This window comes from Lissotriton helveticus, chromosome 1_1, assembly GCF_964261635.1.
Source record: "Lissotriton helveticus chromosome 1_1, aLisHel1.1, whole genome shotgun sequence".
NCBI lineage: Eukaryota > Metazoa > Chordata > Amphibia > Caudata > Salamandridae > Lissotriton > Lissotriton helveticus.
In genome coordinates, this window is record NC_136057.1 from 4,436,725 (window position 1) to 4,989,242 (window position 552,518).

The following is a 552,518-nucleotide window of genomic DNA, read 5'->3' on the forward strand; positions in this document are numbered from 1 at the left end:
TTCAGTACACAAACCCTGGGCTAGAGGGAACCTGTCTTCAGCACACCGACTCTGGGCTTGAGGGAACCTGTCTTCAGTACACCAACTCTGGGCTTGGGGAAACCTGTCTTCAGTACACAGACCCTGGGTGGGAGGGAACCTGTCTTCAGTACACAGACCCTGGGCTGGAGGGAACCTGTCTTCAGTGCACAGACCCTGGGAGAGAGGGAACCTGTCTTCAGTACACCAACTCTGGGCTTGGGGGAACCTGTCTTCAGTACACAGACCCTGGGTGGGAGGGAACCTGTCTTCAGTACACAGACCCTGGGCTGGAGGGAACCTGTCTTCAGTGCACAGACCCTGGGCGAGAGGGAACCTGTCTTCAGTACACAGACCCTGGGTGGGAGGGAACCTGTCTTCAGTACACAGACCCTGGGCTGGATGGAACCTGTCTTCAGTGCACAGACCCTGGGATAGAGGGAACCTGTCTTCAGTGCACAGACCCTGGGCTGGAGGGAACCTGTCTTCAGTACACAGACCCTGGGTTGGAGGGAACCTGTCTTCAGTACACAGACCCTGGTATAGAGGGAACCTGTCTTCAGTACACAGACCCTGGGCGAGAGGGAACATGTCTTCAGGACACAGACCCTGGACTGGAGGGAACCTGTCTTCAGTACACAGACCCTGGGCTGGAGGGAACCTGTCTTCAGTACACAGACCCTGGGCGAGAGGGAACCTGTCTTCAGTACACAGACCCTGGGATAGAGGGAACCTGTCTTCAGTACACAGACCCTGGGATTGAGGGAACCTGTCTTCAGTACACAGACCCTGGGCTGGAGGGAACCTGTCTTCAGTACACAGACCCTGGGCTGGAGGGAACCTGTCTGCAGTACACAGACCCTGGGCTGGAGGGAACCTGTCTTCAGTGCACAGACTCTGGGCGAGAGGGAACCTGTCTTCAGTACACAGACCCTGGGCGAGAGGGAACCTGTCTTCAGTACACAGACCCTGGGTTGGAAGGAACCTGTCTTCAATACACAGACCCTGGGCTGGAGGGAACCTGTCTTCAGTACACAGACCCTGGGCTGGAGGGAACCTGTCTTCAGGACACAGACCCTGGGCTGGAGGGAACCTGTCTTCAGTGCACAGACCCTGGGATAGAGGGAACCTGTCTTCAGTGCACAGACCCTGGGCTGGAGGGAACCTGTCTTCAGTACACAGGCCCTAGGATTGAGGGAACCTGTCTTCAGTGCACAGACCCTGGGATTGAGGGAACCTGTCTTCAGTACACAGACTCTGAGGTAGAGGGAACCTGTCTTCAGTACACAGACCCTGGGATAGAGAGAGACTGTCTTCAGTACACAGACCCTGGGCGGGAGGGAACCTGTCTTCAGTACACAGACCCTAGGCTGGAGGGAACCTGTCTTCAGTACACAGACCCTGGGCTGGAGGGAACCTGTCTTCAGTACACAGACCCTGGGCTGGAGGGAACCTGTCTTCAGAACACAGACCCTGGGATAGAGGGAACCTGTCTTCCGTACACAGACCCTGGGCTGGAGGGAACCTGTCTGCAGTACACAGACCCTGGGCTGGAGGGAACCTGTCTTCAGTGCACAGACTCTGGGCGAGAGGGAACCTGTCTTCAGTACACAGACCCTGGGCGAGAGGGAACCTGTCTTCAGTACACAGACCCTGGGTTGGAAGGAACCTGTCTTCAATACACAGACCCTGGGCTGGAGGGAACCTGTCTTCAGTACACAGACCCTGGGCTGGAGGGAACCTGTCTTCAGGACACAGACCCTGGGCTGGAGGGAACCTGTCTTCAGTGCACAGACCCTGGGATAGAGGGAACCTGTCTTCAGTGCACAGACCCTGGGCTGGAGGGAACCTGTCTTCAGTACACAGGCCCTAGGATTGAGGGAACCTGTCTTCAGTGCACAGACCCTGGGATTGAGGGAACCTGTCTTCAGTACACAGACTCTGAGGTAGAGGGAACCTGTCTTCAGTACACAGACCCTGGGATAGAGAGAGACTGTCTTCAGTACACAGACCCTGGGCGGGAGGGAACCTGTCTTCAGTACACAGACCCTAGGCTGGAGGGAACCTGTCTTCAGTACACAGACCCTGGGCTGGAGGGAACCCGTCTTCAGTACACAGACCCTGGGCTGGAGGGAACCTGTCTTCAGAACACAGACCCTGGGATAGAGGGAACCTGTCTTCCGTACACAGACCCTGGGCTGGAGGGAACCTGTCTTCAGTACACAGACCCGGGGCTTGGGGGAACCTGTCTTCAGTACCCAGACCCTGGACTGGAGGGAACCTGTCTTCAGTACACAAACCCTGGGTGAGAGGGAACCTGTCTTCAGTACACAGACCCTGGGCTTGGGGGAACCTGTCTTCAGTACACAGACCCTGGGCGGGAGGGAACCTGTCTTCAGTACACAGACCCTCGGCTGGAGGGAACCTGTCTTCAGTACACAGACCCTGGGCTGGAGGGAACCTGTCTTCAGTACACAGACCCTAGGCTGGAGGGTACCTGTCTTCAGTGCACAGACCCTGGGCTGGAGGGAACCTGTCTTCAGTACACAGACCCTGGGCTGGAGGGAACCTGTCTTGAGTACACAGGCCCTAGGATTGAGGGAACCTGTCTTCAGTACACAGACACTGGGCTGGAGGGAACCTGTCTTCAGTACACAGACCCTGGGATTGAGGGAACCTGTCTTCAGTACACAGACCCTGGGGTGGAGGGAACCTGTCTTCAGTGCACAGGCCCTAGGATTGAGGGAACCTGTCTTCAGTACACAGACCCTGGGCTGGAGGGAACCTGTCCTCAGGACACAGACCCTGGGCTGGCGGGAACCTGTCTTCAGTACACAGACCCTGGGATAGAGGGAACCTGTCTTCAGTACACAGACCCTGGGCTGGAGGGAACCTGTCTTCAGTACACAGACCCTGGGTTAGAGGGAACCTGTCTTCAGTACACAGACCCTGGTATAGAGGGAACCTGTCTTCAGTACACAGACCCTGGGCTGTAGGGAACCTGTCTTCAGGACACAGACCCTGGGCTGGAGGGAACCTGTCTTCAGTATACAGACCCTAGGCTGGAGGGAACCTGTCTTCAGTGCACAGACCCTGGGATAGAGGGAACCTGTCTTCAGTACACAGACCCTGGGATAGAGGGAACCTGTCTTCAGTACACAGACCCTGGGCTGGAGGGAACCTGTCTTCAGTACACAGACCCTGGGCTGGAGGGAACCTGTCTTCAGTACACAGACCCTAGGCTGGAGGGAACCTGTCTTCAGTGCACAGACCCTGGGATAGAGGGAACCTGTCTTCAGTACACAGACCCTGGGATAGAGGGAACCTGTCTTCAGTACACAGACCCTGGGCTGGAGGGAACCTGTCTTCAGGACACAGACCCTAGGCTGGAGGGAACCTGTCTTCAGTGTACAGACCCTGGGCTGGAGGGAACCTGTCTTCAGTACACAGACCGTGGGCTGGAGGGAACCTGTCTTCAGTACCCAGACCCTGGGCTGGAGGGAACCTGTCTTCAGTACACAGACCCTGGGCTGGAGGGAACCTGTCTTCAGGACACAGACCCTGGGCTGGAGGGAACCTGTCTTCAGGACACAGACCCTGGGCTGGAGGGAACCTGTCTTCAGTACACAGACCCTGGGCTGGAGGGAACCTATCTTCAGTACACAGGCCCTAGGATTGAGGGAACCTGTCTTCAGAACACAGACCCTGGGATAGAGGGAACCTGTCTTCAGTACACAGACCCAAGGCGGGAGGAAACCTATCTTCAAGACACAGACCCTGGACTAGAGGGTACCTGTCTTCAGTACACAGACCCTGGGCGGGAGGAAACCTGTCTTCAGTACACAGACCCTGGACTGGAGGGAACCTGTCTTCAGTGCACAGACCATGGGCGGGAGGGAACCTGTCTTCAGTGCACAGACCCTGGGATAGAGGGAACCTGTCTTCAGTACACAGACCCTGGGCTGGAGGGAACCTGTCTTCAGTACACAGACCCTGGGCTGGAGGGAACCTGTCTTCAGTACACAGACCCTGGGCTGGAGGGAACCTGTCTTCAGTGCACAGACCCTGGGCTGGAGGGAACGTGTCTTCAGGACATAGACCGTGGGCTGGAGGGAACCTGTCTTCAGTACACAGACCCTGGGATAGAGGGAACCTGTCTTCAGGACACAGACCCTGGGCTGGAGGGAACCTGTCTTCAGTACACAGACCCTGGGATAGAGGGAACCTGTCTTCAGTACACAGACCCTGGGCTGGAGGGAACCTGTCTTCAGTACACAGACCCTGGGCTGGAGGGAACCTGTCTTCAGTACACAGACCCTGGGCTGGAGGGAACCTGTCTTCAGTGCACAGACCCTGGGCGAGAGGGAACCTGTCTTCAGTGCACAGACCCTGGGCTGGAGGGAGCCTGTCTTCAGTACACAGACCCTGGGCAGGAGGGAACCTGTCTTCAGTACACAGACCCTGGGCTGGAGGGAACCTGTCTTCAGTGCACAGACCCTGGGCTGGAGGGAACCTGTCTTCAGTACACAGACCCTGGGCTGGAGGGAACCTGTCTTCAGTGCACAGACCCTCGGCGAGAGGGAACCTGTCTTCAGTGCACAGACCCTGGGCTGGAGGGAACCTGTCTTCAGTACACAGACCCTGGGCTGGAGGGAACCTGTCTTCAGTGCACAGGCCCTAGGATTGAGGGAACCTGTCTTCAGTGCACAGACCCTGGGATTGAGGGAACCTGTCTTCAGTACACAGACCCTGGGGTGGAGGGAACCTGTCTTCAGTACACAGACACTGGACTGGAGGGAACCTGTCTTCAGCACACAGACCCTGGGATAGAGCGAACCTGTCTTCAGTGCACAGACCCTGGGATAGAGGGAACCTGTCTTCAGTGCACAGACCCTGGGATAGAGGGAACCTGTCTTCAGTACACGGACCCTGGGATAGAGGGAACCTGTCTTCAGTACACAGACCCTAGGCTGGAGGGAACCAGTCTTCAGTACACAGGCCCTAGGATTGAGGGAACCTGTCTTCAGTGCACAGACCCTGGGATTGAGGGAACCTGTCTTCAGTACACAGACCCTGGGGTGGAGGGAACCTGTCTTCAGTACACAGACCCTGGGCTGGAGGGAACCTGTCTTCAGTACACAGACCCTGGGGTGGAGGGAACCTGTCTAAAGTGCACAGACCCTGGGCTGGCGGGAACCTGTCTTCAGTACACAGACCCTGGGATAGAGGGAACCTGTCTTCAGCACACAGACCCTGGGCGGGAGGGAACCTGTCTTCAGTACACAGACACTGGGCTGGAGGGAACCTGTCTTCAGTACACAGACCCTGGGCGGGAGGGAACCTGTCTTCAGTACACAGACCCTGGACTGGAGGAAACCTGTCTTCAGTACACAGACTCTGGGCGAGAGGGAACCTGTCTTCAGTACACAGACCCTGGGCGAGAGGGAACCTGTCTACAGTGCACAGACCCTGGGCGAGAGGGAACCTGTCTTCAGTACACAGACCCTGGGCGAGAGGGAACCTGTCTTCAGGACACTGACCCTGTACTGGAGGATACCTGTCTTCAGTACACAGACCCTGGTATAGAGGGAACCTGTCTTCAGTACACAGACCCTGGGCGAGAGGGAACATGTCTTCAGTACACAGACCCTGGACTGGAGGAAAGCTGTCTTCAGTACACAGACCCTGGGCTGGAGGGAACCTGTCTTCAGGACACAGACCCTGGGCTGGAGGGAACCTGTCTTCAGAACACAGACCCTGGGATAGAGGGAACCTGTCTTCAGTACACAGACCCTGGGCTGGAGGGAACCTGTCTTCAGTACACAGACCCTGGGCTTGGGGGAACCTGTCTTCAGTACCCAGACCCTGGACTGGAGGGAACCTGTCTTCAGTACACAAACCCTGGGCGAGAGGGAACCTGTCTTCAGTACACAGACCCTGGGATTGAGGGAACCTGTCTTCAGTACACAGACCCTGGGCTGGAGGGAACCTGTCTTCAGTACACAGACCCTTGGCTCGAGGGAACCTGTCTTCAGTACACAGACCCTGGGCTGGAGGGAACCTGTCTTCCGTACACAGACCCTAGGCTGGAGGGAACCTGTCTTCAGTGCACAGACCCTGGGCGGGAGGGAACCTGTCTTCAGTACACAGACCCTGGGCTGGAGGGAACCTGTCTTCAGTACACAGGCCCTGGGCTGGAGGGAACCTGTCTTCAGTACACAGACCCTGGACTGGAGGGAACCTGTCTTCAGTACACAGGCCCTAGGATTGAGGGAACCTGTCTTCAGTACACAGACACTGGGCTTGAGGGAACCTGTCTTCAGTACACAGGCCCTGGGCTGGAGGGAACCTGTCTTCAGTACACAGACCCTGGACTGGAGGGAACCTGTCTTCAGTACACAGGCCCTAGGATGGAGGGAACCTGTCTTCAGTGCACAGACCCTGGGATTGAGGGAACCTGTCTTCAGTACACAGACCCTGGGGTGGAGGGAACCTGTCTTCAGTACACAGACCCTGGGCTGGAGGGAACCTGTCTTTAGTACACAGACCCTGGGGTGGAGGGAGCCTGTCTTCAGTGCACAGACCCTGGGCTGGCGGGAACCTGTCTTCAGTACACAGACCCTGGGATAGAGGGAACCTGTCTTCAGCACACAGACCCAGGGCGGGAGGGAACCTGTCTTCAGTACACAGACACTGGGCTGGAGGGAACCTGTCTTCAGTACACAGACCCTGGGCGGGAGGGAACCTGTCTTCAGTACACAGACCCTGGACTGGAGGAAACCTGTCTTCAGTACACAGACTCTGGGCGAGAGGGAACCTGTCTTCAGTACACAGACCCTGGGCGAGAGGGAACCTGTCTACAGTGCACAGACCATGGGCGAGAGGGAACCTGTCTTCAGTACACAGACCCTGGGCGAGAGGGAACCTGTCTTCAGGACACAGACCCTGGACTGGAGGAAACCTGTCTTCAGTACACAGACCCTGGTATAGAGGGAACCTGTCTTCAGTACACAGACCCTGGGCGAGAGGGAACATGTCTTCAGGACACAGACCCTGGACTGGAGGAAAGCTGTCTTCAGTACACAGACCCTGGGCTGGAGGGAACCTGTCTTCAGTACACAGACCCTGGGCGAGAGGGAACCTGTCTTCAGTACACAGACCCTGGGATAGAGGGAACCTGTCTTCAGTACACAGACCCTGGGATTGAGGGAACCTGTCTTCAGTACACAGACCCTGGGCTGGAGGGAACCTGTCTTCAGTACACAGACCCTGGGCTGGAGGGAACCTGTCTAGAGTACACAGACCCTGGGCTGGAGGGAACCTGTCTTCAGTGCACAGACCCTGGGCGAGAGGGAACCTGTCTTCAGTACACAGACCCTGGGCGAGAGGGAACCTGTCTTCAGTACACAGACCCTGGGTTGGAAGGAACCTGTCTTCAATACACAGACCCTGGGCTGGAGGGAACCTGTCTTCAGTACACAGACCCTGGGCTGGAGGGAACCTGTCTTCAGGACACAGACCCTGGGCTGGAGGGAACCTGTCTTCAGTGCACAGACCCTGGGATAGAGGGAACCTGTCTTCAGTGCACAGACCCTGGGCTGGAGGGAACCTGTCTTCAGTACACAGGCCCTAGGATTGAGTGAACCTGTCTTCAGTGCACAGACCCTGGGATTGAGGGAACCTGTCTTCAGTACACAGACTCTGAGGTAGAGGGAACCTGTCTTCAGTACACAGACCCTGGGATAGAGAGAGACTGTCTTCAGTACACAGACCCTGGGCGGGAGGGAACCTGTCTTCAGTACACAGACCCTAGGCTGGAGGGAACCTGTCTTCAGTACACAGACCCTGGGCTGGAGGGAACCTGTCTTCAGTACACAGACCCTGGGCTGGAGGGAACCTGTCTTCAGTACACAGACACTGGGCTGGAGGGAACCTGTCTTCAGTACACAGACCCTGGGCGGGAGGGAACCTGTCTTCAGTACACAGACCCTGGACTGGAGGAAACCTGTCTTCAGTACACAGACCCTGGTATAGAGGGAACCTGTCTTCAGTACACAGACCCTGGGATTGAGGGAACCTGTCTTCAGTACACAGACCCTGGGCTGGAGGGAACCTGTCTTCAGTACACAGACCCTGGGCTGGAGGGAACCTGTCTGCAGTACACAGACCCTGGGCTGGAGGGAACCTGTCTTCAGTGCACAGACCCTGGGCGAGAGGGAACCTGTCTTCAGTACACAGACCCTGGGCGAGAGGGAACCTGTCTTCAGTACACAGACCCTGGGTTGGAAGGAACCTGTCTTCAATACACAGACCCTGGGCTGGAGGGAACCTGTCTTCAGTACACAGACCCTGGGCTGGAGGGAACCTGTCTTCAGGACACAGACCCTGGGCTGGAGGGAACCTGTCTTCAGTGCACAGACCCTGGGATAGAGGGAACCTGTCTTCAGTGCACAGACCCTGGGCTGGAGGGAACCTGTCTTCAGTACACAGACTCTGAGGTAGAGGGAACCTGTCTTCAGTACACAGACCCTGGGATAGAGAGAGACTGTCTTCAGTACACAGACCCTGGGCGGGAGGGAACCTGTCTTCAGTACACAGACCCTAGGCTGGAGGGAACCTGTCTTCAGTACACAGACCCTGGGCTGGAGGGAACCTGTCTTCAGTACACAGACCCTGGGCTGGAGGGAACCTGTCTTCAGAACACAGACCCTGGGATAGAGGGAACCTGTCTTCAGTACACAGACCCTGGGCTGGAGGGAACCTGTCTTCAGTACACAGACCCGGGGCTTGGGGGAACCTGTCTTCAGTACCCAGACCCTGGACTGGAGGGAACCTGTCTTCAGTACACAAACCCTGGGCGAGAGGGAACCTGTCTTCAGTACACAGACCCTGGGCTTGGGGGAACCTGTCTTCAGTACACAGACCCTGGGCGGGAGGGAACCTGTCTTCAGTACACAGACCCTCGGCTGGAGGGAACCTGTCTTCAGTACACAGACCCTGGGCTGGAGGGAACCTGTCTTCAGTACACAGACCCTAGGCTGGAGGGTACCTGTCTTCAGTGCACAGACCCTGGGCGGGAGGGAACCTGTCTTCAGTACACAGACCCTGGGCTGGAGGGAACCTGTCTTGAGTACACAGGCCCTAGGATTGAGGGAACCTGTCTTCAGTACATAGACACTGGGCTGGAGGGAACCTGTCTTCAGTACACAGACCCTGGGATTGAGGGAACCTGTCTTCAGTACACAGACCCTGGGGTGGAGGGAACCTGTCTTCAGTGCACAGGCCCTAGGATTGAGGGAACCTGTCTTCAGTACACAGACCCTGGGCTGGAGGGAACCTGTCTTCAGGACACAGACCCTGGGCTGGCGGGAACCTGTCTTCAGTACACAGACCCTGGGATAGAGGGAACCTGTCTTCAGTACACAGACCCTGGGCTGGAGGGAACCTGTCTTCAGTACACAGACCCTGGGTTAGAGGGAACCTGTCTTCAGTACACAGACCCTGGTATAGAGGGAACCTGTCTTCAGTACACAGACCCTGGGCTGTAGGGAACCTGTCTTCAGGACACAGACCCTGGGTTGGAGGGAACCTGTCTTCAGTATACAGACCCTAGGCTGGAGGGAACCTGTCTTCAGTGCACAGACCCTGGGATAGAGGGAACCTGTCTTCAGTACACAGACCCTGGGATAGAGGGAACCTGTCTTCAGTACACAGACCCTGGGCTGGAGGGAACCTGTCTTCAGTACACAGACCCTGGGCTGGAGGGAACCTGTCTTCAGTACACAGACCCTAGGCTGGAGGGAACCTGTCTTCAGTGCACAGACCCTGGGATAGAGGGAACCTGTCTTCAGTACACAGACCCTGGGATAGAGGGAACCTGTCTTCAGTACACAGACCCTGGGCTGGAGGGAACCTGTCTTCAGGACACAGACCCTAGGCTGGAGGGAACCTGTCTTCAGTGTACAGACCCTGGGCTGGAGGGAACCTGTCTTCAGTACACAGACCGTGGGCTGGAGGGAACCTGTCTTCAGTACACAGACCCTGGGCTGGAGGGAACCTATCTTCAGTACACAGGCCCTAGGATTGAGGGAACCTGTCTTCAGAACACAGACCCTGGGATAGAGTGAACCTGTCTTCAGTACACAGACCCAAGGCGGGAGGAAACCTATCTTCAGGACACAGACCCTGGACTAGAGGGTACCTGTCTTCAGTACACAGACTCTGGGCGGGAGGAAACCTGTCTTCAGTACACAGACCCTGGACTGGAGGGAACCTGTCTTCAGTGCACAGACCATGGGCGGGAGCGAACCTGTCTTCAGTGCACAGACCCTGGGATAGAGGGAACCTGTCTTCAGTACACAGACCCTGGGCTGGAGGGAACCTGTCTTCAGTACACAGACCCTGGGCTGGAGGGAACCTGTCTTCAGTACACAGACCCTGGGCTGGAGGGAACCTGTCTTCAGTGCACAGACCCTGGGCTGGAGGGAACGTGTCTTCAGGACATAGACCGTGGGCTGGAGGGAACCTGTCTTCAGTACACAGACCCTGGGATAGAGGGAACCTGTCTTCAGGACACAGACCCTGGGCTGGAGGGAACCTGTCTTCAGTACACAGACCCTGGGATAGAGGGAACCTGTCTTCAGTACACAGACCCTGGGCTGGAGGGAACCTGTCTTCAGTACACAGACCCTGGGCTGGAGGGAACCTGTCTTCAGTACACAGACCCTGGGCTGGAGGGAACCTGTCTTCAGTGCACAGACCCTGGGTGAGAGGGAACCTGTCTTCAGTGCACAGACCCTGGGCTGGAGGGAGCCTGTCTTCAGTACACAGACCCTGGGCGGGAGGGAACCTGTCTTCAGTACACAGACCCTGGGCTGGAGGGAACCTGTCTTCAGTGCACAGACCCTGGGCTGGAGGGAACCTGTCTTCAGTACACAAGACCCTGGGCTGGAGGGAACCTGTCTTCAGTGCACAGACCCTCGGCGAGAGGGAACCTGTCTTCAGTGCACAGACCCTGGGCTGGAGGGAACCTGTCTTCAGTACACAGACCCTGGGCTGGAGGGAACCTGTCTTCAGTGCACAGGCCCTAGGATTGAGGGAACCTGTCTTCAGTGCACAGACCCTGGGATTGAGGGAACCTGTCTTCAGTACACAGACCCTGGGGTGGAGGGAACCTGTCTTCAGTACACAGACCCTGGGCTGGAGGGAACCTGTCTTCAGTACACAGACCCTGGACTGGAGGGAACCTGCCTTCAGCACACAGACCCTGGGATAGAGGGAACCTGTCTTCAGTGCACAGACCCTGGGATAGAGGGAACCTGTCTTCAGTGCACAGACCCTGGGATAGAGGGAACCTGTCTTCAGTACACGGACCCTGGGATAGAGGGAACCTGTCTTCAGTACACGGACCCTAGGCTGGAGGGAACCAGTCTTCAGTACACAGGCCCTAGGATTGAGGGAACCTGTCTTCAGTGCACAGACCCTGGGATTGAGGGAACCTGTCTTCAGTACACAGACCCTGGGGTGGAGGGAACCTGTCTTCAGTACACAGACCCTGGGCTGGAGGGAACCTGTCTTCAGTACACAGACCCTGGGGTGGAGGGAACCTGTCTTAAGTGCACAGACCCTGGGCTGGCGGGAACCTGTCTTCAGTACACAGACCCTGGGATAGAGGGAACCTGTCTACAGCACACAGACCCTGGGCGGGAGGGAACCTGTCTTCAGTACACAGACACTGGGCTGGAGGGAACCTGTCTTCAGTACACAGACCCTGGGCGGGAGGGAACCTGTCTTCAGTACACAGACCCTGGACTGGAGGAAACCTGTCTTCAGTACACAGACTCTGGGCGAGAGGGAACCTGTCTTCAGTACACAGACCCTGGGCGAGAGGGAACCTGTCTACAGTGCACAGACCCTGGGCGAGAGGGAACCTGTCTTCATTACACAGACCCTGGGCGAGAGGGAACCTGTCTTCAGGACACAGACCCTGGACTGGAGGAAACCTGTCTTCAGTACACAGACCCTGGAATAGAGGGAACCTGTCTTCAGTACACAGACCCTGGGCGAGAGGGAACATGTCTTCAGTACACAGACCCTGGACTGGAGGAAAGCTGTCTTCAGTACACAGACCCTGGGCTGGAGGGAACCTGTCTTCAGTACACAGACCCTGGGCGAGAGGGAACCTGTCTTCAGTACACAGACCCTGGGCGAGAGGGAACCTGTCTTCAGTACACAGACCCTGGGATAGAGGGAACCTGTCTTCAGTACACAGACCCTGGGCGGAGGGAACCTGTCTTCAGTACACAGACCCTGGGATAGAGGGAACCTGTCTTCAGTACACAGACCCTGGGATTGGGGGAACCTGTCTTCAGTACACAGACCCTGGGCTGGAGGGAACCTGTCTTCAGTACACAGACCCTGGTCTGGAGGGAACCTGTCTGCAGTACACAGACCCTGGGCTGGAGGGAACCTGTCTTCAGTGCACAGACCCTGGGCGAGAGGGAACCTGTCTTCAGTACACAGACCCTGGGTGAGAGGGAACCTGTCTTCAGTACACAGACCCTGGGTTGGAAGGAACCTGTCTTCAATACACAGACCCTGGGCTGGAGGGAACCTGTCTTCAGTACACAGACCCTGGGCTGGAGGGAACCTGTCTTCAGGACACAGACCCTGGGCTGGGGGGAACCTGTCTTCAGTGCACAGACCCTGGGATAGAGGGAACCTGTCTTCAGTGCACAGACCCTGGGCTGGAGGGAACCTGTCTTCAGTACACAGGCCCTAGGATTGAGGGAACCTGTCTTCAGTGCACAGACCCTGGGATTGAGGGAACCTGTCTTCAGTACACAGACTCTGAGGTAGAGGGAACCTGTCTTCAGTACACAGACCCTGGGATAGAGAGAGACTGTCTTCAGTACACAGACCCTGGGCGGGAGGGAACCTGTCTTCAGTACACAGACCCTAGGCTGGAGGGAACCTGTCTTCAGTACACAGACCCTGGGCTGGAGGGAACCTGTCTTCAGTACACAGACCCAGGGCTGGAGGGAACCTGTCTTCAGAACACAGACCCTGGGATAGAGGGAACCTGTCTTCAGTACACAGACCCTGGGCTGGAGGGAACCTGTCTTCAGCACACAGACCCGGGGCTTGGGGGAACCTGTCTTCAGTACCCAGACCCTGGACTGGAGGGAACCTGTCTTCAGTACACAAACCCTGGGCGAGAGGGAACCTGTCTTCAGTACACAGACCCTGGGCTTGGGGGAACCTGTCTTCAGTACACAGAACCTGGGCAGGAGGGAACCTGTCTTCAGTACACAGACCCTCGGCTGGAGGGAACCTGTCTTCAGTACACAGACCCTGGGCTGGAGGGAACCTGTCTTCAGTACACAGACCCTAGGCTGGAGGGTACCTGTCTTCAGTGCACAGACCCTGGGCGGGAGGGAACCTGTCTTCAGTACACAGACCCTGGGCTGGAGGGAACCTGTCTTCAGTACACAGGCCCTAGGATTGAGGGAACCTGTCTTCAGTACACAGACACTGGGCTGGAGGGAACCTGTCTTCAGTACACAGACCATGGGATTGAGGGAACCTGTCTTCAGTACACAGACCCTGGGGTGGAGGGAACCTGTCTTCAGTGCACAGGCCCTAGGATTGAGGGAACCTGTCTTCAGTACACAGACCCTGGGCTGGAGGGAACCTGTCTTCAGAACACAGACCCTGGGCTGGCGGGAACCTGTCTTCAGTACACAGACCCTGGGATAGAGGGAACCTGTCTTCAGTACACAGACACTGGGCTAGAGGGAACCTGTCTTCAGTACACAGAACCTGGGATAGAGGGAACCTGTCTTCAGTACACAGACCCTGGGATAGAGGGAACCTGTCTTCAGTACACCGACTCTGGGCTTGGGGGAACCTGTCTTCAGCACACAGACCCTGGACTGTAGGGAACCTGTCTTCAGTACACAGAGCCTGGGGTAGAGGGAACCTGTCTTCAGTACACAGACCCTGGGCTGGAGGGAACCTGTCTTCAGTACACAGACTCTGAGGTAGAGGGAACCTGTCTTCAGTACACAGACCCTGGGCGGGAGGAAACCTATCTTCAGGACACAGACCCTGGACTGGAGGGAACCTGTCTTCAGTACACCGACTCTGGGCTGGAGGGAACCTGTCTTCAGTACACAGACTCTGAGGTAGAGGGAACCTGTCTTCAGTGCACAGACCCTGTGCTGAAGGGAACCTGTCTTCAGTACACAGACCCTGGGCTGGAGGGAACCTGTCTTCAGAACACAGACCCTGGGATAGAGGGAACCTGTCTTCAGTACACAGACCCTGGGCTGGAGGGAACCTGTCTTCAGTACACAGACCCTGGGCTTGGGGGAACCTGTCTTCAGTACCCAGACCCTGGACTGGAGGGAACCTGTCTTCAGTACACAAACCCTGGGCGAGAGGGAACCTGTCTTCAGTACACAGACCCTGGGATAGAGGGAACCTGTCTTCAGTACACAGACCCTGGGCTGGAGGGAACCTGTCTTCAGTACACAGACCCTTGGCTCGAGGGAACCTGTCTTCAGTACACAGACCGTGGGCTGGAGGGAACCTGTCTTCCGTACACAGACCCTAGGCTGGAGGGAACCTGTCTTCAGTGCACAGACCCTGGGCGGGAGGGAACCTGTCTTCAGTACACAGACCCTGGGCTGGAGGGAACCTGTCTTCAGTACACAGGCCCTGGGCTGGAGGGAACCTGTCTTCAGTACACAGACCCTGGACTGGAGGGAACCTGTCTTCAGTACACAGGCCCTAGGATTGAGGGAACCTGTCTTCAGTACACAGACACTGGGCTTGAGGGAACCTGTCTTCAGTGCACAGACCCTGGGTGGGAGGGAACCTGTCTTCAGTACACAGACCCTGGGCTGGAGGGATACTGTCTTCAGTACACAGGCCCTAGGATTGAGGGAACCTGTCTTCAGTACACAGACACTGGGCTGGAGGGAACCTGTCTTCAGTACACAGACCCTGGGATAGAGGGAACCTGTCTTCAGTACACAGACACTGGGCTAGAGGGAAACTGTCTTCAGTGCACAGACTCTGAGGTAGAGGGAAACTGTCTTCAGTACACAGACCCTGGGGTGGAGGGAACCTGTCTTCAGTACACCGACTCTGGGCTTGGGGGAACCTGTCTTGAGCACACAGACCCTGGACTGGAGGGAACCTGTCTTCAGTACACAGAGCCTGGGGTAGAGGGAAACTGTCTTCAGTGCACATACCCTGGGCTGGAGGGAACCTGTCTTCAGTACACAGACTCTGAGGTAGAGGGAACCTGTCTTCAGTACACAGACTCTGAGGTAGAGGGAACCTGTCTTCAGTGCACAGATCCTGTGCTGAAGGGAACCTGTCTTCAGTACACCGACTCTGGGCTGGAGGGAACCTGTCTTCAGTACACAGACTCTGGGCGGGAGGGAACCTGTCTTCAGTACACAGACCCTGGACTGGAGGGAACCTGTCTTCAGTGAACAGACCCTGGGCTGGAGGGAACCTGTCTTCAGTGCACAGACCCTGGACTGGAGGGAACCTGTCTTCAGTGCCCAGACTGTGGGCTGGAGGGAACCTGTCTTCAGTGCACAGACCCTGGGCTGGAGGGAACCTGTCTTCAGTACACAGACTCTGAGGTAGAGGGAACCTGTCTTCAGTGCACAGACCCTGTGCTGAAGGGAACCTGTCTTCAGTACACCGACTCTGGGCTGGAGGGAACCTGTCTTCAGTGCACAGACCCTGTGCTGAAGGGAACCTGTCTTCAGTACACCGACTCTGGGCGGAAGGGAACCTGTCTTCAGTACACAGACCCTGGGATAGAGGGAACCTGTCTTCAGTACACAGACTCTGAGGTAGAGGGAACCTGTCTTCAGTGCACAGACCCTGTGCTGAAGGGAACCTGTCTTCAGTACACCGACTCTGGGCTTGAGGGAACCTGTCTTCAGTACACCAACTCTGGGCTTGGGGGAACCTGTCTTCAGTACACAGACCCTGGGCGGGAGGAAACCTGTCTTCAGTACACAGACCCTGGGCGGGAGGGAACCTGTCTTCAGTACACAGACCCTGGGCGGGAGGGAACCTGTCTTCAGTACACAGACCCTGGACTGGAGGAAACCTGTCTTCAGTACACAGACCCTGGGCGAGAGGGAACCTGTCTTCAGTACACAGACCCTGGGCGAGAGGGAACCTGTCTTCAGTGCACAGACCCTGGGCGAGAGGGAACCTGTCTTCAGTACACAGACCCTGGGCGAGAGGGAACCTGTCTTCAGGACACAGACCCTGGACTGGAGGAAACCTGTCTTCAGTACACAGACCTTGGTATAGAGGGAACCTGTCTTCAGTACACAGACCCTGGGCGAGAGGGAACCTGTCTTCAGGACACAGACCCTGGACTGGAGGAAAGCTGTCTTCAGTACACAGACCCTGGGCTGGAGGGAACCTGTCTTCAGTGCACAGACCCTGGGCTGGCGGGTACCTGTCTTCAGTACACAGACCCTGGGCTGGAGGGAACCTGTCTTCAGTACACAGACCCTGGGCGGGAGGGAACCTGTCTTCAGTACACAGACCCTGGGCTGGAGGGAACCTGTCTTCAGTGCACAGACCCTGGGCGAGAGGGAACCTGTCTTCAGTACACAGACCCTGGGCGAGAGGGAACCTGTCTTCAGTACACAGACCCTGGGTTGGAGGGAACCTGTCTTCAATACACAGACCCTGGGCTGGAGGGAACCTGTCTTCAGTACACAGACCCTGGGCTGGAGGGAACCTGTCTTCAGTACACAGACCCTGGGCTGGAGGGAACCTGTCTTCAGTGCACAGACCCTGGGCTGGAGGGAACCTGTCTTCAGTACACAGACCCTGGGCGAGAGAGAACCTGTCTTCAGTACACAGACCCTGGGCTGGAGGGAACCTGTCTTCAGTACACAGACCCTGGGCTGGAGGGAACCTGTCTTCAGTGCACAGACCCTGGGCGAGAGGGAACCTGTCTTCAGTACACAGACCCTGGGCGGGAGGGAACCTGTCTTCAGTACACAGACCCTGGGCAGGAGGGAACCTGTCTTCAGTGCACAGACCCTGGGCTGGAGGGAACCTGTCTTCAGCACACAGACCCTGGGCAGGAGGGAACCTGTCTTCAGGACACAGACCCTGGACTGGCGGGAACCTGTCTTCAGTGCACAGACCCTTGGCTGGAGGGAACCTGTCTTCAATACACAGACCCTGGACTGGAGGGAACCTGTCTTCAGTGCCCAGACCCTGGGCTGGAGGGAACCTGTCTTCAGTGCACAGACCGTGGGCGGGAGGGAACCTGTCTTCAGTGCACAGACCCTGGACTGGAGGGAACCTGTCTTCAGTGCACAGACCGTGGGCGGGAGGGAACCTGTCTTCAGTGCACAGACCCTGGACTGGCGGGAACCTGTCTTCAGTACACAGACCCTGGGCTGGAGGGAACCTGTCTTCAGTACACAGACCCTGGGCTGGAGGGAACCTGTCTTCAGTGCACAGACCCTGGGCTGGAGGGAACCTGTCTTCAGTACACAGACCCTGGGCGAGAGAGAACCTGTCTTCAGTACACAGACCCTGGGCTGGAGGGAACCTGTCTTCAGTACACAGACCCTGGGCTGGAGGGAACCTGTCTTCAGTGCACAGACCCTGGGCGAGAGGGAACCTGTCTTCAGTACACAGACCCTGGGCGGGAGGGAACCTGTCTTCAGTACACAGACCCTGGGCAGGAGGGAACCTGTCTTCAGTGCACAGACCCTGGGCTGGAGGGAACCTGTCTTCAGCACACAGACCCTGGGCAGGAGGGAACCTGTCTTCAGGACACAGACCCTGGACTGGCGGGAACCTGTCTTCAGTGCACAGACCCTTGGCTGGAGGGAACCTGTCTTCAATACACAGACCCTGGACTGGAGGGAACCTGTCTTCAGTGCCCAGACCCTGGGCTGGAGGGAACCTGTCCTCAGTGCACAGACCGTGGGCGGGAGGGAACCTGTCTTCAGTGCACAGACCCTGGACTGGAGGGAACCTGTCTTCAGTGCACAGACCGTGGGCGGGAGGGAACCTGTCTTCAGTGCACAGACCCTGGACTGGCGGGAACCTGTCTTCAGTGCACAGACCCTGGGCTGGAGGGAACCTGTCTTCAATACACAGACCCTGGACTGGAGGGAACCTGTCTTCAGTGCACAGACCCTGGGCTGGAGGGAACCTGTCTTCAGTACACAGACCCTGGGATAGAGGGAACCTGTCTTCAGTACCCAGACCCTGGGCTGGAGGGAACCTGTCTTCAGTGCACAGACCCTGGGCTGGCGGGAACCTGTCTTCAGTGCACAGACCCTGGGCTGGAGGGAACCTGTCTTCAGTGTACAGACCCTGGGCTGGAGGGAACCTGTCTTCAATACACAGACCCTGGGCTGGAGGGAACCTGTCTTCAGTACACAGACCCTGGGCTGGAGGGAACCTGTCTTCAGTGTACAGACCCTGGGCTGGAGGGAACCTGTCTTCAGTACACAGACCCTGGGTTGGAGGGAACCTGTCTTCAGTGTACAGACCCTGGGCTGGAGGGAACCTGTCTTCAGTACACAGACCCTGGGTTGGAGGGAACCTGTCTTCAGTGCACAGACCCTGGGCTGGAGGGAACCTGTCTTCAGTACACAGACCCTAGGCTGGAGGGAACCTGTCTTCAGTGCACAGACCCTGGGATAGAGGGAACCTGTCTTCAGTGCACAGACCCTGGGATAGAGGGAACCTGCCTTCAGTACACAGACCCTGGGATAGAGGGAACCTGTCTTCAGTACACAGACCCTGGGCTGGAGGGAACCTGTCTTCAGTACACAGACCCTGGGCTGGAGGGAACCTGTCTAGAGTACACAGACCCTGGGCGGAAGGGCACCTATCTTGATTACACAGACCCTGGGCGGGAGGGAACCTGTCTTCAGCACACAGACCCTGGGCGGGAGAGAACCTGTCTTCAGCACACAGACCCTGGGCGGGAGGGAACCTGTCTTCAGTCCACAGACCCTGGGATAGAGGGAACCTGTCTTCAGTACACAGACCCTGGGCGAGAGGGAACCTGTCTTCAGTGCACAGACCCTGGACTGGAGGGAACCTGTCTTCAGTACACACACCCTGGGCTGGAGGGAACCTGTCTTCAGTACACAGACCCTGGACTGGCGGGAACCTGTCTTCAGTACACAGACCCTGGGCTGGAGGGAACCTGTCTTCAGTGCACAGACACTGGGCTGGAGGGAACCTGTCTTCAGTATACAGACCCTGGGATTGAGGGAACCTGTCTTCAGGACACAGACCCTGGACTGGTGGGAACCTGTCTTCAGTACACAGACCCTGGGATAGAGGGAACCTGTCTTGAGTACACAGACCCTGGGCTGGAGGGAACCTGTCTTCAGTGCACAGACCCTGGGTGGGAGGGAACCTGTCTTCAGTGCACAGACCCTGGGTGGGAGGGAACCTGTCTTCAGTACACAGACCCTGGGCTGGAGGGAACCTGTCTTCAGTACACAGACCCTGGGCGAGAGGGAACCTGTCTTCAGTACACAGACCCTGGGCGAGAGGGAACCTGTCTTCAGTACACAGACCCTGGGATAGAGGGAACCTGTCTTCAGTACACAGACCCTGGGCTGGAGGGAACCTGTCTTTAGTACACAGACCCTGGGATAGAGGGAACCTGTCTTCAGTACACAGACCCTGGGATTGAGGGAACCTGTCTTCAGTACACAGACCCTGGGCTGGAGGGAACCTGTCTTCAGTACACAGACCCTGGGCTGGAGGGAACCTGTCTTCAGTGCACAGACCCTGGGCTGGAGGGAACCTGTCTTCAGTGCACAGACCGTGGGCTGGAGGGAACCTGTCTTCAGTACACAGACCCTGGACTGGAGGGAACCTGTCTTCAGTACACAGACCCTGGGCGAGAGGGAACCTGTCTTCAGTGCACAGACCCTGGGCGAGAGGGAATCTGTCTTCAGTACACAGACCCTGGGCGAGAGGGAACCTGTCTTCAGTACACAGACCCTGGGCGAGAGGGAACCTGTCTTCAGTACACAGACCCTGGGATTGAGGGAACCTGTCTTCAGTGCACAGACCCTGGGCTGGAGGGAACCTGTCTTCAGTACACAGACCCTGGGCTGGAGGGAACCTGTCTTCAGTACACAGACCCTGGGATAGAGGGAACCTGTCTTCAGTACACAGACCCTGGGATAGAGGGAACCTGTCTTCAGTACACAGACCCTGGGCTGGAGTGAACCTGTCTTCAGTACACAGACCCTGGGATAGAGGACTCCTGTCTTCAGTACACAGACCCTGGGAAAGAGGGAACCTGTCTTCAGTACACAGACCCTGGGATAGAGGGAACCTGTCTTCAGTACGCAGACCCTGGGATAGAGGGAACCTGTCTTCAGTACACAGACCCTGGGATAGAGGGAACCTGTCTTCAGTACACAGACCCTGGGCTGGAGGGAACCTGTCTTCAGTACGCAGACCTTGGGCCGGAGGGAATCTGTCTTCAGTACACAGACCCTGGGCTTGCCTCGCTCATGCCTAGCACATGCCTATGACATGCCTCGCTCATGCCTAGCCCATGCCTACAACATGCCTCGCTCATGCCTAGCACATGCCTATGACATGCCTCGCTCATGCCTAGCCCATGCCTACAACATGCCTCGCTCATGCCTAGCCCATGCCTACGACATGCCTCGCTCATGCCTCGCCCATGCCTACAACATGCCTCGCTCATGCCTAGCACATGTCTATGACATGCCTCGCTCATGCCTCGCCCATGCCTACAACATGCCTCGCTCATGCCTACCACATGCCTATGACATGCCTCGCTCATGCCTAGCCCATGCCTACAACATGCCTCGCTCATGCCTAGCACATGCCTATGACATGCCTCGCTCATGCCTCGCCCATGCCTACAACATGCCTCGCTCATGCCTAGCACATGCCTATGACATGCCTCGCTCATGCCTCGCCCATGCCTACAACATGCCTCGCTCATGCCTAGCACATGCCTATGACATGCCTCGCTCATGCCTCGCCCATGCCTACAACATGCCTCGCTCATGCCTAGCACATGCCTATGACATGCCTCGCTCATGCCTAGCCCATGCCTACAACATGCCTCGCTCATGCCTAGCACATGCCTATGACATGTATTGCTCATGCCTATCCCAAGCCTGTGCCTTGCATCCCCAATGCCCCCCTGATGCCCCCCAGTGCCCCCCATCCCAGCCATGCTCTTTGAGGTTTGAGGGTTCTTCTGTGTGGTAAGAGTGTTTTAACAGCACATGTGTGTGTCATGTCTGCAGCAAGAGACACCTCCTCAGCCGGTATCAACACTGACTGTTGTATCCCTACATCTGTGCTTTACACCGAGGAAGGAGTAAATCAGACCAGGCATCAACTGTAACTCTGCTTTGTGTTAAAATAGGAGTAGATTAAAGGACTGCTTTTACCATGGAGTCAAGAAACAAACAATGTACCCAAATATACAGAGACAAGAGGAAATAGTTATTAAACTATACGAGTTCCCATCAGTCTACCATCGAGACCGCCCTTCATCATCTGGGATCTCTTGTGCATATATCTTATCACATTCAGGGGTAAAAAACCTGTGCTGGCAGATGACTACGCCATGCGCAGGAAAAACCACAGTGTTGTTTACAGATGTGAAAAGAATGGCGTGTCTGGTGGGGAACTGAATAGCAGTGCTTAGAAAAAAGTGTGTTGTGAAAAGAAAGAGAGAAGGCTCTAAAATTAGGTAGTGATCGGGAAAATAATTTTAATAGACACCCTCACACTCCTAAATCAATAAAAACAGTGCAAAAGTGGTTTAACAAATGACCACTAGAGATGTAAGGTCGACATGTTTCTGCAGACACACGGAGTCTAGAGATCTCCTGCTGCTTCTTCAGGACCATTAGTGCTACCGCTAGATCTAAATAACGTAAACCATATCACCTGGAAGTGTATGTATAATCATCTTCTCATCCTATGAATAGGAGAGAAAATAAGGATATAAGGGTACAGAGTCATGAATACAGATAAAAAAATAACATGCACATTGTGCCAACGTTATTATGTGCTAGTCATAAGCCATTATTGCCCAACACTTAGACCGTCAAAATCGGTCACAAATCACCAATTCAGCAAATTTGTAGGTTAGAGTTCACTCACCCACGTGATGGGAAGGAACAGCTCCACCTCACCTGGCACGAGCTCAGGTAGTGGATGCACCGCACTAGGAAAAAAAACAACAAATAAAAAGATGTATCTACATCTAAATATGTTCCTAAACTGACCAGTCTAGACATGCGCCACACCAAGCATCACAATCCTGCCAGTGCCAGGAAACATCACCTAGTCACGTTAGCTGTTTATTGTAAATAGATAGTTAACGGTCGATCGGCTCAAATGCTAAAAAAACTCGCCGACCCCCATCTCACACGCACGCATGCTCATTGACTCACCTCTCCGTCGGTGCACCGGTCGTCCCTCTAAGCTCTATCGTAGGGAGGAACCGACCCGGTGCACCGGCGAGGTATAAAAGCCTCTCTCACTTCCGCACTCGGAACGTGACGTGTTCCGACGCGCCCAGTGCGTAGTGACGTCAGGCGCACTCCTCCTAGTGGATGCGCTGTTGGTAACGGGAAATGTAGTTACCAGGCTCTTCGTCTACCGCGCTACTGCCTCTCTTGCTCCCGCACGCAGTGCGGGCTTAGTGCGTCAATATTTCAGACATACTTCTACTGATGGGCACGCTGTTTGTGCCGGGGAGTATACTCTGAGGCTAATAGATCGAATCCTCAAGAGGGACGTCAGTGAATAAAGAGTGGTGATAGTTAAAATGTCACTGAGTTAATCATTTCATCACCATCGGTATTTTTTAAAAAATAAATCATTTTGTACATAAGGAGAAGATCAATGTCCGCACTCTTATGACACAAGTTGGAGAGGACCGAAATGAGTAAGTATCAACAATATCCCCGCTCTTTCGTTCGATCAATAAGAGACAAATGGACATGGTAATCACCATACTCTACTTGTCATCCCTCCATATGGATATATGAAGACCCACTCATCCTTTGGACAAAACCATGATAGACTCGCTATACATGTCAACCCTTGATATGTGCTGAAAATAGTTATATCATAGCTCAAACGTAGATATGACTTTTACAATGGTGACCAACAGGCCATTTATCAGTCACATATCATGTATTGTCATCGGGATATGGGTTGAATGAGTATGTTAGTAAAACACAACTTGCAATTAGAGGGACATCCACGGGATGTCTTCATTCAGCCCACATTCATCACTTCGAAGACGGTAGACCCATTTTTGTTCACATTTGAACAAAAATTTGGCAGTGTCAGTTACAGACGGCGGAATCCATGGTTGGTCTAATACCGTCCACACGATGTCAGTAGGTTGGTGGCCCACCTGCAAAAAGTGATTCGTCAATTTGGTGGCTTGTTTACAGCAACGAATCGAACTTTTATGTTCAGAAATTCTAAGCTTTATCTTTCTGGTGGTCATCCCCACGTAGTTCAGTTTGCAAGGACATGTTATTAAATAAATCAGGTTTGAACTATTACAATTAGTGAACCGTCTTAGTTGCCAAGGTCTGTCGGTGCCTATATCAATGGTGAGTGTTTTGGTCGTTTGGGGACAGGCCGCACAGCTACCACAGGGATGGTGTCCGGTGACTGCGGGCATGTCCCAAAGAGTACCGACAGCCCGTGGAATCATGGTTTTAGGCCTGGTATGAACCAGCTGGTCTCTCAAATTTTGGCCTCTCCTAAAGGCAAACAGCGGAGGAGGTATAGGGTCAGTACCTGTCCTAAGGATTTTCCAATGTTTCTTGACAATTTTTTGAACTTTGTTAGAGAGTGTGCTGTATGTATTGACACAAGTAATTCTCTCTTGTTGGTTTCTAGGGGGTGTTGGTTCCAACAAACATTCCCTGTTGTTGTTGGCAGCCCGCTTTTTGGAGTGCTTGATGAGATGTTTAGGGTATTTTTTATCTTGTAGATTTCTTACCAGGGCTTGGGAGTGTGTACCGAAAGTCATTTTAGTGGAACAATTCCTCTGAATACGGAGGAATTGCCCAAAGGGCAGATTATCCCTTAATGCTTTGGGATGAAAGCTGTCATAGCTTAACAAGGAATTCCTTGCCATTGGCTTTCGGTATAGCTCAGACTGTAGACCCCCTCCTGATGCAGAAATTGACAGGTCCAGAAATGCTAGTTGGTGTCTATCAAACTCCATGGTAAATTTCAGGAATTGATTTCTTTCATTCAACCAAGTATGAAATTGGCGGAGTTCATCTTCCGTACCTCGCCACACGACAAAAATGTCGTCTATATACCTTCTCCATACTCGCAGGCACTGAAGATGGGATTAGTGTCTGCGAGTACGTGTGTTTGTTCAAAGGTATGCACATACAAGTTAGCGAGACTAGGAGCAAAAACACTTCCCATGCTCGTCCCGCTAACTTGTAAGTAGATCGATTCCTCATATTGGAAGAAGTTCTCAGTCATGGCGATGGTCGCCAAAGTCATGATGAAGCTGACTGGGGTGATCGAATTCAGATCTCTGGTGGTTAAGAGGGCTTCAATGGCTTCTAGTGTCTCAGTTTGTGGGATAGAGGTATATAAGCTCTCCACATCAAAGGACACTAGAAAATCAAGATCTACATTAAACTCAATCCCAGGCAAAATCCTTAGGACATCCTTAGTGTCCTTCAAGAAAGTAGGCATCTCCCGCACTATTGGCTGTAGGAAGAAATCTACAAAAGTAGATAAGGGTTCCAATAGTGAACCAATTCCCGATATAATGGGTCTACCGGGAGGGGGTGGTTGTGGCTTGTGTACCTTTGGAAGGGTGTAAAAATACGGCATTCTAGGATGGACAGTGCGTAGATATTGGGATTCCTTTTCTGTAATCCATCCTTCTGCAAGGCCTTCCTCAACAATGTGGCCTATGACCACGGTCAGCCTATCAGTCGGGTCACTGTCAAGTTTGCGGTATGCCCTGGTGTCATTTAACTGGCGCATACATTCTTCGTGGTACATGTCTGCATCCATTAGTACAGTAGCCCCACCCTTATCGGCTGGTTTGATTACCACCGATGCCAAATTCGCCAGAGTCGTAACTGCATCTTGTTCGCCTTTAGATAGGTTCACAAAACAATTTTGAGGTTGGAGGTACAGTTGTCTTAGATCGTGATCCACAGCCTCTTCGAATGCCTGAACCTTAGCAGGTAACCCCGCTATACTGGGGTTAAAAGTAGAGGGTCTCTTGAGGCCTGTGTTTTCTGTGTCTCCACCTACTGTTACAGTTGTTTTATTGGCAAACAGGTAATGAAGCCTGATTTTGCGGAAGAATTTTCCCATTTCAGTTTGTGTGAGAAACGGGTCGCCCTTGTTGGTTTTAACAAAGCCTAGTCCTTTATTTAGGACCAGTTCTTCGGTGTCAGTCAGAACATGTTTACTTAAGTTGATCACGAGGCTGATGTTCCTGCCTGTTCCCTCGGGATCTTCTTGCCGTCTCTCAGGTTCATGGTTGCTGGAGTCAGGTTCCAACGCACTTGGCCTTGTTGTTGACTTCTCCGCCTGCCTCTCGGGCGTCCAAAACCCTGTCCTAAAAAAGGCTGCTGGTTGTAGTCTGGGTATTGTTGTTGTGGTCCAAAGGGTCCAGGCGGGGGAAAAGATGGTGCACCCCAAGGTGATGGTTGCCACCATGGTGGGATAGGAGGTTGGGCATAATAGGGATTGTAACCTCTTCGGTTTCTCCTATTGTTACCTCGCCCTCTCAGACCCGCTTTAGTATTTCCTTGATTAGAGGAATCAGAGTCAGTAGATGCCTCGTCTGAGTTTGATGTACCATATGTTGATCCTAACCGGCTATTATTATTAAATGCCACCGGCACATAGTTGTCTCCCGTATATGGATATATGGTCTCAGCAGAGAACTTGGCTAAATCCTTTTTACATTTTTCAAGTTTTTGCACTAGGATAGAGTCCCTCAGTTCTTTACTAACTTTGTTCCCTTCATCCTGTCCTTTACTGAAAATTTTGCTCGTCAGGGTTGTCCTGATCTGGCCCTCTAGAGTTTGGATTTCGACCATTATTTCGTCGGCTTTCTTTTTGGCAGTTTTGATGATCAGCACTAGCCAATCCCGCGTGCATTTCCACGCGATGAGGTACCAGTCCCTGCAAAAATCCTTATTGTCCAGGAACAAGCGGGGGGCGTTGTTAACAATTAACCCACTTGGGGCACAATTACCCCTGAGATATTCTGCCATGATGATGCCATGGACGCAGACCCTTGCCTGATTCTTTTTAAGTACAAGGACTTTAGCCCATCCATCATCGCTAGTTATTGGGACCAATTGTATGGTATCCAGTATACTTGGATTTTCCGCCAAGATAGAGTCGATTTCAGCATCATCAAAAGCTAAACCAGGATTAGTGGCCATGGTCACTGCAGGAGAACACCCGATGCAAGTGCACGCCCAACCAATAAGACCTAGGATTGTTGTTCGATTCAATGTAAACAATTTCTACATCTAAACAGTTACGGTGCAAGATTACAAAACAGGACCTGCAGCCAAAGCTGCACAAGAACTACCAAACACAAAGAAGGTCCCAGGGGTGAGTTTATCGACCCTAACTGTTAAGCCCCCTGTACATAATTGACACCAACCTAAAATTAACAGAGAGTCAAGAAACAAACAATGTACCCAAATATACAGAGACAAGAGGAAATAGTTATTAAACTATACGAGTTCCCATCAGTCTACCATCGAGACCGCCCTTCATCATCTGGGATCTCTTGTGCATATATCTTATCACATTCAGGGGTAAAAAACCTGTGCTGGCAGATGACTACGCCATGCGCAGGAAAAACCACAGTGTTGTTTACAGATGTGAAAAGAATGGCGTGTCTGGTGGGGAACGGAATAGCAGTGCTTAGAAAAAAGTGTGTTGTGAAAAGAAAGAGAGAAGGCTCTAAAATTAGGTAGTGATCGGGAAAATAATTTTAATAGACACCCTCACACTCCTAAATCAATAAAAACAGTGCAAAAGTGGTTTAACAAATGACCACTAGAGATGTAAGGTCGACATGTTTCTGCAGACACACGGAGTCTAGAGATCTCCTGCTGCTTCTTCAGGACCATTAGTGCTACCGCTAGATCTAAATAACGTAAACCATATCACCTGGAAGTGTATGTATAATCATCTTCTCATCCTATGAATAGGAGAGAAAATAAGGATATAAGGGTACAGAGTCATGAATACAGATAAAAAAATAACATGCACATTGTGCCAACGTTATTATGTGCTAGTCATAAGCCATTATTGCCCAACACTTAGACCGTCAAAATCGGTCACAAATCACCAATTCAGCAAATTTGTAGGTTAGAGTTCACTCACCCACGTGATGGGAAGGAACAGCTCCACCTCACCTGGCACGAGCTCAGGTAGTGGATGCACCGCACTAGGAAAAAAAACAACAAATAAAAAGATGTATCTACATCTAAATATGTTCCTAAACTGACCAGTCTAGACATGCGCCACACCAAGCATCACAATCCTGCCAGTGCCAGGAAACATCACCTAGTCACGTTAGCTGTTTATTGTAAATAGATAGTTAACGGTCGATCGGCTCAAATGCTAAAAAACTCGCCGACCCCCATCTCACACACACGCATGCTCATTGACTCACCTCTCCGTCGGTGCACCGGTCGTCCCTCTAAGCTCTATCGTAGGGAGGAACCGACCCGGTGCACCGGCGAGGTATAAAAGCCTCTCTCACTTCCGCACTCGGAACGTGACGGGTTCCGACGCGCCCAGTGCGTAGTGACGTCAGGCGCACTCCTCCTAGTGGATGCGCTGTTGGTAACGGGAAATGTAGTTACCAGGCTCTTCGTCTACTGCGCTACTGCCTCTCTTGCTCCCGCACGCAGTGCGGGCTTAGTGCGTCAATATTTCAGACATACTTCTACTGATGGGCACGCTGTTTGTGCCGGGGAGTATACTCTGAGGCTAATAGATCGAATCCTCAAGAGGGACGTCAGTGAATAAAGAGTGGTGATAGTTAAAATGTCACTGAGTTAATCATTTCATCACCATCGGTTGTTTTTTAAAAAATAAATCATTTTGTACATAAGGAGAAGATCAATGTCCGCACTCTTATGACACAAGTTGGAGAGGACCGAAATGAGTAAGTATCAACAATATCCCCGCTCTTTCGTTCGATCAATAAGAGACAAATGGACATGGTAATCACCATACTCTACTTGTCATCCCTCCATATGGATATATGAAGACCCACTCATCCTTTGGACAAAACCATGATAGACTCGCTATACATGTCAACCCTTGATATGTGCTGAAAATAGTTATATCATAGCTCAAACGTGGTTTGTGCCTCAGAGTATACTCCCCGGCACAAACAGCGTGCCCATCAGTAGAAGTATGTCTGAAATATTGACGCACTAAGCCCGCACTGCGTGCGGGAGCAAGAGAGGCAGTAGCGCGGTAGACGAAGAGCCTGGTAACTACATTTCCCGTTACCAACAGCGCATCCACTAGGAGGAGTGCGCCTGACGTCACTACGCACTGGGCGCGTCGGAACACGTCACGTTCCGAGTGTGGAAGTGAGAGAGGCTTTTATACCTCGCCGGTGCACCGGGTCGGTTCCTCCCTACGATAGAGCTTAGAGGGACGACCGGTGCACCGACGGAGAGGTGAGTCAATGAGCATGCGTGTGTGTGAGATAGGGGTCGGCGAGTTTTTTAGCATTTGAGCCGATCGACCGTTAACTATCTATTTACAATAAACAGCTAACGTGACTAGGTGATGTTTCCTGGCACTGGCAGGATTGTGATGCTTGGTGTGGCGCATGTCTAGACTGGTCAGTTTAGGAACATATTTAGATGTAGATACATCTTTTTATTTGTTGTTTTTTTTCCTAGTGCGGTGCATCCACTACCTGAGCTCGTGCCAGGTGAGGTGGAGCTGTTCCTTCCCATCACGTGGGTGAGTGAACTCTAACCTACAAATTTGCTGAATTGGTGATTTGTGACCGATTTTGACGGTCTAAGTGTTGGGCAATAATGGCTTATGACTAGCACATAATAACGTTGGCACAATGTGCATGTTCTTTTTTTATCTGTATTCATGACTCTGTACCCTTATATCCTTATTTTCTCTCCTATTCATAGGATGAGAAGATGATTATACATACACTTCCAGGTGATATGGTTTACGTTATTTAGATCTAGCGGTAGCACTAATGGTCCTGAAGAAGCAGCAGGAGATCTCTAGACTCCGTGTGTCTGCAGAAACATGTCGACCTTACATCTCTAGTGGTCATTTGTTAAACCACTTTTGCACTGTTTTTATTGATTTAGGAGTGTGAGGGTGTCTATTAAAATTATTTTCCCGATCACTACCTAATTTTAGAGCCTTCTCTCTTTCTTTTCACAACACACTTTTTTCTAAGCACTGCTATTCAGTTCCCCACCAGACACGCCATTCTTTTCACATCTGTAAACAACACTGTGGTTTTTCCTGCGCATGGCGTAGTCATCTGCCAGCACAGGTTTTTTACCCCTGAATGTGATAAGATATATGCACAAGAGATCCCAGATGATGAAGGGCGGTCTCGATGGTAGACTGATGGGAACTCGTATAGTTTAATAACTATTTCCTCTTGTCTCTGTATATTTGGGTACATTGTTTGTTTCTTGACTCTCTGTTAATTTTAGGTTGGTGTCAATTATGTACAGGGGGCTCAACAGTTAGGGTCGATAAACTCACCCCTGGGACCTCCTTTGTGTTTGGTAGTTCTTGTGCAGCTTTGGCTGCAGGTCCTGTTTTGTAATCTTGCACCGTAACTGTTTAGATGTAGAAATTGTTTACATTGAATCGAACAACAATCCTAGTTCTTATTGGTTGGGCGTGCACTTGCATCGGGTGTTCTCCTGCAGTGACCATGGTCACTAATCCTGGTTTAGCTTTTGATGATGCTGAAATCGACTCTATCTTGGCGGAAAATCCAAGTATACTGGATACCATACAATTGGTCCCAATAACTAGCGATGATGGATGGGCTAAAGTCCTTGTACTTAAAAAGAATCAGGCAAGGGTCTGCGTCCATGGCATCATCATGGCAGAATATCTCAGGGGTAATTGTGCCCCAAGTGGGTTAATTGTTAACAACGCCCCCCGCTTGTTCCTGGACAATAAGGATTTTTGCAGGGACTGGTACCTCATCGCGTGGAAATGCACGCGGGATTGGCTAGTGCTGATCATCAAAACTGCCAAAAAGAAAGCCGACGAAATAATGGTCGAAATCCAAACTCTAGAGGGCCAGATCAGGACAACCCTGACGAGCAAAATTTTCAGTAAAGGACAGGATGAAGGGAACAAAGTTAGTAAAGAACTGAGGGACTCTATCCTAGTGCAAAAACTTGAAAAATGTAAAAAGGATTTAGCCAAGTTCTCTGCTGAGACCATATATCCATATACGGGAGACAACTATGTGCCGGTGGCATTTAATAATAATAGCCGGTTAGGATCAACATATGGTACATCAAACTCAGACGAGGCATCTACTGACTCTGATTCCTCTAATCAAGGAAATACTAAAGCGGGTCTGAGAGGGCGAGGTAACAATAGGAGAAACCGAAGAGGTTACAATCCCTATTATGCCCAACCTCCTATCCCACCATGGTGGCAACCATCACCTTGGGGTGCACCATCTTTTCCCCCGCCTGGTCCCTTTGGACCACAACAACAATACCCAGACTACAACTAGCAGCCTTTTTTAGGACAGGGTTTTGGACGCCCGAGAGGCAGGCGGAGAAGTCAACAACAAGGCCAAGTGCGTTGGAACCTGACTCCAGCAACCATGGACCTGAGAGACGGCAAGAAGATCCCGAGGGAACAGGCAGGAACATCAGCCTCGTGATCAACTTAAGTAAACATGTTCTGACTGACACCGAAGAACTGGTCCTAAATAAAGGACTAGGCTTTGTTAAAACCAACAAGGGCGACCCGTTTCTCACACAAACTGAAATGGGAAAATTCTTCCGCAAAATCAGGCTTCATTACCTGTTTGCCAATAAAACAACTGTAACAGTAGGTGGAGACACAGAAAACACAGGCCTCAAGAGACCCTCTACTTTTAACCCCAGTATAGCGGGGTTACCTGCTAAGGTTCAGGCATTCGAAGAGGCTGTGGATCACGATCTAAGACAACTGTACCTCCAACCTCAAAATTGTTTTGTGAACCTATCTAAAGGCGAACAAGATGCAGTTACGACTCTGGCGAATTTGGCATCGGTGGTAATCAAACCAGCCGATAAGGGTGGGGCTACTGTACTAATGGATGCAGACATGTACCACGAAGAATGTATGCGCCAGTTAAATGACACCAGGGCATACCGCAAACTTGACAGTGACCCGACTGATAGGCTGACCGTGGTCATAGGCCACATTGTTGAGGAAGGCCTTGCAGAAGGATGGATTACAGAAAAGGAATCCCAATATCTACGCACTGTCCATCCTAGAATGCCGTATTTTTACACCCTTCCAAAGGTACACAAGCCACAACGCCCCCCTCCCGGTAGACCCATTATATCGGGAATTGGTTCACTATTGGAAACCTTATCTACTTTTGTAGATTTCTTCCTACAGCCAATAGTGCGGGAGATGCCTACTTTCTTGAAGGACACTAAGGATGTCCTAAGGATTTTGCCTGGGATTGAGTTTAATGTAGATCTTGATTTTCTAGTGTCCTTTGATGTGGAGAGCTTATATACCTCTATCCCACAAACTGAGACACTAGAAGCCATTGAAGCCCTCTTAACCACCAGAGATCTGAATTCGATCACCCCAGTCAGCTTCATCATGACTTTGGCGACCATCGCCATGACTGAGAACTTCTTCCAATATGAGGAATCGATCTACTTACAAGTTAGCGGGACGAGCATGGGAAGTGTTTTTGCTCCTAGTCTCGCTAACTTGTATGTGCATACCTTTGAACAAACACACGTACTCGCAGACACTAATCCCCATCTTCAGTGCCTGCGAGTATGGAGAAGGTATATAGACGACATTTTTGTCGTGTGGCGAGGTACGGAAGATGAACTCCGCCAATTTCATACTTGGTTGAATGAAAGAAATCAATTCCTGAAATTTACCATGGAGTTTGATAGACACCAACTAGCATTTCTGGACCTGTCAATTTCTGCATCAGGAGGGGGTCTACAGTCTGAGCTATACCGAAAGCCAATGGCAAGGAATTCCTTGTTAAGCTATGACAGCTTTCATCCCAAAGCATTAAGGGATAATCTGCCCTTTGGGCAATTCCTCCGTATTCAGAGGAATTGTTCCACTAAAATGACTTTCGGTACACACTCCCAAGCCCTGGTAAGAAATCTACAAGATAAAAAATACCCTAAACATCTCATCAAGCACTCCAAAAAGCGGGCTGCCAACAACAACAGGAAATGTTTGTTGGAACCAACACCCCCTAGAAACCAACAAGAGAGAATTACTTGTGTCAATACATACAGCACACTCTCTAACAAAGTTCAAAAAATTGTCAAGAAACATTGGAAAATCCTTAGGACAGGTACTGACCCTATACCTCCTCCGCTGTTTGCCTTTAGGAGAGGCCAAAATTTGAGAGACCAGCTGGTTCATACCAGGCCTAAAACCATGATTCCACGGGCTGTCGGTACTCTTTGGGACATGCCCGCAGTCACCGGACACCTTCCCTGTGGTAGCTGTGCGGCCTGTCCCCAAACGACCAAAACACTCACCATTGATATAGGCACCGACAGACCTTGGCAACTAAGACGGTTCACTAATTGTAATAGTTCGAACCTGATTTATTTAATAACATGTCCTTGCAAACTGAACTACGTGGGGATGACCACCAGAAAGATAAAGCTTAGAATTTCTGAACATAAAAGTTCGATTCGTTGCTGTAAACAAGCCACCAAATTGACGAATCACTTTTTGCAGGTGGGCCACCAACCTACTGACATCGTGTGGACGGTATTAGACCAACCATGGATTCCGCCGTCTGTAACTGACACTGCCAAATTTTTGTTCAAATGTGAACAAAAATGGGTCTACCGTCTTCGAAGTGATAAATGTGGGCTGAATGAAGACATCCCGTGGATGTCCCTCTAATTGCAAGTTGTGTTTTACTAACATACTCATTCAACCCATATCCCGATGACAATACATGATATGTGACTGATAAATGGCCTGTTGGTCACCATTGTAAAAGTCATATCTACGTTTGAGCTATGATATAACTATTTTCAGCACATATCAAGGGTTGACATGTATAGCGAGTCTATCATGGTTTTGTCCAAAGGATGAGTGGGTCTTCATATATCCATATGGAGGGATGACAAGTAGAGTATGGTGATTACCATGTCCATTTGTCTCTTATTGATCGAACGAAAGAGCGGGGATATTGTTGATACTTACTCATTTCGGTCCTCTCCAACTTGTGTCATAAGAGTGCGGACATTGATCTTCTCCTTATGTACAAAATGATTTATTTTTTAAAAAATACCGATGGTGATGAAATGATTAACTCAGTGACATTTTAACTATCACCACTCTTTATTCACTGACGTCCCTCTTGAGGATTCGATCTATTAGCCTCAGAGTATACTCCCCGGCACAAACAGCGTGCCCATCAGTAGAAGTATGTCTGAAATATTGACGCACTAAGCCCGCACTGCGTGCGGGAGCAAGAGAGGCAGTAGCGCAGTAGACGAAGAGCCTGGTAACTACATTTCCCGTTACCAACAGCGCATCCACTAGGAGGAGTGCGCCTGACGTCACTACGCACTGGGCGCGTCGGAACACGTCACGTTCCGAGTGCGGAAGTGAGAGAGGCTTTTATACCTCGCCGGTGCACCGGGTCGGTTCCTCCCTACGATAGAGCTTAGAGGGACGACCGGTGCACCGACGGAGAGGTGAGTCAATGAGCATGCGTGCGTGTGAGATGGGGGTCGGCGAGTTTTTTTAGCATTTGAGCCGATCGACCGTTAACTATCTATTTACAATAAACAGCTAACGTGACTAGGTGATGTTTCCTGGCACTGGCAGGATTGTGATGCTTGGTGTGGCGCATGTCTAGACTGGTCAGTTTAGGAACATATTTAGATGTAGATACATCTTTTTATTTGTTGTTTTTTTTCCTAGTGCGGTGCATCCACTACCTGAGCTCGTGCCAGGTGAGGTGGAGCTGTTCCTTCCCATCACGTGGGTGAGTGAACTCTAACCTACAAATTTGCTGAATTGGTGATTTGTGACCGATTTTGACGGTCTAAGTGTTGGGCAATAATGGCTTATGACTAGCACATAATAACGTTGGCACAATGTGCATGTTATTTTTGTATCTGTATTCATGACTCTGTACCCTTATATCCTTATTTTCTCTCCTATTCATAGGATGAGAAGATGATTATACATACACTTCCAGGTGATATGGTTTACGTTATTTAGATCTAGCGGTAGCACTAATGGTCCTGAAGAAGCAGCAGGAGATCTCTAGACTCCGTGTGTCTGCAGAAACATGTCGACCTTACATCTCTAGTGGTCATTTGTTAAACCACTTTTGCACTGTTTTTATTGATTTAGGAGTGTGAGGGTGTCTATTAAAATTATTTTCCCGATCACTACCTAATTTTAGAGCCTTCTCTCTTTCTTTTCACAACACACTTTTTTCTAAGCACTGCTATTCAGTTCCCCACCAGACACGCCATTCTTTTCACATCTGTAAACAACACTGTGGTTTTTCCTGCGCATGGCGTAGTCATCTGCCAGCACAGGTTTTTTACCCCTGAATGTGATAAGATATATGCACAAGAGATCCCAGATGATGAAGGGCGGTCTCGATGGTAGACTGATGGGAACTCGTATAGTTTAATAACTATTTCCTGTTGTCTCTGTATATTTGGGTACATTGTTTGTTTCTTGATTCTCTGTTAATTTTAGGTTGGTGTCAATTATGTACAGGGGGCTTAACAGTTAGGGTCGATAAACTCACCCCTGGGACCTCCTTTGTGTTTGGTAGCTGCTTTTACCATGACCTACGCCTGTGCTTTACAATGATATATGAGTATATGTTTGTGACTTTAAATGAAACAGCATCAGCTATGTCTGCTCTTAACACCAAGAGAAGAATAAATTAGAAGCAACATCACATGTACCTCTGCTTTACTTCATCATATGTGTTCATTAAAACATTACATATCCTTCTGACTTACATTAATAAAGGAGTACATTTGATGCAACATATGTACCTGTGCTTTACATCATAACATGTGTACATTAAAATGAGCATTACATACACTTGTGAGAGGATTACATTAGATGCAACATCACATTTACTTCTGCATTACATCATAATATGTTAATTCAAATCACTTTACATACACTTGTGATTTACATTGATAGAGGAGTAAATTAGATGGACCATTACCTAGATCTGTATTTTAAGATGTGACAGGAGGGGCGAAGATGCAGGTTGCAATTTACGTCAGCTTTACAATTAGATGTAAATAAAAAAGAGGTAAACGGCTGTCTGTGCTCTACGGTTATACGTGATTAAGCGGCGAGAGGAAGAAATTGCGTGTCTAGGAGCTATTCAGATAGTGAAAGACAAGAGAGTTTTACAACAAGATTAAAACACTACGGGCCCGATTCACAGAACTAACTTAAGACAAAATCCTAAACTTACTACCATTTTGGTATTCACAGAAGGCACTCACTCATTTCAGTATTCACCGAAGTTAAGACCCCTAAATGCCTTCTGTGAATACCGAAAGTCTTAAAATTAAGATTTTTCTCAGTTTAGGAGTCCTAAAGTTAGGAGTAAATGAGAAACAACTCCAACAGCTGTGTGCTACGTTGAGAATCAAGCAGTGAGCTCAGACTTACTCCCTCCCTGTTCTGAACAGTTATGCACAAGTGAACTAAAGATCGAAAGTTACAACCCCCGTTCCACCTTTCACTCACTCCACCACCGCCTCTCCCTTCAACACTCTCCTCTCCCTCCAGCACTCTCCTCTCCCTCCAGCACGCTCCTCTCCCTCAGCACTCTCCTCTCCCTCCAGCACTCTCCTCTCCCTCCAGCACGCTCCTCTCCCTCAGCACTCTCCTCTCCCTCCAGCACTCTCCTCTCCATCCAGCACTCTCCTCTCCCTCCAGCACTCTCCTCTCCATCCAACACGCTCCTCTCCCTCAGCACTCTCCTCTCCCTCAGCACTCTCCTCTCCCTCCAGCACTCTCCTCTCCCTCCAGCACTCTCCTCTCCCTCCAGCACTCTCCTCTCCCTCCAGCACGCTCCTCTCCCTCAGCACTCTCCTCTCCCTCAGCACTCTCCTCTCCCTCCAGCACTCTCCTCTCCATCCAGCACTCTCCTCTCCCTCCAGCACTCTCCTCTCCCTCTAACACTCCTCTCTCCCTCCAACACTCTCCTCTCCCTCCAGCACTCTCCTCTCCCTCCAACACTCTCCTCTCCCTCCAGCACTCTCCTCTCCCTCCAGCACTCTCCTCTCCCTCCAGCACTCTCCTCTCCCTCTAACACTCCTCTCTCCCTCCAACACTCTCCTCTCCCTCCAGCACTCTCCTCTCCCTCCAACACTCTCCTCTCCCTCCAGCACTCTCCTCTCCATCCAGCACTCTCCTCTCCCTCCAGCACTCTCCTCTCCCTCTAACACTCCTCTCTCCCTCCAACATTCTCCTCTCCCTCCAGCACTCTCCTCTCCCTCCAGCACTCTCCTCTCCATCCAGCACTCTCCTCTCCCTCCAGCACTCTCCTCTCCCTCAGCACTCTCCTCTCCCTCCAGCACTCTCCTCTCCCTCCAGCACGCTCCTCTCCCTCAGCACTCTCCTCTCCCTCCAGCACTCTCCTCTCCATCCAGCACTCTCCTCTCCCTCCAGCACTCTCCTCTCCATCCAACACGCTCCTCTCCCTCAGCACTCTCCTCTCCCTCAGCACTCTCCTCTCCCTCCAGCACTCTCCTCTCCCTCCAGCACTCTCCTCTCCCTCCAGCACTCTCCTCTCCCTCCAGCACGCTCCTCTCCCTCAGCACTCTCCTCTCCCTCCAGCACTCTCCTCTCCATCCAGCACTCTCCTCTCCCTCCAGCACTCTCCTCTCCCTCTAACACTCCTCTCTCCCTCCAACACTCTCCTCTCCCTCCAGCACTCTCCTCTCCCTCCAACACTCTCCTCTCCCTCCAGCACTCTCCTCTCCCTCCAGCACTCTCCTCTCCCTCCAGCACTCTCCTCTCCCTCTAACACTCCTCTCTCCCTCCAACACTCTCCTCTCCCTCCAGCACTCTCCTCTCCCTCCAACACTCTCCTCTCCCTCCAGCACTCTCCTCTCCATCCAGCACTCTCCTCTCCCTCCAGCACTCTCCTCTCCCTCTAACACTCCTCTCTCCCTCCAACACTCTCCTCTCCCTCCAGCACTCTCCTCTCCCTCCAACACTCTCCTCTCCCTCCAGCACTCTCCTCTCCATCCAGCACTCTCCTCTCCCTCCAGCACTCTCCTCTCCCTCTAACACTCCTCTCTCCCTCCAACACTCTCCTCTCCCTCCAGCACTCTCCTCTCCCTCCAACACTCTCCTCTCCCTCCAGCACTCTCCTCTCCCTCCAGCACTCTTCTCTCCCTCCAGCACTCTCCTCTCCCTCCAGCACTCTCCTCTCCCTCCAGCACTCTCCTCTCCCTCTAACACTCCTCTCTCCCTCCAACACTCTCCTCTCCCTCCAGCACTCTCCTCTCCCTCCAACACTCTCCTCTCCCTCCAGCACTCTCCTCTCCCTCCAGCACTCTCCTCTCCCTCCAGCACTCTCCTCTCCCTCCAGCACTCTCCTCTCCCTCCAGCACTCTCCTCTCCCTCCAGCACTCTCCTCTCCCTCCAGCACTCTCCTCTCCCTCCAACACTCTCCTCTCCCTCCAGCACTCTCCTCTCCCTCCAGCACTCTTCTCTCCCTCCAGCACTCTCCTCTCCCTCTAACACTCTCCTCTCCCTCCAACACTCTCCTCTCCCTCCAGCACTCTCCTCTCCCTTCAACACTCTCCTCTCCCTCCAGCACTCTCCTCTCCCTCAGCACTCTCCTCTCCCTCAGCACTCTCCTCTCCCTCCAGCACTCTCCTCTCCCTCAGCACTCTCCTCTCCCTCCAGCACTCTCCTCTCCCTCCAACACTCTCCTCTCCCTCCAGCACTCTCCTCTCCCTTCAACACTCTCCTCTCCCTCCAGCACTCTCCTCTCCCTCCAGCACCTCCTCTCCCTCAGCACTCTCCTCTCCCTCAGCACTCTCCTCTCCCTCCAGCACTCTCCTCTCCCTCCAGCACGCTCCTCTCCCTCAGCACTCTCCTCTCCCTCCAGCACTCTCCTCTCCATCCAGCACTCTCCTCTCCCTCCAGCACTCTCCTCTCCATCCAACACGCTCCTCTCCCTCAGCACTCTCCTCTCCCTCAGCACTCTCCTCTCCCTCCAGCACTCTCCTCTCCCTCCAGCACTCTCCTCTCCCTCCAGCACTCTCCTCTCCCTCCAGCACGCTCCTCTCCCTCAGCACTCTCCTCTCCCTCCAGCACTCTCCTCTCCATCCAGCACTCTCCTCTCCCTCCAGCACTCTCCTCTCCCTCTAACACTCCTCTCTCCCTCCAACACTCTCCTCTCCCTCCAGCACTCTCCTCTCCCTCCAACACTCTCCTCTCCCTCCAGCACTCTCCTCTCCCTCCAGCACTCCCCTCTCCCTCCAGCACTCTCCTCTCCCTCCAGCACTCTCCTCTCCCTCTAACACTCTCCTCTCCCTCCAACATTCTCCTCTCCCTCCAGCACTCTCCTCTCCCTCCAGCACTCTCCTCTCCCTCTAACACTCCTCTCTCCCTCCAACACTCTCCTCTCCCTCCAGCACTCTCCTCTCCCTCCAACACTCTCCTCTCCCTCCAGCACTCTCCTCTCCATCCAGCACTCTCCTCTCCCTCCAGCACTCTCCTCTCCCTCTAACACTCCTCTCTCCCTCCAACACTCTCCTCTCCCTCCAGCACTCTCCTCTCCCTCCAACACTCTCCTCTCCCTCCAGCACTCTCCTCTCCATCCAGCACTCTCCTCTCCCTCCAGCACTCTCCTCTCCCTCTAACACTCCTCTCTCCCTCCAACACTCTCCTCTCCCTCCAGCACTCTCCTCTCCCTCCAACACTCTCCTCTCCCTCCAGCACTCTCCTCTCCCTCCAGCACTCTCCTCTCCCTCCAGCACTCTCCTCTCCCTCCAGCACTCTCCTCTCCCTCCAGCACTCTCCTCTCCCTCTAACACTCCTCTCTCCCTCCAACACTCTCCTCTCCCTCCAGCACTCTCCTCTCCCTCCAACACTCTCCTCTCCCTCCAGCACTCTCCTCTCCCTCCAGCACTCTCCTCTCCCTCCAGCACTCTCCTCTCCCTCCAGCACTCTCCTCTCCCTCCAGCACTCTCCTCTCCCTCCAGCACTCTCCTCTCCCTCCAGCACTCTCCTCTCCCTCCAACACTCTCCTCTCCCTCCAGCACTCTCCTCTCCCTCCAGCACTCTTCCTCTCCCTCCAGCACTCTCCTCTCCCTCCAACACTCTCCTCTCCCTCCAGCACTCTCCTCTCCCTCCAGCACTCTCCTCTCCATCCAACACGCTCCTCTCCCTCAGCACTCTCCTCTCCCTCCAGCACTCTCCTCTCCCTCCAGCACTCTCCTCTCCCTCCAGCACTCTCCTCTCCCTCCAGCACTCTCCTCTCCCTCCAGCACGCTCCTCTCCCTCAGCACTCTCCTCTCCCTCCAGCACTCTCCTCTCCATCCAGCACTCTCCTCTCCCTCCAGCACTCTCCTCTCCCTCTAACACTCCTCTCTCCCTCCAACACTCTCCTCTCCCTCCAGCACTCTCCTCTCCCTCCAACACTCTCCTCTCCCTCCAGCACTCTCCTCTCCCTCCAGCACTCTCCTCTCCCTCCAGCACTCTCCTCTCCCTCTAACACTCCTCTCTCCCTCCAACACTCTCCTCTCCCTCCAGCACTCTCCTCTCCCTCCAACACTCTCCTCTCCCTCCAGCACTCTCCTCTCCATCCAGCACTCTCCTCTCCCTCCAGCACTCTCCTCTCCCTCTAACACTCCTCTCTCCCTCCAACACTCTCCTCTCCCTCCAGCACTCTCCTCTCCCTCCAACACTCTCCTCTCCCTCCAGCACTCTCCTCTCCATCCAGCACTCTCCTCTCCCTCCAGCACTCTCCTCTCCCTCTAACACTCCTCTCTCCCTCCAACACTCTCCTCTCCCTCCAGCACTCTCCTCTCCCTCCAACACTCTCCTCTCCCTCCAGCACTCTCCTCTCCCTCCAGCACTCTTCTCTCCCTCCAGCACTCTCCTCTCCCTCCAGCACTCTCCTCTCCCTCCAGCACTCTCCTCTCCCTCTAACACTCCTCTCTCCCTCCAACACTCTCCTCTCCCTCCAGCACTCTCCTCTCCCTCCAACACTCTCCTCTCCCTCCAGCACTCTCCTCTCCCTCCAGCACTCTCCTCTCCCTCCAGCACTCTCCTCTCCCTCCAGCACTCTCCTCTCCCTCCAGCACTCTCCTCTCCCTCCAGCACTCTCCTCTCCCTCTAACACTCCTCTCTCCCTCCAACACTCTCCTCTCCCTCCAGCACTCTCCTCTCCCTATAACACTCTCCTCTCCCTCTAACACTCCTCTCTCCCTCCAACACTCTCCTCTCCCTCCAGCACTCTCCTCTCCCTCCAGCACTCTCCTCTCCCTATAACACTCTCCTCTCCCTCTAACACTCTCCTCTCCCTCCAGCACTCTCCTCTCCCTCCAGCACTCTCCTCTCCCTCTAACACTCCCCTCTCCCTCTAACACTCTTCTCTCCCTCCAGCACTCTCCTCTCCCTCCAGCACTCTCCTCTCCCTCCAGCACTCTCCTCTCCCTCCAGCACTCTCCTCTCCCTCCAACACTCTCCTCTCCCTCCAGCACTCTCCTCTCCCTCCAGCACTCTTCTCTCCCTCCAGCACTCTCCTCTCCCTCTAACACTCTCCTCTCCCTCCAGCACTCTCCTCTCCCTCTAACACTCCTCTCTCCCTCTCACACTCTTCTCTCCCTCCAGCACTCTCCTCTCCCTCCAGCACTCTCCTCTCCCTCCAGCACTCTTCTCTCCCTCCAGCACTCTCCTCTCCCTCCAGCACTCTTCTCTCCCTCCAGCACTCTCCTCTCCCTCTAACACTCCTCTCTCCCTCCAACACTCTCCTCTCCCTCCAGCACTCTCCTCTCCCTCCAACACTCTCCTCTCCCTCCAGCACTCTCCTCTCCCTCCAGCACTCTTCTCTCCCTCCAGCACTCTCCTCTCCCTATAACACTCTCCTCTCCCTCTAACACTCCTCTCTCCCTCCAACACTCTCCTCTCCCTCCAGCACTCTCCTCTCCCTCCAGCACTCTCCTCTCCCTATAACACTCTCCTCTCCCTCTAACACTCTCCTCTCCCTCCAGCACTCTCCTCTCCCTCCAGCACTCTCCTCTCCCTCTAACACTCCCCTCTCCCTCTAACACTCTTCTCTCCCTCCAGCACTCTCCTCTCCCTCCAGCACTCTCCTCTCCCTCCAGCACTCTCCTCTCCCTCCAGCACTCTCCTCTCCCTCCAACACTCTCCTCTCCCTCCAGCACTCTCCTCTCCCTCCAGCACTCTTCTCTCCCTCCAGCACTCTCCTCTCCCTCTAACACTCTCCTCTCCCTCCAGCACTCTCCTCTCCCTCTAACACTCCTCTCTCCCTCTCACACTCTTCTCTCCCTCCAGCACTCTCCTCTCCCTCCAGCACTCTCCTCTCCCTCCAGCACTCTTCTCTCCCTCCAGCACTCTCCTCTCCCTCCAGCACTCTTCTCTCCCTCCAGCACTCTCCTCTCCCTCCAGCACTCTTCTCTCCCTCCAGCACTCTCCTCTCCCTCTAACACTCTTCTCTCCCTCCAGCACTCTCCTCTCCCTCTAACACTCCTCTCTCCCTCCAACATTCTCCTCTCCCTCTAACACTCTCCTCTCCCTCCAACACTCCTCTCTCCCTCTCACACTCCTCTCTCCCTCCAGCACTCTCCTCTCCCTCCAGCACTCTCCTCTCCCTCCAGCACTCTCCTCTCCCTCCAGCACTCTCCTCTCCCTCTAACACTCTCCTCTCCCTCCAGCACTCTCCTCTCCCTCCAGCACTCTCCTCTCCCTCCAGCACTCTCCTCTCCCTCCAACACTCCTCTCTCCCTCCAGCACTCTCCTCTCCCTCCAGCACTCTCCTCTCCCTCCAGCACTCTTCTCTCCCTCCAGCACTCTCCTCTCCCTCTAACACTCTCCTCTCCCTCCAGCACTCTCCTCTCCCTCCAGCACTCTCCTCTCCCTCCAGCACTCTTCTCTCCCTCCAGCACTCTCCTCTCCCTCTAACACTCCCCTCTCCCTCTAACACTCTCCTCTCCCTCCAGCACTCTCCTCTCCCTCCAGCACTCTTCTCTCCCTCTAACACTCTCCTCTCCCTCCAGCACTCTCCTCTCCCTCCAGCACTCTCCTCTCCCTCCAGCACTCTCCTCTCCCTCCAGCACTCTCCTCTCCCTCTAACACTCTCCTCTCCCTCCAGCACTCTCCTCTCCCTCCAACATTCTCCTCTCCCTCCAGCACTCACCTCTCCCTCCAGCACTCTCCTCTCCGTCCAGCACTCTTCTCTCCCTCCAGCACTCTCCTCTCCCTCTAACACTCCCCTCTCCCTCTAACACTCTCCTCTCCCTCCAGCACTCTCCTCTCCCTCCAGCACTCTCCTCTCCCTCCAGCACTCTCCTCTCCCTCCAACATTCTCATCTCCCTCCAGCACTCTTCTCTCCCTCCAGCACTCTCCTCTCCCTCCAGCACTCTCCTCTCCCTCCAGCACTCTCCTCTCCCTCCAGCACTCTCCTCTCCCTCCAGCACTCTCCTCTCCCTCTAACACTCTCCTCTCCCTCCAGCACTCTCCTCTCCCTCCAACATTCTCCTCTCCCTCCAGCACTCTCCTCTCCCTCCAGCACTCTCCTCTCCCTCTAACACTCTCCTCTCCCTCCAGCACTCTCCTCTCCCTCCAGCACTCTCCTCTCCCTCTAACACTCTCCTCTCCCTCCAGCACTCTACTCTCCCTCCAGCACTCTCCTCTCCCTCCAGCACTCTCCTCTCCCTCTAACAATCTCCTCTCCCTCCAACATTCTCCTCTCCCTCCAGCACTCTCCTCTCCCTCTAACACTCCCCTCTCCCTCTAACACTCTCCTCTCCCTCCAGCACTCTCCTCTCCCCCCAGCACTCTTCTCTCCCTCCAACATTCTCCTCTCCCTCCAGCACTCTCCTCTCCCTCCAGCACTCTCCTCTCCCTCCAGCACTCTCCTCTCCCTCTAACACTCCTCTCTCCCTCTCACACTCTTCTCTCCCTCCAGCACTCTCCTCTCCCTCCAGCACTCTCCTCTCCCTCCAGCACTCTCCTCTCCCTCCAACACTCTCCTCTCCCTCCAGCACTCTCCTCTCCCTCCAGCACTCTTCTCTCCCTCCAGCACTCTCCTCTCCCTCTAACACTCCTCTCTCCCTCCAGCACTCTCCTCTCCCTCCAGCACTCTTCTCTCTGTCCAGCACTCTCCTCTCCCTCCAGCACTCTCCTCTCCCTCCAGCACTCTTCTCTCTGTCCAGCACTCTCCTCTCCCTCCAGCACTCTCCTCTTCCTCCAGCACTCTCCTCTCCCTCCAACACTCTCCTCTCCCTCCAGCACTCTCCTCTCCCTCCAGCACTCTCCTCTCCCTCCAGCACTCTCCTCTCCCTCCAGCACTCTCCTCTCCCTCCAGCACTCTTCTCTCCCTCCAGCACTCTCCTCTCCCTCTAACACTCCCCTCTCCCTCTAACACTCTCCTCTCCCTCCAGCACTCTTCTCTCCCTCCAGCACTCTCCTCTCCCTCCAGCACTCTCCTCTCCCTCCAGCACCCCTCTCTCCCTCCAGCACTCTCCTCTCCCTCCAGCACACCCCTCTCCCTCCAGCACTCTCCTCTCCCTCCAGCACTCTCCTCTCCCTCCAGCACCCCTCTCTCCCTCCAGCACTCTCCTCTCCCTCCAGCACTCTCCTCTCCCTCCAGTACTCTCCTCTCCCTCCAGCACTCTCCTCTCCGTCCAGCACTCTTCTCTCCCTCCAGCACTCTCCTCTCCCTCTAACACTCCCCTCTCCCTCTAACACTCTCCTCTCCCTCCAGCACTCTTCTCTCCCTCCAGCACTCTCCTCTCCCTCCAGCACACTCCTCTCCCTCCAGCACTCTCCTCTCCCTCCAGCACTCCCCTCTCCCTCCAGCACTCTCCTCTCCCTCTAACACTCTCCTCTCCCTCCAGCACTCTCCTCTCCCTCCAACATTCTCCTCTCCCTCCAGCACTCTCCTCTCCCTCCAGCACTCTCCTCTCCCTCCAGCACTCTCCTCTCCCTCTAGCACTCCCCTCTCCCTCCAGCACTCTCCTCTCCCTCCAGCACTCTCCTCTCCCTCCAGCACTCTCCTCTCCCTCTAACACTCTCCTCTCCTCTCCCTCCAGCACTCTCCTCTCCCTCCAGCACTCTCCTCTCCCTCTAACACTCTCCTCTCCCTCCAGCACTCTTCTCTCCCTCCAGCACTCTCCTCTCCCTCCAGCACTCTCCTCTCCCTCTAACACTCTCCTCTCCCTCCAACATTCTCCTCTCCCTCCAGCACTCTCCTCTCCCTCCAGCACTCTCCTCTCCCTCCAGCACTCTCCTCTCCCTCCAGCACTCTCCTCTCCCTCTAACACTCTCCTCTCCCTCCAGCACTCTCCTCTCCCTCCAGCACTCTTCTCTCCCTCCAACATTCTCCTCTCCCTCCAGCACTCTCCTCTCCCTCTAGCACTCTCCTCTCCCTCCAACACTCCCCTCTCCCTCCAGCACTCTCCTCTCCCTCTAACACTCTCCTCTCCCTCCAGCACTCTCCTCTCCCTCCAACATTCTCCTCTCCCTCCAGCACTCTCCTCTCCCTCCAGCACTCTCCTCTCCCTCCAGCACTCTCCTCTCCCTCCAGCACCCCTCTCTCCCTCCAGCACTCTCCTCTCCCTCCAGCACTCTCCTCTCCCTCCAGCACCCTCCTCTCCCTCCAGCACTCTCCTCTCCCTCCAGCACTCTCCTCTCCGTCCAGCACTCTTCTCTCCCTCCAGCACTCTCCTCTCCCTCTAACACTCCCCTCTCCCTCTAACACTCTCCTCTCCCTCTAACACTCTCCTCTCCCTCCAACATTCTCCTCTCCCTCCAGCACTCTCCTCTCCCTCCAGCACTCTCCCCTCCCTCCAGCACTCTCCTCTCCCTCCAGCACTCCCCTCTCCCTCCAGCACTCTCCTGTCCCTCTACCACTCTCCTCTCCCTCCAGCACTCTCCTCTCCCTCCAACATTCTCCTCTCCCTCCAGCACTCTCCTCTCCCTCCAGCACTCTCCTCTCCCTCCAGCACTCTCCTCTCCCTCCAGCACTCTCCTCTCCCTCTAGCACTCCCCTCTCCCTCCAGCACTCTCCTCTCCCTCCAGCACTCTCCTCTCCCTCTAACACTCTCCTCTCCCTCCAGCACACTCCTCTCCCTCCAGCACTCTCCTCTCCCTCCAGCACCCCTCTCTCCCTCCAGCACTCTCCTCTCCCTCCAGCACACTCCTCTCCCTCCAGCACTCTCCTCTCCCTCCAGCACTCTCCTCTCCCTCCAGCACCCCTCTCTCCCTCCAGCACTCTCCTCTCCCTCCAGCACTCTCCTCTCCCTCCAGCACTCTCCTCTCCCTCCAGCACTCTCCTCTCCGTCCAGCACTCTTCTCTCCCCTCCAGCACTCTCCTCTCCCTCTAACACTCCCCTCTCCCTCTAACACTCTCCTCTCCCTCCAGCACTCTTCTCTCCCTCCAGCACACTCCTCTCCCTCCAGCACTCTCCTCTCCCTCCAGCACTCTCCTCTCCCTCCAGCACTCCCCTCTCCCTCCAGCACTCTCCTCTCCCTCTAACACTCTCCTCTCCCTCCAGCACTCTCCTCTCCCTCCAACATTCTCCTCTCCCTCCAGCACTCTCCTCTCCCTCCAGCACTCTCCTCTCCCTCCAGCACTCTCCTCTCCCTCCAGCACTCTCCTCTCCCTCCAGCACTCTCCTCTCCTCTCCCCTCTCCCTCCAGCACTCTCCTCTCCCTCCAGCACTCTCCTCTCCCTCCAGCACTCTCCTCTCCCTCCAGCACTCTCCTCTCCCTCCAGCACTCTCCTCTCCCTCCAGCACTCCCCTCTCCCTCCAGCACTCTCCTCTCCCTCCAGCACTCTCCTCTCCCTCCAGCACTCTCCTCTCCCTCCAGCACTCTCCTCTCCCTCCAGCACTCCCCTCTCCCTCCAGCACTCTCCTCTCCCTCCAGCACTCTCCTCTCCCTCCAGCACTCTTCTCTCCCTCCAGCACTCTCCTCTCCCTCCAGCACTCCCTCTCCCTCCAGCACTCTCCTCTCCCTCTAACACTCTCCTCTCCCTCCAGCACTCTCCTCTCCCTCCAACACTCCCCTCTCCCTCCAGCACTCTCCTCTCCCTCTAACACTCTCCTCTCCCTCCAGCACTCTCCTCTCCCTCCAACATTCTCCTCTCCCTCCAGCACTCCCCTCTCCCTCCAGCACTCTCCTCTCCCTCTAACACTCTCCTCTCCCTCCAGCACTCTCCTCTCCCTCCAACATTCTCCTCTCCCTCCAGCACTCCCCTCTCCCTCCAGCACTCTCCCCTCCCTCCAGCACTCCCCTCTCCCTCCAGCACTCTCCTCTCCCTCCAGCACTTCCTCTCCCTCCAGCACTCTCCTCTCCCTCCAGCACTCTCCTCTCCCTCCAGCACTCTCCTCTCCCTCCAGCACTCTCCTCTCCCTCCAGCACTCTCCTCTCCCTCCAGCACCCTCCTCTCCCTCCAGCACTCTCCTCTCCCTCCAGCACTCTCCTCTCCGTCCAGCACTCTTCTCTCCCTCCAGCACTCTCCTCTCCCTCTAACACTCCCCTCTCCCTCTAACACTCTCCTCTCCCTCCAGCACTCTTCTCTCCCTCCAGCACTCTCCTCTCCCTCTAACACTCTCCTCTCCCTCCAACATTCTCCTCTCCCTCCAGCACTCTCCTCTCCCTCCAGCACTCTCCTCTCCCTCCAGCACTCTCCCCTCCCTCCAGCACTCTCCTCTCCCTCCAGCACTCCCCTCTCCCTCCAGCACTCTCCTGTCCCTCTACCACTCTCCTCTCCCTCCAGCACTCTCCTCTCCCTCCAACATTCTCCTCTCCCTCCAGCACTCTCCTCTCCCTCCAGCACTCTCCTATCCCTCCAGCACTCCCCTCTCCCTCTAGCACTCCCCTCTCCCTCCAGCACTCTCCTCTCCCTCCAGCACTCTCCTTTCCCTCTAACACTCTCCTTTCCCTCCAGCACTCTCCTCTCCCTCCAGCACTCTCCTCTCCCTCTAACACTCTCCTCTCCCTCCAGCACTCTTCTCTCCCTCCAGCGCTCTCCTCTCCCTCCAGCACTCTCCTCTCCCTCTAACACTCCTCTCTCCCTCCAGCACTCTCCTCTCCCTCTAACACTCTCCTCTCCCTCTAACACTCTCCTCTCCCTCCAGCACTCTCCTCTCCCTCCAACATTCTCCTCTCCCTCCAGCACTCTCCTCTCCCTCCAGCACTCTCCTCTCCCTCCAGCACTCTCCTCTCCCTCCAGCACTCTCCTCTCCCTCTAGCACTCCCCTCTCCCTCCAGCACTCTCCTCTCCCTCCAGCACTCTCCTCTCCCTCTAACACTCTCCTCTCCCTCCAGCACTCTCCTCTCCCTCCAGCACTCTCCTCTCCCTCTAACACTCTCCTCTCCCTCCAGCACTCTTCTCTCCCTCCAGCACTCTCCTCTCCCTCCAGCACTCTCCTCTCCCTCCAGCACTCTCCTCTACCTCCAGCACTCTCCTCTCCCTCCAGCACTCTCCTCTCCCTCTAACACTCTCCTCTCCCTCTAACACTCTCCTCTCCCTCCAGCACTCTCCTCTCCCTCCAGCACTCTCCTCTCCCTCCAGCACTCTCCTCTCCCTCTAACACTCCCCTCTCCCTCTAACACTCTCCTCTCCCTCCAGCACTCTCCTCTCCCTCCAGCACTCTCCTCTCCCTCTAACACTCCTCTCTCCCTCCAGCACTCTCCTCTCCCTCCAGCACTCTCCTCTCCCTCTAACACTCTCCTCTCCCTCCAGCACTCTCCTCTCCCTCCAGCACTCTCCTCTCCCTCTAACACTCCCCTCTCCCTCTAACACTCTCCTCTCCCTCCAGCACTCTCCTCTCCCTCCAGCACTCTCCTCTCCCTCCAGCACTCTTCTCTCCCTCCAACATTCTCCTCTCCCTCCAGCACTCTCCTCTCCCTCCAGCACTCTCCTCTCCCTCTAACACCCCCCTCTCCCTCTAACACTCTCCTCTCCCTCCAGCACTCTTCTCTCCCTCCAGCACTCTCCTCTCCCTCCAGCACTCTTCTCTCCCTCCAGCACTCTCCTCTCCCTCCAGCACTCTCCTCTCCCTCCAGCACTCTCCTCTCCCTCCAACACTCTCCTCTCCCTCTAACACTCTCCTCTCCCTCCAGCACTCTCCTCTCTCCCTCCAGCACCCCTCTCTCCCTCCAGCACTCTCCTCTCCCTCCAGCACTCCCCTCTCCCTCTAACACTCTCCTCTCCCTCCAGCACTCTTCTCTCCCTCCAGCACTCTCCTCTCCCTCCAGCACTCTCCTCTCCCTCTAACACTCTCCTCTCCCTCCAACATTCTCCTCTCCCTCCAGCACTCTCCTCTCCCTCCAGCACCCCTCTCTCCCTCCAGCACTCTCCTCTCCCTCCAGCACTCTCCTCTCCCTCTAACACTCCTCTCTCCCTCTCACACTCTCCTCTCCCTCCAGCACTCTCCGCTCCCCCAGCACTCTCCTCTCCCTCCAGCACTCTCCTCTCCCTCCAGCACTCCCCTCTCCCTCTAACACTCTCCTCTCCCTCCAGCACTCTTCTCTCCCTCCAGCACTCTCCTCTCCCTCCAGCACTCTCCTCTCCCTCTAACACTCTCCTCTCCCTCCAACATTCTCCTCTCCCTCCAGCACTCTCCTCTCCCTCCAGCACGCTCCTCTCCCTCAGCACTCTCCTCTCCCTCCAGCACTCTCCTCTCCCTCCAGCACTCTCCTCTCCCTCCAGCACTCTCCTCTCCCTCCAGCACTCTCCTCTCCCTCCAGCACTCTTCTCTCCCTCCAGCACTCTCCTCTCCCTCCAGCACTCTCCTCTCCCTCTAACACTCTCCTCTCCCTCCAACATTCTCCTCTCCCTCCAGCACTCTCCTCTCCCTCCAGCACGCTCCTCTCCCTCAGCACTCTCCTCTCCCTCCAGCACTCTCCTCTCCCTCCAGCACTCTCCTCTCCCTCCAGCACTCTCCTCTCCCTCCAGCACGCTCCTCTCCCTCCAGCACTCTCCTCTCCCTCCAGCACCCCTCTCTCCCTCCAACATTCTCCTCTCCCTCCAGCACTCTCCTCTCCCTCCAGCACCCCTCTCTCCCTCCAACATTCTCCTCTCCCTCCAGCACTATCCTCTCCCTCCAGCACCCCTCTCTCCCTCCAACATTCTCCTCTCCCTCCAGCACTCTCCTCTCCCTCCAGCACTCTACTCTCCCTCCAGCACTCTCCTCTCCCTCCAGCACCCCTCTCTCCCTCCAGCACTCTCCTCTCCCTCCAGCACTCTCCTCTCCCTCCAGCACTCTTCCCTCCCTCCAGCACTCTTCTCTCCCTCCAGCACACTCCTCTCCCTCCAGCACTCTCCTCTCCCTCCAGCACTCTCCTCTCCCTCCAGCACTCTCCTCTCCGTCCAGCACTCTCCTCTCCCTCCAGCACTCTCCTCTCCCTCCAGCACTCTCCTCTCCCTCCAGCACTCTCCTCTCCCTCCAGCACTCTCCTCTCCCTCCAACACTCTCCACTCCCTCCAGCACTCTCCTCTCCCTCCAGCACTCTCCTCTCCCTCCAGCACTCTCCTCTCCCTCCAGCACTCTCCTCTCCCCCAGCACTCTCCTCTCCCTCCAGCACTCTCCTCTCCCTCCAGCACTCTCCTCTCCCCCAGCACTCTCCTCTCCCTCCAGCACTCTCCTCTCCCTCCAGCACTCTTCTCTCCGTCCAGCACTCTCCTCTCTCCCTCCAGCACCCCTCTCTCCCTCCAGCACTCTCCGCTCCCCCAGCACTCTCCTCTCCCTCCAGCACTCTCCTCTCCCTCTAACACTCACCTCTCCCTCCAGCACTCTCCTCTCCCTCCAGCACTCCCCTCTCCCTCCAGCACTCCCCTCTCCCTCCAGCACTCTCCTCTCCGTCCAACACTCTCCTCTCCCTCCAACACTCTCCTCTCCCTCCAGCACTCTCCTCTCCCTCCAGCACTCTCCTCTCCCTCCAGCACTCTCCTCTCCCTCCAGCACTCTCCTCTCCCTCCAGCACTCTCCTCTCCCCCAGCACTCTCCTCTCCCTCCAGCACTCTCCTCTCCCTCTAACACTCTCCTCTCCATCCAGCACTCTCCTCTCCCTCCAGCACTCTTCTCTCCCTCCAGCACTCTTCTCTCCCTCCAGCACTCTCCTCTCCGTCCAGCACTCTCCTCTCCCTCCAGCACTCTCCTCTCCCTCCAGCACTCTCCTCTCCCTCCAGCACTCTCCTCTCCCCCAGCACTCTCCTCTCCCTCCAGCACTCTCCTCTCCCTCCAGCACCCCTCTCTCCCTCCAGCACTCTCCTCTCCGTCCAACACTCTCCTCTCCCTCAGCACTCTCCTCTCCCTCCAGCACTCTCCTCTCCCTCCAGCACTCTCCTCTCCGTCCAACACTCTCCTCTCCCTCCAGCACTCTCCTCTCCGTCCAACACTCTCCTCTCCCTCTAACACTCTCCTCTCCCTCTAACACTCTCCTCTCCCTCCAGCACTCTCCTCTCCCTCCAGCACTCTCCTCTCCGTCCAACACTCTCCTCTCCGTCCAACACTCTCCTCTCCGTCCAACACTCTCCTCTCCCTCCAGCACTCTCCTCTCCCTCCAGCACTCCCCTCTCCCTCCAGCACTCTCCTCTCCCTCCAGCACTCTCCTCTCCCTCTAACACTCTCCTCTCCCTCCAGCACTCTCCTCTCTCCCTCCAGCACCCCTCTCTCCCTCCAGCACTCTCCTCTCCCTCCAGCACTCTCCTCTCCCTCTAACACTCTCCTCTCCCTCCAGCACTCTTCTCTCCCTCCAGCACTCTTCTCTCCCTCCAGCACTCTCCTCTCCCTCTAACACTCTCCTCTCCCTCCAGCACTCTTCTCTCCCTCCAGCACTCTTCTCTCCCTCCAGCACTCCCCTCTCCCTCCAGCACTCTCCTCTCCCTCCAGCACTCTCCTCTCCCTCTAACACTCTCCTCTCCCTCCAGCACTCTCCTCTCCCTCCAGCACTCTCCTCTCCCTCTAACACTCTCCTCTCCCTCCAGCACTCTCCTCTCCCCCAGCACTCTCCTCTCCCTCTAACACTCTCCTCTCCCTCCAGCACTCTCCTCTCCCTCTCACACTCTTCTCTCCCTCCAGCACTCTTCTCTCCCTCCAGCACTCTCCTCTCCCTCTAACACTCTCCTCTCTCCCTCCAGCACCCCTCTCTCCCTCCAGCACTCTCCTCTCCCTCCAGCACTCTCCTCTCCCTCCAGCACTCTTCTCTGCGGCAGTAATTCAGTCGCTGGCCTTAGGCATGTGCACGCTGTGCACCTGCACCGGGCCACCAAACCCCAGGGGCCATCATGCCAATATATATCCTTAATATAATAATCCACTGAGGATGGAAACATATTTGCGTGGAGGCCCCGGGCAGGGATTTGGCGGCCTCCGGCTCTGATCCACTTCCAAACACCCTGACCCCCCGCCCCCCCTCTTCACTGGCCTCCGCGCTCCGCCGGCCCCGACCCCATCTTCCGGGGCCCCCTCCCTACGCTCCCTGCCCAGGGCCGCCATGAGCCTAGAGCCGCCCCTGCCCCCGCCCCTGTCCTCGGACCGGGCAGTATCCGAGGAGCTCACCTCTGCTTGTGTCTCTTTATACAAATGCTAATTGGTCATTTGGATTAATTGAAGCCCAATACGCCCTAAGCCTACACTGGCCGGCGCCCAGAACCGCTCACATTTCTCGCGAGATTAGCCCATACTTCCCCGGCCTTAACCTCATTCCTGCCGTGTAGTGAGGGTTGTGTCTGGGACACGCAAGGTAGGCAAAACCATCATTCTGGAAAACTGCAACAGAATGAACTAATTATGCTGTATCACTGAACGTTTTTGTGCAAAAAATTGGGAATGGAAACTATTTTCTCTCAGTTTAGATCAGTTTATTGTATGGTTGTAATTATGGGGCATTTATCACCCCTGACTGGGGTCAAAGCGGTTGTTCAGCAACTGGAACGCTACCCGGGAACACATAAGGTTTAGTGTTGACTAAGCATGGGCGTAAAATCCGTTCCGCTCGCAAAATTTGCGAGTTTTTGACAAATTTGCGTTCCGCGAATCGCGCAAATTTGTCAAAAAATTTGCAATTCGCAAGCTTGGGGATTTTTTTGCTTGGTCGCGAGACTTTTTTGTCCGCGAGCACACAAAAACGGACGCGAACACGAAATTGCACAACGCGAGCATGCAACTAGCCCATGTACGACCGCATGGGTAACCTCGCGGTAGCCGTGCTGAACAAATCGCGCGAACACGCTAAAAGCCTCGCGAACACACAAAAAGCCCCGCAAACATGCAAAAAGCCCCGCGAACACGCAATTTTTTTTCCCCGCAAATTCGCAGTTTCGCAGACCGCGAATATGCTTTCGCGGAATTTGCGTACCGCGAATTCGCAAATTTCTCCCATACTTAGTGTTGACTTAGTATAGCAACATATGAAGAAAAAGTGAGTGGTGATAGGAAACATTCACTAGGTAACCCATCATTTGCGGGGACCCAGCCTTGGTGTTGGCTAAAGGCTTTTGGTTTCAGCATTTTTTATGTATGAATATGTGCTCGTACGCTCAGCTCTGCACTCCAGGTACAATTTTGAGATTCTGCTTTGAGTGTGACCACACGTTCTTGGCTTGAGCATTCCTTATCCCCTTGGCCGTGAGGCTGATTCCCCCACTGTGCTGGGGGGCGAGGGGGCGCGCACAGTGCCCCGGTGCTCATGACGAGGTCAGCTCGTCACAGCCACATCCGTTTCCTTACAACGCTCAGCACAGATAGGGAATTAGCCCCGCGTGTGAGCATTCTAACGGCCATGACGAGCTCAGCTCGTCATGAGCACACGAGCACCGTGGCTCATGACGAGCTGACCTCGTCATGAGCATGGGAGGGGTTAAGTAACCTTGAATGCGTTATTTCACTCAATATGGCACTCCATATCCATTACTGTAGTATGGGTGTTTAATACTGTGTTACTCGTAAGGGGTGTCTGAATATTGAAGGCTTCCCAAACTCGTCAGCATGCAGCCATACTGGATACGTACCTTTGGCTATGGGGGGCAGAGCTTACTTTCAACTTCATGATCTTTGCCACCATTTTGTTATCTGTTGCTTCAAAGTAAATCTTGAGCACCTCGAAGAATATAGGTGATAAATGCACCTAACGTATATTAAATATTGGGATAACTTAAAATTAAAGACTGAGGTCTCTTGGTGGAGGGCGCAATTGCGGGGCAAAAGTGGAACAGTCCTGGGTCACAGGGGTACAATACACCCCCTACAGTCAGCATGCAATTGCCTTTCGGCTTCATTTCCTTAGCCCCCACTGGGTTACTCCTAAAGGGTGTCTAAATATTAAGGGTTATGCAGGTATATGGTACACTTACCCTTAGTAGGGTGGGCATGGCTGACTTCAATTTTTATGATCCTAGATACAAAGGGTCTTTTCTATTGCTTAAGGTAAGCACAAAGAATATAGGTGATACATACACCTGCAATAAATTACGTATTGAGATGACTCCAAACTCATCAGCAACAACCCCACATTGCACTGGAGTGGGATGCTTGTTAGTACCAGGGACTCCTTACACCTAAACTATTTCTACTGGCATACGATGTCAAGTGGCTCTGTTGGGGGGTACTTTGAATCATGAGGTCTGCTCTTACGAATAGAACTGTTAGTCTGGTCACAAAAAGGGGGGCCAGTTTCTGAGCTGTCCCGGTGTTGGCAGCGATAGTACGAGGCAGGGCTAAAACCGCTCTCAGGTGCTAGCCAGAAGACAATGCAACTAAGGCCTTAATCAAAAAAAGATTTTTTCACTGCTGGTGTTGCTGTTCTGATTCACGATATTGAAGCTTCCACCACCCGTGCTACCACTAACGTATTGGAATTTCCGACTGAATACTTAACACCTTTGGACCATATCGAGTGCACTAACTTGGTTTGTCCGGTACAATTGGAGTACATTACTAGAGAACTGCTTACCAAGTGTTCGTTGACACAATCAAGAAAGGATCCAGCTATTGACTCATCTAGGACTATTTTGTCGATGGCTGCCTGACCTCCTTTGATGTTCTATTGAAATAAGTACTACTATGCTACAAGACAGTTTTTTAATCTTGAAATCCGGACAGACCGACTGTTACTATTTTGCCCTGAAGAAGGTCTCCGCTAGAGAGCGAAACGCGTTGGCTGATATCGTTCCTTGAATATTTTTTAAAAGACAGAACAATTGTTTTCTAATAAAGAAGTGACTTTACAATACTACTTCGATTCCTTGGACTTTCTAAAACGTGCACCCCCAACATTACTTCTTAATCAAAAGGGAGTTTATGTGTTTCCAGAGCTGTTGCGTACTAACTTTAGTATTTATGGAACTGTCGCTAGGTTGTTCAGCTGTCAACATAGGACAGGGCCACGCCACCGGCTTCTAATCAGCCACACTTAGCCGGCGGATCACACTCCCTACCTTTATTTTAATCACTGTGAAACCCTTGGCTGTATTCCAGGCAATTGTAGACGCAATGATAGGATTATATTCCCCTCTGGGGTGCGCTGCTCTAGAAACGCAGGGAAGATGTGTGGAAGAGAAATAGAGAAAAAGGTTTACCAGTTAATTGCTGATTAATTAGCAGCACTATGCAGTCATCCAACAATGTTCTTAGTGAACAAAACGTCACATGATAAGGTAACTGGCGCTATGTAAGCTCTCAGTAATGCATATGCCCGCTGTGGATATTGTGGCTGTGGCCAAGTGTCTAATGGTTGACTTTGCGGAATGACCACTGAATCTCTTGGAACTACACGTGTGTGTGTCAGGGCCAGTAAGCTAAATGCTGCTGGTGGGCTTGCGCCACTGGTTGTTCCACCCGCAGGGGGAGCCATGTAGTTAGGTCAGACATAGGATCTGCACACACAATTGCTAAATTGCCAAGTTGGCCCAAACCTTCTTTCTTTACATTGGTCACCTGTAAGGCAGACTCCAGGATTCCACTGGGGGACAAATTATTTACTGGGGGAGTTAGGATAGTTATTGCATGGTTTGGAGGTCCGGATTACTAGACACGACCCTCGGCGAGGGTTCTCTCAGGTATACTTTCAACACTTATGGCGTCACAGTACATCTCGGGCCTCCTTGTTCAGGGTATCCCTGCGTGCAGTTGCAGCGGTACATAGGAATTTAGGGCCTGTGTCTAAAGCCCTAGGCACCATGGGCTGGTACACGTAAGCTTTTGGGGGGTGTCATGTCACGCAGATACGCTCATACACGTATGTGTGACGGGCTTCCAAGAATACGAATAGCATCGGTCTGGCAAGAAATGTGCTTGGCTGCAGCATACCTTTTAGTAACCATGAATGCGCTATTTCACTGCACTTCACAATTTGCTATGCTAAACACTCGCAGTTGAAAGTTTGATGGGAATGCATCTGGTGCTAATCTTAGCTAAGGCTTAGCATGCAACAGCAATGTAATACAGGCATATGTACTGCGTCTTTCATCAGGAAACCAGAAACTCTAAAAGTTTGTGTTTGTTTTTTCATTTATGTACGACCGGATCCATGGCGGATACCTGGGAGGTGCTCCACACCGCAACAACTGCAAGAGGTGGACAGCCAAGGGGGACCTGTGCATCCGGAACGGGATTGGCAAGCAACGGCATCAAGTGTGAAGGGCGATCGATCAAGGGCTCAAGAGGTGCCAACACTGGGTTGATTGTTTATCGGTGTGTTAATCCATAGGTTGTGCTAGCCGCAGTAATGTAGCAATATGTTGTTTCACATAATATGGCAGTATGTTTCTTATCGGGAAACAGTATTGCGACCGTAACGGCGCCTGTGCTCGCAGGGGCCACCGTGGTCATGGTAGTATATCAGTGGGTTACCAATTTGTGGTGCCAGCCGTAGTAATGTGGCAGTACACAGGGGTGTGCCTTGCCTGCTTGGCAAAACCCAGGAGTGATAGGTGTATGCAATATCTCAGCACCCCTTGTCGGGAAGCAGTACTCTGCCTTTACGGCGCCCGAGCTCCCAGTTGCCATCGTAGCACACACAACGTGGTGGGGATAATTCATAGTGAGGAGATAGGCATACACGGAACATTTCCCAGAGCGTAGTGGTCAGGTGTAGGTGGTTCACGGACTTCACGATATGCCAGTGGGAGATTTTGGGGGCCTGTGGTTCCCCGGGTAGCCTTTCAATTGCACCAACAGTGGGTGTCAGCGCCGGGAGTGCCGTGTCTTATCGGGCACAGCGTGAGGCCGTTAATTAGGCCCAGCTGGTGGCCCCATGGCGGCAGGTCTAATTTCCCTGGATCAGACAGCCCAAGCATGTCTATCACACACTTGGGAGTGGACGTGAAAGGAACAGGTACACCGGGACGCCTGGGTAAAGTGGGGGTCGAAATGTCTGTGCCCGGGGTACACCCTGGCACATACATTCCAGAGCTTCTGATAGGGGAAGCGAGTCGGTGAGGCCATTGTGCCACTGGATGCAAATACCTAGTAACAAAAAATGGAGAGGCTAGCCAGGGCTTGCTACTTACAGACCATAGCCCAGGGGTGCATCTAGGGGGAGTCGTGCTTCTTAAAAAGACGCTGTCCATTTGTCCACAACGGGAGAGGAAGCCATTGCACAGAAACTTCTTGCCTAGTTAGTGGCGTATAGGGACAAGGCATCACCTTGCAGTGGGTTGGTAGGGCCTGATAGTGGGACTACAAAAAATATAACGGCTAGGTTTATGAATTTTAAGCGTAGGGCATGACCTTTCAGTGTAGGAGGGTAGGGGGGCAGATAGTCGGTCAACTACGCTGGCCTGTGGCTGTAAGGTCATGATTGGTGAGCAGTTAATTTAAGGTCATTAGGGGCGGCGCCATTCTCGAATGGGGTCGCCCAAAGGGAGGGACAAGTGGTCCCTCCGAGAACTCCAGGGGCAGTTACAGCCTGTTGGCTAGATGGGTGCGGGGGAGGGGAGAGTCACGCTTTCTCTAGGCTAGTTGGCCACCCCGCACGTGCACAATGACGCCAGTAAACAGCGCAGAGATGCAAGGGCTCCGTTTAATGGAGTTAATAGAGCGTACGGGGATAACTGGTGGGCAGAAGTACCCTCACGGTAAGCGGGCTCTCTGTGCATGCGCACTTCGACAGATGGGCGTGGTTAATAGGGTGTGGGGGGTAACCGGGGAGGGGTTGTACCCCTACGGTAAATGGGCCCTCTGCGCATGCGCACTCAGACCGGAGGGCGTGGTTCATAGGGCGTAGGGGGTAACCGGGGAGGGGGTGTACCCCCACAGTAAACGGGCCCTCTGCGCATGGCACTCCGACAGCAGGGCGTGGTTTATTGTTGTTTATTGTTTATTGTGGCATACTTATATAGCGCAACCTGTCACCACCAAGGGCATCCTGGCGCTTTGACCCATACTCAGTGAAAACAGTAGCTCAGCCTATCCTGGGAAAAGATGAGTTTTCAGAGCCTTTCTAAAAGAAAGGAGATCTCCAAGGCTTCTCAAGGATATAGGCAGAGAGTTCCAGAGTTTGGCTGCCGCTACTCTAAAAGAGCGGCCCCCCATCCTCACTCTCTGGAATCTTGGGACTACCAATAGTCTGGATGACGAGGAGCGTAACGCTCTAGAAGGACAATACCAGGCAAACATTCGCCGCAGAGGAATGGGGCCCAGGTCATGAATGGCCCTAAACACGATACACGCTGCTTTGTAGCGCACCCGTAGATGAACTGGCAGCCAATGAAGTTCTCGCAGTGCTGCCGTGGAAGAGCTGTGGTAGGGGCGAGAAAGGGCGAGTTTAGCAGCGATATTTTGTACCCTTTGCAGCTTGCCCAAGAGTGTTACCGGGGCCTCCAGAAGTAGTGCGTTACAATAGTCAAGTCGACTTAGGATGGTACAACGCACTACTTCTGGTCTGGCTTGCACAGGGAGGAGAGGAAGGACCTTGCGCAGCATACGAATCAGCATCATACATGTTGAAGAGATCTTATTCACATGTAGATCCAACTGCAGGTTAGGCCCAAAAATGACGCCTAAATTGCGCGCTGATTGTGCCGCAGACACCGTCTCTGAAAAGGACGGAGGCCAGAAGTCTACTGGGAGGTCACGAGGAACTCGATCAGTGGAACAGTGTAAAACCTCCGTCTTGGTTCCGTTGAACTGTAACGAGTTCAACCGGAGCCAGTCTGCTGTCGCCTGCATGCACCGATGGAAGGTCTCCAGTGTGACTGCGTCCTGTCCCTCCAGAGAGAAGACCAGCTGGGTATCATCTGCATAATTGCATGCAGAGATACCAAAGGTTTTAATGAGCTGGACTAGGGGGCGGAGGTAGACATTAAAGAGTATGGGGCTGATGGCCGAGCCCTGAGGTACTCCTTGTCCCACTCTCCGCTCCTCTGAACTGAAGGGGGGTAACGAAACCCGTTGTTGACGGCAGTCCAAGTAGGAGATTAACCACTCCCTGGCCTTATCCCTGACCCCGCATTCCTCCAGCCTAGAAATCAGGGTGGGATGGCTGACCGTGTCGAACGCGGCCGACATGTCGAGCAGCACCAAGAATGCTGCCCGACCACTGTCGACTCGCGCCCGCAGATTGTCTAGCACGGTCACCAACGCAGATTCGGTCCCATGCGCTGGGCGGAAACCGAATTGCGTCTCATCCAACCAGTTGTTCCCTTCTAGGAAGCTGGACAAAGCACGGGTGACCAGTTTTTCCATGATTTTAACCGGAAAAGGGAGCAGGGAAATTGGCCGGTAGTTAGAGAGGCAGGCAGGGTCGAGCGTAGGTTTTTTTAAGAGCGGGGATACCACTGCCTTCTTCCAGCAGCTTGGAACAGTAGCTGTCTCGAATGACTGACAGCAGATGGCGTGCAGGGGCTGGAAGAGGTCCTCTTGAAACACCCTCCATAGTCTTGGAGGGAGAGGATCCAGAGGCGAGCCAGAAGAAATCGTCAGAGCTAAGTCGCCGAACTCCTTCAAAGATGGAAGGGGAAAGCTGCTCAGCTGGGGTCGACTGGCCTCGCTCGCCGGAGCTCCCAAACTGAGGGTCGACTCCGAGGAAGAAAAAGAGTGACCTCTCAGCTGGGGTCGACTGGCTACGATCTCCGGAGCCCCCAAACAGAGAGCCTGATCCAAAGTGGGGACAGAGGGGCCGCTCAGCTGGGGTCGACTGGCCTCACTCGCCGGAGCTCCCAGACTGAGAGCAGGCTCCACCAGAAGGGGGAGAAGGCTACCCTGCTGAGGTCGACTGGCTACAATTGCCGGAGCTCCCAAGCAGGGAGCTGAATTAGGAGCTGCGAGGGGAGAGCAGTTCAGCTGTGGTCGACTGGACGACGTCGCCGGAGCTCCCAAGCTGAGAGCCTGATCCGAAAGAAGAAAAGGAGGGCTACTCAGCTGGGGTCGGCTGGCTTCCGCCGCCGGAGCTCCCAAGCTGGGGGGCTGCTCATCAGGTCGGGGTCGACTAGAGGGCGTGACCGGAGCTTCCTGACAGAGATTAGTAGCCCTCTGCAGGGGTCGACTGGCCATTTCCTCCGGAGCTCCCTCCTCAGTGGTGGGGTTCCGTGGATCCTGCAGACCTGCTAAGATTTTACGGATTTTTTCCTCAAAGGCGTCCGCCAGAGAGTCACAAAGCGCTTGCGACGAGGGAACAGCGCTCGCCACACACGTAGGGTGAGCCAGGTCCTTAACGATTTTAAAAAGGGCCTGAGCCTTGTTTGGGGCCTGACTCAAAGTAAGTTCAAGAAAGGTCGCTTTCGCTATCTTAATTTGAGCTTTATATTTATGCATAGCCGACCTAAATGCAATTTTCTCGGAGTCAAGATACTGCTTCCTCCAGACCCTTTCCGCGCGTTTACAGTCGAGTTTGAGCTGGCGAAGTTCGCTCGTGTACCAAGGACTAGCTCGGTTCACCCTCCCTCGCGACTTCCGAAGGGGCGCCAACTTGTCCAGCGAGCTAGTAATAGACTGACTGAAGAGGGTGTAACTATCTTCGACTGTGTTGCCAAGTTTAAAGTCCTCATCTAAGATGTTCGGCAATGGGACAGTATTTAGGATGCGGGACCAAGGCCTCTCTAGCTTAGCTAGAGGTAGTCCAGCCTTACGCGAAGTAGGGTCCTCCGACCAAAGGGAGAACCTGATCAAAAAGTGGTCCGTCCAGTATTGGCACTTGATGTCCACGAGTGATGCCCATTGAGGATCCGCAAACACTAGGTCCAAAGTGTGGCCTTTCCGATGCGTGGGGGCATTCGCCAGCTGTACTAAGTTGATATCTGTACAGGCTTGGCTAAGAGAAAAAAATGCATTATCCAGCGAGCTGCCTGCCCACAGATTGAAATCTCCAAGAACTAATAACCTGGAGTGGGAGCTGGCAAGTTCATAGACCAGGTCAATGAAAAGAGGGATGGATGGTGCTGGTCCCGGGGGACGATAACAAAGAACCCCCGAGCAGCAGATCGACTCCTGCTGTTTGACAGAAAAACCCATCAGTTCAAATCCCGGTACCTCTCGAATCTTTAACTGGGAGAGGGTAAGCGAGTCTCTATGAATGAATCCAATTCCCCCTCCTCGGTTAAGTGGACGCGGTGAGTGACTAATTTTATATCCTGGAGGGCAGGCTAAGCCCAGCTCGACCTCACAGTCCTCCCGAGTCCACGTTTCTGTAAGAAAGAGGACATCGAGCTGTTCAGACTCAATGAGGAAGGCTATTTCCGTGTGGTGCTTGCAGAGAGATCTGACATTAAGCAAACCACAGGTAATAGGCTTGGAAGTAGACGGTCTGACCGGGTCCTGCCCAGGTCTGAGTTCGAAGAGCTCACTCCGAGTGTAAGCTATGCGGTTTGAACCGAAGGGGCCAGAGGTAGCGGCCCTAAGCGCGTCCGTAGCGCGAACGGGCGCAAACGGGCTTACCTCTGGCGCACCTCCGGCGCCCCTACGGCGCCCCCGCTGCGCACCGTCGCTGCGCACTTGTCTAGCGGCCATCTAAATGGCCAGCGGGGTGTCGCGTGGGTCCTGTCAGGGCGAGTGTCTCTCCCTCACCAAGATGGCGCTGAAAGTGGAAGGACTTCTCCCCACTCCAAGATGGCGCTCACAACCGGCGCGATGATGCTGCAGAGCCCCTGAGTCCCTTCTAGCCCACAAATGTGGGTGTATGGCGAATTATGGTGCGGGTAAGACTCCCTTATTTCCCCCTAAGCGGTAGAAAATTACAAGTTAAAAGCGCGAAGCGCTCGGCGCAATTTACATAAAATAAGTCAGGTGAAGCTTTAAAATTCCTACAAGCAAGGAGCGATATGCGCGCAGCGCTGGAGCAGCGTTGGCACTAAGCACAAGTCAAGATCTGTCTGAGCGAGGTAGGAGGTCCTACTGATAATACCTCCTCCTCCAATGCGTGGGTCCTGTCAGGGCGAGTGTCTCTCCCTCACCAAGATGGCGCTGAAAGTGGAAGGACTTCTCCCCACTCCAAGATGGCGCTCACAACCGGCGCGATGATGCTGCAGAGCCCCCGAGTCCCTTCTAGCCCACAAATGTGGGTGTATGGCGAATTATGGTGCGGGTAAGACTCCCTTATTTCCCCCTAAGCGGTAGAAAATTACAAGTTAAAAGCGCGAAGCGCTCGGCGCAATTTACATAAAATAAGGCAGGTGAAGCTTTAAAATTCCTACAAGCAAGGAGCGATATGCGCGCAGCGCTGGAGCAGCGTTGGCACTAAGCACAAGTCAAGATCTGTCTGAGCGAGGTAGGAGGTCCTACTGATAATACCTCCTCCTCCAATGCGTGGGTCCTGTCAGGGCGAGTGTCTCTCCCTCACCAAGATGGCGCTGAAAGTGGAAGGACTTCTCCCCACTCCAAGATGGCGCTCACAACCGGCGCGATGATGCTGCAGAGCCCCCGAGTCCCTTCTAGCCCACAAATGTGGGTGTATGGCGAATTATGGTGCGGGTAAGACTCCCTTATTTCCCCCTAAGCGGTAGAAAATTACAAGTTAAAAGCGCGAAGCGCTCGGCGCAATTTACATAAAATAAGGCAGGTGATGCTTTAAAATTCCTACAAGCAAGGAGCGATATGCGCGCAGCGCTGGAGCAGCGTTGGCACTAAGCACAAGTCAAGAGTTTAAGTGATAAGGATCTGACACCAGTTAGTGACCTTGCCGTAGGCCCAAATAGGATACGCAGAAAAACAAATATTGTATAATGTGACTGTTACGTTAGATTTGGATAGGAAATACCTTCTACCAGAAGTATAGTAAGGTCAGCCATCTGATATCTGTCTATATCAATTGTAATAGAATGTCATGGAATGTTTTCTACGTAATTGTGTAAATATTGTTTATTTAAATTGTTGGACTTTGGCCCTTAGGGCAGGTTCACCCCTAGACGTTTTGCTTTAAATGGTGACCTGGCAATGGCGATTTTTGGTGTTCTGCGCCGATCACTGTGTCCCAGTGGAAAGTGCGTGCGCACTTTGAGTGCATGTGCTGAGCTAGGCCTGCCCGCCCATAGGAATGCATGGGGAATGTATGTGTCCCTGGTAGTTCCTGATGCGTGGGGTGTACAGGCTCGAGTTTAGTATGTGTGAACTTGTGAGAGTGAATGCTGCGAGATGGTGTATGCGGCATGTATGTGTCTAGAAGGGAAGTGCTACTTCTGGACATTGAGATATGTGTGTAGTGAGGGTGCTGGAGCGTGATTGGCTGGAGCTGGCTGGCATGCCAGGCTCCAGGAAGTCTGGATGGGTCTGCCCAGTGGTGAGTGGGAGATTAGCATGAGTGATGTGTGGGAGGAGTGTACCTGTGTCCTGGATGGGCTGGGTTTTCCCCACACAATGCTGGCTCCGCCCCTCTGTGGTGTGTCTAACGACCCTAGCCTCCCCAGTGAAAGAAATGGGTGGTTGGGCCATCAAGAGTGCTCCCAAGCCAGCTGTAACTGGTTTTCCCCCTACCCTGCACCTTGAGACAAAGGAAATGGTGTATAAAAATGGGGCTGTGTCCCCACAGAGTTGTTCTCTGCCAGGATCCTGAGGGGGCTGCTGCTGCTGTCGCTGGGCCAGAGGACCGCCACTTGGAGTGTCTCCCTGCCTGGAGACCCAGTGTGCTGGCTCTGGGCCCAGCCTTGCCCCCCTGCCTGCCTACAAGGACTTTGACTGGGCTTGTTGGCCCCTAGCACCTGGAAGCGCTTCTATGTGACTTACAGCGCTTGGGAGCGCTGTATCTCTCTGCCGGTGCCCACCCGGCATTGGGCCGCTGAATTGCCGCCCTCAAGGGATTCCCCGGCGTGGGGATCCCCCTGTTTTGCCTATTTTCGGCGCGGGAGCCCACTCCGCTTATTTTGCCGATTTTTGGTATCCCCGGCGAGTGCCCACCTCGCCAGGGACCTGGTGCCGTTTTTGCGCCACCCGATCGAGTGCCCACCTCGATCTACCTGTTTGCGGGGAAAGCCGGTGCCCACCCGGCATTTGGTGCTGTGTCCACCGCCGGGCCGCCGCGCTGCTTGCGACGACCCGGAAGTGGTTGTCAGGCCGGCCAATCAGAGCACGGCCCGACGGAAGTCCCGCCCCCGCAGCCGCGACCCGGAACAGTTGGCCTAGGGACAGTCACAGGTGGTGACTTACGTGAGTTTGGCGCAATTGTTCATTTTACACCTCTGAATGTATTGTTGATGCATCATGTGTTTTCCCTCCTTACACCTCTGAATGAATGTTATGCATTGCATCATGTGTTATGTTCTTACACCCCTACAGGTATTGTGATACATAGGTGGTTGTTTTCTCCTAGTGCAGGTTGTGCTAGTGAGGTCCTGGTTACCAGTGATTACTGGTTGTGTGCTATTTTGTGCTAAAGTAATTTTACATTCTAAGTGCTATTTCTGAAAGTGTTACTTCTGATTCCTGACAGTGGTCCAGGTGGCCCTGTCTTGTACATAGCCCCTGTAAATTCTGCCCGTGCCTCTGGCACATTGTAAAGTGTGTGTTTTATCTAATGTGTTTTGGTGTAATACAAAGGCTATTTTTATATAACCTTGTGTGGAGTTTCCTTTGTGGTGGGTCCTGGGTGTTGTTGCTGGGGTGCGTGCGCAAATACTTAACTTACATCGCCTCCGAGTTTAGCCTTGCTGCTCGCGCCACGTTACCTAGAGGGTGAGCAGGGGTTATCTTGGCGTGTAACTCCCTTGCCCTGACTTGGGAGTGGTGGTCTCTGACTGACTTTGGCGAAAGCCCTGGCCAGCCAGGGATCCCATTTCCAACAGGCACCTTCCTGCAGTCACTGCTGCACGCATGAGGACAGGTGGGTGCTGCAGGAAGGAGTGTGAGGCACATTCCTGCAGTCACTGCTGCGCACATGAGGACAGGTGTTTGCTGCAGGAAGGAGTGTGAGGCACATTCCTGCAGTGCCCTGCTGCACGCATGAGGACAGGTGGATGCTGCAGGAAGGAGTGTGAGGCACCTTCCTGCAGTGCTCTGCTGCACGCATGAGGACAGGTGGGTGCTGCAGGAAGGAGTGTGAGGCACCTTCCTGCAGTCACTGCTGCACGCATGAGGACAGGTGGGTGCTGCAGGAAGGAGTGTGAGGCACATTCCTGCAGTGCCCTGCTGCACGCATGAGGACAGGCGGGTGCTGCAGGAAGGAGTGTGAGGCACATTCCCGCAGTGCACTGCACGCATGAGGACAGGTGGGTGCTGCAGGAAGGAGTGTGCGGGCACATTCCCGCAGTGCACTGCTGCACGCATGAGGACAGGTGGGTGCTGCAGGAAGGAGTGTGAGGCACATTCCTGCAGTGCACTGCTGCACGCATGAGGACAGGTGAGTGCTGCAGGAAGGAGTGTGAGGCACATTCCTGCAGTGCACTGCTGCACGCATGAGGACAGGTGGGTGCTGCAGGAAGGAGTGTGAGGCACATTCCTGTAGTGCCCTGCTGCACGCATGAGGACAGGTGGGTGCTGCAGGAAGGAGTGGGAGGCACATTGCTGCAGTGCTCTGCTGCACGCATGAGGACAGGTGGGTGCTGCAGGAAGGAGTGTGAGGCACATTCCTGCAGTGCCCTGCTGCATGCATGAGGACAGGTGGGTGCTGCAGGAAGGAGTGTGCGGGCACATTCCTGCAGTGCACTGCTGCACGCATAAGGACAGGTGGATGCTGCAGGAAGGAGTGTGAGGCACATTCCTGCAGTGCACTGCTGCAGCATGAGGACAGGTGGGTGCTGCAGGAAGGAGTGTGAGGCACATTCCTGCAGTCACTGCTGCACGCATGAGGACAGGTGGGTGCTGCAGGAAAAGTGTGAGGCACATTCCCGCAGTGCACTGCACGCATGAGGACAGGTGGGTGCTGCAGGATGGAGTGTGCGGACACATTCCCGCAGTGCACTGCTGCACGCATGAGGACAGGTGGGTGCTGCAGGAAGGAGTGTGAGGCACATTCCTGCAGTGCACTGCTGCACGCATGAGGACAGGTGGGTGCTGCAGGAAGGAGTGTGAGGCACCTTCCTGCAGTCACTGCTGCACGCATGAGGACAGGTGGGTGCTGCAGGAAGGAGTGTGAGGCACATTCCTGCAGTGCACTGCTGCACGCATGAGGACAGGTAGATGCTGCAGGAAGGAGTGTGAGGCATATTCCCGCAGTGCACTGCACGCATTAGGACAGGTGGGTGCTGCAGGAAGGAGTGTGCGGCACCTTCCTGCAGTGCACTGCTGCACGCATGAGGACAGGTGGGTGCTGCAGGAAGGAGTGTTTGGCACATTCCTGCAGTGCACTGCTGCACGCATGAGGACAGGTGGGTGCTGCAGGTAGGAGTGTGAGGCACATTCCTGCAGTGCCCTGCTGCACGCATGAGGACAGGTGAGTGCTGCAGGAAGGAGTGTGAGGCACATTCCTGCAGTGCACTGCACGCATGAGGACAGGTGGGTGCTGCAGGAAGGAGTGTGAGGCACCTTCCTGCAGTGCCCTGCTGCAGCATGAGGACAGGTGGGTGCTGCAGGAAGGAGTGTGAGGCACCTTCCTGCAGTCACTGCTGCACGCATGAGGACAGGTGGGTGCTGCAGGAAGGAGTGTGAGGCACATTCCTGCAGTGCACTGCTGCACGCATGAGGACAGGTGGGTGCTGCAGAAAGGAGTGTGCGGGCACCTTCCTGCAGTGCCCTGCTGCACGCATGAGGACAGGTGGGTGCTGCAGGAAGGAGTGTGAGGCACCTTCCTGCAGTCACTGCTGCACGCATGAGGACAGGTGGGTGCTGCAGAAAGGAGTGTGCGGGCACATTACTGCAGTCACTGCTGCACGCATGAGGACAGGTGGGTGCTGCAGGAAGGAGTGTGAGGCACCTTCCTGCAGTGCACTGTTGCATGCATGAGGACAGGCGGGTGCTGCAGAAAGGAGTGTGAGGCACATTCCTGCAGTCACTGCTGCACGCATGAGGACAGGTGGGTGCTGCAGAAAGGAGTGTGAGGAACATTCCTGCAGTCACTGCTGCACGCATGAGGACAGGTGGGTGCTGCAGGAAGGAGTGTGAGGCACATTCCTGCAGTGCTCTGCTGCATGCATGAGGACAGGTGAGTGCTGCAGGAAGGAGTGTGAGGCACATTCCTGCAGTGCCCTGCTGCACGCATGCGGACAGGTGGGTGCTGCAGGAAGGAGTGTGAGGCACATTCCTGCAGTCACTGCTGCACGCATGAGGACAGGTGGGTGCTGCAGGAAGGAGTGTGAGACTCATTCCTGCAGTCACTGCTGCACGCATGAGGACAGGTGGGTGCTGCAGGAAGGAGTGTGAGGCACATTCCTGCAGTGCTCTGCTGCATGCATGAGGACAGGTGAGTGCTGCAGGAAGGAGTGTGAGGCACATTCCTGCAGTGCCCTGCTGCACGCATGAGGACAGGTGAGTGCTGCAGGAAGGAGTGTGAGGCACATTCCTGCAGTGCTCTGCTGCATGCATGAGGACAGGTGAGTGCTGCAGGAAGGAGTGTGAGGCACATTCCTGCAGTGCCCTGCTGCACGCATGAGGACAGGTGAGTGCTGCAGGAAGGAGTGTTTGGCACATTCCTGCAGTGCTCTGCTGCACGCATGAGGACAGGTGGATGCTGCAGGAAGGAGTGTGAGGCACATTCCTGCAGTGCTCTGCTGCAGGCATGAGGACAGGTGAGTGCTGCAGGAAGGAGTGTTTGGCACATTCCTGCAGTGCTCTGCTGCACGCATGAGGACAGGTGGGTGCTGCAGGACGGAGTGTGAGACACATTCCTGCAGTGCACTGCTGCACGCATGAGGACAGGTGGGTGCTGCAGGAAGGAGTGTGAGGCACATTCCTGCAGTGCACTGCTGCACGCATGAGGACAGGTGGGTGCTGCAGGTAGGAGTGTGAGGCACATTCCTGCAGTGCACTGCTGCACGCATGAGGACAGGTGGGTGCTGCAGGAAGGAGTGTGAGGCACATTCCTGCAGTGCTCTGCTGCACACATGAGAAGAGGTGGGTGCTGCAGAAAGGAGTGTGAGGCACATTCCTGCAGTGCCCTGCTGCAGCATGAGGACAGGTGGGTGCTGCAGGAAGGAGTGTGAGGCACCTTCCTGCAGTCACTGCTGCACGCATGAGGACAGGTGGGTGCTGCAGGAAGGAGTGTGAGGCACCTTCCTGCAGTCACTGCTGCACGCATGAGGACAGGTGGGTGCTGCAGGAAGGAGTGTGAGGCACATTCCTGCAGTGCCCTGCTGCAGCATGAGGACAGGTGGGTGCTGCAGGAAGGAGTGTGAGGCACCTTCCTGCAGTCACTGCTGCACGCATGAGGACAGGTGGGTGCTGCAGGAAGGAGTGTGAGGCACATTCCTGCAGTCACTGCTGCACGCATGAGGACAGGTGGGTGCTGCAGGAAGGAGTGTGAGGCACATTCCTGCAGTGCTTTGCTGCATGCATGAGGACAGGTGAGTGCTGCAGGAAGGAGTGTGAGGCACATTCCTGCAGTGCCCTGCTGCACGCATGCGGACAGGTGGGTGCTGCAGGAAGGAGTGTGAGGCACATTCCTGCAGTCACTGCTGCACGCATGAGGACAGGTGGGTGCTGCAGGAAGGAGTGTGAGACTCATTCCTGCAGTCACTGCTGCACGCATGAGGACAGGTGGGTGCTGCAGGAAGGAGTGTGAGGCACATTCCTGCAGTGCTCTGCTGCATGCATGAGGACAGGTGAGTGCTGCAGGAAGGAGTGTGAGGCACATTCCTGCAGTGCCCTGCTGCACGCATGAGGACAGGTGAGTGCTGCAGGAAGGAGTGTGAGGCACATTCCTGCAGTGCTCTGCTGCATGCATGAGGACAGGTGAGTGCTGCAGGAAGGAGTGTGAGGCACATTCCTGCAGTGCCCTGCTGCACGCATGAGGACAGGTGAGTGCTGCAGGAAGGAGTGTTTGGCACATTCCTGCAGTGCTCTGCTGCACGCATGAGGACAGGTGGATGCTGCAGGAAGGAGTGTGAGGCACATTCCTGCAGTGCTCTGCTGCAGGCATGAGGACAGGTGAGTGCTGCAGGAAGGAGTGTTTGGCACATTCCTGCAGTGCTCTGCTGCACGCATGAGGACAGGTGGGTGCTGCAGGACGGAGTGTGAGACACATTCCTGCAGTGCACTGCTGCACGCATGAGGACAGGTGGGTGCTGCAGGAAGGAGTGTGAGGCACATTCCTGCAGTGCACTGCTGCACGCATGAGGACAGGTGGGTGCTGCAGGTAGGAGTGTGAGGCACATTCCTGCAGTGCACTGCTGCACGCATGAGGACAGGTGGGTGCTGCAGGAAGGAGTGTGAGGCACATTCCTGCAGTGCTCTGCTGCACACATGAGAAGAGGTGGGTGCTGCAGAAAGGAGTGTGAGGCACATTCCTGCAGTGCCCTGCTGCAGCATGAGGACAGGTGGGTGCTGCAGGAAGGAGTGTGAGGCACCTTCCTGCAGTCACTGCTGCACGCATGAGGACAGGTGGGTGCTGCAGGAAGGAGTGTGAGGCACCTTCCTGCAGTCACTGCTGCACGCATGAGGACAGGTGGGTGCTGCAGGAAGGAGTGTGAGGCACATTCCTGCAGTGCCCTGCTGCAGCATGAGGACAGGTGGGTGCTGCAGGAAGGAGTGTGAGGCACCTTCCTGCAGTCACTGCTGCACGCATGAGGACAGGTGGGTGCTGCAGGAAGGAGTGTGAGGCACCTTCCTGCAGTCACTGCTGCACGCATGAGGACAGGTGGGTGCTGCAGGAAGGAGTGTGAGGCACCTTCCTGCAGTCACTGCTGCACGCATGAGGACAGGTGGGTGCTGCAGGAAGGAGTGTGAGGCACATTCCTGCAGTCACTGCTGCACGCATGAGGACAGGTGGGTGCTGCAGGAAGGAGTGTGAGGCACCTTCCTGCAGTGCACTGCTGCACGTATGAGGACAGGTGGGTGCTGCAGGAAGGAGTGTGAGGCACATTCCTGCAGTGCTCTGCTGCACGCATGAGGACAGGTGGATGCTGCAGGAAGGAGTGTGAGGCACATTCCTGCAGTGAACTGCTGCAGCATGAGGACAGGTGGGTGCTGCAGGAAGGAGTGTGAGGCACCTTCCTGCAGTCACTGCTGCACGCATGAGGACAGGTGGGTGCTGCAGGAAGGAGTGTGAGGCACATTCCTGCAGTGCACTGCTGCACGCATGAGGACAGGTGGGTGCTGCAGAAAGGAGTGTGCGGGCACCTTCCTGCAGTGCCCTGCTGCACGCATGAGGACAGGTGGGTGCTGCAGGAAGGAGTGTGAGGCACCTTCCTGCAGTCACTGCTGCACGCATGAGGACAGGTGGGTGCTGCAGAAAGGAGTGTGCGGGCACATTACTGCAGTCACTGCTGCACGCATGAGGACAGGTGGGTGCTGCAGGAAGGAGTGTGAGGCACCTTCCTGCAGTGCACTGTTGCATGCATGAGGACAGGCGGGTGCTGCAGAAAGGAGTGTGAGGCACATTCCTGCAGTCACTGCTGCACGCATGAGGACAGGTGGGTGCTGCAGAAAGGAGTGTGAGGAACATTCCTGCAGTCACTGCTGCACGCATGAGGACAGGTGGGTGCTGCAGGAAGGAGTGTGAGGCACATTCCTGCAGTGCTCTGCTGCATGCATGAGGACAGGTGAGTGCTGCAGGAAGGAGTGTGAGGCACATTCCTGCAGTGCCCTGCTGCACGCATGCGGACAGGTGGGTGCTGCAGGAAGGAGTGTGAGGCACATTCCTGCAGTCACTGCTGCACGCATGAGGACAGGTGGGTGCTGCAGGAAGGAGTGTGAGACTCATTCCTGCAGTCACTGCTGCACGCATGAGGACAGGTGGGTGCTGCAGGAAGGAGTGTGAGGCACATTCCTGCAGTGCTCTGCTGCATGCATGAGGACAGGTGAGTGCTGCAGGAAGGAGTGTGAGGCACATTCCTGCAGTGCCCTGCTGCACGCATGAGGACAGGTGAGTGCTGCAGGAAGGAGTGTGAGGCACATTCCTGCAGTGCTCTGCTGCATGCATGAGGACAGGTGAGTGCTGCAGGAAGGAGTGTGAGGCACATTCCTGCAGTGCCCTGCTGCACGCATGAGGACAGGTGAGTGCTGCAGGAAGGAGTGTTTGGCACATTCCTGCCGTGCTCTGCTGCACGCATGAGGACAGGTGGATGCTGCAGGAAGGAGTGTGAGGCACATTCCTGCAGTGCTCTGCTGCAGGCATGAGGACAGGTGAGTGCTGCAGGAAGGAGTGTTTGGCACATTCCTGCAGTGCTCTGCTGCACGCATGAGGACAGGTGGGTGCTGCAGGACGGAGTGTGAGACACATTCCTGCAGTGCACTGCTGCACGCATGAGGACAGGTGGGTGCTGCAGGAAGGAGTGTGAGGCACATTCCTGCAGTGCACTGCTGCACGCATGAGGACAGGTGGGTGCTGCAGGTAGGAGTGTGAGGCACATTCCTGCAGTGCACTGCTGCACGCATGAGGACAGGTGGGTGCTGCAGGAAGGAGTGTGAGGCACATTCCTGCAGTGCTCTGCTGCACACATGAGAAGAGGTGGGTGCTGCAGAAAGGAGTGTGAGGCACATTCCTGCAGTGCCCTGCTGCAGCATGAGGACAGGTGGGTGCTGCAGGAAGGAGTGTGAGGCACCTTCCTGCAGTCACTGCTGCACGCATGAGGACAGGTGGGTGCTGCAGGAAGGAGTGTGAGGCACCTTCCTGCAGTCACTGCTGCACGCATGAGGACAGGTGGGTGCTGCAGGAAGGAGTGTGAGGCACATTCCTGCAGTGCCCTGCTGCAGCATGAGGACAGGTGGGTGCTGCAGGAAGGAGTGTGAGGCACCTTCCTGCAGTCACTGCTGCACGCATGAGGACAGGTGGGTGCTGCAGGAAGGAGTGTGAGGCACATTCCTGCAGTCACTGCTGCACGCATGAGGACAGGTGGGTGCTGCAGGAAGGAGTGTGAGGCACATTCCTGCAGTGCTTTGCTGCATGCATGAGGACAGGTGAGTGCTGCAGGAAGGAGTGTGAGGCACATTCCTGCAGTGCCCTGCTGCACGCATGCGGACAGGTGGGTGCTGCAGGAAGGAGTGTGAGGCACATTCCTGCAGTCACTGCTGCACGCATGAGGACAGGTGGGTGCTGCAGGAAGGAGTGTGAGACTCATTCCTGCAGTCACTGCTGCACGCATGAGGACAGGTGGGTGCTGCAGGAAGGAGTGTGAGGCACATTCCTGCAGTGCTCTGCTGCATGCATGAGGACAGGTGAGTGCTGCAGGAAGGAGTGTGAGGCACATTCCTGCAGTGCCCTGCTGCACGCATGAGGACAGGTGAGTGCTGCAGGAAGGAGTGTGAGGCACATTCCTGCAGTGCTCTGCTGCATGCATGAGGACAGGTGAGTGCTGCAGGAAGGAGTGTGAGGCACATTCCTGCAGTGCCCTGCTGCACGCATGAGGACAGGTGAGTGCTGCAGGAAGGAGTGTTTGGCACATTCCTGCAGTGCTCTGCTGCACGCATGAGGACAGGTGGATGCTGCAGGAAGGAGTGTGAGGCACATTCCTGCAGTGCTCTGCTGCAGGCATGAGGACAGGTGAGTGCTGCAGGAAGGAGTGTTTGGCACATTCCTGCAGTGCTCTGCTGCACGCATGAGGACAGGTGGGTGCTGCAGGACGGAGTGTGAGACACATTCCTGCAGTGCACTGCTGCACGCATGAGGACAGGTGGGTGCTGCAGGAAGGAGTGTGAGGCACATTCCTGCAGTGCACTGCTGCACGCATGAGGACAGGTGGGTGCTGCAGGTAGGAGTGTGAGGCACATTCCTGCAGTGCACTGCTGCACGCATGAGGACAGGTGGGTGCTGCAGGAAGGAGTGTGAGGCACATTCCTGCAGTGCTCTGCTGCACACATGAGAAGAGGTGGGTGCTGCAGAAAGGAGTGTGAGGCACATTCCTGCAGTGCCCTGCTGCAGCATGAGGACAGGTGGGTGCTGCAGGAAGGAGTGTGAGGCACCTTCCTGCAGTCACTGCTGCACGCATGAGGACAGGTGGGTGCTGCAGGAAGGAGTGTGAGGCACCTTCCTGCAGTCACTGCTGCACGCATGAGGACAGGTGGGTGCTGCAGGAAGGAGTGTGAGGCACATTCCTGCAGTGCCCTGCTGCAGCATGAGGACAGGTGGGTGCTGCAGGAAGGAGTGTGAGGCACCTTCCTGCAGTCACTGCTGCACGCATGAGGACAGGTGGGTGCTGCAGGAAGGAGTGTGAGGCACCTTCCTGCAGTCACTGCTGCACGCATGAGGACAGGTGGGTGCTGCAGGAAGGAGTGTGAGGCACCTTCCTGCAGTCACTGCTGCACGCATGAGGACAGGTGGGTGCTGCAGGAAGGAGTGTGAGGCACATTCCTGCAGTCACTGCTGCACGCATGAGGACAGGTGGGTGCTGCAGGAAGGAGTGTGAGGCACCTTCCTGCAGTGCACTGCTGCACGTATGAGGACAGGTGGGTGCTGCAGGAAGGAGTGTGAGGCACATTCCTGCAGTGCTCTGCTGCACGCATGAGGACAGGTGGATGCTGCAGGAAGGAGTGTGAGGCACATTCCTGCAGTGAACTGCTGCACGCATGAGGACAGGTGGGTGCTGCAGGAAGGAGTGTGAGGCACATTCCTGCAGTGCACTGCTGCAGCATGAGGACAGGTGGGTGCTGCAGGAAGGAGTGTGAGGCACATTCCTGCAGTCACTGCTGCACGCATGAGGACAGGTGGGTGCTGCAGGAAGGAGTGTGAGGCACATTCCCGCAGTGCACTGCACGCATGAGGACAGGTGGGTGCTGCAGGAAGGAGTGTGCGGGCACATTCCCGCAGTGCACTGCTGCACGCATGAGGACAGGTGGGTGCTGCAGGAAGGAGTGTGAGGCACCTTCCTGCAGTGCACTGCTGCACGCATGAGGACAGGTGGGTGCTGCAGGAAGGAGTGTTTGGCACATTCCTGCAGTGCACTGCTGCACGCATGAGGACAGGTGGGTGCTGCAGGTAGGAGTGTGAGGCACATTCCTGCAGTGCCCTGCTGCACGCATGAGGACAGGTGAGTGCTGCAGGAAGGAGTGTGAGGCACATTCCTGCAGTGCACTGCACGCATGAGGACAGGTGGGTGCTGCAGGAAGGAGTGTGAGGCACCTTCCTGCAGTGCCCTGCTGCAGCATGAGGACAGGTGGGTGCTGCAGGAAGGAGTGTGAGGCACCTTCCTGCAGTCACTGCTGCACGCATGAGGACAGGTGGGTGCTGCAGGAAGGAGTGTGAGGCACATTCCTGCAGTGCCCTGCTGCATGCATGAGGACAGGTGGGTGCTGCAGGAAGGAGTGTGCAGGCACATTCCTGCAGTCACTGCTGCACGCATGAGGACAGGTGGGTGCTGCAGGAAGGAGTGTGAGGCACCTTCCTGCAGTCACTGCTGCACGCATGAGGACAGGTGGGTGCTGCAGAAAGGAGTGTGCGGGCACCTTCCTGCAGTGCCCTGCTGCACGCATGAGGACAGGTGGGTGCTGCAGGAAGGAGTGTGAGGCACCTTCCTGCAGTCACTGCTGCACGCATGAGGACAGGTGGGTGCTGCAGGAAGGAGTGTGAGGCACATTCCTGCAGTGCCCTGCTGCATGCATGAGGACAGGTGGGTGCTGCAGGAAGGAGTGTGCAGGCACATTCCTGCAGTCACTGCTGCACGCATGAGGACAGGTGGGTGCTGCAGGAAGGAGTGTGAGGCACCTTCCTGCAGTCACTGCTGCACGCATGAGGACAGGTGGGTGCTGCAGAAAGGAGTGTGCGGGCACCTTCCTGCAGTGCCCTGCTGCACGCATGAGGACAGGTGGGTGCTGCAGGAAGGAGTGTGAGGCACCTTCCTGCAGTGAACTGTTGCAGCATGAGGACAGGTGAGTGCTGCAGGAAGGAGTGTGAGGCACCTTCCTGCAGTCACTGCTGCACGCATGAGGACAGGTGGGTGCTGCAAAAAGGAGTGTGCGGGCACATTACTGCAATCACTACTGCACGCATGAGGACAGGTGGGTGCTGCAGGAAGGAGTGTGAGGCACCTTCCTGCAGTGCACTGTTGCATGCATGAGGACAGGCGGGTGCTGCAGAAAGGAGTGTGAGGCACATTCCTGCAGTCACTGCTGCACGCATGAGGACAGGTGGGTGCTGCAGAAAGGAGTGTGAGGCACATTTCTGCAGTGCACTGCTGCACGCATGAGGACAGGTGGGTGCTGCAGGAAGGAGTGTGAGGCACATTCCTGCAGTGCCCTGCTGCACGCATGAGGACAGGTGGGTGCTGCAGGAAGGAGTGTGAGGCACATTCCTGCAGTGCTCTGCTGCACGCACGAGGACAGGTGGGTGCTGCAGAAAGGAGTGTGAGGAACATTCCTGCAGTCACTGCTGCACGCATGAGGACAGGTGGGTGCTGCAGGAAGGAGTGTGAGGCACATTCCTGCAGTGCTCTGCTGCATGCATGAGGACAGGTGAGTGCTGCAGGAAGGAGTGTGAGGCACATTCCTGCAGTGCTCTGCTGCACGCATGAGGACAGGTGGGTGCTGCAGAAAGGAGTGTGAGGAACATTCCTGCAGTGCCCTGCTGCACGCATGCGGACAGGTGGGTGCTGCAGGAAGGAGTGTGAGGCACATTCCAGCAGTGCTCTGCTGCATGCATGAGGACAGGTGAGTGCTGCAGGAAGGAGTGTGAGGCACATTCCTGCAGTGCTCTGCTGCACGCATGAGGACAGGTGGGTGCTGCAGAAAGGAGTGTGAGGAACATTCCTGCAGTGCCCTGCTGCACGCATGCGGACAGGTGGGTGCTGCAGGAAGGAGTGTGAGGCACATTCCTGCAGTGCTCTGCTGCATGCATGAGGACAGGTGAGTGCTGCAGGAAGGAGTGTTTGGCAAATTCCTGCAGTGCACTGCTGCACGCATGAGGACAGGTGGGTGCTGCAGGAAGGAGTGTGAGGCACCTTCCTGCAGTCACTGCTGCACGCATGAGGACAGGTGGGTGCTGCAGGAAGGAGTGTGAGGCACATTCCTGCAGTGCCCTGCTGCAGCATGAGGACAGGTGGGTGCTGCAGAAAGGAGTGTGAGGCACATTCCTGCAGTGCCCTGCTGCAGCATGAGGACAGGTGGGTGCTGCAGGTAGGAGTGTGAGGCACCTTCCTGCAGTCACTGCTGCACGCATGAGGACAGGTGGGTGCTGCAGGAAGGAGTGTGAGGCACATTCCTGCAGTGCCCTGCTGCAGCATGAGGACAGGTGGGTGCTGCAGGAAGGAGTGTGAGGCACATTCCTGCAGTGCTCTGCTGCACGCATGAGGACAGGTGGGTGCTGCAGGAAGGAGTGTGAGGCACATTCCTGCAGTGCACTGCTGCACGCATGAGGACAGGTGGGTGCTGCAAGAAGGAGTGTGAGGCACCTTCCTGCAGTGCACTGCTGCACGCATGAGGACAGGTGGGTGCTGCAGGAAGGAGTGTGAGGCACCTTCCTGCAGTGCCCTGCTGCAGCATGAGGACAGGTGGGTGCTGCAGGAAGGAGTGTGAGGCACATTCCTGCAGTGCACTGCACGCACGCATGAGGACAGTTGGGTGCTGCAGGAAGGAGTGTGAGGCACCTTCCTGCAGTCACTGCTGCATGCATGAGGACAGGTGGGTGCTGCAGGAAGGAGTGTGCAGGCACATTCCTGCAGTGCACTGCTGCACGCATGAGGACAGGTGGGTGCTGCAGGAAGGAGTGTGCAGGCACATTCCTGCAGTGCACTGCTGCAGGCATGAGGACAGGTGGGTGCTGCAGAAAGGAGTGTGCAGGCACATTCCTGCAGTCACTGCTGCACGCATGAGGACAGGTGGGTGCTGCAGGAAGGAGTGTGCAGGCACATTCCTGCAGTCACTGCTGCACGCATGAGGACAGGTGGGTGCTGCAGGAAGGAGTGTGAGGCACATTCCTGCAGTGCACTGCTGCACGCATGAGGACAGGTGGGTGCTGCAGGAAGGAGTGTGAGGCACATTCCTGCAGTGCCCTGCTGCACGCATGATGACAGGTGGGTGCTGCAGGAAGGAGTGTGAGGCACATTCCTGCAGTGCACTGCTGCACGCATGAGGACAGGTGGGTGCTGCAGGAAGGAGTGTGAGGCACATTCCTGCAGTGCCCTGCTGCAGCATGAGGACAGGTGGGTGCTGCAGGAAGGAGTGTGAGGCACATTCCTGCAGTGCCCTGCTGCACGCATGATGACAGGTGGGTGCTGCAGGAAGGAGTGTGAGGCACATTCCTGCAGTGCACTGCTGCACGCATGAGGACAGGTGGGTGCTGCAGGAAGGAGTGTGAGGCACCTTCCTGCAGTCACTGCTGCACGCATGAGGACAGGTGGGTGCTGCAGGAAGGAGTGTGAGGCACATTCCCGCAGTGCACTGCTGCACGCATGAGGACAGGCGGGTGCTGCAGGAAGGAGTGTGCGGGCACATTCCTGCAGTGCACTGTTGCAGCATGAGGACAGGTGGGTGCTGCAGGAAGGAGTGTGAGGCACATTCCTGCAGTGCCCTGCTGCAGCATGAGGACAGGTGGGTGCTGCAGGAAGGAGTGTGAGGCACATTCCGTGAGTGCTCTGCTGCACGCATGAGGACAGGTGGGTGCTGCAGGAAGGAGTGTGAGGCACCTTCCTGCAGTCACTGCTGCACGCATGAGGACAGGTGGGTGCTGCAGAAAGGAGTGTGAGGCACATTCCTGCAGTGCCCTGCTGCATGCATGAGGACAGGTGGGTGCTGCAGGAAGGAGTGTGCAGGCACATTCCTGCAGTCACTGCTGCACGCATGAGGACAGGTGGGTGCTGCAGAAAGGAGTGTGAGGCACATTCCTGCAGTGCACTGCACGCACGCATGAGGACAGGTGGGTGCTGCAGCAAGGAGTGTGTTGGACAGGCCACATGAAGGGCTCGCTCCCTCCCCGCAGGACAGGGCCAAGGCCACCGTCAGCACCATTGCCCGGCCCAGCCGCCATCTTGGACACGGCACCACGCGGCCGCGCGGCCTCAGCCCGACCCCAACCCTGGGCCTGGCCAGGCCCCGACATCCCGGCACCACCCTCCACCCAGGAGGTGAACGGACCACTTGGCAGGTCAATGGGAGTAAGAAGTGTCGATGGCTCTCCCCCGCCAGGTGCCGAGCACCCCCAGCCTCCTCGGGCGCTGGCTCCACCCCCCTGCTGGGTGTCTGGACTCCCTCATCCCAGACCTCCCGACCTCCAAGAGCGAGGGTCCGGACATCAAAGGGCGCCAGACCTATAACTGAGGCCGCACCAGGACAGGAAGGCAGTTGTATCCTGGAGTCGAGAGACACCGCGACGAACTCATCCTTGACGGACTGCTGGCGCTGCCACAGCCCTGCCTTGTGGACTATTAGCCTGCCTGCTGGCGCTGCCGCGGCCCTCTGCAACCTTCATCCTCGTGGGACCTGCTGGCGCTGCCGCGGCCCTCTGCAACCTTCATCCTCGTGGGACCTGCTGGCGCTGCCGCGGCCCTCTGCAACCTTCATCCTCGTGGGACCTGCTGGCGCTGCCGCGGCCCTCTGCAACCTTCATCCTCATGGGACCTGCTGGCGCTGCCGCGGCCCTCTGCAACCTTCATCCTCGTGGGACCTGCTGGCGCTGCCGCGGCCCGTTGTAACCTTCATCCTCGTGGGACCTGCTGGCCCTGCCGCGGCCCGTTGCAACCTGCATTCTCGTGGGACCTGCTGGCGCTGCCGCGGCCCGTTGTAACCTTCATCCTCGTTGGGACCTGCTGGCGCTGCCGCGGCCCGTTGCCACCTACGACCTCTTCGGGACCTGCCGGCGCTGCCGCGGTCTGACCCATCCGAACACCGAGCTCGAGGATTGTGAGCTATCACCGTTACACCTCCGTACCCGTGGGTACCAAGACAGTCCCGCTACCCCCTTCCCTTACTAGAGACTAGAATTGAGAGGATCATCGTGTCCTAATCGCCTTGTATCGTACCACTCTACTACCAGAAGTGCCTATAAAAGGTGTTACCCTGATCTTTGTGTGGTGTCCATCTGTGGGGGGGAAGTTACCTGTCTGTGCGATCACTGTGCTCGGCCGACCCTCCAGGTCCCCGTCTAACAGAGTGTGAGGCACATTCCTGCAGTGCACTGCACGCATGAGGACAGGTGGGTGCTGCAGAAAGGAGTGTGAGGCACATTCCTGCAGTGCCCTGCTGCACGCATGAGGACAGGTGGGTGCTGCAGGAAGGAGTGTGAGGCACATTCCTGCAGTCACTGCTGCACGCATGAGGACAGGTGGGTGCTGCAGAAAGGAGTGTGAGGCACATTCCTGCAGTGCCCTGCTGCACGCATGAGGACAGGTGAGTGCTGCAGGAAGGAGTGTGAGGCACATTCCTGCAGTGCTCTGCTGCATGCATGAGGACAGGTGGATGCTGCAGGAAGGAGTGTGAGGCACATTCCTGCAGTGCTCTGCTGCAGGCATGAGGACAGGTGAGTGCTGCAGGAAGGAGTGTTTGGCACATTCCTGCAGTGCACTGCACGCACGCATGAGGACAGGTGGGTGCTGCAGCAAGGAGTGTTTGGCACATTCCTGCAGTGCACTGCACGCACGCATGAGGACAGGTTGGTGCTGCAGCAAGGAGTGTGAGGCACATTCCTGCAGTGCACTGCTGCACGCATGAGGACAGGTGGGTGCTGCAGGAAGGAGTGTGCAGGCACATTCCTGCAGTGCACTGCACGCACGCATGAGGACAGGTGGGTGCTGCAGGAAGGAGTGTGAGGCACCTTCCTGCAGTGCACTGCTGCACGTATGAGGACAGGTGGGTGCTGCAGGAAGGAGTGTGAGACACCTTCCTGCAGTCACCGCTGCAGCATGAGGACAGGTGGGTGCTGCAGGAAGGAGTGTGAGGCACCTTCCTGCAGTGCACTGCTGCACGCATGAGGACAGGTGGGTGCTGCAGAAAGGAGTGTGCGGGCACATTCCTGCAGTCACTGCTGCACGAATGAGGACAGGTGGGTCTTGCAGAAAGGAGTGTGAGGCACATTCCTGCAGTCACTGCTGCACGCATGAGGACAGGTGGGTGCTGCAGGAAGGAGTGTGAGGCACATTCCTTCAGTGCCCTGCTGCACGCATGAGGACAGGTGGGTGCTGCAGAAAGGAGTGTGAGGCACATTCCTGCAGTCACTGCTGCACGCATGAGGACAGGTGGGTGCTGCAGGAAGGAGTGTGAGGCACATTCCTGCAGTACCCTGCTGCACGCATGAGGACAGGTGGATGCTGCAGGAAGGAGTGTGAGGCACATTCCTGCAGTGAACTGCTGCACGCATGAGGACAGGTGGGTGCTGCAGGAAGGAGTGTGAGGCACCTTCCTGCAGTGCACTGCTGCGCGCATGAGGACAGGTGGGTGCTGCAGGAAGGAGTGTGAGGCACCTTCCTGCAGTCACTGCTGCAGCATGAGGACAGGTGGGTGCGGCAGGAAGGAGTGTGAGGCACATTCCGTGAGTGCTCTGCTGCACGCATGAGGACAGGCGGGTGCTGCAGGAAGGAGTGTGAGGCACATTCCGTGAGTGCTCTGCTGCACGCATGAGGACAGGCGGGTGCTGCAGGAAGGAGTGTGAGGCACATTCCTGTAGTGCCCTGCTGCAGCATGAGGACAGGTGGGTGCTGCAGGAAGGAGTGTGAGGCACATTCCGTGAGTGCTCTGCTGCACGCATGAGGACAGGTGGGTGCTGCAGGAAGGAGTGTGAGGCACATTCCTGCAGTGCTCTGCTGCACGCATGAGGACAGGCGGGTGCTGCAGGAAGGAGTGTGAGGCACATTCCTGCAGTGCACTGCTGCACGCATGAGGACAGGTGGGTGCTGCAGGAAGGAGTGTGAGGCACATTCCTGCAGTGCCCTGCTGCACGCATGAGGACAGGTGAGTGCTGCAGGAAGGAGTGTGAGGCACCTTCCTGCAGTCACTGCTGCACGCATGAGGACAGGTGGGTGCTGCAGGAAGGAGTGTGAGGCACATTCCTGCAGTCACTGCTGCACGCATGAGGACAGGTGGGTGCTGCAGGAAGGAGTGTGAGGCACATTCCTGCAGTGCCCTGCTGCACGCATGAGGACAGGTGGATGCTGCAGGAAGGAGTGTGAGGCACATTCCTGCAGTGCACTGCTGCAGCATGAGGACAGGTGGGTGCTGCAGGAAGGAGTGTGCAGGCACATTCCTGCAGTCACTGCTGCACGCATGAGGACAGGTGGGTGCTGCAGGAAGGAGTGTGAGGCACATTCCTGCAGTCACTGCTGCAGCATGAGGACAGGTGGGTGCTGCAGGAAGGAGTGTGCAGGCACATTCCTGCAGTCACTGCTGCACGCATGAGGACAGGTGGGTGCTGCAGGAAGGAGTGTGAGGCACATTCCTGCAGTCACTGCTGCACGCATGAGGACAGGTGGGTGCTGCAGGAAGGAGTGTGAGGCACATTCCTGCAGTCACTGCTGCACGCATGAGGACAGGTGGGTGCTGCAGGAAGGAGTGTGAGGCACATTCCTGCAGTCACTGCTGCACGCATGAGGACAGGTGGGTGCTGCAGGAAGGAGTGTGAGGCACATTCCTGCAGTGCACTGCTGCAGCATGAGGACAGGTGGGTGCTGCAGGAAGGAGTGTGCAGGCACATTCCTGCAGTCACTGCTGCACGCATGAGGACAGGTGGGTGCTGCAGGAAGGAGTGTGAGGCACATTCCTGCAGTCACTGCTGCACGCATGAGGACAGGTGGGTGCTGCAGAAAGGAGTGTGAGGCACCTTCCTGCAGTGCACTGCTGCACGCATGAGGACAGGTGGGTGCTGCAGGAAGGAGTGTGAGGCACATTCCTGCAGTGCCCTGCTGCACGCATGAGGACAGGTGGGTGCTGCAGGAAGGAGTGTGAGGCACATTCCTGCAGTCACTGCTGCACGCATGAGGACAGGTGGGTGCTGCAGGAAGGAGTGTGAGGCACATTCCTGCAGTGCCCTGCTGCACGCATGAGGACAGGTGGGTGCTGCAGGAAGGAGTGTGAGGCACATTCCTGCAGTCACTGCTGCACGCATGAGGACAGGTGGGTGCTGCAGGAAGGAGTGTGAGGCACATTCCTGCAGTGCACTGCTGCACGCATGCGGACAGGTGGGTGCTGCAGGAAGGAGTGTGAGTCACATTCCTGTAGTGCCCTGCTGCACGCATGAGGACAGGTGGGTGCTGCAGGAAGGAGTGTGAGGCACCTTCCTGCTGTTCCCTGCTGCAGCGTGAGTTAATATATTATTGCTGCGAGTGCTGCAGGTGGCGGCTGCAACACACCAGGCTGAGGGGGAGATTTACAGACATTTCGCGATGGCTTAACGTCACAAAAGTGACGCTAAACAGCGCAAAATGTTTTTTTTTTTGCTGTTTACTTTTTAGGGCAAAACTTGTTTTGTGTCTGCAGCCACACTTTTAACTTGTTTCAAGGTAAATGCCGCCACCTAGTGGTACATGTTCGCCAACAGTGTTGAAAATGAAAGCACATACCCATAGCAAGGGTCACAAATATTAAAATATATTGTGGTAATGCAGCTTCACATGGACGAGGGGGTAGGTTTTACAGAAGCAGCGAGATGTCCTACTTACATTCCTACTTCAAAACACTTTCCTACTATTTATGAAATAGCACAGCAGGAACCAATTTGGAGCATACAAGTGTTATTGTATAATTATGAAAAACTTTACCCTTTGAAATAATGTACATTAAGCAGCTGCAGCCCGGCACTGTGAAGTGGGTGTCGAGATATTTCCCTGTCTTCCTCCTGAAGGTCTGGTCAAGGATCCTTCATGCAGGGAGGGTGTCCCCTCGAAGAGTCAGCACCCGGGGAGGGTGTCCCCTCGAAAAGTCAGCACCCGGTGCAGTGGCAGCGGTCGCATCGCCCTAGAGCTGGTCCTGGCTTCACACAGAGAGGGTGTCCCCTCGAAGAGTCAGCACCCGGTGCAGTGGCACCGGTCGCACCGCCCTAGAGCCGGCCCTGGCTTCACACAGGGAGGGTGTCCCCTCGAAGAGTCAGCACCTGGTGCAGTGGCACCGGTCGCACCGCCCTAGAGCCGGCCCTGGCTTCACACAGGGAGGGTGTCCCCTCGAAGAGTCAGCACCTGGTGCAGTGGCACCGGTCGCACCGCCCTAGAGCCGGCCCTGGCTTCACACAGGGAGGGTGTCCCCTCGAAGAGTCAGCACCCGGTGCAGTGGCACCGGTCGCATCGCCCTAGAGCTGGTCCTGGCTTCACACAGGGAGGGTGTCCCCTCGAAGAGTCAGCACCCGGTGCAGTGGCACCGGTCGCACCGCCCTAGAGCCGGCCCTGGCTTCACACAGGAAGGGTGTCCCAGATGGAGCACAGACATGAAGTTGTGATGGACGGTCCACACCTTGGCCGTGTCGGTGGGAAGTGACTCCTTTGGCTTCCCAATGCCAGGGTTCTTTTTTTTACAGAGTTTTATATAGCTCAAACTTAACCCGAATCGGGTATCGGAGCGCTTTATGTAGCACCAGTTGCATTACATTAGGACACATTATTTTTTGTTAGGCACAGGGAGATGAAGCGATTTGCCCAGAATCACAGGATATTCAGCGTCATTGCTGAGACTCGTACCCCGGGGGCATATTATCAACAACTAGCATAATAAGCTTATGGACAATATTTCTATCGCCATGCATCGCCAGATTTTATCGCAGAGATAACGTGCTATTAGCAACATTATTGCAAAAAAATATCCGGCGATAGTGGCCTAATGCGTGAATATCGCTGGAAATTTACCAATATTCAGGCATTATCGCTAACAGTGTCTTAGCCTGAATATCCAACTCCCATTCGACAAACAGGCTAAGAAGTGGTCTGAGCAGGCGTTAGTTTTCAGCAATATTCACGCTTAGCGCAATTTTTTTCATCGCTACGCCGGCGTTGATATTAGGCGATAGTGATGTTAGCGACTGCTTTCAGTCACTAACAGGTTGGGTACACCCATTTTGCATGTCATTAGCGATAAATGTCACAGACATGCAAAGCGGGCCCCAAACCGCTCGCTATCACCTAAAAGCTGTCGCTAACTCATGTTAGCGACAGCTTGCTAATAGGGCAATGAAATTATCGCCGCTTTGCGTCCGAAAACGGCCACAAAAGCGGCGATAATTTCATATCGCCTGCCTTGGTAATATGCCATCCAGTTCCCCGGATTGGAGATCGACCGCCCTAGCCGTTAGGCCACATCCTCTTCCCAGGGGCACACATCAGAGATAGATAGATGCTGCATTTAAAACTGTGTCTGCCAGCAGGGTCCTATAAAAAGAACAGGAGTATGACCCATAAACCAGTTGGGATAGGGGTGCTAAATATAAAGGTAGAACAATATCCCAGGAGCTGTAAATTTCAAGACAATTTTCACTGTATGCAAAAAGCATTACATAACCTATTGGAAGGAGACACCTATTCGATAGTTTTTTGCAAAAAAATATACTTTTTAGTTATTTTATATTGAAGCAACAATTTTTTGGAGGCAAAAAGTAATCTACAGCACATATACCATATTTCAGGGTGACAACCCTAAGAAAGACTTGGTGCCCAGTATGTACAAGTGAAGGGTGGCGACTCAAGTGCAAGCGTGTGCAGCGGCGGACGGCGCAAAGTGAGCAAAGTGCAATATATACAATAAGTGCCTCAATAGTGACATAAAATCAGTGACAATTTTATAATACAGTCTGAAATTGCAACAAAAACAATTGTGGTCACAATAGTATGCGCCTGAAATTTGCGCTGCGGAGTCGACGATGTTTCGGTCCTTAGTCAATGTGGGCCATCTTCAGGACAGGGTTGTCTCGATTAGGGGTGCTGCGCGCAGAGGATCACGGCCGGGATTGAAATGAGCCGGCACGTTGTATCCGATCGCCCAGGGACTGAATCCTACATCTGTTGGGATCGGCGTCTCAGGAGTTCAATTAATGGTGCAATCACCTGTAGTAATTAATTCCCCTCTTCTTTCGTATTGACGATTCGAAGGCTAGGAGTACTGGATGCCCGGGGACCTTTTAATTAAGAAGTTCACTCCGGGCGAATCATCGGGGAAGCAGCAGTAATGGCGAATCCCTCTCCGTGGCCAGGCTCCTGTGTTTTAGGGTGAAAAAACACACGCTAGACCCAGTTAATGAGGTCTAACATCGCTTGTCCACGATTCAGGCGAGTGCTTCACAGCATATCGTTAGGGGATCCAACACTACTCTTCATCTTTGAAGTGTGGCTAGGCCTCAGGTCAGCGGCATGAGCAAGAATTACATCTTTTGCTCTGAAAACTGGAGGGAGGGCGCCTACGTCTGACTCCCTCGTGAGCAGGAGGTAAAGATCGACCATCTCATCAACAGATCATGTAAAAAGATCATGTATTAGACCACACACATAGAACACGACACACACACACATAGACCACGACACACACACATAGAACACGACACACACACACATAGAACACGACACACACACACATAGAACACGACACACACACACATAGAACACGACACACACACACATAGAACACGACACACACACATAGAACACGACACATACACATAGAACACGACACACACACATATAGAACACGACACACACACATATAACACGACACACACACATAGAACACGACACACACACACATAGAACACGACACACACACATAGAACACGACACACACACATAGAACACGACACACACACATAGAACACGACAGTGCTCTCCACATGACTTGCGCCAACTGACTTCCACATAACTCTACACAGCACGTGCTCCACAGAGCAGGATGTTATATCATCTTTCTTTTTTAGGTCTGGAGTTAGCCAAAGTCTTTTGATGTTTAAAAAAATAGATATACAATATTCTTATTAAAAGGTGTTTTCAGCCATCTCTTTCCATCCATTGGTCTGTGGTTGTGTCATTCACATTTGGCTTCTGCCCACTCCAGCATGGGGCATGGAGTCAGCTCACTTCAGCCACTGTATAACTTAACTTTGAAGGATGCGTTTCGCTCTTTTACAAGGAGCACTTCTACACACAAGCTACTTCCCTCCAGTGCCAATGATTTTTGAATGCATTACTTTGATGTTGCCTTTGTGTTGAGAGTCTGATGTGACAGCAGGAGGCTTTACACCAGAAGTGAGCACACACCACATTCCCCACTCTATTGGTTCCTGCCTCCTGCGAATGCTGTTGTAAATTCCTTTCAGAGTGTCCTTTATTTGCGCGACTGCTGGTATTTCACAACACACGGGGAACAGCGTTTACAATGCAACTTTTACCACGCACTACCTTTACCACGCAACTTTTACAACGCAAGTTGTTACAACGACTTGCGCTGGGGGGCGCAGTAGGATAGGGAATAGTTTAATTTACTATCCAAAACCTTCCCTACTATCCACGGGGACTGGAGTTGGAATAGTAAATTAAACTATTCACTATCCAGCGCCCCCCAACGCAAGTCGTTGCAACAACTTGCGTTGTAAAAGTTGCGTGGTAAAGACATGCGTTGTAAAACATACATCCCAACACAAAGATTGCATCCATTTGAAACTGTTCTGTGTTGCATAATCAATAGCTTCAATGTAAAACTTATAAATTCATCAGAGGACAAATCTTCAGAACACATTTATTCTGGACCTTCACCAATGCCTCCTTAATACACTTTGCCCAGGAAGAAGAAAAACAGCCTTAATTGTGTTTAATTTGCAGTACTTGTAACACTTTGTTACTGCCTTTTTTTCCTTCAGTTGTCCTTCTTTCATTATTTTCCTTCTTTCTTGTTTTTTTTTCATTCCTCTTTCCTCCCCTTTCCTTTTTAGGTCTCATCCTATGCAGCGCGCATACGCTGCTTAGGAGAGAGACCTAATGCCATCGGCCCAGCTTTCCCATGAAAAACTTGCTCGGGTTGCATTGCTTGCAATGCAACGCGTGCACATCTCGGCGATTTCCTGGTGTAAGCGCGTGGCGCCATATGGTCGTATGATCCCGTGAGGGAATCGCGCAGGCCCCCTCCCCCTGCTGCCACTTTCACGGCCGTGCGGCTTTACTGCCGCGCAGCCACTGCTTGTTTATGTACACAGGCATCCTGCTGCCCCACCGTCTACATTGGTGCCATGTAGCTGCCTATGTTTTTTAATTCTGACTATAACAATATTTTGCAGGCCTATTACACACCTCCTTACTCCAGCACATTGGTTAGCACGGCCTCCCAAGATAGGATAAAAGCACCTCTGTAGACGCTCAAGCACGTCACCAAAAACTTTGACATATAGAGAGAGTCACAAAAAATGCAACACTGGCAATCACTCACTCCCTCATAGTGTAACATGGTACACAATCCTACCCTCTTGACTCCACCACGTTTATCGCCATGGCTCCATGCTTCTGAGTGACTATTTGTTCATTTTAGGCTGTCTTGACAGCATGTGGGCTCATGTGTGCTTCTAACACGCTGTTGACCTGTTTTTGCACCGGTTTGTGTTTCTCTATTGACCTTTTTAACCAACCATTGTCGTTTTGTGATTGCGGCTTGTTTTCGGATATTTTTTTAAGGTTCGTAGTACTATAGGTGAATTTTGACAGACACTTGTGCTTGTTCTCTAAAGCAGGTTCTGCGCATGTTCACTGCAGTCTTCGAGGCTTTGCTTTCTCTTTAGTTTACTTTTGTGTCTTCACGTGTGACTTTTAGCAGTAAACTTTAAAGCTTGGGCCGAATACGTCAGCACTGACGGAACTACTCAGTAACGCTCTCCACAACAGCAACGGCGCATATGAACCGGGCTTTCTCCTGGCCTCCTTCGCGGAAGGGCTGTCCACATTGAACCTCGCGTAATACTTAAGGAAAGAAGCCCCCCCTCCATATTCTTCTCAAGGAAACTTGGAGCATATTATCAACAAATAGCGATATTTATCGCTAAGTAGGGTTAGCGACAATTTTTTTATCGCCGCGCATCATGGGATTTTATCGCTGAGATAACGTGCTATTAGCAACGTTTATCTCAAAAGCGATAAAATTCCCGGCGATAGCGGCAAAATCCGGGAATATCGCTGAGAATACAGCAATATTCACGCATTATCGCTAACAGGGTCTTAGCCATTATATCCACCTCCCATTGGATATAATGGCTAAGAACTGGTCTGAGAAGGTGTTAGTTTTTGGAGATATATCGCGCTAAGCGCGAATATTTCCATCGCTATCGCCTATTACCAACACAGGCGTTAACAGGTTGGGTACGCACACTTTGCATGTCATTAGCGATAAATATCGCTGACATGCAAAGCGGGCCCCAAACCGCTCGCTATTGCCTACAAGCTGTCGCTAACTGCTGTTAGCGGCAGCTTGCTAATAGGGCGAACATTGCCTATCGCCCCCCTTGATAATATGCCCCACTGATCCTTCTTGTAAATCAGGAGCGCGGGGATATTGGGAACGTGCGAAGAACTGCCCGAGCGATTGGTTGAGCCGGGATGCCATCTCAAGAGCTTTGGAATCAGTGCTTTGTGATACCTCCGCCACCCTCCCCACACCCCCCTCCCCCCCACAGTCCCACAGATTAGGTGCCTCGGGACATTTTATCTGCATCTCTCTCAACAAGATGCGGACCTTGGAGCTCCAGTGGACACGGGGTGCAGGACATGGAGCCCGCGGATAGTGAAGGCGGTGGATGCGGCTGGTGCTGGCAGGACTGGCAGTCTGCCTGGCCGGTGCCAGTCTGTGCCTCGCTGTGTGTTGACGATGCCAAGGTGAGTGTTAGCCTGGTGAGATCTAGTCGGGTGGAAAAGAGATTTCGAGCTATCCCATGCCAGGGCGAGTAGCTCACCCCGCACGCATTTTTATTGCTTTTTGGGACTTGTAGTTTTGCATGTGAAACTATAATAGTCAACTGGGCTTTCAAAAATGGAAGCAAGGCAAGAAGAGGTGAAGAGTCCTGTCACAATGATGTACGTTTTCTAATTCTTAATCTATCATTTTTGCAAATCTCCGGTGATATGAATGCGTCTCAGTTCTTAGACTCGTCTAAAGACGTTTATCCAATTGAATGTATTCCTTGTCCTGTAATATGAGGCCTCATTTCTGGTGTGTTTTGTTATGTTATGTTGTTATTTTAATAAGTGCACACCGATTTTTATAAGTACCCTCAACTAGTGCCCTGGAGCTATCTTCACCCTTTGCAACCACCAACATAAAAGTCTTGGGGACTCATTCAAACAGTATGGTCTTCAGTGATTTCCCCGGATAGATATAAGCCTGCTTTTCTTATTGATTGCGAAAGTACATGCCTGTGTTTTTCAGCCATATAGCTTTAGGTTCGACCACCACAGCTCCCATGCATAAACCTAGGGGGCGGCTGTATCTGCCTGAAGCTGACAGCAGAGAGCAGAGTGAGATATGTAAAGGTTACTTTGGATGAGAGGCAACATATGGAGAAAAGAAGCAAGTAAAAGAATTTAGCGACACATCTTCAAATGTTGTTTTTCATCTTTTATTTTCTGCTATGCACAGTATGCAGATGACGAAACCAGCCAACGCGTTTCGCCCAAAACTGGGCTTCTTCAGGTCAAAAGAATAATTAGCGATGAAAATATCCGTCATATGTAGATCAAGTGGCGGCGAGAACTGTTATTTCTGATTAGGGAAAGGCTAGGGTCTCGAGTTGATGGGGGATTCTCATAGAGTAGACCCGAATCCCATAAGAATCATGACGTGTTCGTGGAGCCGTGTCCGGAGGCTGTCTTGCAGGCAGTAATTTTGAGATATGTAAAGAAAATTTTTTCTGGATATGAAGAGGTCTTTGTTTATGCCTGAAAGAGGGACTGTTATCACCACTTTAGTTATTCTTAGGTCAGAGTTTCCACTGAAAACACATTTTCTGTTTCCATCATAACTTTTGGCGTTGTTTGACACATCTCTAGGAAACTTTCTAAATAAAAGTGCATCCTTTTTGAGTTTTTCATGGCAAGAGTCATGTCGATCCATCAAGCTGAAGCCTAAAAATAGGGGGAGGGGCACAACAACTGCCATTTTCCATTTTAACACCCATAAGCTTCTTTGCCCCTTGATACAGATAAAACAGCTGTACAGAATTGCATCACACTTGGCATGTAAAAAGAACTTTACTCATTTAAGTGCCTGTGCGTGGTTTGCTGTCGATACATTCAGTAGGTTTTGAGAAATTAGCATTTTAAAAAAATGTTTCATCTGGGCATGGAGAGGTTACATTTTAAAGACATCTGGACTGTTAATCTTTGAATCTGTCGTGATTTTGGGAATCTATTGTAATTGAAAATATAAGGGTACACCATTGGACTAGGACATTTTTTCAGCTGTTGTCCATTGTGGATTTGCAAATCAAGCTGCAGATTCAGGAAGTGCCATGCTTGGATTGGATGATTGCAAAAACAACAATTGATGGACAGAATGCAGAACAATGTCATACACTCACCCCAGTACCGAGATCTGGACCTAAATCCATTGTTTTTTTGCACTCCACACCACCCCAGTTCAGACATGGCCATATGCAAATCAGCCTTGACCCTGTGCCTCATGGGAACAGTCCAGCCTGAACTGCCAAGCCATGTCTTCCCTGGACCGGAATCAAGCATCCAAGGACCGGTTTCTGGCATTACAGCCGTCTTCAGCCAGGATAGCTTGACTCCAGTGGTGTGGAGAGCATGGGACTCACGTCTGAGCATACCGGATGATTGGATGATTGTCACAGAAAGATTTCTGCTGTAGCCACCATTACCCAGCACAAGGCATAGAGCACAGTGTTGGGAAATATGAAAATAACATGCAACAAGCCTTTGCAATGCAAATTGGTCTCGCATTTGTGAGAGTTAGCGGTATTGGCGTTGTAGATGAGAATGTCTTTTACCTGTGTGTTTTGGATTGGAGCGGATGCGTGTGGTGTGGAGTGAATGTATGTGCCTTGGAATTGTTAGTTGTGGATTGGTGTGGGGTGGAATTGTGTGAAGTGAAATATGTGGCTAGTAATTATGTGGTTTTGAGTGTACTGAAATTATGTGGAGTGGGATTCTGTGTCAGAGTGTAATTATGTGGAATGGCATTTTGGGGTGGTGGAGTGGTATTTTGTGGTGTTTAGTTATGTGGTGTGCTGTTGAGTTATATGGCAGGATGCAGAGTTCTGTGGTGTGGGTTGGATGCACGTGGAGGGCTGTGTAATTGTGTTGTTGAGTTGAAAAAGTTGGCGTGGAATGGAAATGTGTAGAATTGAATTGTGTGCGTGGAGCCGAGTGAAATAACGCTGATTGGAATTATGTGGCATTGTGTGGAGTGCATTTGCGTTGAATGTCTAACAATTGTTCATTATTAATATAAGCCAACTGAATTGTGGTTCCATCGACCTTAAAGAGTTGACTTGGACATGGTTTGATTCTAGTCAGGGACCTTAATGGTAAAGATGTCCCAAGAAGGCTTATCAATCCGCTGAGCGGCCTCTGACCAATCTGAGAGCGCGTCTCATTCCTTAGGTGTTACCACATTCAATGACCACACTCCACCTTTTATTTCACCTGGGAGTCACGTGTCTGAATCATTTTCACAATTCCTCTCATCTTTTTGTAGCTACTTGGCGAGCGAGACAAAGCTTTGTGATGATGATGATGAAATGATTACGCACTTGTATAGCGCACGACTACCCGTAGGCATCTCGGTGCTTATACGAATACTGCCGAGGAACCCTTCCTGGCCTTTCCCTGTGAGGAGCCCACTCCTGGGCACCCTCAAGGTGAAGTCAGGCATCCTCAGCATTGTTGGGGCCGTTGTAGAGATTAAGCAAGCTATTGCCTAGAGGTGCAGAGCGGGACTCATGATTAGAATAGGCAGCGAGGCGAGAATTATCAGGTTCGAGGAAATTGAGCCCGAGACCCGCCGAGGCGGGAATTGAACTCCGGTCCCGGCCAGACTTCTGCATCAGGGTCTGCCGCTCTAACCATTGAGCCACACTTCTCTACTTGAGCCACACTTCTCTACTAGCAGAAGACTTCAGTTTCTTGTTTTTATTACATTAGCTATATTACATCTCCGCCTTCTATTTAATTTGTATATTTAGACTGCACTCGATAAGCTTTGATTAATTAACGCACTGCTGATATTCACAGACTGTAACACACGTCACTGTTTTCCAAGATGTGAACCTGTGAGCAGCATGTTGCAAAACTAGCTCAGCGAGTTGAATGTTTGTTCCTTATGGAAAGTGTGGCTCGGCAGGTAATGAGTTTCAACTACGGTTTAGCCAAGACTGCCGTCTGTCCTCATTATGGTCGCACCTTCATAAGCACAATAGTAGTATCTGTCTGGCAGTAAGAAGAAGAAAGCATTTTGGAACCCGATGCAACTCAGATGGGGCTCAGAGTTGATCAATTGAGTTTTTTTTTTCTCTTCTGAGTCCTATGATTATGCTGCCTTCTAACTCTTTGGGCTAAGTCGGTTACTTTAAACAACAAAAGGAGGAGTGCCCCCTTGAGGTATATACAGAGTAGTCCTCTGCAACAACATGTTCAATGATACACAATGTGCCCAACCAACCTGAGGACAAAGGTAGTCCTTTAAGAAGACCCCTCACTCACCAACCTGGTTGGTGGCATGCTTCATCATCGGGGTCCCACCCCGCCCGAAGGCCGAGTGCCAACAGGGTGTGCTTCGACACCTGACTACAGTGGAGCGGGTATTTTTTCTTTTTTATATGTACAGAGATAAAATTACAGTGAGTGATTTAAAAAGGGAGCCAAGGCTACTCACTCATAGACTTTATTCCGGAGTGATTGGACACCCTAAACAAGAGAGCTGTGACACCTTTGTCTAATTAAGTAGGCTTCGGTGTTCAAGAAGTGTGGTGTATTAAAATCACATTGTGTGTTATGTGATTAAAATACAAGTCTACATGTTTCAACCATATTGTAATTGTCGGTTTTTGTCAGGACCAATGTATATGACCTGGGTGGTGCACACACGCTAAGGTGTGCCCTGCCCTCGATCAATATATACGCTGGAGCCACAAACTTGTGGACCAAAAGAAAAATTGTGTTGTAGAGTAGTCTTCTCCCGGGTCTGGAAGAAAAAACCTGTGAATGAAAGATTTGGGAAAAGGGGTTGGGACCACCAAAACACTGGACGAACATTTGTCATACATATAACATAAAAAACGTGCCAAAAAACGTGCTCGTAAAAACTGCATCTGGACCGCGGTGTCAGAGTCACAGATGCCTATCTTACCTTTGTCCTTAGGTTGGTTGGGAACATTGTGTACCATTGAACATTTTCCTCCTTTTGTTGTTTAGAGTATTTAGAAGGGGACCAGGAGTTTCCTCCTTACACATACTCAGAATGCCCTTTCTCTCTCTGTTTGTTTACACTAAGTCGGTTACTCCCAGTTTTTCTCTGGCAGTATTACAACGAGTGTCTTCTAGATCTTGGAGCTTGGCGGAAGAGTTATCTCAGCTGGTTCTTCATTAGCATCCAAGCAAGTCCTGGTACCTGTAGGCGGGTCTCCACTTCCATTTGCCTATACCTCTCAGCTTACTGAGTGTGGGTATGGACATCTTGAGTGTGAACTGAAGTGAGGATGGTGGCGAATGAGGACAAAAAAAAGAATTTAAAAATAAAAATAAAAAAAATAAAAAACAGTAGTATCTGTTACTCATTCAGTGTGGAAGCCCGCCCACGGTGGGTGTCACCGGCCAAAGGCTGGGGAGTTGAGAAGTGCGTTTTCTCCCTCCCAGCATCACGCATGTCATGAAGGAAGTCCGCCTCTTCTCTAAGGAAAGACCTAAAGGCGATTGAAGGCCAGCATTTACAACGTGCATGTGCCACACTTCACACTGCATACACAAGCACAGACACTACTCTTCTCCCTACAGCTTGTGTGGCAGGCTGTGCACATTTGGACAATAACCCAGGCCAACATTTATTAGAATATAAAAACTTTGGAGCCCATTTACACAAAGGTTCTGGAGTACGTAAACGTACTATTGAGTACTCTTTAAAGCATCGGAGTTTTAAACATCTGACTTCCTATGTGAGACCCTTCTTGTGCTCTGCCACCCAGAGGCTCTGAAATGTAAAGTGAAAGTTGCCATTAATGTGCTGAAGACATTTTAGACACCCTTCTTTGTTTGTGCCTGAAAGTAATGTACATAAAACATGATAACTGCTGCAAGGTGCTCACAGCTATTTAGCTTCAAAATAAATTGCGGCATTAATTACAAGATAGGGGGGCAGATGTATCAAGGGTTTTTTTGTCGCAAATGCTGCAATTCGCAAAATAGCAGCGTTTGCGACAAAAAAACGGGATTTGGAATGTATCATGCAAAAAGCCTCGCAATATTAAGGAATCGCACATTTTGCGATTCCTTAATATTGCGTAAGCATATAAGAAATCGCAAATTACGATTTCTTAAATGCAATGTATTAAGCATTTCAGTTTTGCGAATTTTAACTAAGAAATCGCAAATTACCACCAACTTGTAGTTGGTGGTAATTTGCGAATTCTTTCACAAATGAACTTTTTGCATTTTGTAAAGGTGCCATGTGACACTCATACATGCCCTTAGGGCATGTATGAGCGCCATATGCGCACACATGTCGATGTCAGGGGTGCAGCAGGGTGTCCTTGAGACACCCCTGCACCCTTCAAATTATTCTCAATTTGCGATTAGCAAATTGCGAATCGCAAATTGAGAATAATTTCACATTCATTCCAATGGGCCTCCAGGCCCATAGAAATGAATGGGAAATTATTCCTTAATTGCGATTAGCAATTTGCTAATCGCAATTAAGGAATTTTAAGAAATCGCTAAAAAATAGTGAATTCCTACATACATACCATTTTGCAAATCTCAAATAGCGATTCCTTAAAAATCGCTATTTGAGAATCGCTAAATGGTATCTTGATACATCTACCCCTCGGTGACCACAAGATGCAAAGGTATTAAAATACTTTCAATGCAATAGGACTTGGGAAAGTGAATTTGCGCATGGCGCACTGAATGTAAGGAAAGCACATCCTGCCTGCAGTAAGGCAAAACCCATTAAAGAAAACAGTGCTTACAGAGTAAATAAGTACAAAAGGGGGTGGTGATGGACGGAGCATCTGAATCAATCAAACACTCACACCCAGTCAAAAGATCTGGGTTTAATCCATCACCGTTCTTTAGCCCACTCTGCCACCCCAGTTCAGACATGGCCATATGCAAATCAGTCTGACCCTGTGCCTCATGGGAACAGTCCAGCCCGAACTGCCAAGCCATGCCTTCCCTGGACCGGAAACAAGCTTCCGAGGACCGGTTTCTAGCATTCCAGCCGTCTTCAGCCCGGCTTGCTTGAATCCAGTGGCAAAGTGAGCAAGGGACTCACGTCTGAGCATACCCTGCCACACTTATGGCGGCCAAAGCGGTACAAAAGAGGGTGGTGATGGACGGAGCATCTGAATCAATCAAACACTCACACCCAGTCAAAAGGTCTGGGTTTGATCCATCACCGTTCTTTAGCCCACTCTGCCACCACAGTTCAGACATGGCTATATACAAATCAGTCTGACCCTGTGCCTCATGGGAACGGTGATGGATTAAACCCAGATCGTTTGACTGGGTGTGAGTGTTTGATTGATTCAGATGCTCCGTCCATCACCACCCCCTTTTGTACTACAGACTAAATAAGACATACCGTGTAACATCAGAAGTAAAAGGGCCAGTAGCCATGGGAGCTTTCAAATGAAAACAAGGAGGTACTAGGGAGGGACTAACAAGGTGATGAAGGAATCAGAAGCCAGCATCTATAAAGTACAATGACACAAGCCAATAAAAAATATGGGTGGAGAGTGGGCGGAGCTTCACATCCCTAACTCGATACTGCATGGCTCGCAGAGTAGCGCATGAGCGCTGTTCACGCATGACCTAAAAATGGGATAAGAGGGCTGGGTGAACCCACCCTGACCGCAAGGCTCATGTGAGTGTGTGGGGGGGGGGCAACAGGCCCTCCTGCCAAAATTATTATCAAATATAAATATTTTTATCACAGTTCCCAAAAACCTGAAAAAAGTATGCAGATAGCTGCTGTTGACTTGACCAACAGCTACATGTGGAATGTGGCCACATACAGTGGGGTTGGGAGCAGGGGTTGGCCGGTGGGGCACGGCATTTTAAGTTTTATTCCGACTTTTCTATGGCGCGAAACCTGCACCAATTGAATAAATCACCAATTTAGTACTCATGTTACCCTAAACTCGGCTCTCTTTTGTTTAACCTGAAGAACTGAAGCAGTCTAATCCATTCATAAATCTTTATTTCAGCAGTCTGCCATTAAAGCACAACAAAATTCAAATCCAATTAAAACATTAAAACAGGGTCATTGAATGAATACATGATACACTGATACATAAAAGAAGTGGTTAGAATTCATCTCTGATTGTCTAAAGAAGAGAGAACTGCACACGTCTCTTTACTGAACATACTTATTTTAATGCTGAAGTGAGCGGTGGTCCAATTCGGTTGATTCTGCGTTATATATCAAAAAAAAAGTTTCTAAAAAATGGTGGGATTTTTACAAAAGTGCTGATTTCACAATTTTTGGGTTAATCACGAAATGGCGACATCCTGATGGGTGTCTGCATTTAGCCTCTGCATTAGCCCTGATTTACTCTAATTAGCCATTGCCTGAGATCCTCCGCTAAAAACTGATAACGCTCTATCCCTAAATAATTATTAAGGGTCAAAAGGCAGAAAGGGAGAATGCTGAACGTACACACTCAGTCAAAACCATTAGAAAAACCTGCATAGCAAGGCTTGCCTGGTCTCATTATTTGAAGAGGTATTCAAATAACAGCGTCATTACTAACCCTGGGCGTAGTAGCGCTACGGGTAGCTAAGCGAAGTGCACTTCTCACTACGTGAGCTACGCATAGCTACGTGAACTGTGTAGTGCACTATACAAAATGCTGTTCGTACTGATTGCACAGTGCCGGATGCTTGTCCGAACACTGTGCAATCAGGGCAAACCGCATCTTGCACAGTGCAAGCGGTAGTTTTCTGCGGCTCGAGTACATTTCCACTCGAGCCGCAGCTTTCTCAACACAGACTGGAAGTTTCTCATCGCGAGCATATGCGACCTCTCGCATTGAGAAACCTGACCTCCCCGTGTTGAGAATCTCGCCGGGAGGTTTAGTTTCCACGCTTACGATCGGCAACTTGAAGTTGCTGATCGCGAACAAGGAAAAAGTCTCACCGGGATGTCATTTTGCTCTCTTGCGGTCGCCAACTTGATGTTGAGGACCACGATCAAGCAAACAATGACCGCTATGCCATGCGTTTTTGTAATGTGCAGTTTGCGTAGTCTGAAGTAGCGCAAACTTCGCAAACTACGCGAGCGTTGTGTAGTACTTCAACCAGGGTTAGACATTACAGAACCCAAAAACAGCGGCGTAGAAAGGGTGGGCCCCAGGCAGCACGAGTCTTAGGGCAGCAGCCGGTGCTCCCCCACGCTTACTTGTGGCTGTAATGGGGTAGCGGCCGCAGGAATCTTCAGCCCCCCCAATAGACTTGACCATAGCGGCTGCAAGCACAGGGGCTGCTACGGACGGCTTAAGGCCTAGCTACACAACTGCACAAAAATCCCGAGCAGAAAAGACCACGAGCAACAAGCAGAATACAAATGAAACCAGGCTCTGCCCCCAAAGCACGACTTTTGTAGTATCCTGCAGAAAGAAAACACACACATTCATGGCATGATTCTTTGTAAATAGGCAGCACTTGTACATTATTTTCATTGGCTGTTAAATACATATTTTATTACACAGAAGAAATCATATATTTTATTAGTGGAAAAACAGAGTAGAACAATGACAAAGGTGTATCTCTTAGCCTTGCAGCCTTTCAGTAGGAGTACATTCCACAGGAACGAGTGCAGCTCGTGCACAACAAACATGACCTTTTCTGCAATGGGCAAAGTGTTAGCGCCTAGTTATGCTAACTGAACCAAACCTACATTAGGCACTTTTTTCTAATGAAAAGTTTCACTTCTACGCTGACTTTTAACGTCACTTGTGTGAACTTGTAAGATGTTTCTTCACCCTGTCAGGCACCTGTGGTCTGAAGGTGCCAGGGACAGGGAAACAGATTCAGTATTCTGTGTTGACAGCAGTGATGGGATCATACATGGAGGAGGTCTCAGGGGGGTCTCACTGAGGCCACAGGGGACGCTCACAGGGAAGGAGGGAACATTTGACTCATATTTTGTGCTCTCAGAGGAGAGGGCATCTCAGGCAACCTGCATAAAAGCATCGGTTCACCCCTGAGACTTTGTAAACTCTTCTTCTCAAGACTTCAGGTCCCATAATGTATAGTAGCTCAAAAGTGGCCTCTTTTACGGGGGTCTCTATGTAATGTAATGTAATGATGTCTTGTAAAGCACATGAATCACCCCACATGGGGTATCTCTGCGCTGTAGACCGCTGGGGAACCCATCCTGGCTTTCCCTGTGAGATGGTCCCTACTGGGTATCTCCAAGGTGAAACCAGGCATCCCCGGCGAATGTGGGGGGCCGTTGTGGAGACGAGGCAAGCTAATGCCCAGAGTTGCCGAGTGTGATCCCTGGTTAGAGTAGGCACCGAGGCGAGAATTATCGAGTCCCCTGACCCTGGTCCACGACCCTGCCACGTCGGGAATTGAACCTTGGTCCCGGGCCGTCCTCTGCTCCCGGGTCTGCCACCTCTAACCAGTGAGCCACACCACTCCACTATCACATGGAGTGGTGTGGAAGGGAGCTACCATGTCTTCAAAGGGAGAGAATTGGTATCTGTGAGGTTAAGAACTGTCCCCTAAGAACAAATCAGCATCCCTTCAAAAGGTACCCCAACACCCTATGTCTACTCGCGAACACAGAAGCACTTTGGTGAGGAGAGAGAGGAGTTCTAGGTACACGGGATATAACAAATGTTATCACGAGCAAACAATGGTTTTATCATATAAGAATTCCTGAGGAAGGCATACGCCGAAACGCGTTGAATGGAATTGTGGTTCTGTTTTCAATGAATCGTTGTATATAGTTGTTGTATCTTGTTTTTACTATTGGTTTATATAATCATATTTGTAGGAACAGTCACTTATTCTATGTGTGTAAAAAGAAAAAAAGATAAAAATATGAAATAATATTTGAACATAACAGTGTCACAACAATAAAACAGAAGAATATATCAGCAATGTACATGGTGGCAATTAGTTTATGTGTACAACGTCTAAGTCCTTACTTTTGAAATATGCACATAACCCGGTGTCACATGTTCGCTTTTCCTAAAGTACAGTTTCCTTGCTAGGGTTTATCCTTTCAGGCAGGGGCCGCTTCTATTCCATAACATTTATCATATAAGAAACCAGACATTTGCATTGTATTCTTTGCCTAGACCATAGAGTGTGGGAGGACACTCAAAAGGTGAGTCTTGTCCAAGAAGTCTTGTCAAATGAGTTTCCCAGAGCATGAAAGACAAAAAAGTTGTCCAGAATGAAAAAATGAGTACAGCAGCACATAATCTTCTCCTCAAACGTTGACCAACCTTGTTCTGACAACCCCTTGACTGTGGGGCTGTTGACATAAACTCACCACCATTGTAAACAGTGCGCAGGGCCAGAGCTTTCAGCTTGGCGGCAGATGAAAGATTGTGGGCTTCCACTCATCCCTCCCCACATAAATAAAGTTCTATCCAAAGGCAAACAAATCCTTCAAGAATGAAATTTAGTCTCTGTGTCACTAAGCAATTTAAAGAGACAATGGAGCTGAGAATGGTGCTTCACACAATCTGTGTGGACAATAACAAGGAATCAATAAACCACCCAGAGGGTTACTAATATGTTGCATCCCATAGTGCTTGGATAGTTTGCAATCTGTGCTCCTTAGAGTCTTCTGTCCTGAGATCTGTGTGAGTCCTTGGTGTCCATCTCAGCCACAACCACACACCTGCAGAGCACCATCAGCGCTGTTAGAATTTGTGCGAACGAACATCTTCTTTGGGATCCACGGTGGGACATATGGTTTCAGAGCTGGTGAAAATACAAATATGCTCTATAGGTTATACTTAAAGCCAACAAGAAAAGTTGTGATTTCTCAGCATTACAGTCATTACCATTTAACCGTCATTAGGTATTTGATAAGTCACTGTCTAGTAACCTGTTCAAATCAATGGCTAACAAGCCAAGGGGCAGATGTATTAAGGGTTTTTTTTTGTCGCAAACGCTGCAATTCACAAAATAGCAGCGTTTGCGACAAAAAAAACGGGATTTGGAATGTATCATGCAAAAAGCCTCGCACTATTAAGGAATTGCACATTTTGCAATTCCTTAATACTGCGAAAGCATTTAAGAAATCGCAAATTGCGATTTCTTAAATGCAATGAATTAAGCATTTCAGTTTTGCAAATTTTGACTATGAAATCGCAAATCACCTTTAACTTGTAGTTGGTGGTAATTTGCGAATTCTTTTACAAATGCACTTTTTGCATTTTGTAAAGGTGCCATGTGACGCTCATACATGCCCTTGGGGCATGTATGTGCGCCATTTGCACACACATGTCGATTTCAGGGGTGCAGCAGAGTGTCCTTGAGACACCCCTGCACCTTTGAAATTATTCTCAATTTGCGATTAGCAAATTGTGAATCGCAAATTGAGAATAATTTCACATTCATTCCAATGGGCCTCCTGGCCCATGGAAATGAATGGGAAATTATTCGTTAATTGCGATTAGCAATTTGCTAGTCGCAATTAAGGAATTTTAAGAAATCGCAAAAAATAGCGAATTTCAACATACGTACCATTTTGCAATTCTCAAATAGCGATTCCTTAAAAATCGCTATTTGAGAATCGCTAAAGGGTATCTTGATACATCTAACCCCAAGTCATAACTATGAACGGCGGGGGTCCTCACTTTTTGTAGTGATAACACTACTTCTGCAGAGAAGAGTTAAGATCCTACCTGGCCAAACACATGTTCATTTTATCTTTAATCTGAATGTAGGAAACACCCAATTTGCATAATAAGCTGTGTCAGCATTGCATGCAGACAAGGTCAACACACTCATACAGTGAGAACCCAAAACATTTTTGTTTTGGAGGAGCGGGGACCTATATAGGTCCACAGTGAAGTAATGGGGCATATTACACATGTGTTAAAAGCTAGAAGTATGCCCCCTTTACTCTCTCCTTCAACTTGTGTATTCTCTTGCTGTAAACTACAACCTATTTTTAAAATTAGGAGTGTGGCATATGTGAGGCAAGTTCCCTGGGAGCATTATTGGCTGCTGTTCCATTGCACATTACCCCTTTGATATGACATGCCCTCAAACAGACAGGAGTGAAGAGAAAGCAATGTAGTGTATAATAAAGGAAAAGAAAGGAAAGTACCAATGACTAGAAGAAAAATGAATAAATAGAGGAACAATCCTCTGTATTAGCTCATCAGGTTACACAGCAAACAAGAGTCTGATGAAAGAAAGCAGAAAGAAGGGTTGATTATTATAATGATGAGTATGTCTGTGTCCTTTCTGGGGATTCTGTAGAGTTGGACCCACGTCTACTCCCACCTCGAAGCCCTACACTGGCGTCCCATCAGCAAATGATGCCAGTTGAAACTGGTCACCCATGAATACAAAGAACTTCACAACAAGGGTCCAGCCTACTTTATCCATAAGGTGAACCTCTACCAACCAACCCACAAACTTTGCTCCTAATCCCTCTTCGTGGCCCACACCTCCCGCATCCACAGAATCAGGGGGATGGCCGTGCCTTCTCACACCTAGCGGCCAAGTCCAGGAAGAGACTTCACCTCTATACGTCCCCACCCTGCAGGAATTCAAGAAGGACCTGAAGACTTGGCTCTTCGACTATTTCATCACAGCAGCAGCGCCCCCGGCACCTTGATACCCTCAGGGGTGATAAGCAGCGCTTTACAAATCCTATTTGTTATGATTTGATTTATGAAGATGGTTCTCCTACTGATCTCTATCCAGACATGGCTTACCGCGTCTCTTCAATATCCTTTATTGTATCAGGCAGCTCCACGTTGAGAGTCTCAGGTAGTAAAAAAGCAACCAAGCCACAGACAATGGCGACCGAGCAGTAGATCACTTGCGGCAGAACCTTCCAGACTTCATCCAACAACAGGACCAGTGGAGCCAGGGCCACACCGATGCGGGAAAGAAATAAGTTATATCCGATGCCATTTTGCCTGTAAGTACAATATGAAAAAAAGACTTGAAGCCTTAGAGAACCATGTACAGACTGGGACAGTTCACATCATACTTGTGTTCAGTAGGACTGTGAATGCACTTCATACATTATCCTCTTGATCATTTCCACTTGAGTTGTTTGTTTTTTGCTTCAGAAACACTAACCTTGTGTTGAAAAAGGGAAGAAGTAGATGTGTTCTGCTGGTTGTATGTCATACATTGACTTTGTTGTAGTAAATTAGAGTGATAAATACAAATAAACAAAGTCCATCCTACCACTCTTGTCTGTTTACCCCACTGCTCAGTTTACCCACTTTAACATGCACATTATTCTGTTCTATCAATTTTACTTATTTAATTACTCCTTTTTGGTTTAATGCATCTTATTCATTTTTCCCGACTCTTGGCAAATAGCATGTGTATATCATGCCATACATTAGTTTTTAAAAAATAACAATTCAGTTTTTTGCTAACAGACCTTGGCTCTCATTATTGCACATGTAATAAAGTCCAGTTCTTTGGAGGCCCATTTGCCTCCAAATCATGCAAAGTTCTTTTAGGCAAGTTTATCACCAAAAGCTACTTTCACTATGGTTGTGTCTGTCCTATGAGAAGAAAAAAAAAGTTTAAAATAAAATCTTTACTTTGCTAACTCTAGTTTAGGGGAAGCTATTAGATTCATTCAAACATAGGGCCCGATTCACAGATCTAACTTAAGACAAAATCCTAACTTACTACCATTTTGGTATTCACAGAAGGCACTCACTCATTTCGGTATTCACAGAAGTTAGGAGTCGTAACTTTATGACTCCTAAATGCCTTCTGTGAATACGGAAAGTCTTAAAATTAGGATTTTTCTCAGTTTAGGAGTAGTAAAGTTAGGAGTCCCAATTTTACTACTCCTAAACTGAGAGTAATCCTAACTGTACGGCTTTAGGTATTCACAGAAGGCATTTAGCAGTCCTAAAGTTAGAAGGAAGCCCTGAGTTTGAGGTTTGGGATACATGTAGCTCAGGAAGTGCAGCTGGAGAAGGTTCATGACCTTCATTACCTTAAACGGGACTAGGGTGAAGCCTGCCCATTCACTGGGGGTGAGTGTTTGTATTGTCAACGCTCCGTCCATCATTTCCCCTAAGTTGGCAGGGTATGCTCAGACGTGAGTCCCTTGCTCACTTTGCCACCGGATTCAAGCAAGCCGGGCTGAAGAAGGGGCTGAAGACGGCTGAAATCCCAGACACCGGCCCCCGGTAGCTTGTTTCCAGTCCAGGGAAGGTATGGCTTGGCAGTTCGGGCTGGACTGTTCCCATGAGGCACAGGGTCAGACTGATTTGCATATGGCCATGTTTGAACTGGGGTGGCAGAGTGGGCTAAAGAACGGTGATGGATTATACCAAGATCAGTTGACTGGGGATGAGTGCTTGTATTGTCAACGCTCCGTCCATCATTTCCTTTGGTTTTTCTTTGTTCGCCCTAAGTTGGCAGGGTATGCTCAGACGTGAGTCCCTTGCTCACTTTGCCACTGGATTCAAGCAAGCCAGGCTGAAGAAGGCTGAAATGCCAGAAACCGGTCCTTGGTAGCTTGTGTCCGGTCCAGGGAAGGCATGGCTTGGCAGTTCGGGCTGGACTGTTCCCATGAGGCACAGGGTTAGACTGATTTGCATATGGCCATGTTTGAACTGGGGTGGCAGAGTGGGCTAAAGAACGGTGATGGATTATACCCAGATCAGTTGACTGGGGGTGAGTGCTTGTATTGTCAACGCTCCGTCCATCATTTCCTTGGTTTTTCTTTGTTCGCCTTAAGTTGGCAGGGTATGCTCAGACGTGAGTCCCTTGCTCACTTTGCCACTGGATTCAAGCAAGCCGGGCTGAAGAAGGCTGAAATGCCAGAAACCAGTCCTCGGTAGCTTTTTTCCGGTCCAGGGAAGGCATGGCTTGGCAGTTCGGGCTGGACTGTTCCCATGAGGCACAGGGTTAGACTGATTTGTATATGGCCATGTCTGAACTGGGGTGGCAGAGTGGGCTAAAGAACAGTGATGGATTAAACCCTGATCAGTTGACTGGGGATGAGTGCTCATATTGTCAATGCTCCGTCCATCATTTCCTTTGTTTTTTCTTTGTTCGCCCTAAGTTGGCAGAGTATGCCCAGACGTGAGTCCCTTGCTCACTTTGCCACTGGATTCAAGCAAGCCGGGCTGAAGAAGGCTGAAATGCCAGAAACCGGTCCTCGGTAGTTTGTTTCCAGTCCAGGGAAGGCATGGCTTGGCAGTTCGGGCTGGACTGTTCCCATGAGGCACAGGGTCAGACTGATTTGCATATGGCCATGTCTGAACTGGGGTGGCAGAGTGGGCTAAAGAACGGTGATGGATTAAACCCTGATCAGTTGACTGGGGGTGAGTGCTTGTATTGTCAACGCTCCGTCCATCATTTCCTTTGGTTTTTCTTTGTTTGCCCTAAGTTGGCAGGGTATGCTCAGACGTGAGTCCCTTGCTCACTTTGCCACTGGATTCAAGCAAGCCGGGCTGAAGAAGGCTGAAATGCCAGAAACCGGTCCTCGGTAGCTTGTTTCCGGTCCAGGGAAGGTATGGCTTGGCAGTTCGGGCTGGACTGTTCCCATGAGGCACTGGGTCAGACTGATTTGCATATGGCCATTTCTGAACTGGGGTGGCAGAGTGGGCTAAAGAACGGTGATGGATTATACCCAGATCAGTTGACTGGGGGTGAGTGCTCGTATTGTCAACGCTCCGTCCATCATTTCCTTTGGTTTTTCCAAGTATCAAACATGCCTGGGATTATTCTTCAAGGTTTACTGACACGCGGTGCAGCCCGGGACTGCAGGACTGCCGCTGTGGGGCTGGGGACACTCCGAGGGCAGCCCCCCTTTCCCCACCCCCCTATATGCTGGAGGATTGCTTGGGGCCATTCTCCCAGTGAAAAAGAAACTGAAGCAGCTCAATTTGCATTATGCTATGCTCTTCCCAGCATGGCCTAAAATCATGCATTTGGGGAAAGAGATATTTTTTAACACCCCACAACAAGCGCAGGACTTCCTTAAAAGTCTGCCAAAGCAGCCAGCGGTCCGCGCCTCTCCTCCCCACCCCCGGATGAACACGGTGGCGCCTACGACATACAATGAATGTAACGCCGCACTGGATCTGCGCAACTCGCTGTTTTGTAGACAGGAACTTGCCGTCGCGACATGCCTCTTCCTGGACGCATCTTTTCTGCCATAACTGCCGTGAGTGGAAGGATAAAGCTGAGGTAAATACATTGAGAGGAGTGGCCCCTGCTGACTCTGTATCCGGGCTCTCCCCTTTGCCTAGCGATGCTGGGACTACAACATCCTGGATGCGACTGACTTGGTAAGTTCTCTTTCCTGTTATTGTGACCTGCAAGCTGATAATGACAGTATCCTGGAGGACTCCCACATCCTGAAATGGTCACCTATTAAGCCAAAAGACCTAAAACGTGCACGGGCATGAGCAGACCCTATACTGTTGCCCGAACGCCCTCGCTACTGCGAGGTGCTGGCCGCCCTCTGGAACCCACCCACCAGGTGAACCCTTACTACTGTTTGTATTTAGGCTAAGGTGAAAGGTATTTAAGGGTTTTGATCTTTTTCTCACAATATATATTGATTTGTTTGAAGTTATGTTATCTCTTGAGACGCAACACAACGGGGAGGGCGGAGGGCAGGGGGCCATAGCAGGATTGGGCTGCTGGTGTGGGAGGGGGAAGGAGGAGGTCAATTTCTTGCCACAGAACTGTACAGTTTATTGAATTGCCACACAACACATTGGTCATCTGTATTTACAAGTTATCTGGATACGTGACTGCCACCTAACACACATCAATGATGAAGATATGCTCTCATGTCGGCTGCCGTACATGACCCCCCTACCCATCCAACATACCTGCATCTCACGTGGGATGTGTGGGGTCTGGGTGACCCACGCAAGCGCCGCCACATCCTGGCTTATCTAGACCGTCCCAATATACATTGTGCGATGCTGCAGGAAACACATTTTAATCCTAGCATCACCCCTACATTCGTCTCTCGATGGGCAAGCTATACCAGCTTCTCTTCCTACTCCTTATATGCCTGAGGCACATGCATTCTAGTGAGAAAATCTCTCCCCTACACTCCTATAGGGTCTATGGCAGACAAACAGGGCCGATACTCTATCATTTGGAGAAGATTGGCTACACAGACTTTTACATTTGTCTCCTGCTTTGGCCCCAACACCAACGATCTAGAATTTTTCCGGATACTCTTGGGGAAAATCCTGGAAATAGGCTCCACACACTTGCTATAGGGAGGGGACCTTAATGTGACCATTGATCCTGCACTGGACCACTCACACCCGCAACCACACCACTACTCCAACTCCCAATCCGCTTTAAAGCTAATTGCCACTGATCATGGGCAAGTAAACGCATGGCGACATATGCAACCGATACAGAGAGAGGGTACCTGCTTCACTACGGCCCGTGCTTCCTGGTCCAGGATAGATGCATGGCTGCTCACTAAGGGACTCATACCGTGGTTGACACATGCAGGTAATCTCCCTCGCACTTACTATGACCACTCCCCGGTGCTCGATGCTCTTACCCCTCTCATGAACGATCTCCATTCTTGAACTGGCATCTGAATCCCCTGTCCCTGCTTGACTCTGTCTTTAAGCAAGAGCTTGAACAGGAGATCACAGACTTCTTCCCTCGCAATGAAAACTCGATGACGCACTTCGCCACGATTTGGGAGGCATTTAAAGTCACCATTTGTGGCCTGTGCATTGCCAAAAGTGGGGGAATCTTGAGGGACATCGGGGCCAGGATATGTTGGCTTGAGGAGGATCTCAAACATATAGAGGCCCAAATGCAGACAGCCACGACGCCTGAGCTACAGGCACAATTTAGAATCACGCTAGATGAATATCAAGACACAGCCGAAAGTGAGTGTAAGTTCAGAGGAAAATACTACAGGGCGCAACAATATGGGGATGGTGACAGACCCAATCCGTCCCCAGCATTTTTCTAATACGGTTCTTGAAATTGAGGATGAGGATGACCAGACACACAGGGATACAGAGAATATAGTAGAAACCTTCCGGGGATTTTACAAGAGTCTTTATAAGACTCAGAGGGACCAATCCACTGAGTTTGACTCCTTTTTTGAGGACACAGCGATTGCGTGGTTGGGGGATGGCCAGCGGAAATTTCTTTTACAATATCAAGAAGATGAATAGATGGTGACGGCTATAATGCAGGCCTTTGGGAAAGCGCCGGGGCCGGATGGCCTCCCAGTGGAATTCTATATAATCTTTCATCACCGGCTCATCCCGGCCCTGCGACATATCTTCGAAGAGGCTAGGAAGTCTGGGATTCTTCCCCCCTCTATGCGAGAAGCACATATCATCTCCATACCCAAGCCAGATAAATCTGCTACATATTGTGACTCATACAGACCCCTCTCCTTAATAAACGTAGATGCGAAAATCCTAGCTAAACGAATTGCCAACCGCATCAGCCCCCTGATGACCGCATTGGTCCTCCCGGACCAGTCGGACTTTGTTCACACTAGAGGCATCTTCCACAATTTGAATACTTTGTTCGCGCTACTGCAAGACGTAGATCCGGAGACAAACGCTGAAGCCATATTCCTAGATGCCAATAAGGCGTTTGACTCCTTGAAATGGGACTACCTTGCCTTTGTGCTGCAACAAATGGGGTTCCCCCCTTTCTGGCCTGGATCAACCTGTTGTACTCAGGTCTGCAGGCACGGATCCTCATTAACGGGATGCAATCGGCCCCCTTTGCAATAACCAGAGACACCCAACAGGGATGCCCTCTGTCACCCCTTCTATTTGCCATTGCCATCGAACCACTGGCGGCCAAGGTTAGACAGCACCATCGAGAGTACCCCCTGATCTACCCGGAAAGACACATTTTAATATCATTGTATGCAGATGACCTGACCTTGTATCTGAGAGACCCTGACGTACGTCTTAATCCAATCCTCCGAGTGCTGATAATGTTCGGCAGACTCTCAGGGATAAAAGTGAATTGGGGGAAGTCCCAGATATTTCCCCTGACTGACTCTACCCCGCGTTTTGAGCCTGACTATTCACTCACCTGGTGCGCAGACTCGGTCACATATTTGGCTATTCGCATCTCCCGTTGCCGGGAGCACTTGATGAGGGACAATTATGGCCGCCTACTGGACCAACTGACGGAAACATTTACTAGATGGGCTGCGATGCCCCTATCCATGGCTGCTAGAGTGTCTTTGATCAAGATGGTGATCTTACCTAAGCTTCTCTACCTTTTCACTAACATACCTTATGCCCCGAGTCGCTATTTTTTAACAGTATCAAATCCCAAATGATCAGATTGACATGGGGCGGGAAGCAGCCCAGACTTGTATGGGAGATCCTCACGCATCCCTTTGATGCCGGAGGTTTTGAGATCCCTGACATCGAACTATACTTTATCTGTGATAAACAGATACAAGTAAATGATAAATGTTTTATTGATTGATTATTTAAAATCTTTACCAAAAACGAATACACAATATAACATTTCAATTAGAATACAGTAAAAGGGCGGTAATTTTAAAAATAAGCAATCATTTCATAATGTTAAAATTTCAGAAATATAAACAGTATAATAGTTAATGTTTTAAAAATTCCAGTTTTCTCCATGCACTTGTTAAGAATTTTGAGAGGGCAGAGTTAATATATATATCTTCCAAGCAAAGACACTGGATTAGTGCTTGTCTACATGTCCTTATTGATCTTTTGTTAAAGTGCCTTTTTAAAAGTGTTAATCTTTCATTTTTTAGTTCTGGGCAGAGGCATAATAGATGTATGATATTTTATTCTCCTGTATTACACAGCCGACATGATATGTTGTTTTCAAGCTTTTTCCATGGCAGTGCATGAGATTCTCCAGGCAGGATTCCGAACCGGGCTTTCATGAATATATTTTTATATTTCCAGGTCCAAGCTGTATTCAAATATTGTTGCGGACTCTTTTTTTTATAACTATTTATTATAGACCAAGCATGTTTCCTTTTGACCAGGGACTCTTTGTCACTTATTATAGATAGGATATCAATTGTCTTATTTACAATTTTTTTGAAAGATTCCTGAGGAATAGTGGTCATCCAAATCTCCTTCAGCCCAAATTCATCCAAAGCCTTCTCGAGATACTTCCAAACAGATAGTTTATTATTGCCCTCTACTTCTTTCCATAAAAGCTCCGAGATTAAATTGTCCTTGTCATTTTTTACCCTATACCATACTTTAATTGTGTTACCCATCCGAGCATGTAGTTGGTTATTCAAGCCAAATTCTAGTCTAATTTGGGACTGTGAGGCATTTTTTGGTAAACAGAAAAGAGATCGAAAAGTTTTCGAGATTTCTTTGTTTATTGTTATTGCGTCCTTTCCGTTCAATGCTTTGCTGCCGTAGGTTAGGGAGGGTAGCAATTTTGCAGATATGACCTTGAGTAGCGGCTGGTAGGTTAAGTTACTGGTGGATTTTTTTATCATACCAAATGCACCTGTTAGGGAGTTCGCCTTCCGGGTGATGTCCAATATCTGGGGTTTAAAGCTACCATTGTCATCAAAAATCAGTCCTAGGTATCTATAGGTTTTTGTTTGCTCCAATTTTTCCTTACCTAAGAACCATTTCATATTGTATTTCCTTCTTCGATTTTTTGAGACAACCATAACTTTAGATTTGGATTCATTTATTACCATTTTATTTTTTATTGCGTACTCCTGTATACGTGTAATTAACCTTTGCAAGCCTACCTTTGTTCTACTTAAAAGAATAACATCATCTGCATATAGCAAATTTGATATGTGCTTATCTGCAAGTTTCGGTGGATGGGCATTTATCTTATTCAGTGTTTCAGTTAGATCAGTTAAAAACAGATTAAATAATAAAGGTGCCAATACGCAGCCTTGCTTCACGCCGCCAAGAGTTGGTATTTCCTTAGTTAATGATCTGCCATTCCCAATACGAACTTTGGCCCAAGTTTTTGTATACAGGAGACTGATCAGGTATATTAAAGGCTGAGGAATCCCTTGTGCTTGCAACTTTTTCCATAAAAGATCTCGGTTGACACAGTCAAAAGCTGATTTAAAATCAACAAAACATAGAAACAGTGATTCGCCCTTTAAGATTGCCTTTTCCATTAAAATAGATAGTGCCAGGATATTAGAGGTAGTACCAAGTCCTTTAATGAAGCCGGTTTGGTTTGGCGGGAGGATGTTATACTTTTTCACCAAGTCAGATAAGATTGTTAGCAGATAGGCTGCAAAAAGTTTTGCATCAGTGTCCTGTAGAGTTATTAAACGGTAGTTTTCAGGAAGCGCCCAGTCTCCTTTTTTAAAAATTGGGGATATTAAGGAGCCTCTCCAGCTTTCAGGTATCTCCCCTTTAGTAACTATTTCTTTAAATACCTTTACAAGTACTTCGGCCCATATTTCCGGATCGTCTTTGTATATAGAAAAGGGTATCCCGTTCGGTCCTTGTGCTCCATTTTTCTGCTTCTTTATTAGTTTAACAATCTGCTCCTGTGTTATCTCCATGACTGGTTCTTGATTTGTTATTGCAGTTTCATTCCATGGGCTATGGTCTTCAATTGCCTGTACTGCTGGATGGGGATTTAGATGATGGCTTAAAAAATTTACCCATTCTGTTTCAGTCAATACTGATGAGACTATTGCTTTATCTGGCCTATTTAGGGTATTAACCATCTTCCAGAACTCCCTCGAATTTCCTAGGTTACTAGCATAAAATATACGAGTCCAAAGAGCGTTATTGGCTTCAGTTTTTTCATTCCATATTATCTTCTTTAGATTTTTGTTTGCCACTTTCAGGGCAGTTCTAGTTTCTTCTTTATCTGGAAATTTAGTCAGCTCTTTCCTTAATCTATTTCTGGTTAGTTTCATTTTCTGCACTGCGCGTGTCAGATTGATATTGGTTACCCTCTTTATTACCTGAGTCATTTGGCCATCTCTAATGATATTGGAATTACCTTTACTAGTAGGCAGTCTGGCAGTGAAACTGGCCCATTGTTCGATTACTGATGCAAATGGTGCCTCTTCGCTGCATTCCTGTAGCCGTTTTAATGCCAGATCACTTGTCAGTTGGTTGTTTCGAGATTCTGTTTCCCAAGTTAACTTTTTATAATTAGTGGTTCCAATTTGACCTTCAGTTGTTAAATAGATTTGGTGATTTTTATTTTTGAATGTTGTGGTAATGATTTGCTGACGATGATCACTCTCCAAGACTTGCTTTAGATGGTATGATGTACAGTTGCCAAAGATATTTAGTGATACCATAGTATAATCTATGCGGGATTTAGTACTTTGGGTGTAGTAGGACCATGCCGGTGGTGAGTCTGTTGAAAATCTTCCATTGAGTGTTCGTAGCCCCAAGGCTTCCATATCCTTTATAAAATTTATACCTAATTGTTGAAGGCCTTGTTTATTCAAAGGGTCTGTTACCTGAACCGGGATTGACCATTGCTGGTCTTGCGATTGCGTTACTTCGTCCCTTGTAAATGGTATTAAAAGATTGAGATTGAAATCTCCTGAAATAATAAAATCCATAAAGGGATCCTCAATCCTTTGCTCAAGCAGGTACGTGGACAGTGCTGCACACATGGTTTTCCTGGAGATGAGTGTAGGAGGGATATATATGTTAACCAGCTTCAATGATCTTTTTTGTCCATACATCCAATACCTCACCAATATAGACTGAAACTTCATATTGTTTGTAAATATTTCAGCATGCTCCACGTTGAGATCAATTGAAATGAAAATTGCTAGCCCACCTGAAGGGCGTCCATAAGAGCTTTCCTTGATAGCAGGTATGTAGTATCCTTTATAGCCATGTATTATAAACGGGGTTATTGCCCAGGTCTCTTGTAGCAAAATTATTTGATAGCGCTTAAGTAGCTCGGTTATCTTATCTAATTTATTAGTTATACCATTTACGTTCCATGAACAAATCGTTATTTCCGTAAAGGGTTTATTTGTAATTTTGGCTGTTTTTTCATGTTTTGTTTGTCAATAGGTATTATTTGGTATACAACCTTTACCACGCAACTTTTACCACGACCTACCTTTACCACGCAACTTTTACAACGCAGGACCCTTTACCACGCATACCATTACAACGCTGGTATTTACAACGCAGGTACCTTTACAACGCATACCATTACAACGTAAGTATTGGTAAGTATATAATTTTATTTAAAATATTTTAGGTTTGGGTTTTGGGTAAATGGGTATTTTTAGGGTTCAGGGTCAGTTTTCAGTTTTTGGGTAAATGGGTATTTTTAGGGTTTAGGGTCAGTTTTCAGTTTTTGGGTAAAGGGGTATTTTTAGGGTTCAGGGTCAGTTTTCAGTTTTTGGGTGCAGGGGTATTTTTAGGGTTCAGGGTCAGTTTTCAGTTTTTGGGGTACAGGGGTATTTTTAGGGTTCAGGGTCAGTTTTCAGTTTTTGGGGTGCAGGGGTATTTTTAGGGTTCAGGGTCAGTTTTCAGTTTTTGGGGTACAGGGGTATTTTTAGGGTTCAGGGTCAGTTTTCAGTTTTTGGGGTACAGGGGTATTTTTAGGGTTCAGGGTCAGTTTTCAGTTTTTGGGGTGCAGGGGTATTTTTAGGGTTCCGGGTCAGTTTTCAGTTTTTGGGGTACAGGGGTATTTTTAGGGTTCAGGGCTGGGTTTGGGTTTTGGGGTTCAGGGGTATTTTTAGGTTTTAGGGCAGGGTTTGGGTTTTGGGGTACAGGGGTATTTGTAACATATATATTTAAAAATTAATAAATAAATATTAATATAAATAATTAAAATATTAAATATTAAAATATTAATGTATTAATTAAAAAAAATATTATTAATAATTAAATTATTTTACCATTTTATTTACTTACCTATAATTACGTTGTAATGGTATGCGTTGTAATAGTACCTGCGTTGTAAATACCAGCGTTGTAATGGTCTGCGTGGTAAAGGATCCTGCGTTGTAAAAAATGCGTGGTAATGGTCTGCGTGGTAAAAGACCGCGTGGTAACGTCATATATCCGTATTATTTCCATGTACTGCACTCTTAATCCATAAATCATTTATACCAATTTCAGTTTTATCGATAGTGTCTTTTGTTTGGTCTAGCACTCCTTTATCTATCCGTTGATTTGGGTTTCTAAGAACCGAATAGGTTTGGAGGCCCTTTTTGCCTTTTTCTGGACCATTCAGATTTAATGCTTTCAGAAGCGGTGTGGGATATTCTTTAGGCATGATTCTATTAACCAATATTCCCCATTTACGGAAGGTGTCTTCTTGTCTTATAATGTGCTCAGCTATGACAGGGGAGGCAAGTGTTATTATTGTTGTTGGTAATTGGCCATCTGGGTTTTCTAAGAATCCAACAGTATCAATATCTTTAGTTGTCACTTTTTCCAAAGACGGGACTGATGAAAAAAGGCGCAATAAGTTGCCTCTATTGAGCGTATCTTGTCGACCTCTAGACTCATATATAGGTTTAAATGTTAGTTGTTCCCTCTTATGGTCGTTTGTATCCCCTGTGTTTTGGAAATTTAACTCCCCTTTGACGATATTTATAACTCTTTCATTGTTGGCTCTTTTTACAATTTGTAATTGCTCCTTTTTTGTTGTTTCAATCACAATTTCTGTCAGTGCCATAGGTTCCAATGGCTTTGCTGGTATAACCCAAGGGAGTTGTCTTTTGTCTGTGATGGTTTTATTTGGTGTTTTTAGATTTTCTTTTACCAATTTAGTTGACAAAAGTTCATTCCTATTTGCTTCTTCATTTTGAGCATAAATCGCTGGATATTGGTCCCTTGGCACGTCGTACATTGTACCTGCGTTGTTTTCTTCCTGTACAGTGTTAGATATTTCTCGTGTTATTGGCCCATTTGTATTGCAACAATTAAGTACTATTTGAGTCTCAATTTTTTCAACTTTACCACTAGAAGAGTTACTATTGGCACTTATGTGGTTTGATGTATGTTGTTTAGGTTTCTTATTTCCGCAGGTGGTATTCTCCATATTCTTGACCATATTAGTATTATTGCTTTTTTGCGCAAATATATCATAATACTTAGTTTTCTCATTTGTCTGTATTGGTGACTTGTTACTTATTTCCCTGGTTATTTCCCTAATAGGTTGATTTTCTATATTTCCCTTAAGTGGTCTGCTTTGTAGTGGTTCCCCTAAAGGGAATAGTCCTACTTGTTCCACTAGTTTTGCTTTATTTCGGGCTTTACGTAACTTTTTCTTGTTCCTTTTTGACATAATAAAAGGGTTCCGGTCTGTGTCACTTTTTTCCTCCATTTCAGTATATCCTTTACTTATTTCCATTTCTTGTGCAATTTCTTTCTCAGTTTCAGTATTTTTAGCAATGTCTCGAGTATTTGGAGTTAGTTGATCTGTCAATCGATTAATCATTTGAAGTTCAATTTGGCATGCCTTGTTCTCTTTTTTAATTTCTTTATTTCCAGTTGGGCAAATCATACCACTATTCCCACCTATAGACAAGTTAAGGCCCCTATTAAGTGTTGTTTTAACATCTTCTAGCATCGTACTAATAACCTCTGGTATAGTTGCTAGTTTGTTGATTATTGGTGTGTGTAAACATTCTACGTATGATGTTGATTTGTCTGCCTGTACTCTGGTTATCAGGGAGTTTAGGTTAGCTAATTTGAGATCTATTCCTGCTACTGCTTTAGCCATTGCGCTTAGAATATCAATTTGGATATCCATTTTATTAGACTGAAGTGATAATGCTTCAATAGTAAGTGTTGAAGTTTGATAGAAAATATCCCAAACCGAGGCCGAGTCCTGGTTATCAATAGTTTCGTTTTTTTCACTCCCCTGCAGTTTAAGATCATTCCTAATAAAGACATTTTCGTTGTTACTAGTATTGTCTCTGCAGTCTAATAATTGTTCCGGTTCAGAGATTCGCCTTCTTTTAACTCCCGCAAGTTGTATTACCTCCCTGTCTGAGTTGGCATTGGTTGCTTGTTTTGATGGTTCAGCAGGTTTGGGGTTTAATGAATCTTTTATTTGAGTACCTTGTTCTCTACTTTCCTTGCTTAAAGATAGCCTGACATTTTCAATATCCAATGAAGCCATTTTTTCTTTACTTAGTTGACTCTTGAGCATGCAACTATCCGACGTGTTTAAGATGGTTTGATTATTAGTTGTTAGTATCCCTATTTGTGCTATATTTTTCTTTATTACAACATTGACATCCAAAGGTAGCCTAGATGGCATGGATACTATTCCTGAGACCCCATTGAGGTCATTAACAAAGGAGTCTCCAGTTTCTATCCCATCTTTAATATTCCCTATAGTAACAGATTCTTGTGAGCTCGTTATATGCATATCATCCTGATCCGAGGCTTCCATTGATATTTGATTTACAGAGTTCACTGAGCTGTTAGATTGTGTGATCACCATATTTGCCTCATTTATTCCAGGTTGTTTATATTTGCTTTCTAGGTTATTATGTGGTATAACATTAATAGGTATAATTGGGGTTTGTAAATTACCTATTGCTTGGTCGCCTTGGATAGACAATAGAACTCCTGTTGGATCCTTTAGAAAGTCAAATTTTTGGGGAATTTTAGAGGATTTTTCAAACATTCTCGCAATTGGTGAGATGAGGGTTTGTCTCAGCTCCTTAGATTGTGCCTTGGAGTTCTTTATGGTATTTGGAGCTTTAGATTTACGTGATCTATGTGCCGGGGGGGCAGATAGCCGTTCCCTCCCGGAACGCATTGTTACTAATATGGTACAGTGATATCAATGTAGTATGTAGTATGGTTTAGGACCGATCAAACTCCCTTGTAGAAAAACTGTGTGTAATACAGCCCGTCTGTGATATCATATATACCTTGTATAATACTTTCTGCAATAAACAGTGACAGTCTTTTCAGGATTAGAGTACAATAGATGTAGCTTCTTCCACCACATGATCAACAGAAAGTATGGGAGTAGGTACTTTGAATTGCCTTATTTGCCGACCTGTCTAAGCACAGGGTAAGCACAGGCTAAGCACAGGGCTAAGCACAGGGCAGATAAGTCTTTCTGGCTTCGTGTCTCCCCTTATCTTATCGATCCAAGCTGTAGATCCAAGCTGTAGACCAACTACCTCCCCAGCCTGTCTACTCACTGCTAATACACTCGATCCGCGGCCGCCAATAGCACCACGCACCGGGACCAACCAGCGTGGCAATATGACCTCAGTGCAAGCCTCAATCAAACAATCATCGAATGCACAATTTGGCAAGGCACTGCGGTGGTAGGCAGACAGTGATAGGCAACCATAGGCAACCATAAGCAACCATAAGCAGCAGCCGTACGGGAAGGGTAATGGCACTAACAGCAGGAAGGTGAAAAGGGGTAGAAATATGATTGCAAAGTGTATAGGAGCACTATTTATTTTCAAATGACCCAGTACCTCAGTATCACATTGGTATCTTGTTCATTGCCTGGCATATCTCCAAGTTTTCTCCATTTTGTTTTTCTTCTTTTTTTCCAGCACTTGCCTCAGAGCCGGCCCTGTAGCAGCTTACAGATCGCTTAACCACCACTGCGGGACTAGCAGTGGGTATTGCTTCCTTCGCTCCCTTCACTCAGGGGGAGCAAGAGCTTCACGCTGTTTAGCTCTTTTAGCTTCCTGCTGCTCCTCTGGCACTGGCGCTGGCTCTGGGTCGTAACTCCGTCCCAAACAAACCGTGGTTGGAGCCCCCCACCGCCTTTTTGGACTCTCACAGTTTGCCAAGTCCACCAAAAAGCTCTCTGCTGCTCTCGTTGTCCCAGCTGCCCAAGACGCCGCAAAGAGCCTCGCAGCTCCCGCCGCTACCGGGCCGCTCCCGTTTTTCGACCGCTGCAGCTGACAAGGAGACTAGAACTCTGGCAGCCTCCCGCGCTCACACCCCTCGCGCTCCGCACCTCACTGCACGGGTGGGGGAACGGGGGGGCAAGGTACTGCAGGTACTAGCAGGGTACAGCCGGCAGATTTTAACCGGGGAGAGGCTGAGAGGCAAAGCGGCCGACGATAGGCTGAAGACGGTAAAGCCTGCGGCTGCCTGCCAACGCGTCCTCTCACCCTCCTCTCACTCACGCCTCCAGCGCTTCGGCGCTCTACGCTCCACTGCTTCAGTCTCAGATACAAGTAGGGTATGGGGCAAAAGACGACTGCACTGATCCCCTCAGATAGACAGGCAATTGAAAAACAATACCTGTTATGAACACTTGAAAGAACATCCAATATAAAAAATAGAGAGGTTAATTAATGCTCGACTACGGGAATGGCATGAGTCAGGACTCATCTCTGACCACGAATACCGTTACCTACAGGCGCATGGCAGTAGATATCCGTGCATATATATGTGCATATATATACTTCCCAAAATTCATAAAGGGGGGGGCCTTTCCACCAGGAAGGCCCATCATTTCGGGGAATGGTAGCCCAATGGAACATCTTTCAGAGTACGTAGATGGGTTTTTACAACCAGTAGTTAAGAACTTGCCGGCATATCTCAAAGACAGCAGAGATGTCCGCTGCAAGCTTGAGGATTTTGTATGGGACAGCAAAGACCTTATGTCCATAACAATGGACGTAGAAAGTCTATATACGTGCATTCACACAGACCGTGGTATAGAGGCTCTTAAACGTTTCTTTTATAAAAGGAATGCGAAGCATTTTTAGCATACTACGTTGCTTCTTGAGATGTCACGCATGATACTTGACATGAATGTTTTCCTAAATGACGGAACTTGCTTCCTACAAAAACAGGGGACAGCCATGCGATCCAGGTTTGCTCCATCTTATGCAAACCTCTTTATGGGTTTGAATGAGATGGAGCATGCCTGGGGACCAGGCTCCAGGCAATGGAGTGATAACATCATTTTTTATACAAGATATATTGATGATGTTTTACTTATTTGGAATGGGTCTGAAGAAGATCTACTGTCATATCTATCACATCTTAACAGAAACACATTTAATGTGAGATTGACTTCCAAATACTCAAGAGACCATATGAAGTTTTTGGATCTTAAGTTGTATATCCATGACAATAAGATTCAAAGTGATATGTTTAAGAAAGAAACCTCTTGTAACAGCATTACCAGCCGAAAGCGCACACCCTAGTACAACCATAAATGCCATCCCGTATGGCGAGATGGTTTGCGCCAGACGAAATTGTAGCCAGGATAACACCTTTCTGGCTAACATTGGAAAGATAAAAAGGATTCTTAAGCATCGAGGGTACTCGGATAATTGCCCTCAAAAAGTTAAGACCAGGATTATGAGGACAAATAGGTCAAGCACTATCACCCAAAAATGTAAAGCATGAAGGAATAATGAAAATGAGAATATTGTGTTTATAACACAATATGATCTCCATAGTTATCAAACATATAATATTTTACGAAAAAACTTGCACCTCTTAACATCAGCTCAGTTGCCATCAGGTACCATTTCGGATAAACCGAAAGTGGTGTACAAGAGGAGAAAGACATTAAAAAAATTGCTCTGCCCTAGCTATGTGAAAAATGAAAAACAATGTGGGAAAAAACCTATGAGCTTCGTTGTGTGCGGATCATGCAACATTTGTCAGTTTAGCAGGCATAAGATATTGGAATTTCAATATGGAAAGTGAAGTGGTGTGGCTCACTGGTTAGAGGCGGCAGACCCGTAAGCAGAGGACGGCCCGGGACCAGGGTTCGATTCCCGACGCGGCAGGGTCGTGGACCAGGGTCAGCGGGCTCGATAATTCTCGCCTCGGTGCCTACTCCAGTCAGGGACCACACTCGGCAACTCTGGGCATTAGCTTGCCTCATCTTCACAACGGCCCCCCAGACCGCCGGGGATGCTTGGTTGCACCTTAGAGATACCCATTAGGGACCATCTCTCAGGGTGAGCCAGGACGGGTTCCCCAGCGGTCGAAGCGCGGAGATACTCCTCCGGGAGTTGATTCTAGCGCTATATAAACCCACAATTAAATTAAATTAAATTAAATTAAAGGCAATTTAAAATTAACACCTTTTAAACTGTAACACCACCTTCACCGTATATGTTATTGGGGTCAATGCAATAAAATCTATGTGGGCTTGCAGTATCCGCAACTTAAAAACGCGTATTCAGGAACATGTGAGGGCGATAAGAAATAGAGACAATAGATATCCAGTCTCTAACCATATACATGCAACACATCCAGAAAAACAAGGCATATGGTTTCATGCGATTGACCATATAAAAGCTCCAGAGAGGGGCGGGGACAGAGCGAGAATTTTGCGGCAAACTGAAGCCAGCTGGATCTGTCGCCTCAGAGCTATAAATTTGGGTTTGAACATCAATAATGAAATGTATCACTTTTTGTGGTGAATTGTTTGTTATTATCCAAGTCACGCCCCCGCCCACGAGTCCTGAAGAGGAGCACCGTTCCCTACCCTTGTGGGACACTTTGGAGCCTTGCATCGTTTGTAGAGGAGGAGCTGGCCTTTGGACCCTCTGATTGCCGTTACCTTCCTAGGGCGCGTTGACTGCTCGCCGGACCCGCTGCACGGGTCCCGCTTCGCAGCCTGAGGAGGGTGTTGCCTGATTCCGGTGTGGAGCGCTAGGGACAAGAACTGCAGCAGGGCTGCGAGCAGCTTAGCAGGGACTCCGTATCCCAGGAGTCCCTGCATTGACCATTAGCACACCTGGTCCGCTCTCCCTGCTGCCACGCCCCTCGCCCTCTCCTAACCCCATATAACAGGATTAGTATACCGCTGCGCGGGAGCGCACGGGAGCGTCCCGGGAGAAGCCCGGGACAAGGGCGGGCCGTCTGTGGCCGTCAGGGGCTGCAGGAGGCTGGGCTGGTCCCACTTTCTGTCATTTGTAACCTAGCGTTATCCACTGGACAAATCCTTGTAAGCTGGAGCGAACTGCTACATCCTGTAGCCTTGTTGATTATTATTAGTATTAAGTTATCTCCTGTACTTAGAGTGGTCTAATCGCGGTATACAGTGTTTCAACCTATTCCTTGTGCTGTAAGGACCGCTAGCATGTCTTCACCCCCAATTACTTCTCCTTTGAATCCCTTCCCGTCCTCGGTTGGGGTTGCAATCCTGGGCCCTCTAGACAAGTATTTCACCAGGGTCGCACGCGACATTGATAGAGAGATTGCCCTAGATGAGAGACGAGCTGAACGCAGGCAGTCTATCGAACTCCTTAAACATCCCCTAGAGAAACGGGCACCCCTTGGCTCACTGGCACTGGTCCTTCCATCTCCACCGTTAACCGAGCCAGATCCAGGGGAAAAGCCCCAGGACTCACCATTGTCGCCTAGTTTGGTTAGGGTGGCAGGTACGTTGGGTCTTGACTCCCAGACCGGGACTGAGCTATAGTCAGCAGTCTCAACCAACCTGCCTGCCCCCATACCTATTGCTTCAATTATTCCATCTACTGACGAGGAATTTCCGGCCTCACAAGGTGTATCAACCGATGCAGCATCTAAAAATCACCATATTAAAAGAAAAAGGAATACAAGCCCCCGAAAAGGTTATCACCCTAAACACCCCAGGAAAGTCAGGAAACTTGGGTCAGTGACGGGACTCAAGCTGCTAAGGTTGGGACACCCACTGGCGATCCACCAAGCAACCCAAACGACACTCTGGCGATGGCGCCTGCCGATATTACTTCCCCAGACTCATCTATACTCGTACAGATAGAGAAACTGATGAAAGCTCTACTGACCCCCATTGTTAAACGAGTCAAAAGTTTAGCGGACCGCCTGGATAGTTTCGAACAAGCTACCTTAGACAACTTCTTTTCAACAAAATCCTTAATTAAAACTCACTCTAGGACTGGGATTAGTAACATAGGGGGGGCCCATGCGGTTACAACTACCTCTATCACTCCACAAGATTCTTCCAATATAAGGGGGTTGTCTAGTGGGGTACCTGTCTTAGAGTCCCTTCCTCCTGTTGCTGCTACTGCCAAAGGGGGCCTTCGATCTACAGGTCAATCCCAAAAGACTAACGCCCACCTCTTAGATCATTCCCGGGCAAACACATCCCAAATCAAGGAGTGCTTAGTTAGTAAGGCTATGACCACCACTGTTAGATCTACACCTGGGAACCCTGGACCTAATACCTGTAATAACCATAACCCCTTAGTCCAATCCACACTGACTTGTCCCGTCGTTCTTCCCTCTAGCCAGCTCGACCCAGTTCCTCCCAAAGTCCCCCGTAGAATTCCTCCCATGAATCTGCCTCCAGACTGTTATCCCTTTGTTGCCATTCTTACCAACGTATCACCATTGTTGGCTGGGCAGCAAGAATCCTTCCAGATGCTAAAAAATAAAACCATGCACTGGTTAAGGACTAATAGACCACTGCCCAGGGAAGTCGATGGGTTGATTCTTGGTGTCAGAAGGGTAGGCTGGGTAGGTAGTAGTCATAAGCGCCTTGAGGGGGACTGCGTGGTTGTTAACTTTAAGGATCCAAGGGTAGCTCAGTTGATTTCTAACCAGAATCTAGGCACTAGTAGTGCTGGCATTGGAGTAGTCGACCTGACCTTTTTCTACCCGAGAACAGCGGGCATTCATTTCGGTATTACCCCAGAAGTAAGTTGTTACCAAAATGTTCCAACTTCTGGTTTTGACCCCTTTGCTGTGTCTTACCATCAAACCCCATGGCCGGGGACTTACGGAAGGACTACAGGTTACTGAAATGATATTCGCCCAGGGTCAGTTCTTTTATCCCTGGGCACGAGCCCACGGTTGGATTCCTGCTCTCAGGCGATTATCGCCAATAGTGGGATTTCCACCTCCACTGAGAGTGGCCCCCAGCCTCAGGGTGACAGTTCTGGTAGTGGGTCTGAGGGAGGAAGCAGAGTAATTTGCCTACTTCCTGAGGGAGGGCAGGATACTAACCTCGTTCTCTACGCCGAGCCAACCACGGCTGATCCTGTCAAAAAGATTCTTAGTTGGAATGTTGCTGGGATTGCGAGGAAGTTGGCTGTTCCGGAATGGAACATCTTAGTGGAGGGTTTCTCCATTTGTATCTTCCAAGAAACTTGGTGTACGGAACCGTGCCACAAGGTAGGATATTCATCATTCTTTCTGCCAGCAGTTCCTTCCCCTTCTGGGAGAGGCCGCCCTTCTGGAGGTCTCCTTATATGGGTCGCTATTTCGCTTGGTTGCCAGGTCACCCAGCGCGTGACCGACTCACTCGACCTTTTGAGTATATCGCTTACAGGACCCAAGAGAGGGCCAGCCCTTGACATTTTTAACATCTATGTTAGGGGATCAAAGGGAGGCTTGTTGTCCCCCATTGTGTCTGAATTAGAATCCAGGTTAAGAGGGGGCCTAAATAGTTCTCATGTTCTAGTTGCAGGTGACTTTAATTGCACGTTCGAGCCTCTTGGGCTGGAGGATTCTCTAGGGACTGTTGAGGAAGACACCAGAAGAGGCATACCAGTTTTAACTTTACCTCCTATCAGAAGGTGGTCCCAAGTGGCAGTCCAAATCTACTCCCTAACCCTGGAATTCGACCTTAGGGCAGTGAATGGCAGGACGGCTCTGGATTCCTCTAGAGCACATACCTATAACAGGGTGGGTCATACGTCCAGAATAGACTACATCCTTCTTGATGTTAACTCCTGGGACCACCTGTTGGACATGGAGGTACTCCCTTCAGTAGAAAGCGACCATAATCTGCTATCCCTTGCTCTACGTCCTTTCTGGACAGAGCACTTAGGAGTAGACGTGACCTCCCTAGCACTTGTGCATCAGGAGCTTTACCCTTCTAATTGTGGTAGGCATCTAAAATGGGGTAACATTGTCATGGATCAAGAGAAAGTCCTATCCATCTCAACACTTTTGACCTCGGCCCAGTTCAGGTTAGCTGATTCCTCATTACAACCAGAGGAAGTAACCTCACTCTTTTGTGCTACCACCGAGGCCTTGAGCGAACTCTTTTATCTTCCTAATACGGGTCCTTGTGCTGGAAAGCCCAAACCCAGGCAGAACCCCTATGCCTGGTACACAAAAAAATTTAGGGAGATGAAAAGTTTCTTAATTTGTGCAGTGGAGAGCAGGTCTTTGGACGACATACGACTGGCTAGGAAAAACTACTCACTGACTGTGATTGCAGCAAAGAAGGAATGGGAGGATTGCTTCTGAGAGGATTTGAGGAAAGCAAGTTTGAGTAGGGATGTAAGAGGTTTTTGGACCCTTTTAAGATCCAGAGATAGGCCAGACAGTACCACTTTTCATCCCTTTGCACTGTAAGTGACCCACCTATTAACAATGCACCCCCCACAGGAATTCTTACGACGGGATTAGAGAGCAATCCTTTTACTGAAAGAGAGGTGCTGAATGCAATTAAAACCCTGGTTCTGCTAAAAGCAGCGGGGCCTGATGGGTTACCAGGTGATATAATACGGGCAAGCCCCAAGGAGTGGGAGACTCTCATATCCTCCCTGTTAAATGCCATCAACGAGGGCGCCCCCATACCAGAATCATGGAAGGGGGCAGAGTTTGTCCCGATATACAAGAAGGGGTGTCGGGACAACCCTGCCAACTACCGGCCAATAAGTTTAATTGACTCCACCCAAAAACTGGCGGGGAAGGTGGTTTTGCGAAGGATGCTCGAATGGATGGACGACAACAACATCCTGTCGGACCTCCAAGCTGGGTTCCGATCTGGTACCGGGACCATCGAGCAGGCCTTCAGATTAACTCTTCTCCACTGGAATGTAGTGGTGCTGGGAGGGGCAGTCTATACCTGGTCTTCATAGATTTAAAAAACGCTTTTGATCTGGTTTCCAGAGAGAAACTATGGAAGGTCTTGGTGGATTTAGGGTTGCCCTGTTACATTCTCTCCCTGCTGTTAAAATTTCATGATGGCAACTTTGCACAGATGCGTTGGGGGACGAAGGGCGAAAAAAAAGTAAGAATCCCTGTAGGGAGGGGAATCCGACAAGGTTGTGTCCTGGCGCCCACTCTGTTTTCGCTCTATGTAAACGGAGTGGTTGAACACCTACTTGGCACTCCCTCGGACGCTCCCTCCTTGGCAGGCAAACGGATCCCCACACTGCTTTTTGCGGACGACACCCTTCTTATTTCAAAGTCCCCTATGGGTCTGCAAAGCCTTTTAAATAGCTTCCAGGAGTTTTGCCTATCGAGAGGGTTAGTAATCCATACCGATAAAACAAAATGTTTGGTTATGAACCCCCCCTAGGAAACTTAGTAGACTCCCGACCCTGAACTCAGAGCCACTAGAGAGAGTTTCCGAGTTTGACTATTTGGGTATCCGCCTCAATGACTCCCTCTCCTGGAAAGCTCATATCTATAAAATGTTACTGGGTCACAAAAGGTAGGAGGAGCCCTCCTTAAGAAACAAGGCACCTCATTTTGTAAACCCATTGCCCCAGTGGTGGATATATATAAAGCAAGAGGGGTCAGTGCCGCTTTATATGGGGCAGAATTTCGAGGTACTTGCAACTTGGATCCAATAGTCAAATCAGAGAATATGTTTCTGAAAGATCTGATGGCACTGCCACGAAGCACTCCAACTGTGCCAGTGCTATTGGATCTAGGCTGTAGACCCATTGGGGATCGAGCCAAACCCCGCCCTCTGCTTCTTTGGACAAGGCTGTGGCGGGTGCCCGAATTAGCGTCCTATGCAGGGGCTCTGTCTGAGGTCATGGATATGGCGGGGTGGTCTAGGATTAAAAGGTTGAGGGATGTCAAAAGATTATTAACGGAGATAGGGCTACCTGATGCCTGGTCTACGAAATCTGCCCCACCTAAGGCCACTATTAAAAAATTGTATTGGATCTGGGTTTTTGCGAAATTACATCAAGATTCACGCCACTCCAATACAACAGTAGCTTTTGTGAGAATTAGTGATGTGACGGCATACGAACCCTATCTAGACATTATCACCATTCCGTTTGACCGTACTCTGTATTTTAAGTTTCGTGTGGGGACCTTACCAGTAGGGGAGCTAGTCGCCCGCTGGAAGGGGCTTCAGCAACTCTCACCCTTTTGTGCATCACTTCCAACTCGCGTAGAGTCAGTTGCCCATATTTTCTTTGAATGCCCGGACTATCGTGGCTCAAACCACTATGTAGATTGCTGGGCATTCGCCAATGCATAGTAGTAATGCGTATTTTAATGACTGACACAACCCCTGCGATTGTATGTGCTGTGTTAAAAATTTTAAAATGGGCTTGGTTGATTCGTAATAGAAGGCTTTCTGTTTCAATATAATTCTTGTTTTAAATTTGTCTATTAACTATTGCATCTGCTTTTATGTAACTGTGTATAATAGATTGTATGATATTTTTATAAATTGTATGTTTGTATTGCTTTTATGGTATTTGTATACCGAAATAAAGCCTAGCAATCACATTATCCAAGTCCAGACATGAACTTTGGGCTAAACAGTAAGCTTCAGCTAAATTACGGGTGGCGGTCTATTCGCATATATTAAAATAAGATAATACCGGATGGAATGTAATCTGTGACTCTTTCCAGACATGGACTTCAGTTATGCGAATATATGCCTACAGGCTACCTCTGAACCGGTTTTGCGTCGCAATTATGGACCTGTACGTGGTTACCTGGCCAACCGGTTGCCCTTTAAATCAGGGCTGTCTGTCCAATTGTTTTAAATTATGAATACGCTTTGTATGAGCACGAGTTTAAGTTCAAAAGACAATGCATGTGTAAGAACTTGTTAAAACAGTTTATGTTGAGTAAAACTCATGGTTTTTGACCTTCTAGGGTTTGAAACTTATAAACACAGCGGTACTAACCTTAATGGATGTGACCTATGAAGTCTTCACCATTGTTTGCAACATTTCTCATTTACTTTACTGAGGTATATACATCCATGGATAAATGAGCATATTCGCTTTTGTCTTTTAATAGATTGAAAACTCTGCCATACATTATATAGTTGATATTTGGCCCTTAGGAAACTATTGGAAACAAGTACGTTCACGCCTTATGAAAATTAACCCATTTAGGGCTAGATGTAGGTAAATCTAATTTACCGATTTATAAATACCGAATTTTACCAATTCGATATTTATGAATCGGTAAATTAGATGTAGATAAAAAATAGGTAATTTTTACCGATTCGGTAAGATTCGGTATTTACCGATTCTGTAAATACCAAATCGGTATTTGCCATTGATTCCTATGGGCCTTGAAGCCCAAAGGAATCAATAGCAAATACCGATTCGATAATTACCGAATCAGTAAAATTACTGAATTGACAGGGGGAACAGGGTGTCACTTTGACACCCTGTTGCACCCCTGTTTCAGGCTTGTGTGCCATGTGACACACAGACATGCCCTTAGGGTATGTCTGTGTGCCACATGGCACAGGTGTACATGCACACATGTGCATGTACACAGGGATCCGTTATTTACCATGTAATAGTATTACATGGTAAATACCGAATCCTGAAAGCCCTGTAGCACTGTTAACAGTGCTACCTACAGTCGAAAATACATATTCGGTAATTTTACCGATCGGTAAATTGACCGAATCGGTAAAATGTACAGATTCGGTAAATTTACCGATTCTGTAATTTTACCGATTCGGTAAAATTACCGATTCGGTAAAATTACCGATTCGGTAAAATTACCGAATATGTATGTTTTCAACACCCCTACATAACAATGTCCAAATACCGGTCGGAAACAGTCGAAAATCAGTATTTTCGGCCGTTTCCGACCGGTTTTTGGGCACCTACATCTGGCCCTTAGTGATGAAAAGAACACATTTCAAATAAATTTGGTAAGTGCTCATTTATAGCCTAAGTAAATGTAGAGATCTGTAGTCGGGTATCTTTGACTGGAACCGACAGTGATGTCTCCCAGGGTACTTCATGTTTGTTTGCTAACTATAACATCAGGAAATGTCCTCTCCATTGTGTTTTGTAGTGAACTTACCTGTATTTGACATGAATGAAATTGTAAAGTATTGATATTTGGCCCTTTGACCCTCCTCTTTTTCTTTCCTCTTTGAATTGAAAATGAAATGCATAGGTTTTGAATCAGCAGGACTGAATCTGAATTTGGTTATAAATGAAGCTGTAAGTAGGAACATATCTGGCTTCCTGTGGCTAATGTACTTCGCCACCGCTTGTGTTCAAACAAATGATATAAACCCATGAACTTGACTGGAAATGTATTTTAAAATGACTTTTTCAATATGGCATTTTAAATGTATAGTTTTGTATTATTGTATATATTCTGTATATATGATGTGATGTATATAGTGTCTAAATGTGTCCATATGTATTTGTTTGTAGCCCTGAAGAAGTCCGTAAGGACGAAACGTGTTGGCTACCTCGTGTTTTTACAACAAAAAAATAAGAATGTTGAAAAAAGAAGTCATTTCATGACCTGCTCTTTCCGTTTCTGAAAATTTGTTTCTTTACACAATGCTCTTATGACTAAATGGAGTGCCGGATCACTATTTGTTAAGCTATACTTTATCTGTGCCCAGGCTCACTTTGCGGCCGACTGGATACACCCCCTCTATATGCCTCATCTGGCAGTGGAAGGGGGGCACATGGCCCCCATCCCTGTTCGGCATATTTAAGTACCCCTACAGTTCCTAGACACTTGGCGACCAACACTGTTCAATGCACCACTCGTGCTTGGAAAGACTTGGCGCAGAGACTTCAGTGCCCCTTACTGTACTCACCTCTGGCACCGCTGCGGGGGCAGCACAACTTACCTGTCACGCAGGAGGGGGGATGCTGCCGGATGTAACGGAAACTCTTCCGGCTCACTTGGGGTCAACTGTACACACAGGGGACTTTTTGCAGCAGTGAGGAGTTCTTTGGCACTCCCCCCCACCCCGGTGGAACATTTTTATTATGTATGACATGAGGGCTCTCACACCCTGCTTTCCACTCGAACCGCCCATCATGGCCCCCCTGCACGTCTTACTACAACAGACGTCCCCAGAGCATGTAGTATCACGACTATACTGCACCACACAGGGAATGGGAGGGGGATCCCGCCTGGCTAAGATCAGGTGGGAAGAAGATATGGGACACCCCCTCACGGAGGACCAGTGATCCTACTGCTGCCGTCAGACTATTGAAATCTCAGCGAACAGCAGCTTACGATTCATACACTACAGATATTTACACCAACTCTACTATACACCCACCCAACTGCGCGGTCTCCCACTGCGTGACATTGAACGCTGTGACAGGTGCGGAGCAGAGGGTGCGGGGTTTGGACATCTGGCCTGGGACTACCCTCTAATACGGGAATATTGGAAAGAGGCCCTTAGCGCATTGGATGAGATGACCGGGGTACATGTGCCTGACACCCCCGTTGTGACGCTCCTGGGATACACTGAGCAGCTACCTGTTAAGATCCGAAAATACACCTCTCTGGCCCTCCTGTTGACAAAAATATGGATTGCATGCCATTGGGGGAGAGGAAGGGCTCCCAAATTTATAGAATGGTTGAACGACCTTATACATTTTCAGGAACAACTTCACACTTATGCTGAACTCATGCCACCTACATCTCGCCCACGAGACATATGGGCCCCTCTTCAAACATACCTCCTGAAACACACTGACACCAATGTAATAGGCTTGGATCAGTTATCGGAGGCAGCAGACGGGCGTGAGGGGGAGGAGCATCGGGAGGCAAGGAACTCATGAGAAGTTGGAGCAGGTGGAATTTTCTGAGAGGCGCGACTTGTGGGTTCGGGGGATGGGAACGTGATGGGAAGGTGGCACATGGCGGAGGAACGAGCTAGTGATAGTCGACACAGATTGAGACCAGTGACATGAGACCTGTGGCTTTATTAAGTTTCTGGGATATTTATGTTTGGTTGAGACCTGAATAGTTGGCTGATTGATTTGCATGCCCTCCTGATGCGGCCGGCCCAGTGGGGTTGTAGGCGGCTAGCTGTGCTTATTCCCCTACCCCCTCTGATATGAACTACAATGTGGCGCAGTGCCGGCCCGCTGGGATGTAGGCACCCTGCTGTGTCAGTTTAGCAAAAAGTCAATAAAGGTCTTGCTGAAAATTAAAAAAAAAAAAAAACGTCAGCATTGGGTAAGGTTCCGGGGAGCAGTGGCAGATATTATAGCAAATTACTATTACATTAATAGATAAAGACACTTGTTTATTGCTATAAAACTTTAACTTAGTCTAAAATGTAAAAAGGAGTGTTAAACATCTAGATAAAAACAGGTAAACAGTCACTCCCTTCCAAGACCTTCTAGTGCCTCCTACTCACGACATAATCCGTCTAGACAGAGCTTTGAAGCTTGGTGGTGGTCTAGCCTGTATACACCGGAGCACACTATCTGTCTCCCACTCGGAGTCCTTTATACCATCGTCATGCAAATATCTTTGTCTCAATATCTTTATTCACAACCTTCCGGTGTGCAAACTACACACATTTTATAACCCCCTGGGGACAACCTCCCCTTCATAGAGCAGTTAATGGAAATCATCTCTGGCAATGTTGATTCTACATTGGCCCAAATATCCCTCAGTGATTTCAACCTCCATGACCAAGCTGTAACATGCCTCAAATCCTTCCTAATTGATCATGATCGCATTCAACATTGTGACCAGCCAACCCATAATAAAGGAAAAATTCTGGACCTCATCATCACCAAAGGACACACCTTCACTTTGGACACCATTACCCTGTGTGATTGGTCCGATCAACACAGCATCTTCTTTTTTATCAACATGGAAGTCTTCCAGAGAAAGTCTCAACCAAAAAAATAAAAAATTTGGAAAAGGGACCTCAGAAATATCAACACAGCAGATCTAGCAACCCACTGTATATCAGCCCTCTCTACACAAGTTGACATGACTGAGGTACATGCACTCACTAACTTCTACAACTCTACCATCGCTAGCATCATGGATTCCATTGCTCCATTACAAAAAAAAAACATAAACACGGAGCGCCGCAACCTTAGGGAAATCAAACGATCCTGGAAAACAAATCCATCTTCAGAACAACTAATAATCCTTAGAACGATAAGGAGTTCCTATAACAAACAAATCAAGGTCGCGAAGTGTGACTACTTCAGGTCCCAACTCAATCAAGCCGCTAATCGCCCCAAGAAACCTTTTGAGCTGGTGAAATCCAGACTCATCAATATTGCTTTTGACTCCAGGAAGATGCTGTTACTATCCAGAGGTCTGGACCCACCCAGGCCCTATCTGAGAAAATTGAACAGACCAACCGGAACACCAAGAACAATGCCTCCTGGAGCACTTTCACCTCCCTCAGTGAAAGAGAAACTAACAAGATTCTTCAGACCATCAACCCATCTAATCATTTTAGCGACCCATTACACCTGTCCATCTTCAAAGACTGAAGGAGGTCGTCACCCCTATCTGGACAAAGATTGTCAATGTGTCTCACAAGGTATGATCCCCGATTGCCTAAAAGCTGCTCAGGTAACACCTATCCTAAAAAAGCCTACAGCAGACAGTATCGACCTTAACAACTTCCGCCCTATCTCTAACATCCCCACCCTAGCCAAACTCCTAGAAAAATGCATCCAATCTCAACTCTGTACCCGAATTGAGAATTTCCACCTCCTGGACCAACACCAATCTGGCTTCCGGAGTGGGCACAGAACTGAATCAGCTCTCACTCACGTAATGGATGACATTTTAAAAATGCTTAACCAAAATGAATCCTGCCTCCTTGACCTTTCCTCAGCGTTTGACACTGTTAATTATGACAACTTCCTATCCATTTTGAAGCACAGGATGGGCCTTCTGGTGCGGTGCTGCAATGGTTCTCGTCCTTCCTCCACCACAGATCACTAAGAGTTAAGGCAAACCACTCTCTCTCTCCCAGCCATCACCAGTATCCATGGGGGTCCCCCAAGGTTCCGCCCTATCCCCCATACTCTTCAATCTGTTCTTGGAACCCTTAGCTAATGCACTAAATTTCCGCTGACACTCTCTTCCATATGTATGCGGATGCTACGCAACTCTATCCCAAAATCTCCTCCCCGAATATCCTCATACCAATCAACTCTACCCTAATAAATACTCAAAACTGGTTAACTGAGAACCACCTTTTGTTGAACACCTCCAAAACAGATTTCCTTCTCATTTCTCCCCCAAATCACATCCCAAAAATAGAACTTTGGATGAACCAGCTCACTGCCTTCAACTGCTCTCCCCTCATTGTTGACTCAAATTTCTAGGACTCACCCTAGACGAGCACCTTAACATGAAAATGCATATCAGCAATATGTGCAAGGGAGCTAATCACCAAATGAGGATACTCAGGAATCTAAAACCTTTCCTCCCACAAGTGGACCACAAGGAAATGGTCCAAACGCTTGTTTTGCCTAGGCTAGTCTATGGCAGTGCTACGCTCTGTGGCCTCCCCAAATATACCGTTGCCCCACTAAGGGCTTCTCTGAATGTGGCGGCCAGATTGGTCATGGGTACCAAAAGAAACAAGCACAGCTCCCAGTCTTAAAATCCCTAAATTGGTTGCCCTATGAAGCAAGAATTCAGCTAAAGACTGCCTGTCTGTCTCATGAAACCCTCCATTTCAAAACCCTGAGTTATCTAATGCAAAAGCAAGAATTATCTGTAGGGGGTAGACCTTCTAGGAGTGTTAACACTCTCCTCCTAAAACCACAGATCTGTCGCAAAAAGAGAACGTGTCAACGAACTTTCTCCGGCTCTGCGCTGAAGATCTGGAACTCTCTCCCACCGGAAATACACAGAATCTCCTCCAAGGTTGCCTTCAAACTGGAAGTAAAAAGATTCCTCATGAACAAGTACCAACCTTAAAAGGGTCTCAAATCGTCTGCTCTAATGCTCTAGAATTACACTCTAAATCCTGCCTTTGGTATTATTCTGCTCTACTAGTCACTTGCTCCCCTCCCAGTTCACTATAGTCCAATTATTATGTTTACCTTTGTTATCCCTTTTGTTCATAACCTTTTGTTTGATATGCATGTTTGATTTGCTCGGGTTGGTATTCCTTTTGATGACTGTACTGCAACTATTACCTTTCTTCTCCCTCAAATTGATATCCTTTGGGATCATGTTCGCGCTATATAAAACTTTATAAATAAATAAAATAAATAAACATGCAATACAATATGTCCATATCACATTATTCTGGTCGGTATATAATGTAGTGTAGATTATAACTACTGCTAATCTAAGAATTTCCTACTAGAGTTTTAATAATAATGGCTCTGCGAGTGCACCACAGGGAGTATAAAACATCGAGATGGAGAACACAATAGGTGTGTCGGTTTCATACTTAAGGAGCCTAAACGCCTCTGTACAATGTCTTCTCCCCATGTTCCTGCACAATTGTAGTAGCCACTGCGACCTTGTCTTTCCATAGGCGGGTCAGAAATAAAGAGTGTGGATTTCAGTTTGCCCAGCTCCGTCACACCCTGGACACTCTAATGTGTGGGAGCCCTACCACTTGTTAGTGAAGGATCGAAGCAGGAGCCCCCGTGTCTAAATAAAAAAAAAGTTTATTCGCTAAAAGCAGTGGTATGTAATCTAGGGCCGATTGGAGCCTGTATTGCTCCTTTATTTCCAAGAACCTGGAAGTTAGGCAGCCCGCTTGGTCCGCCATAGTTGAACCAATTTAAATTCTCTGTAGGACTCGAGCAGTACCTTCCTAGAGGTCGTAAGGCAGATCTCTTCTGGGGATGTCCAGATGTGTACCCTCCCTAGAGCCTGACAGGTATTTCTGATATAAGCTAACCGGGGAGTCTTCCCGCACCATGGAGCCTCATAACGTCCTTCAATTCCTCTTTATATTCGACTAATTCTGGTGTGCTCCAAAGGCTTCGCCAATAAAGCAGGGGTCTAAAACAGACCACATCTCCTATAGGGCTAATCCCCAAGTCCTTACTAAGAAGTGTTAGTAGAGAGATAGTAGGAAGACCCAGAAATTGCCTAAGAAATTGGTTCTCGTCATTGAGATGGAGGCATCTGGATGGTGGCCCCATAGTTCTGCCCCATATAGTGCCGAGCCCCTGGCCTGAGTCTTGTATATTTCTGCTGCGGGACGTATTATTTTGTGTGAGCAGTTCTTATAGACTTATGTAATGCCTCCCGTGGATTGGGTTAGTTTTAGGCTAGCTTTCTTTATTTGCATTCCCCATTCAATTTTTTCGGTAAGAGTGTGTAGTGTGGGGGTGGGAGCGGGCACGCTAGGCTCGACAGGCAACTCAAGAACAGGCTGAACACTATGTCTGCGCAAAGAGGGTTTTATTCTTATAAAGGTCTTTCTAGTCCGGAATGTCAAGCGTTCTTTTGCAAACTCCACTCGGTCCGTGGTGGCTGGTGGGCTGCCTTGCGACGACGCTGTTGTCTCCACGTCAGGGGTGGGTTCGGCCTGGTCAGCTCCGCAACGAGAAAACCAACAGAGAGGGATACCGTCAGTTGAATGCACTGATAACGGTGTCACCACGGGGAACCCAGTGAAAGTGAAGGGCACCAGTGCTGTACAAGTACTACGGTGCTCGGTGTACTAACAACAGGGGAGGGGGGAGAGAGTGAGGATAGGAGGGGCGGATAGGCGAGCTAATGGGGGTTTGAGGTAAGTGGGTAGGGTAACGGGAGGGACGCTATACAGTATTTACACACGGGCTCCTTTACTCCCGACCCAAGCTGCCCAACGCCGCCGTACCTGTGAAAGCCACACTCCTCCCTCGGAAGTGTGGCACGGCGATTCACCGGGTCGTTGGCCTCCTGGCTCTCCGCCTCTGTCCTCCACGCTTTCTCCTCTGTCCTCTCCTCGCACGCCGTCTTCTCCGCCTCGATTCTCCTCGTCCTGACTTCCTTCTTCCCGGGTGTCAACACACCCCCAGTAGAGGGCTTCCGGGCCTTTGTCCAGTCCTGGTCCTCCTACGTCATACGGGGGCGTGGCTTCGTCACAACTCTGGTCCCAGTTAAAGGCGCCTCCCCTCGAGTACTCTTCGTTGTTCGGGAGTAGGGGACTGGAGTCCCAATCCGACCGAAGGGAAGGAGGGGAAATACAGTCAGCTTTCCACCAGTCCATTGGCTGTGTCGCACCCATCCCCGTTACAGAGTGATTCCTAAGTAGTAAAAAATGCGCACCCTTTCTAGGGCCCTTCCATCTAATCGGGGATTTGGGCAGTTTGTAGTGGTGGCATTAAAGACCATATACTTGGTCTTTTGAAGATTAATCTCCAATCCCCGATTGTTGCAGAAAGTGCTGAATGCATAAAGCCCCCTCTGCATGCCCATGGGGGATTTGGAAAGTAAAAACGTGTCATCTGCAAACATACGAGCTGTAATTTAGCGGCTTGCTATCATAGGTGAGTCATTATCTTTCCCCTCCAACAGAGATTCAATAAGACCACTTATAAAAAGGGAGAAGAGTGTCGGTGCCAGCACACATCCCTGTCGCACCCCTTTCTCCACAGGGAAGGGGGCAAAAGGTTTAACCATTTTTACCATATCTTATACGTGCATTGTTGTCTTGGTGGAGGCGTTTCAACTGGTAGTAGAGAAACTCTGGAACTCCCAGGTCAAGAAGAACTCTCCACAGTTGATCCCGCTGAACTAAGTCAAAGGCGGCTTTAAGATCCTCAAATGTGAGATAGAGGCTGCCACCCTCTATGGCCACAGTTTTCCAGTGGATGAGTTGCAATCTAAAAATGTGATCAACGGAGGAGGTCCTAGCCCTGAATCCTGCTTGTAGGGTCGTTAGTACCTTGGTCTCCTTTATCCAAGATTCCAGGCGTCCCAGGAGTACGCATGCAAAGATTTTTTGACAGACATCTAGTAGGCTTATTGGGCAGTAATTCGCTGGGTAAGTGGTTAACCCTTCTGATAAATAGAGATAGTTTCTGCCCCTGCCCATGTGGAGGGCAGCGCCATACCTTGCAAAACAGCTTTAAATAGTGAGCACAGTTAGGGTGCCCAGATTGAGGGCTCGAAACAAAATAAATCGCCAGGGATCGTATCCACCCCTGGCACTTTAGCTGGTAGTAGGTTTCTCAGTGCCTCTGTAATCTCCTTCATTGTGCAGAGTGGCGCCTCTAGATTTAGCAACTCCAAATCTATAGTGTTAGTTTCCGCCCTCCCCTCTTCCTCTGTTGACCTAGTGTATAAAGATTTAAAATGGGCTCTCCAGACGTCTTCCCATAGGTTTGGTGCTACGGCCAATTTGCCTTCAGATTTCCCTGTCTTAACTAAGTTCCAAAAGGCTCTCATATCGTGATTGTCCAGTGCTATTTTTATTTCTTCCGATTTTTCACTTTCCCAGATGCTTTTGGCTTTGCCTATAGTATTTTTATAGTGCTCCCTAGTTTCTTTGATGTGTGCCCTATCGTTCGTTCTGTGGGAGATTAGGAGGGCTTGCTCGGCTACGCTACAGTGTTTATTAAGGTATGGGTGCCTTAATTTGAAATTCGCCCTGGGCCTTTTGTTGTTTTGAAAAAAAGGTGCTAGGGCAAGGAGCAAATCCTGGTGATATTTGGTCATTCTCGTTTGGTAGGGTAAAGTGCCGCTGTTCACAGAAAGTTGGAACGCGGCTTCAAGAAGGGGGAGAATTTGTTGGTATAGGGTGGCCACTTTGTCCTGTGATTGTGCTAGCTCCCCCCCAACGTACTCTCCTCCCTCCTTCAGCCAATACTACCCTGGAGTCAGATTTTGAGGATGCACTATGATGACCTTCATCGAGTGGAAGTGACAATTCTAAAACCAAAGGATAGTGGCTACTTTCATGGCGATGGGTGACCTTAAAATCGAGGGCCTTATGCCAAAGTCTGACATCCACTGAAATGTAGTCTAGAATTGATGACTGCCCAAGTCTGTTGAAAGCAGAGTTCCCTGGACTATCAGACGGCAATCGACCATTACAGGCCCGCGATGAGTGGCTTAAAGTAAGTGCAATGATGTGTAGCACCAGAGGAGTCCATGCCCATGTTGGTGTAATGTTGGGCTCTGGGATTGCCCAAACTGAGTCCTCCTCATTTGTAATGCTTGTAAACCAGCCATTCAGTTGCTCAAATTGGCAATTGAAATCCCCGCCTAGGATGACCCAGAAATTCTCCGGTATAGTTGGGAGAAATGAAGTCAGGCAGTCAAGGGTATGGGACGATTGCGCATAAGATACTGGCCGGGAGTAAACGTTAATCAAAGCAATCCTGATAGAATTAGAAAAGAAAAGAAGGACACACAAAATATCAGGAGAAGAAGTCTCAATTTGTTTGACCTCATAGCCCAAGTGCACTCCCACCCAGGTACAGAGGTCCCCAGAGGGTCTCTCCCTAGCCCCCGGGACTGCTGGGATACAGTACCACGCATAGCCCACTCTGTTTCCTGGAACATGGACAGTTCATGTAGATCTATGAATGCGCCCAGTCTGGGAGATCCAGTTTTGAGTTAAGTCCTGCAATATTACAAGACAATATTTGCGTGCTTTGCAGTCCTGCTGTAGGCGCTAAAGGTACTGGAACAATAACAGGGGTTCTGCCCAAATTACCCTCCCATACCTGGACAAGGAGCATCAAAAAGATGAAGAAGTAGAACAAAATAGTATTGAGGGATTAATTCAATTTTTAATTAAGAACATGAAAAGATTAATTATCCTGTTCTATACAACTAAATATGTAACGAATCATTTGCAAAATTCTGAGGACATATAAACATGTACAAAAAGGAGATGGCGCATAACAACTGTATATAAAGAAGACAAAGTCAACTATATACACACAATAAAATGCAATATATACAAATCACAAATACAACATATACAATACATATACAAAAAAGTGTACCCATAGACAGATCTCAATAAACGACCTATCACACAATATACACTCCTAATTTCGAGTGATATAAATCTATAATGGAGATCCAAATACGCCTGAGATGTAACTTCTCTCAAAACATTCTTTTGTATAAGGCTCTTGAATATACAAACACAGATAAACTGAAAATGGACTCCTAATCACAATGATGTTGACGCAGTCGCGGTCGCGTTTCGGCCAGTAGAATCTTTATGGCTTCATCAGGACAAGGGTACTGAAGACAGGGAATAGCGCTCATCAATGTAGTGATCACCCAGGGAAAAGAGGGTAATATCGGTCCACTGGGCCACAGCGCCCGGAGAACACTTTACGGGACAAGCCGACGTTCCCACTTGTTGTTAATGGGCGTCAGTAAAGCTAAATTACAAATCCAAAACAAGGGTCGAGGCTGCAACACTCGCTCCAAAAACGGGAGGCCAACGTTAGTCCATGGTCCATCCACGTCTGTAAACCGGAGACCAACATCCGCGTTCATGTAGATCTATGAATGCGCCCAGTCTGGGAGATCCAGTTTTGAGTTAAGTCCTGCGATATTACAAGACAATATTTGCGTGCTTTGCAGTCCTGCTGTAGGCGCTAAAGTAGCCTGGGGGGGTCAGACTTGCCCTTGGTTGAGTCTGATGTGTGTCTATGAGCCCTACCTCTCCACTGAGGTGGCATTCATTAACCAGATTTGAATTGCTAGGTGGGGTAGGGGTGGGGTCTAACGGGCTAGCCTCGGATACATGCACCCTGTCACTGCTCTGCCTTCCATACCCCTCCTTCATCACTGGCCCACCCTGATACAAGTATCCCATTCTGATCTCAAAATTATTGCTGGGCCTTTCATTGGAGGTACTGGTGGACCTTTGTCGGTCTACCGAGTCTAGAGGGCTAAATCTGTTGGTGACAGGGAGGTTGTATACCAGTGATATGGGACGGTCCCAGACTATTAGAGACATGGACACGCCCTGGTTACTCATTCCACAATCATTGGCAATACTTCCCACATTATGTGGCATTATCCTTGGAGGGCGGAAGTATCCCAGGGGCAGAGTAATAATACCCCCAGCCTCGCTAGGGTAGCCCCAAACCAGAATGTGTTGGACAGCCCGGGGGTCCCTAAAGTTAATCACTATACAGTGCCTGGCCATTTTGTGCTGGATTCTAGAGGAAGTCTAGGTGGCGCTGTTGTGCTGTGGCTGTGCTGTGCTGTGGCCAACGCCGCGGCGAGTGGTGAGGAGTGGAGAGGAGAGAGAGCGAGATAGCCGCGAGAGGAGCCGTAGAGAAGCCGGGAGCCCGAGGTGCCTGAGCTCAGCCAGGCTGGGACAGAGCTGGGGCTGTACTTGAGCCCGTCCCGGAGATCCATTCGGCGTCTGCCGCGCTCGACGGCACCCAGTGACAGCGGCAAAACGGCACGCACCCGAGTAAGGCGGTGAGAAGCGGTAAGGGGGGGCAGAGGCAGAGGCAGCGGGTGGTGAGAGCGGTGGGAAGTGGTGGGAGCTCGTATCGAGTCGAGCTTGCCCGCGGCCACTGCCCAGCCCAGCCCAGACCAGACCCGCCTCACTACTCTCCTTTCGCCATCCCTGTTACCCACCTGTGTGCACAGGACGAAGAGGCAGTTTTGCCCAATATGCTCTCCCTCCCACACATGACCACACGTGACCACCTACAACGTGTCATCCCCCTGCCTGTCCCCTTGTCTGTCCTGTGCAATAGTAGGACACACACCCCATGCGCCTCCCCTCCGCTTGTAGTGGTGTGGTGCATCTTGAAGAGCAGCAAGAGGAGTAGGAGTAGGAGAGCGGTAAAAAAGGAAAACACCCGATCAAGTGACAATTCAGCGGTTCGACCACTTGATCCACCCAAGCCAAGCCAAGCGAATAAGTCAAGCTGATCCTGATCTTGTCAATCGGACCACCCAACATCGAATAAATCAGGAGACGCTCTCCCCAGGGCAGAGGCAGGCAGTCCTCGTGCAAAACAAAAAAAAAAGTAAAACCTAGTCCGGGCATTCTCTACTTCAGCTCAATCGGCTTCAAGGGGTGTAAGGCAGTAAGGCAGTAAGAGACGCGTGACGTCAGATCTATTTGGAACAATGAGGTTTTGGAGGACACGAAGGAATCCACCACAATCCACGAAACGGAAATCTAAAATCAAATTAGCAATCAATAACCCTGAGAACAATGCAATCAACTCTCCTTCAACCTCATTAATACCACCAATCTACTCGATATTCGGCTCCATGAATCCCACTGGCAAATTCTCATTTCTAAAAAACCCCGTCGCAGCAATCTACACAATGCCAGCAACTCCAAATGGACTTCAAAAACCGCTGACACCGAGTAAAGTAAACACGCAGTCGGTAGTTGCATCAACCCCTCCATCAACCCCCTCAATGTCAATGTCAATGTCATAAGTTTTTATAGAGCACCATTTGTCACCGCAAGGTCTCAAGGCGCTTGCAGCATAAGGACCGGCTAGGAGAAGACAAGAACATAACGGGCATCAAAGCGAAGAACCGGGGCCCCCTGCTAAGGAAAAAAGCCATGTTTTCAAGGCTTTACGAAATTGCTGATGCTCATTAATAGAGAGAAGGTGAGGAGGTAGCTTATTCCAGAGAGCAGGTGCGAGAAATGAAAAGGAGCGCTGCCCATACCTAGAGGTTCGCACGCGGGGTTGCGTTAGTAAAGACTTGTGGCTAGATCTTAGGGACCTCTTGGGGACATACCAGTTCAGTTTTTTTGGGAGATACCAGGGCCCCTTGTTATACAATGAATTGTGGGTCAGACATAAGATCTTAAATTTACTTATTTGCCGTATGGGGAGCCAGTGTAGTTTTTTCAAACATGGAGCAGTAGCCATTCTAGGTGGCAGATCCAGCACTAATCTAGCCGCCGTATTCTGCAAAGTTTGTAGTTTTGTCAACAGATCCTCATTCAGGCCGTGGTACATGGCGTTACCATAATCAAGGTGGCTAATGATCAGGCCCTGAACCAACGGCTTCCTGGCTTCAAGCGGAAGCCATTTGAAGATCTTTCTGAGGCCACGTATTATACCATAGCAGGTGCCCGTCACCTTGGCTACATGATTTTTCAAGGACAGAGCGTTGTCCATTATAATTCCAAGGTTCCGGACTACCGACTTGGGGGCCGGGCAAGCTCCCAATTCGGATGGCCACCACTCTGGCGTCCAACATCTGTCTGCTTTTCCGAACAACATAATTTCAGTCTTGCCCGCAGTGAGTTGGAGTTTATTCGCCCGCATCCAGCTGCTGATCTCAACCATACATTTTTTTAAACGTACGCGAGTGTCGGCAAGATCTACGCCGCATGTGATCAGCAGCTGCGTATCATCTGCATATGACACCGTTCCAAAGCCAAAAGATTTGATCATTTTAGCCAGAGGTGTCAAGTACAGATTAAAAAACAGCGGGCTCAAAATCGAGCCTTGAGGCACGCCCACCATGACCGGGCGACTACGGGCAGCCAGGGAGTCGACTCGAACGGTGGTGAGGCGGCCAGTGAGATAATCCTCAATCCAACCCAGTGCCCCTCCTCGGACACCAATCTCCCACAGCCGATGTTTCAAAATACCGTGGGAGATGGTGTCAAATGCTGCGGAGAGGTCTAGGAGGATGAGTACAGCTGAGTCGCCCCTGTCCACCGCGAGTCAGATGTTATCCACAATCTCCACTACAGCCGTCTCTGTGCTGTGCGCTGCCCGAAAGCCAGACTGGGAGGGGTCAAGAGCTCCACTGGCTTCTATGTAGGCCATCAGCCGGTTGTTCAATAGAAGTTCCAACACCTTACCAAAAAAAGGCAGCAGTGATATTGGCCGATAATGGGATGGTAAAGCAGGATCATCAGATGGCTTCTTCAGGATAGGCTTTATTTGGGCCTGCTTCCACTTAGAAGGGACCTCAGCTTGCTCCAGAGAGGTGTTAAAGATGGCTGTAAGGGACTCGGCTAGCAGAGGCATGATTTTCGTGCAATGTTGTGGCGGGAAAGGGTCCATAGGGGAGCCTGACTTTATTCTGCTAAGACCTTCAAGAGTCTCCTTGACCGTGATTGGCGTGAATTTCGTCAGGTAGAGATCTTGATTATCGATCATCGCAGATGGCGGCGTCACCGAGCTACTATCTGGGATCGGTTGGTCAGAGTCTGAAGTAGGAAAAGCAGAATATATTAACTTGATTTTATCCTCAAAAAATTCTGCCATTGACTCAAATTCATTTTTGGGAGGGGCTAAACAGGGATTGTCAGCACGAGGGGACGTAAATGCCTTCAATATTTTAAATAGTTCTCTGTTTGAATTTGCTGAGATTTTATCCGCTGAGTTAATTACTCCTTCTTTGCCAATTTTATATTTTTCATGTAGCCTGAATGAAGTAACTTATATTTGGCTCTGTCCTCCTTGGTTTTGGTTTTCCACCATGTTCGCTCTGCAGCTCTACTAGCCAATTTATCTATCTTAAGATTGGTGGTAAACCATGCAGAAGCCACCAATTTGGCTTTGACGGTAGTTTACGCGATGACATGATCTAAATCCTGTAGAATGGAGGACACCAGATTATCTACCCTTTGCTCTAATGGAAGAGCCGAATTGTTTACATGCTTAAAATGAGCTAAAAATGCTTCTGGGGTGAGTTTCCGCCATGGGCGGATCCGCACTCTTGTGCGACTCACAAGAATGGCCGGAATCTTACTTGGGAGATTAAGCTTTAAAAGATAATGATCCGTCCAGATCATTGGGAGGGGATCAGCAATGCTTAATCTAGGGGAACTAGTAAAAATTAATTCAAGAGTGTGGCCCGCACAATGAGTGGGGCCGCTGACTCACTGAGACAGGCCCGAGCTTTCCATAGTCCTTATTAGGAGGCATGTCTCTGGATCTACGGAAAGCTCTGCATGGTAATTAAAATCGCCTAATAAAATAAAATTCTCAGTGGTTAGGGCATGGGTGACTATTATTTCTAACAGTTTGTTAACAAAACCTGTTTTGGCGCCCGGAGGCCTATACACTAGTGCAACTCACCAATTATCCACACGGGAAAGCTGTATGTTCACAATCATGATTTCGAGTGTGGCACTGGACAGAGATTCAAGTAGCTTGATCTTAATGGCGGATCTGGCTGCTATTGCTAAGCCACCCCCCTTTTCCCCACCCTGTCCAGCCTTGTAACAAAATATTCAGAAGGAAAGGCAGCCACTATGTCTGAGGCCGCCGAGCTATGGAGCCAGGTTTCTGTAAAGAAGCAGAGTTCTGGTTTGTCTGCTTCGAGTAGGCTGGATAGCTCTGTGGCATGCTTGGGTATAGAACGAGCATTAAGGTAGAGTGCAGTAATAATCGCACATTCTACGGGAACATTCCTAACTGGTGACGTTGGCGAGCTTATTAGCAATCCGGTCTCTGTACTACCCTTTATGATGGGTGTGGGGAGGTTTCTAGGTGTCTCCCATAGGGGGAGCTCCCCAGGGAGTGTAGGTGACTGTGTCGGCTGGGAGCTCGAGTGTGACTTAACGGCTCTACCTGGATTCCACCTCTTTAATTCCCCGCTAGTATAAGTTAACATTATAGCACCGTTTACCTCCCTATCTGTCTTTATCATGCAGCGGGTCTCAGGCAGAGTTCTGGGCAGCAGGCAGTGGTCTGGCGCGGACGGGCGCAGACGGGCTTGCCTTTGGTGCGCCTTCGGCGCGCCGCCGGCGCGCCGCAGCGCGTGTCCGCACCACACAGATCTTTAAATGTGAAGGGAGGCATGGCCGAGAGATGACGCTGGCCAATCAGAGCTTTACCGATTGTTCCGGTATTTCTTGTCCCTCCGCAACAAACGGCACACGCCGTGGCGGATCGGGGACGGGAATGAAGTTCAGACCGGGCACACAACTGAGCAGGTAATATTCAGGTGCACAATAAAAACAGTTTAAAAGATAGTTTAAAAAGACGCTGCCTCTAAATCAGGCACATATTAACTTGAACTGAATGTATCCTGCTAGCCCCCAGACACTAGCGCAAACAGCGGAAACAGACATACACAATGCCGGTATCTTAGCTGCGCGCGTCCGCGCCACACAGATCTTTTAATGTGGAGGGAGGCGTGGCCGAGAGATGACGCTGGCCAATCAGAGCTTTATCGATTGTTCCGGTATTCCTTGCCCCTCCACAACAAACGGCACACGCCGCGGCGGAACGGGGACGGGAATGAAGTTCAGACCGGGCACACAACTGAGCAGGTAATATTCAGGTGCACAATAAAAACTGTTTAAAAGATAGTTTAAAAAGACGCTGCCTCTAAATCAGGCACACATTAACTTGAACTGAATGTATATTGCTAGCCCCCTAGCCTCACTCCATCCAAATATCAGTATAGCAAATGGCATTGGAACAGATGAACTAGGCAGGTGCACGCCAACAGCCCAAGAGGCTCATAGGCCAATAAGCCTGGGGAACAACAAGTACACGATTCGCGCACATGGAAATTGGAGGCCATGACCAGGCGCAAGTCAAAGTAAAGTATACAATATCGCTAGGCTCTACTGATAGGATCCCGGACCATACCATGAAAAATCCACCAGAAAACGGCATAATGCACACAAGTCAAATCAGAGCAATAAGGATAACTACATCTCCAGCACTATCAATAAGTGACACAAATCTGGACCAACCAGGCACAGGCAATGACCAGGGACGCATTAACACCAGTAATTTAGATGCAGCGTACAAAGAACAACCAAATAATCACTTGACTCCCAGACAAGAGTCACGACTAAATCACGTAAAGTTCGATCCCAATAAAAAGGATGAGGTGTGCAACTCCTGGTTGGATTCCCAAACTCTCCCCGTTAACAAGGAAATCTTACAAGTCCAAAGCATAATTTCAGCCAACGACAAACAAATCAAAAACTTAAGAGAAATTGAGCTCAAGCAAACAAAACCATTCAATAAATTTGCAATTACATCTAATGATGTGCAAGAAAAAACCCTAGTTGGCTGTCCTACAAGCAAACATCTGCTTTTGGAACCAACAAAGGAAAACCCAATCGATATATCAAGTGGGTCGGATCAGGAAGCATACCCACCCACGGATCCATTCAAAAAAACAAACCAAGTATCTCGACAGGACACGTCAATAATAGACATATCGAGTCCGTTGGAATTGTCTGACTCAGTACTCCCAAAAGTTATTGGAAAAACATGTTTCCAGACCAAATTATACGTGGAACACCTAGTCGACATGGCAGAGGAAAATGTCAAGGAATACTCAAACTGCATAGCCAATACACCTAATTACAAGGTCAACCAGTGCCACCAAGCAGAAAAGCATGGTCCTAATCAAAATTTAGAATCCATAATTAAACTACATGGTGCTCTGGGGAAATTACTAGAAACATCGATCAAAACGCTGAACATGCAGTCCGATAAACTCGATATCCAAATAAACCTCATGAGTATAATCGCCGAGTACATCTCTGATATTAACAAAAAATTGATGCTATGACAAACACATTTGCAATTCTTCAGGACCAAAAAAACCTACGGGCTCGGCCCTCAAATGGTACATGTAGCCCTTTTACAGGAATGCAAACGTGCAAATCATGGCACCAACAGCACATTTGATGAAAGAGCCACCAACACCCGTGACCCTCATAAAGCCACGTCTAATGAAGATACAGCTAATTTAGAAATGAGGAGTGAAAAACTCCCTATAGAAACATCACAACAAATAATAGACTCAAATCCCCAGCAAAAAAAAGACATCAAAAATAAAAACCGGAGAACCAACGGAAGAACGAACATCATCAGGGGTCACACAGCCGGACCGGACTAATCATAGTCAATGGATGACGGTTAAAGAACAACTAAGACAGGAGCAGACAAAAACCACAAACAAATAAACAACAAGTTTTAACCAAACGACAGAAAAAACATGCAAGAAAAATCAGAAACCAACAACCAAATATTAGACCCGCCAATAAGCAGGCCTTGACCAATTACCCAATCTTTAATCTCCCTAAAACCCTGACAAAACTAGAAACTCACATAGAAAAGGGAGTACATCAGTCAAGTACAACAATCAAGAATCCAAGAAAACTCCACATTCAAATCAAAAAGTTTCAAATCACATGCTCCCCAGATAGTGATCATTCGGCTCAGCATATTGAAATCAAACTAACTCTTCCCAAACTAAATGCCCCAATATTAGCAGGGGAAACGTCATCAATAAATTTGAAACGATTAAGGTGGACGAGTGTCACGCTACCGCAAATAGCTTTTGATGCAAAGAACTTAATGCAAAAGCTTACCCCGGATAATGAATTGGCCGTTGAAACATGGACTGCCTTCTTGAATAAATTACCGAAGACTGGAGTCAATGTCAAAACAAAACACAACGAATAGAATAACAGCCATCTCAGCCAGATAACACTCTCTTTGAGAAGGCGCCTGCGACAATCCCTGAGGAGAGCACAAGGTCATAGTCCACAATCCAAAGTATGGCAGGATTTTCGTTTCATAAAGAAACTATACAAGAAACAAATTTGGAATGAGAGAAAAAATGAGGTCGCCAACTTTTGGACAAAAATATTACATAATGCAAAAAAATCTGATTCCTGAGCGTTCTGGTTGCAAGTAAACTCATTGAATAGACCTGCAAACCCTATAAGCACGACCTGCATCACAGAAATGGCATGGGTACAGCATCTAATTGATACCTTCTCAATAAATTTCACGACATCCCTTCCATCAACCGTAATCCCAGTGTTTAAAACACCTAACACAGAGACTCAGTTGACAACAGTTTTCGATCAGATAAACATCTCGTATAACAAACAGAAAGGACCAGACAACACACCACGACCATATGAGGAAGTAGAAATACTACAAATAATAAAGAAAAGTAGGCAAGACAGTGGAACAGGTCCGAATGGCGTCCCCCAGGCAATCTATAAGGAAGATCCCCACTTTTGGGACAGCAACTTGAACAAACTGTTCCGGACGATAAACACCACCGGTCGGATCCCGGAAAGATGGAGAGGGGCGATCATCAACCCAATATATAAAGGCGGCGGTTGAAAAAATCCTGCAAATTACCGCCTGATAGCGCTTATTGATGCCGAGGCAAAATATTATGCCTCACTGGTGCTAACCGACCTCACAAAATGGTCCGATGACAACAATAAAATCCCCGTAAACCAGTCAGGGTTTCGCCGTGGCATAGGCACCATGGAAAACGCCGTTGCAATAAGCCTGATAGCTGAAAAAAGCCTGAAAAATCATCAAGCATTACACCTATGCTTCGTGGACTTCAAGGCGGCCTTCGACCGTGTCAGCCGACAAGTACTTTGGGCCAAACTAAAGCAACAGGGCTTGCCGGATGCGATTTTAAATCCAATAATGGACTTATATACCAACACCTGGATGCAGGTAAAGATTGATAATGGCCATCGGCTTACGCAGAAGATCAGAACTTGTGAAGGATTAAAGCAAGGCTGCGTCTTGGCCCCTCATCTGTTTAACTTATTCATGGCCGATCTGACTCCAAGGCTTGACGGGATCAATGCACACCCTCCATGGCTGGGAATACTGCCTCTTACGCATCTTTCCTATGCCGATGACGACGTTCTCCTCAGTCAGACGAAAATAGGACTGCAACGTCTCTTGAATGAACTGGCTGAATACACCGAACAGAACCTTTTAGAAATAAACAGTAAGAAAACAAAGGTCATGATAATAACCCATCGCCGTATAAAACCGCTGAACTTCACAATCGATAATAAGAATCTGGAAGTAGTGGAAAGCTACAAGTACCTGGGGATACATCTGGACAGACGGTTCACCTTTTCCACGCATTTTGATGCCATCGAGAAGAAAGGAACATCCTTATTACACGCATTCAGCAGTTTATCTAAGCAGCTAAAAGGCCCTTTGTTCACTCCACTCCTAACAGTCATCAAAGCCGAGCTACTTCCAACAATAGCTTATGGCAGTGTTGTACATTGTGGAAGGAGTGCACCGCTCTTAGACAAAATTCAAACAAGAGTGTATAAACGTGTATTCAGCTTACCATGCGATGCCTCACCCGCCCAGGTTTGCCTCGAATTCGTCTTGCAGTCACAAACATTGCATAAAAAATATGAGACAGTTAAATTTTGGTACACCATCTGGTCGAACCGTGAAACAGAAATCAACTTTGCCATTTGGGGAGCCATGCAAAGCAATCCAAATTCACAGTATGCAAAGTACCTAAACTCCTCCCTTGAAAACACAGAGCTGGCGTGATTGTGGAAAAGGAAGCTACCTGTATCCTTATTCAAGCAGGCTGTAAAAAAGGCAGCTAACATGCACTCATTGATCGATGACAAAACAACCCTGAGACATCACTCGCACGCCTGGATGATAATACAATCCTATAAAAAGCCGGCACCTGCAGCCTATCTAGGGCTTGCCTTCCCATCACATTTCAAATTAAAATACCTGAACCTAGATATGGGCAAATTACCTACAAATGCTGACCAACCTGGCTGGAGGACACCAGGCACAAAGGAGTGTAACTTATGTGGTGCTGCTGTACAAGACATTATACACTTGATCTGCATTTGTCCTGCATTGGACAGTGAACGCCGTAGGTTTACTAAAGGCAAAATTTAATGAAAAAGGAATTCGCACATGCCGCTCAGCGATCCTACAAGCGTTGGACTCAGTGGATTCACAATTCATCTGCCGAACAATCAAATATGTTATTAATTTTGAAAAAAAAACCTTTGCAAAGAGCTATTACAAACTTGAATCTCTAGTACTCTTAATTTGAATTTTCCTAACATTGGATCAGCTCTTTGTATTATTAGGACATCAAGAATACCGTGTTCCTCATCATTTTACTCAACGGTAGTTTTAACGCTGTATAAGAAAGTACTTTTTTATGCATTTTAAAATAATATTGCATTTTATATTGTAACGGTTTTTATTAACTATACAATAAAAGAATTTTTCAATTTTTCCAGTCCCTGGCTATGTGCTTTTGCTTCCACCCCAGTCAACTTACCCTGCGTGTAAGTATGATTTTTTTAGATCTTTGCAGAGGAAATGCCTATATTTGGTTAGCCAATGTATACATTTATTTTTGACTTCAGAGTGAGATTACCCTTTCCCTCTTTCTAACTCGTGTACTCTGGCTAGCACAATGACGTAGGGGGTAGAGGCTGGAGGCAGGTTAATACATGGTAGTGTAGGCTGGGTTTCCCTAAATTGTATATATGCAAGAGTACTCTCATATTGGTTTTGCTTGCTTGTTGTAGGTCAAGTGAACCTAATGTGGTTGGTGGTAACCTATTTGCAAGTTCAGGGGAGGCACATCGGGGAGGCCTCTGCTGGGTATTAGCAGGGGGAGATGTTCTAGATGACGGAGCTGCATTCCCAGGAGTAATAGTGTTAGATCTAGCAGGGACGGGCAAGGTTTCTAGAGCAGTTATAGCTACTTTATTTGGATTCAGGGCCAGCTCTGTAACAAGAGATTTGGAGGTCTCAGTAGCATTAAGAAGTGGTCCACCAATGACGATAAATTATCAATACGAGCCGTAAGATTATCAAATTCATCTTTTACCACTGTACTTTAAGGTCCAACACCAATCTAGACACCCACAGGGGTTGCTCTGAGGTCGTCTGTGTCCGGTCGCCTGATCCTGGTTCTCCCAGAGTTTTGCTTGCTAACATGTCAGGAGCTTGTTTGTTCCGCTTGGCTCACTTGTGCATGGTTTTGGATTTCTGTTCCTGTGACCCCCCTTTCTGCTTTCCACCAATCCCCAACAGAGTCTTTGGAGCATAACTTGCTCCTGTCTGGGCTCGGGTCCTTGATAGCTCTGGGGGCTCTGGATCTGGTTCTAGGGTCACGGTGAGTGTTGGGGATGGAGGCACTGACCCGAAATCAGAGGGAGTGGGGCTTGGGGCTAAAATTGGTGTTAGTGAGAGACGCCTCAATTTCAGAGGAGACGGCTCCAATTGCCATTGAAGCATTTTGTCAATTGCAGTGGGTTGTGCCGGTGTGACTCTTTGCCGGGTGGTAGGTCCTTATGTTGGGGGGGGGGGGCTGTATTTGCCTATAACTGCATGCAAAGTAGTACATAAAATTCTTAATAACTTTTTGGGGGGAGAACGGGCACTGTTCACTTATGCGTACACTGACCTTGGTTTCTCGATGTCCCAACAAGTCTCAGTGCAACAAAAAAGGGGGGTAGCCCAGCTCTCCTGCCACGGGTGGTGCTGGCCGTTGTAAGCGCCTGGTCCCCTGTGGTAAGTTAGCAACCCGGGCTGCGGGAGTGCAGAGGTCAGGGGCGGCCCTCCTTCCGCGGGTGGTGTTGGCCATTGTAGGTCCCTGGTCCCCTGTGGGGAGTTAGCGAGTTAGCGTCCCGTGCTGCAGGAGTGCAGCGAAACCATGGAGCGCCTCCTGGTGCAAAAGCGAGTCATGGGCGGCCCTCTTGCTGCGGGTGGTGCTGGGCGTTGTAGGCGCTTGGTCCCCTGTGGCGAGTTAGCATCCCGGGAGAGCAGCAGCCCCTTTGAACGCCTCCTGGCGAGAAGGCGAGTTGTGGAGGGTCCTCCTTCCGGGAGTGGTGCTGGGCATTGTAGGCGCCTGGTCCCCAATTTTCCTACAGAAATTGCTCCAAAGATTGCACGTTTCTTGGTCGAGTGAGTCAAAATTTACACAGCTTCTACACAAGGCCAGGAGGCACATTTTAAATTCCTGCTTCTCAAGGAGGTGGCATTTCACCGGTTTACAAAAACTGGCAGTAAAAACAACTAGGAGAGGTAAAGGTGCGGAGAAAGAATGTGGCTTCAGTGCAGTCCAGTTTTGTATAACACTGAGGATGCCCACTGTAAGCTCTAATTTTAACACCAACGCCCTGCTTTCACAACCCTTCTTCAGGAGTCATTGTCTGGCTTTTTTTAATCTAGTTAGCTCTTTCCCACCACTTTACGACATACCGCATTTTCAAACGGACCTCTTGAGCTTGACTAGCACCAACTAAGCCATCAGGAAACCTCTAGAGTAGACATTATCAATTAGCAGATAAACTTGGGCTCCTGATTATTATCATTCAAATTATTTTCACATGACCTTTCTGAGCATTAGAAGAGAATAATGGGATTTTATTCACAAGATAATGCCATTATTGTGATCTTTCCTTGTAATAACTGTATATGAAGACGTTACCTGGATGCTTACAACATCTGTCATATTTTGATTCTAAGAAGGGATACATGTCATAGATCATGCCATAGTAAATGTCTCTTTTCTATCAGTACTGCACGCCTTGATCAATGGTTTCTTTCTGTGGTTTTATTCATCATCAACATTGAATTTTCTTCTTAAAATCCCTATTTAAAACGACACAAATTTAATTTTGTTTTGTGCTTCATCTGACAAATTTGCTTACCTTCGTGTTTGCGCTCTGAGTGGACGATAGACATCGATCAATTTACATGAACGTAAATCTGCACGGGTACATTTTCTGTTATGCTTTGTATTCATTTTACTACTTTTGGCCACTCACCATTTCCAAGTGTAAAGTTACTAAGAAGCATAGACTTACATGTCTCTACCCCTTCAGTTCACAGTGTGCAGTCTGCAAAACACAATAAATATGACCGTACAGCTACTACACAACTAGTCATTTTCAGAACTGTATTTTACTTTCAACATATTTGGCAGAAACATCTGGAACAAGGGCAGAGGACTCTCAATGGTAAAGTGAAGGAAGATTTTTCAAAGGTGGTTAACACGTTTGCTGCTTCTGTCGACCAACGGCCGTCGCGAGCTCTACCTCCGTAGTGCTGCGCATGTTTATTGTCTGACGCGGCCCCGCCCACTCTTCTAAGCTGCCGCACCGCGGTGGATTTTTGGCTGCGGTTAAGGTGTTAAACTTTAATAAATAGTATACGTATTTTCATATAAAACATTCATGTGCATTAATTTTATATCTACTTTAAACATACAAAATAAATTGCACTAAAAGCCTAATTTTGAAATATTTAATTAATCTATATATAAAGCATTAAATAAAAAAATGTACATAACATAAATGTTTATATTTATTTATTATGTGTTAAAAGAAACTCTCACCTTTGTTATTAAAATGTATGTGTATGTATGCAGAAACTTCACAGTGGGGGTGGGGATCTACGCAGAGTGGAAGAGAAATAAACTTCCACAAGTAGATTTGTGAATAGAATTTTTTGGAACATGAGTTGTGATATTGCAGTGCTACTAAACATACTGCAAATTGTAGTCTGTGAATAGGCCCCTTGCCTTGATTAATTAGGTGGATGATTGCAGTCCTACTTGTAGTAGGAACAATAACACATTAGGCAGACAAAGGTACAATTTGAAAAAAACAATAACTTTAGAGATTATACTTTCAAGTCAAAACAATCTTTATTTTGCCTGGAGGCCATAAAAGAGAATGTTGAAAATGCAATAACAAACATCACAAAAAGATCATTGGTCAAAAGAATAAAAACAGACCAAATTTGATATATAGGTAAAACCTTAAAATACATGTATGTAAAAATCAGGTTTCAAGAACGCATCTTTCCCTGTCTTATCCTCCGAGTGCCAGAGTCCACTTCTTCCTGTAATCATGGTCGAATGGGCAACATAAAAAAGGATGTTCAACCGTGTCCGTCTCTCCAGGATAAAAAGGACAAGTATTAGGAGAAACAAAGGGGCATATTACCAAGCAATAGCGATAATTATCGCTATTGCTTGGTTAGAGACAAAAATTTACCGCTGTGCTGTGGCGATTTTTATCGCAAATAAACCTTGGTATTACCAAGGTTTATCGCAAATGCGATAAAAATCGTCCGCAATGCATGAATATCGCTGAAAAGTCAGCGATATTCATGCATTACCGAGCTAATGCTCTTAGCCATGTTATCCACCTACCATTGGATAACATGGCTAAGAACTGCTCAGGGTAGGTGTTAGCTTTTGGAGATATTCGCGCTTAGCGCAAATATCTCCAAAAGTTGGTAATAGGAGATAGCGTTGTTAGCGACTGTTTCCAGTCGCTAACATCTTGGCACGCCCACTTTGCATGTCATTAGTGATAAATATCACTGACATGCAAAGTGGGGCCCAAGATGGTCGCTATCTCCTACTAGCTGTCGCTAACTGGTGTTAGCGACAGCTAGGTAATAGGGAGATCATTTTATCTCCGCTTTCTTGGCTTTTATAGCCAAAAAGGCGGAGATAAACCCCCTTGATAATATGCCCCAAAGTTTTCATTTTTCCATATGACATCCCTAGGCGAAATTTTATAAACCAGGTCCTGGCCTGGAGTGGCTCTATCTCATCCGAAAATGGCTCAAAATGATACTAAGCTTTGAACTCTACAAAGTAGTCAGTGAGGGAGCCCTCCTTGACAGAGCTTAGAGTGTGAGTCAACTTGCTGCCAGAAGCCATTTTTCAGAATCTATTTTGAGATTGTTGCAGCTTCTGTTGGTGTCGACCAACGATTACCCAGCCCAATCTTTCTCAGGCAATCTTCAGTCAGGGTATCGTACTATCCCTCGGCATTCCCATAACTTCTTCTTGTGCCTTGTGGATAGTGGAGAGTTCCAGGACTGTATTTATTCTTCACCAATACAACAGGGGTTTCAAAACTACCTTTCATTACTAAGCATTTGCCCATAATCTAGCCGCAAAGGGTGGAGGGGAGTGCTCACTGGAAAACAATGACGGCTTCTCATAAACCGATATTCTACTTGATTTAAAAACCCAACATCAATGATACCCCATAATTCAATGACATACAAAGACAGACCTATTGCCCTGCACCTATATATCTAAAGGGCTGGAGTAATTGGGTGATATGTGGATGCACAATAAACCCTCAAAATAGCCCCACAGTAGTGTTCAAGTTTAATCTTGAACTTTATAATGTGCAGTAGCCAATCAGATCAATCAGAGAGAGTCACCCCCAAATAGTCAAACACTCAACCTTGTTCCAGACACTCCACTTTAAAAGCAGGAGTTTGGCGGGATGTTAAGCAGGGATTAAATACCATATATTTGGTCATACCCAAACTAATCCCCAGCCCACACTGTTTGCAGAAGACCTGAAAGCTTTCCAGAAGCTTTTGAGCACCCATCGTGTTCTGGAGAGCAAGTGTTTATCATCCGCAAACAGCAGGGCTGGTACTCTGTAGCCCGCCAAAGGTAAACCATCACCCTCAAAACTTAATAGATAAGGTACTAGACCATTAATTTAAAGAAGAAAGAGGGTTGTGGTCAGCACACACCCCTGCCTTACTCACCAATTATGAGAATGGGGTCTGTTAACTCAACCTGGGGGCCGCATTTAATCTGCGCATAATTGTTTGAATGTAACCAGATGACAATATTGAGGAGATAGACAGGAACACCCAACAGCATTCAAATCCCCCATAGAGATTCTAGAATCAAATGCTGATCAGAGGTCAACAAAAATTACATAAAATGACCTCCCCTCAGTAAAACATAATTATAATATAACATTAGGAGGCAAAGAACCTGATCTGTAATATAACATTGCCCGCTGGTACGGGGAGGGGGACAGGCCAGGGTATACATTAGCACGACTCTTGAGTCCTCCATCTGGGAAATGATATGTCACTGAGATTCGCTCTGCCACTGGCTGGGTTCTCGCGAATACCTCAGAAATATAGGATGAATTTTTGTCTTTCTACACCATGCTTTACACATCTCGGGTGGATTGCAATGGTTCGGAACAAGAAGAATATATATCAGAGATTTCATTAGTCTGGTTGGAGAAATTCATGCGCGAGTTCCTCGTGGAACCGTCTTCCTGAGAGGCGATAGTTAGCGCAATAGATGCTCTGAATGGCTCTAAGGCCCCTGGATTAGATGGCTTTACAGAAGATTTCTATAAGACCTACAAATATTTGTTGGCACCACGCTTGCTAGAGGTCTGTAACGGAGCCCTTGAGTGTTAGGAGTGGCCCGCAACGTTGCGTGATGTGGTAACAATACTGCTGCCCACATTGGGGAAGGATCCAATGGCCTGTGGGTCATATAAACCCCTCTTGCTCCTGAATCTTGACTATAACATTTTGGCAAAATGATAGCGCTAAGGCTGGCCTTGTTGCTATACCGAATCATTTCCCCTGCCCAGTCGAGCCTTTATTCCTCAACGATCGTCTGCCCTCAACTTGAGGACGCAGTTCGCAGTTATAAAAAGAATTTGCCTGAGGTGCCGGCAGCAGCAATACTGCTTGACACTGAAAAGGCCTTCAACTCCTTGGAGAGGCCTTTCTTCCTGGCGGTGATGAGAAGGATGGGTATTTCAAGAGGCTTCCTTGACCTCACTGCTTTATTAGAACATTGGAATGTTGGGAGCTCCATTGCAGACAGTGGAGTGCTCCCTGCTTCTACGGGCCGGTAAAGGCCCGCAGAGCAACATTCCAATGTTCTACACAGGCTTCTCGAAGCTCGAGGGGATTTATATCCCCTCGAGCTTCGAGAACCCTTTGTTTAATTTGTTAGAACATTCTGCCCTCTAGTGGCAGAATGTTCTAATAAAGCGATACAAAAGGGGATGATGGACGGAGCGTTTGAGCAAATCAAACACTCACCCCCAGTCAACTGATCTGGGTTTAATCCATCACCATTCTTTAGCCCACTCAGCCACCCCATTTCAGACATGGCTATATGCAAATCAGTCTGACCCTGTGCCTCATGGGAACAGTACAGCCCAAATTGCCAAGCCATGTCTTCCATGGACCGGAAACAAGCATCCTGGGACCGGTTTCGGATTCATAAGAATGTTCTAATAGCCTTATAGCCCTTCGTAGCAGGGCTATACCGGCTAATAAAGTCCCGCTGTCTTGTTAAAGTCCCTTGCCTTCGGCTCGGGCCTTTAACGATTCAGCGGGCCTTTAATAGCCGGTATAGCCCGCTACGGCGGGCTATAAGGCTATATTATATAATAGGCACACAGCCTGACTACGATTAAATGGCACAATCTTGCGTTTTTTTAGTTTTTACATGGAACCAGACAGGGGTGCCCACTTTCCCCTTTGCTTTTTATTCTAGCCATGGACCCCTTGGTTAGGCACTTCCAAGAACGTCACTTACATAGAGGTCAGAGTTTAAGAGGGGTCCTCTCCTTATTTTTTTTTACGCCGATGGCATTATCCTTTACATGTGCTCTCCCCAGGAGAATCTTGAGACTCTAATTAGGCAAATAAAATGATTCGGTGGTTTCTCTTGCCTGGGTATTAACTGAGGCAAATCAGAAATATTCCCATTTACTCCATGCACTTAGAAATGGAATTGTGAATTCCCTCTTGAGTGGTGGACTGATTCAGCAAAATACTTAGGTATCCACATCCACACGGATGCAGAACAGATTATCTGACTGAATTATGGACCTACGGTGCAAAAACTCAAAACGCAAGTGGAAAGATGGCTGCGACTTCGCCTCTCACTTGCTGGCCGAGTCGTATTGACAAAAATGATTGTGCTTCCGTATTTTCTTACCTGTTTAACAACCTCCCTATCCCGCTTCTTAACAGTTTTTTTAACACTATACTATCCCACCTGATCAGACTAACATGAGGCGGAAAGAGACCTAGGGTTAGCTGGGATACCATGACCCTGCTATACGTCATCGAGCGATTTGGTGTACCTCTTCTTCAGGTGTCTTCCGGGTTGCACAGTGTACTTTTGCTCACTCTTGGTATCATCCGGATTCCCGGATTCCTTATACCAGACCGGAGGCTGGTCTAGTTTTGCCAGCCCCTTGAACACAATATTACCACAGGGATTTCCGCGAAACCCTGTGATATTCAAACAGTATCAACCACCAGCTGGGCATGGCAGAAATTGGTGCAAGTTACCCGTTCACCTGCATTTTATTCCCCCAAGATTCCGATATTAAATAACCCATAGATCCCCATCACACAAGAGAAGCTGATACAGCACGTTACTTACATATTCAATAAGCAAAGCCGGAGACTTATTCACCGGAGACCATGTCATATCCAGCACAGACGAGGGCTGATTCAGTGAGGCTATATTGATGGACCACTTTATTCTTAACCGAGTCCGCTGTGCACTTCGGGTGGAAATTGCTGAGTTCCCATTGGAGCCCCCACCATTTAGGCCACTAAGGGCCATAAGTAGGTGGCCAAATACCGGTCAGTAACGGACGATTTCGGCCGTTACCGACCGGTATTTTGAGTTTCAGATGTAGGTGGCCAAAATATTACTGATTCTGTATATTTACTGAATCGGTAAATTTACCGAATCTGTAAATTACCGAATTGGTAAATTTACAGAATCGGTAATATGGGATGTAGGTGGCACTGGAAACAGTGCCACAGGCCCTTAGGAATTCGTTATTTACCGTGAAATATTATTGCATGGTAAATAACGAATTCCTGTGTACATGCACATCTGTGCATGCACACCTGTGCCAAGTGACACACAGACATGCCCTAAGGGCATGTTTGTGTGTCACATGGCACACAAGCCAGAAACAGAGGTGCAACAGGGTGTCAAAGTGACACCCTGTCCCCCTTGTAAAATCGGTAATTTTACCGATTCGGTTATTACCGAATTGGTATTTGCTATTGAATCCTATGGGCTTCAAGGCCCATAGGAATCAATGGCAAATACCGATTCGGTAATTACCGATTCTTACCGATTCGGTAATTGTTACAGAATAATTACCTACATGGCATTTACCGATTTGTAAATACCGAGTCGGTAAAATTCGGTATTTACGATTCGGTAAATGCCATTTACCTACATATGGCTACAGTATTTACAACCCAATGGAGTGAATAGCAAATTTTGAAAATGTATTGTGCGTGCATGGCATAAGTTCCCAGCGGAGACAGCAGGATCCGAGAGGCTTGGCAGCGCGATTTAGGACATGCAATTCAAGACTCGAACGGGCTTTCTGCTGCACACAAACTAAAAAGGTGTCTTTAAATAGTCGGTAAAAAATTATTGCATTTTAAATTTCTGTGGAGCGTTTCTATGTCCCCGGAAAGAATACATAAAATTGATCCAGATAGGGTACATTTCTGCCGTAAATGCTGAGCCCCACATACTGATTTTGCGCAACTTGTATGGAACTGCGTTAAGATTGTGGCCAGTTGGCATTAGGTTTGCAAAGAAATAATGAAAACGATAGAGTTGGATGTATCGCCCACCCCTGAGATAGCACTTCTGGGCTTTGTGATGGGTTTCCCTAAGGGCGTACGTAAATTCACCGCCATAGCTTTTTGATTGCAAAAAGAGATATAGCCCTAAAATGGGGCTGTAGGGCCTCTCCCACAATCAAAACTTGGCTCCAGAATTTAACATTTTGCAATTTGAACACTGAACTTTATGCCACTACCCAACCTACGTGGTACAAAAGGGGGTGGTGATGGACGGAGCATCTGAACCAATCAAACACTCACACCCAGTCAAAAGATCTGGGTTGAATCCATCATCGTTCTTTAGCTCACTCCGCCACCCCAGTTCAGACATGGCTATATGCAAATCAGTCTGACCCTGTGCCTCATGGGAACAGTCCAGCCCGAACTGCCAAGCCATGCCTTCCCTGGACCGGAAACAAGCTTCCGAGGACCGGTTTCTGGCATTCCAGCCGTCTTCAGCCGGGCTTGCTTGAATCCAGTGGCAAAGTGAGCAAGGGACTCACGTCTGAGCATCCATCACCACCCCCTTTTGTACCAGTATCCTAATTTTAACACCTCAAGTTTCTTTGGTGAATAGATTCCGGAGCGACACAAGTATTAAATTATATATTGCACTAAAAGTCTCCTTAGGTCTTTCTCACCTACAACTGCTTCTAGATCTACAATTATAAAATGTAAGACCCTTTCAAGGGTTTTCTCTGACTCCACCATGAAACTCTACTTTAGTCTAAGCCCACTGCCGGATGGAACCGATCTTTTATCTAAGATTGCATTAGGGCCTATAGGAAGTGAATCACCCAATGCTGCCAGAGTGAGGCTCAAATTGTTGTGGTCACTATCCTCCCTCTTGATTACCACCATACCATCTAAAGATGACCATAGCCTAATACCCAAGAGAATATAATCTATCAGTCAGGAGCAATACAAGGGATTATATGTACTTTTTTCCTTCTTTATCAGATTTGGATCTCCCATTACATGCCAGAAGGTCAAAACTTAGGGTAAGTATGTTCAGATGGGATGTACGTTGTTACGACGCGTGGTATTACTACGCGTTCCGTTACAACACGTATTTTATAACGCAAGTCGTTACCACGACTAGTGCTGTAGGGGTGCGGACTTAGGAATAGTTTAATTTACTATTCCAACACTAGCCTACGTACAGTAGAGAAGGTGTTGGAATAGTAAATCTACTATTCCTTGTCCTTTAGCGCCCTCCAGCGCAAGTCGTGGTTACGACTTGCATTCTAAAATACACGTTGTAACGGTAGTGCGGGGTAACATCCGCGTTGTAAAGGATGTTCTACGTTCAGATGCTATACTGCAGTAGACCATCTTTTTACAAGTGCTGATGTAAGCACCGGGATCTATCAAACGTGATCTTCTTCAATACTAATGTCTTCTCGAATGGAAGACAAAGGTTGAAATGTACAATTAAGATCTCCTGCTACTATCATGTAGGGGTTTGTATGTAAATCAGTTAAATGAGCTGTGATCAGCTCAATTACATGGGATTCAGCTTCATTCCTCCTGGATCTGCAGTATACATTCTACAAGTAATACACACCACCTACGGGGAACGTGAAAGAGTGTTCAAAGGTACCATCTTGGCTGAGCAGCAAAATGCAGTCTTGACACAAACTGTCAATCCTCCCGACTTTCAAACCCTACCTGAAGAAATAGCTAAGACAAAAAAGTTTGGTATCCTGAGGGAAATTGCCTGACCATTGCACAGGTCTCTTGGAATACGCAAATATCAAAAAAGTCTATAAACGAGCCCCATAATTGGCAGGTATGCTCAGATGATAAATTGGCAATGTTCCAAGAAATCAGCTTAGTAGAGTTGAAAGGCTGGGTAGTGAAGGGATCTGGTTCGAACAAACCTGAAGCTATTAGCCGGATAGGGTTATTGGTACACAGACGTGAAGATACGTGTTATCAGGACTTACTTCCGTCACGCGGAAAGACCAGTGTCCACAGGAGCGAAGATAATTTTCAACTCTCCGATAAGGTATAGTCAGCCCAAGTAATCAGTCACTAGAGTAATGTCTAGTACCTCCTACGAGAGAAGAGACCATCGAGGGAGGACCACCAGGGGGCGACCAGCAGCTGAACAGGGGTGCTGAAGTAGGAACTCGTATAAGCGTGTGTCTCCAGGCTGCATAACAAGAAGAACAAAAAAAAGGGAAGGAAAAAAAAATACACCTAATGTTAACAAAATGTGTCAAGTAAATTGTGTCAGCTAGGAGTATTTCTCTGAGAAAGCCTTCAGTATTGTTAACCCCTTCGCAGCAGGGGTAATTCCCCCGCTGTGCTGGGGGGAGGGGAGGTGCGCACAGCGCCTCGTTGCTCGTGACGAGCTCAGCTCGTCATGCAGCATGGTGGCCGTGTGCTCATGATGAGCTGAGCTCGTCACGGCCACACCCGTTTGTGTTGAACGCTCAGCACAGCGGGAATTAGCCCTGCGTGCGAGCATTGCAGCCGTTATGACGAGCTGAGCTCGTCATGAGCACCCATGTGGTTAATAGTGTACTGTTAACTTACATTCAGTTACAAAAAAATAACATAGCAGTCACTGCTCGCGGAGAGTTCTACAGAGGCTCTCTGCAGCCAACAGAATGTCTTTGTAATGTGTAAATGTAAATGTGCTGGACTTGTAAAGCGCACAGCTGCCCATAAGCGTCCCGGCGCTTGCTTAGGGAACCCGTCCTGGTATTCCCCTGTGAGAAACCCCGGTAGGGTGTCCACAAGGTGAAAGCCAGGCATCCCGCCGCGATGATAATGAAAATTAACAGCATCAGGCAGTCACAGAGCTCAGCGCTTCGAAAGCTAGCAGAAACAGAAAGGAAACAGCTGACCTGTGATCCTTGAGGAGATGCAACGTAGCGAAGGCTTCGGTGGGGAAAGAATCCGACTTGGACTGGGAAATCAGTTCAGTGTGAAGGGAGGGAGGCAATCTCCCAGCGTCAACGCAGACACACACTGAGAAGGGCTTCCAACCTTAACCCCTTCCATGCTCATGACGGAACGGTTCCGTCATCAGCGTCGGTGCTCCGGTGCTGATGACGGAACATTTCCGTCATGAGTCAATATGATTTATGACCCTTCAGCACTGCAGCGAAATTCGCGCAGCACTGAAGAGGTTAAAGGGAAAAGTCAGCTGGGTGAAACAAGAGGCAGGCAGCCTCCCTTGGAAGCACAAGCGAGCACTGGTACAGAAAATTGGATTCCTGGAAATGATGTGTTGAAAGTTCACAAGGCTCTCAGGACAAACAGGAAGAGCACTTTACAGAATCCGGGTGAAGGAGCGTGGTCCGATTCCAAGGAAGAAATAAACCAAGCAACGATGTGGGTGGGAATCCAGCTTTTTACATGTGAGTCATCTGACGTGGTGATGCCTGGGTGTTTTTGGCACTTTTAACACCAGATGACTAACAAGGTATTGGAAATGTAGTGAGGTGGTTTTCAGCCATGTCAGTGCGCACGAAGCCTGGTGTGTAACAGGTGTGTACTGGTTAGATAGATGGTCTTTATTGGTTTGGAAACAGACGTCTGGCAAGAATTAACCTGAATCTCCATCCTGGGTGGTCTACTGGAAGAAGTAGTATCATCTCATTGATGGACTTGGATAGACAGATAGCAGAAGTCATGAAGAAAATGCCCCAAAACTGATGAAGAAATCACATCCTGGCAGATTAAAGAAACATTCAATTTCAAGTTTAATCCAGTACCAAATGTTGATTGCAAAAGGTACATTTTCAGTCAAGAATGACAAGGAGTTGGTGAAACCATTGATGACTTTGTGGAGAGACTAGAACCACTCATCAAACACTGTAAGTTCCAAGAATTCAATGAGAAAGAATCTATGCGACTCAGAGTAATGGATCCATGCTTGTCAAATTAATTCAAATTACGAATGGTGAGAGAAACTCTTAGTCTGTAGCGAGTGTTGATGGCCACCGGAGCTGAAGAGCGTGCTGAAAGACAAGATGCAGACATTGAAGCCGAGGTACTCCAAGTGAGTGAGTCAGCTTAAAAGGTAAGCCAAATCAAAATCGTGAACAACACAAAGCGATGTCTACATGTAAAAATAGGTTGTGATTTATTTATTTCTTTTTATTTATTCAGAGTTTTATATAGCGCGAACAAGATCTTTACAGATATCAGAGCGCTTCACAGAAACAGGGGGTGACGATAGCATGAGGGTGACGCGACATAATATTGGGTGCAATATAAACTTCAGTAACATGATCGGATAGCAGTCATGTTCAAATAGAATGTCAGTAAACAATCAGATAAGCGAAAAATAAAAGACGATACTGAGTCTTACATACAATTACGATAAAAATCAGGAGAACTTATACTATAAGTATCTAAAAGTTGCAGGGGGAAGGGGCCTCGATATACAATAGGCTAACATGAATAGTCTAATAATAGATATTTAGTGAGTAGCATAGAAGGATCGAATGACCATCAAGTACTTGTGGCAAACAAGAGGAATAAACAAATCTAGGTCATGCAAAATATGACATTATTTGACATTAGACAATCATGAAACCAGTAATACCCAAGCGGCACGAAAGTCAATGAGGAACAGGCATTAAAGTTCAGGTGAACTTAGCCATGAGGATGGCTTTCACCTCTTTCTTAAAGAAGGCCGTGGAGGAGATAAGCCTGGTTTCGGGAGGGAGTGCGTTCCAGATCCTCGGCGCCATTCCTGAGAAGGAGCGTTTGTATGTTTTTTCCTTCCGGAATCTGCGAGGTTTCAAGAGTAAGTTTTTTGAACTTCTATTGGATCTCGACCCTCCTGATATAGTTAGCTTTTGAGTGAGGTAGTTAGGTGCATTGTGGTGTACAGCCGCGTGTGTCATTACAGCGATTTTCAGATGTATTCTGGCTTCAAAGGGCAGCCATTTCAGAGATTTCAAGTCAGGGGTTATATGAGAGTGTTTTCTTGAGCCCGTGATGAGTCTCGCGGCAGCGTTCAAGGAAGCTCTTAGGGGTGCAGTTTGTCATGGTTCCACTCACCCCTAGAACACATATCCTAAGACATGTGCTAATTTCCCCTTGTGAAAACCCACCCCTGTCCCGTGCTCCGCGCACGCTTCTAGTCAGTGTGTTTTGGTGTTTACATATACTTCTTCTGCAAATGCATGTTTACCACCTTGCCTTTACTTTTGCCTTTTTTGCTTGCCTTGTGTGGTTAATGAGATTAAGAGCGCTTGTATTTGGAATTGTGACCTTCGCGTATGGCTTCTTGAGAAACAATGCCCCCGCGAAGGTCTCACTGATCTCTCCTCGCATCCCTACACGCTACCATTCGGTGCGCGCTAAAGCTGGGACTGCATTCAGCGTCCCCGCGCACGTTCACAGAGCGTGACTGGGAGCGGCTGGGTGTGGTCCGGTATTTAAACCACACCCAGCCTTCTGGAAGGCGCTTTGCCTCGGATTTCCCTCGGAGAAGGTTGCGTCTGATGGAAATGCTCACCTGAAGGAGAATTCAATCCTGGCAGGACTCCACGGCGGTGCTTCTTATTTCCTGGAACTTGAAACCTCAACAACAGAGTTCAAAAGCTAAGTACATTTTCTTGATTTAAGGCGCCCTTCGCAAGAAAGGACTTCAGAATTTTTGGAACTATACTTTGTGAAAGCCTTCGCAAAGAAAGAGACTTTGGACATTTTGCCTATGTATATTTGAGAACTAGTTGTCATTATTGGCTTATGTATATTTGAGAACTGATTGACATTATTGCCTATGTATAATTGAGAGCTATTTGCCAATCATTTACGAGTGTTGAGTTGTGAAGAGATTTACCTAGAACTTTTAGATTTTATTTGAAAATAGTGTGTTTGAAGAAAGACGCATAGGATTTGGTGTGTTTTGTTTTATGCTTCTTTTCTGGCACTATAACAGATCTAGAAACCCGAGACCAAGAAGCAAAAGGTTAATGCCAAGTAAGTCTAGGAAGAGATAGAAAGTATGCAAAGGGCCTCTTAAAGAATAGTGAATTAATCCTTTCTTTCTTCTGTGAACTTCCAGATAAACAACTTGACATCACACCTGTAAAGAGAACTATCCTAAGGACGTCTGACGACTTCATCACAACTACCCTACTTCCTTACAAGACATACTGGGCGAAGGCCGACAACTTGCTGATTGCAGGTAGGGGGACCTCAGAAAAGCATCACTTGATTTTGGGGGCTCTATTTAAAAATAGAGATTGTAGTGGAGGGTCTAGGAATAGTTTAGGAACTTTGACTCTTAAAGACAGAATACTAAAGTCTTGGTGCTTGTTGCCTCGCAGGTCGACAGCAAGATCCAAAGTCATCTCCTCAACGCCCAGTACCGGCCCTCCTCCCTGAATTCTAGTTTAAACCTTGCTGTGCATATTTAAGTCAGTAAGTTTTAGTTAGTAATTAGGGAAGTTGGCCCCTTGCGTCCCTGCGAAATCATCCACGTCTTCCAGGAGAACATCTGTCAAGACAAGGTAAGGGACGACGTGGTTAGCTTTGACAGAAGGCAAAGCCCACGAAGATAATTTCGCCCGGACGCAATGGATCACGTTAACATGCAGGATTTGGCAGCAGTTTTAGAAGCTATTAGGCAGGATAACGTAGCCTTACGTAGGGATCTATCCTCTCTTCAGGATTCTATTCAACGACAACCAACCCCTTCCCAGGGTTCCTTCTCCAGTGCAGACACCAAAACTCAGATTCAAGTGGTAACTCCGTTCCCCACCCCCTTAGCCCCACCAGAAAGATTTTATGGGGACTGTAATAAGTTTTCTGTATTTTTACAGCAATGTCACCTGCATTTTATCGCTAAGACTACAGCCTTCCCAGACGATTCTTCCAGAGTAGCATTTATGTTATCCTACATGGGGGGAGATGCAGCCCTTTGGTCAGTTCCTTTAGTAGAAAGAGATGATCGGATTTTGTACAATTTCAAGGATTTCGAGAAAGCTTTAAAGAAGATGTTTGCAAAACATCTTTTCGTTCAGTCTGCAGATAATGAGCTTTTAAGTTTAAAGCAAGGATCTTCGGATCTGATACATTACATATCCACCTTTAACCGTCTGGTGTTAGAGGCTGACTGGCCATACGACAAAAGAGTGTCCATCTTTTACAGAGGTCTAAGGGAGGAATTAAAGGACATGATAACTCAGATTCTTGAACCCCCAGAAGACATAAGTGAGTTTATTGATTTAGTGGTAAAACTTAATCATCGAATTTCAGAGAGAAAAGGAGAAAGAGGGAAGACAGAGCATAAAGTAATGTTCTTTAAAGAAAAGTCGACCCTGAATCGTGAATCAGGTCCAAAGTCTGACTCTGTCGAACCCATGCAAATTGGTTCAATCCGTGGTCCTTTATCTAAAGAGGAGAAGGACAAGAGGCGACGTTTAAACCAGTGTTTATATTGCGGTAAGACAGGACATTTCGTAAAAGAATGCCCTACACGACCTAACAAGTTTAAAACCAAGACTTCTGATTTGGCCTTCACGCAAGAAAGGTCGGAAAACTAGTACACTCGGTAAAGGGAGAGGTCAGTTTATCGGGTGGTCTTTCTAGTTTGGCCTCGACTCTTCCTCCTGCAGGAATTAGACACTTTTCAATCCTAGTAGAACTCCGAGATCTGCTTCCAGAATCCCACACAAGAAAAGTGGAAGCCATTATAGATTCTGGGGCTACTGGTAATTTTATTGACTCCCAATTTTTCTTACAGTTAGGCTTTCAGTCTGTGTTTAAGGATCACCCAGAAACCGTCAGAGCAGTTGATGGTAAAGAGTTGACTTCAGGGTTGGTAAACAAACAAACTGAACCTTTAGAGATGGAATGTTCACCCATACATCGAGAAAGAATACAATTTGATATAATTGATGCCCCTCAGTTTAAGATGATTTTGGGGATACCTTGGTTAATAAAACATAACCCAATCATAGATTGGGTAACCAGGTTAATTACCTTCAAGTCATCCTTTTGTACAGAGCAATGTTTTCTAATCAAGAAATCTGTAGACATAGTTCAAGGTTTTGATTTTGGAATTGAATCACCTAATGTCCTGCTTTTGGAAGGGGTCCCATCTGTTTATAACAGCTTATCTGATGTGTTTGACAAAAGAAAGGCCAATACTCTCCCTCCTCATATAGATTTCGACTGTAGAATCGATCTCGTGCCCGGAGCAACCTTGCCCTGCAGTCGCATATATGCTCTTACTGAGGCAGAAAACACTCATCTCAGAGCATACCTTGACGAGTATCTTGCAAACGGCTTCATTAGGCACTCCAAATCTCCTGTATCTTCAGCTCTTTTTTTTATTCCAAAGAAGGGAGGGGAATTGCGCACGTGCATAGATTATAGGGCATTAAACAACGTCACCATTAAGAACAGGTACCCCTTACCTCGGATTCCTACACTTCTGGACCAAATTAAGAAGGCGAAGATATATACAAAATTGGACTTGCGTGGAGCTTACCATTTAGTCAGGGTAAGAAAAGGAGACGAATGGAAGACTGCCTTCCGCACTAAATTTGGTCTCTATGAGTATCAAGTCATGCCATTCGGACTGTGTAACGCTCCCGCCGCCTTCCAGTTTTTCATAAATGAGGTATTGCATGAGTTTATTGACATCTGTTGCGTAGTTTATATAGATGATATCCTCATCTACTCTGATACCGAGGAAGAACATGTACAACAGGTCCGTGCCATTCTTCAAAAACTGCTTTCAAATTCCCTTTATGTTAAATTGGAAAAAAGTTTGTTTCATGTCTCCAAGGTAGACTTCCTGGGATACATAATCAGTCCCGAAGGCATCGAAATGGATCCTAAAAAGGTGGAAGCTGTAACAACCTGGCCCAGTCCAACTTCCGTGAAACAGATTCAAAGCTTCCTAGGCTTTGCAAACTTTTACCGTAGATTCATCCAGAACTTTTCTCAATTAATTACACCCATAACCAAGTTACTGAGAAAAGGAGTGAATTTTTTGTGGAACTCTGATGCTGAAGAAGCCTTTCTAAATTTAAAGAAGAGGTTCACCATGGCCCCAATCTTGTGTCATCCAGACCCCAATCAACCGTTTATTGTAGAAGCAGATGCATCTCAATATGCTTTAGGAGGAATTCTTTCACAACGAAATACTGATACAGGGCAAATGCACCCTATAGCTTATTTTTCCAGGAAGTTGTCAGAAGCAGAACAAAACTATGCCATTGCTGATAAAGAATTATTAGCAATTAAGGCGGTTTTTGAAGAATGGCGCCACTACCTGTTAGGGGCTCGTCATCCTGTAACTATTTATACAGATCACCGAAATCTTCAAGCTCTAAGATCTGTAAAAGCTCTAACTGCTAGACAGTTACGTTGGTCTATGTTCTTTAATGACTACACTTTTGTGATTACTTATCGTCCTGGTAAAGAGAACTTGAAAGCGGACGCTTTGTCTAGAATAGGTGAGAAAGGCCTAGAACAACCCGAAATTGTCCATCCTGTAATCCCGACTTCTTGTTTTCAGGGAAGTTTAACCACGAGTAACATTATTTCTGACATCAAGGAGGCCTTGAAAGATAGGGATGTTGAGGTATTAAAAAAGGATCATCCTTATCTTCTAGAGAAGAATGATTTATTGATGGTACATGGTTTGATATATGTTCCTACCGAAAATATTCAAAGATCCATAATCCAGCTTCACCACGATACTATGTTATCTGCTCATCCTAGCATTTTGAAGACTATGGAACTTATAAGACGCACCTTCTGGTGGCCTTTGATGTTCAAGGACATTCAGTTATTTGTAGAAACTTGCAATGTTTGCATTCAACATAAGACTTCCCATCAAGCTCCTAGTGGATTGTTAATGCCACTGCCTATCCCACCTCAGCCCTGGCATACAATATCGCTAGACTTCATAGTTGAACTACCTGAAACCAAGAAGGGATTTAATACAATTCTAACAGTAGTAGATCAGTTCACTAGAATGGCCCATTTCATTCCTTTAAAGAAACTTCCCACTGCTTTAGAGCTTGCTCATCTAATTATGTCACACGTGATTAGATTACACGGTATTCCATCAGTGGTCATTTCGGACAGAGGCTCACAGTTTGTTTCTAAGGTTTGGCAAAAACTGGGTACTTTACTACAAATGGACATTCGATTGTCTTCTAGCTACCATCCCCAAACAGATGGTTTAACTGAACGAACTAATCAAACAATCGAACAATATCTCCGATGTATGTTGCCCAATGTTCTAGAAGAATGGTCTGATCTCTTAAGCCCCTTAGAGTTCGCTTATAATAACTCCGAACATTCATCTATCAAGATGTCTCCGTTCTTTTGTAATTTTGGATTCCATCCCAAATGTATCCCTGAAAGTTCTTCTAACTATGATTCTGTACCTGCAATTTCCGATTATGTATCCAAAGTATTTTCCATCCAAGAAGAGGCTAAATTCAACTTGGCAAAGGCTAAAGAATCTCAGAAAGAAACCAAAGACAGACATCGATCTGAACAACCTCAATATAAAGTAGGTGATAAGGTATGGCTGAGTACGAAGAATCTGAAACTTAGGGGAAACAAGAAATTCAACCCAAGGTTTATTGGCCCCTTTCCTATTGAGAAGGTAATTAACCCGGTTTGTGTGAGGCTGAGTCTCCCTCAAAGGTACTTGATACACCCGGTATTCCATGTCTCTCTGGTTAAGCCTTTCCATCCCCAGACCCGTATCTCTAAATCTCCGCCTCCCATCATGATTGATGATCACCCTGAATTTGAGGTTAAAACTATCTTAGATTCCAAAAGAGTTCGAGGAAAACTATTTTACCTCATAGATTGGAAAGGATATGGCCCTGAAGAAAGGTCATGGGAACCTTTGGACCATCTAAAAAACTCTCCTAAATTGATCCGACTCTTCCATTTAAGACATCCTGAGAAACCGAAACCCATTTCAACTGTTCTTGGGGGGATCTTGAGGAGGGAGTACTGTCATGGTTCCACTCACCCCTAGAACACATATCCTAAGACATGTGCTAATTTCCCCTTGTGAAAACCCACCCCTGTCCCGTGCTCCGCGCACGCTTCTAGTCAGTGTGTTTTGGTGTTTACATATACTTCTTCTGCAAATGCATGTTTACCACCTTGCCTTTACTTTTGCCTTTTTTGCTTGCCTTGTGTGGTTAATGAGATTAAGAGCGCTTGTATTTGGAATTGTGACCTTCGCGTATGGCTTCTTGAGAAACAATGCCCCCGCGAAGGTCTCACTGATCTCTCCTCGCATCCCTACACGCTACCATTCGGTGCGCGCTAAAGCTGGGACTGCATTCAGCGTCCCCGCGCACGTTCACAGAGCGTGACTGGGAGCGGCTGGGTGTGGTCTGGTATTTAAACCACACCCAGCCTTCTGGAAGGCGCTTTGCCTCGGATTTCCCTCGGAGAAGGTCGCGTCTGATGGAAATGCTCACCTGAAGGAGAATTCAATCCTGGCAGGACTCCACGGCGGTGCTTCTTATTTCCTGGAACTTGAAACCTCAACAACAGAGTTCAAAAGCTAAGTACATTTTCTTGATTTAAGGCGCCCTTCGCAAGAAAGGACTTCAGAATTTTTGGAACTATACTTTGTGAAAGCCTTCGCAAAGAAAGAGACTTTGGACATTTTGCCTATGTATATTTGAGAACTAGTTGTCATTATTGGCTTATGTATATTTGAGAACTGATTGACATTATTGCCTATGTATAATTGAGAGCTATTTGCCAATCATTTACGAGTGTTGAGTTGTGAAGAGATTTACCTAGAACTTTTAGATTTTATTTGAAAATAGTGTGTTTGAAGAAAGACGCATAGGATTTGGTGTGTTTTGTTTTATGCTTCTTTTCTGGCACTATAACAGATCTAGAAACCCGAGACCAAGAAGCAAAAGGTTAATGCCAAGTAAGTCTAGGAAGAGATAGAAAGTATGCAAAGGGCCTCTTAAAGAATAGTGAATTAATCCTTTCTTTCTTCTGTGAACTTCCAGATAAAGAACTTGACATCACACCTGTAAAGAGAACTATCCTAAGGACGTCTGACGACTTCATCACAACTACCCTACTTCCTTACAAGACATACTGGGCGAAGGCCGACAACTTGCTGATTGCAGGTAGGGGGACCTCAGAAAAGCATCACTTGATTTTGGGGGCTCTATTTAAAAATAGAGATTGTAGTGGAGGGTCTAGGAATAGTTTAGGAACTTTGACTCTTAAAGACAGAATACTAAAGTCTTGGTGCTTGTTGCCTCGCAGGTCGACAGCAAGATCCAAAGTCATCTCCTCAACGCCCAGTACCGGCCCTCCTCCCTGAATTCTAGTTTAAACCTTGCTGTGCATATTTAAGTCAGTAAGTTTTAGTTAGTAATTAGGGAAGTTGGCCCCTTGCGTCCCTGCGAAATCATCCACGTCTTCCAGGAGAACATCTGTCAAGACAAGGTAAGGGACGACGTGGTTAGCTTTGACACAGTTGTTGCTAAAGGGAGACCACTGAGGGTCACAATTCCATAGTCAATGCAGGGGATGACTAGGGCTTGAACTGCATTTTGGAAGTCTTTGGCTGGGAGGAAGGGTTTCAACTTTCTCAATGTGTTGATTTGGAAATTAGCTCCTTTCGTAGCTCTGCTAATGTGCTGTTACATGTTGAGCTTTGCGTCCAGTGTGACACCTAAGGATTTCGCGGAGTCCACGATGGTGGGCCGGACATTGAGTGCAGTTAAGTTGTTGAGCCAAAGTTGGATGGTGGTAGATTTCGCAGGGGGTGCTATCAGAAGGAACTCAGTTTTCAGAGCATTTAGTTTGAGGTGGTTGTCGGCCAACCACGATTGGGTCTTTGTGAGAGTGTAATTCAGGAGTTTGATATCATCCGGGGATTGTACCTTTAGGTAGAGTTGAGTGTCATCGGCATACATATGGAAGTGTACATTGGATGCTTGGAGCAAGGAGGCAAGCGGTTCCATGATGAGGTTGAACAGTGTGGGTGAAAGGGAGGATCCTTGTGGAACGCCTAAGTCGACTGGCATAGGCGAGGACAACACATTGTTAATCTTGAACTTCTGAGTCCGGTTATGTAGGAAGGACGTGAACCATTTGAGAACAGTCCCGGATAAACCCATTCTAGTGTTTAGCAGCTCAAGGAGGTTCTCATGTTTGACCGTGTCAAAAGCTGAGGAAAGGTCAAGGAGGATGAGGAGGCATGAATCATTGCGATCAAGGATTTGGTGGGCGTCATTCATTTCCACAAAAAGGTAAATGACTCACCATTTGATAGATAGGTAAACGCTGTGGGAAGGAGAACTATTTTTTGACAGTTTTCAAAGCGCAAGAAAAAGTAAGCGTGTAACAGCCCTAAGACAAAATGGCTGCCAGGATCGTGCTGACGCAACATTTGACACACACCCACAAGGCCAAGCGGCACATCAGTTAAGGCAAAGTGACACTGAACAAAGTTGATCATCATCTAAATCAAAATCAATGAAGGGGGGGAGGATAGGAAGATGTGATCCAATCAGTTTCCTATATTGATAATACTTCTAATCAATGGAGAAAGGATCACTTGTCCTGCATAACATGGGGTATGCGGGAAGGTTGTTACTAGTCCCAATAAAAACCCTCATACACGTGTTGGAAAATTTCGATGTTTTAGCGGTATATCTTGGTTCTCCGCTATCCCTCACACGTGTTCGCATAATCATCTAAATCATCATCAAAATTTCTGTCTGCTTCAATATCGAGTGAAAGTGAAGAAGATGGTTGTGCCATGTCGATGTTTACCTCAGAGAAATGTGCACATGTTGGACTGGCCACATGTGAAAAACAAATGTAAGTCACATACAAATTAACATGATGAAACACCAAAGTCATATACACCTTGCCCAAAGATTACTTTAAAAGTAAATGGAGACTCAATACATTTTATAATCAACAGTGGTGCCTAAATTAAAAATAATTCCTGAAGAGAAATATAATGAAATGTCTCCATTACCGCGAATCATGCCATCTAAAACAAAAATGTCTACATGGACTGCACTGACTCCCATAAAAAGTCAATGTTCATTTGTCACAACGATAAAACACAAAAAAACAAAGGTGCTATCACCCATCCGTGTGCTTCAAGGCACAGCATCAAGTGCTTCAGCACAGCTGCGGATATCGGACTGATTTCAGTGAATTACAATAATGAATGCTCATCATGAAATAGTATATCAATTTAATTCATAATGAAAGTAACATTGCATATTATTGAAGATGTCTGTCCTGTTGCTCAGAATCATAGACAAATTACTTTCCACTTACAAGAAGCTATTGAACATGAACTTAAATCTTAACTCTTTCAACGCTATTGACGGAACCGTTCCGTCACGCCCCTCGGGTGGGCTGTGCTCATGACGGAACGGTCACGTCACGGCCCGCTCGCCGCGCCTGCGCAGCGTTGATTTCGTGCCTGCGTGGCGCGTTTCATTAAGCGGGCCGCGAGCCGTGACGGAACGGTTCTGTCACCCGCGCAGGTGAGCCTCGCGCCCCCCGCGACCGTTAGCGCTGGGGCGGAATAGCCGCCGCAGCGAAGGTGTTAACTTAAGCATGACATTATTGAGCGTTCTACTGGTCCGACACCATGGTTTCCTCCCATAGTGGTATTGCCCAAAAAGGACAATAAAGGAGATGTACTTATATGTGATGACGTGCACCAGGCATATAAGGCAATCAAAAGAGAATGACTCCCAGGTCAACATATTGCTGATATGATAGTACAGTTAAACGGTGCAAAAGTGTTCTCTTGCCTTGCTTTAAATAAAGTTTATCATCAATTGGAACACGAAGATGATTCCAGGTACATTTTGAAGTTTTCTACACATGTTGGTCTGTTTCGTTAAAAGAGACTCTAGTTTGGTGTGTCATATGCTGCCGAAGTTTTCCAAGACAAAATTTGTTGTATCATACAGTTTGTTGTGAATGCATCCATTTATAGATATAGCATATTGGTTGTCAGAGCTACATAGAAGGAGCAAGATAAACCTCTCACACACCTATGTCATTTACTTACCGATTTAGGTTTCACATTAAATGCAGACAAATGTGAGTTCCACACAACAAAGTTGAAATTCTTTGGCCCCATCTTTTCAGATGAAGACATGACATCTGATCCTGCAAAATAACTATCAAATGCTCATGACCCACAAAATGTTTGTATGCTATATTCATTTCTTGCCATGGCCAGCTACTGTTTACACTACATGATAGATTTGCTACTGTAATTGCTCCATTATGAGAGTTGCCAAACAAAAGTGGTCGCAAGAAAGTATGAGATGTTTTAAGAAAATTAAACAAGCCATTGAAAGTGCTGCTGAAATGACCTACATGAATCCAAAACTTCTTACATAGGTCTTTGTTGATGCTAGCTCTGTCATGTTAGTGCGCTATTCTTGTACAGCACAGTGGACATCCAAATACCCGAAGGCATATTGTTTAATATGCCAGGAAAAGTTTGTCCCAGACAGAACGTGCTTACTCACAACCTGAGAAATCGAGTGGGATTGCGAATATTTCCATTCATATGCTACTGTATGGAAAACCTTTCACATTGGTAACTGATCATAAAGCTTTACTGACGGGGGTGTGGCTTAAGCGCCGGAGCGGGATGGCGGACCTTGAGTGAGCTCCGCAGCGACGCGGAACTCTTCATCGCCTCCCGAGCCTCACCTGCCATCTGCGGAGCACAAAGGGACACGCTGCCTTGTATGAAGATGCGCTGAGGCTGGTGAGAGGCTTTTTGAGGCGCATTTATCTTCCTGCGGCGACTTGCAGCTGTCGGCAATTTCACCCGACTCGAGTCGCCGGCGGCCGCCATTTTATGGCGGCTGAGCCCGCGTCTCTTTCTCCTGCCTCATCTTTATCCTGCTTTGCCTTCAACATTGGTATGCCTCCTATTTACTACAAAAATTGCCATGCCTTTTACCACTTCGCTGCCTGCATGAGGAAGATTTAATTTATCACACATTTCTTGTTAGAGTGTGATTGATGCTGCCTTTTTCATGAGAGCGACCGCCATTTTGTATCCTCTCCCATCACCTCAAGGAAGTCTTAGCTGCCAAATTCAGCATTAAATACTGACAATTTTTTTTAAACATTTTTACTTTGTCCATTTCTGAAACATTTATGCTCCATGTAACACATTGAGAGATCTGCCCAGTCCTTTTGTATTTCTCTTCAGCATGTAATATCCTTTACTTCAACTCTTTATGTTCCCCGTCTGCTGGCTTTTGGAAGCGCTTCCCTCCTCACCTTATGCAACACAACCTTACCGCTGATGCTGTCTGGAATGTACCACGGTCTGCCCCTATTGCAGGTCACTCTATCTACATTTTCATTGGACATTACTCTGTTATCACTGGTCAGATCCTTCCTTATGTAATTTCTGCCCTTCCACAGAATCCTGTTTTTCTTCATGAAGGAGGCTTCAATTATATTTTCCTCTCAGCCAAAGTTTGTTGCTTTACATCCATTATTGGTCGAGTGTAGCTACCATTTTAGGTTATGCGAGCCTAGTTACCTTCAAGTAATTTGCCTCAATCTATTGCTACAATTGTCACCTGCATTTTTCTCTATCTTTATTCATGCTGCTGAGGTGCTCTCCACATACTTCCTGTGACGACGTTCTTCAGGCTCATTATTCTGCTCTACATTGGCAATTCAACGATTGTTTCTACGGAATTCCAGCTTTTATAACTTGGACTGCACCTATCCCTCATATGACTATTTTACTTTTGCTCTCTTGTCCATAGGGCAGCTTTTTTTTTTTTTTCACCTGACGTCTTTCTGTCATCATGACTTGTGGTGAAAACAAGATTACTCCATTGTTATGAGGCATTACTATAGCTTCATACTTTCTGCATTTTTACTCTTATGAGACTCTTGGTGTGCATCTTTTCACTACAGTTGTTTCTCCTGTTTGGTTTGGAGGATCGTATCTTACTTTTCCTTCTACTATTCCTTATGTACTATTATATGGTAGTTTGTACACTATAATTGATATACGCTCTACAACTCACCTCATATTAATTGGTGCTTTCTTCAGTACATCAAAATGGCTAATGATCCACACTCTGCCAGATCATCGACCACTGGTACAAAGTCAAAACGGCAGAAGAATGATCCACCCTCTCCTATACACTCCTCTCAGAATTCTGTCTTGGGCACTATCTTGGATGAAGTCCGTGGGCTTCAACCTTTTATGACTGCGACCAACGAAAAACTTAAGTTAATTGAGGAAAGCTGGATTGCTATGGAGAGTAAAGTTGTGGACTTGGAACATGTTAGTGACCTCCAAGATGTATCCCTGCATCTAACAAAAAGAGAGGTGTTGCCATACTGTTCCATAAAGCTTTACCTGTTCAAATTATGTCTTCTCAGAATGATGATGACGGTCGATGGGTAATAGCAAAGATTGTGATTCAGGACGAGACATTTGTTTTACTTAACATATATGGTCCTGTTAAACCTGACCCCAAATTTTGGAATGAGGTTGAAATTCTTCTCTCTTCAATTGATTGCCCTAATATCATAGCTGCTGGTGACTTTAACCAATGGTTAGATCCTTATTCAGATAGATGGTCCAAATGTAAATTTCAACCTGACAAATCTCACAAATCTTTCCAGTCGGCCATTGCCTCTCGTCCATTTTTTGATGTTTGGAAAACCTGTAACCCAGATGTGCTTGAATACACATTTTTCTCAAATATGCATCACTCTCATTCTAGGATTGATTACATTTTGGTTAGCAAGTAAAAATCGAGCAGATTACAAGCCCAGTCACTACTGTCTTCTTGTGTTCCACCGGCAGAAATGGCAGAACTTTCCGGATAGTTTTGAGCACATAATGGGTGGATGAAGACAGAGCATTGATTTGTGGCCTAAAGGACAGGGAGTCGTCCATCAAAACACCCAGATTTTTTACCTTTGCCACCGGAGAGGGGGGAGACCCCATTTCCTCCAGCCACCAACGCGGGGACCAGAAATTGTCTCTTGCTCCAAACAGCAGCACTTCTGTTTTAGCAGAATTGAGCTTGAGGCAGTTTCCTAACATCCAATTGCTCACCTCCCGCATGCAGCATCTAAACCGATCTGCTGTGCTGTCCAGTTCTCCCGGGCACAGCGACACCACAATCTGTGTGTCGTCAGCATAGGATGTAAGATCAAATCCGAAGGATCTAATCACTGGTGCCAGGGTGGAGACATAAACATTAAAAAGAGTCGGACTCAGGGAGGACCCCTGTGGGACTCAGCAGGGGAGCTCAAATGGCTCGGATTCGAAATCCCCCAAGGCCACCGACTGAGTCCTGCCGGAAAGGAAGGTTTTCAATAATAATATTAATTATTATAACAATAATAATAATAATAATATTAATAATAATAGTACTAATAATATATTAGTAATTATAATAATTATACTAGTAATAATAATATTAATAATAATAATAATGGAACAAAACCTTGGTTTACAATGCTGAGTTCACAGTTACACGCAGAAGAGTAAAGACGTGTAATATAAAGCTGTGTGTGTATTGTAGTCATTAGCGGGCACCATCGTTGGGGTAGGCGCTACAGTTAGGTCCGCATTTTCATAGGAAAACTTTAATTTCTTTAGAAAATTGGTGCCATTTGACAAATATGCAAAAACTATTATACCTCCCACCATCCCACTACCCTACAAACGACGCACCCTCCCTACATACCCTCGCCTCCAACGACCCCCGCGCTGGCCGACTATCCCCGTTCGCAATAACTCCCACCGCCCCCGTCGTGCCCTCATCTCACTGTCGGACCGCGACCTATGCTCCCTCCTACGCTCTTATGGCCCAGGTCCGGTAAAACACATATCCAACACACACATCCCCATACCCACAATTCTCACAAATCCTCTGAGGCTCCCAACCCTTAGCAACAGAGGTTCCGTCCCTAACAACCTCAGAAAAGTCCCCCTCTCTCTAGAAGGCTCGACCACCCTTCTCACTCCCAAACTCAAATGCATCCTACTCAACTGCAGATCGGCCCAGAGACACTCCTCCGACATCGCTGATCTCGTCTCAGCAATGGATCTGGACCTAGCCATTCTGACTGAAACGTGGCTTACTGAAGCCTCTACCCCGATAATGGACATACTAGTCCCCCCCAATTATCACATCATTAGACTGGACAGGCCTCGCAAGACGGGCGGGGGTATTGCATGCATTTTTAGGAGCAACCTCTCTGTTACTAAAGCCACCTCCCCCTCCCTTACTTCCTGTGAACTCCTCTGCCTCGACATCACCAGCGAGGGCAAACAAGTTTGTGCTTTACATCTCATCTATCACCCGCCTGGTGACAACCTCATATTCACCCAACAACTCATGGACACGATCACATCCAATGCCGGTCGGCAGACCACCCAAGTCTACCTGGGTGACTTCAATCTCCACTGGAACGATCAGAAAGACACAGTGGTGAATAGTCTCAAAACTTTCCTTAATGCGCTTGACCTCACCCAAATATGCGATAGACCAACACACGACAAAGGCTCGATACTCGATCTCATCATCGCCAAAGAGGACTCTACCCAACTGGAGGCGATCCAACCCTGCGACTGGTCAGATCACCACATTATCTCCTTCTGTATCAACGAAAAAGTTAAACCTAACCCGGCTCAACCAACCAAATCCAAAACCTGGAAAAGGGACATGAAGAATCTTAAACCCACTACCCTGCCTCCCCACATCGGCAATCTCCTCCTTCCCCCTTCAGGTGCCTCGGTTGTTCAATCACTGACCGACCACTACCTTGACTCTATGAATACAATAGTCAATGAAGCCGCCCCATTGCAACTGAAGAGAGTCTCCACCAAAACTTCTAACCCCTGGTATGACGGCAGACTCAATGACGACAGGCGTACTATGCGAATGGCTGAGCGCACCTGGAGATCTGACCCTTCATCACTGCATCTCAAAACGCTTAAGAACAAGAGAAATGCCTACTTCAGGAAAATAAAGCGCACAAAGTCGGACTACTTTAGCCGCCAGTTAGACCAAGCAAAAAACAGGCCAAGAAAGCTGTTCGAACTAATCAAGACTCAAACAAAGACACAACTCTTACAATCAAACAGCACAACAAGCGACACCCCACACTGTGAAGCCTTCGCTGCTTTCTTTAAGCTAAAGACTGACAACATAAGAAATGACCTCATCATGGATGTAAGCCGATTCCCCAACCACACCAGAATGTCTAACACCCAACCTAAAAACAAGGCATCATGGCTGTACTTCGACACCTACTCGGAGGAAGCAATACACAAACTACTCTGCACCTTGAAGCCCTCTAATCACCTCATAGACCCCCTACCGGCTAATGCTGTAAAAGACTTCATCCCCTTGCTCCTCCCTCTTTGGACCAAAATCATCAACAGCTCCCTTCAACAAGGTCTCATTCCAGACTCCCTCAAGGTGGGGCAAGTCACGCCTTTACTCAAGAAACCTACAGCTGACCCGTCTGACCTAAACAATTACCGTCCCATCACCAATATCCCCACCCTGGCCAAACTGCTGGAGAAATGTGTCCAACTCCAACTAACAAAACACATTGACCAATTTGACCTCCTCAACCCTCATCAATCAGGCTTCCGAGCGAAACATAGCACGGAAACAGCTATGACACACATAATTGATGACGCCCTCCAAATCCTTGATCGCAATGAGTCCTGCCTCCTCATCCTTCTTGACCTCTCTTCAGCATTTGACACGGTCAAACATGAGAACTTACTGGAGCTGCTAAGCACTAGAATGGGTCTATCGGGAACTGTTCTCAAATGGTTTTCGTCCTTCCTTCATAACCGGTCTCAGAAGTTCAAGATCGACAATGTGCTATCTACACCTGTGCCTGCAGATCTAGGTGTTCCACAAGGATCCTCCCTCTCCCCCACACTGTTCAACCTCGTCATGGAACCACTCGCCACCTTGCTCCAAGCATCCAATGTTCAATTCCATATGTACGCCGATGACACACAACTTTACCTAAAGCTACAATCCCCGGAAGACATCAAACTTCTGAATTCTACACTTATTAACACTCAATCTTGGCTGGCCGATAATCACCTCAAACTAAATGCTCTGAAAACTGAGTTCCTACTCATCTCACCCCCGGCGAAAATTTCCACCACCCAAACCTGGCTCAATAACCTAACAGCACTCAATGTCCAACCTACCATCGTGGACTCTGCGAAATCCCTAGGCATCACACTCGACGCCAAGCTCAACATGCAGCAGCACGTTAACAAAGCCACAAAAGGAGCTAATTTCCAAATCAACACACTGAGGAAAATTAAACCCTTCCTCCCTGCCGAAGACTTCCAAACTGCTGTACAAGCTTTAGTCATCCCTCGCATAGACTACGGAATTGTGGCCCTCAGCGGACTCCCGCTATCCACAACAGCACCCCTAAGAGCCTCCTTGAACGCTGCCGCGAGACTCGTTACTGGCTCAAGAAAACATTTGCATATATCCCCAGACTTAAAGTCCCTAAAATGGCTGCCTTTTGAAGCCAGAATACAGCTAAAAATTGCAGTTATGACACACTCGGCCGTGCACCACAATGCACCCAACTACCTGGCTCAAAAGTTGTCTATATCAGGAGGTTCGAGATCCAATAGAAGTACAAAAAATCTACTCCTGAAACCTCGTAGATTCCGGAAAGAAAAAACATACAAGCGCTCCTTCTCAGGAATGGCACCCAGGATCTGGAATGCGCTCCCTACTGAAACCAGGCTTATCACCTCCACTGCACTCTTCAAGAAAGAGGTGAAAACCATCCTTCTGGCCAAGATCTCCTGAACTTTATAGGTGCTGGATCAGAGACTCTGCATCGCTTTGTACCACTGATCACCTTGTCCTTGGCACTATACTCCTACTTGATGGGGACACCACTACGCTACTCTCTTACTACCGACCAATATATGACACACTTTGGATTATTGAATCACCCTCCCGATGCCCCCACCCAGTGTTCTCTCTATCCTAAGAAATTGGTATAAGCCATCCACACATCCAAGGTTTACCTGAACCCTTCTGTAGTGGGATCAATGACTTGTGCCGTCTTATATTACTTGTTTACCTGATTGTATATTGCTATGTTTTCTGTACATTATTGTTATCCTATTATGTTAGTGACTATTATACTGCTCCCATTATCTCTGACCATTCCTGCTGCCCCTACCCCTGTCTCTGTGAAGCGCTCTGATATCCGTAAGGATCTTGTTTGCGCTATATAAAACTTTGAATAAATAAATAAATAAATAAATTTAAAAAAAGGAAGTACACTCGCTTTGGAATCTTCATGGCAAATACTGTGCAGATCTGTAGAGCACGGCAAAAATAGGGGGAATTCCAAAAGTGCTGTAAATCCATAGTTTTGTTTTGACAAATATGTGTCTTAAAAGGTACTCAGGTTGAAAATGTTAATCTGCTCAGTTTTTCAAATTCTGCAAACCCAGCTTTGCGTGTCACTGTAGATCCAAAAATGTAAAAACAACTCAAATCTGATTGACTGAGACAACCTTTTCTCCGATCCACAATTACAGGTTCACAGATTGGAGCCACAAAGCTGAAACAATCTTATTGGCTGGCAGAAACATAAGTAAATTTGTTACGGCCTCCATTACAGAGGTGAGAATTCAGTACCTGCATCCTCAAAAAAAAGCTGGAAGAACACAAAAGAGGGAAGAGTCAATCCACCCTGAAACCCAGTCCCTTGTGGGATGTTTCCAAAGTCCCTGAGGCCAGGTCCTCGCGCCAGACCACGCTGCACATAAACAAACACAATGTGCAGCAGATGTTGGTCATCTGTAGGAGCTTACTTGCAGGGCCTTGATGGCAAGGCACTGTAGGTAACCCCTCACTACATATGGCTGAGGCCATGCATAGCTGGGTGTAGACCGACCACATGATTGAGTTCAGAGCATAGTAGCAGACATACTCTGGTTCCAACCCCCTGCTGCACATGCCCAATGGCCAGGCCCTGCTTCCAGTCCTCCTCTGCACCCATTTAAAATCAATGCTCAGCAGGGGAATTGACTGATTCTGATAAACAAAGCTCAGAAATGTACTGAAACATCACTCATGACATGTTAAATAACATCAATGATGGCATCACTGGTGACTTTTCAACTGACATTACTGATGTAATAACTGACAAATGTGTCAGTTTGCTGTACGCTTTTATAACTGAAATGTGTTCAGCTGGTTACACCGAGACATGATTTTCTATAGTGCTAATGGGCATAACATTTTGCAACACCTCAATCATATATTTGAAATCACTCTCATTTAGTAGATATTATGATCTCTGTTAATGGTATTCAGGTGAGTTCGAAATGTAAAAATGTGGCATAAGTAAATTAAAATTATTATTCACACTTCTACATGTCAGATTGAACTAATTTCAACTGCAATATTAAACTTATTCTACACAAGATATCCTGACTGAATAGCTGTTTGCAGAATTCAGATTTCTAAATCTAGGTTTTCAGAAGTAGACATTAGAATGTAGAGGGATACCAGCAAGTATTGCACATTATGGTACAAAATTAACTATTCTATATGTATGTAAAAGATGCAGTATTTCTCAAATTAAAAGACAAAGAATCTGCAATCTGTTAAAACAAGCTCTAGTGGTTTTTCATGAACTTTAATGTACAAACGATTTTACACCTATGAGATGCTTAAGTGGAGATATTGCTTTTTCTAGACTAAAACACCATTCTCACTGCTAGGAAAGGTGTGTCAAGACAAATGTGATACTTCATACACTTTCATGGAACCAGTGTTGATGGCATGTTATAATTTAATTGTGAAAACAATGCACTGGTTGAGGGTGTAGAATTTTCAGGAGAAAGAAATAACAAGTCAGTGCCACACTAGATATAAATTATGATTGTGGGTTAGAGATATAGAAAAGTTTAAAGAATATGGTGAAGAATGACTGTTAGCATTTATTGACTACATGTCATTTTTACATTTTTGGGTTATTTTCTCTTTTTATGGGAGGAAAATGGAAAACAGAAGTTGTGAACAAGAAAATTACAATGTGAAAACATTTATGGAAAAGAAAAATAACTTGCTCACTTTTGAAAAGACAGAAAATAATAGCTCAGTGGAGTGTGAGGAAAAAAACTATTAATTGGAGAAGTGATAAATGTTTGCATTGCATAGGTGGTCGTATGGGATGTTGCATAGATTTGTGCTTCATAGGTCTACTTGTCTGTGAGTAAAAATGGTCTGCTTACATAAGCAGCTAAAAAGAGCCTTGTGAAGACAAGCAGCATTATTGCCTTGTTGGGCAGTGAGCATCTTATCAGCCACAGTATATCTAGGTTGGAAAGATGTGGAAGCACAGGAAGAGCTTTGCAGTTCAGCAGCACAAATTGACTTTGCCTGAGCTATCCTTTGTGACCTCCTTTTAAAAAACTGTTCTCATGAGAAACGTTGCTGAAATGTTACTGTTGGCTAGACTCAAAACTAAAAACTGCCACACCAAAGACTGTTTTCCAGGCTGCGGTAGTGCAACAACAACAGGTGATCATCATACGGTGATGAAGACATTATAAATTAGTAAAGTTGGTTGTTTTGTTTGCATTTTAGTTGTTGCTATTAATTATTAATGCAGTTGTTGTGTTTGTTTTGTAATGCTAAATTGTTTTATTTTATAAAAAAGTTTAAAGTTATCACTGGTTTGTTTGCTTAATTGTTGAATATTGTTACACTATTGTAATGTTGAATAAAACTGCCAGTTCCATCTTCAGGAAGTGCCAAAGGGCTCCTGCATGTTAATATATATGTATATTGTACCTACGCACATATTTTATGCTACAGTGATGTGTTAATAGAGAAGCTAATTGTTTGGGTACCCAACTATGGTGACTTGTCAACAGTGAAATCTCAGTAGAGAGATCAGTCCTTGTCCACACTGCAGTATATTGACCTCTCATAGAAGAGAGAGGTTTTAGCACTGCAGCCACACACTCTACTACACACTACATACGCAGCTGTGAATGTAGAGAGGGCAGTTCTTTACCATATGTTACATTATACACTTGTTACTCTGGAGACATGTTTCAGCAGAGAGGTCTGCCCCTGTGTGCACCCTATTATGCATGCATGTCTCCATGGAGAAAGGTCCAAGTGAGAGCTGAGGGTGTCCCCACATTCAATCCAACAAGTAACTGTTCTCGGTAAAGAGATACTCTTTTGTATACCCTATCATGCTGCACATTCATCACCAAAATGAGAGGTAAGAGCAAAGAGAGCAGTCTCTAGCCACAGTCTACTACACACATGTGCTATTCTGGGGAGAGGTCTTAGCTGACAGAGCACTCTCTCTCTCTCCATAGCCTAAATTCTATGCTTGTCATCCAAGACAGACTTCTAAGCACAAAGGTAATTTCTTCTCCATACTCAATTTGTACATCTGTCACCCTTCGGAGAGGTGTAAGCAGACAGGTAAGCCCATCATCATAGACTTCTATACACACCCATCATCCAAGAGAGAGGACACAGAATAGGGGCCAGCTCCCCCACAGACTTTACTACGCGTATCTGTCATCCAAGACAGCAGTGTCAGCAGAGAGGCCAGCACATCCCCACACCCTACTATGCATAACCATCACTGTGGGGAGAGGTATGCGCACAAATATCAGTGTAGAGGCCAGTCAGTCCCCGCATTGTACTATAAACATCAGTCATTCAAGAGAAAGAAGAGTCCCATCGGAGAGGCCAGTCCCTCCAAAAACTGTACTATTCTCACCAGTCATCCATGACAGTGTTGTATGTCGTTTTAGATTCCGCATGGATATTACCGATTCATGACCATATATGAGTACAATTCACGTTGCCCTTGTATAGGCATAGAAATCCAGACCTTATTTAGGCATAGCCCATGCTAACCAAATACAGGCATGGCTACTTCCATCCATTCACCAAACGTCACAACGATTTCTTGGAAAATCAGCTCAAGCCGTTAGGGACTTCCCCTTGCTTGAATATTGATTTCTCCAAGAACTCAGTTACATTACAATGAACAACTAATCCTTAGGGTTTATTCATGAAGTTCATATGCCTGACTTTATGTCAAACATGGCATTCTTAAAACACCTTTTAGGTATAAATATACCTTCACTTGCTATGGCAAAGCACGGTGGTTCGGTGCAGTTCGACGACCCACTTGCCTGACGCAGCTCGCTACAGCAAGTGCCGAAGGAAGCCGACTCTCCAGCTGACGCACTGATCAGGAAGCTGTCCTCTGCTGAGAAATCCAGCTCCAGTGTTTCTGACTCCCCTTGCAGGGTGTTGGGAAATCGAGTCCCGAGACAGAGATACCAGACCTCCTTCATTCTAAGGTATGGGGCTGATTAGAAGGAACCTAGAGAAACCTTCGGTAGATTCTTGGCAAAACTAAACCTATGCTAAAACACCCTTCTTACAACTTCCTCGAACTAGACCTAGGTTAGGTAAATTTGGGGTAGCGTATTTTAGAAGCACTAGCTGAGTATTTGAGCCTGTGTTATTTATGTATGTATTTTTATATGGCTTAGAAACCATACAATGCTCTTACAATATTATTTTACATTAATGTTCACGCTGTACGCATTATACTTTGCATTCTGTCTAACGATTGTAGCATTTCACCTCTCTTGTATGAGAAAGAAGACTGTTCAATAAATTCTTTTAGTGAAAACACCCGTCTCACTATTTCTCTGCAACTCTGTGGAAACGAAGCATGCATGATTGACTGAGTGAAATACTTATCTATTGTTTCCACAACTCTGAAGATAGTTATTCTAGTCCTAGAGAAACAAAGTTGTCATGTTTATGCGGTTGTCAGAAACTAATCCCTTCTTGTTTATTTGAGAAAGTTTCTAGCTGGCACTCACAATTAAGTTTAGTATATTCGATAGAGACCTACTGACCTAAGTCCTACGTCATATACATAGGATATATTATTCCAATGCGCAGAGCCTATTAGGAATATAGGAACTACACTACAACAGAAGTAACGGAAGACAGTCCAGTCTCTCTACACACTCTACTACGCACATCCATCATCCCAGAGAAAGAAAGGCCAGTCCCTTCACACATCCTACTTCGCACACCTGTAGGCCCAGAGAGAAGTCTCAGTAGAGAGGCTAGTCTATCTCATCATCCTATAATGCAAACTCACCATTACAGACAGAGATCTTAGCGGAGAGCCCAATCCCGTCACACATCCTAGTATGGGCACTCAAAGGAGAGGTTAGTACCTCTCCACATCCTACTACACATATTTGTCACTTAAGAGAGGTCTCAGAAGAAAGGACAGTCCCTCCACACATCCTACTATACACACTGATCATCCCAGAGAGAGGTCTGAGTGGAGGGACTAATCTCTCCCCTAACCCTATTACGCACACCGTTCATCTGAGAGAGAAGTCTGAGCAGAGAGGTCAGTCCCTCCCACAAACTACTATATATACTGGTCACCTGAGAAGATGTGTCAGTGGAGAGGCTAGTCTCTCCATACACCCAACTATAGGCTCCTGTTATGCTCTGGAAAGCTCTGAGTGGAGAATCCACTTTCGCCCCATACCTTAGTAGTCGGAGCTATAAAGGATAAGTACTGTAATCAAAGAACAGCCGATTCACAGAACTGATCTGAGACAAAATCCAGAACTTACTACTTGTGGTATTCACAGAAGGCATTTAGTAGTAGTAAAGTTAGGATTTTGTCTTAAATTAGGATTTTGTCTTAAGGTAGGATTTTTTGTTAAATTATGATTGTTTGTTAAGTTAGGATTTTGTCTTAAATTAGGATTTTGTCTTCAGTTAGGATTTTGTCTTAAGTTAAACTTAAGTTAAACTTAAGTTTGTCTTAAGTTTTGGTTTTAAGACAAAATCCTAATTTAAGACAAAATCCTAACCTAAGACAAAATCCTAACTTTACTACTACTAAATGTCTTCTGTGAATACCAAAAGTAGAAAGTTTAGGATTTATTTTGTCTCAGATTAGTTCTGTGAATCGGCCCCAGAGAGTGTAAATTGTATCTCCTCCCAAAAATGTTCAATCTTGCAATACTCTTGTGGGATTGTAAAAAAGTAGAGAGAGGTAGAGAAGCTCTGCCTGAAGGAAGAGGTCGCAGCAGAGAGGATTATCTGTTTGCACACTCTACTACCCAGACCCAAGAATACAGGGCTGTTATCTACGAGACATATGCTAAGTGTTTGAGCTGATGAGATTCTCACAAGAGTTGGACAAATACACAGGTGGAGGCAGGCCTTTGAGTGCTGACACTCTCGAAAAACTCTCATGAGTGTCAGTATACAAAGAAAAGGGAGTTATAATATGAAAGAATCACATATTGCAATTGGGCGGCTCTGCAAAGAGCATTTGTGTTTATAGGGTGTAATTTTCAGTTACACAGAACTACATGCCTTCATTGATGTTATTAAGGAAGATCCTATTCCCTTCTGCAGTAAAGTGCACTTCATCTTCTCTATAGACACCTAGTATATCAAACTGGATGTTCTTATGATATATGGTCATGAAGAAATGCAGAAATTGTTTTATTAACATGCCTCCTAGACCTGTCAATCTTTAGACAAAAGTCTTTCGACCATTGCCATTTTTGCCTTTGTCATGTATTAGAATATACAAAGGCAGTGTGAGGCAAGAGATACATCAATTGTGAAAAGGTCATCTTCATTTGGATTTCAAGCGCAACCCCTGTGATTGTGCCTTGGTCACTGCCACCACAGTGCAGTATCATCAGGTCTGGGTGCTCACAATCCAAAATGCTCTCAAACCTTGGTAACAATAGATACCTCTATGACCAATCATCGTGATGTGCAAGCTTGGTAATCCACTATTCTTTTCAATACCACAATTAATGTCATATTCTTTAGCCCAGTGGATGAAGCTATGGCCCAAAATCCAAAGGCAAACCAAGGTGCAGTATGGAGATTTCAGCCACAAAGGAAGTGCTTAAGAGAATGAGTAAGCTTCAGAAGGCATATGGACTTACAAAAAAAAAAAAAAAAAATGGGAGGGAGGCAAAAACATAAATGTAATTCGTAGATTTTTGGCAGTTAGAAAAGTAGGTTAGGTTACAACCAACTGCTGTTTGCATAGTTCACAGTTACATGTTAAACAGGGGAGGGTTTCTATTGGGTTCTTTTCAAATTGAGCTATGATCCTGTGAGAGCCTCAGGAGAGTCATTAATAAGCTTGTGCAGGCTCGGGAGAGCAGCTGATGATGGTGGGACTGTCTGGCTCTTGCAAGAGGTTTTGAGAAAGGAAAAAAGGGAAATAGTACAAACAGAGATAATGAAACTATAGGGTAGCTCCGAAAAGAGCCGATTTTGTTAACAAGTTCAACAACTATAATTGTTTTTGTGTTTTACAACATTCTTATTATTTTTGTGTACTGTAAAATATTTTTAATATGGTAAGACAAAAAGGAGAAAAATTGGGGAACAATTGTTAAAAACACTGAAAACTACTGCTTTGAATGAATGAATTTAAAATATTTATTGAGCGCAGCATTCACCAGCGGTTTCTTGTCGCTATGGAGGGCAGGGTACCAGTGGGGGAGAGTGACCACCACACCTAAAAACTGATAGGCCTAAGGAGAAGTGAGAGCATATCACAAGGGAAAGGCCTGTTTAAAAAGAAAGGTTTTAAGGTCCTTCCGAAAGGGAAGGTAGTGTGTTGCCAGTCTTAGGTGATCCGGTAGAGAGTTCCAAAAAGTGGGTGCCAGAGTAGAGTAGCTTTGGTGGACACTTTTGATCTTGGACAACCTTCTACAAGTTGAACCTGCTTGTCTCTGATGAAAAAATGATCTGCTTACATAGGCAGCAAAAAAGTGCTTTTTTAAGATAAGCAGGGCTGTTGTCTGCTGCTGCACCTACTACCTGTGCAGGCACAGTATCTCCTGGAGCAAATGATGTGGAAGCCCCTGAAGAGATGTCTAGCTCCACAGAATGAGCCAAATCTGTCTAAGCAAGACTTCATGGATGCACAGATCTGGGGTGCCTCCACACGCCTGTTGTACTCATACTATACTCCTTCTTTCTGTTCTCCGGGTTGAACTCCTTCTTGCAAAATTCAGAGATGACATACTTTGCAGAAACCTTCTTGCCACCTGGCCACATTTCAAAGTACTGCCACACCAAGGATTCCTTAGGAGTCTGTGGTGGCTGGGCTGGTACAGCTGCCACTGGATCCTCATTAGCATCTAATAAAGACATCATAGTATATATTTCATGGAACAATTCATAATCAATTTTTCCTAACTAATCAATATCTCTAATAACTTAATTTGCTCTGAATTACAAGAAAACACTGTTATTAACCTAATTCCATGTGCATGAGCTTGTGCTCACGAGAGCTGAATAAGAAGTACAACACACTCGGAGTCCAAACAGTAGATCGTGTGTTCAACTCCCACGAGCGACTCGTGAAATCGTAAAAATATTATTGCTTTATGTATCAATGGAACAAATAATAATCAATGTTACTAATATAATCAACATCTCTAATATGTTAATATGTTCCTTTGATCACAATTACAGTAAAACACTGTTCTTAACATAATCCCAAATCCCCTCAGAGTCCACGGAGGAGATTGTGTGTCTGACTGCCGCGAGCATCTCGCGAGAGTCACCACCTTTAAAAAAAATAAAAAATGAATATACAACCATATTTTAATGACTCTCGTATTACAGATTAACATTAAATACTAAGCATTTGAAAAATAACTGTAAACAGTAGATTAAAATAAAATATAGAACTCTAGTGAGTAATCCGTCACTTAAAAAATCTGTTTTACATATTCAAAGTTAAAACCACACAATATTAAAAAACTGATTATTCTTTTTTTGAATTATAGTTACAACTTTTGTGTAAAAACACATACGAAACCTAGAAAAAATATGCTATTGCGATAATAATGAACTTGCTGGGAAAATGTCTCAATATGAGAATCAGAAGAACTGAGGAGACTGGCAATCTCAACACAAATGTTGTTATATTACCCTGTTTCTGAAACATTTTGCAAAGTGTGCACTCTTTCCTGTTAAGTTGCAATACGAAAACAATTCCCTTTCAGAATAACGTCCACACACAGAATGTATTATCCAGTTATTCTACCTTATATATTAGGCCTGGGCGGTAAAATCCGATCTGCATGCGTAATTTGTGGAATTCGGGTAATTTCGCATTCTGCCGAGAACGCAAAATTGCCCAAAATGCCGAAATCTGCGGCTCTGCGGAATTTCGTTGCTTGTTTGCACTTTAAAAATGCATGTTTGTGAGATATTTTCCCCCAAGCATTAAAACAGCATTCACGAACAGGAAAAAAGCATTGCAAATGGGTAGAACAAGCAATTCCGCGTGTTTGCAGTACTCTGTGCTCGCAGAGATTTTTTATCATTTTGCTGAGCTTTGCGTAGCGCGACAACGCAAATTCTGCCCACCCCTAATATATATACATACATTTTTTTTTATTGAAAACAACTAGAAATTCATTGAAAAAAAATAAAGGTTAAAGTGACATTATAGTTAAGTGAAACCATTGATGACTTTGTGGAGAGACTAGAACCACTCACCAAACACTGTAAGTTCCAAGAATTCAAATTGAAAAAAAAATGTTAAAATGTTTTGAAATTTACTGAAAAAATGCTTCTGCTAACATTAGGTGAATTTCTCAGTGACACCATTAGGATTTTGAACTAAAAAACTCCAGAAATTCAGCATAGTTAATAGCGCTTACTATACGTTACACCCCTGACTATGCAACGCTTATGACCTTCCATATGACAATACTCATGGCATGTTGTGCAACATGATTTATAACATCACTTATGACATCATTCAAACTTCATTTTTCTACATAGTGCTTTATAAATTACTATTACATTAGAGCCCTGAAAGTAATTCCAAAATATCAGCAATTGCTACTGCAACCACAGATACAACTTACTTAGGTGTTAAAAGCAAGCATTATATGAACACTAAGCCTATAGCATACATTTTACAGTTACAATCGATCACATTAAGAATTGACCACACATAGGGGCCGATTAGGATGGCGGACGGATCGCCACCGCCATGCAGGTGGTGGTGATCCGTCTGCCATCCGTGCCCTTCCGCCACCTATTTTCCCCCGCCATATTACAATGGCGGGGGGACCGCGGTGCACGGGAAGACCGTCCGCCGCTTTTCCGCCGCGGTCGCAAGAAGGTCTAATATGGTGGCGGTGTCTATCAGACAATGTTAAAAATGCGGGATGCACCCGCCACTGTGGCGGGTGCATCCTCATTCGAGGCACGGGACCTCCGCCCCTGTGGCGGATGGTCCCATCCTCCGAAAGGATGGCAGATGGACTTTGCCCGTCCACCATCCGTCCGCCATCCATCCGCCATCCTAATTGACTCCATAATTGGGAAACCCTCGTTCACTACAATCTTCAATCTCTACACAATTATTGAGAGAAAACCAAAATACTGAATGCCAGTTTCAAAGAAAGTAGCCCGTACATACAGCTTTAATCTGTATTATACCTGGGGCACTCAATGAATGTATATTAAGAAATAAAGTTGATATCAGCAGAAACGTGGGCACCGTAAACATTTGTTTTCTCTTTGGCAAGAGTTTACTGTGTTTCAAACTGTTGCAGGCTGTGAAACTCTCATGATCAATACAACAGTATTCAAAAACAACTACTGGGAACAGTGTACACTCTGTGAAACAGTCATCAAAAAACCTTGCCTAAAGATTTCACAGTCTGAAGGTGCTAAAGTACATACCACCTGTATCCTTCATACTGTGGTGAAACCTTTACAGCTAGCTCATCTTTTCTAGCACAACTAGGGCACACACATATCCTAGTACCTAATGCCCAGTCTTCTATGTTTAGTATAACATTATCAAATGACAATCTAATAACCCCTCCTAGAACTAATTTTGACCCAGGGAGGGTGTGACCCCCCTGAGCCTTGTTGAGGCCCAGGAACCCCGTCCCTCAGGGCTGAAGTTTTAAATAAGCAGAATGCAGCATTTTACCTCCCTTCCCAAGCACCTTTGTGGACCTGGGAACCCCATCCCCTGTGGCCGATGCACAAAGTCTAAGGGAGAGGGGCACGCTGCCCTCCTGCCCGAGCCTGGAAATGACCTGGGGATCCAAACCCTGCAGTCGTATTATTATTTTTAAAAGGGAGATGGTTATGGTACCACCATCACTTTATGGGCCCTGGGAACTTCATTCCTGGGGCATTTGTTTTTGATGGGGAGGGAACAGTGGAAGACCTGAATCTGAATTGCTGGTAAGTGTCCTGAAACAGATTCATGGAGGTAACCTTATTTACTTGGTGGTTGCCTTAGCATATGTCTGGGAGGTTTTGTAAAGCTGCAGAGAAGGGTGGGGAGATAAGAGTTACCATGAGTCCATTGCCAAAGAAAATACAAAGAGAAGATGGCCACTGTAATATCAATCAGTATACTTAGGGACCAGACTTTATTGTATGTCATTTGTACTATAACCTTAAAATCAAACCTGTTGTGTCAAGATACTGACTGCCAGAATAAACAACATATGTAGAGATATTAACTCTTTCCTTCTCCTATATTCTTATCTGTGCATCCTTCAACTGCTAAAATATATATTTGTACCTGTTCTTTCTGGCTGTGCACTTTGCAGTTTGTTTCTGAGTAACCTATTCATCATAAATGTGTCAGGTGTGCTGTGATCCACAATGCTGAAATCTCCAGCCAAGCACAACTCATACATAAAAAAACAACCTGTTGTTTTAAAGTTACCACTATTCCTTGCAAAAATCAATAATTTCAACCCTGTCTGTGTTCTTGAGATAAGATATACAGTGTTAAAAAAAACCTCAGGCCTGAGCGCTGACAATAGTGTCAGCGGTGTAACTACAGGACTGCAAGCTTTGAAACTGGATAAATCCTGCTCTAATACAAGATCACATTCCCCTATCTTTTATAACCTTTTTTCATGTAAATTTAAATACTACTCATTGTAACTTGAATCTTTAGAATATGTGAATATACCTGTAATTATTGCAGTTGCCACTAACTTGATGCCTTCCCAAATGTACAAGGTTTTTTAGAACTGGGAATGAGGCATAACAAGTAGAAATACCTCTATTTCTCTTCATTTTTCCTTTTTCTATCTGTGCTACAATCTCCCCTACAATGCTGACACCCTTGCACCATGGTGCATGACAGTCCATTGTGCACCACCGCAGGGGAAAACACAAGAATGCCCCATATCTTGTAGTTACAGCACATTTGCGCCCTTTTCTTTTGGCGCACGGTATCGCAGCAGTAAGGTTGGAAGCGTTGCCCTGCATCAGAATATTGTAAATGAGGCCCTTTATTTTAGGATTTATGGCATGATAATCTGGTTGATTGGCAGAAACTTTGCCAACTTCGCGCATGGAGGGAATCATGAACTAGACCACGCACAACATGCAGATTCTCAATGCAACCCAGATAAACATACTACTGGAGACTGAGGATTAATTTAATCTTTTATGTTTTCTTGGTGTTGGTGTTCCCCAAATTATCAATCACGAATGTCAGAATGTAGTGCTTAGCCATACCTGAGGACAGTGGGGTAGAGCTCGGCGGTGTACAGGTAAAGGACCATGAAGGCAGCGCCGGAGAAACCTTGCCCTAAAGTCGCAATTGTTGTTCGCAGAGGGCTCAGAGCTGGAAATGGGTACCGTTGAGAAGAAGAGAAAGAAAAGGTAATAAAATGTTGTTAATAATTTTATCCAAACCTAGACAGACTATCAAAAAACAGAATAGTATAGATCAGCTTATTGGGCCCGATTCACAGAACTAACTTAAGACAAAATCCTAAACCTACTACTATTTTGGTATTCACAGAAGGCACTTACTCATTTTGGTATTCACAGAAGGCACTTACTCATTTCGGTACTCATTTCGGCACTCCTAAAGGCCTCCTGTGAATACCGAAAGTCTTAAAATTAGGATTTTTCTCAATTTAGTAGTAGTAAAGTTAGGACTCCTAACTTTAGGACTCCTAAATACCTTCTGTGAATACCGAAAGTCTTAAAATTAGGATTTTTCTCAACTTTACTACTACTAAATTGAGAAAAATCCTCATTTTAAGACTTTTGGTATTCACAGAAGGCATTTATGAGTCCTAAAGTTAGGACTCCTAACTTCTGTGAATACCGAAATGAGTAAGTGTCTTCTGTGAATACCAAAATGGTAGTAAATTTAGGATTTTGTCTTAAGTTAGTTCTGTGAATCGGGCCCATTCGACACCAACGGATCACTGAAATAATATCGACTACCAAAATATCGACTACCCAAAATATCGACGAGAAAATATCGACAACCAAAATATCGAGTTTGTATGTACAAACAGGTAAGTACAAAAATATCGAGTGCAAAATATCGTTAACAAAAATATAGTTGTAAAAAATATCGACTTTAATAAAAACAATGTTTAATTACATTAATATAAAAAATTAATTACTAAAATATAATTAACAATACTTAAAATAACTTTTAATAATTAAATAATTAATGAAAGTAAAAAAATAATATTTTTTTAATCATATTTCTTAAAACATATATATATATAGTAACAAAATTTAATTAAATAATAGCCAATATTATTAACGTACAAATACAAAAGAGTAAAAATTACTATTCCCACTGCAAAGAGTGCAACAGTGGATATATGACGTTACAACGCAACTTTTACAACGCACTACCATTACAACGTAAGTATTGGTAAGTATATAATAATTTTTTTTAATTTAAAGTATTTAAAATTATTTAAATATATTTTAATTTAATTTAATTTCATTAAATTAAATTAATGTAAATTTAATTTTACTTTATTTTTACACTGTACCCCTGTACCCCAAAACTGGCCCTGAACCCTAAAAAAACCCTTTACCCAAAAACCCAAAACTGACCCTGAACCCTAAAAAAACCCTTTACCCAAAAACTAAAAACTGACCCTGAACCCTAAAAATACCCCTTTACCCAAAAACTAAAAACTGACCCTGAACCCTAAAAATACCCCTTTACCCAAAAACCCAAAACTGACCCTAAACCCTAAAAATACCCCTTTACCCAAAAACTAAAAACTGTCCCTGAACCCTAAAAATACCCCTTTACCCAAAAACTAAAAACTGACCCTGAACCCTTAAAATACCCCTTTACCCAAAAACCTAAAAACTGACCCAGAACCCTAAAAATACCCCTTTACCCAAAAACTAAAAACTGACCCTGAACCCTAAAAATACCCCTTTACCCAAAAACTAAAAACTGACCCTGAACCCTAAAAATACCCCTTTACCCAAAAACTAAAAACTGACCCTGAACCCTAAAAATACCCCTTTACCCAAAAACTAAAAACTGACCCTGAACCCTAAAAATACCCCTTTAATTTAACATAATTAGCAATTAATCAATTAAATTAAATTAATTACCAATTACATTTTAATTAATTAACAAATATTATTTAATTACCAATTAATTAAATATTACTACCAATTAATACATTTACATATTTAATAAATAAAAATTAAATTACTTCCCACCCTATTCCCCTATAAACCCACAACCCGCTACAGGAAATACATTATTTTAATTTACATAATTAGCAATTAATCAATTAAATTAAATTAATTACCAATTAAATTTTAAATAATTAACATATAATATTTAATTACCAATTAATTAATTATTACTACCAATTAATAAATTTACATATTTAATTAATTATAATTAAATTACTTCCCACCCTATTCCCCTATAAACCCACAACCCGCTACAGAATAAAATTACACAATAATTTTTAAAAAATCATTAATTAAAAATAATTATAACATAAAATGACACTTTTCACCCATATTATAACATAAAAACACTATAAATAATTACATATTATATAAAAAAAGATATTTTTTTCTTTCGATATTATTTACAGTCGATATTACTTCACTTACCTTAAAAACAATATTTTGGCTGTCGATATTCTGTCCTGTCGATATTTTCTCCAAACGATATTTAAAACTCGATATTTTGTCCATTCGATATTGTGGAGTCGATATTATGTCTGTGCACCGACACCAACTACTCCTAGTTTGTCTAATGGATTAACAACTTGAATTTTAGGACATAATTTGCTGTATCAGGAATGTTTATATAATCCAGTGTATTTCATAGGCAATTAGTGTACATGGACCAATTATTGTATAGACAAGTTAAAAGAACATAAGACAAATATATACCCTTGGAATGTTGACCGCTCCATTAAAGGCAATGGAGTGCTCCTAGCTTCGACTGAATGGTAGAAGCCCGGAAAGCAACATTCCAATATATTTTTTTCTTTTCACAGCTGTTTCTGTAAACAAAGGCTTCTCAGAGACCAAGGGGATTTAAAACCCCTCAGGCTCCGTGAGGCCTTTGTTTTTACAAATTAGAATATTCTGCTCTCTTGGGGCAGATTGTCCTAAAATCCTTAGAGCCTTTTTAGCGGGCCCTGCTGACCATTAAAGGCCAGCTCCCTTGTTAAAGGCCTGAGCCGAAGGTAGCAGGCTTTGAATGGCTGATAGAGCCTGCTACATCGGGCTCTTAAGGCTATAATAAAACTTTAGAGTAATATCTTATGCACAATATAGCGCAAGGAAATTTGCCAAAATATCTTTAAAGCAATTTTATTTACTTCTTGTCTTAAATTAAATCTCATCCCGTGTTGCTATATAACACATTTTGTACATCCATTCTGTGATTTTGTGTATCTTTGTTGATTTTTAACTTCTCAGAATCAGGCGTCAAGTGTAACTTAATCCACTTTGCACAAATAATAAAATAAAATCAGTAGCTTTCTTATGTGTGATCACCTCTATTTGTAACTGATGTTACTAGTCTTTGAATTTTGTACTCTGGGACACTGCTATCCAATGCATCTTCCTGATGTCTTAACACATGACACATTTGCTACCAGTGAATTGTAGCATGTGTTTTGCAATACACTTGGCTGATCAGGAAAATATTGTTTCAGGCTGACAGGCACAGCTAGACAGCTGTAGCTTAGAAACCTGCAGCTGAACGTATCAACAATACCCTTTTTGACAGGTGAAAACCTTATTTTTAACTACTAAATAAGTCACCCTTACTTAAGCCTTGCAGCCTTCCAGGCAAGGTGCTTAAAACTGAAAAGTGGAACACATAGAAATTAAAGGTTAACATATGACTGCAGTGTGTAGACTGCAAAAGCTATTTTCACTGTATATGTACTATGGCCTTGTCAATATGTAAAGCTAATTTCATACCATTGCATTAGAAAAAACTCCAGAGTTCATTCGACCACCGTTTTGATATTTACACAAAATGGTCAATTCGAAGATGAAATTGGGTTTTCGACAAATATTCAGTAAATTTAACATTTAGAAAGTTACAATTTCTTGGCTAAAGCTTTAGTAGGTTAATTGGAATTAGGCAGTTTGGGCTGACCTCCCAGCCAATTCTTCCTCCCTTGAGTAGATGTGAAACGGTTCCCAGAGCGTGATCCGCTCATCTCAGGTAAAGCCAATGGCTAGGGTCCATGCTACATCAACTTGAAATCCACCAGGAAGAGGCCTGTCACTTCATAGTTTATTGTAAAGTGAGACCTGGAGTAGAGGAGCCTTTTGAAACCATGATATATTCAAACCTCCCCTGACCCAATTCACAGTTGAGGCTGGTACCAGAACCAGTTTACTGTAGTTAGTTAGGTGGAGGCTGCTTATTGTCATGGACTCACCAGTTGGTGGGCCACAAGTCACCTCCAAGGAGAGAAGGGTTCTGCAATCTTTATTTTCTGTAGAAGGTGTATACTGTTGGATACTTTGCAGTAAGGCAAACATAATGTGCTGTAAAAGGAGGAAGGTTTAACCTAGGGATCTTTCTTCCCATTGGTCAGGGAGTCATCTACACCCACTGGCTAGTGGACTGAACAAATGTGCCACCTCACTCCCAGCACTTCTGACTACCTCTGGACCTGTGGAAGAGCAGAAAAGGAAGATGTGTGCTGTCTGTAATCTGTAAGGAGTCCTGAGGGGTATAACCTGCTTCCACTTTACTGAAGATTGAGAAGTTGATTTCAAGGGTCAGTTGTTTCACCTCCCGAATGGCACAAAATAAGCTGCAAAAGGCCTTTCGTGGAAGGGACCTGTTGAGCATTGCCGGCAGGTGGACCTCAACTGGACTGTGCTGGTAGTCTCTGCTTGAGTGAGTCTTACGTCCTAAGTGATGTCTATGAGGTCCTGGGACCCTTAGATGTGACCAAGAGGAATAAACTTGAAACATGGAAATGTTTCAACCTCAGGAGGATTGGGACTAACCATCAAGCATGAACCACAACCACTAACCATAAATCATTAAACACCAAGGCAATCTGATAACCCAAAATCATGGAGAGCAACAAAATCAGGTTGGTCCTGTTCAGAGATTTTTGCCACTCAAAAGAAGGATTCAGCAGACCGTTGTAGCTAACGTATCTGGATTTGGGGAATCATGCCGGGATACAACTTTCAGACTTGAGCTCCAAAAATGGAGACTAAATCCCAGTATAGAAACTTTGACTGTTAAAAGATACTTAAAGTATCTGGTCGATGAGCAGACGTCAGCAGCCACAAAATTTGAATCTTCCCGCTTAGAACTTTTCCTACTAAAACCATCGGCTTCAGTGGGGCCTGGCCAAATGTGCATCCAACTTCAAGAGGACTGTATGGGTTACAGTGTTCAACATTGCCAAGTAGCAGGAGATCTACTTCCAGGGAAAAAAACACTATGGTTCTAAATTTGAGTGACTTAATTTTGTTCCACCTAATTCCGCATTGGTAGATCTTTCCACAACCAGTTTTTCTAGGAAAGAATCATGCTTGAAACTACCGGCTGGAATAATCAAACATGGCTTCGGCTGCAGCAGCAGCAACGCTTTATACCCCATTTATTTTTGACAGGGAACCCTTGAGCGCTGCCACCTACCAGACAAAACCATCTCTCTCCTACTTCTCCTACCCCTAGTACTTAGACCAGGTGGTAAATGATTTTAGAAATGCTGTCTGGGTTTTACAAATATAAAAAGTGGTCCCACGTGGTAATTCCACATTCCATGGGGTTTTACTCATAACTGCACAGTTATGATGCAGATTTAGTACTCATAATGATAACATTACATGTGATTTTACTGTTAATCCATACCATACAACTTGTAATCAGGATGTAAGTACGAAGGGAATAGTGACATACCGGCGATCAATCAATACTGTTATCTGGTGTTCTGTACATCGCGGTCCACCTCAACCTGGGGCATTGTTTGCAGGTAACCACACTGATAGATGTGGTGCTTTTCTTAGAGCTTTTTCACTTAAAAACTTTACAAATACATATATCTGGTTGCCATGATTGGATTTTTTTAATAAATGTATTTGTATTTATTTGAAGCACATAGCAACTGAATACAGAACCGAAAAGGAGGTTTTCCATAATCGCCTCCTTGTACAGTATATTGAAAGCAATCATTATTAATATCAATATAATCATTAAACTCAACAAGTAAAGGTCTCCAGTGTCTCTGCAATATATACCTTGAGGATCAGTCATGTATAACAGTATCTGCTTCGTGCAGAGTTGACTACAGTAGAGATTCTTTGAGGAGGAAAGGTTGTCAAAACTGCAATCTTGGGCTCAAGTCCCAATACTTTTACATAAGTGAAGGATGGTGCACGGAAAGAACTGGTCCGTAACAGCAAAGTGATTTGGAAAAAGTTTCTTTATTATAAACGTTAAAAGGCCTCAGCCAACACGTTTCGTCCCCAAGGGGACTTCGTCAGGGCTCGAATTGTAGTTGATCAAGAAGGAGGATGAAGTGCCACTCCTACAGCAACAGCATAATTATCAAAAATTGTGCATAGGCAATAATAATCTGCAGATGTACGAAGAAACAGCAAGCGATGCAGCATATGTCAATCCTGTTCACCGCTAGTGTAAAGTCCGCCCCATATTAAGGGAATGTACTGTGTTTGTAGTACCGAGCTTCGGAAAGCCAATGTTTGCAAGGGCATCCACTTGCTTTGTTTCCAGGCTCTTCCAACATCCTGCGATCGTCAAGACCATGTTTCCATTTGATGACACTTGGTGGGGTTGAAGTGCATCAATCATGGACATTTGACTACTATCAGGCCCAGGCTGAGTACTATGTTCTGGCACCTTGTGAGACCCAGTTAATCAATGATAATTAAAAGTGCAGTACGGGGATCAAGTGTAATTCATGTGTCCATGACCTCATTGCATATGCCCTTTTGGGCATTTCAACTGTGTGCAACAAATCCACCTCCTGAGTTTGGCATTAAAGACACATAGGTGAGAAGTCACATTTGATGTGCAGACGTTTTACTCTGGTATAGTATGCTTGTGCAGGTATTTGAATTGTGTTATGCAGAATTTGGCTGCTATTGTAATCCCTATAGGTGCTGCCAATGGCTCCCACCACTCTGGATCCTCAATCGGACTCTTATCTGTCTCAGAACATCCTAAGCTTGCTAAAGGTGTCTGGTGTGTTCATTATTTTGACTATATATATATATGGCGTCTTGCCCTCGCTATTTTCAACCCCCTGCACATTAAACAGCTGTGTATCCAGTTCGTGGTCCGTCTCCTTATTGCCTGGAGGGTTCTGATTCTCACAAGAACCAGTAGTGGCTGTTTTTGGAGTTTGCGCTGATATATATATATATATATATATATATATTCCGAATATTGTCACTTCTAGGCAAAAGAAGGAATTCACCAAAGTATCCAGTAACAAAGAGTCGACCCAGAAGTGCTGGTGCAAGGTGGTTTAATTTCGTAAAGCCAGCGCTGCCGCCATGACGCGTTTCGCCTCCAGGGAGGCTTGATCACATATATATATATATATATTCATAAACGTCGAGTAGATTTTTAGATCCTCTTTATTTGATGCAGTTTAAAAGTGCAAGTGCAAAATCATATTAAAGCAAGTGCCCAGCATGACGTATTTCGACTGCCCCACGGCAGTCTTGATCATATATATATATATATATATATATATATAGAGCTCAGTTCCGCTCCTTCCCTGAAAATGTGGGGGTGATTGGTCAAGTGGGGGCCAAGAAAAAAGGCTGGTCCCAAAATATGTTTTCCCCATGCAATTTCCCATAGGACCTTAAGACACGTCTACAGCCCGAACGGCTGAACGGAATTACACCAAATTTGGCAAAGAGGTAGCCCTCAGTTCAGACTTGTGCCTTTTGCTTGATTGGTGTAAATCCGTTCAGTAGTTCTTGAGAAAATGACAGTTAAAATCATGTATATATCTATGAGCGCGATGGATCCGAATACTATCCGCGTACCCTACGCGCATCCTACAAGCACTCTGCCGTGCACAAGCTGCATGCTGATTGACTGTCAACAGTCAAAATCAGAAAGTGTTGGCAGCCATCTTGTGCCTCGGTAGAACCGAGGCACAAGAAAACCAAAACAAATGCCGCAAAACGCAAAAAGGGGGCAGGGTAGACACACCCTGACCCCCTAGGCCTAGTGGAAGAGGTGTGATGCCGCGGCTAGGTTGACTGACTCCGGAATCTGGGGATCACGGTTCGATTCCCGGTACCGGCGGCAGATTAGCCTAGCACCATGTGACTCTGGGCAATAGCTTGCTTAATCTTCCCGACGACCCCCAGCGCCTAGAGACCCTTACGGGTGATTGTGCGCTTTACAAATGTGGATTTATTATTATTATTATTATCATTAGGCCTGCTCAGGGGGTCCGGACCCCCAGGGCCAAAAAGACAGGATGGTCCCTCGGCCCTGCCCCCTCCTTTCACAACGCTGCAAACGCACCCCCTGGTGCGTTTGCAGAGGGGGGACGAACTCCCCTTGAATACTGGGGTCCCTGGGGGCCAACTAGCCCACCAGGAACCTCCAGTATGCACCTGTGTGGCAGAGAGGTGTTCAGGATTCAAGGGGACCTAATCCCCCAACTTAAAATGCGCCACGGGGCAGGTTTGCACAGTGGTGAAGGTAGGGGGCAGAGCCTGAGGTGATATGTGTGAAAACACGCCCTGTGGCGCATTTTAAGTTGGGGAATGAATTCCTCTTCAATCCAGAGGTCCTCTAGGAGTCAACTAGCCCACCAGGTACCTCCAGTAAGCGTCACGGAGCTGCATTGCAGAGTGTTGTAAAAAGGGACATGGCCTCTGAATGCCTCTCTGCAACGCAGCTCCCTGGGGCATACTGGAGGTACCTGGTGGGCTAGTTGGCCCCCAGGGGACAACAGCATTGAAGAGGAATTATTTCCCCAACTTAAAACGCGCCACAGGGCGTGTTTGCACACATGTCATCGTAGGATCCGCCCCCTCCCTTCACCATTGTGCAAATATTCTTCTAAAATCAGTCGAACAACGAATTTCGATTTACTCACCTGTTATTAGGAGAGAACTCAGTGATGTATCTTTTAGCCCAGCACTGACCTTGAAAAGTAACTCTAAGCGTACTTACACGTAACTTGTATTTCCTTCCATAGGAATCAATTGTGTGGTTTTCACGAGAAAAGTGTCGATTTTTGAAATGTACAAAAAGTCCTATAAAATCAGCAGAACTACAAATACCGATTTACTCACATGTTATCAGGAGTGACCTCAGTGCTGCTTCTTTGAGCCCAGTAGTGATCCTGAAAAGTAATTTATGCATTTAAAAAGCCTTAGAAATTCACTGAAAAAACCATAGGTTTCAGGGACGTTATAGTTAGTTGGACATTAGCCTCCTATAAAACCAGAGAAATTCACCTGTTATAGTTAGTTGAGCTAACTATAACTCGCGCGCCTGCAATGCACCGCTGATGATGTCACATATTACATCACTCATGACATGGTCAGTGACATCACTAATGACATCACTGATGACATCTCAAATTACATAACTGATGACATCATCCAGTGAATGTGTGTTTCTGTAATGTTTAAATATTTTTCATATATATCTATGCCAATGTGTATTGAAGAATGAGTGGATTTACGAGTGCCTGATTGGATTATTTAGTAGGAGCGTGACTAACAATATAAGTGAGTGACTGAACGTGTCTTACTGAATGCATAGGTTAGTGAATAAACTGTGTGAAAGTCTGTATTAGTTTCTCAGTTGGTGTGTAAGCGATACCAAAGGGGATGATGGACATGGGTCAGTTGACTGGGGGTGAGTGTTTGATTTGCTCAAACACTCCGTCCATCATCCCCTTTGGTATCGCTTTGTTCGCCCTGAGTTGGTAGGGTATGCCCAGATGTGGGTCCCGTGCTCACTCTACCACTGGATTCAAGATAGCCTGGCTGATGAGGATTATGAATCCTAAACCGGTCCCAAGATGCTTGTTTCCGGTCAAGGGTAGACATGGCTTGGCAGTTCAGGCTGGACTTTTCCCATGAGGCACAGGGTCAGACTGATTTGCATATGGCCATGTCTGAACTGGGGTGGTAGAGTGAGCTAAATAATGATGATCGATTAAACCCAGATCAGTTGACTGGGAGTGAGTGCTTGATTTGCTCAAACACTCCATCCATCATCCCCTTTGGTATCGCTTTGTTTGCCCTGAGTTGGCAGGGTATGCCCAGATGTGGGTCCCTTTCTCACTCTACCACTGGATTCAAGATAGCTTGGCTGATGAGAATTTTGAATACGGAACCGGTACCAGGATGCTTGTTTCTGGTCCAGGGAAGACATGGCTTGGCAGGTCGGGCTGGACTGTTCCCATGAGGCACAGGGTCCAGACGGATTTGCATACGGTCATGTCTGAACTGGGGTGGTCGAGTGAGCTAAAGAATGATGATGGATTAAACTCAGATCAGTTATTTATTTCAAAGGTTGTATATAGCGCTACTGGACCCAAGGGTATCAGAGCACTTTACAAGGATGGTGAACATAATGAGATAAAATAAACAATTAAGCGAAAAAGAGTTACAGTATGATAATGCATTCAACAGGGCTAAGGGGGCAAAGAAACAGAGAGATAAAATTAAGTGGAAAATTAATATTAAAAGTTAGGAGACAGAGGGGGTGAAGAGAGGGGGAGTGAGAGAATGAAGGGATTGAGAAGGGGTGGGAAGAGGAGTGGACAAGGGAAGAGAAAGGAGTGGACATGTTCAGAGTCAGTAACATTAGATACCCCAGTATTTGTTGAGAAGGAGTACTTTGAGTTACTTTTTGAAGAGAGGGTAAGAGGGGTTGCAGCGAAGATCCTTAGGGAGAGAGTTCCAAATTGTAGGAGCGTTACCAGAGAACGCACAGGATTGGGTCTTTTGACATTTGAGTCTGGGTTGGGTCAATACAAGGGAGTTTTTGCTCCTCAGGGACCTGGAGCAACCTGCTTTGTGTAGTTTTGTTGTAAGGTACGAAGGGGTGTTTTGGTGAAGAGCTTTGTGAGTGATGCAGGCAATCTTGTAGGTGGATCTTCCTTCTATTGGGAGCCAATTGAGATTTTTGAGGACGGGGGAGATGTGATCAAATTTTTTACAATCAGAGATGACTCTCGCAGCTAGATTGAGGACAGATTTCATCAGTGCAAGATGGATTTTAGGGGTGCCAGCCAAAGTGACGTTGCCATAGTCAATCCTGGAAAGGACAAGCGATTGGACAACAAGTTTAAAATCGTCTGCTTGAATAAATGGTTTAAGTTTCTTGAGGTGGAGAAGGGTGAAAAGCGCACTTTTGGATGCATTTTTAATGTGGGGGATGAGATTTAGATTCTGGTCGGTACTGATGCCTAGGGATTTGACAGAATTAGAGGTGGAGAGTGTGCAGTTAAGAGCTTTGATGTCCTTTATCCAGAGTTGAATGTGAAGGGGGTTGTTTTTAGGGGAGAAAAAGATGATTTCAGTTTTATTCGGGTTCAGTTTGAGATGTTTCCGATGGAACCAGGTTTGAATTCTGGTCAAGGTCTCATTGAGGTGGAGAATGTCTTTGTGGGATTTGATCTTGTAATATAATTAGGTGTCATCGGCATAGAGGTGGTAATTGATATTAGCTTGTTTGAGGATGAGGGTGAGTGGCTCCATGGACAGATTGAATAGGGTTGGGGAGAGGATGGATCCTTGAGGGACGCCGAGTGAGACAGGTTGAGGTCTAGAGAGAAAGTGGCTGAGCTTGATTTGCTGTGATCTGTTTTGAAGGAATGAGGAGAACCATTTAAATCCGTTGCCATCTAATCCGAACCGGTCTTTGAGAGTGTTGAGAAGGGTGGGGTGGTGGACGGTATCAAATGCAGCTGAGAGGTCGGGGAGGATTAGTAACGAGGATTCCACTTTGTCTAGGGAGCGATGAATGTCGTCAGTGATATTTAGCAAAGCAGTTTCTGTACTGCATCCCTTTCTAAAGCCGGATTGGAAAACATCAAGGAGGTTGAAGGAGGCGATATGTTTCTCTAATTGCAATAGGACACATTTTTCGAGGGCTTTAGAGAGGAATGGAAGGTTAGACATAGGGCGAAGGTTGTTAAGGTCATTGGGGTCAGCAGTGGTGTTTTTGAGAATGGGTGAGATTTGACCAAGCTGAAGGGAGGTGGGGACACAGCCAGTGGAAAGAGAGGAGTGGATGATTTTGGTCCATATGGGGGCATTGATAAATGTAAGTTCTTGAACCAAAAGGGCGGGAAGAGGCTCTTTGGAATGGGAGGAAGGTTTTAGTTTGGCAATGATATTAGTGATCGTAGATTCAGATACTGGACTAAAATCACTCCATGAGGCATTGTTTTTAGCAGGGGGGCCTATTTTCGGAAAGGTATCTTGTTGGGGGAGAGCAGGGAGGGGATGAGAAGGATCGAGAGGGGTGGAAAAAGTGGACGGAAGAGAGTTAGGAGTGTTGGGGAGGGTGTATAGGATGGGGGTAGGTTGAAGTGAGAGTGGGAGGGAAGAGAAGGATAGTTCGATCTTGTTGATTTTGTTCACAAAGAAACTGACAATTTCTTCGCATCTGTCAATAGAGGCTAATATTTTAGGAGGGCCAGTGGAGGTTTGTTTTTTAACAATGTTAAAGAGTTCCCTAGGGCGGTTTCTGGCTTGATCAAGTTGTGATCGTAGAAAGGAGGATTTCTCATTAAAGATATGTTTTTTGTGCTGGGCTCGAGCAATTCTAAGGAGAGCCAGATTGTCAATGATTCCTCCAAACCCGTTCAGAATGTCTAAGGGTCCGTCTTTCGTTATTAAGTTCAGAATTGAACCAAGACTTAGGAGGGTTGCTTTTTTGTTGTTTGAGTTTGATTGGAGTAATTTGGTCGAGGGCTTCAAGAATAGAATTGTTATAATGGTTCGTTAGGTCAGTGGTGCTGTCAGAGAGAGGGGGGAGAAGTAAGTGGGCATTAATTGTGGATTCCAATTCGCCAGGAGGAATAAGGTGAAGGTTGCGTGTGGATTTCTTAGGAAAAGAGCTGATGGGGCGGGGCGAGTCATGGATCTATTCATGGTGAAGAGGATAAGGTAGTGGTCAGACCAATATACCGCAAGTATATTTGAGAGGGAGGCCATATCGTTGCTAGTCATAATAGCATCAAGGGTGGCACCTTGGTTATGGGTTGGAGAATGGCAGAGTTGGGTCATATTGGTGATGTCCATGGTATTAAATAGGATGACAGCAGGATCATCACTTTTGTTCCAATGGATGTTGTAGTCACCGAGGAAGAGATTTTTAGAATGTGAGAGTGATGATTGTATAATAAGATCAGTCAACTCTTCCGTAAAGGGGATGTTATTTCCAGGGGGAGGGTAGATAGTGTGCAACCGGGTGATGGGGGAGTCAGGCATAATGAGATCAGCGCAAAGGTATTCAAATGATGAATGTAGCTGAACGAGCGAGATGTTAAGTTCAATTTTAAAAATGATGGCGAGTCCTCCTCCTGTCTGTTCGATTCTATCTTTTTTAATGATAGAGTAACCAGGGGGGATAAGCAAGTCGAGGATGGGAGTGGAGTGGGAGGTGAGCCAGGTTTCAGTTAGGAATACAATGTCAATGTTTTCAGTAAGAATGGTTTCAGCAATCTCAGTAGCGTTGCAGGAGGCGGATCGGCAATTAATCAGCATGCAACATAGGGGAGTGGGGTCGGGCGATTTGGAGGGGAGGCAAGGGGGGATAGGTCTAATTTGTTGCGGTGGTCTAGGGGAGGTCAGAGGAAGGGGGAGTCTGCTTATTCCAAAGAGAACAGGGATGGTAGACAGTTGAGTAGGGGAGATAGTGGACGAAGGTGTTGAGGGAGAGGTTGTTAAGTTAGTGGAACTGTTAGCTTCAGAGGTTATTGGGCGAGTACCACATTTTGGTGGTTGTATGTTGGTATTGTAGGGAGTGACGATTAAGGAAGGTTGAGTGGGTAAGGTGCTGGTTGTGTAGTTGCTAGAAGTTAAGTTAGTGGGCGAGTAGTGGGGGGACAAGGGTGGATAGGTCTAAGTTGTTGGGGACGTCTAGGGGAGGTAGGAGGAAGGGGGAGTCTGCTTATTCCAAAGAGAACAGGGATGGTAGACAGTTGAGTAGGGGGGATTCTGGACGAAGGTGGTAAGGGAGAGGTAGTTAAGTTAGTGGAACTGTTAGCTTCAGAGGTTATTGAGCGAATACTAAGTTGAGGCGGTGTGGGTATGTTGGTAGTGTAGGGAGGGACAATTAAGGAAGGTTGAGTAGGTAAGGTGCTAGTTGTGTAGTTGCTAGAAGTTAAGTTAGTGGAACTGTTAACTTCAGAGGTTATTGGGCGAGTACCAAGTTGTGGCGGTGTGGGCATGTTGGTATTGTAGGGAGGGACGATTGAGGAAGGTTGAGTGGGTAAGGTGCTGGTTGTGTAGTTGCTAGAAGGAGGGGTGTTTCTGTTGGTGATAGAGTTTGGTGGACAATATGTGGATGTGTTGAGGAGAGTGTTGTTGTGCGAGGAGAGGGTTTTAGTAAGGAATGAGATATCGCTTCTGAGTGAGGAGAGTTCTAAGATGAGGGACATAAGGACAAGTTCAATGGTAGGGGAAGCCAGTGTGTGTGTTGACGAGTGCTGTGGGTCCGTATTTATTGGGCTGTCGGTCGAGTTAGGGTTGTTTAGGGAGGGATAACGTGTGGAGGATGAGGAGGAAAGCCTGGAGGGGGTGGGATTATAATGAGGGGGAGGATCATTTTTGGAGAGCGGAGGTGAACAAGAGGAGGATGTAGGAAAGGTATTCATTTCGGACAGACAATTTGGTGAAAGTGGCATAGAGGAAGTAGAAGGTGTTGCATTTGTTGGATTGTGAGTTGTTGAAGAAAGCAGGGAGGTGTTGGAGGGTGATTGTGGGGGATATGTGGGGGCAGTTAAGGGGGAGTGGGGAACTGAGTCAGAGATAGATGTGGTAAGGGAGTCAAGGGGAGGGAGGAGCATAGAAGAGAGTGTGTAGTTGTAACGGAGGGTACTATGGGGTAAGTGGCAGAGGGAGAAATAATAAGGGAGTCAGCGGGAGGGAGGAGTATATAAGAGAGTGTATTATTGGAACAGGTTGGAATCTGGGGATAAGTGGCAGAGGGGTAAGGGATGTGGGAGTCAAGGGGGGGAGGGGCATAGAAGAGAGTGTATTAATGGGACATGGGGGTCCCAGGAGGTAAGAGGCAGAGGGAGAAGCGGGAAGGGAGTTGAATGGAGGGAGGAGCGTTGAGTAGAGTGTGTCTTTGGAATCGGGGGAGTTCATCTGGTAAGTGGGGGATGCAGGGGGTATCGTTGTGTGGATGTATGATGTGTTGGTAGGAGGGGGGCATGTGGAGAGGAGATTGAAAGGAGAGGCGCGTGTACCAGAGTATATCAAATTAGGAAGAGGCGATAAGGGGGAGGGTGAAGTAAAAGGAGATGAAGACAAAAAGAATTGGGGAAGGTCAGAGAGACGAGGTAAGGGGGACGGGGATGATATGGGGTGATGAATCTAGGGGTAGAGGGGGTGAGAGGGCAGGGTTCGGGGATTGTGTGAGGGTTTGGGATAAAGTGCTAAAGTGTTGTTCATTGGGAGTAGGAGAGGGAGGGGGAAAATCAGGAAGAGGCGAAAGGGGGGAGGAAGAGGTGAAGGGAGAAGAAGGCAATAAAAGTTGGGGTAGGTCAGAGAGACGAGGTAATGGTATCGGGGATGAGAGGGGGTGATAAGTCTAGGGGTGGAGTGGGTGGGAGGGCAGGATTAGAAGATATTGTGAGAGTTTGGGATATAGCGCTAAAGTGTTGTTAAAAGATGTCGAGGTGCTTTTCAGATGCTTGGATGAGTATAGTTCCAGATTTGAAGATAGAGATATCTATTTTGCTTGGAAAAGAAGAAGATGGTGTAGTGGAGAGTTTTAGACCGTATGGGATGTTGCGTGAATTAGAGATCAGGAGGTGATGTAGAAATAAGCTTTTCCATTTAGATGGTCGTTTGGTGAAGAAGATGAAGTTGGTGAAAAGTGAGGAGTTAAGGCTGTTATGGTGATCAGCAAATAAGGTTTCTGGGTGGAGACAGAGGAGTTTGTATTTGATTATTTTTTTTACCATGTTTAGAGAGATGGGGTGGGTAGAGGATGGCCCAAGAGTTAGGGTAGAGTTTAGAGATGTGTGTGGTTGAGGTAGATGGTGGAAGAGTGAGTGGAGGCATGATTTGGAGACGAGAAGGGGGAGAAAGAGGAAGCACAGTAGATTAGAACGCACTGGTACTCGAAGTGAGGATAGAAGGTAGTGATAGGAGAAGCGGGGGTTGATTAAGTGATTCTAAAGCAGATTCTGACAATGAGAGTTGTGGGTGGGGTTTCAATTAAGCACAATAGGTGAGGGGGCGACATAATCATATAAATTACATTTCACGATGAAAGGAAGGGCAACCAAGAGAGTTAAGAAGATAAGGCTATATAGCGGGGGAAGGAATGAAATATAGACTGAACAAATTATAAAGATAGGACATAATTGTGAACTACACATAGTAACATCAGGATACACATTGAAAACAAAAGCATAGTGACAAAAGGATATAACATAGAGGGCAATCTGAACAATAGCTTGAAACAAATTACAATGATAGGAAATTAGGGTGGACTAAACAGAGGAACAACAAAATATACAATATAACAAAATACATAACGATAAGAGAATATACCATATTGAACAGTCAAGGAATACACGAATTAACGTTGAAATAGGTTAAAAAGCGCCACAGTAGAAGAACATATCCAAACGAAACAAAATAAAGTGCAAATAAAAAACATTATATACTGTAGGGGATAGGTTAGAGGTTAGTCAGGAGAGGGGTAGAGATAGAAAATAGCAAACAGTGAAGATAATTGGTATAGAGGGGGGTATATTGACTGGGGGTGAGTATTTGATTTGCTAAACCACTCCGTCCATCATCCGCTTTGGTATCGCTTTGTTTGCCCTGAGTTGGCAGGGTATGCCCAGATGTGGGTCCCTTGCTCATTCTACCACTGGATTCAAGATAGCCTGGCTGATGAGGATTATGAATCTGATACCAGTCCCAGGATGCGTGTTTCCGGTCCAGGGAAGACATGGCTTAGCAGTTCTGGCTGGACTGTTCCCATGAGGCACAGGGTCAGACTGATTTGAATATGGCCATGTCTGAACTGGGGTGGTAGAGTGAGCAAAAGAATGATGATGGATTAAACCCAGATCAGTTGACTGGGGGTGAGTGTTTGATTTGCTCAAACACTCCGTCCACCATCCCCTTTGGTATCGCTTTGTTTGCCCTGAGTTGGCAGGGTATGCCCAGACGTGGGTCCCTTGCTCACTCTACCACTGGATTCAAGATAGCCAGGCTGATGAGGATTATGAATGCAAAACCATTCCCAGGATGCTTGCTTCTGGTCCAGGGAAGACATGGCTTGACAGTTCGGGCTGGACTGTTCCCACGAGGCACAGGGTCAGACTGATTTGCATATGGCTATGTCTGAACTGGGGTGGTGAAGTGAGCTAAATTATGATAATGGATTAAACCCAGATCAGTTGACTGGGGGTGAGTGTTTGATTTGCTCAACCACTCCGTCTATCATCCGTTTTGGTATCGTTTTGTTTGCCCTGAGTTGGCAGGGTATGCCCAGACGTGGGTCCCTTGCTCACTCTACCACTGTATTCCAGATAGCCTGGCTGATGAGGATTATTAATATGGAACCGGTCCCAGGATGCTTGTTTCCGGTCCAGGGGAGACATGGCTGAGCAGTTCGGGCTGGAAAGTTCCCATGAGTCACAGGGTGAGACTGATTTGCATATGGCCTTGTCTGAACTGGGGTGGTGCAGTGAGCTAAAGAATGATGATGGATTAAACCCAGATCAATTGATTGGGGTTGATTGTTTGATTTGCTCAAACACTCCGTCCATCATCCCCTTTGGTATCTCTTTGTTCGCCCTGAGTTCGCGGGGTATGCCCAGATGTGGGTCTCTTTCTCACTCTACCATTGGATTCAAGATAGCTTGGCTGATGAGGATTTTGAAAACGAAACCGATACCAGGATGCTTGTTTCCGGTCCAGGGAAATCATGGCTTGGCAGTTCGGGCTGGACTGTTCCCATGAGGCACAGGGTCAGACTGCTTTGCATATGGCCATGTCTGAATTGGGGTGGTGGAGTGAGCCAAAGAATGATGATGGATTATACCCAGATCAGTTGACTGGGGGTGAGTGTTTGATTTGCTCAAACATTACGTTCATCAGCCCCTTTGGTATCGCTTTGTTCGCCCTGAGTTGGCAGGGTATGCCCAGATTATTATTATTAATGAGTTTTGTATCGCGCGTGGTTACCCTTGGGCATCCCAGCGCTTATCCAGAGAGAGCAACCCTAGCAGAGACAACTCATTAAGCAGGGAACAGGTGAGTCTTTAAAAGTTTACGAAATCGTAGGATGCCAGTTTCAGAGCGCAGGGCAAGCGGAAGGGAGTTCCATAGAACTGCCACATTGACGGAGAATCTTCTACCGCCAGTCCTGGCCTTTCTTACTCTCGCGACTTGCAGGAGATGTTGGTGGTCTGAGCGAAGGGCACGGGGGGCCTTATAAGATTGAACCATACCCCGAAGGATGGGTGGCCCTTTCCCCTGCAGGATTTTGTGTGCCATGCAGAGTGCCTTGAACTTCACCCTCTCTCTGACTGGTAGCCAGTGAAGCGCCTTCAGCGCCGGACGGGCTGATTGCCACCTGGGAAGGTCTGTCAAAAGCCTGGCAGCGGCATTTTGTACTTGCTGCAGTTTGTTCAAAGTTGATTCTGGCGCCCCCAGAAACAGCGAATTGCTGTAATCCAGCCGGGAGATGATGAGCCCCTGGATTAATAGCCTCCTGGTGGCCATCGGAAGGAGGGGTAGGATCTTCCGGGCTGACCGGAGCATGTCAAAACACACGCCCGCGGTCTTTTTGGCGTGTGACTTAAAGGAAAGGTCCTGCTCCAGCCACACCCCCAAGCTCTTAATCTCCTGTTTAAGAGTAGGTGGCACTCCCAGGCAGCTAGGCCAGCTGTTTAGGGGCAGGGGAGGAGAGGAGTTCCCCAACATCATCAGTTCGGTTTTAGAACCGTTAAGTTTAAGGTCTGAATTGCACATCCAGGTAAAGATCTTGGCCAGGCATGCATGCAGCTGATCGGGTTGGTTCGCCAGCTGGGGGAGCCCTACCACCAACTGGGTATCATCAGCATAGCTGATGATCTTAATTCCCAGTGGAAGTACCACACTCTCCAGCGGGGCCATATAAATGTTGAACAAAGTAGGGCTCAACGATGAGCCCTGTGGCACACCACACTGGAGAGGGAACGATGTTGACTTCTCATGGCCTTCCCAAACCTCGAACGTTCGCTCTTCTAAAAAGGACGCAAGCCATTTCAGAGCCATCCCGGAGACCCCCACCCCCGACAGTCGCTGGAGTAGCACCTGATGGTTTACGGTGTCAAATGCCGCACTGAGGTCCAGGAGGATCACTGCCAATGATCCCCCTGAATCCAAAATGCTCCTGGCATTCTCCACGACTGCCAGCAGGGCGGAGTCCGTCCCCTGACCGGGGCGGAAGCCCGTCTGCGAGTCACCCAGGAGGGAGTTGTATTCCAGAAAACCCGATAGGCGCCTATTCACGAGTTTTTCCGCCACCTTACTAAGGCCAGGAAGTAAGGAAATGGGCCTAAAGTTCGCAAGGTCGGCGGGGTCTAGGCTAGGCCTCTTCAGGAGGGCCTTAACTACCGCTCCTTTCCAACTGGGGGGCACCACACCTTGAGTGAGGGATAGGTTTATAAGATCCGTCACTGGGCCGCCGATGGTAGGGGCTACCTGCTTCAGATATTTCATCGGGCCGGGTCTCTCGGAGACCCACTCTTCACCGAAGCCAGAGCCCCAAAAACTTCGTCCCCAGTGACTGGTCCAAAGGAGACCAGCTCTGCTGTCCTCACCCCGGGCCAAGACCCTAGGTTACCAACCGAGGGTGGCTCCTGGACTAACCGAGGGAGGGATGACAAGATGTTTTCTATCTTGAGTTTGAAAAAAGAGGCCAGTTCCAAACATTTCTCACGTGGGTTGTCATAAGAGACCGGAGGTTCGGGGGTCTTCAAGAGTTCTCTGATGACCTTAAATGACTCTTTAGATGAGTTAGAGTAAAGACCTATCCTCTCCTCAAAGAACCTAGATTTTGCTGCCCGGATGGCGGATTTGTAAACATTAAGGGCCGCCCGATATTCTCTCCGGCTCACTTCGCCCCAATCCTTCCTCCAGATCCGCTCCCGCCTCTTGCAGCCCTTCCTCTGTGTTCTAAGCTCTGGCGTGTACCAGGGGGCTGATCCCATTCTCCTACACCTAGTAAGTAGTCTTTTCTTAGGGAGGATAGTGTCCAGCGAGTTGGACAGCCAGGTATTTATATTCTCATCAACTACTAACGGGTCAGTCCCGAGGACGGGACGCCTCCAAATGTACTGCCCAGGTATCCACTGGGAGCCTAGACCAGGCTCTTTTCACCGTGAATACCCTAGGTGTAAATACCACTGGGGCATCATACTGCCACCGAGCCGGAATCACAAAATGGTCTGTCCAGGGCAGAGGCAGCGCGGGCAGAACTTGAAGGCGGTCAGAGTTTGAGAAAATGGGGTCGAGCAGATGTCCCTTTCCGTGCGTTGCGCCCGAATTGACCAGATTGATCTCGAATGCTTTGAGATCACGCTGCAGATCGACTCCCAGGGAGTTGTGAGGGTCATCGAAATGGATGTGAAAGTCACCTTGCTCACTCTACCAGTGGATTCAAGATAGCCTGGCTGATGAGGATTATGAATCCACAACCGGTCCCTTAATGCTTGTTTCCAGTCCAGGGAAGACATGGCTTGGCAGTTCGGGCTGTACTGTTCCCATGAGGCACAGGGACAGACTGATTTGCATATGGCCATGCCTGAGCTGGGGTGGTGGAGTGAGCTAAAGAATCACGATGGATTAAACCCAGATCAGTTGACTGGGGGTGAGTGTTTGATTTGCTCAAAAACTCCATCCATCATCCCCTTTGGTATCGCTTTGTTCGCCCTGAGTTGGCAGGGTATGCCCAGACGTGGGTCCCTTGCTCACTCTACCACTGGATTCAAGATAGCCTGGCTGATGAGGATTATGAATCTGAAACTGGTCCCAGAATGCTTGTGTCCAGTCCAGGGAAGACATGGCTTGGCAGTTCGGGCTGGACTGTTCCCATGATGCCCAGGGTCTGACTGATTTGCATATGGCCATGTCTGAACTGGAGTGGTGGAGTGAGCAAAAGAATGATGATGGATTAAACCCAGATCAGTTGACTGGGGGTGAGTGTTTGATTTGCTCAAACATTCCGTTCATCATCCCCTTTGGTATTGTTTTGTTTGCCCTGAGTTGGCAGGGTATGCTTAGACGTGAGTCCCCTGCTCACTCTACCACTGGATTCAATATAGCCTGGCTGATGAGGATTATGAATCCAGATCCATTCCCAGGATGCTTGTTTCCGCTCCAGGGAATACATGTCTTGGGAGTTCGGGCTGGACTGTTCCCATGAGGCACAGGGTCAGACTGCTTTGCATATGGCCATGTCTGAACTGGGGTGGTGAAGTGAGCTAAAGAATGATGATGGATTATACCCAGATCAGTTGACTGGGGGTGAGTGTTTGATTTGCTCAACCACTCCGTCCATTATCCATTTTGGTATTGCTTTGTTCGCCCTGAGTTGGCAGGGTATGCCCAGATGTGGGTCCCTTGCTCACTCTACCACTGGATTCAAGATAGCCTGGCTAATGAGGATTATGAATCCAAAACAGGTCCCACAATGCTTGTTTCGGGTCCAGGGAAGACATGGCTTGGCAATTCAGGCTGGACTGTTCCCATGAGGTACAGGGTCAGACTGATTTGCATATGGCCATGTCTGAACTGGGGTGGTGGAGTTAGCTAAAGAATGATGATGGATTGAACCCAGATCAGTTGACTGGGGGTGAGTGTTTGATTTGCTCAACCACTCCGTCCATAATCCCCTTTGGTATCTCTTTGTTCGCCCTGAGTTGGCAGGGTATGCCCAGACGTGGGTCCCTTGCTCACTCTACCACTGTATTCAAGATAGCTTGGCTGATGAGGATTTTGAAAAAGAAACCGGTACCAGGATGCTTGTTTCCGGTCCAGGGAAGTCATGGCTTGGCATTTCGGGCTGGACTGTTCCCATGAGGCACAGGGTCAGACTGCTTTGCATATGGCCATGTCTGAACTGGGGTGGTGAAGTTGGCTAAAGAATGATGATGGATTATACCCAGATCAGTTGACTGGGGGTGAGTGTTTGATTTGCTCACCCACTCCGTCCATCATCCATTTTGGTATCGCTTTGTTCGCCCTGAGTTGGCAGGGTATGCCCAGACGTGGGTCCCTTGCTCACTCTACCACTGGATTCAAGATAGCCTGGCTGATGAGGATTATGAATCCGAAACCGGCCCCAGGATGCTTTTTTCCGGTCCAGGGAAGACATGGCTGAGCAGTTCGGGCTGGACTGTTGCCATGAGGCACAGGGTCAGATTGATTTGCATATGGCCATGTCTGAACTGGGGTGGTGGAGCGAGCTAAAGAATGATGATAGATTAAACCCAGATCAGTTGACTGGGGGTGAGTGTTTGATTTGCTCTAACACTGGTCCATCATCCCCTTTGGTATAGCTTTGTTTGCCCTGAGTTGGCAGGGTATGCCCAGACGTGGGTCCCTTGCTCACTGTACCACTGGATTCAATATAGCCTGGCTGGTGAGGATTATGAATGCAAAACCATTTCCTGGATGCTTGCTTCTGTTCCAGGGAAGACATGGTTTGCAGTTCGGGCTGGACTGTTCCCATGTGGCACAGGGTGAGACTGATTTGCATCTGGTCATGTCTGAACTGGGGTGGTGGAGTGAGCTAAAGAATGATGATGGATTAAACCCTGATCAGTTGACTGGGATTGACTGTTGGATTTGCTCAAACACTGAAATGAAATGAAATGAAAGTGGGTTTTGTAAAGCGCATTACTACCCGAAGGCCTCGTAGCGCTATAATTGCATACTTCTGGGGGTCTACTGGTTTATTTAGAAAAAAGAAAAGTTTTAAGGGTTTTACGGAATTTTAAAAGATTGGAATCGTTCCGAATCGTGGGGGGTAAGGAGTTCCAAGTCACAGCCGCATTCAGGGAGAAGGAGCGTCCGCCCCACCTGGCCCGTTTGATTTTGCGTTTTGTTGCTAAAAAGGCCGTGCTTGAACGCAGTGATCTTTGCGGCTGGTAGGGTGTGGCTAAGGAACAGATCATTGCGGGGGCGTTTTTCCACATGGCCTTATGCATTATGCACATCGCCTTGAATTTTACTCTGGCTTGGATGGGCAGCCAGTGTAATTTTCTTAGGGCATCGGTGCCTGAGTGGCTAAGGGGCAGGCCTAGCAATAGACGTGCTGCTGCGTTCTGGGTGACCTGCAGCTTTTTAAGAGTGCTGGTCGGTGCACCCAGATATAGCGCATTCCCGTAGTCGAGGCGGGACAGGATGATGGCCTGGACCATTATCCTGCGGGCTTGAAAAGGGAGGAGTGGTAAAATTTTCCGCAACATGCGCATCAGCCCAAAGCAGGTGGCGGAGAGTATTGGTTGAAAGTGAGAGTATTATCCAGCTACATGCCCAAACTCTTAATTTGCTTTTTTGGTTCTGGGGGTGGGCCCATACAGACTGGCCATTGTAGAGGTGATCTGGGGTCAGCTGTGTTCCCCAGGAACATCAGTTCAATTTTGTCCCCATTAAGTTTTAAATGGGAAGAGGCCATCCATTCTGAAACAGCTACCAGGCAATTGTTCAAGTTCGACGGGGTGTGACCTGGCTGGTTCAGGGCCAGCACAAGCTGAGTGTCATCAGCATAGGTCACAATTTCAAAACCAAAAGGGTGAACGACCTCCGCCAATGGTTGCATGTAAACATTAAAAAGCGTGGGGCTCAGGGAGGAGCCCTGAGGCACGCCTTGATTAAGAGGCCAGGTTTTGGAATGAGTATCCCCCTCCACCACCTGGAATGTACGGTTTTCCAAGAAAGACTGTAGCCATAAGATGACGCTTCCCGTCACTCCAAGCTGTTTTAGTCGGGAGATAAGGATGTTACTATTTACGGTATCAAAGGCGGCACTTAAGTCCATCAGCATAATTGCTGTAGTGCCGCCTTGATCCATGTGCCTGCGGGCTAATTCTGTAACAGACAGCAGTACCGCCTCCGTCCCCAATTTTGGGCGGAAGCCAGCTTGAGAATCATGGAGCAGATGGTTGACTTCCAGGTAGGACATCAGACTGGTGTTGATATGTTTCTCAAGCAGCTTAACTACCCAAGGAAGGAGTGAGATGGGGCGGTAATTAGTCATTTTTCAAGGGTCAAGGTTGTTTTTTTTTAATAGGGCCCTGACTTGTGCACACTTCCAGATTTCTGGAACTCTCCCTGTAGTAATTGACATATTTACGATATTTAAAATTACTGGTCTGATGATATCCGCAATTTGAAGGAGATAGCGTGGAGGAGCCGGATCTAAAGGGGAGCCTGTTGTGACTTTCAGCATAAGAGTGTTAAGCGAGTTTTCTTCAAGTAATGGAAATTCAGCTAGTTGGCAGATCGTAGTTGGAGGAGGGGTATCTATTCCCCCTAGCTGTTGACTAACCAAGTCAAATGATGAAGAGATGGCCTGAATTTTTTGGTGGAAGTACTCCGCCTGATTGTCACAGCGAGTTTGGGCTTCACGAGAGTCCTGTAAATTGGAAGGGGTACTAATCAAGGATTTCGCAATCCGAAATATTTCCCTCGAGGAGTTGGCGGATGTTGTCATTTTTTCCTCGTAAAATAGAGCTTGTGCCAATATAATCTTAGCTTTGTATTTTTTAATTGCCTCTCGATGGCTACTTCTGTCCAGTTCCTTGAGAGTACGTCTCCAGGTTCTCTCAAGCTTCCGGCAATTTAGTTTTAATTCTTTTAATGCTGGAGTGTACCACAGTGATTTTTTGGACTTGGTTCTCACTTTGAGAGGTTTTTGGGGTACGATTGTGTCTAAGGTGGTCTGTAGCCAGTTAGCATAATGGGTGTAGAGTATGTCTACGTCGCCCCCGGTCTGTCGAGGGGTGGTAGAGAGGCACTCCACCCACTTATCTGTAGATAGTTTCGCCCAATCCCTTCCTCTAAATGTGGCTCGAGGAGGTACAGAGAGGGGGTTAGGTATGTGCCAGAGAAGTGGGACCAAGAAATGATCGGTCCATGGGAGCGGAACTGGGTTCCCAGTTTTAAGTCTCTGGTCATTACTTAGAACCGCATCTAGCAGGTGACCTTTATTATGTGTAGGTTCAAAACCCTTCTGGACAATTTGAATGGCTGCTAGACTGTTCAGAAAGGTGGTAGCCAGTGGATCCATAGGATCATCTAAGTGAATATTCATATCGCCCAAAACCGTAAAATGAGGCAGAGAGACGGCTGATTCCGCGACCTTAGAGGGGAGACAGTTCATAAAATCACCCATTTGGCCTGGAGGGCGGTAAATGAGTAGGCCAGAGAAGGTTAAGGTGGGGGATAGGTCAAGTGCGAAATTCATACTTTCGCAAGTAGGAATTGTCGCATAACTCGTTCTGCATTGATAACAGTCCTTAAAAAGTAGGCCTAATCCTCCTCCTCTGCCCTCTGCCCTATCAACCCTTTGTAGTCCGTAACCTTTCTGTAATATGGCGGTAATGTCAGGGTCAGCTTCTTCCCTTAACCAAGTTTCCGTTAGGAATATAGCGTCAGGGTTAATGTCCTCAAGGAGGATAGACATTTCCACTGCATGTTTGGTCAAAGAGCGACAGTTTAAAAGGAACATTTTAAAAGGGGGACTGATGGTCTCGGACTGCTCCAAAGTGGGGCTAGGTGTGTACTGACAATGGGGGCACTTTCCCACAGATGCATCTGGATATATAGAATGGCAGCATGAGGCCTCTAAGTTGGGCATGAGAGTTCTTAGTCGATCAGGAGTATACCATATCTGGGTGGGCAGATCCTCTAAAGGTTGAGCAGGGGGCCTGGCCCCTGGGCGCTGCAGGGCGCGGACGGGCGCAGACGGGCTTGCCTTTGGCGCGCCTTCGGCGCGCCGTCGGCGCGCCCGCTTCGCCTGCCCGCTGCGCGGACGGGATGGCCTATTGTTATTATCCATATTGAGGGAGAGTGGGAGGAGGGTGGGAGGGAGGAACAACTCGACCGGCAGCCTTACCCAACTCAAGATGACGGCCAAGATGGATCGAGCAACTAGTTTCCAGCGCCTAACAACAGCAGCGCTGTGCCAGGGAAGCTTAAGAGCAGCCTCGGAGCGACGCAAATCTCGCGCCGAGGTGTAGAAGATAATTTAAAAGATGCAAGCTAAAATATGTACAATTTTTAAAAAGCGCGTTATTTTTATTCAATAACGACCTGACAATGTTTAAAGTGGACAGCAAAGAACCCCCAGCTTCCGCCTCAGGGGAGAAGTGAGCAATGAAGCGCGGGGTGCTAAACACGCCCTTAAGTAATCTGGGAGGGCGGGAGGGAGGAACAACTCGACCGGCAGCCTTACCCAACTCAAGATGGCGGCCAAGATGGATCGAGCATCTAGTTTCCAGCGCCTAACAACAGCAGCGCTGTGCCAGGGAAGCTTAAGAGCAGCCTCGGAGCGACGCAAATCTCGCGCCGAGGTGTAGAAGGTAATTTAAAAGATGCAAGCTAAAATATGTAAAATTTTTAAAAAGCGCGTTATTTTTATTCAATAACGACCTGACAATGTTTAAAGTGGACAGCAAAGAACCCCCGGCTTCCGCCTCCGTTCATCATCCACTTTGGTATCGCTTTGTTTGCCTGAGTTGGCAGGGTATGCCCAGAAGTTGGTCCCTTGCTCACTCTACCCCTGGATTCAAGATAGCCTGGCTGATGAGGATTATGAATCCAAAACCGGTCCCAGGATGCTTGTTTCCAGTCCAGGGAAGACATGGCTTGGCAGTTCGGGCTGGACTGTTCCCATGAGGCACAGTGTCAGACTGATTTGCATCTGGTCATGTATGAACTGGGGTGGTGGAGTGAGCGAAAGAATGATGATGGATTAAACCCAGATCAGTTGACTGGGGGTGAGTGTTTGATTTGCTCAAACACTCTGTCCATCATCCCCTTTGGTATCTCCTTGTTTGCCCTGAGCTGGCAGGGTATTCCCAGACAAGGGTCCCTTGCTCACTCTACCACTGGATTCAAGATAGCCTGGCTGATGAGGATTATGAATCTGGAACCGGTCCCAGGATGCTTGTTTCCGGTCCAGGGTAGACATGGCTTTGCAGTTTGAGCTGGACTGTTCCCATGAGACACAGGGTCAGACTGATTTGCATATGGCCATGTCTGAACTGGGGTGGTGGAGCGAGCTAAAGAATGATGATGGATTAAACCCAGATCAGTTGACTGGGGGTGATTGTTTGATTTGCTCAAACACTCCGTCCATCATCCTCTTTGGTATCTCTTTGTTCGCACTGAGCCGGCAGGGTATGCCCAGACGTGGGTCCCTTGCTCACTCTACCAGTGGATTCAAGATAGCCTCGCTCATGAGGATTATGTATCCACAACCGGTCCCAGGATGCTTATTTCCGGTCCAGGGAATACATGGCTTGGCAGATCCGGCTGGACTGGTCCCATGAGGCACAGGGTCTGACTGATTTGCATATGACCATGTCTGAACTGGGGTGGTGGAGTGAGCTAAAGAATCATGATGGATTAAACCCAGATCAGTTGCCTGGGGGTGAGTGTTTGATTTGCTCAAACACTCCGTCCATCATCCCCTTTGGTATCGATTTGTTTGCCCTGAGTTGGCAGGGTATGCCTAGACGTGGGTCCCTTGCTCACTCTACCACTGGATTCAAGATAGCCTGGCTGATGAGGATTATGAATCTGAAACTGGTCCCAGAATGCTTGTGTCCGGTCCAGGTAAGACATGGCTTGGCAGTTCGGGCTGGACTGTTCCCATGACGCACAGGGTCTGACTGATTTGCATATGGCCATGTCTGAACTGGAGTGGTGGAGTGAGCAAAAGAATGATGATGGATTAAACCCAGATCAGTTGACTGGGGTTGAGTGTTTGATTTGCTCAAACATTACGTTCATCATCCCCTTTGGTATCGTTTTGTTCGCCCTGAGTTGGCAGGGTATGCTTAGACGCGAGTCCCCTGCTCACTCTACCACTGGATTCAAGATAGCCTGGCTAATGAGGATTATGAATCCGAAACCGGCCCCAGGATGCTTGTTTCCTGTCCAGGGAAGACTTCACTTGGCAGTTTGGGCTGGACTGTTCCCATGAGGCACAGGGTCTGACTGATTTGCATATGGCCATGCCTGAACTGGGGTGGTGAAGTGAGCTAAAGAATGATAATGGATTAAACCCAGATCAGTTGACTGGGGGTGAGTGTTTGAATTGTTCACACACTTCGTCCATCATCCCCTTTTGTTTCGGTGTGTAAGCGGCTGCATTGGTTGGTGAGTAGCTACATGAGTGTCTATATAGGTTATTGATTTGTTGTCTGAGTATCTGAATGGGTGCCTGAGAGTATGTGGGGGTGGTTGGGTGTGTGTGTGACTCTGTGCATAGATGTCTGAGTGGGTGATTCACTAGTTGTATGGATTCAAAAGTGCATCTGTAAAGGGCTGTATGTGTGAGTTAGTGTGCGTATGGGTGTGTTGGTGAATGAATGAATGTCTCAGTGTAATATGTGTAAGTAACTACATATGTTTTAAGGCAGTATATGTAATATGCACGTCCTCTCCTTGGATTCCGAATGATGCACAAAGGGGTCTACCTCCTGATGTCCCCAACTCTGGAACTCAGCACAGAGTAGTAAGGTAATCAGGCGAGGGAGGGTATTAGGAAGGGAACTGCGGGGAGAGGGATACCTGCAACAAAAAGGCATCTATTAGTACAGCTTACAATTCTGGCTACTCTCATATATATCTCGCTAGGTCTAAGCAAATACCTGGGCTTAGGTCGAGCCAATATCTGTATTCCGACAACGGCGTCAACAATCCTACTGGAGATACTTCTCTCCTTGACCTCAGGGTAATTCTACAACAAGAAGGCAGAACATTAGTCATCCATTCAATTCAACTAGCATTCCGCTACTAATTTAAATAAAACCATAAATATATATATATAAGTCCCAGGTAAGTGGTGAAGAGAACAAAAGGAAAAGGAAGATACCAGGGACCAGCTTGCCTTAGCGATCATCTTAGATTCAATATAGGAAGTTAATACACTCCGAAGAAAACAGGTATTCCCCAGACCATAGAACTATAAGTCTCAAAGTCTCTCACAGTAAATAAGGTCTCCCCTTACTTTCTCTAAAGAACTAATGCTTACCTCAGCGCAGTTCTTAAGCGTCCCGAGCCTAGGACTGACATCCACATGAGAAGAAGATTTCAACAAGCGCTTTTTCCAGCGCTGTATACTTCTTCTTCTCACCAAATTCCTTATGCTACAAAGAAAGGTTCTCTCATCCTGCCCTTCCCTCAGTGCGGCGACGAAATTGCTTTGTACTTAAAATCGCGCTTCCACAGCGCTGGAAACTAAACATAAACAGTTCCAAAAGTACCTTGACAGCAGCGCTTCCTTTAGCGCGGCGGAGGTAAAGAGTTCCCTTTGCAGACGCTTCCCTCAGCGCGGTAAAGAAAATTAAGAGAAAATGAGTCGCGCTCAGCCAGTGCTTGACTCGTACTTTCAAAATGACATCAATGGATATGTCTTCGCCGGCGCTTCCCTCAGCACGGCAAAGATCGGAATGGACAGGCAGTTCCAACCCAGCGAGCTTCAGCCGAAAACACGATCACTTCCAACCTCGAAGCACGGACCAGTGCTTAGGAACATCACTGGAACAGAACAGCAAAAGAATGGAAGGATCCTTGAACTGATGCTGAAACACAGAGAACACAGGATACCAGGACGAGCAGCCTCCAGCTGCTTGAACAGAATTACGCGCACTCCATCTTTAAGCTTGCTGGGTAATATAACCTTGGCTCCTCCTATGCCAAACAGGGATTCTGGGAGATGTAGTGTCAGTCTTCTGAGAAATCTGGTAGGCGCTTAGAGTCAGCGCCTGACAGTATATGTCAGTGTTGGAGTACATAAATGAGTATACATGAGAGTAAGTTATTTGAACAGTGGGTATATAAATGACTGTCCGATTGTATCAGTGATTGTATAAGACACTAAGTATGTGTTAGTATCAACAAAAATAAGTGATGTGATGTGTGTATAAAGAAGTCAGTTGGTGTATATAACTGTACACATGAGTAAATGAGTATGTAATTCATTCTTTGCATGACTGACTAGGTGTGTGAGTAACTCTATGGATGAGTAGTAGAGTGCGACTGTATCTATAAGTGTATGAGTACATATTATAGTACTGTATTGATGAGTAACTGTATGTATAAGGCATTGCATGTGTGTATAGACTTAAGAAATAGTTGGTGGTATGTAGAATCTGGCATTGTTGTAGGTATGGTTTCAAAACTAGTAGTCTGTATTTTAGAGTGGGTGTATCAAAGTTTATATTAGAGCATCAGTATGTGCATCAGATTATCACGTGGATGGTGTCATTAGTGATGTCATCAGTGATGTCATTTGAGATGTCATCAGTGATGTCACTGACCATGTCATGAGTGATGTAATATGTGACATTATCAGTAGTGCATCGTGGGCGCACGAGTTATAGTTAGCTCAACTAACTATAACAGGCGAATTTCTCTGGTTTTATATGAGTCAAATGTCCAACTAACTATAACGTCCCTGAAACCTATGGTTTTTTCAGTGAATTTCTAAGGTTTTTTAAATACTAATTCCTAACTATAACGTCTGTAAAACCTATGGTTTTTTCAGTGAATTTCAAAGGTTTAAAAGTATAACGTCCCTGAAACCTATGTTTTTTTTGTGAATTGTTAAGGTTTTTTAAATATCGAACTACAATTGTGTATTTGTCATTAGTACTGTTTTTTCCAACTACATAAAAGAAACTGTAAAAGTGATATGTAATGTAATACATTTCACAAATTACAATGACTTTTTAAATAATACAAAACATTTTAACATTCAGATAACAATTCTTCTCCCTTTTTTTGCTGTCATCAGCTAGTACTTAACGTCACTATTCACAGTGATGTCAGTGTAGTTGCATCATAATCAATCAATCAATCAAGAATTTGTAGAGAACACTACTTACCCATGAGGGTCTCAAGGCGCTGGGGGAAACAAGGGGGGGCGCTACTGGTCGAACAGCCAGGTCTTGGGTAGCCTCCTGAAGGTCAGCAGGTCTTGGGTCTGTTGTAGGCTCAGTGGGAGGGTGTTCCAGGTCTTGACGGCGAGGTGGGAGAAGGATCTGCGGCCGGTGGTTGTTCTTCAGATGCGAGGGACGGTGGCGAGGGCGAGGTCCGTGGAACTGAGCTGGCAGTTGGGGATGTAGAAGAAGAGTCGTCTGTTGAGATACGCTGGGCCGGTCTTGTGGAGTGCCTTGTGTGCGTGAATGAGGAGCTTGAAGGAAAACCTCTTGTTGACGGGGAGCCAGTGCAGGTTTCCCAGGTGGGGAATGATGTGGCTGTGGCATGGTATGTCGAGGATCAGGTGTGAAGAGGCGTTTTGAATCCGATGCTGTCATTTGATGAGCTTGGCCGGGGCTCCTGCGTACAGGGCGTTTCCATAGTCGAGTCTGCTACTGACGAGGGCCTGGGTGACTGTTCTTCTTGTATCTGTCGGGATCCACCTGTAGATCTTGTGGAGCAGGTGGAGGGTGTTGAAGCAGGAGTAGGAGACTGCGTTGACTTGTTTGGTCATGGAGAGTGTTGAGTCGAGGATGACTCCCAGGTTGCGTGTGTGGTCGGTGGGTGTCGGGGATGCTCCCAGTGCGTAGGCCACCAGGAATCGTCCCAGGCTGCAGGGTTGGAGCCGAGGATGAGGACCTCCATCTTGTCTGTGTTTAGCTTCAGTCGGCTGATCTTCAGCCAGTCGGCGACGGCCTTCATTCCTTCGTGGAGGTTGGATTTGGCGGTGAGAGGGTCCTCAGTGAGGGAGAGGATCAGTTGAGTGTCGTCGGCATAGGAGATTATGTTGAGGTTGTGCTGTTGGGCGACTTGTGTGAGCGGGGCCATGTAGATGTTGAACATTGTTGGGCTGAGGTATGATCCCTTGGGTACGCTGCAGATGATCTTGGAGGCTTCGGATCAGAATGGGAGAGGCAAACGCTCTGGGTTCTGCCGGAGAGGAAGGAGGTGGTCCATTCCAGGGCCTTGTCTCGGATCCCTGTGTCGTGGAGGCGTGTGCATAGTGTGCAGTGGCAGACGGTGTCAAAGGCGGTGGAGAGGTCCAGGAGGATGAGGGCTGTGGTCTCACCTTTGTCTAGCAGGGTCCTGATGTCGTCGGTGGTGGCGATGAGGGCAGTCTCGGTGCTGTGGTTGCTGCGGAACCCTGACTGGGATGGGTCCAGGATGCTGTTTTATTTAAGGTATCGGGTTAGCTGTCTGTTGACGATCTTCTCGATGACCTTGGCTGGGAACGGAAGCAGGGAGATGGGCCGGAAGTTCTTGAGGTCTCTCGGGTCCGCCTTGGGTTTTTTGAGTAGGGCATTGATCTCGGCGTGTTTCCAGTTCTCCGGGAAGGTTGCGGTCTCGAAGGAGAGATTGATGATGTTGCACATGTGGGGTGCGAAGGAGCTGGTGGCTTTGTTGAAGATGTGGTGTGGGAGTGAGTCTGACGGGGAGCCGGAGTGGATTGTCCTCATGGTCTTGATGGTGTCATCTATATTCACGTTGGCCCAGGCTGGCAGTGGGTCATGGTTGATGGTGTGCGGGGTGTCTGGAGTGTCAATGTCTGTTGGGGCTGTCTGGGCGTTGAAGCTGTCGTGGATGTCAGCGATCTTGAGGTGGAGGAAAGTGGCGAGGGAGTCACACAGGGCTTGTGACGGCGGGATGTCATTTGCAATGGAGCTGGGGTTGGAGAGTTCCTTTACGATGTTGAAGAGCTCCTTGCTGTTGTGTGCGTTGTTCTCGAGGCGGTCTTTGAAGGAGGTCTTCTTGGCAGACCTGATGAGGTGATGGTGTTTGCGGATGGTGTCTTCATGGGCTGCGAGGCTGTCCAGTGTCTTTTCATTGTGCCGTTTCTTCTCTAGTGTCCGGCAGGTTTGCTTGGAGACTAGGACTTCTAGGGTGAACCAGCTAGCTCTCTTGTGGGTCGGTTTCTTCAGCGGGGCGAGGGTGCTGGCGCAGTCGTTGAACCAGCGTCTGAGGTTGCAGGCGTCGTCGTCGATGTTGGAGGTGTCGGTGGGTGGGCTGAGAGTGAAGTTTGCGTGTAGGTGGTCTTCCGTGTTTTGCTCCAGCAGCAGCAGGGATCTGTTGGGTGCGGTGGTGTGTGGTGGGTCTCTGGATGGTGAAGTGGATGCAGCGGGGTCGGTCCAGAGGAGTTCGGTGGTGTGGCTGAAGGAGACGTGGGAGCTTGAGGAGAAGACGGGTCGAGCGTGTGGCCGGCGGAATGGATAGGCGTTGTGACGAGCTGCCTCAGTCCGAGGTTGGCGAAGTTGTCGATCAGGGTGGTGGAGTTGCTGTCGTTGTTGTTCTCAAGGTGAAAGTTCAGGTCTCCAAGGAAGATGTAGTCGGTGGAGGTCTGGGCATGCATGCTGATGAAGTCGGAGATGGAGTTGCTGAATTTGGGTCGGGGTCCGTGGGGTCTGTAGATGGGGGTACCTCTGAGGGTGGTGTTGGGGTCTGTGTGGATCTGGAAGTGCATGTGTTTGGCAGTGCTGAGAGTGTTGTCGATATTGGTCGAGACCCTGGCGCTGTTCTTGTGGACGACGGCGATTCCTCCTCCTACTGCGTTGGTGCGGGCTCAAGGGTGATCTTGTAGTCGTCTGGGATGGCTATGGCGATGTCGAGTGTGGAGGAGTCATTCATCCAGGTCACTGTCAGGAAGTCAGCATCCGGGGATGATGTGTCGAGCAGGTTCCAGAGCTCAACGGCGTGCTTGCGTGCGGAGCGGGTGTTCAATAGGATGCATTGGAGGTGTTTGAGCTTTTTCTTGGCAGGTGGTTCGGCGGCTCTGAAGTTTGTGTAGCTGTAGTTCCGGCAGGTGAAGGGACCATGTGTGCGGTTCGGTGTGGCCTTGATGCAGTCCGTCTGGGGTCATAAACAGCAGGGGAAAAAAAACAATCAACTATATTTTTAAAAAACCCACATCCCTAATTCTCGCAAATATAATAAAAAATCCTACTTCAGATGTTCAAATCTTACCTTTACTTCAGCATTTCTGTGCACATTCTGCAAATACGCCAGATAATGTATACAAAATTTCACTTTGAAAGCATCCAGTATGAACTCCTTAAATATCTTTACACCTTCCCATGAAGCCGAATGGTGTATTTAAAATCTTTGTTTCAGAAATATCAAGTATGAGTTGGGTAATTCATAAGGCAATCTCTGTTTCATTTCCAAGTGTGTATCATTACAGTGACTCCAACCATTATTACACTATAAATAAACTGTATATTGTCCACTTGAAGTAGTACTTCCAGCATGGAAAACAATAGCAAGTGTTGCAAAAGTTTTTCCAGAAAAAGATACTTGATTAGCAACATTTTTAAATGTTGTTTCCACTTTTCTTCCATTTGGTCTACAGCGTTGCAGCATTAAAATCAAATATTTTCCATATCTTTGTAAGCATAATGTAGATAGGATTCTTGATTTACAACGAGAACACAAATTTGGAAAATGGTTCAGATTTGCAGTGAGGTATTATTAAATATAAAAATCGTTCTCTGCAAATATAGTCCTTGATGTTAATAAACACTGTTCACGTTTATGTTCCCATTTGTAACTGAGTCCAAATAAACTCTCAATCTGAAATCCTTCATATTCTAGTACTCTAAGCATAACCATCAGAAATTCTTCTGCATCTTGCTGTAGAGTAGCACTGAACGTTAAAGATCCAGTACATGTATCCAACAGTTGGTGAATACCAGAAGCAGAATGGATCTTACTTCTATCAGTTCTCAATTCTTGAAATAAAGTGTAAAGTGCCGAACATAATGTTTTTATCCTGACTTTCCATAATTTCACCACAAACATCTTTAAGATAAAATATAACGTTTAGAATAACATTATCATAGCAGTTGACACCACAAGCATTTTATAATTGGTATCCAACAACCTCATCACTTGTTTGTATTTTCTGCTTCTTTACATCTTTTCTTTTCTCTTGATTTTCTGTCTGCTTTCCAACTATATTTAATTTTTCAATATGTTTGCATTTTGAACACACAGCCCATTTCTTATAAATACGATATTCACCTAAATGGGGAGCATAAAGCCTTCTCAAACGAATATATTCTCTTACACAATTAGCATCAGCACTAACCTTGTTCTCATCAAAATCAATTAAATACAAACCAGACAACGTTCTAACTCGAGATAATGCAACATATACCATTCCCTCTTTAAACACAGTTCTTCCTACATTTACCAAAGCACTATCTACAAAAAAACCTTGTGATTTGTGAATAGTTATTGCATATGCTAAACATAAAGGAAACAGTTTTCTACGAACATACAAGTCTTTTACAAGCAAATAACGTGCAATCTGTCTGACCTCTACAATCTGATAAAAAGTTACTTTAAAAAATTCAATTCCATTTCTATTTTGATATTTCACAAAATCAACAACTTTCCCCATTGCTCCATTCACTAAAACTTCTTCTACATTCAGATTACGCTTTAAAATTACCCGACAGTTTAAACATACATCTAATTTTTTTTATAAGCCAGCAGTTTTTGATACAGCCTTTTTCAAAGAATCCAATTTAGTCTGTAGTTTTTCTGAAAGAACAATTGTTATTTTTATTCCTTGATGCTCAATTTTATCAATAGCTTCAATATGAACTATTTCTTGATTTTCCAATTCCATAAGCTATTAAATGTATAACACTCTTCCACTGTTGGCATTAAGCAAACTATGTAGTTTTTTTCTTTCATTTTCTTGTACATTACTACTGCTGGTGTGTTTTCATTTGTAAACAAGTTTTTAGTAGACAACTTTGAAAATCTTGTTTACTATGTTTGCTTAGAACACCAATTCTTACATCCTTTAGAATATTTGCATAATCTTCATCTCTTGCTTGTTGCATATTCTGAGTGAGTTATTTATATTCAAAATGTAACCACAGATTCACATTTCCAATACTTCCCAAAGATTTCTTAGTGTCTTCATGTAGAAGAGTTTTAAACACTGGTTCTCCTTTTACAGGGGTTAGTTGTAGCAGATCTCCAAATACAATTACATGTTTTCCCCCAAAGAGAATGTTGTAATCTGTTTTTAATATCTGTTGCATTCTTACGTGTACAAAAGCAAGCATTACGTTTGAGACCATGCTCACCTCATCAATCATTAAAAGTTTTGTTTTCTTCAGCACTCTTGACACTTCATAAGAAGCTTTTCCAGACAACAACTGATATTCTAATTTATTATCAGGCTCAACTGGTAACATCAATAATCTATGCAAAGTAACTCCTTTAACATTGTGTGCAGCTAATCCAGTTTGAGCTGTTACCACTCAACATAAATGTGAACCAGTAGTTTTTTGAAGATAACTGGTCAAAACTTTAATTTAAAAACGTTTACCTGTCCCAGCTTGACCACTGATGTACATCAGAAGAGGTTTCTGACCGAACCGCCAAGCCATGTCCTCCCTGGACTAGAAACAAGCATAATGGGGCCGGTTTCAGGGTATGTCCCCCTTCATCAGCCAGGCTAGCTTGAATCCAGTGGCACAGTGAGCATGGGACCCACGTCTGGGCATCCCACCTAGGGCGAAAAGTGTTACGCAAACAAATGATGGACGGAATGCTCAATGAATCATACATTCACCCCTAGTCAAGAGATCTGGGTTAAATCCATTGTTCTTTTGCTCACCATGCCGCCCCAGTTTAGAGACAGCCATATGCAAATCAGTCTTGACCCTGTGCCTCAGAGGAACAGTCCAGACCGAACCGCTAAGCCAGGTCCTCCCTGGACCGGAAACAAGCATTCTGGGACCGGTTTCAGAATATGTCAACCTTCATCAGCCATTCTTTTTTTTCATGCAACAAATCATGTTCTAGCCGTTCTCTCACTTTCACATATATTTCTTTCTGTTTAAAATGTACTTGTTCTTCTAAGTTTTCCAATGTAATTTTCTCCTCGTGTGCATGTTGCACTGCAATTTCGACTTCATACATAGCAATGGCTGCTTCATTTTCCAGCATTGGTTTTTCAAGAGGATCTTGACTACATGGACCACTACTTTGACTATCTTGAGAACTTTCATGAGCTCTTTCAGCTATAATAATCTTTTTCTGTTCAACTTCATCATTCAACATTTTAAAATATGTAGGGAAAATTGTACATTCAATGCTATCTTTACAAGCATTAAAAGAATCTTCGTAACAGTCAAACTCTCCAAGTAATTCACTTTTGCAACGCCATGGTTTAAACAGTTGCAGAAGTGCTAAATAGAAAAAATTCTCGCTGTCTGGAGTTTTGCAACTAAATTTCTTGTGGTTTATGAGATTACCCTTTGCATGTTTTACTAAACAACCATGACATCCAAACTACTGCAAATTTTCCTTCTTTTAAATTCTCTTTAACATTTCTTTTGAAGCTGTAATGTTGAAGTACTTCATACAGACATAGCTGTTCCAGATGTCGACTTCTTTTTGGATAGTATGTGTCCAACATATTAGTTTTAAGAATGTCTGTACTGTCTGGCTCATTTGCTGCTAATTGTTCAGTTTCTTCAATCGATTTCAACACTCTATTTCGTTTGCAGGCGAGACCTAAACTTACCCAAATGATTCCTCGTGACTATGAATATGAACTTGAAGAGCACAAGCGGTCTGAACATTCATAGGATCCACTTTCTTGGTGGGAAATAATTTTTAAAGTAAAGCTGTACAATTCTTTACTAGGGCTATTCTCTTGTGCGATTACTTCCCAAATTTGTTTAATCTCAGTTTTTTCAGATTTTTTTATGTACGATGTAACATAACGTGCAACAGCAATTGAGTTATCTGCAACATACTGGATGTCCATGTTCGCATTCCACATTTTTAAAATGACTGGATTGTAGTCATTGATATACTTTGACACTTCGGTTCTTTTTAAGTTGTAGGTATTCTTTGGAGATTTCCGAGTTATTGTGCGTCTTACAGAAGAAAAAAAGAATGTACTCTTCCTTTAGAAATGACTGGACGGGAAAAATCAAACCGACATTTGGTGTAAAATTTTCCTTTAGACTTGTATTTTCTTCTGCAATACTTTCCACAATGATGACTTTGGAAACGTAAAACTTGCTGTCTCAAGCTTCTATCTCCTCCTTCTCTTGGAATCTCACATGTCACATACTGTTCGATGAAAGACAATACTATTTCATCAGAATCATTTCCAAATTTAGGTGCATCCTTGATCCATAGCAGCATATGTATATGAGGTGGACCTCTTGCTTGATACTCCTTTCTCCAAAAGAAATCGGTAACTTCTCCAAGAGGTGGATTCTTTTTATTTCAGATAAAAGACATCATAGCTTGAAACCTATGATTAAAATATCTGCACACATTTACAGGATCCAATGAACACAGTTCAACAGGAATCTTTATTTCAACATTTTTTATTTTGGAACTCGCTTCTCTTAGAAACTCAAGCAAATCTTCCCATGCATACTCTGCACAGCTAAGTGTGACAAACCATGTTGGTGTACCTAAGTTCCGTAACATACACATGAATTTCCATGATGACGATGCCAATACTGCCATCAAATTGATTAACTGTGCTTCTAAATTTTCATCTGTTTCTTGAACTTTCTCCACAAATTCTTTCGCAGAAAGAAATGATTGATGAACTCCATTTTTAAGTATGTGGTTCACTGCATACGAGAGAGAAGATATATCACTTTCAAACCAAAGGTGAAATATGTATGGAATGCAATGTCAAAATCTAGGATCTTCAGAATATAATCTTGTTGACCGATATTCTGAAGCTGGAATCCGTACAGGTCAGTCATCATATCGTCCACCTTCTACAGTAGGAAACAGCTGTGGAAAACAACGAGCTTTCAAGCTTTTCTCCCATACACTCATTGGAGTTGCCTGTGCTTTTTTCAATTGAAATAACTCAATGCTACTTCTTATCACTTCTTTTGAATACAAAGGACATATTGTATAATGTTCATGAATCTCTTCAGTCCTTGACTTGTCCACTTTCTCTATTTGACCACTTGAAATTTCAGATTCATCTTCAAAACTTATTACCTGTTCATCCACATTTACATTTTTGTAACAGATATTGTTCCCTATAAGATATAAGGTAGCCATTTCAACTTTATTAACATCCACTAAATCTTGTGATATTTTCTGACTCTTTGTTGGTACACCATTTACTAAAATACCTACTGCCTCATTATCTTCTTTCTATCCAGCAATAGTTTAAATATTTTTCTTAAAATCCAAGGGTAAGTACACAACTTTTCCTTTTAGCCCTCTTTGAAAGCCTGCTGGTGGCAATTTACCTGTTTTAGGCCCCATCCAAATTATAGTTTGAAAAGGATATACAGATTGAATTAGAACCAACTCATATGTATACAATTTGGCCAGTTCCTCCGGAATAGCTACTAATTCTAGGTTATTATGTACTGCTCTAGCAGGTATTTTGTTCTCTTCTAATTTGTTGTAACAATATTTAGATATACATTGATCACTACCTAACTCAAAAACGACCTTCAACAAACAAGTAAGTTGCAAATTCCTCCCACTTAACATTGTTCTCCTTTTCACTTTTCAAATACAAATTAACATTCATACTTTCACTTTTATAATGAGTACTTCGACAACAAACACAAACATATTTGGTATTTCAGAGTACACTGCATTAAACTTTCCAATTTCTTCTTCAAGCTGATCAGTGCTAATCACTTTCTCATCTCCTCCAACATCTGTAATTGTCAAACTTTCCCTTTCTATGAACTGCTCTTCTGAACCAAAATATTGCATTTCAATATCATCACACTTTTTTTGAACATCTGATAAAGAACCATATAAAAGAGTTGTATTCAGTTCACTTAATCATAATGCAGGACTTTTTACATAGTACAGTTTCCTTACAAACGTCCGCATTTCTGAATGGTGTACTGCTAATATCTCAAATGAAGAAAAATACTTTTACAAACTTTTCTTGAAAGACAAGCCAGAGAAAGCCCATACTTTTCTGTATATTTTCTTACATTACATGGATCTAGTCCTTGTACAACTTAAAATTGCCTTTAATACTTTTCTGAGTATATTCTTGCTGCAAATTTCGCATTATATCAATGGATTCCTGTCGAATACTACAAATACTACTACAACCCCACTTATATACAGGAGCTTGTAGAAATTTCTCTTGCACTTCTTCAGCTATTAACTCTTCTGCACTTTTACCAACCATTTCCTCCTTTGGAAGAGGACAACCATCCTGAACTTTGTGGCAACGACCTCCAGTATCAACTGCAAATTATAAACTATTTTCCTGGAAGTAACAATGTCCTCTGAAGATTTTACAAAAGTTGGTTCTGTTCACAAGTCTCTTTTTTCTACTTTTGTCTTTCAACACTTTCACTATTTTATCCGACAGTTTGATTCTCACCAAAATAGGAATGAGTAACTTCTGTTTTAAATTGAAAGCAGTATCCACTATACTTTCAATACGCTGCTTCTCTTTGCATTGCAACACTTTCCTTTTATATTTGCAGCATGTTTTCATTAAATTCTGAATCACTCTAGAACGAAAAAGGCTCTGACGAATTTCTTGAAATTGCTTTTGTCTCCGAGTAGCAGATACTATTTCTTTATCATCTTTCCTTTTCTGGTATTTGAAATTGAACTCTGCTTCACCTTACTTGAAAAATTCTTCTTTTTTCTTTGTGTGATCTTTTTTTCATTTAATATTCGTTATATGTTTTTCACTAATTGTCTTCTACTTTTAATAGAACAAACTGTTTCTGCTAAAATATATATTTTTGTTCTCTTTTCTTTTTTTTCACTTCTTCTAGGCATTTCCAAATTTGAATCCAAATGAAATAATTTTCTGAAAAACATAAAATAAATTCAATGTGAATTTTTATCCTTTTTTAACATGTTTTTATGAACTTTTATGGTCTTTCAAAAATAATGGAAAACCGAATAAAGATGATTTGATTTGATTTGATTCAATTATTTTTCACATTTGGACACTCCTTAGCACACATTACAATATTCAGCACAAGTTTGCATGTTTGTATTCCACTCATACATAAGTTACGCAAATTAAACAAAAAAGCTTTTGAGGTCCTTGTAATTCAGATTGCTCTGCAGGTGTTGTTTTATTATTTTGATCGATGTCACAGCCAACACGTGTTTCGTCAGTAGGGAATGTAACCCTTGACTTTTTCAAGGCTGTTAGGTGAGAAAAGGTAATATATTTGTAACATATTCGGTTCCATTTGAACAGATTGTTGTTATACATCATTTTTATGTTACTCTAGCAGGCGGTGGTGGGTTTTATTGGCAATGCTCATATACATTTGTGCATGTTAATTTACGGGAAGTTGTATTTAAAAAGCAACCACAGTTGTACATGATTTGCTCTCCAAACTTGAGAGGTTTCTCTAGTGCACCCATTGAGATATGGAGAAATTAATGATTCGTTTTGTCATGCTCTCAAATTTTGAGTTTTAAAAACATTCTTTAAGTTGTGCGTTGTGAAACTAATTACCGGGGTGAAGATTTCAGTTTGTGAGTCTAATATTATACTATAGTGGCATGCGTGAAGTAAATGTGAGGTAAGTGCCATGAGTACCTATTTTCCTCGAGTGTTCTTTTTTCTGTGTGAAGAGAAGAGGATCATAATAGGGTTATAAATATGATCTCAACTCCTACACATGTAATAACTATGTTGTGATGTCTCCAATATTGTTATGGTCTATCACTCACCTTCCTTGAGGTGATAATTCCAACCCTCGAAGGGGTATCTGTTAGGGGACCTCGGTTCGTTTGTAGAATGATCTTCCGTTATGTGCCACAGTATCGGTTTGTTTAGAGGCAGCTGTAAGTCAATATGATGTCTCATTAAGATTTTGTTCGTTAACAAATCCTTTTGGTGATTTTAAATAATTCAATTCAGAGTTCGCCATTAAATATTCAGGTGAGTTTAGCCATTATATGGCTGTTTGGAAAGTGTCAGATGGGCCATGACACGTGCACTTATGAATATGATTACGTATGGTTCTCACCATTATTAGATTTGGCTGATCTTTACAGTCGCTGTATATTCTAAAATGTTGTAGATAATGTTACAAGTGCCATTACACAGTGAGCTCAAATACTGGCCATCCGTGTAAGTTAATCTTCTAATATATATACTTCCACCAAGTACGTCGTGCCCCTCACAGTTATGAGAGAAACCTGACAGCATGGTTAGGCTGCAGGTTCCCCCAACGCGCCCTCTACACCTCGTTATTCAAGTCCCCTTGTTAGCTTACCTTTCGCTTCTCTTATTATCGCGTCCTCGAGTGTCCCCGCTGCTCCGTATTTTCGGGTGCAGTAATCCGTCTCCTGTGTTTCGCGCTAATGTTTTCCAACCGGGAACGCCCTGAGTCACGTGGTTCGTGACCGTTTCCGGTTAGGTTTCAACATTGCTCATGTTGTTAAGGATGTATCCTCGCTAACGCGGCGGCCATCTTACCCTATCTGCTATCATAGGGTGGCATAGACCTAGGATTCTTTGGTTAAACTGGTTGCCACTATATTATCCCGATAGGTGGTTATCTCGGATTTTGCAATTAGGTTCTCATCTCTCCCTCGATCTCACACTTATTTAGATTTGTATCCATGTATATTACACGGGAGAAAAAAGAAAAATTATATTTTTTGGAAAAGTGATCCTATTTGCTCGTATGTGCTCGGTTTCGTGAGTGCATTTTCATTGTGCCAGTATTTTATTTATTGATTCTATTGATTACAGATTTACAGTGTCTAAGTTCTTGTGACTATTGATCAGGATTGTGTTAGTTCGTTTATGACGCGCAGTGCTTTCTTTTCGTGGAGTGTGGGTACTAAAGTGGTATGGTTCCTATTCTCCATAAAAGAAGGGTGCAGTACAAAACTTTTGCCACATGGTGGTCTTATCAACGTTACATTATCAATAATCAAAAAATAAAAAAGTAAAAATTCATACATTTTGTTATTATGGTGCACACATATTATAAAGTCATGTCATTTTTACAGTTTTTTACACAAAGGGTGGTCATCATTGCACCTGTTAGTATATTCAATCCTCAGGTGTCTCTTAACATTTTTAAAAATGTGAATGGGAGATGGTATACGTTTGTTTGTTAAGTGTTCAATACATATATGTAGATAGCAGTCCACAGTCTTTCTGTTCATGTCTGGTTATGATGTTCGTCTACTGTGTACCCAGAAAAAAATGATACTCTGGGTCAATATTAAGACCGTGTTCCACACTTCTCAGAGTCATGATCCAAGTTGCCTCTCTCCTGCGTAGTGACAGTTCCCTATTGCCACCTCTTGGGTTACAAGGGGTGTGTTCCAATCCAAAGTATTTGAAAGAGCGGTTAGTAGTTTGTTCGGGGCATAAGGACATATGTGCAGCTACGGGGTATCGCATGTCTCCCTGTTTTACTGCCCTGATGTGTTCATTGATCCTGTCCCTTAATGGCCTCTTGGTGCTGCCCACATATCTTTTGCCGCATTTGCAGTCTAAAGCGTAAACTACATATTTGGTTAGACAGTTAATGGTACTGAGGATACGGTATTTCTTGGTGTTATTTGGCCCCTGGAAATCTTTTTTCTTTTTGTAAGCCCATTTACAGGCTGCACAGCTCCCACAGCTGTAGAACCCTGGTTCTGATAGCCATGTGTTCTTTTTGTGTGCTTGGGGATAGCTTGGGCTTAGTATGTTTTTCAGTGTTCTCCCTCTTCTAAAGGTTAATGTTGGTCTCTCTGTTATGTGTTCCCTTAGCATAGTGTCTGCCCTTAGTAGGTGCCAGTGTTTGTTCAGACTCTTTCTTAAGATTGTTGCCCAGTTATTGTAACCAGTTACGAGTCTGATTTTGTCATTCTTTCTTTTTTGCCTCTGCTCCTTGTCCCTCAGTGTGTCTGTTCTGCTTACTGTGTCTATTCTTTCAGCTGCTTTGAGCAGATGGTTCCTTTTGTACCCTCTATTCTCAAATCTTTTGATTACCCCTTTCTTCTGAGTTTGGAATTCAACTTCATTGCTGCAATTGCGGCGAGTCCTGATTAGTTCTCCATAAGGGATTGCTCTCTTTTGATGTTCTGGATGTGCACTCGTTGCATGTAATAGGGAATTGCACGCTGTGCTTTTCCTAAATAGTCTGCTTTGAATTGTTTCTTTTTCTATATAGAATTCTACATCAAGAAACGCAAGTTTCTTATTGCTAAATTCCATTGTGAATTGTATGTTTTGGTCATTGTGGTTCAGGTACTCATGGAATTGATTTAGTTTCTCAGTTGTGCCTGTCCAAATCATGATGCAGTCATCAATGTATCTGCCCCAGAATAGTATATCATTGTTCCATTCTGATGCCGGTGCGCCCCAGATTCTAGTTTCTTCGAATCTCCCCATCACTAGATTAGCGTATGAAGGCGAAAATCTAGAGCCCATGGCCACCCCTTGTTTTTGGCGATACCATTGATCTTTATATAAGAAAACGTTGTTATCCAAGATGGTTTCTACCATTTCTAAGATCATCTCTGTGTGTGACCATGCACTTGCTGGTCTCCTGTTCAACATTCTCCTTACTGCTGTGAGCCCCGTTTCCCTCTTTATGCATGTATATAGGGAGACGACGTCTAGTGTGACCAATAGCATGTTCTCTTCCCATGGTAAGTCTGCCATGGTGCCCAGTATATGCTTTGTGTCCCTGATGTATGAGGGGAGATTTAGCACTAAAGGTTTTAGGAACATGTCCACAAATTCTGATAGTCTCTCTGTTGGTCCTCCTATGCCTGATATTATTGGCCTTCCTGGTGGAGAGGTTAGGTGTTTGTGTACTTTTGGCACTGTATAAATGCATGGGTATTTAGGCCTGTCCACTTTCAAATAGGTTAGTTCATGGTCATCTATGAGACCCGACCCATGCCATTTTTTCAGTAGTTTGTTAATGTAGTCTGTGAGTTTCCATATGGGGTTGTCGGCCAGTTTTTCATAACATTCATTGTTGCTTAGTTGGGTGAGAATTTCACTGTCATAGTCTGTACTTCGCATTATCACCATATTCCCACCCTTGTCAGCTTCCCTGATCATGAGTTCTCTGTTTTGGCTTAGTTCTAAGAGGGCTTTTCTTTCTCCCTGCGATAAATTGTCCCTGTGTAGATGTTTAACAGTGTTCTTAGAGTTGTGTTTCTCAAGATCACTTGTAACGGCTTTAAAGAATAAGTCTATATTGTTACCAGATGTGAGTGTTGGTGTCCATGTTGATTTCTCCCTAAGACTACTGGTGATGTTGTAATCAGTGTTTATGTCAAGATCCCTCATAATTCGATCCGTTAGTAACACCTCATCTTCACAATCAGTTAGTGATATTAGTAGTCGGGCATCTACAATGTCTTGTATACAGTAATCACCAGTCGTCATCATACCCAAATTTGGCTGCAATTCTTTATTCATTGTTTTGTTCATTTCGAAATGTTTTTTCAATTTTAAACGTCTTGTGAACTTGAACAGATCAATTTTGGTTTTACAAAAATCACCAACATCATTTGGACAAAAGCTCATGCCTTTTTCTAGCACAGAAATCATATCATTTGTAAGCACAGAGTCACTCAAATTCATTACAGTTACATTCCTTATTTCTTCTGGTTCTGGTTCCAGGACCTGGTTCTCACCCCTTGTCTGTCTTGACCTGTTTCCACCCCTTTTGCCTCTCCTTGTCTTCCTTGTTGCCCTGTATTCCTGTTCTCTCTGTTCCCCTTTTTTATTCTGTTGATTTCCAATAAAAAACTATTGTTAGGGTCAGTTGTGCCTCTAGCTCCTTCATTTTCACTTCCGGTAGAATTAATGGTATCTATGGATGTTGAGCTTGATCCTACCGAAGCGGTCTCGCTCTGGGTTTGGATATTTGTTTTGGGGACCAGGTGATCATATTTTTTAGCGAAAGTGAAAACCCTCCCGCTTAGATAGTCACGTTCGTCTCTCTTTAGTTTCCTGCTCTTCCTTTGTTTTATGTCTATGACATGTCGTTGTATTATATCGTTCAGTATTGTATAATTTTTGTTGGTCACATCAGGCTGGTTAAGTTCTTTTATTTCTTGTTCCAATTTATCAATATCTGCTTGTAGTTTGGCCACCTTTCTTTCGCAGTTTTCAATAAGGATGTTCATTAAATTATTAGAGTTACTGATAAGTTCTTTCTCCCAAGCTATTAGGAGATCCGGTTCCAGGTCCTCATAGGTTGGAATTATTTGTGATCTGAGGCCTCTTGGAACTCTTTTGACCTTCACATATTGTTTCAAAGTTGCCGCGTCCCACCACCTAGATGTTTCATTAATTTTTAGCTTTTCCAGTCTTACAAATTTCTCTCTAAGACCTTCATTTCTGGGGGGTTGCAGGCCTTGTCCTGCTGAGGTACTGGCTGTTTGGTTTCCCAAATTGTTGAATAGGTCTTCGGCCTCTCTGTCTCTATTAGTTCTATCACTATTTGTTGAAGTCATGGTGGTCCTTAGAGCTGCCCCTAGTTTTGACTTAGAGTTAAGGTTTAGGTTGGTGGTATTGTTCTAGGATACGGCGCCTCAGGGGACTGTACACCTTACTGTGTTTGTATTCTATCTCGGGAATGGTGCTATAAGGAGAAGAGAACCACACTTCCTCTTCTAAATTAGGCCAGGCCTAAACAGTATTCGGACACTCCTTAGCACACATTACAATATTCAGCACAAGTTTGCATGTTTGTATTCCACTCATACATAAGTTACGCAAATTAAACAAAAAAGCTTTTGAGGTCCTTGTAATTCAGATTGCTCTGCAGGTGTTGTTTTATTATTTTGATCGATGTCACAGCCAACACGTGTTTCGTCAGTAGGGAATGTAACCCTTGACTTTTTCAAGGCTGTTAGGTGAGAAAAGGTAATATATTTGTAACATATTCGGTTCCATTTGAACAGATTGTTGTTATACATCATTTTTATGTTACTCTAGCAGGCGGTGGTGGGTTTTATTGGCAATGCTCATATACATTTGTGCATGTTAATTTACGGGAAGTTGTATTTAAAAAGCAACCACAGTTGTACATGATTTGCTCTCCAAACTTGAGAGGTTTCTCTAGTGCACCCATTGAGATATGGAGAAATTAATGATTCGTTTTGTCATGCTCTCAAATTTTGAGTTTTAAAAACATTCTTTAAGTTGTGCGTTGTGAAACTAATTACCGGGGTGAAGATTTCAGTTTGTGAGTCTAATATTATACTATAGTGGCATGCGTGAAGTAAATGTGAGGTAAGTGCCATGAGTACCTATTTTCCTCGAGTGTTCTTTTTTCTGTGTGAAGAGAAGAGGATCATAATAGGGTTATAAATATGATCTCAACTCCTACACATGTAATAACTATGTTGTGATGTCTCCAATATTGTTATGGTCTATCACTCACCTTCCTTGAGGTGATAATTCCAACCCTCGAAGGGGTATCTGTTAGGGGACCTCGGTTCGTTTGTAGAATGATCTTCCGTTATGTGCCACAGTATCGGTTTGTTTAGAGGCAGCTGTAAGTCAATATGATGTCTCATTAAGATTTTGTTCGTTAACAAATCCTTTTGGTGATTTTAAATAATTCAATTCAGAGTTCGCCATTAAATATTCAGGTGAGTTTAGCCATTATATGGCTGTTTGGAAAGTGTCAGATGGGCCATGACACGTGCACTTATGAATATGATTACGTATGGTTCTCACCATTATTAGATTTGGCTGATCTTTACAGTCGCTGTATATTCTAAAATGTTGTAGATAATGTTACAAGTGCCATTACACAGTGAGCTCAAATACTGGCCATCCGTGTAAGTTAATCTTCTAATATATATACTTCCACCAAGTACGTCGTGCCCCTCACAGTTATGAGAGAAACCTGACAGCATGGTTAGGCTGCAGGTTCCCCCAACGCGCCCTCTACACCTCGTTATTCAAGTCCCCTTGTTAGCTTACCTTTCGCTTCTCTTATTATCGCGTCCTCGAGTGTCCCCGCTGCTCCGTATTTTCGGGTGCAGTAATCCGTCTCCTGTGTTTCGCGCTAATGTTTTCCAACCGGGAACGCCCTGAGTCACGTGGTTCGTGACCGTTTCCGGTTAGGTTTCAACATTGCTCATGTTGTTAAGGATGTATCCTCGCTAACGCGGCGGCCATCTTACCCTATCTGCTATCATAGGGTGGCATAGACCTAGGATTCTTTGGTTAAACTGGTTGCCACTATATTATCCCGATAGGTGGTTATCTCGGATTTTGCAATTAGGTTCTCATCTCTCCCTCGATCTCACACTTATTTAGATTTGTATCCATGTATATTACACGGGAGAAAAAAGAAAAATTATATTTTTTGGAAAAGTTTCACATTTGTTCACCATGTTCAAATTAACCCTGGGTGTTGAACTACGCTCTGCTCGCAGAGTTTGCAAAGTTTTGGTAACTTCGCGGTTCGCGTAGAGCGTGAAGTTGCCCAATACTACTCAATCTACAGCGTAGCATAGTTGTTTTTCTTCCTCGCGTGCTCAATATGCGTTCTCTCAGGCACAGTAACGACTTACCGTGATTTTGCGTTCGCCGACTCGATTTTCTATCTGTTCACGTGCGCCACGAGGTTTGGAATCCGGCCGCATGATCCAGCGAAACTGTGCGAACGCAAGCATATCGATAGGATGTGCTATCTTCCTTCCGGCTGCAGTGTTGGTAAGACCGCGTTCCCAAACACACAGAAACTACAATCTGCCAAAGAATATCTCTGGAACACGATAAAACCTCAAAAATGATCATTTTGCTCAGAAAAACTCCTCAGATTGTGATTTGGCTGCATTCTTTTGTGCAAGGAGTCCTTTTTTTCAACTCTTTTTTTCAAGATGAACGTAGTGCCCCTGAGTCTCCAACTTCCTGTTCCTGTCCAGCAGGCTCCTCCCAGTGCTTTGTCCATGTGCTGTTCACTTTCATTTGGATTTTGAGCTGGAAGGATCACATTTTGTGTCCGCTGCATCATATCATTGGATAGGTTTTATTTGTGTACTTTTGGATTTGAGAGTTTATTTTTCAAGTTGGAGAATTGGTGTACATGTTTGTTAGATTCGGGTTTTTTTACCTACAGTTTTCTGGGCTTTTCATGGTTTTAAAAATTATTGTTGTGGCTGGCCTGTACTTTCAGTGGGGGCCTAGTTGTTTTTCTTTGAAATTTCAGCCAGTAGGCCCAGAGGTGCCCATGGGTCCAACCATGTTTCTGTGGTGTCTGTTGAATGTAAAGTTTAATATCATAGATGGCATTGGATTGAATTGCAAAATGTGGTTTTTGTAGTGGAATTTCAGATTTTGGTTGTGTTATAATTAAATTGTGTTTTTCAGCCAGTAGGTAACCTTAGCAGTTCAGCTCGCGTAGTTTTGGCAACTCTGCATAGCGCGACAACGCAGACTTACAGTTTTTGTCTTCTTCGTGCGCTCAATCTACATGTTCGCGCACGCGATATCGACTTTTTGTACGGATCGCAATGCCGAATACACCGAATTTGCAATCTGGCAAACAATATCTCTCGAGCTGCATAAAACCTTCTCGAAAATGATGATTTCGTTCATTTTGCTAAAAAATCTCCTCATGTTGTCATTTGGCTGTAGTTTTTGGAGCATGGAGACTTTTTTTTAAAAACATTTTTTAAAAGAGGAAGGAAGTTCCCCAGAGACTCCAACTTCCTGTTCCTGTCCTTTGTATGTATTCTCTTGTTATTGTGGGTGGGCTGGCCATATGGGTGGTGGCCATTTTGTGAAGCCAGGCATTGTGCTTTTGCCATAGGCCTGCATTGTCTGTCTTGTATTCCTTTTCTTTTTTTTGTGAGTGGCCTGGCCATGTGGTGGTGGCCATCTTGTTGGACCAGCCACTGTGTTTTTGCCATAGGCCTCCAAGCTTGTGGCCTACTCTGCCAGCAGGCCCAGAGGTACCACTCATCATCAGTCATCATGGGTGCATGAAAGTTAAACAATTGTTTTTGTGTTGTCTGTGGAATTTTAACATCATTTATGGCATGGATGGCTTTGGAGTGAATTGCAAAATGTGTTTTTTGGGGTAGAATTTCAGTTTTTGGATGTGTGTTAAATAAATAGGGCTTTTCAGCCAGTACGTAACCCCAGAAGTTCAGCTTGCGTAGTTTTGGCAACTCTGCACAGCGCGACAACGCAGACTTACAGTTTTTGTTTTCGCACGCTCAATATGCATGTTTGTGCACGCGATAACTACGTTTTGTAGAGATCGCGATGCTGAACACCCCGAATTTGCATACTGGCGAACAATATCTCTCGAGCTGCATATAACATTCTCGAAAATGAGGATATAACAGCCTTATTCATCAACGGGCCGTTTTGCGAGCCCCTAATAGCGATTCATAGCGAATCGCTATTAAGGACTCGCAAAACGGTATTCATGTAGGAATTGCTAAATAAATAGCGATTCCTACACATTCCTTATTTGCGAGTAGCAAATTGCTAATCGCAAATAAGGAATAACTCCCCATTCATTCCTATGGGCCAAAAGGCCCATAGGAATGAATGGGGAGTATTCCTTATTTGCAATTAGCAATTAGCTAATCGCAAATAAGATAGCGATTTAAAGGGTGCCAGGGGTGTCCAAAGGACACCCTGTAGCACCCCTTAAATGCAAATTGAAACAGGTGTTGCGCACACACATGTCCAAAGGACATGTGTGTGTGCAACATGCAACTTAGAAAAATGCTTTTAAAAGCAGTTTTCTAAGTTTTTGCTATTTACCGAGAGGTCTGACCTCTCGGTAAATAGCGGCCCGAAATTGCGAATTAGCAATTTAAAAATGGTTGATGAATTGCATTTAAGGAATCTCAAATAGAGATTCCTTAAATGTAATTCCTCGCAATTTAGCGAATTAGCAATTACCGATTTTTGCATTTGGGATGATGAATCCCACATGCAAAAATTGCGCTCGCAAAGGGCCAGATTCTCAGATTCTGGCCCTTTGCGAGCGCAATTCGGCTTGATGAATCAGGCTGTTTGTTCCTTTTGCTAAGAAAACTCCTCAGGGTGTCATTTGGCTGTACTTTTTGGAGCATGGAGTCATTTTTCTATTTTTTTAATTTTTTTAAAAGTGGAACAAAGTTCCCAAGAGACTCCAACTTCCTATTCCTGTCCTTTGTATGTACTTTCTTGTTGATGTAGGTGGGCTGACCATGTGGGTGGCGGCCATTTTGTGAAGCCAAGGATTGTGCTTTTGCTAAAGGCCTGAATTTTCTGTCTTCTCTTTCTTTTCATGTTGTTGTGGGTGGCCAGGCCATGTGGTGGCGGCCATTTTGTGGGATCATCCACTGTGCTTTTGCCATAGGCCTCCAAACTTGTGACCTAATCTGCCAGTGGTCTCAGTCTCCCAGATGTACTCATCTGGGGTGCTTGAAGCAACTATTTTTATTCAGTCTGTTAAATTTAAACATCATTTAGGGCATGAATGGCATTGGATTGAATTCCAAAATGTGGTTTTGGGGGTTGTTGGACAGGCCACATGAAGGGCTCGCTCCCTCCCCGCAGGACAGGGCCCGGGCCACCGTCAGCACCATTGCCCGGCCCAGCCGCCATCTTGGACACGGCACCACGCGGCCGCGCGGCCTCAGCCCGACCCCAACCCTGGGCCTGGCCAGGCCCCGACATCCCGGCCCCACCCTCCACCCAGGAGGTGAACGGACCACTTGGCAGGTCAATGGGAGTAAGAAGTGTCGATGGCTCTCCCCCGCCAGGTGCCGAGCACCCCCAGCCTCCTCGGGCGCTGGCTCCACCCCCCTGCTGGGTGTCTGGACTCCCTCATCCCAGACCTCCCGACCTCCAAGAGCGAGGGTCCGGACATCAAAGGGCGCCAGACCTATAACTGAGGCCGCCCCAGGACAGGAAGGCAGTTGTATCCTGGAGTCGAGAGACACCGCGACAAACTCATCCTTGACGGACTGCTGGCGCTGCCACAGCCCTGCCTTGTGAACTATTGTCCTGCCTGCTGGCGCTGCCGCGGCCCTCTGCAACCTTCATCCTCGTGGGACCTGCTGGCGCTGCCGCGGCCCTCTGCAACCTTCATCCTCGTGGGACCTGCTGGCGCTGCCGCGGCCCGTTGTAACCTTCATCCTCGTGGGACCTGCTGGCGCTGCCGCGGCCCGTTGCAACCTGCATTCTCGTGGGACCTGCTGGCGCTGCCGCGGCCCGTTGTAACCTTCATCCTCGTTGGGACCTGCTGGCGCTGCCGCGGCCCGTTGCCACCTACGACCTCTTCGGGACCTGCCGGCGCTGCCGCGGTCTGACCCATCCGAACACCGAGCTCGAGGATTGTGAGCTATCACCGTTACACCTCCGTACCCGTGGGTACCAAGACTGTCCCGCTACCCCCTTCCCTTACTAGAGACTAGAATTGAGAGAATCATCGTGTCCTGATCGCCTTGTATCGTACCACTCTACTACCAGAAGTGCCTATAAAAGGTGTTACCCTGATCTTTGTGTGGTGTCCATCTGTGGGGGGGAAGTTACCTGTCTGTGCGATCACTGTGCTCGGCCGACCCTCCAGGTCCCCGTCTAACATTGGTGGCTAGCGGCGCGATCCGAACCAACGCGTACCGTACAGACAGTAACTCACCCTACGACTAAAACCACAATGACGACCAAAGAGAGCGGATCGGCGGAGAAGTTCCAGATGGAAAAGCTGGAAGAATACAACCACCGAGAGCTCAAACAATTTTGCATGGACTTAGGCATTGCTACCACCGGGCTAAGCACAAAAGAAGACTTCAAAAACGCCCTAGAGGCCTGGACAGAGACAAATACCGCAACCCCCCGGGACCCCGCAGCCCCGGAAGTCAACACCACCCGGACGGAGGAACGGAGAACAGGCCCTTCCCGTGAAGAGATCCAAGAGCGGGAAAAAAATAGATTACACGAGTTAGACTTGGCACGACTCAGATTAGACGGAGAATTGAAACTGGCGGAACAAAAAATAAACTTAGAACACTTACGGCTCAGAGAAGAGCGAGAGGAAAAACAGAGACAGAGAGACCTCGAAGAAAAAAGACTGGCATACGAGCACGAGTGCAAACTAGCGGAGATAGAAATACGCAAACTGAACAAAAACCTAGGGGTGCCCGAGCAACCGCACTCCCCGGGTCCTACCGAGCAGAAGGTCCACATCCCCAAGGATGTGGTCCGAGAATATCACCGGAACGACGACATACAGCAGTGGTTCAAGGCCTATGAGATTGCCATGACCGCCCACCGGGTCGCTCGAAGTGACTGGGGAGCCGGTCTATGGGGGAGATTCGTCAACGAGGGTCGTGATGCCCTGCTGCAGCTTCCGGACCATCAAATGACGTCCTATGACCACATGAAGGCCGCCCTCCTCAGTCGATATGGGCTTACACCCGAAATGTACCGCCAGAGGTTCCGCAACTGCACCCGGATCCCAGGTACAACGTGGTTGGAATACGTGAACTATTTCAGCCGAGCCTTCGAGGGGTGGATCAAGGGTAACAACGTAACCACTTACGAACAACTCTTCAATCTCATTGTGTGGGAGCACCTCTCCAACAACTGCTTCGTCGAGCTCAGGCAGCACCTCCTCGACAGTAAATTGACTGAACCCCGGCAGCTCGCCGCCGAGGCTGACCGGTGGGAGAGCACCCGAGTGGCCCGGAGTGGGCCGAATGAGCAGAACAGAACCAACCAAGGTCATCATCGTCCCCGAGGAGGAGGAGGAGGCCCGGGCCGGGGCAGAGACACCGTCCCGGCCGCGCCCACTAACGCCACCCCGGCCCCAGCAGGCCGGGGAAAACCCCCGATGCGCCCGGGGTTCCGAGCTAACGTGACGTGTCATCGATGCCAGCGAGTCGGCCACTATGCCAGTGACCCGACCTGCCCGAAGAACCAGGTCCCCGGGCCCCGCCAGATGGCGGCCGCCGCCCTGGGAGAAGAACAAGTCTCCGAAGACACGGAGACCTATGAGTCGGAGCAGTTCGAGTGGGAACCCGCCGCCATGACCCTGGCATGCCTGGGAGGAAGAGACATGGTCCCGCGGACTCCCCTGCCCGCCAACACTCGGAAGTACAGCCAATGGGTGAGCATCAATGGGCGCAAGGCCGAGGCCCTGCGTGACACCGGGGCCAGTGTGACGGCCGTCCGTTGTCACCTGGTGACCCCAGAACAAATCCTACCAAACGTACTTTGCCCCGTCCGATCGGCAGATAACTCGGAGAGCCTGTGTCGGATGGCCTGCATCCCCTTCGAATGGGGAGGAGTGTCCGGCATGCTGAAAGTAACTGTCCGCGACGATGCCCCCGTGGACTGCCTCCTGGGGAACGATCTCGAGAGCTCCCCGTGGGCCGCTGTAGAAAGAAGAGAGCATCTGGGGATGTTGGGTCTCCCGGACTGGGCGTGCGTAACCACACGGTCCATGGCCACCCGCACCATCCCTAGACCAGAAGAACCAGAATGGGTAGCACCTCCGCCCTCGATCACTCCAGAAGAAGACTTCCTCCAGACCGACCACCCGGACCCCACCACAGAGGGGTCCACACAGCCCCCCGAGCTTCCCGACCTGGCTCAGTGGCGTCAAGAAGGGGGGCCCACCCAGGAACAATTCCAGCAGGAGCAAAAGACCTGCCCTTCCCTCGAGGGATTGCGACAGCAAGCGCTCGCCCAGAGCCAAGGAGACACCACCGGGGCCCACTGGGTTTATTGGGACAATGATCTCTTGTACAGCGAGCAGAAAATCGCAGAACTGGGGGCCGGGCGAGTGCTGGTGGTGCCCCTCCACTTCAGAGACTTCCTGTTGAACCTAGCCCATGATGTCCCCCTGGCCGGGCACCTGGGCCAAGACAAGACCTACCACCGCCTGGTGACTCACTTTTTTTGGCCCAAAATGAGAAATGACATCTCCAACCATTGCCGGTCCTGCCCGACCTGCCAGGCCAGCGGGAAGAGCGGCCGCAAACTCAAGGCACCCCTACAACCATTCCCCGTGGTGACCACCCCGTTCGAAAGGGTGGGAATAGACATTGTGGGGCCCCTGGACCCCCGAACAGCACAGGGGCATCGCTTCATCCTGGTCCTGGTGGACCACGCCACCCGCTATCCTGAGGCGGTCCCCCTCCGTACTATAACAGCCCCAGTAGTGGGTCGAGCCTTGATGGGGATCTTCTCTCGAGTGGGCTTCCCCCGGGAAGTCGTCAGCGACAGGGGTACGAACTTTATTTCAAAGTATATGAAATCCCTCTGGCAGCAGTGCGGAGTCACTTACCGCTTCACCACCCCCTATCACCCCCAGAGGAACGGACTGGTCGAGCGGTTCAACCGCACCCTCAAGGGGATGATCATGGGGCTGGAAGAACCCCTACGCCGCCAGTGGGACGTGCTACTACCGTGCCTCCTCTTCGCCTACCGAGAAGTCCCCCAGAAGTCCCTCGGCTTCAGCCCCTTCGAACTCCTGTACGGACACCCCGTTCGCGGGCCTCTCAGCCTAGTGAAGGAGGAATGGGAAATGGCCCCCCTAAAGACCCCTCCGGACGTCTACAAATACCTCCTGACCCTCCGAAATCAGACCCGGAAATTCAGGGAGATCGCTAAAGCCAATCTGGAGGCCAGTCAGGAGGACATGAAGAAGTGGTACGACCAACATGCCTCCTCCATCGAGTTTGAACCGGGTCACCAGGTATGGGTGATGTCCCCCATCGAACCGTGTGCCTTGCAAGACAAATGGACGGGGCCCTTCAAGGTGATCGAGCGCAGGAGTCCCGTCACCTATCTCATCGACCTGGAGTCCCCCCGGAACCCCTTCCGGGTCCTCCACGCCAACAGGCTCAAACCCCACTTCATGCGCTCAGAGCTCAGCCTGCTGATGGCGACCGACAGTGGCACAGAAGGAGACTCCGAGCCCCTCCCTGACCTACTGAGGACTCGGGAAAGAGATGGCTCGGTGGACGGGGTCCGACTCTCCGAGGCCCTGACCCCAGAGCAGCGTCAAGATTGCCGGGCCCTCCTGCTGCCGTTCGCAAACCTGTTCTCCCTCGCACCCGGAGTCACCTCCTGGTGCCTGCACGACGTGGACACGGGGGACAGTCCTCCTGTCCGACACCGGGCGTACCGAGTACCAGATCGGGTACGTACATGCATCCAAGAAGAAGTCTCTAAGATGCTCGCCCTCGGGGTCATCGAGCCTTCGGACAGTCCCTGGGCCAGCCCGGTCGTCCTGGTCCCCAAGGCCGCGGCACCGGGCACCACGCCGGAGCTCCGATTCTGCATCGACTATCGGGGGCTGAACGCGGTCACCCGAACCGACGCTCACCCTATTCCCCGAGCAGATGAACTAGTCGACCGCATGGGGGCAGCCCGCTACCTAAGCATCTTTGACCTGACAGCGGGCTACTGGCAGATCGGCCTCACCCCCAGGGCCCAAGAACGTTCCGCTTTCTCCACCCCGGACGGGCACTACCATTTCAGAGTGATGCCCTTCGGCATGAAGAACGCTCCAGCCACCTTTCAAAGACTGGTGAACCAGGTATTGGCGGGCCTCGAAGAATTCAGCGCCGCCTACCTGGACGTCATCGCGGTATACAGCCGCCACTGGGCCGACCACCTCCACCAACTCAGAGCGGTCCTGCAGGCCCTCCAACAGGCCGGCCTCACCATAAAGGCCAGCAAGTGCCAAATCGGCCAGGGGTCCGTGACCTACCTCGGACACCAAGTGGGGAGCGGTCTGGTGGCCCCCCTCCAACTCAAGGTAGCTGCCATCCAGTCCTGGCAACCCCCCGAAACACAAACAGAGGTCCGAGCCTTCCTGGGGCTCACCGGATACTACCGGCGGTTTGTGAGGGACTATGGCAGCATTGTGGGGCCCCTCACGGAACTCACGTCTAAGAACAACCCAAAACGAGTCAACTGGACTCCCGACTGTCACGCGGCCTTCGAGACGCTGAAGGCCGCCATGTGCACCGCTCCGGTGCTCCAGGCCCCCGACTACAGCCGCGAGTTCATTGTGCAGACCGATGCCTCCGACCATGGTATTGGGGCCGTCCTCTCCCAACTGAACCCCGAAGGAGTGGACCAACCCGTGGCCTTCATCAGCAGACACCTACTGCCCCGAGAACAGCGCTGGAGCACCATTGAGCGAGAGGCCTTCGCAGTGGTATGGGCCCTCAAGAAGCTCCGGCCGTACCTCTTCGGAACCCATTTCCGGGTACAGACAGATCATCGGCCCCTGCAATGGCTCATGCAGATGCGGGGGAAGAACCCCAAACTATTGCGATGGTCCATCTCCCTGCAGGGGATGGACTTCACTGTGGAGCATCGCCCTGGCCAAGACCACGCCAACGCGGATGGCCTGTCCCGCTTTTTCCGCCTCGACGAGGAAAGTCCCCAAGAAGATGGGTGACTCTCCCCGCCTTCAGCTGGGGGGGACGCATGTTGGACAGGCCACATGAAGGGCTCGCTCCCTCCCCGCAGGACAGGGCCCGGGCCACCGTCAGCACCATTGCCCGGCCCAGCCGCCATCTTGGACACGGCACCACGCGGCCGCGCGGCCTCAGCCCGACCCCAACCCTGGGCCTGGCCAGGCCCCGACATCCCGGCACCACCCTCCACCCAGGAGGTGAACGGACCACTTGGCAGGTCAATGGGAGTAAGAAGTGTCGATGGCTCTCCCCCGCCAGGTGCCGAGCACCCCCAGCCTCCTCGGGCGCTGGCTCCACCCCCCTGCTGGGTGTCTGGACTCCCTCATCCCAGACCTCCCGACCTCCAAGAGCGAGGGTCCGGACATCAAAGGGCGCCAGACCTATAACTGAGGCCGCCCCAGGACAGGAAGGCAGTTGTATCCTGGAGTCGAGAGACACCGCGACGAACTCATCCTTGACGGACTGCTGGCGCTGCCACAGCCCTGCCTTGTGAACTATTGTCCTGCCTGCTGGCGCTGCCGCGGCCCTCTGCAACCTTCATCCTCGTGGGACCTGCTGGCGCTGCCGCGGCCCTCTGCAACCTTCATCCTCGTGGGACCTGCTGGCGCTGCCGCGGCCCGTTGTAACCTTCATCCTCGTGGGACCTGCTGGCGCTGCCGCGGCCCGTTGCAACCTGCATTCTCGTGGGACCTGCTGGCGCTGCCGCGGCCCGTTGTAACCTTCATCCTCGTTGGGACCTGCTGGCGCTGCCGCGGCCCGTTGCAACCTGCATTCTCGTGGAACCTGCTGGCGCTGCCGCGGCCCGTTGTAACCTTCATCCTCGTTGGGACCTGCTGGCGCTGCCGCGGCCCGTTGCCACCTACGACCTCTTCGGGACCTGCCGGCGCTGCCGCGGTCTGACCCATCCGAACACCGAGCTCGAGGATTGTGAGCTATCACCGTTACACCTCCGTACCCGTGGGTACCAAGACTGTCCCGCTACCCCCTTCCCTTACTAGAGACTAGAATTGAGAGAATCATCGTGTCCTGATCGCTTTGTATCGTACCACTCTACTACCAGAAGTGCCTATAAAAGGTGTTACCCTGATCTTTGTGTGGTGTCCATCTGTGGGGGGGAAGTTACCTGTCTGTGCGATCACTGTGCTCGGCCGACCCTCCAGGTCCCCGTCTAACAGGGGTGTAGTTAACTTTTTGGGTGTGTGGTAAATAAATGCATTTGTTGTATGTGTATGTGTTGTTGTGTAACTTTCCAACCTTTTTAGCCATGCAGATTTTCATTTTTTTCAATGAAGCTGTGTTGTGTAACAGGCATCCTTTGTCTGGCCATATAGTGATATAGGCCTGCTTGTGTTAATTGTTTTCCAGGCCTTGCCCTTGTGCCTGTGATGAGTGACCATGTGGCTGTGGCCATTTTCTGGTGGTAGTTAGTAGTGTGCTGTTTTCGCCACATAGGCCTGCGTGTCTTTCCACTGTTCCTCTGGGCTTACTGCTTCCCTCTCCATTGCCAGCTGCAGGTCCCTGTTGCTGCGTCCATCCCACATGATGCACAAATTAGGGCCAAACAGGTTCCACTACATTTGTATTTTTGTTCTTTGCTATTCTTACTCTTCCTGAGTGTACACAGTACACTGGTAGTAATTAAAATTAAATCACAACAAATTCCACGTTTGATTGATGTTCTTCTGGCTTTTTTGCTTTTAGGTGCACAAAATACTGAGGAGGAAGTGTCTGTCATCATCGCCCGTTGTACTGCCATACAGACATCCTGCCGTTGTACGCGAAGTGACGTGTGGTGTGACCTGACCAGACATCTCTGCAACTTTTGCAACTGAGTGCTGCTGACAGCTGAAGAAAATGGGCCCAAAGAAAGCAGGTACCAGGTCCTCTAAGACCAATAAAGTTGCAGAGAAGAAGGAACAGAAGAAGGAAGTGACACTCAAGTCTGGTGTTCCCACCTCCACCTTTTTTGGGAAACCATAAATAATGCATGAGAGGTGTCTGGGGGGCAAGATGGGAGCAGCACCTCTGCATCAGTGGGCCCAACCCACCAACACAGGCCCAAGCAGATGAGTGTGGAAGAGGTAGCCAGCCTAATCGTGGAAAGCAGTGATGCTGAGCCTGACCTAAACTTATCGCTATCTCAAAGTAGTACACAATCAACAATACAGGAGGGAACACAGTAGATAAGTGGTCAACAAAAACATCCACAACCACCGCCCGCAATAGTAGTTGTTGTTGCTCCCGAAGTAGGGGCAGTTCAGGAAATTGAGCCTCATGCAGAGGAAAAAGAAGAGGAAGCCACTCATTCAGGAGATCCATTGTCTTCCAAATCCCCAGCAAGGGAAAGGAGGGTTAGTCCATCATGTTCTTTGCCAAGAATCCCTTCTGATGATCTAGATGTCACTTGGGAGCCACAAAAACCTGAGCATGATATGGAGACACATCCCAAGACCAGGCTAGGGAAAAGGAAGGTTCCAGAAAGCCTTAGACTTGTGGAGGTTGATGTAGAACAGCTGGATAATGATGATGAGCCAGTCATCACGAACATCACTCCTGGCCCTGAGGAGATGGAGACCAACATTATTACCCTATCCAGAATGGCTGCAAGGGATGTAGCCCGCATACCTCCAACACAGGTAACACCAACACAACCTCCAGCTTCTATATTTACATTAGCGAAGGGCCAGCAGCGTCCTACATCCAGCACAAGTACCACCTCAGCAGAAGTAGGTAGTGGTACTGCACAGCCACAGAGTCAAATTCAACACACACCCTCCAGTTCATCCGGCATTGAAAGTGGCACCTCCAGCAGGAGACAAAATTTAAGCTCCCCAGTTTTGCACTTCTTTACGTTTAGCGAAAAGGAGGAGAACATTGCAATATGCTCCATTTTCATACATCTGTTAGTCGTAGTAAGCTTGGTACAAACTATGGTACCGGAGGCCAAATGACCCAAATGATAAAAAACACCACGCAATCAGCTGGGAGGACCACCTTTGTCGCATAAAAACTGGAACCATTGCTGTTGGTGGGGATAAACAAGTAGAAAGTCGGCTCACGGTGGTACAGGAAGAAGAAGAAGAGGGAGACATTCTCTCTGGTAGTGGGACACAGAGTAGCCTGGCCCCTGTCCCCAACACTGCAGTGGTACCGCCCACATCCTCAGCAACATCTCAGTGGCACAAGAGTAAGAGTCAGCCTGAGACACCAAGGAGTACTGCAATGAAAAAAGTGCGGCGTTGAGCCTAACAGAAAGGAATACCACGCAGCCTACCATTCTTAGCATGTTTACTGGGCCGGAGGGGCAGTACAAACGCAACCACCCAATAGCATGTTTGTACAATGCGAACCTGGCTAAAATGTTAGCACTGGACCTTCTCCCTTTTTCTTTTGTTTAAGGGGTGGGTTTTCTGGAATTTGTAACAACCATCTGCCCAAAATGGAAGGTTCCCAGCCGCTACTAGTTGCTGTTCCAGTACTACATCACGACGTGCTGGAATTGCTTGGAAAAGCCTTAAACGAGAGAGCTGTTCAAAGTATCCACCTGACAACTGACATGTGGACCAGTTGCCAAGCCACTGATTACATGAGCATCACTGCACACTGGATCTCTTTTTCGGGTTTTAGAGAAAAGATATCTGCAGGTGTTGACACTGCTGAGATTTTTAATGACACTCGCAAACATGCAACTGTAGCCATGTTTGCTATGGAGACATCTCATGCTGCTGCAAACATTTTGGATAAGTTTAACAGCAAGGTCTTTGAGTGGCTGCGACCAAGAGGGCTTAACATTGGTTTTGTTGCCACCGACAATGACAGTAATGTAGTTAAGGCCATGAAAGATGGTGGGTATTTCAGGGTCCCGTGTTTGGCACACTGCATTAACATTGTTGTTCAAGACTTTCTGAAAAATTAAAGCAAAGTCAGCAACTTACTGACCACCTGCAGAAGAATATGCACGCATTTCAACCATTCTTTTAAAGCCCGGAAGCAGCTGAGGGTCATTCAACGTAAGCATAAAATGCCAGTCAAAGCACTCATCCAGGAGGTGCCAACACGATGGAACTCAACTTATTACTTGATTGTCTGTGTAATCAGTACATACCACTTAATGCTTATGTCATGAAAAGAAGATTAGGGGATCCCACTGTGAAATCCATGACCGTTGAGATGGGCCAATGGGACCTCATTAAATGTCTGACAGAAATGCTACTTCCTTTTGAGGTTTTCACACGTGAAGTCAGCAGGGAGGACTGTACTATTGGCCAAGCTATCCCATTGTTGTACATGCTAGAGCAACAGCTGAAGGAGGTGTCTGAAATGTACAACGGTCTGGGTGACAAAGTAGATGCATATTATTTGGCGGACACCTTAGCCGTTCGCTTATCTGAAAATACAAGGATTCAAAATAACATTGTGTCACATCGACATTACATTATTGCCACAATTTTGGATCCACAGTACAAATTATTTCCGAACAGTAATGCAGACATTCCTTTTTCAGAAGTGGATGTTGCCAAGTACAAAACTTTGATAGCTGAGGAAGCCACTGATTTAGAAAATGAACGGCTCTTAATTAGAGGCCTGCCACCCCAGGCCAGAACAAGTACTACAGGGCATCCAGAGTCAAGTTCTACTTCAGAGCCTGAGAGCAGTGCGTTTGCATCCCATCTGTCACCAACGCTACCAATAACATCAATAACAGCACCAACAGGCTCATCAGTCTCATAAAAACAAACGGTAACTGATTGGTTTCTACGGAAAGGGTTTGGTAAGTCCATTGCTGATGCAAAGTCAAAAGAGGCCAAGCAAATCGGAGCACCCCTGAACATTGAGCGGATGGTCCAGGCCTATGTGGATGACACAACAGAGGTCTTCATGGAGCAAAGCCCATTGGTGTATTGGTATGGGAAAAGAAGCCAATGGCCAGGGCTCAGCAGGCTGGCAATAAAGTATCTGGCTTGCCCTGTCGCAAGTTTCTCTTCTGAGCGTGTTTTCAGTGCTGCTGGTGCCATTGTAACTGTGAAAAGGACCAGTCTCTCGGCCAAAAGCGTGGAGAGGTTAACCATGAGCAAAATAAATCAGCACTTCATACCACCGGAGTACAAAATATGTGAATCACAGCAGGAAGAGGAGAGTGACTTCGAAGACATAAGTAGAGGGTTACATGACCTACTTCTGTCTGAACCACCAGAGTTTGAGGACGAGTTCCTCTTCCGTGACAACTAAGCTTTCAAATTGTTACTTTCTTCCTTACTTTATTTGTGTGTGTATCTGTCTTTCTGGTTCAAATCAAATCACAACAAATCCATCACCACTGTCTCCTATTTTTATTTCCCTATTGGAGTTGCACGCCTGTACATTTAACTGTCCACTCCACTCCTCAGAGTCCTGCTCCATCTTCCTGACTCACCCTAAATACCTTTTCATCAAGCCAGACATTGGATGGAGATGGAGAATAGTACAATACATGTTGCCTCTAACAGTCCCTCCATAAGAAGTGAAACCTGACTATCGCTATCTTTTGTTTTGTTTCCGAGCCGAAACTCATCACTGTCCTAAGGCTACGGCCTCTGTCTGCAGACATTCACAACTCTTCACTGTCAGAACCTGAGCAGGCATCCACAAGTAAACTCATCACTTTCAGAAGCCTAGGCATCTGATCTGACAGCCAAAGAGAAGAGCAAGACAGGTAATGATTAATGAATGATGCCATGCATTGCATTGGATGCCTGCTGACTCTGAGCGAATGTGCATGAAGTCGAACTATACTAGTTAATCTACAAAGTAAAAGTGACTCACGTGACAGTCAATGTTTCCTTGTTGTTTAATAACCACATTGTAATCCTACTACTGCAGGCACTGGCCAATATCCGTGGCAATTTTTTATATGGAATATGGATGGACTTAATCAGAGTCACTACAGACTGAGTTGGTGTTGGACAACACGTACAGGTACCACACCATGATGATGACCATACTATCTTTGCACACAGTCAATCAGTTGGATCGGAGATGATTGATGGAATAACTGCGTTTCATGAACTGGCATAAAAGGTAAACACAAGAATTTAACAAGAACCACAGCTGACCTAGGCTACATGCCCGTGTAGTAGTGGAGTCGAGTGTAGTGGTATGACTAACAGTGGCGCTTTGATTTAGTCACTTGCTTTGGAAAATGCTAGATTGCTGTATATGCCTTTTGTCGGGGTCTGACAAAATGTAAGGTAAATGGAGGTTGGGTCACAGCCGCTGCCGTGGGCCTGTTCTGTGCTGGCTTCTGTGCTGTTGTTGTTGTAGCTTAATGCTGTAAATAGAGTAGATACGATGTATCCAAGCCGCCTCAGTTTGAAAGTTTCCTCTCTTTCAAGAGTCTTGTCTTGTTGCACTCCACCGTAATTGATGCTTTTTTTTTATTCATTTATTTTTCAATACCCCTTTTGTTTTTCCATCTACACTTACAGGCAAGCCTTTACCCTGTGCTATTATCCTGGGCACAACAACTCACACTTACCTTACCAATCTGCATCAGGCAGGAAGTGGCACCCAAGAATGATGTGCAGAGTGTCCATAGAAGGGAGGACAAGATGAATGACGGGATGCAACTCCACAATTGGACCTGGATAATACAGTAACTTTAGTATCATGTATCATTCTTCTTTTAAATAATTTGATTCCTTTTTTTTTTCAATCATTACGACTGCGTGTTGTTGTGTTGTTTGTTTGCTAATTGAGCCCTACAACTATTTTTTAATTTTCTTTGCTAGCTTTAAAAGTAAGCCCGGTACAGCATGTAATATGGGTCTCTCTGAGGGCATACAGGCAAGGCAAAGTTCATATAATACTGCTGCCCTGTACTGTCTAATTGTGTAGTAGTAGTTAGTAAGTACTCCTCAGTCAGTCAGTCAAAACACTTTATTCGATTAATTAAAATCATAAAAGTACACAAAAACACACAATACAAAACACTGCGTTACATAAAAAGAATCTAATTTTTTAAAACGATGCAGATTGTAAATGGGTGAGAGAATTTCATGTAGTGATAAAAACAGCGAGAATACAGGCAACAATTAATCAGTAGGATATGTACCTCTACCCTGTTACAGTAAAAGGTTTTAGGGTTCCTACTATGTTTACCTGCTATCATAACATGGGAGTTCTGAGTATTCACCACTAGGTCCAAGGACAACAGAAAATCGCCAAAAGCGTTCAAAAGTCTCTAAGGGCCTATACCAGTACGAGCCAACAATACTGCATCATCCGCATATAGGAGAACAGGAATAGCGGTTTCTCCTACATGCAGGATATCTAGGCATGCCTCAGCTAGAGATTTCTCTAATGCATTAATATAAAGTGTAAAAAGAAGGGGAGCCAGAATACATCCTTGTCCGACTCCCCTCTCAGATTTAAAATGTCTAGAACATCTACCATCCTGCGTGACCCTGACTGTTGCGGAAAGACCCTGCTGAAGGCCTGCTAGAAAAGTAAACTAAACATGGATCAATGCCCATATCCAATAATATGGTCCACAGCTCTGACCTGTTAACCAGGTCAAAAGCTCCGGAGAGGTCCATAAAACCCATGTAGAGAGAGCCTTCCTTCGCCACCGTGTATTGACTTATTAGAAGATGTAAATTCAGGCACTGATCCAGGGTGCTTCTTCCCCGTCTTAAACCATATTGGAGGTTAGATAGGACCTCGCTACCATTTACCCAGTTCATGAGCTTAACCAGGATGACTCTGCCCAAGATTTTCACGGCTGAATCAATCAAGGAAATGGGTCTATAGCAGCGAGAATCCCCTCTTTGCCCTTTTTTAAAGACAGGAATGATTGTTGACAGAGCCCACGATCTGGGGAACCCCTGGGTTCCCGAGGCATTAAAAACATTTGTTAAAATCATGGCCCAAAATTTGGGGTCCCCCTTATACAAATCCGCCGGCACGCCGTCTGGCCCTGGTGCTTTATTTTTGGAGGCTTCAGTGATAACCTTTTCCACTTCTGAGTCCTCAAAAGTTAGTAAAGGCACAGCACCCTGTGGCACTTCACTTAGTAAAAAATTATCAATTCCCTTAGAACCATAAATTGCCTCAAAATGGGCGAGCCACTGGTCCTCTGCGATATTACACTCCAAAGGAGTGTTATCTGTGCTGGAGAAAAAGGGGGTATTAATTATCACCCAAAAATTTCGAGCTATCTTTCAAAACCTCTACTGACAGGAGGTTATCCCATGCTTCTTCCTTAATCTCTTGTTTTCACCTGGTAATCGCCTGTTTATAGTTTTTCCTCAAACATGCTATATGTACCCTGTCCATAGGTTTACTTTTCAGAGCCAGAAGCAGGTTTTCTTGTGCCCGAGAACAATCGCCATTAAACCATCTTTCACCCTTATGACCTTTAAACTTACTTTTAATAGTTAGGTCAGTTGCAATTTGATTACAGATTCCTTCAAAAGCTTTAAAAATATCCCACGGAGAGTTGGAGCTATCCAGACATATGACTATTCTATCCTGAGCCTTAACTAAGAGCTCAGAAAATAATGTCTCAGGGACTACTTTAGTCCATTTAAGCCTCCTCTCCTGCTCTCTAGTTGCAATAGAGCTACCTCCCACACTCTTAACCTCTGTTGTTTTTGAACAACAATCCAACTCTATCACTAGAATAACTGGGTTGTGGTCACTAAAAATAATTGATCATGGTTGTCTTCCAAGATTGTGTTTTACTTTTATTGTGTCCATGCATACTGTTTTTTTTGTCAAACCTTTCCCCAAACCACACTTCCCATCCATTTATCAAACCCTAACCCTCTTCCCCGGGCTGTGTAATTTATATTGAGGTGTGATGTGACACCAACAATTGATCACACGCTTGCTGGGGCATCACTAATTCTATTTCAAGGCAGGGCGAGGATCTTCTTCTGCTTGCCCACCCATGCTCAGTCTATGTACAAGCCAATTTGTTTTCCAAAGGGACCAGCCTAATACATCATAATTAATTGCCAGCATTGATTGGATTCACCATCAACATCCTACCACACAGCAGTAAAGTTTACAAATTACGATTGTGTTAAGTTACTCACTCGACACAACTACAGTTTATAACTTCTTAACTTCTTGTACTAGGCTGTCCCGGCCACCATTATGCTTTATTTTACTTTAGTAGTTGCAATATTGTTTTTTTGGCAGTCTTCTTCTGTACTGTACTTTACTTCATTCTACTACTACTCCTCCCACAGTCTCTCTCAGGCAAGTAACTGTCTCTGTTTTTTGTTTGCGAATGCTAGTGCCAGGGTCTACTACTACCACCCCAACCATGGCATCTACTCCATTCTCGTGGGCACCCATGCAGCCATTGCTGTCCCAAACTTAATCATCATCAATCACAGGTAAGTTAGGTTTGGTGGGAGGTATAATAGACTAGGAGGAGTGACTGACAGTACTAGTAGGACAAATAACTCAGTGAGGGGTACCGCATCTATCTGTTTGTGTGTTACAAAATCGGCAGATTATTTCAATGCAACACTGGCTGCTGCCCTGCAGCAGCAAGGAAACCATGTGATGTAAATAAATTCATAAAACAGTAACCCCACCACAAAATATTAACATTGTTTGTGTAAGTATAAATAAATATAATGTATTACCCTAACAGAAATAAACTATCCCACACCTGACCCACCCCTCTTCCTAGCCCCAAACAATGTCCAAAACGAAAAAAGTCCAAACAATGTCCATAAACCCCAACAACCAATTTCCACCCACCAACAAAAGTAATAAAAAAGGGCCGATGCAACGGGGTCCATAGTTCTAGATTTGGCAGGCTTTAAGGTGTTTGTCTACCATGATCTTAACCTGCTCCTCTAGCTGCTCCTCTTGCCGTGCCACCCAGAGGAGAATCTTGCGGCAAAATGCCCTGCAGTTGCACTTGCATCCAGGGTGGGGGGCAACAGTGCTTGCAAAAGTGCGGTGGTGGGTGGCTGCCTAACCGTGAAACCATACCACTGGAGGCGGAGCCTGGCTGGGGCCCGGGGCATTGGAGGAGGCTGCAGCTGCTGCCACCTCCGCCTCCTCCTCTTCATCTGCCTGAGCCACCAGTCGACGGTACTCTTGGCAGATGGCCTCCAGTTTCCGGTGCTGAGTCCTGGCTGCCAACTCCTTCTCTGTGGGTTTTTCATGGGAAGGGGGATCTATATCAAGAAAGAAAAATAATTGTGACCAATACTCTTAGCAAAACAGTAACCCAAAATTAAATCAACACATAGTGGCACAGTAGCACTAGCAAGCGCAGTACATACCATTTGTGGTAAGAATCTATCCTCCCACTTCCACAGCCTCTAACATTTGTTTGAGTTTTTCAAGCATTATACTAGCACTATGGCCTTCAGTACACAGAACACCAGTCTTTTTCTTATCTCTAGTTTAGCTAAATTACATAACCTTGTTGTAGCCGGCATGCCAGCTCAGTCAGCTAAACTTGCAACCAAGACAAACATACGAGCCATGATGCAGACTCCTGTTACTTTTATTTACTACTGTCTGCAGGTGGGGAAGCTCGTATTTTTCTATTACGGGTGGCACTGGCCATATTCTCTCTGTTACATTAAGGGCAATTGCTCAATTTCACTTTCACTCTGCCCTGGCTACTACAAAAAGGCAGATTAAGATCTGATCCAATGATCATTGCTTATATATGGAAAGACGACATAAGGTCAGTACAGTAGCGGTCAATGGTGGGAGTGCTCGTGGGTGGTGATGTGGGGAGGGGGAGGGGCAGAGTGGGTGGTAGTAAACTATGGATTACGGACAATTACTGGTAAGTGAGTGATATAAGCTTTATTTCGATACATAGATATCTTAAAAGCAGTACATACATTTAAATTTACATTTTTTAAGGCTAAGATAAAATATATTTAGAAGTTTAAAAAGGATAAAACGATCAACAGTGCTGTAATAAATAATTTAAAGCAGAATTAAATTGAAATGGAAAGCATTTTAGAACGGATCACCCATACCCACTTTAAAAATTTAGTAACACCACAAACAATGGGGGATGATGTATCAGTCAATAAAATACGGAGGGCCACCAAATGCTGTAGTGTACCTAAACGTCTGCACACTGGTGTAAGCCAACGCCTCCTTGGAGCACAATAGTCCGGGCATTCAAAAAGTATGTGTGCCACCGTCTCGACACGAGTTGAGCCCAAAGCACAGAAGGGTGAGGACTGGGGAGCAGATTTCCACCTAGACACCAGGTTGCCTAAAGGTAGAGTACCCACTCTGAGCTTAAAATAGAGAGCCCTGTCCAATGGAATAGAAATGAGGTCCAGATATGGCTCAAATGCAACCACGTCTTTAATTCTTAAGAACGCTGTGGTCGAGTTGCAGTGACGAGGATTGCCAATGAGTTTGGACGATACCCACTCCCAGTAAAGTTTCTTCAGGGTGGCTTTGGGAGGAGCAGAACGGGTAGCCCAAGAGTCATCCAACCCCAGCTCCCCCAATAAGCTCTTGACATCCCTTAGCCATTTAATTCGATGCCAACCCTCCATGGCAATCACCTCCGACAAGCCTGCTGCATATGGGGCTAGCTCAGGGACCCTCCACAGGCGAGTCCACAGGAGCAAAGGCCGGAGGCGCGCCTGGTCCACAATTGATCTGCAACCCAAGTCAAGAAGCACCGGGACTGTGGGAGTACTAAGTGGGAGTGCCATAAGTTCTTTCAGGAATTTACTTTCCGCTTTAGCTAAAACCTCAAGATTTGAGGTGCCCCACAACTCCGCCCCATACAGGGCGGCAGTGACCCCTCTGGCTTTATAAATGTCTATAACCGGGGAAATGCAATGTTTGGCAGATAAGCGATGTTCCCTGAGTAGTACACCGTTAACCCTTTTGTGGCTGAACAGCATCTTTTGAATGTGTGGGGACCAGCTCATGGAACAACTAAGGCGGATCCCCAAGTAATCAAACTCACAGACCCTCTCCAGGGAAACAGAGTTTAAGACCGGGGCGGTCCTAACTTTTTAGGAGGGTTCATGGTCAGAAACGTAGTCTTGTCTACATTGATCGTCAAGCCCCTGAGAGAGCAGAACTCGAGGAAGCGGTTGAGGAGATTTTGGAGCCCCCAAGGTGTCTTTGCAATGAGAAGGGTGTCGTCGGCAAAGAGCAGGGTGGGGATCCGAGTGCCCGCCAGGGACGGGGCATCTGCTGGTTCTTTAAGCAGGTGCTCTACCACACCATTCACGCAAAGTGAGAATAGTGTGGGAGCTAGCACGCATCCCTGGCGGACACCCCTACACACCGGGATCCTATTGGTTTTCTCCCCCTTCGTGCTCCACCGTACCTGTGCATAATTGTCTATATGGAGTTTAATCAAAAGCGACAGGATGTAGGGGGGCAGCCCCAGCCCCTGTAGAACCCTCCATAACTCCTCCCTGGGTACTAGGTCAAAGGCAGTCTTCAGGTCAGTGAAGGCCAAGTAAAGACTGTCCTTGCCCAGCACCACCACCTTCCAATACAGTAGCATCAATCTGAAGGCCTGTTCGATCGTCCCAGTGCCTGAACGGAACCCCGCCTGGAAGTCAGACAGTATCTTGTGGTCGTCAGCCCATTGAAGGACCCTCCCCAAAATCACCTTCCCAGCCACCTTTTGGGAAGAGTCAATAAGGCTAATGGGCCTGTAATTGGCGGGGCTGTCCCGACACCCCTTTTTAAATATCGGGACAACCTCCGCCCCCTTCCAGGAATCCGGCACTAGTGCGCCCCTCATGATTGCGTTTAGTAGATTAGCGACCAAATGACCCCATTCCTTCAGAGCGGCGCGTAACAGGTCACCTGGTAACCCGTCCGGCCCAGCTGCTTTTAAAGGGACCAGGGACTTGATTACCGCCTCCACCTCCCTCGCGGTAAAGTCGTCACCGCCCCCAACAAGAACATCATCCTTCAGGGAGAAGGACTCGCTAAGGGCCCCTTCAGGTTGGGAATACAGGGCTTCAAAGTGGTTGTACCAGATCTGGGCGGGGATGGTGCACGTAACCAGTGATGCATCAGGCCTATTCCTGGTTCTAACCAAACTCCAAAAGCACCTTGCATCCTTACTCTTACTAGCTAACAACAGCTCTTCCCAGAACTTCTCCTCCCAGTCATTTTCGCTGCCCTTAAGGTGTGGGAGTAGTCCATCCTTGCTGCCCTGATAGCTAGTTGGGACTTAGATTCGACTGCCCTTATCAAGGCTTTTTTCAGGGTCCTGCATTTTGTTGTGTACCATCCCTGTCTATTCATGGGTTTGGTCCTGTTAGAAGTGCCAGAAGAGCTTGAGGGTAAGATGAAAAGCTCGCTTAGGGCCCTGGTTAGATCACAAAAAATATGCGTGGCCTCCTCAGGCGCATGGGACAATGAGCCTAGATTGCTCTGGGCTGCAGCCAACAGTGCCCCTATGGCTGAGACTTTCTCAGGAGACAAGACAAGCTTAGCCCACTTCAGTCGCCTCCCACAGTTAGATACACTGGCCATCTGGGAGTTGGATGCCGACAGAGGATGTAATCCCGCCTTGCCCCTGAGCCACTCAGGAGATAACACAAGAGAGATAAGATTATGGTCGCTTTCAATGGTCTGGATAATCTCCATATCACTCAGGGTACTCCATAGGCATACGTCGAGAAGAATATAGTCTATTCTAGACGTATGATTGGGCCTATTGTAGGTATGAGCACCAGTCTGATCAGATTTGGACCTCCCATTGACCGCCCTCAGGTCAAATTCCATATTCAGGGCGTTGATTTGCAACGCCACTTGTGTCCACCTTTTGATGGGGGGCAGGGCCAGGGCCGGGATCCCCTTTCTCGAGTCCTCCTCTTCTATGCCTAACATGTCATCAGTACCTAGGGGCTCGAACGTGCAATTTAAATCACCCGCCACCACGGTGCACGATTTTCTTGGCCGCTGCCTAAGGAGATCTTCCAGAAGGGCAATGGTGGGTGATTGTGCGCCTCCCCTAGTGCCTCTAGCATAGATGTTAAAAATGTCTAGGAACAGACGTCCCCGTGAATCCTATAACGTGATGTTGAGGATGTCTGGTGAATTTGTAGGGTGCTCTTCCACCCTACAATCTAGGGAGACAGCAACCCAAATGAGGAGACTACCCGAAGGGCGACCCCTCCCTGACAAGGGGGAGACAGCTGGAACAAAGTGGGATGAATATCCCACCTTGTGACAGGGCTCCTCACCCCACGTCTCCTGGAATATACAGATGGAATATCCCTCCACAAGAGCGTTCCAGTCAGGCAACCCCAACTTCCTATCGATTCCCGCGATGTTCCAGCTGAAAATCCTAAGGACTGGATCCGCCACAGCTGACTCACCGCCAGAGTCGAGGTCTCCTCCCACCTTCAGCGGGTCCTGGGTCGTTATGTGGAAAAGTAAATTTTGCCATGTTCTGTGTCCCTACGTGTTCCCCATCCTATGTTATATGTGCATGATTAATATGCATATGTATTTCCCCATGATCGATTAAAGACGCAATTACAGTTGTGTCCATCTCTAGTATGTCAGTTTCCAGTTCTCGTGAATACTACGAATATCAGGCCTATGTAAAGTTACGTTGCCACGTTTCTCAGTGTGCACGTTATTTCATTGTAAAGTCCCCGTTTCTAGGCCTCAAAAGGGCCCGGACACCAGATTCAGCTCCTGTCTCCTGAACCCTCGCTGAGGAGCGATACAGCCCCCACCTGTATCCTCGACCCTTCACTTACTTCCTGCCTCACAGTGCCCGGCTCGGCCTGGCTCTGCCTCTGAGTCTGCCAAGAGTATGTTATGTTTCTAGTTATCAGTCCAGCCCTCCTTCTCTGCATTCCTAAGCTACTGAATCGCATCAATAGTTTCCGTCATCGTCTAGTCTTTACGTCTCCATGTAGGAGAAATACTGTATTTATGGTCATTTAATATTCTTCATCACGCACTACATGTAGAATAATGCATGCTCCAGTCTTAGAGTCTGTTAGCCTCTCCCCTCCTGACTCTTAGTTTATATCAACATGTTCTCTAAACATCAGATACTAGATAGTGTTTAGGTACATGTCGCCCTGACTCTCCAGACTTCAGTCTCTGCTCCTAGCACAGAGTTCATAGCCCCCAGCTTCTCCTAGTAACACGTCATTGTCAGTTTGCGCGCACCATTAGGTTAGAGGTCCCGGCTCCTTAGGTAGCCCCCTCCATGTTTCCGCCTCCTTTATGACATATTCTGTTACGTTTACATCACATGTCTATGTATACGCCTCCTGTTACACCTCTTTTCACCCTTATCTTTCGCGACTGCTATTGACCACACCCACTGCTCCGCCTATTGTATGTATTGCAATTGCAACTGTTTTAGTATATATGCTTGTGTATTGTTATTAAAGTTAGCGCGCTCATTCCCTGTCCCCCCTGCAGGGCCCTGCCATCCTGTTCCCGTGCAGGTTGTCCTGTTCCTGTCCTTTATGCTGTATTAAACCTGCAAACTCCTACTACCTCGAATCTTGACTCTTATTTATTGAGCTATCTGTTATTGCTATGTCCAGTCAAACCTAGATCCGGTATTATTTATTTATATACCACATAATGGCGCCCGAACAGGGACCTGCCCTTTCCCCACGCACCGGTGAAGCCACGCCGGCCCCCTGACCCTCTGCAGCCGTGACGGAACCATACCGTGCACGTGCAGATATTTCTGCTTCAAGTATCCCTCAGGCCCACGGAGGAGACGGAGGTGGCGGTCCAGCATCCAGACGAGGCGGTGGAGGAACGCGGCGAGTCCCGACCAGAGCCCAAGCCGAGAGTCCAAGGTCCGAGGTATCCGGAGGCCCACCCGTAACTGAAGTCCGAAGTTCGTCCGTCCGGCGTCGAAGCAGTCCCGTCCAGTCCGAGGCCTTCCGTTCTTGCTGCCCGGTGAGTACCGTTGCTGGGGTAGTATCTAGACAGGGTCAATCTAATTGTCTCTGGTCCGTGGGTTTTGGTGGTACACAGACCCAAAACGAAGTGTCCACTTCGGTGGATGCGGGTCCTGACGTGTCTCTTTATGAGACCGGTAAGTTTCGTACTGTTCCAGCAGTGCATCTAGTTTCTGTTCTAGTCAGTTCTGTTCTCGAGAAAATCATGTATTCTGTTTTCAGTATTCCAGGTAGTATTCTGTCCGAACTGTTATTTTAAATGTTCTTCATGTATTTTAATGTCGTGGTATGAGAGTGGTGTAATTATCGTGTTCATTGTGTATTGTATTGTGTCCAGATTACAGTTCAGGCATGCCGTTATTTTCCAGACTACGTCAGTTAAGAACTAGAAAAGGTCTGTTAGAAGAAGCAGTTCCTGTCCCGCCTAGGGACAGTCCAGGTCACTTTATGTATCAGAAGCATGGCATAAGTGCCATATTATATCTAGATTTATGGGTAGAGTATACCAAACAGTTAGAAGAAAAGTATAGATGGCCTGTATCAGCACATGGGATGCCGAGTGCATCATGCGAGTAGAAGAAGCGTTATGGAAAAAGAAAGCCAGACAGTCACAGAAAGATGCCATCGAGTTATGGCGCAAAGAATCTCATAAAAGAACCGAAAAAGAAATCAGAAAGTCAGAACTAAGTAGAGAATCCTTAGAACGAGCCCAAGAAAGGGAATTAATCGAGATAGGTGAACGAGTTAAAACCGAACAGTCAGATAGACAGAGGCATGCCCTTATTAAGGGTATGTATCCTCTTCTTGCCGAGGGCTTGCCAAAGGCAACCCCGGAGGCATCCAGTAATTTTCCGCCACCATTAGTTCCGATCAAGCTACGTCACAAACCGACCGCAGCTGATATTTTTATCTCGTCGTATTTGGACGACACGGTTCCAGAATATACAAATCCTGTTCCGCCAGCTCCTGTAAATAATGTAAATCCTGCTCCTCCAGACACCGGAGTACCTGCCACGGTACCCCCGGTCCAGCCTACACTACAATTTCCCACTCTGCCAGCACGAAGAGTATCAGTCGACGATTCCAGTATAGGGGCCGCAGGAGGAGGTCCTCCTGGTACCCCGCCACCACACCAACGTTTAACATTAGTCGAGTTACATGAATGTGCGTTACAGCGTACGCCCAAATATAAGTCCGTTGCAGATATCCGACGAGCCCTTACTGAATGCCGCTATGATCCAGTTGCAGGTGATGATAGTACAGTTATATATTCCATCCGTGTAAGACGGGTGACCGGGTATCTGGATACCCTACCGAATATGAAAGAAGATCTAGACAGAATATATCGTTTCATCCGTACAGGGGATGATCCAGAAAGTATTGGCGAAGCCATGTCTCAAAGGAAAGCTGAGATCCAGCTCATGTTATTAAAGTTTCTGATTAATTGTTTAATAAGAGAACAAGATTATCAGACCAAAGATCCGGCCGAAATGAGAATCCTGACAAGGTGGAGTGATAATATAGCCGAGGGTAAACACAGAACTATCAGTAGTATAGAGAGTATGTACAAGAGAATTCGTAAGGAAATAATAAAGTTACACGAACAACGTAAAGCAGCACAAGTAAACGAGAAAGAGAATGACTCTTCTACTGAAGAGGTAGACGACGAGAATCCCGCCAGAATAGCGTATGTAGGTAGAACTAGACTTTCCGACCGACATTCACGTCTAGACTACAAGAAAACTGTCCCTCATCCAGCACCAGAACAAAGTTCTCTAGAACAAGTATTTCAAGCTACCGATCACATTCTGAAATCACGAATCGGTTATAGTGAGTTAAGTACTATGCATGAACAAGAACTAGCCCGATCAGCAGTCCGATGGATTACTGATTCTACCACTTTTTCAGACGAAATAGTGGCACACATGTTTCTGAAATTGCCCCCAGCCGAGCAGCGACTGGTGGGTATGTATATGATCCAGCACCTCATTACTCTGTATGAGGGTCAACATTCTGATCCAGGTCCGTTACACGATGTCCTGAACGAGTTACTCCAGTATAGATGGAAAGGTTTAGGTACCGATTTAATTAGTGTCATTCTAGAACAGCGTCACAAATATAGTATGTTTTTGAACCCGCATTTTGTTCATGTCTCACCCCCCCGGGGAGCTGAAATCCTTGAATAGAGGTGAGCCCATGGTAGACCAGGCGGTCTTAATGCTGCTTAAACACTATGGTATATCCCGGAACGGTAGGTGTACACCTGCCGTGGGTAAACATCCCATCTTAAAAATAGCTAGTTTGAACACCCGCTCGCTTCACTGCCACCATCTGGAGGTATATAACATGCTTCAGGACAGTGAGATCGATGTCCTGACCCTCTCGGAGACCTGGACGGATGAGAACTCACTGCCGGACATCATTGCCGCTGTTCCAAGCGGGTACGATATAATGTGGCACAACCGCCCAGGGGGGGCGGGGTAGCTATCCTCTACAGGAAGACCATGACAGTGGAAAAACTAGTAACAGAGACGATCAACCTGGCCGATTTGATCGGGGTAAAGGTCACTGTAAACAATGTGTGTTGGGTGATTTTGTCTGTCTATCGCCCGCCCAAGGCAACCCCAACATTCTTTGACCTCTTTTGTCCTATCATATCTGACTTTAGGTCAAGATATACAAAAATCCTGGTAACGGGGGATTTTAATTTACACTGGGACAAACTCAACTGGGACTCACCCATGCGTCAGCTAGACACTTTAATATCTGCCCTGGGTTTTAAACAGGTGGTGGATGTTCCAGCACATGTAAAAGGCCACACTCTCGACCTCATGTGGACTACAGACGCTGCCCTAATATTTAGGGAGGCAGCGCCCTGTGCTTGGTCGGATCACCATTTGGTCTCGTGTGAGGTCCCCCTTAACAGTGGGGCTGTTTGCAGCCCACATGGGTCTAGAAAAACGCGGAAATGGGCTGAAGTCAATCTGCTGTCTTTGACCAAGGCTCATTTGGCACCTCCCCAGGCCTCTGAGTCGGACTGTAACCTGGACCGAGAATACTCCGATCTAACGAGATGTATGACTCGAGCGATCGATCAGATAGCGCCAGTGAGAACACAGCAAATAAAGGGATCAGGGAAAGCTCCCTGGTTTACACCACTCTTAAGGGAAACCAAAACAAAGCTAAGGAGACTAGAAAGGTTGTGGAGGAAATCTAAGCAGGACGTAGATAGGAATATCTATAAGGCCTCCCTCCACCAATACAAAAAACTTATGATCCAAGCTAAAGTGGACTACCTTGAGTTGCGCCTAAGCAAGGCCACTAACATCCAGAAAGAAACCTTTAAAGTATTGGCCGAGCTGAGTAAAAAGCCGGACAATGCTAAGGCCCCTTTTGACTGCAACACCTTCCAGACCTACTTCCTGGAGAAGGTGAAGATCATTGTCCAAGAGATGGAGAGTGTGGCGGCAACAGGGACTGCGACCAGCCTAACATCTAAAAATGCGAATGACTGCTCCTTTGATGTGTTTCCAGAGATGGATGCACTAATTTTGGAACAACTGATGGGCAAAATTAAATCTGGCTCCCCAGCTGATCCGTGTCCACCTGAGATCTTTCGCATCGCGCGTCCCTTATTAGAGGAGTATATCATCTCTCTCCTCAATAGATCGCTAGGCATGGGATATCTGCCGAATGAACTTAAGGAGGCGCGGGTGAGACCTCTATTGAAAAAACTAGGGTCGGATCCTGCTGTGTTAAAAAACTACAGACCCATCTCCCAGCTTCCCTTTCTCTCAAAAATCCTTGAGCAGCACGTTCTTCAGTCCCTGTCCTGCTATCTGGAATCTCACCACCTACTCCATGATAGACAGGCAGGGTTTCGAGCCCACCACAGCACCGAGCTAGTGATGCTCTCGGTGCTGGATGATCTAAGAGGTCGAGCTGACTGTAAGAATGCGAGCGCCCTGATATTATTAGACCTATCAGCGGCGTTCGACACTGTCAGCCATGCTTTGCTCTTGGATAGATTGAAGAACTCTGGGATTAAGGGTCTGGCTTTTCAGTGGTTGGAATCCTTCCTTATAGGAAGGACCCAAAAGATACAACTGGGGGATGAAACATCAGAGGTGGGGTTCTTGGAGTGTGGGGTACCGCAGGGGTCTGCCCTGTCCCCGCTTCTATTTAACCAATACCTGCAACCACTGATTGCTTCGCTAGCTGCGATGAACTGTAAAGTTTTTAACTACGCTGATGACACGCAGCTACTGCTAAGTATAAATGACACCACGGAGGCACAACTCCAATCCCAGAACATCCTGAGGTTCACGGTGCAATGGATGACGGATAACCTTTTAAAAGTCAATCCTGACAAAACTGAGATCTTGGTTATCCCATCCACTTCTTCACCTTGGAGTGACCTTTACTGGCCTATGGAGTTGGGCCCTGCCCCAAAACCAAGCCTGGCTGTGAAAAGCTTAGGGATTAAACTGGATGCCGACCTGTCGATGGCTGCTCAGATCGCATCGGTGGTAGGCAGCTGTATTAATATCATTCGGCAACTGCGGAAGCTATCCCCTATCCTCTCAGAGTCCATGATGCGATCAATAGTGGCTGCCACCATCATTTCCAGAATCGACTACGGAAATGCTCTCTATCTTGGCTTACCGAAAACCCTTACCAACAGGCTCCAGGTTTTGATGAATGATGCTGCCCGTTTGATCTTTAGACTTCCCAGGAGGTCTAGAGCCACTCCCCTACTACAAAGCCTACATTGGCTTCCAATTAAAGAGAGAGTGGAATTTAAGAGCTTGTGTACAGCTCATAAGGCAATTTACGGTAAGGCTCCAGCCTATATCAAGGAGCGCCTACAGCTGTACTGTCCGACGAGATCACTTCGGTCCTCGGACTCGCAGCTGCTGACCTGCTCTCGCTATAGGCTAGCAACGAAGGGAGGGAGAGCCTTCTCAGTACTGGTTCCCCAGTTGTGGAACAGTCTGCCTGGAGGGCTGCGCGAGGAAGGAAACCTCCTAAGATTCCGAAAGAGCTTAAAAACGCTATTGTTTAGGAGAAGCCTGAGCATAGCATAACCGGAATGCTGCTCTTTGCTCTGACTTTGTTATGTTGTTGTCCTGTACCATCTTTTCCTGGCGCTTAGAGACCTGCAGGTGATTAGGCGCGGTATAAAATTAAAATAACAATAACAATAACAATAACAGAAAGTAAACCGTTTTACATAGATAGACAGAATCCGTTACGAGAAGTACACCCAGTCAGGACAGCAGATGGTGAAATGCAACGAGTATTTGTTTACACCCCGATTACAAAGATGGAACTCTTAGAGATGAAGAAATTAATTCCCTGTCATGACAAAGATCCAGCAGGGTTCCACCGAGAGTTAAAAGACATGCTCCGTATGGGAGAATACACGTATCCAGATATTATTAAAATGCTAAAGGTCCTGTTGCCCGCAGGGGTATACGAGAAACTCAAGGAAAAAGAATGGGAGGTGGGAGAGAAAAAGATCGATTGGGCAGTTCTAGAAGCTGAAGATAAGATACGAGTACCAGGTACCGGTCTTGGAGAGAAATGTAAAGAATTACCAGAACTGTTAATACAAGTTTTGCCAAGATTATTAGCCACTAAAAAGGAAGACTGGGATGCAATCTCAGCCTGTAAACAGAAACAAGACGAAGACACTAGTGATTTTTATTCTAGATTTGAGAAATGCTTTATTATTAACAGTGGTCTCAAGACGAGTAGTGAGTCATACCCTCATCTTTTTGTTACTAAATTAGTTGAGAATTCAAGTCCACAAGTTAAGAATCGAGTTTTGAAAGTCGAAAGTACCTGGCAAGCTAGTACCCCGTCCCAGATGTTACAGATGCTCCAGTATCACCAGAATAGAATCAGAGAAGAGCAAGAACACGAAAGGAAACGTATGAAAGACACGAAAATGAAAGTACTAGTTGCACAATCTGTTCCACAAGACAGTCAGAAGAGGGGTACGAATCAAGCCAGTCATCCTGCAGCTCCCGTTAAAGGGACATGCAATTATTGTAAACAGCCAGGTCATTTCATAAACGAGTGTGCAGTTCTGAAACACAATATAGATACTGGTAAAACTAAAGAAAGACCACGTCCACCTAGACAAGAACAAGTTTCACAGACTTCTCAGCCACAGAATGCACAACAGACAGTTCCAGCACCGCAGCCTATTGCTGCAACACAGCATGTTACACAGCAGATGTACCAGTATGCACAGTCTGAGTATCCAGAGTATCAGCCATATTCATGAAACAGCCTAGAGAGGGAGGTAGGCTTGCCTCTCATCGAGATTCCTGTAGATCAAGAAGGTCCCTATGTTCATAGTCAAGTACTAGGGAAAGACAGAAAGTTTCTGATTGATACAGGGGCAAGTAGGACGACCATTAGTCACGCTGAAGTTCCAGGGGCTCCGCTCTCAGGCTCTAGAAATGTTTCCCTTGGATTTTCAGGAAAGCCTATTGTAAACGAGATATCTAAGCCAGTTACTCTAGAAGTAGGTCCATTGTCCCGCACTACTGATCTGTTACTTACGAAGTCATGTCCAGAAAATCTGTTAGGCATTAAGACACTGAAAGAATTAGGTGCAGTCATATGTTGTTCCCCAGAGGGAATACGTTTGTTTTTACGTGACTTCAAGGGTCACTATGTATTACGAGATTTTGATCCGAGATTGTCTAATGTTCCGCAGCATCTATGGGTGCAAGGTTCAACTGATGTAGGTTATATGCAAATCACACCCCATCGTGTGACTCTCAAACCAGGTGTAGTGTTACCACGAATCAGACAGTACAGATTACCACCTGAGGCTGTAGCAGCCTTATCCAAAATTATTGACGAGCTCATGGCTCAAGGAGTAGTTGTAGAAACTGACTCCAATGTATGTAATTCTCCGATCATTCCAGTCATGAAACGTACTGATCCAAATGCACCCCCAGTATATCGATTAGTGATTGACCTTCGAGAACTTAATAAATGTATTATTCCCCAGTACCCAGTTGTCCCAGATATCTCTTCCCTATTGACAGCCATTGATTCCGAAGCCTCATTTTTTACAGTCATAGACCTCAAGAACGCGTTTTTCAGTGTCCCCATTCATCCAGACAGCCAGTTTCTTTTCGGATTTTGTTTAAATGGAAGGAGCTATATGTTCACACGAGCTCCTCAAGGTTTCACAGAAAGTCCTAGTATTTACAGTCAAGCACTTAAGAGACAACTAGACAACATTCACATGCCAACAGACACTGCCCTGCTCCAGTATGTCGATGATCTACTGATCACAGCCCGTTCTGAACGTGCTTGCGAGCGAGCATCACTTACAGTCTTGTATTTTCTTGCCGAGATGGGGCACAAGGTGTCCCCTTCGAAGCTTCAATTCTGTGTCCAGCTAGTGATCTACTTAGGCCACTTACTGTCCAAGAGGGGTAGGCAGTTGACACCCGACCGTATCCAGTTAATAGCGAGTCTTCCTCAGCCCAAGACCCAGAAGGAGGTACGTGCTTTTATCGGCCTCACTTCTTATTGCAGACAATGGATTCCTCAGTATGCATTTCTAGCTAAGCCACTGATACAGTTAACGACACAGGAGGCAGCCGTATCGACTGTCCTCCCTTGGTCATCTGAACATACACTTAGTTTCAATGAGTTAAAGAAAGCTTTATGCCAAGCTCCAGTTCTAGCTACACCGAACTACAGTAAGCCTTTTACACTTTTCGTCACTGAACGTGAAGGTACAGCATTATCTGTTCTCACACAAGATCAAGCAGGACAATACAAGCCCTGTGCTTATTTTTCGAGCACACTAGATCCTGTAGCCCAGGCTCTGCCTGCGTGCCTCAAGTCAGTTGCAGCCACAGCACTAGCTATCAGACAAAGTGATTCCATAGTATTAGGACATTCCTTGACAGTACAAGTTCCACACTCCGTGGAAGTTCTTTTAAACCGAACCCAGACTCAGCACTTGACAATTGCACGTTTAACAGGTTATGAACTGACACTGTTCCAGCCACACATAGAAATCAGACGCTGCAACGTTCTAAATCCTGCTACACTGTTACCGTCAGTTACTTCGAATCCTGCCACACACGACTGTGTGGAAGTAGTTAACATTATGACTAAGCCAAGACAAGATCTGACAGATATTCCATTACCAGATCCCGACCTGACACTTTATGTGGATGGTTCATGTATGAGAACAAGTACAGGAGAACTAGTAGCCGCGTATGCAGTGACTACTGACACTGAAGTTATAGAAACACACCGTATTGACACCCTGTCTGCTCAAGCAGCAGAGCTAGTTGCTCTGACACAAGCCTGCATACACGCCAAGAACCTGAAAGTTAATGTTTACACAGATTCACGTTACGCATTCGGAGTCGTACACGACTTTGGAGTGCTCTGGCAGGAGAGAGGTTTCATGACTTCTCATGGAACCAAGATTCAGCATGGTCTCCTTATTCAAGCTCTGTTAGATGCCATACACTTACCGACATCTATTGCCATCATGAAGTGCAAAGCACATACGAAAGTTACTGACATTATTTCTCAAGGTAATGATCTAGCAGATCGCACAGCCAAGCTTACAGCACAGACTCCAGACATTCCAGGTAATCCGACACAGACACATACTCCAGCTCCGACTACCTGTATGACAGTTAAGGACCCTACTCAAGATGTCATAGATATCCAGTTACATGCTACTCCCGATGAAATCAAGAAATGGTCCGAACAAGGAGGGGTCCAGACAGATCGGGGATGGGTAACGAAGGGTAAAGCCACATGGTTTCTCCCCGACTCAATGGTTCAAGTCATTATCAATACCGCACATAGTCCAGCACATTTAGGAGAAAAAGCTATGTTAGACAGTATCCAGAACATTTGGTTCAACAAGCATTTACGAGCTGCGGCCAAGCAGAAAGTCCGTACTTGTATGATATGTTGCCAGTTTAATCCAGGTAAAAGTGTCCCGGTGGAACAAGGTGGATTCCAGCCCCCTGACCACCCTTTTGAAGTCCTCCAGATGGATTATATTCAGATGGAGCGATGTCGAGGTTTCAAGTATGTCCTTGTAGTTGTATGCGCTTTGTCCAGGTGGACAGAAGCATATCCAGTTCCAGATTACACAGCCGCGACCACTGCCAAGCAGTTGGTTCGTGAGTTCTTCCCCCGCTACGGACTCCCTAGAGTCGTATATTCTGACAACGGCCAGCCATTCTCATCCGAGCTCATGAAACATGTTTCCCTTTTGTTAGGGTACCAGTGGAAGTTCCATTGTGTACGCCATCCTGAAGCAGCCGGTCTCGTAGAGAGACATAACCAGACCCTGAAAATCCGCATCGCCAAAATATGTAAAGAGAAAGGTGTGGACTGGCTTGTAGCTCTGCCAGTCGCTTTGTTTTATATGCGCATGGTCGCACATTCCAGATCAGGTCTGTCCCCGTACGAGGTCGTATTCGGCCGCCCCCCTAACATGTGGGGTACACCTAGACCCCAAAGTATTACCGATGTTTCAAGTAAAATGCTGACAGATTACCTAGCTTCCTTGATGTCTGCCCTACACTCTTGTCGTTCACAGGTTGCCGCCGCATTTCCAGACAATACCGAGGTGGCACCGCATGAAATCGTTCCCGGATGCATGGTTCTTGTCCGGAATTTTGATCGTTCAAGTCCGCTGGAGCCCCGCTGGAAGGAGCCAAAGCAGGTCCTCCTGGCCACCCGTACTGCCGTCAAGCTGGAAGGCAGGAAGGGCTGGGTCCACCTGTCTCATGTGAAAAGATTTTACGGACTAAAGACTGTTTCAAAGAACATTTCCCAGGATTTGAAAAACTGCCAAAGTACTATTCTCAAGGACTGTCCCGCAAAAGACAATGATACTAAACCCTCCCTGTTAGAGAAAACTCCGCAGCAGGAGTACAAGCTAAAATTAAGGTCTAGTAAAATAAGTCAGCCAGTTTGATTGTCTAAGTCCTCCCCTAGGTGAAACGGTTAGACCGGTTTCTGACATGTATAAAATAGACCCCCATAGTGAGAGAGTTAGTCAAAACTCAATCCGATGTATCGTTTTTCTAAGTTTCATATTGTTTTTCAGCCTTATGACTACCTGCACAAGTTATGCTTTTTATTTGTGTTTTCCAGTTTCTCATGTAAATAAGTCTGCTAATGCTACGGTAGAGCACACGTTTAGTGATCTGCCTCCTCATGAACTCTCATATCGTCTTGCTATGCGTAATAATTCCTTTATCCGCATGTTACATTATTCACACCAGACCAGCAATGCCACTAATTGTTGGGTGTGTGGTCGACTCCCCCCTTTCCAGACACCGAAGGGAGTTCTGCCACTCTTTCCTTATCCATTTTCACATAACGGTTCATGTGGAGCATGGTCCACGTTAACGTCATCCACAACAGATATGTCTTTTCTTAACAGTACATGTTTCCCAGACAAGCAAGGTCTTCCCCACAGAACAGGGTTAGATCTAGAAAATGAAGTTTATAATCTAGGTAATTATTCTTCGAATTTTATGGTCCTGAATGTTCAGTCTGATACTACTCCAGACTTACCTGCTATGTCAGTACTACCAGTTAAAGGTGAATTATGTGTCCGAAAGAATGGTTCCGTACATGTAGGACATAGTGATTGTACTACTATTGTCAAGTATAGTGACAGTGGGAAATCTATTTTCAAAGCTTCACGCCATTCTTATTTTGTTTGTGGTCAGACCGCATATGTTCGTCTGCCCCTCGATTGGGAGGGAACCTGTTACATTGCCTTCCTACTGCCACCAGTTTTTCTAGCCCCACCTGACTACCATAGGAATTCCCACCTAGTACATACGAGACACAAGAGAGACCTCCCGATTGTCGATTATACTGAAACTGCTCTAGAACAATACATAGATATCAATAAAGGTGTCTTTCCCTATTTAGGTACTGTTGTGAATAGTAAACTGATACGTAGATTAACCAGAACCCTTGAAGCAGTAGTGATTGAGACTACTTCTGCTCTAGGTAACTTGACCGAGGAGCAATCCTTTATGAGAATTGTCGTGCTCCAGAATCGTCTCGTCCTTGACGTCATACTGGCCGATAGGGGCGGGGCATGTAGAGTCATCGGATCTAGTTGCTGCATTTTCATTCCTAATAACGCGCCGTCTGTTTATTCAGCTATTACCAGACTCCATAAAATTGCCCATATGTTACACCAAGATCCAGGCACCTGGACATGGTCCGGTTGGTTCTGGAATATAATTTCCGCCTGGGGATGGAAAGTATTGTCCTTTCTAGGTATTGCAGTAGCGATCATATTCAGTTGCTGCCTCTGTATACAATGTGGCCCTGCGATTTGCGGCATTTGTGCTACCTCTTTTATTCCTAGTCCCAGGTCCCGTCCTAAATCCCGTTCCAAGAAAATTCGAGACGAACAAATGATACTGTATGAAATGATAGATGGTATCATGAATATTGATGTTTCCTGATGGAAACGTAGTGACAAGGAGGGAATGTGGAAAAGTAAATTTTGCCATGTTCTGTGTCCCTACGTGTTCCCCATCCTATGTTATATGTGCATGATTAATATGCATATGTATTTCCCCATGATCGATTAAAGACGCAATTACAGTTGTGTCCATCTCTAGTATGTCAGTTTCCAGTTCTCGTGAATACTACGAATATCAGGCCTATGTAAAGTTACGTTGCCACGTTTCTCAGTGTGCACGTTATTTCATTGTAAAGTCCCCGTTTCTAGGCCTCAAAAGGGCCCGGACACCAGATTCAGCTCCTGTCTCCTGAACCCTCGCTGAGGAGCGATACAGCCCCCACCTGTATCCTCGACCCTTCACTTACTTCCTGCCTCACAGTGCCCGGCTCGGCCTGGCTCTGCCTCTGAGTCTGCCAAGAGTATGTTATGTTTCTAGTTATCAGTCCAGCCCTCCTTCTCTGCATTCCTAAGCTACTGAATCGCATCAATAGTTTCCGTCATCGTCTAGTCTTTACGTCTCCATGTAGGAGAAATACTGTATTTATGGTCATTTAATATTCTTCATCACGCACTACATGTAGAATAATGCATGCTCCAGTCTTAGAGTCTGTTAGCCTCTCCCCTCCTGACTCTTAGTTTATATCAACATGTTCTCTAAACATCAGATACTAGATAGTGTTTAGGTACATGTCGCCCTGACTCTCCAGACTTCAGTCTCTGCTCCTAGCACAGAGTTCATAGCCCCCAGCTTCTCCTAGTAACACGTCATTGTCAGTTTGCGCGCACCATTAGGTTAGAGGTCCCGGCTCCTTAGGTAGCCCCCTCCATGTTTCCGCCTCCTTTATGACATATTCTGTTACGTTTACATCACATGTCTATGTATACGCCTCCTGTTACACCTCTTTTCACCCTTATCTTTCGCGACTGCTATTGACCACACCCACTGCTCCGCCTATTGTATGTATTGCAATTGCAACTGTTTTAGTATATATGCTTGTGTATTGTTATTAAAGTTAGCGCGCTCATTCCCTGTCCCCCCTGCAGGGCCCTGCCATTCTGTTCCCGTGCAGGTTGTCCTGTTCCTGTCCTTTATGCTGTATTAAACCTGCAAACTCCTACTACCTCGAATCTTGACTCTTATTTATTGAGCTATCTGTTATTGCTATGTCCAGTCAAACCTAGATCCGGTATTATTTATTTATATACCACAGTTAGACTACCAGCCCCGCCTTGCCTCCCGGGAGGGTGATTGCTCTCTTGTATGGGAGTGGGGACTGCCATACTCAGAGGGAGTATTCCATAATCAATGCTCAGCCCTCCTAGCTTGTTGGCTTCGCCTAAACTACCAACTCTTGGGGGCTCCCCAGCAATGCCGTTGGTTCAAAAGCCCGGAGGTCTCCATCCTGGCGATGGCCAGACTGTCTGAGGATAGAATTGAAGGTTAGCGGGGAATTCAGAATAGGCGGGGCTATTGCTCCAACCCGTGCCGAATTCTCGGCCAAACCGGGGGGTGGCTGGTCTTGGATAAAAAAAGGTTAGGTCCACTGTGCCAATTCCCGGACCCCCGGGATTAGGTTTGTATTTGCAAATAGTTTGAGCTACTCTACTATCCCTGAAATTGACCACCACGCAGTCTCCTTCTAAATGGTTATGGCCATGACCAACCCAACCCACCCTTCTGACTCCTATAATTGATCCGTCAAAACCCCTAGGAAGGGGTCTGTTGGACTCTAGCCAGTGCAACGTTTTATTTGTTAAGGCTTGAGGAGATTCATTTTGTTCGGCCTTCAGGGTGGGTACATTTGTGAGGACGACAACATAAGGGTGGCAGTCTGGGGGTAGGTCCATAGGAGGGGATATTGGGGAAACTTTGGGTATTGGGACTTTTGGAACAGCTTTTGTTGACAGTGTTTGTGGGTGGATAGAAGCAAGATTAATATTCGTAGTTATGGCTAGACAAGCCTGACTAATAGCTTTACCTTTTCCCGTCCCCTTTGAAGTTCCCTTCGGTTTAGCGGCACTACTCACGCTCTGCAACTCAACCCGGTCCGGCTTCGTACCCGGGACTTTGGAGGGCTTGGGAATATTTGGATGGACTTGCGTTTTTTGGCCAATACTCCCAGAGGTAGCCACAAACGGCACTGAGGGTGTGTTGTCAGTCAACTGGGGAGTTTCCAAGATAGCCGCAGAGGGTAAAACAGGCGAAGCCTGCTGGTGCTCTGTGGTTTTCCTGTTTCCAGTCGACCCTCCTTGTCCCTCTTCCCTTATCCGAGAGTGCAGTTTGATCAGTGCTTTCAATGAAAAAAAGCTATCTAAGGTTGACTGTTCAAACCTGTCTATCCTGTCACCCAGCCCTGTTACTCTGTCGATAATCGGGGACAACAGTGTTTTCAGCGATTCCTCGATTTGTGCAATAGAAACTGGGACACAATGTGCAGGTGGCTGGTAGCTAAAAAGGGGAACTGTACCTGCTTTTTCTAGGTTGGGACCACTCCTCTTGGTAGAAGAAGAGGATTTTTTCCTGCCCAAACCCTCACCCATATTAGTACCTGTGTCCTTGGTCCCCTGTTTCCTTGGCTTCTTGCACAATTTCAAGGAGCTTCTTCTATGCGGGCTAGCCATCCTTTTTCTTTTCGTGATTACAGGGATCTTTCGTTCCGGCGGCGGGATGCCTAATGGCTTTGGAATTTCCACTGTGGGGTGGGAGCAGGCAGGGCTTACTATGGAAAGAGGGGTTACAATAGGAGACAAGGCTGGATTGCCACCGACCTCAGGAGGAGGTATGGATGAATCAGCCAGCCTCTCCAATCTATCAATGCTAGCCCTCAGAGATGCAACCCTTGATTCATCGGATACATGAGGTGTAGCTAAAAGGGGAACAGGAATACATACAGGTGATACTGCCTGAGCTAAAAGGCCCAGGGATGATCTTTTAGAAGGGTGAAATTCTTGCGAAAGACGACGCTCCATCATTACAATCTCCTTCTCTATGACGGCAGCAACCTGTGTGATAAATTTGTCCATAGTACCTATAGCACTACTGGATCCCGCCTCCCCCCCTCCCCTCAAGCTCTTCCCCGAGCGGGTAGAAATTAGTGAAAACTATTAGAAAAGAGCAAATGCCCTTTTAGCGTGGGAATAACAACCGGGACTGGAGTAACGAGTAGCGATGTCAGAGGGGCGGCCCAGCCCAGCTTCAGACAGCCCCGGACTGCCACAGACCGCCCACCCTTTGCCCGGGCTTCTCCCGGCGCGCTCCCGCGTAGCGGTGGCCTGTGTTCTCCAAATAGTACGCAAGACGTCCTGTGGGCGGGGCAGACAGGGAGCGCGGACCAGGTGTGCAGGGTCAGGCAGGGACTCCTGGGTTATTGAGTCCCTGCAGCGCTACAACCTGCCTGTTTCTTCTCGGGCCTCACGCGCCCACAGCGCCTCCAGTTTCCCTTTAAGCGCTGATCGCGCTAATGATGGACAAAGCTGCTCCCGCGAAGCGGGTGCAGCGAACAGCTGGCCAAAAAACCTCCCAGGCAAAAGTCTCCTCAGCTCCTCACGGGTTCCACTAGGCAAACAGCAAATGCACCCCACAGGTAGGCAGCAGGCAGGGGGATTTGAAGACTGCAGTAGTTCTTGGGTGCAGACTGGCGTTTGCGACTTCTATGCAGATTCTCCCTTTCATGGTTAACGCCTTTAATATCCTGTATGGACTCTGTATGTAGTGTTCTGCTGCTCCGGTGGCCCCCTGTCCGCTACTCACACTGACCCACCGTAAATCCAGCCTCATGCCCGCCCTCCGTTGCTGATCTTTTAACGGATGTCATTAGTCCGTAATTTTAGCACTTCCGGGTCGCATGACAATTACTGGTAAGTAAACATAAATAAATAAAACATATTTTATTGCGCGCACTACATCGTAATCCGATACTACCCCCCACCCTGCCCCTCCCCCTCCCCACATCACCACCCGCTAGCACTCCCACCACTAACTGCTACTGCATAAGATACTTTGTTCATTGGTTGTGTAACCAAGAGATAGGCCACCCTTTGCTGGCTGGCTGACACAATCCAAAATAAATTAACATAGGTAGGGAGTGGAGTCAGAGGAAGGTGCTTGATAATATATATATATATATGATGTGCTTGCAAACTAGTGAATCAACTGTATTCTGAAAAACCTACTTATATTCCCCTCCGCTTTGTTACTCTGGTGCAGTTTCTTTTACATTCTCTTCAAAGTAAGACTCTGCATCCAGTGACAGTCTCCACCTATGCTGTCTATGATGAATACATCCAGGCATCCATCCATTAAAAGTAAATATCTATCATTCTTTTTTATATATCGCTTAACAAACCTTAATTGGTTACACCAACAACCACCCATGCGTCCGCTCCTTCCTTGCTTGCCTTGGCTTTGAGTTTGACCCATTAACCCGGCTGATGATTCTTGCTATCTAGTATCCACCCATACTGGGTCGCCCACCCAGGCAGGCATCTTCTTTCACCTTCCACCCATCCTTCAACAACCCATGCATATGATTTGATTCCTATCAGCCACCTATGCATGCTTCCAATATATCCTTCTCTGCCAGTCATATCATATCCCATCTCACCCGTCCTTCTTCCTTCCACCCTTCTTTCCCTTTTTGTTCAACACATCCATCAAGGTCATCTGATCTGACTTTTAGTCTTCTCCATAAAACTTTCACAGCTGAGTTGGAGTCCGATAGAAGAGGCCATTGGCTACTCAGCTCACACTGTTAATGCTAGTGCTAATGCATTGCTAATGTTAAGTAAAGGGTGTCTTCTTCAACCGTTGTATAATGTTCACTACAACTTCATACCTAATAAGTCTCACAGTACAGTGAGTGAAGTGAACACCCTTCCAGCTAGTAGTTATGTCGCTAACTAATGAATATAACTTACCACCGCCCGCCACTGCTGCTGGCTCCCCACCTGTAGCTCCTGCAGGTGCCGCATCTTCTCCTGCCCCCTCCGGAATGGCCACATCGCCATCGCCGCTGGCCTCGCCGGCACTGGAGGTTGGTAGTACACCTAGAAAAACATTATACATTTTTAGATGCCTGTACACCCCCCCCCCCCCCCCCCCTATTTATTCGTTTTCACTAGGAAGATTGACAAAACAGTTAATCAAACATATACAATATACATCATCACTAGACCACATCGGGTACTAGAGTAGAGTCAGTAGACAGACACCAGTAGTGTTATGGTCCCTGTCTACTCTTTTGCTCATGTTACCTCGTAGTTTGTTGTGCAGTAAGATGCCTTTGAGGCCACTTGAGTGTTGCGTAGAAGTGCAGAGGTCGAAAAACAAGCCACTTTGTCGTGGAGTTCGGTTAGTCCATATTGCTTAGCCATAACATGTTACACTTTTTGGCATGACTGCGAAATTCTTGCATAATTGCATTATACTGTCTAAAGCGCACCATTTGTCTCATAATAGGTGAAAGATTCCCTTCTACAAACCAGAGATTTGGAGAGCTTATCATGCATGTAACCAGTATTTCTATGTTCTACGGTGAGGGGTCTCCCAGAATTCACACAGATCTTTTGTCTACTATCATGCACTTGTAACAAATGTTTACTTTTTTATTCTTATGCATTTTGCTGTTGGAGCTGGCTGTAGTAATTTCATAGAACAACTTACAGAGCTTGTTATTTGAAAATAAATAAACCTTTTGGATTTACACATAGACTCTGTGATATTTGGTGTGGTGGGGTGGACGAGTGAGTGAGCAAAAGGATGTTATGTTCTGGGTTGTGTAATCATTGGGTATCTTTGTGTGGGGGTTCGGGACCTAAATAAGACATTATAGCTAGTCAGTCAGGGGATTGTGGGTTCTGACTGAGGTGTGAGTAAGGTCCAACCTCCCATCACCAACATCCTATTTTCTTGTGCAGCATAGTTCTGTATGTGGCTGTGCAGAATCCCCACAAAAATACTAGTCAAATATCTGGTTGGGCATTTTGTTGGTGGGAATTGTCAAAACCTCAAGGTTTAGAAGACTAGAAGAGGACATCCCAAAGGACAGGACCCAGTGGCTAGAGCTATTGGTTAATCTCAGTTTTATTCAAAAGAAAAAAAACTTAAATAATGGGTGGCCAACTGGGTAAGCTTAGCTACAGACAGATTAATAGTAGTAGTACAGAGAGTCATAGCAGAGGCAGTTAGAAGGAACTTAGAGGCAGGGATAACCAGAATTTGGAAATAGATAGTTAAGGTCAAAGAAGCTTTTGTAAAAAATAGAATTAGGAAGTGGAACCAGAATTAATAGTTCAGAAAAAAATAAGGTGCGGTAAAAGTTAGGGAACTGTATTTGTTAATATTAACCACTGTAGGACTTACTGGGGCCAGCAGCAGGGCGGTCCTCTGGTGGTTGTCCGGCCGACTTGGACCCCGTCTTCTTGCCCCTGGGTGGTGCTGATCATGTAAGATATAATAAAGAAAGAGACAAACATTAATGAGTGCCGTGAAACAAATAAATCATTTAAAGAAAAGCTCAAAAAACATTTTAGGAAACAACAATTGCAATAAAACTGACCTATCTAAGCAGATCGACTACTGGCTTGCAGGATTCACGGACCGCCTACTTATTTATGAACACTAATCCAATGTTCAATAATCATTCTGATTCCAGAATACTAACGTAGCCTAAGTACAACCTGACCTAGACCACCTATTCCATATGGGCCAATTGTTCAGTAAGTCGGCATTTCCATTTTTATTAGTCTTCAAAAATGCATAAATGAGATGGAGGACACATGCATAAATTTGTGCATTCACCAAATTGTTGGTTGGTTGCGTCTGATGTTGTTCTGCTACTGACTGACACTGCTAAGCCTACCACTCACTAAACAAACTACAAAGGGTTCTACGGAGGACTGGGGTAAGCAGCACTCAGTGACAGAGGAGGCGTCACGCAGACCGTAAAAAATTTATGAACTAATACTAACTAAACCTAGTATCCTTCCACCACTATTTCACAGGAGGACAATGGAAGGACTAGAGTCTCTCTAGCAATAGCATTACCTAACTTCAGTTCTCTAAAGTAAAATCTTACTGCTACCCTTGGCCATGGTTCTGGGTTGTCTATGAGGCGGAAAAGAAAGTTAGAAGGAAAAAATAAAGTTAGGGAGAAGAAGTAGGAGTTTAAAGAAAGAAGTAACATAAACAAGTAGAAAAGTAAAAAAACACAGTACAATTAGAAATAAAATGCAAAATATAAACTTAGGGACAGAGAGAGATAGATGATAAATAAAAAAAGTCAGAAAAACTGTGTAAAAAACTAAGGTTTGCAAAGATTGAGTAAGGATAGAAAACTAGGTCCAGAACCATAGCATAGAGTGAAAAACAAGATGGCTGGGCCCATCGCGACTGCGTGGGTAAGTTCGCACGATATTTCCCCTCGAGCACACAATAATCATCATGAACAAGTAAATCGCATTCCCGAACATGACATGCGCATCCTGAACACGCTATTCGCGACCCGGAACAGGAAATAAGGCATCAGGAGCGGGCTGGACAATTGAAACGCAAGATGGCCGCGCCCATTGGTGACCGCATGGGTAAGTTTGCGAGATACTATCCCTGAGCATGCAAACAGCACCCAGAACATGCACAACGCGCTCCTGAACAAGAAAAACACATTGCGAAAGGGCGCGATAAGCAACTACGCACGCTCGCGAAGCTACGTGGAGCTCGCGTAGTGCAACAGCATCTTCGCGTAGCTTCGCGTAGCTTCACGTAGGTGTAGGAAGGTGGATACCTGACTATGGTTACCCCAGATTTTTTGCCTTGTGTTTAGCTGGTTTTCGACTTAGTTGGCCTGGGATCCTGCTAATCAGGGCCCCAGGCTATCTGCTCTCTCTTTAAATGGACTCCATGTACTATAGGTACATCACCAATTTGGTACTGACACCTTATCAGCCCCTGTACAGTGCACTATAGGTGCCCAGGGCATAGATGCATCCAAGGCCACCAGGGGCTGCAGCATATCTTTTGCCACCCCTGGCTGGTACTTAAATCGACACAACTGGCTGATCACTCAGCTGGGGCAAGGTCGTGTACTCACCCCTTGCTTAGATATAGTATACCTATATCTAAACCTATATCTGGACACATATACACCTATAAGTCACTCCTATGGCAGGCCTTAACAATCCTGGAGGCAGAGTGCTTGGTTTTATGTGAGATGGTGCTCTAGCATGAGCTGAGCCTGTCTGCAGTGTTTGGAACCATTTCCTTACTGCTGTTCCAGTGATACTGCCATACCATATACTCTTAAGTGCATTATAATCCTCGCGGTTAATGCTAACTTTGGTTTGGCTTTATAAAAACATGTCGTGTTTGGTGTCATACACTTTGGAATACTACCCCCTCGCCAGTTCTGGCGACGGGGGTAGCATTCCACCCTTCTAGAGGGAGAAGACATGTTACTTTACTTAAAACGCGGTTAATCCTAACCAGAGCCTCAGCATCACAATATGGATGCTGCTGCCCCGACACAAGTCTGACCTCCTGCTGCTGACCGAAACTTGGCAGGGGAGGCCTGGACAAAGGGTTTCCTGTCACAGGGAGGTGTTACACCACCCCAGACAGGAGATAGTGGATTGGAGCAGGGAGAGTTGAAAGAAACTAGGCACTGCCTGGGGCACACAAGGTGTCCCATGCAAAATCCAGTCAAACAGGTTCTGGGGCACTCCAGCCCCAGCTCTGGCGTGAAACTGGACAAAGGGAAAGGGGTGTAACCACCCCCTTCCTGGGTCCCACCCATAGTTATTATTTATTTATTTATTTTAAGAATTTATAAAGCGCGACTGTCACCATTACAGGCAAGAAAGCAAAAACCGGGGGAGAGGCTAGCCAGGGAAACGCCAGGTTTTCACCTTTTTTCTAAACTGCAAGAGTTCGTTGATGGCCCTAATCTCGAAGGGGAGAGTGTTCCAGAGTCTGGCGGCAGTCACCTCGAAGGATCTACCTCCAGCTCCGACCTTCCTAAATCTGGGAACAACCACCAGTTTAGCATCAGATGAGCGAAGCTGTCTGGTAGGGGCATACCAAACAAACTTGGATCTTAGAGGGGCTGGACCGCACCCGTGGAGAGCCCTAAAAACTATACAGAGGGCCTTAAATTGGATCCTCTGTCTAAGAGGAAGCCAGTGTAGTTTTGCCAGGGCAGATGGTCCATGAGATCTTCTCGGCAGCCCCAAGGCCAATTTAGCAGCCGCAGATTGGACCCTTTGGAGTCTATCCAGTAGATACTCAGGGGACCCGAGCAGAAGGGCATTACAGTAGTCCAACCTGCTCAAGATGGTGCATCTAACTACTTGGGCGAGGGCATGGAGGGGCAAGAGGGGCAGAACCTTCCTAAGTGAGCGAAGGATGGCAAAGCAACAAGCTGATGTTTTCTGTACATGGGTGTCCATGCTGAGCCCTTGGTTCAGCATGACCCCTAGGTTGCGGACAGAGTCAGCAGGCCGTACGTTGGAGCCAGATTCCGGGGGCCAGAAATTGTTAGGAAATGGTTGAGGGATCCTCGTTCCAGCGCTGAAGAGCACTTCGGTTTTCCCGACGTTAAACTGAAGTGCATTGGCCTTTAACCAACTCGACGTCTTCCGTAGACAGTTGTGTAGGACCTCCACAGCGATAGAATCCTCTCCTTCCAAGGAGAGGATCAACTGCGTATAGGAGGGACCTAGCAGGTAATCCAGCCCCTTGATTTGGAATAAAGGTAGGAGTTGTGCTGATGCACATCAGATTATCCTGACTGAAATTTATGAAACAAAACTCTGGCCCCTTCGGCATCCCAATCGACGTGGAAGACTGAAGAATCTCCCTTGTGGTCAAGGAGTGACCACCCTGTGCAAACAGGCACCATCCAGCTCGTCACCGTTTGCTTTGTTGCAGTTCCTGCTGGAACTCGAGCAACAGAGATCAACAAGACCCAGCCTGCCTGCTTTCCAACAGCCCGATCCACAGTCCCTGCAAAGCTGAGACCCGTGGAGGTGACCTCAAGCGTGGGGACGGCCATCTTGGAAAAACAACAAAGTGCTGACCGTGCAGCATCCGAGGCTTCCTCAAAGCTGTGCATTGGAGTTTGAAAAGCTCAAGCCCCGAGCAGCTTTTGCACTGAAGCTCACCCCTCCACACTCATCGAGTGCTGCGTGGGGCCCTTTTGCATTTTCCTGCTCGACGCGTTGGTCCGGTCGCTTGCCCGTTGGCTAGTGGCCCCAGTATTTTATTTTTTATTTTTATTTATCTAAACTTGTATTGCGCACAGCTACCCTCAATGGGTTTCCCGGCGCCAGGGACAGACAAGAGAAGAAAGCAAGCAAAAAGCCCAAACAGAACAAACAGTGCAGACGGATCAATTAAACAAAAGAGTCTTTAATTTTTTCCGAAATGAGAGGAGATCAGTCTCGGCTTTCAGAGCCGGCGGAAGAGCATTCCACATCCTTGGACCAAGATAGGAAAACGAGCGGCCGCCCATTTTTGCCAACAAACCGACAAAACTTTAAATTTGCTCTGCTAGTTTGGTTGCTACAGACTGGCCCTCGCTCCCCTGAAAAGGAGCACCCGCTCTGACCTTGCTGGTCCGAGTAAGAAGCGATCTTTGAATCCTGCGTTGGTTGCATTTGCCAAGGACTGTTGACTCCGACCCGGAAGCCGACACCGCCAACAGCTAGAGCCTTCATGGGACAGCTCGTGATTCACTCCAGGCCATCCTCGGTACCCCAGAGTCCACGTGGGAGCGGAGACAAGCTTCACAACAACCACCTGATTGCGCCCAACATCGCCTGGTTCCTTCCTGATTCCTTCCTGGTCACTGGCTAGTGACCCAGACTCTGTCCCCTCTGCTTAAAGGTACTCTACATCTTCGATCCACCCTTGGATCCAACCGGACTCTTCTCTTCTGGACGCCTGCAGCATCTTTATCTCCAGGCACCCTAGATCTACACGACGAGACCCGACACGCTTTTGCACCTGTGCACCCGCTTCCTGTGGGTGAGGTAACTCTTGAACGCCGGTGCTCCTGTAGTGGTTTACACCTCTAGTGTCTAAGTCTAAAGTTTTGTCCTTCTAGTCCAGTCGGAAGACTCTTAAAACTGTAACTCGATAACTTTTACGCACCATTGACTTTGCATTGGTGCATGCGTGTGCTTTTAGCGCTGCAACCGATTCCCATGGGCTACTTCCGTCCTAACTGTTGTTAGTTCAGTGTAGTCCCAGCGATTCCCAAGGCCCTAGGCCTTACCACTGATCGATTAGTGATACTTATACAATTTTTTTGATATATGTTTTGAGTGGCCACCGGCCTCATACATAAACGTGCAACTTTCATATGTTATATTGTGCTTTTGTTTAAACGCTTGGGCTTCTACACTCATAAAGAGTACAGGGGATTATTCTAAGAATAAATACATATATTTTTATAATATATAACTTGTGTGGTGTCCTTACATTTGATATTACAGGATTGCATATGGTAAAACAGCTGGCTTCACATGCCCTCTTGAGTTAAGCCTTTAGGCTGCTTAGTCCATGCTACCATTAGGATAGCTTGTCTATAAGGTTGACTTACAACCACCATCATAAGGGATTGTTTGGACTGATACAAGGTGACCCCAGAATTGGAGACAGCATACATCAGGCCAATTTCTCACAGTAGGGTTAGTAAAAAGGGGCATGGCCTGGGCCACCTCTCTGAAACACAGCGCAGTGGCGCTTACTGGAAGCACCTAATGGGATAGTTGGCCCACAGGGGCCCTTAGGATTGAAGGGGGATTAATTACCCAACTTAAAACATGTCACAGGGCATGTTTGCACAAGTCTCCTCAGGCTTTGTCCCCTCCCCTCACCACTTTGTAAAAGCGCCCTGTGTCCGTTCTAAATTGGGACATTATGTACCCTTGAATCCTAAGGGTCCCTAGGGTCAAACTAGCCCACTAGGTACCTCCAGTAAGTGCCACAGAGCTGCGTTGCAGAGAGGTGTAAAAAGGGGCGTGGTCTCTGAACACCTGTCTGCAACGCAGCTCTGTGGCGCTTACTGAAGGTACCTGGTGACCCCGTGCTTTGTTTAAAAAAGATCTTTTGGTGGGTTTTGTGCATCCTAAGTGAATCCCGGCGATTTTGTCTTTAAAAAAGATGCTTTTTAATGCCCTTATGGGCCTGTGGGTGTTTCTACCTAGCCCCCTTTTCTTGTTTTGTTATAATTTTTCTTGTGACTCGGTTCAACCGAGTCACAAAATGGCTGCCAACACTTCCTGGCTTGAAGTGCTGGCAGCCAATCAGATCTCAGACTCAAGATCTGGAGGGTTTGCGGATCCTTTGTGTCCATATATGGATATCTGTAAATCTTTACATGTCTCAGGAACTACTGAACGCATTTACACCATTTAATAGAAAGAACCCTTTCTGTACCATGAGCTACCTTTTTGTCAAATTTGGTATAATTCCCTTCAGCAGCCTTAGCATTGTCTAAAGGTTCCTATGGAAACTAACATGTAAAAAATGCTTTTTTGGACCCCCTTTTTTAGGAGCCCCGCTTCACGAATCACCCAGAAACCTAAAAAACAGCAGCTGAAGTGAGCGGGCAATTCGTTTTGAATCTTTTGCAAAGATTTTTCAAACGGCATCAAAGACATTGGCAAATCGAAAAATAATTTTTCTATGGAAACTAGTTCATAACTACAACTACCTCCTGGCGACCGCGAGTAGATAATATATGTATATATCCCAAATTAAAAATGAATCCTGGTTGGCACAAGCCAAAGCACACTAATGAGAGCCTTTCAAATTTCATTAATTGCCACAACAAGCACTGACAGAGGCAGTTTGGCATGTCGCCTTTCTCAATATATATATATATATATATATATATATTCACTGAAAAAACCATAGGTTTCAGGCCTTATATAGTTAGGAATTAGCATTTAAAAAACCTTGCAAATTCACTGAAAAAACCATAGGTTTCAGGCCTTATATAGTTAGGAATTAGCATTTAAAAAACCTTGCAAATTCACTGAAAAAACCATAGGTTTCAGGAGTTATATAGTTAGGAATTCGCTTTTAAAAAACCTTTGAAATTCACTCAAAAAACTATAAGTTTTAGTGGTGTTATAGTTAGCTGGACATTTTACTCATACAAAACCATTGAAATTGCTCCTATATAGTTAGATGTACTAACTATATTTCGCGCACCCGCAATCCACTGCTGATGATGTCACATATTAGATCATTCATGACATGGTCAGTGACATCACTGATGACATCTCAAATGACATCACTGATGACATCATCCACATGACAATCACATACACCTTTTCATACACTATTACAATTTTTCATCACTCTTTGTAAAATACAGAGTATCATATTTAAATCCATTGTCACAGCAATACAAGTATCTAAAAATCCACTCAGTGATTCATAGATTTATACACACATCTAATCACTTACCTATGGATTCACTCATACATGCTGTCAATGAACAATAGAACACTACCAAAAATACTTATACATCTATATCGACATTAAACAACAGCACGCATCCTATTCACATATGAAGTCATCCTACTCACTTATGCAAACAATGGATCATACTTACATATTTACTTAGCAAAACACTTATACAAACACCACTTTTTCTATTCATTTAGATAGTAAGTCATACTTAGTGAATTATAAAATCATTATTACAAGTATGCAGTTATCCATACAGTCACTCACACAATCATTGTGTCTTATGTATACTTATTTATATACAACAACTGACACATGCACTGCCTTTTATTTTTCTAGTTTGTTGGACCTGTACCATTGAGAAATATATTTGCTCATCACCACACCCATAAAGATATTCACTCACCCAAACAACTGTTAGAACATGTAGTTTTAACTTCATATATCTACTGAATCAACTATTCACACATCTTTGGACAGTCACACACCCTCCACCGAACCACACACACTTTCACACTCCCATACAAATACTCAGTTAACTAATCAATAACTAATATAGACTTTCACATAGCTAGTAACCAACTGTAGAATCAGTTTACACAACAACTGACAAAGTGATACAGATATTCACACAGTTTAGTCACTATCCACTATATTTAGTGAGACATTATAAATTGGTCAAGTAAACAGTCAATTACGCTGCTACTAAATCCTCCATCCAAATATTTATTTATATATATCCACTTATTCTTCAATGCACATTGCTATATATATAATGCATATTTAAATAACGAAGCAAACCACATTCACTGGATGATGTCATCAGTGATGTCATCAGTGATGTCATTTGAGATGTCATCAGTGATGTCGCTGACCATGTCATGAATGATCTAATATGTGACATCATCAGCAGTGGATTGCGGGTGCGCGAAATATAGTTAGTACAACTAACTATATAGGAGCAATTTCAATGGTTTTGTATGAGTAAAATGTCCAGCTAACTATAACACCACTAAAACTTATAGTTTTTTGAGTGAATTTCAAAGGTTTTTTAAAAGCTAATTCCTAACTATATAACTCCTGAAACCTATGGTTTTTTCAGTGAATTTCAAAGGTTTTTTAAAAGCTAAATCCTAACTATATAAGGCCTGAAACCTATGGTTTTTTCAGTGAATTTGCAAGGTTTTTTAAATGCTAATTCCTAACTATATAAGGCCTGAAACCTATGGTTTTTTCAGAGAATTTCAAAGGTTTTTTAAATGCTAATTCCTAACTATATAAGGCCTGAAACCTATGTTTTTTTCAGTGAATTTGTAAGGTTTTTTTAAATGCTAATACCTAACTATATAAGGCCTGAAACCTATGGTTTTGTCAGTGAATTTCAAAGGTTTTTTAAATGCTAATTCCTAACTATATAAGGCCTGATACCTATGGTTTTTTCAGTGAATTCGCAAGGTTTTTTAAATGCTAATTCCTAACTATATAAGGCCTGAAACCTATGGTTTTTTCATTGAATTCGCAAGGTTTTTTAAATGCTAATTCTATTAGCGGATAACGTTTTTATATATTAAAACGTTTTTTAAATCTCAAATGCCTGCTTTGCTAACAGAGTTTTTAAGCACAGGCTCTTTTGTCTCTGGTGGCCATCTTGGGAGACTGCATATCAGAATTTTTTTAATGAAATATAAGAGGATTTGAGAAGTCATTGAAAATGTGCCCTAATTTTTCTTTCTTCAGCACTAATCATAATTTCTATGTCAAAATGAACCCCCTCATTTTGTTCCTTTGCAAATTAAATGTTTTAAGTGTTAACACTTTATTCCAATCAAGATGACTTCAGGTGTGCCATACTTTTGTCATAAGTAAGACTGTTAGCGCTCTAGTTGTTCTTTAGAACACTCTGGGACATTCTGTCATTGGGCTATAGTTGGGCTACATCTGGCTGATATTTGGGCTACATTCGTTTTTTTTTTGTCTCTGGTGGCCATCTTTGGGCTACATTGGGCTACATTGGGCTACATTTGGGCTCTAACATATATATAGCTCAATGTAGCCCAATATATATTTTTTCAAAGTTAATTTTCGTAAAAACCACTGGAGCACATATCTTGAGACATAGCAAAGGCACATCGGGCTACCAGTCCCTACAATTTTGCCAAGTTTGGTGGAAAACCATTCAGCCGTTCGGGCTAAAAGTGGGTCCAACCGCCCTATGGAAATTAACATGGGGAAAACACGTTTTGGAACCCCCCTTTTATGTCGGCCCCCCCTTGACGAATCCCCCCCAAACTTTCAAGGAAGGACCGGAGCGCCGCGAGGCAAAGTTAAGGAAAGTTTCAGGAAGATTCCTCAACCGGCGCCAAAGTTATTCCCAATAGAATGTTGCGATTTCCCTATGGAAAACAATCCTAACTATATATACCTACTGGCTATCGCCAGTAGGTAATATATATATATATATATATATATATATATATATATATATATGCATATCAGAATGTTTTTTAATGAAATATAAGAGGATTTGAGAAGTCACTCAAAATGTGCCCTAATTTTTCTTTCTTCAGCACTAATCCTAATTTCTATGGCAAAATGAACCCCCTCATTTTGTTCCTTTGCAAATTAAATGTTTTAAGTGTTAATACTTTATTCCAATCAAGATGACTTCAGGTGTGCCATACTTTTGTCATAAGTATGACTGTTAGGGCTCTAGTTGTTCTTTAGAACACTCTGGGACATTCTGTCATTGGGCTATAGCTGGGCTACATCTGGCTGATATTTGGGCTTCATTTGTTTTTTTTGGTCTCTGGTGGCCATCTTTGGGCTACTTTGGGCTACATTGGGCTACATTGGGCTACATTGGGCTACATTTGGGCTCTAACATATATATAGCCCAATGTAGCCCAATATATATTTTTTCAAAGTTAATTTTCGCAAAAACCACTGGAGCACATATCTTGAGACATAGCAAAGGCACATCGGGCTGCCAGTCCCTACAATTTTGCCAAGTTTGGTGGAAAACCATTCAGCCGTTCGGGCTAAAAGTGAGTCCAACCGCCCTATGGAAATTAACATGGGGAAAACACGTTTTGGGACTCCCCTTTTATGTCGGCCCCCCCTTGACAAATCCCCCCCAAACTTTCAGGGAAGGACCGGAGCGCCGCGAGGCAAAGTTAAGGAAAATTTCAGGAAGATTCCTCAACCGGCACCAAAGTTATTCCCAATAGAATGTTGCGATTTCCCTATGGAAAACAATCCTAACTATATATACCTACTGGCTATCGCCAGTAGGTAATATATATATATATATATATACATATATATATATATATATATAAATATGCAAAAAAGAAGGAGAGATCTCTGGGTAGTTCTCAAATTTAGGTAGAAAGCAGCCCCTGTTAGAGCACTCTCAACACCAGAGACACTTTAGATCTGCTCACCTCAAATGTCTGTTTTTCTATCAAAATTTTTAAGCATAGGATTAGCACAGTGCTATCCTCGCCGAGATAGAAAATGATAAAGTCTCTTGCAATTTATACAGCAAAGTCTTTAAGCACAGGACAAGTACAGTGCTGTACTAGGTGAGCAGATCTAGAGTGTCGCTGGTGTTGAGAGTGCTCTAACAGGGGCTGCTTTCTACCTAAATTTGAGAACTACCCAGAGATCTCTTCTTCTTTTTTGCATAATTTATGCGGCACTCTATGCCTGAAAGGGTTTTGTTTTGATATATATATATATATAGAGAGAGAGATATATCACAAAAATCCAAGTTGCCTTGCATAGAGACGCCTGCTCAGTTGGGAATATAGCCATTGTTTATTGCAGCTAATATGCACAGCCCGTTTAAAACCACACAACCAAAACGCCAAACATGTTACGGGCTCCATGCCCTTGTTCACTGGCTGCATGCACAAAGTCCCAGCAGCTGTGTGGAATCATAGCTTTAACCCCGCCCAAGTGGGACGTTCTCAAGCACAGTGTGTTTCCCATTCTGCCCAGAATGACTGCTTAATATTAAAGGGGGCATCAAGAGTAAAAAAAAACAACAACAAAAACAGTTATTTTTCCCAAGTTGTGCATCTCCAAACATCAGTACTGACAAGCGTTGTAGAACGTTCATTATTTTGTGATTTCTTAATTGCGATTCCTCAAAAATCGCAATTAAGAAATCGCAAAAGCCAACAATGATGCACGTGCCTGTAAGTACCATAACAAATTCATTCAGAGTCATCCTCACTCAGCATCTTTACCCGAAACGGTATCTCTCTAGAACAGTAGCTGATCTAGGTAAGTTATCAAGTCAATTATTTTAGCAATTTTTCAAATGTATTTAATCCAGGTGCATCCTTTTGGCTCAACCCTTAAACAGTTCTGTGTATCCTCAAATAGACTTCACAACAGTAAACATTAGAATCACCTTGAAATGATGCACATCTGTGAAAATTGAAATATAGTACAAGAGCACACCTTCAACACAATAATACTTATCCACTTACAGAAAACAGTGTAGAAAAGCAGGGACAGGTTCACCAACATCCATGGCTTGGGCAGCAAAGCAAACCAGTATTAACTCCTTCCACAAATACACTAAAACAAAACCACATCCTCTTCTGAAAGTTACTTCAGGTAAAAGCATGAATGCTATACTGTGATTCAATTCCAGAAAGCTGTGCAATAGACATGGGCACCTAAAAGTGAATGCATGTGCCTGCAGGATGAAAACATGATCCAGAAATAAAATCATTGATCGCACACTGTGGGTTCACCAGCTCACTACGGGCCCGATTCACAGAACTAACTTAAGACAAAATCCTAAACTTACTACTTTTGGTATTCACAGAAGGCATTTAGTAGTAGTAAAGTTAGGATTTTGTCTTAGGCCTGTCTTAAGTCTGTCTTAAGTCTGTCTTCTGTGAAACTTAAGACAAAGTCCTAACTTTACTACTACTAAATGCCTTCTGTGAATACCAAAAGTAGTAAATTTAGGATTTTGTCTTAGGTTAGTTCTGTGAATCGGCCCCTACGTGAGCATCATCAAGAAGAAAGTAATGCCGAGTAGTGAGTAGTATATCAAACGGCCTCTTTCCATCAATTACACTAAAATGGTGGCAAACCTGGCTGGAATGCTGGAATGCAAATCATGCATTTCAGTGCAATCTCAAAATGGAAGATCTCCAAACAAGATCCAATGCCTTGTATAATCTGTCACAGACCTGGTCAGAACTCACCAACAAGAAATGCAGCAGTGCAAAAGTAAGTTGGGTTGAATGAGCCTCATCCACCAACTCTCCAACTGTCACCTAGAGAATTTCCAAGTAGAGAGACTGCACATAGTCCTTGTGAAAGAGGGAGAAATCCAGGGATGCAATAAATAAATACCACAGGACCATCAAGTGAATCACATTACAGTATGTCTCAAGCCCCAAGATGACATCATCAAATAATGAACATTCCACAACGCTTGTCAGTACTGATGCTTGGAGATGCACAACTTGGGAAAAATAACTGGTTTTGTTGTTGTTTTTTTTACTCTTGATGGCCCCTTTAATATTAAGCAGTCATTCTGGGCAGAATGGGAAAATGCTTAGAAGCTGGGTGAGATAAATAGGCAATGGTGAATTTATTGCTAGAATAGTCAATGTTATGAACTTTCTAAGACTACAACAACTAACAAGAATTTTCACAAATACTATTGGATCTAAACCCTAGGAAATCAAGTGACTGGAAAACAACAGCAATCTTGAAATAATTTCCACACTTTCAGCAGCAGAAACAAGTCCAAAAAATGAGTCCGTTACGCTTGTGGAACTTTCCTTGGTTATTGACCCAATAAAGTGGAGATGCAAGTGGGAAATGTAACAGAAAGCAAGAACTATTGGCCTGTCTTTAAAAAAAAGTAAATAATAATTTTCTCTACAGGAATCTTGTCATACAGATTAGATAGCATAGTGAGTAGTGTGTGCCATGTATTTCTGTACAGAATTTTTCTTGGCTTAACAATAGTGCGGCCACCTCCCCTTCTGTGTTCTCTATTTTTGTAGATTATTTTTTAACCTGCAGAAAGCCCATTAAAGTTATTTACTGTGTTGTCACCAAACCTTGTTTCAGTAAATTGGACCCGATGAAACATATTGTCACTAGTCAGATGATCTGAGTCACAGGTATCATGTTTTGTGGGGTGCCTTCAAATGTAATTATATTAGTTTATAAGGCCCACAATGGGGGTAAATTATAACATTGCTTCTGAAAGGACCAATGATGGAGGTCATATGGTAGCCCTAGTGTGATCCTTCCCTTGTGATGTCTTGTTATGAGAGAGATGCTGATCATAAGCACATTGTAGGAAAAAGCACTGATTAACCAGACTTTTCCCAAATTCTTTCCAGATTTACACAGTAAGAAGCAAATCCAATACTCACGATGAGGTTCGGCAATGGGACTTAAACCACCAAAAATGACGCCATCTACTCCAAAAAAGATAATCACATCGATCGTCTGGAACCACAGCCCTAAAAGTCCTTGGGTCCAAAGGTAATAAACGACTCCTGCCCAGAGACAGGTTTGAAACTCCACTACCACGGGACCAGCCCTAGTAGGGCGCAGGTTTTAACGAGTATTGACAAAAGCATATCAAAGTGTGATAATCTAACCACAACTGACAGTCTCAACACGGTCTCTTCTTCCACTCTTAATACACAAGCCACTGATTCTTCTTGCAGCTCCTATCAAACAATGGGAGAAAAAGGAACGGGATCCGCAGACGGCCTAACGGACAATCTAGCTCATATGACATATAGTCAAGATCAGCAAGAGCTTTCTCATTCTTACCAATTTTCAGACTTCTGGCAGGCAAAGGCCACTACCACTCCACAAATCAGCAACAAAGGGGCCAATCGATTAGACTAAGACAAGCTCTGGGAATCCTTACTGGACGCCATGCAGCTCTCTGTCAAGTCAATGCTGTACCACTCTGACAAGATGGATGTTCAACTTTCCATCCTTAACTCAGTGGCCACCACATCTCAAACATCGACAGTAGACTGGCAGACACGAACAACTTGATCAAAAGGGCCCAGGCAGATACGTATCTGGCCCCAACTCACTGTACCTGTTTCGCCTTAGTTGACACACTCTACACTCTTCCAGTGGTTATGGAGGACATCCTAGCAGACATCTGAAGAGTAGCAAAAATCCCCTGTAAACAATCTCAGGATGCTGAAACAAACAGCCCTCGACGGGTGCATCCTACTCCGAGAAAGAAAAGGTCAAGATAGGATGGGAAAAGGGACCCCCACATAATCTTCAAAAGGAAAAACGACTAGACAATCACTTAAACAACAGGCAGACAATCACTACCGAAAAAAGCAGAAGACCAAAAGTGTGAGGATTCTGGAAGTCACAATATAATAGAGCATATCAGGGGTGTCGAGCACAGTTTGACCATCCTTCGGAGGGATCCTCACCAACAAATCCTGAATCAAAGGTTTCTGATAAACCTGATGCTACGAGGAATGAGGACCACAAACCCAGTCGCAAACAAAGAGAAAGGGAAGAAAGACGAAAAAGGCACAGGTTTCATAAAACTGGGGACAAAAAGACATGCTACGAGTATCTCAATGGAAGCACTGTACCCAGAAGGAGATAAAGCAAGCTATCTGAAAACCCCAAAAGTAGGCGATTCAGACACCAAATATGAAAATACAGAGGATGAATTAACAGAGCCACCCTTAACAGTGTCGGAAGAAACCATAAAGAACGTAAGTACCCGAGCTCCAGCACCCTCTATCAAGAATAGATCAGCAGAGAATCCCATCCCAATGAAAACAGCAGGAGAAAGGAAACCAAGCCCGTCAACTACTCTAGCATCAGGGGATCCAGAACTTAAACTGTATAAGGCGGCGGACGAATAAATAGCGCCACCTACAACAGCACAGAACGCAGACAGTAATCACGTAAGCAGAGTACCAGTTATTACCATCAAGGAAAGGTCCGGAGAAGCAGCAATTTTAAGGAAATCATTCACCATAACCAGGACAGGCCAAAGAGATCTCTAACATACACATTCCAATGTGCATGCTGAAGAGGAGACATCTATTAAGGCAACACCCTTAACCGCCAACCAACCACAACTTAAAAATTATTCAATTCTGTTTATCCCCGAATATAAGTGCAGAGGCAGTGGGGATATCCTTAACAGAGGGAATATAATACAAGTGATTCAAGCAATTGGAAATCTGGCAGACATAAACACACATGATCTCAGAATAATTGCATTCAAAAGCATCAAGGGAATTTCAGACAGAGAAATAACCAAGAGAATCTGGTTCTCAGAGGAAGTAGCAAGGTGGATTTTAGCAGAAGAACCCCAACTAAAAGCTTGGGGGTTAAAAATACAACTCGAACAAAAGCCGGGCTATCCGCATCCATTAATCCCAATTAAAAGAGAGCAAGGGTACTCAGCTCCTGCTTCTGCTGGCACACAATCGCAATCTGTGTTGAAATGCACCCGTAGCACGGACGCTCATCCAGCCGATAGGAAAGACCAACAGCAAATACTCCAGTCAGAAAATTGGTCATGGCTAGCAAAGACCATAAATCGACAAGACGAGTGCACTTGACTCAGGACAAAACAAACGATGAACAGCCTTTACGACGCGGCTGTTACACCGCCGTGCCGTTACAACATGGTCTTTTCAACGCAAGTCGTTACCACGACTTGCGCTGGAGGGCGCTGCAGGACAAGGAATTTTTTAATTTACTATCCCACACCTTCCCTACTGTACGTAGGCTGGTGTTGGAATAGTAAATTAAAAAATTCCTAAGTCCGCACCCCCTCCAACGCAAGTCGTGGTAACGACTTGCGTTGAAAAAACCGCGTTGTAACGGCACGTGTTGTAACAGTACGCGTCGTAATGCCGTACATCCAAAACAAACACCTACGAATTTGCTCCTGGAATATAAGTGGTCTGGGCAGCCAAACATTGGATAAAGAACTTCTGGATTATTTTCAAGGCTTTGACCTAATTCTACTCCAAGAGACATGTTTAGAAGAACCCTTCCATTTACTTGGTTTTAAACCCCATCACAGCCCAGCAGTTAAAAGCTCCAAATTTGGACATCTAAAGGTTGGTCTAACAATTTATTCATCAATAAAGAACATAACATCGACTAAAGATGTGGATAGCTTTACATCACCAACAAATGCAATTAAGGCACTTAGAGCGGACATAAGGGAGGGAAATACCAAACAACAACTAATACTCCTAAACATCTACATACACCCTTGCAACAAAATCAAAGGAGCAAAAATAGTGGGGGCAGAGATAACTAGATTATTGACAGAAGAATCCACGACTAATCTGCTACTCTCGGGGGACTTTAATATGAATCTGATGAGGCCACTGAAGAGGGGCGAGCTACTTGATGAGCAATACATCTCCTGGAACATTCCTTGTCAGGAGCCGAGTGCCAAGAAGTGACAAACACCACACGCTAAGAACCTTGTAAAAGACCTGGAACATCTAAGCGCTGTGGCTGTAAGTGGGCGCTTTCCTGGAGACCAGCCCCCGGTGGCAACATTCCACAGCGCAATTTCAAGCACGTTGATAGATTACACTTTTGTATCCTGATCATTCTTCAGCAGGATCACAGGCTTCCAGATTAGTGGCCCAAGATCAAAGCGATCATTTGCCACAAGAATTTTCTACAAGACTATCTAGAACATAATCAGATATGCCAGCAGAGGATCCAGAGTCCATATATACGGACAATTTCAGGAGGTTAAACATTAAAACTAATCCTCCAGAGGAACTATTATCAACAGCAAAGGCAATATGGGAGCAACGGGAACAGACAGACGTAAACAAAAATATGATGGCACACTGGGAACACCTAGCCAAAACATTGGGAGCAGTGAATACGGTAAGTGCTCCTCCAGCTTCAATGACAAGCAGTTTGCCAGTCCGTCAGGAGAACCAATTTTCAAATTTCACAACTTCAAACCTCCACAAGCTCAAGAATACAATAAATAAATACGTAATCATCGACGCACAGGCCATGATCCCATTTCACAAAGGGAGCTATCGCAACTAAAAGCAACAAAGAAAAAAGAAATTTGACAGGCAAAAAGGGATAGGGATGATAACCTGTGGGCGCGGCTGTTGTACAATTCCAAGATGAACAATGGCGCAAGATTTTGGCGAACAATAAACAATAAACAGCTAGGCCAACCTGAATGTGCAAAGAGTAAGTTCTCACCTGTCAGAAGAAACCTTAGTTCGGCAACTGCACCAACACTTTAATGATCCACAGAGGCAGACCTCCAGAAATATACCAGAGGCATCCCCTCTACATTTAAATTTCCCAACTGGAAACAATAATTTTTCATTCACAACTATCCAGATCAAGAATAGGATAGCCAAGGGCAAGAGGGATGGCGCTCCGAGCCCTAACAGGATTCCACCAACTCTATTGAAAATGGACCCGGAATAATGGGCGCCCACTCTACTACCGCTGTATGGCCAAATAGTAGGAGGAGTCGCATCCCAGACTCCTGGTGGGGGTCAATAATATATCCAATACACAAGAAAGGGGATAGGAACTTAGCAAATAGTTATAGGCTTGTGGTCTTAATTGACATTGAGGCGAAATATTACGCTGGCCTCCTTCTGGACGACCTCACTGCATGGGCTGAAGAACAATCAATTATACCAATCAACCAAACATGCTTCTGCTTGGGCACGGGGACAACTACTAACATTCTTGCATTATCCCTACTGATAGACAGGGCTAAAACAGCAAAACTTCCCCTATTCATGTTTTTTATTGACTATTCGTCAGCTTTTGACAAAATCAATAGAAGTAAACTCTGGCACAAACTCAAGGAAATGAAAATACCATCTGCTCTCCTCAACCAGTTAATATTGCTTCACACAAATACTTGGGTCCAAGTGAAGCTAGGGGATGGAAAGTACCTGTCCAGGAAAATTCCAACAACCATGGGGCTTAAACAGGGGTGCGTCCTGGCACCAACGCTCTTCAACCTATTTATGTCTACCCTTTCTTCAGAACTGGATATCTGCAATTCTCATTCGCCAAAACTGTGAGGGCTGTTACTTTCTAACGTCTTGTACGCAGATGATCTCTTACTGGTCAGCTACACCCCTATTGGCCTCCAACACGTATTGGACACAACAAGTCAATATTCAATATCTAATAGATTAACCATTAATCACGAAAAAACAAAGGTTATGAGGATACATCCAAAGAAGGAAACCTCTAAATATTGCTGGTATATGGCAGATTCACCAATCAAAGTAGTTGACCAATATAAGTATCTAGGAGTGATGATGGATAATAAGGGGACTTTCAATTTACAAAAAGAAGCAATTAAAAGAAAAGGCAACACGATCGCGGTAGCCATAAAATTGATCAAACAAAAACAGCTGGCCCTAGCCTTTTTCCACTGGTACAAGTCTGGCAAGCGAAACTCATCCCGGCAATCACTTATGGGAGTGAATGTCTGAGGGGAAGAGATGCACTCACTTTGGATAGAACTGTCTCAAAAGCTGCCAGGATAATATTTAATTTACCAAGGTACGTCTCTCCAGCCCAAATAAGGCTAGAATTCGGCATGCAAAGTCAAGAAATAGCCCGCAAAGGAGCCTATGCTAAGAGCTGGTATAGGATATAAAAATCTGAAGCAGGCACACTGAACTCACATTTATGGAACAAAATACACCTAAATAGGGAGTGTGCAGCTAGGACCTATTTGACAGCATCAATAGATTGTATGGTACTCAAGGAACTTTGAGCCGCCTCGGGGTTCTACCATTGTTTTAACCCGTTGGCTGCTGCCGTCGGCCATTGTCCGACGGCAGCACTACCTCGCTGGTGCTGTCGTCGCCCAATGGCCAATGCGACCGCGCCCATTTTTTTAAACGGCCGCACTGCCGCAAAAAAGCGGAAGCAGCCAACGGGTTAAACAAATTGTAAACAAGACAGTGAAAAAGCTACCACTAGTAGAAGACAAGGCGATACTTACAGAAAGAGCCCACAGATGGTTTGTGGTCCACAGCTATGATAAATCGTCTCCACAACCATACTTAGGCACGGGTTTCAATAGAAAGAAGAAAGAAATATATCTTCACTTTCGATTGGGTATTTTACCATCTTTACCGCATCTTCCCCCGTGGAAGCGACTACAGGGTTAGTCAATATGCCGCCTATGTGAGGATGCTAATGAAAGTGGATTACACCTATTATGTATATGCAGAAATTTACAGGCCAAATGGCGACAGTTACTAAAACCGCTCCTTGTGAGTAAGCGGATAAGAACCTGCAGACACGCTGTGAAGGCATGTTTGGGAGGTGGTGATATACAGCTAGCGTTTCGCTTTGTGACATTTTGTGGTCACTCAACACCCAGAAGATACATGCTTAAGTAGAAAAGCCAAGCAATTTTCCTTTGTTGCTCTTAACAACCTACCGATGACTGAACAGTCCCTCTCTCCTGGAGAATTGAGCCTTGCTTTTCTTAACTAATGGTCTGTGCAAACAATTACTGACAACTGATTCACGCATGTCAATATAACTCATGAAAGTTCTTATATGTTTTTATATTTAAAAAAATGGTTTTAGAATATGAACTATGCTGCTACTACGTTTTTATATGGAAATTGTAAAGGTTTTAATTAACCAAACAATAAATATTACTTACTGTAAGAAGCAAATGAATATAAAAACAAGACAGTTTTTAGGGCTCGGACTCCTTCCCAGTGAAACTGGGAGGAGTTTCGAGAACTAATGTTAAAGGAGAAAAAAAAGAAGAAGTATCTCCTAGGGCCTTGGAGAGAGAAATTCCAGACATTCCTTAGCGTTTTCTGTCATCTGGTCAGTGATTCGTCTTCCTTGTGTTTTCGTTTTAATAGGCTTGAAGTGATAGGGTAAATGTAGTTTTGTTCCGCCATTTTGAGGCATATTTCGTGCGTGCTCGCGCAAAGAAGTACATAAATTGTAATTAGGAGCTGTCAGGGTGCCTCCGTTAGTGAATGCAGATGGCCGGGCGCGTTCACAATTCTGCAGCGCTCAGCGCGCAGCTTCCTTGTTAGGTCCCGGAAGCACTTTTTTTTCTGGATATTTTTGTTTTGGATCCATTTCACGGCAGTGAGCCTGGGAAGGGTGCCTGCCGCCGCCTCGCCTCACAGTACCGGGCGCACGGGGAGGAGCGCGCAATCACCGCCGTCGCTGCTGGAAGCTGGCCCCCCTCCCGCTGCCTGAGGGCCCCCCTCTCCGGCCGGAATGCAGGCGCGGACCCTGAGCAGGACTGCAATGTTTCATCCCAGCTCCTGGCGTTTCAGTGAAACTTCATAAAGCAAAGTCCATTGGTAGTGACTCGTGTGTGCACACGTCACGCATGTGTGGTTTGGCGCTGCTGTGCTGTGTGTACCGGCCTCGTTCCCCTGCACACTGCACGTCCGCGACACTTCACGCCGGAGCGGCCCTCCCGTGACCCCCGGGGCGCCCAGAAACCTGGGGCGTTTCGGTGCAGTTCACAGGTGCAGTTGCACCTATCTGTTGTGCACAGGAGCACGCGTTCCTGTTCAAAGCCGGTGAGAGGAAATGCGCGCCCTTCAAATGCACAGAACTCCCCTGGCACACTTTAGGGGGGTGCGCCCATACGGTGCAGGTGGTCGTAGGTTAAAGCCGCATGTGCAGAGCTGTGCGTGCACCCCGGGACACAGCTGGGCCTGTGCCCCAAGGCACCTGGTGCTGGACAGCCCAGGGAGGCCCCCGGGTGTGCACAGAGGTCACAGTTCACCAGGAGCAGAGGCCCCGTGTCTCACCTCTTCTGACTGTGCACTAACTGCACAGATACGCGGCGGTGGCACTGGTCGCACGAGCCAGCATAGCGTCTTCATCCTCGGCGCAGCATCACCTTCCAAGGACCGTGTAACGCGCATTGCGCTGTGCACCGCCGGGCGCGCGCACCCCCTGGCGCACCATCCCCAATGGTCAGCTTGCGCACAGGCCCAATTTTAGGATTTCGCAGTGGGTCATCTCGGGCCTTATTTACAAGGCTCTTGCGCCGCTGGTCCGTCATTTTACCCATATTAACAGTGAGGCACCGGCGGCGCAAGGGACTTGTAAATAAGCCCCCTCACGTTTTTCATCCTTTGGCTGCGCACTTTTTATAAAGCTGTTACTGTGAATGGAGCGAAACACCCTGAGCTAGGCGCACCTTCATCGTTGTGCAGAGAACGCTGCTACAGGTGTGCAAATGGAGGTGTGCACGCACATTAGTGCACACGTAAAGGCTTCAGGGTGCCACGGGGGGCTTCCTCGCGTTTGGTGGCACCCGCCACGAGCATCGGCCGTGGGGCACCCTTTCACCCCCCTCAGTGCCCCTCGTCCCGTGCGCATAAAGCACGGTTACTCCTACGTATCCGGCCCGTGCTCTGCTCCGCGCGCTTCGGGCCTGTGGTGCTCACGAGGGAAGGCGAGCGGCCTATTTATCCGGCCGGCGCTCCTCGTCCGGACAGTGACACGTGCACGAGAGCGTCATTTAAGCAGCTGACAGGAGTGTAGGGTATGAGATAAGATAACAACACAGGAAGGGTCCGCGTATCCAGAGGGATGAGGGCCGGTGACAGACAGACAGACGTACAGATAAACGGTTGTCAGTCACCCACCTGTCCAACGCCCTCTTAGCCTCTTTATTCACCAGATCAAAGGCGTGCGAGGGAAGCGCCGGCCACATGCAGGCGATGCCAGCGGGTCATTAATGTGCCAGTTGCCGAGACAAGATTATGACACTCTTCCTTACATGACTAAAGGTAGACAGGCTGTAGACAGGCGCAGATTAGCACACACACCCCTCTCCGCCCTCCCGGGTCCCGGGTCCCCCCTGCCCTGGTTTGACGTAAATCTGATTTTCCCAGCGCGAGTTAGCGCCCAGCGTCGTAGTTGCTTCTGACAGGCACAGCCGATCAGTGTGAATTCCCTTCTGAAACATTTCTTTTGGTAAGGTTTTTTTAGAGCTTTATATAGCGCGCACTAGCCCCGAGGCATCGGGTATCAGAGCGCTTTACATAGCACCGTTTTCGTTACAGACACATTCATTTTTGAGAGGTGCGGGGAGATGACCTGATCTGCCCAGAATCACAGGACGTAGAGCGTCTCTGCCGAGACTCCAACCAGTCCCCCAGCTTCGAGGTCCGCCGCTCTGGCCACAAGGCTACACCCTCTCCCCTAAAATTGTTTAAAATACTTTTTTCCTTTAATTTATTTTAATGTGGGTGATGTGTGAGAGCTTATTACAGATATTCTGCAGAGTCATGTGTTTATGTTTAATGCAACCTCCGTAAAAAAGTTTTATTTATATCAAAATAGGACATGATGTGTGAGAAATGGGAGGGGCTCGCTCAGATTATTTGCAGTAATATTAGTGGGCCGCTGCTGGGTCACATTATCCAAGAATATTCGATGTAAACACGTTTATAATCTGGACGTGGGACTGTGCACTGTCAGTGGCCTGGCCAAAGAGGGCATGAAAGAGATGAAATTGGATCATAAATTCAAAGCTGTTCCAAAAAGCGGCCCCCAAGATGCGTTTTGCCCAGAGCCCCCAAAATCCTTTGATGTCCCTGAACCGAGGCCTCTCCCATCAAACTCCCTGCAGCTGTGATCTCATATGGGGTCAAACACAGATACTGCAAGCGAGAAGGGAGCCTCGAACACACCAGCGATGTGATGGCCGCATCCTGGTCTGTCCAAGAGCACACAGCGAGAGAGTCCCAGGTGCGTTTTAAAGAAGGAAAAATGCATTGTACATTTTTTAACCTTCCGCCACCACATGAAGTGTAAAAATTGAGAAATTATAAAAGAGAAGAGCAACCTAGAGCCAGACTTTTTAAACTGAATCTCACTTTGAATCGAAAAAAATATATATTAACCGTAGTGTTTGAGTGGAATTAAAAAGTAAATACATCATTCGCACACTCAAGAACATAACATGCAGCGCCGCAGCTGAGAATATTTTAAGCCACACAAGTCTAACCCCTATGAATAGAGCAGTGTGCATAAACACCGTTTATTTTGGCAAGAATAAGACCAAAGCGACGTTCTCTAGTTTATGAGAATATTTCAAGTTGGTTTTATGCCTAAATTTGACTTTCAGTCTACATCAAAATGTCCTCTAACATGCATCACAGTCGTTACATTTCACTGCAATGGGCCATAACATTGTCAAATAAACTAATGCAATGTTATTGTTTTTAAAGACTGGAAAGAATATTACATTGTTTGAAGTGAACATTTTAATAAAAGTATTTTAACGAGAAATAATACTTAGGCATTTTCCTTGACATACTAATCCACAGTGCATGTGTGCACAGCCGTAGTGAGTAGAGTAGTGAGTAGAGTAGTGAGTAGAGTAGTGAGTAGAGTAGTGATTGGAGTAGTGAGTAGTGTAGTGAGTAGTGAGTGCAGAGTAGTGAGTAGTGAGTGCAGAGTAGTGAGTAGTGAGTGCAGAGTAGTGAGTAGTGAGTAGAGTAGTGAGTAGAGTAGTGAGTAGAGTGGTGAGATCACTGGCAGTACACACCACATGAACACACTCCACAACACATAGCAACAATACATTGGCATTTATAATGCCATTAGCTCAAACTCAAATAAATCCGAGCCCGATTGCATTTCTAATGCTTGTTTAATTAGGTCATAGGAACGAAACTTTCAGTGTAAGAAAATAATCTAATGAACATGTCAGTTTCTCAGGTTGTCCTTAAGAAAATGGGGTAACCCATAAGGTATGGACCTGGGTTTTTCGTAACCATAAGGTATGGACCTGGGTTTTCTATATTAGTTTCTCAGGTGGGCCTCAGCTCACTTATTAATTCACTTAAAGCGGAAAAGCAAGCTAAAGGTGTCACTGAATGCAAGAGTGAAATTCCTATCTCTTTAATAAACTTGAATTGTAGAAGACGAAAAAACTTCTTTGTCTGCAGATGACATAATATAGTAAAGAGCCTGATTCATAAAGATCAAATCAATTTCATTCCAAAAATATGTGGCATAAATAATATTGCTCAATGTTTGACATTTTCACTGTTGCCAAGGGTAAGGATTCACAGCAGTAGTTGTTAAGCGACGATTTGACAACATTTTGAGGTGGTACGTTTGAACACAAGGGATTTGAGTACAACTTTATGAGTGGTTACTGTATCAAAAGAGCATTGCAAGGGTCTGTAAGAATGGAGTTCTTTCTAAGGTTAAAAGGTGGGCTAAGGTTTTTTGCCATCACCATTATCACTCAACCTGGTAACTGTGGTCAAACATATGAAGAATATTAAAAGAGGAAATGTAGGGGGTTTGGAATACAGGATATCAATATAGGAAGACAGCAGGTTCTTTACTGCTGCTTAAGACAAGAGTTATCAATTCCAATTCTGTTCTTTCTCATTCTGTTTTTGGCACAGTTCAGGCTGTACAGCCAATAGGAACAAACAGAGCAGTTCACGTATATCTTGTTCTAGCTAAAATGTTAAAACTGGAAAACTGGGGGATTCTAAACATGTTTAATTGCAACATGCATGCTTTTCCAGAAATTAGAATGTAAGATTCATGCTTACCTGAATGGCATCTGTGGCACACACACTGAGAGAATGTTAACCAATGGCTTGGCAGTTGAAGTTGCAGAGGCATTGTTGAAATAGAATAGGTTTGATTGAACCAAGACTTTAGTGTGGGGGGTATCACTGAACGCTGCACTAAATATCGATTAGCGGTACATACAATAGGACATGATGACATGGTGAGATTGACACACAAAAAAAACTGACAGTGAAGTTCATCTGGGATCCTTGGAAGATAAGGATTATCAAAATGTATGGTTTTATAGATTCACATGACTATTAGAGATTTTCAGAATGTAAGGTAAATTTCCATCATTTTCTGTCGTATTTTTGTTTCATGGGAGTCTTTCCAGGAGGATCTCTTTACTATAAGCTCTTTGTTATATGCCCATGATTATCAGTTGTTGGCAACAATATATATTTAATGTTTTCTCCAATACCAATGAACAGAGATAAGAGATTATGGATTGCAAAGACTTCCATCATATGGCAGAAGATAATTCTACACATTTAGAGATGCAACTCTAAGATAGATGACCTGCGCTGGGAAGTCAAAATGGCCATCTTAGCCTCAATGAAATATTTGTTCTATACATTCCAGCATTTTATCAGAAAATTCAAGGGTATTAGGGATAAATTACTAGGATTATACTTAGCTATGAGTCTGTTTGCTTCCTCCTTTCTGATTCATATATATTTTCTTTATACTAGTGTGTATTGTAATGCTGTAAGCAATACATTGTATTAAGTTGCTGTTTTCTTCTTTGTTATATAGCGGACACTATACAAAAGAAAGTGATAAAAACTTATTGAGAAAGCATGCTTCCGGAAAAAACTCACAGACTGGAATGACGGTATTGAAGCCTATCAGGAAGCCGGAAACAAGGATACTCCAGGCTTGTATTTGACGTCGACTTCTCTTCTCAATGAAAAAGTACAGGGTCAGCTTGAATGGTATTTCAATGGCTCCATAAATGAAGGTGGTCATGTACATGTTCAGCCCAAAACCTGTGATGTTGAGGCTGATTCCATAATAGGAGAATGCCACACCAAACCTATATGAGAGAAGGCAAGAATGCATTGGTAGAAATCTGACTCCACTATCCAAGAATAACAAAAATTTGAGGTCACCATTTTTTATCATATACTCAATATTCCCTTACCATACCAGCCCTGTGTAAAGAGAGATTTTTCTCATTTCTGGAGTGCTAAACAAGTTCACGAATGAGTAATTTGTTTTAGTGTTCTCTTCTTCCGCAATCTTACTGAGTACCTGAGAATAAAGATACACAATAAGTAAAGACTTTTGTTCTCTTCATTGAATTTACATTTGTCTACAGGGCTGAATCTTCATCTCGGTAACTTTGTCTTCATTGATTACAGGTTGCAGAAAAGGCTGACTACAGCATGTTACAAACAAGCTTTGCTCTTCACAGAGAATTGAGCCAGGTTCTACACATCAAAGCTGACTCTACTTACATATGTTTCCCCCAATAATATTTAACATTTCATGTTTTTGGCTACCTTGCAACAGTTTCCAAGGAGCTAGGCCATTTACTAACACATCCTCAACCTGACCTGTTCTGACTGTATGACCGGTGAGCTACCTTTACTTAGCAACAACAAAAACCTGGATAGAGGGGCAAGGCACCCTTCCTCCATATTTGTCTTTGAAAATATCAACATTTTGATTGCACAAACTAATGGTCTCTGCCTCCAAAGCAGAATATCACTGGGCCAGGATTTCAAACTTCTTCAGACTGGCAGGTAGCAACCCCTCCCACCAGTGCTGTGTGACCTTTGTCTGAGGTAAGACCATGATAGTTGATACCTCCCTTAAGAGCTGGGGAGATGTCCCATGCTCTGGGGAAGCCGGTGTGCACTTGGAGTCATTTAACTTGACAGTGAGACCAAGATGTACCATATATAATGTGCTACATTGAACTCAGTCATATGACATCTCTGATCCAATCAATGAGACTTTGGGCCTGATTCAGAGTTTAGTGGACGGGTTACTCTATTACAAAAGTGATAGATATCTGGCTGCCCTAGTGCCAAAGGATCTACTGCACTTGTAATAAGACACACAGGATATCCATCATGTTTGCGACAGAGTAACCAATTTGTGAAACCCTAAATGAAGCTCTATGTTTACAAACATTAATGTAAAGGTGGTACATTGGAAGCTATGTATATATTAAAATGCAAAAATTATGTGATTAGCTCCACCCAAAAAGTTGTTAGCACTCCACTCAAGGTGAATAAGATACGTTTTTATTTGGCACACAAAATTTTCTCTATGTATGTGGGGTATGTATGTGAGTGAGGGTGTCTATCTGTGAGTGTGTGTGTGTGGCATTATAGTTAGCTATATAGGTTTTATAATAAAAAACAATGTAAGTATATCATCCAATTAATATAATTGTTTACTTTATGGTTTACATAATGGAAGGTATTCAGCGAGGTACATCTCCACCCAATTGTCTATAACCTCTGTAATGCTAACCTTTTAGCAACTTGCAGAACTGAAGCATTTCTATGAAATAATCCACATTTAGTAGATATTATTTTTCACTGGGAATCAGGTCCATAACAAACACAGTATCTATGTGGATATTAATGTGATCAGAAATGTATGCATGAGTACATTTACACATGTAAAATACTCATAAGAGTTAGTTACTTTTGTTGAATTGCCCAATTTATGACTTGGTAAGTATTTAGGTGATTGTCAATCCCCTAAACCTTGAATTCCATTTAAAAGAATGAATGACACTTATTTACCTTAACAAGATGTACCTGAAAAATACCACGTGTGATATAGAATTTTAAGTCAATTATTTTACATGTATTCATTAGCCACCAACCAGATCCTGTGCAGAACTCGCCCGTAGCTTTTCAAAATATCTTACAAATATGCTGCAAACACCGATATCACAATGCTTACAGACATGCTGCGATTTGAGCTGTTTGCTAGTCACCCTTACATCACACAATTTTCAACTTTGTACAATGTATCAGATACTTTATTGAACTTCTGGAAAGACATTTCTGCACCTAATAAGTCTCTAGTTTATATAGACATTGTCACTGGCACTATATGACAGCACTAGCATGTGCAGTGAAATCCACAGGTGAATAATGAATTTTAAGAATAAGCTCTAGATTTTATAATATATTTTGGAAAAAGAACTTTGAATTAAGCCACAGTATATTATGTCTTATTAATCTTATGCCTGCAACTCGTACTAGTTGCACTCAGTCTTTACCTTGATTAAAGAAAGTAAAGATTGTACTTACAAGTTTATTTGTAGCTAAACTGTACATCATATAACTTTTACCATAGTAAATCCAAACTGTCTCCAGTACTAAATTATTTCTATTTCTGACATGCAAACATGTACATATAATCATTCTATGGTGTATGTGTCGGTTGGCACCTTACTACCAATTTCATATACTAAAATGATTTAGGGATTTATAGAGTCTAAGGAGCAGTAGCTTGGATGGTGTCACCCATTATATCTTTGAGCTGTCATCAGTGATGTCATCGCTCATGTCATTGAACATGCCATAAGTGATATAATAGGAAGATCTTTATTATCATACCCAACTATAACTCTGCATTAATCTTTATTTTTTTTATTGAATACCTAGTTTTTTTTAACACAAAGTAAGATCTTGTGACCATACCTAACTTCAATGTCACATTAACCTTTGATTTTTATGTGAATTTATGGGGTTTCCTCAATGTAAGATAACAGGCAATGTCACTTTAAGTTTATTTAGTTTTTTACCAGTGAATTTCACAGTTTTTTATGTAAGTTAAGATTTATTTCCTATACCTAATTGTAATGTTTCTTTTACCTTTACTTTCTTTTGTGAATTTTGAGTAGTGTGTTGTTTCCCAACCAAATGGCTGATATCAACTTTATTTTTTTAATTTTTTAATTTCCATTGGTAGCATGGTGCTCCTGCGGCACTCATAGAACTAATGAGAGAGTCCTGCAGGAGTCTTATGTGGTGTTTACTTCCTGATACAGATCCAGTGACATAATCACAGAACCTGTCAGAACATAAAAACAAGTTATGTTTGGTATGTAAGTGTGAGTTTAATTTTACTTTGAACCCAGATGTTTTCTCCTTGGCACAATTAAGCAGGTTTTTTAGGAAGTTTCTGCATTTTATGGCGTGACAGTACCACTAAAACAGGTACTGTGGCATGTTTGACAAAAGAAAAGAGATCTGATTGGTCTTATAAGGTATGTCCCTACATGTTGAGGACACTCTGATCTTTTCAAACCTTTTTTCAATTCCTACAGGAAAAGAGACGTAGTCTGACAAGATGATAAAAAGCAACCTGTACCAGAGCAAGTTTAATTGGGGGTACTGTCAAGAAACACTCACTTAGAACATCTGACAATGCCATCTCAAGTCCTGAACATCCATAGGGATGTAAATCCTCTATACACCAACATGGCAATTTAATATATGATCTGCTCTAAAATGATTGTAGTTAGGGACCAAAGTTCCTCTAATCGAGACAAGTTGGTGTCTGACCACTAGTCACTGTGCAAGAAATCATTTTTTATCTCTTTTTAATCTAAGTTCAAATGTCCTGGTATGTTTTGGAAAATGAATCACCAACAATTAAAAAACTCAAAACAAGTAACAAAAGTTTAAAAATCTAAACAAGGTTCACAGGTTTAAAAATAGGAAAATGTTACATTTTAGCATGCACCATAGTGGACGCAATTGCTTATTAAAAGGTGATGCCACTGTTAAAAGCCCAATGTAAAAGGAAAGAATGATAACAAGGGGTTGGCAGTTTAATAAATTTAAGAGCCCATTTCAGTGGGTTATAAAAGTATTATAAATTCATATACGGACAGAATATTATAATATAATGTTATTACCACTGTAAGAGGTCATACTGACCATTGGAGTTATCAAGAGGCCCAAACGTATAAAAACTAAGCAGGCCTTTAGTGGTCAGAAGTTGTGCACAGGCCGAACATTGTGCAAGGGAGGGGGTTGCCCACCCACAGGCCAGGATAGGGTTAAGTGTGATAGTGCACTTTACAAATTCACTTAACATAAAACGGTTGTAAATTGCCAACAGGTGTCCTGTGTCCACAAAGAGTTTGGAATATGGTGAAATCTGTGCATAGTAGGGGTTTGGCCACTTAAAGGGGCTTGCGTCTCTGAAGGGAGTAGGCTCTCAGTGAAGGGTTGTGCAAAGGGCAAAGGCTTGCACACAAGTGCAGGGTTGGTTGACCACAGTTGATTGGCTGTCTGCAGAAGGTTCTGACCAGGGCAAAAGCTATGCATTGTAGGAGGTGAGTAAGTAGCCTGATGGCGCCAGGTTATTCATTCCAGAGCTTGGATGCTCAATAGGTCAGGCATCTGCCTCCCCATCGAGCCTTTTGTATTCTAGGTATCTGATCTAGACCTTTATTAGCAGATCTAATCCCACGTAACAGTTGCTGTAGAACCGCTGCTCCACACCAAACAGTGTTTTATGTACCAGGCATAATGCTTTAAATTCAATGTGCTGTTGAACTGGCAGCCAATGAAGTGTTCTAATTCTGCTTGAAATCTGATGGTAGTTCAAGATGTTGAACAAAATTCTAGCTGTGGCATTTTGAAGTGATTGTAGTTTAGACGGTTGGCGCTTGTTTATGGTTCCATGATGAAATATTGATTACTAAAACATCGACCTACAAAAATATCGCCACAAATACATCGTCTACAAAAATATCGTAACCATATACTTAAACAAGGATTTACACAAATATCGATATTTTTTTATCGACTACTCTAATATCGTTAACAATTATATCGACTACATAAATATCGACTACTACATTATCGACAATATTTAAAATAACATTACCTTCTACACTAATATCGACAACACTAATATCGACTACCTTTCTACTTATATTAATATAAAAAAAATATCGTCATTTTCTTTATAACCTTATATACACATTACCTTTCTGTTATTCACTTTTTCATAGTTATTTAAATTCAAAAAAAGCTTTTCTAACATATATGTATATACAATATGTATTATTTATTTATATATAATAAGAAAAAATACATTAGTAATATAAAGTATGTATGACGTTACAACACATACTTTTACAACGCATACCTTTACAACGAAATTTTTACAACGCAAAAACCATTACAACGCATGTATTTACAACGCATATTTTTACAACACAGGTACCTTTACAACGCATACCATTACAACGTAAGTATTAGTAAATATATAATAATTTTTATTAATATAAATTATTTAAAATGAATAGATTTTAATTAAATTTAATTTAATTTAATTTAATTTATTTAATTAATATATTAATTTTTATTTTTTACCCTGTACCCCTGTACCCCAAAAACACAAAACTGAGCCTGAACAATAAAAATACCCCTTTACCCAAAAACTAAAAACTGACCCTGACCCCTTAAAATACCCCTTTACCCAAAAAGTAAAAACTGACCCTGAACCCTAAAAATACCCCTTTACACAAAAACTGAAAACTGACCCTGAACCCTAAAAATTCCCCTTTACCCAAAAACTGAAAACGGACCCTGAACCCTAAAAATACCCCTTTTCCCAAAAACACAAAACTGACCCTGAACCCTAAAAATACCCCTCTACCCAAAAACTGAAAACTGACCCTGAACCCTAAAAATACCCCTTTACCCAAAAACTGAAAACTGACCCTGAACCCTAAAAATACCCCTTTACCCAAAAACTGAAAACTGACCCTGAACCCTAAAAATACCACTTTACCCAAAAACTGAAAACTGACCCTGAACTCTAAAAATTCCCCTTTACCCAAAAACTGAAAACTGACCCTGAACCCTAAAAATACCCCTTTACCCAAACACTGAAAACTGATCCTGAACCCTAAAAATACCCCTGTACCCAAAAACGTAAAACTCACCCTGAACCCTAAAAATACCCCTTTACACAAAAACTGAAAACTGACCCTGAACCCTAAAAATACCCCTTTACCCAAAAACTGAAAACTGACCCTGAACCCTAAAAATACCCCTTTACCCAAAAACTGAAAACTGACCCTGCACCCTAAAAATACCCCTTTACCCAAAAACTGAAAACTGACCCTGAACTCTAAAAATTCCCCTTTACCCAAAAACTGAAAACTGACCCTGAACCCTAAAAATACCCCTTTACCCAAACACTGAAAACTGACCCTGAACCCTAAAAATACCCCTTTACCCAAAAACTGAAAACTGACCCTGCACCCTAAAAATACCCCTTTACCCAAAAACTGAAAACTGACCCTGAACCCTAAAAATACCCCTTTACCCAAAAACTGAAAACTGATCCTGAACCCTAAAAATACCCCTTTACCCAAAAACGTAAAACTCACCCTGAACCCTAAAAATACCCCTTTACCCAAAAACTGAAAATTGACCCTAAACCCTAAAAATACCCCTTTACCCAAAAACGTAAAACTCACCCTGAACCCTAAAAATACCCCTTTACCCAAAAACTGAAAACTGACCCTAAACCCTAAAAATACCCCTTTACCCAAAAACTGAAAACGGACCCTGAACCCTAAAAATACCCCTTTTCCCAAAAACACAAAACTGACCCTGAACCCTAAAAATACCCCTTTACCCTAAAAGCCAAAACTGACCCTGAACCCTAAAAATATCCCTTAAAAACCCCCAAACATATTACATTTTAAATATAATTATATACTTACCAATACTTACGTTGTAATGATATGCGTTGTAAAGGTACCTACGTTGTAAAAACATGCCTTGTAAATACATGCATTGTAATGGTTTTTGCATTGTAAAAGTTTGGTTGTAATGGTAGTACGTTGTAAAAGTTGCGTTGTAAAGGTTGTATACCAATATAAACATTACAAAACACTATCATACACTCTTATCGGATTACTTTAAATCACATTTCACTAATTTTAACATTGTAATATATATTTACCATTAAAATAAAACACATATAATACATTTGGTAATAAAAATCGAAAACAATTATTGATGCTACTAACTCTTTACAAAATAACGGCTTTCAAATTCAAACTAATGTTGTCAGCCAATGAATTTAAATTATATTTAATTGAACCAATCAAGTATAACCATTAATTAACTCACTACTATAAATACAATTACAAACTTAACTTTTAATTACCATTTTTTGGCCAAACTTGGAGGGAAACGGTTACCTTGCTGAAAAGAAGAGAATACACACCTACTACAACGACTACAACACAACATACTACAACTCAAGTAAGTCAAGTCCCATTTCATTTATCATATAAACCTGTCGAAAAGTAGCTTAACTCCCTAAACTAAAAACATGGAGGCATATTACCAACAACTAGCGATAATTTTTGTCTCTAACTTGTTTAGAGACAAAAATTATCGCCGCACATCGGCGATTTTTATCGCAGATAAACCTTGCTATTAGCAAGGTTTATCGCAAATGCGATAAAAAACGGCCGCAATGCATGAATATCGCTGAAAAGTCAGCGATATTCATGCATTATCGAGCAAATGCTCTTAGCCATGTTATCCACCTCCCATTGGATAACACGGTGAAGAACTGCTCAGGGCAGGTGTTAGCTTTTGGAGATATTCGCGCTTAGCGCGAATATCTCCAAAAGTTGGTAATAGGAGATAGCGATGTTAGCGACTGTTTACAGTCGCTAACATCTTGGCACGCCCACTTTGCATGTCATTAGTGATAAATATCACTGACATGCAAAGCGGGGCCCAAGATGGTCGCTATCTCCTATTAGCTGTCACTAACTGGTGTTAGCGACAGCTTGGTAATAGGGAGATAATTTTATCTCCGCTTTCTTGGCTTTTAAAGCCAAAAAAGCGGAGATAAACCCCCTTGATAATATGCCCCATTGTCTTTATATTTGTTTAAATATAACTACAACATCCTATCAACAACCACCACAAGATAATAATTAAATGAAATTATGAACTGCCTTATCCATGTCTACTTAGAAAGCTTTTAAATAATTTTAAAAAGTTGCAAAGTAAAGTTGCAAAAGACTTGATATGTTATTACCTACTAATATACCCTAATACAATAAATAACACAAATTAACTTTCTTTTACAGAATATACAAACTTCATCTACCAATCTACAACTAAACTAACAACATCTTCTACTTTATTAAGTAAGTATACCCACTGTGTCTATTAATAATCAGAAAGAAAAAATAAACAACTATAAAACGAAATCATTTTTTTGTATTATTCTTTACCACAACTACAGAACATTAAAGAGTGAAAATCTACATATAAGAACAGAAAACATAAAATTAGCAGGAAAACAACATTGTAAGTACGTTTTTGCACTTTTTCCTTTTAACGTACACATCTCAAGAAATGTTTTTCACTTTTACTAAAAAAACATATATATGTCTTCACAGATCTACCTTAGACATGGCAACAGGAGCTACTTTTATTACTTCTCAAAAAGGGAAAATAATGCTGAGCTACATGGGTTACACCTACACCCAAGAAAGAATAAAAGGGAATAAAACTTACTGGAAATGTAGTAAATATTACTCAACTGCATGCTATGGTAGAGCAAAGACTGTTGATAACAATGTTGTAAATGTACATGAGCATAACCACCCACCCAACAGAAGTCGAAGTAAGAGAAGCACTAGAGACATTGAGAGAAGCTAGTACAGGCTCACAAGAAACAAGCACCACTATTTTGAAAAATGTTTTAAGCAAGGTGCCAGAACATGTCACAGGACAGTTACCTTCAATACCCAACTTTAAAAGATTAATTGCTAAAACAAAACGAGATTCTGATCCAACTCCACCAGCACCTGAAACTTTTCAAGACATTAAAATATATCCTGAATATACTATTACACACAATGAAGATAAATTCTTAATGTATGATAACCACAGTCATGATAAAAGAATTGTACTTTTTGCAACAAATAGCAATTTGCAAAAACTAAAATCGTGTGAAACCTGGATGATGGACGGAACTTTTAAAGTATGTCCCAAACCTTTCTATCAACTTTACACCATCCATGGTGAATACCAAGAAACAAATATCCCTTTAATTTATACACTGCTGCCAAATAAAACAAATGCTACCTACGTAGAAATTTTAACAACTATCAAAGATTTTACTGATAATTACTATCCACAAAGAATAATAATAGACTTTGAAATAGCCATGATTCAAGCTGTACTTAAAATATATCCTCACACATCTATACAAGGGTGTTATTATCACTACAACCAAAGTATATGGAGGCACTTACAAAAATCTACTTTAAGCATTGAATATTCAACAAACAGTAACTTTGCTTATCAGATTAAAAAGTTAATTGCATTGGCATTTGTACCAACAACAGAAGTTGCTAACTATTACAATTTACTACTTGACAGCCCTTTCTACCGCACCAATGAGAAAAAATTAACTCCCTTCTTAGACTATTTTGAAGATACCTGGGTGGGAAGATTACATCGTTCTGGCCACCGCAGACAACCTAAATTCCAAATTCCATGGTGGAATGTGTATGCTAGTACTATGGCACAGAAAGCCAAAACTAACAACGCGGTCGAAGGATGGCATAATGCCTTCCAAGCCACAATAGGAAGAACACAACCCACACTTCAAAACTAATCCAAAGCATCAAAAAAGAGCAAAGCTACCTAGAACTAAGAATAGAGCAATCTCTATCTAAAATCGGCCCTAAACTAAGTAAACAAACATTAAATATGTACGAATACCTACAGCAAAAAATAAGAATGTACCCAAGTATCGAAGGTCTTGAATACTTAGAACTAATAGCCAAATCTATCCTTTAACAAGCAACACATAAAAACATTTCAAACAATAAATAAAACAAACTTTTTTTTAATGTAGTTAAATTATGTCATGTAAAAATAAATGTAATCTATTATTACAAGACATAATAAAACGACATTTAAAAAAATTGCACAATATAGCACAATCCACCCCAAACAAAAATATAATAATAACTTAACTGTTCTGCAGCTGTAGAATGTGTTCCAAGAACATGGTTTCAAGACGATTAGAACCAAAATCAATCCACATGTTTTAAAAAAATCCCCACAAAATGCAAAATATACAACTGTTTTATAAGGGTCCCACGTAGCAATACTCTGGAGAACGGAACCATAAAAAACCCGAAAAATAATCACGATAAAAACGCGCCAAAATCCCGAAAAATCAAGAAATGTAGTGAAACATTTACCTGTATTTTACAAAAAATACGAGATAAAATCCATCTGCTCACCAAAACGAACACCTGTAAATAAATACAAACAAAACCCACCCACAATAAATACGAAAGCCAGAAAGCCTAAACATAACATATAAAACATAGGAAAGCACCTGAACTAATTCATTTACACAATACATAAACCTTAATTTCATAAGAAATATCTAAGAAAGTACGTTATCAATAACGACCTTAAATAACACTTATTTTTCACATAAACTGTAAAGTACAACACACAGCAACACGTACACACTACAACTAGCTCTATAATGTCTTAAAATGTAGTAAAAATTAATGTAAAATAAACTTACATTCACCAACACGAAGCAGCTCCCAACCGCGAGGTTCCGTTTTCTGAAATGACCCAAACAACGATGTAGATAGACTAAAAAGTGAAGTTCAAAAAACAAAATGGCAGCACAATAAAAATAAAAATAGGACTAAATCCCCATTATTAAAAATAAACAATAGAGATGAATAGCAATTTATTTTCCATGTTTTGTAATAATTTACTTATTGTTTGTAAATAAACATATGATTAATGTAAAATATACAATAATATATTTAATATATTTATATATTAATTAATTATTGTATATTAAAAATATGTTTTTGATTGTTAAAAAATATTTTTTATATGTATAAAACTGAGCACTATTTTATGTACATACTTTAGAAAAATACAATTACATGTCAATTAATTAACATATTACATTTTAAAAAAGAAAATTTAAAATTTAATATACTAATTAATGTAATATAACAATGTATATATGACTAAAATTGCAATGTAAAATGTAAACAAATAATTGAAAAAGGTGTATTAAAATTATGTAAATGTTTGCATCAACAAATGAAAGTATGAATAAAAAAATGTGTACAAAACTATATTACTATTGTACTTAATAAATGTTGACACTTGTGATATGTATTTAAAAATGTTGAAAATATTCATATTTGTTTATTTATAAAAATAATATTACAACATTATATATAATAATAATTCTAAAAATTAAAAAAAAAAAATTTAAAAACAATTTTTATAAATAAAAAAATATAAAACATAACTCATAGAAAATACTTAACAGTAAACAACAATAAATAACTATTTTAACTCCAATCATACATAAGTCAGATAAAGTGCTGGACAGGAAACCATAATAAATAATTATTCTAACTCCAATCCTACATAAGTCAGGGAAACTGCTGGACAGTAAACCATAATATTTGTGATATTATAACACATAAACATCACTTTATATATATTAATAACAACTCTTATCTATTATACTACAAAATAGACTATTAAATTACAATCACAAAATATGTTTTTTTGAACATAACAATAACACATTTTTTTAACCAAAATTTAAATTTCAAATTTCGAATTTTTTATAAATTTTTACATAATTTTCACAATTTTATAATTTTTAACCCAAACTTTGTTTTTTTAGTTTTTCAAATCATTCTTAGCATATATTATAAGAAATACACAAGCATAAAATATTACACACTTGACTTATTTTAATATAATTTAAAAATTAATTTTCTAATTTCAAATTTCAAATTTAAATATTGAAATTTCAAATTTCGAATTTTTTATACATTTTTACATAATTTTCACAATTTTATAATTTTTAACCCAAACGTTGTTTTGGTGTTTTTCGAATCATTCTTAGCATATATTATAACAAATAGACAAACATAAAATATTACACACTTGACTTATTTTAATATAATTTAAAAATACATTTTCTAATTTCAAATTTCAAATTTCAAATTTAAATATAGAAATTTCAAATTTCGTATTTTTTATAGCAATTGAATTTTTTATTAAACACTATATAAATAAAACCCACACTTAGTTACAAAATTATTATATAATACATTCAATTTCAATTAAATATAATATTTTTTCGTATTTAAATTTATAATTTTTTTAAATAAAATTTAAATTTTATGAAATATATTTTAATATACTACCCACCCTTATCCCCTATATCACCAACAACCCGCTACTAAATATTTTTAAAAACCCATTAAATAAATAATTCTGTTATTTAAATTAAATTTCAAATTTCGCCATTCAAAATAAAAAATAAATTAAAATTTTCTAATTTTTTACCATTCTATACATATTATTTACACTACTTTTTAAAATTACTACCCACCCTTATCCCCTATAATACCAATAACCCGCTCCTAAAATATTTACAAACATTTAATTTTTTTTTACATTTTGATCCCTATAATAATAAAAATAGACATTTAATTAATAATATTTAAACATAAAACAAATTTTTCTACACCTATATAACACATTCAATTATTTTGTCGATATTATATTCAACGATATTTCTCTAAACGATATTCTATACGACGATATTTTATTTTGACGATATTTTTGTCATTATACAAAATCGATATTTACAACAACGATATTTACTTCAACGATATTTTTTAAATTCGATATTCTTACCTCGATATTTATGCTAGTCGATATTATCCCGTCGATATTCCTGCTTTATACCCTTGTTTATACACAAGAAGAGGGCAATACAATAGTCAATTTGTGAAAGGATCAATGCGACTACAACAGATTATCTGAGAGCCAGGGGAATAAAAGGCAACATTTTCTGGCCTCCGAAGTTTTGTTGGTCATCACACAGGAATCCCAGAGTCCTGACCATTGCTGCGGGTACTGGGCATTGACCTGCTTCTGCCGACAACCATTCTTGGTTCCAAAGTGGTGTCCCATTCCCAAACTGCATGACCTCCATTTTATCTGTGTTTAGTTTAAAGTAGTTCCCATGATACGCTTCAGACAGCCATGAAATCTCCCTGCCATGGTTTCCCCACTCGAAAAGATACTAGTGAGAAACCATGCACCCTGGTCAGCTCAGCCAAAGGTGTAACATAGATGTTAAATAATGTTGAGGATAGTGCTGAATATTGGGGAGGGAAAACCTCTCTGACTTAAAATTTGCCCAGCACACCTTCTGTTCCCATGCCATGAGGAATGAGCTCAGAAGGATTCGGGCCTCCTCCTTGATTCCTATTGCCTTCAGCCTCTGTGTAAACCTTTTGGATGTTCTGCTCGTCATGAGCGACAGCGCTCCGGTGCTCATGACAAGCCGCGCCCGTTCCGTGGAACGCTCGCACGCTAGGTTGATTCCCCTGCTGTGCTGAATGTTCCATTGGAACGGGCGCGGTCATGACAAGCTCAGCTCCTCATGAGCAACGTAGCGCCATGGCTCATGACGAGCTGACCTCGTCATGAGCATGGGGGCACTGTATGCGCCCCCCCGACCCCCAGCACAGTGGGGGAATACCGCGAGCGGCAAAGGGTTTAATACCAGATGGTTAACAGTATCAAACGCAGCAGATAGGTCAAGTAGGATCAAAATGGCTTTTCCTCTATGTAGAGGTTGTCCCTCTGTGGCAGTCCGGCAGGACCACATGGGATCCACAATGATTCTCCTTAGGGTCTGGGGGTTACTCTAGGATTAACCTATAACTGCTAGGGGCTCAGGATATCTCGACCATGCCCATTATATCTTATTTTAATTGTCCCTTCAGGAATGGGGACAGAGGCCAAGGTGAAGTTTTAGGAAAATTCCCTTGGTCCTGCTACTGAAGGTTTAGCCCAGATATTGCTGTGGTCTTAGGAATGTTTAACTATTTAGTACTATCCCTGCATCTGCGTGGTTTTCGAGAGATACCTTGTCCTCCCGGGATTAAATTAGTTTTGATGTTTTTCTAGCGGTCCTTTGGAACGTCTCAAGAGTAGGCCTTGTGGACCATAGTTGAGCTAGCCCAAGCAGGTCAAAAGATTGTTTGAGATATTTCCCACCGACTGAATGTTTTTTTTTTATCTTCAGCCAGAAGTTTGTCGCTCATGATGGTAAATGTTGCACATCTTACTATTGACTGTTCGTCTAGACCAAATTCTAGCCTGATTTGGGCGGGTGACGTATATCTGGCGAGATGGAAAATTTCCTTCTAGATTTTGATGACTGTGTTGCCCAGAGTGGTTGAGACCCTGTCTTGAAGGACTTCACTTCCATATGCCGGAGTTGAGACTATCTTTGCCTTTGCAATTTATAAAATAAGGCTATACAATAGACCATTCAGGTTCATGAAAGGTGCCCTAAGACCTGCTGCTAAAGCAAGCCCTTTCCTTTTTATTTCCCCCCTGCGAAGCTTGAAGTTTCCTTTATTGCAGAATGTTTGTATTTGATGACTACCTCGACCTCGATGGAATCAAGAAACCAACTGAGTTTGCTGCTTGTTCTTCTCGAACAGTTCATGATTTCAATTTTCTTGGTGCTGATTGTCAGGTCATTTCTAATTGAATATTCGTTGGTGGAGTGCAGGCGGTTTTGCATCCCTAGCTTGGTCCGGCTGATCAGCACCAAGTCATCAGCATAAAGGAGATTTGAGAGGAGAATAGCGCCAAGCTTCAGGACATGGGAGTTAGGAGCCAGTGATAAGGAGTCAGGGATTTGGATAGGTCAGCCAGGAATAGGTTAAAAAGCGTGTGGGGTAGGGAGAAGTGTGGCTCAATGGTTAGAGCGGCAGGCCCTGATGCAGAGGTCTGGTCCGGGACCAGGGTTCAATTCCCGCCTCGGCGGGCCTTGGGCTCAATTTCCTCGGACCTGATAATTCTCGCCTCGGTGCCTATTCTAATCATGGAGTCCCACTCTGCAACTCTGGGCAATAGCTTGCTTAATCTCCACAACGGCCCCAACAGTGCTAGGATGCCTGGCTTCACCTTGGTGGTGCCCAGGAGTGGGCATTTCACAGGGAAAAGCCAGGAAGGGTTCCACAGCAGTATGCGTACAGCGCCAAGACACCTCAGGGTATTAGTGCGCTATACAAGTACGAATTCATTTCATTCCATTTCATAGGGCGCAACCATGCGAGAGCCCCTAGGATATTGGAAAGGCCCTGGAGAGGTTGGCTCTGCTGCTCAGCTTTACTCTGACCCAAGTATCTACATATAGTTTTTCATTCGCTGTGTGCCACCTTGAAGTTGTTTTTCTTCTTCCTGTTCCAAGGGGTCTAAGGTGGTTGTAGTCCATTTTACCCTCCTTAGGTTGGGCAGATAAGCTGTTGATGGAGGGTCTAAAGTGCGGATATTCTCGGTCATAGCAAGGGCAAGTTGCAGCTCCTGGAGCCTATGTTAACTCTACGTTCTTTCCCCCATTTTGAAAGAAAAACCGTGTTGTAGTAAGGACAGGTAATCAAATGTGTAGTTGATCGGGGAGTTGCAGTTGGTGGAGTGAAAGGACACAACAACAGGGATATCGCCTTGCTGGTGGCCATTAAGGGCCCGTAGACCCAGGTGTTCCAGTTTCCTGAGGTTTAGGCCCTTTTGTTCCCTCCTTCCTGAATCTGTGTTTGCCTGTATTGAAATGTCAAAAGTGTGTTCCAGCCTCGCTCACAGGCACTGTAACATGAAAGAACACCCTATAGAAACTTTTCTTACATTAATTACATTATATATGACAAATGCTCAATATGGGAGGGAAACATCCTTTATAACAAAACTTTTACCACGCAGTGCTGTTACAACGCAAGTATTACAACGAAAACCTCTACAACGCATTACACTGGGGGGCGCTCTAGGATAGGGAATAGTTTTAATTTACTATCCAACACCTTCCCTAGTGTCCACGGGGACTGGAGTTGGAATAGTAAATTAAACTATTCACTATCCAGCACCCCCAAGTGTAATGCGTTGTAAAGGTTTGCGTTGTAATACTTGCGTTGTAACAGCATGTGTGGTAAAAGCACGCGTTGTAATGTCATACATCCATATGGGAGGATATATTGCATATTTTTAAGTTTTATATAACTCGAACTTGACCCAAATCCGAATCGGGTATCAGAACGCTTTACATAGCACCAGTTACGTTACATGAGGACACACATTCATTTTTGTTTGGCACGGGAGATTAAGTGATTTGCCCACAATCACAACACGTTTGAGCGTCATTACCGAGACTCAAACCCAGTTCCCCAGGTCCGAGGTCGAGCGCCCTAGCTGTTAGGCCAACTCCTCTCAACAATGGGGAGCGAATACTGAGACTTAGTTAAATAATTTCAGTTTGTCTTTTGGGTTTGGCCTGTCCTCATACTACTGAGATAACATGTTAAATAATGTCTGGGAAATTTTTAATAGAGCTAGCTTTTTAACCGCAGCTGTCAGGATTAAGAGGAGAGGAAGAATTGCTAATAATTTGCATCATCTGTCAGGAATTTCATGACATTTTCCCCTTTTTAATGCGTATATTGATGAATTAATAATGTTTTTTGATAGATTGTGATGATTATGATTATTTAATATTTTTTTGTAAATTATTTCATAATGCATTTTGTAGTATACTTTTATGGTTTTAATTAACCGAGTAAAGTGAATTTGACTGACTGACTGACTACTGAGACAACACAGACATTCTCCAAATGATCACTGATATTAATAAGGGGTGAGCGAAAAATTCTGTTCCGTCGGAGGAATTGGCAGAGTTTTGCCCACTCTGCTTTATGCATGCAAAGTTGGGTTCTAGCCAAATTCCTTCTACCACTGCGAGGCAGAGTTTTTCTCACACTCAGTTTGCGAATTGTAAGTCGATGGCTGTAAGTAAGATTTGGTGTCCTCTAATGTGATTTTGGGTCGCTAGGAGGGCACCAGGTGAAATTTCCCCAACACGGCAGTCAAGACCGTTCAGGTCAGAAACCTGCAGCTCGAGTAGAAAATCTACTTGAGAGCAGCAAAGTCAATTCGAGAAGCACTTTCCTCGGGTGCGCCAGAGAGCTGAACGAACGAACGAACGCCATTCTGAGTAGAATCTTACAGCGCTAAGCAGCACGGCTGACCAGCATTACCATCGCTCCTTCCCGCCGCCGTGGGGAATCGCTGCCTGAACCCCCTGCTGGAGTTTGATGAACTACTGGAGCTGCCTGCGGAAGCCTGCGGGGAGCTCACCCGCCCACGCCTCCCGCTCCTGTATCCATTCTGCACCCGCTCACCGGGATCACCGAGCCCAGAGGCTCACGGCAGCGCCTCCTTCTCCGCGGCTCATGTGCATCGGAGGCTGCACACAGTTGAGCCGCGTGAGCCAAGGGGGTGAGGGGGGGGGGGGTCTGGCTCCAGCCCCGGCTCCGGTTTCGGCCCGGTTCATCACGGCTCGTCACAGGTTGGCCCCTGCAAGCTGAGGGCTCCCTAGCATCTACCACGAGCCTCCTGCGGGGCTAAAAGAACAAGTGACTGTTGGATGTTCTTGGGCACCTAGAGTAACTTGAAAGCTCAACTGAGTGCCCTCCTCTGCAACTCTGTGACTCGGGGGTATTACAGCAGCAGCAGTAGCAGATGAGTCTGGGATCAGTCTGACAAACATTGTCTCTGCAATGTGACCAAGGAAAGCCCCCTTATGCTACCTCAGACATCTGATCCTGTAACAGTACAGCCAACTCAAAACTCGGATCGTGCACGTGACGACTCATCAATGCCCACCTGTGCAAGCTTCCGTCCCCAAGAGCTGGCGGATCCACGACTCCCGAGCCCTCAAACTAAGTCTTTACCCAGCACAGCTAGTATTATCACAGATTTTACTGTGCCCGTTTCAACAACTTTTACCTTTGGAGAGAATCCCATTGGAATCCTGCCTCACTCTGACCGCAACAATTTAAGACCTCAAGCCCCGAATAATCAGCTAATCCCTCCGCTGTATTATCCAAAAGATCACTCTACCAGCATCCTCTTTATTCCTGAGTACCAATCAAAGGGCCCATTTGACATCTTGAATAGAGGGAACTTACTACGGCTACTCAGCACCATACCAGCACTTAAGGACTTATCTTCAGCGGACCTTCTGTCCATAGAATTCATAAGAACGGACAGATTGGATGGGAATGAGGCGACAAAAGCTATATGGACTTCCCCTGAAATTGTCAACAAAATTTTTAAGGAGCAAGACCTCCTCAAAGTATGGGGGATCAACATAGCTGCCCACCACAACACAGGATACCCGCTGCCCCTGCTTGAGAGGCCCCAGCAGCGCCCCAATACAATCGCAACAACACGGTCCGTGCTGAAGGGTGCATTGGGTCCCTCTGCTACAGTAGTGCAGGCGTCACCCATGGTAAACAGTTCAAGGCTTACAAATACGCACCGTACGATTGAACACCGGCTCATCAGGAAATGCAATTCGCAAGCTAACCACCAATGACAAGGATACCGAACAGAGAAAGATCTGAGTATGGACGCATTGCACATGAATCTATGCTCATGGAATATCAACGGGCTCTACAACAAAGTAGCGGACACTGACTTTCTACAATATGTCAAATCGTTTGACATCATCCTCCTTCAGGAAACTTGGCTGGAAGAGCCGATTCATCTAGAGGGCTATACCTGCCATCATACCCCAGCCACAAGGAAAAGTAAGTTTGGTCATCTGTCAGGAGGCCTAGCAACCTATCTTAAAATATCAACGATTGGCTATGCTCGGGCACTCAGCTCAAACTCCTTGGCCATACACATAGTGGAGTTACTACTTAACTTTGGGGGCAAGAAGAAAGAGCTACAGCTGACCAACACCTACATCAACCCTAAAACTAAGAGACGGGAGGGGAATATCCTGAAGGACCATCTACATAACGTTATGACTGCTCGAACATCACCAAACCTAATTTTTAACCAATGCATTTTAGGGTCTTCTGTTAACAGTGACATTCAGGCCCAGTCGTTCCATTGGAATATACCAACCCAAGCATTTAACAGCCAATGCAAGTCATCTAAGGTTGCAAAGGCACTACTGGAAGACCTAGAACACATGGGCCTGAGGGTCTTAAACGGAAGATTCGCAGAGGATTCACCATTTGTTCCCTCATTCACCTCAGGCAAGACCACCTCTTCAATTGATTATACGTTAGTTTCCCTTACGTTGGGCTACAATTTAGGAGATAAGGGTGACAGTGATCATCGCCCTCAAGAAGTCAGTCTAGGGGCTCTCCCTGATGATATTCTTTTGAACGCAACAGGTCCGCAGGATAGTTACTCCATCAACCTCAAACGCATCAAAACTTCAGTAGCAAATACTGCTGAGGTACTTCAAGCTGCAAAAACTCAATTGAGCACTTCAAACTACCCTTCCGGCAACACAGTAGCAGGCTGGGAACAATTCACGATGGAGTTTGCAAACAACTACTCAACAACCGTACGGCATTTTTCACCACCAGTACATGGTGGCACAAGGAAGATCTCGAGCACCCAGAAACTGGCTATGAAACCACACAAAAAAGCGATTAATAAATCTTTAAGACAGTTGAAGAAAAGCCCGGGGGATGGAATTCTTTTATCAGAGATTCACAAACACCGTGCGGATCTCAAAAAACTGAAATGGGCAATTAAAAGAACATATGAAGCAGACTTTTGGGCCAAACTTCACTACGCATCCAAGGGCAATAAAAGCACCCACTTCTGGTCGATCATAAACAAATTGTCAAACCCGAAAAACATCGTCTTGGGAATCATTTCTCGATGAACATTTCAATCATCAGGACGGCAAAACAAGGGTGCCTTACAATCTTCGGGAGGGCCGAAAACCTCAAATAAGCTCAGCACGAGAAGACATCATTTTGGTACCCTCCGCTGCCCAAATCATGAAATAATTTCCAAAGGTAGAAAAGACGGCGCAGCTGGTCCAAACGGTATTCCTCTGGCCCTTTTCAAACTTGAACCAGAATACTGGGCTGACAAGTTGATCCCACTCTATTCATCCATCAATAACTCTGGGCGCCTTCCCGTTTCATGGAAGGGCTCAATCATCTCACCGATTTATAAGGCGGGGGACAGACTCCTTCCAAAAAATTACCGCCTGATTGCACTCCTTGATATTGAGGCCAAATACTTTGCTGGTCTTCTACTGATCCAGCTGCGAGAATGGGCTGCAAACCAAAGCTTAATACCATCTAGTCAAACGGGGTTTTGCAAAGACATGGGGACAACACCCAAACTGGTGGCCATCTCATTGCTCATTGACAAGGCTAAAGTGACCAAGCAGGCTCTCCACCTCTGTTTTGTGGACTTTAAGGCGGCCTTCGACAATATCAACCGTGAAATCCTCTGGCGAAAATTGGCCTCCTGGGGGATTCCCTCGCCTCTACTAAGCCTCCTGATCGAATTACACACGAACACGTGGGTCCAGGTAAAGCTTGGGAATGGCTCGCACCTCTCTTGGCCTATTCCTACCACAAAGGGCCTAAAGCAGGGGTGTGTGTTAGCTCCAATTCTTTTCAATCTATTTACAGCTGACCTGCCACCCGCCCTAGAGGCCTGTACTTCCCATGCTCCAGGGTTAGGAGGCAAAGGGCTGCCCAGCATTTCCTACGCAGACGACGTGATTTTGGTCAGCCACACGAAAGTTGGTCTTCAGAATCTTATTAACACGCTTCATGGTTATGCCGTTGAAAACCTATTAGAAGTGAACATCAGCAAGACAAAAGTTCTGTCCATAACTGGGAACAAAAAGTCGCACACTTGGTCGCTTGGCACAGAAGCAATTTCAAACTGCTCTGAATACAAATATCTTGGGATCCAAGTCGACAAAGGCGGCCGCTATTTAAACCAACTAGAGGCCATCAAGAGGAAAGGCATGCTAATAGCCATGACATTGAAACAGTTAAAGTCCAACTTGAGTGGCGATACTCTACTGCCACTACTTCGAGTAGCTAAAATCATAATAGAGTCATCAATCACGTATGGCAGCGAGGCCCTAAGAGGAACGGACGCAAAATTTCTTGATACAACTATCTCAAAGGCCTACAGACTACTATTCAACCTGCCATCCTACACTTCGCAGGCCCAGATTCGGTTGGAATTTGGGCTGACGTGCCAAACACTCCCACGAAGAGGCTCATATATCAAGTGCTGGCATATATTAAAGAACTCTCCAGAAAACACCTTGAACCGACAGCTCTGGCAAGATATGACCAGCTAATCCAGAATGCCGGCGAAAAAATACTTAGAGGAGTACCTGGCCATTACAGGACTGAAAGACCTATGGGAGACTCCCCTATCACAGGCACAATTCAAGCGCATAGTGAACAAGAGTTTAAAGAGACACTGGCATGTGGAGGACAAAGCCTTGCTTTCTCAGAGGCGCCATGCCTGGATGACCCTGTGTACATACAAAACACCGGGGCTTCAAGCATATTTTGGTCAGGGGTATGGCTGGAAAACAAAAGAAGCTTTTTTCAAACACAGGCTAGGGATCCTACCTGCCATCCCTCACCTACCACCATGGCTGAGGCAGAACTACGGGACCAAATGCCGGCTCTGCGGAAGGGGGACTGAAGACTTAGAACATCTGCTATGCACTTGCTCGAGGCTGAATGAGGAAAGAGTAGCCCTGTTGAAAACCGCCTTCAACGAACTAGGAGTCCGCTCACGCAGACAAGCCGTCCTTGCCTGTTTTGATCCTGGTTTCCCGCCCTTAAAAGGGAAGCTGGTGAAATTCCTGAAACTAGCAGAACGGAAACAAAAAACCCAGGTACTTGGCCGAGAGGAAACCTCGGGATAGGACCAAGCAGCCTCGAACAATATACCAGTACCATGTTTTTATTGTTTTTATCTTTGCTATCTTTTAGCCATGAATTCCGGTTTTTAAGGTTTTCTTTTAATCACTCTTGAGGAGACTGTTTTCAATGCATCTTTTTGTAACGGTTTTTATTAACCTAAAACAATAAATATATTACTTACTTACTTACCCTCGGGTGCGCTGCATGGTGCCGTTCATGCTGATTTTTCAGCATGTGTCGAGCTCTCGGCGCAAGAATTCAGTGTGAGAACTCCCTTCCTACCCACCTCCGCCTGACCCAGGACCACTCCGGATCCCCGACAGACCCCTGCCCTCACCACGTCTTCAACAAGGCCGACGCTGTCATCGCACCCCACCTGCGGGACATCATCAACACCTCCTTCCACATCGCCACCTTCCCGGAGAGCTGGAAGCACGCCGAACTCAGCGCTCTACTCAAGAAACCATCAGCAGACCCAACCGACCTCAAGAACTACCGCCCCATCTCGCTGCTCCCGTTTCCGGCAAAAGTCATCGAGAAGACCGTCAACAAGCCGCCTTCCTCGAGACGAACGGCTCCCTCGACCTCTCGCAGTCTGGCTTCCGGGCCAACCACAGCACCGAGACCGCCCTGATCGCAGCTACCGATGACATCCGAGCCCTGCTTGACAACGGAGAAACAGCGGCCCTCATCCTCCTGGACCTCTCCGCGGCCTTCGACACTGTCTGCCACCGTACCCTAGTACAGCGCCTCAGCAACGTCGGAATCCAGGAGAAGGCACTGGAGTGGATCACCTCCTTCCTCGCCGGAAGGACACAGAGAGTCCGCCTCCCCCTGTTCAGATCGGAGGCCACCGAAGTCATCTGCGGCGTTCCTCAAGGCTCCTCGCTCAGCCCAACACTCTTCAACGTATACATGAGCCCCTCGCAGCCATCGCACTGTGGTATATAAATAAATAATACCGGATCTATTTTTGGATTAATGAATGAATAACAGATAGCTCAATAAAATAAGAGTCAAGATTCGAGGTAGTAGGAGTTTCTGCAGGTTTATTACAGCATAAGGACAGGATCAGGACAACCTGCATAGAACAGAGGTGACAGGGCCCAGCAGGACAACTGGGGCCCAGCAGGGGAAAAAGAGGCCCAGCAGCTGCTGGGGCTAGGTCTGGGATGAGCGCGCTAACTTTTAATAACAATACATCGACTTATATACATAGCGCAAACACATAGCATTACATTGCAGTAGGCGTAGCAGTGGGTGGAGCAGAAGGCGTGACGCATAGCAGTCGCGAAAGATAACAGTAAAAAGAGGTGTAACTGGGAGTATACTTAGGCATGTGGTGCAAACGTAACAGAATATGTCATGAATGGGCGGAAACATTGGAGGGGGCTACCTAAGGAGCCGGGACCTCTAACCTAATGGCGCGCGAAAACTGGCAATGACGTATTACTAGGAGAAGCTGGGGGCTACGAACTCTGTGCTAGGAGCAGAGACTAGAGTCTGGAGGGTCGGAGCGACATGTACCTAAACCCTATCTGGTATCTGATGTTTAGGGAACATGTTGATATAAACTAGAAGTCATGAGGGGAAAAGCTAACTTGATTCTAAGACTGGACCATGCATTATTCTACATGTAGTGCGTGATGAAGAATATTAAATGACCATTAATACAGTATTTCTCTAACGTGGAGCCGAAAAGGCTAGACAATGACGGAAACTATTGATGCAGTTCAGTAGCTCAGGAATGCAGAGAAGGAGGACTGAACTGATAGCTGGAATCATAACATACTCTTGGCAGACTCAGAGGCAGAGCCAAGCTGCACCGGGCACTGCGAGGCAGGAAGTAAGTGAAGGGTCGAGGATACAGGTGGGGGCTGTATCGCTCCTCAGCGAGGCTTTCAGGAGACAGGAGCTGAATCTGATGTCCGGGCCCTGTTGAGGCCTAGAAACGGGGACTTTATAATGGAATAATGTGCACACTAAGAAACGTGGCAATATAACTTTACATAGGCCTGATATTCGTAGTATTCACGAGGACTGGAAACTGACATACCAGAGGTGGACACAACTGTAATTGCGTCATTAATCAGACATGGGGAATAACATATGCATATTGGTCATGCACACATAACATATGATGGATGAGGCGTAGGGACACAGAACATGGCAAAATTTACTTTTCCACATTCCCTCCTTGTCACTACGTTTCCATCAGGAAACATCAATTTTCATGATACCGTCTATCATTTCATACAATATCATTTGTTCGTCTCGAATTGTCTTGGAACGGGATTTAGAACGGGGCTTGGGACTAGGAATACAAGAGGTAGCACACATGCTGCAAATCGCAGGGCCACATTGTATACAGAGGCAGCAGCTAAATATGATCGCTACTGCAATACCTAGAAAGGACAGGACTTTCCATCCCCAGGCGGAAATTATATTCCAGAACCAACTGGACCATGTCCAGGTGCCTGGATCTTGGTGTAACAGATGGGCAATTTTATGGAGTCTGGTTATAGCTGAATAAACAGACGGCGCGTTATTTGGAATGAAAATGCAGCAACTAGATCCGATGACTCTACAGGCCCCGCCCCTATCGGCCAGTATGACGTCAAGGACGAGACGATTTTGCAAAACGACAAATCTCATAGCAGATTGTTCTTCGGTTAGGTTACCTAGAGCAGAGGCAGTCTCATTTACTACAGCTTCAAGGGTTCTTGTTAACCTACGGATTAGTTTACTATTCTGGACAGGTCCTACAAAAAAGAAGAAACCTTTATTGAAATCTGTATACTGTTCTAGAGTAGTTTCAGTATAATCGACAATTGGGGACTCCCTTCTATGTCTAATGTGTACTAGATGTGTGTTTCTGTGATAATCAGATGGGGCTAGGAAAACAGTTGGCAGTAGGAAAGCAATGTAACAGGTTCCCTCCCAATCGAGGGGCAGACGGACATATGCAGTTTGACCACAAATAAAATAAGAATGACGTGAAGCTTTGAAAACAGATTTCCCACTGTCACTATACTTGACAACAGTAGTACATTCACTATGACCTACATGTACAGAACCATAACTACGGACACATAATTCGCCTTTGACTGGTAATACTGAAATAGCAGGTAAGTCTGGAGTAGTATCAGACTGAACATTCAGGACCATAAAATTCGACGAATAATTACCTAAATTATAAACTTCATTTTCTAGATCTAAACCTGTTCTGTGGGGGAGACCTTGCTTGTCTGGAAAACATGTACTGTTAAGAAAAGACATATCTGTTGAGGATGACGTTAACGTGGACCATGCTCCACACGAACCATTATGTGAGAATGGATAAGGAAAAAGTGGCAGAACTCCCTTTGATGTCTGAAAAGGGGGGAGTCGCCCACACACCCAACAATTAGTGGCATTGCTGGTCTGGTGTGAATAATGTAACATACGGATAAATGTGTTGTTGCGCATAGCGAGGCGGTAAGAATATTCGTGAGGAGGCAGATCACTAAACGTGTGCTCTACTGTAACATTAGCAGACATATTTACATGAGGAACTGGAAAATACAGATAGAACGCATAGCTGGTGCAGGAAATCATTATGCTGATGAATAATATGAAACTCAGAAAAACGATACACTGAATTGAACTTCGACTAACTCTCTCACTATGGGGGTCTATTTTATACATGTCAGAAACAGTCTAACCGTTTCACCTAGGGGAGGACTTATACAATCAAACTGACTGACTTATTTTACTAGACCTGAGCTTTAACTTATACTCCTGTTGCGGAGTTTTCTCTAACAGGGGAGGGGTTGTAGTAATGTCTTTTGCGGGACAGTCCTTTAAAACAATATTCTGGCAGTCCTTCGAATCCTGGGAAATGTTTTTAGAAACGGATTTCAATCCTTTAAAAAGTTTTACATGAGAAAGGTGGATCCATCCTTTTCTGCCTTCCAACTTGACGGCAGTACGGGTGGTCAAGAGGACCTGACGTGGCTCCTTCCAACGTGGTTCCAGCGGACTTGATCTGTCAAAATTTCTGATCATCACCAAGGAGCCTGGAACGATCTCGTGCGGTGCCACCTCGGTATTGTCTGGAAAGGCGGCAGCAACCTGTGAACGACATGAGTTGAGGGCAGACATCAAGGAAGCTAGGTAATCTGTCAGCATATTACATGAAACATCGGTAATACTTCGGGGTCTAGGAGTACCCCACATGTTAGGGGGGCGGCCGAATACGACCTCATACGGGGACAGACCTGATCTGGAATGTGCGACCATGCGCATATAAAACAGAGCAACTGGCAGAGCTACTAGCCAGTCCACACCTTTTTCTTTACAGACTTTGGCAATACGGATTTTCAGAGTCTGATTATGTCTCTCGACCAGACCGGCTGCTTCGGGATGGCGTACACAATGAAACTTCCACTGGTACCCTAACAACAGGGAAACATGCTTCATGAGTTCGGATGAGAATGGCTGACCGTTATCAGAATATACGACTCTAGGGAGTCCGTATCTAGGGAAGAATTCACGAACCAACTGCTTGGCAGTGGTCGCGGCTGTGTAATCTGGGACTGGATATGCTTCTGTCCACCTGGACAAAGCGCATACTACTACAAGGACATACTTGAAACCTCGACATCGCTCCATCTGAATATAATCCATCTGGAGGACCTCAAAAGGGTGGTCAGGGGGCTGGAAACCACCTTGTTCCACCGGGACACTTTTACCTGGATTAAACTGACAACATATCATACAGGTACGGACTTTCTGCTTGGCTGCAGCTCGTAAATGCTTGTTGAACCAAATGTTCTGAATACTGTCTAACATAGCTTTTTCTCCTAAATGTGCTGGACTATGTGCGGTATTAATAATGACTTGAACCATAGAGTCGGGGAGAAACCATGTGGCTCTACCCTTCGTTAACCATCCTTGATCTGTCTGGACCCCTCTTTGTTCAGACCATTTCTTGATTTCATCGGGAGTAGCATGTAACTGTATATCTATGACGTCTTGTGTAGGGTCCTTAACTGTCATGCATGTAATCGGATCTGGAGTATGTGTCATGTTAACTGGAATGTCTGGAGTCTGTGCTGTAAGCTTGGCTGTGCGGTCTGCTAGATCATTACCTTGGGAAATAATGTCAGTGACTTTCGTATGTGCTTTGCATTTCATGATAGCAATAGATGTCGGTAAATGTATGGCATCTAACAGGGCTTGAATAAGGAGACCATGCTGAATTTTGGTTCCATGAGAAGTCATGAAACCTCTCTCCTGCCAGAGCACTCCGAAGTCGTGTACAACTCCGAATGCGTAACGTGAATCTGTGTAAACATTAACTTTCAGGTTCTTGGCATGTATACAGGCTTGTGTCAGAGCGACTAGCTCTGCTGCTTGAGCGGACAGGGTATCAATACGGTGTGTTTCAATAACTTCGGTGTCAGTAGTTACTGCATACGCGGCGACTAGTTCTCCTGTACTAGTTCTCATACATGAACCATCCACATAAAGTGTCAGGTCAGGATCTGGTAACGGAATGTCTGTCAGGTCTTGTCGTGGCTTTGTCGTAATGTTAACTACTTCCACACAGTCATGTGTGTCTGGATTTGAATTAACTGATGGTAACAGTGTAGCAGGATTCAGGACGTTGCAGCGTCTAATTTCTATGTGTGGCTGGAACAGTGTCAACTCATAACCTGTTAAACGTGCAATTGTCAAGTGCTGAGTTTGTGTTCGGTTTAAAAGAACTTCTACGGAGTGTGGAACTTGTACTGTCAGGGAATGTCCTAAAACTATGGAATCACTTTGTCTGATAGCTAGTGCTGTGGCTGCAACTGACTTGAGGCACGCAGGCAACGCCTGGGCGACTGGATCTAATGTGCTCGAAAAATAAGCACAGGGCTTGTATTGTCCTGCTTGATCTTGTGTGAGAACAGATAATGCTGTACCTTCGCGTTCAGTAACGAAAAGTGTAAAAGGCTTACTGTAGTTCGGTGTAGCTAGAACTGGAGCTTGACATAGGGCTTTCTTTAACTCATTGAAACTAAGTGTATGGTCAGATGTCCAAGGGAGGACAGTCGATACGGCTGCCTCCTGTGTCGTTAACTGTATCAGTGGCTTGGCTAGAAATGCATACTGGGGAATCCATTGTCTACAATAAGAAGTAAGGCCGATAAAGGCACGTACCTCCTTCTGGGTTCTGGGCTGGGGAAGACTCGCTATTAACTGGATACGGTCTGGTGTCAACTGCCTACCCCTCTTGGACAGTAAGTGTCCTAAGTATACCACTTGCTGGACACAGAATTGAAGCTTCGAAGGTGACACCTTGTGCCCCATCTCGGCTAGAAAATACAAAACTGTCAGTGACGCTCGCTCGCAGTCACGTTCAGAACGGGCTGTGATCAGTAGATCATCGACATACTGGAGCAGGGCAGTGTCAGTTGGCATGTGAATATTGTCTAGTTGTCTCTTGAGTGCTTGACTGTAAATACTAGGACTTTCTGTGAAACCTTGAGGAGCGCGTGTAAACATATAGCTCCTTCCATTTAAACAAAATCCGAAAAGAAACTGGCTGTCTGGATGAATAGGAACACTAAAAAATGCATTCTTGAGGTCAATGACAGTGAAAAACATGGCTTCGGAATCAATAGCGGTTAACAGGGAAGAAATGTCTGGGACAACTGGGTACTGAGGAATAATACATTTATTAAGCTCTCGTAAATCAATCACTAATCGATATACTGGGGGTGCATTCGGATCAGTACGTTTCATGACTGGAATGATCGGAGAATTGCATACATTGGAGTCAGTTTCTACAACTACTCCTTGAGCCATGAGCTCGTCAATAATTTTGGATAAGGCTGCTACAGCCTCAGGTGGCAATCTGTACTGTCTGATTCGGGGTAACACTACACCTGGTTTGAGAGTCACACGATGGGGTGTGATTTGCATGTAACCTACATCAGTTGGACCTTGCGCCCATAAATGCTGTGGAACATTAGACAATCTTGAATCAAAATCTCGTAATACATAGTGACCCTTAAAGTCACGTAGGAACAGACGTATTCCCTCTGGGGAACAGCAAATGACTGCACCTAACTCTTTCAGTGTTTTAATGCCTAATAGGTTTTCTGGACATGACTTAGTAAGTAACAGATCAGTAGTACGGGACAATGGACCTACTTCTAGAGTGACTGGCTTAGATATCTCATTAACTATTGGCTTTCCTGAAAATCCAAGGGAAACATTTCTTGAGCCTGAGAGCGGAGCCCCTGGAACTTCGGCGTGACTAATTGTGGTCCTACTTGCCCCTGTATCGATCAAAAACTTTCTGTCTTTCCCTAATACTTGACTGTGAACATAGGGACCTTCTTGATCTACAGGTATCTCGATGAGAGGCAAGCCTACCTCCCTCTCTAGGCTGTTTCATGAATATGGCTGGTACTCTGGATACTCAGACTGTGCATACTGGTACATCTGCGATGTAACGTGCTGTGTTGCAGCGATAGGCTGCGGTGCGGTAACTGTCTGTTGTGCATTCTGTGGCTGAGAAGTCTGTGAAACTTGTTCTTGTCTAGGCGGACGTGGTCTTTCTTTAGTCTTACCAGTAGCTATGTTATGTTTCAGAACTGCACACTCGTTTATAAAATGACCTGGCTGTTTACAATAATTGCAGTTCCCTTTAACGGGAGCTGCAGGATGACTGGCTTGATTGGCTTGATTTGGACCCCTCTTCTGACTGTCTTGAGGAACAGATTGTGCAACTAGCACTTTCATTTTCGTGTCTTTCATACGTTTTCTCTCGTGTTCTTGCTCTTCCCTGATTCTATTCTGGTGATACTGGAGCATCTGGAGCATCTGGGACGGGGTATTAGCTTGCCAGGTGCTTTCGACTTTCAAAACTCGGTTTTTAATTTGTGGACTTGAATTCTCGACTAATTTGGTAACGAAAAGGTGAGGGTATGACTCACTACTTGTCTTGAGACCACTGTTGATACTGAAACATTTCTCAAATCTAGAATAAAAATCACTAATATCTTCATCTTGTTTCTGTTTACAGGCTGAGATTGCATCCCAGTCTTCTTTTCTCGTTGTCAATAATCTGGGTAAAACTTGAATCAATAATTCTGGTAATTCTTTACATTTATCTCCAAGACCGGTACCTGGTACTCGTGCCTTGTCTTCAGCTTCTAGAGCTGCCCAATCGATCTTTTTCTCTCCCACCTCCCATTCCTTTTCCTTTAACTTTTCATACACCCCTGCGGGTAACAGGACCTTTAACATTTTAATGATATCTGGGTAAGTGTATTCTCCCATACGGAGCATGTCTTTTAATTCTCTATGGAACCCTGCTGGATCTTTGTCATGACAGGGAATTAATTTCTTCATTTCAAGAAGTTCCATCTTTGAAATCGGAGTGTATACAAACACTCGTTGCATTACGCCACCCGCCCCTTGGACTGGGTGGACCTCTCGTAACGGATTCTGTCTGTCTATGTAGAATGGTTTACTTTCTGGGGGTGAGACATGAACAAAATGCGGGTTCAGGAACGTTCTATATTTGTGGCGCTGTTCTAGAATGACACTAATTAAATCGGTACCTAGACCTCTCCATCTATACTGGAGTAACTCGTTCAGGATATCGTGTAACGGGCCTGGATCAGAATGTTGACCCTCATACAGAGTAATAAGGTGTTGGATCATATACATACCCACCAGTCGCTGCTCGGCTGGGGGCAGTTTCAGAAACATTTGTGCCACTATTTCGTCTGGAAAAGTGGTAGAATCAGTAATCCATCGGACTGCTGATCGGGCTAGTTCTTGTTCATGCATAGTACTTAATTCACTGTAACCGACTCGTGATTTCAGAATGTGATCGGTAGCTTGAAATACTTGTTCTAGAGAACCTTGTTCTGGTGCTTGATGATGGAAAATAGACTTGCGTTCTAGGCGTAAATGGCGATCTGGAAATCTAGATTTTCCTACATACGCTATTCTGGCGGGATTCTCGTCTTCCTCTTCAGGATCAGAGATACTTTCTTTCTCGCTTACTTGTGCTGCTTTACGCTGTTCGTGTATCTTTATTATTTCTTTACGAATTTTCTTGTACATACTCTCCATAGCAACGACGGTCTTGTGCTTACCCTCGGCTATATTATCACTCCACCTTGTCAGGATTCTCATTTCGGCAGAGTCTTTAGACGGGTAATCTTGTTCTCTTATTAGACAATTGATCAGGAACTTTAATATCATGAGCTGGATCTCGGCTTTCCTTTGAGACATAGTCTCGCTAATACTTTCTGGATCATCCCCTGTTCGGATGAAACGATATATTCTGTCTAGATCTTCTTTCATATTCGGTAAGGTGACTAGATACTCGGTCACTCTCCTTACACGTAAGGAATATAAAACCATATTATATTCGCCTGGAACTGGATCATAGACACATTCGTTAAGGGTTTGCCTGATTTCTGTAACAGACTGATGTTTGGGCGTACGCTGTAATGCTTGAGCATGTAATTCGACTAACGTTAAACGCTTGTGTGGCGGCGGGGTTTGAGGAGGACCTCCTCCTACGGCCCCTAGACTAGAATCGTCGATTGACATTCTTCGTCCTGGCAGGGTCGGTAATTGTAACGTGGGCTGGACTTGTATGGCGGACTGGACCGGGGGTACCGTAACAGGTACTCCGGTGTCTGGAAGAGCGGGAAGTGCCTGATTTACAGGGACTGGCGGAGCGCGAACAGGATTTGCATATTCTGGGACTATGTCGTCCAAGTAGGACGAAATAAAAATATCAGCTGCGGTCGGTTTGTGACGTAGCTTGGTCGGAACTAATGGTGGCGGGAAATTACTAGATGCCTCTGGGGTCGCTTTTGGCACACCTTCGGCAAGAAGAGGATACATACCCTTAATGAGGGCATGCCTCTGTCTGTCTGACTGTTCGGCTTTGACTTGTTCACTTATCTCGATTAATTCTCTTTCTTGGGCTCGTTCCTGGGATTCTCTACTTAACTCTGACTTTCTGACTTCTTTCTCGGTTCTTCTATGAGCTTCCTTACGCCATAACTCGATGGCATCTTTCTGTGACTGTCTGGCTTTCTTTTTCCATAATGCTTCTTCTACTCGCATGATACATTCGGCATCCCATGTACCCGATACGGGCCATCTATACTTTTCTTCTAACTGTTTGGTATACTCTACCCATAAATCTAGATACATTATGGCGCTTATGCCATGTTTCTGATACATAAAATGACCTGGACTGTCCTTGGGCGGGACAGGAACTGCTTCTTCTAACAGACCCTTTCTAGTTTTTAACTGACGTAACTTGGAAAATATAGGCATGACTGAACCGTAATCTGGACACAATACAATACACAATAAAAACACGAAATCACATCACACTCATACCACAACAGTAAAATACATGAAGAACATTATAAATAACAGTTCGAACAGAATATTACCTGGAATACTGAGAACAGAAACAGAACAGAATTTCTCGAGAACGGAACAGACTAGAATTACTGGATGCACTGCTGTAACAGTACGGAACATACCGGTCCCATAAAGGGACGCATCAAGACCCGTATCCACCTAGGTGAACACTTCGTTTGTGAGTCTGGGCACCACCAACCCACGGACCAGGAGTCAATTTAGATTGGTCCTGTCTAGATACTACCCCAGCAATGGTACTCACCGGGCAGCACGGAACGGAAGGCCTCGGACGGGACTGGACTGCTACGACGACGAACTTCGGACTTCGGACTTCAGTTACGGGTGGGCCTCCGGATACCTCGGACCTTGGACTCTCGGCTTGGGCTCTGGTCGGGACTCGCCGCGTTCCTCCACCGTCTCGTTCGGATGCTGGACCGCCTCCTCCGTCTCCTCCGTGGGCCTGAGGGATACTTGAAGCAGAAATATCTGCACGTGGCCGGTATGGTTCCGTCACGGCTGCAGAGGGTCAGGGGGTCGGCGTGGCTTCACCGACGCGTGGGGAAAGGGCAAGTCCCTATTCGGGCGCCATTATGTGGTATATAAATAAATAATACCGGATCTATTTTTGGATTAATGAATGAATAACAGATAGCTCAATAAAATAAGAGTCAAGATTCGAGGTAGTAGGAGTTTCTGCAGGTTTATTACAGCATAAGGACAGGATCAGGACAACCTGCATAGAACAGAGGTGACAGGGCCCAGCAGGACAACTGGGGCCCAGCAGGGGAAAAAGAGGCCCAGCAGCTGCTGGGGCTAGGTCTGGGATGAGCGCGCTAACTTTTAATAACAATACATCGACTTATATACATAGCGCAAACACATAGCATTGCATTGCAGTAGGCGTAGCAGTGGGTGGAGCAGAAGGCGTGACGCATAGCAGTCGCGAAAGATAACAGTAAAAAGAGGTGTAACTGGGAGTATACTTAGGCATGTGGTGCAAACGTAACAGAATATGTCATGAATGGGCGGAAACATTGGAGGGGGCTACCTAAGGAGCCGGGACCTCTAACCTAATGGCGCGCGAAAACTGGCAATGACGTATTACTAGGAGAAGCTGGGGGCTACGAACTCTGTGCTAGGAGCAGAGACTAGAGTCTGGAGGGTCGGAGCGACATGTACCTAAACCCTATCTGGTATCTGATGTTTAGGGAACATGTTGATATAAACTAGAAGTCATGAGGGGAAAAGCTAACTTGATTCTAAGACTGGACCATGCATTATTCTACATGTAGTGCGTGATGAAGAATATTAAATGACCATTAATACAGTATTTCTCTAACGTGGAGCCGAAAAGGCTAGACAATGACGGAAACTATTGATGCAGTTCAGTAGCTCAGGAATGCAGAGAAGGAGGACTGAACTGATAGCTGGAATCATAACATACTCTTGGCAGACTCAGAGGCAGAGCCAAGCTGCACCGGGCACTGCGAGGCAGGAAGTAAGTGAAGGGTCGAGGATACAGGTGGGGGCTGTATCGCTCCTCAGCGAGGCTTTCAGGAGACAGGAGCTGAATCTGATGTCCGGGCCCTGTTGAGGCCTAGAAACGGGGACTTTATAATGGAATAATGTGCACACTAAGAAACGTGGCAATATAACTTTACATAGGCCTGATATTCGTAGTATTCACGAGGACTGGAAACTGACATACCAGAGGTGGACACAACTGTAATTGCGTCATTAATCAGACATGGGGAATAACATATGCATATTGGTCATGCACACATAACATATGATGGATGAGGCGTAGGGACACAGAACATGGCAAAATTTACTTTTCCACAGCACGCCAGCACAACCTGAACATCATCTCCTACGCCGACGACACCCAGCTGATCCTCTCCCTCACTAACGACCCCGCCACCGCCAGAGCCAACCTGCACGAAGGGATGACAGACGTAGCCACATGGATGTCGAACAGCCGCCTGAAACTGAACTCGGACAAGACGGAAGTCCTCATCCTGGGATCCTCACCCTCCGCCTGGGATGACTCCTTGTGGCCCCCCGCCCTGGGCAGCGCACCCAAACTAACAGACCACGCACGCAACCTGGGCTTCATCCTGGACTCCTCCCTCTCCTTGACCAGACAAGTCAACGCCGTCTCCTCGTCGTGCTTCAACATCCTGCGCATGCTACGTAAGATCTTCCGATGGATCCCCACCGAGACCAGGAAGACGGTCACCCAGACCCTCGTCACCAGCCGTCTGGACTATGGCAACTCCCTCTACGCCGGAACCACCGCCAAACTCCAGAAGAGACTCCAGCGGATCCAGAACACCTCAGCACGACTCATCCTGGACATCCCCCGCCGCAGCCACATCTCCGGACACCTGAGAGACCTGCACTGGCTCCCGGTCAACAAGAGAATCACCTTCCGGCTCCTCACCCAAGCACACAAAGCCCTACACAACCAAGGACCAGGATACCTCAACAGCCGCCTCAACTTCTACGCTCCCAAACGCCAGCTTCGATCGACCAGCCATGCCCTCGCCGCCGTCCCCCGCATCCGAAGAGCCACCACAGGAGGAAGGTCCTTCTCCTACCTGGCCGCCAAGACTTGGAACTCCCTTCCTACCCACCTCCGCCTGACCCAGGACCACCTCGCCTTCAGGAAGCTGCTCAAGACCTGGCTGTTCGAGCAGTAGTGGACCCCCTCCCCCCAGCGCCTTGAGACCCTCCGGGTGAGTAGTGCGCTATATAAATGCATTGATTGATTGATTGATTGATTGAGCAGCACGACATGCCTAATTCCGCCCATTCGTGGAACTCTGAGGAAGCTCTTGAGTTTTTATGTAACTGCGCAATTCCGCAGAGTGAAACTCTGAGTGCTACCCACCCCTAATATTACTTTGAATTCACCTTCTTACTTATCAACCCAAACATAAATCCCTATACACTTGTATACAACAAGAGCAAGACATCCATGCAACTTCTTTTTTAGAAGTAGGCCACTCGCAATACCATCATATTGATGCATACAATGGACTTTTGCTTCCGTACTATTATCTTTATATTTGAAGTCAACTTTTTTGGTAAACAACTGGGATTGAGATGCATGCCTGCTTTGCTCCTAGTGGCACAAATCTGTTCATAGGCTGGGGGATGAGTACATTTGTTAAAAGGTGTCACAGTTCAGATCTAATTAGCATAGGAAATGGATGTATGTCGTTACTACGCATGCTTTTACAACGCATGCCTTTACCACACAATTTTTACAACGCAAGTCGTTACAACGACTTGCGTTGGGGGGCGCTGGATAGTGAATAGTTTAATTTACTATTCCAACTCCAGTCCCCGTGGATAGTAGGGAAGGTTTTGGATAGTAAATTAAACTATTCCCTATCCTACAGCGCCTCCAGCGCAAGTCGTTGTAACGACTTGCGTTGTAAAAGTTGCGTGGTAAAGGTAGTGCGTGGTAAAAGTTGCGTTGTAAGTTTCCCATAGGAAATACATGTTTTGACTTGCTAATAACTTTACGCTGTTTGACGAATCTTCAACAAACTTTCCAAAAAAAGCGTCTTCCACCTGAGCTCGTTCCATTAAAGCCTTGTGGTTATCTGAGAACAAAGTGTGGTGCCAAAATTTGATTTCCCCAGTGAATTTCCACAGGGCTTTTAGAAGCTGGCTACAGCCCAAATGGATGAACTGAATGACATCAACTTTGGCATCTGTATATTGTTATATTAGTGGGACTCTTGAGTGACTTCTGCAGTCACACAACTTCAAATAACAGAGTGATCTGGTTAGCCAAAGTTTTTTTTGTCTTCCATTGGCCTCCCTGCTCCCACATGAGCTTGTGCTCTGATTGGCTAGCCAGAACATTAAGAAAATATACATTTTCTTTTTGGCACATCGCAGTCCCACGGGAGTCCCATGGAACACCAGCGTAGACCCCTGACACATGTGAGACTCCAGGGCAGTCAGCAGAGCCCCCTTGCTTCCACAAGAGTCTCACAGAACCTGGGAACACTAATGAAAAAAGGGGATGTTTGGTGTCTGTGTACAGCAAGGGGTTCTCCAGTGGAGGGGGTGGGGTGCAGGGCTGGGCTCAGATGGCCTGGGGTCTTGCACAATGAGGGTTACCCACTGTTGAGGATTGGATCCAGGGTCTGCTTTGCTTCATTTTGCAATATTCATGATCTAGAGTTGAATGACCAAAAAAAAAGTTTATGCCCATCAACCACGATAAGAACTTTAAGGCAAACTGAAATTGAGCAAGACATGGATGGAGAGAGTCACAGAATGTGTCTCTCTTGGTGTCAGATTATTCAATTACCTGTATTGGTTATTACAACTTTGAAGAGTTTCTTCTCATTGAAACACAGGGCTGCTGCTATAGCTAGGTGTTCTTGTCAAACAAAAACAGGCAGTGTCACCTGAGATTTACATTTATAGGTCGCAAGCAGTCAGCGCAGCACTGTATGGCTTAGAACTCTGGAGGCACTATAAAGTTGGCACTTTTGGGGGTCACTGAAAATATTTATTTAAGAACTTTGCTGAGACTCCCAAAAAGCTCTTCATTATCTCCCTGAGACTTGATTTTGCACTGAATCCAACAGTTGCCAACATGAAACTGAGACCAATTAATTTCTGGCTTTGTATAAGGACCACAGATGAGCTGGAACCATATAGGTTGGGTTTGAGAGATATTCTAAGAGATCACTTGCATCTAACATCTCTTAGTTGGGGTGCTTTAAGTCTTCCCTGACAGCACTTGGTGTGAGCGGCTTTTGGTATAATATTCTTTCTATCACCTCTGCTTCTTTTAATATTGTGAGAAGAAGTTTTTGGTAATGCAAGTGAGAGAAGTTGCAAATCGCTCCAACTACGGACAGTTTAACATCCCATTAGTCTCTTTTGTTACTAGGTGGTGGACGCAACCCACAGATAAAAGCCCTGTGTCCTGCTTGCCATCTGGCCGAGGAAAGCAAGAAACATGTATTGCTCTTTTGCATTTTTGTACTGCTACTCAAGGCAAAGAACTAGATGGATGACCCTGATTTGCTGTCTGTTGGGAATAAGACTCTTTAAAAAGGGTCTGACGATCTGTAAATTTAACACTAGCCCTCACGTGGTTTTCTCCATCTTGAAATTTATAGAATCACTCTGGTATGCAAGACCAAACGTCTTAGGAATAGATTGTCCATGATACTAAAATACTATTGTGTCATTTGCAATTCTCAAATGATTGCATTTTTTATGTAAATTTATAATTATTGTTTCATATTGAGTACTTTTGAATACTTAAACTATAAATACATATTTTACTTGTCTTCTCTTGTTGATATAGTATATCCATTGTAAAAAATAAAGAAATACATTCATAACTGTGACACAGGTCTCGTGCACAGGAAAACATACATGGTCAACTACATTTATGAGATGAGGAGCAGGATTGCACATAAAGATTGCGCCAGGGCCTTTTGACCCAACACGCAATTTATGATCTCTGTCCCGTTAAAAAAGGACAAGTCATATCTGTGAAGAGAACTAATTTCAAATGCTTGTGTACTGTACCCTGAGGGTTTCATAACACAGGCCCCTTCTGGTAGGGTGTATCTCACCCCCATCATCCCCACCCGAGTATGACTTGAGTATAGAGGGTTGCTTCTGTGCTTTATGGAGACTTTTTTCTGCAGTTGAAATTGATCCAGAGGTTGGGTCCTACTGAAGCAATTGATTTCTGAACATCATTTGGTGTGGGTTCATGGTTTAAATGATATAAGGTGGGTTATCCTTTATGTGGATGTTCCATAAGTGGCAGAGTGTCTCATAATGTAGTAGAGAAGTTAGTGGTTTGTCTCTGCACGGTGGTTCCCAGTGGGTATTCATGTCTTAAGTGAGGCCAGAGGAAGTGGTGCCGAAAAAGGGGGCAGGTCCGGAAAGGGTTGAGAGTAAGTGGCGGTATTTAGTTCAATTCCTAATGCCGTGATTTTATCGATGAAAAAAGAGGAGAATTTATCCGACAATATTAGGGATTTGGGGGTTTCTTTCGGTGTTTTGGCCACTTTATTTGATTAGTGTTTGACCAGCTCAAATAGCTTACGGTGTCTATTCTTGGTGCTCTCCAATTCCGATCTGAAGAATTCTTTTTTTTGAGTTGAGGATGTGTTTGTTATAGGAGTTTCTTGCCTGGCAGAGAAGTTTTAGATGCTTAGCAGAGGGGTGTTGTCTTCAGTTTCTTTAAGATTGCCGTAGGGATCCCCTCCTTGTGTTGAGGGGACCAGTGAACCAGGGGTTTCTGTCTTTGATTTGTGTTCATTTTAGTTTTAGAGAGGCAAGGTCATCCAGAATGTTTGATATAGACGACGAGTACTGTTCATTGAGGTCGCTGACCGTGGTTATGTGCGAGGAGGGAGGTCAGATTTGCAATGAGCCTCCAGTTGTGTAAGGTCGAGGTTCTTAGTGTCTCTGGTCCAGTGTTTAGGAATCACCGGTTGCGGTGTCTTTGACTTGTGGGTCCCAGGTAAGATGAAGGATATGGAGTGGTGGTCAGACCAGAAAAGGGGGTGGTGATGAACAGAGTGTCTGAATTAAGCAGACCACTCTTACCCAGTCCAAAGATCAGGGCTTGATCCGTCACCGTTTTTTAGCTCACTGCACCATCCCAGCTCAGAACCTGGCTACATGCAAATTAGTCTGTTCCTGTCCCAGTGCATGATGGGAACAGGGCAAACCAAACTACCAAGCCAATTCTTATACTGGGAAGGAAACAAGCTTCCAGGGACCGGTTTCTGGCATTTCAGCCGTCGTCGGCCCGGCTTGCTTGAATCCTGATGGTGCAATGAGCAAGGGACTCACATCTGAGTATACCCTTCCACGCTTATGGTGGACAAAATGATTCAGAAAAGGGAGTGGTGATGAACAGAGTGTCTGAATTAAGCAGACCACTCTTACCCAGTCCAAAGATCAGGGCTTGATCCATCACCGTTTTTAGCTCACTGCACCATCCCAGCTCAGAACCTGGCTACATGCAAATTAGTCTGTTCCTGTCCCAGTGCATGATGGGAACAGGGCAAATCAAACTACCAAGCCAATTCTTATACTGGGAAGGAAACAAGCTTCCGGGGACCGGTTTCTGGCATTTCAGCCGGCGTCGGCCCGGCTTGCTTGAATCCTTATGGTGCAATCAGCAAGGGACTCACATCTGAGTATACCCTTCCACGCTTATGGTGGACAAAATGATTCAGAAAAGGGGGTGGTGATGAACAGAGTGTCTGAATTAAGCAGACCACTCTTACCCAGTTCAAAGATCAGGGCTTGATCCATCACCGTTTTTTAGCTCACTGCACCATCCCAGCTCAGAACCTGGCTACATGCAAATTAGTCTGTTCCTGTCCCAGTGCATGATGGGAACAGGGCAAACCAAACTACCAAGCCAATTGTTATACTGGGAAGGAAACAAGCTTCCGGGGACCGGTTTCTGGCATTTCAGCCGTCGTCGGCCCGGCTTGCTTGAATCCTGATGGTGCAATGAGCAAGGGACTCACATCTGAGTATACCCTTCCACGCTTATGGTGGACAAAATGATTCAGAAAAGGGGTGGTGATGAACAGAGTGTCTGAATTAAGCAGACCACTCTTACCCAGTCCAAAGATCAGGGCTTGATCCATCACCGTTTTTTAGCTCACTGCACCATCCCAGCTCAGAACCTGGCTACATGCAAATTAGTCTGTTCCTGTCCCAGAGCATGATGGGAACAGGGCAAACCAAACTACCAAGCCAATTCTTATACTGGGAAGGAAACAAGCTTCCGGGGGCCGGTTTCTGGCATTTCAGCCGTCGTCGGCCCGGCTTGCTTGAATCCTGATGGTGCAATGAGCAAGGGACTCACATCTGAGTATACCCTTCCACGCTTATGGTGGACAAAATGATTCAGAAAAGGGGGTGGTGATGAACAGAGTGTCTGAATTAAGCAGACCACTCTTACCCAGTCAAAGATCAGGGCTTGATCCATCACCGTTTTTTAGCTCACTGCACCATCCCAGCTCAGAACCTGGCTACATGCAAATTAGTCTGTTCCTGTCCCAGTGCATGATGGGAACAGGGCAAACCAAACTACCAAGCCAATTCTTATACTGGGAAGGAAACAAGCTTCCGGGGACCGGTTTCTGGCATTTCAGCCGTTGTCGGCCCAGCTTGCTTGAATCCTGATGGTGCAATGAGCAAGGGACTCACATCTGAGTATACCCTTCCACGCTTATGGTGGACAAAATGATTCAGAAAAGGGGGTGGTGATGAACAGAGTGTCTGAATTAAGCAGACCACTCTTACCCAGTCCAAAGATCAGGGCTTGATCCATCACCGTTTTTTAGCTCACTGCACCATCCCAGCTCAGAACCTGGCTACATGCAAATTAGTCTGTTCCTGTCCCAGTGCATGATGGGAACAGGGCAAACCAAACTACCAAGCCAATTCTTATATTTGGAAGGAAACAAGCTTCCGGGGACCGGTTTCTGGCATTTCAGCCGTCGTCGGCCCGGCTTGCTTGAATCCTGATGGTGCAATGAGCAAGGGACTCACATCTGAATCTGAGTATACCCTTCCACGCTTATGGTGGACAAAATGATTCAGAAAAGGGGGTGGTGATGAACAGAGTGTCTGAATTGAGGTGTGGCGCCGCGGCCAGGGCGACTGACGCTGGAATCTGGGGACCACGGTTCGATCCCCGGCTCCGGCGGCAGGTCAGCCCAGCACCATGTGACTCTGGGCAATAGCTCGCTTAATCTTCCCGACGGCCCCCCAGCGCCTAGAGACCCTTACGGGTGATTGTGCGCTTTACAAATGTGGACTTTACTTTACTTTAATTAAGCAGACCACTCTTACCCAGTCCAAAGATCAGGGCTTGATCCATCACCGTTTTTTAGCTCACTGCACCATCCCAGCTCAGAACCTGGCTACATGCAAATTAGTCTGTTCCTGTCCCAGTGCATGATGGGAACAGGGCAAACCAAACTACCAAGCCAATTCTTATACTGGGAAGGAAACAAGCTTCCGGGGACCGGTTTCTGACATTTCAGCCGTCGTCGGCCCGGCTTGCTTGAATCCTGATGGTGCAATGAGCAAGGGACTCACATCTGAGTATACCCTTCCACGCTTATGGTGGACAAAATGATTCAGAAAAGGGGGTGGTGATGAACAGAGTGTCTGAATTAAGCAGACCACTCTTACCCAGTCCAAAGATCAGGGCTTGATCCATCACCGTTTTTTAGCTCACTGCACCATCCCAGCTCAGAACCTGGATACATGCAAATTAGTCTGTTCCTGTCCCAGTGCATGATGGGAACAGGGCAAACCAAACTACCAAGCCAATTCTTATATTGGGAAGGAAACAAGCTTCCGGGGACCGGTTTCTGGCATTTCAGCCGTTGTTGGCCCGGCTTGCTTGAATCCTGATGGTGCAGTGAGCAAGGGACTCACATCTGAGTATACCCTTCCACGCTTATGGTGGACACCCCACCTGCGGGACATCATCATCAACACCTCCTTCATCAACACCTCCTTCGACTCCGCCACCTTCCCTGAGAGCTGGAAGCACGCCGAACTCAGCGCTCTCCTCAAGAAACCCACAGCAGACCCCACCGACCTCAAGAACTACCGTCCCATCTCGCTCCTCCCGTTCCCGGCCAAAGTCATCGAGAAGACCGTCAACAAACAGCTGGCCGCCTTCCTCGAGACGAATGGATCCCTCGACCCCTCACAGTCCGGCTTCCGAGCAAACCACAGCACCGAGACCGCCCTCATCGCCGCCACCGACGACCTTCGAACCCTGATGGACAACGGAGAAACAGCGGCCCTCATCCTCCTGGACCTCTCCGCGGCTTTCGACACTGTCTGCCACCGCACCCTAATACAGCGCCTCAGCAACATCGGAATCCAGGAGAAGGCACTGGAATGGATCACCTCCTTCCTCGACGGAAGAACACAAAGAGTCCGCCTACCACCGTACAAATCAGAGGCCACCGAAGTCATCTGCGGCGTCCCTCAAGGATCCTCACTGAGCCCCACCCTCTTCAACGTCTACATGAGCCCCCTCGCGGCCATCGCACGCCAACACAACCTCAACATAATCTCCTACGCCGACGACACCCAGCTGATCCTCTCCCTGACCAACGACCCCGCCACCGCCAGAGCCAACCTGCACGAAGGGATGAGAGACGTGGCCGAATGGATGACGACCAGCCGCCTGAAACTGAACTCAGACAAGACGGAGGTCCTCATCCTGGGCTCCACGCCCTCCGCCTGGGACGACTCCTGGTGGCCCCCCGCCCTGGGCACCGCACCCAAACCGACAGACCACGCACGCAACCTGGGCTTCATCCTGGACTCCTCCCTCTCCATGACCAGACAAGTCAACGCCGTCTCCTCGTCATGCTTCAACATCCTGCGCATGCTACGTAAGATCTTCCAGTGGATCCCCACCGAGACGAGGAAGACGGTCACCCAAGCCCTCGTCACCAGCCGTCTGGACTACGGCAACGCCCTCTACGCCGGAACCACTGCAAAACTCCAGAAGAGACTCCAGCGGATCCAGAACGCCTCGGCGAGACTCATCCTCGACATCCCCCGACGCAGCCACATCTCCGGACACCTGAGAGACCTGCACTGGCTCCCGGTCAACAAGAGAATCACCTTCCGACTCCTCACCCACGCACACAAAGCCCTACACGACCAAGGCCCGAGCTACCTCAACAACCGGATCAACTTCTACACTCCCAAGCGCCTCCTCAGATCAACCAACCACGCCCTCGCCGCCGTCCCCCGCATCCGAAGAGCGACAGCAGGAGGAAGATCCTTCTCCCACCTGGCCGCCAAGACCTGGAACTCACTTCCGACCAACCTGCGCCTGACCCAAGACCACCTCTCCTTCAGGAAGAAGCTCAAGACCTGGCTGTTCGAGCAGTAGCGGCACCCCCCCCCCCCCAGCGCCTTGAGACCCTACGGGTGAGTAGTGCGCTCTACAAATGACCTGATTGATTGATTGATTGACAAAATGATTCAGAAAAGGGGGTGGTGATGAACAGAGTGTCTGAATTAAGCAGACCACTTTTACCCAGTCCAAAGATCAGGGCTTGATCCATCACCGTTTTTTAGCTCACTGCACCATCCCAGCTCAGAACCTGGCTACATGCAAATTAGTCTGTTCCTGTCCCAGTGCATGATGGGAACAGGGCAAACCAAACTACCAAGCCAATTCTTATACCGGGAAGGAAACAAGCTTCCGGGGGCCGGTTTCTGGCATTTCAGCCGTCGTCAGTCCGGCTTGCTTGAATCCTGATGGTGCAATGAGCAAGGGACTCACATCTGAGTATACCCTTCCACGCTTATGGTGGACAAAATGATTCAGAAAAGGGGGTGGTGATGAACAGAGTGTCTGAATTAAGCAGACCACTCTTACCCAGTCCAAAGATCAGGGCTTGATCCATCACGTTTTTTAGCTCACTGCACCATCCCAGCTTCGAACCTGGCTACATGCAATTTAGTCTGTTCCTGTCCCAGTGCATGATGGGAACAGGGCAAACCAAACTACCAAGCCAATTCTTATACTGGGAAGGAAACAAGCTTCCGGGGACCGGTTTCTGGCATTTCAGCCGTCGTCGGCCCGGCTTGCTTGAATCCTGATGGTGCAATGAGCAAGGGACTCACATCTGAGTATACCCTTCCACGCTTATGGTGGACAAAATGATTCAGAAAAGGGGGTGGTGATGAACAGAGTGTCTGAATTAAGCAGACCACTCTTACCCAGTCCAAAGATCAGGGCTTGATCCATCACCGTTTTTTAGCTCACTGCACCATCCCAGCTCAGAACCTGGCTACATGCAAATTAGTCTGTTACTGTCCCAGAGCATGATGGGAACAGGGCAAACCAAACTACCAAGCCAATTCTTATACTGGGAAGGAAACAAGCTTCCGGGGGCCGGTTTCTGGCATTTCAGCCGTCGTCGGCCCGGCTTGCTTGAATCCTGATGGTGCAATGAGCAAGGGACTCACATCTGAGTATACCCTTCCACGCTTATGGTGGACAAAATGATTCAGAAAAGGGGGTGGTGATGAACAGAGTGTCTGAATTAAGCAGACCACTCTTACCCAGTCCAAAGATCAGGGCTTGATCCATCACCGTTTTTTAGCTCACTGCACCATCCCAGCTCAGAACCTGGCTACATGCAAATTAGTCTGTTCCTGTCCCAGTGCATGATGGGAACAGGGCAAACCAAACTACCAAGCCAATTCTTATACTGGGAAGGAAACAAGCTTCCGGGGACCGGTTTCTGGCATTTCAGCCGTCGTCGGCCCAGCTTGCTTGAATCCTGATGGTGCAATGAGCAAGGGACTCACATCTGAGTATACCCTTCCACGCTTATGGTGGACAAAATGATTCAGAAAAGGGGGTGGTGATGAACAGAGTGTCTGAATTAAGCAGACCACTCTTACCCAGTCCAAAGATCAGGGCTTGATCCATCACCGTTTTTTAGCTCACTGCACCATCCCAGCTCAGAACCTGGCTACATGCAAATTAGTCTGTTCCTGTCCCAGTGCATGATGGGAACAGGGCAAACCAAACTACCAAGCCAATTCTTATATTTGGAAGGAAACAAGCTTCCGGGGACCGGTTTCTGGCATTTCAGCCGTCGTCGGCCCGGCTTGCTTGAATCCTGATGGTGCAATGAGCAAGGGACTCACATCTGAATCTGAGTATACCCTTCCACGCTTATGGTGGACAAAATGATTCAGAAAAGGGGGTGGTGATGAACAGAGTGTCTGAATTGAGGTGTGGCGCCGCGGCCAGGGCGACTGACGCTGGAATCTGGGGACCACGGTTCGATCCCCGGCTCCGGCGGCAGGTCAGCCCAGCACCATGTGACTCTGGGCAATAGCTCGCTTAATCTTCCCGACGGCCCCCCAGCGCCTAGAGACCCTTACGGGTGATTGTGCGCTTTACAAATGTGGACTTTACTTTACTTTAATTAAGCAGACCACTCTTACCCAGTCCAAAGATCAGGGCTTGATCCATCACCGTTTTTTAGCTCACTGCACCATCCCAGCTCAGAACCTGGCTACATGCAAATTAGTCTGTTCCTGTCCCAGTGCATGATGGGAACAGGGCAAACCAAACTACCAAGCCAATTCTTATACTGGGAAGGAAACAAGCTTCCGGGGACCGGTTTCTGACATTTCAGCCGTCGTCGGCCCGGCTTGCTTGAATCCTGATGGTGCAATGAGCAAGGGACTCACATCTGAGTATACCCTTCCACGCTTATGGTGGACAAAATGATTCAGAAAAGGGGGTGGTGATGAACAGAGTGTCTGAATTAAGCAGACCACTCTTACCCAGTCCAAAGATCAGGGCTTGATCCATCACCGTTTTTTAGCTCACTGCACCATCCCAGCTCAGAACCTGGATACATGCAAATTAGTCTGTTCCTGTCCCAGTGCATGATGGGAACAGGGCAAACCAAACTACCAAGCCAATTCTTATATTGGGAAGGAAACAAGCTTCCGGGGACCGGTTTCTGGCATTTCAGCCGTTGTTGGCCCGGCTTGCTTGAATCCTGATGGTGCAGTGAGCAAGGGACTCACATCTGAGTATACCCTTCCACGCTTATGGTGGACAAAATGATTCAGAAAAGGGGGTGGTGATGAACAGAGTGTCTGAATTAAGCAGACCACTTTTACCCAGTCCAAAGATCAGGGCTTGATCCATCACCGTTTTTTAGCTCACTGCACCATCCCAGCTCAGAACCTGGCTACATGCAAATTAGTCTGTTCCTGTCCCAGTGCATGATGGGAACAGGGCAAACCAAACTACCAAGCCAATTCTTATACCGGGAAGGAAACAAGCTTCCGGGGGCCGGTTTCTGGCATTTCAGCCGTCGTCAGTCCGGCTTGCTTGAATCCTGATGGTGCAATAAGCAAGGGACTCACATCTGAGTATACCCTTCCACGCTTATGGTGGACAAAATGATTCAGAAAAGGGGGTGGTGATGAACAGAGTGTCTGAATTAAGCAGACCACTCTTACCCAGTCCAAAGATCAGGGCTTGATCCATCACGTTTTTTAGCTCACTGCACCATCCCAGCTTCGAACCTGGCTACATGCAATTTAGTCTGTTCCTGTCCCAGTGCATGATGGGAACAGGGCAAACCAAACTACCAAGCCAATTCTTATACTGGGAAGGAAACAAGCTTCCGGGGACCGGTTTCTGGCATTTCAGCCGTCGTCGGCCCGGCTTGCTTGAATCCTGATGGTGCAATGAGCAAGGGACTCACATCTGAGTATACCCTTCCACGCTTATGGTGGACAAAATGATTCAGAAAAGGGGGTGGTGATGAACAGAGTGTCTGAATTAAGCAGACCACTCTTACCCAGTCCAAAGATCAGGGCTTGATCCATCACCGTTTTTTAGCTCACTGCACCATCCCAGCTCCGAACCTGGCTACATGCAATTTAGTCTGTTCCTGTCCCAGTGCATGCTGGGAACAGGGCAAACCAAACTACCAAGCCAATTCTTATACTGGGAAGGAAACAAGCTTTCGGGGACCGGTTTCTGGCATTTCAGCCGTCGTCGGCCCGGCTTGCTTGAATCCTGATGGTGCAATGAGCAAGGGACTCACATCTGAGTATACCCTTCCACGCTTATGGTGGACAAAATGATTCAGAAAAGGGGGTGGTGATGAACAGAGTGCCTGAATTAAGCAGACCACTCTTACCCAGTCCAAAGATCAGCGCTTGATCCATCACCGTTTTTTAGCTCACTGCACCATCCCAGCTCAGAACCTGGCTACATGCAAATTAGTCTGTTCCTGTCCCAGTGCATGATGGGAACAGGGCAAACCAAACTACCAAGCCAATTCTTATACTGGGAAGGAAACAAGCTTCCGGGGCCCGGTTTCTGGCATTTCAGCCGTCATCGGCCCGGCTTGCTTGAATCCTGATGGTGCAATGAGCAAGGGACTCACATCTGATTATACCCTTCCACGCTTATGGTGGACAAAATGATTCAGAAAAGGGGGTGGTGATGAACAGAGTGTCTGAATTAAGCAGACCACTCTTACCCAGTCCAAAGATCAGGGCTTGATCCATCACCGTTTTTTAGCTCACTGCACCATCCCAGCTCAGAACCTGGCTACATGTAAATTAGTCTGTTCCTGTCCCAGTGCATGATGGGAACAGGGCAAACCAAACTACCAAGCCATTTCTTATACTGGGAAGGAAACAAGCTTCCGGGGACCGGTTTCTGGCATTTCAGCCGTCGTCGGCCCGGCTTGCTTGAATCCTGATGGTGCAGTGAGCAAGGGACTCACATCTGAGTATACCCTTCCACGCTTATGGTGGACAAAATGATTCAGAAAAGGGGGTGGTGATGAACAAAGTGTCTGAATTAAGCAGACCACTCTTACCCAGTCCAAAGATCAGGGCTTGATCCATCACCGTTTTTTAGCTCACTGCGCCATCCCAGCTCAGAACCTGGCTACATGCAAATTAGTCTGTTCCTGTCCAGGTGCATGATGGGAACAGGGCAAACCAAACTACCAAGCCAATTCTTATACTGGGAAGGAAACAAGCTTCCGGGGCCCGGTTTCTGGCATTTCAGCCGTCGTCGGCCCGGCTTGCTTGAATCCTGATGGTGCAATGAGCAAGGGACTCACATCTGAGTATACCCTTCCACGCTTATGGTGGACAAAATGATTCAGAAAAGGGGGTGGTGATGAACAGAGTGTCTGAATTAAACAGACCACTCTTACCCAGTCCAAAGATCAGGGCTTGATCCATCACCGTTTTTTAGCTCACTGCACCATCCCAGCTCAGAATCTGGCTACATGCAAATTAGTCTGTTCCTGTCCCAGTGCATGATGGGAACAGGGCAAACCAAACTACCAAGCCATTTCTTATACTGGGAAGGAAACAAGCTTCCGGGGACCGGTTTCTGGCATTTCAGCCGTCGTCGGCCCGGCTTGCTTGAATCCTGATGGTGCAGTGAGCAAGGGACTCACATCTGAGTATACCCTTCCACGCTTATGGTGGACAAAATGATTCAGAAAAGGGGGTGGTGATGAACAGAGTGTCTGAATTAAGCAGACCACTCTTACCCAGTCCAAAGATCAGGGCTTGATCCATCACCGTTTTTTAGCTCACTGCACCATCCCAGCTCAGAACCTGGCTACATGCAAAGTAGTCTGTTACTGTCCCAGTGCATGATGGGAACAGGGCAAACCAAACTACCAAGCCAATTCTTATACTGGGAAGGAAACAAGCTTCCGGGGGCCGGTTTCTGGCATTTCAGCCGTCGTCGGCCCGGCTTGCTTGAATCCTGATGGTGCAATGAGCAAGGGACTCACATCTGAGTATACCCTTCCACGCTTATGGTAGACAAAATGATTCAGAAAAGGGGGTGGTGATGAACAGAGTGTCTGAATTAAGCAGACCACTCTTACCCAGTCCAAAGATCAGGGCTTGATCCGTCACCGTTTTTTAGCTCACTGCACCATCCCAGCTCAGAACCTGGCTACATGCAAATTAGTCTGTTCCTGTCCCAGTGCATGATGGGAACAGGGCAAACCAAACTACCAAGCCAATTCTTATACTGGGAAGGAAACAAGCTTCCAGGGACCGGTTTCTGGCATTTCAGCCGTCGTCGGCCCGGCTTGCTTGAATCCTGATGGTGCAATGAGCAAGGGACTCACATCTGAGTATACCCTTCCACGCTTATGGTGGACAAAATGATTCAGAAAAGGGAGTGGTGATGAACAGAGTGTCTGAATTAAGCAGACCACTCTTACCCAGTCCAAAGATCAGGGCTTGATCCATCACCGTTTTTAGCTCACTGCACCATCCCAGCTCAGAACCTGGCTACATGCAAATTAGTCTGTTCCTGTCCCAGTGCATGATGGGAACAGGGCAAATCAAACTACCAAGCCAATTCTTATACTGGGAAGGAAACAAGCTTCCGGGGACCGGTTTCTGGCATTTCAGCCGGCGTCGGCCCGGCTTGCTTGAATCCTTATGGTGCAATCAGCAAGGGACTCACATCTGAGTATACCCTTCCACGCTTATGGTGGACAAAATGATTCAGAAAAGGGGGTGGTGATGAACAGAGTGTCTGAATTAAGCAGACCACTCTTACCCAGTTCAAAGATCAGGGCTTGATCCATCACCGTTTTTTAGCTCACTGCACCATCCCAGCTCAGAACCTGGCTACATGCAAATTAGTCTGTTCCTGTCCCAGTGCATGATGGGAACAGGGCAAACCAAACTACCAAGCCAATTGTTATACTGGGAAGGAAACAAGCTTCCGGGGACCGGTTTCTGGCATTTCAGCCGTCGTCGGCCCGGCTTGCTTGAATCCTGATGGTGCAATGAGCAAGGGACTCACATCTGAGTATACCCTTCCACGCTTATGGTGGACAAAATGATTCAGAAAAGGGGTGGTGATGAACAGAGTGTCTGAATTAAGCAGACCACTCTTACTCAGTCCAAAGATCAGGGCTTGATCCATCACCGTTTTTTAGCTCACTGCACCATCCCAGCTCAGAACCTGGCTACATGCAAATTAGTCTGTTCCTGTCCCAGAGCATGATGGGAACAGGGCAAACCAAACTACCAAGCCAATTCTTATACTGGGAAGGAAACAAGCTTCCGGGGGCCGGTTTCTGGCATTTCAGCCGTCGTCGGCCCGGCTTGCTTGAATCCTGATGGTGCAATGAGCAAGGGACTCACATCTGAGTATACCCTTCCACGCTTATGGTGGACAAAATGATTCAGAAAAGGGGGTGGTGATGAACAGAGTGTCTGAATTAAGCAGACCACTCTTACCCAGTCCAAAGATCAGGGCTTGATCCATCACCGTTTTTTAGCTCACTGCACCATCCCAGCTCAGAACCTGGCTACATGCAAATTAGTCTGTTCCTGTCCCAGTGCATGATGGGAACAGGGCAAACCAAACTACCAAGCCAATTCTTATACTGGGAAGGAAACAAGCTTCCGGGGACCGGTTTCTGGCATTTCAGCCGTCGTCGGCCCAGCTTGCTTGAATCCTGATGGTGCAATGAGCAAGGGACTCACATCTGAGTATACCCTTCCACGCTTATGGTGGACAAAATGATTCAGAAAAGGGGGTGGTGATGAACAGAGTGTCTGAATTAAGCAGACCACTCTTACCCAGTCCAAAGATCAGGGCTTGATCCATCACCGTTTTTTAGCTCACTGCACCATCCCAGCTCAGAACCTGGCTACATGCAAATTAGTCTGTTCCTGTCCCAGTGCATGATGGGAACAGGGCAAACCAAACTACCAAGCCAATTCTTATATTTGGAAGGAAACAAGCTTCCGGGGACCGGTTTCTGGCATTTCAGCCGTCGTCGGCCCGGCTTGCTTGAATCCTGATGGTGCAATTAGCAAGGGACTCACATCTGAATCTGAGTATACCCTTCCACGCTTATGGTGGACAAAATGATTCAGAAAAGGGGGTGGTGATGAACAGAGTGTCTGAATTGAGGTGTGGCGCCGCGGCCAGGGCGACTGACGCTGGAATCTGGGGACCACGGTTCGATCCCCGGCTCCGGCGGCAGGTCAGCCCAGCACCATGTGACTCTGGGCAATAGCTCGCTTAATCTTCCCGACGGCCCCCCAGCGCCTAGAGACCCTTACGGGTGATTGTGCGCTTTACAAATGTGGACTTTACTTTACTTTAATTAAGCAGACCTCTCTTACCCAGTCCAAAGATCAGGGCTTGATCCATCACCGTTTTTTAGCTCACTGCACCATCCCAGCTCAGAACCTGGCTACATGCAAATTAGTCTGTTCCTGTCCCAGTGCATGATGGGAACAGGGCAAACCAAACTACCAAGCCAATTCTTATACTGGGAAGGAAACAAGCTTCCGGGGACCGGTTTCTGACATTTCAGCCGTCGTCGGCCCGGCTTGCTTGAATCCTGATGGTGCAATGAGCAAGGGACTCACATCTGAGTATACCCTTCCACGCTTATGGTGGACAAAATGATTCAGAAAAGGGGGTGGTGATGAACAGAGTGTCTGAATTAAGCAGACCACTCTTACCCAGTCCAAAGATCAGGGCTTGATCCATCACCGTTTTTTAGCTCACTGCACCATCCCAGCTCAGAACCTGGATACATGCAAATTAGTCTGTTCCTGTCCCAGTGCATGATGGGAACAGGGCAAACCAAACTACCAAGCCAATTCTTATATTGGGAAGGAAACAAGCTTCCGGGGACCGGTTTCTGGCATTTCAGCCGTTGTTGGCCAGGCTTGCTTGAATCCTGATGGTGCAGTGAGCAAGGGACTCACATCTGAGTATACCCTTCCACGCTTATGGTGGACAAAATGATTCAGAAAAGGGGGTGGTGATGAACAGAGTGTCTGAATTAAGCAGACCACTTTTACCCAGTCCAAAGATCAGGGCTTGATCCATCACCGTTTTTTAGCTCACTGCACCATCCCAGCTCAGAACCTGGCTACATGAAAATTAGTCTGTTCCTGTCCCAGTGCATGATGGGAACAGGGCAAACCAAACTACCAAGCCAATTCTTATACCGGGAAGGAAACAAGCTTCCGGGGGCCGGTTTCTGGCATTTCAGCCGTCGTCAGTCCGGCTTGCTTGAATCCTGATGGTGCAATGAGCAAGGGACTCACATCTGAGTATACCCTTCCACGCTTATGGTGGACAAAATGATTCAGAAAAGGGGGTGGTGATGAACAGAGTGTCTGAATTAAGCAGACCACTCTTACCCAGTCCAAAGATCAGGGCTTGATCCATCACGTTTTTTAGCTCACTGCACCATCCCAGCTCCGAACCTGGCTACATGCAATTTAGTCTGTTCCTGTCCCAGTGCATGATGGGAACAGGGCAAACCAAACTACCAAGCCAATTCTTATACTGGGAAGGAAACAAGCTTCCGGGGACCGGTTTCTGGCATTTCAGCCGTCGTCGGCCCGGCTTGCTTGAATCCTGATGGTGCAATGAGCAAGGGACTCACATCTGAGTATACCCTTCCACGCTTATGGTGGACAAAATGATTCAGAAAAGGGGGTGGTGATGAACAGAGTGTCTGAATTAAGCAGACCACTCTTACCCAGTCCAAAGATCAGGGCTTGATCCATCACCGTTTTTTAGCTCACTGCACCATCCCAGCTCCGAACCTGGCTACATGCAATTTAGTCTGTTCCTGTCCCAGTGCATGCTGGGAACAGGGCAAACCAAACTACCAAGCCAATTCTTATACTGGGAAGGAAACAAGCTTTCGGGGACCGGTTTCTGGCATTTCAGCCGTCGTCGGCCCGGCTTGCTTAAATCCTGATGGTGCAATGAGCAAGGGACTCACATCTGAGTATACCCTTCCACGCTTATGGTGGACAAAATGATTCAGAAAAGGGGGTGGTGATGAACAGAGTGTCTGAATTAAGCAGACCACTCTTACCCAGTCCAAAGATCAGGGCTTGATCCATCACCGTTTTTTAGCTCACTGCACCATCCCAGCTCAGAACCTGGCTACATGCAAATTAGTCTGTTCCTGTCCCAGTGCATGATGGGAACAGGGCAAACCAAACTACCAAGCCAATTCTTATACTGGGAAGGAAACAAGCTTCCGGGGACCGGTTTCTGGCATTTCAGCCGTCGTCGGCCCGGCTTGCTTGAATCCTGATGGTGCAGTGAGCAAGGGACTCACATCTGAGTATATCCTTCCACGCTTATGGTGGACAAAATGATTCCGAAAAGGGGGTGGTGATGAACAGAGTGTCTGAATTAAGCAGACCACTCTTACCCAGTCCAAAGATCAGGGCTTGATCCATCACCGTTTTTTAGCTCACTGCACCATCCCAGCTCAGAACCTGGCTACATGCAAATTAGTCTGTTCCTGTCCCAGTGCATGATGGGAACAGGGCAAACCAAACTACCAAGCCAATTCTTATACTGGGAAGGAAACAAGCTTCCGGGGCCCGGTTTCTGGCATTTCAGCCGTCGTCGGCCCGGCTTGCTTGAATCCTGATGGTGCAATGAGCAAGGGACTCACATCTGATTATACCCTTCCACGCTTATGGTGGACAAAATGATTCAGAAAAGGGGGTGGTGATGAACAGAGTGTCTGAATTAAACAGACCACTCTTACCCAGTCCAAAGATCAGGGCTTGATCCATCACCGTTTTTTAGCTCACTGCACCATCCCAGCTCAGAACCTGGCTACATGTAAATTAGTCTGTTCCTGTCCCAGTGCATGATGGGAACAGGGCAAACCAAACTACCAAGCCATTTCTTATACTGGGAAGGAAACAAGCTTCCGGGGACCGGTTTCTGGCATTTCAGCCGTCGTCGGCCCGGCTTGCTTAAATCCTGATGGTGCAGTGAGCAAGGGACTCACATCTGAGTATACCCTTCCACGCTTATGGTGGACAAAATGATTCAGAAAAGGGGGTGGTGATGAACAAAGTGTCTGAATTAAGAAGACCACTCTTACCCAGTCCAAAGATCAGGGCTTGATCCATCACCGTTTTTTAGCTCACTGCGCCATCCCAGCTCAGAACCTGGCTACATGCAAATTAGTCTGTTCCTGTCCAGGTGCATGATGGGAACAGGGCAAACCAAACTACCAAGCCAATTCTTATACTGGGAAGGAAACAAGCTTCCGGGGCCCGGTTTCTGGCATTTCAGCCGTCGTCGGCCCGGCTTGCTTGAATCCTGATGGTGCAATGAGCAAGGGACTCACATCTGAGTATACCCTTCCACGCTTATGGTGGACAAAATGATTCAGAAAAGGGGGTGGTGATGAACAGAGTGTCTGAATTAAACAGACCACTCTTACCCAGTCCAAAGATCAGGGCTTGATCCATCACCGTTTTTTAGCTCACTGCACCATCCCAGCTCAGAACCTGGCCACATGCAAAGTAGTCTGTTACTGTCCCAGTGCATGATGGGAACAGGGCAAACCAAACTACCAAGCCAATTCTTATACTGGGAAGGAAACAAGCTTCCGGGGGCCGGTTTCTGGCATTTCAGCCGTCGTCGGCCCGGCTTGCTTGAATCCTGATGGTGCAATGAGCAAGGGACTCACATCTGAGTATACCCTTCCACGCTTATGGTAGACAAAATGATTCAGAAAAGGGGGTGGTGATGAACAGAGTGTCTGAATTAAGCAGACCACTCTTACCCAGTCCAAAGATCAGGGCTTGATCCATCACCGTTTTTTAGCTCACTGCACCATCCCAGCTCAGAACCTGGCTACATGCAAATTAGTCTGTTCCTGTCCCAGTGCATGATGGGAACAGGGCAAACCAAACTACCAAGCCAATTCTTATACTGGGAAGGAAACAAGCTTCCGGGGCCCGGTTTCTGGCATTTCAGCCGTCGTCGGCCCGGCTTGCTTGAATCCTGATGGTGCAATGAGCAAGGGATTCACATCTGAGTATACCCTTCCACGCTTATGGTGGACAAAATGATTCAGAAAAGGGGGTGGTGATGAACAGAGTGTCTGAATTAAACAGACCACTCTTACCCAGTCCAAAGATCAGGGCTTGATCCATCACCGTTTTTTAGCTCACTGCACCATCCCAGCTCAGAACCTGGCTACATGCAAATTAGTCTGTTCCTGTCCCAGTGCATGATGGGAACAGGGCAAACCAAACTACCAAGCCAATTCTTATACTGGGAAGGAAACAAGCTTCCGGGGACCGGTTTCTGGCATTTCAGCCGTCGTCGGCCCGGCTTGCTTGAATCCTGTATGGTGCAGTGAGCAAGGGACTCACATCGGAGTATACCCTTCCACGCTTATGGTGGACAAAATGATTCAGAAAAGGGGGTGGTGATGAACAGAGTGTCTGAATTAAGCAGACCACTCTTACCCAGTCCAAAGATCAGGGCTTGATCCATCACCGTTTTTTAGCTCACTGCACCATCCCAGCTCAGAACCTGGCTACATGCAAATTAGTCTGTTCCTGTCCCAGTGCATGATGGGAACAGGGCAAACCAAACTACCAAGCCAATTCTTATACTGGGAAGGAAACAAGCTTCCGGGGCCCGGTTTCTGGCATTTCAGCCGTCGTCGGCCCGGCTTGCTTGAATCCTGATGGTGCAATGAGCAAGGGACTCACATCTGAGTATACCCTTCCACGCTTATGGTGGACAAAATGATTCAGAAAAGGGGGTGGTGATGAACAGAGTGTCTGAATTAAGCAGACCACTCTTACCCAGTCCAAAGATCAGGGCTTGATCCATCACCGTTTTTTAGCTCACTGCACCATCCCAGCTCAGAACCTGGCTACATGCAAATTAGTCTGTTCCTGTCCCAGTGCATGATGGGAACAGGGCAAACCAAACTACCAAGCCAATTCTTATACTGGGAAGGAAACAAGCTTCCGGGGCCCGGTTTCTGGCATTTCAGCCGTAGTCGGCCCGGCTTGCTTGAATCCTGATGGTGCAATGAGCAAGGGATTCACATCTGAGTATACCTTTCCACGCTTATGGTGGACAAAATGATTCAGAAAAGGGGGTGGTGATGAACAGAGTGTCTGAATTAAACAGACCACTCTTACCCAGTCCAAAGATCAGGGCTTGATCCATCACCGTTTTTTAGCTCACTGCACCATCCCAGCTCAGAACATGGCTACATGCAAATTAGTCTGTTCCTGTCCCAGTGCATGATGGGAACAGGGCAAACTAAACTACCAAGCCAATTCTTATACTGGGAAGGAAACAAGCTTCCGGGGACCGGTTTCTGGCATTTCAGCCGTCGTCGGCCCGGCTTGCTTGAATCCTGTATGGTGCAGTGAGCAAGGGACTCACATCGGAGTATACCCTTCCACGCTTATGGTGGACAAAATGATTCAGAAAAGGGGGTGGTGATGAACAGAGTGTCTGAATTAAGCAGACCACTCTTACCCAGTCCAAAGATCAGGGCTTGATCCATCACCGTTTTTTAGCTCACTGCACCATCCCAGCTCAGAACCTGGCTACATGCAAATTAGTCTGTTCCTGTCCCAGTGCATGATGGGAACAGGGCAAACCAAACTACCAAGCCAATTCTTATACTGGGAAGGAAACAAGCTTCCGGGGCCCGGTTTCTGGCATTTCAGCCGTCGTCGGCCCGGCTTGCTTGAATCCTGATGGTGCAATGAGCAAGGGACTCACATCTGAGTATACCCTTCCACGCTTATGGTGGACAAAATTATTCAGAAAAGGGGGTGGTGATGAACAGAGTGTCTGAATTAAGCAGACCACTCTTACCCAGTCCAAAGATCAGGGCTTGATCCATCACCGTTTTTAGCTCACTGCACCATACCAGCTCAGAACCTGGCTACATGCAAATTAGTCTGTTCCTGTCCCAGTGCATGATAGGAACAGGGCAAACCAAACTACCAAGCCAATTCTTATACTGGGAAGCAAACAAGCTTCCGGGGGCCGGTTTCTGGCATTTCAGCCGTTGTCGGCCCGGCTTGCTTGAATCCTGATGGTGCAATGAGCAAGGGACTCACATCTGAGTATACCCTTCCACGCTTATGGTGGACAAAATGATTCAGAAAAGGGGGTGGTGATGAACAGAGTGTCTGAATTAAGCAGACCACTCTTACCCAGTCCAAAGATCGGGGCTTGATCCATCACCGTTTTTTAGCTCACTGCACCATCCCAGCTCAGAACCTGGCTACATGCAAATTAGTCTGTTCCTGTCCCAGTGCATGATGGGAACAGGGCAAACCAAACTACCAAGCCAATTCTTATGCTGGGAAGGAAACAAGCTTCCGGGGACCAGTTCTGGCATTTCAGCTGTCGTACGCCCAGCTTGCTTGAATCCTGATGGTGCAATGAGCAAGGGACTCACATCTGAGTATACCCTTCCATGCTTATGGTGGACAAAATGATTCAGAAAAGGGGGTGGTGATGAACAGAGTGTCTGAATTAAGCAGACCACTCTTACCCAGTCCAAAGATCAGGGCTTGATCCATCACCGTTTTTTAGCTTACTGCACAATCCCAGCTCAGAACCTGGCTACATGCAAATTAGTCTGTTCTTGTCCCAGTGCATGATGGGAACAGGGCAAACCAAACTACCAAGCCATTTCTTATACTGGGAAGGAAACAAGCTTCCGGGGACCGGTTTCTGGCATTTCAGCCGTCGTCGGCCCGGCTTGCTTGAATCCTGATGGTGCAGTGAGCAAGGGACTCACATCTGAGTATACCCTTCCACGCTTATGGTGGACAAAATGATTCAGAAAAGGGGGTGGTGATGAACAGAGTGTCTGAATTAAGCAGACCACTCTTACCAAGTCCAAAGATCAGGGCTTGATCCATCACCGTTTTTTAGCTCACTGCACCATCCCAGCTCAGAACCTGGCTACATGCAAAGTAGTCTGTTACTGTCCCAGTGCATGATGGGAACAGGGCAAACCAAACTACCAAGCCAATTCTTATACTGGGAAGGAAACAAGCTTCCGGGGGCCGGTTTCTGGCATTTCAGCCGTCGTCGGCCCGGCTTGCTTGAATCCTGATGGTGCAATGAGCAAGGGACTCACATCTGAGTATACCCTTCCACGCTTATGGTGGACAAAATGATTCAGAAAAGGGGGTGGTGATGAACAGAGTGTCTGAATTAAGCAGACCACTCTTACCCAGTCCAAAGATCAGGGCTTGATCCATCACCGTTTTTTAGCTCACTGCACCATCCCAGCTCAGAACCTGGCTACATGCAAATTAGTCTGTTCCTGTCCCAGTGCATGATGGGAACAGGGCAAACCAAACTACCAAGCCATTTCTTATACTGGGAAGGAAACAAGCTTCCGGGGCCCGGTTTCTGGCATTTCAGCCGTCGTCGGCCCGGCTTGCTTGAATCCTGATGGTGCAATGAGCAAGGGATTCACATCTGAGTATACCCTTCCACGCTTATGGTGGACAAAATGATTCAGAAAAGGGGGTGGTGATGAACAGAGTGTCTGAATTAAACAGACCACTCTTACCCAGTCCAAAGATCAGGGCTTGATCCATCACCGTTTTTTAGCTCACTGCACCATCCCAGCTCAGAACCTGGCTACATGCAAATTAGTCTGTTCCTGTCCCAGTGCATGATGGGAACAGGGCAAACCAAACTACCAAGCCAATTCTTATACTGGGAAGGAAACAAGCTTCCGGGGACCGGTTTCTGGCATTTCAGCCGTCGTCGGCCCGGCTTGCTTGAATCCTGTATGGTGCAGTGAGCAAGGGACTCACATCGGAGTATACCCTTCCACGCTTATGGTGGACAAAATGATTCAGAAAAGGGGGTGGTGATGAACAGAGTGTCTGAATTAAGCAGACCACTCTTACCCAGTCCAAAGATCAGGGCTTGATCCATCACCGTTTTTTAGCTCACTGCACCATCCCAGCTCAGAACCTGGCTACATGCAAATTAGTCTGTTCCTGTCCCAGTGCATGATGGGAACAGGGCAAACCAAACTACCAAGCCAATTCTTATACTGGGAAGGAAACAAGCTTCCGGGGCCCGGTTTCTGGCATTTCAGCCGTCGTCGGCCCGGCTTGCTTGAATCCTGATGGTGCAATGAGCAAGGGACTCACATCTGAGTATACCCTTCCACGCTTATGGTGGACAAAATGATTCAGAAAAGGGGGTGGTGATGAACAGAGTGTCTGAATTAAGCAGACCACTCTTACCCAGTCCAAAGATCAGGGCTTGATCCATCACCGTTTTTTAGCTCACTGCACCATCCCAGCTCAGAACCTGGCTACATGCAAATTAGTCTGTTCCTGTCCCAGTGCATGATGGGAACAGGGCAAACCAAACTACCAAGCCAATTCTTATACTGGGAAGGAAACAAGCTTCCGGGGCCCGGTTTCTGGCATTTCAGCCGTAGTCGGCCCGGCTTGCTTGAATCCTGATGGTGCAATGAGCAAGGGATTCACATCTGAGTATACCCTTCCACGCTTATGGTGGACAAAATGATTCAGAAAAGGGGGTGGTGATGAACAGAGTGTCTGAATTAAGCAGACCACTCTTACCCAGTCCAAAGATCAGGGCTTGATCCATCACCGTTTTTTAGCTCACTGCACCATCCCAGCTCAGAACCTGGCTACATGCAAATTAGTCTGTTCCTGTCCCAGTGCATGATGGGAACAGGGCAAACCAAACTACCAAGCCAATTCTTATACTGGGAAGGAAACAAGCTTCCGGGGCCCGGTTTCTGGCATTTCAGCCGTCGTCGGCCCGGCTTGCTTGAATCCTGATGGTGCAATGAGCAAGGGACTCACATCTGAGTATACCCTTCCACGCTTATGGTGGACAAAATGATTCAGAAAAGGGGGTGGTGATGAACAGAGTGTCTGAATTAAGCAGACCACTCTTACCCAGTCCAAAGATCAGGGCTTGATCCATCACCGTTTTTAGCTCACTGCACCATACCAGCTCAGAACCTGGCTACATGCAAATTAGTCTGTTCCTGTCCCAGTGCATGATAGGAACAGGGCAAACCAAACTACCAAGCCAATTCTTATACTGGGAAGCAAACAAGCTTCCGGGGGCCGGTTTCTGGCATTTCAGCCGTTGTCGGCCCGGCTTGCTTGAATCCTGATGGTGCAATGAGCAAGGGACTCACATCTGAGTATACCCTTCCACGCTTATGGTGGACAAAATGATTCAGAAAAGGGGGTGGTGATGAACAGAGTGTCTGAATTAAGCAGACCACTCTTACCCAGTCCAAAGATCGGGGCTTGATCCATCACCGTTTTTTAGCTCACTGCACCATCCCAGCTCAGAACCTGGCTACATGCAAATTAGTCTGTTCCTGTCCCAGTGCATGATGGGAACAGGGCAAACCAAACTACCAAGCCAATTCTTATACTGGGAAGGAAACAAGCTTCCGGGGACCAGTTCTGGCATTTCAGCTGTCGTCCGCCCAGCTTGCTTGAATCCTGATGGTGCAATGAGCAAGGGACTCACATCTGAGTATACCCTTCCACGCTTATGGTGGACAAAATGATTCAGAAAAGGGGGTGGTGATGAACAGAGTGTCTGAATTAAGCAGACCACTCTTACCCAGTCCAAAGATCAGGGCTTGATCCATCACCGTTTTTTAGCTTACTGCACAATCCCAGCTCAGAACCTGGCTACATGCAAATTAGTCTGTTCCTGTCCCAGTGCATGATGGGAACAGGGCAAACAAAACTACCAAGCCAATTCTTATACTGGGAAGGAAACAAGCTTCCGGGGACCGGTTTCTGGCATTTCAGCCGTCGTCGGCCCGGCTTGCTTGAATCCTGATGGTGCAATGAGCAAGGGACTCACATCTGAGTATACCCTTCCACGCTTATAGTGGACAAAATGATTCAGAAAAGGGGGTGGTGATGAACAGAGTGTCTGAATTAAGCAGACCACTCTTACCCAGTCCAAAGATCAGGGCTTGATCCATCACCGTTTTTTAGCTCACTGCACCATCCCAGCTCAGAACCTGGCTACATGCAAATTAGTCTGTTCCTGTCCCAGTGCATGATGGGAACAGGGCAAACCAAACTACCAAGCCAATTCTTATACTGGGAAGGAAACAAGCTTCCGGGGACCGGTTTCTGGCATTTCAGCCGTCGTCGGCCCGGCTTGCTTGAATCCTGATGGTGCAGTGAGCAAGGGACTCACATCTGAGTATACGCTTCCACGCTTATGGTGGACAAAATGATTCCGAAAAGGGGGTGGTGATGAACAGAGTGTCTGAATTAAGCAGACCACTATTACCCAGTCCAAAGATCAGGGCTTGATCCATCACCGTCTTTTTAGCTCACTGCACCATCCCAGCTCAGAACCTGGCTACATGCAAATTAGTCTGTTCCTGTCCCAGTGCATGATGGGAACAGGGCAAACCAAACTACCAAGCCAATTCTTATACTGGGAAGGAAACAAGCTTCCGGGGATCGGTTTCTGGCATTTCAGCCGTCGTCGGCCCGGCTTGCTTGAATCCTGATGGTGCAATGAGCAAGGGACTCACATCTGAGTATACCCTTCCACGCTTATGGTGGACAAAATGATTCAGAAAAGGGGGTGGTGATGAACAGAGTGTCTGAATTAAGCAGACCACTCTTACCCAGTCCAAAGATCAGGGCTTGATCCATCACCGTTTTTTAGCTCACTGCACCATCCCAGCTCAGAACCTGGCTACATGCAAATTAGTCTGTTCCTGTCCCAGTGCATGATGGGAACAGGGCAAACCAAACTACCAAGCCAATTCTTATACTGGGAAGGAAACAAGCTTCCGGGGACCGGTTTCTGGCATTTCAGCCGTCGTCGGCCCGGCTTGCTTGAATCCTGATGGTGCAATGAGCAAGGGACTCACATCTGAGTATACCCTTCCACGCTTAAGGTGGACAAAATGATTCAGAAAAGGGGGTGGTGATGAACAGAGTGTCTGAATTAAGCAGACCACTCTTACCCAGTCCAAAGATCAGGGCTTGATCCATCACCGTTTTTTAGCTCACTGCACCATCCCAGCTCAGAACCTGGCTACATGCAAATTAGTCTGTTCCTGTCCCAGTGCATGATGGAAACAGGGCAAACCAAACTACCAAGCCAATTCTTATACTGGGAAGGAAACAAGCTTCCGGGGGCCGGTTTCTGGCATTTCAGCCGTCGTCGGCCCGGCTTGCTTGAATCCTGATGGTGCAATGAGCAAGGGACTCACATCTGAGTATACCCTTCCACGCTTATGGTGGACAAAATGATTCAGAAAAGGGGGTGGTGATGAACAGAGTGTCTGAATTAAGCAGACCACTCTTACCCAGTCCAAAGATCAGGGCTTGATCCATCACCGTTTTTTAGCTCACTGCACCATCCCAGCTCAGAACCTGGCTACATGCAAATTAGTCTGTTCCTGTCCCAGTGCATGATGGGAACAGGGCAAACCAAACTACCAAGCAAATTCTTATACTGGGAAGGAAACAAGCTTCCGGGGACCGGTTTCTGGCATTTCAGCCGTCGTCGGCCCGGCTTGCTTGAATCCTGATGGTGCAATGAGCAAGGGACTCACATCTGAGTATACCCTTCCACGCTTAAGGTGGACAAAATGATTCAGAAAAGGGGGTGGTGATGAACAGAGTGTCTGAATTAAGCAGACCACTCTTACCCAGTCCAAAGATCAGGGCTTGATCCATCACCGTTTTTTAGCTCACTGCACCATCCCAGCTCAGAACCTGGCTACATGCAAATTAGTCTGTTCCTGTCCCAGTGCATGATGGAAACAGGGCAAACCAAACTACCAAGCCAATTCTTATACTGGGAAGGAAACAAGCTTCCGGGGGCCGGTTTCTGGCATTTCAGCCGTCGTCGGCCCGGCTTGCTTGAATCCTGATGGTGCAATGAGCAAGGGACTCACATCTGAGTATACCCTTCCATGCTTATGGTGGACAAAATGATTCAGAAAAGGGGGTGGTGATGAACAGAGTGTCTGAATTAAGCAGACCACTCTTACCCAGTCCAAAGATCAGGGCTTGATCCATCACCGTTTTTTAGCTCACTGCACCATCCCAGCTCAGAACCTGGCTACATGCAAATTAGTCTGTTCCTGTCCCAGTGCATGATGGGAACAGGGCAAACCAAACTACCAAGCCAATTCTTATACTGGGAAGGAAACAAGCTTCCGGGGCCTGGTTTCTGGCATTTCAGCCGTCGTCGGCCCGGCTTGCTTGAATCCTGATGGTGCAATGAGCAAGGGACTCACATCTGAGTATACCCTTCCACGCTTATGGTGGACAAAATGATTCAGAAAAGGGGGTGGTGATGAACAGAGTGTCTGAATTAAACAGACCACTCTTACCCAGTCCAAAGATCAGGGCTTGATCCATCACCGTTTTTTAGCTCACTGCACCATCCCAGCTCAGACCCTGGCTACATGCAAATTAGTCTGTTCCTGTCCCAGTGCATGATGGGAACAGGGCAAACCAAACTACCAAGCCAATTCTTATACTGGGAAGGAAACAAGCTTCCGGGGACCGGTTTCTGGCATTTCAGCCGTCGTCGGCCCGGCTTGCTTGAATCCTGTATGGTGCAGTGAGCAAGGGACTCACATCTGAGTATACCCTTCCACGCTTATGGTGGACAAAATGATTCAGAAAAGGGGGTGGTGATGAACAGAGTGTCTGAATTAAGCAGACCACTCTTACCCAGTCCAAAGATCAGGGCTTGATCCATCACCGTTTTTTAGCTCACTGCACCATCCCAGCTCAGAACCTGGCTACATGCAAATTAGTCTGTTCCTGTCCCAGTGCATGATGGAAACAGGGCAAACCAAACTACCAAGCCAATTCTTATACTGGGAAGGAAACAAGCTTCCGGGGACCGGTTTCTGGCATTTCAGCCGTCGTCGGCCCGGCTTGCTTGAATCCTGATGGTGCAATGAGCAAGGGACTCACATCTGAGTATACCCTTCCACGCTTATGGTGGACAAAATGATTCAGAAAAGGGGGTGGTGATGAACAGAGTGTCTGAATTAAGCAGACCACTCTTACCCAGTCCAAAGATCAGGGCTTGATCATCACCGTTTTTTAGCTCACTGCACCATCCCACCTCAGAACCTGGCTACATGCAAATTAGTCTGTTCCTGTCCCAGTGCATGATGGGAACAGGGCAAACCAAACTACCAAGCCAATTCTTATACTGGGAAGTAAACAAGCTTCCGGGGACCGGTTTCTGGCATTTCAGCCGTCGTCGGCCCGGCTTGCTTGAATCCTGATGGTGCAATGAGCAAGGGACTCACATCTGAGTATACCCTTTCACGCTTATGGTGGACAAAATGATTCAGAAAAGGGGGTGGTGATGAACAGAGTGTCTGAATTAAGCAGACCACTCTTACCCAGTCCAAAGATCAGGGCTTGATCCATCACCGTTTTTTAGCTCACTGCACCATCCCAGCTCAGAACCTGGCTACATGCAAATTAGTCTGTTCCTGTCCCAGTGCATGATGGGAACAGGGCAAACCAAACTACCAAGCCAATTCTTATACTGGGAAGGAAACAAGCTTCTGGGGACCGGTTTCTGGCATTTCAGCCGTCGTCGGCCCGGCTTGCTTGAATCCTGATGGTGCAATGAGCAAGGGACTCACATCTGAGTATACCCTTCCACGCTTATGGTGGACAAAATGATTCAGAAAAGGGGGTGGTGATGAACAGAGTGTCTGAATTAAGTAGACCACTCTTACCCAGTCCAAAGATCAGGGCTTGATCCATCACCGTTTTTTAGCTCACTGCACCATCCCAGCTCAGAACCTGGCTACATGCAAATTAGTCTGTTCCTGTCCCAGTGCATGATGGGAACAGGGCAAACCAAACTACCAAGCCAATTCTTATACTGGGAAGGAAACAAGCTTCCGGGGACCGGTTTCTGGCATTTCAGCCGTCGTCGGCCCGGCTTGCTTGAATCCTGATGGTGCAATGAGCAAGGGACTCACATCTGAGTATACCCTTCCACGCTTATGGTGGACAAAATGATTCAGAAAAGGGGGTGGTGATGAACAGAGTGTCTGAATTAAGCAGACCACTCTTACCCAGTCCAAAGATCAGGGCTTGATCCATCACCGTTTTTTAGCTCACTGCACCATCCCAGCTCAGAACCTGGCTACATGCAAATTAGTCTGTTCCTGTCCCAGTGCATGATGGGAACAGGGCAAACCAAACTACCAAGCCAATTCTTATACTGGGAAGGAAACAAGCTTCCGGGGACCGGTTTCTGGCATTTCAGCCGTCGTCGGCCCGGCTTGCTTGAATCCTGATGGTGCAATGAGCAAGGGACTCACATCTGAGTATACCCTTCCACGCTTATGGTGGACAAAATGATTCAGAAAAGGGGGTGGTGATGAACAGAGTGTCTGAATTAAGCAGACCACTCTTACCCAGTCCAAAGATCAGGGCTTGATCCATCACCGTTTTTAGCTCACTGCACCATACCAGCTCAGAACCTGGCTACATGCAAATTAGTCTGTTCCTGTCCCAGTGCATGATAGGAACAGGGCAAACCAAACTACCAAGCCAATTCTTATACTGGGAAGCAAACAAGCTTCCGGGGGCCGGTTTCTGGCATTTCAGCCGTTGTCGGCCCGGCTTGCTTGAATCCTGATGGTGCAATGAGCAAGGGACTCACATCTGAGTATACCCTTCCACGCTTATGGTGGACAAAATGATTCAGAAAAGGGGGTGGTGATGAACAGAGTGTCTGAATTAAGCAGACCACTCTTACCCAGTCCAAAGATCGGGGCTTGATCCATCACCGTTTTTTAGCTCACTGCACCATCCCAGCTCAGAACCTGGCTACATGCAAATTAGTCTGTTCCTGTCCCAGTGCATGATGGGAACAGGGCAAACCAAACTACCAAGCCAATTCTTATACTGGGAAGGAAACAAGCTTCCGGGGACCAGTTCTGGCATTTCAGCTGTCGTCCGCCCAGCTTGCTTGAATCCTGATGGTGCAATGAGCAAGGGACTCACATCTGAGTATACCCTTCCACGCTTATGGTGGACAAAATGATTCAGAAAAGGGGGTGGTGATGAACAGAGTGTCTGAATTAAGCAGACCACTCTTACCCAGTCCAAAGATCAGGGCTTGATCCATCACCGTTTTTTAGCTTACTGCACAATCCCAGCTCAGAACCTGGCTACATGCAAATTAGTCTGTTCCTGTCCCAGTGCATGATGGGAACAGGGCAAACAAAACTACCAAGCCAATTCTTATACTGGGAAGGAAACAAGCTTCCGGGGACCGGTTTCTGGCATTTCAGCCGTCGTCGGCCCGGCTTGCTTGAATCCTGATGGTGCAATGAGCAAGGGACTCACATCTGAGTATACCCTTCCACGCTTATAGTGGACAAAATGATTCAGAAAAGGGGGTGGTGATGAACAGAGTGTCTGAATTAAGCAGACCACTCTTACCCAGTCCAAAGATCAGGGCTTGATCCATCACCGTTTTTTAGCTCACTGCACCATCCCAGCTCAGAACCTGGCTACATGCAAATTAGTCTGTTCCTGTCCCAGTGCATGATGGGAACAGGGCAAACCAAACTACCAAGCCAATTCTTATACTGGGAAGGAAACAAGCTTCCGGGGACCGGTTTCTGGCATTTCAGCCGTCGTCGGCCCGGCTTGCTTGAATCCTGATGGTGCAGTGAGCAAGGGACTCACATCTGAGTATACGCTTCCACGCTTATGGTGGACAAAATGATTCCGAAAAGGGGGTGGTGATGAACAGAGTGTCTGAATTAAGCAGACCACTATTACCCAGTCCAAAGATCAGGGCTTGATCCATCACCGTTTTTTAGCTCACTGCACCATCCCAGCTCAGAACCTGGCTACATGCAAATTAGTCTGTTCCTGTCCCAGTGCATGATGGGAACAGGGCAAACCAAACTACCAAGCCAATTCTTATACTGGGAAGGAAACAAGCTTCCGGGGATCGGTTTCTGGCATTTCAGCCGTCGTCGGCCCGGCTTGCTTGAATCCTGATGGTGCAATGAGCAAGGGACTCACATCTGAGTATACCCTTCCACGCTTATGGTGGACAAAATGATTCAGAAAAGGGGGTGGTGATGAACAGAGTGTCTGAATTAAGCAGACCACTCTTACCCAGTCCAAAGATCAGGGCTTGATCCATCACCGTTTTTTAGCTCACTGCACCATCCCAGCTCAGAACCTGGCTACATGCAAATTAGTCTGTTCCTGTCCCAGTGCATGATGGGAACAGGGCAAACCAAACTACCAAGCCAATTCTTATACTGGGAAGGAAACAAGCTTCCGGGGACCGGTTTCTGGCATTTCAGCCGTCGTCGGCCCGGCTTGCTTGAATCCTGATGGTGCAATGAGCAAGGGACTCACATCTGAGTATACCCTTCCACGCTTAAGGTGGACAAAATGATTCAGAAAAGGGGGTGGTGATGAACAGAGTGTCTGAATTAAGCAGACCACTCTTACCCAGTCCAAAGATCAGGGCTTGATCCATCACCGTTTTTTAGCTCACTGCACCATCCCAGCTCAGAACCTGGCTACATGCAAATTAGTCTGTTCCTGTCCCAGTGCATGATGGAAACAGGGCAAACCAAACTACCAAGCCAATTCTTATACTGGGAAGGAAACAAGCTTCCGGGGGCCGGTTTCTGGCATTTCAGCCGTCGTCGGCCCGGCTTGCTTGAATCCTGATGGTGCAATGAGCAAGGGACTCACATCTGAGTATACCCTTCCACGCTTATGGTGGACAAAATGATTCAGAAAAGGGGGTGGTGATGAACAGAGTGTCTGAATTAAGCAGACCACTCTTACCCAGTCCAAAGATCAGGGCTTGATACATCACCGTTTTTTAGCTCACTGCACCATCCCAGCTCAGAACCTGGCTACATGCAAATTAGTCTGTTCCTGTCCCAGTGCATGATGGAAACAGGGCAAACCAAACTACCAAGCCAATTCTTATACTGGGAAGGAAACAAGCTTCCGGGGGCCGGTTTCTGGCATTTCAGCCGTCGTCGGCCCGGCTTGCTTGAATCCTGATGGTGCAATGAGCAAGGGACTCACATCTGAGTATACCCTTCCATGCTTATGGTGGACAAAATGATTCAGAAAAGGGGGTGGTGATGAACAGAGTGTCTGAATTAAGCAGACCACTCTTACCCAGTCCAAAGATCAGGGCTTGATCCATCACCGTTTTTTAGCTCACTGCACCATCCCAGCTCAGAACCTGGCTACATGCAAATTAGTCTGTTCCTGTCCCAGTGCATGATGGGAACAGGGCAAACCAAACTACCAAGCCAATTCTTATACTGGGAAGGAAACAAGCTTCCGGGGCCTGGTTTCTGGCATTTCAGCCGTCGTCGGCCCGGCTTGCTTGAATCCTGATGGTGCAATGAGCAAGGGACTCACATCTGAGTATACCCTTCCACGCTTATGGTGGACAAAATGATTCAGAAAAGGGGGTGGTGATGAACAGAGTGTCTGAATTAAACAGACCACTCTTACCCAGTCCAAAGATCAGGGCTTGATCCATCACCGTTTTTTAGCTCACTGCACCATCCCAGCTCAGAACCTGGCTACATGCAAATTAGTCTGTTCCTGTCCCAGTGCATGATGGGAACAGGGCAAACCAAACTACCAAGCCAATTCTTATACTGGGAAGGAAACAAGCTTCCGGGGACCGGTTTCTGGCATTTCAGCCGTCGTCGGCCCGGCTTGCTTGAATCCTGTATGGTGCAGTGAGCAAGGGACTCACATCTGAGTATACCCTTCCACGCTTATGGTGGACAAAATGATTCAGAAAAGGGGGTGGTGATGAACAGAGTGTCTGAATTAAGCAGACCACTCTTACCCAGTCCAAAGATCAGGGCTTGATCCATCACCGTTTTTTAGCTCACTGCACCATCCCAGCTCAGAACCTGGCTACATGCAAATTAGTCTGTTCCTGTCCCAGTGCATGATGGAAACAGGGCAAACCAAACTACCAAGCCAATTCTTATACTGGGAAGGAAACAAGCTTCCGGGGACCGGTTTCTGGCATTTCAGCCGTCGTCGGCCCGGCTTGCTTGAATCCTGATGGTGCAATGAGCAAGGGACTCACATCTGAGTATACCCTTCCACGCTTATGGTGGACAAAATGATTCAGAAAAGGGGGTGGTGATGAACAGAGTGTCTGAATTAAGCAGACCACTCTTACCCAGTCCAAAGATCAGGGCTTGATCATCACCGTTTTTTAGCTCACTGCACCATCCCACCTCAGAACCTGGCTACATGCAAATTAGTCTGTTCCTGTCCCAGTGCATGATGGGAACAGGGCAAACCAAACTACCAAGCCAATTCTTATACTGGGAAGTAAACAAGCTTCCGGGGACCGGTTTCTGGCATTTCAGCCGTCGTCGGCCCGGCTTGCTTGAATCCTGATGGTGCAATGAGCAAGGGACTCACATCTGAGTATACCCTTTCACGCTTATGGTGGACAAAATGATTCAGAAAAGGGGGTGGTGATGAACAGAGTGTCTGAATTAAGCAGACCACTCTTACCCAGTCCAAAGATCAGGGCTTGATCCATCACCGTTTTTTAGCTCACTGCACCATCCCAGCTCAGAACCTGGCTACATGCAAATTAGTCTGTTCCTGTCCCAGTGCATGATGGGAACAGGGCAAACCAAACTACCAAGCCAATTCTTATACTGGGAAGGAAACAAGCTTCTGGGGACCGGTTTCTGGCATTTCAGCCGTCGTCGGCCCGGCTTGCTTGAATCCTGATGGTGCAATGAGCAAGGGACTCACATCTGAGTATACCCTTCCACGCTTATGGTGGACAAAATGATTCAGAAAAGGGGGTGGTGATGAACAGAGTGTCTGAATTAAGTAGACCACTCTTACCCAGTCCAAAGATCAGGGCTTGATCCATCACCGTTTTTTAGCTCACTGCACCATCCCAGCTCAGAACCTGGCTACATGCAAATTAGTCTGTTCCTGTCCCAGTGCATGATGGGAACAGGGCAAACCAAACTACCAAGCCAATTCTTATACTGGGAAGGAAACAAGCTTCCGGGGACCGGTTTCTGGCCTTTCAGCCGTCGTCGGCCCGGCTTGCTTGAATCCTGATGGTGCAATGAGCAAGGGACTCACATCTGAGTATACCCTTCCACGCTTATGGTGGACAAAATGATTCAGAAAAGGGGGTGGTGATGAACAGAGTGTCTGAATTAAGCAGACCACTCTTACCCAGTCCAAAGATCAGGGCTTGATCCATCACCGTTTTTTAGCTCACTGCACCATCCCAGCTCAGAACCTGGCTACATGCAAATTAGTCTGTTCCTGTCCCAGTGCATGATGGGAACAGGGCAAACCAAACTACCAAGCCAATTCTTATACTGGGAAGGAAACAAGCTTCCGGGGACCGGTTTCTGGCATTTCAGCCGTCGTCGGCCCGGCTTGCTTGAATCCTGATGGTGCAATGAGCAAGGGACTCACATCTGAGTATACCCTTCCACGCTTATGGTGGACAAAATGATTCAGAAAAGGGGGTGGTGATGAACAGAGTGTCTGAATTAAGCAGACCACTCTTACCCAGTCCAAAGATCAGGGCTTGATCCATCACCGTTTTTTAGCTCACTGCACCATCCCAGCTCAGAACCTGGCTACATGCAAATTAGTCTGTTCCTGTCCCAGTGCATGATGGGAACAGGGCAAACCAAACTACCAAGCCAATTCTTATACTGGGAAGTAAACAAGCTTCCGGGGACCGGTTTCTGGCATTTCAGCCGTCGTCGGCCCGGCTTGCTTGAATCCTGATGGTGCAATGAGCAAGGGACTCACATCTGAGTATACCCTTCCACGCTTATGGTGGACAAAATGATTCAGAAAAGGGGGTGGTGATGAACAGAGTGTCTGAATTAAGCAGACCACTCTTACCCAGTCCAAAGATCAGGGCTTGATCCATCACCGTTTTTTAGCTCACTGCACCATCCCAGCTCAGAACCTGGCTACATGCAAATTAGTCTGTTCCTGTCCCAGTGCATGATGGGAACAGGGCAAACCAAACTACCAAGCCAATTCTTATACTGGGAAGGAAACAAGCTTCCGGGGACCGGTTTCTGGCATTTCAGCCGTCGTCGGCCCGGCTTGCTTGAATCCTGATGGTGCAATGAGCAAGGGACTCACATCTGAGTATACCCTTCCACGCTTATGGTGGACAAAATGATTCAGAAAAGGGGGTGGTGATGAACAGAGTGTCTGAATTAAGCAGACCACTCTTACCCAGACCAAAGATCAGGGCTTGATCCATCACCGTTTTTTAGCTCACTGCACCATCCCAGCTCAGAACCTGGCTACATGCAAATTAGTCTGTTCCTGTCCCAGTGTATGATGGGAACAGGGCAAACCAAACTACCAAGCCAATTCTTATACTGGGAAGGAAACAAGCTTCCGGGGGCCGGTTTCTGGCATTTCAGCCGTCGACGGCCCGGCTTGCTTGAATCCTGATGGTGCAATGAGCAAGGGACTCACATCTGAGTATACCCTTCCACGCTTATGGTGGACAAAATGATTCAGAAAAGGGAGTGGTGATGAACAGAGTGTCTGAATTAAGCAGACCACTCTTACCCAGTCCAAAGATCAGGGCTTGATCCATCACCGTTTTTTAGCTCACTGCACCATCCCAGCTCAGAACCTGGCTACATGCAAATTAGTCTGTTCCTGTCCCAGTGCATGATGGGAACAGGGCAAACCAAACTACCAAGCCAATTCTTATACTGGGAAGGAAACAAGCTTCCGGGGACCGGTTTCTGGCATTTCAGCCGTCGTCGGCCCGGCTTGCAAGAATCCTGATGGTGCAATGAGCAAGGGACTCACATCTGAGTATACCTTTCCACACTTATGGTGGACAAAATGATTCAGAAAAGGGGGTGGTGATGAACAGAGTGTCTGAATTAAGCAGACCACTCTTACCCAGTCCAAAGATCAGGGCTTGATCCATCACCGTTTTTTAGCTCACTGCACCATCCCAGCTCAGAACCTGGCTACATGCAAATTAGTCTGTTCCTGTCCCAGTGTATGATGGGAACAGGGCAAACCAAACTACCAAGCTAATTCTTATACTGGGAAGGAAACAAGCTTCCGGGGGCCGGTTTCTGGCATTTCAGCCGTCGTCGGCCCGGCTTGCTTAAATCCTGATGGTGCAATGAGCAAGGGACTCACATCTGAGTATACCCTTCCACGCTTATGGTGGACAAAATGATTCAGAAAAGGGAGTGGTGATGAACAGAGTGTCTGAATTAAGCAGACCACTCTTACCCAGTCCAAAGATCAGGGCTCGATCCATCACCGTTTTTTAGCTCACTGCACCATCCCAGCTCAGAACCTGGCTACATGCAAATTAGTCTGTTCCTGTCCCAGTGCATGATGGGAACAGGGCAAACCAAACTACCAAGCCAATTCTTATACTGGGAAGGAAACAATCTTCCGGGGATGCTCAGACATGAGTCCCTTGCTCACTGCACCATCAGGATTCAAGCAAGCCGGGCCGAAGACGGCTGTAATGCCAGAAACCGGTCCCCGGAAGCTTGTTTCCTTTCCAGTGAAGAATTGGCTTGGTAGTTTGGTCTGCCCTGTTCCCATGATGAACTGGGCCAGGGACAGACTAATTTGCATATAGCCAGGTTCTGAACTGGGATGGTGCAGTGAGCTAAAAAACGGTGATGGATCAAGCCCTGATCTGTTGACTGGGTAGGAGTGTTCTGATTAACTCAGATACTCTGTCCATCACCACCCCTCTTTTTGAAATTATTTTGGCCACCATGAGTGTGGAAGAGTATGCTCAGACATGAGTCCCTTGCTCACTGCACCATCAGGATTCAAGCAAGCCGGGCCGAAGACGGCTGTAATGCCAGAAACCGTTCCCCGGAAGCTTGTTTCCTTTCCAGTGAAGAATTGGCTTGGTAGTTTGGTCTGCCCTGTTCCCATGATGCACTGGGCCAGGGACAGACTAATTTGCATATAGCCAGGTTCTGAACTGGGATGGTGCAGTGAGCTAAAAAACGGTGATGGATCAAGCCCTGATCTGTTGACTGGGTAGGAGTGTTCTGATTAACTCAGATACTCTGTCCATCACCACCCCCCTTTTTGGAATTATTTTGGCCACCATGAGTGTGGAAGGGTATGCTCAGACATGAGTCCCTTGCTCACTGCACCATCAGGATTCAAGCAAGCCGGGCCGAAAACGGCTGTAATGCCAGAAACCGGTCCCCGGAAGCTTGTTTCCTTTCCAGTGAAGAATTGGCTTGGTAGTTTGGTCTGCCCTGTTCCCATGATGCACTGGGCCAGGGACAGACTAATTTGTATATAGCCAGGTTCTGAACTGGGATGGTGCAGTGAGCTAAAAAACTGTGATGGATCAAGCCCTGATCTGTTGACTGGGTAGGAGTGTTCTGATTAACTCAGATACTCTGTCCATCACCACCCCCCTTTTTGAAATTATTTTGGCCACCATGAGTGTGGAAGGGTATGCTCAGACATGAGTCCCTTGCTCACTGCACCATCAGGATTCAAGCAAGCCGGGCCGAAGACGGCTGTAATGCCAGAAACCGGTCCCCGGAAGCTTGTTTCCTTTCCAGTGAAGAATTGGCTTGGTAGTTTGGTCTGCCCTGTTCCCATGATGCACTGGGCCAGGGACAGACTAATTTGCATATAGCCAGGTTCTGAACTGGGATGGTGCAGTGAGCTAAAAAACGGTGATGGATCAAGCCCTGATCTGTTGACTGGGTAGGAGTGTTCTGAATAACTCAGATACTCTGTCCATCACCACCCCCCTTTTTGAAATTGTGGTGGTCAGACCAGTCACAAGGGTAAATGGAGATAAGCTTGACTGAGGATTCCTTAGAAATGATCCAGTCAAAGATGGCCCCTTTTGAGTGGGTTGGTAGAGAGCAGGCTTGAGTCAAGGCTTGGTCGGTTAGGAGGTCTTTTATGGCGTTGACGTAGGGATCTTTAGTGTCATTCCAGTGCAGGTTGAAATCACCAAGGAAAATCTCTTTGTCATTGGACGGGATCTTAGTTGTGATGATTTCAAGGAGGTAATCGGTGAAAGAGTCGTTGGAACGTGGAGGGTGGTAAAAAATGTGCAAGTTACAGAGATGTCATGAGTTCCTGAAAATGGAGAGTGCGAAGTATTCGCAGGAGTGATTGGTATCCGCCAAGAGTTAAGTGACAAGAAGGGAGGATCGGTAGATGCAGGCAATGCCTCCTCCTTTCCTGTTGGAGTGTCTGTGAAGTCTGGCGATGTTGTAATTGGGAGGGAGGAGTATTCATTGAGCTAAGATTCTATAATTATAGCTAGGTCTAAATTTTTGTTCAGGATGAGGTCAGCAATATCAGCGGCATGCTTGACTGCTGAACGGTAATTGATTAAGAGACCAGATAGGGAGGGGTCTGGGGGAGTGTCAACGGTCTGGACGGTCGGGATGCTTTGCTTCACACTTCTGTGGTGGAGGATAGGAGGCCTGTTGGGGTTGATGGTGACCGTGCTGATGGGGTGTCCAGGACTTGTGTCTAGTGGGCACAGGATGGCTTGAGCAGAGTTGTGGTCTTGGAGGATGACTAGAATTTCATTTCCTGTGAGGTTTAGAGGGTTGGAGGAGGCGGTGATAGAGTTGTAGGAGAGTGGGGGTGCAAGAGAGCAAGGGGGCAAATGTTCGGGAGCAGTCCCGGTGGCATGTATGGGTGGGGGGGAAGATAGGTTGGATTGAGTAGACTCCAGGGTCTTTAGAGGAGTACCTAGCTCGCGGTTTTGGTGGATGAATGGCGGGGAGGAGGTCGGACGTCTGGAGGCGGCTCTGTTAGAGGTGCTGGTGGGCAAGTTATAGTGATGTTATAATGAGTGTTGTGGCGGAAAGCCCACAACAACACCCATTGCCCACCCCTTTCACACTAAGTATAGCGTGAAAGGGTACCTTATTTACAAGGCAGTGTTAAGCCAGATTAAGTGGCTTAACAATGCCTTGTAAATAAGGCAAAGCCCATATCGCCACCATAATATTCAGAAACATGACATTATGGTGACAACTGGGACTTGTAAATATGCCCCAGAAGGTTGGTAACCAGCAAATTGACAAGGAAATTCCAAACTTTGCAATTTATAGTGTTTTGGGAGATGAATGAATGAATGAAACAGCACTTCTAAAGCGCATAGCTACCCGGAGGCATCTCAGCGCTAAGGCAATTCATAGAGGTAGAAGGGAGCACCTAAGGGAAAAGCTACGTCTTTAGCTGTTTTCGGAAGGCCAAATGATTATGTTCCCTCCGTGAGGGCAGAGGGAGCGAGTTCCACAGTCTGGCAGCATGGTAAGAAAAAAGCTGCCTGCCACTTCTGGCCTTTTTGATCCTGGGGACAACTGCTAAAAAAAGCTTGTCTGAACGCAGTTGCCTATTAACCCGGTAGGGCCGGACCAAGGAGAGGTTAATTGGAGGACCGTTCCCTCCAAGCGACCTCTGAGTGATGCAGAGGGCCTTGAATCGGATTGTCTCCTCGATAAGGAGCCAGTGGAGGGACCAAAAAGCGGGCATCGCAGAGAGATGAGACGAGATCCCCATGAGCATTCTTGCTGCACAATTCTGCACTATCTGAAGTTCTACAACTGCAGAACTTGGCGCGCCTAAATTTAAGGCATTGCCATAATCAATGCGAGACAAAATGAGTGCCTGAATCATTGGCTTTCTAGCCAGGAAGGAAAGAAGGGGGAGCACTTTACGGAACATCCTGAGGATACTCTAACAAGAGGCTACAACCTTCCTGGCCTGAACTTTAAAACTGAGATCCTGGTCCTGCTCCAGCCGGACACCCAGACTCTTTATCTCTGTCTTTGGAACAGGGGCTGGACCCATACAGACTGGCCACACAGTACTTGCTTTAAAGCAGATAGGATCTCCAAGAACCATGTCTTGTCGCCATTCAATTTCAAATGGGACCGGTTCATCCACTTGGTGACTTCCTCGAGACAGGGGCGAAGGCCCATGGACTCCTAATCGTGGTGATTCAGTGCCACAACCAATTGAGTATCATCAGCATAGGTAACTATGTGAACCCCAAAAGGAAGCACAATATCCTCCAGCGGAGCCATGTAAGCATTAAAAAGAGTGGGGCTCTGGGACGAACCCTGGGGAACTCCACAATGAAGAGGCCGAGCTTTTGAGATAGCCTCACCCTCAAACACCTGGAAAGATTTTTCCTCAAAGAAAGACTGCAGCCACAACAAGGTTGTACTGGTTACCCCCAAACCTCTGAGTCGTTGAACCAAGATTTTGCGGATAGCCGTATCAAAAGCTGCACTCAAATCTAGGAGAATCACAGCAGGGGCTCCTCCTGCATCAAAGGATCTTTCCCGATTCCTCGACCGCTGATAGTGATGCAGTTTCTGTGCCTTGGCACGGTCGAAAGCCCATGGGAGAGGAGTGGAAAAGTTTATGAAATTCCAGGTATGTAGAGAGTGTGAGGTTAACATATTTCTCCGCTATCTTGCTGATCCCCGGAAGGAGCAAGATGGGGCAATAGTTGCTCAAGGAGTCTGGGTCCACGTTAGGTTTCTGCAGGAGAGATTTTACCATATCCCTTTTCCACTGGAGAGCGAGACATTAATCATGTCAGTAATGGTTGGGGCAACTGTGATGGCTACCTGCTTCAGAATATTGGGTGTGGCCGGATCACTTGGCGATCCACTCTTAACCTATGTTGAAATAGCCTGGAATGATTCCTGGTTCATAGGGGGGAAGACCTGTAAAGAATGTCCCAGATCCGCCAGACCAGTATCCTCCTGATTAGAATAATTATCAACCGAGGGGAAGGAGGGGTATATAGTTTGAATATTATGATAAAAATAATCTGCATGTTCACATCTGAATATCTGGAGGGAGGGGATTTAAGTAATTTTTTCGCAATCTGAAAGGTTTCCAGTGGAGAGGTGGAGGCCAGGGAAATATGCTTCTCATAGTACGAAGCCTTGACCCTTTTTGATTTCTGCCTTATCGGTTCTAACTGCTTCTCGATAATCCAGTTTCTTGCTGGGGGAGAAGTCTTTTCCACATGCTCTTTTGAATGTTTTACAGCTCTGTTTTAACTCCTGAAGTTTGGTGGAATATCAGGCCGTCTTATTGGGCCCTCCTTCATCTGAAACAGCTTCTGCAGAAGGGCCCGGTCGAGGGTGCCCTCTATCCAGCTGTTAAAGCTTTCATTAGCGAGAGCTGGATTGATATTCGAGCCGGGGCTGGCTTTGACCTTTCCAATTCCCAGACCCACTTGTCTAAGGGGACTTTAGTCCAGAGAAGGGACAAAGCTTGCATAGGTCGACTATGGAGAGTCATAATTATAGGGCTCCATGAGAAAGGAATCAAGGAGTGGTCAGGCCAGGGTAAGGGAATAGGTTCCTTCCCAGTTATATCCTCCAGATCGGAAAATATAGGGTCAAGCAGGTGTTCTTTGATATGAGTCGCGGACAGAACCTTCCGAGTGACCTGATATGCCGCAAGATCCTGGGATAGTTCTGTTGCAGATAGGGAAGTGGGGTTGTTAAAATACAGATTAAAATCTCCTAACAGAGTAAGATTAGCAGCAGTGCTGGCAAGGTTTGCAGCTGCTTCCAGTAAGGATTTGCAGAATTGGCTATTAAGTCCGGGCAGGCGTATATAAGAATACCTGAAAGAGAATGGGTAGGAGAAAGCCCAGTTGAAAAATGGAGGTCCTCACAGTCTTCTACCGGACTGCCGAATAAGGCAGGTAAGGTTATGTTTGTAAATGAAGGCGATACAGCCACCCTTGCCTATCATCCTGTCCAATCTCTGAATTAGATATCCCGGGGGTAGAGCTTGAACATCGGGCTCTGAAGTTTCTGTAAGAAACAACACTTCTGGACCTAAATCTTTTAGGAGAAGAGAAATCCCGCAGTGTGCTGGGGCAGAGACCTGTAATTTAGTAACAACATATTATATACTTTCTGGGAGGGCGGGGGGGGTGAGAAGAGAAGGTAAAAACTTAAATGGAGAATTAGAATAGCCAAGGGCAGGCTTGCTGAGGGAAATGGAATGGGGGAAATTCCCTCCTAAAGTTCCATTTAGCTGTCTCAGCGGCTCAGCGGTGGGCAGTCATAATATCGAGTCTTTTATTTCGACTGGACAGAATATCGAGTAAAAAATATAGAATGGACATAATATCGACTAGACAGAATATAGACAACAAAAATATCGACTAGAGAAAATTAATATCGAATAGAATGGACATAATATAGAATCAAAAATATAGAATGGACATAATATCGACTAGACATAATATAGCCAACAAAAATATCGAATTTAAGGTAAGTTAATATTAATTTTTATTTTTTGTGTAATATAAGTCCGTAGCGGGTTGTGGGTTTATAGGGGAATAGGGTGGGAAGTAATTTAATTATAATTAATTAAATATGTTAATTTATTTATTGATATTTATTTAGAATTAATTGTTAATTAATTATTAATTGGTAATTAATTAAAATATAATTGGTAATTAATTATAATTGCTTAATTGATAAATATTTTAATTTTAGTCATTTATTTTCTGTAGCGGGTTGTGGGTTTATAGGGGAATAGGGTGGGAAGTAATTTAATTATAATTAATTAAATATGTTAATTTATTTATTGATATTTATTTAGATTTAATTGTTAATTAATTATTAATTGGTAATTAATTAAAATATAATTGGTAATTAATTATAATTGATTAATTGATAAATATGTTAATTTTATTAAATTATTTTCTGTAGCGGGTTGTGGGTTTATAGGGGAATAGGGTGGGAAGTAATTTAATTATAATTAATTACATTTTTTAAATTATGTATTGATATTTATTTATAATTAATTGTTAATTATGTATTAATTGGTAATTAATTAAAATATAATTGGTAATTAATTATAATTGATTAATTGATAAATATGTTAATTTTATTAAATTATTTTCTGTAGCGGGTTGTGGGTTTATAGGGGAATAGGGTGGGAAGTAATTTAATTATAATTAATTAAATATGTTAATTTTTTTTTTATTTTTTTATTTTTTTTATAAACCTTTATTGGTATAGACAGGATATACAAATCTGGGCCTACAACCAAACTGGCCGGCCACAACACGTGAAAGCAGTCAAGAAGTCCAGAATGAAGTTACAGAATCAATCATAGAGGAACATAAGCAATACAATCTTAAAAAGGGGGGGAGGAGAGAGGATCCAAACGGCCAGCAAACAGGAGCAATGAAGGTTATTTTTTATAATAGGGCAAGAAGGAGCATGACAGGCAGGGCGACAATATAAAAGAATCCGGATTCCCAAATCAAACTATTGGTAACAGAAGGGCTAAAGGGCAGCCATGCAGGAATGTCAGCACTGTATATATCAGAATAAAAAAAAACAGGGCCGTGAACACAAGTCAGTATATAAGTAAGAACGACTTTGTATCCCCACCACCCAGTAGCACATCGGAAACAGAACAAAGGGGGCCGGAATAGCGACAACACCCAGACTAACCCGTCATACTAACCTTGGGAGAGAAGGAAAAAGGGAGGGAGGGGGGGGGGGAAGAGGAAAGAAGAGAGGGAAAGGAAAAAACAGACTGAAAGAAAAGAATGCCGCGCCTAAACAAGCGTCCCGTAGCAAAGAACACATAAAAGAGCGATAATATCAACAACGAGGAGGGCATGGGAGTCGCAATGGAAAGCAGCAGAACTACAAAAAGAAGAACAGCGACATTACAGACCCCACCCCAAACATACCACGGAAGGCAAGGACAGACGCGGCACCCCAATAAAGAGATACAAAAGGGCCATAGAACTGAGGAAAATAAAACATCAAATAAGACCCAACCCACCCATCCCACCCAGCACCCCTGCAGAAGGCTATGGCCTACCCTCCAAACAGCGCGCCTGTCGCCCTAAACCAGAACCCGAAATGTAGTAGAGACAAGAGAAAAGAAGAATATAAAGACAAAAAAAAGGACATCAAGACAAAAGAAATAAATGGGAGGGAGGAGCATAAGAGCAGAAACAAATACGGTCGGCCACCGCCCTCCACCCCACCATACGAACATATTATATGTGAACCAGAACGACACAATCTCGAGCGCCAAAAAACGTACAGGGGGGTCTCCCACAGCACTAGAAATATGAGCAAATTCGCCACAGATCTGTACGTCAATAAACCACCGGGAGCCGTGCATCTCACCCCATCCCTTTTCTAACCACAGTTACCACCCACCACAGGACAGTGTGAAATAAGCAACACGATGCGAGGCAAGCACACAATTGAAAGAGAATACGAGCAAAACGTAGGCCAGGGAGGGCAATCAATAAGCAAGTGGGCAAAAGTTCAAATAGGCAGTTCAAATGTCTCAGCAATAACAACAAGGGCAATAATAGACAGGAGTTCAGTCTTGCCGTCAGGAAAAGCGGGGGTTTCCCTGCAAAATAGAAACACGACCTCATCAAGGCAAAAACAGGCAGCGGTCCACCATTGTTCTCAGGCACCCGGGGAGGATCGGATCCCCGAACGACATCCAAGTCCCCAAACTCCAAACATCGAAGAGCAGGAGGTTCCAAATCCACCGGCCAGCAAATCCGTCGATGGATAGCGACAGTAACTCTCGTAGCGACCGGGGGAGGTGAGGCGGTGGCATCACTGAGACAAGAGGGGACCATGAAGGAGCGTTCACCCAAGATGGCGGTAGGACGAATCGAGTCTCCCGGAGCACCGGGGGCCAGGGCCGCGAGTAAGGATCGTAAGGCATCAAGAACGTCTCCAATCGTAGGCTCACGCACACACGTCCAGGCCCCCGTGCCGCCCAGCAACTCAAGCCCGTCATCACGAGGAGACCCACAGCACAGGTCGTCGGTAGCCATTTTGTGAATTCAGCCTCCTCACCACCCTCCGCAATGCTCGAAACAGTTCACAAATGCGGGCCTTTACAGATTTCCGGGGGGTCCCAGCAATGGCAGCCTCGGTGAAAAAAGGAGATTCGCCCAAGGCGAGGGGCCGTCTGCAATATCGCTGGCGCTCCACTCGAACAGAGTCCGAGGACGAGGGTCCAGGGTCGATGGACGGAGCAGCGGCGGGGGGACCCCTTCACACGATCAGTCCACGGAGCACCGCGTTCCGCACCAGCCTCACGGCCGTCAAGGCGGGCCCGGATCAGGGTCACCGGGATGTTCCCATAACGGCTCTCACTAGTGGCGCAGTCTCTCGGCCGGGGCCGATGGTCACCACAGCGCCAGGCCGGATCCGATAGGCGAGGTCCCGGTCTCAACACCACGAAGGCCCAGGTCCCTTCGGGGGGCACAACTTCGGAACCGCAGCACGCCGGAGTCTCCAGGCCAAACGGTGAGTTAGAGCGAAACGTTGCATTGCTATTTCTTCGAAATTGTGTCGTCTCTGGGCAGGATATACAAAAGGATATGCGAGTCAGGCCAGAGGGCTGACGGAGCCGAGCTACAAGGCGACCATTACGCTCGCGAGCTTGGCTCCTCCAATGTATTTATTCTTAATTATTTGGAATACATTGTTTATTAAATAATAATTGGTAATTAATAATAATATGATTGGTAAATAATTGTAATTGATTAATTGATAAATATGATAATTTCATACATTTATTTTCTGTAGCGGGTTGTGGGTTTATAGGGGAATAGGGTGGGAAATAATTTAATTCTCATTAATTAAATATGTCATTTAAATTATTGGTATTTATTTTGAATTAATTGTTAATTAATTTTTAATAGGTAATTAATTAAAATATAATTGGTAATTAAAATTAATTTATTAATTTTGAAATTGTAAATTAATGTATTGTTAATAGGTAATTAATTAGTATGAGTAGGCAATTTTTATAATTATACAATTTTATTTTGTATTTATAAATAAATATGTAATATTTTTTATACACAAGTACAATATTTTATTTATTTGTAATTGGTATTACTATTTATATTATTTATATCTATTTGTGAAGTATTTACTTTCCCTATTATTGCACTCTCTGAAGTTGGAATAGTAATTTTAACCCCTACGCTATACTACACTTTCCCTAATGTTGCACCCACTGGAGTGGGTATGCAACGTTTACAACGCAACTTTTACTATGCACTACCATTACAATGAAACTTTTACAACGCAAAAACTTTTACAACGCATACATTTACAAAGCATGTTTTTACAACGCAGATACCTTTACAACGCATACCATTACAACGTAAGTATTGCTAAGTATATAATTATTTTTAAAATGTTATATGTTTGGGTTTTTGGGTAAAGGGGTATTTTTAGGGTTCAGGGTCAGTTTTCAGTATTTGGGTAAAGGGGTATTTTTAGGGTTCAGGGTCAGTTTTCAGTTTTTGGGTAAAGGGGTATTTTTAGAGTTCATGGTCAGTTTTCAGTTTTTGGGTAAAGGGGTATTTTTAGTGTTCAGGGTCAGTTTTCAGTTTCTGGGGTAAAGGGGTATTTTTAGGGTTCAGGATCAGTTTTCAGTTTTTGGGTAAAGGGGTATTTTTAGGGTTCAGGGTCAGTTTTCAGTTTTTGGGTTAAGGGGTATTTTTAGGGTTCAGGGTCAGTTTTCAGTTTCTGGGGTAAAGGGGTATTTTTAGGGTTCAGGGTCAGTTTTCAGTTTTTGGGTAAAGGGGTATTTGTAGGGTTCAGGGTCAGTTTTCAGTTTTTGGGTAAAGGGGTATTTTTAGGGTTCAGGGTCAGTTTTCAGTTTTTGGGGTAAAGGGGTATATTGAGGGTTCAGGGTCAGTTTTCAGTTTTTGGGTAAAGGGGTATTTTTAGGGTTCAGGGTCAGTTTTCAGTTTCTGGGGTAAAGGGGTATTTTTAGGGTTCAGGGTCAGTTTTCAGTTTTTGGGTAAAGGGGTATTTTTAGGGTTCAGGGTCAGTTTTCAGTTTTTGGGGTAAAGGGGTATTTTTAGGGTTCAGGGTCAGTTTTCAGTTTTTGGGTAAAGGGGTATTTGTAGGGTTCAGGGTCAGTTTTCAGTTTTTGGGTAAAGGGGTATTTTTAGGGTTCAGGGTCAGTTTAGGGTTTTTGGGGTACAGGGGTACTTTGTAAAAATAAAGTAAAATTACATTTAAATTACATTAATTAAATACAATTAAATAAAATTAAATTATATTATAATATTTTAAATTAATTTATATTAAAAAAAATATTATATACTTACCAATACTTACGTTGTAATGGTATGCGTTGTAAAGGTATATGCGTTGTAAAATCTTGCGTTGTAAATGTATGAGTTGTAAAAGTTTTTGTGTTGTAAAAGTTTTGATGTAATGGTAGGTGTTGTAAAAGTATGCGTTGTAACGTCATACATCCCTGGAGTGGGAATAGTAATTTTAACCCCTACGCTATCCAGCGCTTTCCCTACTATTGCACCCACTGGAGTGGGAATAGTAAATTTTACCTCTACGCTATCCAACACTTTTGCTAATGTTGAACTCACTATAGTTGTTACAATAAATTTTAACCATTTTCTATGCTACGCTAAAAATGTTATATATGTTTATTTAATAATATGTTTATATATATATATATATATATATATATTATCTTTGGTGATATAATTTTTTAATTATAGAAATTATTTATTAAAATTAAAATTTTAAAATAATTATTTCTAAGTTTATTAAATATATTTATTACTATATTAGTTTTAACTTAATTTTAAGACATTTAAAAAAATCGATATTTTGACTGTCTATATTTTTGTAAGTCGATATTTTGGAGTCGATATTTTGGTACTTACCTGTTTGTAGATAGGGAGTCGATATTTTGTCACTCGATATTTTTCACTCGATATTTGTGTATCTCAATATTTGTGACATCGATATTATGTCAGTGATCCGGCTCAGCAGTATAGCGAATATTATTTTGGGGAGATGATACAGGGGGTCTGGCCTCTGGTCCCGGTTGGGCACGGACGGGCGCAAATGGGCTTGCCTTTGATGCATCGTCAGCGTGCCAGCGGCACTCCCACTGCATATGGTCACATCATCTGGAGTTTCAGAAGTCCAGAGCAGAGCAGGGGTCCAGACGCAGAGCGCTGACCCACAACAATGGCTACTCGAAAGAGCGCAAACAGTGTCAGTAAAAATACAACTTCCCCCCCAAAGCTTTAACACAGCTCCCCCGACAACAATAATTCAATATCAATTACAAAAAATAAGGTGCTAAAAGCTTCAGGTTTTTTTTTTGGGGGGGGGGGATTTTCAAAACTTTCATTGAGGAAATTCAAAACAAACACATTACAGTGTGCATCAGATCAGAACAATACACACAGTAAGTTCCAAGTCAAACACATAATTGAAAAGACACTCCCATCTGCAAAAAAACTAATCTGTTAGACAGCAAAGTTACCCATTTTGTCCCTCCCCCCAGGTTTGATTCTAAAATGCTGGTCTAAAAACAGTATCTTGGCGCCTAGCATGTGGTCTATTCCTCCTCAGTAACCGCTGTGCGGTCGCGTCATCTGGCATTGTGTGGTTGTTCTGTGGTGGGTGGGTTTAGTGTATGAGGTATGGTGTGCAGTGGATTTACACGTATGGAATATTGCAGGCTGTATTGTGTTGTAAGGTTTTGTTGTTTTGTATGATGGAGTTGAGAAAGATTGGTTGAGAGTAGTTTAAAAGGAGTGCAAAGACGGAGGCAGAGGGTGGATAGGGTGGTGGATTGTTGATATGTTAGTGGGAGCCCCACAGTTTGGGAGGAAGTATAGAAAAGGGGCCGTCAGACTAGGAAAGTGTGAAAGTAGGGTAGATAAAACAATCTGAATTCAGTAAAGAATGTTAAATCCAAGTTTTATTCCATGAGACCAGGAAACTCCATCCACTCAGGTCTCCAGCCTCCATCCATAGGTACTTTTAAAGACAACATTCTGCATTCCAACCGGCAGGCAGGAACATAAAGTGCCAGTAATATTCAACACAGTAATACACAAAACAATACACGGACACCACACCACCTTGCCCCAAAAGAAAAACAAACTACCTATTTACAGATAATCCTAGGAAATTCCATACTCTCCATCTTGTAATTTTGCAGCTCCCTTGAACACCTTGACCACCCTTAGTGGATTGCCAAGATGCTCACCTCCTGAGCTTTTAAAGGTGATTTAGCTCTTACTACCTCACCAACTACCAACTTAACATCTTTTACTGCTTTGTGATTATCAAACTTCAACTTCTTCCTGTCACAAGTACTTACCTCCTTGGTCCTACCCACTTGCAACCTTTCCTCTAGAGTGCTGGTCCCCTCACCACATGGTCGTACCCAAGGGGAACACATCCTGTTATTGGGCTTGCAATTCCTAAAATAAGTCAAAGGATGTAAAATCAGTGGTGGAATGAGGAGTAAATCTATAGTCCAACATCCTATATGAAATTCCTTTGACCCAATCCTCATTATAGCCCTAGAGATCTGAATAGATTCCTTCAAGGTACATTTAATTTTCTCTATCATACCATTAATCTCCGGTTGATATGCAAATATCTTTTGTGTGAAAAACCTGTCTCTTTTAAATACGACACCATCTCAGAGGAAGTGAACTGAACAACATTGTCAGTACGAATGAAACTAGGAAAGCCCTCACCAATGAACACCTGATCCAGAAAGTTGCACACAGAAGTCATAGAAATGTTGTGAACAATTTTAATGACAGTCCATCTGGACAGCAAATCCATCAAAGCTGTCAAGTACCCGTGGCCACCACCCTTTTTATCAATGGGGCCAGAATATCCAAGAAAAGGTCTTCCCACACCTCTCCTGGAATCTACCTGCATACCAAAAGGGGAGTCCCAACCTTTTGACTTTTATACCTACAATGCAATCATGTCAATCCCTTACTAACCTTTCCATCTGCAAGTCCATCCCCAGCCACAGTATGTATTTATCAAGTGTTCCTTCCTTTTGCAAATCCCAATCTGTCCCATATGCGCCAAATAAAACAAGTGACCCCTCAAAACTTTGGGAAATACCAATCTGTTTTCTCTCAGAACCAAATCCTTGCTAACCCCCAGTTCATCTTTCACCTTCTTAAAACCACCCAATTCTGCTCTCGGCCAAGACAAATTCTCCTGAGAATCTTCCACATTTTCTCAAAGACCTCATCCTTCCGGACTGCAGCCATCTGTGACTACACAAATCATGGTTTCATCACCCTTCCACCAATTCCATTCAACCTCATCCACTTCAGACTCACTTCCAACCAAACTTGACAAACAGTCCGCCATCTTGTTTTCAACACTGGGAATATACTCAATATTAAAACTAAAGTCCTGTCACCCTACATCAAGCCGTGGTAGCGCAGACAGCTGCACCTCCTCGCTGCTGCTAATACATTTGCTTTTTGCACATTGTTTTTAATCTTTGTGAATCTGCTAGGCTGAATTTCTCACTGGTGCTTTAGTAATATTTTAAAATCGAGTTGCATTTTAATTGACCTCTGACTGGGAATTTTGTTGTGTGGTGGGCGGTGGGAATCGAACCCTGGGAAGGTGGAATCAGGGCGAAAATGGAACGACCCGCCATTTTAGTTAAGGCGCGGTGTAGTTGTTCACCCTGGGACCTTTAAAACGGGACTCTGCGCGGGCGCGCAGCGGGCGCGCCTAAGGCAAGCCCGTCTGCACCCGTCAGCGTCCCGGTGGCGTCCGGCGCCGGAAACTCTGGTTCATGTACACCAAGGATCTTGTATTCAAGGGACAGCCGCATATACTACAGCAGGAAATGTCTGTTGGCAATTGGTAAGTGTAAGAGTTGCCGCCCCCCATTCATCCTCTGTGGCCGGTACGAAGGACCTCAAATGTAGTATCTGTAATTGGGTAGCTTTTTCTCCCTCAGAAGCAGGAAATTTAGTGAGCCCTCGAACTCTGGGCACACGCCCCCCTTTGCTTCAGAATGCTCTGGCCAATCACGACCTTAAAGTTATGCTTTTGAACACTATGAAACAGCACGAGTTTCAAATCTTTGACGCTCTCACTGAGCGTAAACCTGATGTTATGTTTTTGACGGAGACATGGCTCCATGAAGGCTCCAATCCCACTTTTGCAAACGCCATTCCCACCGGCTACCTGTTATTAAGAAAGGATAGGCTGAGTGGTCAGGGTGGAGGAGTTGTCATAATTTATAAAAAAAAATTCTTTTGTACAGCTCTACTCACTGCCGAGAGTCTTGGGTTCTTGCTACGGGTATCGGCCCATCAGTCAATTGCAAGCACTGTAATTTATCGGCCACCTGGGCCGGTGACCCGTTTCCTGGAGTCACTAGGCGACGCTATTGCACCTATTGTGGCAAACTATAAACAATGTCTGGTACTAGGAGATTTTAATATCCATATGGGTCAATGCACTGACCCTGAGCCTTTGAAACTGTATGAATCTCTTAGCATGCTAAACCTGACCCCATATATTTTCTCCCCTAGGCACAAAAGGGGCCACATCCTTGATCAGGTTTTTTCAACGGATAAGATTGAAATGGACCCTCCCTTTCCTATTGTTTGGTCGGACCATTTCTTACTTACTTTCAGAGTAAGCAAGAAATCTCCTCAGTCTCAAACACACTGTAGGCCCTGCACCAGAAGTTTTAGATCTTTTAATCAGATGACTGCGGCTGCACTTGAGAGTGCACTTAAATTTTATATTTTTTTATTTTTTATTTTAAAACTCATCCTGTTATAGTGGCAACTTAATGTACGACGTATGCTCACTAGAAAGTTGGCTGGAATCTCGTGCGAATGAGCTTGCCCCTCATAAGTCCCGAGTAGCTAAAGATTGTAGAGCCTCAGCCCCATGGTTCACGGAGACTCTCAGGAAAAGCAGAAGTACATGCAAACGTCTGGAGAGAGTCTGGAGGAAGAATTTCAGCGTTGGGTATAAGTTAGTGCACAAAGCGGCATTAAAAGCCCACTATGCCAAAGTCTGCTTGAAAAAGAACTTCCTGTCTTGAAAAATAGAGAAAGCAGGCTACAAAAGTAAGGAATTGTTCAAAATTGTCAAAGACTTCTCCTCCTCCTGCGTTACCAATAGTCTTTTCACTCCCACTAATGAATGGACGATTCGCATTGCACATTATTTTTATACAAAAATTACTACCATTCAATCTACGCTTGGGAAAGCAACTACTGCCTTGGCAGCCATTACTGGTAAGCTCCCCCGTGCCTTACGGGCGGAACTTTATTGCATTTCCCTCCAATCATGTTGCATGACTCCCTGAAAATAATGAAATCACTAAAATCAGGTTTACCCTCAGACCCCTGCCCCGCTAAAATATTGGCAGCTGTTGCAGAGGTGATAAACCCAGCTGTCAACAGGGTCCTGAACCTCTCTCTGGCTGAGGGAGCGATGCCGGATAGCTGGAAGCATGGGAACATTCTCCCCCTCCTAAAAAAATCCTCAGCCAACCCTTCTGTAGCCAGCAACTACAGGCCAATTTCTTTGCTGCCTTTTTTCTCCAAGGTCCTGGAGAAATACGTAAATAAAGTTGTTGCGGACTATGTCAAGACCAATTGTATATTACATCACAGCCAATCAAGATTTCTAGCTAATTTCAGTTCCGAAACAGCCCTTCTGGAAATCTCTAAATCTATTAAAACCACACTTGACAAAGGAGGGAAGGCTGTTTTGATACTGTTGGACCTCTCAGCAGCTTTCGATACCGTGCCCCATGACCTCCTTTCGGGTAGACTCTAAGGATGTGGCATAGGGGGCACGGTTCTGCGGTGGTTTACATCTTACCTGGAGAATCGTCAGCAAACAGTCTGGTCTCCCCCTTTTGCAGCCCCTATCCTGCCACTGAATGTGGGTGTTCCACAGATATCTATTTTAAGCCCCCCTCTGTTTAATGTTTTTATGGCCCCTTTGGCGCCGTTGGCAGAACAATACGGCGCTAAAGTCATATCTTACGCCAATGACACACAATTGTTGTTCACATGCGGTAAGGATGAGGCCCTGAATGGGAATGAGATAAACACCTTGTCAGCAATTTTTGAGTGGTTTAAACAGAATCAACTAATGTGCAATTCTGAAAAATCTGAAATGATCTTTTTTGGTTATAATCCGGGGGAGTAGTGGCGTGATTGGTGGCCACAGAATATGTCCCTCCTGCTACCTTAGCTACAACTGTTAAGAATCTTGGGGTGAAAATGGACGCGGACATGTCCATGAAATCTCAGGTTCAGGCCGTCGCAGGCACATGTTTTGGCCTACTGAAAATTTTGAGAAACTCCCATTACTCCCGGTTTCCCACAGGAAAACAGTAGTACATGCACTGATTTTGTCCCGCCTATATTATGTGAATGTTCTCTATTTAGGCCTTCCTGAATATCTTCTTGGCCACCTTCAGGTGGTGCAAAACGCCGCGGCTAGAGCCATACTTATGGTGGATCTTACGACACACATGACTCCTCACCTGAAGTCCCTGCACTGGCTTTCAGTACGTAAGAGGACACGTTTGAAAGCTTTGGTTCTTGCTTTTAAGGCCTTTCATAATATTGGGGCCTTATATCTGGGAAACAGATGCCAGCATTATGTTCCCCCCAGAAGTTTGAGGTCCTCAAATCACCGGCTCTCGCAGATCCATAGGTTTTCCCGCTCTCGGATGGGCGGGCAGTCCTTTCAGGTGGTAGCTTCGCAGCTCTGGAATAATCTGCCGCCAGCCTTACGTCAGGTGCAGGACCTCCTTAGCTTTAGACGCGGATTAAAAACTTGGCTTTTTTCACAATAGGTCAGCGGCCCTGGGGCGGCCTGTTTGGCTCTGTCACTGGTTTCTTTTTCTTGTAGCGCCGGGACACTCCAGGGGGTAGCCATGTGCTTTATAAGTACCCAGTAACATAGTAACATACTTATACAGGAGGAAGTACAATCCACCCCTTTTTTCCAAACCTCTTGCAGTGGCTTGTGATCAGTTTTCACCACGGGTTCAGTTCCCCACAAAAACGACTTAAACTTCTTTACAGTCCAAAAAAACTGCCGAGGCTCCTTCTTGATGGTCGATCACTTGACTTTAGTATCCCTAAGAGATCTCGAGCTGAAAGCATTCGTGACCACATCCACCCCTGAATAACCCTGGGTGGTGAACTACCCTCCGCTCACAGAGTTTGCAGAGTTTCCCACACTCCGCATTACGCGGAGCTCGCTGAGTTCTGAAAAACTCCGCTCCGCGATGCAAAGTTTTTTTCCTCGCTCGCGATCGTTAACGTCAACTTGGTGACCGCGAGTGAGGAAAATCAAACTCCCAGCAAGATTTTTCCTCGTTCGCCATCGTCAACACCAAGTTAGCGAGTGCAAGCGTGGAAATTAGACATCCCGGCGAGATTTCTCAACGCGGGGTGGTCAGGTTTCTCATTGCGAGTGGTCACGTTGCGAAAGCTGCCGCTCGAGTAAAGATCTACTCAAGGGGCAGAAAATGGAAATAAGGGACCACTTGAGCTGTGCAAGGTGGCATTTGTGATGATTGCACAGTACGGATAAGCATCCACACTATGGAATTGCCACAAACAGCATTTTTCTATGGAACTCCGCCGCTTGCAGAGCTCCGCGTAGCGCGGCAGAGTTTTTTTGCCACTTCGCGGAGTTCCGCGTAGCGCAAATCTGCAAACTCCACCCAGGGTTATCCCTGAACCTGTTTGTGCACTGTTCCCAATCCCTTCCTACTAAGATCTGTGAGAATCACTTCTTAACATCCATGAATTTGTTTCTGACACTCTTCTGAACACCTAAACTGCTTTTAGGAAACAATTAAAAACTTTCCTGGCTTGAATTCTTACAGCTCCGGTCTGACCCACCTCTCTTTCACTAGGTAAGCGCTGAGATGCCCCCGGGTAAGTCGTTGCGCTATAAAAGTGGTTATAACATAATATAACATAACAAACTGGACCCCAAACTGGTGGCCGGACACTATGGGTACTCTTCCTACTCCCAACAGAAAAGTTTAAAACGTAGGAGCAATAGTGGACGATAGGCTTAATTTTGGTGACCAAGTTAATGCCGTGGCATAGGCCACCGTGTACACTCTCTAATCGATTAAGAAAATACTTCCGGTTGTGCTGCCTGATAGCCGGTGAACAGTGGTTACAGCACTTGTCCTGTCAAGGCTGTGATACTGTAACAGTCAAGATCGTTTTCTGAATAAACTCCAAATGTTGTAAAATGCGGCTGCTTCCAAATTAGCATCAATATCCAGGGAAATCAAAAGACTGCACTGGCTACCTGTTAGGAATCGGGTGCGTTTTAAATCCCTCTGCACCGTTTACAAGGCCCTTCAAGTAACAGGACCAGATCCTCTGAAATGAAAGTTTCAATGGTATATATCCCAAAAAGAACTCTTTGCTCGCTTGGAGCCAAATTGGTGACGGTACCACCCACTAAAAAAGCAACGTGGGGTGGGAGAAGCTTTGTTGCCTGCACTGCAAAGGCCTGGAATGACCTCCCTTTTCATCTAAGGAATGCCACGATCTCTTGGCATTCAGGAAGGGATTAAAAACCTGGCTCTTTGACATGTAAACTTGTCCACAACGTTCATTGCTCAAAGGACAGTAACTAGCGCCAGGACACACTTCTGAGTATTCCTTAGGAAAATCCACCCTAGAGTCAAAGAAACCGGTTTCCTCAATGTTGACATTTCTAAGTTGTAATTGGGAAGTCGCATTGTGATCCAGGAAATTTCCTAACAATTTCTGATGTGGCCAATTAGAGTTCTACCATAACCAAATGGTTTACCATCAGGCTCTGCAAGTTTAATTTCCCCTTGGGTAACAGCTGCCCTTTTGAAATATCTATAAAATAACATAAACTGAAGCCCTTTCCTCAATAATTCTCTAAACGTATGAGTGCGATTTCAGAAGTCCTCCACAAATCAACGGTAAAATTCAGCCATCTCCAGAAAAGCATGGAAATCTGCCTTCTTCTCCGGTGGAGGCAGATCACAGACGGTCCTGACTAACTCCTCCTTGGGCTTTACCCCTTGTGCCGAAATAAATTGGCCATGGTAATTGATCTCAGGTAAGCAAAACTTACATCTACTTTTTTCAAAGTGATTACTTTATCTCTGATAATTTACAAAACGTCTTTTACTTTGCTCACATTAGAAGCAAGACCATCATCCTGAAAACATTTGACCACCGGAACACTCCTTAGCATGTCATTCAGTAGCCTCTGAAAAACAGAAGGAGCAGAGCATAACCCAAATGGCATACAATTAAACCTGAAGACCCAGAATGGGTTTATGAAAGCAGTTTAGTTCTCGGACTCGGGACTCAAGCAAACATGGTGGTCGGAGGATGAAAAGTCTAAAGTGGAGAAAAACTTAGTTCCACTGTGTATACTGACCATTTCTGTGATATTAGACAAGGGAAACTGGTCCTTCATCACCTGTTTGTTGATGCAATGCAGACTCTAATATCACCTGAACCTTTGGTAGCCAATGGGAGAGACCCATTCTGAGGGTACAACCGCCTCAATAATCCCATCAGCACACAATCGGTCTAAGTCTTGCTTGATAGCATCCTGTAACTGGCGTTGCATTTTCCTAACTTGAATGCAATGCATATATCCCTTGACACAACCATTTGTATCCAAAAGCACTTCTGAGTATTCCTTAGGAAAATCCACCCTAGAGTCAGAGAAACCGGTTTCCTCAATTTTGACATTTCTAAGTTGTAATTGGGGAGGTGCATTGTGATCCAGGAACATTCCTAACAAATTCTGGTGTGGCCAATTGGAGTTCCACAATGACCAAATGGTTTACCATCAGGCTCTGCAAGGTTAATTTTCCCTTGAAATTTCTTCTCAAAGTCAGCATCAGAAATGAGAGACAACTTGGCACCAGAATCAATCATCATGGAGATCTGGGTTCCCACTTTGTCCGAAAGATACTGACAACCTGCATCCAACACACACCTGACATCATTCACCACTTGCAACACCGCTGGATCACCCACCATATCCACTTTGTTAAATTTCGCCTTGACATCTTAAAATCTGTAACACTTAGCAGAGCACTCTTTTTTAGAACAGGTCTTGTGGATCGCTTTGTCCCCAGGACATTTTTTAGAGTTTGGAAAATTATTTGGGCTAACACATCTGAAGCATACACCCTTGGAAACAGTATTACCTACAGCACCCTTCTTAGAATTCATGCCCAGAATTTGAACAGGGGATGAATGTTCCTTTTGCTTCTGTAAGTCTTTGATACACTGCAGTGAATGCTCAACACTCTTTGCTATAATGATGACCTGGGATGGTTGGATGGTGTGGGATCACTTTTGGACCATAATTGCTCTCTAATTTTATGAGGATTGCTTTGTAACATAAAACTGATCCCTAATGCCTTCTTCCACTCCCGTGCCAAAATTGCAGGAAGATGCATAATCCTGTAATAAATTCCTCCACAGATTGATCAAGACCTTGTTTCCCACTGCCAACTAGAACCCTCTTGAGGATAATAGAGACTTTCGGCACCTAATGGTCCTCCAATTTCTTTACTGACCTCTAAATAGAATTACTCACAGTTTTTCCTTCTGCTCCCTTCGCGGCCCCCGTGTCTCTCTGCCCGTTTTTGCCTTCTGTTGCTTAGCTGCCCCTGCATTTCTGTGACCTTTCTGCCTTCTGTGCCACTCGTTTCCCCCGTTTTTTGTGACCTTTCTGCCCTGTGGCTCCACCCCCCTGACTGCCCATTCACTGCCCGCCTCCCAGCTGTTCCTCACTCCCACCTCCCCATACATGACAGCCGTTGCGCGGTCGCAACGCTGGTGCACGGCAAGCCGTCTGCGCCCGTCCGTGCCTGGACCGCACCCAGCGCCAGTACCCTTGGCCCCCGCACACGCCATGATGACCGCCACCACTACGACGCCAGCACTCTGCGCTCTCTCAACCCCGGATGGACCCACAACTGCTTCAAGGTCGCCCCGAAACACACACACAGTCCCTTCACCTGCCGGAACTGCAGCTACACCAGCCACAGAGCTGACAAACCACCCGCCAAGAAAGACCTTAACCACCTCCGATGCATACTACTGAACACCCGCCCCGCACGCAAACACGCCGTCGAGCTCTGGGACCTGCTTAACACAACCTCCCCTGATGTCGCCTTCCTGACAGAGAGCTGGTTGAACAACTCTTCCACACCTGACATCGCCATAGCCATGCCAGACGGCTACAAGATTACCCGCGGAGACCGCACCAACGGAGTCGGTGGAGGAATCGCCATCGTCCACGAGAACAGCATCAAGGTCTTGACTAGCACCGGTGACGTGCTCAGCACTGCCGAACACATGCATTTCCAGATCCACACAGACCCCAACTCCACCCTCAGAGGCACCCTCGTCTACTGGTCCCCGGGACAGCGCCTCCAGTTCCGCGACTCCATCGCCAACTTCATCAGCACACACGCCCTGACCTCCAGGGACTACATCCTCCTCGGAGACCTGAACCTTCACCTTGAGAACAACAACAACTCCACAACCCTGATCGATAACTTCGCCAACCTCGAACTGAGACAACTCATAACAACGCCGACCCACTCTGCCGGCCACACGCTCGACCCCGTCTTCTCCTCAAGCCCGCACCCGTCAGCCACACCACCGAACTCCTCTGGACCAACCACCGCTGCATCCACTTCACCTTTCAGAAACCCACCACACACCACCGCACCCAACCGATCCCTGCCGCCGCTGGAGCAAAATCTCAGAAGACCAACTACATGCAAACCTCGCTCTCAGCCCACCCACCGAACGCCCCCACACTGACGTCGCTGGCCACAACCTCAGGCGCTGGATTGAGGACTGCGCCAACACCCTCGGCCCACTGAAGAAACCCCCCCACAGAGACACCAGCAAGAGAGCCAGCTGGTTCACTGCAGAACTCCTAGAGTCCAAGCAAGCCTGCCGGAAACTAGAGAAGAAATGGCACAGTGAACAAACTTCGGACAGTCACGCAGCACACAAGGACACCATCCGCAACCACCACCACCACCTCATCAGGGCTGCCAAGAAGACCTCCTTCAAAGGCTGTCTCGACAACAACGCACATGACAGCAAGGAGCTCTTCAACATCGTGAAGGAACTCTCCAACCCCAGCTCCAACGACATCCCGCCATCACATGCCCTGTGCGACTCCCTCTCCACCTTTTTCCACAGCAAGATAGCAGACATCCATGACAGCTTCAACACCCAGACAGCCCCAACAGAAAGCAACATAACAGACCCTCCACACACCATCGACCACGTCCCCTTGCTAGCATGGACCAGCGTGAGCGTCGATGACACCATCAAGACCATGAGCAAAATCCACTTCGGACCTCCGTCAGACCTATTCCTGCACCACGTCTTCAACAAAGCAAATAGCTCCATCGCACCCCACAAGAAAATGCAAGGCAGACCCAAGAGACCTCAAGAACTTCCAACCCATCTCTCTCCTCCCCTTCTCGGCCAAGGTCATCGAGAAACTCGTTAACAGACAGCTAACCCGATACCTCGAAGAGAACAGAATCCTGGACCCTTCCCAGTCAGGGTTCCGCAGCAGCCACAGCACCGAGACTGCCCTCGTTGCCGCCACCAATGACATCAGGACCCTGCTAGACAACGGGGAGACTGCAGCACTCATCCTCCTAGACCTCTTCACCGCCTTCGACACCGTCTGCCACTGCACACTATGCGCACGCCTCCACACCACAGGGATCCGAGACAAGGCTCTGGAATGGACCACCTCCTTCTGCTCCTGCAGATCCCAGAGCGTCCGTCTCTCCTGTTCTGTTCCGAAGCCTCCGAGATAATCTGCGGTGTACCCCAAGGATCCTCCCTCAGCCTGACACTGTTCAACATTTACATGGCCCCGCCTGCACAAGTCGCCCGACAGCATGACCTCAACATAATCTCCTACACCAACGACACTCAACTGATCCTCTCCCTCACCAAGGACCCCATCACCGCCAAAGCCAACCTCCATGAAGAAACGAAGGCCATCGCTGATTGGATTAAGATAAGCTGTCTGAAGCTGAACTCGGACAAGACGGAGGTCCTCATCCTTGGCTCCAACCCGTCAGCATGGGACGACTCCTGGTGGCCAACGGCACTGGAGGCAGCCCCGACCCCCACGACCACGCATGCAACGTAGGAATCATCCTCGACTCAACGCTGTCAATGACCAAGCAAGTCAACGCCGTCTCCTCCTCCTGCTTCAACACCCTCCGCATGCTCCGCAAGATCTACAGAAGGATCCCAACAGATACAAGAAAGACAGTCCCCCAGGCCCTCGTCAGCAGCAGACTCAACTACGGAAATGCCCTCTATGCGGGAGCCCCGACCAATCTCATCAATTGACTACAACGCATCCAAAACGCCTTGGCACGACTGATCCTCAATGTACCACAACACGGCCACATCACCCCCCACCTGAGAAACCTGCATTGGCTCCCCGTCAACAAGAGGATATCCTTCAAGCTACTCATCCACGCACACAAGGCACTCCACAAGACCGGCCCAGCCTATAACAGATGGCTCTCCTTCTACACCCCTAACCGCCAGCTATGCTCTGTCAACCTCTCACTCTTCACCGTCCCGCGCATCCGAAGAACAACCACCGGCGGTAGATCCTTCTCCCACCTCGCCGCCAAGACATGGAACACCCTCCCACTGAGCCTACGACAGACCCAAGACCTGCTGAGCTTCAGGAGGACTCTAAAGACCTGGCTGTTCAATCAGTAGCGGCCCCCACCTCCTCCCCAGCACCTTGAGACCCTCGCGAGTATGTAGTGCGCCTAACAAATGACTGATTGAAAGGGGAGGTGGGACAGTGAGACAAGGGGAACAGGCAGAAATAAGAAATAGGTGGGATAAAAATAAGAAATAGGTGGAAGAGAGAGAGAGAGAGTGGGGGTGGAGTTAGGAGAGAAGATGTGAGGTATTAAATTAAAATAAAAGGGATGTGGGGAGACAAAGAGCAACAGGGGGTGAGAGCATAAATTAAGTGTAAGGGAAATGGTATTGAGTTCAGTCTGTAGCTTTGTTTACATGAGAGTTCTGGTGTGTTACTACACTCCTCTCACCTCAGTGTTGATATTGGAGGACAAGTGTGTCTGCCTGTTCATTGACGAGCATTGAACTAGGAGGGCGTGAACTTCCTTCACCTTGCCTTTGGTCAACAGCCACCTCGCAGACTCGGGAAGCCACCTTTAAAAAGAGAGAAGACTGTGTCACAAATAATGTTAGTAGATATCTGTTCGATTTCAGATCTCAGGCACTAGGAGATGAATGAAAGATGAGGAGAAGGACATCGTCAAGTCTTTAGTTTAAGGGGACTCAGAACACATTTATCAGAAACTCCAAGGAAAGGTAGTAGTGATGGAGAGGGGGATTCATCGTGGGTAGATGATGCTGGCACTGATTGTTATGAAAAATTGAACACCTTGAACCATCTTCAAAAAGAGACTCATTTTGAGGACTTTTTCCAAACTGTCCGAAAATGTATCAATGACTATTTGAGGTCTTGGAGATACGGCTTGAATTCTCAGGGTTACACTGGGAACAAACAGCACTATGTGTAAGATAACAGCACATGGACATACAAGAAACTGATTCAGACCACAATCCGGATACCTTGGCATAGCTTTGTAAATTGTAAATTGATACTTGTGTAGCACACTACTCACCCGCAAGGGTCTCAAGGCGCTTGTACGAATACCGCTGTGGAACCCATCCTGGCTTTCCCTGTGAGGTGTCCACTCCTGGGCACCCCCAAGGTGGAGACCAGGCATCCTTAGCGTTGTGGGGGCCGTTGTGGAGATTAAGCAAGCTATTGCCCAGAGTTGCAGAGCGGGACTCCATGATTGGAATAGGCACCGAGGCGAGAATTATGAGGTCCGTGGAATTTTTGAGCCCAAGACCCACCGAGGCCGGGAATTGAACCCTGGTCCCGGGCTAGACCTCTGCATCAGGGTCTGCCGCTCTAACCATTGAGCCACACTTCTCCCTAATCCCTGTCTAAGACCCCAATGTCAAAATGAGACAGAGGAAAGTGGTAGAGCTGTGGTGAGCATAAAATGAGATGCACTAGTAGAGCCATGCAATGGGCCAGACTCTTGGAGAGCAAAGTGACTGTCATATACAGATCATGATTCTACTCCACTCACCATATGCTGATAATGATGAAAATATAAGGGGACGTGGCAGCAATGAGAAGCCACCGCCAGTCCCGGATCAGGTACGCCACTGGGGACAGGAGCATAATTCCAAGAGGCCAAAAAATGCTGGTCACGACCCAGGACTTGGAGCGGTGATTAACCTCCACCCACTCCACAGCTGCAAGACAAGACAAGCTGATTAGATCTGGTTTGCTGTTGATCATCTTCATGCAGAACTCACATCTGTATCAAGGGATAATACTATTCACAAGACATTTTGACCATGAAAGGGCTGTAATTTATTGTTGTTTTCCCATCCCTCATCTGCATTATAGTCAACTTAGTCATTATGTAATTGTTTAGACCATAAACTACTAAATGTAAATGTAAATGTATTTCGATTTATATAGCGCACAAATCACCCAGGGGTCTCAAGGCGCTTGCTTAGGGAACCCGTCCTGGTATTCCCCTGTGAGATACCCCGGCAGGGTATTCACAAGGTGAAAGCCAGGCATCCCGCTGCGAGGGGCCGTAGTGGAGATTAAGCAAGCTATTGCCCAGAGTCGCAGAGTGTGACCCCGTGAGTCGAGTAGGCACCGGAGCGAGAATTGTCTAGTCCGTGGAATTTTTTTTTTTTAGCCCGAGACCCACCGAGGCGGGGAATCGAACCCTGGTCCACGGCTGATCTCAGCTTCCGGGTCTGCCGCCTCTAACCACTGAGCCACGCTTCTCCACAAACTATTATGTCACACAACACACAACACAATGCAAACTCTAATACCAGCTTAAATATCATCCTATTACAAAGGTTATTTTACTTTTGAAGAGGCAATGGATCTGCTTTGATTTCTACCCTTCACCTCAGATCACCTCAAATCAGAAAATCCTGAGGGGCATATTTACAAGCCCCCTGCACCGTCAGGGGGCTACTCCATATTTACAAGGAGAGGAAAAGCCACCGTGGGTGACTTTTTCTCTCCTTGCAAATACGACCCATTCACATGCAGGACTTTGCGTTGAAGGGGTGTTCCATGGGTTTTCTGTGGGTGTTCCCACGCAACACCCATGGAACAAGACACATCTCCAGATTTACGAGAAATCGTAAATCTGGAGATGCGTTTGAATGCTACGCCACCCTAGAGGTGGCTTTGCGAGGCGCAACGAGGGGAAATGTTTTCATTTCTCCTCGTCTTTTCCTCTATCAATGCATGCTGCATTCTACAGCACGCATTGAAAGAGGAAAATGCCTGTAATGGTTGTTTTTGTGCAGGAAGGTGCCCCTTCCTACACAAAAATAATCTCCCCACGATGCAGGCATCCTTGCACCATGGTGCTTGCGCCAGCGCATGGCTGCAGTTTGTGCGCCAGTGCAGGGGGAAGCACAGAGATGCGACATATTCTTGTAAATATGTCGCATCCCTGTGCTTTGGAAGGGGTTGGGGTGCCACACTGTGGCACTTGCTTTTAGATCTGTCCCTGAATGAACTAGACACCGTAGGTTGAAAACACTGCCTCCAAGTAGTCAACCAATGGTTGCTGAAAACTCACCTCAGACGTAACTCATCCAAAACATAGATTCAAACATGCAGCGATTAGAACTACCGTGCTATGACCATCTGGCCCAAGGAACTTGTACCACCAGCTATATTGCCAAATGAGAAACCTAGGCCTGTTCATGAATTTTAGACTATATCTCGGGTCCCCACAAAAAAAAAACAAGGGCCAAATATACTAACATTAGGCATCGCAATTTCTAAATTGTGATTCTTCGAAAATTGCAATTTGGAAATTGCAACTCCTCACTTATTGAAGTGTTAAATGTCATATAGCATTTCCAAGTGGGTCGCAAACTGACTTACCTCATGAATACTATGCACTTTGCGGCCCATTAGGAATCGCAGCCATCAGGTGCCCATGTCTGTGATTGCTTTTCAAAAAAGCAGATGTTTTTTAAATAAATGCAACTCCTTTCCCTTAACCCCTTCACTGCGGCGGCTATTCCGCCGCAGTGCTAAGGGGGCTGGGCGGGCGCGTGGCAGGCGCATGCTGGTGATGGAACCGCTCCGTCACCAGCCGTGGTTGCGCTGTGCTCATGACGGAGCGGTTCCGTCACGGCCCGCCCGCTCAATGGAACGCTCAGCGCAGGCGCGGAATCCGCGCCGCGCAGTTGTGCCGAGCGGGCCGTGGCGGAACCGCTCCGTCATCAGCACAGCGCCACCGCAGCTGATGACGGAGCGGTTCCGTCATCAGCAGGGGAGGAGTTAAAGGAAACAGGAACGCATTTAACAGGAATACTTTCATTCTTTTCTTTAATCTGTTTAAGAAGAGGCTGTAGTCCCTTAGACCTTTGCATCCTCTTACATAAATATATATTTTTTTAATTCACAAAGGAAAGAAGTTCCTAAGGAACTCCTTCACATTTGCAAATGGGTCTCCACTACATGTTTGCAGCCTTAAAAGTTTTGTTCTACAACCGAAATTTGGTTGTAAAACATACCATACCAGTTTGGCATTTTTAAGGGACGTCCTAAACACACCCCTTCCAAATACCCATATCAATTCCATTACAAATAGAACTTGGGTCTCAGGTTACTAAATCAAAATTTGATGTCTGTACATTTAAAAAAGCATACCGTGAATTGTGCCATTAATACCTCAAAAATCCTTTGTACATCTGGCTCTAAGGGCCCGATTCACCGAATGAACTTAAGACTCAATCCTAAACTTACTACTATTTTTGTATTCACAGAATGCACTTACTACTTTTAGTATTCACAGAAGTTAGGATTTTGTCTTAATTTTGTCTTAAGACAAACTTAAGTTAGGATTTTGTCTTGTCTGTCTTAAGTCTGTCTTAAGTCTGTCTTAAGTCTGTCTTAAGTTTGTCTTAGGAGTCTGTCTTAAGTTTGTCTTAAGACAAACTTAAGACAAAATTCTAACTTCTGTGAATACCAAACGTAGTAAGTTCATTCTGTGAATGCCAAAATAGTAGTAAGTTTAGAATTGAGTCTTAAGTTCATTCTGTGAATTGGGCCCCAAGTCACTAATAACACTTTACATGGTAAACCTTCCTTATCTACCCTTCCTGAAGAGAGTTTAGGCTACTAACTCCCTAGTTATGGCTCTTTTTTTATCATACAATTGGTCTCTATCTGTTGCCTTACAGCTCATGAGACTGTAAAGAATCCACAACTCAGCAGCAACACATATCGTTCATGTCGTCTCGGGGCCAAAATGTCACTCGCTCTTCAGAAGCTTCACTGAATTCTTCATGACAGACACCTGCATCATCTGAAAGGCCATTTTTGGCAGAAGCAAGTCCTTCATCAAAGTAAAACTGCAAATGCACTCACAGTAGAGAACCCTTTGGTCTAAACTGGCATTCCAGCAGACCCACCTTCCACCAAGAGACACATGATGGAACTAACAACAGAACTTTGGGATTGTGTCTTGGCAAAGAAGAGAACAATGAAAGATAACCTGGACTTAAGAAACACCATTAGGACAGAGATCTTCCAAGGTGATCCCAATATGAGTACACAGAAGCACCTGCCATCCATGGAGGGGGAGGCCAACACTGAACTCAGGATCATGCCACCCACAACTAGAGAAAAACACAGTAAGGTTGGTTGGCAAAACCATGTGCAAATAACTAGTTCTCATTTTCTAGACCCCATGCAAAACCACACTTACATGGATGCAGTGACAGCATATGACAACCCTGACGTAAACCACAGCATCAAATCTGAATACAATAGTTAACAGAAGGCACCAAACTATTGGCTTTACACAATCAACATTAATTCTTCTGATCCTGTAAACACAGTGAACAAGTTTTGTCAGCTTTGCCAGTGCATTGAGGCTTTAAAAACATTTGCAATTCAAGCTTGACCATCAGAATGTATTGGCTGATTGAGAGTGTTTGTTCCTGTTATTCGCCCACCTACTGGAATTCCCTGCCCTGCGAAATCAGACCCTGCACAGACCTCTTGAGCTTCAAAAAGCTTCTTAAGACTTAGCTGTTCAGACAAGCTTACGAGTAAGTACCCAGGGATCCGGCACTTCCTGGAGCAGCGCTATGAAACCAATTTGGTGCAGGTGCGCTTTACAAGAACTTGCTAACATAACATAACAATGTTTAATGAGCAGTGAGCATCATTGCTTTGTTATCAGTCATGGTTATTGCACCTTGATTGGTTTCTTATTTAAGGGCTTGACCTCGAATATGAGGGAAACAGCGAAGGAGAGAGAGAGGCAGACAGAGAAAGATGGGCATGTGGGGAGCCCCTTATTGAATGAGAAAGAAGAGGAGAAGGAGAGAATCCACCCTTTAGGAAAGATCAGTTGAAGAACTTTCTGCAGACATGGATATGGAGAGCCAAGTGCAAAACTGTGATACATGCAGGGTCTCAGACTTTGATTTGCAGTGGTTAGCAGAAGATCAGATTACATTAACCCCTTCCACGCTGATGACGAGCTGGGCTCGTCATGAGGTAGCCTCCTGCTACGCTGATGACGAGCCCAGCTCGTCACGTAACATGCGGTTGCGGAAAAGTCAGCGTACGAGCGGAATTCCGCCCGCACGCATGCGGCTAAGAAAGTTGAGGAAGGCCAAGGGCTATTTGAAATCCAAAGTGGAACAGCAGATATTTCAATGATGGAATCCATAGCAGCGGGTAAACATCAGAAACCATGAACGGCACTTTGCCGAGATCTCATGCTATGTTAATTTGTATAATGCACAACTCGGCCAAGAGGGTATCTCGGCTCTGAAGTGGGAGCTGGATGGGCTGAGTCAGAGTTAGCCTTCAGTGAATAGCCGGGATTTCAATTTCTTGTAGAATTCAAGAGCTGAGGAGGGGGATTGTAAGAAGGTTGGTTTCTGCTTGTCGAACCAGAAACCAAGATACTTGTCAGGGTAAGTCAGAAACACCCCCTAAAATATCCTGTGCTCACCTGCTGGTAGCATGGCACAGAGAGCAGTGTGGCTTAACTTAAGAGGAAATGTGTAATGTATTTGTGCAACACTTTAAACAGTAAAACAATGAAAACACCAAACAAAAAGATCCTATACCTGGTTAGTAAAATAGACCTTAATTTATTGAACAACACAAGACCAAAACAACAAAAATCCAGTGAGTAGAACCGGAGTTATGAATTTTTAAAGAATAAACTAAAATGTTGTGCTTAAAAGCAAAAAGCGCCAAGGGGACCTATCTGGACACACTAGACCGGGACAAATCAAAAGTTCTCGCCGCCTGTGATGGAGCGCGGCTTGGGTAGAAGGGATCAGTTTGGCCCGCTGCAAAGTACATTGGTTGCGTTGCTGTTGAAGATGAGATGCGGGGTGCAGGTAAGGCGATGCATTGCTCTAGACCTACCAAGGAAGGTGATGCATTGGTTCTGAGCCACACAGCTGGCGATTACTTAGATTCAATCTTCATAATGGCGGAGATGCAGTGGAGGAGATGTGCTGGTTCCGGGTCCGTGTGCCAATGGCAATACATGTATTCAGCTGGGGCAGCACTTCATATCTACCTCCAAGGTACCAGGACTGGGTTGGCACCACTTGGCAAGGCACACTCACAAATGGCACAGTCTAAGTGCTGTAGCAGTTGATTTCAAAGTCTTTTATGTCCCTGAAACCTCGATCAGGAGCTAAGCCAAGAAGCCCTTGGAGTCACTTTGGTTCTGGGTTCAAGTTATGTGGGCCTAGTCCTTCTCACCCAGGCCAGGAGGGCAGCAGGCAGTAGGTCTGCACAGCAAGAAAGCAGTTCTTCAATAGCAGCAGTCCTTCTTCCAGGTGGAGTATAACAAGTCTTGAAGCATACTGAAGTGATACGGTCAGAAGTCCAATTTGAATACCCAGTGTTGCCATTGAAGTAGGAGAGACTTCAAATAATGCCTTTGAAGTGCACAGAGGTGGTCCTCCCTTCCTGCCCTGGTTCCAGCCTCACTACAGGGGGTATGCTGCAATGGCGGTGGGTCCATTAGGGCGCTGGGGCGTTGACACACAAGTCACGCCTGCAGCTCCCTTGGCGGCTCTGTCTCAAATGACAAGGCCTGTCAGTAGGCATGACGCCGGACCGCCCACCCCCTTCAGAGTCGAAAGGGGGATGGCGGTCTGGCGTCATGCTGACTTTCATGCATTTTCAGACCAGGGGGTGGCGTGGAGCGCACAGCAGGCAGCAGCACAAGTGCGCATGTTGGGTTTAGATCTCAGAATTTTTACGACCGGCCCAGTCATGCGCACGAGTGTTTGCTCCTCTGGCTGGTGGCTATGCATTAGGAGAGCGAAGGTTGATCAACACCGCAACTCTCGGTTCCCTAATGGGCGGAGAGTATCCCTGCTAAGTCAATCCTGGCACTGCTGGAGCAGCAGCATTAAAATTGGCTGAGAGGGGTTTGTGAAGCGGCTGTTGCTTCTTTTCAGAAGTTGAGGGGGGAACCGGGCACAGGAGGAGCAGAGGAGTGTGGACCCGGTCAGGTAAGTTTTCTTCTTTTTATTTTTTTATTTTAATCTCCCCCGACCTCCACCCCCCCAGCGACCCCCTCCGCAACTCAAGTATTGCGAGCTGCGACTGCTAGGAATGGTAAAATATTTTTTGCGATGCTCAACAGACAAATACTGCAATTGATGTCTTTCCATGTCGTGATATGAAGTGGTTGTTGGCATTTTTTTGATGCCTGTGTTGTTTAAATACGCGTGCTCTGACACTGTGTGATGTGCGGATATCTTCCCATGTTGTGATGTCAAGTGGTTGTTGGAGTTTTGGGCCACCTGTGTTGATTGTACTCGTGTGTCCCAACACGTTGTCGAGTTACCGTACCGTTTATATTTAACAATACGGTCTTAGTTTGTGAAATAAGTGATTAAAGGGATCACATAAATGCGCTTCAACCTCCGGGAGAGTCTGAGAGATGTGTGAGTGTTCCACCGCATTGAAGTTCTTTTGGTTCACTGGCAACGTAGTCCTTGTAACCTTTGCTGTATATGTTCCCCATAATGTCTTTAACTTGAAGGTATGTAGGTTTACTGCCAAGTAGTTCCCCATATTTGTTGAAAGTACAATACAGAGTAATTGTTCAGATCCTTAGGTATGCTGTAAAGTAGATATTCTGCAACAAGTGCTCAGATCACCTTGCCGAGCGTTATTGATAGTTTAGCATTTACATGAATACAAGCGTTGTGCATATGGATGTCTGGTCTTAGTGTCAGAATTAATTTGCAGCTACATGAGGTTTCCAGGCCTTGCTTGTTGTGATTGTAAAATGGTTTATGGTTGATGGCACAGAGTGAAAATATCACAGGCCACTTTTGATAAACTCGTTAATGATGCTTTTGTTTGGTGAAACACTAATCACTCTCGCTTGCTGAGTTGTATCGTTTCTGTCCATCTACGGGAGACTTTTGTGGTCAGGTGAGGCAGCACGCAGTGATGTGTAGGGAACAGTAGACCTCTTAAAGGGAAATGGACATGTAGAGCGCGTTTTAGGTATACATAGTGTAAAAGTCCTCGTCAGAGTTGGAACCGGTCAGTGAGATTCCCTCAAGTTCAAGTGATGTGGGGATTAGACAATGATGTCACCAATGTGACGAGAACCGAACAGCATAAAATGTAAAAGAGCCAATGAGATTATCGCAACTCACCTCATAAACAAAAATGCAAACTCATAAACGTGCAACTTCCCCCAAAGCCTGGAGTTTAAAGCCGGCCTAGAGCGTCCCCACTTCTAGTTCCACAGGGTCCGCATTTTGTAATGACTGTGAGGCTGTGACTTGCTGCTAGTCTTCTGTGCTCTGATTGGTTAAGGCCCTGCTGGGTAACCAAAAGTATGTGAGTCTTTTCCAGTTATTTGGGGGTACAGGTGAGTCTTGAGATCTCCCAGTCGTCAGTCAAGATAGGTGTGGGCCGGGGTGCGCTCTCTGGACAGTTTGGCTATATGTTTCTTCTCACGCCATCTCCATGTTTCCCTCTTCCTTTCTGTCTTTCTTGTCTCACTCCTTCTATTACTCCCTCCCTTTCTATATCTTTCTTTCTCGCTGCCAGTCTCTAACTAGACGTCTCAATCTGACTGTGTGCCCGCCCCGTCCTTTCTCTATCTCTCTCTGCTCCCCTCTTCTTTTCTGCTGTCTCTCTCCTTCCTTTTCTACGCTTCTATCTCTTTATCAGTGCTGGGCCATAACTATGTGTCTCACCCTGTCTATCTCCTTGCCCTGTCTTTCTCTCTCTCTCTCTCTCTCTCTGCTTGCCTCTCTGTTACCAATTCTCTCCCCAATTGTTCATGTCTTTCTTAGTCTCCCTTTCTCATCGTGCTCCCTTCCTCTCTTTTTCTGCTCATCTGCTTCACTCTACATGTCTAATCTTATCTCCCCTTTCCCTTCGTAACCACCCCCTCTGCAATATTGCTATCAGCCGACAGAAAACCTTGTCGGTGGGAGGCTTGAGACATGCATCTGGGACTACAAACAATTTAGCCATGATGTTTACTCTTTTGTGTCGGAGGGAAGCACCTGGATCCTCTCCTGTCAATTAGTAACGGGGGCATATTAGACTTGTGAAAGAATAGCACACAGTGGCACAGATTGACAGAGCACATGGTAGGCCGGCGTCAGATATGAATCCGATTAGACAGACAGTTTTGCTAGTCACTGTCTTTGTTAAAACAGATTCACAATTGTTTTATTAACCTTCCTGCTTTCTCAAATTTGATTGAAAATGCACTATTTGCCTACTCTTTTTTCAAACTTTTCTCTGGGGGAGGAACCGCCCTGAACCTCCCATAGGTGGTGTGAATCGCTCGCTGCAGTGCAGCACAATAATTGTTTCACGCCCTGCAACTTTCAAATGTCATCAGCCACCACTAGTAGGCTGCCCTTTGTATCAGGACAGGACACACCCTGTTCAGGTGTACATGTGAGGCTGTTCCCAGCTCCTCCCTCCCATCCTTCCAGGATGGCCTATTAAATCACACCTAAGCTCCCATTATGTGCGGCTGTCTAGAGGGAATACAAAAAGCCCAACTGTCACACTCCCCAGACGTTTACTGGAGACAGGCTGCAGGTACACAGGGATAAGAGTAGAAAAATTCTATATTTATAAAATAATTTTGAAGTTAGAACAAGACACTAGAAGCAAGACACAGAGCCTCAGCATTTGAAGAAATCAAACAAAGCTATTAAAGAGGACATTTCTGACCCAATGCTGCCGCCAAAAAGCATCCGTGTTCAATAAAGATCAAAGCAAAGCAAACAAAGAAGACGGTATTGCCCACACTCTGCTGCCAAAAAAACAAGCCTTCATTGAATTAAGTTTTATCAACAGAAAATCTGTTTACCACTAGGAGGCAAAATAGCTTCTCTTTCCACTTTTTAAACATCAATATTGCGGTTTCATTGCCAAAGACTATACAACTCTTTTTCGTTCCTCAATAATTCACCCAGCTCTTGTCCTGAGGAGAACCCGTAAAACAATTGGGGTTTGAAATGTGTAGACCATTACCTTTGGGAGATCCTTGTAAAACGTGCATCAATATGAAGGACTCAAATTAAGTTTTAGCAAAAAAACAATTTCTTCAAGTCCATATTAGATAAGCCTGGACCCCCATACTGTATACCAAGGGCGTCAGTTGTAAATGTATCGCTTTAGACCTTCAATTGCCATTATTGGTGAACATTGAATACTCTCTGTTTCTTTCTGTATTAATTCTTGTGTTGCTGTCATGCTTAAATCTTTCTTTTCACATTGAGCATAATGTTTTTTAAGAACAATTTGCTTATTTGAGAATTACTTGCTGGTATCTTCTCCTTTCATTGTAAGGAAATCGAAAGCTTGAAATGTGACTGACTAAAAAGTATAAAAGATTTAGAGATCATGTTTATTGAGTGAAATGACCTTCACCAAAAAGTAAAAATGTGTATGAATCACACAGACACCTATTGTTGTTTTGTATTTACAAGTTCTGGGATCCATGGTGGTTGCATTTAATGACCCAACTCCCCCTATGTGAAAAAATATTTATAAAAGTGACATTTTTAAAATTGTAATAATAAATGTAACTTTACCATTTAAGATGATTTATCATTAGAAGTCCATGGACACTAAACATGACAGCTCTATCTCCTTCCGTTTGGGAATTGCAGCTAATTGTATGATCAGATTACTAATCTTTAGTCCTGCCTTTGCATTTGTTCTTCAGTTGCTGCAGCTCTGCTGTTGGCCACTAGTAAGTTTGAGAGTATAGAATTCATTTAAGTTAGAAATATATGGGGATGGGCTGCGGGTGGCTATCTCAAGGGAGGTGGACTCAACTAAATTACGGAAGTAGTGGGGCATGGTATTCATCAAAATATCAACTAGAAATTATCAAGAGGCCAAAATATAATGGACCAAATCATTGACAAGGTAACTATGCACAGGTAAGTATGGGGTGACTTTACTTCCTCCCATGTGTATGTACCTTTACAAGATATGTATCTTTCTGGAGTGTAGAATTCGGAGTTGCCTATAGTGAATCTATACTTAAGTATATACACTTACTTTTTTGATATATTGGTCCTTGATATTTAGACCTCAAAAGTTTGGCCCCACAATATTTTCTACTCAATATTTTGATATTCAACCCTGGGACAAGGTGGGCTCAGTCTGAGTAATGCAATTATATGTAAGTGATGAAAAGAGTCTACTGTCAGTCAAAACCTTACTTACATAATGCTGTTAAGACAATGGGGACTGCAGAAATTGACATCCCAGAAAGAGCCCGGAAGACGGCGAACATGGGATAATTGACAGATGCTGCGGCGACCATCTCGAACACCAGTGTGAGCACAGAGCACACCAGGAGAGTCCTGCGCCGGCCGTACCTGAGAAAAAACACATGAAAACATGGCTTACACACAGCTGGCTTTGATGAGTACATGATACCTTCACAGGTGACCTCTAAGTCCAGAGAAAGTCCCACAATGAACAATCCCTATTTAGAAGCAGATTTGCAAATTTTTGTAGGGAGTATGCATTCACATTATGCTACTAATCTGAAACTCTGCCAAGTACCACTCATCAGGGGTTAGACAAATGCATTTTAGTATGGATGTCCTCATCACCACACTAAAATGCATTAGTCACATATTGTAGCACCCAGGAACCACCCCACAAGATACGCGGTAGGAAGGGCTGCATTTAAGCAGTTAGTGCACTGTAAGTGAGTGTGCTGTACTGCTAGGAGAGCGTGCTCTGTTTCACAATACATCTCAGGGTCTCCTTTACTTTTATAATTATTATCCAGTTCACATATCGTAAACTCTCCAGTCAGGCATCACAGGGGCCTGGGACTCACCTCCAATCAGCCGGGCTCTGTGAGCGGTACTTTATCAACACCTTGTCATGATAAACATTAACAATCAGACAGAGCCCTGACATATATGTGTGGACGGCACCTTACTTATTGCTTTCCAACAAGGCTCCTGCCCCACTGTGACCATGCAGACTGTGATTGGCCCCCAGAGGCAGACACTGAAGGGGCTGGTGGCAGCTTTATTTGTATTATCCTGTTTGTGGATCTTGCTTCCTGAATTTACAATGGAGCAGCCAAGTAGAGCTCCCACCATGCTCTTCGGCTAAGCTTTACCACAGGAGGAGGAGGTGGGTCAGCAGCTGATTCTCAGGCTCCGACGCTGCGCGCTGGACGTGATTGCAACGTCTACGAGCCCGAGTCAGGGGAACAAATGGTGTTGATGCCGGCCAGCTTTCTGCCTTTCTTGGCCGGCTCCTGACAGCAAATGCGGTTAGGGCAGGGAGAAGAGTGTGGTGTGAAAACTTGATGTCAAAAATGTATACTTAGGGCTAAGGATGAAGGCTGGAAAACAAGGGGCGAAGGGGGAAAGAAAAGAAACCATAATTAGCCTCCCCCTCACTGGGACCTGACACTGCTTTATTCGGATGTAGGACGGTACAACGCGTACCGTTTCAACGCGTGCCTTTACAGCGCGTCTTTAACAACGCAAGTCGTTACAACGACTTGCGTTGCTGGGCGCGGATAGTGAATAGTATAATTTACTATTCTAACACCAGTCTCCGTGGATAGTTAGGAAGGTGTTGGAATAATAAATATACTATTCTTTATCCTATAGCGCCCTCCAGCGCAAGTCGTCGTTACGACTTGCATTGTAAAGGACGCGTCGTGAAAGTACTGCGGGGTAACATCCGCGTTGAAAAGGATGTTCCCCGCTTGATTCTGTTGAAGGAGTTACAGGGAGGAAACAGGGGGAGTATGATGCCTGGATTCAACCTGTGATTTTGGTTTTTGGGATATGTGGTATGTGGCGAGAGGCGACCGAATACCTAGTAGAGGTGTGGATGTGGATTTCTCTATATGATCTACACGGCTACGCCACCTAGTTATCTCCCTGAGCCCTGATTCAAGGTCAGTGACCAACAGCCAGTGATTAGGAGAGCAGAGGGTGCTTTCTATTTGCACAACCTGTGCGACGGCTTCCGGTGAGACCCTGATCAAGGTAAAGTATTATTGATCTGCACCCTACTATTACCCCTTTTATTTCCCTCTCCTTCTCAAGGCATCTGTGCCCAGCGCCCTGGGCCTGTGCTCTGCTATATCACATATACATAGCGTCACAATCAGTTCAACAGCAAACAGAGGAGGGGACGAAGGGGGGAAGAAGAAGGAAGGGGAAGGTGAGGAAAAAGAAAGAATCCTTCATGTCAAGTCAAGTCAAGTCAAGAAATTTGTATAGCGCACTACTCACCCAGAGGGTTTCAAGGCGCTTAAGGGAGAGGGGTTCGCTACTGATCGAACAGCCAGGTCTTGAGTTGCTTTCTGAAGGAGAGGTGGTTCTGTGTAAGACGGAGGTGGGTGGGGAGGGAGTTCCAGGTCTTGGCCGCTAAGTAGGAGAAGGATCTTCCTCCCATGGTGGCTCTTCGGATGCGTGGAATCGCGGCGAGGGCTTGGTTGGATGATCGTAGTTGGCGGGTGGGGGTGTAAAAGGTCAGGCGAGTGTTGAGGTATCTGGGTCCTAGGTCGTGGAGGGCCTTGTGTGCGTGAATGAGGAGAAGGAACGTGATTCTCTTGTTGACGGGGAGCCAGTGCAGGTCTCTCAGGTGGCCGGATATTTGGTTGTGGCGGGGTATGTCTAGGATGAGTCTAGCGGAGGCGTTCTGAATGTGTTGAAGTTTTTTCTGTAATTTGGCTGTGGTTCCGGCGTAGAGGGAGTTGCCGTAGTCCAGTCGGCTGGTGACAAGTGCTTGGGTGATCGTCTTCCTTGTTTCGGTGGGGATCCATCGGAAGATCTTTCAGAGCATGCGTAGGATGATAAAACATGATGATGAGACGGCGTTGACTTGTCTGGTCATCGAGAGGGAGGAGTCTAGGATGAATCCCAAGTTGCGAGCATGGTCCATTGGTTTGGGTGCACTGCCTAGGGCCGGGGGCCACCATGAGTCGTCCCAGGCAGAGGGGGATGAACCTAGGATGAGGACTTCCGTCTTGTCTGAATTCAGTTTTAGACGGCTGTTCTTCATCCACTCGGCTACGTCTTTCATCCCTTTGTGTAGGTTGGTTTTGGCGGTGGTTGGGTTCTTGGTGAGGGAGAGGATCAGTTGGGTGTCTTCTGCATAGGAGATGATGTTGAGGTTGTGTTGGCGTGCGATGGATGCGCGGGGACTCATGTAGACGTTGAAGAGGGTGGGGCTGAGCGATGATCCTTGTGGTACGCCGCATATGACTTCGGTGGCCTTTGATCTGAAAGGGGGGTGGCGGACTCTCTGGGTTCTTCCGGTGGGGAACAAGATGATCCAATCCAAGGCCTTTTCTTGTATCCCGACGTTCATGGGGGGCAGGGCTGGTTGGTCCTACAAAATTTGATGAATAACACAATTGGCATTGGTACAACGGGTTATTAGTAGAATATACGGGACCGAGGAGCTGAAAACTGCAACCATTAATAAGTGGGGTTCAGAAAACTCAGAGAATGAGCGGGAAACATCGTATACAACGCAACTTTTACCACGCAGTGCCTTTACGACGCAACTTTTACAACCCAAACCATTACAACGCATTGCGCTGGGGGGTGCTCTAGGATAGTGAATAAGTTTAATTTACTATCCAACACCTTCCCTAGTGTCCACGGGGACTGGAGTTGGAATAGTAAATTAAACTATTCACTATCCAGCACCCCAAAGCGCTATGCGTTATAAAGGTTTGCATTGTAAAAACTGCGTTGTAAAGGCATGCGATGTAAAAGCATGTGTTGTAATGTCATACATCCGAATGAGCTCTAGCCTCTCCTAAGAGGAGGAGGGCAAGGTGGTTGCAGGAACGGGTTGCCTAGTGCGGATGCAGCTTGGGACCAGCTTGTGCTAATTTTCCCTCCTCGTGATCAAATAGCCACAAATTACGAAAAGCTACGATAAGTAGCAACAATACGCAGCAACGTGCACTCATAGACGTGAATATCAAGAGATCCCTCGGAAGCAAAAAAGAAATTGCGAGGAAGAGGAAGAAATCACATTCCAAACAAAATTCTGCAGATTTTTTTCACGCTCCTCCAACCACTCCGCTCCCTCTCCATCTTCCAATCGAGCGACGCACAAAGCTCTGCAGGTTAGAAAGATCAAGATGGACCTGTTGAAAAAGATCAAAGGGCAGCCTTATAATGGATACGACACCCTCAGTAGGCGCTGATTCCAGCACTGTATCTAAAGATCTGAAGGCTCACGCAACTACAGGGTACAAAGATCAACAGGGTGCGCCCCAGAGAATAGAGAATAAGGAAATAGGGAAATCAATACCCTCTTTTCTCCTTGGGAAGACAAAAAAAATGGCGAAATCTAATCTCCTCATACCCACTGGGGAAGATTCCAATGATGTGGCAGCACAACAAGAAGAACAAGACATACCCACAGCACAACAAGAAGAACAAGACATATCCACAGCACAACAAGAAGAACAAGACATATCCACAGCACAACAAGAAGAACAAGACATATCCAATTACCAAACTGTGGGTGCAGCGTCTTCAGTACCATCAACCACGCCAGAGGGAGAATCGACAGAGACAGCAATGCCCGCCTATTCTCTGCCATCCACGACTATTGAAATTACTCTAAATCAGATCTTAACTGAGTTTCATGACATAAATATTTCCCACCAGAAGACCAACAAACAATTAGGCCAGCTCAATGAAAATTTTCATTATCTTTCAACTTGTCTGACTCAGGCCGCACAGAAGGTTTTTTCACTAGAGTCAAAACATAATGATCATGGAAGCAATTTGAGTAAAATGCAGACACAACTCAAGGACATGCAACTGAAATTAGATGATTTGGAAAATCAAGCCCGACGTACAAATTTAAGATTTATTGTGATTCCCGAAGACTGAGAAGTGGGCAAATAGCCAGTCCAATTGATAAATGAACTGATACGGAAAGTAGCTCTTCCTGAAAGTGCCAAAGATATTAGGGACTTGACAATCATTAGAGCCCTTCGAGGAGCAGGAAATCACCCCTCCAACCCCAAGTTTCCAGGAACAATTCTGGATAACTTCGGCGACTGCTGAATCAAAAGACCGATTCTACCACAAGCATTTCTAAAAAAATAATCTACTTCCCAGAGAACTTCATTTTCAGTATCTATTCTGATATGTCTATTTTAGCTGTGCGAAGTCACAAATAATTTGTGGGAATGATTGACGAATTCAAGCGCTATAATGCACTGGCGGGGATAATACAGCAATCCCAGCTTAAAGAATAGAAAAGTGAATAGAGACACAGTGCAACATACAGAAAAAGTGGTGAATGTAAAATAGGGTGATGTGTCTAAACAACTCTTTAATAGAAACGAGGCACATCCCCTAATTAAAAAACAGGAACAGCGCAAACGACAGTATGGAACAAATGACTGTCGCAAATAGGGCCTATTTGCGACAGTCATTTGTTCCATACTGTCGTTTGCGCTGTTCCTGCACTGTGTCTCTATCACTTTTCACCAACCATCATAAACTGGCCAACAATTGGAGGTTCATGTTACTGTGGACCGCACCCAGTATCTACGATTTACTGTGTGGCGTGGGGTCTAGATGATCTAGGGACCCGCCAGGCCACGGTGTGGATGGCCAAATGATAGGACGGATCACTTGGTTTGTTTGATGGTTATCCACAAAGTTTTTGCACTGGATTTGGTTGACCAGTCTGTGATCGTTGTTCTAGACACTATTTTTCTAGAGATTACCTTTCTTGTCCCCCACACATGTTTCTCTCGTTCTCTTTTATAATCTAGCAATGACATCCCCCATTACCTGCTAATCTGCTCTTTTGGCGGCCTTCTCCGGGGGGGGAGCTGTTAGTACCATGTCAAGGTACAATGGTAGGGATAAGCGGTGATACGAGGTGGGATTAAGGGCCCGGGGGGAAAGGGTCTATGGGGGGCAAAGGCCCAACTCGCTGGGAGGGAAAAACGGAGGGGGCACTCCAGGATGGGTGATGGGAAGAAAAAAAACATAACAATCAAAGATCAAATTAGTTGCAATTCTCACAAACATAGGGTTGAAAATAATGGAACCTACCTTCTAAATAGAATAAGAAATACAATATATATATATAATGGTGAGAAGTCAGATAATAATGGCTGACATGAATGGCTGAATGAGAGGTGTTACATATTGGTTCATGTAATTTAAATGGGGCAATAATTCAACAAAACTAAGAGCCACACTTCAATGGTTAATGGTAAATCAACCTCATGTTATTCTTCTTCAAGAAACTATGTTTTTTTTAAAGTATGCCCCTAACAAAATGGCAACATTTATAAAACAGGCCCTCATTGCCACCATTAGGGGGTTTGCAATTCTAATCACCTGTCATTATCAAGGGGAAGCCCTTGAAACTATGAGTGATCCCCTAGCCAGATGGGTGAGGGGGAATCTGAAACTGCTGGGGGAAGAAACTGTCCATTTAATCAGCCATTATGGCCCCATACATGATGAAACTCCAGCATTGGAAAAAATGGCTGAACTTTTAATCCCTCTACAAGGAGCCTTAATCATTAGAGGGGATTTCAATTTCATTCAGAATTTAGGTCTAGACACTTCCTGAAAGAACAAATCCAAAAATAAACTGTTAACTGCCAGATACTTGAATTGTATGATGCGGGATGTTGATCCATGGCGGTCTCAGCATCCCGCTAGTAAGGAATTCACGTGTCTTTCCCAAAACTATAACACAGCATCCAGAATTTACTTTTACTTAATTTCCTGCAAGTGCGAAAAAGGGGATTCTTGCATCATTCCTAATCCCTTTTCCGACCATTCGGTCCCAGTAGTTGAGATCAAGGCAAAAATCGATCCAAGGGAGCAACCCAGATGGACATTAGATAGAACCCTGTTAACTGACCAGGGCTGGAGTAAAAAAATTCAGTCATTACTCGCTGAGTTTGTCATCAGAAATTTGGGATCTGCCTCACCTTTCAGTTAGGGATTCCTTAGGGCTTATATCAGAGGGGAGGCAATTTCACATATAGCCAGAATCATCAGAGAGAAGAAAGAATTAGATAGACATCTTCAATATAATTTCATTGAGGCAAGTCAAATCAATCTTTGATTCCATTCCATTCTAAAATAGGCCAGAGTAAATATTAGGAATTTTTATGAACATCAAGATATAGTAAATCCCAAAACTTGCCTCCAAAATTAGTATGAGGAAAGTAAGCATGCAGGCATATTTTTAACTTGGTCCGTAAAAATAAAATCGGAATAATGCCAATGTTATGTCCATCTTTGAAATGCAAAAGGTCAAAATGTCCACCAGGCCGTCATGATTAATAAGGTCATTTTCTTACAATATGAAAGACTACAAACAGCTCCAACATCCAAATCACTAGAAGAATTTGATAATTTCCTGAATACAATCATGCTACCATATTTAATTCCCACGCACAAAGCAAAACTGGTAGCACCAATATCATTCATTCAGAAAACTTTATTTCGGTCATTACGACCTTAAAAAGTACAGCGCTAAAACAAACATGTACAGTAATATAGTTGATTCTCAATATCAAAATGGGGGTACAACAATAGTTTAAAAGTTCAGTTATCCTTTACAATAGATAGAGTATATTAAGACAGACGAATTATACTATACAAATCTGGAGTTGCATAGTAAAGGTGAATAAATAATTAAAAACTACTGATCTAAAAAAAATAAAAGCACATTATAGCAGCTTAATCATGATTTAAAAAGACAATTGTAAAACGTTCTGGTAAAATAATTGCCACATGCCCTGAACCTCAGTTAAATAATTTTTAGTAGGGCCCTTCTAGTACACCACATAGAAAACAAAAATCTAGAGACTGAAAACACAATCGGGGTTCTAAGGTCTGATTTTATAATCCGAAAAGCTTCCAGATGATTTTTGGAGCCAATATTTCTACAGATCTGTACCAGCCATCGCTATCGAGCCTTGTGGTAGCCAGGGCAAGCGAAGAACACATGTAGAACTGTTTCAGCTGGGAAACCACATGCAGGGCACTGTGCCTCACTATCCTTACTCCATTTTACCGTATAGGAGCGGAGTGGAAGGACCCCAAACCTGAATTGTAAAAAAATCTTTCTTGCCTCTGCCGGTGAGATAATATCCAGTATTGGCTCAAAACGGGCAACGTCCTTGACTCCCAAGAAATACATGGTTAATTTTCCCGTCCTGGGGCAAGAGTGGAGATGTGCACTTCTATATTCTAATAACCGGGATTTAATAACATTTCTTGTGGTTTGGGGGCAAGCGTGTTCTGGGTCCGACCAGCAGTAGCTCAAGCCCAGGTTGTTTAGTACAGACTTTATATGTGCGAAGCAGGGAAGGTTTACTGCACCCCTAGCTGACATAACCTCCGCTAGCTCCTCCCTATATGGCTCTAGTTCGGGTGTACTCCAGATGCGCCGCCAGTATAGAATTGGTCTAAGGCTTGAAATGTCTGTTATCGCCATTAGTCCTGAGTCTAGTCGTATTGGGATCAGCGGGGTACTCATAGGGAGTCTATACAACTTCCTCAGAAATTGATTTTCTACCTTTAGAAGGGCGTCTAATTTAGTGTGACCCCACAACTCTGCACCATAGAGTACTCCCCCTCTAGCTTGGGCATTGAAGATTTCTAGGGCTGGGCTAACCGCTCCCTTGCTTGATTTGCTATAGGCCTTTAATATGCCACCAGTTGATTGTGCTAGTTTTAGTGTACTCTTATTTATGTGAGCCTCCCGTTTCATGTTTTCAACGATGGTAAAGCCCAGGTAAATAAAAGATGACACTCTTTCCAGGGGTTTCCCATTTAATTGGGGATTGGAACGAGAGCTTTTTGGGCTATTGAACACCATATATTTAGTTTTCTGTAAGTTAATATCTAACCCTCTTTCTGTACAGAAAAGTTCAAATTTGTCCATGACCCTCTGAATCCTCATGGGTGATTTTGAAAGCAGGAGGGTGTCGGCAGCAAACATCATTGCTGAGACATGACGGGACGCTATCTTGGGTGCATCTAGATCTTTTACTGTTGCGAGTACATTAATCAGCCCATTGATGTAGAGGCTAAATAATGTTGGTGCTAAAACGCACCTGTGGCGTACCCCACGGTTAACGGGGATTGGGGCAGTGAGTTGGCCGTCCTTCCCAAATCTAATTTGTGCATAGTTATCATCATGCAATCTCCTAAAGAGATTGATGAGATATGCAGGGACCCCCATTTCTGAAAGAACTGTCCATAGCTTTCCTTGTGGCACCAGGTCGAAAGCCGACCTCAAGTCTACAAATATCAGGTATAAACCTCCCCCCTGTAGGCAAACTGTCTTCCAATATAAAAGCCGAAGCCTAAGAACCTTGTCCAGAGTTGAGATCTTTTCTCTGAACCCGGCCTGGAGAGGGGACAGGACCCTGTTTTCTTCCATCCATGTTTGTAGCCTGGCTAGCAATACCCTAGAAAATAGTTTCTGAGATATATCTATTAGAATTATGGGTCTATAATTTGTTGGCAATAGTGGAGATCCTTTTTTGAAGATTGGAATAATCTCCGCTCCCAGGCAGCTATGTGGAATCTCCATACCCTGAATTATGGCATTAAAAAGACCAAAGAAATACGGGGCCTAGATGGATGGTTCGCTCCTGTATAAGTCCCCGGGGATCTTATCCAGGCCGGGGGCTTTACCTGGGGCTATTTTTAGTAGGGCACCTTCGATTTCCTTTAGGGTTATAAATGGACAGGTGATAGTACCAGGGTTTGCATCACAGATCAGAATGCTAACACTATTCTCCTCTGGTAAAGTTATCTTTGGAGGTGACCCCATCTCTAAGGGTACTGAACAAGGATTTTCATTAGTGTAGAGGGTTTTGAAGTGCACCCGCCATAACTCTTCGCTCAGGTTTGTTTCAATTGCTGTGTTGGCAATGGGGGCACCTGTATTGACAATGCTCCAAAAGTAGTTTAAGTAGATCCCAGTCCTCCCTTTCCCAGCTCTGTTTCGCCTTTTGAATCATTTGCTTGTATGACTTCCTTAAGATATTAATAAGGGAATGGTTTTTACTTTTAATAGAATCCAAAAGTGCCTTTTTTGCACTTCGGCATTCGCTGTTAAACCAGGAATGGCTGGCCGGCCTATTTGATCGAGGGGGAACTTTAGGGAAAAAGAAAGTCAATGATGACTCCAATAATTTGCTGTAGTTTTTATCTACAGCTCCCAAATCTAAGACTGCATTGCTTTGATACAAAACTGACGCCTCTTCCAACACAGAAATGAGCACTTCATATAGATTGCTCATCCTATCTTGTGACTGGAGGAACTTACTCCAACGTACTTTCCGCCTACAGTTAGAAACAGTTAGACCAAGATTATTCGAACCTTCTATAGCGGTATTTTGTAAACTAATGACCTTTAATTCCATTATTAGAGCGTGATGATCGCTGTCCGGTAGTAAAATAATTTTAAAATCAATCATCCTATCCCAGGAGTTTGAATTTATTAGAATGTAGTCAAGTATAGACCCACGCTTCTTGCTATAAAAAGTGTAATCAGTGGATGAGTCTCAACTTAATCTTCCATTGCATGCTCTTAACACCTTCACTGCGGCGGCTATTCCGCCGCAGTGCTACGGGTTTTGAGCGGCCGCGCGGCGGGTGCATGCTGGTGACGGAACCGCTCCGTCACCAGCGTCGGTTGAGCTGTGCTCGTGACGGAGCGGTTCCGTCACGGCCCGCCGCGCTCAATAGAACCCTAAGCGCAGGCGCGGAATTCGCGCCACGCATGAGCGTTCTATCGAGCTGGGCGGGCCATGATGGAACCGCTCCGTCATCAGCACAGCGCGACCGCGCTGATGACGGAGCGGTTCCGTCATCAGCACCGAAGGGGTTAAAGAATGTCTTAAAACCAAGCAGTTCAGCTGAATCGCTAGGGGAGACCAATGTTTAACTAGTGGGTATCTGGTTTCTGGGATTGCCAAAGCGAGGTCCTCATCCCCAATGTTCTCCAGGGACAAGCCCTTGAGAAGCTCAAATTGGCAATTTAAGTCCCCACCAACTATAATCACCTAATTTGGATCAATAGACCATAATAAAATTGATAGCCTCTCAACTGTGGTAGATTCTTTACCCCTGGGGGTTGGTCTAGAATATATATTATTTAAAATAACAGGAGGGTTGTATGGAAACTTTCATCCCAGGTGGATCCCTATCCAGGTCATAAGCCCACCAGACGGTCTCCCTACACTACCTTCTGTTGCCGGGGTACTAAAGATGGCGTAGCCTGGGTTAGTTGTCTCTTCACAAGCCCAAGTCTCTTGGAACATACATACCTTGTGTAGGTCTATAAAAGCCCCCCAATCTGAATCACCCAGTTTATTTTTAATGCCTGCCACATTCCATGACAAGACCTTAGTTATTTGTCTGTCTTGTGGGGGGGATCTGGGTGGCGTGATAAGAGGAGGCACCGACGAGTGAATTGTCAAGCCGGTATTTGCCTCTTCTTGTGACCTAGTGGGAGACAAAGGATCTGGTGAATCCCGCTGGGCAGAAACTCCTATAGGGATAGTATCACTATTGCTAGGGAAGCCGCTCGTGCTTCTACTAGCAGATAACTCCCTTTTACTAGAGTGCGCCCTACTATGCTTTGTCCCTTTAGCCTGGGGTAGAGAGGGGGTGTTCTCCCTATTATGGGGGGATGCTCTATTTAGTCAGTCCACCCCATCTAGGGCCCGATGTAGGCGGCAAATACCGGTCAGAAACGGCCGAATTCGGCCGTTTCCGACCGGTATTTGGCATCTTGAGATGTAGGGGGTCAGATTTTACAGATTCGGTAAATTTACCGATTCGGTAAATTTACTGAATCTGTAAAATACCGAATCGGTATTTTTACCGGTTCGGTAACGGCCAGATGTAGGTGGGACTCTTCAGAGTCCCTAAGGCCTTACAGAATCGGTATTTTACCATCCAATACAATTGGGTGGTAAAATACCGATTCCAGGTGTGCATGCACATGTGTGCATGCACACCTAGCCATGTGACAGACAGACATGCCCTTGGGGCATGTCTGTGTGCCACATGGCACACATGCCCGTCTTTCGGGTGCTAGTGGGTGTCAAAGTGACACCCCCTGCACCCTTGCTAAAATCGGTATTTACCGATTCTGTAATTACAGAATCGGTATTGCCCATTGATTCCTATGGGCTTCAAGGCCCATAGGAATCAATGGGCAATACCGATTCGGTATTTACAGATTCGGTAAATACCGAATCTTAACGATTCGGTATTTACAGAATCTGTAATACCTACATCTCCCCCCTTCATATTTACTGACTCTTAAATACCGAATCGGTAAAATTCGGTATTTAAGAGTCGGTAAATATGAATTACCTACATCTAGCCCTAAGTGGGCTATATTTATTGCCTGTCGGGACATTAAAACAGAGATCAGTTGTCCAATATTGGCCTTGCGATGTTAATCTATTGTATATAGGTGGAAGGCTCCTACCCCTCCTCTGGTCATAGTTCTGATTACGAAATCTGTTAGGGGGATAAAAATAACTTCGATGAAGGGGTGGGATGTTACTCATATTCCTCCTGTACTCATTAACTAAAATACTATGTGTTGTGTGGGGATTCCTAAAATTGATTATTATGCAATCTCCTGATACGTCCTTGCTTCTATCGCCTATCCAGCCCACTCTTCTAGTAGTTAGGATCTCTTCTGAGAATTCATACCCCCGGGTGGTGTTATTCACTAACCAATTGATACATTTGTTTTTCAGCTCTTGGTGGCTTTCCAGCAGGCCATCTCTTATAGCCGGAACCCCAGCAAGCACCACAACATATTGGGATGAGGCTGGTGGGAGGTTAATAGTTGGCGGAACATAAGTTTTAGTTTTGGAGGGCAGAGCTAAACCTTTTCCTTGGGCACTCGGTCTTCGTGTTTTCTGGGCTTCCCTGTTGTTTCCAGGCAATGATTGGCTAACATTCATTGGTCTTGTCTGTACCACAGGGGATACGGGGTCGTTTACCCTCCTATCTTGGTGAAAAATGGCCTGGGTTGTTGTAGGGGGTTGATCTACAGCGCTTGTGACGGGGCCAGCTCGATTAGTAGCCCCGTTGGCCAGACAAAGTGGGCTGGTTCCTGTATTGGAGACAGCTGTATTTTGCTCTTTGGTTTTTAGGAAATGGTCCACCCTTGCAGCTAACCCCTCAATCATATCCATTAAAGTACTAAAGTTCCTCCTTGATAATGACCCTCACATGTGTGTGTGTAAGTTATTCACCAGTGTTGATACCCACCCTGGCTGTTCACTAGTGGGGTCAACGAGGACCCCATCAGTGTCACCAGGCCTAGGTCCTTTCAAACGGGTAGGGGCTTGAGGTTGTGTTTTCCTTCTGGCCTGACGTTTTGCTTTGGGTGTTGATCTTGTTTTATTCCTTCTACCCGGTTGCTTCCTGGTGCGTACCCTCTAAATCTACGGTTGGAGTGGTAGGGGGGTCTATTGGTGTTACCTCTGTATCACCCGAGAAATTATGGGCCATTGGTTCTATGTCTAGATTTGGGGTAATAGATAAGCGTCTCTCTGTCCTCTCTATTTCTGTGGTGACAACACCCAGAGCTTTCGCCAGCATCTGATCTATTGAGGTGGGTTTATGTGATGGATTTGGCACAGTCAACATTTGTTTTTTCCCTACACAAACCCTTTTCCCCATTTTAGTTTTTATCCTGCTTATATGTTGTGGAATAATAGTAGCCCACTATTTTATCTACTCGAGATGTAGCCACACATTTGTCCTTGGGTTACACGAGAAATGGAGTGAGCAAACTCGGTAATCTAGTCTTTGATTGGTCAATGTCCCCAGTTTAAACAGTACCTTTTAGTCCAGGGTATGATGATGATCAGTTGTTAGGGGGGGCCCAGCCCAGCCTCTTCCTGCTGCTGACGGCCGTGGACAGTCCCGCCCTTGTCCCGGGCTTCTCCCGGCGTATCCCGTGCGCGTCCCGCGTTGCGTGGGGCGGGAGCGCTAATGAGGGGAATCCCGGGCAGACGCTGGCGTCACCTCTCGGCGCTGCACGGGGTTGTTGGGAAGTGTAGTCCTTGCCTGGTTGATGGCCGTTCCACTCACGGCGGCGATGCTGGGGAATCGCGGGCCGTTTCCCTCACAGCAGTATCTGGGGCTGAGGAGAGCTCACGCCGTTTCCCTCACGGCCGGTAAGGGCTGGTGCCCCCAGTCAAGCACGTCCCGCGTTGCATGGGGCGGGAGCGCTAATGAGGGGAATCCCGGTCAGACGCTGGCGTCACCGCTCGGCGCTGCGCGGGGATGCTGGGAAGTGTAGTCCTTGCCTGATTGATGGCCGTTCCCCTCTCGGCGGCGATGCTGGTGAATCGCTTGCCGTTTCCCTCACTGTGGTATCCGGGCTGAGGAGAGCTCACGCCGTTTCCCTCATGGCCGGTAAGGACTGGTGCCCCCAGTCAAGCACCAATATCAGAAACAGAGATCAATGAGACCGCAAAAAACATACCTAGCGGCAAAGCATGTGGCATCAATGGAATACTCATCAAATTCTATAAAATCTTTTTGCCAAAAATTAAATAATCTATTGCTTTCGTTATACAATGCAATCTTGAAAGATTGCAATATCCCCAAGACTGTTGCCGAAGCAGTGGTAATCAGCTTTGAAAAGAAGGGGAAGCCACCAGATATACCAGGATCTTATTGGCCCATTAGTCTTTTAAACAACAACTATAAAAGTCTCATGAAAATAAGGGCAGAAGGATTTCCCTAAGTGGCTCAAAGTTTGGTTCACAAGGACTAATGTGGTTTTTTAACAGAAAGATCGCTCCCCAACAATACAAACTTCTTAACACAGGCTATCGACTTTTTCTCAAATAATAAAACGAAAGCAGCAATCATCATGATCAACACTAAAAAAGCTTTTGACAAGGTCAACTGGAATATTCTCTTTGCAGTTCTGAAAAAATGTGATGTCCCCCAAGTTATAGTGGACTTACTCACGAAATTATAAAACAAGGTGCAGGCGAAAATAGTTATTAATGCATATACTACTGGTACAGTGGAGATTCAGAGGGAAACCCGGCAACGTTGTCCTATGTCGTCAGCTTTATTTGTCTTGTATATTGAGCCATTAGCGAAAACCCCTTAATCAAACCACCAACAACAGGGGCACCTGTATTGAAATTATTCGCGGACAATGTAATCCTCCTTTTTTTCGGCAGAAACAGTAAATATTAAATAAACATTTGACACGATTGAAACATTTTGGAAGCTGGGGGGCTATAACATGAATGACAATAAATTGGAGATTCTACTATTTAATTGTCACAACCAGATTCTTCGCAGGTCCTTTAGAGTCGGGTGGCAACACATAATCCTATTCGTTATATAGGTATTTGGGTCTCAAATATTTTACACAGCTTTTTGCACTTATTTATATTACAAAGTTTAATAAAGATCCCAAGATCCTCAATTACTGGCATAATTTACCTCTATCCATAATTGGAAGAGTGGCACTGATAAAAATAATGGTACTTCCATTATTAATTTTCTCAAATGTTCTTATCAATATTCCTTATACTTATTTCTCTGAACTAGGCCATTAGTTTGGAAATTTATTTGGAGAGGGAAGAAACCCCGGACAAAATTAACAACTTTGCAATTGCGACCCAAAGAAGGAGGTCTACCTCATATACAAAAACATTCCTAAACCGCTCTCTTGGACTAGTGGGGAAACGCATTATCAGCACAAGATTATGGCTCTAACTTCTATCTACATCAAATGCTATTAGAAAAAAAATACAGATCTAAAAACTTTTATTAAAATCCCTAAGCTACCCAAACGCTACTGATACAAGACTACCTGCATAATCCATAATAGACTCAATCGATTAAAAGGGGAGTATCAATTCACACCGTTACACACAGAAACTAAACTGCTACACTGTAGGAAACTAGGAGTTGCAATTGATATACAGACATTGAAGAACTGGGAAAGGATGGATATCTATCAAATTAAAGATTTAGTAAAATAAGGAGAAATTAATTCTTGGGGACAAATTAGGCAAGATAAAATAGAAGAAGTCTTGACCCTAATATTTTCCTATCTCAAAATCTCAAGCCTGGTTAAGAAATTGCAACTCCCGGCAGGTCCACTTTCCGAAGCCGTCAACTATGTGCTGGACATCAAACAAATGGCGGGAATCAGAAAAAGGTACCATATCTTGCAACAACATATATATGATTACATAGTCCCGAACGCCCTTCTAAAAATACAGGAGACTACGACCTGTCGCATAGAGGCAACCCAATGGCAGGACTATAATAAATGGTCCACCAAGGCCATTCGCAGGGCGAATTATAAACTAATGGAAATTCTTCTCAAAATGGCAATTATACTATAACCCGCTAAATTGTACAAATTGTTCCCAGAGACATCATAGGATTGTCCTAGATACAATCATTCAAGAGGGGCCTGGTTCCATATGTGTTTCTACTGCCCGCAATTGACTGTGTACTGGGCCAGGGTCTTTCAGTCGATCAGTCAACAACTTGAATGCAGCATAGACCCCAATCCTATGGTAATTTTATTTGAGATTTCTAACACTACTTTAACGGTGCAACAAAAACAATTTGTGTTTAATGCTTCACTAATAGCTAGATCTTTGATCTTATAAAATTGGAAATCTTCGGATCCACCAAAACAGGCACAATGGGTAATCAAAATGAGAAACACAAAAAAACGAGAAAAACTTTATTTTCTTAAGATAGGGGCTACCAGAAATGTGCACAAATATGAGGAGCAGAATAGAACCTATAGCGTCAGGTACTGCAACATAGCATAAATGAAGAAATAGATGTTGATAACAATTGGCTTCTATAAGAATTCACGGCCTAGTTTGCATGCTTCTATGATCTATTTATTGCATTGTATTTATATTTGTACTCAGGTATAGATGTCCAAACCCAAATATTAATGAATTACATTTTATATGATGACTATTTATGGCATTTGAATTATGAACTATCACGATACTACCCTCTTGCTTTGAGACTACAAATGTTGAAGTACATTCCTGGTTGACAACAACCATTTCTGAGAAAAATCTCTTTTTGTGCGTTAGAGCTCCATGTTCCCGCCCCCGCTTCACCCCCACCCACTCCTGCTGACACCCTGGCACAGAACAAAATGCAACTATCCACCAAGGTAATCATGACATTGCATACAAGTAAGAAACAAGCTCTTCAATTTGCTCCTCAATTATCAATGTTTTTTTTTTTTTAAAACAATGCTGAAACCAACCACTTTAATAATTCATTCATGTTTATAATATTGCAAGCTTTGTTATGAGATGTATGAATGTCTTGAGGAAATAGATATACTTCATATCTCAATTCTGTTTCCTAATAATTATGTCGAACGATAAAAATTTTGAAGACATACTTTTTTTATCAAGCTTGTCTCTTGTTGATATCCTTTACAGGAAGATAGGACTACACATGCCGCCTGTAAACTTTAAGCGACAAATGTACTTTTTTAAGAGTAAGGGACTTGAAGAGTAAATGGAAAAGTAAACAGAATAATCCAGATAATCAATTTGCAAGTGCACACTATGTTGAAATTGTTGTATTTGTTTTTCTTTTCTGTTTCCACCAGAGTTTAAAAGAAGTGGAGCACCATATAATTGGCTAGACTCTCATTATTATTGATTAGGCCACATATGTTTAATATGATCTTATGTATTCATGAAATATAATGCAACCCACAAGAGAAAAGTGCACTTAAAGCCACATAGGAAGTGCACGTGCTTTGTAATCACAAAATGTATACATGTATGTGTTTCCAGTAATAACTAGTTACAGTTTATCAACATTTATAGGAAGATGTTTTGTTTTTTGCCATATAATGAAATATGAATACATGAGTAATACATTTACTTTTTTAACATGCCTGTTCGTGTATCAGCATTCATTTAGGTATAACTTGTATTGAAGTCTTGAATTTGTTAACTTGACCAAAGGTCTTGAGCATTTTGGTCTTGCAACATCTAACTTTCAATGTGAATCTTTTCTTGGATGGAGTTTTTTCTCCCCTCTCCAGGTGTCTGATACGAAGACCTCATGAAGGGAAGTAGGATTATTTTGAGGGAAACAGATAAGGAAGCAGGAAGGAGTTAAAGTTGAAGGAAATGATGACCAGAGGGGGTGTAATAGTTATTGGTGAGTTTTCGAAATATACATCAAAGAAAAAGGAGTTCTGACTGTGCCCTGCTAAAAAAAGTATGGTTTGGAGGTGGTCTTTAATTGGGTCTATGACTTGAAAGGTGAGATTCTAATTACAGCACACCAAGAATCATTTTCAAATTGTTTTAGTCTTTATGTGCAATTGCACAGGTGAAAACTTTAAGCTGTTGTCACCAGTAAAATTTATACAAGAACATAAGGATCACACGGTATAAGAATAAACAATAATCCACTGTAGAGTCAGAAAGAGGTCCTCTTCATAGAATGTTGATTTTGTTATTCATCTTTATTCAAAGTTCATAAAAACAGATTTTTCCCAGCATACATATCGCCAACACGTGTTTCGTCTCCCACAGAGACTTCATCAAGGCATAGAAAGTAGTAGGAAGATGTTTATGAATAATATCCAAGAAATGAGGACACAGCTTTAAAAGTTTGAAGAGTGGAATGCCACAAATAAAACGGTGAGGTAACCACGTAACTGGATTCACTTCAAAAGGATAATGGATAAATTGTCCTTGACAGTCGTATCCTCTTTATTTGTATAATGATATGTCGTATTCAATTAAATACATGGGCGTAGGCACTGTAAAAATCCCACAGTATATAAGGGACACAGTAACAATATTGACCGGAGTCCTTGGAGAGGTAGATGTAGTCCAATTCGCAACCTTGATAAGTTGCACTCTTCCGAATGAACAGTAGCACCGGAAACACGCCTCGTCGCCCGTAATAGACTGGGTCTATGACAATAATTTAGTAGGGTCTTTGAGAGTATAACTAGGCAGTACTTGTGGCTTTGAAAGCACACTACGCTGAGTCTTCTTTAGGATTTGAAAGGGCCAAAATCCCCTCTGCTTGAGCAGAAGCATAATATCTTTTGGAAAAAACACTGCCTCCTCCCCATTAGTCAGTGTGAGTAGTGGGGAGCAATGGGGAAGTGAAGTTATAATGCAGAGATGTAACTGTTAGGTGCTGCCAATACTTTAGGGGGATTACAGCTGTTTTAAGACCATACCAAAGCAAAAAATGGGCAATTTTCTGTCATTCCTACCTTGTTTGGGTCACTCCAAGTGTCACACATTATGTGGAAACATCACACACAGGTGCACTGAAAATCTGAGAATATGACTTGTAAACAAACTGAAAACTTGACAGCTATAAATGTGTGTACAAACATTTTGTGCATTAATCTTGGTAAATGTTTAATATACCTTGACTATAGAAGAACTGTTTGCTATGTTTCTGGTTTCCTCTTTAAATACACTGTTCAAGAGGTTTTTAAGAAACTCATGATCACTTTTTAAAAGCCTGAAAAAAAGAAGGTTCACCACAAACTTGCATAGAATCTCAAGCTCTGTCACTGGTGCGGTGGCAAATACCCTCATCAAAGCGACTGACTGCGGAAGGGAAAGACGTTCTACGTACAACAAGCTCAAGCACTATGCAATGGTATGTCAATCTACACCACCCCAGAGGAGGCATATACCCAATCTGTAAACTCCATGGACGTCCCAGCCACACAGGAAGAAGATAGGGACATGGAACACATGGTGCATGATATACATGCTATAAAATCTGAGGAATGTCATAGGAGACCCAGGCCGAGATGCACCGTTTCCACTGCTGGCCACCAAGTTTCAGTGTTAAACGACACTGGAGCCTCCATTCATATCCTGGCACTGTCAGCGTTCCAGACTCTGCCTCAACAACCTACTCTTCATCCCATGTCAACACTAGTCTACTGATTTTGGTCGGCGTCACCTCTCCCGCTAGCATGAGTATTCACAACCGACATGACTCAGGGACACGAACAACAGGAGTTAAGGTGTGTGGCTCAAAGGGAGGCACTGGGATGCTACTCAGATGCCACAACACAGAAGACCTCCAGCTAGTATCATTTGCATACAGTTTGCAATGCACCAATGTAGAAGCACAGCTGGATGAGGTTGAACCTATGATTGACAGCATTGGATGCATCAAGGATCGATTGATACACCTCCACAATGTTGAGCCAATCCAGCCCGTTGCCCAGCGTTACTGATGGGTGGCCTTTCACCTACACCTTATAGTGGAAGAAGAACTACTGAAACTTGACATACAGATATTATTGAGAAAGTAGAGGAGCCCACCCCTTGGGTGTCCCCTGTAGTGGTGGCTAGAAAACCCAAGCAACCCAGAGAAGAGAATATTTGCATAGATATGTACCTATCCAAAGTGGCAATCAGGCGTCAGAGACAATTGAGCCCCATGGTGGACGATATTGTGGCAGAGGTATTGGGATCAAAATGGTTCTCGAAAATGGGCCTATTGGCTGGGTATCATCAACTCATGTTGGCGCCCGAATCCAGAGCAATCATTACGTTTCCTACACACATAGTTCTCAGGCGCTAAAAGAGCCTCAGCTTTGAATATCCAACACTGGGAAGTGTTCTAAGAGTGTGTAGCGGGACTTATAGGTGTCATCAATATCAGTGATGATATCATGTTGCACTCTCCCACTCACTAAAAACATGTAGATAGACTCAAGGCGACTTTGGACTGGTAGCTTGAGAATGGGCTCATTCTCAAGCGTGAGAAATGTGCATTTCGCCAAAGAGAAATCAGTTTCTATGGTTACTGTTTTTTAGAAAGCAGGTTCATGCCTCAAGACAGACAATTGGCCCCGTCTCCAACCATTGTCACCGGAGTGTGTAGTTTTCTGAGGATGGCGACCTATTGTAGGTGTTTCATTCAAATCTAACTGCCCTCACTAGCCCGCTCTAAGAATTGACAAAGGCGAATGCAGTATGGGCGTGGGGCCCATGACCAAGAGGATGTGTCCCAGACAACCAACAGGGCGCTCTTGAAACACACTACATTGGCCTATTTTGAGTCATGTGAAGAGTCTGAACTATCTGGCCTGGTTGTCCCAGCCAGGTAGAAACAGGTTCTACCTCGCTGAGGTGGAGCCCTAGCCAGGTAGAACCTACCACTCCCATCAGGGGTGGGTGAGTACTCTCACTGTATAACCTGCACTCACTCATCGGTGCCATGGACACTGAGAAATTAGGACTATCACAGAGAAAATTTATAAAGCTTTGGAACAGCACTCTCACACACTAAATACACTGAGCGTCACAAAAGAGACTTCACCCGTGGTATATGTAAAAAAAGTTAGTATTCAACACACACATTAATTAACACAACATGAACATCAGGTATTTCTGGGCATAAATCACATTTGGAAATATTACTAGCAGTACTAGGCTCAGCCGATTTAAAATGACATCAACAGTATGAACAATTGGGAAAGAGCCTACTTTACCCCCTGCATGCTAATGCGGTGCAAAATGTTGTCAGAACAATGCCCATCCTGGCAATTATTCCAATTCAATACCACAGTAATAGGGTGCACCCCAATCACAACAATCTCAGAAATGTGTGCGCACAGATGAATACAACACTTTTAAACAGCACCGTGGCCAAGGCCAACCTGTGTAAAAACCACATTCAAATGTAATATTCTCCTGGCAGGAAATCAACGTTTAATGCAAGACAGCAGTGCGGTATAATAAATAACAGGCTGTCCTCATGCAGTCACTCCCGCACACTCATTCAGCACCAATACAATGTGCTACAGATATGAGGCAGGTCCGTATAGAGCACACACAAAACATCCAAGGAGGGGAACTCAAAAAAAGAATACTTCAGATCGGAATTGGAGAACACCAAGTATAGACCCAGTAAGCTATTTGACCTGGTCAAACACCAATCAAATAACCTGGCCCAAACACCGAAAGAATCCTCCAAATCCCTAATATCATCAGAATAGGGAATTGATCTAAATACCGCTACTTACTCTCAACCCTTCCCGGACCTGCATATAGCCAGGTTCTGAACTGGGATGGTGCAGTGAGCTAAAAAACGGTGATGGATCAAGCCCTGATCTGTTGACTGGGTAGGAGTGTTCTGATTAACTCAGATACTCTGTCCATCACCACCCGCTTTTTGAATCGTTTTGGCCACCACAAGCGTGGAAGGGTATGCTCAGATGTGAGTCCCTTGCTCACTGCACCATCAGGATTCAAGCAAGCCGGGCCGAAGACGGCTGTAATGCCAGAAACCGGTCCCTGGAAGCTTGTTTCCTTTCCAGTAAAGAATTGGCTTGGTAGTTTGGTCTGCCCTGTTCCCATGATGCACTGGGCCAGGGACAGACTAATTTGCATATAGCCAGGTTCTGAACTGGGATGGTGCAGTGAGCTAAAAAACGGTGATGGATCAAGCCCTGATCTGTTGACTGGGTAGGAGTGTTCTGATTAACTCAGATACTCTGTCCATCACCACCCGCTTTTTGAATCGTTTTGGCCACCACAAGCGTGGAAGGGTATGCTCAGATGTGAGTCCCTTGCTCACTGCACCATCAGGATTCAAGCAAGCCGGGCCGAAGACGGCTGTAATGCCAGAAACCGGTCCCTGGAAGCTTGTTTCCTTTCCAGTAAAGAATTGGCTTGGTAGTTTGATCTGCCCTGTTCCCATGATGCACTGGGCCAGGGACAGACTAATTTGCATATAGCCAGGTTCTGAACTGGGATGGTGCAGTGAGCTAAAAAACGGTGATGGATCAAGCCCTGATCTGTTGACTGGGTAGGAGTGTTCTGATTAACTCAGATACTCTGTCCATCACCACCCCCTTTTTGAATCGTTTTGGCCACCACAAGCGTGGAAGGGTATGCTCAGATGTGAGTCCCTTGCTCACTGCACCATCAGGATTCAAGCAAGCCGGGCCAAAGACGGCTGTAATGCCAGAACCCGGTCCCTGGTAGCTTGTTTCCTTTCCAGTAAAGAATTGGCTTGGTAGTTTGGTCTGCCCTGTTCCCATGATGCACAGGGCCAGGGACAGACTAATTTGCATATAGCCAGGTTCTGAACTGGGATGGTGCAGGGAGCTAAAAAACGGTGATGGATCAAGCCCTGGTCTGTTGACTGGGTAGGAGTGTTCTGATTAACTCAGATACTCTGTCCATCACCACCCCCTTTTTGAATCGTTTTGGCCACCACAAGCGTGGAAGGGTATGCTCAGATGTGAGTCCCTTGCTCACTGCACCATCAGGATTCAAGCAAGCCGGGCCGAAGACGGCTGTAATGCCAGAAACCGGTCCCTGGAAGCTTGTTTCCTTTCCAGTAAAGAATTGGCTTGGTAGTTTGGTCTGCCCTGTTCCCATGATGCACTGGGCCAGGGACAGACTAATTTGCATATAGCCAGGTTCTGAACTGGGATGGTGCAGTGAGCTAAAAAACGGTGATGGATCAAGCCTTGATCTGTTGACTGGGTAGGAGTGTTCTGATTAACTCAGATACTCTGTCCATCACCACTCCCTTTTTGAATCGTTTTGGCCACCACAAGCGTGGAAGGGTATGCTCAGATGTGAGTCCCTTGCTCACTGCACCATCAGGATTCAAGCAAGCCGGGCCGAAGACGGCTGTAATGCCAGAAACCGGTCCCTGGAAGCTTGTTTCCTTTCCAGTAAAGAATTGGCTTGGTAGTTTGGTCTGCCCTGTTCCCATGATGCACTGGGCCAGGGACAGACTAATTTGCATATAGCCAGGTTCTGAACTGGGATGGTGCAGTGAGCTAAAAAACGGTGATGGATCAAGCCCTGATCTGTTGACTGGGTAGGAGTGTTCTGATTAACTCAGATACTCTGTCCATCACCACCCCCTTTTTGAATCGTTTTGGCCACCACAAGCGTGGAAGGGTATGCTCAGATGTGAGTCCCTTGCTCACTGCACCATCAGGATTCAAGCAAGCCGGGCCGAAGCGGCTGTAATGCCAGAAACCGGTCCCTGGAAGCTTGTTTCCTTTCCAGTAAAGAATTGGCTTGGTAGTTTGGTCTGCCCTGTTCCCATGATGCACTGGGCCAGGGACAGACTAATTTGCATATAGCCAGGTTCTGAACTGGGATGGTGCAGTGAGCTAAAAAACGGTGATGGATCAAGCCCTGATCTGTTGACTGGGTAGGAGTGTTCTGATTAACTCAGATACTCTGTCCATCACCACCCCCTTTTTGAATCGTTTTGGCCACCACAAGCGTGGAAGGGTATGCTCAGATGTGAGTCCCTTGCTCACTGCACCATCAGGATTCAAGCAAGCCGGGCCGAAGACGGCTGTAATGCCAGAAACCGGTCCCTGGAAGCTTGTTTCCTTTCCAGTAAAGAATTGGCTTGGTAGTTTGGTCTGCCCTGTTCCCATGATGCACTGGGCCAGGGACAGACTAATTTGCATATAGCCAGGTTCTGAACTGGGATGGTGCAGTGAGCTAAAAAACGGTGATGGATCAAGCCCTGATCTGTTGACTGGGTAGGAGTGTTCTGATTAACTCAGATACTCTGTCCATCACCACCCCCTTTTTGAATCACCTAAAAACCAAGCCCGCTGGACTGACTTCGAATCCTATGACGAAGACTCCATCTCCAAAATCCGCTCCACCTTAAACCCAAACAACCGTGTCAATGACCCGCTACCTCCCAACTGCCTCGCTGCTGCCTCCCAAGCCATCGTTCCTTGCTGAACTGCAATAATCAACGCCTCTCTCCAGCAGGGTTCGATTCAGAACTCCTTGAAAGCCGGCCAAGTCCTCCCTATCTTAAAAAATCCTTCACTGGACCCTGCCTCTCCTGACAATTTCATACCTATCTCCAATATCCCGCAATTAGCCAAAGTATTGGAGAAATGTGTACAACAGCAACTAAGCCACCACATCAACAACTTCCACCTACTCAATGACTTCCAATCTGGATTCAGACCAGGGCACAGCACTGAAACCACTATGCTCCACATTGTTGGCAATGCCCTCCAAACCCTAGACCAAGGCAAAACCTGCCTTCTAATACTCTTAGATCTATCCTCTGCCTTCGATATGGTCAACCATGACAAACTACTCGAGCGCCTTAAATTCAGAATAGGCTTGAATGGTGTGGTCCTAGAATGGTTCAGGTCCTTCCTCCATAACCGTTCTCAGAGATTCCTCATCAAGGGCAACCTATCAGCTCCCACCCCGGTCACGGTTGGAGTCCCCCAAGGCTCAACTCTGTCCCCCACCCTGTTTAATCTCTACTTAGAGCCACTCACCGAAGTTCTCCGTACCGCGAACATTTCTTACCATATGTACGCGGACGTTACCCAAATATACATCAATATCTCTTCGCTGGAGGAGATCCTCTCCCTGAATGAGACCCTGAAACTGACTGCCCAATGGCTAGCCGCTAACCAACTCAAATGCAACGCAAAGAAAACAGAATTTCTCCTAATCTCCCATTCAAAAGCCGACCCGGAGATGCAGAAGTGGATCAAAGCCATTACTGCACTAAACTGCCCGCCAACCATTGTGGACTCTGCCTAATCCCTGGGTATATTCCTTGTCTGTAACCTGAACATACAAGAACACATCAACTCGATGGCCAAAGCGGCCAGATTCCACCTGAGCTACCTATGGAATGCTCAATGCTCCTGACCTAAAAATGGCAGTTCAAGCACTAGTCCTCTCCAGACTGGAATACGGATGTTCCACCCTTACCGGTCTACGGAAGATCTCTTTAGTATCTCTAAAAGCCTGCCTCAAGGCGGCCGCCAGACTACTCACTGGCACCAGAAAATTCAACCACATCTCTCCACAAATGAAAGCGCTGAACTGGCTCCCTCTAGAACCAGAATCCAGTTGAAACTGGCATGCATTACACACAAGGCCCTATACACAAACTCCCCTGCCTATCTGGCACAGAAACTAGTGGTATCTGGAGGAAGCAGGAATTCCCGATCCGTCAGAAACCTCTTACTCTAACCTGCCTTTTTTTCAGAAAAAAATAACCTACGATAAGACGTTCAACGGGGCCGCACCAAGAATTTGGAACTCTTTCCCACCCGACATCAGAAGAATCCCTTTTCTCGCACGCTTCAAGAAGGAGGCCAAAACCTTCCTCATGGGTAAATTCCTCGCCTAATGCCTGGCCTCATCCACCACATTATGCCTGATGAATCTAAGACTATCGTTTCCGGATTAAGCTAATATGTAAGCCTCTGTTTTTACTGTCTCTAACTATGATTGTAATCGTTCACGTGTATCCCCTACCCCGCCAACCTTTTGTATAGTTTTGTATTTTTCGCATTTTTAAGTTTGTTTGTTGACCTTGTATACCATGTAAAGCGCTCTGATACCCTCACAGGTCAAGTTCGGGCTCTATAAAACGCTAAATAAATAAATAAATAAAAAATATCTGTCACCTTATAGCTAACCTCAACTACACTATGGCCATGGGTTGGAGATAAATAACCTAACCCCTGATATTTGGTTGATTACGGCTGGAGTCACAATTATTCAGGGCCCCAGGGAGGAAGGTAGGAGTAGGTAGCAGGGCTAATTAGGTGACAGTTGACAAATGGGGGATTGGCCACCACTCAGGAAGCTCACCCACATTATGCAGAGCAGAAGCAGGCAGAGGGCATAGTCGTTCAATCAAAGGATTTCACAATTGCCCTCCGCACCAGCTCAGTTCTGCAAAGCACATGTGGGGGTCATGAAGTCTCTTGATCCGCTTCAGATCACTCTCAGAAGCGTTCCTCAACCCACTCAAGTACGCTTACCACCCAGGCCTGCTCCAGGTAATACTATTCGGCAACACAAAGTCATTGGGACCGGGTGAGGAGAGGGGAGTTGATCCGCCGCACTGAGGGCACAAAAGGAACATTCGGTGAATGGAAGGTGAAGCAGGGGAGCCTCATGGAAGAATGAGGCACCCTGCCAGACACACGTTGATAAAAGTAGCACCCAGACAATCCGAGCACAATGGGACACAAATCTGCTCCTCAGTACCTCCCAGGAAATAAAGCACAACATCTGATACATGTGGATACAAGTCATACAGGCAGTTCCTGTCACACACAATGTAAAGACACAAACTCAGTACTACCCTGGAAATGAGGCACAATGTCTGGTTTGATTTGAGCCAAGTCGTACCAGAAAATTCACATTACACACAATGAAGAGTTGTAAATTCCATACCTCCCTGCAAATGAGGCACCACGTCTGGTGTGCATTGATACAGGTCACACCAGACACTACCGGTCACAAACAATGAAGAGTTGCAAATTCTGTGCCTCCCTGGAAATGAGGCACAATGCCTGGTTCACATTGAATCGGGTTGCAGCAGACAATTCTGGTCACACACACAGGTTCAAGTTTAGCACTGCCGCACGAGGTAGAATGAGGTGCTACCAATTATATGCCACCATTCCAAGGGTTACGACCTGTGAATTGGACACCACATGCAATGAGCATGCAGTAAGCGGGTCGCACGAGATAGCAGCGGCATGATCAACAAAGCAGGTCATGCGATGTCCCGCAACCAGTATAACCGCTGACCACTAACAAGAAGCTTATGTGTGTCGAGGTCCCCATGATGCAGGGGCTACATTTCATAGATGTGGGCAATGCTTTGGGGACTCTACACAAGGCAATCTGGTCTCCAGGCACAATACTTAGTTCTCTGCTCACGGCACGCTACCAGTTAGGATTCAGCAGACAATGTGGGCACTTAAAAGGGCAACGCTCTCAAAGATGTTACAGCAGATGATGTGAGTCTCTCATGGGAGGTCTTTGATGTCCCTGAGTCCTCCACAAGAGAACAGGGGGAAAGCTAACACTTCAGGGCACCACACAGCAGCAGGAAGTCAGCCCAGGCCTGCCTCTATTCAGGAAGAGTGCTGTAAAATCCAAAACGGTGCCCAAACCAGGTGATTTATAGAGTATTTATTGGCATAAATACAATGAAGTATCTTCTAAACAGACCCTGGGCCAACTGACTCAGAATGGAACATGAGTCATGTAGAACCCTAACCAATGGTTCTACTTGTCACCAATGGCCAGGATGCCACACATCCTCTTTCGTCAACACAAATATTGCAAGTTACATACTTATCAAAACAATAGCATGACACGTATTTAATTGAACAATATACAACATCAGTAGCACAATTAAATAACAGAAAAGATAAAAGATAAACACATATGCAACTGAAATCTTTGTAAAACATATACGATCCTAACAAAAATATCAAATTAAGACGAACAGGAATTATGCCATGACAATATCCTTACACCAAACTGGTTTGAATTTTAACCTTGAGGTGGCTTGATACTTGGTATCATTATGGTTTTGTTGATGTAGTGAAGTGTTATTTGCACCAGCAGACTTATCAAGGTTAAACCATAAACTCGCAGGCACCTTTACAACCTTGCTCAAACTCCACACATTCCCAACAGTTAGCTCAACAACTTGATGACCAACTCTGACCACTTTCATTGGCATAGAAAACTTAGATTCTCCAGCTTTTATTAATCTCCCCTTCTTCACTCGTACCCAATCACCAATATGAAATTGGGACAAAGTATCACCACACTTCAAAGATGACAGTTGCCTTTTATTTGATGGCCAACAACCCTCATCATTGAAAAGTTTGGCTTTGAATTTAGATTGGTGAACCTTACTTTTCATCTCCAACATCCATGATTGATTCAAATCACAAACAGCCTCCCTTCCCCTCATTTTCTCAAATGGAGACAGATCACCAACCACTCTAGGAGTAACCCTATAACTCCACACCAAATCTTTGAGGAACTGAGAACAATTTTTGCCAGAAGATAATGCCAATTGTACACCATCTTTCAGAACCCTTATCCACCTTTCAACAATTCCATTACTCTGTGGATAATATACTGATGTTCTCATGTGAGAAATTCCATGCTTAACCAGATAATTTTCCATTTGGGTGGATGTTAACTGAGTACCATTGTTGGTAACCAAACACTTGGGTAACCCCTCCTTATTACACACTTCAGTTAAGAATTGAATGATTGTGTGAGAATCAATATGATGCACTAACTTAATCTCTGGCCACTGAGATAATTGATCAATAAGAACAATTATATACATCGGACTCTTGGACAAACAAATCGGACCAGCTATGTCAAGAGAAAGTCTTTCCCAAACACACTCAGGCCTTGATACTGGAGTCTTTTCATATTTAACAACTCTTTGTGACTTATCACTCATAGCACAATTTATACACCATTTGATTTTTGACTCGATAAATCTATCAATGGCTGGCCACCAAAATTCAGATCTTAATCTGTTTTTCATGCTCGACATCCCAGGATGTCCTACGTGTGCTAAACACAATACTTGTTCCCGCAAATCCTTAGGCACTACTAATTGTACACCTCGAAATAACATGTCATCAATAACTGACAATTCATTGGCCACATACAAATAAGTCAATAACTCTTTATCTAAATCTTTTTTTAACGGCCATTGGGTTGAAATATATTTGATGACTTCTTGAATTTCCTCATCGGTTGCACAAGCATTTTTCCATTCATCTTGTTTGATACACCCATTAGATACAATACAAACAGATATAATTTTTTCAGTACTTTCATCAGGAATAAAAGATTCACAATCTTCCTTAACGGGTAAACGGGATAAACAGTCCGCTAAAACATGTTTGACCCCTGGAATGTACTCTACATTAAAATGGAAATCCTGTAGTTTGTACTGCCATCTGGCAATCCTTGGTGTGGCTTTCCCACAACCCTTTGTGGTAAATAACTCCACCAATGGACTATGATCTGTCCTAACCTTGAATGTTGTGCCATATACATACTTTTGGAAATACTCTATACCCCACCAGCATGCCAGAGTTTCCTTTTCAAGTGTAGAATACTTGACCTCAGCATCTCGTAGAGGTCTAGATGCAAATGCAATGGTAACTAATTTCCCCTTCTGATTTTGCATCAAAACTGCCCCAATACCAATATTACTGGCATCAGTAATGATGACAGAACTACAGCGAGTATCAAATGTTGCCAATGCAGAAGTAGAAGATAGTTCTCTTTTACGATTCAAAAATTCTGTAGCACAATTTTCACACCAAACAAATTTTTGATTTTTTTCCATTAAACACCTCATCTGACTGGTCTTATCCGAAAATAGAGGAATGAATTTGGCGTAATATTCAGCCAGACCCAAAAAGAATCTGAGCTGATCTTTAGTATGAGGCTCGGGAGCTTCTTGAATTGCTTTAATCAAATTTTGCTTGGGTGATATACCTTTGCCACTAATGGTATGACCTAAATAGTCAACCGAACTCCTTTCAAATTTGCATTTTTTTTAGTAAGAGTCATTCCACAGTTCCGCAATATGCTCAGTAGCTTACATAATGTTTCAGAATGGTCTTGCTTATTGTTTCCAAAAACCAAAATATCATCTTGGAAATACAATGTATTTTTGACATCTTTAAACAATTTGTGCATCACTCTTTGGAACACTGCTGAGGCTGAAATCAGGCCAAATTGCATTCTTTTGTACCTGAAAGCACCCTCAGAAGTAATAAAAGATGTGTATGGTTTACTATCTTCATGCAAAGCAATCTGGTGATAAGCATTAGATAGGTCCAGGGTCGAAAATACAGTAGCCCCTTTCAAAACTGAAAACATCTCATTTATATTGGGCAATGGATGCCGATCTACCCACACACACTCGTTCAAATCCCTCAAATCAATACATAATCTGATTTTTCCATTCGGTTTGTGCACGACAACTACCGGAGACAACCACTCGGATGACTCAAACTCTTCAATTATGTCCAAACTGCACAATCTATCCAATTCTTCTTTAACCGCTTGTCTCATAGCTAGAGGGACATTTCGAACCTTATGGACCTTGGTTGTGGTATTTTCCTTCAGAATAATCTTATGAACAAAATCTTTTAGTAAGCCCAATTTAGCTGCAAAAACCTCTGGATATAATTTCTCCCACTCAGTTACCTTATCATCTTAGACTTGAGCAATACAATCAGTGTAACCTAACACTTGTTTAGGATGGTAGGGATCTAAAGTGATGAGCAGATCCCTTTGTTGTGGCCACCCTAATAGACAGGAACCATCTTTGGCAACATACACATTAGCAGTTATAGTAATGCCTTTGAAATTAATTCTCGCAACAAAATATCCCAAAACATCAATGGGTCTTTTCGCATAACCAACCAGTTTTATATAAGAAGGCATTAATTTAATATTAGGAAATTTCTTGAGGTAATTATCACCAATTAAAGTGTGACGAGCATCAGAATCGGCCATCACTTCTATATCTATACCATCGACATTGATTATACAAAATGGGGAATTTCTTTTATTATCATTGACCTCATAAATGCAAAGCATGAGTTCCTCATCTAACGTCTGATTCTTGAGCTACTTCTCTGATTTGGGCAGGTTTATTGGAAAATCTATTCCTATTTTTACACATTCTGGAATAATGGCCTTTATTTCTGCAGTATCTGCACATCTGACCCACAGCAGGACAAGATTTATCATTAGCCAAATGGCCCAGTAATCCATATTTAAAACAAATATAATTGTTCTTTTTCATGTTTTGCATATTATACCTTGTGTTCTCTTTACTAGTAACAACTTATTTTGAAAATTTATCATCTACCTTCACATCACTCATTTTTTTTCTTACAACTTGTACTTCAGAAGTAGGTTTCGCAGCCAATTCCTGCATACTTAACTTAATTTCTTTGAATCTAAGTATATTCTAAACAGAGCCTGGGCCAACTGACTCAGAATGGAGCATGAGTCATGTAGAACCCTAACCAATGGTTCTACTTGTCACCAATGGCCAGGATGCCACAAGTGCACAGTCCCTTCCAATGGCAGCAGTCCTCCTTGTGCACAACAGATTCCTCTGGCTAGGTGCACCATGTAGTCCAGGATGTCTGTTCCTAAGTCTTCACAAGTATATCTATGCCCTGCCGAAGTATAGCACCAGTAGTTAATACTGTAGTGTGCCTTTGAAGATGGGGGTTGTTCAGAGGGTTTCCCTTTGAACCACTGATGTCTCCCCTAGAAGTGCAACTATGCAATGGCAGGCTTGATTCATGTTTGAAAGGCTATTCGGGTGGGTGGCACAACCAGTGCTGTCTCCCATTATTAGCCATTAAAGTACCTGACCTGGGTATGTGGAGTACCTTTTTACAGGGCACTTATTGGTACAACACCTAAACCAATCAAGTATGCACTCGGTCCTAGTAAGTATAGAAAGTAGGTGGGGCAGGGTGTGGGGGATTCCAACCGACGTTCACGAGGGAAAAATAATTATTTATTTATTTTCCCTCGTGGTCGTCTGTTGAATCACACCGAACCCGGCCCCACTGCTATTGCCTGCACGGGCCGCGGCTAGTAGGAAGGGTTCATGCACTTTCTCACTGCATTACAGTGGGAAAGTGCCCAGAGTTCCAAGGCCACGAAAAGAGATTCAGCAAAAACCAGGAGGGAAATAACCCCAAAAAGTTTGGGGATATTACCTAAGAAGAGCCATGTCCAACAGGGCTCCGAAAGCATATGCTAGTTAACAGACATGGAGCATGGGTACTCAGACAATGAGAAGGAGGCCATTGCAATCCATTTGGGCTGCAGACATTTTCACATACATCTGTATGGGCAGCTGTTTTTGGTGCACACTGACCAGAAACCACTTCTCCTCCTCCAAGCCACCTGTGAAAATTGAGACTACATGAGCACCAGTTTCCTGTGGAGTACCAGCCAGCTCAGAATCCTGCAGATTATCTCTCAAGCCATGTGTGGCCTGCAATCATCCAAGAAGAGTTGGGGTGGAGGAAGTAGAGGGGTACAGAAAATTGGTAATTGAAAGGTCAAAACCTTTACCAATCTTGCTAAAGGACTTTGTGGAAGCCACTAAGCTGGATGGGTGTCTTCTTCAGCTGGCTTTCTCTGCATTAAACAAGGGTAACAGGACACAATTGCTATCCCATCAGACTACTGAGGCAAGACAAACACTACTTTTGCTCTATCACGAATGGCATGAGCTAGCTTCCACCCCTGAAGTCTGCCTACTGAGAGGGCCCCAGTTGGCAAAACCTGGGCGTTTGACACAGTGTGTTATTGACCTGGCCCATGCAGCCCATCAAAGGATTGTCAACAACAAAGTCCAGACTCAGATGTAAAGTTTGGTACCCGGGGCTGGATGAACTAGTTGAATACACAGTGCAATCTTGTCTGTTGTGTCAGGCTGATTGCCCCCAAGCACATCAGCACCTATCATCACGGAAGGCATTACTCCACAGCCGTGGCACTGAGCCAATACGGATTTTGTGAGTCTGCCGGATGGCAGCAACATGCTGGTACTTATCGATCACTTTCCTAAGTATCCTGAGGTGTAAATTATGATAGCAAGTCAAACAGTGGTCCATTTTGAGAAGGTTTTGACATACGATGTGTTACTGAAAGAGTCTCAAGCCGGAAATTTGCGGAGTACCTTCAGTCCAGGGGTATCACTCATCGGCGTATCACTACTTGATGGCCCAAGCTAATGGAGAAACCAAGCACTTCATGAGAATTCTTAAGCGAACTCTAAATAAGGTAATATGGATAGTACTAGCTGAGAAACTGAACATGGATTGTGCCCTGTAATCATTTCTACGAGTATGGTGACTCACACAGCGTGCCAGGGGATCCTCTAGGCGAAGGCCTCACAAGTGCAGAGGTCACCGCACACCTTGCACCACGCTACAAGGCTACAGCCACCATGCATGGAACTGTCCATTTGTTTAGGATTACTAGACAAGCACCAGCTCAGGCTGCATTGGCCACTACAGCAGCATCTCCTAAACTGTTTCACTCAGATTTAATCAATGGAGATTCGGATACGAGACAACATGAATGCCTTGCTCGGCAGACACTGTGGTGCACAATACTTATCACACAAAAAGAGAATATAACCAGGGTTGAAAGACTTGAACCACATGTGAGAACTAACGCATATGAATTATAGAAACAGTAATACATACCGTACCTATCAGACAAGTATCCATTCAGAATGGCCCCCACCATGACTCCGATGAAGAAGAAGGTGGATGAAGCCTTACTGAGCCACTTCTGCTCGCACACGAGGTCCCACTGAAAGAGAGAGGCAGAGGCCAGTGTTAGAGTCACTGATCACAGACAATGTATCTTCTCTACTTAGGGGCATATTATCAAGAAAAGGCGTAAAAATTATCACAGTTTTAGCGGCAGGAAACTACGAATTCCAATAGAAGCCCATGTTCTGGTGTGAACATGGGCTTCTATTGGAATTCTCAAGAGCACATTATAAAGCCCCTTATCGCCGTTCTTGATAATATGCCCCTACGTTTGTTCCAAGAGCTCCTAATACCCATTGCTTCGATAGGGCTCTCACTCATGAGATCATGCACTGGTCTTAATATGGTGTATCCAAAAAACAACTTTTTATGATGGGTCATCCACGAACCCATTGGCCCACGTCCCACACATGTATATAGATAAAGAAGAGCCACAGTCCTGTGCCACATTTTTACACTTTGACTACATTTATCAAATTTAGAGGTAAGCACACCTGATGTTGCCCATCATATCTGTCCACTGTCTTCCTACAGTGTCTAGATGGACCCATGAGAACCCTAGGCATCATCTACTCCCATCAAACAACAAAACATCTTGACCCTAATTTTAAAATAGAGTACTTGACCATTTCACATCCTACGGGTACGAATGTGAAAACACGATCATATATTGAAATGTACTGCAGGGTTATTATCTGATTTATATCCTCATGTTGCATTGTGTAACCATATATTTTATATTAAATATTACATTTTATAACTAAATATGGTTGTGAAGTGTCCTTTAGCCTTGATTATGCTTGCATGCCCAGGAATTTTTTTTGAGTTTGACAATCACCTCTTCCTCCAGTCTCAGGGTATGTCTATGGGGAGTACATTTGCACCCAGTGTGGCATGCCTTTACATGGCTACCTTCGAACAAGAGGTGATACTGCACACCAGTAACCCCTATGGCAACAACCTGAGACTGTGGAAGAGGTACATCGACAACATTCTCGTCTTTTGGAAAGATGATTTACCAACTTGTATCCAATTCTGTGAATGGGGCACTCGTACAGCGTGGAATGTTGACTGTTTATTTTCCCGCAAAAGCCGCTAACGGTTTACGAGTTTAATTACGGGGTGAGCTTTGCTGCATACTCCCGCGGTGCAACCGCCATTACTACGGTCCCTACCCTACTGTTCTTACAAGCCCACGGGGACTGCGGGGAGTTGTATTTTGACTGCCTGGAGACTCTAATTATTTTAAGACGCTGGCGTCATTGACACCGCCCAGTCCCCGCGGTTCTCTGCTTGGAATTAGGAACGAGTAAGGCGCCACGAGGTTGTTATTGCATCAGTCCCACTTGGTGATTTTAAACCACGTGTGTACCAAACATTGCATACTTTACACATACGTGTCTGCCTATCTGGTTGACTGAATCAGTCTAGACTTTTCCTATTCTTTCAGTGACACCACTGGTTGAGTGTCTTTTATCATCTGCATCAGATGAGGCCAGACTTCACACAAATTTAGGTGAGCCATTACAACACGCTTGTACCCTGGTGCAGCATTATTTATCCATGGTGTTGCATTTGTTTTCCTGGTTTTCTTGTGGCAGCCTTGTGGTTATCAAGTAGTCACTGATTGTTATGTTACCCCCCAGATACACAGTGCGTTTTAATTTCCGAATGTATGTAATACGCACAATGTCTCATGACCTGTACTATACTAATTCAAGACAGCGTTGCCCTTTCACTGTTTATTTTTATTACAGGTGGTCTTAATTCCCTAGGAGGACGTCCCTAGGCGAGTAACAGTGGTAGGTAGCATCCTTACCACACTTGTATGTAGATAGGTTGTTTTTTCACAATCGGTTTTACTCACGGTCCTGAAGAATCGCCACTGATCATTTATTGACAACTTTTAGACGAGAAACATGTCGACCATCTGGGAGTAGAATAGGTATTTTTGTTGGATAGAACACAAAACACACTACTCCTCCCACAGTATTTTATTTAGGTGAGGTACCTGGTAGAATAAAGTTTTCAAGAGGAATCCTTAACCTATTTTAAACCACACTACACACATCTACATTGGACTAGGCCCCCTCACACCCATGCACCCTTACGGCAAGGACCAAAAGATCTCCGTCAAAGAGCCCCTTTAAGGGTGCCCGTTGGGCATTGCAGCGTCGACCCAACAAGGAGAAGGCTCGTATGATGAAGCATGACACCTAGCTTGCTGGGTGTGTGAGAGCCCTAGTTCCGAGAGGAGGAATTCCCCTCCCCTCCCCCCACTGACTCCCATTTTAATTGTCGTGCCAGACATTTCTAGCCTCGGCCCCCTGTTGGTGACGAATATTTCACCTAGGAACTGCGTACTCTTCTTTGTTTCACTGCATGCCCAGGAGCCCTTTTATTCAGAGTAGTGAATTTGCAAAGCACACCGTGTTTCAAGTGTAGGCCACTGAGGGTTGGTGTTAAGAGAGTAATTGTACTTGTGATCGATAACTTCTTCTCAAGGCTGTCTCACACTTTCTCCTCTATACGTTTCTAAGTTCCAATCCTGTCACCTGCTCATTAGATATGATTTTGCTGAAACATTTTCTGACATAATTAGCTAACATAGACATTTATTGAGAGAAAACATTATTACATTGTTCTAAATGGTAAACAGTGTTTACAACGCAACTTTTACCACGCACTACCTTTACCACGCAACTTTTACAACGCAAGTCGTTACAACGACTTGCGCTGGGGGGCGCTGTAGGATAGAGAATAGTTTAATTTACTATCCAAATCTTCCCTACTATCCACGGGGACTGGAGTTGGAATAGTAAATTAAACTATTCACTATCCAGCGCCCCCAACGCAAGTCGTAGTAACGACTTGCGTTGCAAAAGTTGCGTGGTAAAGGCATGCGTTGTAAAAGCATGCGTACTAACGACATCCATCCATTCTAAATTGCATATAATTTATCATTTGGCTCCATCTGACCATCATCTACTGTGAGTTCCATTGAAGTGACAATTGTCTATTGAATATTTGCTTTGCTGCATGCTGTGTTTACATGCTGAATAGTGTTGTGGGCTTTCCAATGTGTTGTGTTGTATTTATAACATGGCTGGCTATATGCATTTGGTGATACCCAACAATATCCCCAGGCCCTGGTAAAGTTATCCATTACTTCATTTTTAAATAATTCTCCATCTAAATTGTTTATGATTCCTCCTAAAAAAGCTCAAATAGTCTTCCTGTCTGATATGCAGATTTTACTGTATTCCCCTTCGGGAAACAGCGTTTACAACGCAACTTTTACAACGCAGTACCTTTACCACGCAACTTTTACAACGCAAGTCGTTACAACGACTTGCGTTGGAGGGCGCTCTAGGATAGGGAATAGTTAATTTACTATCCAAAACCTTCCCTACTATCCACGGGGACTGGAGTTGGAATAGTAAATTAAACCATTCACTATCCAGCACCCCCGAACGCAAGTCGTTGTAATGACTTGCATTGTGAAAGTTGCGTAGTAAAGGCATGCGTTGTAAAAGCATGCGTTGTAAAACATACATCCTTTTTTCTTCTGGGTGAGAAAGTGGTGATGTGTGTAGATCACAGTGCTGCGTATATTGAGTCTTTGACTCAGCTCTATAGGTTTTTATCCACACCCACAGGTGACACAAGTGAACTCAGTTCAATGCGCCAATGCTTTAATGTGAAAGAAAGGGTTTTGCAGTCTGGCGGGACCCCATCCAAAATACAGTTGAAGTGTATTCAGTGCTTTTGGGTTACTAACAGGTAGCCATGGTAATCAAAACAATTGTTTGTTAATGTTTTACACACTCCAAACCACCAGAAAAAGAATCTGCATTTCAACATATTTATTTTAAAATTGTTATTATAAAATGCCAGGATCTAGTGCACACAATATTTGTAATACCATAGAATATAAGAATTAAAAGCAGCCAAGCTTTCCAATAACCGTGAAACCAGGGAAAATTGTAACATCACAATTTATAGCCCTTAACACCCTGACTGTGCTATCTCTAAGCACAATCCTAGTTCTAGCACATGAATACATATTAGCCTGTGTGTCAGAGGTGTTGCACATACCTGGATAACATGATTTGTTGTCTGTTTGAAGTAGCTTGCAAGTTATTTTGAGTACAAGAGCTAGGAGATTGCATCTGTGCGAGTACACAATACTGGCACCAGTTAGTAAAGTAAGAATGGAATACTTTGCCGCCCCTCAGAGTAAATTGTAAATTGATACTTGTATAGCGCACTACTCACCCGCAAGGGTCTCAAGGCGCTTGTACGAATACCGCTGTGGAACCCATCCTGGCTTTCCCTGTGAGGTGTCCACTCCTGGGCAACCCCAGGGTGGAGGCCAGGCATCCTTAGCGTTGTGGGGGCCGTTGTGGAGATTAAGCAAGCTATTGCCCAGAGTTGCAGAGTGGGACCCATGATTGGAATAGGCACCGAGGCGAGAATTATCAGGTCAATGGAATTTTTTAGCCCAAGACCCGCCGAGGCGGGGAATTGAACCCTGGTCCCAGGCTAGACCTCTGCATCAGGGTCTGCCGCTCTAACCATTGAGCCACACTTCTCCACAGAGTGTTTTGCAGGAGGCTTCTTCAGGCAAGATGCAATTTGGTGGTGTGTAAACCTGATCTTCGATCTGCGTCAGTGATCTGGTGTATGTAAGTGCCTCTTTTTGACATGGTCACCCTCACTTTTTGTCCATTTGACTGAAAACGCACTGGGTCCCTGCTAACCAGCCCCCGTTGCCAAAGTTCTTTCCCTAAAACAGGACAAATGTAAATTGTAACCCAATTGGCAAGGGCTTTAGCACCCCTGTAAGTAGGGCTGGGTGGAGTTCACGCAGAACTCCGTAAAGTGACCATGCGGCGAGTGCAATATGTCTCGCTGCTAGCACTAATTTTTAGCACGTGGCATTTGTCCCACACTGTTACACAAGAGCGAAAGGCACCACGTGAAGCACAAAAGAGTACTGTTTCTTTCTGCCGCTCGAGTGTATATTCTACTTGCGAGGCAGCTTCCGCAAAGAAAGCGGAAGGTTTCTCAACATGAGTGATAGCGACTAGTCCTCATTCAGAAATCTCACCAGGAGGTGGTCCGCAGTAAGATTTTCCTCGCTTGCACTCCACAACTTAAAAATGGCGAGCCACAGGAAAGGAGGAACTCAGCTCTGCCCTCTACATGGAGTTTTTTGTAACTCTAAGGGAAACACTCTGCAAACTTCGTGAGTGGAGCCTAATCTCATGCTCAGGCCTACCTGTAAGTCCCTGGCAAATGTTACTATGGGCATGCGGGACGTGCGTAGTAAAGAGGGTCCCTAAGAACTGTAGCATGTATTTAGCCACTCCTGGGATACACACACAAACTGCATGCAGACTGCCTTTGCGGAATGCATTCTGAAAATACGACATTGCCCACAAACTGTGTGCAATAGCAAAGTACAGTATATGTACTATATGTACGTCAACCCTACAGCAGGCCTATAGAGACCTAAGGCAGGGCTCATTATATTACATGTGAGGTCACATCTGCATGAGCAGATTTGCTTCTGTGATGCCTGGTTTCATTACTGGTCATTGCAAGTGAGCAGGAAGCCATTTTAAAGCATCTACTGGGCACTGGTCATTACGAGTTACCCGGCTACATAACGGCTTCACTGAAAAAAATTATATTAGGTATCAAACACTCCATCCTAATAAATCCATACTGTCACCCTACTAGTCACTTAGGGGCACATGCAACAAGGTAGGCTTTTGTGATTCCTTAATTGCGATTATTAACCCTTTCTCTGCGGCGGCAATTCCGCCACAGCGCTAAGGGGCGGGAGGGGGGGCACGCGGCGCTCCGACACTTGTGACGGAACCGCTCCGTCACGCCCCTCGGGTGGGCTGTGCTTGTGATGGAACAGTTCCGTCACGGCCCCGCCCGCTCAATAGAACGCGAGCGGGCCGTGATGGAACCGCTCCGTCACCAGCACAGCCGACCCGAGGGGCGTGACGGAGCGGTTCCGTCACAAGCGTGGGAGGGGTTAAGGAATCGTAATTATGAAATCGCAAAAGCCTATGCATGTAGGAATCGCTAAAAAAATAGCGATTCCTAAACATTCCTTAATTGCGAGTCGCAAATTGCGAGTCGCAATTAAGGAATGGCTTCCCATTCATTCCTATGGGCCTACAGGCCCATAGGAATGAATGGGAATTGCATGCCATCAGGCCCACCAAAGAAGCATCACATCAGGAGGAAGTTTTTGCGTCTTTGTGGCTTTAGAAGGTCAGCACCATCTCTCTCTGCCATGTTTTCAGGTGTTAGATCCACCAGGAGCCCCCCTGAACCAATACCCTGAGTACAAGGGTACTTGCATCAGCCAATGTTTGTTTTCTGTCCAGTCCAACACCACAACCTTGGAAGCATACCACGCACGTCGAGGGATTTCAGGACAGATGAGATCCACAACCAGAGTGACCCTGCTGTTGTGTTTTCCTTCCCTCTGCAGAACCGACCGTCTAACCGTCTAACCGTGAGAGTCTCGAACTCCAGTGGCCAGCCAGCCAAGACCCTCTGCATCTGAAATCAACAGCCCGGCCTTGACTCCTAACTGCATCTCCTTGGCCTAGGGCTTTACATTACCTGAGCCCTCCTTTGCATTCCCCGGGCTTGGCCCCAAGTCCCTCCTTGTAGCTTTTGTTTTAGGTCCCCTTTGACTTATTCAGTGTAGCTCTTGAGGCTACCAACCTGACCTGCACCTCTGCACCCAGACACCTGAGGACAGGTAACACGAAACTGCTGGTGGTTCCTTAGACCCTGCCCCCCTTGCACCTTAAGTACAGAAGGGCACCTCCGAGCTCTATCTGCACGTATCTGTTTGCTGTGGATGTTTGTTTGCGGGGTGTGTTTTTCCTCCCATAGGATAGCATTACCACCTTTGAGGCTCGTAACTCAAAAAACGTTAGTTGAGCATTTTTAGCGATTCCTTGAAAAATAGATGATTCCAAAAGTACTTGAATAATTCTAAAGATCTTGGGGCCATATGTATCAAGCTAATTAGCATTCGCAAAGGCCGAAATTCTGTGAATTTTGACCTTTGCGAATGCTAATTTGACAAATGGTATGTATCAAACATGTTTGATGCAAATTAAGGAATAGCAAAATTTGCAATTCCTTATTTTGCGATTGCACTTAAGGAATCGCAAATTTTGCGATTCCTTAAATGCAATGTATCAAACAAAAAATATTCAAAAAATGCCATTAAGGATTCGCAAATTACCACCAACTTGTAGTTGGTGGTAATTTGCGAATTCTTTTCAAAAAGCTTTTTTCCAAAAAACAAAAGGTGCCATATGACGCCCATACATGCCCTTAGGACATGTATGTGCGCCATATGCCCCCAAATGTCTTTTTCAGGGGTGCAGCAGGGTGTTCTTGAGACACCCCTGCACCCTTGAAGAAATTCCTAATTTGCGATTAGCTAATTGCTAATCGCAAATTGCACCTTCATTCCTATGGGCCTCCTGGCCCATAGAAATGAATGGGTAATTTGCGATTAGCAATTTGCTAATCGCAAATTAGGAATGGTAAAGAATCGCTATTTAATAGCGATTTTGTACATACATACCGTTTTGCGAATTCCAAATAGCGATTCCTTAAAATTCGCTATTTGGAATTCGCTAAATGGAAGTATGATACATATGGCCCTTGGTGTCTAAATTCCTATAATGATTGACTTTATTTTTGTACATTGGCCTGGGATTTCCTGACTGTGTGTGTACAACAAATGCTGAACACTCCTCTATGATACGCATAAGCTGCTTGACCACACTAGCACAAATAGAACACTTGGATCATTAGAGTAAGCCCTGTCAACCAATAAGGATCGTCTGGTCTTTTTGCGTGGCATGCCCTTGCATTGTCACTGCTACCTAGCAAGCCACCTAGGTGAAGTTTCTCTCCTGACAAGTGGATGAGTGGCAGACCTTTTATGCTATATCTTATCTAAGATGAAGTTTCCAACTATACTTTAGGAATGTCTAATATAGCCAATGAGCATTGAAATGCTTGTCTAAGATGCATTCCCTTAAACAAATTAGGTAAAAATATGATAATACAGACTACATTATTTTGGCTATTGTTATTATTTGACCTTGAAATAGAGATAACAAGACACTTGTTCCAGACTGATGTCACATCAGGTGTCTAATTGATGTGTATGTTGGAGTGACTTGACACTGTCACAAGTTTACTGGAAAGATAATGACAGACACCATCTGCGTCAAAGGCAGACATGTTGATGATTAAGAAGGAATACAGAATGGAGCCTTGGACTTCTTAAAATGGAGTCAGGCCTTATAGGGGCCGATTCACAGAACTAACTTAAGACAAAATCCTAAACTTACTACTTTTGGTATTCACAGAAGTTAGAATTTTGTCTTAAGTTTGTCTTAAGACACACTTAAGACAGACTTAAGTTAGGATTTTGTCTTAAGTCTGTCTTAAGTCTGTTTTAAGTTTGTCTTAAGTCTGTTTTAAGTCTGTCATAAATTTGTCTTAAGTCAAACTAAAGACAAAATCCTAACTTTACTACTACTAAATTCCTTCTGTGAATACCAAAAGTAGTAAGTTTAGGATTTCGTCTTAAGTTAGTTCAGTGAATCGGGCCCTGTGTCTTTATGTCATAATACCATGCAGTATCTGCTCCAAAGGTAAATACGCTGGACAGACCAAGTAAAATGAAGCCTGTAGCTAAAACGCAACCTGCCCTGTATGGGTTTATGAACATAAAATTAAAAGAAAAATGCCTAAAAGCTAGTGCTTAAAATAGAGAAAATTACAGAATTGTGGAAGGAAACAGTTACAACATTTGTGACAGTCCTGGAATCATTTCTGAACTAAGCAATCATAAAATAATCACTGAATGGGGTTTTGATCGATCTTGCCTATCAAAACTTCATAACATATTAAGTACAAATCAATCAGTAATTTGATTGGCTTCAGAAATAACACACACACTTTCCTCTTTAACTAATTCTCATGAGTCCTACAAATAGGACTAAACCCAGAACACAAACTTCAAAAGAGGTTGAAATTACAGATCTACGATGGCTAGATGCGAAGGGATCCTTGATGAAAGTTTGGCTATAGGACCACCCGCTCAAGCCCCCGTGGGAATATCTGTCCCACTTGCTTTGGGTAATACACAACAGTGGCAAGTATATAAAAAATCTCATGCATGCAAACTGCATACCTTCTAAAGAAACCAGGTTAGATGTGTCAATGGGGGAGTGGCCTTTTTACTAATCCACCCTAACAAAAGCCCAGGACCTCACAGAGGCCAGTAGAACAGGGCTGAAACACCCTCATAGTATCCTATTTTTAACCTTCCCACCCATCCCACTAATAAAGGATTCCTTTGGTTTGGGTGAGGAATTTTTATCTTTAAAGTTACGCCCCCTTACAAATCATCTTCATAGGATCTCCCTGAAACACGGTCGAGCCCACCCTGAACTTTAGGAGTCAGTGTGAACCCGATGATGAAGCGTTAGAGTGTGTAAGTGTTATATAAAGAAAAGGGTTTCTTTTCCTTCTCACCCCAATTGTGGGTGTGTAATTTCACAGCATATCACTGGTCCTATATAAGCCTTCAATGGGACGTTATGCGCTCCAGAAGGTATACCTTTTTGTTCTGAAGTATACATAAGGGAGGCTGTATCTCTTCATCCTTGCTCCAGAGAATCTATCTACCCTTTAGGGATTCTAGATCTGCACCTCTCCCCATATATTGTTCTACCCTGGAAAACAAGGATGCTGGGAGACGTGGACAGTAGCCCGCTGACATTGGCAAACAACGCTCTTTTTAACAGACTGTGGTCTCCAGAAGATCTCTCACCCAAGTGTTTAACACATTCTTCAGAAAGGAATGGTTTTGCAAAGGTGCACTGTACCCATGCAAAGAAATCTACATTAAAGTCTTGGCTGCCTCCTTTCCTCGTTCTCTCTTGCACTAGATAAATACAAAGAGCCTGAATCACAGAACTAACTTAAGACAAAATCCTAAACTTACTACTTTTGGTATTCACAGAAGGCATTTAGTAGTAGTAAAGTTAGGATTTTGTCTTAAGTTTGAATTAAGACAAACCTAAGACAGACTTAAGACAGACTTAAGACAAACTTAAAACAAAATCCTAACTTAAATATGTCTTAAGTCTGTCTTAAGTTTGTCTTAAGTCTGTCTTAAGTCTGTCTTATGTCTGTCATAAATTTGTCTTAAGTCAAACTTAAGACAAAATCCTATCTTTGCTAGTAGTAAAGTTAGGACTTTGTCTTAATTTTGACTTAAGACAAACTTGAGACAGACCTAAGACAAACTTAAAACAAAATCCTAACTTATGTCTGTCTTAAGTCTGTCTTAAGTCTGTTTTAAGTTTGTCTTAAGTCTGTCTTAAGTCTGTCATAAATTTGTCTTAAGTCAAACTAAAGACAAAATCCCAACTTTACTACTACTAAATTCCTTCTGTGAATACCAAAAGTAGTAAGTTTAGGATTTTGTCTTAAGTTAGTTCAGTGAATCGGGCCCAAAGTAACAAACTATAACATCCCTGCGATCTCCCTTTCCTCACTCTCTTGCACTAGAGATATACAAATAAATAAACTATAACAATCCCATCTAAAGTAACTCACTGTAACATCTCTGCTGTCTCCCTGCCCTCTCACTCTCTAGCACAAGAGATATACAGAGTAACAAACAATAACCCCCTATAACATTCCTGATTTTTCTCTTTCCTTGCTTCTTCTTGCACAAACAAAATGCAAAGTGAAAAACGATAACACCCTGTCGTGTCCCCCGTTCCTTGCTCTCCCCTATCTATTCATCTAAATTCTATCAATTTTCCTCCTTAAGGAAGCAGGGTTAAGGAAGGAGGAAGAGTGACTGACTCTGTCCTGTTCTACTAGTGCATGCATTCAATATAACTACAAGCACATACCTACAAAGTATGTATCACTAGAGTACACAGCTGAGTTGTATCTTCTAATCCATACCAGTGACTGTAGTATTAGGTGCTAGTGCACAATGCCAGAGAACTAATTACTTGCATATATTCCCATTGCAATACCTACTAGCAGAGCTTAATTTGTGAAATATTATGTGCCAGGGCTCTGACCAGGAGGCCACTGCAGCATGCACCACCATCACCCTTGTCATTGCTGCCAAAACAACTACTAACCATCTCTCACACATGTAAATGCAACAATACAGAATATTACAGGTCCCCCAAAAGCTAAAGGAATGAATGGGGAGGAAGGTTTAGCAATTTTTTAATGTATATTGTTTTCCTAAACAACTGTTATAATGCTCATCTCTAAATTACGTGAGCAGCACCACCATGTGGCAGACTGCCCTAAGTGTGGTGCTGACAATTAGGTGCCGCTGCCGAGCCCCGGAAACCAATTAAGTGCCCGTGCTCAGCACCGACTGTTAGAATTGGGGGTCTCTGGTTGGCGCAAGTATGCACTTGTGACAAGCAGGGACCCTCTCCTCTAAGTCAGGGCAAAGGATGACCCCTTAGAATTACCCTTGCTCACCCTCTAGGTGCGTGGCGTGAGCAGCCAAGGCTATTCTCCAGGCGTTATACAGTTAAGCATTTGTAATCACACACACAGTAACCAGTTACCAATCCCCCCACAAATGGACACCAGGCTGTGAATATATAAAACAATACGCTTCTTTATGTAAAAATATATATATGTATCTCAGCAGACTTATCACAAGACCAATAACGTTTCTAGGATGCCACCAGGTTGTAAATAGGTACTTTTCTTCTTAGTTGCAGTTCAAATAGTTCATTTTCTTTACTTCAAGTTAATAGTTCTCTTCGTGTTATTTCCTCTTAAAGGATAGTCTCTCACTCAATTCTGTGGCTTTGGGACCCACCCCGGGCCTTCGGCGTGCCTTGCAGCGCCTCTCCTGCCTTCTACGGTGAAACTGACTCAGCCCCTACAGCGGCTCACGCATCGGGCGTGAGCACGCTTGTGCCGGGCCCGGCTCTTCCTCTCGGCTCGAGGACAGAGTCAATTGCAAGTCGGCCCAGCGGTGCGGGAGGGCTCTGGAGACAGCGCGGCAGGTAGGGGGAAGCTCGGAGTCCCTGACGGGGAGTGCAGACGGAGCGCACAGCTCTCACTCACCCGTGGGGGCTCCGGGGACACGGAGACTTCTCTGCTCGGCTCCACAGCAAGGAGCGATGATGGGGAAAACACAAGTTGCGGGCCCCGAGCCCGGTGATGATTTTTATAAACACTTCTTTCACTTCGGCGAGGGTCAGCACAGGCTTGTGCGACTCCGGCGATTGGGGGCACTCTTGGATCTTGACGCCAGCAGGCGTGTGAAGTCAGGCAGGCGCGGCCCGCGACCCTTGGCACGACGGTGCGGGGGTCTCCTCAGCAGGGGCGGCGCGGCCTGACGAGCCTCGGGGATCGCAAAGTGGGGTCACAGGGCACGGCCTGTGCAGCTGTTGACCCGGTGTGGATCGCGATCGGCAGAGGGAATTCCGGCGGGAGGGGGGAGAGCGCTTCAGCGCGCTCCAGTAGCAGGCAAGGGGCAGAGGAGCAGGAAGCCTAGCCTGGGGGCAGAGAGCGACTCCGCGTGGAGCGAGGCTCTCACAGGACAAAGGCAGGCAAGCTCCCGAGTGCCACAGCCCTAGGAGGGGCGATGAGGGGCGCAGTCTGGCTCCGGCAGGATGCACACACGGCTCGAATGTCGAGACGAGCAAAAGCACCAACGACCCACTAGTCCTGGGGTCCAGATCAGGGGGCAAGCTCAATCAAGCCCTTGGAGAATGTTTAAAGCACAAAGCAGCAAAGTCTTTTCTCATCAAGTCTTTTCCTCTCCTTTCTCAGCATGGCAAGCAGCAGGCCAGTCCTCCCAGCGTCTCTTCTCCTTCCAGTCGGGTAGAGGTCCTTCGTGGTAAAACAGGATTCTAATTTACAAGGAGCAGGGCTCCTACTTTTATACAGAGTTTCTTTTGTTCTTACAGGTCAGGGGGGCCTTTGCATAACTGCTCTCAGCCTCTGAGCATTTGTTGGGGGTACTTCTGGCTTCTGCTTTCAGTGTGTGGGCAGGCACATCAGACGCTCCACAGGGGGGCGGAGCCAGCATTGTGTGGACAGGGGCAGCCAGGAGTACCTTGTTGACAGTGCTTCGCCCTTCCTGGGCCTGGGGCAGGCTGAGTCATCAGTCGCCCCCCAGGGGGGCGGAGCCAGCCTTGTGGTGGCAGAGCACAGCCTGATGAAGAGTCCAGGGAAACTCCTACCTCCCACTAAGGTGTAATCCTTGCATTCACCACCTGTCATCCCCCAGCCCTGTCACTCACACAACCCAGACAGTCAGATATACATCCAAGCAGAGGCGGGCTGAAATGGTTAGGCAAGCAAATGCTTACTTTCTAAAAGCAGCATTTGCAAACACAGGATATTAAAATAAACTTTACTAAAAGAAGTATTTTATTATTCTGAGTTCAGGCATACTAAACATTATTTTCTACCATGCTCCCTGAGCCTGCTGGGATTATAGAGTGTAATAATTCCAGCAGCCCATCTGGCCTAAAGGGAACAGGTAGCCTTACAATAGTGAAAAACAAATTTGGCAGTAATTCACTATTAGGACATGCCACACACATCAGAGCATGTCCTACCTTGCACTTACAATGCACCCTGCCCTTGGGCCTACCATAGGGGTGACTAATATGAAGTTAAGGGAAGGTTTAGGGGCTGGCAAGTCTGTGCACTTGCCCAGCCAGCATGACAGTACCAGACTGCACGCAGGTTCTGCAGTGGCAGACCCTAGACACACTTTAAGGCTGCTTCTGTGGGTGGCGCAACCAGCGCTGCAGGCCCACTAGCAGTATTGGTATTTACAAGCCCTGGCAGTCCTGGTACACTCTACTGGGGACTGACAGTAAATCCAATGAACCAATCATGGACATCCATCACATATTCACTTTACAGTAGGGAGCACTTGCACTGCGGCATGGGTTGGCCGTGGGGCAGTGCCCTGAGCAGCGGACACCAGCAAAAACATCTGAGGCACAACAGCAAAAAGTGGAAGGGAAACTCACGCCAAGGTGCCAGGTCTAACACGTGTCCCCTCCAGCTGAAATGTGGGGGGAACTACCCTTCCCCAGGGAGTTCCTCATCACTAAGGCGGAAAAACCTGGACAGACCGTCAGTGTTGGCGTGATCTGTGCCAGGGCGATGTTCCACAGTGAAGTCCATACTCTGTAGGGAGATGGACCACCTCAACAGTTTTGGGTTCTCACCCCTCATTTACATCAACCATCTGAGGGGCCTGTGGTCGGTCTGAACCCGGAAGTGAGACCCAAACAAGTAGGGTCTTAGCTTCTTCAGCGCCCAGACCACAGCAAATGCCACTCGCTCTATTGCACTCCACCTACTTTCCCGTGGAAGTTTCCTCCTACTGATGAAGGCTACAGGTTGGTCCCAGCCCTCCTCAGTCATCTGTGAGAGAACAGCTCCTACACCATGCTCTGAAGCGTCTGTCTGCACCAGAAATTCCTTGGAGAAATCAGGAGCCAAGAGCACGGGCGCCGTGCACATGGCAGTTTTCAGGGTGTCAAAAGCCTTCTGACAGGTGTCAGTCCAGATCACATTCCTGGGCTGCTTCTTAGAAGTCAGCTCTGTCAAGGGGGTCACAATAGTGCCATAGCCCTTGACAAACCTCCTGTAATACCCAGTGAGCCCCAGGAAGGCTCTCACTGCAGTCTGGGTCTTGGGGGGTTCCCAAGCCAGGATGGTCTCAATTTTGGGTTGCAAGGGTGCCACCTTGCCTCTCCCCACTTGGTGTCCCAAGTACACCACTGAACCCTGCCCAATCTGGCACTTGCTTGCCTTGACTGTGAGGCCTGCCTTGCGCACGGGCCATCAACAATTCCCAGATGTGTCGCAGGTGGTCTGGCCAGGTGCCACTGAACACTGCGATGTCATCCAGGTAGGCGGCACTGAACTCATCCAGCCCAGCCAACACCTGGTTGACCAACCTCTGAAAGGTGGCAGGGGCATTCTTCATTCCAAATGGCATCACCCGGAACTGGAAATGCCCATCTGGTGTAGAGAATGCTGACCTCTCTTTTGCCCCATCGGTCAAGGCGATCTGCCAGTACCCAGTTGTTAAATCAAACGTGCTGAGGAACCGGGCAGCCCCTAGCCGATCAATGAGCTCATCAGCTCTGGGGATAGGGTGCGCGTCAGTCTTGGTGACTGAATTGAGTCCTCTGTAGTCCACACGGAACCGGAGTTCAGGTGTGGCTCCCGGCGCAGCAGCCTTTGGGACCAAGACCACGGGGCTGGACCAAGGACTGCTGGAGGACTCAACTACCCTAAGAGCAAGCATCTTGGAGACCTCCTCCTTGATGCAGGCCCTGACCCTGTCAGTCACTCTGTAAGCCTTATGCTTCACAGGTAAGCTGTCTCCTGTGTCCACATCATGGACGCACCAATCTGTGACACCAGGAACCAGGGAGAACAGATCTGGAAACTTCCCCAGCAATTGGCGGCAGTCTTCCTGTTGCTCAGGGGTCAGAGTGGGTGAGAGGTTAACTCCATCCACTGACCCATCTTTCTCAGAGGCTACTAAGAGGTCAGGTAGAGGCTCAGACTCCTCCTCCGTTCCATCATCAGTTGCCAACAACATGCCCACTTCGGGCCTCTGCAAGTGGGGCTTCAGGCGGTTAACATGTAGGACCCTCAAAGGATTCCTGGGAGTCTGCATGTCCACCAAGTAGGTTACTGGACTCTTGCGCTCCACAACCTCAAATGGACCTGTCCACTTATCCTGAAGTGCACAAGGCTCCACTGGGGCCAAGACCCACACCTGTTGTCCAGGTTGAAGCTCTACCAGAGTGGCATTCTGGTCGTACCACCGCTTCATTTCTTCCTGGCTGGCTTCCAGATTTGCCTCAGCAAGTTTTCTGAATCGCCTGGTCTGGTTTCTGAAGGCCAGCATGTAACTGTATACATTCTGGGGAGGTTTCCTGGGAGATTGCTCCCAGCCTTCCTTGACCAAACTCAGAGGTCCTCTTACGGGGTGACCATACAGCAGTTCAAAGGGGCTGAACCCTAGGGACTTCTGTGGCACCTCACGCTATGCAAAGAGCAGGCATGGTAAGAGGACGTCCCACTTACGCCTCATTGGACCTCCCAGGCCCATGATCATGCCTTTCAGGGTTCGGTTGAATCTCTTAACCAACCCATTTCCTTGGGGATGGTAAGGGGTGGTGAACTTGTAGGTTACACCACACTCTTGCCAAAGGGACTTCATATACTTGGATATGAAGTTGGTCCCCCTGTCGCTCACCACCTCTAGAGGGAATCCCACTCCGGAGAAAATTCCCATCAGTGCACGTCCCACCACGGGGGCCGTCACTGTCCTCAGAGGGATGGCTTCAGGGTACCGGGTGGCATGGGCCACCAAGACCAGGATGAACCTGTTGCCCATGGCTGTCTTGGGGTCCAGAGGCCCAACAATGTCAATAACCACTCGTTGGAATGGAGTGCTGATGACAGGGAATGGTTGGAGGGGAGCCTTGTTCTTCCCTCCGCACTTCCCACTTGCCTGGCAAGTCTGACAGGTCCTACAATGAGCATCTGAGCTCTTGTGCATTTGGGGCCAGTAGAAGTGGGTGACAAGCCTGTCATAGGTCTTGTCCATCCCCAAATGTCCTGCTAACGGCACATCATGAGCCAGTCCCAGTAGGAAGGCTCTGAACTTCTGGGGTACCACCAGCACACAGGCTGACCCAGGTTCAGCAGCCTTAGGCTCTGAATACAGGAGGTCATTCTCCCAGTACACATAATGTGTCTTGGCCTGAACACCATTGGCCTGGTCTGCAGCCTGCTGCCGCATACCCACGAGAGAAGGGCATTCTTTCTTCTCCCTGCAGAATTCCTCCCTGGAGGGGCCTCCTTCTTGCTGCCAATGGGTCAGCTCAGGCAGGTCCCCCAGTTCAGCAATCTGTTCCCCTGTAGGCTCCAGGGCATCCCCCTCAAGGTCTGCTTCCTCCTGGACCATGGCTCCTACTTTTATACAGAGTTTCTTTTGTTCTTACAGGCCAGGGGGGCCTTTGCATAACTGCTCTCAGCCTCTAAGCATTTGTTGGGGGTACTTCTGGCTTCTGCTTTCAGTGTGTGGGCAGGCACATCAGACGCTCCACAGGGGGGCGGAGCCAGCATTGTGGAGACAGGGGCAGCCAGGAGTACCTTGTTGACAGTGCTTCGCCCTTCCTGGGCCAGGGGCAGGCTGAGTCATCAGTCACTCCCCATGGGGCGGAGCCAGCATTGTGGTGGCAGAGCACAGCCTGATGAAGAGTCCAGGGAAACTCCTACCTCCCACTAAGGTGTAATCCTCCCATTCACCACCTGTCATCCCCCAGCCCTGTCACTCACACAACCCAGACAGTCAGATATACATCCAAGCAGAGGCGGGCTGAAATGGTTAGGCAAGCAAATGCTAACTTTCTAAAAGTAGCATTTGCAAACACAGGATATTAAAACAAGCATTAGAAATGCAATCGGGCTCGGATTTATTTGAGTTTGAGCTAATGGCATTGTAAATGCCAATGTATTGTTGCTATGTGTTATGGAGTGTGTTCATGTGGTGTGTACTGCCAGTGATCTCCTTGTGAGTGTGAGAATATTGCACCGTTACTGCCTGTGATGTCCTTCTTGTGAGTGTGAGAAGCTTGTACCTCTGCTGCCTGTGGTCTCCTTGTGAGTGTAAGAAGCTTGCACTGCTGCTGCCTGTGATGTCGTTCTTGTGAGTGGGAGAAGATTGCACCTCAGCTGCCTGTGGTCTCCTTGTGAGTGTAAGAAGCTTGCACAGCTGCTGCCTGTGATGTCCTACTCACTACTCTACTCACTACTCTACTCACTACTCTGCACTCACTACTCACTACTCTACTCACTACTCTACTCACTACTCTACTCACTACTCACTACTCTACTCACTACTCTGCACTCACTACTCACTACTCTACTCACTACTCTACTCACTACTCTGCACTCACTACTCACTACTCTACTCACTACTCTGCACTCACTACTCTACTCACTACTCTACTCACTACTCACTACTCTGCACTCACTACTCACTACTCTACTCACTACTCACTACTCTACTCACTACTCTACTCACTACTCTGCTCACTACTCACTACTCTGCTCACTACTCACTACTCTCCACTCTACTCACTACTCACTACTCTACTCACTACTCTACTCACTACTCACTACTCACTACTCACTTCTCTACTCACTACTCTGCACTCACTACTTTACTCACTACTCTACTCACCTCACTACTCTACTCACCTCACTACTCTACTCACTACTCGACTCACTACTCACTACTCTACTCACTACTCACTACTCTACTCACTACTCACTACTCTGCACTCACTACTCACTACTCTACTCACTACTCTACTCACTACTCACTACTCACTTCTCTACTCACTACTCTGCACTCACTACTTTACTCACTACTCTACTCACCTCACTACTCTACTCACTACTCTACACACTACTCACTACTCTACTCACTACTCACTACTCTGCACTCACTACTCACTACTCTACTCACTACTCTACTCACTACTCGCCACTCACTACTCACTACTCTACTCCTCACTACTCACTACTCACTACTCACTACTCACTTCTCTACTCACTACTCACTTCTCTACTCACTACTTTACTCACTACTCTACTCACCTCACTACTCTACTCACTACTCTACTCACTACTGACTACTCTACTCACTACTCTGCACTCACTACTCACTACTCACCTCACTACTCTACTCACTACTCACTACTCTACTCACTACTCTGCACTCACTACTCACTACTCTGCACTCACTACTCACTACTCTGCACTCACTACTCACTACTCTACTCACTACTCTACTCACTACTCTACTCACTACTCTACTCACTACTCTACTCTACTTACTACTCACTACTCTACTCACTACTCACTACTCTGCACTCACTACTCACTACTCTACGCACTTCTCTACTCACTACTCACTTCTCTACTCACTACTCTGCACTCACTACTTTACTCACTACTCTACTCACCTCACTACTCTACTCACTACTCTACTCACTACTCACTACTCTACTCACTACTCACTACTCTACTCACTACTCACTACTCTACTCACTACTCTACTCACTACTCTACTCACTACTCTACTCACTACTCTACTCACTACTCTACTCACTACTCACTACTCGCCACTCACTACTCACTACTCTACTCCTCACTACTCACTACTCACTACTCTCTACTCTCTACTCACTACTCACTACTCTGCACTCACTACTCTACTCACTACTCTACTCACTACTCTCCACTCACTACTCTACTCACTACTCTACTCACTACTTTCTACTCACTACTTTCTACTCACTACTCTGCACTCACTACTTTACTCACTACTCTACTCACTACTCACTACTCTACTCACTACTCTACTCACTACTCTACTCTACTCTACTCACTACTCTACTCACTACTCACTACTCACTACTCTACTCACTACTCTGCACTCACTACTTTACTCACTACTCTACTCACTACTCTGTACTCACTACTTTACTCACTACTCTACTCACTACTCTACTCACTACTCACTACTCTACTCACTACTCACTACTCTGCACTCACTACTTTACTCACTACTCTACTCACTACTCACTACTCACTACTCTACTCACTACTCACTACTCACTACTCTGCACTCACTACTCACTACTCACTACTCACTACTCACTACTCTACTCACTACTCTCTACTCACTACTCACTACTCGCCACTCACTACTCACTACTCTACTCCTCACTACTCACTACTCACTACTCACTTCCCTACTCACTACTCTGCACTCACTACTCTACTCACTACTCACTACTCGCCACTCACTACTCACTAATCTACTCCTCACTACTCACTACTCACTACTCACTACTCTCTACTCACTACTCACTACTCTGCACTCACTACTCACTACTCTACTCACTACTCACTACTCTACTCACTACTCACTACTCTACTCACTACTCACTACTCTGCACTCACTACTCACTACTCTACTCACTACTCTACTCACTACTCACTACTCTACTCCTCACTACTCCACTCCTCACTACTCACTACTCACTACTCTGCACTCACTACTCACTACTCTGCACTCACTACTCACTACTCTACTCACTACTCTGCCCTCACTACTCTGCCCTCACTACTCTGCACTCTGCCCTCACTACTCTGCACTCCCTACTCTGCACTCCCTACTCTGCACTCCCTAGTGGAGAAGTGTGGCTCAGGGGTTAGAGGCGGCAGACCCGGAAGCTGAGATCGGTCCTGGACCAGGGTTCAATTCCCCGCCTCGGCGGGTCTTGGGCTAAAAATTCCACAGACTCGATAATTCTCGCCCCGGTGCCTCCTCGACTCACGGGTTCACACTCTGCGACTCTGGGCAATAGCTTGCTTAATCTCCACAACGGCCCCTCGCGGCGGGATGCCTGACTTTCACCTTGTGGATACCCTGCTATCTCACAGGGGAATACCAGGAAGGGTTCCCTAAGCAAGCGCCGGGAAACCCACTGCGGGTAGCTGTGCGCTATATAAGCTCAACTACATTTACACATTTTAGTATGCACTCCCTAGTATGCACTCCCTAGTATGCACTCCCTAGTATGCCCTCCCTACTCTGCCCTCCCTACTCTGCCCTCCCTACTCTGCCCTCACTACTCTGCCCTCACTACTCTGCCCTCACTACTCTGCCCTCACTACTCTGCCCTCACTACTCTGCCCTCACTACTCTGCACTCACACGGACAAACAGTTGTACGGCAACACTCTCCGTAGAAACCTTCTTTTAAACATAAATATATTTTATTTCATGTTAAGAAGTATATATAAATAAAACAAATATTGTTATTACAAAATATGTGAATAACTTTTAGTCAATGTAAGTATTTCTTTAAAAAACATTACATTATTTTAAATAAATTCTATACGTAAGCTTTAAGATGCATGCAGAGGGGTGGGGGCAAACCTGAATTTGTCAATATTTGTGAAGCACAGCTTCGGCGTTTCCTCTGCACTGGGAGGGGTCAGAATTAAGGGTATGGAAAAAGTTTTGGTTTTTTTTTTACACAGGCTACTTTTGCCAAGTGTCTGGATTCCGACATTCAAGTTGGAGAAGTTCCTCAGTTTAATTGGATCTTTGCCCGTGTAAATATGAGCCACAGGTCAAGATCATTTCCAACCTGATCGAAACAGCCAAGATGGAAATTGTACACAGAGCTTTTCTTTGCAGTTGTTTTTTAATGCACAAAAGCACATTAAGCAACTGCCTCTCCAAGTTTAGCTTCTGAGACACATTGTCCCATATTTATAAGGGAAAAGCATAAAAAATTCACAACATCGTAAAACTGCCAAGGTTTCCAAAGACGTTGGCTTCATGCAATGCCTGTTTCTGCAGCGAGTTCTGGATGTCTGCTACCAACGTGTAGCATTTCCAGTGTTCTCTCCACTCTCAATGTCCTTAAATTCTATTTTTTACTGAATGTCTTCGGTGAATGAAGTACCAAGTCGCCATTTTGAGAATGAAAGCTTCGACACTCCTTAACACTATTCCATTGCCAGGAAGCCCATTAAGGAATTTCCATATGGTTCATGGCATCATCTCTCGTTGCTGACATACCATCGAAGCCCAGCATGCAGGGGCTGAAACATTTTGCACTAACAGTGTTAAGGCACTAGGATTGCGAAGGGTTCCGCGGGCAGAGAGCCGGAGCGTTAATGCACCACACTGCGCTGCAGAGTCGATAGGAACCCACTCTACATTCTGACCATTTCTCTACAGAGAACATGCCCATCCTCAAAGAAAACACGTGCACTTGTCAGTGGCCAGACGAGAACAAGACATGACCATCCAACTTGAGCACTGACATTCCAACAAGGTGCCGTGCCCCCCTGAGTGAGGATGGCTGCAGAGCTAACTTTGCCTATCGTGTTTCGACGCAATCACAAACTTTTTAATTCCATGGTGACCAATAACTGGAACTATACATGCCTGGCTATTGTAGGCTCACAAAGATGAGACGGGTCGCCACTTATATAACTTGCCTTGAAATTCCAAGGGTCAGGGTGCCAGAACAGGAACAGTGATGGGCAAGTTCCTGGCATAGGAATTCTAGCAGACGAATTAGCTGACATTGTAACTTTGATGCTTAGATTTACTTACATACAAATTGTGACTATTATAGTCCCCGGCACAAGAATGTCGAGCACAATATGTAGTTGTCAACAGCGCTGTTGCGATGCAAAGCTCGAGTGATGACCACCCAGACAGGTAGGTTCAGAGGATCTCGGATGTTCCCTCCTTAGTTAGTGGCTATTCCATGATTGCTCCTGTGTTAGGAAGTATTTCTACTGAGCTTCGTCAATGGGACAGGTATTCTGAGGAGCTGATTGGTTGGCATCTGAATTCTATAGGACCATCAATGGAACAGGTATTCAGACGGCATATTGAAAAAGCGCCGGGATTGTGATGGGCGGGGGTAGAAGTACAGAAGCTCTCAAGATGTCCTGACAAAGCAGTTCAGATGGGAATGTTCTAATAGCACGGAAACCCACCAGAAGGGAATGTTTACCGGCTCAAATTTTGCCTGCGTGGCTTTTAATGGACTCATTCAGCACTATTGAGCTGTGTTCAGCCTCTTCCCTACTGAATTAATTAAAACATTTCACCGGCTTATCAGACCGCAAAAGTGGTCGATGTTCCCCAATCATTACGAGTGACCCTGCCTCGCGTGTGATTTTGCTTTTGAAAACCAAGGACAACGACTGTTGCAGGTTTATTTCCAAAGGTCAGAGCCATGACGAACAGGCGAGCTAATTATCTGAAATTCACCTCTTGGGAATTTAAGAATAACTGTATTGATTACCTCTTATATTGTTATCAATACAGTATTTGCACCCGTGACGAGAAGCCAGCTGGGGTGAGACCAAGTAGGATGCACTATTAACAGCGTTTAAACAAGACAAAAATAGTGCAGTGCAGCCAGCGTGCGAGGAAAAGAAGGAAATGGCGCCCTTTGGAAATGAGACTCTTCAGGAAACACAAGAACTACAGTGTGGACGAGCATGTATGAGTCATCTTCTGTGAGCCTCGCCTGCTGCCTCTCGTCATTTAACATTGAACGCGCTCACCGCTGTGAACGCGTTCGCATCATCTGGCTTGCATTACACGGGCACTCTGACAGCTCGTAATTAAGATTAATCACTCTGCCGTGCTCGTTCTCGCACACAAAATGCCACATCGGGCACGCGTAAATTACTTACAGCCTATCACTTCAAGGCTACTACATACACAGCACAGGGAAGACGAATCACTGACCAGATGACAGAAAACGCTAAGGAATGTGTGGAATTCCTCTCACCAAGGCCCTAGGAGATACTTCTTTTTTTTCTCCTTTAACATTAGTTCTCGAAACTCCTCCCAGTTTCACTGGGGAGGAGTCCGAGCCCTAAAAAAGGAAGGGGGAAGCAGCAGAAAGGAAAGCCAGACTACAATTAGAGATATCATGTAAAGAATAAAAAGAGATGGGAGAATTGTGGTAAATGGTGTAACAGATAAGAAGTTAGTGAAAGGGAGAGTCACTGTAAAGGTGAGAGAGCAACTAGGCGAAATAAAGAGAGGAACATTACAAAATGAGAGCGAGAATGGGACAAACAGAAAGGGAGAGCCAGATTAAACATGGGCTAGAACAGGGACTGGAGAAAGGGAGGAAAAGTGGGAGAGGAAGAGAAAGGAGGACCAACAGAGTAAAACATGGTGCATGAAGCGGGAGATGAAAATGGAAAACTGTGGAGTGAGAACAAATGGAGAGAGCAACAGAAAAAAGAGGGGACTGAGGAGAACGAGTTAAAATAGGGCCACTGAGAAGGCAAGCAGAGGGGGAATGGGAGAGATGAAAGGAGAGGATTTGAGTAAAAGGGATAGAAGAATATGGGAGTAATAATAGAATAAAGGGGGAGAAAAGGGGTAATAGACAGGGAGAAAAAGAGGGCGAGGAAAAAAGAGGGAGAGAGATTGGAGAGTGGTCGAGAAAGGAAGCAAGAGAAAGGTGGAGAGGGGAGAATCAAATAGCAAGAGCTGAAGGAAGACTCTAAGTCTAAGAGCGAAAGCTGCCCGCTTCAGGTCTGCTCCAATCTCAGCTCCGCACTTGGGCTTAAACGACGCGATTTATTTGTGGCGAATCCCTTAAGCTCCGAATGTTTAAATCGTTAATATGATTAATCTCCGCATATTAACTGTGATTGTCTAATTCAAATGAGACGATGAACACGACCTTGTATGCCCTCAGAACGGCTCCTTAATATTACAGGCAGACATTGAGCCAGAGTTCTAATCCTGACTTTCTACACTTGGTAAAAACGTGTGATCCTGGGCAAATGACTCAATGTCCGTGTTCTCAGCTCCATCTTTTCACAAACGCTGCGAGACTGCACGCCACAACTAAGTGCTGAGTACAAGTTCATGGGGGCTAATATAGAGAGGCATGTGCTCTCCTGAGCAGGACAAACAGTGGGTTTGGGGGAGGATGTGCGTAATATAATGGCCGATTTTGGAACTGGTGAACGGGGTTCTAGTCGCGGCATCAGTTTAACATCCCCGATTCTGGACAAATCACTTAATCTCGACGTGCCTAGAAAAAAACTTAACATGTCCGTGTGTAATGTAAACCGGTGCTCATGTAAAGCGCTCCAATGACAGGGTTCGTGTCAGATCTGCGCTATAAATAAACTGCAACAACACTCCGTTCGGTGCTCTTTGACCGCGGTACTGCACTGGACGCACTGTATAGTAGTTTTGTATTTATCTAGTCCCTCGTAGCCCGTTATGAGGTGCTGATTGCTGAATCGCATTTTTCTCACGTGCAGCACCTACACTGGGCAGGAATGCCCGGTTGGCAAAGTATTATATTTGGTTCCAGCTTTAGTGGGCACTGTTTTGGATGTCATGTTGAGGGTGCTTTCATCGTATCTCGGGGCATAGCGCCTAGCACAGTAAGAGAGGGCGATGCGAGAGGCGCGCAAATTAGAATTGTAATTAGTTGACGGATAGTTTTCAATGCAGATCCTAGGTTATGTTTCATTGACTCTAGTATGTATGCTGCACTGCAGGCAGCCATTAAGGGAGCCCCCCCTAGCCCAGTAAAGACAGCCAGTGTGGGATTCCCGGAGTCCTCCCCCCACCCCCGCCTCTATTTTTTATTTATAACGCTGGGCAACTTCCGTTCAAGTCGAGTCAGATCACGAAATGGATGCCTTCAGACTACACGGAGAGCTCCGCATTATCATTCTGGTCTGTATAGCGCCGAATGTTGGGCACTCGGTTCATTTCCAAGGGCTCCTTACGTTTAAAGCTTGAGGAACCCATGAGGCACACAACGACTCAACGGGTTTGCCCAGGATCACACGCATAGAGACAGGGGCGTTACTTAGCCGGGATTCGGGTATACAGGTCAGGGCGTTATTTACCAGGCTTGACTTGACTTGGTTTCCCCGTGCTCAGACTGGACTCCGGTAGTGACAACCCAGCGAAAGTCACGGGGTCTGGGATAGAATGGATTTATACTCGCTGCAGGGAAAACACACGGATGAAAAGCTCGCGTGTTTTAAGGCGACTCTGTACCCATAGTACTGATGTGGCTCGGGTGCTCTCACTCCAAGCGGGCTCCGCCTGCTCACTGAATTAAAGCATCTTCCCCAGAAACCTGTGTTTGACACGGGTTCAAATTCCGGGGTCCGCTCAGCCTTTCCACTGTTGCTAAAAGGAGTACCGTTGAGCTGGGTCACTTTAAACACCTGTAATTTAGAGTCAAGATGCCACAAGGATTGGGGCTTTACAAATGCACATCATAGGCTAATTCCGTGATAATACTAGAATCCCCTTTTTCCGCTGCACCCCACACAAACATGTGATCCTGCGCAAATAATCCCTCTGCTTTTACTAATCTGGTGTTGTAAACGCCCATGCCGGTTATTCGGGCCAGAGTACTTTAAAATGATGAGTGGTCAGGTTGGTGACATAAGGTGTCAATTTGCACGTTGGCACTGTATAGCGAGTATATAAATGTATGATCTTGTGACGTATGCCTGCGTTGGAATCAGAGTGCACTGACTCTTTGAAACTGACCCACTTGCACGGAGGTTTGCGCTAAAACATGCGTGAGTGCTGCACGCCCCGAAGCCCCGAGCGCCGCCTGCTTTTCTCCCGGAAAAGCGTCTTTTATTTATAGCAAGTAATCTGTACTGCTCACTTGCTGAAAGTTAAACTAGAAACAGGAAGCGCAAGTACCCCCCCCCCCCCCCGGGGCAAACGGGGAGGAGAACGGGGCCTTCGCGAGCGGGCTCTCGAAGGTGCAGCGCTTGCCTGGGGTTTTAATTGCTTTTCCTGGTTTTCTACATCACTTACTTACTACTACCTTTATATTTCTTCTTCCCGCGCGGATTTACTTTGTTTGCCCTTGCATGTAGCAAAGGGCCAATTTAATATTCTCTTTTAGTCTAACCCCCTACAGCCCCCGTTGTCACACTTCTGCGTGCCTCAGCATGACGTCTCTCTCTTCCTCAGCATAGAGGATACGTTCTACTCTGACGCGGTAGGGGGGCAGGAACGGGAGCCGAGGCAGCGGTAGGGGGGCGGGAACGGGAGCCGAGGCAGCGGTAGGGGGGCGGGAACGGGGCCGGGGAGACACAGAGAGCGAGGCAGCGGTAGGGTGGGCAATCCTCCCCATACGGCATCCTGGGGACCGACAGCAGCGTGAGCTAAGAAACCGCATGACAGATCCATGTGCTGGTGCTGCACTGAAAGCAAAAAAAAGCCCGCTCCCAAAAAAAAACAAGGAAGCTGCGCGCTGAGCGCTGCAAAATTGTGAACGCGCCCGGCCATCTGGATTCACTAACGGGCCACCCTGACAGCTCCTAATTATAATTTATGTACTTCTTTGCGCGAGCACGAACGAAATATGCCCAAAATGGCGGAACAAAACTACATTTACCCTATCACTTCAAGCCTATTAAAACGAAAACACAAGGAAGACGAATCACTGACCAGATGACAGAAAACGCTAAGGAATGTGTGGAATTCCTCTCACCAAGGCCCTAGGAGATACTTCTTTTTTTTCTCCTTTAACATTAGTTCTCGAAACTCCTCCCAGTTTCACTGGGGAGGAGTCCGAGCCCTAAAAAACTTTACTAAAAGAAGTATTTTATTATTCTGAGTTCAGGCATACTAAACATTATTTTCTACCATGTTCCCTGAGCCTGCTGGGATTATAGAGTGTAATAATTCCAGCAGCCCATCTGGCCTAAAGGGAACAGGTAGCCTTATAATAGTGAAAAACGAATTTGGCAGTAATTCACTATTAGGACATGCCACACTCATCAGAGCATGTCCTACCTTACACTTACAATGCACCCTGCCCTTGGGCCTACCATAGGGGTGACTAGTATGAAGTTAAGGGAAGGTTTATGGGCTGGGAAGTGTGTGCACTTGCCCAGCCAGCATGACAGTACCAGACTGCACGCAGGTTCTGCAATGGCAGACCCTAGACACATTTTAAGGCTGCTTCTGTGGGTGGCACAACCAGCGCTGCAGGCCCACTAGCAGGATTGGTATTTACAAGCCCTGGCACTCCTGGTGCACTTTACTGGGGACTGACAGTAAATCCAATGAACCAATCATGGACATCAATCACATATTCACTTTACAGTAGGGAGCACTTGCACTGCGGCACGGGTTGGCCGTAGCGCAGTGCCTTGAGCAGCGGACACCAGCAAAAACATCTGAGGCACAACAGCAAAAAGTGGAAGGGAAACTCACGCCAAGGTGCCAGGTCTAACACCCACTAGTGTACATCACAAGAATATTAGCTAGTTGCACACTCCTCCATGGTAGTAATCACGGCTAATAACTGAAGAATAATAGCTTGTAGTGCCTAGCTCCAGAGAATTAATCACCAGTATACGCGTACAACGCATTAATAACTGGCAGACGTAGCAGGTTATTAATTCTAGTACATTCCTTTAGATTATTGACTCCCATCAATTGAATGTCAATTAACAGTACACTCCCTTAGCAAATTAACTAGTGGTGAGTGAAGAATTCTACTCCTCTGTCGGACTTGGCAGAGTTTTGCACACTCCGCGTTCCGTTTGGAGCGTGGAGTTTCTGATTTTACAGTGTGGGGCAAACTCCTGGTGCTACAAATCAGTGCGAGCAGCGCGACTTAACAGACTCTCCCGCTGGCGGAACTCCGCGTGGCACGGGAGAGTTTTTCCGGCACTTTATGGAGTTCCACGAAGGTCTGCAATTAACTTTCAGTACACACCAGTCTATTAGATTCAAGCACACTACTTCAGAGTATTAAATATAAACAAATCCTCCTCATTATTATTCACCTGCACACATCTATAGGGCATTAACCGCTGTACAACCCTCCAGCCAGAGTATTAACTACTTAAGTACTCTTATAGAGTATTAACTACTTTCATATACCTTCTGATTGCAGAGTACTGCTCCACTCCTTGGGTATATTAAGTATTCGAGCATTGACCAGTAACACAACTCTCCACAGCATTAAGTACTTATGCATTACTATACAGTACTAACTTTTAGCACATGCCTTCAGATTGAGTGCTGCTCTACACCTTCAGTATATTAACCCCTTGCGTGCTGCCATCGGCCGTTGGCGTCGCAAGCACTACCTCGCTGGTGCTGCGAACGTCCAACGACCGACGCGGCCCTGCCCATTTTGCGGAAGTGCCGCACTGCCGCAAAATCCCAGCCGCGGCAAACGGGTTAAATATTAGAGCGATAAACACTAGTACAACTCTCGACAGCATTAACCATTCCTTCTTTAATGTTAAGGGTAGCAGATTAATTCAAGTTTCTGTCCCTCACCACAGTATTTGTTAGCAACTGGCAGTAAGTGCACATTCTCAGACACCTCAAGCTGCACTCATCGGCACAGAGAGAGTCTTACTCCTTGGAGTAAAAGCCACTCAGTGTATGTTACTCTCACTGCTTGGAGCACAGTCTAACCCGTTCGGCGAGGGGCCAATTCACAGAACTAATTCAAGACAAAATCCTAAACTTACTACTTTTGGTATTCACAGAAGTTAGGATTTTGTATTAAGTTTGTCTTAAGACACACTTAAGAAAGACTTAAGACAGACTTAAGAAAGACTTAAGACAGACGTAAGACAGACTTAAGACAAACTTAAGACAAACTTAAGGCAGACTTTAAGACAGACTTCAGACATACTTAAGACAAAATCCTAACTTAGGACTGTCTTAAGTCTGTCTTAAGTTTGTCTTAAGTCTGTTTTAAGTCTGTCTTAAGTCTGTCTTAAAGTCTGTCTTAAGTTTGTCTTAAGACAAATTTAAGACAACATTCTAACTTCTGTGAATACTAAAAGTAGTAAGTTTAGGATTTTGTCTTAAGTTAGTTCTGTGAATCGGGCCCTATGACTCCACTCACAAGGGCACAATCCTGGTAATTAGGTGGGACTCACTCACTATGGCACAATTATACAAATTAGTTGTGAGTCTCACTCCTAGGAGCACAGTTTAACACATTGGGTGCTGGACTCACTCCTTGGAGCAAGTCTCACTCATTTGGTGTGATTCTCACTCCTGAGAGAATATTGTGATCCACTGGGTGTAACTCTATATCTTTGGACCACAATCTTTCTCATTGGCTGTGTGTCCTACTCCATGGAACAGTCTAATTCTTGGCCACTCTCTACAGTCTATTTGGTTTTCATGTAGTGGAAGCATTGGGGATGTTCATCTGTGTTATATTAAAACATTAACCTTTCGTCAAATTCTAATAAGATCAGCTCTTACCTGTGTGGCTATGGTAGAGGTGAACTGGGAGTGGTCATAGGCCCAGCCTTGCTGGCAGCTCTGCAGGGTGGATGTTTTGGGTGGTCCCCAGGTGGAGGTGTTGGGTGGTCTCCAGGTGGAGGTGTTTGGTGGTCCCCAGGTGGAGGTGTTGGGTGGTCTCCAGGTGGAGGTGTTTGGTGGTCCCCAGGTGGAGGTGTTGGGTGGTCCCCAGGTGGAGGTGTTTGGTGGTCCCCAGGTGGAGGTGTTGGGTGGTCCCCCTGTGTAGTCCTTGGGTCTTCTCCAGGTGTAGTTCTCCAGCAGGTGCCACTGGGGCTCTCTGTACATCTTGCAGGAGCTCAAGGTCCCATCTGACTCTCTGGGGATGCTGATGAGGAGCAGCTCCGCCTCCGTGAAGTTCCCAAACTCACCCTGATCAGAGAGGGCGCACCGGTGAGGAGGCACCACAGCCACAAAGTTGTTCAGCAGGTAGTGGAAAGGGAGGTTGATCCTTGGAATTGCCAGGAGTAACAAAATCAAGATCTGAAAGTTTCCAAAGCCCCCAGTTTCCTGGAGGAGGTCCTCGAACTTCATCCTCAGCAGATTCCACTGAAGGGCAAATAAAGTAGAAAAGAAATATAAGAGAACTTATCCAGAACCATACTGCTCCCTAGGACAGAGAAAGAGAGAGGTAGACATCAAAGAGGAGAAGAGAGAGGGAGGAGATCTGAGGCCAGTGGAGATCAGAGGAAGAGACTAAGTTGTAAAGAAAAAACTGAGAATTTCATCCAGAGCAGTATTCCAGCGAGGAGAAGCTAGAGTTGAAAGGTCAGAGGACTTTATAAAGAGCAGTACCCCACTGGGAAGAGAGTAAGGAAAGGTAAAAGGTCAGAGATGTCCTTCATTATCACCACCTCAGTAAGTCAGAGATATTCCTCAGGGTCACAGGGGCACAGGGGCTCCCCCTCTGTGGTCTGGTTGTCACAGGCAGGGATCCTAGGCCAGAGAGGGGCTGCCCCACTGGTGAAGTCTGACTGAAGCCTCTTCCTGGACCTGTAGGACAGTGTCCGAGCTCCTCCCTTCTAGGCCTGTCCCCAGGGAATGGTGTTTAATTCCTGAGAAAATGGGTCTCCTACGTTAAATGTGAGCAGTCATAACTGGGGTGCAGAGGGACTCCCACATCCCTGGTCCCAAGTTTCACCGCAATAGCTGTCTTGCACCCTGCACATTGCATCTAGTTATTATTGTGTTCATAAAGTGTGGAGACCAGGAAATGGCCGACATAAAGGGCACACACTGTGCCCTGACACTAACCTGCAATGAAGACAGTGAGATGAGGCCAGACAATAAACATCGCTTGTGGCCATGCTTTGAATGCAGCAAGATGGGGTAGTAGACAGTGAGTACTGCCCTGCCCCTTGGGCAAGACAGAATTAGAGCAGAGAGGGACTGCCACCCCTCGCCCTGCAGTGAAGACTAAAAGTTTAGGGGGAGCCTCTAGCCCAACAAAAAAGGGCAGATAAATGAGGGCAGACATTGGTCACCTTCCCAGGCCCAATAGTGAGGGTAGAGAAATTAAGCCTCTGGCCACATGTGAGTTTTGAAAGATAAATCTAGACAGTGAGTACAGCCTCCGGTGTTCAGAGAGAACAGACCAAAAAAGACAGACTGCAGAGTTTGCCTGTGGCCACAGGAAGGGGGGAAAGATGAGTTGCCACTATTTGGGCCCCCTTCATGAGAACAGAGAAATGGCTGCAGAAATTGGACAGTAGTTCTTTGCAAATCTTTTAGTGCACATTATACCCCTGGGTAGTATCATGGTGCTGAGGTGTTAGTCTAGCAACACGTAGGGCCTTGGGGGAATATTCAAAAAGCCGTGTCTTCAGCTTCATGCAGAATTAAAGAAATGAGAAGGAGGCTGTTATGTGTAGCAGCAGGTCGGTTCACGCTGTCGGAGTGATGTAGGGGAAGGCTTAACCGCTGAATCTGGTTTCCCAAATGTGTGGGAAGCATGCAAATAGGAGTACGAATGAGTAGATGTGACTGTAAGGTTAAGAAAGCAGATGCGACTGTTGAGGTATGCTGGGCCATTGTAATGTAGTGCCTTGAAGTGTGGGTGAATGTAGCATGGGATGTTGTGAATGATTCTGCCCTCCAAGCTCTGAATGGTCGGCAGCCTTCTGGTGAGTTTTTGTTTATCCTGTTATAGAGGGAGTTCCTGTTGTCCAGTTTGCTTGTGACAAGTGTGCACAAGACTCTTTTACAGATGTTAATTGGGAGGAATTTAAAAACCTTTCTTAGCATCTTCAAGGGTATGAAAGCATGAGGTGGTGATGCGTGGTCATGGTGAGTTTGCTTTCATGATCCTGAGATTCTTGGCATGGGTGATGGGGTGGGTGTTGGACCTATCTCTGTTGGCCGCCAGGTAGCGTCCATAGTGCAGCGCTCTTCCTGAAGCTCCTGATGTCAGTCTTGTCTGTGTTCAGCTTTAGACAGCTGGTTTTCTCCAGTGAGCAACTTCAAGTCTGCAGACACTGAAATTGCCTGCACAATTGTCCATGATGGAGAGAATGAGTTGTGTATCATCAGTGTATTAGCGGATGTTCATGTGAGAGCAGATGATGCTGGCTAGAGAGATCATGTAAGATTTGAAGAGGGTCAGGCTCACGGAGGATTCTTGCAGAACTACGCAGATGAGCTTGCTAGCGTTCGAGGTGTATGGTGCCAGGCTAGCTGACTGGGTCCTTCCGGTTAAGAAGGAGCCGATCCATCAGAGTGTGTATCCTTGAATTCCAATGTCATGTAGGCATTTGATGGGGATTTGGTGGGAGACCTGGTCAAACAATGCAGGGAGGTCCACGCGGTTGAGGGCTGCTGTGTCTCTCCCATCCAGAGTCACGTATGAGCTGCAGTGAGGGAACCTTCCATGCTGTGGTTAGGCCGGAAACCAGACTGGGTGGTGTTAAGGAGTCTGTGGTCGTTTAGATTTTCAGAGAGGCATCTGTTGATGTTTTTCTCCAAGACCCTGGCTGTGAATGGTAGCAGGGAGATTGGTCTCTTGTTGGTGAGTGTTGAAGGGTTCATAGAGGATTTCTTCAGCAATGAGAGGACAATTGACTTTTCCAAGTGTCTGGGAAGGTTACAGAAGAGGTGGAGGCATTTAGATTGGGTATGAGCAATGGTGCTGCTGGGTTGCGGTCCTCTGGCGTAGGTGTGGTGGGGCAAAGGTCTAATGGGGCCCCTGAGTGGGAGGACTTCATGGTGGCTGCATTTGTTTCTGGGTGGATGATGGGCCATGTGGTTAGCATTGTTTCTTTGTATGAGATCAGGTGGTGTTTAGCATTGTCTGTCGTTTCTGTTGTGATCAAATTACTGTAAATGGTAGTGAATCTGATGCTGAAGAATTGAAAGAGATTGTTTGTTGAGGGGTTGATCGAGATGTCTATGATTTCTTATCTTCTCTGGGTACTGGCATCGATGTAGTTGTGCCAGAGCGGTGCTTTTGGTTGTCTGGATCATTTGGTTGGTAGCATCTCAGGGTGAATTTGGATGTGCTCCTGTCTGCATTGTCCTGACTTATTCTCCATTTGAGCCCCAGTTGTTTGCAGTGCTGTTTCATTGGTCTAAGTCCCTCCATGTACCAACTAGCCTGGGGTCTAAATCTTGTTGCATTGCTGTGTTTGAGGGGAGCCACGGAGTCTGCACAGGAGGTGATCCAATTGCTTGAATTGTTGATGGCTTTGAGGAGGCTGTTGCTGTGTTTTGCTCAGTGGGTATTGAGAACGGTGTTCCAGTCATTGTCAGTGATGCTGTTCCAGTTCGATGGACTGGGCTCGCGGTGGTACATGTGCATTGGATCGGGGTGGGATGCTGAACCTGTTGTGGGCATGGTCTGTCCAGGATACTGATGTGGGCTCATCAACCTGAATGCTGTTGAAGGTGGTGAAAATAAAGTCCAGAAGGTGTTCAGCGACGTGAGCAGGTCCCTTTACAACATTGGGAGAGGCCCTGGCTTCCAAGGTCCTCTGTGATTGCTTTTGAGTCGGGGTTGGGTGGTCTTCCAGGTGGAAGTTCAGGTCTATGAGTAGGATATAATTGCTACTGTTGAGGAAGACAAAGTACTTGATGGTGTCGGTGAAGTTGATGCGAGGTCCCAGTGGTCTGTTGATAAGAGTGTCACTTACGGTGAAGTTGGCTATGTCATGGACCTTAAACAATAGGGCTCTATGTTTTAGGATAATGTTTTCATGGAGGTGGTGCAGCTGATGACATTAATGTTGACAATGGCGATTCTGCCTCTGGGCTTGTGAAGTCTGTTCTGCCTGGCGATTCTGTAGTCCGGGGGATGCCTGTGTTGATTTCAAGTGTGATGTGGAGTTTACACAGAGTTCTAGGAGGAAAAGCAGGTCCAGGATGACGTCACGCATGATGTCCCAGATCTCTGTGGTATGTTTGTTGGGTGAAAGGGTGTTGAGGAGCATGCAGGTAAGTGTTGTGTAGATGGTTGCAGGACTGTGTGAGTGAGGCATGCCTTTAAAGTTCCAGTGGTGTGCCTCCTGTGTGAGCTGGTTGCAGTGTCCAGGGAGAACTGGTCACTGTGTACAGGGAGAGAGCAAAGAGATGAGGGCAGGTAAGGGAGTCTACCGATTGTCCCTCAGTGATTGAATAGAGTTGAAGACAGTCTGTTGAAACCTTCTCTGTTACCAGAGTGAGTGAAGACTGATAGGAGCAGACACATAGGTACTGACTTTGACCACAAACTGAGTGGAGAGAGAGATGAGCAGACTGAGAGTGCTGTCTCTGGCTCCTAAGTGAGTACAGAAAGATGAGGGCAGACGGTTGACACCCTCTCTTGCCCGCAGTGACTGTAAAGAGACAAGGACAATAGCAGGCACAGTCTCAGGCCCAGAGAGTGTGAAATAGCATGTGGGCAGACAGTAGGAGCATTGCAGGCTGATTAGTGAGTACGGATAGATGTAGTTAGACAGTAGACATCAACTATGGCCCGCTGTAACAGAAGAGAGCCAAGGTTGTCAATGGACACTACTTCTGGCCATGCAGAGAGTATAGAAAGATGAGGGCAGGCAGTGGGCACCATGTGGAGGAGTGTGGCTCAATGGTTAGAGCGGCAGACCCTGATGCAGAGTTCTGGCCAGGGACCAGGGTTTGATTCCCACCGCGGCGGGGTCTCGGGCTCAATTTCCTCGGACCTGTTAATTCTCGCCTCGGTGCCTATTCTAATCACGCGCCCCACGCTGCAACTCTGGGCAATAGCTTGCTTAGCCTCCACACTGGCCCCAACAGCGCTAAGGATGCCTGGCTTCACCCTGGGGTTGCCCAGGAGTGGACACTTCACAGGGAAAGCAAGGAGGGGTTCCACAGCGGTATGAGTATCAGCGCCAGGAAGCCGAATAGGCGACACCGCAAGGTGACCGTCTGGTGACAGTGCGCTCTATAAATACCATGACATTTACATTTACATCTCTTCTTAGCAAAGAGGTGCAAGTAGAAATTGGTACTATTTCTGGCATGCAGCAAGAGCAGCAAAATGAGAGGTAATGGGCAATGTCTCTGGCAATGGGCAATGTCTCTGGCCCTCAGTGATTAGAGAGAGATGGGAGCAGCCAATGGGTGATGCCCCACAGGGAGTGCATAAAGATGACCCCAGACAGTGGGCACCATCTCTGACCACAAAGTGAGTACAGACAGAATGGGGTAGAGTTTGGGGACCACTTGTGGTGATGAAATGAGGGCAGACAATGGGGTCTGCCTCTCTCCCCAAAGTAAGTGCCGGAAATGTATCTAGACAAGACAAATTCCTATGCACACAATACATCAATTCAATCGTATTTCGAACAGTTGTCCAAAAGGTTTAGTCTTAGAAAATAATATTTCGCTTCTTCTGTTTGAGCAATTGTTGTTCTTCATTGCCCAAAAAAAAAAAAAAACCTTACGCCAGCCGACACGTGTTTCGTCAGAGTACAGAATTGCTCTGACTCTTCAGGGCTTTCTTGAAATGATGGCGTATATTGTAAATCCACTTGACCGGTGATAATTCCAACCCGGTAAGGGTATCTTGCACGTTCAATTGATGTGGCTTATTTCGTGTTTCTTCAGTGACTAAAAATAGGGTTCGTGTTAATCAGAAGGTGGCCGTATCTGGGGCGCCTGATTGTAATATAGTTGATCCGTAAAGTCAGATCGTCAGTGTTTATGAATAGGTGCTCCACAGTGGGTGAGAGTGTTTAACTGGAAAATTAAATTATCGTGTCCCGATATAAAGTCCGTATGTCCCTGGACCTTAATATGCGCCCAGCCGCAAATCCGGCGTTCTACCTTCACCAGTTCACCACGTTTGCTGCTTCTCCCTTTATGTTGGCTAATAATATTGCAGAGACCTGCTTGAAGTCTTTCAGTAATTTCATACCGAGAGTTAAAGCGGGTTCTGGACCGTATTCATCTTGAATCTGTTTTAGCACATCTGGTATTACTGACATGGATGGAACACCATGTGTTTTTGTGTAAATGGAAGCAAAGACTGTTCCCCAAGTGTCACAGTCCTCCACATGTGGTGCGATTCACATTGGAAGACAGATAGTCAGAATCCTGTGTTTCTCAACAGGGGTGGTATCTGGAAACACCGTCTCTATTTGATTGATTTTTTGTGCTAGCCAGAAAGGAATTTGTTCCTGTTTTGTGGGTAATTTACCTAGACAGGACTGTATGTTCTGTGGTGTAATTTTATTTGTGTTCCCCTGGTGAGTTATCAGCTGTGGAATTTTAATTGCTGGTTGGATTGTTGAAGTCCGCATTACATATTGGACTAATTGTCTATGTATTTTTGTTAATTGTTTTAGCTGTGCTAAAAGCTCTGGTGCAGGCATTTCTTCAATGTCTGGATGTGGTGTGTATCCAGCTAGGACCGGCCACGTTGCTCCTGGTCTACCTAGTGGACCGAGCCTGGTGATGTGATTATTATGTTTTAGGGCGCCATGAAACAAGAGCAGGTGCTCTTGGAATTTGAGTGGTATTTCCACCTCCTCGAAAGGAATGTACTCATTAGGAGGTTCCTCTATTTTGTAATAGTGGAAGTCCTTTGTTACAGCGTTTGCTGCTGGAAAGTTTATCCATGAATAGAATACCTCTGTCTGCCGATATTCGTGTGCCTCGATTACGAATATGACTGTACCACCTCTCGGTGTCAGCCCATTTTCTATAAGTTTTAAAGTTATAGATTTCCTTATGTTGACCGGGATGAGTATTGCCTCCGGGTCATTTTGCAGCAGAGTATCGTCTGCTACTAGGAGTTCAGCTGCTATTCTAACTGTCTCCCTTTCTTCTTCACTTTCTGTCATTTTACTGACAGGAAGGTTATTCTGTTTGTTTGCAGATCAGGTTTCTATGGAAACAAAGATTAGATGCACAATATTTTGGAACAGCGTATCCTTCAACGTTGAATAAACCAAGAACCATACATAGGAGTCTCCTCCTGCGAGGTTTGGTGGATATGACCTTTCACCCACTTCAGACGTCTTTGGAGTATTATGGGAAAAAAGGGGTCTGTGTGAAAAAGCACGACTGAGTTACTCTAATGTCTTGCGTTAGTTTTATCGCCTATCCAAACAGTTGGGCGCCATGTAGTGTAGTTCCTATTATCCCAATAGGCTCTGCGCATTGGAATAATATCTTCAATAGTATAGACCTAGGGCAGAGGTTAACTAGGTCTTCTACCGACGATATTAGACTTAAAGTTTTGTGTTTGCCAGCTAGCTCAGAGTTCACTAGAAACTTTCTCGAATAGCCAAGGAGGATTTCAACCTCCCTGGATAGACAAGAAGGGATTTAGTTTCTGACAACCATAGAACATGACAACTTTGCTCTCCCCTAATCAAGAGTGTATCTCTAGAGTCGTGTGAAAACAAAAGACAACTTATTTTACTCAGTCAGTTCAGTGCATTCTTAGTTTCACCAGATTGTAGAGAAAAGGAAGAGACGGGCGTGTTCAATAAAAGATGTTATTTATTGATCAGTCTCCTTTCTCATACAAGAGAAATGAATCGCTATTATTGTAATACTTATAGTTAAGTAAAGTGCATACAGTAAAGACAGAATTATAAAATAATACTGTAAAAGCATTGATATGGTTTCTGAGCCATATGATACTTTAAAATGGATAAAATAGATACATACATATATACATTTGACTAATCATACTCAACTGGTGCTTCTAACCACGCCTACCCCAGTGTACCTGACCTAAGCCTAATACGTGGGCGGGAGTAGATAAGTAGCAGTTTAAGTTAAGTTTGTTTTGCCAAGGGACTGACTCGAGAATTCTCTGCAAAGGGTTTATTCAGTTCTGTACCTGAGATCTAGAATGGTGGAGGGCTGGTATCTCTTATCCCAGGTCTTGATATTCCAGCTGCCTGCGAGGGCTGCTTGGAAGCGCCGGAGCTGGATTTCTCAGCAGGAGAAAGGCAGCGTCTCGTTCTCAGCGCGTAAGGAAGGCGGGGCAGCGCCTGTGGGCTTCGCTCTCTGCTGGGCTCCTCGGCACGTCTCGCTGCTCCAATCTCGTCACCACCGCATGTGTTTGCTTAAGGCAATGTCGGTAATATTTATACCTGAAAGGTGCCGAGATTGACGTAAGGATGGACATATATACGTCAATAAGGATGTCATATGAACGGGCTCGTTCGCACATTCTTTTGCTGAAGTTCTCGGTGAAATCAAAACAATGGCTATGGGAATTTCCCAGGTCGCTGTAGGTTTGATTTGTTTTGAGAACTCCGTATGCCTTATCAGGGGCTGGAGGAATATCGCTTGTCTAATTAGATGGCATGCGTTATGACCTAATCAGATAACGCGCTTCTGTGCCGTGGTGTGGCTTAATCAGATAACGGTTTTTGCACCGTTGGATGGCTGCTAGTTAATTATTAACCAAACCAGGGTCAGGAATAGGGGAATCGATACAGTACCTATAGGAATACATCACACAGGGAGAGCTGGTCACAGAGCACAGGGAGAGCCGGTCACAGGGTACAGGGAGAGCTGGTCACAGAGCACAGGGAGAGCCGGTCACAGGGTACAGGGAGAGCTGGTCACAGGGTACAAGGAGAGCTGGTTACAGAGTACAGGGAGAGCTGGTCACAGAGTACAGGGAGAGCTGGTCACAGAGTACAGGGAGAGCTGGTCACAGAGTACAGGGAGAGCTGGTCACATGGTATAGGGAGAGCTGGTCACAGGGTACAGGGAGAGCTGGGCACAGAGTACAGGGAAAGCTGGTCACAGGATACAGGGAGAGCTGGTCACAGAGTACATGGAGAGCTGGTCAAAGAGTACAAGGAGAGCTGGTCACAGGATACAGGGAGAGCTGGTCACAGAGTACAGGGAGAGCTGGTCACAGGGTACAGGGAGAGCTGGTCACATGATACAGAGAGAGCTGGTCACAGAGTACAGGGAGAGCTGGTCACAGAGTACAGGGAGAGCTGGTCACAGAGTACAAGGAGAGCTGGTCACAGAGTACAAGGAGAGCTGATCACAGGATACAGGGAGAGCTGGTCACAGAGTACAGGGAGAGCTGGTCACAGGGTACAGGGAGAGCTGGTCACATGATACAGAGAGAGCTGGTCACAGGGTACAGGGAGAGCTGGTCACAGAGTACATGGAGAGCTGGTCACAGGGTACAGGGAGAGCTGGTCACAGAGTACAGGGAGAGCTGGTCACAGAGTACAGGGAGAGCTGGTCACAGAGTACAGGGAGAGCTGGTCACAGAGTACAAGGAGAGCTGGTCACAGAGTACAAGGAGAGCTGGTCACAGAGTACAGGGAGAGCTGGTCACAGAGTACAGGGAGAGCTGGTCACAGAGTACAAGGAGAGCTGGTCACAGAGTACAAGGAGAGCTGGACACAGAGTACAGAGAGAGCTGGACACAGAGCACAGGGAGAGCTGGTCACAGGGTACAGGGAGAGCTGGTAACAGAGTACAAGGAGAGCTGGTCACAGAGTACAGGGAGAGCTGGTTACAGAGTACAGAGAGAGCTGGTCACAGAGTACAGGGAGAGCTGGTCACAGAGTACAGTGAGAGCTGGTTACAGAGTACAGGAGAGCTGGTCACAGGGTACAGGGAGAGCTGGTCACAGGGTACAGGGAGAGCTGGTCACAGGGTACAGGAGAGCTGGTCACAGAGTACAAGGAGAGCTGGTCACAGAGTACAGAGAGAGCTGGTCACAGGGTACAGGGAGAGCTGGTCACAGAGTACAGGGAGAGCTGGTCACAGAGTACAGGGAGAGCTGGTCACAGGATACAGGGAGAGCTGGTTACAGGGTACAGGGAGAGCTGGTCTCAGAGTACAGGGAGAGCTGGTCACAGAGTACAGGGAGAGCTGGTTACAGAGTACATGGAGAGCTGGTTACAGGGTACAGGGAGAGCTGGTTACAGGGTACAGGGAGAGCTGGTCTCAGAGTACAGGGAGAGCTGGTCACAGAGTACAGGGAGAGCTGGTTACAGAGTACATGGAGAGCTGGTTACAGGGTACAGGGAGAGCTGGTCACAGAGTACAGGGAGAGCTGGTCACAGGGTACAGGGAGAGCTGGTCACAGGGTACAGAGAGAGCTGGTCACAGAGTACAGGAGAGCTGGTCACAGGGTACAGGGAGAGCTGGTCAAAGAGCACAGGAAGAGCTGGTCACAGGATACAGGGAGAGCTGGTTACAGGGTACAGGGAGAGCTGGTCTCAGAGTACAGGGAGAGCTGGTCACAGAGTACAGGGAGAGCTGGTTACAGAGTACATGGAGAGCTGGTTACAGGGTACAGGGAGAGCCGGTCACAGAGTACAGGGAGAGCTGGTCACAGGGTACAGGGAGAGCTGGTCACAGGGTACAGAGAGAGCTGGTCACAGAGTACAGGAGAGCTGGTCACAGGGTACAGGGAGAGCTGGTCACAGGGTACAGGGAGAGCAGGTTTCAGAGTACAGGAGAGCAGGTCACAGGGTACAGGGAGAGCTGGTCACAGAGTACAGGGAGAGCCGGTCACAGAGTACAGGGAGAGCTGGTCTCAGAGTACAGGGAGAGCTGGTCACAGAGTACAGGGAGAGCTGGTTACAGAGTACATGGAGAGCTGGTTACAGGGTACAGGGAGAGCTGGTCACAGAGTACAGGGAGAGCTGGTCGCAGGGTACAGGGAGAGCTGGTCACAGGGTACAGGAGAGCTGGTCACAGAGTACAGGGAGAGCTGGTCACAGGGTACAGGGAGAGCTGGTCACAGGGTACAGGAGAGCTGGTCACAGGGTACAGGGAGAGCTGGTCACAGGGTACAGGGAGAGCTGGTCACAGGGTACAGGGAGAGCTGGTCACAGAGTACAGGGAGAGCCGGTCACAGAGTACAGGAGAGCAGGTCACAGGGTACAGGGAGAGCTGGTCACAGAGTACAGACAGAGCTGGTCACAGAGTACAGGGAGAGCCGGTCACAGAGTACAGGGAGAGCTGGTCACAAAGTACAGGGAGAGCTGGTCACAGGGCACAGGGAGAGCTGGTCACATGATACAGAGAGAGCTGGTCACAGAGTACAGGGAGAGCTGGTCACAGAGTACAGGGAGAGCTGGGCACAGAGTACAGAGAGAGCTGGTCACATGATACAGAGAGAGCTGGTCACAGGGTACAGGGAGAGCTGGTCACATGATACAGAGAGAGCTGGTCACATGATACAGAGAGAGCTGGTCACAGAGTACAGGGAGAGCTGGTCACAGAGTACAGGGAGAGCTGGTCACAGAGTACAGGGAGAGCTGGTCACAGAGTACAGGGAGAGCTGGTCACAGAGTACAGAGAGAGCTGGTCATACAGTACAGGGAGAACTGGTCACAGGGTACAGGGAGAGCTGGTCACAGAGTACAGGGAGAGCTGGTTACAGGATACAGGGAGAGCTGGTCACAGAGTACAAGGAGAGCTGGTCACAGGGTACAGGGAGAGCTGGTCACAGGATACAGGGAGAGCTGGTCACAGGGTCCAGGGAGAGCTGGTCACAGGGTACAAGGAGAGCTGGTCACAGGGTACAGGGAGAGCTGGTCACAGAGTACAGGGAGAGCTGGTTACAGAGTACAGAGAGAGCTGGAAACAGAGTCCAGGGAGAACTGGTTACAGTGTACAGGGAGAGCTGGTCACAGAGTACAGGGAGAGCTGGTTACAGAGTACAGAGAGAGCTGGTCACAGAGTACAGGGGAGCTGGTCACAGGGTCCAGGGAGAGCCGGTCACAGGGTACAGGGAGAGCTGGTCACAGAGTACAGGGAGAGCTGGTCACATAGTACAGGGAGAGCTGGTTTCAGAGTACAGAAGAGCTGGTTACAGAGTACAGGGAGAGCTGGTCACATGATACAGAGAGAGCTGGTCACAGAGTACAGGGAGAGCTGGTCACAGAGTACAGGGAGAGCTGGTCACAGAGTACAGGGAGAGCTGGTCACAGGGTACAGGGAGAGCTGGTTACAGAGTACATGGAGAGCTGGTTACAGAGTACAGGGAGAGCCGGTCACAGGGTACAGGGAGAGCTAGTCACAGAGTACAGGGAGAGCTGGTCACAGGGTACAGGGAGAGCTGGTCACAGAGTACGGAGAGAGCTGGTCACAGGGTACAGGGAGAGCTGGTCACAGGGTACAGGGAGAGCTGGTCACGAGTACAGGGAGAGCTGGTCCCAGAGTACGGAGAGAGCTGGTCACAGAGTACAGGGAGAGCCGGTCACAGGGTACAGGGAGAGCTAGTCACAGAGTACAGGGAGAGCTGGTCACAGGGTACAGGGAGAGCTGGTCACAGGGTACAGGGAGAGCTGGTCACAGGGTATAGGGAGAGCTGGTCACAGAGTACAGGGAGAGCTGGTCACAGAGCACAGGGAGAGATGGTCACAGAGTACAGGGAGAACTGGTCACAGAGTACATGGAGAGCTGGTCACAGGGTACAGGGAGAGCTGGTCACAGGGTACAGGAGAGCTGGTCACAGAGTACAGGGAGAGCTGGTTACAGGGTACAGGGAGAGATGGTCACAGGGAACAGGGAGAGCCGGTCACAGAGTACAGGGAGAGCTGGTCTCAGAGTACAGGGAGAGCTGGTTACAGGGTACAGGGAGAGCTGGTCACAGGGTACAGGAGAGCTGGTCACAGAGTACAGGGAGAGCTGGTTACAGGGAACAGGGAGAGCTGGTCACAGAGTACAGAGAGAGCTGGTCTCAGAGTACAGGGAGAGCTGGTCACATGGTACAGAGAGTGCTGGTCACAGAGTACAGGGAGAGCTGGTCACAGAGTACAGGGAGAGCTGGTCACAGGGTACAGAGAGAGCTGGTCACAGGGTACAGGGAGAGCTGGTCACAGAGTACATGGAGAGCTGGTCACAGGGTACAGGGAGAGCTGGTCACAGAGTACATGGAGAGCTGGTAACAGGGTACAGAGAGAGCTGGTCACAGGGTACAGAGAGAGCTGGTCTCAGAGTACAGGGAGAGCTGGTCACAGGGTACAGAGAGAGCTGGTCACAGGGTACAGGGAGAGCTGGTCACAGGGTACAGAGAGAGCTGGTCACAGGGTACAGGGAGAACTGGTCACAGGGTACAGAGAGAGCTGGTCACAGGGTACAGGGAGAACTGGTCACAGGGTACAGAGAGAGCTGGTCACAGAGTACAGGGAGAGCTGGTCACAGGGTACAGAGAGAGCTGGTCACAGGGTACAGGGAGAACTGGTCACAGGGTACAGAGAGAGCTGGTCACAGAGTACAGAGAGAGCTGGTCTCAGAGTACAGGGAGAGCTGGTCACAGGGTACAGAGAGAGCTGGTCACAGGGTACAGGGAGAGCTGGTCACAGGGTACAGAGAGAGCTGGTCACAGGGTACAGGGAGAACTGGTCACAGGGTACAGAGAGAGCTGGTCACAGGGTACAGGGAGAACTGGTCACAGGGTACAGAGAGAGCTGGTCACAGAGTACAGGGAGAGCTGGTCACAGGGTACAGAGAGAGCTGGTCACAGGGTACAGGGAGAACTGGTCACAGGGTACAGAGAGAGCTGGTCACAGGGTACAGGGAGAACTGGTCACAGGGTACAGAGAGAGCTGGTCACAGAGTACAGGGAGAGCTGGTCACAGGGTACAGGGAGAGCTGGTCACAGGGTACAGGGAGAGCTGGTCACAGGGTACAGAGAGAGCTGGTCACAGGGTACAGGGAGAACTGGTCACAGGGTACAGAGAGAGCTGGTCACAGGGTACAGGGAGAACTGGTCACAGGGTACAGAGAGAGCTGGTCACAGAGTACAGGGAGAGCTGGTCACAGGGTACAGAGAGAGCTGGTCACAGAGTACAGGGAGAGCTGGTCACAGGGTACAGAGAGAGCTGGTCACAGGGTACAGGGAGAACTGGTCACAGGGTACAGAGAGAGCTGGTCTCAGAGTACAGGGAGAGCTGGTCAAAGGGTACAGGGAGAGCTGGTTACAGAGTACAAGGAGAGCTGGTCACAGTGTACAGGGAGAGCTGGTCACAGGGTACAGGGAGGGCTGGTCACAGAGTACAGGGAGAGCTGGTCACAGAGTACAGGGAGAGCTGATCATAGAGTACAGAGAGAGCTGGTGACAGGATACAGGGAGAGCTGGTCACAGAGTACAGGGAGAGCTGGTAACAGAGTACAGGGAGAGCTGGTCACAGAGTACAAGGAGAGCTGGTCACAGAGTACAGGGAGAGCTGGTCACAGGGTACAGGGAGAGCTGGTCACAGAGTACAGGGAGAGCTGGTCACAGGGTACAGGGAGAGCTGGTCACAGGGTCCAGGGAGAGTTGGTCACCGGGTACAGGGAGAGCTGGTCACAGGGTACAGGGAGAGCTGGTCACAGGGTAGAGGGAGAGCTGGTCACAGGGTACAGGGAGAGCTGGTCACAGGGTACAGAGAGAGATGGTCACAGAGTACAGGTAGAGCTGGTCACAGAGTACATGGAGAGCTGGTCACAGGGTACAGGGAGAGCTGGTCACAGGGTACAGGAGAGCTGGTCACAGAGTACAAGGAGAGCTGGTCACAGAGTAAAGGGAGAGCTGGTCACAGAGCACAGGGAGAGCTGGTCACAGGATACAGGGAGAACTGGTCACAGAGTACATGGAGAGCTGGTCACAGGGTACAGGGAGAGCTGGTCACAGGCTACAGGAGAGCTGGTCACAGAGTACAGGGAGAGCTGGTTACAGGGTACAGGGAGAGCTGGTCACAGGGAACAGGGAGAGCCGGTCACAGAGTACATGGAGAGCTGGTTACAGGGTACAGAGAGAGCTGGTCACAGAGTACAGGGAGAGCTGATCACAGGGTACAGGGAGAGCTGGTCACAGGGTACAGGAGAGCTGGTCACAGAGTACAGGGAGAGCTGGTCACAGGGTACAGGGAGAGCTGATCACATAGTACAAGTAGAGCTGGTTACAGGGTACAGGGAGAGCTGGTCACAGAGTACAGGGAGAACTGGTTACAGATTACAAGGAGAGCTGGTCACAGTGTACAGGGAGAGCTGGTCACAGGGTACAGGGAGAGCTGGTCACAGAGTACAGGGAGAGCTGGTAACAGAGTACAAGGAGAGCTGGTCACAGAGTACAAGGAGAGCTGGTCACAGAGTACAGGGAGAGCTGGTCACAGGGTACATGGAGAGCTGGTCACAGAGTACAGGGAGAGCTGGTCACAGGGTACAGGGAGAGCTGGTCACAGGGTCCAGGGAGAGCTGGTCACCGGGTACAGGGAGAGCTGGTCACAGGGTACAGGGAGAGCTGGTCACAGGGTACAGGGAGAGATGGTCACAGGGTACAGAGAGAGCTGGTCACAGAGTACAGGAGAGCTGGTCACAGGGTACAGGGAGAGCTGGTCACAGGGTACAGGGAGAGCAGGTTTCAGAGTACAGGAGAGCAGGTCACAGGGTACAGAGAGTGCTGGTCACAGGGTACAGGGAGAGCTGGTCACAGGGTACAGGGAGAGCTGGTCACAGAGTACAGGGAGAGCTGGTCTCAGGGTACAGGGAGAGCTGGTCACAGGGTACAGGGAGAGCCGGTCACAGAGTACAGGGAGAGCTGGTCACAGGGTACAGGGAGAGCAGGTTTCAGAGTACAGGAGAGCAGGTCACAGGGTACAGAGAGTGCTGGTCACAGGGTACAGGGAGAGCTGGTCACAGGGTACAGGGAGAGCTGGTCACAGAGTACAGGGAGAGCTGGTCTCAGGGTACAGGGAGAGCTGGTTACAGGGTACAGGGAGAGCTGGTCACAGAGTACAGGGAGAGCTGATCACAGGGTACAGGGAGAGCTGGTCACAGGGTACAGGAGAGCTGGTCACAGAGTACAGGGAGAGCTGGTCACAGGGTACAGGGAGAGCTGGTCACAGAGTACAAGTAGAGCTGGTTACAGGGTACAGGGAGAGCTGGTCACAGAGTACAGGGAGAGCTGGTTACAGATTACAAGGAGAGCTGGTCACAGTGTACAGGGAGAGCTGGTCACAGGGTACAGGGAGAGCTGGTCACAGGGTACAAGGAGAGCTGGTCACAGAGTACAGGGAGAGCTGGTCACAGAGTACAGGGAGAGCTGGTAACAGAGTACAAGGAGAGCTGGTCACAGAGTACAAGGAGAGCTGGTCACAGAGTACAGGGAGAGCTGGTCACAGGGTACATGGAGAGCTGGTCACAGAGTACAGGGAGAGCTGGTCACAGGGTACAGGGAGAGCTGGTCACAGGGTCCAGGGAGAGCTGGTCACCGGGTACAGGGAGAGCTGGTCACAGGGTACAGGGAGAGCTGGTCACAGGGTACAGGGAGAGCTGGTCACAGGGTACAGGGAGAGCAGGTTTCAGAGTACAGGAGAGCAGGTCACAGGGTACAGAGAGTGCTGGTCACAGGGTACAGGGAGAGCTGGTCACAGGGTACAGGGAGAGCTGGTCACAGAGTACAGGGAGAGCTGGTCTCAGGGTACAGGGAGAGCTGGTCACAGGGTACAGGGAGAGCCGGTCACAGAGTACAAGGAGAGCTGGTCACAGGATACAGGGAGAGCTGGTCACAGAGTACAGGGAGAGCTGGTCACAGAGTACAGGGAGAGCTGGTCACAGAGTACAGGGAGAGCTGGTCACAGAGTACAGGGAGAGCTGGTCACAGAGTACAAGGAGAGCTGGTCACATGATACAGAGAGAGCTGGTCACAGGGTACAGGGAGAGCTGGTCACATGATACATGGAGAGCTGGTCACAGAGTACAGTGAGAGCTGGTCACAGAGTACAAGGAGAGCTGGTCACAGAGTACAGAGAGAGCTGGTCACAGGGTACAGGGAGAGCTGGTCACATGATACATGGAGAGCTGGTCACAGAGTACAAGGAGAGCTGGTCACAGGATACAGGGAGAACAGGTCACAGAGTACACGGAGAGCTGGTCACAGGGTACAGAGAGAGCTGGTCTCAGAGTACAGGGAGAGCTGGTCACAGGGTACAGGGAGAGCTGGTCACAGGGTCCAGGGAGAGCTGGTCACCGGGTACAGGGAGAGCTGGTCACGGGGTACAGGGAGAGCTGTTCACAGGGTACAGGGAGAGCTGGTCACAGGGTACAGAGAGAGCTGGTCACAGGGTACAGAGAGAGCTGGTCACAGGGTACAGGGAGAGCTGGTCACAGAGTAAAGGGAGAGCTAGTAACAGAGTACAGGGAGAGCTGGTCACAGAGTACAGGGAGAGCTGGTCACAGAGTACAAGGAGAGCTGGTCACAGGATACAGGGAGAACAGGTCACAGAGTACATGGAGAGCTGGTCTCAGAGTACAGGGAGAACTGGTCACAGGGTACAGGGAGAGCTGGTTACAGAGTACAGAGAGAGCTGGTCTCAGAGTACAGGGAGAGCTGGTCACAGGGTACAGGGAGAGCTGGTTACAGAGTACAAGGAGAGCTGGTCACAGGGTACAGGAAGAGTTAGTCTCAGAGTACAGGGAGAGCTGGTCACAGGGTACAGGGAGAGCTGGTCACAGGGTACAGGGAGAGCTGGTCACAGAGTACAGGGAGAGCTGGTCACAGAGTACAGGGAGAGCTGGTCACAGGGTACAGGGAGAGCTGGTCACAGGGTCCAGGGAGAGCTGGTCACCGGGTACAGGGAGAGCTGGTCACGGGGTACAGGGAGAGCTGTTCACAGGGTACAGGGAGAGCTGGTCACAGAGTACAAGGAGAGCTGGTCACAGGCTACAGGAAGAGTTAGTCTCAGAGTACAGGGAGAGCTGGTCACAGAGTACAAGGAGAGCTGGTCACAGTATACAGGGAGAGCTGGTCACAGAGTACAGGGAGAGCTGGTCACAGAGTACATGGAGAGCTGGTCTCAGAGTACAGGGAGAACTGGTCACAGAGTACAGGGAGAGCTGGTCACAGGGTACAGGGAGAGCTGGTTACAGAGTACAAGGAGAGCTGGTCACAGTGTACAGGGAGAGCTGGTCACAGGGTACAGGGAGAGCTGGTCACAGAGTACAGGGAGAGCTGGTCACAGAGTACAGGGAGAGCTGGTCACAGGGTACAGGGAGAGCTGGTCACAGGGTCCAGGGAGAGCTGGTCACCGGGTACAGGGAGAGCTGGTCACAGGGTACAGGGAGAGCTGTTCACAGGGTACAGGGAGAGCTGGTCACAGCGTACAGAGAGAGCTGGTTACAGAGTACAGGGAGAGCTGGTCACAGGGTACAGGGAGAGCTGGTCACAGGGTCCAGGGAGAGCTGGTCACCGGGTACAGGGAGAGCTGGTCACAGGGTACAGGGAGAGCTGGTCACAGGGTACAGGAGAGCAGGTCACAGGGTACAGGGAGAGCTGGACACAGAGTACATGGAGAGCTGGTATCAGAGTACAGGGAGAACTGGTCACAGAGTACAGGGAGAGCTGGTCACAGGGTACAGGGAGAGCTGGTTACAGAGTACAAGGAGAGCTGGTCACAGTGTACAGGGAGAGCTGGTCACAGGGTACAGGGAGAGCTGGTCACAGAGTACAGGGAGAGCTGGTCACAGAGTACAGGGAGAGCTGGTCACAGGGTACAGGGAGAGCTGGTCACAGGGTCCAGGGAGAGCTGGTCACCGGGTACAGGGAGAGCTGGTCACAGGGTACAGGGAGAGCTGTTCACAGGGTACAGGGAGAGCTGGTCACAGCGTACAGAGAGAGCTGGTTACAGAGTACAGGGAGAGCTGGTCACAGGGTACAGGGAGAGCTGGTCACAGGGTCCAGGGAGAGCTGGACACAGAGTACATGGAGAGCTGGTCACAGGGTACAGGGAGAGCTGGTCACAGAGTACAGGGAGAGCTGGTCACAGGGTACAGGGAGAGCTGGTCACAGGGTCCAGGGAGAGCTGGTCACCGGGTACAGGGAGAGCTGGTCACAGGGTACAGGGAGAGCTGTTCACAGGGTACAGGGAGAGCTGGTCACAGCGTACAGAGAGAGCTGGTTACAGAGTACAGGGAGAGCTGGTCACAGGGTACAGGGAGAGCTGGTCACAGGGTCCAGGGAGAGCTGGTCACCGGGTACAGGGAGAGCTGGTCACAGGGTACAGGGAGAGCTGGTCACAGGGTACAGGAGAGCAGGTCACAGGGTACAGAGAGTGCTGGTCACAGGGTACAGGGAGAGCTGGTCACAGAGTACAGGGAGAGCTGGTTAAAGATTACAAGGAGAGCTGGTCACAGTGTACAGGGAGAGCTGGTCACAGGGTACAGGGAGAGCTGGTCACAGAGTACGGAGAGAGCTGGTCTCAGAGTACAGGGAGAGCTGGTCACAGGGTACAGGGAGAGCTGGTCACAGAGTACAGGGAGAGCTGGTAACAGAGTACAGGGAGAGCTGGACACAGAGTACAGAGAGAGCTGGTAACAGAGTACAGGGAGAGCTGGTCACAGGGTACAGAGAGAGCTGGTCACAGAGTACAGGGAGAGCTGGTCACAGGGTACAGGGAGAGCTGGTCACAGGGTCCAGGGAGAGCTGGTCACCGGGTACAGGGAGAGCTGGTCACAGAGTACAGTGAGAGCTGGTTACAGAGTACAGAGAGAGCTGGTGACAGGATACAGGGAGAGCTAGTAACAGAGTACAGGGAGAGCTGGTCACAGAGTACAAGGAGAGCTGGTCACAGAGTACAGGGAGAGCTGGTCACAGGGTACAGGGAGAGCTGGTCACAGAGTACAGGGAGAGCTGGTCACAGGGTACAGGGAGAGCTGGTCACAGGGTCCAGGGAGAGCTGGTCACCGGGTACAGGGAGAGCTGGTCACAGGGTACATGGAGAGCTGGTCACAGGGTACAGGGAGAGCTGGTCACATGGTACAGGGAGAGCTGGTCACAGGGTACAGGGAGAGCTGGTCACAGGGTACAGAGAGAGCTGGTCACAGAGTACAGGGAGAGCTGGTCACAGGGTACAGGGAGAGCTGGTCACATGATACAGAGAGAGCTGGTCACAGAGTACAGGGAGAGCTGGTCTCAGAGTACAGGGAGAGCTGGTCTCAGAGTACAGGGAGAACTGGTCACAGAGTACAGGGAGAGCTGGTCACAGGACACAGAGAGAGCTGGTCACAGGGTACAGAGAGAGCTGGTCACAGAGTACAGGGAGAGCTGGTCACAGAGTACATGGAGAGCTGGTCACAGAGTACAAGGAGAGCTGGTCACAGGGTACAGGGAGAGCTGGACACAGAGCACAGGGAGAGCTGGTTACAGTGTACAGGGAGAGCTGGTCACAGAGTATAAGGAGAGCTGGTTACATAGTACAGAGAGAGCTGGTTACAGTGTACAGGGAGAGCTGGTCACAGAGTACAGGGAGAGCTGGTCACAGGGTCCAGGGAGAGCTGGTTACAGAGTACAGGGAGAGCCGGTCACAGGGTACAGGGATAGCCGGTCACAGAGTACAGGGAGAGCTGGTCACAGAGTACAGGGAGAGCTGGTTTCAGAGTACAGGAAGAGCTGGTCACAGGGTACAGGAAGAGCTGGTCACAGAGTACGGAGAGAGCTGGTCACAGGGTACAGGGAGAGCTGGTCACAGGGTACAGGGAGAGCTGGTCACAGAGTACAGGGAGAGCTGGTCACAGAGTACAGGGAGAGCTGGTCACAGGGTACAGGGAGAGCTGGTCACAGAGTACGGAGAGAGCTGGTCACAGGGTACAGGGAGAGCTGGTCACAGGGTACAGGGAGAGCTGGTCACAGAGTACATGGAGAGCTGGTCACAGAGTACAAGGAGAGCTGGTCACAGAGTACATGGAGAGCTGGTCACAGAGTACAGGGAGAGCTGGTCACAGAGTACAGGGAGAGCTGGTCACAGAGTACATGGGGAGCTGGTCACAGGATACAGGGAGAGCTGGTCACATGATACAGAGAGAGCTGGTCACAGAGTACAAGGAGAGCTGGTCACAGAGTACAGGGAGAGCTGGTCACAGAGTACAAGGAGAGCTGGTCACAGAGTACAGGGAAAGCTGGTCACAGAGTACATGGAGAGCTGGTCACAGAGTACAGAGAGAGCTGGTCACAGAGTACAGGGAGAGCTGGTCACAGAGTACAGGGAGAGCTGGTCACAGAGTACAGGGAGAGCTGGTCACAGGGTACAGGGAGAGCTGGTCACAGAGTACAAGGAGAGCTGGTCACAGGATACAGGGAGAACAGGTCACAGAGTACATGGAGGGCTGGTCTCAGAGTACAGGGAGAACTGGTCACAGAGTACAGGGAGAGCTGGTCACAGGGTACAGGGAGAGCTGGTTACAGAGTACAAGGAGAGCTGGTCACAGTGTACAGGGAGAGCTGGTCACAGGGTACAGGGAGAGCTGGTCACAGAGTACAGGGAGAGCTGGTCACAGAGTACAGGGAGAGCTGGTCACAGGGTACAGGGAGAGCTGGTCACAGGGTCCAGGGAGAGCTGGTCACCGGGTACAGGGAGAGCTGGTCACAGGGTACAGGGAGAGCTTTTCACAGGGTACAGGGAGAGCTGGTCACAGCGTACAGAGAGAGCTGGTCACAGAGTACAGGAGAGCTGGTCACAGGGTACAGGGAGAGCTGGTCACAGAGTACAAGGAGAGCTGGTCACAGAGTACAAGGAGAGCTGGTCACAGGATACAGGGAGAGCTGGTCACAGAGTACAGGGAGAGCTGGTCACAGGGTACAGGGAGAGCTGGTCACAGGGTCCAGGGAGAGCTGGTTACCGGGAACAGGGAGAGCTGGTCACAGGGTACAGGGAGAGCTGGTCACAGGGTACAGGGAGAGCTGGTCACAGGGTACAGAGAGAGCTGGTCACAGAGTACAGGGAGAGCTGGTCACAGAGTACAGGGAGAGCTGGTCACAGAGTACAGGGAGAGCTGGTCACAGGGTATAGGGAGAGCTGGTCACAGGGTATAGGGAGAGCTGGTCACAGGGTACAGGGAGAGCTGGTCACAGGGTATAGGGAGAGCTGGTCACAGGGTACAGGGAGAGCTGGTCACAGGGTATAGAGAGAGCTGGTCACAGGGTACAGGGAGAGCTGGTCACAGGGTATAGGGAGAGCTGGTCACAGGGTACAGGGAGAGCTGGTCACAGGGTACAGAGAGAGCTGGTCACAGAGTACAGACAGAGCTGGTCACAGGGTACAGACAGAGCTGGTCACAGGGTACAGGGAGAGCTGGTCACAGGGTACAGAGAGAGCTGGTCACAGAGTACAGACAGAGCTGGTCACAGAGTACAGACAGAGCTGGTCACAGAGTACAGGGAGAGCTGGTCACAGAGTACAGGGAGAGCTGGTCACAGAGTACAAGGAGAGCTGGTCACAGAGTACAGAGAGAGCTGGTCACAGGGTACAGGGAGAGCTGGTCGCAGTCTGCAGGGAGAGCTGGTCACAGGGTACAAGGAGAGATGGTCACAGGGTACAGGGAGAGCTGGTCACAGGGTACAGGGAGAGCTGGTCACAGAGTACAAGGAGAGCTGGTCACAGAGTACAGAGAGAGCTGGTCACAGAGTACAAGGAGAGATGGTCACAGGGTACAGGGAGAGCTGGTCACAGAGTACAGAGAGAGCTGGTCACAGAGTACAAGGAGAGATGGTCACAGGGTACAGGGAGAGCTGGTGACAGAGTACAGGGAGAGCTGGTCACAGGGTACAAGGAGAGCTGGTCACAGAGTACATGGAGAGCTGGTCACAGAGTACAGAGAGAGCTGGTCACAGGGTACAGGGAGAGCTGGTCACAGAGTACAGGGAGAGCTGGTCACAGGGTACAGGGAGAGCTGGTCACAGAGTACAGGGAGAGCTGGTCACAGGGTACAGGGAGAGCTGGTCACAGAGTACAGGGAGAGCTGGTCACAGGTTACAGGGAGAGCTGGTCACAGTGTACAGGGAGAGCTGGTCACAGTGTACAGGGAGAGCTGGTCACAGAGTACAGGGAGAGCTGGTTACAGAGTACAGAGAGAGCTGGTCACAGAGTACAGGGAGAGCTGGTCACAGAGTAAAGGGAGAGCTGGAAACAGAGTCCAGGGAGAACTGGTCACAGGGTCCAGGGAGAGCTGGTTACAGAGTACAGGGAGAGCTGGTCACAGGGTCCAGGGAGAACTGGTCACAGGGTCCAGGGAGAGCTGGTTACAGAGTACAGGGAGAGCTGGTCACAGAGTACAGGGAGAGCTGGTCACAGGGTACAGGGAGAGCTGGTCACAGAGTACATGGAGAGCTGATTACAGAGTACAGGGAGAGCCGGTCACAGGGTACAGGGAGAGCTAGTCACAGAGTACAGGGAGAGCTGGTCACAGGGTACAGGGAGAGCTGGTCACAGAGTACGGAGAGAGCTGGTCACAGAGTACAGGGAGAGCTGGTCATACAGTACAGGGAGAACTGGTCACAGGGTACAGGGAGAGCTGGTCACGAGTACAGGGAGAGCTGGTCACAGAGTACAGAGAGAGATGGTCACAGAGTACAGGGAGAGCTGGTCACAGGGTACATTGAGAGCTGGTCACAGGGTACAGGGAGAGCTGGTCACAGGGTACAGGGAGAACTGGTCACGAGTACAGGGAGAGCTGGTCACAGAGTACAGAGAGAGCTGGTCACAGAGTACAGGGAGAGCTGATCACAGAGTACAGGGAGAGCTGGTCACAGGGTACAGGGAGAGCTGGTCACAGAGTACGGAGAGAGCTGGTTACAGAGTACAGGGAGAGTTGGTCACATGGTACAGGGAGAGCTGGTCACATGATACAGGGAGAGCTGGTCACAGAGTACACGGAGAGCTGGTCACAGAGTACAGGGAGAGCTGGTCACAGAGTACAAGGAGAGCTGGTCACAGAGTACAGGGAGAGCTGGTTACAGAGTACAGAGAGAGCTGGTCACAGGGTACAGGGAGAGCTGGTCACATGATACAGGAAGAGCTGGTCACAGAGTACAGGGATGTTGGACCCGGCCTCGTGGCGTGGTCCTTCTCTGTCCCTCCATGCCCTGTGAGCGTAGGCCTGTACCCCGAGTCCCCTGCGCAGCCTCCCCGCTAGTGTAGCCTATACCCCGAGCCTGGTCGTCCTACTCCAGTTAAGCCTAGATCCCCCTAGAACCTCGACCAGACCTGCCTTTCCCGCTCCCCGTCCGGCTCCGAGCACCTAACATGGCATGCCCCACAAGGTTCGGATGCCATCTTCCCTTCCCGTCATCCCTGTCTCCCTGGGCCTAGCGTGACCCCGGCCCCAGCGAACCCCAGACTCCAAAGGCGCGCCAGTCTCGGCTGGGGGGTAAAGGGCTCCCCGAGTGAGATAAGCCAGGGAGTTTCGATGGCACCTCCGGCCTCCCCTGAGGGGCTGGTTTCTGTCACACCTTTGGCCCTCCCCTGTGGGCCAGTTTTGATCACCCCTCTGGCCTCCCCGAGGGCTGGCTCCAGACCCGCTGGCGTCTGGGAATTCCCGGACCCATCTTTCAAAGGGATCAAAGAGCCGACCGCCGGACCCCGCCAACGACCAGCCCCCCTTGCAGGAGACCTCTGCCTGCGAGGGTCCGGAGATCAAAGAGCAAAAGGACTATAACTGGCCCCGCCCGACAACTAGCGGGCAGTTGTATCTTGGACCTGAAGCCCTGCTGATCTGATCGCGGCTGACCCTAAGAAGACTCCTCCCGAACCTCTGAGCCCTGCTGACGCTGTCGCGGCTCAAGCTGAACTGTAACCATCGGAGCCCTGCTGACGCTGTCGCGGCTCAAGCTGAACCTGCAACCATCTGAGCCCTGCGGACGCTGTCGCGGCTCAAGCTGAACTGTAACCATCGGAGCCCTGCTGACGCTGTCGCGGCTCAAGCTGAACCTGCAACCATCGGAGCCCTGCTGACGCTGTCGCGGCTCGACCTCTAAGACCATCTGAGCCCTGCTGCCGCTGTCCCGGCTCAAGCTGAACTGTAACCATCGGAGCCCTGCTGACGCTGTCGCGGCTCAAGCTGAACCTGCAACCATCTGAGCCCTGCGGACGCTGTCGCGGCTCAAGCTGAACTGTAACCATCGGAGCCCTGCTGACGCTGTCGCGGCTCAAGCTGAACCTGCAACCATCGGAGCCCTGCTGACGCTGTTGCGGCTCGACCTCTAAGACCATCCGAGCCCTGCTGATGCTGTCGCGGCTCTCACGAACGTCTCCAGATCGAGCCCTGCTGACCTCGTCGCGGCTCGAGGAGTACTCTGGTCCGGCTGGACCATCGAGACCACCATCACAACCGAGCCGACCCGACAGAGGTGAAGCAGTCGGTACGACTATCATCCCGTATCTCCCGGCTCGAGGATTGAGAGCTGTACGCAGGGTACGCCTCGTACTGACCCAGAGACTAAAAGACTGTCCCGCTTCCCCCTTCCCGAATCCTCAAAGACTTTGTGGTCCCTCGATCACTGTGTATATAAGAGTACTTCTTCATTTATTGCTTATATAAAGAACTTGTTACTAGAATCCAACGGTGTGGTGTCTGTTCGTAGTGAGGTGTGAGCTCAGTGTGTACGATCCTAGACTCGAAGTCCTCCCCGGTGAGGACCTCACAAACAAGACTCGGCAAGTTCTGTGGAAGAGGTGGGTCTTGGGGTGACCGGGTGAACATAACCTGGCCCTCTGGGATCGCCCCTTCTAACATTGGTGGCAGCGGTGGGATAAGAACCTACGTCTAGGGATCGTACAGTACTGCCACACTACCCAAACGAAGAACAACAATGAGCATCACGAGCGACAAGACCACCTTCCAGATGGAGCTTCTGGGAGACTATTCACACCGTGAGCTCAAGCAATTCTGCAAAGATCTCCATATCCCGTCAACGGGATTAAACACCAAAGAGGACTTCCAACAAGCTCTAACAGCCTGGGTGGAGACCGGAGCCCAACCTCCAGCACCGACAGAAGCCGATGGAGGGGGAGCACCCCTGATCGAAACCCACGCCCCAGAGCAAGAAAGAGCAGAGTCCCCGACGCGGACTCACAGCACCGAGAGAGGTCTGTCTCGAGAAGAGATGACCGACCGAGAACGCAACCGAAACCACGAGCTAGAACTAGCCCGTTTGAAAATGGAAGGAGAACTCAAGCTGGCCGAGAAGAAGCTAGCCATCGAGCAGCTGCGGCTGCAAGGAGAACTGGAGGAGAAGAAACTCCAGCGAGAACATGACGGAAAAAAGCTCCAGCTGGAGCACGAGCGCAGCGTATTGGAAATAGAACTAAAGGCCCGGAACGAAGACAACCGAACAGCAGCGACCCGAGAGTCCGTTCCCCCGGTGGAACCCAAGGTCCACATCCCCAAGGATGTGGTCAAAGAATATTACAAAAACGATGACATCCAGCAATGGTTCAAGGCCTACGAGGTCGCCATGACCTCCCATCGAGTTCCGCAGAAAGATTGGGGAGCCGGGCTGTGGGGTCGATTCCTGAGTGAAGGGAGAGACACCCTACTCGACCTACCGCCTGCCGAACAGACCTCCTACAGCCACATGAAAGAGGCCCTCCTCACAAGGTACGGGCTCACCCCAGAAATGTACCGCCAACGCTTCCGAGAATACAAGAAGATCCCCGGCACCACATGGGTAGAATATGTCAATTTCTACAGCCGGGCCCTGGAAGGGTGGATCAAGGGCAGCAAAGTATCCACCTTTGAGGGACTCATCGACCTCATTGCGTATGAACATTTGTCCCTGAATTGCTTTGTGGAACTCCGGCAGCACCTCCTGGACAGCAAGTTGGCTGACCCCCGGAAACTGGCCGTCGAGGCCGATCGCTGGGTGAGCACTAGAGTACCCCGGGGGCCCGGGGGCCCGGGGGAGACTCTGGCCGAAACGAACAAGGACCATCCCGCCAGAGGGGAGGGGGGAATCAGAATAGACAGAGGGGATCCCAGGTAGGGTCCCCGCGCAGTCCCCCCAGAAACCAGCCTGGCACCTCGCCTCCCACCGCGCGCGCAGGGTTCCCCCCAGCTAAGCCAGGGCCCCGAGTCAGCCAAGCCTGCTATCATTGCCAGCACCCAGGGCACTATGCCAATGACCCCCGCTGCCCCTTGCTCAAGAAGCCCGCCGCTACAGGGCCCCCAGTGCGCCACATTACCTCAGTAGCCCTAGAAGAGGGGGGGGAGAAGGAGTTCGAGGGGGCTGATCCAGCAGCTATGATGCTAGTCTCCCTGGGTGATAGAGAGATGGTTCCAGGAGCCCCCCTACCCGACAACACCGAGAAGTACCGACAGCAGGTGACTGTCAATGGCCACCACATAGGGGCGCTCCGAGACACTGGAGCCAGTATCACCGCCGTCAAACCCTCGTCACCGAAGCCCAGATTGTTCCCCACATCTCCTGCAGGGTGATCGCAGCTGATAACTCCGTCCGCACCTGCCGGATAGCTCAAGTCCCGTTCGAATGGGGGGGCGTCTCCGGAGAGTTCCGAGTAGCGGTCCGCTCAGACATGCCCGTGGACTGCCTGCTCGGCAACGATCTGGAGAGCTCCCCATGGCAGCGGGTTGAGAAAAGGACCCACTTGGAGATGGTTGGCCTGCCCGAGTGGGCCTGTGTGAGTACCCGGTCGATGACCGCCCGAGAGGCCACCCCCGAAGGGGCTACCCTAGAGGCAGCACCGGCGACCCCCGAGGACCCCGAGGTCCCTGAATCCTCTGAGACCCTCGACGCAGGGCCCCTCGGCCCTGGCGTCGAACCGACCCCGAGCCTGGACGACCTTCCTGAGCTGGCCCAGTGGCGCCAGGAAGGAGGACCGTCCCGAGAAGAATTCTGCCTAGAACAGACCTCCTGTCCATCCTTGGTTGGGCCGCGACAGGAGGCCGCCGCCCAGGCCGCCGGTGACCAGTCGGGCTCCCACTTTGTCTATTGGGAAAACGGCCTCTTGTACAGCGAACAAAAATCCGCCGAGCTAGGGTCAGCCCGGGTGCTGGTGGTACCCCTACGCTTCCGCGGCTTTCTCCTGAACCTGGCCCACGATGTGCCCCTGGCGGGACACTTGGGCCAAGACAAAACCGTATCACCGCCTAGTCACCCACTTCTACTGGCCGGGCATGCGCTCCGATGTGAAGGCCCACTGTAAGTCCTGCCCCACGTGTCAGTCCAGCGGAAAGAGCGGGGGGAAGCGCAAGGCTCCCCTCCAGCCCTTCCCCGTGGTCAGTACCCCCTTTGAAAGGGTGGGAATCGATATCGTGGGCCCCCTCGACCCCCGGACCTTCTTGGGTCACCGCTTTATCCTTGTCTTGGTGGACTATGCCACCCGATATCCCGAAGCCATTCCCCTCCGAACGGTGACCGCCCCCGTGGTGGGGCGGGCCCTCATGGCCATCTTCTCTCGGGTGGGATTCCCCCGGGAGGTCGTCAGCGACCGAGGGACCAACTTCATCTCCAAGTACATGAAGTCCCTTTGGCAGCAATGTGGGGTGACGTACAAACTTACCACCCCATATCACCCCCAGGGTAACGGTCTGGTTGAGCGATTCAACCGGACCCTCAAGGGGATGATCATGGGTCTCGAAGAGCCCCTGAGGCGTAAGTGGGACGTCCTCCTTCCCTGTCTCCTCTTCGCATACCGCGAAGTCCCCAAGAAGTCCCTGGGGTTCAGCCCCTTCGAGCTCCTCTACGGGCACCCCATCAGGGGACCCCTCACCCTGGTCAAGGAAGGGTGGGAGACGGCGGCCCCAGAGCCCCCTCCCGATGTGTTTCGATACATTCTGGCCCTCCGGAACCAGACGAGGAAGTTCAGAGAACTGGCCGAGGCCAACCTCGAGGCCAGTCAAGAAGAAATGAAACGGTGGTACGACCAGAATGCCACTCTGGTCGAGTTTCAGCCCGGACAACAGGTCTGGGTGATGGCCCAGTGGAGCCCTGTGCCCTGCAAGACAAGTGGACAGGGCCCTTCAAGGTAGTGGAGCGCAAGAGTCAGGTGGCCTACCTCATCGATGTCCCCCAGGAACCCCTTGCGGGTCCTTCACGTGAACCGCCTCAAGCCCCACTTCGCCCGGTCCGAGTTGAGCTTGCTCCTCGCCACTGACGATGGAGACGAAGAAGAAACGGAGCCTCTCCCCGATCTCCTGTGCGTGAAAGAAAAATATGGCTCCGTAGAGGGGGTGAGTCTCTCCTCCTCCCTCTCTCCCGAGCAGCGCGAGCACTGTCGCCAGTTGTTGGGACAGTTCTCGGACCTCTTCTCCCTCACCCCCGGCGTCACCAACTGGTGCGTCCACGACGTGGACACCGGGGACAGCCCACCGGTACGACACAGAGCCTACCGCGTCCCTGACCGAGTCCGGGCCTGCATTAAGGCCGAGGTATCAAAGATGCTAGCTCTCGGGGTGGTCGAAGCCTCTGACAGCCCATGGGCTAGCCCCGTGGTCCTGGTTCCGAAGGCAGCCGCCCCCGGTGCTGTTCCTGAGCTGAGGTTCTGCGTTGACTACCGCGGGCTCAACGCAGTCACCAGAACCGATGCTCATCCCATCCCCCGAGCCGACGAGCTTATCGATCGCCTCGGGGCTGCTCGCTTCCTTAGCACCTTCGACCTGACCAGTGGATACTGGCAGATCGCCCTCACAGAGGGGGCCAAGGAAAGGTCCGCTTTTTCCACCCCGGATGGTCACTACCATTTCCGGGTGATGCCCTTCGGGATGAAGAACGCCCCCGCCACCTTCCAGAGGCTGGTGAACCAGGTACTGGCTGGGTTGGAGGAGTTCAGCGCTGCGTATCTGGACGATATCGCGGTGTACAGTTCCCACTGGCCCGAGCACCTCCAGCACCTCTGGGCGGTGCTGACCGCCCTGAGGAGGGCAGGTCTCACCATTAAGGCAAGCAAGTGCCAGGTCGGACAAGGGTCCGTAACCTACCTTGGGCACCAGGTCGGAAGCGGCCTCGTGGCCCCCCTCCAGCCCAAGATCGATGCCATCGTGGCCTGGGAGGCCCCCACGACCCAGACGGAAGTGCGGGCGTTTCTAGGGCTCACGGGGTACTACCGACGGTTCATCAAGGGGTACAGCAGCATCGTAGCCCCCCTCACGGAGTTAACCTCCAAAAACCACCCGAAGAAGGTCGGCTGGACCTCTGCCTGCCAAGAGGCGTTCGAAACTTTAAAAGACGCCATGTGCACTGCCCCCATCCTACAGGCCCCCGACTACTCCCGAGAGTTTGTAGTCCAGACGGACGCGTCCGAATATGGCATCGGAGCCGTCCTGTCCCAGGTGAACGAGAGCGGCCTAAACCAACCCGTGGCATTCATTAGCCGGAGGCTACTCCCTCGAGAGCAAAGGTGGAGCACCATCGAGCGGGAGGCCTTCGCGGTGGTTTCGGCCCTGAAGAAGCTGAGGCCCTACCTGTTCGGTACTCACTTCCGGGTCCAGACCGACCACCGACGTCTCCGGTGGCTAATGCAGATGAGAGGGGAAAATCCCAAATTGCTGCGCTGGTCCATCTCCCTCCAGGGGATGGACTTCACTGTTGAGCACCGGCCTGGTTCTGACCACGCCAACGCAGACGGCCTGTCCCGATTCTTCCGCCTCAGCGAAGAGAACCCCCAAGAGGATGGGTAGTTCTCCCCGCCTTCAGCTGGGGGGGACGCGTGTTGGACCCGGCCTCGTGGCGTGGTCCTTCTCTGTCCCTCCACGCCCTGTGAGCGTAGGCCTGTACCCCGAGTCCCCTGCGCAGCCTCCCCGCTAGTGTAGCCTACACCCCGAGCCTGGTCGTCCTACTCCAGTTAAGCCTAGATCCCCCTAGAACCTCGACCAGACCCGCCTTTCCCGCTCCCCGTCCGGCTCCGAGCACCTAACATGGCATGCCCCACAAGGTTCGGACGCCATCTTCCCTTCCCGTCATCCCTGTCTCCCTGGGCCTAGCGTGACCCCGGCCCCAGCGAACCCCAGACTCCAAAGGCGCGCCAGTCCCGGCTGGGGGGTAAAGGGCTCCCCGAGTGAGATAAGCCAGGGAGTTTCGATGGCACCTCCGGCCTCCCCTGAGGGGCTGGTTTCTGTCACACCTTTGGCCCTCCCCTGTGGGCCAGTTTCGATCACCCCTCTGGCCTCCCCGAGGGCTGGCTCCAGACCCGCTGGCGTCTGGGAATTCCCGGACCTATCTTTCAAAGGGATCAAAGAGCCGACCGTCAGACCCCGCCAACGACCAGCCCCCCGGGCAGGAGACCTCTGCCTGCGAGGGTCCGGAGATCAAAGAGCAAAAGGACTATAACTGGGCCCGCCCGACAACTAGCGGGCAGTTGTATCTTGGACCTGAAGCCCTGCTGATCTGATCGCGGCTGACCCTAAGAAGACTCATCCCGAACCTCTGAGCCCTGCTGACGCTGTCGCGGCTCAAGCTGACCTGTAACCATCGGAGCCCTGCTGACGCTGTCGCGGCTCAAGCTGAACCTGCAACCATCGGAGCCCTGCTGACGCTGTCGCGGCTCGACCTCTAAGACCATCTGAGCCCTGCTGCCGCTGTCCCGGCTCAAGCTGAACTGTAACCATCGGAGCCCTGCTGACGCTGTCGCGGCTCAAGCTGAACCTGCAACCATCTGAGCCCTGCGGACGCTGTCGCGGCTCAAGCTGAACTGTAACCATCGGAGCCCTGCTGACGCTGTCGCGGCTCAAGCTGAACCTGCAACCATCGGAGCCCTGCTGACACTGTTGCGGCTCGACCTCTAAGACCATCCGAGCCCTGCTGACGCTGTCGCGGCTCTCACGAACCTCTCCAGATCGAGCCCTGCTGACCTCGTCGCGGCTCGAGGAGTACTCTGGTCCGGCTGCACCATCGAGAACACCATCACAACCGAGCCGACCCGACAGAGGTGAAGCAGTCGGTACGACTATCATCCCGTATCCCCCGGCTCGAGGATTGAGAGCTGTGCGCAGGGTACGCCTCGTACTGACCCAGAGACTAAAAGACTGTCCCACTTCCCCCTTCCCGAATCCTCAAAGACTTTGTGGTCCCTCGATCACTGTGTATATAAGAGTGCTTTCTTCATTTATTGCTTATATAAAGAACTTGTTACTAGAATCCAACGGTGTGGTGTCTGTTCGTAGTGTGGTGTGAGCTCAGTGTGTACGATCCTAGACTCGAAGTCCTCCCTGGTGAGGACCTCCCAATCAAGACTCGGCAAGTTCTGTGGAAGAGGTGGGTCTTGGGGTGACCGGGTGAACATAACCTGGCCCTCGGAGATCGCCCCTTCCAACAAGGGAGAGCTGGTCACAGGGTACAGGGAGAGCTGGTCACAGAGTACAGGGAGAGCTGGTCACAGGGTACAGGGAGAGCTGGTCACAGAGTACAGGGAGAACTGGTCACAGAGTAAAGGGAGAGCTGGTCACAGAGTACAGAGAGAGCTGGCCACAGGGTACAGGGAGAGCTGGTCATACAGTACAGGGAGAACTGGTCACAGAGTACATGGAGAGCTGGTCACAGAGTACAAGGAGAGCTGGTCACAGAGTACAGAGAGAGCTGGTCACAGGGTACAGGGAGAACTGGTCACGAGTACAGGGAGAGCTGGTCACAGAGTACATGGAGAGCTGGTCACAGAGTACAAGGAGAGCTGGTCACAGGATACAGGGAGAGCTGGTCACAGAGTACAAGGAGAGCTGGTCACAGGATACAGGGAGAGCTGGTCACAGAGTACAGGGAGAGCTGGTCACAGGATACAGGGAGAGCTAGTCACAGAGTACAGGGAGAGCTGGTCACAGGGTACAAGGAGAGCTGGTCACAGGATACAGGGAGAGCTGGTCACAGAGTACAAGGAGAGCTGGTCACAGGATACAGGGAGAGCTGGTCACAGAGTACAGGGAGAGCTGGTCACAGGATACAGGGAGAGCTAGTCACAGAGTACAGGGAGAGCTGGTCACAGGGTACAGGGAGAGCTGGTCACAGAGTACGGAGAGAGCTGGTCACAGAGTACAGGGAGAGCTGGTCATACAGTACAGGGAGAACTGGTCACAGGGTACAGGGAGAGCTGGTCACAGGGTACAGGGAGAGCTGGTCACGAGTACAGGGAGAGCTGGTCACAGAGTAAAGGGACAGCTGGTCACAGAGTACAGGGAGAGCTGGTGACAGAGTACAGGGAGAGCTGGTCACAGAGTACAGAGAGAGCTGGTCACAGGGTACAGGGAGAACTGGTCACGAGTACAGGGAGAGCTGGTCACAGAGTACATGGAGAGCTGGTCACAGAGTACAAGGAGAGCTGGTCACAGGATACAGGGAGAGCTGGTCACAGAGTACAAGGAGAGCTGGTCACAGGATACAGGGAGAGCTGGTCACAGAGTACAGGGAGAGCTGGTCACAGGATACAGGGAGAGCTGGTCACAGAGTACAGGGAGAGCTGGTCACAGGATACAGGGAGAGCTAGTCACAGAGTACAGGGAGAGCTGGTCACAGGGTACAGGGAGAGCTGGTCACAGAGTACGGAGAGAGCTGGTCACAGAGTACAGGGAGAGCTGGTCATACAGTACAGGGAGAACTGGTCACAGGGTACAGGGAGAGCTGGTCACAGGGTACAGGGAGAGCTGGTCACGAGTACAGGGAGAGCTGGTCACAGAGTAAAGGGACAGCTGGTCACAGAGTACAGGGAGAGCTGGTGACAGAGTACAGGGAGAGCTGGTCACAGAGTACAGAGAGAGCTGGTCACAGGGTACAGGGAGAACTGGTCACGAGTACAGGGAGAGCTGGTCACAGAGTACATGGAGAGCTGGTCACAGAGTACAAGGAGAGCTGGTCACAGGATACAGGGAGAGCTGGTCACAGAGTACAAGGAGAGCTGGTCACAGGATACAGGGAGAGCTGGTCACAGAGTACAGGGAGAGCTGGTCACAGGATACAGGGAGAGCTAGTCACAGAGTACAGGGAGAGCTGGTCACAGGGTACAAGGAGAGCTGGTCACAGGATACAGGGAGAGCTGGTCACAGAGTACAAGGAGAGCTGGTCACAGGGTACAGGGAGAGCTGGTCACAGAGTACAAGGAGAGCTGGTCACAGGATACAGGGAGAGCTGGTCACAGAGTACAAGGAGAGCTGGTCACAGGATACAGGGAGAGCTGGTCACAGAGTACAGGGAGAGCTGGTCACAGGATACAGGGAGAGCTGGTCACAGAGTACAGGGAGAGCTGGTCACAGGATACAGGGAGAGCTAGTCACAGAGTACAGGGAGAGCTGGTCACAGGGTACAGGGAGAGCTGGTCACAGAGTACGGAGAGAGCTGGTCACAGAGTACAGGGAGAGCTGGTCATACAGTACAGGGAGAACTGGTCACAGGGTACAGGGAGAGCTGGTCACAGGGTACAGGGAGAGCTGGTCACGAGTACAGGGAGAGCTGGTCACAGAGTAAAGGGACAGCTGGTCACAGAGTACAGGGAGAGCTGGTGACAGAGTACAGGGAGAGCTGGTCACAGAGTACAGAGAGAGCTGGTCACAGGGTACAGGGAGAACTGGTCACGAGTACAGGGAGAGCTGGTCACAGAGTACATGGAGAGCTGGTCACAGAGTACAAGGAGAGCTGGTCACAGGATACAGGGAGAGCTGGTCACAGAGTACAAGGAGAGCTGGTCACAGGATACAGGGAGAGCTGGTCACAGAGTACAGGGAGAGCTGGTCACAGGATACAGGGAGAGCTAGTCACAGAGTACAGGGAGAGCTGGTCACAGGGTACAAGGAGAGCTGGTCACAGGATACAGGGAGAGCTGGTCACAGAGTACAAGGAGAGCTGGTCACAGGGTACAGGGAGAGCTGGTCACAGAGTACGGAGAGAGCTGGTCACAGAGTACAGGGAGAGCTGGTCATACAGTACAGGGAGAACTGGTCACAGGGTACAGGGAGAGCTGGTCACAGGGTACAGGGAGAGCTGGTCACGAGTACAGGGAGAGCTGGTCACGAGTAAAGGGACAGCTGGTCACAGAGTACAGGGAGAGCTGGTCACAGGGTACAGGGAGAGCTGGTCACAGAGTACGGAGAGAGCTGGTCACAGAGTACAGGGAGAGCTGGTCACAGGGTACAGGGAGAGCTGGTCACAGGGTACAGGGAGAGCTGGTCACAGGGTACAGGGAGAGCTGGTCACAGGGTACAGGGAGAACTGGTCACGAGTACAGGGAGAGCTGGTCACAGAGTACAGGGAGAGCTGGTCACAGAGTACAGGGAGAGCTGGTCACAGGGTACAGGGAGAGCTGTTCACAGAGTACGGAGAGAGCTGGTCACAGAGTACAGGGAGAGCTGGTCACAGGGTACATGGAGAGCTGGTCACAGGGTCCAGGGAGAGCTGGTCACAGAGTACAGGGAGAGCTGGTCACAGAGTACATGGAGAGCTGGTCACAGGGTACAGGAAGAGCTGGTCACAGGGTACAGGGAGAGCTGGTCACAGAGTACGGAGAGAGCTGGTCACAGAGTACAGGTAGAGCTGGTCACAGGGTACAGGGAGAGCTGGTCACAGAGTACAGGGAGAGCTGGTCACAGGGTACAGAGAGAGCTGGTCACAGAGTACAGGGAGAGCTGGTCACAGAGTACAGGGAGAGCTGGTCACAGGGTACAGGGAGAGCTGGTCACAGAGTACGGAGAGAGCTGGTCACAGAGTACAGGGAGAGCTGGTCATACAGTACAGGGAGAACTGGTCACAGGGTACAGGGAGAGCTGGTCACAGGGTACAGGGAGAACTGGTCACGAGTACAGGGAGAGCTGGTCACAGAGTACAGAGAGAGCTGGTCACAGAGTACGGAGAGAGCTGGTTACAGGGTACAGGGAGAGCTGGTCATACAGTACAGGGAGAACTGGTCACAGGGTACAGGGAGAGCTGGTCACAGGGTACAGGGAGAGCTGGTCACAGAGTAAAGGGAGAGCTGGTCACAGAGTACAGAGAGAGCTGGTCACAGAGTACGGAGAGAGCTGGTTACAGGGTACAGGGAGAGCTGGTCACAGGGTACAGGGAGAGCTGGTCACAGGGTACAGGGAGAGCTGGTCACAGGGTACAGGGAGAACTGGTCACGAGTACAGGGAGAGCTGGTCACAGAGTACAGAGACAGCTGGTCACAGAGTACAGGGAGAGCTGGTCACAGAGTACAGGGAGAGCTGGTCACAGGGTACAGGGAGGGCTGGTCACAGAGTACAGGGAGAGCTGGTCACAGGGTACAGGGAGAGCTGGTCACAGAGTACAGGGAGAGCTGGTCACAGAGTACAGGGAGAGCTGGTCACAGAGTACAGGGAGAGCTGGTCACAGCGTACAGAGAGAGCTGGTCACAGGGTAGAGAGAGATCTGGTCACAGGGTACAGGGAGAGCTGGTCATACAGTACAGGGAGATTTGGTCACAGAGTACAGGAGAGCTGGTCACAGGGTACAGGGAGAGCTGGTCACAGGGTACAGGGAGAGCTGGTCACAGGGTACAGGGAGAGCAGGTCACAGGGTACAGGGAGAGCTGGTCACAGGGTACAGGGAGAGCTGGTCACAGGGTACAGGGAGAACTGGTCACGAGTACAGGGAGAGCTGGTCACAGAGTACATGGAGAGCTGGTCACAGAGTACAAGGAGAGCTGGTCACAGGATACAGGGAGAGCTGGTCACAGAGTACAAGGAGAGCTGGTCACAGGATACAGGGAGAGCTGGTCACAGAGTACAGTGAGCTGGTCACAGGATACAGGGAAAGCTGGTCACAGAGTACAGGGAGAGCTGGTCACAGGATACAGGGAGAGCTGGTCACAGAGTACAAGGAGAGCTGGTCACAGAGTACAGGGAGAGCTGGACACAGAGTACAGGGAGAGCTGGTCACAGAGTACAGGGAGAGCTGGTCACAGAGTACAGGGAGAGCTGATCTCAGGGTACAAGGAGAGCTGGTCACAGAGTACAGGGAGAGCTGGTCACAGGGTACATGGAGAGCTGGTCACAGGATACAGGGAGAGCTGGTCACAGAGTACAAGGAGAGCTGGTCACAGAGTACAAGGAGAGCTGGTCACAGGATACAGGGAGAGCTGGTCACAGAGTACAGGGAGAGCTGGTCACAGTGTATAGGGAGAGCTGGTCACAGAGTACAGGGAGAGCTGGTCACAGGGTACAGGGAGAGCTGGTCACAGGGTACAGGGAGAGCTGGTCACAGAGTACAGGGAGAGCTGGTCACAGGGTGCAGAGAGAGCTGGTCACAGGGTCCAGGGAGAGCTGGTCCAGTTTTATAAAACCTTGTGGTCATGGACAGGGAAGTATCTGACAGTGGGGGGAAGGGCACCCTACTCTTGTCGCCACAGAGAGAGAGACACCTGTAAGTGGTGAGAAGATCTCGTGAGTAGGGTGTGTACCCTACTCTTGGGCTCTTAGAGAGGGAGCGGCAGGTAGAAAGGGAAGCTGTGGAGTGGACGTGTTAAACATTTTCCCCAGCTGAGACATGCTTCGTACCTTCCTTACAGTATTTCCACCTATTCAGCCGATCACTGTAATGCTGTGACATATTTTGCGTTGTTCATGCGGCATCCCCTCGGGTGGAGCCGGCAATTTAAATCGAGGCAAGAACGAAACGATAAAGCCTTAGCAACTAGTACCATTATCGATAAATAAAAGGATAGTTCAAGCTAAAATGAGTATTTTGTATTTTTCCAGAATGCATACTGATTAAGAACCCTAAGTCTGACGTATCAAGCAAGACTTTCAGTTATTTTAAACCTGATTACGCTGCAGACACCAAACAAATAAGGTAATTACCTCCACAGACAGACCTTTTTGCCCAGTCCCAACCATCAATCTACAAAACAGTAATGTCATGATGTTTATTTTCCAGCAATATTGCTGTTGTTGACGTCTGATCAGCCAATTGGCAAAAGTTTTCTCATTGCCTCGTCTCAATTTTCTAAAGCATCCCAGACCAACTGCGGAGGTGCACGTTGGGTCATCTTCATCGATGTGAGTTAGAACCATCAGCAATGGTGTTTTTAAGTATACCACTGTTTTGAATCATTATCTTGATTGTAGGCATGTAGGTTGGTCTTAGACACGAGAATAACATGAATAAGAACAGTTCATCAGAAATATAACTTCCATTTAAAACCAACTGTATTTTTTAAGTGTTTGAGTTGTACAACATTTATTTGTGTATCTGATTTGTTAGCCAAGTCGCCACACCGACTTCAATTTGTTAACATATTGTTTTTAATAAGTCCTTTGCACCATGCCAAGAAATGACTAGTGCGTAATTTGTGATTTCTTAATCTTAACCAGGTTATAATGGGATGTTATTTTGTTACAGCTTCTCCCAGGGTCATCAACTGCAATGCAGAAAGTTTTTGTCCTGATGATGGTCTTATGAATCCATTTCCCAAAAGACCGAAACGTCGACCGCTAAGCCTAATTCTGCTTACTACTCATCAGTCATCGTTGATTTCCTTAGACTGAAGTAATCAATGTAGTATTATTGATTAGCAGTTTAGACTTTTTTGTGACTTTAGTTTGGAGCAACCGAATTTCTCCTTCTTTGTCTCAAATGCATCGTTCTGTACCCTGTTTTTACTTTTCGAACTGAATTCCTTCAAAGAAAATAATAACCCTTTGAAATAAATCACCTGGTTTTGTATTTCTTTTCATCATCATGTTAGTGTGGTAACATTGTTGATTTGTCTTTGAACTGAATTACACTCAGCCACTAACCAATGGTAATTGGGTACTCTATTTAAGTTGAGTCCCTTTGTGCTGACACTGTGAATGTTGAATGAATTCCCTTGCTGGCCTGTTATTTCACTAATATCAATTGCCCAAGCCCGCAAGGGTTTATTGGGTTGCTCACCTCCTCAAAAAGTCTCTCGGGCAATGGCTTTCCAAAGAGAAGGAGGTCCAGCGAGCATAAACACTTCAGTTTTTGTTGGGAACATTAAATAAAGATATATGAAAGCTAAAAAACCTAAATGGATAACGGTCTTTTGAAGTCTCTTACATTTTTAACAATAGAAGAGGTTCCTGGACCTCGAGTAGGGGTGGGAACTACAAAGATGTAAATATGATATAATGCGGCTCAACTAACCAAGCATGGGGTGCAATAGACTATTTAACCGATGCATATAATTGATACGACAATGTTATTGCCACTGTCTGCAAAATCAAAGAAGTTTAACAGAATCATAAGGAAAGGTTATGAAATTCTTTTGTGTTCTGATAGCACCACATTTATGTCTTCCTTCGGACAAGAGGTTGACTGTAGGATGGCGCAGTGCGCCAGATACGCAAGACCCTTGAACCAGAAGGATGAGCTAAGCACTAGACACCCATATTACAATGCATGCATATACACGTCATCTTTGATAAAAAAAAAATTCATGACATTTATTATGGCATTGTTTAGGGACCTTCATACAGGTACCTATTTTTCAGGTGGTGTGTGTAATAAATCACCATTAAGTAAACCCTATTGTTACACTCCTCTCACTTATGATCACTGCTCTTGCACCGCACAGGTTTGGGAGGTGTTCACAACCAGGATAGGAAGCCATCACCCAACCAAGTCAGTGGGGAAGCCATAACTGGCAGAAAATAACTAGTCGGTCCTCTAAGATTAGAAGAGGTGTGGCGCAGCGGCCAGGGTAGCTGTTGAAAATAGCAATGTGTATGTACATAAGCGGCGTTCATTTGTGTTCACTGTACCTCTTGTCATAAGCAGAATGGACACTGCAGAACACAGACTGTGTTATCCCGCCAGCATAGACCCATACACACATATATACAACAGCCATTTTAGGTACCGTGGTCACTCTGTTTTGCGATCGATCACCAGCGCCCTTCCCTGACCCTGCAAGCTTCCCCCATGCACCCTGACCGCCCCCGCTCTCACATGCACAAGTCATGAGCCCTCCCCTCCCGCATGACTCTGTCTCTGAGAATCGCACCCCGCGCCTGACCAACACCTCCTTTCCCTCCATGAATACCCCTCCTTTGATGACCTCTTCCTCTGAACCTAATTGTCTACATGGACCGCTGGTCACCCCTTAGCCTGAGGATACAGTTTATTGCCCACTACTGTATGCACTCGCCTCTCTTGAAAGGAGCCACTATTGATCATGACCTCCCCACCCCCTGAGATTCGATCAGGAGCACACATTCCAAAGGAATCGGCAGAGCGCTCAGCTGCGTGACAGCCCCCTCCTATTGTATGGAGGATAAGGGCCCCTACTGTAGCCATGTGTTGGAATATCTTCATACTTCACAATGTCTATATTGTAATAAAGAGCGTTCACATGTCTTAAACCTGTGTATAAAAGACGAAGCCTCAGAGAAACTTGTTAGAGCACCTCCTGAAGACACTACGAGAGTGTCCGAAATGACATGCTCTCCTCATGAGAAATAAACTCTGTTCTTGTTTTCCTGCCTTCAGCGCCCGTCTCTTTATTTGGTAATTATTCAAGATCGGAACTAAGAGTCGCCCTGCACCAGCAGCCTGGGCATCAGGTGCAATATGGGCTGACTTTTCCACAATTGGCGCCCTAACGCGGGGTCCATCAGCGACATAAGGTCCGGTAAGAGAGGTCCAGACGATGGGGTGAACATCTAAATGATTGGAGTATACCTGCCTTGAGAGGGCCCTCGTCCGGCTGCCGATTGAATGAACTTCACCGATTCCGAACGGACCTCTCTCAAGTGACCTATTGTCCTGACTGGAATCCCACAGGAATGCTGCGGTAAAAACATGGAGAAAAGAGAACGATCGGGCGCTGGAAAAAGGAAGGCGAAGAACTGTCCACACGGTCCGGTCCGGGTAAGGTTAAGTAGGACGTCTTTACGTCTAATTGGTAGGATGGTTTACCCATCTGATTGATTGATTGATTGTTTTGGAAACAGTATTTAAAATACTGGTATTGTTCATTGATTGGTTCATTTAGCCTTGGGTGCTACTTGAAGTATTGGTTCTCTTGGAGACATTCTCTGTCTGCAAACAGCGACAGATAGGAACGTCTGTCTCCCTTTGCAGATACTGAAGGATAGGTAATGAAGACTTTTGTCCCCATTGTAATCCGTCATGCCTATCTTTTCTCCCCATTGATTGTTTGTTAATCGGTTTTTATCGATTATTGCTTTTTGGAGATATTCCCTGTCTACAAACGGGGACGAATAGGAATATTCTGTCTCCCATTGCAGATAGTGAAAGATAGGTAATGCAGACTTTTGCCCCCATTGTAATCCGTCATACCTATTTTTTCTCCCCATTGATTGATTGTTTGAATCGAGCATTGAATTGCTCGAAGTTGGTTCTCTTAAGGATCTTCTCTGCCTACAAACGGGGAAGAATAGGAATATTCTCTCTCCCTTTTCAGATACTGAAGGGTAGGTAAAGCAGGTTTTTGCCCCCATTGTAATCCGTCGTGCCTATTTCATTCCTCATTGATTGATTGTTTATCCGAACATTGATTGTTCGGAATTGGTTCTCTTTGGAGGTATTCTCTGTTTGCAAATAACATAGAAAAAATGCTCTGTCTAGTCTTTGCAAGTAGTGAAGGGTAGGTAATGCGGACCTTTGTCCCCCGTTGTAATCTGTCATGCCTATCTACTCCCCACTGATTGATAAACCAGTTCCACCCGGATCATTTACTAGAGGTAGGTCCTCTGGCCCGACCAGAGAGCACCCCTAGTGAAAAAGGACATATGCAATAATAACGAAGTGATCACTATATCCTGTTAACAGAAACTTTAACACGAAACAAACTAGAAAAGAAAGAAATAGGAAAACGAAATCAGTAGGCCACTGATGAAATTTTTATTAAATAACGAATAAGGAAACGATAACAATACTTAACAATAAAACATATGATTGTCCTAGAAACAAGAAACGTTAGAAATAAGCCCGTAATAAGAAACCTGAAAATGATAAGAGAAGCCAAGCTTGACATTGCGACGGCCACGAGGCAGCGAAGCTTCATCGCCCCTCACTGCTCCAAACATGTCTGTCCCACCGCCTGCCACGCCCCAATAACGGCAACCTGGGAAAGATACAAGTCAGCAGACATCCACCCCCGTTCTGGAAACTCCCAAAGTGCAACAGGTTTGCGGCTCCGCCCAGGCGGAAGCAACACATGTAGGGCGGGTCCTGCTGCCAGCCGTCGGCCGGAGGTCATCGCATGAGGTGGGCCTGAGGAGAGGCTGGGGCCGACGGGATCCGGCCGCGGTAATGGCTACGACAACCCTGGAGAGTTGCAGGGGGGGAATGTCCATGTCCCCGACCCCCCCCTCTCAGACAGTCTGGACCAGCGGCCATAAGAGGCGTGGGGGTGAAGAGGCCACTGCACAAATAGCCCGAAGGCGGCACCACCCGCCAAGGTCTGCCCCACCGGATGAACCAAGGGACCCGTTCCTGGGGCCAGAGCGAAGAACGTCCGGCCGCCATCAACCGGAGGCCCGGCCCGAAACGTACTAGGCGCCACTTCTTCTATAATGGCTGCGACAACACTGGGGGGGGGATGTCTTGCACATGCCTCCGACCCCCCCCTTGTCCTCATCGCCTGGTCCGGCCATAACAAATGTCAAGCGAGACGCCGTGGGGTGCACCGGGAGGGAGAGGCGGCGCGAACGAGCCTCTCCCACCTCCCCAGGTGGAGGTTCCCCAGCTGCACCCCCAACGCTCCTCGCACCCAGCAAAGGGTTCATCCACTGTCGCGATGCTGCGACGCCTCGTCCGGCAGGTTGGAGCCCGACCGCCCATTTGACCCCGCGATTGCCGGTAGCTGCCGAACTCTCAAAATGGCGGTCGACCTTGCAAGAGCGGGCCCAGCATGAAGGAATGGCCCGGTTGCTTGCTGATTCCACCATCATAAAAGTTCTCCTCGACCTTGAAGATTCTAGAGGAGCCGCGGGAGTCCCCGACTCCCGCAGAAACCCCCGATGGGGAATGACTGCCATGATTGCCCACGGAACGATGGAAATATAGCCGCAGGACGTCGGCGCTCCCATGCTGTCGCCAGCCTCGGTTTGAATGACTAGAATCCTGCAGACTGCAGTTCGGAACAGTTCCGGTGAAAACCCCAGTATGACCCGGTAGGAAAAGTGTTGCCTCCCTCCCCCCTTTTTGACTGATGGTTCAGACCACCGATCCTTTCTTTTGCCCTTTTAACGGAACTTTTGGACTGCCAAAAGAGACTCTGGGCCAACCATGAGTTAGTAGAAATATTGACTATGCCTGGATCTGCCTGACTGCACCCAAAATGGCGCAGATGCAAATGAAACTCTCAACTTCTTATTGTACCCCGATTGCTCAGCCTTGGTGTCATGGGATATGTATGAAGTTTTTAAAACATATAGATTGTTATCGGATGTGTACTGATTATATGTTCGGACAATGGATTGATATAGGATGTATACTGTCAGTTCGGACAATGAATTGATATGAGATGGGTACTGATTATGTGTTCGGAAAATGAAGGACAATGAATTGACATGAGATGGGTACCGATTGAGCATTTCGGACAATGAATTGTTGTTAAGTTTTAGCGCATCATGATTGTTGAAAGTTCGAAATTTCAATGCTTATGATTTTTATTGCACTTGGCGCACTTTCTATGAAATTAACAACCACCGACTCCATTAAGTTTTCCACTAATAAAGTATCCCCACATCTACAGTTCCAGCCTGCTCCGTGGCCGGCCCACGGGGTTGTAGGCCCGTATTTGTGCACCAACATTCTTATTAAAGATTTTTTGGAAAAAGCAAACGTAGTTGTCTCGCGTAAGTTGATAAGTTTCAAATGAATGACCACTATTTCCGATATAACTAAAATACAGATGAAATGACTCAGCTCGATTAGATAAGGGTTAAAAGGTATAATATATTGCAGATATGGAGGGTCCAGGTTTTAGTTGTGTATTTTTCCCTTTTGTACAGCCAAAAGCAACCGCTAAAGATCCTGGTATTTAGCCTATACTTTATATGCTACCTGTATAAGAAGAGTCACACTAACGGTCCACCTGGGCTTGAACGCCCAATTGGCAGGGACTGCATCCCGTGGAGATAGGCAGAGTATGCAGTAAGTAAAAGCCTTTCTGGGTTTATGCACGCTAATGTGTCTATCAATGTAGCCCCTGTTCCCCCCCCCTCTTTTTCCCTCTCTCTCTGCAGGTCACATCGAAATGTCGATTAATGTATGAAAACAGCGATCTAGCGGACGAAGAGACGGGAAAAAGGGTTTGATTATGGTATCTAACCGCGACAAACCCCGAATAATGCTACCAAAAAAAAAATGATGTACAATAATGAATACACTCCCACGTTTAACTAAATAGGGAAAGTTTAAGGAATATTCCGGGGTAAGGTTTACACAAGTATCCTCCGCCGAGAGGACTAGGAATATTGCCAATATTTAAAACCCTACTACCTCCTTTTTCGCATCCTCGTAGACATGTAACTCAAAGCTGCCCCATTGTTCTCCAACTGACACCGACTATTGTCTCAGCCTGGAAACACATTTGCTAAAATGACTCGAAAATACCACCGTGAGCATTAGCCCGACCAGGTTAGTTCATGACCAAGTGGCAGAGACGTAGGTGTGTGCAACCACAACCTCCAGTAAAGGCAGCCGACAATAAAAAGAAAAGAGGCCTCTAGAAGCTCTCCCTAGTTGAGGGAACTGGGGCTGCGAGCTGCACGTGTATTACTGTGATCTGTGTTGTTATTTGCGATCTGAACGCGGAGCATTTGGAGCGTTTTTTTAAACAATTTTAAAATTGTATCATTTTATCCTGGGGGGCTTTTAGAATAAGGGGAATTTAAACTACAGGCACTCTGACACCCTAACCAACTACCTATCACTTGCCCAGCCGCTTCTCAGCCGATACTCGGCGGCGGTGGGCGCCATATTGAGTGAGGCGGGGACAGCGCTCTAGTCGCGCCGTCCTCCCGCCCTCCTAGATTATTTAATCAGTCTTCTTCCTGCGCTCGGTGCCTCTAGAAGCTCTCCCTAGTTGAGGGAACTGGGGCTGCGAGCTGCACGTGTATTACTGTGATCTGTGTTGTTATTTGCGATCTGAATGCGGAGCATTTGGAGCGTTTTTTTAAACAATTTTAAAATTGTATCATTTTATCCTGGGGGGCTTTTAGAATAAGGGGAATTTAAACTACAGGCACTCTGACACCCTAACCAACTACCTATCACATGCCCAGCCGCTTCTCAGCCGATACTCGGCGGCGGTGGGCGCCATATTGAGTGAGGCGGGGACAGCGCTCTAGTCGCGCCGTCCTCCCACCCTCTTCTCTCCCTTCCCTCTATATTATGTGTCAGGTGGCCAGACGGCGCAGCGGGCTGGCGCAGCGGGCGCGCCGGATGCGCGCCGAAGCCGCGCCTAAGCCAAGCCCGTCTGCGCCCGTCCGCGGCCGCCCGGGGACAGGGGCTACGACCCCTGCCCAAATTATTAGTAAGATGCCAGACTCGAGCGGGAACTTTACCTATACACGCCGCGAATTGTTGGATCTGGTTAGTACGACGGCCATATATACATCCGACTGCGCCCACATGGGTCCGATGGACACTTACGGCCCATTTAGCTGTTACAATTGTAGATGGGAAAGCATCCCCACGCTGAATCCCGCGAAACTAAATTTACCTACAGTTCCCCTTAAATGCATCTACACTAACGCTAGATCATTACCCAAACACTCCACCTATATTTGGGATCTTCTTAATGAACATCAACCTGATCTATTGTGTTTATCGGAAACTTGGCTAGATGACCACAATATCCCTGATATAGTCACAGCCCTTCCCCCAGCCTATAAGATACTGAATGTTAATAGAGTCGATAAAAAGGGTGGCGGTGTAGCTCTATTGTTCAGAGACCACCTTTCATGCAGGCAAGAGAATATCGTTCCGGCTGAAAAATATGAAGTCTTGGCATTTACTGTGTCCATGAACACCAATGTACTATTCGGAGGCTTTTTAATCTATAATCCCCCAGGTTGTACATTACATTTTAGTACACAACTACTCACACAAATCATGCCTGCTTGTTTGAAGAATAAGAATATTCTCCTTCTTGGAGATTTTAATATACATTTGGACAACAGTAGTAGCTCCTTGACGAATCTACTAGTGGAAGACATGGCTATCCTGCAATTATCTCAGAGAGTCCATCAACCAACTCATATTGCAGGACACACACTAGATTTGATATTCTCTAATATTGAATCTATAGATATCGACCCTCTAATACCACTGTTATGGACTGATCATTACTTGATTACCTTTCGTATCAATCTTCCCATACCCCAGACCAAAAAACACAGTGTATTTACAGTAAGCACGAGAAATTGGAAATCCTTTACAATTGATAAATTTAGAAATCATTTCTCACACCCCTCTTGCACAAGTACCAATATTCATGAGGAGACAGATCTCCTTCACAAAAATATTGCAAATGCTCTTGAACATTGTTCGACCACCCAATCTCGTCACACACCAGGCAACAAAAAATCAGAGAGATGGTATGGACCTGAGCTTAAACTTCTAAAAAGAAATTGCACTTCTTTTGAGCATAAATGGAGAATATCCAAAACACATGAGACCAAAGATAACTTCAGGAAAGCTCAAACACTCTATCACAGGGCAATTAGAAAGGCGAAAAAGGAATACTTCACACGTAGAGTATCTGAGAATAAAAATTCCTCAAAAGAACTTTTTAAAATCGTCAAAGAATTATGCAACCCAACCAATCTCTCCCTACATCTTACCCCCTCACAGGAAAACTGTAACAAGCTCAATGACTTTTTCTGTGAAAAAATTGATACCATCTATGCCTCCTTTCCAAATCACCTGACCGAAATCAATGAACAATATGTACCAACCATCGCACATACCAGCTGCCACGGTTTCGGCCCTTTTTCAGAAGAGGAGGTAGAAAAGGTCATGCTTGAGGTCAAGTCGGGTTCCCCACTTGACCCTTGTCCACATCATATTTTCTCCCAGTTAACCCCTGTAATATGTCCAGTGGTTACTAGAGTACTCAATCTCTCCCTTAGTTCTGCTGAATTCCCAAAATCATGGAAACAGGCCCTAGTCACCCCTTTAGTAAAGAAAGCTGGAGCTGACGTAAACAATCCGGCCAATTACAGGCCAATTTCCCAGCTACCTTATTTATCAAAGGTTCTGGAGAAGTTAGTCAACAGAAGTCTTTCCACATTCTTGGAAGCAAATGGTCTGCTGGATGATTCACAGACAGGGTTTCGGACAAACAACAGTACCGAAACTACACTCTTAGCGGTGACAGACAGTATCAGAGCCAAGGTGGATCAGGGTAGAACAGTCGCACTGATACTCCTTGATCTATCAGCGGCTTTTGATACCGTACCCCACAATCAACTATTGAACATCCTGGCAGAGAAAGGAATACTGGGCAAAGCATTAGGATGGCTACAATCGTTCCTAGCGGATCGAACCCAATCAGTACGCTTGGGTGACTACACATTCCCTCCACGACTCATTAAATACGGAGTTCCCCAGGGGGCATCACTGAGCCCAACTTTGTTTAATGTATTCGTCTCCTCGCTGGCAACCATTGGCAAAAAGTGGGGTGTCGAAATGTGCTCTTATGCTGATGACACTCAGCTGATGGTCACCATTGATGGAAACGATGACTCTAAAACCAGATTGACGAACTGTTTGACTGAATTGGCAACCTGGATGCAGGACCACTGTCTTAGACTAAACGCCGACAAATCCGAAATCCTATTGTTCGGCAGAGGTACACAGGCCTGGGACAATAGCTGGTGGCCAAGTGACTTGGGTTTGCCTCCCAATCCCACTGCTAAAGCAAAAAACTTAGGAATAACACTGGATAAGGATTTATCTATGAAATCCCATGTCTCTATAACTTGTGGAAGGAGCTTTGGACTTTTGAAGATGCTTAGACGTGTCTTCCCCTGGGTGCCAACGGAGTGTAGGAAAACCTTAGTCCAGTCACTACTGATGAGTAGGCTGGACTATGGTAATTCTCTGTTTGTAGGAATGGCAGATTATCTCTTCTCTAAATTACAGATGGTTCAGAATGCCGCTGCAAAAGCCATCTGCAATAAAAGAAAATATGATTCAGCTAAAAGTTGCATGCGTGAGCTTCATTGGCTCCCAATGCGGCAACGAGCCATTTTTAAGCTGTTGTGTATTGCTCACAAGGTACTCTACGGCTCAGGCCCTACCATCCTACATGACAGGGTCAGATTTCATAAACCCTCTAGACACTTACGATCTATGACGTTAGGAAGAGCAGTTATTACCCGAGTTCGTACTGTCAGGATGGGAGAGCGGGCTTTCTCTCACATTGCGGCAACAAAGTGGAACGAGCTACCCCCTAAAATTAGAACAAATGACTGCTTTGTCTCATTTAAGAAACAACTGAAAACATTCCTTTTTCCCAGGCTAGATCAATAATCCTCAATCAGAACTGATGTCAAACCACTTGCAACTTTCTTCAGCGCCGTGATGTCCTTTTAGGATGAATGTTAGCGCTTTATAAATAAATAAATACAAATACAAATACAAATAAAGAGAGCCTAGGATGCTGAGAATGCGCAGCGTACAGGAAGAGATCAATTTGACCAATAACTGTTCTATGTTTTGTCTTGGATTTTTGTATATAATACATGTACTGTCTCCCCCGTCTGAGTTTGTGTGTACGTGATGCATGGATCTACGTCATCCCTCTGCCTGTGTTTCCGTATTACTTAACCCCTGTTGTTTTGTGTTGTACGCGCACTGAATGGCCCATTATTGTACACGTCTCTCTCTCTCTCTCTCTCTCTCTCTCTCTCTCTCTCTCTCTCTCTCTCTCTCTCTCACTCTCTCTCTCTCTCTCTCTCCCTCTCTCTCTCTCTCTCTCTCTCTTCAAAGCCCCCTGTTCCCTCTTTCCTTGTATGGTGACGTTGTGCCCCTCCGGCACAAAACATAATTGGGTTTCCTCGAACACAAAGGTGTTCAGCCAAATTGACCGAAACCAAACCGATTGTGACTTGCCATATTACTACCTCTCCTTTCTGCAAAACGATAGAACCCGAATTGGTAAATGAAGGAAAGGACAGGTAAGACGACTGATGTCCCCTAATCTGGCCTTTTTATAAGGGGACTATAACGTCAATGGCCTTCTGTTTTAACAGTTCGTTAGAAATACAATTCCCAATGCCCCGATTGACCCCAGCCCCTGTCCAAAGCGCCCACGCTTCCCCCGATTAACCCCAGCTTCGTGTCATCAACCCTCGAAAGCGAAATTGATGACCTTGATTAACGGTCATTTCCCCAAGAAAACCATGTTTACCATCTGCCCCCCTCCCCCTTCTTCATGACGATAACGCCCCTGCTTGCAAGAGTTAGCCGACCCCGAAGGGAAATGTAAGATTGTCAGTACTTGGGTTAAAATGAAAAAGAGCGAGTCTCTACATAAGGACTCGATTTTGAGTTTGATATAATACACCATGTATAAAAGTCCAATTTCTCTCACCATACGTCGCAAATGAACGCCACACAGGTTTATGAATTCAATAGCAATACACTCCTACATATTCCATAAGTGATGACTTCTGACTGTGATCGATGAACATATCCCCCCACCTACGCCAGTTTTTCTAAAAAACGTGTTTTTTTACCCATTCAAAGGCACAATCACCGGAGGAGAGGAGCTGGACGTGACGCACAGCCTGGCCACGGATCATGAAGCACATGTGACCGCAACCAAAGGTGGAGCCGCAGAGCAACGAGACGCGGGACGAGGCACAACTTACACACTCGGCAGATGAAGGAATGAAGGGCTGCCTTGAAGCCCTCGACTTGCTGACCCACTCGTGCCTGAAGTCCCCGCCCCCCTTTTGAGTCCGACTGATGGGCCTGCCTGCTCGTTGTCCTTTGCTCCCTTGGTCCCTTGGTGTGTTCAAAGATCTGGCCCCACTCCGCCCTCTCTTCCCTTGATTATCCAACAAACTCACCCTTTTTGCACAAACTTTGACTATAGAATTAGGTTTTGCCACGGAAGAAGAAAGACACGCAGGTGCCCAGCATAAGGCACCCCTAAGAAGATCAGTTAGGAAACAGGACTTTGATCTAACAGCAGAGGACTGATCGCACCCTGCAACGCGTAAGGATGATTCCGAGCTGGACTTATAGCTCCACCGCCGGTGCTCAAAAGCGCCAACGAAAAGAAAACGGACTACCAGAGTCTACCAGTGGTGGCTCGTCGTTGAAAAAAAAAAAAAAAAAAGACATTTTCGCTAAAACCCCCCTTCCTGGACTTTCTACCCACCCCTTGACTAGTTGCTTACATCGAACTGAATTCCTCCCTCAACTATTTTTATTGCGTTTAAAAATGTTTCATCGATCATTCAGGTCCAAAAAGTCTCATATAGCACTTTTTACTGTATGTTGATGTCATCGGAGAAAAAGTCAGAACCTGATTCCTTGATTGACCCCGACTAAGTGTTATGCCGATCTCTAGATTTGTATGAATAATGCAACGAATGTAAATTCATATGTACCACATTCCGCCAATTTTATCGACTGCATATGGTTACACGCGATTTTACTAGCATTTGACGAACGTTATTTCATTTCGCCACGCATGACTATACGTACACCCCGTCAGTTAGGGTAAACACAAAAGAACTAGCTTACGTTAAAAAGCGGCGACTGTTGAAAATAGCAATGTGTATGTACATAAGCGGCGTTCATTTGTGTTCACTGTACCTCTTGTCATAAGCAGAATGGACACTGCAGAACACAGACTGTGTTATCCCGCCAGCATAGACCCATACACACATATATACAACAGCCATTTTAGGTACCGTGGTCACTCTGTTTTGCGATCGATCACCAGCGCCCTTCCCTGACCCTGCAAGCTTCCCCCATGCACCCTGACCGCCCCCGCTCTCACATGCACAAGTCATGAGCCCTCCCCTCCCGCATGACTCTGTCTCTGAGAATCGCACCCCGCGCCTGACCAACACCTCCTTTCCCTCCATGAATACCCCTCCTTTGATGACCTCTTCCTCTGAACCTAATTGTCCACATGGACCGCTGGTCATCCCTTAGCCTGAGGATACAGTTTATTGCCCACTACTGTATGCACTCGCCTCTCTTGAAAGGAGCCACTATTGATCATGACCTCCCCACCCCCTGAGATTCGATCAGGAGCACACATTCCAAAGGAATCAGCAGAGCACTCAGCTGCGTGACAGCCCCCTCCTATTGTATGGAGGATAAGGGCCCCTACTGTAGCCACGTGTTGGAATATCTTCATACTTCACAATGTCTATATTGTAATAAAGAGCGTTCACATGTCTTAAACCTGTGTATAAAAGACGAAGCCTCAGAGAAACTTGTTAGAGCACCTCCTGAAGACACTACGAGAGTGTCCGAAATGACATGCTCTCCTCATGAGAAATAAACTCTGTTCTTGTTTTCCTGCCTTCAGCGCCCGTCTCTTTATTTGGTAATTATTCAAGATGGGAACTAAGAGTCGCCCTGCACCAGCAGCCTGGGCATCAGGTGCAATATGGGCTGACTTTTCCACATAGCTGACTCCGGAACACGGGGCCCACGGTTTGATCCCTGGTGACAAGGGCAGGTTAGCCCAGCACCATGTGACTCTGGGAAACAACTCGCTTAATCTTCCCAACAGCCCCCAGCTCCGGGACACCTCTCCGGAGGTAGCTGTGCACTTTACAAATGCTTGTATTATTATTATTATTAAGTTGGGATACTTAGAAAAAAACACTTCCTCCCGACGGGAACATAAACCCGTCACTTTCCCTTTTCCTTCCCACCCCCTGCTTTATATTAATTTGCTTGTTTTCTTTGTTTTTAGGTTTCTATGACTGATTGAGCCCAGACTCAGGTGAGAGCCATATGCCTCAGGAATGTGCATGGAAGGAGTGCTTAGTTAGGCAGGGATACACACTCAGCCCTGACGAAGGCCCCGACCTGGACGGGCTCTTAGTATGGGCCAAAACATGTTAGCATTGGAAACTCAGGGTCAGTTGAGAAACTAAATCTCAGTTAAAACCGTAGATCTTTTATTATACCCCCGGTACCCTACAAATAAAGAGTAATCCTTTTGGGTATACTGCAAGGTAATTTTAATTGTCCTCCTCCAGTCTGGATCCCCGCATTATCCAGGAGAACATTTTTACAAACTACCATTCTTTTGACTGAGTCCTCCCTTGGGGTACCACCCTCCCAGGCTGTGGATAGGCACCGATGATGAAACAAGTCACGATTAAGTAAATGAGGTGCCTACTCCAATATCTTTGGATACCTCAGTAGGATCCAAAGCGGACCCCGCCCTTCCTCCTTTCGCCCAGTTGCCCTTTTGTGAGTATGTGATTATTTGGGAGAATGCAACTGGGTGCTTCGTCTCTCGCTCTCTCCATGTGAGAAGACTCTTTTTTATTTAAAAATTTGAAATTGCATCTCTCGGGTTCTACTGATTGGATTTTTGGTATTTTGGTCTCCAATAATCTATTATATGATACTCTATTTTTTTAAATTGGTGTTTCTTTTTTTCGGTGTTGTGTTTTAACTTTATTACTGTATGAAGTGCTGCAAAAATACTTTACACATTGCCTCTAAATTAGTGCTCTGTACCAAGCTACTAGAGGGTGAAGCACAGATTAATTTGGGGTTTGCTTATGTTTCACCCAAAAGAGATTGTGGTTGCTGATTGAATAGGGTTTCACCCAGCTCAAATAGTAACCCAATTTATCATATACAGTAACCAGGTTAGTCCCGCTGAAAAGTTACCTTCTCAGTCCAGCACACAGTCCCGTTCATGGTTGAGGAGCTCCCAAGGAGCAGAAAAGCATCACGGACGGTCGTCTCTGTAGCATGAAGATGCTGTTGTTGTCCCAGGTGGGTGGGCCGGAGCTTCGCTGTGGTGCTCCCTACGAGCTGTCAATGCTGTAGCATAAATTTCCTGTTGTCGTCCCAAGCGGGTGAATGAATGAATGAATGAATGAATGGCATTTTTATACCGCGCAAACTTAGCCCCAAGGGGCATCAAGGCGCAATACAAACAAACATTAAAGCCCAAACTACCCGATAACTAGACCAAGAGGCCACTGGGAGAGCAAACCCTAATATACTAGAGAGAAAAGCCAGGTTTTCAGAAGTTTTTTTAAAGATTGCTAAGGAAGATTGACTGGTGAGCTCCAGGGGGAGGGAATTCCAGAGTTTGGGAGCCAAGGTGGAAAAAGCTCTACCTCCCCATCTTACCTTTGCAAACCTAGGAACCACAAGCCTATTCTTCGATGATGATCGAAGAGTTCTAATGGGGGTGTATGCACACAAAAGAGATCTAATACCTTCTGATCCTGAGCCATGAATAGCACCATGGGCCAGACAAAGAATTTTGAAGGAGATCCTAGATGGAATCGGAAGCCGTGAAGGTCCCTTCTGGCCATTGTTGCAGAAGCTCGCCTAGGAAGGCTTAAGACCAACCTGGCTGCCGCATTCTGTACCATTTGGAGGCGGTAGATGGAGCCTTTATTAATGCCGCCATAAAGGGCATTACAGTAATCTAGCCTCGATAGTACTAAGCCAGCTGTTGCTTGTTTCCGGGCTGCCAAGGACAGGTAGGGGGCAATTTTCGTTAGGATTCTAATAATGCCACAACAGGTTGACACTGTCCTATTTACCTGAGAATCGAAAGATAAGGCAGGGTCAATTTGTACGCCAAGGTTCTTAGCAATAGAAGTAGGGGTCGGACAGTCTCCCAGGGACGGTGGCCACCAGTCCTTCGACCAAAGATCTTGGCTCCCTTCAAAGACCATAATTTCGGTCTTTTCGCCATTTAGTTTTAAGAAATTACACGCCATCCATTGGGAGACTGCCTCCATACAAGCTCTAAACTTGGAGGCAGTCAGTCAGTCAGTCAGTCAAACAAAACTTTATTGATTTGTTAAAATCTTAAAAGTACACTTCCCACATTCCGTGATAAGAGAAAGAACAGCAACAAAACATGACAATATTCAGCAAGAGAAAGAGCAGCAGGATAACATGATAATTTTAAAACCACAATTACACCTCGAGATACATGTAGTTTAACTTTTCTTGTTCCTTTTAAAATGGAGTATTATAACATTTATTTATTAAAATCGCTAAAAAGAAATAAAAAAAAATATATATATATATATATATATATTATTATTATTTTTTTTTTTGCCTATACATGACTTCTTCAGAATGCAATTTTTACTACTGTTATACCTTGGTGTCTCTACCTTTATTCAAAGATAAGGGCTGCACTATACATGTTCTTCTGCGCATTTGAGGAACAACTTAACTTTATTCATATATTTCCCCAACGCACAGGCTATATCTAAATTCTCCATTTCCACCAACAGAGTAGCAGCTTGCATTCTGTGCGTAATCTTATATTTTTTAAACATCGGACATAAAAACTCCTTTCGAAAGTCTAAAAATCTCGTACAATCTAATAAAATGTGTAAAATATTGCAGGTGGTTCCTAAAGTGCAGGTGCATTTCCCATTACATCCTATCATTAGGTTTCGAACCCCGTTATTCGCATAACCTGGGTTTATGCCAATTCGCATTTTCAAGACTTCTCGCCTCAGATTGTGGCTGGGTAGCCGATCCACGTAGGGGAAGTGTTGGCTACTCTCCCACGCCAATTTCATGTGTGCAACCGAGGACTTCTGAGCAAGGTAGTCCCGATCATAACTACGGGACATATTGACCCCTTGAATCTTTAATTCTTTTTTCCCAATTATTATGGGGTCTTGCGGCAAGCATACCTTCAAATCTAACACCCCATAAGCCTTGCTTACCGAGGCTCTCACCTCTTTTGCCCAGGGAAGCTCACTAGTGGCGATTTCCTCCTTAGCCCATTGGGAGATTTTAGCAATTTCCCCTACTCCCAACCGCTGCCAGAAGCGTACAAGGCTCATACAAGCTGTAATAGCCCAGGAGGCAGTCTCACAGGCAGGCTGGGTGATGGATACCAAGATCTGAGTGTCATCGGCATATGAAAGCACATCCAGGCCAAAGGATCTTACCACCTTTGCAAGTGGGGTAACATAGATGTGTAGCGATTTCAAGCAGCAGTGGGGGAAAAGGACTATTCCGATGCAGCACTACATCTCCCAGAAAGCTCTGGGGCCAGAAGAAACGGAACGCGCCCTCTGGGCGGCGTCCATAAAGACCCTCCTTTTCCTGCAACCGGTGCTTGTCAATCCTTCCCGTCACGTTCGCGTTGGAGTAGAGCCCAGTAGTATTTTCCACGTCAGCCCAGAGACGCCGCGTTGCGGACGCTTGCCTTCCCGCAGGAGGAATCAGCCCAGAGACGCCGCGTTGCGGACGCTTGCCTTCCCGCAGGAGGAATCAGCCCAGAGACGTCGCGTTGCGGATGCTTGCCTTCCCGCAGGAGGAATCAGCCCAGAGACGCCGAGGTGCGGACGCTTGCCTTCCCGCAGACGGAAGCCGCCGTGTCTCCGACCTTTTGTTTTCTTGGGGGTTGAGGCATGACCTTTATTTTTATAGAGCACGGCCGTGCTAGCTTTACTTTTGTGTGACATAACACCCCAATAGTAACTTTGGAATTGAGATATACCGAACCTGTTGCCGGTAAGCCGCATGTAGTGAGAGTAACTACCTAAGGCGATACCGACACTTCATGAAAGTGACATACTTACCCCAGAGACCTACGTTCTTGCATTCTTCCGTTATCCTGATTTCTGACTGCCAGCGAGCAGGTTATTAGTAAGTATCTGATTACGTGAGGCTGCTTTGAAGTCAACTTGTATTCTTGAGATTAATCTACATCAAGAGTTCTTGTGTTTCCAGGTAAACGTTAAGACTAGAAGACATCCGCTTCCTTAGACCAGACCAAGACGGGTGTCTTCACTGCTGCCTCCCCTATCAACCTTCTTCCCTCTGCCCCGAGGGCTACCTGTCCCTGATGTGTGCGTTCGCACAGGGAGGGTCAGTGCTATAGGGTATAGGGAGGATCAGCATCTAGCTGTGGTCCCCGCTGGATATAGACTACAGGTTAGTGGCATTTACTTGTATTTCGTATTGGGTCATCTGTCTGCTGCTAACCATTACAGATTGACAAGCCCACGAAATACGACTAGCCTGGACCATGGATACGAGCGCTACTTTGGCCTCGTTGCAGTCTACTGCAGCAGGAAGTTCATGCGTCCCGAGTGGAGAACCACGAACTTCGAAAGGACATGAATACCATGCGTAGAGAAGTAGCTGGCCTATCCCGAAAGACTCCCGTAGCAGGAACATATATTAGAGAAGCCACTCTCCCCCCTCCTGCACAAACCATAGCGCAGCCTCCATCCCCTGGGGCAGCGGGGGGTGGGTTCTTTTCTCCAACTACCATACCTTCGTCCTCCACCGACCAGTCCCCTACGGTGCACGTCATTCAGAGTACCGGTATACCTCTGGCTCCCCCTGGGAGGTTCTATGGGGATCCCAGGAAGTTCGAGACGTTCCTAAACCAGTGCCGTCTCCACTTTTTGTGCAAGCCTTCTGTGTTCCAGAACGACACTGCCAGAACTGCATTTATGATGTCGTACATGGGCGGAAACGCTGCAAGCTGGACTATCCCTTTAATGGAACGGAATGATCCCATTCTGCACCAGTTCCCAGACTTTTGTTCAGCCCTGCGAAAACTGTTCGACAGAAAGACTCATATGTTATCCTTGGATAGAGAGCTCTTGACGCTACGTCAGGGGTCACAGGATCTCTTGTCGTACATCACGTCCTTTAACCGGCTCATTGCAGAAACCGACTGGCCTCCTGCAAAGAGAATCTCTCTGTTCTATCAAGGCCTAAGAAGCGAACTGAAGGACGTATTGTCGCAGGTGGTCCAACTGCCAGCTACCTGCGAGGAACTCATAGACCTGACTGTCCAATTAGATCATCGACTGCTGGAGAGAAGAGGAGATCGGAACAGGGGTGATGGACGTGTATGGTTTCCCAAACCAAAACCCCCTCCTGCTGAAGACGGCGCCAAAAATACGGACAGTACAGAGCCTATGCAGATAGGAGGTGTCAGAGGTCCTCTGTCTTCTGAGGAACGAGAGCGACAGCGAAAATTGAAGCTATGTTTATATTGTGGCAAGGGAGGGCATTTCATCAGAGAGTGCAGGGCCAGAGCCCAACAACCCGACAGGAATCCCCCGCCACGGAAACCTACCGTCATGGGAACAAAAGAGATGCCGGAAAACTAGAAAGCCCAGACCAGGTTGAGATCTCTGGGATGGGCTTACTACAATCTACGGTCTCCTCATGCCTTGCTAACACTATGATGCCCGCTGTGGCTCACATGAACCTCCCAGTGTCCCTGTGGACCACCGAGGACCATGGCATGCCTACGGATGCTCTGTTGGATTCGGGTCCCACAGGCAATTACATGGACATCGATTACGCTACCTCCCTTGGGATTGCTTGGGAGAAGAAGGATCAGCCGGAACACGTGAAGGCGGTGGATGGGTCCGTTTTATCTTCTGGGCCTGTTTCAAAACACACCGTCCCTCTGCGAATGCAGCACGGAGAACACACTGAATTTATCCAGTTCGATTTAATCGCCGCACCCCAGTTTCGCCTCATATTAGGCATGCCTTGGCTAACCCTACACGATCCTGTGGTGAGTTGGTCGGCACGCACCGTGGAATTGATCTCCTCCTATTGTAAGGAACATTGTTACTCCTCTTCGCCGTTGTCCCAGGAAGATGAAGTATGTCACCGGAGTCGCCACCTGGCTGTGGCCTGCACCGACAAAAACATATGCTGTGTGTCCAGCCTACCGGAACCCTACCAGGTATATCGTTCCCTGTTTGATAAACAGAAGGCCACCAGTCTACCCCCGCATAGGGTGTATGATTGCTGCATTGAACTACTCCCAGGGGCGGCTATCCCTTGTAGTCGGGTGTACGCTCTGACAGAACATGAGAACGCATACCTCCAGAAGTACATCGAGGAGAATCTAGCGTCGGGATTCATCAGTCATTCCACGTCCCCTGCTTCGTCGCCTCTGTTTTTTATCCCGAAGAAGGACTGTGCGGAATTGAGACCATGTATCGACTACAGGGCGTTGAACAACATCACGATCAAAAACCGGTATCCCCTTCCTTTGATTCCGGTGTTGATGGACCAAATAAAGGGAGCTCGTTACTTCACCAAGTTGGATCTCCGAGGGGCCTATCATCTGGTTCGGGTCAAAAAGGGGGACGAGTGGAAGACGGCGTTCCGAACGAAGTTCGGTTTATTCGAGTACAACGTTATGCCCTTTGGACTCTGTAACGCCCCCGCGGCGTTCCAGTTTTTTATGGACGAAGTGCTCCGAGGCCTTTTGGATACCATATGTATGGTGTACATTGACGACATCCTTGTTTATTCCGGCTCTCTCCTAGAACACGAACAACACGTCAAGGAGGTGTTAAGTCGTCTTCAACAGCACAGGCTGTTCGCCAAGTTGGAAAAATGCCTTTTCCACGCAACGGAGGTCTCCTTTTTGGGGTACGTGATCAACGCCGAAGGTTTTCAGATGGAAAGCGGGAAAGTGGATGCCATCACGAAGTGGACCACACCTCAAAACGACAAAGCGGTGCAGAGTTTCCTCGGCTTTGCGAACTATTATAGACGCTTTATCAAAGACTTCTCTAAAATTATCCACCCCATATCTGCTCTGCTACGGAAAAACGTTCCTTTCAAGTGGGATGCGAAAGCAGAGCAGTCGTTTCTGATTCTCAAGGAACGATTCACCCAAGCTCCCATCTTGAGGCATCCTGATGCCCATTTACCTTTCATATTGGAAACCGATGCCTCACAGTATGCCCTGGGAGGGGTGCTCTCACAACGCCACCCTACAACAGGGCAAATCTACCCGGTGGCCTACTACTCTAAGAAACTTAGTCCTAGTGAAGTCAATTATTCCATCCCGGACAAAGAGTTATTGGCCATAAAACGGGGTTGTGAGGAATGGCGACACTACCTGCTTGGAGCCCGTCACACCATCGAAATATACACCGACCACAGGAATCTGCTATTCCTCAAAACAGCTAAGGCCCTCACACCTCGACAACTGAGATGGACTCTCTTTTTCTCAGACTATGACTTCGTTATTAAATACCGTCCCGGCCCTCAGAACGGAAAGGCCGATGCTCTCTCCAGGAATCAAGATACCCACGATAATCAGGCGGAAGGACCCGTGGTACCTCCTTTTATCTTGCCTGAAAGCTCCTTTCCCAAGAGTACCATAGCCCTACTCACCTCCATGGATTTCCTTGAGGACCTCCGAGTGGCATTATCTGAGGTCGATGCCCAGTCATGGCTTCAAGAAGAACCCCAAGGGCGATCACAAACGGACGAACTCCTGTACTACAGACATGCCTTGTTCGTTCCTGACCCGGGGTTGCAAGTACAGGTGCTCCATTGGGCCCACGATTCCGTGTTGGGAGGACATTGGGGGGTGTACAAGACTATAGCTACCATCGAACGATCATTCTGGTGGCCTGACTTACGAAAGGATGTCCGAAAATACGTCAGGAACTGTGCGGTGTGCACCCAGGGTAAAACCATACATACCAAACCTACGGGTCTACTCCGCCCTATTCCAATTCCCCCTGCACCGTGGCATACGGTCTCCATGGACTTTATTGTGGAGATGCCAGCATGTCAGGACAAGACCACGATACTCGTGCTTATCGATCACTTGACCAAAATGGGTCATTTCGTGCCTTTGGAGGGCCTTCCTACATCAGCTGAACTGGCCATGGTGATTTTGCAACATCTCATCAGAGCCCATGGCATTCCGAAGGTCTTTATAACCGACAGAGGAACACAATTCACATCCCGTTTTTGGAAAGCCCTTTGCAAGTCCTTGGATATAGAAGTCAGGCTTTCTATAAGCTACCACCCACAGACTGATGGCAAGACCGAGAGGCTCAACCAGACCATTGAGCAGTATCTTCGTTGCTTCACGTTGCAGAATTCGGCGGACTGGGTCACTCTCTTGTGGTTGGCAGAATTCACGTATAATAACACTGATCACTCCACTTTGGGTTGTTCCCCTTTCTTCTGCCTTTTGGGGTATCACCCGAACATCCTCCCCTTCGATTGGCCTGTGGCAACCAAACTGCCCAGCATCCAAGAACATCATGCGCATCTGCAGGCTGTGCAGAGAGACGCGAAACGACACTTAGCAGACGCTCAAGCCTCGCAGAAACGCCAGGCCGATAAAAAAAGCACGCCGGAACCAGTCTATCAGGTGGGGGACAAGGTATGGCTTTCCACAAAAAACATACATCTCAGGGGTATTAACAAACTGAAACCGAGATATATAGGTCCCTATAGTGTTGAGGAGATCATCAACCCTGTGGCCCTGAGGTTGTCTATCCCGCGAAATTGGCGGATTCATCCAGTCTTCCACGTCTCCCTACTCCTGCCTTGTCCTGTGGATACTAGACTGCCCGTTCATCCTTCCCCAGTGATGGTGGAGGGATTGGAAGAGTACGAGGTGGAAGAGCTGTTGGATTCTAGGATCCACAGGGGTAGAGTGCAGTACCTGGTTAGTTGGAAGGGATTTGGGGCAGAGGAGAGGACGTGGGAACCAGAGCAAAATCTCCACTGCCCTGATTTGGTCACGCAATTTCACCTGGGACACCCAGGGAAGCCTGGTCGACCGCCGGGACGGCGATCCTCGAGAGGGGGTTCTGTAGCGATTTCAAGCAGCAGTGGGGGAAAAGGACTATTCCGATGCAGCACTACATCTCCCAGAAAGCTCTGGGGCCAGAAGAAACGGAACGCGCCCTCTGGGCGGCGTCCATAAAGACCCTCCTTTTCCTGCAACCGGTGCTTGTCAATCCTTCCCGTCACGTTCGTGTTGGAGTAGAGCCCAGAAGTATTTTCCACGTCAGCCCAGAGACGGCGAGTTGCGGACGCTTGCCTTCCCGCAGGAGGAATCAGCCCAGAGACGCCGCGTTGCGGACGCTTGCCTTCCCGCAGGAGGAATCAGCCCAGAGACGCCGCGTTGCGGACGCTTGCCTTCCCGCAGGAGGAATCAGCCCAGAGACGCCGAGGTGCGGACGCTTGCCTTCCCGCAGACGGAAGCCGCAGTGTCTCCGACCTTTTGTTTTCTTGGGGGTTGAGGCAGGACCTTTATTTTCAAAGAGCACGGCCGTGCTAGCTTTACTTTTGTGTGACATAACACCCCAATAGTAACTTTGGAATTGAGATATACCGAACCTGTTGCCGGTAAGCCGCATGTAGTGAGAGTAACTACCTAAGGCGATACCGACACTTCATGAAAGTGACATACTTACCCCAGAGACCTACGTTCTTGCATTCTTCCGTTATCCTGATTTCTGACTGCCAGCGAGCAGGTTATTAGTAAGTATCTGATTACGTGAGGCTGCTTTGAAGTCAACTTGTATTCTTGAGATTAATCTACATCAAGAGTTCTTGTGTTTCCAGGTAAACGTTAAGACTAGAAGACATCCGCTTCCTTAGACCAGACCAAGACGGGTGTCTTCACTGCTGCCTCCCCCATCAACCTTCTTCCCTCTGCCCCGAGGGCTACCTGTCCCTGATGTGTGCGTTCGCACAGGGAGGGTCAGTGCTATAGGGTATAGGGAGGATCAGCATCTAGCTGTGGTCCCCGCTGGATATAGACTACAGGTTAGTGGCATTTACTTGTATTTCGTATTGGGTCATCTGTCTGCTGCTAACCATTACAGATTGACAAGCCCACGAAATACGACTAGCCTGGACCATGGATACGAGCGCTACTTTGGCCTCGTTGCAGTCTACTGCAGCAGGAAGTTCATGCGTCCCGAGTGGAGAACCACGAACTTCGAAAGGACATGAATACCATGCGTAGAGAAGTAGCTGGCCTATCCCGAAAGACTCCCGTAGCAGGAACATATATTAGAGAAGCCACTCTCCCCCCTCCTGCACAAACCATAGCGCAGCCTCCATCCCCTGGGGCAGCGGGGGGTGGGTTCTTTTCTCCGACTACCATACCTTCGTCCTCCACCGACCAGTCCCCTACGGTGCACGTCATTCAGAGTACCGGTATACCTCTGGCTCCCCCTGAGAGGTTCTATGGGGATCCCAGGAAGTTCGAGACGTTCCTAAACCAGTGCCGTCTCCACTTTTTGTGCAAGCCTTCTGTGTTCCAGGACGACGCTGCCAGAACTGCATTTATGATGTCGTACATGGGCGGAAACGCTGCAAGCTGGACTATCCCTTTAATGGAATGGAATGATCCCATTCTGCACCAGTTCCCAGACTTTTGTTCAGCCCTGCGAAAACTGTTCGACAGAAAGACTCATATGTTATCCTTGGATAGAGAGCTCTTGACGCTACGTCAGGGGTCACAGGATCTCTTGTCGTACATCACGTCCTTTAACCGGCTCATTGCAGAAACCGACTGGCCTCCTGCAAAGAGAATCTCTCTGTTCTATCAAGGCCTAAGAAGCGAACTGAAGGACGTATTGTCGCAGGTGGTCCAACTGCCAGCTACCTGCGAGGAACTCATAGACCTGACTGTCCAATTAGATCATCGACTGCTGGAGAGAAGAGGAGATCGGAACAGGGGTGATGGACGTGTATGGTTTCCCAAACCAAAACCCCCTCCTGCTGAAGACGGCGCCAAAAATACGGACAGTACAGAGCCTATGCAGATAGGAGGTGTCAGAGGTCCTCTGTCTTCTGAGGAACGAGAGCGACAGCGAAAATTGAAGCTATGTTTATATTGTGGCAAGGGAGGGCATTTCATCAGAGAGTGCAGGGCCAGAGCCCAACAACCCGACAGGAATCCCCCGCCACGGAAACCTACCGTCATGGGAACAAAAGAGATGCCGGAAAACTAGAAAGCCCAGACCAGGTTGAGATCTCTGGGATGGGCTTACTACAATCTACGGTCTCCTCATGCCTTGCTAACACTATGATGCCCGCTGTGGCTCACATGAACCTCCCAGTGTCCCTGTGGACCACCGAGGACCATGGCATGCCTACGGATGCTCTGTTGGATTCGGGTGCCACAGGCAATTACATGGACATCGATTACGCTACCTCCCTTGGGATTGCTTGGGAGAAGAAGGATCAGCCGGAACACGTGAAGGCGGTGGATGGGTCCGTTTTATCTTCTAGGCCTGTTTCAAAACACACCGTCCCTCTGCGAATGCAGCACGGAGAACACACTGAATTTATCCAGTTCGATTTAATCGCCGCACCCCAGTTTCGCCTCATATTAGGCATGCCTTGGCTAACCCTACACGATCCTGTCGGCACGCACCGTGGAATTGATCTCCTCCTATTGTAAGGAACATTGTTACTCCTCTTCGCCGTTGTCCCAGGAAGATGAAGTATGTCACCGGAGTCGCCACCTGGCTGTGGCCTGCACCGACAAAAACATATGCTGTGTGTCCAGCCTACCGGAACCCTACCAGGTATATCGTTCCCTGTTTGATAAACAGAAGGCCACCAGTCTACCCCCGCATAGGGTGTACGATTGCTGCATTGAACTACTCCCAGGGGCGGCAATCCCTTGTAGTCGGGTGTACGCTCTGACAGAACATGAGAACGCATACCTCCAGAAGTACATCGAGGAGAATCTAGCGTCGGGATTCATCAGTCATTCCACGTCCCCTGCTTCGTCGCCTCTGTTTTTTATCCCGAAGAAGGACTGTGCGGAATTGAGACCATGTATCGACTACAGGGCGTTGAACAACATCACAATCAAAAACCGGTATCCCCTTCCTTTGATTCCGGTGTTGATGGACCAAATAAAGGGAGCTCGTTACTTCACCAAGTTGGATCTCCGAGGGGCCTATCATCTGGTTCGGGTCAAAAAGGGGGACGAGTGGAAGACGGCGTTCCGAACGAAGTTCGGTTTATTCGAGTACAATGTTATGCCCTTTGGACTCTGTAACGCCCCCGCGGCGTTCCAGTTTTTTATGGACGAAGTGCTCCGAGGCCTTTTGGATACCATATGTATGGTGTACATTGACGACATCCTTGTTTATTCCGGCTCTCTCCTAGAACACGAACAACACGTCAAGGAGGTGTTAAGTCGTCTTCAACAGCACAGGCTGTTCGCCAAGTTGGAAAAATGCCTTTTCCACGCAACGGAGGTCTCCTTTTTGGGGTACGTGATCAACGCCGAAGGTTTTCAGATGGAAAGCGGGAAAGTGGATGCCATCACGAAGTGGACCACACCTCAAAACGTCAAAGCGGTGCAGAGTTTCCTCGGCTTTGCGAACTATTATAGACGCTTTATCAAAGACTTCTCTAAAATTATCCACCCCATATCTGCTCTGCTACGGAAAAACGTTCCTTTCAAGTGGGATGCGAAAGCAGAGCAGTCGTTTCTGATTCTCAAGGAACGATTCACCCAAGCTCCCATCTTGAGGCATCCTGATGCCCATTTACCTTTCATATTGGAAACCGATGCCTCACAGTATGCCCTGGGAGGGGTGCTCTCACAACGCCACCCTACAACAGGGCAAATCCACCCGGTGGCCTACTACTCTAAGAAACTTAGTCCTAGTGAAGTCAATTATTCCATCACGGACAAAGAGTTGTTGGCCATAAAACGGGGTTGTGAGGAATGGCGACACTACCTGCTTGGAGCCCGTCACACCATTGAAATATACACCGACCACAGGAATCTGCTATTCCTCAAAACAGCTAAGGCCCTCACACCTCGACAACTGAGATGGACTCTCTTTTTCTCAGACTATGACTTCGTTATTAAATACCGTCCCGGCCCTCAGAACGGAAAGGCCGATGCTCTCTCCAGGAATCAAGATACCCACGATAATCAGGCGGAAGGACCCGTGGTACCTCCTTTTATCTTGCCTGAAAGCTCCTTTCCCAAGAGTACCATAGCCCTACTCACCTCCATGGATTTCCTTGAGGACCTCCGAGTGGCATTATCTGAGGTCGATGCCCAGTCATGGCTTCAAGAAGAACCCCAAGGGCGATCACAAACGGACGAACTCCTGTACTACAGACATGCCTTGTTCGTTCCTGACCTGGGGTTGCAAGTACAGGTGCTCCATTGGGCCCACGATTCCGTGTTGGGAGGACATTGGGGGGTGTACAAGACTATAGCTACCATCGAACGATCATTCTGGTGGCCTGACTTACGAAAGGATGTCCGAAAATACGTCAGGAACTGTGCGGTGTGCACCCAGGGTAAAACCATACATACCAAACCTACGGGTCTACTCCGCCCTATTCCAATTCCCCCTGCACCGTGGCATACGGTCTCCATGGACTTTATTGTGGAGATGCCAGCATGTCAGGACAAGACCACGATACTCGTGCTTATCGATCACTTGACCAAAATGGGTAATTTCGTGCCTTTGGAGGGCCTTCCTACATCAGCTGAACTGGCCATGGTGATTTTGCAACATCTCATCAGAGCCCATGGCATTCCGAAGGTCTTTATAACCGACAGAGGAACACAATTCACATCCCGTTTTTGGAAAGCCCTTTGCAAGTCCTTGGATATAGAAGTCAGGCTTTCTACAAGCTACCACCCACAGACTGATGGCAAGACCGAGAGGCTCAACCAGACCATTGAGCAGTATCTTCGTTGCTTCACGTTGCAGAATTCGGCAGACTGGGTCACTCTCTTGTGGTTGGCAGAATTCACGTATAATAACACTGATCACTCCACTTTGGGTTGTTCCCCTTTCTTCTGCCTTTTGGGGTATCACCCGAACATCCTCCCCTTCGATTGGCCTGTGGCAACCAAACTGCCCAGCATCCAAGAACATCATGCGCATCTGCAGGCTGTGCAGAGAGACGCGAAACGACACTTAGCAGACGCTCAAGCCTCGCAGAAACGCCAGGCCGATAAAAAACGCATGCCGGAACCAGTCTATCAGGTGGGGGACAAGGTATGGCTTTCCACAAAAAACATACATCTCAGGGGTATTAACAAACTGAAACCGAGATATATAGGTCCCTATAGTGTTGAGGAGATCATCAACCCTGTGGCCCTGAGGTTGTCTATCCCGCGAAATTGGCGGATTCATCCAGTCTTCCACGTCTCCCTACTCCTGCCTTGTCCTGTGGATACTAGACTGCCCGTTCATCCTTCCCCAGTGATGGTGGAGGGATTGGAAGAGTACGAGGTGGAAGAGCTGTTGGATTCTAGGATCCACAGGGGTTGAGTGCAGTACCTGGTTAGTTGGAAGGGATTTGGGGCAGAGGAGAGGACGTGGGAACCAGAGCAAAATCTCCACTGCCCTGATTTGGTCACGCAATTTCACCTGGGACACCCAGGGAAGCCTGGTCGACCGCCGGGACTGCGATCCTCGAGAGGGGGTTCTGTAGCGATTTCAATCAATCAATCAATCAATCAGGTCATTTATAGAGCGCACTACTCACCCGTAGGGTCTCAAGGCGCTGGGGTGGGGGGGGGTGCCGTTACTGCTCGAACAGCCAGGTCTTCAGCTTCTTCCTGAAGGAGAGGTGGTCTTGGGTCAGGCGCAGGTCGGTTGGGAGTGAGTTCCAGGTCTTGGCGGCCAGGTAGGAGAAGGACCTTCCTCCTGTTGTCGCTCTTTGGATGCGGGGGACGGCGGCAAGGGCATGGCTGGTTGATCTGAGGAGGCGCTTGGGGGTGTAGAAGTTGATCCGGTTGTTGAGGTAGCTCGGGCCTTGGTCGTGTAGGGCTTTGTGCGCGTGGGTGAGGAGACGGAAGGTGATTCTCTTGCTGACCGGGAGCCAATGCAGATCTCTCAGGTGTCCGGAGATGTGGCTGCGACGGGGGATGTCGAGGATGAGTCTGGCCGATGCGTTCTGGATCCGCTGGAGTCTCTTCTGGAGCTTGGCGGTGGTTCCGGCGTAGAGGGCGTTGCCGTAGTCCAGTCGGCTGGTGACGATGGCCTGGGTGACCGTCTTCCTCGTCTCGGTGGGGATCCACCGGAAGATCTTCCGTAGCATGCGCAGGATGTTGAAGCAAGACGAGGAGACGGCGTTAACTTGTCTGGTCATGGAGAGGGAGGGGTCCAGGATGAAGCCCAGGTTGCGTGCGTGGTCCGTCGGTTTGGGTGCGGTGCCCAGGGCGGGGGGCCACCAGGAGTCGTCCCATGCGGAGGGCGAGGAGCCCAGGATGAGGACCTCCGTCTTGTCCGAGTTCAGCTTCAGGCGGCTGGTCGTCATCCATTCGGCTACCTCTCTCATCCCTTCGTGCAGGTTGGCTCTGGCGGTGGCGGGGTCGTTGGTCAGGGAGAGGATCAGCTGGGTGTCGTCGGCGTAGGAGATTATGTTGAGGTTGTGTTGGCGTGCGATGGCCGCGAGGGGGCTCATGTAGACGTTGAAGAGGGTGGGGCTCAGTGAGGATCCTTGAGGGACGCCGCAGATGACTTTGGTGGCCTCTGACTTGTACGGTGGTAGGCGGACTCTCTGTGTTCTTCCGTCGAGGAAGGAGGTGATCCATTCCAGTGCCTTGTTCTGGATTCCGATGTTGCCGAGGCGCTGTACTAGGGTGCGGTGGCAGACGGTGTCGAAAGCCGCGGAGAGGTCCAGGAGGATGAGGGCCGCTGTTTCTCCGTTGTCCATCAGAGTTCGTATGTCATCGGTGGCAGCGATGAGGGCGGTCTCGGTGCTGTGGTTCGCTCGGAAGCCAGACTGTGAGGGGTCGAGGGATCCATTCGTCTCGAGGAAGGCGGCCAGCTGTTTGTTGACTGTCTTCTCGATGACTTTGGCCGGGAACGGGAGGAGCGAGATGGGACGGTAGTTCTTGAGGTCGGTGGGGTCTGCTGTGGGTTTCTTGAGAAGAGCGCTGAGTTCGGCGTGCTTCCAGCTCTTAGGGAAGGTGGCGGTGTCGAAGGAGGTGTTGATGATGTCCCGCAGGTGGGGTGCGATGACAGCGTCGGCCTTGTTGAAGACGTGGTGAGGGCAGGGGTCAGTCGGAGATCCGGAATGGATGGAGTTCATAGTGCGGATGGTGTCTTCAGTGCTGATCGGAGTCCAGGTGCGGAGGGTGGTGGTGGGTGGCGTTGTTGCGGTTGTGGCTTGCGTTGGTTGGTTGCTGAAGCTGTTGTGTATGTCCGCGATCTTGTTGTGGAAGTAGGAGGCGAGGGAGTTGCAGAGGTCTTGCGACGGGGTGATGTCATTGTTTTCGGCGTTGGGGTTGGAGAGCTCTTTCACGATGTTGAAGAGTTCCTTGCAGTTGTGTGCGTTGTTGTCCAGCCGGTCCTTGTATGTGTTTTTCTTGGTGGCGCGGATCAGTTGGTGGTGTTTTCGGGTGGCGAGCTTGAGGGTGGTCATGTTGTCCGTCGTTGGTTCCCTTCTCCAGACTTTCTCGAGGGCTCGGCAGTTCTTCTTGGAGCTCTTGAGTACGTCGGTGAACCATGGTGTTTTTCTGCTGCCGGGTCTGCTGGGCGGGGTTCTCAGTGGGGCGAGTTCGTCCGCGCAGTTGCTGATCCACTTCGTGAGGGTGTCGGCGGCCTGGTTGGGGTTTGCTGAGCTGGCGGGGGGGTGCTGACTCAGGGAAGCGGTGAGTTGGTCGGCTGTGATCTTGTTCCAGCTTCTTCGGGCAACCTGTTGCTGGTGGTGGTGGCTCGTCGTTCTTCTGAAGCTGAAGTGGACGCAGCTGTGGTCCGTCCAGTGGAGCCCTGTTGCGTGGGTGAAGGTGACGTCTTTGCTGGATGAGAAGACGGCGTCGAGTGTGTGTCCGGCGAGGTCGGTGGGGGTGGTCACCAGCTGCTTGAGTCCGAGGTTGGCGAGGTTGTCGAGCAGGCTGATGGTGTTGCGGTCGCTGTTGTTCTCCAGGTGGAAGTTGAGGTCCCCCAGGAGGATGTAGTCGGCGGAGGGGAGGGCATGTGGGCTGACGAAGTCGGCGATGTCCTCGCTGAATCGTGTGCGTGGACCCGGGGGTCGGTAGATCAGGGTGCCTCTGAGGGTGGTCCTCGGGTTGGTGTGGATCTGGAAGTGCAGGTGTTCAGCGGTGGTTAGGGTGTCGTCGGTGTTGGTCGTGATGCGGATGGTGTCTCTGTGGATGATGGCGATGCCTCCTCCTGTCTGGTTGACGCAGTCCCTCCGGATGATCTTGTAGCCCTCCGGAATGGCGATGGCGATGTCTGGGGCAGAGGAGGCGTTCATCCAGGTCTCGGTGAGGAAGGCAACGTCAGGGGCGGTGGTGTCGAGGAGGTTCCAGATTTCTACGGCGTGTCTGTGGACGGAGCGGGTGTTGAGCAGGATGCACTTCAGGTGGTTGCTGCTGATGTTCGGCTTGGCGAGTGCTGGTGCAGGGTGAGTCCGGATGCAGGTGAACTTGCAGGCGTGGCAGCTGAAGGGTCCGTGGGTGTGCTTCGGGGCGGCTCGATGACAATCTGGGATGCGGCCGGTGTTGAGTGCGATGAGATCGGCGGCGTTGTAGGTTCGTCGGGTCGGCTTCCGTCGGTGGGGGCCAGGGGTCCTGGCGCTGGTCGCGATCCGGTCGCGGACGGGCGCAGACGGGCTTACCTTTGGCGCGCCTTCGGCGCGCAATCGGCGCGCCCGCAGCGCGTCAACGCTGCGCGTTTGCACGGTCGCCATTTGAGGCGAAGTGCACGGGTGGGCGGAGCAGCTGGGAGGCGGGAGCGGGGAGGGAACAGAAGGAAAAAAGGGGCGGGGTCGGCGGTGGTGGCGGGAAGCGGGGGGCGGAAGGCGGGAAACACGAAGGACAGCGGGCAGCGAATACGAGGGAAATCAGGCACAGAAGACAATCAGTGGCACGCTAACACGGGCAGAACTACGAGAAACAGGCACAAAGGATGGGCAAAACAACACAACACTAAACGCGTGCAAAAAACAACGAGGGAGAAAACAAGCACAAATGATAGAAAAAAACAGAGCAGAGCAGCGACAGCGGGGTCAGCCGGCAGCGCGACTGGCAGCGAGGCAGAGGGCACAGCAGGGGGGCACACGCAGCAGCTGGTGGCCGTGCGGCGCGGGGGTGTCCCACAAGGTGTTTCAAGCAGCAGTGGGGGAAAAGGACTATTCCGATGCAGCACTACATCTCCCAGAAAGCTCTGGGGCCAGAAGAAACGGAACGCGCCCTCTGGGCGGCGTCCATAAAGACCCTCCTTTTCCTGCAACCGGTGCTTGTCAATCCTTCCCGCCACGTTCGCGTTGGAGTAGAGCCCAGTAGTATTTTCCACGTCAGCCCAGAGACGCCGCGTTGCGGACGCTTGCCTTCCCGCAGGAGGAATCAGCCCAGAGACACCGCGTTGCGGACACTTGCCTTCCCGCAGGAGGAATCAGCCCAGAGACGCCGCGTTGCGGACGCTTG

The 552,518-nt window shown here is 47.3% G+C and overlaps 1 protein-coding gene across 1 annotated transcript; it reads right to left on the reverse strand.

The window, feature by feature from the left end:
• Positions 1-98,841: 98,841 nt before the first annotated feature.
• LOC144766764 (solute carrier family 22 member 7-like) lies at positions 98,842-482,538 on the reverse strand. Its single transcript, XM_078650508.1, has 10 exons — positions 481,969-482,538; positions 451,881-451,984; positions 417,910-418,064; positions 407,210-407,378; positions 406,127-406,250; positions 309,365-309,474; positions 309,042-309,256; positions 192,039-192,147; positions 102,059-102,265; positions 98,842-100,085 (listed from the first exon to the last, which is right to left on the reverse strand). The coding sequence occupies exons 1-10, from the start codon at positions 482,536-482,538 to the stop codon at positions 100,025-100,027; spliced, it is 1,824 nt and encodes a 607-aa protein (XP_078506634.1). The 3' UTR covers positions 98,842-100,024.
• Positions 482,539-552,518: the final 69,980 nt, after the last annotated feature.

What these genes read in the sequence shown, in the direction of transcription:
- LOC144766764 (XM_078650508.1), bottom strand. Translation starts at nt 482,538, where the DNA reads ATGAAGTTCGAGGACCTCCTCCAGGAAACTGGGGGCTTTGGAAACTTT. An exon ending in CTTTACACAGGGCTGGTATG is followed by an intron (nt 309,257 to 309,364) that starts GTAAGGGAATAT and finishes TCTCTCATATAG; the next exon opens with GTTTGGTGTGGCATTCTCCT. An exon ending in CTCTACCCCACTGTCCTCAG is followed by an intron (nt 102,266 to 192,038) that starts GTATGGCTAAGC and finishes TTGTACTTACAG; the next exon opens with GCAAAATGGCATCGGATATA.